This window comes from Micrasema longulum, unplaced genomic scaffold, assembly GCF_059751315.1.
Source record: "Micrasema longulum isolate JH-2025_06_02 unplaced genomic scaffold, ASM5975131v1 h1tg000725l, whole genome shotgun sequence".
Classification (NCBI taxonomy): Eukaryota; Metazoa; Arthropoda; class Insecta; order Trichoptera; family Brachycentridae; genus Micrasema; species Micrasema longulum.
This window is the reverse complement of record NW_028277921.1, coordinates 744,277-1,320,992: the sequence shown is the minus strand read 5'-3', so window position 1 is coordinate 1,320,992 and position 576,716 is coordinate 744,277. Positions and strand designations below refer to the sequence as shown.

The following is a 576,716-nucleotide window of genomic DNA, read 5'->3' as shown; positions in this document are numbered from 1 at the left end:
AGAAGATTAATTAGTATTTTCAGTATCTTAATACATTGGTTTATTCATTACAAGGCTTACATTTCTTCAAAATCAATGGACATGATCATAAACTGGATACGAAAATCTAAATGTTATTCATCAAATTCTGGATTTGCATCCGTCTGCCTCTGAGGTACAGATATTAGGACATTCATGTATAATATTGTATTTGTCCTAAAAATAGTACATTTAGTTAAAAAAAACTAAATAAAAATATGAAAAAAACCACAAAAAAAGGTTTTTTTGAGTGTTGAGGTTTCAGCTCTTTTCCTTTAAGAAAATCAGCTGATGTAAGAATAGAAGAAATACGGATTTTTAAACATCGGAAAAATTCTGAATACACAGTGTGTTAAGTGATCAACAAATTTTCCAAATGCTTAGTATTCAATTTTATCTTCAAAACAAGGTTCTCTATCTCTGGTGCCGTTGACTTTTTTTTATCGCTTTTCTTCATTAATGGATCACTCAATACAATTTTTAGATTTAAATTAAATAATATATTTTCCCTTTTTTTAAGATAACTGCTTAGAATCCTTATATTACAAATGCCATGCATAAATTTGTACAGCACAGATAGGAGAACATTGACAGACAAAACATAAGTTTATTGGTGTTTCCCCCCGCTAAAGAAGGTAACTGCAGACAGTTAACGAGGTGTTGGAGCAGAGATAAAGTGAGATAGTTAATTATGTGCAAGTAGATAAAAACATTAGGGAAGGCGCGTGGTTATCTTTAAATATACCACTGGCGCATGGCGCTGCCAAGACGAGACTTTGTACGTTAATAGGTCTATTTAGTGTCTTGTATCTTATAAACACAATGAGTTTTGGAATCATTTTGTTATTTTAACGAATAAAAAAATTGTTCCTTTTTTTCAAAGTTGAACATTTATAAGCAAAACTCGGTGAAAATATTTTTCAATATAAAATAAACAAAACACTGTATCATAAAATTAAGCATAGTCCAGAAGGAGCGTAGAATCATATTTGAATACATCGAACTATGTCCAAAAATTCCCTCACTATGCTCCACTTTCACCCCGCGCATTTGTGATTTCGCCGCGTAATGTTGCACGATGGGAGAACATATAATTATAATACAAATGTAAGGTAAAAAAAAGCAATCTGTTAATTTCTCTAAAATTTTATTGTGCACGCGTAAATACTGATTGAAACAACAGAGTAGATGAGTAAAGGGTCTTTTAATAAGAGTAATTGAATAAATGAACTTTGAACTTAACATACCTAACAAATTTTAATTTACATAAAACAAATATTTTTTTATCATGTTAAATAATATTTAATATTTTAAAGATAATGACAATCTGACAGATGGAAAAATAATTCAATTTTTAATTAATTTACTTGCTACTTACACATTCATTTGCTAATTACACATAAAATGTGATCCCATCCTGTTTCTCTAAGATCCTAGCAGTGTTTCTACCCTTTAAAAATACACAACATGGCATAGTTGAATTCGAATCAGGAGTTGCGTACTGAGCGACATCTTCAAAGAAACTAATGGGTCAAAACGTAAAACTACTCATTTGTAGGAAGTTTAGTCGCCTTCTGTTTGATGCTCGTATACGGTTTCTGGACTATTCTCAATTCTATGGACTATATTTTTACGCCACTGAAAATTTTTAAATCACTTAGAATAAGAGTATCAATGTTTTAAATATCAATGTATATGTTCCATATAAAATAGAACTTAATATTTTGTTCATATTGTATTTTATAACATTATGTTCCCAGCTGCTTTGAACCTTTAACTACATTTCTTTAGCTTATTTAAAAATAAAAAATTGAAAAATATTTTTATATATATTTGTTTTTTTTTAAAAAACCAACTTTTCTTCCAAACACTGTTCTATATTTTGTTGATTTATATTGTATTTTTAAAATTTAATGTTGTTTATAAACTCATAATTTATATAACTTTCATGTATGTTAAAGCCTTAAGGGCGTGAAAAATTAATAAAATAAAATAAAGAACACATGTTTCAAGTATTCAGAAAAACCCATCAATAAATGTAAATTCAAACAGTATTTTGAGTTTGTCTAAATTTTTGTAGACAATGACTGGATTCAACTCCCCGGGGAGCTGTTAATATTAACATATTACAGCACAGATGAACAACATTTTAGAGAAGGTAATAAAGAAGTCTAGGCATCTACAGGGCTTATGACCTATCATTGGCTGGTTAAGTGGCCACTTTACGAAATGTGTAATATTCACCATTTTGCCCACATTTGAACATCTATATATATTTATAAATTAACTGTTCTTCATCCCTGTTGTAATATGTTAATATTAACAGCTCCCCGGGGAGTTGAATCCAGTCCTAGTCTACAAAAATTTGGACAAACTCAAAGTATTGTTGATAATCCACCGGTCCATGAAGAAGTATAGAAATTGAAACAAAAAAAATCTTGAAATTTATTGTGTTCATGTTAATAATAAATTTGTGTGTGAGGTAAAAATAAAATACGTTTGTTTTAAAAAATATATATGTTGTTTCCTAAAATAAACCCCGAAACAATAAATAATGTAAAATATTTTTGTAAAACTCTTGGCTTAGCCACAATTATTGAAATTGTGTTTTAGAATTGAGCTGTTGTGAATATGGAGTTCAAGGCATTTACAAAGCTTATGATCTGTGATTGGCTGGTTTAAGGGATCACTTTACATGCAGTGTGACATTTACAATTCTGCCCATAGGTAATTGATTTGCATATTAACGTATGGCATTTTTCAATTCTCGGTATATGCATGGTTTGAGTATTATATTTTCGTGCGTGTTGGCCCACTGTAGGAAAAAAAATACGGCGAAAGGTAATTATAATTTTTATTTTAAAACGTACCTATGCGAGACTTAAGTTAAACTAATTAATTTGTACGTAATTTGTAGTTTTCTTACATGTATTAACTACTATTGATTCCACATAAGCAACATTTGCGAGTACCTAATGAATTAGCCATTGAATACCATAGTCAATATAATATATTATAATAGAAACGTTCGACTACAAATTAATCCAATTCTCTAAATTTCCACAAAGTGATTACTGTTCAAAGCATAATGTTGGACTACGTTGGACACATTAGATTGATAATTTAGAATATTCACACGAGGAAGCTTATATCATCATCATAATATCACTATGCGCACCAGGTGGTGCAAAGGGCACTAAATTGGAACACCGAATTCACCACCTCCTTTAGTAAATAAACTATTATATATAGGTGAAATGTAATTGCTTCAAAAATATTAAATGATTTTTCTCAAAAATAAAAGACACAAAATGTTAAACAAATTTTAAAAGAAAAAAACTGCACATTTAAATAGAGTAACGAGAGATTTTTTAGAAAAATATACGTCGACTAATAAATGTATTAGTTAATATAATTGGTACATATATTTAAATTTGTTGCAACAGAGAGGAAAAACATTTTTGAGAAGGGAATATGGGAGTCTAGGCATTTACAAGGCTTATGATTGGCTGGTTTAAATAGCCACTTTACAGACTGTGTAACATTCACCATTCTGCCTATGTTTGAACATCCAGATTTCCTCAACTCTTCCATCTTTTGTGAAGTAAAAGACCTGAAACATTTATCATGTTGGTTAGATTCATCCGGCTGAACCAATTCCCCTACTAGGCAACGCTTGAAAATTTTTTCCAATTAATTTTTTAAATTTTTTTAAATATGAACAACTCCTAAGGGGGAAAATCCAGCCAGTCTGCAAGCATTTGGACATACTCAAAACATTGTTGGTACACATATTATTTATATTCTTATGAATGTCAATAAATATCATTTTAAACCCGGTACCTCAAGCGTGGTAAGAGAATTCACCAACCACGAGGCCGACTTTTTCCCGCACAATTTCATTTTTCAATATGAAGGACTTGATAGCCATCGAGTCAAAATCACTCGTCCAGGGATTTTGAAATGAAATGTTTAATTTAAAATTGTGTTGACAAAATATTAACGACAGACGTATTAATTATGTTAAATACTTGAGAGATAAGAAAGTTTTATCTGCTATATCCGGAAATTATCTTAACTTTTTTGTGACTCGTGCCGAGAATATTAATTCAAAAGTTTTAAGAATAACCACCTGAGTTTTGAGATAATTCTGAACGTACTTAACTTAAATATTAGCGAAATAATTGTTGCGAAACTTTTCAGGCAAATTTAGGAAAATATTTTTTTATGATAAATAGGGTTTTCACTTACATCCCCATTAAACTTTGAAAATATTGCCGAAACACTTACGAAATGAAAACCCACTTAAAACTTTAAAGAGTTACTTCCAAAAAAACATTTTTTTTAGTATTTCCCGAACAAGATGTTTTTTTAACGCATTGTGATGAAAACAGGCAAACAATTTTCTTTTAAATGATTTAAATAACTTATCTTAGAAATTGCACTCATCTCAATCCGTCAATATTTTTTAAGTAAAATAAAATTATTAAAAGATTCACTCTACTTACCACTAAATATTATCATTTAACTGCCGCACACCGTTTATGTACATATATACGAGTACAAACTATAGTGGTGCATAACATTTCACGGTCACTGTTATCAATAGTTATAAATTGCAAGGAAGTATGTATTCATAACAGCTTCACTAGGTAGAAAAACACCTGTTTTAAAGCGACATACGTAATATAACGATAATAAAAAGAAATGACATAAAAATGCACGTGATAAAATTATCTAGTAATAACCTATTAGAAAAATTGTCGAGGACTCGCCAGTTCAAGAAAAAATCTTCTTAGCCGGATTCCCAGCCTCGGAATATTATGGTAACTTTTTTAAAAGAGGTGGACAAAGACAAGTTCTTGACCGCAGTAAAGTCCTTCAATCAAAAAGCAAAATTGAATTCAGATAATTAAATACAACTCACTTAAGCAGCTGGAGAAAAAAAACAATATACACTAGTGAACACTTAAGCCGAGCACAAAAAAAACATTTTCCCGTGCTAGAATAGTCGCTAAAGAAAAAATCATACATTCAGTATGGTAAACAGGGGGTAAAAATTTGATAAGTATAAAAAAAATACTTTTCCTGTTCATGTAATTAACTCCTAAGAAAAACAGCAGTACATAAATGAGACCATAAATTACTGGTAATTTAGCTAAAAATCATTTTTATTATTTTTTTGTATATTGATTTCCATTTCTTCCCATTATTTTATTAAACCTGTATTTCGTGTTTGTTGCCAACTCTATTGCTGAATTTTTTTCGTCTTATGTATTGGGAACTTGTGAGCTATATGCCTGTTTTCCCAATCATACGGGAAAAATAACCAAAAAAGAAAAAAAATCCATTAAACAACCTAAGCAGATAATAATGTAATTTAAAAATACAAAAATTGAAAACTAATTTAAAAAAAAAAAAGTAAATAAAAAGATTTTTAAAGACTGCATTAAGTCCTAAGGACCTCTTCCAGCCGACCTCTTCCGACTATTCTGAGCCACTCTTTTAATTAAGTTTGGATTTTATTTTTGGAAGAATTATTTATTTCACACAAAACTGTGTTCTTCATCCGCCTGGACAACACTTATCGTGGTTATAATAATTATTATTAAGAACGATTTATACAGAGCCCTTTTCCCGAATTCACTTTCAAGGCAAAGGGCATGTATCCCAGCATAAGTGATATAAATGTGAGCTTTTATAACAAATATTCTCCTATAGTTTAGAGACGATTCAAAATGTCACTCCAAGTGGAGAACCTGTTCATTTAAAACTATATAAATATTTTACACAATCGACGCGTGGTATAAATGCACATGTTAAGCGATTCTCTTTATCGCTGCACTTCTGTGACATTTAAACTCGATAACGGGCGCAATTACTATGGAATGGTAGGTCGTAGGTTACATAACGTTCGTAAATAGTTTTAGACCCCATTATATTTAGTACCTGGCGCCATGTTGGGTATTATTTTAAATAGGTTGATTAAACGTTCTAACGTTTCACCTGCATAATTAACTAGAGCAGCGCACAGTGATTCGATTCATAGAAGCTAGATGCTAAAAACTCCAAACAGTCTCGAAATCCACTCGTGCGATGTACTTTTTTCTACCCCGATGAAAAAATGGGAAAATTTAAATCAAAGAAAAAGTGTGTTTTAAAGATAAACACATTAGATTTTTATAGTTCCAATTAATTCCTTACACTATTATAATCTCCCACATACTTATCTTGCTTCGATAAATTCATCCATGTTAAAAAATCTCTTGCCTAGAAATCGTGTACTTAGTATCTGAAAAGTAAAAATAAAAATATGATGTTATGAGTAACAATAAAAAACTTAAATTGAATTAAGTTAAGCATTAATTGTGTTTGATGTACACAAAATAACACTAAAACGTGTTTTGGAGTTTATGAAAAAAAACTCTAGAGGTTTTTTTTTACATTTTTTTTACATAAAATTACCAAATGTATTTATTTTTATAGAAACACGTAGGTAGTATACTTTGAACTAATTGTGAAACAAACATAAAGTATAGTACATGCCTTCTCAAGAAACCTACATTTTCACCCAAAAAAGAAACATGTTGAAAACAATGACTGTGAAACCCTTCGCACCTACGTAATCATGTCGTTATATTTTCAAATGCACCCATTATTAAACGCTTGTATTAGTCATCTAAATTTAGCATTACTTGCATATCTCGCTAATTATCTGAGAATACCTCCATGACGTCATCGTCCAAGAATTCATAAGTGAATTTCTTGCGCCTTACTTGTGCGAAATGAAATACTGTGCGCCGCAGTGAAGTACGCGTTGACCCGAGCTAGTACAGTGGGCGCTAACGAACGCTTTTGCGCTGCTATGCGCCACCCAGGAGCGAAAATGCAAATTTAAATATTATTCCTGAACTTCGTCTCCATTTTGTGCACTCAAATCAGAGGTGTAAAATGAATGCGGGGAAAACTAAAGCGGAGGGAGAAATATTGCGATATTAAAATGAACAACGCACCTCCATTTTCAGTCACCGCAAGAGAGGTTTGAGGTTTTAAATGAAAATAGCATAATTTAATTCATAATTGGATGGTTGTGACGAAAAATAGTTTTTTTTTTTCACTTTCAAAAACAACATTACTATTTTATCAGTTATCCAAGTAGCCAAGAAAGGCTGAGAAAATTTTTGACGTCTGTCATCATGTCATCTGTCATGATTCTATTTAAAACGAAGAAAATAATATAAATTGCATGCATCAAGTCGCACCTTTTGTAAGAATAATAATACTCAAAATGGGTCTCCGCCTCGTAGCCAAATAATTTGAGCGTTTGCCTACCATCCAAGAGGTCTCGGGTTGCAGAATATTTTTTAGTCCCTGGACTAGAACTTATAGCATCATCATCATCAGCCGTCTCTTGTCCAATGTTGAACATAGGCCTCCCCCTTTAGTCTCCATATTTCCCTATCCTGAGCTTACCGCATCCAACCACTTCCTGCAATTCGTCATATGTCATCAGACCACCTTGTCTGAGGCCTGCCGACACTTCTTCTACCCGTTCTGGGTCGCCATTCCAGGACTTTTTTGGTTCGTCTTTCAACGAAATACCCAGCATTCACCTTTCCATGGCTCTCTGTGTCACTGATAATTGGTGTAATTTTTTTTTCGTGAACACAAAACTTTAACAGCCATATGTCAGTACAGGGAGAACACAAGCATAAAAAAGTTTCTTCTTTAAGTAATGTGAATACTTCGGAGATTTTAGGATATATGAGAGCTTACCAAGGCAGCCCATGCTAAACCTCGCCTTCTCTCTATTTCTACCTCTTTATAAGCTTCCCCGAGCTTTATTTCGTGTCCTAGTTAAATATAATTGTCAATCTTTTCAATTATTTGTCCATTTACTAGGATATTATATAATTGGTTTGCATCACTCATTACTTTAGTTTTTGAAGCATTCATTTTCAAGCCTTTTTCAGGGATGCTGTATTAACTTCGTTTATCATGTTTTCGAATTCTTTCTCATCTTTAGCAAATAGGACTATATCATCTGCGAATCTGAGATTGCTAATGAGTTTGCCGTTGATGTTAATACCCTTGTCGTTCCAGTCAAGAGTTAAAGTTACCTATAGCATAAGCAATAAAATTAAATATCCCAACTAGAAACCTCAGACAAAACTTACTCTTTTATACCGATAACCATAGAACTAACTATGGTTTTCATTCCCCTATGCCCAGAATTCTTAGGTCTGCCAACAAACATACCAGTCTTGATTTCTTTGATAACAAGCTGTCTTCTTTCAAACGATCATAGAATCAAATTAAATTATAAACACCTCTCTCCCGCTTCCACTCCCACAAAGTCTGCTATATACCATTGAGTCTTTCTACTTTTTTTATAATATTTTTTATGTATAAATATGTCCTTAAAAGTGCCCGTTGGGCGTATTATATAAATAAATAAAACTGATCATTTTATCTTCAGGTAAACAAAAATAAAGGTATGCTGCCGTAGGCAGGGGCGAATTGTCCATGTGAGCGATTATGCGCAGCTATATTATATATATGCAATTAGGTCATTTATATTTTAATACCTATAACAATATTTATAGGAAAAAAAATAACACTTGATTTTTTATTATAAGTTACTGCTACCGTTTGTATTATTGTTCAAAAATTCATATAAATATCGATAAAACCCGCTCACCGCGTTCCCAGTAAAGGAAGGAACTAACCTCTTAATCCAGCTTACTTTTATTGCATATCATTTGTTTCACCAACTTAATAAATTAATGAAAGGTGAATGATGTAAAATATGCCTAGTTACTTATTCCTACTTGAAATCGTAATGGTTAATGGTAAAAAAATATACTTATAGTAAAACGAAGTATTACGTAATGAGTGAGTCTCCCTCCAAAGGATGGAATGCATTAACAAGTTAGGAATAGTTGGGTAAGAACGTGGTTTGAATTACAAAGTAGAATAAAATCTCTATTATTACATCTATATTTATATCAATGTGGGTCAGACCATCCATTTAAATAAAATCGTGGGATTATATGTAACGCGAGACATTTTATCCTTTAATGTTACAATATTAATATAACATTACATTATACAACGATTGAACAAGTTCGTTGAGTTTTCCTGAATTACATTTTTTTACCCATTCTTACTTAATTGAGATAACTTAGATGGCATAAAACGGTTAACTTATTTTATCTCTCATTTTGAATCTTGAAGTGGGCATAAACATATTCTCATGGGTGTATAATCAATATATATAATATACTAGAAAAATAAAAATATATTCAGATCCATGATAAACATTGTCAAATATAATATTTACAACACAGTATTTACATGTATACTTATTCAAACATTATTTATCACCATTATCCTAATTCATGATATTTAAACTGTTTTTTATTATGCAAACATTTATATGAATATTGGGAGAAAAAATATACCCCAGGGATACAATATTAATATTGATAATTTAAATATAAATTCTGTGGACGAAATAAAATATTAAGGGGTTTACTTGTCTAGATATTTGAATTTCAAAACACATTCTCAATATGTAACAAAAAAAAAAAACGTTTATGGAAAGATTGCGAAATGTAATAGATGTAAAGAGTAGTGTTATTATTTATAAAAAAAATCATATATGCACACATAAATTACTGATCTTCTATTAGTTTTTTATGTGATGAAGGAGAAATTAAAAATATACAAATTAATGTAGTAAAGCAGCAAATTCAATATGATTTAGCAATTTTTATACATAAAATAATTAAGGGGATGAATAAAATAAAAACAATAATAAAATTTAACCAACAATGTCATACATATAAAACAAGGGATAAAAAAAGATAAGATTACCAATGAGGAGAAAAACAGAATCACAAAACTCACTGTAAAAGGAATTGAAGGTGTACATTGAGTTATTTGAAGGAATAAAGGAGATAAAAAAGATCGAAATATTTAAAATTAATTTGAAAAAATGTGTTAATGAGAAATTTTGAAAACAAAAAGTAATTTCATTTAAAGTTTATATTAGTTCTTAAGATGTTATGAACTAACTTAATAAAGCATAAATAAATAAACTTATTTTAACTTATAATTTGAAAACTACTATTTTATATGTGCACGTATATTAAGTTATGTCAATTCACTATTTATAGTATACCAAACCTATTATTTTAACATGTATACTATTTACATTAAATTAAAAATAAATTTATCCTTTTAAATTTTTTTACGTTTTCTGGCATTCCTTCAAACAAATTTATTCCCTTGTAAATAAAACAGTTCTCGAACATTGCTTCTGATTTTTGATGAAATAAAAAGTAAAATACATAAATAAATAAAGTGATGCTCGCCTTATTTATTATGAATAATTTTTAATTTTGGCTATTGATTTTATAAAAAAATACTAAAATTATTTGTCATCATTCTTTGTAAATTGTGTTTATCGTAATTCTAAAAAAATAAACAAGTTAACGTCAATTCTTATCGATGTTTTTTCTATATCTCAGTATTAATAAAAATGTTTGCTCTGTTGAGTGGAAATATGTCTCTTGAGATCAAAATCCTGAGAGATTTCTTCTTAAAACGCTTATGTAAGATAAATAGTAACGCTTTCCTGGTATGGTGAAAAATTTTCTATGTTGACAAAACAAAAAAAGGAAATGTATTTATCACTCGAATTTTGTTTTTCCAAAACACATGGGAAAACCCTTCAAGTATACGTATATTGCCTACTATAATAGTGAGTTGGGACTATTTACCCATTCGGAATATAAACCCCTAAATCATTGACATAAAAATATTCGTAAATATGAATTTAAATTCTGAGGACAAATTTGTTAAGTAATATTATAAGATTTGATATTTTTTACTAAATTAAGATTGAAAATTAAGATATGAAAACGATTATGCATAAAACATACAATGCTGTATTTGCAGACGTTTTTGAATACAAGTATTATTTAATATTTAAGAAAAAGAAAAGAAAAGGAAATCACAACTAGACTGTCACCGACATGCAAGATGCATCTTATAAATCAAAAGTTTTTAATAGAAAATTAGAGATAAAACCGATATTCGGTAACTATCCGGTATCCGGCAGGATAGTAAAATTAAGCCAGATAGGTCGAAAACCGGATAGTAGCTCAATTCGGTGGATAAACAATATTCATTTGACTGCGATGAAATCAACGCCACTAATCTGATTTATTGGTATCGACTGTGTTTGAGAAAAATGAAGTAACCCTCGTTATTTGAAAAACTGTCTGACTGAAAAGTGACTGACAAAGTTTTAAGTAGTGAAGAAATGAAGTGTTTTTTACTTGTTTTGTGAATGTTTGTTAATAGATTATTAAACTAAGCGATTTTTTTTATGTATCGTATCAGCGCAATGATATTTTGAAGTTTCGTATTTCTGAAATTACTCCGCGTGTGACGTCTCTAGTTCTCTTCCTCTTCTTCTTGATCAGTTCTGCCGATTAGTCTGTTGACGGTAAGTAAATCAGAAATTTTCTACAACTCTCTAATCATTGTTTGATTCAAATGAACTGGCGATGTCGTTTACAGTACCGTATTTTTCAGACCATAAGACGCCCTTTTTTTTTTAAAAAATTCAACCAAAAATTAGGGTGTGTTTTATGGTCCGATGGGTCTTATTGTCCACAAAGTTCAGTCATTTGTTTTTATTGAAAAATATTTTTTTTAAATGGGTAGAAATTAAAGGAAATTAAGGAATGATTCTGATTGAGATACATCAAAATCGAATGTTGTTTGGAAGCATTTCTGTACATTTTTTTTACATTTCGAAATTGGGTATCCTCCCAGTTTTTGTAGTATATGCATTTTCCCTGGTAGCAGCCCTGGTATAAATAAACAAACGCGGTAACTATTTATTTAAACAGTTTTGTAATGTACAGAGATTTTTGTTTTAGATCCCGACTAGCTAAGAAATTCATGTATTTATAAAATAAATAAAATAAATAAAACGAAGAAAACGAATGAAACGAATGAAACGAATGAAACGAATGAAACGAATGAAATGGATGAAATGAATGAAATGAATAAAATTAATAAAATGAATAAAAGGAATAAAATGAACAAAATCAATAAAATGAATAAATTGAATGAAATGACTAAAATGAATAAAATTAATAAAATGAATAAAATTAATAAATTGAATGATATGAATAAATAGATAAAATAGATGAAATAGATAAAATGAATAAAATAAATAAGAAAACAAATAATAATAATAATAATAATAATAAAAATTGAGGCATGAATATAAATTACAAATATTTCATTAATGATAAAAAAAAATTTACTCAACTCCCTCATCAACAGAAGTACACTGTAATTAGAAATATTTTTATTTAAATTTTTTATTGAAGGTTGATATTTTTTTAATATTACCGAATATCCAGTTTAAAAAAAATGGGTGGAAATTATAAGGAAATAATCTGATTGGGATCCATAAAAAACTAATGTTGTTAGTGAAAACCTTTAAAAACAATCTTTTTTGAACATTTAAAAATAGTATCTTCCCAATTTTTCAATATATTATGCATTCTCGTCGAATGCAACCCTGGTGATGGATTAAAAAAACATTTACGCTCCCAACTTTTTTCTACTTGATAAATTGAGAATTTTAATAGCTATAAACACGCTCGTGTCAAAGATCTACATTTAGTTGAAAACCGCACGTAAATCGGTTCAGTAGTTATTCAGTCCATTGAGAACACACAAACACACATTGCCTTTTATTATTTACCTTGATATGCTGGAGTACAAAAAAACGGACTTTTCTAAATAACTTTGAATTTTAAAATGACGACACAATTAATTGTATCTTTCAATCTTTTGAACTGTGGTACTTTATAAATGCTAACTGTACCTTTAGAGCAGCAAATCTTCAGTAGGTTTTACGTATTTTTGTTGACATTTATGCTATCTGCTATGAGTACTCTTTAGCTATAGGATCTATTGTTCATTTTCGTTCGGCAGAGAACAAAGGATCACATGTAAGAACGGATGCTAAATAGATGTCTTGCACGTAGGGGTGGGTATTAGGATCACGTCTACTGTGGTAAAGATCGTATAAGAGCTTTTGTCAAATGCAGAATTTACAGAAAGCAGGGCTTAATTATATGTTATTCACCCTTTGAATTAAAAACTAGACTTTTAGTATAAATATTTTTATTTCATGCAACAAGCAAATGAATAAATGAAGACATGAGGGGATGAAGGCGCTATGTCGCAATTTTGAAAAATGCGATTTTTTTACACAAATGAAGAATTAATGTACGGCCTCATCATCAAAACATAACAAAACACTGATTATGAGAGCGAAAGAAAGTGTCACTTTATCCTTATCTGTATTGGTGTTTAAAACTGTAACCCAAGAAATCTCTGCTTTTTGTTTTTGTGCCATAACACCTTTATCCACGCACGTCTTCAATTAATTTAATTTTAATTAAAACAAACAATAATTTATTTCATTATTTAATTGCAACAGAGATAAATAACATTTTAGAGAAGAATATCCGGAAGTATAGGAATTTACAAGGCTCTTGACATGTCATTGTGGCTAGTTTGAGTAGCCACTTTACACACTGTGTCACATTCACCATTTTGTCTACGTTTAAACATCAATATTTCTTCAATTCTTCCATCTGTTGATTTTAGTAAATGTTTTTGTAAATTTGGATACGTTTATTTATGTAAATTGTTTGTAAACATATTTTTTTTAACAAAAAAAAAAGAGGCATTGAGGGGATCCTGAGGGGTGGGGACGACGTGTTGGCCTCTGTCCATACGTCCTCCTCCCCCCTCCTTAATCTGCATAGAGTTTGTATTCTTTAGGAATATTTGTAATAACTTTCCTCTATGCGCAGCCGACAGAGAGTCCTCCAGGACTCTATAACAGCTGCGGGTGGATGGTGGGCTTTAGGGTCTCCCCTCAATGTTGATTTTAGTAAAGTTAAAGAGCTGAAACCTTTTTGTTGGGACGAGATTCATCAGACTTAATTATGTCTGAAAACTATTTCCCAATTTTTATGATTTTTAACCATAAGCCCTGTAAATGCCTGCACTTCCTTCTATTATCAATATTTCCTTCTAAAATTTTTCTCTATCTCTGTTGTCGTTTGATAATCTCAATAACTTCCTAGAGGGTGAAATCCAGTATTTTGTCTACAAACGTTTGAAAAAATTAAAAATATTGTGATATATACTAATGGATGATGATAACTGGCGAACTCATACTAATGATTTAAGCCGCAAAATAATTTTCAGCCTACACTCACTTAAGAGAATGCGAAAATTCTTACCCATTAATCAATATTAAATGCTCACTCGTACAAGCATTACTACTGCCCATTCTAGATTACGCTGATGTTTCCATGACCGTTGTAAGCCGTGAGAAACTCTATAAACTTAAACGACTTCAGAATACATAATAAGGTTTATTTTTGGTCTTCAGTAATTTGACCATATTTCTGATAATCGTAGGCAATTAAAATGTCTCGAAATCGGACAGCGGAGAGACTATCACTTCCTCTCACTTATGTTTACTATACTTCATAGTCCTAACGCTCTTATATACCTCCGTGAAAAATTTCAACGCTTATTAGTTCAAGGTTTACCTCTTCGTTCTAATTCTTAAAGCACCCTCGTAATATCCATCTACAATACCTATTTCTTCTCTAACTTATTAAGTGTCGATGTGGCTCGACTGTAGAATCATCTCCCATCCACTATCAAAGATGTTACTACAGAATCTCTGTTTAAGTCACGTCTGAAGAAACATCTCCTTTCTCTTCCATAATCTCTCTTCATTTCCTATTTATTCGTTTTTCCCATTGAATAACAGTATTGATTAAAGGCTATTTATATACGAATACAATTATTTCCATATTTGTATATCTTTGGCATCGATAAAATTTATTTTCTACTAAATATGTTAAGCAACTTGAATTATAAAAATAAATCTTTTATTTTATGGGTTGGTTGGCAGAAATTGCTGTTCAGCAATAAACCCGCCAATGCAGAATTAACGTTATTTACAAAAAGTTAAATAAATAAAATAAAAACATATGTTTATTATGATTCAAGGGCTGATAGTGGTTTGATGATAATTTTGTACACTGATAATAATATTTTTTACATATTGGGGGTTTTAAGCAATTATTTTTTCAGTTACTGAAAAATTATTCGTTAAGGTTGTAATTATATTTTTATATTGATATGATTAAGTATATTCACATATTTATTAAATACCCGACCGTAGCATAATATATCCATCCTTTGAAAACGATAAATAATTATTTTGACTTAAAAAATATTTCAAATACCAATTCATTAAATATTTATATGATTTGAAAGCTACTGGTTGGGATATTCCATTTCCATAATCTTTTTGTCTGTTAACTAGAACAAATCGATAAAAAACATAAGGCTCTGCCCGCCTAACCATTGGTTGAATGTGATCGTGCATTGAACTAACGGCTTAAGATCTTTGGGGAAATTTCAATCCCTAGTTTATTTAGCTGGAAACGTCTTCCATAAGGATTACTTTTGCTCATTCCTTATATTTTTACTCAATCGATAATATTCTTAAATTCAACTTCAGTCATTTTAGTTTGCTTCAATAACCATGTTTTCAGGGTTTTAAGAGAAGATATTGAGGAAATATTTTATTATAACTACATTTTGGATTTTAAATTAATTTCCCTATCGGCATTAAGCAGTGCACAGGAAACCGAATTAATACCCCTATTGCAGCGTGTCTTGATCATTTTTGTTATGAATAAGGTAAAGGGACCAATTTCATCGCTTCAGTTGTCCGTCTAGGAACTATAAAACGGTACAGTGTAAAACCACCTTTAACATATTTTTTCACCTACTAGAAATCGAAGGACCTCTAGCAAAGTTTTTTACCTGAGAGTTGGCATTGAAACGAAAGTAGAGGTGTGAAGTTCGCAAACGACCCGGTCATGCTGACATGGTCAAAAACATTGAACTAGATATATTTTTCTCCCATTTTGGTCAGTTAGTTCGCGAACGTTAAGAGCGCCGAATTAAATGGATCTTCGTGTCATTCGGATCTTTTATATGTATATTCGTGTCTTTTGGATCTCTAGCTCATTAAGTTAATCCATTGAACGAGAGTGTGTCCTTATCTCTGTGGTTAGTAGGTAGATTAGGTACTTACATATACGCTCTGTATCTATAGTAGGTACCTAAATGTCTATACTGGCTGCTTTGTTCTTTTGTTTATTGCCCGCGCGCCGTGTCGGTGTCGGCCGGTAAACTAAGTCACCAGAAATTTAATTGCAACTTATTATGAAATGTGCAAAATAAAAATGCTATTTTAAAATTAAAATTTTTGGTAAGGTGTAAACATTATGTATTCATATTTAATAAATGCCCTTAAATGTGAACAAGAGGTTAGTTTCTTCACTCGAGCTTATTAGATATAATATATTTTTCTAACAAATTACAACAGGGATAGAGAATACCTTAAAGAAGGTAATATGGAAGTCTAGGCATTTACAGGGCTTATGACATGTCAATGGCTGGTGTAAGTGACCACTTAACACACTGTGTAACATTTACCATTTTGCCTATGTTTGAACATCCAAATTTTTTCAATTCTTCAATTTGTTGATTTTAGTTAAGTTAAAGAGCTGGAACCTTTATTGTTGTGAAGAGATTAATTTGACTGTTTTATTTTACATACTAGGCAACGCCTGTGTAACCATTTTGTGCTAGAGCCTGATTATTGTTTTATGTATTATTTTTTTCATGTTCATTTGTTTATTTTATAATATATTGTATAACTGCACACGTTTTAAATATAAAAACCTAATTTTAAAAAAAATCCGCTAAAGGGATTTAAAATATTAATAATTTAAAAAAATTTAACTAAAAATTGATTGTAAAAGTAAATAAAATATAAATAAACCTTGCATGAATTATAATTTCTAGGTTAATTTGTTGCATAAAAATGTCTTAAAGTATTAACGTTCTTTTTGTAAATAAAATAATTTATCTGTTTTCTACAGGGTATATTATAATATCTATAGAACTATATTATAAAATTTATAAAGAAGATCATGCTGACAAACCAGACAAATGTTTGGAATTATTTATTTTATTCACCGCTCGTAAGCATTCGGCTCAAGCAAACAAAAGAACGAAACGAACTAGAGACACGAACGTGAAAAAAGATATGAAGACACTAATGATACAAAGATGCGGAGGTAATATGATGACCTAAATGAGCCCAATAAGCAAAAGATATATTTGTTCAATTGAACTATTTAAAGGATTTGGTCACTTTGGTGATGCAGATCAAGTGATATGTATCCACCCGGTTACAGGTTCTCACCTACGTCTAGACGAAAGCACTCGTCCATGGTTCTGGCTTTATTTTACACTTAGAACTTTATTGATCTAATTTTAATTTGATAAATTATATGGTGTAGAGGAAGTTAAAATTAAGAATTGTTATTCAGTACGTGGTTTTGTTTTAGGAATATTCAAAAACATTAATCAAACCAAGTGTTTTTGGTCAGTAGATGGGCTATCGAGAGGGTTAAAATAAAACAGGGGTTTCGTTGACTGATTCATTGTTTAGGGAGTAAGCAGTAAGCTCAACATCAAATCTACTGATTTAATTATGATATTAATTTATTAAGGAGAATGGAGGCAGTTGCAGACGGTTACTTAATACATATTGAATTTGGAATGTAATTACTTATTCATGCCTTAAAGGGTTAAATTCGCTTCCCCTAGGTATTGCAAGGATCCAATTCATTCCCTTTTACGTACATTCAATATCCATGCTCTTGGGCAGCGGTAGGCAACCAGCGGCCTGCAAGAATTTCGCCCTTCGTAAATATCGATAATGTACCAAGCGATTTTCAAATCAACGTGATCGATTTGCAAAGTGATAAAAGTCTTAAGGTAAAACTAACTTGGTAAAATTTCGATGAGAGTTTGCCTTCTAAAAACTAAAAGGAGTTAAAAAGATTTGCTCGGCAAATGATTACTGTGTTTGGTAGTAAATATTTGTACCTCAGAGGCAGACAGATGCAAATCCAGAAATTGATGAAATGACATTTCGATTTTCGTATCCAGTTTATGATCATGTCCATTGATTTTGAAGAAAAGTAAGTCTTATAATGAAAGAACCAATGTTTTAAAATACTGAAAATACAAATTGATGCTATGAATTATTAGAAATCACTTAGAGAAAGTAGATTCTTTAGGCTATTGTTGAACATTTGACGTTTGGTTTTTGCATCCGTCTGCCTCTAAGGTACAGATATATTGGTGAGCAAACTGTTTAATTCCGAATCACCGAAAAAACAAACAAACGAAGTACTTGGTTATTTGGTGCACATTTAGACGCAATAATATTCATTTCTTCTTCAAAAATTCAATCTTTTATTGAAAAAAAAATGCAAGTCAAAAGAAAGGACATATATCTCATTAATTTAATTAAAAACAATAGATCGTAACACCGTATTTAAAAAAAATATTCTTACTAATTTTATAAACTTTTGCATTGAATTAATTTTTCATTTTTAATTCATACTCTGTCGTTGAGGATAGTATTTTTAACATTTTTTGAAAAAGTTGTCTGAGTCTTTTGTTTATTTTGTCTCGTAGTTTATTGTATAATTTCAGTACCCGGTTTATTAGTGTCGATTATCCTTGTGCCGTTTTTAAATGTTTCAAGTGATTTTTTTCTAAAATTTTCGTATTGCGTTTGTGTTTATTTTTTTATTTTTTTTTAGTTCATTGTCTACAAAACTGGCTAATTTATGAACAAAAATCGGGTTTTGGTCCCATATTGTGGACTCACGGACCAAAGGTTCCAGGTTTAAATCCCACTCTACCACGACTCGATTTACATTTTTCCAGCACAAGTTATTTACGACTTTTAAGAAATGGTCTGAAAATTTAAATATTTGGGTAAATGATAAGAACTCAAGTACTTATCTTTTAATTAAAAAAATATAAATATATTAATGATTCTAATTGAAAAAGTTCAGTTGTAATATCCATGCAAACATGAAATATTAATTTGATTTGGTATTTTGACACTTGAATATTTCATAGTCCCTGGACCGGCACCCAAAGCATAAGATTAATTATTTTACCTTCCTGTAACAAAAATGATCAAGATAAGCTACGGTTGGTGTACCAATGTAATGCTATATGCACCATTACGAGCGAAAAAGGAATTGTGATGATAGTGGTGAAAAGCATTTTATCCATATACCTAACATCGCTAAATCGAGTCCACTTGGCCCGATGAAAAAACATAGTGTTGATTGACTTTCATCGTATGATAATTATTTTTTTAAAATAGTTTATTTGTTAATTGGCAGGTAAATGCACGAACCGCAATAAAAAAAGCGCACATTTAAAAATAAATATTTATATTTTCCTCTCACAATAAATAAAGGCGATGGAGGCGGATTATTTTTATAAATGACATCTTTTCTAAACCCTTATTTAATTCTTTATCACAAAAAAACCTGCATTCTAAACAACTAATAACATAGGAACTTTGTTTAAAAAAATTAAAAAGCTAAAGTCCATAAATAAAAATACTGATTAGATTGTAATGATTGCGATTTAATCTAAATTGGGAAAAATAAAATATACTTTTGTATTCTTGTTGAAGAACACGAAGGTGCTTAAAATTAAAAATTTTGCTGAATTTAAAAACCGTCTCATAGAAAAAAAAACATGATTTAATAAAAACATTGGCAATGTCCAATGGTTCTTCATGTTGAAAATATAATATTAAAATTGGACAACTTTAAAATTTTAGAAATTAAAAAGCTAAAAGAATTAATTACCTAATAAACAATATTTCCTTTAGTCCACGCATGGCTAGTTTTAAAGATCATATCCATCTTGCTCCACGCTTCCCAACAAGAACAACATGACAAAAATACCTGATTTATTAGCTCCATATGTTTCAATATTATATTTAATTAACACTGTTAATAATAAAATAGGATACTATTCATAAATTATTTCTACCAAGATAGTTCAAATATAAAATTTATTTAAAGTGTAGTTAATATAATGTTCAACTGTAATATTTGAACACAAATATTCTAGTTGTTTCGGATTCATTTTCTTTTATTTAAGTGTCAAGCCATTCCTTCCTTTGATTCCAGTGGTCCTTGTTTTGAATCCCAATGTACCTACTCCTCCCTGACGGCGAGTCAAGAAAGCAACGCGTGACAACACAACAATAAAACACACAACGAAAACCGTACCGCGAGCGTGACAGTAATTTCGAATCACCAACATACAAGAAAACGTGCAAAGTGACCAGTGCAAACGATAACGGTGTCTTTCTGGACCAGTGCCAAAGGGAGGAAATCGTAAGTCCTTACTCTTTTCATTAATTCCAGGATTGACACTCAAAACCATAACGTCAATTAGTTTACCTAAAATCAAACGTTTCCCGTTTTCTTCGAACACGCGTATCGCGAGAGGGCAGGCCTTGTTTACAGTCCCGAGGTCGAAGATATCGAGCATCCAACACTAGTTATTCTGTAACATGGTGAAAATGCGGCCCGTACCAGTCCCCACGTAAAGTATTTGGTCGTAAGGTTGCCGACATATGCTCGAGGGTAATTCTAAGATACATTTAAAATGGAGGTGGCAAAAAAACATAAGTGGTTTGTTTACTTTAAACCTATTGCAATACATTGAGGGGAGACCCTTAAGCCCACCATCCACCCGCAGCTGTTATAGAGTCCTGAGGGACTCTCTGTCAGCTGCGCATAGAGGAAAGTTATTATAAATATTCCTAAGGAATACAAACTCTATGCAGATTAAGGAGGGGGGAGGAGGACGTATGGACAGAGGCCAACACGTCGTCCCCACCCCTCAGGATTCCCTCAATGCCTCTGTTTTTTTTTATTCAAAAAAATATGTAAACAAACAATTTACATAAATAAACGTATCCAAATATACAAAAACATTTTCTTAAAACTATAGTAACATAACAAACACAACTTACACAAAGCATAAGTATAAATACGGATATTTACATTAAGAGAACGACTTTGGATAAAGAAGGACTCTATGGGTGGTCAGAGGCAGAGGACCTATTGCAATAAAGAAAGAAAACACCTCTGGGAAGGGTATGGAAATATATAAGTATTTACAGGGCTTGTTACCTGGTTTAAGAGGCCACTCTGCACGCTGTGTAACATTCACCATTGTGCTTATGTTTAAAAATCCACATTCGATCACATTTTCTGTATGTTGACTTTTGTAAAGTAAGAGAGCTGAGATTTTTATTGGTGTGGTTACGATTCACCTGGATGAATTAATTCACCTACCAGGCAACGCTTGAAAATAATCAAACAACAGAATCGGGTTGCGGTCCCGTGGCTAGTGTTGCGGACTCAGGGATCAGACGTCTGCGCTTCGACCCCACTCTACCCCTACTGAAGTCTCATTTTTTACATTGAGTTGTTTACAACATGTTGAAAATGGCCACAAAATTAAAATACTTTGATAAATCATTGATATTCAAAAACATCTTTAAAACTTAATTTGAATTTAATGCCAAGACTTCCATGTTCTATTTCAAAAATGTTTTCCCTCTCTGTTGCAGTAAATTCCAATCTTAATAACTCCCCAGGGATTGAAATCCAGCCTTGTCTACAAACATTCTCAACAAGAGGTTTGTTTAGTTTTTATGTCAGAATTTAGTTCAAGAGATGTGGCTAGTACGTCCAACCTCCGAGTTACCAACTTGGGCTGAAGGAAACTTACTTAACTTAAAGTTACTAACTGTTGAGATATTTAGAGAATTACCATAGTCACGTTTACTATTAGAGGGAACGTCAGATCCATATTTCAATAGATAAATCTACGGATTTCTATTTTAACGTGCGAGTGAATCTCCATTCATCTGAAGTTCGATAAAACAAGTTGAATATTTACTATGTGGTTACGCCACATTTACTTCGTTGGATTTATTTGCTGCATACTGGGCCCTGGTTAAGATGTTGCGTTTCTTACTGTGGGTAGGTGCCACATTTTTGTCTCCAGCCCAACATGTTCAATATTAATTATTTTTTTAAGGATTATATGTTTATTTATTTTATAAGAACAAACAACGATTGAATTACACCTTAATTATAAGTTTGAAAGACAAACCAGCGATTTTTCAAAATAATAATCAAACATTAAATTGTGGTACATTCTTAAATGTATGCGTGTTTAGGTGTGTGTAAGCGTGTGAATCATAAAGAACAAGTGAGAGTGTATCGCAGCTAGATATAATGCGTCGTAATTAATTTTTAATGGGCCTGTTAAATATATCAAAAGATGATAAAAAAATAATTGTAATTTGAATAAGAACGATAGAAATAAGAGTGTTGGGCATAATTAGAGCCACATACCGGTAGATGGAATAAATATTATAATACAAATAATTGGATTGGATTGTGGTCCCGTGGCTAGTGTTGCGGACTCATGGATCAAAGATCCGATGTTCGAACCACATGATTTTTATTTTCCATTGAGTTATTTACAACTTCTTGAAAATGGTCACCAAAAATGGAAATATTTGGGTAAATGTTTTGATGTCTATAATTTTCGATTACGCTTTTTAATTTTTTTTTAAATGTACATTATATTTATGCTGTGATAAACAAGTTTATTTTAAATGTTTGTATAAAAAATAAGGATGGATTGCCAAATAATATAAAATAGATCGTTATTTGAAATCGTTAGGGTTTTTTACCCAAAACAAGATGCGGTTAAAAATAAAAGTTTATTTCCACCGTAAAAATCCCTAGACGCCCGAGGGAAATATTATTTCAACTTAAAAATACATTTTTTGTATATTAGAGCCTGTTTCATTTTACTCGGTTATTTTTATCTTCATTTTTTTTCATTTAAGGACGAACTAATGCGGTGCCTTTGTTAGGCGAGACGACGCATAAAAATTCTGAGTGTATCAGAAAAACAGAAAGTTTTAATGAAATTGCATTTTTAATTTTAAAGCCGGTCCTCGAAAAGTAATTCGAGTAATTTTGTCCTAATAATTAAATTTGTTAATGAAATACTAGCCGTATTTTTCGACGTCCTTTTTTAGTGTCATCCCTTTTCCTTGATATAATTATTATTATTCAAGCCGTGTAATCCTTTGAAATTAAAACAGGTCAGACTTTTACGCTTTGGATAGGTATCATTAATTTATTTTGACACATTTTTAATTGGATAAACTCGTTCCTTTTCTGACCCTTTTCATTTATTAAACTATTTCCGTATTTTTATTTTTATTAACTCATTTTTATTTCGTCCTTTAAGGATACAGCCATATACAAGCATTTCCTTTTTATTAAAATAAAATATCAAAGCATCCAGCTCCAGAAAAACCTTTCTGACAGTGTGGTAAAAATTAATCAATCATAATAAATAAAAAGTTTAAAACATTAAATTGACAGTTAAAACAGTTTTCAAGATTAAAAAAATTAAAAAGTTTATTAAATTATTAAAAGCTAAAAGTTAGTCAATAAATAAGATAATAAATCAGAGAAATTGTTTTCCGATGTAGAAGGAAGTAAGCTGATTCTTGTTTTACTGGTAATGAGTTAGGATTTAGGGATTCCGGTATTATTTAGGGGTTCATGGTATATTTATTATTTACATTTGAATCTGGAAGTAGGGCACAGTTGGGCATATTATTATGTGTGCTCTTATAATAATAATAAAATTGTAATTATTTTTTATATAATATTAAAAAATACATTATTAACTACCTTGGAACGAGAAAGCTATCCCTAGTTAGGCAGATTAGATGACTTACCAGCAAAAATAAAAAATATGTATGTATACTTGTGCTCCTCAATTAATCTATTGTATAAATAATTCTATGTAAGTTGCTGTAATAAATGTAAAAAAAATAGTAAATGAAAATTTAAATTAGAAAAATAAAATTATTTTTATTAAAAACACGTGGGTATTCTTTCTGACATCAATAAAAATTCATGGTTACATGCGAAGCTGAGAAAAAAGGAATTTTGTTAAGAATTTAAAACAAAACGCTCTAATAAAAATAAGATATTGTAAACACGTTTGACCAAACGTGACAGAAAAAAGTAGAAAATTGACGTACTTGGTATAAAACAAACAAGTTTCTATTGCGCATGGATAAATTTCTATTGTCATGTCTGCTTTTTTAAACGGTAAAAGAAAAACTCGTGGATGGAAAATAAAGCTAAAAAAGAAAATAAAGAGCTAGTCAGTCAGGCATCTGATGACGCGTCGTCAAGTGTTCTTTATTTTATTACCTATTTGATTGACGTGCAGCTAATGGGTCTTATTGTTGTAACCACGAAAAGGTTAAATGAATAACTGAAAATATCACAAAATTATTTTTTATATCTTTTAAAAAGTACGATTGTAAAGCTGAAGGTATAATAAAATCTTTAAAAACAAATTGTAGATAAATTCATTTAGCCGAAATATGAATCTATACGATTAGATTATAAATTATTATCTTTTCTTGGGTATACATTAAAGCCGTATCAATCAAAAATATTTTGAGTTTGTTCCAAATTTTTAGTCAAGGACTGGAATTCGCACCCTACGGTAAAACAGTACCATACAGAGACCTAAACCAGCCAATGACAGGTCATACACCTTGTAAATAGCTTGACTTATTTTTTACCTTTTTAAAAATGTTCTGCATATCTGTTGTTTTTAGTAATGTTGTTACAAGAGGTACTAAATACGGTTTAAAAAGAAATGTTTTTTCGAATGGTTTACTAAAATTTTTTTTTTTTTTTTTTTAAAAAAGAAATATTTGCGTTCTTATGATTTACCCAAATATTTAATTTTGAGGGCCATTCTCAACGAGTTGTAAATAACTCACTATTAGAAAATGGAATCAAGTTGGGGTAGAGTGGGATTCGAACCACGGACCTTTGGTCTGTGAGTCCGAGACACTAGCCACGGGACCACAACCCGAGTTGAGGGCGTTTTTAATTAGTCGTCAATAAATGTACCATAAACTGAAAACTTTTTCTACCACGGGACCTCAACCTAACGAATATTAGAGCGGGGTTTAAACCTTGAACCTCTGATATGTAAGTCGGAAACATCATTCCTTTATTTATTTGTTTTATGCTTCACATACGTATACATTTTATATATCTGTGCCTTAGAGGATAAAACACGTGAGTCCACTTTTTGCGGTTTTGAAGTTAAAAATGTAGAAATTATTGCAATAAGCTGATTTTATACTTGAATAAACCACTGAAGTCCACTTTCGTCACATAAATCCTTTTTTTTGCATTAAAAGATGGAATGAAAACCTGACATCCACTTTGCTTAATGTAAAAAAACATCTTTTGTCCCAGATACGCTATTATGAAAAAAATCATTATTTTACTTTGAAAATTCTTTACGGATTAAAATTACCTAATTTGGTTCGAAAGTTGTAATGTTTAAAAAATTGCTTAATCATAAAACCTTGTTTCCCGAACATTTCATTTAATGTAACTCCCGTGGTTTAACCTATAAGGTACAAATATATTTATTTATTTATTAATGAAATCATACAGTCTTTATATAAAACAAGGTACAAAAGAACAATTAAAAAAAGTAAGACCAATTACAGATTTCACACTAATAAATGCAGGAGGAGAGGGGAAAAATAATTTAATTCTAAAAAAGTAAAAATAAAAATATTACATAAAAAGTTCATAAAAAGGAGAAGACATTGTAAAGCTACTCTACTTTCCTCCCTCTCTCTCTGCTTCCATGAACATTTCAATTTAATTGTAAAAAATCACAACCAACAATAAATTATTCGATGCAGGTAGTAGATGAAGGTAAGTATAAATTAAGAGTTGAAATCAAATGTTTAAAATTAAAAGCAAAAGTTAAAATTAAAATTAAAAGTTTAAATAAAAATTAAGTTAAAAGTTTAAATCAAAAGTTAAAATTAAGAATTAAAATTAAAAAGTTAAAATTGAAAGACAAAATTAAAAATCAAAATAAAAGTTAAAAGTCAAGCAGGAAAAAAATTAAAAATGTCTTTAACTGATCTGATAAAAATATGGTATTTACAATGTAGTATGTCGATGTCACTAAAACTGTCATTAAAAGTAATCTGTATTCTTCGTAGAGTGCTATTTTTTTAATAATTAGTTATTGAGTTAGGAATGTCGAAGAGTACAGATTGACGAGTTCTACGGACAGGGACTCGATATGAAATGCCTTTGACAATTTCTGGGCTATCAATTACGTTATTAACAATTTTGTATAGAAAGCTCATATCCAGCACGGTACGCCGAGTTGCGAGATTTTGAACCTTGTGAAAATAAGCTGACTCATACCCGTATGCAGAGACAAAACTTAAGGTGAGGAAAGTACATTCTAATTTCAAATGCAGATAATAACCCGAAGGTGAAGACAATAGAATGTGCTTTCCTCACCTTAAGGTTTGTCTCTGCATACCGGGTATCAGTCCTACTTGAGAATGAAACATTATTTCTGAAATCTAATTGTCTAAGAAAATAATTTTGAATATGTTTAATACGATTTTTGTACGTATTATATCGAGGATTCCAAATCGGCGAACCAAACTCGAGGACACTACGTACATATGAAAAAAAAAGTTTTCTCAATGCGTCAGTTCTTGTGAAAGGTTTGGTTGATCGTATGACAAACCCTAACATTTTGTAAGCTTTTTCTACAGTATTTTCTATATGTTTGTTAAATGTAAGTTTACTATCAAGTACAACACCAAGGTCACGGACTTCCGTAGAAGAATTTATAGTTAACTAGTTGATTTTATATGAATAATTAATTTTTTTAAAACGAATGCGGTAAAAAGAAATTTGCTGACACTTTTTAATGTTAATAGACAATCTGATTTTAATGCAATATGTGTTTAATCTATTAAGGTCTTCTTGAAGATTTATACTGTCTTGATCATTATTTATAGGTAAGTATACTTTAATATCATCGGCAAAAAGACTGAAATGTGCGAATTTGAAACATTGACTGATATCATAAATATAGACATTGAAAAGGAGTGGCCCGAGGTGTGAACCTTGGGGCACTCCTGATGGTATAAAAGAAAAGTTTATTTACCACATTGTCTTACGACAATTTATTTCTACTTACCCAAACCGTTCGGTTTGAGAAAATAAGAAGTATACGGATAAATTCTAGGTATGTAAATACAAAATCTTATAGTTTTGTGTAAAATTTGAAACGAAAGTAAACTAAAATTTACACTATACTATGAAGCGTGAAGACGAACTATCACCGGACCAAAAGCAAAAATCTGGTTGATGTGTATTGTGGATATTACGTATTGAATAACATAAAACATTTTTCTTTACTTTTTTATTGGTAGATAAATCTGTTATTTATATCCAGTCTATAATATATTTAAGTTCGCATGGAATTGAGTACAAAATAAATACGAATTTATGTAAACAACAAACGAACAACTTTCTGTGTTCAGGCGGATGCGGAATACAATTCTTTGCTTGGAAAGGAATCAGAATCTTGAACAAGTTCTTTCGACTGGATAGGTAAAAATCCTGAAAAAGGTAATCGATTGGAGTCCGCCTCGTAGTGAAAGGGTTGGCATGTTTGCCTATCATGTTTGAGGCCCTGAGTTCGATTATTGGGATGGTTGACATGAAATCGTGAATCGTTAATCGGGTTGTGATCCCGTGGCTAGTGGTGTGGACAAACCCTAGTAACATTTTCTAATAGTGGAATTTCAACTCATCGAAAATGGCCATCAAAATTGTAATATTTGGACATATTATAATTTATTAAAACAGTAGTTCCACATTGCAATATTTCATGTTCTTTGACTGGCATCTAAAGCGTAAGGCTAATCACCTTACCAGGATGTAACGGACGATCGATATTCACCGCATTTAGTGTGTCAATGCAGTGCCCTTTGCCCATATGATGCTTTTTTTGTATTTTTCTTAAATATTCATTTTTACAACAGACGTGTTTTCTATACGCCAGTGTGATTGGAATACCAATAATATAATTTATGATAGAAACCTTGACGGGTGCTTTCCACTCGATGGCTGCTCTTGGGTAAAAATCCTGAATAAGATAATCAAGTGGAGATAAGTTCGCCTCAGGGTGTAGTGGTTGCGAGTTCGCCTATCGTGCTTGAAATCCGGGGTTTGATTTCTGGGAAGGTTGATATGAAATATTGATTAATAAGGTGGTTCTACACTGAAATATTTCATGTTCCTAGATTGGCGCCTGAAGCGCAAGACTGATCACTTTACCTTTATGTAACAGATGATTGATATACGGTGCATTGAGTGTACCAATGAAACGCCTTATGCACTTTAGGATACGGTAAGGGGTAAGATAATATTTTTTATTTTATTTATTCTTTCCTTTCCACACTTTATGGTACATATGGCCTTCAATTGGTTCACCAACCGTAGAGTATCTTGATCATTTTTGTTACATAAATGTAAGATGATAAGTCTTACGCTCCAGGGACTGTAAAATACTCAAGTGTCAACACACCTTTTTAAATTAATATTTCATGTCAACTATGTCGGGAATCGAATCCAAAACTCGTATGTTATTTATAAAAAGAAAAGTCATTTCAATTAAAAATTCGGAAAGGTTTATTAAACTTTGTAAAATTATTTATGTAAAAGCCCTCTGAGCGCTACCAAATAAATAATCAATTAAGTTTCAGGAAACGCCAAAAGATATTATTAAATAAAATATTTGTTGGCGTTTTTCGTTTTTCAGGAGTGATTTTAGAACCTGACTACAAATTATTAAAAATATTTTCTGGTTTTTTCATTATCCACAATATTCGGTCCAAGCATATGTTGGTAATTTAATTAATTAATTAATTATATTTGACGAATGGGTAAATTCCGGGTGGTATAAATGTTACAATTTTAGCGTCAGAGAACCATAATCCTTGCCATAATACTTGCCCCTTCAGGGCGCAATAATTATCCGCAAACCTGTGAAAAACACGTAATTGAAAATGTGACAAAATTCGTCATTAAGCCCTAGTGTTCGTAAACCCTTGGAGCCTTTATTTATCAACGCGCTGTAATGTTAACAAAAAGGGTACTTCACCTCTGAAAACAGATTGTTGGGTGTTGTTAGTAATTAATGTAAATTGTTATCTTATTCTGGTTAACGTATTTAAAAAACTTTATTGGATATTTTAATCTAGTCACAATGCTCAAAAAATTTAAAACTTTATTCGTGCAATAATTCAGTGAATATCTGCTCCCAAACTTATTTTCAAAGAGAAGAATCCTGATCAAGTATGAAAAAATTGACGATAAATATATAGAGGAAACGCGATCTGACTTTTCTTCATACAATCGTATTCCTATATTTTCTCCTTGAATTATTACACTAGATCAGTGTTTTTTTAGACATTTAAGATATTTTCCAGTGGCGTCTCTCAATGGTTTTGTTTTTGTATTTAAATAGATAGTTTATTATGGGAACTAGGACCCTACAAGCCTTGAAAGCACCCAGTTTTATCTGCCGTCTTTGGATGTACGGTAAACAAATATGATAACTATTTTTGAAAAACGCAAAAGGTACCGACACTGAAATTTGTATTATGGTACTCTTTCTTTAAAAAAAAAACAAACAAATTTGTTCAGTTTTGGGATGCGGAAAATGGGTCAGCGATACTTTGATTTTGCCAATTAAGTTAGACATAATCAGTCGGATAAGCAGTTGTCTGTTTTTTACAGTATCGAGAAGGCATTTGCGAGAGAACGAGAGAAAAATAAATAAATAAATAAATTACAAATAAAAATAGTATTTTAAAAACAGGTATTTTTGTTCCTATTGAAGCTGATTAGAATATTTCTACATGTTTTTTACTTAGTATTTATTTCATTTTTTTTGTGCTAATAAATTACATGTTATTTTTTTTGCCAGTAAACGCCACGTATCGGACTGAAATTAAAGCTAAAAATGGAAAACAAGCTTTGATGAAATCAAGTTCTAATCCATCGATATAATGTGTTACCCCTAGATAACCCGACTGAAATAAGCAAATTATCATGTTGTTTTGATCAATTAAATAAAATTATAGCACCAAATGTTGAGTAGATTGCCGTCAATTATCCCTCATCAAGAGGACGTTAACTTTGAAAGCCATAACCCAAGTCAATTATAAACCTCTATCGAACATTGTCACAATGCCTCCATCATTTATCCTATATCCATAGATTCACATATAAAGCCACTGCATTTAGATTACGCTTATGCCATTTAGGCAACTTTTGTAAAAATCAGAGTATGTAAAATACATGTCATCATGCTATAATAATGAATTTCAAAATTATCAATTGTTTTTAATTAATTTTCATACATATAATAACGCATACTAGGCAATTGTTTGAATTCTTCTTATATACTCATATATGTATTTCTATTTTTTGCCCATTTCCTTAAAATCGTAAATAACTTATGGTGGAAAAATACTATCGAGTTGTCGTGGGATTTGCACCTCGAACCGTTGATCCGTGGGTCCTCATAACTCCTAAAGGACCACAATCTGGTTTTATGGGTTTATTATTATTAATTAAAAAAAAATATAAAAAATTAAGTGATTGTTTTATTTGTTAGTTATTTCTATACTACGAGTATTTTATGAAACGAAAATATTTTTTTTCTGTGTAATATGATAAAATTGGCTGTGCACTATTGTACTTTTTTTACTGAATTATTATTATGTTATTGTCATAAATATCACAACTGTGTTTAAAAAATCAAATATTTATTTCAAATAATTTATACAAAGATATGAAAAGTTTACAAAAAAACACAAAAAAAAAATATAATGGATGATTCAAATAAGACGCAAAGTGACACTCGGGAATGACTGAAAGCATATACGAAGATTGAAAAAAGTTTTCACTATTAATTCACGATGTGAGTAAACCAGATGAAAATTATTTACATTAATAAAATATAGCAGTTGTTATTTCAATTATTTAATTACAAATCAAATTGGCAGACAACAAGTGAAAAGTTTCATAATTGTTTTGAAAAATATTATTTGTAAAAGTAAGGTGTTGACTAAATTTTTAATTTGTATTGGTCGGAGGGAGTTTAAAAAAATATTGTTCGATGTAGGAGGGGGTAATCTGGTTTTTAGTTTTTCTGGTAATGAATAAGGATTAGGGATTTAGGTTTTATTTAGGTGTTTATAATATATTTATTATTTACTTTTAAATCTGCAAGTAGGGCACACATGGGCGTATTGTTATGTGTGCTCTAATAATAATAATAAAATTGTAATTATTTTTTATATTATATTATAAAAAAAAATATTTACTGCCTTAGAACGGGGAAGCTATCCCTAGTAATGCAGTTTAGACGACTCACCAAAAATAAAAAATATGTATGTATACTTTTACTACTCAATTGATCTGATTTAAATAATTCAATGTAAATTACTGAAATAAAGATGTAAAAATAAATAAATAAATAAAGTAAGATAATAAAGAAAGTGATTAAACGGTAAGATCCTAAAGATTAAGTCAAGTATTTGTCTAAATAAAAAAAAAGTCATACTGAAAACATTGTTTAAAAAACCAAATTGTCTAAGAAGTTTGAAAAATTAAACGGTATTTCTGACGTTTTATAAGAGATAAAATAAATAAAATAGTTTAATCACCTTGCCACAAAACGTTTTTTAAACTTCAAAGTTTATGAATAATTTCTTTTATCTCTCTTAAAATGTGTGTTAAGTTTAGTTAGTTTACATAAGAAGATGTGTATATTTAAAGTTAAAGTTTCTTTTTTCATTTTCTCATCCGCTTTTAAATGGAGCATATGAGCATCATCAGACGCCTTCGAGCCAAACGCCAGCCAGCACTCTCGCCTTCTCCCATGCCAATTCCGCGACCCTTAGTTCCGCCTAATAAATCCGAAAGATCGTCATTCACGGCCTCCCAGGAAGGCGGGAGCCCGCAAGTGTAAAGAAGAGGCAACGTGAGTTTAGGTTCTCCTAAGGCATGCGCAGCACGTGGCTAAGCCAGGTCCACCGTCGCATCCCCAAGACGCTCGCGATAGGAGGTTGCTACGTCCGTTCTCGGACTTCAATAATGGTTATAACATCGAATCACTTTTTAAATTCTCCTCGAGCACTTACTCTCAAAACTCAGAAGTTTGGTATTTTGAATTTTGGTTAGGTGTCAAGATTCGCCTCCATATAGGAGTGCTGGCATTATAAAAGAGTTGAATAATCGGAATATCAGTTAACTAGTTTACTTTTAGTAACTGTGTTTTTTAATATTTTAATTTAATATAAAATGTATTTTTACACTAGAATATTTCATAGTCCCAGGACTCGCACCTGAAGCGCTAGACTGGTCATTTTGAAAAATGATCAAGATACGTTGCGATTAGTGTACTAATGCAGTGCCCTATGCACCATTATATGCGGAAAGTGAATAATAATGATTTTGAATTGTTTAGCGGTTGATGTTTCTTTTTTGTGCTTTTTAACAACTACACTATCTAGGTACGACAAACCATAAACTAACGCAATATAAACCATTCTAGATAAACGATAGCTATACTTTCAAATTGATCTTTACCACGGACACCACACAGTGAGACCAAACAATTTCATTTTCTGGTATAACAGTGCCAGGTACTAACCAGGTATAAGGTAAGAGCTAATAAGGATAAATTGCGCTTTCAGTCGGTACCCAATGTTCCTGAGCTTTATAAATCGTAACCATTTGCATGAATTAAATATTGCAGGAGAACGTTACAAATATAAAGCTCCATAAATAAATAACAAGAGTTTATTATATAAAGCAATGCATCAATTAAAGAACATTTTTTACAAAAAGAGAACCTGTTTTTTGCATCACAATAGACCAAGACGACAAATTACAATAAGCGAACTCCTAAACACATTTTAGTAGTTATAATCTCATTAGAAATCAAATTCCAAATTCCTTTGGCAGAGTCAAGCAAATTGTATTTTTAGTATAAAATCCCCTTTTAAATAAATCCTGAATGAATTTCTATAAATTATAAAATTTTATTAAATTGTCCAGCTACCTTAACCTCTCTAGGGGGTGAAGAAGATTTAGCATAGCAAGCCGATGTTTTTTTATTCCTTTTAAATGAAACACAATTTCCTAATTTATGAATGATTGATTGAATAATACGATTTTCAACAATATATTTGAAGTATGAAGTTTAATCAGTATAGAAGCCGCCTCTTGTTGTGAAGCAAATGCTAGTCCTAACAAGGACATCTTTCGTGGCATTTTTCCCGACTTCTGGTGTTATTTCGGCAATTTATTTTCCGATGTTATCCTTAAACATCAGGATTAAAGCTAGTTTGCCGCTTTACGTATTTCACTTCAAGTATTCATATAGGAGAAAATCGAGGGCGATCACATCAGGGGATCGTGGATCGTGATCGATACTCGAAATCATCACCTTTTTACATTATTCGGCAGGGGAAATTTTCTGGCACAATTTGCATCGTAGTATGAGCTATGTGTGACGTGGCACCACCCTGTTTGAATCACATGTGCTGTAATCCCAATAGAGTATTAGGGCAAAATAAAATTTTCCAACATTTCACGACAGTAATCACCAGTTACTGTTAGGGCATCCTCAATGTGCACGGCGTCGAAGAGAAGTGCCAGAACGTTTACAAACAGTATCACTGCATCGTTTTTTTTGCTCTATATTAGCTACATTATCTCTCAGACTTTGCTTAATATAACAATGTATAGAAATTATTCATAACAAGTTAAATAATTGACTTTCTTGATACAACAGTAACGTTTTTTTTCTTTTTTTTAAAGGAATAACCCGCTAAGCCTCTATTTTGAAGCTTGTCAGCAGGTGGGAAAGGGGGGATATGAAAGGTGGGAACGAAAAATACACCACAACACCTAGACCAATTGAGAAACAATCGTATTAAGATTTTTTTTCTTGCAACTGGCAGGAATCAAACCCGCGAAGCCAGTTTCACAGTTGGCCGTCTAACCAACTGCGCCACGGCACTTGTCATCGAAAAATTAATGCGATTTTCTTCGGTTATTCACAAATGTACGATTATTTACATAAAAATATAATTTAAACACGATGTTGCGGTGTTAGATGCTCCATAATAAATAACTATCGACCAGTTTTCACAGCTGTCAACTATGAGCAGACAAACGGCAACCAAACAAAAATGGCGACCATATAACATCAGTATGTTTATATTATAATTTTCGTAATCAAAGCAGGCCTTGTTGTACAAAATCCTGATAAAGGATATTGAGTGAGAAAAAACCCATCTAGCAGTGTGGTTGGTACATTGGCTTACCATTTTCGAGGTTCCAGGATCGATTTCGGGTAGAGAAATATCGTTGGAAACATCCTGAAATAATTGTTTATAAGATGTTTTCACATTGCAATATTTCACTGTCCCTGGACTGGCACCGGGAGCAAAAACTGATCACATGTAGAAGATACACAAGATTTGGTGTATGCAGTGTCCTATGCACCATCAAGTTCTGATAAAGATATGATCACAATATTACGTATATTTCTTCATTTGCGTATAAGTATTAAAACTAAAATAAATAGATTTATGGTTGGAAAAAACTGCAATTTTACAATAAGTAACACCGTATAAATATGAATGTACCAAAAGTTAAATAAATAAATATCTTGATGACGTCCTACAAAAAAATTGTATTGATAAAAATCGGCGTCCTCCGTGGTGTATTGGTCACGACGCTTGACTCACAAACGGAAGGTTACGGGTTCGATTCCCCGTGAGAATACAAAGCTTGAATGTGATTTTTCTCAAGCCTGGAGTACCTTCTGGCATATTGTATAGTAAAAAAAATTAGAAATCAAAAATCTTAGTTTAAAAAATATGTGTATGAAGCGCAAACCCCGTGACTTTTCATTTTAATACTTTGTTTGTACTTCTATATTTTTCTTCTATTTTCTATTTACAATTATTTAAGGTATAATTTCGTTACCCATATTTATTTTTTATTATATATCATCATCATCATCATCATCAGCCGTCTCTTGTCCAATGTTGAACATTGGCCTCCCCTTTTAGTCTCCATATTTCCCTATCCCGAGCCAACCGCATCCAACCACTTCCTGCAACTCGTCTTATGTCATCAGACCACCTTGTCTGAGGCCTGCCGACACTTCTTCTACCCGTTCTGGACTTTTTTGGTCCATCTAGATTCTGGGTATTTCGTTGAGAGATAGAAAAACTAATACATGGATTAGAGCGAGAATAAAGATCACCGATGTGGTCCATAGGGCTGCCAACCAGAAATGGAGCTGGGCTGGTCATATAGCCAGAATCACAGACTCTTATTATACATAATTACATACAATTATGAACTCACGTTTAAAAACTTTGTCGTAGATTTTGCTTTAAAAAAAACAAAAAATATGCAAAAGCTTAAATAAAAATGCACCAGGTAAATTAAGGTAAAATTTGTCATTCTAAAATATGGACTAAGTTAATCACATTAAAGGTTGCTGGAGAAAGTTACTGAACATTCATAGCACTGCAACATAATTAAAGTTTGCAGCAAAAGTAGTTACATACCAACCAGCCATGTACCATATTCCTCCAGTGAATAAAAATACAACCATTCAGAAATAGTACGAAAATTCATAAAAGAACGTAAATTTAAAGTAGTGTTACCACCTGAAATATTAAAATTAATGAAAAACATATAGCGAGATTGCGAGACGCTATCTCCATCGGTGCATACCGAGACGGTATATTTAACTTCTATACTACCCGTATCTTCCTCGGATATTATATTTATTTATTTAATTTACAGAAACAAACAGTCGAAAATGATATAATAACATAAAAAAAGATACGGCTTAAGGACAGACCAGCGAAGTTTCTTAGTAAAAATCATACATACTAAATCGTGGTACAACAAAAGGCAGTGTTTATGTGTATTTGTATGAGAGTAAGTTGAAAGGTGTGTTTGTGTATATGTGGGAGTAAGTGTTTAGGTGAGTGTAAGTGTGAGCATCATTAAATAGCAAGTGGGATCGTATCGCAGCCAGAAAGAATCAGTCTTAATTTATTTTTAAATAAATTAAGGGGCGTGTTAAATACATCAATAGATGAAAAAAAGCATTATGGTTAGAGCAAGAATGATAGAGAAAAGAGTGTTGTGCATAGTTAGTGCTATAGACTGGCAGATGGAATAAATACTTATTTCTTGTCATGCAAAAGGGGACATTAAGATTAATTTTGGAGAGTAGGTTAAAAGAGTCTTCTTTATTATTAAATAGCATAATTCAAATAAGGTGCGTCTACTTTAAGGGTAAAAAAAATATTTTGTTTAGCAGATTAGCTGTAAGTGCAAAGCGTTTTTTTATTTTTATAATCTAAGTGTTTCAAAAATTTTCGTTGGACGTTTTCAATCCTTTCTATGTTTGTTATGTATTTTGGGCTTCTTAAACGGATGCAAACTCCAAGTTACTGCGTACAAAAGTGTTGTATAGTTTTCAATGTGCTTGGTTTTTTAAAGGGTTTGGAAATTCTGAAAATGAAGCCCAGCATTTGGTAAGCTTTTTTAACAAAAGAATTTAGGTGAGACCCAAACAACAATCTACTATCAAGAATAACTCCTAAGTCTCTCATCTCTCTACACCGTGATATGAAATTATCTTTGATCGTATAATTGTGCGTAAATTTGTTTTTACTTTAAGTAAATGTTATTGAATAACATTTTAAGGTATTAATGTACAATTTATTTTTGTTACAATAATCAATTAGACGATCAAGATCTTTTTGGATATTTACACAGTGCGATATATCGTTATATAATTTGGATCTACCGACATGTCGCCAACATACGCGCTTCCATTCCGACAACCAATAAAAAAATGCTGAACATGATTTTTAAATAATATTTGACGATTCCCCGACGCATGGTTAACTTTTCATATGTCAGTATCTACCGAGGTACTGCAAAACAGGCTACATCGATTTTTTTTACTAACCCAAGTTTTGAAACCGAAGGCTAGATGCTGTTAAATGTCAATTTGGCATCATCTACTCCAAAATTATGTCATGAAATACATCAATTTACAATTTTGGGTGACGGCTTGATTAAATTTTTGGTCTTTTGAAAAAAAAGTTTTTTGAAAAATTTAATTTTTTGTCTTGAAAACGAAAAGGAGAAATTTTCGCCGTGTTTGTGAGATGTGTAGAATATAAGTAAAATAAATAAAATTTTTTTATGCTGATTTGTGGTGCAGTCGAGATTCGTTATTATACTTTTTTTAAGTGATTTAAGTAAAAAAGCGAAGGATTATCTGTAGTCACGTGAGGTCTATCAGATTTTTTCACATTTAAAGACTATCAATTTAAAAAAAGTATATTTCTAAAGCTTTATAGATTACGACTTTTCCCGAATGAGTCCGCCTCGTAATTGAATGATTAACTCGTTAACCTACCATGGTTGTGAACCTGGGTTCGATTTCTCGTTGGGTAGACGTAATAGCGCCCTTGAGGTGATTTTTACAAAAAATGGCGCTACATACTACAGTATTTCACTGCTTCTGGACTGATACCTGAAGCGTAAGACTGAACTCATTACCTTTCTTTCGACAAAAATTAGCCAGATTCATTACGTTTAGAGTGCCAAACGAACCTAATTTTCAATTTTTTGAAATGGATTTAAATTAGTTGAAGATTAGTGTTAGAAAAGTTAATTTTTTATATTAGTTTTATCCGTAGTACTGAAGTGCAAATTAAAATTAAATAAATACACTTTTACACTGATATTCCTTTTCGATACATATAGATCTACTTCAAAATTATTCAAGGGTTTTTCACCAAATGTTTTATCTAAAAGTTTGATTAATTGGTTGTGGATAGGTGAAAAAAAAACTACCTATTTCTTGATTTACGTATTAAACAAATATTTTGAAATTACATATTACATTAGATACTGAAGAAAATAGAAGAAAATATTGCACATAGTGTAACGAATGCGTAAAAGCCATAAAATAAATATGACGTGTCATCCTAAGGAAATGTACAAGATATGATAGATGTTCTAACATTGTCACTTCTGTTTTGAAATATTAATGTCATTATGGGTAAGCCGTATGGAATTGTGAATGTTATTTCTTTGAAATAACACAATGGAGACAATGTTTTTTTATCTCAGAATCTATATTTTAGTTTTAAATGTCTTTATTGCAATAATCAGGAAACTCAGTCGTTTTTTTGGTATTTTATTCGTTAATGGACTATTAAATTAAGCCAATTTTTTTTTCAATTTAATGCATCGTATTATCAGCGCTGTTTTTTTGAAAAGTTTTGTTTTTATTAAATAACTAGGCGTGTGACATCAAAGGTTCTTTTTGCCTTATTCTCATTCTATGGAAAACAAACCGGAAATCTTCCATAGCTCTCATATCAAAGGTTGATTAATATGAACCAGTGATGTCATTCAAAGTAGTTTCTTTTTTACTATTTTTTTCGAACATTTTCAGGAAACTTTTCTTTACAATTTATTGTGTTCAATTTCCCGTAGGGTTGAAGTTCCTCATTATGACATGCACATGTTTTTTACGAGTCAGGGCGTAATGAATGATAAAAAAAGCTCTTTGTGAAACTGAGAATATTGCTAACATTATCATTATTTTTATTTATTTATCTGAACGTTAAAAACCTGTGAGGGTTTATTTTTTTATTACATATACATTTTATAAACACGTAACGGAAGGTATATTGCCTTAAGGTAATTTCTTCTACCTACCCAAACTATATGGGTTATATTTACATATAAGCTTAAGCTATGTTATGTCTCATAAGGTAAATATAGTCTTCGGTGGTTTTGTTATAATTTGTTTATTTTAATTATCCAACAAAAAATAAATACAAATTTATACAAAGTTACGAATTTTTCATTTTTATATAAGTTAATTAATTTAAAAATAAATTTGATGTTCCTTTTTTTATGTAGCCACTTTAGTTGCTCACAGGCACGTTCCTGAGAGTGACAGGCGTATTAATTTTTAAATACAAAAGTGTACTTTGACATTAATCAAAATGAAAATTAAGTCGAATATTTTAATTTTAAAAATTAATAAGAAAAAAAGAATTAAATTAAAATGACTTTCAATGCATATTATTATATCAAATTCTGACGTATGCGACCTATTTTTTAGCTTGCTGTTAGCTCCGTCTATCCGTTTATTGACTAAAGTTTCGAGAGTCTTAAATAAAAACATCTCTATAATATTTTTTGTATTATTTATTTTATTTTTATTAAAATGGGGAATTAAAAGGTTACAACACAGATGAAGAACTCTTAAGAGAAGGGAATATAAAAGACTAGGCATCCACAGGGCTTATGACCTGTCATTGGCTGGTTTCAGTGGCCACTTTGAACATTGTGTTATATTCACCATTCTGCCTATATTTAAACATCTATATTCCTTCGATTCTTCCATCTGTTGATGTTTGTGAAGTTAAATTCTTCTATATTCCCTTCTCTTAAGAGTTCTTCATCTCTGTTGTAATATGTTAACATTAAAATCTCTCTAGGGAGTTGAATTCAGTCCTTGTCTACAAAAATTTGGACAAATTCAAAACATATGTAAATGTAAATGTTCAAATCAATAAATATGAAATTGTTGTTCACATAAATATTTCATTATTTGTAAAATAAAAAAATCTAGATTAGCAGCCATTAGAGTGCAGTGCCCTATACACCACTGGGTGGGGATAAGAACAAGATTTTTATTTTTATTTTTTTTAAATTTTATTCAGAAAACATACAGTCATACAAAATAAGTATTAAAAACAACAATTTTTTACATAAAAAGACCAATTAAGTTTTCATAAATTAAAAAGATATAAACATTAAATGTGACAAAAAAATAAAAAATAAATAAGAATTTTAAAAGAATTGAAAATTAAGATAAAGGTAGGTAAAAAAAAAAGAAAAAAAAGAAAATGTACCATGCGTTAGAATGATCAATAACCTTATGTTAATGTCTTTTGTAGCAAAAGAGTGGGAAAGCATTTTCGAGAAGGGAATATGAAAGTCTAGGCATTTACAGAGCTAATGACCTGTCATTGGTTGGTTTGAGTGGCCACTTTACACACTGTGTAACATTTACCATTCTGACTATGTTTAAACATGCACATGTCCTCAACTCTTCTATTTGTTGCCTTTTGTTGAGTAGGTATGAGTGGTGGCAACTGTTGATTTGCAACCAGTAGTCTTCGGGTAAATCTGTTGGTTTTGGGTGCCGATGACCGGCCTTGAGGGCAGAGAGTAGATACTAATGTTTCCCATCACTATCGACATAAAGGGGTTTAAACCGGGTGATACATTTATTTATTTATTGTCTTGTCCCTACCGTGTAGACGATGAAAGGGGGGTTACGAGCGACAATGTAAATATTTGTTCGTGCTTTTACTTTCTGAATTTGGTTAGTAGAGGAAGAAAAAAAATTAATTCGTAATGAAAAAAAAATTGCTTGCTTGTATGAGTGAATCCGAAGAAAGACGTTTTGTCTCTAAAACGGATTCGTATGTGGTGGATGCTTTCAATGTTGATAGGTCATAAGCCCTGTAAATGCCTAGACTTTTCTAAAAACTTCCTTTATCTCTGTTGCATAAAATTTGGATCTAAATAACTCTCTAGGGAAGAAATTCAGTCTATCTAAAAACGTGTGTGCACACTCAAAACATTGTTGACTAGACTTTCTGGTATAAGAAGTATAAATATCGGAAAACTATTTTCAGGCGTTGCCTAGTAGGTGAATTGGTTCAACCGGACACATTTTCCCCATACGATAAAGGTTTCAGCTATTTTATATGTCGAAAGTCAACAGATGGAAGAGTTGAGGAAATGTGGATAACAATGGTAGAATGGTAACTATTTCAGTGTCTATTTGGTGACTTCAACCAGCCGATGACAGATCATAAACCTTCTAAATGCCTAGACTTACATATCACCTTCTCAAAAATGTTTTATTTCTCTATTGTAAGAAACTTAGATGTACTCTCAAGAAAACCGCTCCTGATTTTGCCAGATTTGATTTAAGTTTTGCCAAAAAGAAAATAAGAAGCATAACTTTTAAGCTCGGGAATAACCGGTATATAAGTGAAACTACTTGACAGGTAGCTAAAATATTTTTGCCAACAATCTTTCATGCCTTTGATTTCAGGAAAACGCAGCAAGTTGGCTACGAACTGACTCAAATCCTCATCGGCAACGGAGATTTTATGCGCTATCTTCACCGTTTTAAGCTCGTACAAATGAATAGCTGTCCATGCGATAACGAGACACTCCAAGATGTCACTCATTTGTTGATGCATTGTCCCATTTTCAGCTAAGAGCGAATGCAGCTAGAGGCGCGATTAAGAAGTCTGAATGAGAACCTAGAAAATACCGTAACAATTATAAGTCATAAGGACTTATTGCATGGGGTAATATCATACTTGGTAAAAATTGTAAAGGTAATTGTTGAAATAAATCAAAATAGGACACAAATGCTAAACACTCTCAAAGTGGAACGAAAGGACTATTGATGTCCTATCAATAATTTGGTTTCACCTGAGGTTTTCTGTGATTTTGTTTTCTTAAAGCAAATGCGAAGAAGTTCCGAAGAAGGCCACAGCCTATTTTCTCACCAGGTTCTCACACTATAGTCAGAGTAATTAGAAGGAACATACATTTTGCATTTAATAAAAGCCTTGTACATGTAAGCAAGGCAAAAAATATATTAAAGAAACTAATTTAATCTTAATAGCTCCTTAGGGATGAAATCCTGTCTATCTACAAACATTTGAACATACTGAAAACATTGTTGACTATGTTAATATATTAGTTACTGTTGGTGAAACGAGTAAATATAAAAATTTCGTTTATGTTAGTAGGTACATAAGAATGATTGTCATGAAAACTGATTGTTACGTATACATAAAGCAAGGATTTTTAAAGAATTGAATGGACTGTACATACAATGTATTTTTATATGTATCTACACACGTATATTGTGTCTAGTTGTAAGGCTAACCTCACTTATTTTGACCTGCGTATCTCATCTCACCCCAGTCAATAGTTGCGCGCGCACCTGCCACCCCCCTTCTCTCGTGTGGTATAACCTTATCCCCTCACCAACCCCTACCTCTGTCCGCCCTGTAACCTGTTGACACCGGAGAGCTGAACCTATACAGGTGAGCTGGGAGCTTTCAGAGAAGGTATTAAATGCGTTCAATAGATTAAACACATTTTACAGAAACCGTTTCATAAAAAAATAGTAAAATATAAACACAAGTTCATTTGGTGCAGTTGCAACAAAATTGGTTTCATTAACTTAAAAATTATCTGCATGTGTTTAATGAGGAGCTTTAGCTCGACGGAAAATTGAATACAAAAAATATTTTCTTACGCGCGGTAAAAATTACAGCATTAAATAATACAGCAAAGTTTTTTGAAAATACACGATTTTTTTTTAATAAGAACGAAATAGTCTCTAATAAATATACATCAAAACATATTGAGCTAATAAGTCAAGTATTTTTATCATGTTGTTCTTTTACCGATAGGAATTGTGAAGTGAGATGGGAAAACTAGACAGGAGTGGACTAAAGGAAATATAGTTTATTTAGCTATTTATTATTATTTTTTAGTGTTTTGATTTTATTATTATTTATTTAGGAAAAACAACAAAATCCAAAATATAAAAATTGTACATACTTGCAGTTAAAGTTTTTCAGAAATATAATGAGAGAACATGTTACACAGTAAGGAGAAAAATAATATATTATGTACGACATGGGAAAAAAAAGAGCTTGAGGGAAGGTTAAGGGATGAGGAAATATAGTGGAAAAGAGGGATTTTTATAATATAGTTGACCAACTCAAAGTTTCGATATCATAATAAAATGAACATATTTAAAGGAACGTAAACTTATTACGCACTGACAAATGTTTCATTTTACAGTGATTCAAAAAGTTTTTTTTTTAAGTCACAAAATTTTGTGTGAAAAATATCTAAATGGGGACAAAGTAAATTAAATTTGGAAAAGCTACGATAAATAAACGAGTTTTGAACAAAATGTTTTTTTGGCAATTAATTATAAAAAAAATTAACTTGTCGTTTTGACTTTACGGGACAATTGACTGAAATACGCTCCAAGAGATATGGACTATCGATAAAATTGTTTGATAATGAATCACTTTTAGCATTTCAAAGATTTCCCAGCTGTCAAACTTTATTATTATATTTTGACCATGAAGAACCAGAGTCCACTGTCTTTATTGAAACTAGAATTATTTTCTATCAGATGGTTTGCGAATTTAGAAAAACAATTGTTATTTAGGCACTTTAAATGTTGTTTTATTCTACGAGTAATATTAAAGTTTCTTTAGAGTGAAACCGGTCGGTAGAAAATAAAATAAAGGGTTAAAAACAAAGTGGTTTTCTATTTATTTATTATAATAAATAACCACAAAGTTAGTGCTTCAAATTTAAATATTTTGGAAATATTGCTCTTTTCCTTTTTTAAAAATTTTATAATGAACCTGTTTTGGACACGTGCTGCGCATGCCGCAGGAGAACCTAAATCCAAGTTGCCTCTTTTTTAAACCTGCGGGCTCACGCCATCCTGGAAGGCCGTCGATGACGATTTTTTTACTTTATTCGGCGAAACTAAAGGGCGCTAAATTAACGTGGAAAAAGGCGAGAATATTGGCTGGAGATAGGGCAACTGATGATGTCCACATGCTCCACTTAGGCGTGGATGTGGAATAGAAGAAAACGATCTAAATAAATACCGTTGAGGAGTGGACGAGGTGTAAAAAATATCTCGTCCTAGGAAGAGGAAAATTTAGTAGGTGGACTGTGTTGTTGGGGAAGGAAAGTTGCGCAACTCCACTAACCTGCTGATGATGAGGATGAAGGATGCGGACACAGCTCACTTGAGGAAAGATTAGTTGAGGACTTCACTCGGTTGATGTTAAATTGTGTACTGATAATATAAAGTTTATTCCGGCACTCACACGTATAATTATTGTTACATGGAATACATTAGGAAATAAGAAGGACGGGTAGGTAGATATAGATTAGGTTGAGAATTGCTCCGAACAAATACATTTGATAATATTAATACAGTATTATTATTATTATTTATTTTCTTCACTCAAATTATTTTGTTTACAATGAATAGTTGCATAAATCATCTAGGTATTTTTATTCAGAAGAAAATACAGACAAGACAGATTTTTTACAATTCACGCAGATTTTTTTCCAAATTAAAATCTATGATCAAGAAATTCAGCGGTTTAAACAAAATATTTGTTAAAAGACTATCCAAATAACCTGAACGAATTAAATACATATTTTTATGTATCGTATTATCAGCGCAATGATTTTTTTTAAGTTTTGTGATTTTGAAATTACTTCGCCCGTGTCGTCGCGAATTCTCTACGGTGAGTTGTCCCGATTGGTGGATTGGCTTCCCGGTAACCGGAAATGTTTCACAACACTCTGTCATCGGTTGAGTTCGGAGAACCAGTGACGTCATTAGAAGAAGTTTATTTTTTCATTCATTTTTAAGAAACCTCGCTTTAAAATAAATTCACAATACTCTGATTTTTACTGCGAGTAAGAAAACATATTTTATATCTAATTTCCTGTTGCCCTGAGCTTCCTCATTCCATTTGTAGACGGAAATGTTCCTTCCTAGACTTAAAAATAATGAAGTGCATTGCAACGAACTGAACTAATTAAGGCTACCGTTTTCCTGTGTCTGGAATATTAATCAGAACCTTTCAAAGCAAAACGGAGCAGATTTTTCTACAGTGGAAACCTTATACAAAAAGTCAACATAGAAAATACTCGTATCACAATAATTTATTTTGTGCAACAGAAATATCTTTTCATTTTATCATCATTCCTTTTCCGCACCGAATGGTGTATGGGGCACTGCATTGGTACACCAATCGCAGCGTATCTTGATCATTTTTTGTTACATGAAAGTAAGATAATCAGTCTTACACTTAAATAATTCAATTTTACGAAATATCTTAACTATTTTAAATTTGTTAGTAAAAATTATAAGGAAAATTTCATTGTAATTTATTATGGAAAAGTGATACTTAAATCAACAAGCGCGTCATTGTTCTTAGACTTTGCAATAATATTGATTGGGCTCATTCAAGTAATCAATAAAAATCAATGACCACTCTTCCCATTTAAAAGAGAAACAATTGCGATTTTTCCAGAGTACCGTAGCATTGTACATGAGATTGAATACTACTAACTACAGGAGTCCTAAACCCCCTTTTCTTTTAAATCCACAATTGGAATAATTAATTAGCGCTTTCATTACTATCGCGACATTAAGTTTAATGAAAAATGATTTGTTTTTAATATTGTTTATTCCCCTCGTGCCACTGCGGATATCCTAATAAATCTTCTGAACACATTCTGTGATTATGACCCTTTCTCTTTCCCTTTCTGTATGAAGACCTTATGAAGCTTCTCGTTACTATTCGTGGCCCTGATATAGGTCCTGTCAGGTATACAGTTCGGCTGGCAAACAAAACGAATTTCGAAGGTTTTGAAAGTTTTGTGATAATTTCGGCGAATTGATCGTGTAGAATCAATTTAATCCCATTAAGTGAAAAATTCACTTCCATATTTTCTTCAATCCAATGAAGAATATATCACCTACTTCTGCATGACCTTAGTTCAGCACAAAGATTCCAGGGCTACCAGTTGACAGAGAGATTTTTTAGATCGGCAACCAGCAATTTTTTCTTGTATGTGAGCACAAATCCGTTGTCTAATTTTGAGATATTTCAGTTGCCTACTATAATCAGACTTATTACTCAAATTATTTTGAATTTTTTATCTTTGCTGTTAGCACAAATACTCAAAATTTTATAATAAGGATTCCAGTCTCGAAGACGTCGCAAAAGCGATAAAACCGGTCACTCATTATTCCAAAATTCATGGATTTTAGGTCCGTCAATATTTCTGGGATTTTAACAAATGTATGAGCCATAAAAACACAATACAACACTATTGCGTTGGCAAGGAGGTCCATAACTTTTTGCCAGAATCGTAGAAAAGCGGGAGTGTTGTCAAGTTGCGGAAGGTGTTGACCTCGCTCTTTCATGACATTGGTCGTAAGGAGTCAGAAAGGTTGATGCATGCCGCGGATTGGAGATGCTTACTTGATGTTAAAAAAACAATTTTTTTTTTTTTTAATTTTTAAAAATATGTATGCAAATGGCAATCATGAGGTTTTTGAGTTGTGTTGTGACCAGTCTCCAGATCGGTGAGTGATTTACATATATTACTAATCCATTGCATTTCTCGTCTTTCATTTTTGTTTTCGGTATTTTGTCGTTTGCCATTTTGTAAAGCCATTTTAGTGCGCGTCCTTTAGTTCATTTTCTACTAAATTCAGTAAACTCACTAGCATCATCTCCTTTTCTCAACGGTAAATTCATTCATTTTAGATTCGTGTCGTGTGACGTTTTTTTTTTTTGACCGTGCGTTCGTTTAGTTCAATTGACATTTTTTTTTTCTTTTCTTTTTCATACTTTGCGTGGTGTCCACTTTTTCGAGAAGCGTCCATTTGCAATCCGTGTGACGTTTTATCAGTGGCGTCAGTTATTAAATTCGTTTTCCGTTTCGCGCGGCGTCCAGTTTATTCGAGAAGCGTCCATTTGCAATTTGTATAGTGTGACATTCTATCAGTGGCGTCAGTAATTAAATTCATTTTCGTTTCGATTAACTCGTGTTGCTTCCATTTTTGTTTTCGAAACGTTGTTTTATTAAATTTAACTTCCGAAATCAATTTTCTCAGCATAAAATCAGTAGCGTCACTTTCATTCATCGTATTTATATACATATTTTTTCGTAAACTCGTGTTTATTTTATTCGCTTCAGTAAATTTCTTTATCTTTTCATTCAGTTATATTTTAGAGTCTATTGTAAATTCAGTCAACAAATAATCAATAATTTAGCTTCTTGTTTCTCTAAGTAGGTAGGTACTGTCAGTAAATTTTCGCTTAATTTTTTTTTTTTTTTTTTTTTCTTTTTCTTTCTGGCAATTTAAATTTTGGGAGTTGGTACCATTTTTCTTTTTTTTTTCTATTTAAAATCGTTTTTGTGAGTTGGTACCTCCATTTTACTCCGCGTGCATACATCCGCTTAAAATCAATTCAGTTGTGTTGTGACCAGTCTCCAGATCGGTGAGTGATTTACATATATTACTAATCCATTGCATTTCTCGTCTTTCATTTTTGTTTTCGGTATTTTGTCGTTTGCCATTTTGTAAAGCCATTTTAGTGCGCGTCCTTTAGTTCATTTTCTACTAAATTCAGTAAACTCACTAGCATCATCTCCTTTTCTCAACGGTAAATTCATTCATTTTAGATTCGTGTCGTGTGACGTTTTTTTTTTTTGACCGTGCGTTCGTTTAGTTCAATTGACATTTTTTTTTTCTTTTCTTTTTCATACTTTGCGTGGTGTCCACTTTTTCGAGAAGCGTCCATTTGCAATCCGTGTGACGTTTTATCAGTGGCGTCAGTTATTAAATTCGTTTTCCGTTTCGCGCGGCGCCCATTTTATTCGAGAAGCGTCCATTTGCAATTTGTATAGTGTGACATTCTATCAGTGGCGTCAGTAATTAAATTCATTTTCGTTTCGATTAACTCGTGTTGCTTCCATTTTTGTTTTCGAAACGTTGTTTTATTAAATTTAACTTCCGAAATCAATTTTCTCAGCATAAAATCAGTAGCGTCACTTTCATTCATCGTATTTATATACATATTTTTTCGTAAACTCGTGTTTATTTTATTCGCTTCAGTAAATTTCTTTATCTTTTCATTCAGTTATATTTTAGAGTCTATTGTAAATTCAGTCAACAAATAATCAATAATTTAGCTTCTTGTTTCTCTAAGTAGGTAGGTACTGTCAGTAAATTTTCGCTTAATTTTTTTTTTTTTTTTTTTTCTTTTTCTTTCTGGCAATTTAAATTTTGGGAGTTGGTACCATTTTTCTTTTTTTTTTCTATTTAAAATCGTTTTTGTGAGTTGGTACCTCCATTTTACTCCGCGTGCATACATCCGCTTAAAATCAATTCAGTTGTGTTGTGACCAGTCTCCAGATCGGTGAGTGATTTACATATATTACTAATCCATTGCATTTCTCGTCTTTCATTTTTGTTTTCGGTATTTTGTCGTTTGCCATTTTGTAAAGCCATTTTAGTGCGCGTCCTTTAGTTCATTTTCTACTAAATTCAGTAAACTCACTAGCATCATCTCCTTTTCTCAACGGTAAATTCATTCATTTTAGATTCGTGTCGTGTGACGTTTTTTTTTTTTGACCGTGCGTTCGTTTAGTTCAATTGACATTTTTTTTTTCTTTTCTTTTTCATACTTTGCGTGGTGTCCACTTTTTCGAGAAGCGTCCATTTGCAATCCGTGTGACGTTTTATCAGTGGCGTCAGTTATTAAATTCGTTTTCCGTTTCGCGCGGCGTCCAGTTTATTCGAGAAGCGTCCATTTGCAATTTGTATAGTGTGACATTCTATCAGTGGCGTCAGTAATTAAATTCATTTTCGTTTCGATTAACTCGTGTTGCTTCCATTTTTGTTTTCGAAACGTTGTTTTATTAAATTTAACTTCCGAAATCAATTTTCTCAGCATAAAATCAGTAGCGTCACTTTCATTCATCGTATTTATATACATATTTTTTCGTAAACTCGTGTTTATTTTATTCGCTTCAGTAAATTTCTTTATCTTTTCATTCAGTTATATTTTAGAGTCTATTGTAAATTCAGTCAACAAATAATCAATAATTTAGCTTCTTGTTTCTCTAAGTAGGTAGGTACTGTCAGTAAATTTTCGCTTATTTTTTTTTTTTTTTTTTTCTTTTTCTTTCTGGCAATTTAAATTTTGGGAGTTGGTACCATTTTTCTTTTTTTTTTCTATTTAAAATCGTTTTTGTGAGTTGGTACCTCCATTTTACTCCGCGTGCATACATCCGCTTAAAATCAATTCAGTTGTGTTGTGACCAGTCTCCAGATCGGTGAGTGATTTACATATATTACTAATCCATTGCATTTCTCGTCTTTCATTTTTGTTTTCGGTATTTTGTCGTTTGCCATTTTGTAAAGCCATTTTAGTGCGCGTCCTTTAGTTCATTTTCTACTAAATTCAGTAAACTCACTAGCATCATCTCCTTTTCTCAACGGTAAATTCATTCATTTTAGATTCGTGTCGTGTGACGTTTTTTTTTTTTGACCGTGCGTTCGTTTAGTTCAATTGACATTTTTTTTTTTTTTTCTTTTCTTTTTCATACTTTGCGTGGTGTCCACTTTTTCGAGAAGCGTCCATTTGCAATCCGTGTGACGTTTTATCAGTGGCGTCAGTTATTAAATTCGTTTTCCGTTTCGCGCGGCGCCCATTTTATTCGAGAAGCGTCCATTTGCAATTTGTATAGTGTGACATTCTATCAGTGGCGTCAGTAATTAAATTCATTTTCGTTTCGATTAACTCGTGTTGCTTCCATTTTTGTTTTCGAAACGTTGTTTTATTAAATTTAACTTCCGAAATCAATTTTCTCAGCATAAAATCAGTAGCGTCACTTTCATTCATCGTATTTATATACATATTTTTTCGTAAACTCGTGTTTATTTTATTCGCTTCAGTAAATTTCTTTATCTTTTCATTCAGTTATATTTTAGAGTCTATTGTAAATTCAGTCAACAAATAATCAATAATTTAGCTTCTTGTTTCTCTAAGTAGGTAGGTACTGTCAGTAAATTTTCGCTTAATTTTTTTTTTTTTTTTTTTTCTTTTTCTTTCTGGCAATTTAAATTTTGGGAGTTGGTACCATTTTTCTTTTTTTTTTCTATTTAAAATCGTTTTTGTGAGTTGGTACCTCCATTTTACTCCGCGTGCATACATCCGCTTAAAATCAATTCAGTTGTGTTGTGACCAGTCTCCAGATCGGTGAGTGATTTACATATATTACTAATCCATTGCATTTCTCGTCTTTCATTTTTGTTTTCGGTATTTTGTCGTTTGCCATTTTGTAAAGCCATTTTAGTGCGCGTCCTTTAGTTCATTTTCTACTAAATTCAGTAAACTCACTAGCATCATCTCCTTTTCTCAACGGTAAATTCATTCATTTTAGATTCGTGTCGTGTGACGTTTTTTTTTTTTGACCGTGCGTTCGTTTAGTTCAATTGACATTTTTTTTTTCTTTTCTTTTTCATACTTTGCGTGGTGTCCACTTTTTCGAGAAGCGTCCATTTGCAATCCGTGTGACGTTTTATCAGTGGCGTCAGTTATTAAATTCGTTTTCCGTTTCGCGCGGCGCCCATTTTATTCGAGAAGCGTCCATTTGCAATTTGTATAGTGTGACATTCTATCAGTGGCGTCAGTAATTAAATTCATTTTCGTTTCGATTAACTCGTGTTGCTTCCATTTTTGTTTTCGAAACGTTGTTTTATTAAATTTAACTTCCGAAATCAATTTTCTCAGCATAAAATCAGTAGCGTCACTTTCATTCATCGTATTTATATACATATTTTTTCGTAAACTCGTGTTTATTTTATTCGCTTCAGTAAATTTCTTTATCTTTTCATTCAGTTATATTTTAGAGTCTATTGTAAATTCAGTCAACAAATAATCAATAATTTAGCTTCTTGTTTCTCTAAGTAGGTAGGTACTGTCAGTAAATTTTCGCTTATTTTTTTTTTTTTTTTTTTTTTCTTTTTCTTTCTGGCAATTTAAATTTTGGGAGTTGGTACCATTTTTCTTTTTTTTTTTCTATTTAAAATCGTTTTTGTGAGTTGGTACCTCCATTTTACTCCGCGTGCATACATCCGCTTAAAATCAATTCAGTTGTGTTGTGACCAGTCTCCAGATCGGTGAGTGATTTACATATATTACTAATCCATTGCATTTCTCGTCTTTCATTTTTGTTTTCGGTATTTTGTCGTTTGCCATTTTGTAAAGCCATTTTAGTGCGCGTCCTTTAGTTCATTTTCTACTAAATTCAGTAAACTCACTAGCATCATCTCCTTTTCTCAACGGTAAATTCATTCATTTTAGATTCGTGTCGTGTGACGTTTTTTTTTTTTGACCGTGCGTTCGTTTAGTTCAATTGACATTTTTTTTTTCTTTTCTTTTTCATACTTTGCGTGGTGTCCACTTTTTCGAGAAGCGTCCATTTGCAATCCGTGTGACGTTTTATCAGTGGCGTCAGTTATTAAATTCGTTTTCCGTTTCGCGCGGCGCCCATTTTATTCGAGAAGCGTCCATTTGCAATTTGTATAGTGTGACATTCTATCAGTGGCGTCAGTAATTAAATTCATTTTCGTTTCGATTAACTCGTGTTGCTTCCATTTTTGTTTTCGAAACGTTGTTTTATTAAATTTAACTTCCGAAATCAATTTTCTCAGCATAAAATCAGTAGCGTCACTTTCATTCATCGTATTTATATACATATTTTTTCGTAAACTCGTGTTTATTTTATTCGCTTCAGTAAATTTCTTTATCTTTTCATTCAGTTATATTTTAGAGTCTATTGTAAATTCAGTCAACAAATAATCAATAATTTAGCTTCTTGTTTCTCTAAGTAGGTAGGTACTGTCAGTAAATTTTCGCTTAATTTTATTTTTTTTTTTTTTTTCTTTTTCTTTCTGGCAATTTAAATTTTGGGAGTTGGTACCATTTTTCTTTTTTTTTTCTATTTAAAATCGTTTTTGTGAGTTGGTACCTCCATTTTACTCCGCGTGCATACATCCGCTTAAAATCAATTCAGTTGTGTTGTGACCAGTCTCCAGATCGGTGAGTGATTTACATATATTACTAATCCATTGCATTTCTCGTCTTTCATTTTTGTTTTCGGTATTTTGTCGTTTGCCATTTTGTAAAGCCATTTTAGTGCGCGTCCTTTAGTTCATTTTCTACTAAATTCAGTAAACTCACTAGCATCATCTCCTTTTCTCAACGGTAAATTCATTCATTTTAGATTCGTGTCGTGTGACGTTTTTTTTTTTTGACCGTGCGTTCGTTTAGTTCAATTGACATTTTTTTTTTCTTTTCTTTTTCATACTTTGCGTGGTGTCCACTTTTTCGAGAAGCGTCCATTTGCAATCCGTGTGACGTTTTATCAGTGGCGTCAGTTATTAAATTCGTTTTCCGTTTCGCGCGGCGCCTATTTTATTCGAGAAGCGTCCATTTGCAATTTGTATAGTGTGACATTCTATCAGTGGCGTCAGTAATTAAATTCATTTTCGTTTCGATTAACTCGTGTTGCTTCCATTTTTGTTTTCGAAACGTTGTTTTATTAAATTTAACTTCCGAAATCAATTTTCTCAGCATAAAATCAGTAGCGTCACTTTCATTCATCGTATTTATATACATATTTTTTCGTAAACTCGTGTTTATTTTATTCGCTTCAGTAAATTTCTTTATCTTTTCATTCAGTTATATTTTAGAGTCTATTGTAAATTCAGTCAACAAATAATCAATAATTTAGCTTCTTGTTTCTCTAAGTAGGTAGGTACTGTCAGTAAATTTTCGCTTAATTTTTTTTTTTTTTTTTTTTCTTTTTCTTTCTGGCAATTTAAATTTTGGGAGTTGGTACCATTTTTCTTTTTTTTTTCTATTTAAAATCGTTTTTGTGAGTTGGTACCTCCATTTTACTCCGCGTGCATACATCCGCTTAAAATCAATTCAGTTGTGTTGTGACCAGTCTCCAGATCGGTGAGTGATTTACATATATTACTAATCCATTGCATTTCTCGTCTTTCATTTTTGTTTTCGGTATTTTGTCGTTTGCCATTTTGTAAAGCCATTTTAGTGCGCGTCCTTTAGTTCATTTTCTACTAAATTCAGTAAACTCACTAGCATCATCTCCTTTTCTCAACGGTAAATTCATTCATTTTAGATTCGTGTCGTGTGACGTTTTTTTTTTTTGACCGTGCGTTCGTTTAGTTCAATTGACATTTTTTTTTTCTTTTCTTTTTCATACTTTGCGTGGTGTCCACTTTTTCGAGAAGCGTCCATTTGCAATCCGTGTGACGTTTTATCAGTGGCGTCAGTTATTAAATTCGTTTTCCGTTTCGCGCGGCGTCCAGTTTATTCGAGAAGCGTCCATTTGCAATTTGTATAGTGTGACATTCTATCAGTGGCGTCAGTAATTAAATTCATTTTCGTTTCGATTAACTCGTGTTGCTTCCATTTTTGTTTTCGAAACGTTGTTTTATTAAATTTAACTTCCGAAATCAATTTTCTCAGCATAAAATCAGTAGCGTCACTTTCATTCATCGTATTTATATACATATTTTTTCGTAAACTCGTGTTTATTTTATTCGCTTCAGTAAATTTCTTTATCTTTTCATTCAGTTATATTTTAGAGTCTATTGTAAATTCAGTCAACAAATAATCAATAATTTAGCTTCTTGTTTCTCTAAGTAGGTAGGTACTGTCAGTAAATTTTCGCTTATTTTTTTTTTTTTTTTTTTCTTTTTCTTTCTGGCAATTTAAATACAGATCTTTGCCGGGAGGCCCACTCTCTCCTCCCTCTCCGATTCCTTCAACATCGAAAAAAGCATTTTCGGATGATGAAGAATGCCCCGAAGAGCAAAGTCATGAAATTGTCATGATACTTTCGCCCACAGATACCATTAAATCAAAAGCAGAGCAAGCGATTCGCGCATTGTCAAATAGTGGAAACATTAAAAGCTCCATTAAAACAGAAATTCGTGACTGCCTCAAAGCTATAATTTTTGCAAATACTGCTATTGCCGCTGAAGCTTTGGCGACAAAAATTCGCTTTGAAGCAGAGTCTCTTAAAGCACAACTTTTGTATACTGAGCAGGCTCTTGTACAAGAAATAAAGCATAGTGAAGCCTTGACCTCGTTCAAAGCACAGATTACTATGCCCCAAAGCTCTTCATTATCGCCTGCTACCGCATCCTCAGCCATAAGCTATGCTCATATTGCAGCAACCAATGCTAAGCCAGAAAGCGGTCTTTCTATCGAGCCTATAGTTGTAAAACCCAAAACACGGCATACAGTAGTCATCCAAGGAAAACTGCCCACAGCCAGCGAGGCCCTGGAAAAAACCATTAAAAGTAGCATCAACGTGGTAACATTAGGCGTTGGAGTTCGGTCCCTAAAAAAGACGGCCAACAATAAAGTTATTATTCAATGCGACACTGAGGACCAATGTAAAAAACTTACAAGCGAAATCGCAAAAAATAATGAGCTCATTGTACAAAATGGCGCTAAAATTAGGCCTAAAGTTATTTTAAAAGGTGTGGACGCAGATCTCACAAAAGAACAAATCATTGAGGCCCTTTTTAATCAAAATGACTTTGACAGCTCTGCATACCAAACGGCAGAATGTAAAGCAGCAGTACTTTTCACTCTGCCATTTAAAAAAGATAACAGCCGTAAATGTGCTGTCCTTGCGGTTCAACCGCAAATTTGGACCCGTCTCGTAGAGATGGGCAGAGTCAATATCGGCTACGCTAAAGTTGGGGTAGCAGAGTATATTTCATTAATATCTTGTCAGAAATGCATGAGCTACGGACATTCCGTGGCTCACTGTAAAAATAAAGAAGTGTGTTGGAAGTGTGGTGGAGAACACCGCGCAGCCCAATGCACAGAAAAGGGCAGCACGACCAAGTGCAATAACTGCATCTTGGTCAACAAATTGTATAAAACAAATACTCCAACGAACCATAAAGCTCTGTCATTAGAGTGCCCGGCGCACCAGAGGCAAATAAATAGGTATAAGAACATGGTTGACTATGGCCAGTAAACCATTTAGTATCATTAAAGTTGCTCAGGCTAATCTAAAAAGATGCGAATCTGCCACCGTATCGTTTCTCAAAGAGGCGGTTGAACAACATTTTGACATCGCTTTAGTACAGGAACCGTATGTTGGAAGCACCGGTAAAATTAACAAATCTACGTATGGAGGAAAGATTTTCCAAAAAAGAGGCTTAAATTTCCCGGTCAAGGCAGCCATAATAATATTTAACCAGGAATTTTCTAAAAACTGCATTTTACTTGATAAATATAGTAATAACGCCAATATCTTCATTGAAGCAACGGTGGAGTCGCAACCACTAATAATCGGCTCTCTTTACTTTTCACCGAGTGAAGACATTGACTCCAGCCTGAGTAAATTCAACGCAGTAACGGAAGACAAAGGACAATGTAAAATCGTTATCGGTGCCGATGCAAATTCTAAAAGCATTTGGTGGGGGAGCGATAGAACCGACAAAAGAGGCGAGAAAGTCGTTGACTTCATATCGCAAAAACAACTACATATTGTTAATACAGGAAACCTGCCTACTTTTGAAACCATAAGAGGCAGCAAATTATTAAAAAGCGTCATAGACATCACGGTTTGCACCTCCAACATGATCGGCCTAGTCGACAAATGGATGGTTAATAGAGAAATAGCAGCACTGTCAGACCACAATGGAATAACATTCGATTTGTTATTAAAAACTCATTTATTCACTAAAGATAACGCTGATACAACATTTCTGTACAAAACATGCAAAGCAAACTGGGACAAATTCAGCACAACCCTAACAAAGATATTAAAGGAAAAGGGTCTATCCCAAACAGATATCGACTCTAATAACGAACAGAGTGTCCTAAACAGACAAGTCAGCCTTTACACTGACGCAATCTCTGAAACTTGTCGATCGTCAATACCCACTATGAAAACAGCGCCTCTCAAAAAATGTCCATGGTGGACAACGGAATTGACTAAAATGAAAAAAGATGTGACTATAGCTAAACGTAAACTTGTGAACTCAGCCGCTAGCCGGAGAGTAAATGTCACATTACCAGCCTATCTGGAGATTAGACAAAAATATAAAAATCTGATTGCGACAACCAAAACCCAGAGCTGGAAAAATTTCTGTTCGGCACAATCGAAAGAAACCACGTGGTCAACAGTGCAAAGAATTCTCAAATCAACGCAATATCGCCCCCCAGAAACTCTAAAGTTCCAAAATAAACAAACAACCTCAGCGGAGGAGTCGGCCACCGAGCTTCTTAGACATTTCTTTCCCGATGACTCATTGTCACAAGAATCAGCCGAGCAACTTTTGATTAGACAAAACAAAGAAGCAGCGCTTCTAAAAAATAATGATGTACTATTTACCGAACTAGAAATAAGAAAAACACTTTTAGAATTAGATTCCGGAAAAGCACCGGGTCGTGATCACTTCACTGCAGACATTTGCCAGATGGCGTTCAAGCTCCATCCAGAAATTCTTGTCAGCATATATAACGCTTGCCTTAGAGTTGGCTGTTTTCCACTACTGTGGAAAATAGCAAGAATAAAAGTTATACCCAAACCGGGCAAAGAAGACTACGGCAATGTCACTTCTTATAGACCCATTGGACTCTTACCAGTCTTGGGTAAAGTCCTAGAAAAACTTTTAATTAATAGAATATCATGGAAATTCAACAAATATAATAAATTGAGTCCTCGCCAATATGGTTTTACTCGACAAAAGAGTACAGAGGACGCCATGCTTGACGCAGTAACTTGCATCAAGACGGCAACAAGGGAAGGTTATCACGTGTGTGTGATATCCCTTGACATCAAGGGAGCGTTCGACAATGCCTGGTGGCCTCACATCCTCCGGCAACTAGCGCGACTTGACTGCCCCTTGAACATATTTAACATGTTCAAGGACTACCTTTCGGATAGGATGGTAGAAATAAAATACGCAGGAGCCAGCTCAAAGAAAGGCTCCAATAAGGGTTGCATACAGGGATCTGCTTGCGGCCCGGTGCTTTGGAATATCGTCCTAGACGAACTTTTACAAAAAGAATATCACTGCAATGTTCATTTACAAGCATTTGCAGATGATGTACTACTGGTCATAAAGCACAAAGACATTAACGTTATGGAGAGTATAACTAATGAAACGCTCTCCTCGGTCACTGAATGGGGAGACAAAGTCAAATTGATATTTTCAGAGGAAAAAACTAACGCCCTCTTCATAACTAAGCGCAATAAGGCGCAGGCACCTTGCCTTTTCATGAAGGGAAAAAGAATTAACTTCGTAACAGACTGCAAAATCCTTGGAGTGGTACTAGATGAGAATCTTAATTGGAGTAAACACGTAGATTCAGTAACGAAAAAAGCGACAAAAATCGCAAACAAATTAATATTCATGGCCAAGCCAACATGGGGTCTTAATCCTGAAATATTGCGGTCAATTTACATTGGAGTAGTGGAACCGATGATCACCTATGCTGCGGCGGTGTGGTCGGAAGCGGCAAAAAGGAAAAATATACAGGCGAAACTAAATAGAGTACAGAGATCTATGGGAATAAGAATATGCAAAGCATACCGCACGGCTTCCCTTACATCTGTACAAGCAATAGCTGGACTGATTCCACTGGACTTAAAAGTTAAAGAGCTGGGAGAAATCTATAATACGAAGAAGAATCTCACCATCACTAATAGACCAGATGATCAAAGATACCAGGGAAGGATAGCGTACACGGAACTGCCGCATCCAAGCGAGCAAATAGGTGAAATCACCAGTTACCCAGACTCGTACGCAAGAGTCAAATTCCCCGTCGAAGAAATCGATATATACACGGATGGAAGTAAAACTGAAGGAAAAGTGGGAGCAGCTTTCGCCGTGTTTAATAATGACGGAGAAGTACACAGAAAGAAGCTTCCCATGGCTGACTACTGCTCGGTATTCCAAGCCGAACTCTTCGCCATTATGAAAGCCTTAGACTGGGTCTCTAGCAAGACGAGCAACTGGAAGACTGTCAACTTGTTGTCAGATTCTAGAAGCTCTGTTCAAGCACTTGAAGACGGGGCTCCCGACAATCCGATGGTTTTCTACATCCAAAACTCATCTCGGATCTTAAAGTCCAAAGGCATCGATTGCAAATTTATGTGGATTCGAGGCCATAATGGCCTTGCGGGAAATGAAAGAGCTGATGAACTAGCTAAAAGCGCAGCTCTACACGTAAAAACCGCAAAGCTTTACACTGAATTTCCACTTAGTTACGCCAAAAGAGAATTAAGAAGTCTGACTTTAACAGAATGGGAAGAACGATACCAAAGCAGCACCACTGGTTCTGGAACCAAATACTTTTTAAAGACACTAGAAGAGTGCAAAAACTTCAGAAAATCAAACACGCCAACATTCGAGTCAACCCAAATTCTAACGGGCCATGGAGCCACACTCTCTTATCTTCACAGATTTAAATTGAAAGATAATCCGGCTTGTCCTTGCGACGCACAGACGGAGCAAAACGTAGATCATCTGTTGTTTCACTGCCCCATGTTTGCCATAGATCGATTCTCTTTCGAAAAAGAGTGCAACAGATTAAATGTTCCATTTGAAGATTTTACGCAGGTACTTCAAAACAGGTTACTCTCCGGGATGTTCGTGAACTTTGCTAAAGTAATTATAGATAGAATAAGACCCATGAACAAGTAAAGAGGCTGGCACTCTATACTTGTCATAACAATCTGTGATAATAACAATATTAAAATGTAAACTAATCAAAATTTCTCCACAGATACCTCCCTTTCCTGTTAAGGTTTCTCATGGTTCCCTTAACACTTGGACGAATGTCGGAAAGCGAAACTAGCCCATGAAAACAGAGGTTATAGGTACACAAAACACAAACACGCAAAATGACTCACATAAAAACGAACACAAATAACAAAATACATAACACAAACAAGTATAGTCGCATTCGGGGGCGCCGACACATGTATTTGTGTTAGTGCTTTTGATGTGATTGTAAACTAATTGACAGTACACAAACACTTACACGTAAAATCATACACAAAGCACTAACACTAAAAACAGCACAATATATCACCTTGATAAATAATAAGCAAGGGAAAAACAATGCAACACAACCAAGAAAAAAAAAAAAAAAAAATCATGAAGTTTTGCATCATATTTAAAAAATGTTTTATGAATTTACGTATGTGTATTGGAATGGGTGTATGAACATGAGTGTGTATGTATGTATGTAAATATGTGTGTATATGTATATATATGTGTATATATATATACATGTATATGTTTATGTATGTATGTATATATGCATGTGTGTATGTGTGTATGTAAATTGTATATGTATCAAAATGTGTATACGAGTAAGTTTATATTTTGTTAGTATCCTTATCCGCGCCCAGTGCTGCATAGATTACTACATTAGTATTTTGATTGCAAGGTATTTGAATAATTTTTGCTACGTTGAAGGTAAGGTTATATTTATCATAATAAGTCTCATATTTCAGATACCGGTCCGGGGACAATGAAATATTGCAGAGTATTGGAAAACACCCTTTGAACCAATATTTAACGTCAAATATCAGAAATCAAACCAAGGTATCTGAATTCGCTAATTACTACACTCTTCTTCTTCTTGTGCCCTATCAAATCAAATAAAAAAAACGCAAATATGTGTTATGAATTTAGAAATTTTACTTTTAGCAAATCAGTCATTGTGACCACAAATAATTTGAAGTTAAAATAGTTCCGTTCCGAATAGATACATCTTGAATAATTACGTTTGTCTAAATTTTTAAAATTATATACACCCATAAAATGTTTCGACGGTATTATTTTTTTTTAAAAACATTGATTGTCTTAAAGTTATATTTATTTAAATTTATTTAACCTTTTAAAAAATACTATTTGCACATTGGCTGGCCATATTGTTAAGACCAAATTCCACCAACCAAGATATAAAATTAAAGGTGTTTTTTTTTGTGTTAATAAAAAAATGCTGAAAAATAGGGACTTCTTAATCAAACTTATTTTATTTATGTCTCTTAAAATAAAAATCTAACTAACAACATGCGTTTATAAAAAATAATGATATCGATGCTAGTTTTATATACGAAAAAAGAAATAAAATAAGAGAATAAGAGGAGAAGAGAAATAAACCTTTTTTTCAGAACATCTTTGATAGTGGTTTGAAGATTATTCCACAATCAAGGCGCCTGTACAGTTTATGAATTTATAAAGACCAAAAAAATGTGACTTTGAGGTAAACTATGATCTGAAAAGTGTTGATTTTTTTACGAAGGTATAGTGAAACGTTAGGACTATGGAGTCCAATGAACAGAAATAAAGTGTGACAATCTATCCTCTGTTGAATTTTGAGCCGACGATAATCAGAAATGTGGTAATATTTTAGTATGTACCTATTTATGTTTAAATTACAAAAAAAATAGACACTTAAATAGGAGAAACTAGCTGAAGTTAGTATTTTCTGATTTATTCAATTATTTTTTTAAGGCAACATAAAAAAAACCTCGTTTGTCAGTATCGATCTTTTAGTCACTTAACCTTTAACTTAGAACGGCTTCTAAACAAATAAATAAGGGATTTTTGATGGTTGGAGTTGGGAAGGATTAGGGGTGCCAATTATACCCTGTCCAGGGGTTAGAGTGCGGATATCTCGGACAAATGATACCTTTCGGGGGCTGAATTATTGGGCATGGCAGGAAATGATTAGTGATGTCAGACTAAACCGAGGGTTCTTAATTGATACGAATAAATAATCCATTAATATTACATTTACGAGTATTTGATAACATTACTTTAGTCATTTTACCAACCTCGACATAGAATCGTGGACCCATTGTAGTGTTTTGGTATCTATATCAGATGTCGGATGTTCAATTTTTGCACTTTAACATATTTTAGAAATTCGATATACTATTTTTTTTAAATACATCCAAATGTTACTACATAAGATAAGTAATTGAATAAGCCTTAGTTTAATTTCACCTTACTATGAAAAAAAGATGCAGAACATTTAAGAGAATGTAATATAAGTCTAGGTATTTACAGAGTTTATGACCTGTCGTTTTCTCTTTTAAGTGACCACTTTAAACACAGTTAACCATTCACCATTGTGCCAATGTTTAAACATCCATATCCCTTCAATTCTTTCATCTGTTGATCTTTGTGAAGTCAAAGAACTAAAATCTTTATTAATGCGGATGAGATTAACTTGACTGAATTACTTTTCCTACTTACTAGGCGTTCAGTCTCAATTCAGTCAGATGAATCTCACCGGTACTAATTAAGGTTTCAGCTCTTTAACTTCGTAAAGATCAACAAATGAAAGAATTGAAGGAATATTTGTGTTCATATTTAGTTAGAATAGCTAATATTACACAACGCGTCAAGTGGCTACCTAAACCAGCAAATAACTGGTTATAAGCCCTGTAAATGCTTAGACTTCTATATTCTCTTTACTAAAATGTTCTTCATCTCTGGTGTAATAGATTAATATAAATAACTGTTTGAGGGCTTGAATCCAATTCTTTGAACAAACTCAAAACATTGCTTATTTTACCCTGATTTTTTAATAAAATTAATTCAATCTCATCTGTTAGGTCCTGAAAGAAAAATACTCTCTCTCTGCTTTGTACTGTAGTCGATAGTACTTTTTTTATAGTAACTGAAAATAAAAACAGTATTAATTTAAACTTCTTAAATAAATATATAAGGTCGGCCTATAGAGTAGGGGTTAGCGCATTAGCTTACCATGCAAGAGGTCTCGGGTTTGATTCCCGACGTGGTTGACATGAAATATTTATTTTTAAAAAGTATTTTGACTGTGGATTATTTATTTGATGTAGAGAAGAAGAAGGTAGGAAAGTAGAGTTGGAACTATACCAGTGCCTCGATTATGAACGCTATCTTCATCTGTACATATCGAGACGGTATCGATACTTAACTTCTGTACTATCTGTATCTACCCGGTATGTTCTACCTACTTGTCATATCGACATCATATAATCGAAACAAACCAATGACCGCAAAAAATTAGTCCGCGTTCCTTACGACATTAACATTTAAAATAATTCTAATTTATATTTTAAATAGGCTTATGTGATAAGAAGTGCCCACTTCAAAGCGATTATAAACTTCAATAAATCCCAATTCAAGCAAAAAACGCTCGCTTGAATATGAATTTTATGACTTTTGGAAATCACCTAGACAGTACGCTTAACGATCGTCTGTAATTATCTACTGAATGACTACAAAACTGGCTCCTTTGACGTCTCGATACCACTCAGAAAGATAGTAAAACAGATGAAAAAAAAAAAAATTTACAGTGGCAACTTTCTAACGCCTCGATACTTTTATACGTTAATAGTGCAAAACCTAACGACATTATTTTTCGTATCTAGGCGTTCGTTTTACCACACTGTCAGTTATGTCAGAATTTAATTCGACTTCAAAATTAACTAATTTCTATCTTATATGTTTAAAGGCCTTTAAAAAAAAGTGCCAACCACAAAACGATAAAAAAATGAAGTTAATCGTAAATAAAGGAAAAATTGCTCGGTCGAACAAAATTTTTGTCACTTTTAATGCAGAGATAATCGTATCGAGAGGTTCTAGACGCGTCGGTACAAACATATGTACTTACATAAAAACTTGATGGTGGGAGAATCGGCATTGTATCTTTGTAATCGGTCGAGAGAATTTTATCTTCAACTATGACGTCAAAGTGAATGTAATTTTAGTGCGTAGATATGTGTACTGTGACGTACGCTTCCCTTGTTTCATATCGATGTACCTACCCAAAACTTGAAGGTGGGGGGTCGGTAGTGTATCTTAGTAATCGCTAGAGAGAATTTATCTTCAACTACACCGTCAAGGTGAAGGTATAACGTCATTATCTTCTCATCATAATCGAGGTGCAGGTCTTCTCCCTTTTATGTACTTTTTATTTAATTTTTACAATATTTTTTTAGGGTGATTAATTTTTTTCTTGTCTCCTTCTGTATTTATAATAAATTAATGTAAAATCTTAAATTGTTCTTACTTTTTTAAATTGTTTTCTTTTACCCTGTTTTTGTTAAAAAACTTTATGATTTCCATAGTACACAAATAAATAATCTAGTAAAAACGGATTTATTTTATGTTAGAAGTTGAAGTTAAAGAAAGTTTGTTATAATCCCTAGAGTAAAATTAATATGATTAAACTGCACTCTAAATATGTTTAACTTCAAGTAAGTCTTATATTAAAACATTTTTCTTCATAATCTAAATCACCCAAGCGATTTATTGCTTATGAAAACGATTTACGAGCGTCTAGTATTTCATGGAGTGCAAACTTTTTACATTATATTTTCAGTTTCTTACTATCATTTTAAAATCATCTGAAGAGTTTCCGCACACTTTAAATGTTAATATTGTGTCTTAAGTATTAAATTTTACCATATTAATCATATAACTAAATTAATAAAATAATAAATAAGCTACATAATAATGGACTGAAACTTAATTAATGTTAGTAAATATTAGTATAAAACCACTTACCGACGTACCCGTCTCTTCGTCAGGACACTCACGACACCAATATGTCTAAGGGAAGAGACCATTGTAGGAGACTGCTGCGAGATATTGCATAGATTTATTTTTATTTTATTTATTTTTATTTATTTATTTATTTATTTAATTTTACAATACCTCCAAGGGGCATTTACAAAAAATATACAGTTAAGTACAAACATAGTGCGTAAAAATTTAAAAGATAAACAATACATTTAGAAACAATAAGAAGCATACTGCCATGCAAAATAAAAAGTGAAACTTTACATAGTAAAAAAGAAAAAAATAATTTTATATGGATATAATAAAAGTAATTGAATTAAAAAGCAAATTGTAAGTAACTTGTTAAGAATTCAAACAAAAAAATAAATACATTTTCATACACTTATAAGTATAAAAATAAATATACAGGTAACTACAAACAAAGAAAGTAATAATTTTATAAATACACAACACATTAAAAGAAATAAAAAAAGATTTTATTTACATGTAGAAACAATAAAAAGCAAACTGCAATGCAAAATAAAAAGCGAAACTTTGCATAAAAAAAAGATTAAAAATATGAATATAAGAACAATGTTAAAATTAAAAAACAAATTGTAAATAACTTGTTAAGAGTTCTAAATATATATATACACACATATATACACATATATACGTATAAAAAAAATGTTATTAACAAATTAATCGTAAAAACAAATAATGAAAATTAGTTAACAGTAAGTATATATGTGAAAATAATATAATATACGGTACACAAAAATATTTGATAAATTAATATCAGAAAGAGATAAGATAATACACATCAAAAACAGAGAAAGAATTGTATGAAAAAGAAAGTTTTATTAGATTTATATACTATTACGCGTGTGTTTATTGAAATATACAGGGTGTTCATTAAATCCTGTCACATCTGAAACCACGATGATCAGTATAAGCAAGAAGACATATTGGCACATTGAAATAATTTTTTAGAACGAATAAATTTAAAAAAAATATATATAAAAAAAAGCAAATGGTTGCTTACTTCTGCATGGGTGAAAAGAGGAGGGGAAGGGGGGAGTTTGATACACCACGGACCACGCAGCCACGCCCCCTTCGCTTCTCTCCTGCAGAAGTAAGCAACCATTTGTTTTTTTAAATATTTTATATTTAAAAAAAATACTTGTTCTAAATATTTTTTAAATATGCCTCTATGTCTTCTTGCCCATTCTGATCATCGTGGTTTTGGATGTGACAGGGTTTAAAGAACACTCTGTATGTATGTTTCTGTTATAATATTTTATCTTTATTTTTGCAATTATTTAATAATGTATGCACTTCCACTTTATATTATGTTGTATCCCAAGTCAACACAGGGCCCTTGGCCTCATAGAGTTTGGGATACATTTTAATTATATTTTTTTGTTATATGTATGTATTTGTATGAATAAAATTAATGAAATGAAATAAATACTAGAATACAATCTCACTTTCACTATCACCGTTCACAATATTTACGAAAAAGTACATAGGTTACTCGTACATGCAGAGTTAAAAGTGATGCAAACACCACCATGTCTGAACATGCACTAAAAATAAAATAATAATATTTAGTGATATGTTGCAGAACGTGTGGAAGTGGGGATTGGGAAGGCAGACAAAAAAAGTCGTTAAGTAGTTATTTACTAATATTTGCTAACATTTAACAATGTTTTACGTACGTCAAAATGTTCGCAGACTGGTTGGATTTCCTCCCTACGGATAAATTTGGATTAAATTTTTTTGCAACAGAGAGAAAACGTTTTTGAGAAGGTAATATAAACAGTCTAGTCATGTACAGGGCTAATGACCTGTCATTGGCTGGTTTATTTTTTTATTTCACGTTTTACATAAAACTTTTTTTTCAATATGAATACCTCACTGGGCACAACCCGTGTCAAGGCATTCATTTACATGATTTAGTATATTATTCTTATAATGTACTAAATTAAATATTAAATATTCAAATTTTAATCCACACAGATATATATACCTATTTAATAATAAGAGAAAAAAAAGAAGAAAAAGAAAACAACATTATATTATTAGTACAGCTCTCACATTTAACTACAATGAAGACATTAGGTCAAGTAACAAGCTACTGTTAGCTCCCGGTGGCCCAACATCCGCACAAATGCCAAATATACGATTATATGACATATATTCATAGAGACACCGTGTGGATACAAATACAAAACATGAAATGCAAAAATAATTATACATAAACATGTTTACTGCTTTGGTGGGGTGACCATCTCAAGACAGCATTTGACTCCTTTGACCAAATGATGTTGTCATTTTAGGTGCCATGTATAGCTGTTTTCTTTTATGACGCGTTTCAAAGCTCGTATTGTAAATTTTTTTTCCACCGTGTTTATGAGTGTGAACGAGAAGTGCCTAAGCATACAGTTGCCTGACGTTTAGAACACCTACTCGTTCAAACACCTCAGCTGTAGGTGTTCTGATAGGGACCCCGAGTAGAGCCTTGAGAACACACTTTTGTGCAATTTCTAATGCTTAAATAGCATTTTTCCGGGCCCCACCCCACGCAATAATACCATACTCAACAAGACTTTGACATAATGAAAAATACACTTTTTTCGAAGTTTTTTTGTCCAGAATGTTTCTTAGAGAGTTGAAAACAAACACAAGTTTTTTTTAATTTTTGTTGTTAAATTGTCAATTTAAGCAGCCCAGTCTAAATACGAATCTATGATTACTCCTAAATATTTTATATTATCAACTTTATTTATAAATTTACACTTGTTCTCATCACTACACTGCATTACACTTTAAGTTTAAGTGGCTACTTTACATACTGCGTAACATTTACCATTTTGCCTTTATTTAAACATCCACATTTCCTCAACTCTTCCATCTGTTGACTTTTGAGAAGTTAAAGAGCTCAAACCTTTATTATGTGGGTGGGTGAGATTCATCCGGCTGAAACAATTCACCTACTAGGCAACGCCCGAAAACAATTATCCAATTTTTATACTTCTTCTTTTACCAGTTAGTTAATTCAACAATGTTTTGAGTATGTCCAAATGTTTGCAGACTGGCTGGATTCCCTCTCTGGGGAGTAATTTAGATCTACATTAGTTGCAACAGAGGGAAAACATTTTTCGGAAGGGAATATGGAGGTTTAGGCATTTACATGGCTTATGGCTGTCATTGGCTGATTTAAGTGGCCACTTTACACACTGTCTTACATTCTTCTAGGCAAAATGTATTTCAAAATGCGTTACCCCTCTGTGGCAAAAAAATTTTTAGATAACTTAAAATGTTATAAATAATGTACTTAATACTTAACTTACATAATAAAATGTAGTTTTTTAATTAGTCAGATGGGATACCATCTCGTAGGAATGTAAAAGCTCGTAATTTAAAAAAAATGTATCTGTTTCATGAATTTGATGATGTTTTGGTATAGTCAAAAAACGTTTTTAAAATAAAAATATATACGTTTTTCAATAAACATGTCTTTTGAATGTAAAAAAACGTCATATATACAGTATAAACCCATAGAGATATACTTATTTATCAGACGTAACATAAGTTTGAACTTATTTTCCCTTAGGGATACTCATAAATGTAATTTTCGAAAATAAATATTGAAGTAAAAAATGTATTCAAAATAAACATACTAGGTATTGAAATATCTAGACTTTAAAGAATTTACATTTATTCCCGAGTGTGTGGTAAAAACGTTATTTTCGTTGTGGCAAAATAAATTGTTCAAAGGAACACATTTTTCCATATGAAAATAATTCAAAATGTTTGCACATTATTTTGCAAAAATATTAAAATATTATTGTAGTTTGCATAAGTTTAAAAAGTAATGATACCCTTAAAAGTAATTTTATGAAATTAGTAAAAGGTATATACATAATACAGACATAAAATGAGCCCATTGCGAGTGAAGTGAACCAACTGACAAAAGGGTAAAACTTTTGTATTTAAAGTTTTAACTCTATAAGCTTTTCGCTTTTTTTACAAAACTTTTACAGTAATTTTAATTAACATGGACGTTTTGCACATAAAAAGACAGGAAAAAAGGTTTTTTAGATAATATTAATAACAGAAATATAATATAAGTAGTTAGATTACTTCACCTTTAAAATGACAGTTAATTAACTACACCCTTTAATGGGCTCAAATGTAATGTTTATAATAAATATGATAGATGTCAATTTTGCGTTTGTAGCAATACAATACATTCCATTGTTTATTTACTCGTACCTGCATGACCAGCAAAGGTAATTTTACAATGGAATATACAAATTAAAATCAATAGTCTAGCACTATCTGACATCAGAGGAATAACCTCTGACCAAAGTTCACCAATAATTCATCATTGTAGAGATGTTCTTGGTAACTTAAGCTAAATAGCTTGTAAAATAAGTTTTTTTTTTCTTTTCTTATACTATCGTATTGATATTGCTTATTTTTTATAATTGTGTAGGTATACTTGAATATGTGTATATATATATCAACTGACCATAAATATTTTTTGTTAATTATTATGGCTTAACATTATATTACCGTATATATATAAACATATGTATATATATTGTATATGTGTATGTAAGGGTGTGTATATGTGTGTAAACTTGTGCATACTATCCTTCTATAAATCAGTATACTCCACGCACAGGCTATGCCTATGTTGGTTTATTTTAATGTATGATTTTATCCTCTTTTTAAATGATACTAGAACAAGATATACCCTCAATTAATAACATAATTAAAAAAGCATATACCGTACAAACTTTCAAAGAAAAAAACCAACTAATGTACAAAATTCTCGAAACTCCAGATTTCCAAATAATTTAATTTTACACAGATGCAATACAGCTGAATTTTTAAATCATTATTCACATCTTGGAAATAAAACATTTATTTTACTTTCCGGAAATCTTAAAATCAAAACCAAATATCAAAACATTTAAATGTAAATAAAAAAACCACATGAGTCCCACCCTAGCCTGAACTCCATACAGTGGAGAATTGTGTATATTTTAAAATACAATATCTAATTTCATAGAATCTATTTTAGATAGTAAAAATAAAATGTAAATAAAAAATAAAATATTTGTGTTTGGATACTAAATGCATATATGTATACGTATAAAAATAAATATAAAACGAACTCCCTCTCTAAACACGAGTTTTTTTCTCTATTAGAGAGGTAGAAACGTTATTTTTATAATTATGTATGGACCAAATATTTTTTAATTTTATATTTATTTTGAGAAGATCTTTTTTTAATAAATATAAAAAATAAAATAAAAACTTATGTAGCGCCATGTTTGTCATATAATATCTCAAGAAATTCTCTAAAAAATAATTTGGTTGAAACCTTAAACTGACATTTAAATTTATTTCAACAGAGAGGGAAAACATTTTTGAGAAGGGAATATGGAAGTCTCGGCATTTACAGGGCTTATGACCTATCATTGGCTGGTTTAAGTGGCCACTTTACATACTGTGTAACATTCACCATTCTGCCCATGTTTGAACAACCACATTTCCTCAACTCTTTCATCTGTAAAATTTGGTCCTAACATGGTGAGGGTGTATTTATTTATGGACTTTTTGTTTAATTTGTAGAACTTCATATTACAATTTAATTTAAAATTCAAACTCTGACGAGGCACAATCATGCCCTAACAAGATGAATAAATTTGCCGAATTTTTAGTTTATGTTTTAAAAAAAAAAAAAAAAACAATTTTAAGCAGACTCAAATCAGTGTTTGATTGAAGTATTAAATTTGGTACAGATTTATTCGAATGATTCCGAGAATATCTGGGTTTTGAGTTTCTTTCGAAACATCACTTCACTCTTACAGATTTGTCACTCTGCTGGAAAAACATCCCATGCCATAGGGCCTGCTGCCTTCACTAAATTTAGTGAACTGGTAGCAAACATGTAAAATAACTTTTCCTATCGCTGAAGATGTAGCTGATCTACGCGTAACATATCTGTCAGCTAGTACATTTGGAATGCATAGTTCTTTTAGATATTCCGGTTGGCATATGCAGTGACCCTTACATATGCCAACAGAGTTTGTATACCCTTTGTGGAAAGCGTAACCAGTGTAATTCCCAAAGCAGTAGAGTGATATGGCTCAACTTGGACGGAGATGGAGATTCCTAAAATGAGTCTCGCTGTGGAGTTTAATATAGACTGTAGGAGAGTCATTGTATTCATTGGTAGACGTGCGGAGAAACCATTACAATAATCGACTCAAGACAGTACAAAAATATTTATTTATTGACGGGTGACATCAACCAGCAAATTTTCGCATATGTCTTTAATATTTCTCAACTGATAGAAGCAAGAACTTCCTCATTCTGCTAATTTGAGCACCAAGAGAGAGGTCAGAATTAAGGAGGATTCCGAGTAGTTAAACAGTGGGTAAAGCGGTAGGTACTCCTTATATTGAGTATCTTGAATCAAATGTTGACGTTTGGCCAAAGCCATACACAGTTGTAACGTTTTATATGGGTCAAATTTCAGCCATCCATTTTTTTATTTTCTCAATGCATCCATGAATTATTAACAAGCACACTCTTCATGCCTGCTCCAAAATAAACGTAAACACATGGATCATTCGCATAGCAGTGAGATCATAATTCACATTATTTCATAATGTTTTCTATATATTTCGAGATAGAGATAGAAAAATAGTCCAAAAACTTAGAGTGAGTTTTAAGGCACTCTAGTAGACTCTGGAACACAACTGCATATTCTTTTTTATCAATATATGAACTGAATCACATATCTGCCTGATCACAGATACCATTGGTTTTCTCCGGGCGTTCAAGCAAAATAATTTGGTCTACAGTATCATACGCAGCACTCAAGTCCAAAATAGCCAATATCAGGTGACCAGAGTCTACCGCCGTTAAAATGTCAGACAGTACTCTTATCACTCCGGTCTCCGTGGAATAAAAACTTCGGATAGCCTTAGTAAGGCGCTTACGCTTCAGATACTCGTCAAATTGCAATGGAATATTGCAGTATGGATCCAACTTTGAAATCAACTTTTTAAGTCCACCTTTCTTCGAATCAAATCTAAAACGTCACGCATGGTAGGTGAACGCGCCAACCTCGCACAATGAGGCTAACCTATCTCTACTCGGTTTTCACCTTCAGGATTTTAACCTAAGAGAAGCCATCGAATCGAAAATACTGGTTCAGGGTTCTAGCCTGAACACGGAAAATACATATATACACAAATATATGTATGTATGTACATACTTCACCCACATATATGCACACGCGACGTTGAATATGCATTACATACGTATCTGAATATGCTTCAAATCAGGTCATGGCCCTGTGGTAGTTTTGTGGACTCACAGATCAAAGGTAGGTTCTAATTCCTCTCTATCATAACTCGAATCCCATTTTTTCAGGACAAGTTAGTAACAATATTTAGGAAATAGTTTAAAAAATTAAACATTCGGTACATGCACAGTAGGGTGTGCCAATATTTGTTTTTCCGAATTTCGAAATAAAAGGGGTTTTAAAAGTTGCCTTTTGGATTACTTAGAATGCAAAAAAGATTAAAAAAATATTTGATACTACTTAAGGCCCTCAACCACAGCTTAAAAATTTTTTTAAAAAAGTAAATTTTTGCGCTAAACCGGCTGTCATTTCGTATTTTAATTAGAAAATCAGTTCAATTAAATTTTATAAAATACATTAAACTTGACTTAAAGCGCATCTAAGAGCGTAAGTTTCACTTTGTTTTGTAATAAATGAGTAGCATTGTCTTAATGAGCCATTATTTTCGTCAATATTAGCTAGGTGCTCAACGGAATTAGTTCAGCGGAGTGTAAAATTTTTGCATTTCGATAATTTTAAAACGTGTTCGAATGTGTAATGTGATTATATTATATCTCAAATAACAAAAAATAGCTTTGTCAAAATAAATATTTAACACAATATTCAGACAGTTATAAACTTAAAACCTCGGTTGAGGGCCAAAAGTAGTGAGGACTATTTTTCAAAATAATTTTTAAGTTCAATGTGGTCCAAAATGCAATTTTTTAGACCCCTTCCCCTTCGATGTTTAAAAAAAAACTTCATACATCTTCAGCCCACTCTTATGCACAGTTTGATAAAAAAAACTTCCTGTATTTACTAATTTATGATTTATTAAGTTAGTTCATAACTAACATTTAATTTCCTAAATTTTCAATTCAAAGAAATATTATTTTAAAATTGATTTTATATATTTTAAGATTTCCCATTTTTTTTGTTTCTTCGATTGAATTCGTGCAGTTTTTAAACCTAGTACAGTAAGTTTTAAGTCTCTATTTGTCAACTCATTGGCAATCTAATATATTTTTTACTCTAGTTTTGTATGTTGGTAATTTAAAAAAAATTGATTTAACCTCATGCTCTCAAAAATGCTATAAGTATGTCCAAATAATTGTAGACAGGCTAGATTTCCTCCCTAGGGAGTTATTTAGATCTTAATTTAATGTAATAGAGGGGAAACATTTTTGAGAAGGATATACAGGAATAAATTCAAAATTGTTTTCAGGCGTTGTGTAATAGGAAAAATGGTTCAGCCCGATGAATCTCACCCACGTGATAAAGGTTTCAGCTCATTTACTTCACAAAAGTCAACAGATGGAAAAGTTGAGGAAATGTGGATGTTTAAACACGAAATATAGGCAGAATGGTGAATGTTATACAGTGTGTAAAGTGGTCACTCAAACCAGCCAATGGCAGGTCATAAGCCTTGTAAATGCCCAGACTTCTATATTCCCTTCTTAAAAAGGTGTACAAAAAAGTGTACAAAAAAGTACAAAGGTGAAAATAAATTTTACAGAAAAAAAACTCTTAATGCGCATGGTTCAAAATCAGGACGTATATACTCCCACGCATAGTAAATAGACTTCCAGACAAAATACAGAAAAGTGAAATGAATAAAAATAGAGTTGAATTTGTTTTAATTTTTTTTTCTCAAATACTAAGTTTGGTGTGTAAAAAAAGGAAAAAAAAGAAAACCGAACAGTTTAAAAGTGTTGTTTGTTTATTTTTTTTTTATAAACATCGGTATAAAAAAAGACTGTATTTTACTGTATTATACTTTATTTTGTTGATATATTCGAGATTTTTTCTCATATTGTTTTACTTAAATGTGAGCAATCCATGCAAAAAACTGTTTTTGTAGTTTGACGGGAATTAAATGAATGTTTAAAAAAATGTTAATGTAAAAAAAAAACTTGTTCGTAAATTAAAATATAATTTTGCATTTTTGTTGTTTACTGTGAGAAAACCAATTTTTGAAAACTTTATTTAAACATTTGAATATGTATTCGTTTTGATTATTATCCTCATCGCCTTATTCCGAAGAATTTTATTGCATTTAAATCATCAATGCGGTCTGGTTTTTAGTCAATAGGCGTGAACAAGCCGCGAGGTTTGAGCGGGCGTCCATCTTTTTGCGCTCTGGAATAATCTTGAAAATTTTCCGATCACATTAAAACGGGTCTTACTAGTTTTTTTTATGAAAAAAAAAGTGTTTTTATTATTTACTCAAATATTTACATTTTCATACCATTTCCTAAAAGCCATAAATAACTTGTGCTGTAAAGATGGAAATCGAATTGTGGTAGAGTGGGATTTGAGCCTCGGACCTTTGCTCTGGCCTGTGAGTCCACAGTAAGTACTACCATGGGACTATAACCCAGTTCTTGTAAAAACAAATAAAAACAACCAAAAGGTTTATTTGTCAAAAATCAACAACGTCTCCAAAATGACTGAAAATCGACAAATTAAAAAAATGTGTAGGTTTCAATTAAGAAAAGAATAGGATCTTTTAACTACTAACTTAAATACACAATTAAAAAAGTTTTTGTATTTTATTATCAAACCTTATATGAATATAATTTCATATTTGAATTCTGAAAAAATCAAATATTAAATATTTTTTTTATGACCAATCTTTTTTTGAATAAACAGTATTATTATTTACATAACATTTAACATTTGCAATTATGAATCTCACTAATCCGCTTTTTGCAGTATGTCGGTAATTACTTTATTATGAACAGCGAAATAATAAATAACTATGGATAAGAAAATATAAAGACGAATTTGATCATTCATTTGCTTGTTGAAAATTAACTTCAATGAAGATGTAGATTCTAGAAATGCCCGAGGCGCTAGAATTTTCTGTATTATTTCCAAAGTATACTTTCTACAAAACAAACACGTATGTATAACTAACGTATCGTATTATTTTATTAATTTGAACTATAAATTTACAAGGCCGTTGCCGGGACATAATGAAATTTCTGTATTACTTATTTTCCACTCATAACCTAATTGTTTACAAAAAATGTGTATATTACTAACGTTTTATGACCACATAAGCAAAGGCCAAATTTATTCTGACATATACGAGAAGCAGCATCTAGCTATTCGGTATGGAAACTTGGGGTAATTAGAGCGCGTGCGTAAGACCTTTGAGATTTGGTTAAAGTATTGCCAGTGAGAAAAATAAATAATGTTTTTATATTTTTTCAACATTTTTTTCTATCTTCCTGGGAGCACGTATCGAGATATCGATAAACCCGGCTTCGTATTACGTAAGTAGGTAGAATGATGGAAAGTTTATTGTACCATCTAAGGAAATATCACATGTCGTATAAAAATCATGTTTAAGACATCTCTTTTTGCTTTAATTACGATAAATTAAAAATTTACATGGTTTTGAAGAAGCTGCATTTTTTATTACTTTAGCTATTTAAAATACGAAAGAAAAATACTTTAATTTTAAAGAAGCATTGAACGCGGAGTAATAAATAGAGGTTATAGGCAAGTTGAGTTTACCATCTCGGTATGTATTGATAGTAATTGCGGCCCTGGATCCCATATATTTTTTTGTTATTTTTATTTTTTATTAATTAGTATGGTTACATAAAAGGATGAATATTTTTTTTCTATTACAATCTACTTTTATTTATTTGGTTAATGTTATATTCCAACTTTTTTGCATATATTTTTTTTTAAATATATTCTTTGAAAAAATTCTTGACAAAAAAGTATAAAATTACCAATGGTTGGTACATACTTAATTTATAATAACTTTTCTACCTCTCTAATAGAGTAGAAAAAACTCGTGTTTAGAGAGGGAGTTGGTTTTACATTTATTTTTATACATATATAAATATATATTTATATCATACACATATGATTTATAATTTTTTTGGTTTAGTAACTGTAATATTCCAAATAATATACTAGTTCTTGTGTTTGAAAAGTTAATTACATTGTTATACTTTTCAGTAATTTGAAGTAAAATTATTTCGAATATACATAAAAATATTCGAAATAAAAAGAAAAACAGAAAATAGTAGGACAGTAATACTGATTTAAATAAAATTCTCTTTTAACTCTGGTTAAAAAATATTATTTGAATTTTCTTTGAATTTATTTAGTGATAAGTATATAAGTTTGAATAGTTATTTGCTCATTGAGAAGATGGTTATAATTGTTTATACCTTTGAAAACAAAACTATTTTGACCATGAGTGGAATTTAGAAGTTTTGATTTTATCTTGGTATTAATTTGCTTTTGATTGATTTTTATTTATTGTTTCTACCTTATATAACAGTATATACTTGTAAAAAAATTATAATAAAAAAATGGTCTTTTAACGTTTAAGAATCTATGTTTCCTTATTAAATTCGAATATCTGTATATTTTTCCAAATTGAATAAAATCTGTTTTTTAATTAATTATGCATATTCTTGCAACGGAACATAAATTCTTATCATCACATTGTTAAAGTAATCTACTTTTCTCTTTTGTTAAAAATATACTTTTTCATTTTTAGCCGTGGAATCATTTGATCGGCTTTGTGATTGATGAATGTATTTGTTATTTTTATGATTTTTAGGTACAAAACAGCATGATTTGCTAGTAAAATAAAAAAGTAATAAGTTACTATGTGATATAATAATAATTTGAAATAAAGACCCATCAAAACAAAACCGTTTCTTTTGTTTTAGTATTTTAAAAATTACGTTGGTTTATTTATTTATTCAAACAAACAAAAAATATATGAAAACAGATATTAATAATATTTATGGTCTACCCACATCAATTGTAATTGTTTACGCAATTATATTTTTAAAATGTCAACAGATGGTAGAGATAAAAAAATATAACTTGTTCAACTATAGGTTAATAAAGGTTATGATTTTTAGGTACAAAGCAGTATGATTCGCTAGTAAAATAAAAAAGTAATAAGTCACTATGTTATTTTATAATAATTTTAAATAAAGATCCATCAAAACAAAACCGTTTCTTTTGTTTTAGTATTTTAAAAATTACGTTGGTTTATTTATTTATTCAAACAAACAAAAAATATATGAAAACAGATATTATTAATATTTATGGTCTACCCCCATCAATTGTAATTGTTTACGCAATTGTATTTTTAAAATGTCAACAGATAGTAGAGTTAAATAAATGTATTTTGTTTAACTATAGGTTAACTAATCATAGCCAATAACATACACATATGCCCTAATTGTGCTTAGAATTCCATATTCCTTTTCCGAAAATCTCCATTATATCTTAATAATTCCCCAGAGATTGGAATCTAGTCTTTGTTAATAAATATTTCAACATACTCGTAAGGCGTTGGCGTTGTCTAATACGTCAAATAATTCGTACTTATCTCACCCACATCAAAAAAGGTTTTTTCTTTTAGTTAGCAAAAATCAACAAGATATATGAGAATTTAGGAAATATTGATGTTCAAGTGGCGGGGCAGATTGGTAAACGTTATTAAATTGAATTAAATCAACATTCTTTCAAACGTGTTTTCAAGCGTGTTCTAAGGGCCAGTAGCATAAACGAAAGTTTGAATTAATATTTCATGTTGAATACAATTTAAAGCATAATAATTGTTGCGTTATCGTCAAAATGAAAAAAATAAAACAACCCGTGTTGCACATTGTGACAAAAACGCAACAATTATTTCATTCATAACTTTATTTCACTTAACTTTTTTTAATGCAACTGGCTCTAATGTGTGTCAAATAATTGATATGAAACGCACCAACATCACAAAATGTTTTATTTTTTTTTATTTCACAAAAGTCAACATAACATACAAAAATTGAATTAATATTCATGTTCAAACAAAGGCGGATTGGTAAGTTATCTTTATATATATAATTTTTCTATGCATGTGATGTCACTGAACTCCTCTTAACGGCTTAACCGATTTACGTGAGGTTTTCAGCGAAATGTAGATCTTTGCGTTGCGCGTGTTCGTAGATATTAAAAATTTCAATCGAATGTGTAAAAACAAAAGTAGGAAGCATAAATCTTATTTTCATAGACCTACCAGGGCTGCATTCAACGAGAATGCAAACACAAAAAAAATGGAACAATTTTTTTTTTATGTAAAAGTTTATTTTTGAATGTTTACAAACAACATTAGCTTTTTATGGATCCCAATCAGGTTCTTTCCTTACATTCCTTATAATTTCTTCCCATTTATATATTTTATTGGCTTTTTGGTAAACCTAAAATAATTTAACTGACATTCAATACATTTTTGAATATCGCATTATTGAATAAAGTGCACCCCTGTTGATGAGAAGATCCGAGTTTCAAATTTACAAAAAGAATTCTATATTTGAAAATGAATTATTTTTAGTTTTGGAATATAATTATAAAGTACCTAGGTACCTGCTTATAAAAAAAGTTTTTTCCCAAGGTAATATCAGGCAAGCCAACGTTCTGGCAAGACAACGTTTGTCCACTAGTATAAAATATAAAATTTTAGTTAGAAACTCCGAGGTATTTATTCTGTAAAAGAAATTGAAGGTAAATAAAACAATTTCCAGCACAATATTTGAGTCTCACCAACAAATATTTCTTTGTTTTGTGTAGGATAAACGTCACGCACCTCAGAATCCTTCGTTTTATCTTAAATCGGGGGATTTGTGGATATTCTATTTCGGATAAAGGCGGTAGGGAATCGTGGAAATGATAAAATACATCTAAAAAGGAAATTAAACAAAGTACTTGTACACGTTAAATCCTTACTTTTAAATAACACGAACAATTTATTTAATATTTGTTTAACTTAGTATCTACTGACTAGAATTTAAGTTAAATGATTCAATGATAAGAATCTCAACCGCATTAATAAAGGATTTATCAACAATATTTTGAGTTTTTATAATTTTTTGTAGACAGGAACTGGATTTAACGATAGATATGAAGAACATTTTAGATAAAGTAATATAGAAGTCTAGGCATCTACAGGGCTTATGACCTGTCATTGGCTGGTTTAAATGGCAACTTTACACACGGTGTAACATTCACCATTCTGCCCATATTTGAACATCTAAATTCCTTTATTTCTTTCATCTTTGGGTAGACGAGAATTGTTTTTAGTGGGGTTTTTACCCTACAATATTTTCCGAGTAAGACTGATCACCTTACCCTCCACGTTATAAAAATACTCCGGTTACACTGTAATTGAAATACAACATTTTAGTGAATTATAATAATGATGATATTTAATTGTCCCTAGAGTAGCTCATAAAACAAGAGTCGGCAACTTTTTGTTGTAAGATGGTCAAATATTTTAGGTGGGAATAATTGCGGGCAGCATTTGCACCATATTACAGCATTTTATATAGTTAAAAACAATAAAGTGAAAACATGTTATTGGATGGCAGGCTTTACTTTTTTTATGTACATATTTGTCAAAGTCTCCATTTATAATCAGTTAACCTGTATATCTGTTTGTATTCCAAAAAAATATAATTTCAAATTTCAAAAACAAAATGCTAATTACTTATTTTCACGATCAATTGTTATTAATAAATTCAACAAGATGAAATGAAATGTTCTAAAATGTGTAGTCTGTATTGTTGTATGACTTCGAGACTTGGACTCTGGAGGTGAACACTATAAATAGGCTGGAGGCTTTTGAGATGTGGTTGCATCGCAGAATGCTTAAGATATCTTGGACAGACCTGATAACGAACTCAAAAATCTTGAGTCGAGCTAGAATGAACAGAAAACTGTTAGCCACTATAAAAGTTAGTAAAAAATTGTATCTGGAGCATATTATGCGTGGAAAAAAGTAACATCTGCTTCATTTAATTTTGAAGGGCAAGATTGATGGCCACCGAGGTGCTGGAAGAAGACATATGTCCTGGCCGAAATATACGAGATTGGACTAGCTTCAGGGCTGTGGAGTAGATTTTCCGGGCAGCACAGGAAAGAGACTTTTCCAGAGTAATTGCAAACGTTGGGAATACCTGACAGGGCACCAAGAGAAGAAAAATTAGATTTTTGTCGCTTCATTTGACTTGCAAGTTTTTTTTAAATACAGAGTATTAGCCGGAAAGGTTTACAGCTTTATTCTTGTACAACATTATTATTTGACCTTTACTTATTATAGAATGAAAGAGTTTGATTTTGAATTCACCAAAAAAATTAATAGTTTAGAAAACCTTAAAATAAAAAAGTTGAAATTCAGAAAGAGTAATACTTCACTAGCCAAAGTCCTTAAGCTCTATCGCATAGAATAAAAGCGTTCCAAATTTTTGGTTTGGTTATTAGTTTAACAACAAACGTGTAATAAACGGTACCGGTTAGCACTTGGAGTTCTCAACTCAAGTATGTACGGCATGTTGTATTGCTAACACTTGTAGCTAACTTCGTGATCAATAATCGAAGAGTTGTTTTTTTTTTATGTGGGCGCCTCTATTAGGTAATTACTCTAAGGAAAAAACATCGATATTTAGCATGCATTTTTGAAGTAGAGACGAGTATTATTGCGTCAAAATTTAAGTGTTTGATTAATTTTAAGTATTACTTTGTAAATCTATTATGTTGATTTACAAATCACTATAATTATCGATACTCAATGCAAAGGGCGAGGATCTTGTGGGCCACGTGCCGCTGGTTGACGACTGCTGTGGCTGACCTAAAGTGTAAGACCACTATCTTATCGGTCATCAGTCTTACGTTTCAGGTGCCAATCAAGATACGTTTTTTTTTACATGTTAGGACCCCTGTATTTAGTAGCCTTACGTGTCATGTACAAGGCTAAGGTACGCGGAAACCACCATTGTTGCAAAGTCTAAGGACAATGGCGCGTGATTTTAACGACTATTTAAATATCTGTTAAAAATATTCCATCTTTCCTGCATTCTGCTTCAAGTTTATGGCGTTATAAACTGAAAAATGGGCTTTGAAATAACAGTTTAATAAATAATGTTTAATATTCAATAAAGAAATATCATTGCATGGACAATAGTCATTATACCTTCATTTAAACCAATATGGGTAACTTTTTATAGCTCCGCGTCCGGTAAAGTTTTAGGTCGTTTTGAAAGTACATTTAAAAAAAAAGAAACAACCCGCTAAGCTTCTTATTTGATGTTTGTCAGCAGGTAGGATAGAGAAGATATGGAAAGAGGTAATGAAAAATACACCACAACACCCAGACCAATTGACAAAAAAATCTTTCTTGAATTCCTTTCTTGCAACTGGCGGGAATCGAAACCGCGACGCCCGCTCCACAGTTGACTGTCTAATGTATTGATGGTGACGACGGAAGTTTGCTGCATCAGCCAGAGTTGGGAAAAACGTTTTAGTAATTTTACCTATAGAAGAAGCGCGGTGATTATCCTCCCAACGCTGCTGCGTATTTTGTTCTATACAGCGCTTGGCAAAACTAAAGGAGAATTCTGAGAAGAAAGGTGCCGTTCTTTTACAAGTTGCTTCTTTTGCTCGTTCATCTGCTCTCTTATTTCCTGCGATACCAGCATGTCTTCTTATCCAGCATATTTTAATAATAATCCGCCTGATTTTTAGATGCTTAATTTTACTCTGAATATCTACAATGAAGCGACTGAGTATCAGTTATTGCTTGTACGCCCAAAGGACAATCTGATAATATTTTTGCAATAATTGTAACTCTGGTGGTTGTTTTTATTAATCCATCGTGAATTCTCCAGTAATGCGGATGCACGTACTTGCGAACCAATATGCTAATAACATCGATGTCTTTAACGTCAGTTTTGTAAATTTCAAATATCAATGTATATGTTCCATATCAAATAGAACTTATATTCTGTTTATACTGAATTTTATAACATTATGTACCTAACTGCTTTAAACCTTTAACTGCGTTTCTTAAGCTTTTTTTTTTTTTTAATTATTATTTTTTTTTTTAAAACCAATTAAACTTCTAAACACAGTTTTATATTTAATTTCTTTATATTGTGTTTTTTAAAATTTATGTTGGTTATAAACTTATCTTTTTTTTATACCAAATTTATTTCTTAACTTTGTTCTATCTTTTTTTGATTTATATTCTATTTTTTAAATCTTAAGTTGTTTATGTACTCTTGTTTTATATTACTCCCCTTATGGGCGTGAAAAAATATATATATATATATTTTTTTTTAAATTAAAAAATAAAAACTATTCAATAGCTTCTTGTACTGCGAGTAGTTGTATCTTATGCACCATTAAAATAGGAGAATTTAATAAAACAAAAAAATGTTACGTATAATATCTAAAAAATCAAGCAAACAATTGATTAAAAAAAACCTTGGTTTAAAGCAAAAAAAAAACTTGAATTGACGAAACAAAAGTTAGCCACGTACAAATTGAAAAGTTTTTAAAAAATTGCAATCTCTTGAGTTGGCACGTAATATTTGTTAAATATGAAATTGGTTTACTAAAATAAATATTTTTCTTAAACAACACCGAACCTTTCATTTTAATGTTAATGTCACGTGTAATTAAATGACAAATAGTACCTACCTGAAGATTAAAGACTGTTCACTTAATTGAATTATATTCGCAATGTGTATTTTGTTCCAATTTGTATGTGATAAGGTGCTGATAAGCAGAATAGAATAATCCGTATAAAAACAAAAATGAATTATTTTACAAGAGAAAGTTGTATCGACCATTTTAACTCATTTAATATCCAAAAATGTTTTATTTTTATTTAAAAAAAGGTAAATAATGTTTTCTAAGCACTTTCAAGATAATTACATTTTTTTTTTACATTTTGCACCACAACAGGCCAGGAGACCTAATTACAGTGGTGAATTACATCACAGAGGACCCAGGCTTGAGAAAAACACAATTTTATTTTTTTGTGTTCTCACCGGGAATCGAACCCGGAACCTTCCGTGCGTGAGTCAAGCGTCTTGACCACTACACCACGGAGGCCGCCGAATTAAACGTGTTGTGGTTAGCAATTTACAACACAAAATTTATCAAATACAACTACGGTTATTTATTTATTTAATTTATTCAGTATGAGGTATTTTAAATAAAATGAATACCTTTTTTCTACTGCATCGTCGTATCGATCCAAAAGATGTTTAAATATTGATAAACTTTGAAACTTAGTTCCGTCATCAAACGTAAACATTTATTTAACTAATGATAATAGAAAGCTTCTATCTTTCTGAAACAGAACTCATTAATATTTCATGAAACATTTCCGACCACAAATTGTTCAGGGCATTACTAGCTGGAAACAAAAATTAAGACAAATTGAAAACTAGAATGGTTCCCGGTATGAATGTTTTCCCGCGCGCGCCAAATAATCACCGGAAGTCGGCAGGATCAGAATAAGGCCGGTCGATGGTTCATCAGAGTGGGTAGGAGAGGATGTTGGCAACGGCGGGGGGAGGCTGTGGCAGGGGAGGGAGGGAGGAGGGAGAAGAGGTAGGAAAATCAGCCCCCGTCGGTGTCCCAAGCAACAGTTAGAGTCCGGCTCTTGACGCGACGTGACGCCTGTCTCTCGCCCCCGAAAATATACATAAACGAACTGAACGTAATAATAAAACTGTTTGTTTTGCGAGTCACCTTATTTGCGAACTTAACGGTGGATTCGCCGCTGTTGTTTTGTTAGAGAATTTGACATTTGTGACAGTGTTTACTTATGCGACATGTAAAGGATTCAATAGCTTTGGATTAACATACAGGTAAGATATTTTACGTATTAATTATTTATGTTTATACGCAATGCGATAACAAATATCAACGTCAAATTATGTCAAAATTTGTCGCGTATCGAAAATTAAACACGTTTGTGACAATAAGCCCTCTTTGTGACATATACAACTTTATCTAAGTAAAAGTATACAAGTATGTACACCTGTGTGTAGGTATCTTAACCGACACTAATTATTTGTTTTCTTGAAAATAAAAAAAATAAGGAAAATCTGTTTTATAACAAAATGCAACAGTGACCAAAAAAAATAATTTTTAAAGCAAATACGATCTATCTATCGATTAACATTGTAATTCTGTTTAGAAATATAAATCCTTATTAATAAACAAGTAAAGTGTACGAGCTCAAACATATAAACAAATATTTTTTTGACGATTTTGAATTTAAATTGATTAAATCTTCTAATAAATATGAATAAAAAAGCTAACATCAATAAAAAAATTGTTACAATCATAAAATTTGTCACATGTGAAATTATATTTTGTTATTAAAAGTATTTTAAATTTCAACGGTTTGAAAACATCCTTTGCTATAATGTTGCGTTTACGTAATTCAAAAAACGGATTCAGTGTTAAAGTTTCCTTTGTTGGATTCCATTATTGAAATCCTATAATTTTATTTACTTTTATTTGTTGGTAATTTCCCAGGCTAAGAAACCTTTCGGCTTAGCAGTTTCTGTACAATTTTTTTTTGTATAAGCATTACTTTTTCTTATTCGATCCAAATACTAGATGGACTAATGAAATTAGTGTTATTAAGTTAAACTTGGATCTGAAGGACCACTTAGTAAAATTAGGTTTATATTCACGGACCAAAGTTTATTACTTCAGGATGTAAGTATATTATGAGGGATGGAAAATCAATCAAAGACAGATAAAATATTCTTAAATCTAAGCAATAAAAAGGAAGCATTAAGAAGTAAGCGGTGTTATTACTCCTGGCCTCAAGATAACACACTTGTTATATCTGCCTAGATCACGCTTTTACAATACCTACTGCATTTTTTAAAATTAGCTTAAGTTTAATAAATGGCTTTCGTAAGCCAGTCGATTGGCTTAAAAATAGGAAGAGCATAGCGCATTACATTAAAACGCATTACTTTATGAATATTTTTTTATTACTTGAAGGCTAAGTGATCATTAAAATTATTCGAATCTCAATATATGATGATGAATAAACATGTTAATCTTTATATATATAGAATTTTTCTGTACGTGTGATGTCCCTGAACTTTTTCTAAACGGCTTAACCAATTTACGTGTCGTTGTCAGCGAAATGTAGATCTTTGCGCTGACCGTGTTCGGAGATATATATATAAAATTTTGAATTGATTCTGTAAAAAAATTTAGAAGCATAAACCTTTTTTAATCGAACTACTAGGGTTGCATTCAACGAGAATGCATATACAAAAAATGGAAAGATGTTGTTTTTTCTTATATCTTTATAAATCGTGTGCGTATGTAAAGTGTTAAACAATAATAATAATAAAAATACCTAGGGAATTAAAAAAGATTGCACCGTAAAAAAACCTTTCGAATAAATATTTCATATCGACCTTGCGGAAATCGATCCCGTAACCTAACGTTTGTTAAGCAAACTCGTCAACTATGACAACACAGCGCGAACAATGTACATATTATCAAAGTATTAATGATATTTGGATTCGGTCTAAAGCGGTTATGCATGTTTGTTAATTTATTCTGAAATAAAAAGAATTGATCCACATAATAACATTGGGAAAACACACCGAAAAGTCTATTAAAATACTAAAATTTTTAATTAATAAAAAAAAACGCCAAGGTTTTTAACGATTGAGCTATACGTGCCCTTTTATCAAAGTATAATTGAAACAAATTGTAACAGTTTAATTTAAAATTGAATAGAACTTGTTCGTTAGGTAAAATAATTGTATTAACCTGTGAGCAATACTTTTATAACCATCATAGAATTCAATTAAGCTAGCCAACTTTAAAAAAAATCGTTTTATATTTTTTTCTTTATTTGTGCATGCTGTATTTACTTTAATTTCATTTAATTTAATGGATGAACAATATTAAAAATAACAATTTGTGATTATTTTACTAATGTCGTATGTATTGTTTATTGTTTGTGAACCTTAATAAATAAAATAATACCGGTCAGTAATAAAATAAATATTATTGTAAAAAGTGATTTAAAACAAAGTGTTTTTATTTTAACATTATGTATATATTGACGTTGGAAAGGAAAAACATACCAAGCGATATGCAGCAACTTTAAAGATAAGCCAATTAGAGTTTTTAATTTTTAAAGTTAATTTAAAATTAGTTTATTCAAATAAAACGTTCAAATACGAGATTTTTTATCAAAAAAGAAAAATCTTTAATTAGCTCTTCCGTGCAATTGCTTCATGTCGCTTTGTAACTTTTTCCTTCCGAGCGTCAATATTAAATCATTCATTATATTTACGGCCAAAGCCAATTACAACGGTTACATGAAGAAACATGCATAAATAAGAAACTGAAGAAAAAGAACATAAATCTATGTAGCAAATACAAACAAGGGCAATAAAATAGTGGTATACAATATATCTATAAACAGGATAAACATATAGTAAGATTTCGAAACAAACCATGCCAATCCATCTTCATCCCACACCGTTTAAGTAGCAACAAGATCTACGGAAAGCCAAAAGATATATCACAAATAATAAATAACCACAAAGTAAGTTCTTCAAACACAAAGTAAAATTTTAATTAAAATGCATAAAATGAATTCAAATTTATGCAGTTCAGTTTCGTTAACCAACGTCATGGTAAGTGGGATTTAATATATATATGGTAGGTGTCGATCAATTAAAAAAAAAAATATTTGCCATCTTATGATACTAAAATACATATTTTTATATTTGGGTTTTTTCCAACGTGTTGTAAATAACTCACTATTAGAAAATGGTATGAAGTAGAATGGGGTTCAAACCTTGGACCTCTGATCCATGAGTCCGTAACACAAGCCGCGGAGCCACAACCCTATTCAGCCTTTGATTAATTTGAAACTTTTTTTTTATGGCACTTTGTAAATAATTGGACTGGACACCAGTCGACCAGGGCAGGATAATATCAAAATGTATGTTATTGATTTGAATACAGTTAGTGTAAACACGTAAAATAATATGATGTTATTAATTTATTTATTAATTTACACGCCCTATGGGCTTTTACATTAATTAGAAATACATTCAAGTGCAGCAGCGAAATGTACATTTAGTAAAAATTAAAGATAACATAAGAAAAACTAAAATACACAATCATAAGTAAAGATAAGGAAATGTACCAACATACGAGCTATTATAGAAAGATATTTAATAAATTTACATATAAAAACATACACACATACAAACACATCCATATGCAAACATACACATATACATATATGCATATACACATACATATACATACGTATATACATTATAATAGAGATACGTGAGAAAAAAAATAGTAAACAAAGAACAATATTAAGAAATTTTATACAGATTAATTTATAACCTTTTTTAAACCTTAACTTATAATGTTTTAATATTTAACCAATAATGATAATATTTTTCAATCATATTTTTTTATTATAGGGACAAACTCATTATGAGGAGTGAAAATAGTCTCATCGTGTAATAAAAGTCTCTAAACTGGCAATATGAGTAGCGGGTAAAATGGTCGACAATTCGCCCAAATAAATATTCCTAAAAGACCTATATACAATAAACACTATCTAACGTGTCTTGACAGCTATCGGAATCAGCTCACTATCACCAGGGATGTGGATGGTGCGGTTATCAAAAATTTACTGGCGACACAGAACAGTACTCTCGTTTTATGAAGATATGGCGCAAATGTCACAAAATGCTTTTTATGATATGAAGGGCGATGAAGGGCAATAAAGATGCTATATTCGCGGCGCTAAGCGAGAATACTTTTTTACGCGGTGGTGAAACGGATATCGGATTTTGAAGTTTTTGATTTGTGGTGCAGTGGCATCAAAACGCAAAAAGTAAGCCCGCCCAATAGTGCGCCAGTTATAGCAATTCTATAACGCCAAAATTAGCCATTACTTACCTGCACACGAACACATTTTCCTTGCTGAAGAAGCATTTTAATAAATAATCGGCTCGACCAACTCAGTTATCAAGTCTTCAATAAAGTAACGTTTTTAACGTCTTCACTCACAACAAGCCATGATACCCGAATTCAACTGTGCGGCAACACTTAAGCTTGTGTAAAATCATATTTTATTGATGTGATTACTTTGAGAATTGCAAGTGAAACCCCTTTAAGTGAAAAAATTGTGTTTCTTAATATACCACGGGGTCAGCTGATTCCTAAATATTTATAGGGGCTTTTGAAGGTGACAAACAGTTTTATTCTTTCTGTATTCAAATAGTTTGAAAATTGATACGGAAATACCAAATACTTGTGCAAAGTACATACATTTTGTATGCTTTTAAAATTACACGAAATATTGAATGTTTATACAGATACTTATACTTATTCTGAATATAAAAGACATAACATTATTTCAGAGGAGCGTGTATCTGATTACATATTCCTGTCACCGGTTTTCCCGTTAAATTAAATTTTGTATTTTGTTTGCGGTGTAATTTTCACAATATTTCCTCTGGATATTCTAATAATAACATCATCTGCTTCAAACTGCGAGACATTGGAGTTATTTATTAAATTCTATGTAGCCTCATATTTCTCACCATGTTGATATTATGTTAGAAATTTTAAAAAGTAAATATTGTTCAAAATTACAGTACCTTAGCAGAATATTGCTGAAAAGTAATAAGAAAACTGAAATTTTTCATTTAAATATACAACATGTAAAAATTACGCAATCGACTTCCACAATCAGCGAAAATCTTGAGTTTTGAAACAAGAATGTTAGTTGAGCGGTGGTTTGGCTTTGTAAAGAATAAAGAAGAAAGTGAACAGACGAAATATTTTTCGGTGCCAACTGTTATCTAGAAGAGACGATACGGTTGGCTGGGCCATATACTGCAGATACCTCCTGAAAGCCTTAACTACGATTGCCAACTTTACAAGGCATTAGGATCTCGTCGTCGTGTCGGGACTATGGGATGCAAACCTGACTTTTGAGGATGCACAAGAGTTGGCAGCTGACAAAGAGGCCTAGAGGTTCTTTGTGGACTCCATATGCTTAAAATAGGCCATAGGCCATTTAAATTTCCATAGGCCTCCGTGGTGTAGTGGTCAAGACGCTTGACTCAAGCACGGAAGGTTCCGGGTTCGATTCCCGGTGAGAACACAAAAATCAAAATGTGATTTTTCTCAAGCCTGGTTGTTCTGTAATATAATTCACCACTGTAATTGGGCCTCCTGGCCTTTTGTGGTGCAAAAAAACGAAATGAAAAAAAAATGAAATAAAAGGAGCGGCCATGGAAAAAAGTACTAGTAATTATAGTAACAACACCCCAGCACGCCTCCGATCAGAAATAAGTTATTTTGATCCCTGGGATTAGTTTACTACACATAACTACGTCTCCCATTTATCTGAGTACTCAGCGGCTTTTTAACTAGTTATGTGATGTTAATTTCATATCTCCGCGAATTGTATTATCATACTTTTATGTTCTTCTTTTTGTGGTGTGGACATCACCAGACGCCTTCTAGATATCATATTACCTGCCAACACTCTTTTTTTTTCCCTCACCAATTCCACGTACATAAGTTCCTCCTAATACAGCTGAAAAATTATCATCGACCGTCTTCTAGGACAGCGGAAGTGAAGTAGAGGCAACTAGGTTCTAATTTGTCAGGCTTGTATTTAACCCTTCCGAGCCTGAGAGAGGTAACTAGGGTCCCCCAGGTAGAATTTTTTTAATGACTTTTGTTAATCCTCATGTTGATTTTATTTTTAGCACACCTAATACCACCCTACCTCATAACGTTAAAAATGTATCGAAATTAATATAATATTGTTTTGCCTAACTCCTTCAATAATAATTGACGTTTCTGATTAGCCCACATTAATATATCCCTCCTGATCCCAATAAATTTTAAAATATTTAATAGCAGAAAAATCCACTTTTTGAAATATAAACCTTGTATATTATAAGCAAGGTAAATAATAAAGCAACTCCCATATAAAAAAAAATAAAATAATAATTGACGTTAGTCTTTTCTTTTTTCTCATGCAACCAGCAAACATTACAATTCATCGCTATACAGTTCAACATTCTTTAAAATGTTGGTCAGTTTGCTTGCGTGAATATTGCTATTTGTGCCCAAATATCCTGCCATAACTATAAAAAACTGGATTTTGTACTGTACATTTTACACGCGTTCCATCTCCAAACTCCCCGCCGTACCATCACAGCAATAATCATAGGGCAAAAAACACGGTAACTGTTGAAATAAATAAAAATAGAACACACACTGCCGACGACTATCAAAGTCGAACGAAAGGTCTGTTGGTTACTGTCCGGCTTATCCTGAATGATTTTTCTGTGGTTTTCTCTTCTTAAAACTAACTCGGCAATGGTCTTGTTGAGAAGATTTTCAACAAGACCAATGCCGATTATCTTACCCAATTCACACACTATAGTTAAAGTAGTTAGAAGGAGTATCCCCTTTACAATAAATATAAGCCTAAGCAAAGCAAAAAGTAAGCAACTCATTTAAAAAAAAAAAAACCTCCACGCCAGTGGGTGACTCGACATAAGATCAGTGCCGTTCGATTTTTCATGGTGAACGCATCGCAATATCATAAAGCATCTTTTCGCAACAGTACTTTTTGAAAAATTGTATTAATATATTAGAAAACTAGAAATATGAAACATTTTTATAAACACTACTAAAACCTGACAATCAAAGTGAAATATTTTTTTATATTAAGTCGTATCTAAAGCATTAAGGCTAGGGTATTCTTAGTACCCCGTCAGGAACTCGCGATTTTGTTCGCCTTCACGCTTGGAAAGGTTGAAATAAGTACAAAACGTTTGTATGTACATTCCATGTATTATGCTTCATGACACATTACTACAAGCCTTTAATCTTTTACCTAGCTCATAGGGTGTGGTCACCATACAATAGTCAATAGAGGTGTCCATTACAAAGCTCGTGTGGTTTATTATGTCAAGACCAGGAATTCCAATGAGCATAAAACAATTAATCTAGATAAAATGTTGCAAATTGTAGGTATTAAATTTATCTACCATTTGACAGTTTTAAGATTAACTTCATTTACTAAATTAGATTACAATAGAAAAAGAAGAATATATGGATCTTTTTATATAACTACATTAACAAATAAAATAAAAGGAAAATATATTTAAGATATTTAACAATCAATTTCCAATAAATACAGTTTTTGTGTTTAAAATAAAATGCAAACTTTTTATTAACAACATTGATATTGACATATTATTTGTGTTTTTTTGTTTTAAAAAGAATTTTTAATAATTATAAAATTAGATATTTAATGGTTTATTACTTAGAGAATAAATGAAATTTGTTGATATTTCTTGATAAAACTCCATAGTTAACAATTTTGATAAAATTAAAAAAAATATATATCGACCAAACTTTTTGCTTTAGTTTTCGTTAGTCGCACGTTGGTCAAAATAATAAAAAAATTCTTAATAACTTTATCAAAATCATTAATAAATTATCGTTTCTGTCTGTCATGTTCAGTTAATTTACAAAATATTTATTTATTCCCTTGAGTGATTTGATATAACATTTGTACATGAACAAATATACACATTTATTTTTGATACATTATACTCAATTAAATTTATTTTTCATTCTTATAATAAACATATTTTTTTAATTAAAAAAAATCTTTCATTCTTCATACTTTCAGGCATCTTTACCCGGCGTTTCAGGGCTAGACCGCGAAACTTCCGAGAAACATTCCTTATGTTAAAATTTGAAAATAATTTTAACTTTTTATCGAAAAATTCTTCATGTTTATGTTTTTTTTTAAATAAATGATTTGAAAATGGAATCAATCTTTTATTTCACGGATTAGCATCCTTTCACAAACCCCTAACCCTCTCATACCCAGTCGCTTCCGTTGTCTGCGTCCGGTGCGTATCGCTTCGTTGGTCAAATACGTTTTTTATATAAAAAAATATTGTAAGGGAGGTGTAGGGGTTTGTGAAAGGGGCGCTTGTTAAAGAAATGAAAGACTTACTCCATTTTGAAATTCGAGTTTTTGAAAAAAAATCATTAGGTTTTTTTAAAGTTAAACATTTGGAATGAATGAAGTCTGCTAAAGTTTCACGGTCAGGCTCTAAAACACGTGTATAACTTTAAGCTTTTATTACACAATCTTCTAAAGGGCACTCTTAAATGAGTATGTTAACGTGTCTTGCTGCTACATAGCGAACCAATAGCGAAGTTGGAATTCTAGACCCTGTTAAAGTTACGTAAAATAAATGTGAAATAATTTGAAAGTTGAAACAATATTCTTGCAGCTACAAAGCGTATGAACGAATGGAGTTTTAACAATTGAAAAACGATAAGGAAACATATACATAGAGCAGATTAGTAAGTTAGTTGAGTGTACAGAATAGTAAGTTGACATTGAAGTAATCTTATTAACATATTAAAGAAACAACATGAGGAAAGATAAAACCGATTATGGACGCCTATGATATTGAATAAAAATGTAAAACTGTTGGTCTGAAACAAAATAAAATAAAACATTATTACTAAAATAAAGAGCGTGAGCAAGATCGTCTTCTCCTTAAGGGTACGTGTACTTAAATTCACGTTTTTATTTTGCTTTCTATAAGGGTACCTAAACTGAGTGACCAAGCCCCTCTGCATGGCCTTAGAGGGCCCTAGGCGTGAGTATAAATAAAATACGCCATTTTTGCTATTGGTCTCAAATTAGAAGCCCAGTCTCGAAGATGTCGCGAGAACGATGAAACTGGTCACTCGTTCCTTAAAAATTTTGGATTTAATTATTACTCGTCTTTTAACTTCCAGGAAGAAGTTTTACCAACAGGCTTAAATGTTTTTGTTGCAAAGATTAATTGACATCAGTATTTTTGTTTTCAACGTAATTTTTTTGAATCTTTTATGCTAATTTGACAAAAATTTAATTCCATTATTGAAATTGTTTTATTAGCCCAAAAAAAATAAAAAAGAACATAAATAATGTTTTTTGTTGTAGTTTATTATTTTTCAGTACTTGTTTTGTATGAAAAACAACCCCTAAATAACCGGTGTATGCAAATTTACGAGTTTTTCGTGGAATTATTTAGATAATATTTTATGAAACGAGGATAAATACGTTTTTAAGTTGTTATGATAATCTCATAAGCGAATTGTTTACAGATCAAAAGTAAATTTGTATATTTAGTCGATTAAGGGCCAATAACACCAAAAGTGAATTTAAATAATGTTTTGTTTAGATAAGCCTGTGCCTAGGCGGATGAAAAATAAAATTCTTATAAATTGAACCAGAATCCCGGACGAGTGTTTTTGACTCGATGGCCATTCTCAAGTAAAAAGGAAATCGAATAGAAAAACGTCCACGTTGTAGTGTAGTGGTTGGTGCATTTGCTTCCCGTACTGAACGTCACAGTTTCGGTTACCGGCATATTTTATTGACACCCAAAACGTCAGACTGATTATCTTACAATTTTGTATCAGATGATCAAGATACGCCATATTTATTCAACCAATTCGGTGCGCTGTACACTACAACGTGCGAATACGGTTTTGATGATAATCATGATTAAGGAAGGATGATCACTCTTACGCTTCAGGTACAGATCCTGGAGCTATACCCTCTGTCCTTACCCCTTTCTTTCTTCATAGTATGGTGTGGATATTTAGTCAATTCTTATTTTTAAAAAAAATATAAATGTACATTCGTGTTTTCTTTTATATTTAAAATATTATAATATACCTACAATATGTTCATATACAACTGATTTTCTCAAACTGAGTGATCAAGGGCCAATTAAACAATATGCCCGCTCTTATGCATATTTAAATAAACTGTAAATGTAAATAAAGTGTTTAAATAAGTAAATATGAAATATTTTAGTTTAATAACACATTTTTTAAAACATATTTTTTTATAGGCGCCTGACGCTGTTGGTTAGACGACTTACTGTGAAACTGGCGTCGGAAGTTCGATTCTCGGCAGTTGCGGAGTAATATTTTTTTTTTCTAAATTCGTCTGGGTGTTGCCGTGTATTTTTCATAACTTCCTTTCATATCCTCTCCTTTAGACTTGCTGACTAAACTTGAAAATATAGACTTAGCGGGTTATTTCTTTACATAAATATGTATATAATTATGCCAACCACGTCAGGAATCAAACCCAAACCCGTTGCGTAGAAGGCAAATGCGTTTATCATTAAACCACCAGGCGTACTATGTACTTACATTCCGTTATCTGTTCAATTGCTTTGACAATGCGAGTCCTAGGCCAACCCTTAGGTGTGACTATTTTATTCCTTTTACAACTGCGCGTCCATAATGCAAAGTAGCTTTTCACGTTACGTAAACTTTAAGATCTGTTTTAATATTTTCCTGGAAAGTCACTTGATTGCTGCATTACCACCTCAGTTATATAAATTTGTTTGTTTTATTTTAAACTTCAGTTTAAAAATTAACTTTTTTTTCAAATTTTGTACCTTTTTTAAATGAAACCACTTTAAATTTACGCAAAAATATGAGTACCGTAATAACATATTTTTAATAGCGGTGATTTTTTTATTTTAATTACAAGTATCCTTAAATACGTCTTTATTTTTTTCTGCTTATGTTGGTAGTCGGTAACATTTTTGAGAAGAAAATTTAAAAAATTAACTAGTTTACAGAGCTGACGAGTTTTTTTTTTCTGTTTTAAAATTCACCATTTTGTCTATGTTTGAACAGTCACTTACTAAAAACACTTTTGATTTAACAAACTGATAAAAAATATGCAAAGCATTTTCAAGTCATTCAGTCAAATGAATCCCACACAAATCAATAAAGGTTTTTAGCCCTTTCACTTTACAAAAATTAACAGGTGGAAAAGTTCATGAAAAGTGGGTACTCAAGGATAGGCAGAATGGTGAGTGTTACGCGGTGTGTAAAGTCTCCACTTAAACCAGCCAATGACAGATCAAAAATTCTGTAAATGCCTTGACTTCTACATTCTCTTCTCAAAAATATTTCCTTTCTCTGTTGCAATAAATTTGCAATAATCTTGGGAATGAAATTAACCTTTTTTTACAAACATGTGCACATTCTCAAAATATCCAGTTTTCAAATTTATTCACCTTGTCCTTTGTCCATAAGCAAAATCAGAATAAAACGATTAGCTCTTTAAGAAGGTGTTTAAATAATACTACAAATAAAAATAATCTAAAAAAAATATTCAAGAAAAAATAGTAGTTAAAACAATAACAAATATTTTCATAAAAAATTAATATAAATTATAATACTTGTATGCTTCTTCTAATAGTTTTACTGGTTAGCGCTTCACGGCATCTTTTTACTGGTTTATATTGTACCAAGTATTTAAGTTTATAACTTTCATGAAAATATATATGTATCAGCACCAATAAACCACATTAAGTGGCTTGGTATTGATATCTTTAAAGATACATGAAATAATTGTGTGAGAACTGTATCGGAATTTTACAAAATCAAATAGTCCCTTATGTTACTTAGGTAAAATTGTAATAACCTATTGGTATAATTTATTGTAATGAGTTTCATGATATTATTATAATTTAATATAGTTGTCTATTTCAGTGAAGTGTCGAAAATCGGCGTTCATTATTTATATTCTGTTTGCAAAACAGTGAAGAAGGTAAAAATAAATACATAAGCAAAAATAAAATATAAGCAAACATAGTCAGCACTGTCTATTCTTACTGTATGTAAATAGCTGTTATGAGGTAGACAGCGTTTTTTTAATCCATGAAATACAACGTATTTTTTACTAGAGAAGTCCAAAAAAATTAATACAAAATTGATCAATATATCATACAAAAATATTATAATCTAAAAAAAAATATGCAACTAAAAAATTGTATTTTGATGAGTTATCGACTTTTTTTGGTGGTGAACTGTGGTTTTAATACCAACTGCAGTGGTATTATGATTAGTAATAGAGGTGCAAAGCACAGCAGTTGCAGTGGGGTGGGGTGGGGTTACTTGTTTTAGCAAAAATGTGGGCAATACAATTTTCTGCCTCATGTTTTTCTCTTTTTGGTACATTAATTAATGCTATGAATCCAAAGTACATGAAAAGATTAATGTATTCAACTACAACAGATTTTTTGCTTAGGATGTTTATGTTGATATCTCCGGGTAAGACAATCTGTTTTGATTGTTTTCTTCTAGGATCTGCTCGAAAAATTGTAAAAACTGTGCAATGTTTACGTAGCTGTGGCTCCATAGTAAAATATGTAATCATAATTGATGTTCTAGATATTTTAAACATTTTTTTATCTTTGTGATTAGCGTGTTTAATATGTATGATTTGAGAGTCAACTGTTTTTCTCGCTATTATTTTTCCGTTCTTATAACAAACCACTTTATAGTTTTTATCTTTTGACGCTATTTTTGTTTTCCAGAAAAGTTAAATAAAATATATTTTTTGAAACTTATTTGTGCACGTTGTGTTTACATAATATAATTGATAAACATTATAAAAACACAACGAATTGTGATTATTATACCAATGTCGTATGTATGGTTTATTGTTTGTGAACCATAAAAAAATAAAAATAATAATGTTTCCTGTTGTTGATCAATAAATAATCAACTAATTTAAAAACGCGTAACTATAATGAAATTCGATAAAAAATTTACAACAAAATTATATAAATCGAATCGAAGTACTCTGTTATTTAAAAAATAATAACTAAAAACATTGGCATATTAATACACAAAAACATGCCCTGAGTCCTCAAAAATGCCCAACGCGCGTTTAATCGTTCTTCGACGGTCGCGGCGCGTCGCGACGTTTAGAATCAAAACCATAATGCCAGCTTCTCTTAATAATAATAATAATATTTGGCTGATTTATATAGCGCCATTTTTGTAAAAAATCACCTCAAGGCCGCTTTACAATTATATATCTAAACTTACATTCTAACTAAACTTAAGTGATACATTATAATTTCAGATTTAAAATTGAGGGTATGATAGTTTAAAGAAGTGGGATTTTAGTTGTGATCTGAACTGACTGGGACTGTCGATGATTCGTAAGTTTGAAGGCAATTGGTCCCAGGCAGAGGGGCCGGCGGCGGCAAAAGCACGATCTCCAAATCTAGCGTTTGGGGAGCGCCGGATTTCAACAAGTTTTCCTCTCCCTGAATCAAATGCTGACCTAAAGAGTAGATTTTCTTTGACATGTATTTTCCCTGATACAAAAGTCCGATAGGTATTTTGGAGCCATTTCATGAAGGGATTTGAATACTGTCCAGCACAGCTTGTATTTTATTCTCTCTGGGCTTTTTAACCAGTGCAAATCTCGAAGATGTTGTGAAATGTGAGAATATTTTTTTACTCCCGTAATAAGCCTTGTTGTTGCATTGAAGTAAGTGCGTGTAAAAACCTTTTCGATATTCGTTGTAAATAGGATTGTGTTGGAACTTTTCATTGGTAAATATTTGTTTGCGAGTGTTTACGAGTGACCAAAGCTTGTGGCGCATTGCAAAGCTCTTTTTATTTACAGAAGTACACTGATAAAAATACGTTTTAAAAATTAAAGTAATAATCAGTTAATACAATTTTTGCATTCCCCAAGACCCCGTGAAAAGAAGCAATGAGTCGAAATTATTAGGAATTTAAGGTATTATAGTTTAATCCCGTTATAATAATAATATTTTATGTCCCGCGGTAGTATTGTAGACTCCCATACGAATGGTCTGAAGATCAAATCCCACTCTACTACAATTCGATTTCCAGTTTTCCAGCACATTTTTTTTTTCGATTTTTAGGAAATAGTAAAAAAAAAAATATTTGAATGAACAATAAAAACTTAAGTAGCCATTTCTTTATTTCTATTTCAAAAATCTATTTTTTAATTTGTATTTTATTTTAAATCTTAAATTAGGGCACACACAAATATATTTTTATACTCTATCGAGCGTGACTATGTATTAATATGTCAATGACTAAGACAGATCATTTATCGAACATACTCAAATAAATTAATTTGATGTTTCACGTGGGAGTAGATTTATTATTTGAGGCTTTCACTGACTAAAAATAAAAAGAAACCGAGAGTTGATTGAATAAGTCAAAGCACTCTACAAAATTGGGGTTGAATTGACACGCTTTAAAATTGAATCAAAATTAGGAGCCTGAAAGAATTTTAAGAAAGGAAAGGATTAAAAGCCTTAAAAAAAATAACGGCGTTATTTTACTCTAGAATTTAATTTCAATATTGTAAAACACGTTTGTGTCTATGTTAATGAAAAACCAAAATCCACGACAAAAGAAATCGAGTGGAAATAAATCTGCCTTGAAGTGTAGTGGTTAGCACGTTCGTCTAACATACTTGAGGTTTTAATTTCTATTCTTGAGAGTTGACCTTAAATTTTAGTTCATTATGTGGATTTACACTGAGTTATAATTATTTTTATAGGCAACACTACTTTTTTTCGTTGCGAGTGGGCAGTAAAAAAAAAGGTGTGTCAATCAATCGTAGTATTTAATAAATATTGACTGACCGAAACGAGGTTATCAACCAAAACCAAATTTCAGATTATGTTAAAGTTTCGGCTGAAACCGAAACTTATTTAAACAAGTTTAAAGTCATTTTATTTATCCAACAATATTTTAGTATTATCCAAATGCTTGTTAACTGGCTGGATTTTCTCCCTAAGGAGTTATTCATCTCTAAATTTGTTGCAACAGAGAGGAAAAACATTTTTGAGAATGGTTAATGGAAGTCTAGGCGTTTACATAGCTTATGACCTATCATTGGCTGGTTTATGTGGCCACTTTACACACTGCGTAACATCATTCTGCCTATGTTTGGAAGTCCACATTTTCTCAACTCTTGTTGACTTTTGTGAAGTATAAGAGCTGAAATCTTTATCATGTGGGTGAGATTCATCGGGCTGAACCGATTCACCTACTAGGGAACGCCGGAAAACAATTCTGCAATTTTTATATTTCTTCTTTTACCAGGTCGTAAACATAGGCAGAATGGTGAATGTAGCACAGTGTGATACATTCACCATTCTGCCTACACCAGCCAATGATAGGTCATAAGCGCTATGAATGCCAAGACTTCCTTATTCACTTCTCAAAAATGTATTCCCTGCTCTCTCTATTGCAACAAATTAACATATCATTTATGTTCAAAGCATTAATTTGTGTTCTAACATTTAAGTTTATGTTAGTAAGTATTAGTATCGAACCACTTATCGTATTTTTATGTCTACCAGAATTGAGACGTACCTGTCTCTTCGCCTGAACACTCCCTACACCAACATGCAAATATTAAAATATACTCAATTTTACCATCGACTTTATATTTAAAGTATTTGCGAAAAAATACATAAATTGCGTGCAGAGTTGAAGGATTTGCAAACACCACCATGTTCGAACATGCTCTAAAGTTAGGTTAGTAATGTTAAGTGATATTTTGGAAAATGTTTTGGGGTGAGGTAGGAAGGTAGACATAAAAAGTCGGTAAGTGATTATATACTAATATTTAGTAGCATTAGTTAAATTTTTTGCTTACAAAGATCTTTTTTGCTTTGAACATAAATACTTCTTAATGGTGGGAAAGAGCAGCACAAAAAATGTGTGTCAATCAAACGTAATTTTATTTATTTTATTAACATAAACGGCAAATCTGCCTTTTACAAACATTTATAATATTAACACATTTGGCTTAATATATATTTTTTTAAAACATGAATTTCCTTGTACCGAAAATTTATTTAAAAAAATGTAACCAAAAATCATATTTAAAAAATTAACCTAAAAAATATACAGCATATTTAGTAGAAAGTTAAATAATAAAACATTCTACAGTAAAACGACAAGAAAATCATAAGTTCTTTTTCACACAGCTAGGCAAAGTAAACAAAAAACTGTATATATATATATATATATATTCTGAAATGCATGAATAAATAAATAAAATTACCATTCACCATCTTTATAAAAGTTCAAAAGGTTTGTTCTATAGGAACAATATCCTACACTAAATATATCAGATACGTGGGAATAACTATTGCCGAGTTCATGAAGTCTATTTAATACGGCATTACAAGTATATACTGTCCGTGAATTGTTGCTACAAAACGGTGGCACCTGTCTAGTCATTCTTCCAGGCACCCTGAAGTTGATGAGAGATAATAGTTCAGGGCAATCCCATATTGAATTTACAATTTTGTTTCTAGCGTTAAGTTTTTTACAAATTTAATGTTTTTAGTAAAAAATCGTAATTTAAAAATTCATGGCTGATTCTTAGTTTAAAATTTATAAACCGTAATTTTTTTTTTAGAATCTTTCAAGAGTATTTTGGTGACAGTAGTAGTAAGAAGTTCATATTGTAGATTTATACTCTAACTGGCTTCTCACTAATGAAGTATACATCAACTTCAAAGTGCCTATGTTTTTTAATTTCTTAGTCGCACATAACATGAAGCCTAACATTTTTAGAGATTTACTAGTAATATTATTTAAATGCCTAATAAAGGATATTTTTTGATCAAAAACGATACCCAGGTCGCGCACCTTAGAATTTGAGACTAATTGCATATTACCCATCAAATAATCAAATAAAATTGGGTTTTTTATTCTAAAAAATCTTATTATGTGTCATTTTCGGATATTTAATTGTAATAGGTATGAACTAATTATTGACTGAACGAAACGAAATTTTCAACCAAAACTAAATTTCGGATTCTGTTCTAGCGTCGACTGAAACCTAAACTTATTTTAACTAGTTAAAAGTCATATTGTTTACGTTAAAAGCATTAACTTTGTGGTCAAACATTTAATTCAATGTTAGTAAATATAAGTATTCAACAACTTACCGACTTTTTGTGTTTACCGGCTTCGAGACGTACCCGTCTCTTCGTCAGGACACTCCCTACACCAACATGCAAATACTGAAATACACTTTTACCTTTACCGTCACCTAGTTTTTATGAAAAAGTACATCAATTACATGCAGAGGCAAAGAGGATGCAAACACCAAATCATTTAAACAACAAAATTTTTAATTAAATCAAATTGAAATAATGGTCTTTAATTTATAATCACGGAATTCACGTCCTGAGTTTATATTCCAAACAAACTCAATTAATAATTTTCTCTCCGTTCTTGCTTTTTTGTAACGGCTCTAAAATGCCTGAACTGGAAAAACTCCGAACTTTTGAATAATTCAATTTGGAAACTCTATATGGCAAATCATTAACTATTTTAGTCTACTGAATGACGCAAACGTAATTACATTTCCGATTCATCATATTCCCAAAGCATACCAAGCTTAGGAATATTAAATTTCAAGTATCTTGAATTAAATTTATTTCTCCCCAAGTATCCATTATCAATTTTATCAATACCTCCGCAGCGTTGAGGTTCAGATAATTTTAAATCAAATATTCAGTTACCTGTCAAATGTTCCAAAATTACAAATAAGTTTATATTTAGTAGCAAAGAAATAAGGGATCGTATTTTTATATTCATCATCATCATCCCTTTTGCAGCTTAGTTTAATCATCTGTTACATGAAGGTAAGGTGATCAGTTTTATGCTTCAGTGCCGGTCCGGAAACAATGAATTATTGCAGTTCCAAAAACCTTCTAAATAAAAATTTCACTTTTACCTAGCCAGGAACCAAACCCAGGACCTGAAGAATGGTAGGCCAACGTCTCAAGCACTTCATAAGGAGGCGAACTTATGTCCACTCGATTCTTTGTTCAGGAATTTTACCTGAGAGGAGCCATTGAGTCAAAAACACTAGACTTGGTTCTGGTTCTATTTATAAGCTGTTTCATTTCTTAAATGTAACTCAGTGTGTAAAGTGGCCACTTGAACTAGCCAATGGTAGATCATTAGCCCTGAAAATGCCTAGACTTCCATATTCCCTTCTCAAAAAGGTTTTATTCTCTGTTGCAAAAAAATTATATCTAAATAACTCTTCAGGGAGGAAATCCAGCCTGTCGACAAACATTTTGACAAACTAAAATTATAAATTATTATTATTTTTGCATTAGAACAAAAGAGGCCACGTAGCGTTCAGCCCTTTTGTTAAATAATGTTTTCTACAATAATTCGGCTAAGCGTCAGTTAGCCGTTTAATTGATAGTCTGCATTTAATAAACAGCCTAGCCACTCAATTGTGTGGCTGATTCAACTATTTAGCGGCGACATAATTATCATTTGATTTTTAATGTTGATTTTTTTTTTCTCTTTTGTGATTTTTCCAATAAGTAAGTTATTGTAGTGTATGAGTCCATAAAACCATCCATTGTATAATTATTATACGAGTATATGTAAAAATCAACACAAGAAGGTAGAGCTTCTTACTTCTACTACGTTTTTCGCCATAAATTTGATAGAAAGCTAAGATAACAATATTTCCATAAAATAATGAGATAACTGCTCAGATTTAAAAACGTATCAGGGTACTTTTTTACTCAAAGAGTAAGTTATTGGATATGGATTGCGTCATAGATAGTAAAATATAATGTTATCTTCAAATAAGTGTTGAAGAACGAACCCGAATTATATTTTAAGATTTGTTCGGTTTGAGATTTTCGAAATTTCGGACTTGTTCATTTCTATAAACATGTTATTTATTTAATGCAAACAAAAATACTTATTATGACATCATAATATTCGGGTAATACCTGTGTACTAACGGATTGACAAATCAGATGTCCGAGGTTCGAATCCCGCCTTACCATGAATCGCTAGTTTTTATATTTTACTTTTATATCCATGAAGTATTTTAATTCATTACTAGCAGCTAAATTATTTTTGTATATGTATATAAGTGCTTGTGTGGATGCTGGAGTACCGGGAGCTGGCCGGTGAATAGGTGTTCAATAGCTCGCAACAGTAGCTTGTTTCTCGGCTCAATATCTGCCCAGTACTTATGTTTTTGTGCTTGTATTATTACAATTGTATGAGTTTGGGTAAATAAACGCTAGTATTTTTTTTTAACCAAAAAAAATAATATATCAATAATATAAATGAAATCAAATTGTTGCAACAGAGAGGTAAAACATTTTACAGCAGGGATCATGGATGTCTATGCATTTACAAAGCTTATGATATGTCATTGGCTGGTTTAATTGGCCACATTACACACTATTTTCTGCATTTGATTAAACATTCGAATTTTCTCAACTCTTCCATCTGTTGCTGAAACCTTTATCACGTGGGTGATATTTATCCGGCCAGTTGTTCTCTGTTTGCAATAAATTTAGATCTAAATAACTCTCTAGGAAGTAATCCAGCCTGTCTACAAACATTTGGATATACTCAAATCAATGTAAATTAATGCCTCGATTCGCGTTGTGCTCAGTGAGGTGTTTATATAGAAAAAAAGCATTTTTGTGAAATAATCAAATAAATACAATATATAAAAAAAATACATTTTCTAATGGTGAGTTATTTACAACTCTTTGTAAATAACTCACCATTACCATTAAAACAAAAGTACTTTTATCTGTGTCCGGGAGGATGAAAAATACAGTTTTGTGTGTGAACTAGAACCAGAGCCCATGACGAGTAAATTTAGCTTTATCACTACTCTCAGGTAAAAATTCTGAAAAATGATACCGAGTGGAAATAAATCTATCTTATTTTCTGTAACAAATGACAGAAATACGCAGAACATATTTTACCAAAGCAGTGTCCTATGCGCCATCGGGTGCGGTTATGATTTTCATGATTGATGATGATGATTTTTATCCTGATAACTACTTTGTACTTCTTAAAACATTAAAAAGAACAACTAATTTAGCAATAGAAAAGATTGTTCTATTTTTTTCAATTTTATTCTTTGACATTAGCGTTTTATGATAATTTAATTTATATAATATTGCCCAGAATTTCGTGAGTCAGTTGCGTAATCTCAATTAACACCGAACGTGTCCTTTGAAGTAAGTGGATTAAAAGTTTTTTTAACTGCTTGCTGTGGGATATTCTCGTGCTCGTACAAGCGTACTCGGGTACTGGACAGTAATGTTTTCTAAAAGATTCAGAAGGCGAGACCTTTGCGTTAGCCTTGATCATTTCCATATAATTCGCACGGATTAGGCTGTTGGCGTGGTGAATGGAAAAAATCTTTAAACTGGAAGCTAAAAAGAAGAAGAAACATAAAAATAACAAAATAAAAATTATATAAGGTGTTAACATAAGTTGCGTGTGATTTTTTTTAAATTTAAAATTGTGCACCAAAAATAAAATGAAATTGTAAAGGTTGTGTTTGCTTTTAAGTTACATGTTTTATTTCATTTTATTACAAGCTGGCAAAATGAAATGTTAAATAGACGAAAGTAAACATTTTCGACGGTTCCTCCTGCTTACATTCAATCGAGAAAATAAAGCTGGTCGCGATATTTACGCGGTACGCTAAAAATACTGTAAATTATTGACTAATTTATTGTAAAAAAAAACAAATACTTTGTTGTTTCTTCTTTTTTTTTATGTTTGGAAAAAAAAGACAGAATTTAGATTAACAACTAACACAGCAATAACCACACTGAAATTGCTGCAGCCTAATAAATTTGTTTCTGAGTTTCACTGTACAAATTACCTTCAATATGGACTCCTTACTTTAAACTGTCACCAAAATTCTCTTGAAAGAGTCCAAAAAAATCTTAAGGTATATAAATTTTAAACTTAGAATCAGTGATGAATTTTTGAATTACGATTTCTTACTAAAAACATAAAATTTGTTAAAACTAAACGATAGAAGAAAAATTATGGACCTTTTAAATTTATTCAAAATTGTAAATTCAATATGGAATTGCCCTGAACTGTTATCTATCATCAACTTCAGGGTGCCTAGAAGAACGACTAGATAGGTGTCACTGTTTTGTAGCAACAATTCACGGACAGTGTATACTTGTAATGCCGTATTGAACAGACTTCATGAACTCGGCAATAGTTATTCCCACGTATCGGGTACATTGAGTGTAGGGTATTGTTCCCATAGAACAAACTTTTTGAACTTATTCAAAGATGGTGAATGGTAATTAAATTTATTTATTTATACATGTCATAATATATTCAGTTTTTTGTTCAGTTTGCCCAGCTGTATGAAATAGTACTTACGATTTTCTTGTTATATTACTTTAGTATATTTTATTATTTGATTTGTTTTTTACATTAATTCTTAAATATAATAATTATAAATCTTGGGTAAAGGGAAATTTACGTTTAAAAAAAAATAAATTACTAAGCCAAATATGTTAATATTTTTAATTTATGTAAAATGCAGATTTGCCATTTACGTTCATAAAATGAAATAAATAAAATACTGATTCTTGTTAATTAGGTTAAAAATCAAGTCGGTTTTATATTTTTGTTTGATAAATTTAAAACATACCTTTTTATTAAATCGTGACATCTAATGAATCGGGTTGTAGTCTCGTGATAGTGTTGTTACCTTCGCATCAGAGGTCTGAGGTTTGTAACTCGTACTTGAAGAAATTTCTTCCCTTTTTACCGTATAAATGTACACTGTATTTCTGAATTTTGTTGTATCCCTTTAAAACATTTTTCATTTGGGAAGTTGAGGCATTTACAGGGCTTATGACCTGTAATTGGCTAATTTAAGTGACCACTTTACACACTGTGTATGTCTACCGGTTTCGAGACGTACCCCTCTCTGCGTCAGGTCACTAATACACCAACATGCAAATACTAAAATACACTTTCACTTTTACCATCACCGTTGTATTCAAAGAATTTACGAAAAAATATAAAAATTACATGCAGAGTAAATGGGGATGCAAACACCACCATGTCTGAACATGCACTAAATTAGGTTAATAATTTTTAGTGATATGTTGCAGAATGTGTAGGGGTTGGGATTGGGAAGGTAGACAAAAAAAGTCGGTAAGTAGTTACGTACTAATATTTAGTAACATTAAACAATGTATTAAGTTCATCGAGATGTTTGCAGACTGGCTGGATTTCCTCCCTAGGCCGAAATTTAGATCTTATTTTTTTGCATCAGAGACAAAAATCATTTTAGAGAAGGAAATCTGGAAGTCTAGGCATTTGCAGGGCTTATGACTTATCATAAGCTAATTTGAATGACCACTTTACACACTGTGTAGTATTTAACAAAATAAGATATAAATAACTCCTTAGGGAGGAAATCCTGCCTGTCTGCAAACATTTCGACATACTTAAAACAATATTTTTTTGTGCCACTCATAAATCCGAAGGCTATAAGATTATTAAATTCAAAGGCTAATAGATTATAAAAAGTTTTATTTTTTATTTTTAGAAATACTTTAGTCCTCAGTTATGCGTAATCAACTATAATATAAATTAAGTTTAGCATTCTTTAACTCGAGACATTTCCGAAGATTGAGAAAATGCAGTATTCACAATTTTTTAAGTAATTTGTTTGGCATTTTATCACCTATATATACCTCAATATTTATTACATTTAGTTTTTTATCAATATAACCTTTGTTCCATATATGTGACTAATAAACATAGCGAAACCATATGTTTTTAATTAGAAATGCCCACCTCTAAAATTGTTCGTCGAATCGACGAATAGTTAGGTTTAATGGAGTACATACGAACGTTAGATATCCAGGGTTAATTTAGAAATAACTTATTACAACTGAGATGAAGAACATTGAATAGAAGTCAAGGCATCTATAGGGCTTATGACCTGTCAATAACTGGTTTAATGGCCACTTTACACACTGTGTATCATTTACTATTCTGCCCATATTTGAACATCTATATTTCTTCAATTCTTTTATCTGTTGATGTTTGTGATGTTAAAGAGCTGAAACCTTTATTTATGCGGGTGAGATTCATCTAATTGAATTATTTCACCTACATACTAGGCAACGCCTGAAAATCTTATTTTTTCAATTTCTATACTTCTTTATGGACCAGGTGGATTTATCAACAATATTTTGAGTTTCTCCAAATTTTTGTAGGCAAGGACTGCTAGCCATTGAAAGGTCATAAGCCCCGTAGATGCCTAGACTTCTGTTTCACCTTATTTTAAATGTTCTTCGTCTCTGTTGTAATATGTTAATATAAACAGCTCCCCAGGCAGTTGAATCCAGTCTTTGTCTACAAAAATTTGGACAAACTCAAAATATTGTTTATAAATAACTAATTATACCCCAAAGAACATATTATTTACAGTACTGTTTGTTTTACGAGTGGCGCAGTCTTAAAGTTGAAAAAAGATTGTTTGCTGTATTTTTTACATGCTATAACACACATGCTTCGTATGATATAGGTCATTCCATACACTTAAGGAAAAAAGGTACGAAACCCACAACCCCTTTGTTTTGTGCTGTGGCATCTGGAAAAAGCAAAAACAATATACATTCATATTTAATACACCAAATCCAAAATATCATTGTGTTTTTGTTTTAAATCTCTTCTTGAATGGAAAGACACATGCTTAAGCCTAACTCAAATCATAGTAATATTATCGTTATGACAGACAGATGGACATCAAATAAATAATTCGTTGAGATTTTGTCATAATACATTCAAAGGAATTGAATTTTTTTCTTATTTTTTAAGGGAATAACCCGTTAAGCCTATATTTTAAAGGTTAGTCAGCAGTTGGGAAATAGAGTATATAGAAGGAGGTTATGAAAAATACACCACAGTACCCAGTCCAGTTGACAAAAATATCTTTCTTGAATTTATTCTTTGCAACTGGCAGAAATCGAACCCCCGACGCCAGTTTCACGGTTAGCCGTGTAACCAACTGCGCCACGGCATCTGTCAACGGCTTCCCGGCTATTCACGGATTTGAAAAAATAATCAAGAGGAAAATAAAGGTTTTTGTTTTAATATTGAAAAACATATTCTTGTGGTTAATTAAAAAAAATAATTTTGGTACATATTAATACAAACATTGACATATAATTATTATTCCGATCGAATATTAAAATTTATCCGTCGAAAGAGACCCCTATCGAGCGTTGATACCATGATAATACGGTTTAAATTCCTGTGCGTGAGTATAAGGGACAGACGCAATATATAAATTTTAGAGTATTCATATTATAGACCTTTTCTTATATTCGCCCAATAAAGTTTTTAAATTAACACTTTTAAATGCATAATTTCTCCATGCTTTAATATTTGAAGTTCTTGAATTCCATGTGTTTCAATTAATGAAATGCTTATTCTGCGAGCTTAATGTGGCCTTAATGAATAATAATAGTTAGGAAGGTAAAGTTGAAAATTTACCTTTGGTGTCACATCCGTCCAACGGAATAACTCGACAGAAGCACGCGGTAGGAACCAGGAAACAGGAAGTAGACAGCTCTGACGGCGTCGAGGATTAAAAAAGGGTGTTGCTAACAACACTTTAATAATGAAATGTTTCCAGGAAAATTCTCAGAGAGGATTTCGGAAAGCTTTTGATTAAAAACACAATTATATTTTATTTATATAATCGACAGTACATTTAACCCTTTACATTTTTTTTTAACAATTCTCGCTCAATAAAACAAGCAACAAAATGCATAAAAAATATTCACTAAACCTCGCACTCCTACACGTCCGCCTTTTTGTATAGCGGTACATTTAACTTGCTACTAGCCATGGTTCCGAGTTCGATTTCCGACCAAGCAGGCATTCATAAATAATTTGTTTTGTTTAAATATTTCGAAAAACGTGTATTTGCAGAACTTATATCCCAAACATAAACCTAATTTATTTTCGTTGATCGTAAGAATAATCTAAGTACGCTGAAATTATTGTAACAATGCAGCGCCTTTTTCCCATTTTAATAGTTGAATAAGTTATTTATACTAGAAAAGATGTTCGGGTCTCACCCGGAAACTAACGCCCACTTCGTCTGTACCTATTATTAGTACAGAAGGTGAATTGTGCATATTCTGTAAGAAAACAAGAAATTATCAGTTTATCAAAAATACTGATTACCTAGCAATGATGTCAAATTGCTGACAGTAAAATAAATAGGTGACCTTAATTACCCATTTCGAAGTAAATAAAACACTTTGGATGACTACTATAAAAGTAGTAGTTCCCTTAATACCATTAATGGTAGAGTTTATTTCAGACGTGGAGTTCAGTTCATCAGTTTGAATAGCTCTTAAACTGATTATGTATTATTTTATTCAACGTCTATTAAACACACATCGAAGCATAATGTTGTTTACTTTGGTCATCTACAACCGGTATCAGAGCTTCCTCCATCGTCAGTAAAAAAATACTACAGATATGACTATTTAAAAAATGTATGATTATTTCTCAATCTATAATTTATTCTACTTCTTCCAACTGTACATATTTATTTATTTATTCAATGCTCAAAATACACAATTTTATCATAGAGCACAATTATATTTTTTTATATTCCGACTTGTTAGAAAATTCCGTGTTAAGTCGGGACTCTTCTATATATAAATCAAAAACATTAATTAACATATTAAATAATTTATAAAACAATCAAAACCATAAACAAAATAATAATAGAAAAATATAAATAATAAAAATTTATCCATGTCAAAAAATGGAATGCAGAAAAGTAATATAATAATACATGGCAGTATGTTATTGATAATTTATAGTCATATTAAAATTCCATTCGGTATTAATTGATGATAAAAATAAATACAAAATAATACAATAAAGTTATAATTGTAACATATCTACATATATGGTAGAATATGTTATTTAATACACATAATAATAAAGTTAAAATATATATTTACAAATAATTATGCATCCCTTTTAAGTTTATTCAAAGATGATTTACATATTTACGTATATGGATAATAATGAAGACAGTATGATATGATAGACTAAATTAATTTTCGACAAAAAATGCTTTTTCAGTACCGTTCAAGTGTAAAGATTTTTTTTTTTTCATCATAATTATTAGATAAAGCAATTGCACACTGGTTGGTGCACAGTTTTTTTATTTAAACTTCTTAAGCCTTTTAAATAGCCCCACCTTCGTTGCATATAGCCATTTTTGCACATGGTTAGCCAAGGAATGTTTATGCAAAACAAACTTGAATTATGTATTCATTTTTGTGATGGCGCGCAGATGAGGACTTATCACGAGATAAGCATTTGAATTGTAAAGGCAATTGATGCAATTAACAAATGAAGGACATATAATGCCGAAGACTATCCAACTGGAACAGAACGTCTGCTGACGTCTGTAAATAGTCCAATTTTTTAATGAGTTTTCTGTGGTTTCCTTTTTATTGAGCAAAAGCGAAGAAGTTTCTTTACAAAACCACAGCCGGTTATCCCGCAAGATCCTCACACAAAAAAAAAATTGCAGTTAGAAGGAACATATATTTTGCCGCAAATATAGGCCTTGTACATAACACGTATGGGGAAAAATAGTAATTTACTTTAAAAAGGCGAGAAGGAAAAAGCCACATTCACAGTTTTTTTTTTATAATTAATAAAAAAAATTCACACAAACGTATTATTTTGGCTTGATTTCTACATTATTGAAATGAAAATACCAGATTCTTTAATAATCGAAAATAGGTAAACTTCAATTGGCTCTCCTTTAAAGATGCTACATGTCGTTTGGTATTTTTTTTCCTTTCAAGCGTCGATATGGGTTAATTTTAGGTTTATTTATTTTTTATTGTATATTAGGTAACCAAAACTAAGTTTCACTGCTATTTCTTGAACGGTTATCATTAAAAATTTCATATTGTATATTAGGTAACCAAAACTAAGTTTCACGGCTATTTCTTCAACAGTTATTATTGGATTTTGTTTCACCAGTGTTATAAAGACATTCTTATCGACCAATAGATATTTCAGAAAGGAGCTGATCTTTTTAGTTGTAGTTTCAAATGGAATAACTCACCTCTCTTTTGTTTTCAATTCTTGAGATTGGTGTGCGGAAACACTAAAATCGCCTTGTTTATTTATTTCGGTTCTCAGCTGCTCTTTTCAACTAGCTATTTCATTTATGATGCGTAGTTCATTCCTTGTTTAATTTGATTTAGGTAGAGGAATGTACCCATATTTCAGTTACCGTTTTGTTTTTATGAAGTCGAATTAAAAATATGAAATTAATCATCTCCGATTTGGTGTTACTAGCTACTTCTTTAAATATTGAATTGATTGAAAAAAATTGTATACCAATCGCAATGGAAAAAAATACACTTAAAAATAATATTTCCAAACTTTACTATTTTTGAGGTGAGAAAAATAGGGTATATATTTTAGATACAGTGGGTGCCTAATTTTCGATACAATGGACAAGGTAAAAAAAACAGCCAATGAGATAAACATTATTAAAAACATTTTTTCAGACATTCTGAGCACATAAATTTTTGATTTCTTGTTAAATCCTGTACATTTTTTGAGACCTTACTTTAAACATTTACTGCACTTAGCCCAATCTTTCTCACTTGTAAATTCATAATATAATTCTAAGCTCACCATATACTCAAGATTTTTTCAATCTCACAATGATTCATTATACAGAAAGGGCTTTAAATTTGAACAACTTGAAAAGCTTGATTGAAATCGGATATCCGAAATTTAGACCGGTTGTGTATCCGAAAATAGGAGACTACCAAAAATATTTTCCAGCTTGCATGTCAACGTTTCTTATAAAATTAGTAGTCGTCGGATTTTATGCATTTAAATAATTACGTAAACGCATGTAATGTGCTTTTTGTCGTGCTATTGCACATAATAGCAAATTTTATTTTATGGCACACGTCTTATTTTGAAAGGTATATAATATATTATTAGTTCTATAATAAAACGTAACATTGAGAAATTTCTTTATAACTGAAGAATTTCTGTAAACTCTTTATGGGTGAAATAAAACAGATATTTGAACCCATTTTAATAAAAATAAAAACCCGGAGCTATTAAAAACCGAGAGATAAGAACGACAGAAATAATTATTTTGCGTAATACTTCCCTGTCCCTTACTGACACCTAAAGTGAAAGACTGATCACCTACACTTTAAGCGACAGATAATCGAGATGCGCTGTAATTGAGATACCAATTTAGTGCCCTATGCACCCTCAAGTGAGAACAGGAGTAAGATGATGATAACTTACCATTTAATATAAACAATAAAAAAATGACCATTCCTCAATTTTAAGTTTAAGATTTGATTTGCGTATTTGGTGCCTATCTTGACATTTTACTATGCACATTTTCATGCATATTTTATCATTTTGATATGGTGTATAACCCAACATTCAGATATTACTATATTTTTGAAGTCGGCCTGGTGGTGTAATGGTCAGCACGTTTATCTTCCATGCAAGAGGTTTTAGGGTCGATTTCCAGTATTGTTGACATTCCGAGTATTGTTTATTTGCGTACCGAATTTATATTTTAGCGGATGTTTTAATAGTTTATACAAAAAAAATACCTTAATCAATGTGGCTAAAAGTCGCAATTGTAATCGAGCAAAAAATGACAATAGTAACATGATACGATTAACATCTTTGAGATATTATTGATGTGATGCTTTGAAATTTTGTTTCGGTTTCGCGGTGCAGTGGTCAGCGCGTTCGCTTACTATGCAATAGGTCTGGGGTTTGATTCCTGGCATTACTGACATGACATATTTATTTTAAAACGTGTTTTTACACAAGCATATTTTATATTCTCTGAACTGGTACCTGAAGTACGAATGCATGTACGAATGCAGTGCCCTATTCACCAATTAGGTGCAAAAAAGGAATTATGAAATGCAGTTATTTATATTTCTCTGTACACTCATATCCTTTATTTTATTATGTCTGTCTGTAAAATTCGAAAATCATTTCGAGTTTCTTGTCAGAACACTTCACTGATTTTTCATCCTTGGAACGTTTAAGTTAAAGTACTTTTAATTAAAATTTGGTACTAGCTTTAACGAAATTATCCGTTATTCAAATAACAAGCCAGGCAGAAAACTATATTATTCGCTTTGTACAAAAGTAATTAAATGGCGGTAAATTCAATTAAAACGTGTAGAGTTGTCGTATAAAAGTAGAATGATATTGTTTTAACTAATTAACTTGGAGCGCGAACAAAAACTTCATTATTTTTTATTTTCTGGATCCGTCGAGTATTGAAACTTGTAATGTAAGTATATTTATATAATTTGATAAAAAAACATTGAAATTTTCTCGACAAGGCTTTAATGGTCTGGGCATTCTAAAATAATTAAAAAAAAGTTTTTACACTACCAGAAAAGTGACTGTTTTATAATTATTGCTTTGTAAACTTACTACTAAAATTTATTGACTCAATTCACACATTCAAAAGAATCACTATTTTTATATATTTTTTATGCATTAAACGCCCAGAGGGGTTTAACAGAGGGGTTAACAAAATGAGAACAATTTTTTTAATTTTTTTTGTTTATTTTTCTATAAGTACATAAAAATATAATTACAAAAATACACTTAAGAAATATACATCTTAAAATTAAGCAATAACATACATTGGAAAAAATGCCCACAAAACTTTAGCGTCTGAGCGTAGGCTATTCCCTTTTTAATTACTAAAAAGTTTATAGCATATAAATATAAATATCGAAAAAAAGGTGACAGTTATACCTCTCTCACGTTAGTGACATTTAAATGGAATAATTAAATTGAGATGAACTTTTAAAGAATAAAAAAAAAACGAATTTATAATGTTCGTATTGTAGTTTAACATGAAACATTAAAAAGTGATTGCTTTATATTAATTGTGTATTGAATATAGAAATTGTAAGTTTACTCATGAAATTTCAAATACAAAAAATCGATGTTCAAATCGAGTTATGCTATTATTAATACAGTGCATTATAATATTGACATCAAGTTATAAAAAGAAAACGTATTAAAATTCCAAAAAATATGTTGAATTTTTTAAACGTCATGGTCATAGGGATTTTACGTACATTTTACAGTGATAAAATACAGACAAGCAAACAGTATTTTTTTTAAAGTAAGAAGATAATATATACATATAAACAAAAACGATTGAAATAGAAAATTTAAAATTATAAAATAATTATCAAGATGGTGCTAATATAAGAAAAACAAAACAGAAAGAAAAAAAAACAATTAATGATTTTTATAAAATGAACGCATTAATTATATTTTTTTATTTAACGGTTTATAAAATGAATTAATATTTTAATGGTTAAAAATAAAACTTTGAACAAAAGTTAGTTTTTTTTTTCTATTTGAACTTTGTTTAATGTACAACAATATACACCTTTTTTAAATCTGTCTTGATAAATAATTGAATTGAATTATCTTTTTAAAAATGTTTTCAAAAGTTTAATCGTTACTCACTTAATAAAATACGAATGCTGACAGAGGATTAATACCTTCGTTCATAAAAAAAGATCGTATTTTGTGTCGCTGTATGGAGTGTGAATAAGTAATAAGTCTTTAGAAAAGTCAGCCCTAAGTGTGAAGGTATTTATGAGGAAATTCTTAATGCTAGTCACGTAAACAGTTTCCTTGAACTTTTAAAGCTCTTGATGCATATTAAACATTGAAAATACACCTTTAAGCTTTGGAAAAACTGTCAATTTGTCATATTGATAAATAACGTTTTTTGCCGTTAAAAGGGAATCACAAATCTTTGAAAATTTTTCGTATATAACGCCTTATAAATCCATGAAATTTCTTCAATATTTTTGTAAATGTTGAAGAAATTTCAAAATAGATGAAGAGTTTCTTCATTAATGTAAGATTGAGTTTTAGACCTTTACAGAATTTTTAACTTAACATTGGCAGGTTTAAGTTTTCACTTAACGAAATATTTAGAATAAACTCTGAGGATGTTTGATATCTACAGATTTAAGTATGCAATATTGATAATATTAATGTTTTCAATTTTTTGCCCATGTTTAATTAAACAAACCTTCTCTGAAAAAATTTGTTAAAAGTAAAAAAGCACAAAAAACCTTTTCTGAGAGGAGACTCCGTCAAATAATTCGAACTAAATGGTAACGACGAAAAATATATTTTAATTAAAAAAACCTTTCCTACTTGTTGTTTTAATAATTATTTTTTGAGTAATTCAAAACTTAGCAGTAAATCACTGTTTTTACTCCTAAGAAGTGACAGTTGATAAAAAAGTTAATGCCGAATCAGAGGTCGCCTAATACAACTGCTTGTTTGAAAATATTTGAACTTACTGAAAACATTACTGTGTTATTTATCGTTTAGTTATCAAGCCAATTGAATAAATAGTTATTCTTTTGTTTTCATTGACGTTTTGTTTTTTACAACAAATGCAATTATAAGAATTGCTATGGAGTTCTATTATATCGGTACATAATGAATTGGATTTATTTGATTTGAAACCGTTGTTGTAGAGATAAACGGCAAAAGTACAGTGAAAACTATTTCAATAATAATAATATTAATTATGGATAACTTATAAAGCGTCATTTTCGTAATATAATACCTCAAGGGCGCTTTACGAAGTGATAATATAAATATATAAATTTAATTTTAGCTTTAACTTTTTAATTTAAGAAAAATAATGTACTTTTTTTTACTACTTTTCCACCACACGCTAAGAATTTATTCAAATGATTTAGAGAACAAGTGAGTTTTAAGTTTCTTCCGAAACATTACTTCACTCTCGCAGTTTTGGATTTCTGCTGAGAGAGCATTCCATGCCGTAGGGCCTGCGACCGCAAATGCTCGTTCGCCGAATTTAGTGCGCTGTTTGCGTAGAGGTATAATAACTTTTCCTTTCGACGTAGATGTAGCTGATCTAAGCGTAAGACGTCTGTCAGCTAGTTCATCTGGAACGCAGAGTTCCCTTAGATATTCTGGAGCAGAGTTGTGCAGTGACTTATACATAAGCCAACAGAGTTTGTATTCCACCCTCTATGGAAAACGTAGCCAGTGCAATTCCCGAAGTAGTGGAGTGATACGACTGAATTTAGAGATTCCAAAAATAAGTCTCGCTGCGGCATTTAATACAGCCTGTAGGCGAGTCATTTTATTCATCGGTAGACCTGCGTAGATACCATTACAATAATCGACTCTAGACACTACAAACGCATTTATTAATTGACGGGCGGCATCAACTGGCAAATTTTTGCGTATGTATTTAATCTGTCTCAGCTGGTAAAAGCATGAACTTATTGTTTTACTAATTTGAGCGTCAAGAGAAAGGTCAGAATTAAGGATGACTCCCAGTAGTTTAACGGTGAGTAAAGCGGTACTCCTCACATCGGGTAGTGCCGTATCCTGAATCTAATTCTGTCGTCTGGCTGAAGCCATCCATAGTTGTTCCGTTTTAGATGGATTAAGTGTTAGTCTGTTTTCAGCCATCCAGTTTCCTATTTTCTCAATGCATCCATTAATCAAATCAACAAGCACATTTCTCTCGCTCGGTTTACAATAAAAATAAATCTGCGTATCATCTGCATAGCAGTGAGACCACAATCCACATTCTTTGATAATATTCTCTATGTCTTTGGTGTACAGGGGATAGAGGAGTATAATAATATTGAATAAGAACCAAGGTTTTTAAATCAGCTTATTTAAAGTTTATTTACTTATTATTTATTTGATTCACAAACATTTTAAAACAAATGGTGTGACTTGTTCCGGGTTTTACTTAAAATAAAAGTGTTAAAAAATAAACCGGTCCCGTGGCTAGTATCGCGAACTCACTGATTAGAGGTTCGAGGTTCAAACTCCACTCTACATAACCTGGTTCATATTTTCTCGTAGTGAGTTATTTATCTACAACTCGTTGGAAGCTTGAGAATGGGTATCCTATGAGCTGAATGCCAGTAGCAAAATCAAACATTTTTTTAACCAAATATAATCGATAAATTTCATATTCGCTGTTTTCTGTAAAAAAATAAATACCATTAGCATACAATAAAAATGATACATTTTACAGCGGAAAAATAAATAACCGCCTACTGCTAATGGTTTCATAAAAAAAACCCATTATAAATTTAAAGATTTCTCACAAAGCCTAGCGTGATATGTAAAATAGTTCATATTAACTAGATCCATTTAATAATCGTAATCCGAGATACCTTAATTTTTTGATTGATCGTTTTTTGAATGAGTAATTAATATCCATCAATATTTCACAACTTTCGGCACCAACGAAAATAACACATAATTTCATTTTGGTTTTATCTTGATTTTTTTTCTTCGACAACCAGCTCAGTACTGTTATTGGCTTAGAAGCGCAATAACAGTACTGAGTTACGGCACTAAAAACATACTAAGTTACTTATTATTGTGATTTCACTTGGAACCAAACCTGAATTCATTGTACGTTACGTGAAGCAAGCGTTGTTGCTTTTACGCCATGGTTCAACTTGTATGTATGTAGTTGTATAAATGAACATAAAAATATTTCCGCTAAAACAAGTTTTCTTTATTTTATTTTATAAATCATCATGTTGAGTTTTATTAATAAAACATTATTCACAGATACGAGTATAAAACAATGTCGAGTTTACTAATAAAATTTATTTACATAGACATATTATGTTTACTTTGTACATCTAAAAAAAAGAGGTACAAGGACTTACATTGTTATTTTAATAAAACCTATTAAAGGAAAAATCAGAAGGTCAGTGCATCAAATATTAATTTTATTAAAAAAAATATTTCGGTTACATAATAGAATAATAGTGTGGTGTAATTTTTCTAATGTTTTTTTTTAATTAGAATTTTATTAATTGGTGTTTTTTTCAATATCCTTTATTTCTATAGGGAGACTCTTTATTTTTTTAAAAGGAATTGCCCACTAAGCCTTTAAAGGTTTATCATCAGGTAGGAAAGAGGGGATATGGAAGGAGTTAATGAAATATACACCACAACATCTAGACTAATTGAGAAAAAATCTTTCATGGATTTTTCTCCTGCAACTGGCAGGAATTGAGCCCGCGACGCCAGTTTCACAGTCGGCCGTCTAACCAACTGCGCTACGGCGCCTGTCAAAGTTTTTACTATCATTATTGCCTTTCCGCACCTAATGGTGCATAAGGCACTGCATTGGTACACCAATCGCAGCGTATCTTGATCATTTTTGTTACATGAGGGTAAGATGATCAGTCTCACGCTTCAGGTACTAGTCCAGGGACTATGAAATTTTTTTTAGTGTAAAAACACCCCTTTTAATTTAAATTTCATATCAACCATGCTAGGAAGGAAATAATTTTTTATACGTAAATATAAATATGTATGCAATTTTAACACAATTAATTAGTATTGCATTTAAGTAATTTAAAGTTTATATTAAAATTAATAATAAAATTAACAACGTTGATCTTTACAGCAAAGTATAAAAGCAAACAACAGTACCTAGATAGATAATTTAATAAATAATGAAAAATAGTGGAAATTGGAATTGATTCATCTTGTTAAATTTTACGAGCAGGCCAATTTATATGGGTGCAAAGGTTTTCACGGTCACTATCATAAAAAAATTCTTTTTTGGGTGATAACGTGTGTGTTAAATTTGTTCCGACGTTTCAGCTACCATTACAGGAGCCATCTTTAGAGTAAACTGTGTGTTTTGTAGATTTTATGTACTAGTAATTTGGTTAAAAAACATGGTTCCCAGCACTACATATTACAAACATTAATAGAAATGTGTCTAATGCAGACTGCGACACGGTAAAAATTACTAGTACATAAACACATACACTTTTTTCTCCAAACAACAAATTCAACACGCACGGTATCATCCAAAAATGAAACATATTGAGGCCAATTTATTCTTACTCAAACTAGTTTTAAATGATTTTATAGGTACCAGTATTTTTAAACCATGTAATTAGAATCCACTATACTAAAGATGTCGGTGACGCCTTATAACCAAAGATGGTCTCTGATGGAAAATACTACATTTAAGCACTGAAACATTTTACTTAGAATGACGATTGAAATGCAGTTCTATAAAATATTTTAAAAAAAAGAGAATATGTACTCATAAACAGTAGAGAAAATGGTAAGAGGCTTAACTGTAAATATTATAATGCGATTATAATTCGGAAGCGTTGTAAAACTTTCACATCACAACGCATAAGTACGCAAATACGAGGAGATTTTGTAATTAGATTACATTTATATTTAAATAAACAATATATTGAATGTGTTCAAATCTCAATGGACAAATGCTAAATTTTACCTTATATTTTATATATTATTTTGGCATTTTGAGTCCTCTATGGAAAATTATTTATAGTGCTTTCTGGATTTGAGTAAAGCGTTTGACCGCGTTAATTATATAATATTGTGAAATAAAATGGAGAAGAGAGGAATTCCATCTTGTATTATTAATACTCTGGCAACTTGGCACACACAACAGGAAACTATTGTAAAATGGAGGGATGCTACATCTTCACCTTTTTACTTTAAATGTGGAGTCCGATAAGGAGGCTGTCTGTCTCCAGCGCTTTTTAATGTAAATATGGATGATCTTACCGTGCTCTTGATTTCAATCAAAGTTGGATGTCATGTTAAAGGCATCTGCGCTAACAATATAAGTTATGCAGATGATTTGGTATTATTGACTCCTTCTATTAATAGTATTTAATTGTTGCTCAACATTTGCGAAAAATATGCGATTGACCACGATATGATATACAATGCCAAAAAGTCTGCCGTACTTATATTTAAACATAAAAGGACATTTTCTGAATTCGTGTCCTAATCACCACCTATATTCCTGGACAACAACGGTAACTGCAAATGTCAATTAGGGCGCACACTGACTGATGATTGTAAAGATGATTAGGGCATAGACAGACTGAGAAGAGCCATCAATGTCAGAGCCTCTATGCTAGTAAAACGCTTCTTTCAGAGCTGTGACGAAGTAAAAAAATCATCTTTACATCGTATTTGACGTCCATGTATACAGCGGGACTATGGAACAATTATACGCAAGCAGTATGGAATAAATTAAGGGTCACATATAATAATTCATACAGACAATTATTCGGACTGCCTAGGCACTGCAGTGTCTCCGAAATGTTTACAGCTGGACGGGTACACACCTTCGCTGCCCTACTTCGCCGAAGAGCCTGGAGCCTATGGGAACGCCTGAAAAGCTCTAATAACGCGCTTCTCCAAGCCATTGCAGGGTGGATCCATTCACCGTTGTTCGAGCTATGGCGGGATATGCTAAGACCACCATAAGTGTTTCACACATAAAATTGTGTTTTCATTTATGTTTATATAGTAGAATTGGCTCTGCACTATGTAGCCATTTAACTGGAATAAAAAAAAAATAAAAAAATTAAACACTTCCTTTTTTTAAATTTTACCTTGAAAGTTATTGATAAATATTAAAAGCGCAGTTATTTCCGACTAAATATAAATTAAATTGTCGGCCTCGTGGTGTTATGGTCAGTGCGTTTGCCTACCATGCAAGAGGTTTTGGGTTCAATTCCCGATATGGTTGATATGAAATATTTTTAAAAGGGTGTTTTTACACAAGAATATTTCATAGTCCCTGGACTGGTACCTGAAGCGTAAGACTAATCACCTTACCTTTATAAAACAAAAATAATCAAGATACGCTGCGATTGGTGTACCAATGCAGTGCCTTATGCACCATTAGGTGCGGAAAGATAAGGGCGATGGTGATGATGAAATGGAAATGTCCACAACAAACGTATTTGACATTATTGATCTTAACTCTGTCCCCACTTAGTGGTGCATAAGACACTGAGTTGGTATACTAAATGCAATGTGTATCGATCATCTTTTACATAAAGGTAAGATGATGAGTTTTACGCTTCAGGTGCCAAGTCAGAAACATGAAGTATTAATGTATCTTCTTCTTACGGTCCTTGTCAGGTCCCCCGACGTTGGCAATCGCTACATCGAAAGGATCTCGGTCCTGTGCTACTCTTGTATTCCGCAGCCAGGACAACTGCTTATTAGAATATACTCGCCATAGTGATTCCTGGGAAAAGACAACCAGAGTGGTTTCTCTTTGCCTTCTCTGGTGGATTTTTCTGTCGGGGTTACCTTCCCTTAGCTGGGTAGTTCTGGTTTGGAGGCGTTAGACACTCGCCTTTTATCTTCTCCTTTTCTATTGTGATCACACCTTAACGTATATAACCACATTTTCAATTAATGTTTCATATCGATCATCCTAAAAATCAAACTCGGGGCATGAAGCAAGGCTATGTTCAACGAAAATATTACCTGAAACAATAAAATAATTACTATCTTTTATTTACGTAGCTATATATATATATAAGTTTATTAAAGTATTTTTTTAAGTAAATTACTCAGAACTTCATGTTAATTATTAATTTTTACTGATACATTTTGAGAAAACTTTGTGATTATTAATTTGAATACAAATTATTTTATAACATTTTTAGTATTTCCGAATGTTAGTAGACAATGTTGGATGTCATTTCCAGGAGCCCTGTAAATAGGCTTATGACCTATTATTAGCTCTTAGACTTTCATGATTGCAGACAGGCTGGATTTCCTCGTTAGGAAGTTATTCCGATCCAAATTTGTTGCAACAGAGGGAAAACATTTTAGATCAGAGAATATGGAAGTCTTAACATTGAAGAAGAAAGATTAAAATTGGATTATTATTTTCAGGCGTTGCCTTGTAGGTGAATCAGTTGAGCCGGATGAATCTCACCCGCATGATAAAGGTTTCATCAGAAATGTGTATGTTTAAACATAGTAAATGGTAATTGTTACACAGTGAGAAAAGTGCCCACTTAAACCATCTAGTGACGGGTTGTAAGCCCTGTAAATACTTTGACTTCCATATTCCTTTCTCAAAAATGTTTTCCTTCTCTGTTGGAATAGAATAAAGTTTTTATTTCAATTTAATAAAAGACGCTGTTTGTAAATTTGAAAAATAACTCGGTTTTTGAAAATCGCATGAGCACATTCGATAAAATGATCCTCGAACATTAAAATGATTACGGGTGTGAGGAGAAAGAGCTTCAATCAATAAAATTGATTGTAACTAGAAGGCCAATAGAAAAAGCGAAAATAACAGAAGAAAAATGTCACAAATTTAAAAAAAACGATAAAAATATTAAAATACGCGTTTTAACTACGCAAAATGATGACTAGGGGATAAAAAAATATTCAAATCAATCTTTGAAATAACGTCTTTTAATCAACCCTCTTTTTTCTCGTGACGTCACGATAACGTATAAGGACGGGGTGATCTGACACAATCAGTCTCATAATCAGCCACCGATAAACCCGAAGGAAATAATTGTCCCCGGAACTGACAGGCTCTTGCTTCAAGAGAAATTGAATTCTTCATAACGTCATTCCTTAGCGCTTCGTAAATTTATTACTGGGGCTTAAACTCTAATGATGAATTGACGGATATATTTGGAATTGTTTCGTCAAGGGAAATCACCCCCAAAAAAATTTCCTCATTTTCCGCCAGAAACAATGGATGAAAATATCATTTTTTATACAATGTCTATTTCATGACAGCCAGCCATTTTCGTGCAAATGAATTTGCGAAAAAATTACGGGGTAAAAGTTGAATAATCCGGAAAAAACTTATTGATCTTCGTTATTTGTTTTTTTTGTAACGCTATCCCTTTTTTATTGTTTTAAATAAAATTATTTCCTTAAGAATTCGAAAAAAAATAAATAAAAAGAGTGCAGAACTTATATACAAAACAATAATTGCCCCTCATTGGGACTATTGCTTTACTATATTATATTTAGCTAACGAGGGAGACATAAACAAGTTTGAAATACTACAAAATAGAGCAATGCGAATTATACTGAAAAAAAGCAAATATAATAGTGTTGAAAAAATGAGAAAACAATTGAACTGGATAGGAATAAAGAAAAGACTATTGTATAATGTATTTGTATTTATATATAAAGTGTTTAATAATCTCATGCCAAAGTATTTTATAAGTGAAATTATATTAAATAGAAATGTACATAAATATAGGAAAAGAAATAGAAATAGGATAAGACTACCACTTAAGAAAAAAACAAAATCACAAAATAGCTTAATGTATAAAGGGTTAAAACTGTATGATGAGATGCCTGAAAGTATGAAGAATGAAAGAAAACTTACGGATTAAAAAAAAAAATGTTATGTTTATTGTAATAATGTAGTTATGTAAGAAATATTTAATAAGTATTTGTTATAATTGTAAATATATTAGTTAATATACAATGTAATATTAACTAACTTAAGTAAATAAACAAAAAATAAAAATAAAATAAAAATATTGTATTGAAATTTTGGAGCTTTTTAAAAAATAAACCTTAGAGTATATACATATGCTCTAAGAAATAAACAATATTTTAAGTATCAGGTGGGTATAAGGTTGGGTTTTTAATTAGGGAATCAATTAATATATAGTTAACTGGTAAATAATACTATACAATTTTCTTTAAAAAATGAAGGTAAACTAAATACTATCTACATATGATCAGAAATAAAAACAATTATTTTACATATCTAGTAATAAATTGCAAAACAACCAAATTCACTAGGAACCACCTACTATAGTAAATAATTGCACAAGTATTTTGTGGCGTTATATTTCATTCTACTAAAATGCAGTGAAATCAAAGTCAATATTTTCTTATAAAAAAATAAACCTTTTCAACAAAAAAGGATTTTTTGTTTTTTGAATTTAGTTATAAACTTTTTTCTTACAGTAAATAAACATTATTATTAATGTTATGTTTGAATTGAATTCTACATTTTATTTTGTATTCTGGATGCGCATCTTAAGTACCTATGTACAAATGTTGGTATACAAGTAACGAATTTCACCTTCCTGAGACTTTTATTTACCTATATTATTCCCCTTTCGCACCTAATGGTGCAAAGGGCTCTTGTGATTCTGTATTATTCTGGAGCAAAGAAAAAACAATGAATTTAAAAAAGTATTACAACATTGTTATTATACGAGATTCAATAATGAAGGTTTAGTGATTCCAAAGACATACAAATAATATGGAAAAAGAACACTTAAATATGTGCTCAATTCGTTGCCAAACGATCTTAGAAATTTATTTATTTAACTTTTTGTACATAATATTGTTTGAACATTGGCGGGCTTATAGCCAAATGTCAATTCCTTTTAACCAACCAATAAAATAAAAGTTTTATTTTTACAATTCAATAGAAAATAAGGATTAAAAAGCTTAAGATATAAAAACATAGAAATAAACGTATTTGTTTATAAATTACCTTAAATAAAAAAAATATTCCTCCATGGGAAAAAGGAAAAAAGAGGAAAAAGGAAAGGAAGAGAGATAAAGGACGAGAAAAGAGATGTTTCTTCAGACGTGATCTAAACAGAGATAATGTAGTAACATCTTTGATGGTAGATGATTCCACAGTCGAGCCGCATGGATACTATATGAGTTAGAGAAGAAAGAGGAATTGTGAATGGGTATTAAGAGAGTGCCTTCAGAACTAGAGCTGGCACTACCGAGAAAAACAGATGCAAAATAAGAGAATAACAATTTGATTTGAGTTAACATATGAATAAAATGAGTATAAATTTACCGAAATAATGTTAAATAAAAGGATTTATGCCTTATAAACATATATCTATATATTTATATTTAACGTTTTCTTTAATTTTTTTTTAAAGGTTATATTTTCTCAATTTTTAAAATTGTTTAATTTTTTATTTATTTTATTATTTTGTTTTGCATTTTATGTTTTATTTTTATGTTATTTTGTAAACTTGCCAAACACAAGAGATAGACTCTTTTTTGGCAAGTTCAACCTTAAGTGTTCCATTTTTCTACCGAATGTATTTAAAAAAAAAAAAAAAAAATTATTAAAATTTTTGGTACTCCCGTTTTGTATTTCACTTTTATTTAATCTTGTTATTAAAATATCAAATCTTAATTTTTTGTATTTTTTAAGTTTTTTTTTTAATTCTCGCTCCTTGTATTGTAGTTAAGTAAGCAGAAATTATTATTATGCAAATAGTATACTCATATGTTTTTTTTTATGTAAAGAATCTTCACAGGCAAGCCATATCAATTAGTTTGGTGAGTCTTGTAATAGAAAATTGTTTATTACATTATATGTCCCGACTCCACACGGATTTTCTAGAGTCAGAGCAAGATTATAGGCATCCTAATTGTGTAACCATAAACTGTATTTCTGTACCCAATTTGCTTACTATAAATGTTAATAAAAAATAATATTAAAAAATACATGCATCAGATGCTGTTATTGTAATAACATATGTATGTTTGTAAAAAAAAAACTCAGTGGATCTCGATCTTTCATTTGTGACATCAAGGTAACATGATTAGTATTACGCTTTTGATAGTACACGCCAGTCCAGGGACTATGAAATGTTAAAAACATTTTTTTGAAATAAATATATGTCAAATATGTCGGAAATCGAAACAGTGACCTCTTGCATAGTAGGGAAACGCGCTGGTTACAAAGCTGTCATGTTTTGTGAAATTCATTGAGTTCATGCGTCAATTAATCAATAAATTAATGTTTTAGATGAAAGAACGTCAGTCTGGATTATTTGACAATAGTCGGTATGAATATAGCAGGCGAAGTGTACGAGTATATATTAACTCATTAGTCTGCACACAACTCACACTGCCAATCTAGCTGTATTAATGACAACGGAGGTGTTGTGTGATATCACGACTAAATTATATGTAAATCACGACAAAGCATAAAGATTTATCTATTTATTTAGGCATCACTCGACGTAAGATGCATTACATTGAATCAAATTATGCATCTGATTTAAATACTTTCTTTTAAAATATCAAAAACTTATTAAAAAGAACAAGAGAATCTTTAGTGCACATAAAGATTTTCTTCACGTTTTATTAAACTCTGTACCTACCTTGCATAAAAAAATTAAAATGTTATGTAACCTGCAGACAAGTCTCGGCTTTGCGGGAACAAAGGCATATTTACGTACGAAAATGCGTAAATCTGTATGTCAATATAAAATATCCTTATCGCTAACAAAATTCAATAAAATTGTATGCATATTTTATTTTTCTTACCAAAAACTTAATTTAACTTGGTTTAATGAAGCAATAAGTTATATTTAAATATAAGTTATTAATTTTAACATACTTGGTACACTTCCACTTAATTATTTGACCAATTAGCGCTTTCATCTCTAATGGGTATCTTCTGACTGGTTGAATGCTTACTTTCTAATATTATACGGGCCCATGAGTTAAACCTGGGACCTCAAGCATGGCAGACAAACTGCGAGTTATTCCACGCAATTTCATTTTTCAGAATTTACTAATATACTCGTTTAGTGTTCTGGTTCTAATTCACTTACATGACTGTATCCTTTATCCGTCCAAAAAAAACACAAAACAATAGTGTTTCAGTCTTTTTCACACATTTTTGGCACAAGTTTTTAAACTAATCATAAATTAATGAGAGTAAATATAAGTATTCAACCGCTTGCCGACTTTTTATGTCTACGGATTTCGAGACAAACATGTCTCTTCGTCAAGACACTCACTATACCAACATACAGATACTAAAAAAAAATTACTACTTAAATACGCTTAGCCCCTTCCCTTCCTTACTCCTCCCTCACACATTAAAAAAAAAGGAATAACCCGCTAAGCCTCTATTTTAGAGTTTTGTCAGCAGGTGGGAAAGAGGGGATATGGAAGGAGGTAATGAAAAATTCACCACAAAACCCAGACCAATTGAGAAAAAAATCTTTCATGGATTTTTTCTAGCAACTGGCGGGAATCGCACCCGCGACGCCAGTTTCAGTCGGCCTTCTAACCAACTGCGCCACGACGCCTGTCTGCGATATAGCGCTAAATATTATTAACCCCTTTTAAGTGCATGTTTGGACATGGTGGTGTTTGCATCCTCTTCAACTCTGCACATAATGTATGTATTTTTTCGTCAATTATACGAGTATATATGCTACGGTGACGGTAAAGGTTATAGTGTATTTTAGTATTTGCATGTTGGTGTTCTGAGTGTTATGACTAAAAGACGGGTACGTCTCGAAACCGGTAGACATAAAAAGTCAGTATGTGGTTAAATACTGTAATGTAAGTAACATTTATTAAAAAAATTTACCACAAAGTAAATGCTTTAAACATAAATAATAATATGATAAAGATAATGAATACAAAGTATTTTACTTTCTTTTTTAATATGAATTAAAATTTATTGATTTTTTCAATCGACAACCCTGAGTTGCCTTTAGTACCCCTTATATGTACAATATTCATACGTACTTTGTCTTGTAATGTAACCGTACAAAAAAATTATTCATAATATAAAATTACAGTTTGTATAAAATACAATTTATTTATTTATTTTATTTTATTTGGGATTTTTACAGCTATTACATAAACAAAATAAGTAGAAAAATCTTAACAATGCTAAAACCAATTAAAAAAATCCACTGTAAATATAATGACACATAATATATAAGAAAAGAAGTTTAGTAATTGTATTTGTGTGACGTTTGTATTTATGTATATGTGAATGTGTGTATGCGTGAATGAATGAGAGAGTGGATACATGTGCGTGTGGGAATGAATGAGGGAGAGGGTGCGTGTGTGTGGGTGCGTAAGTATAAAAAAATCATTGTAAATTGTATTAAAAATGGTACAATAAAGAGCTAAGTAAAAAGTTAGAAACCTTTTTGTTAAAATTCAAATGACGAAATGATATAAGTTGTATTTTTTTTAAAAGTATGTTAAATTTCAATTAAAATTAATTTAAATTAGTTATCATATAAACCGAACAATTTTTGTAAAAAAAAATGTTAAGTAATGATAAATGTTGTTTTGAGAGAATTTTCCAAAAAAAATAATGTAAAAAATAAAAAACATATATTTATTTAAAAACTGTAATACCTGTCACAAAAACCTCGTTTTGAGCTATAAATTATGCACGAGACTCAACCTAACAACAAAGTATTACGACCTTTTTCAAAGCTTGTACCGTTGATGTTTGAAATTCAAGGAATATTTCCTATCTTAAGAGTCGATATTTTTTACAACGTGTATTTTTCATATAGGTTTCAACCCAGGAAGAAATAAGCAAAGAAATGTCCTGAATTTTCATAAATTTAAATTCTTAAAGGTTACATACAAAGCCTTGTTTTAGTTAGCAGCTAGAAGATGAAGCCGAATAAGCATTTATGTCAATATGTGTGTGACCTTGTGACGTTTTGGCTGAAAAATACTGAAAACTGAAAATTTAATGCTTTTTTAATAAATAATATGAAATTAAACTCCTTATGAAATTAAACAAAATTTGTTGCAACATAGGAGGAAAAAGTTTTTGAGAAGAGAATATAGAATTCTAGGCATAGACAGGGCTTACGACCTGTCATAGGCTGGTTTAAGTGGCCACTTTACACACTGTATAACATTCACCATTCTGCCTAAGAGCTGAAACCAATATCATGCGGGTGAGATTCTTCCTATATTTAGTTTAAACATAATTTAGTTCTCTATCAACATAGAAACTCTTAAAAAAGAAGCTACATCCTTCTTTCACTCTTTCTAAACCAAATATTAAACCTTAAGTCAGTTGGAAGTATACTAATATGAAGAATTAAGTAATTAGGAATTAGGATAACATTTAACAAATATGGACAGAAAAGAGCTTTTTTTTACTGGGTAGTTTTTAAAATGTCATTTTGCGCGACAAAACCACTGTGGTAAATTAAAATACTTAACACCCAGGATTGAAAAAATCGGAATTATTGTGATCTCACCGGGAAACAAATAAGGAGAGTCTTCTAACTGAGATTTAAATTCGAGCTCTGATTGGTCAAAAACTCTTGTTCAGACTCTTCAATATTTATACCTATCCATATCCGTCCTTCTTTTTTCTTAGCGCACTCTATGTAACAATAATTCAACGCGTGGGTGCCTGATAAAAAGTTCTAACTGCAGAACTAAACCAATATCTCACAGGTAAAGTGCTCCCAATACACAACGTTCAACAAGTGAGCTGTGTCAACGTCTACTTAGATCGCTATCTCCATACAAGCTGTGCCAGCGTCGCTATTCCGCCAGCTTCTTCACCTGGTTTTAGGTTCCACGTCACGCCTCAACATCAGCAGGTTAGTGGAGTTGCGCAACGTTTCTACCCCAACAATACCTCCTGACGAGGTGTTTCTTTACACCTCATCCACTCCTCAACAACTTTCATTGTAGGCTTTGCCACGAACTGCAATTCTGTGGGTAGAATTTGTATGCACGCTTACGCGGTGAATTGTGTCTTAGAAAAATAAACATTTTTGCGTCTTTACTAAGAACGGACCGCGAAAATTTATGGCGTAACTAAAATGGTGCAATAAAAACGATGATTTTTTTGTGAGTGACGTTATAAAACGCTACTCAGAGGTAAATTTATGTATTACACAATGCAAAGTGTACTTCGTAAAAAGCCGAAACGGGTGCAAATACAATTTTGATAAAATTCAAAGTAAGATAGTTGTTTTGGATGCAAACGAACTTGTGAAACGAAGGCATGCTATGCAATAATATCAAATATCACCAAAATAAGAAAACTTGGTATTAATTAATGAAATATTTTATTCTTATTTTTTTTTCTGGGTGATCTAGAATTAAGTTCTGTGCGTAAATAAAACCAAAATCCTGTGTGCAGAAGTGCTTTTGACTAGACGCCTACTCTTAGGAAAAAATCCTGACTAAGGTAATCGTGTGTAGATAAATCCGCCTCATAGTGAAGTGGTTGGTGTGTTCGCCTACCATCCTTGAGGTCCCGTGTTTTATTACAGAGATTTTTGACATTAATAATTTATAAACGCAGTATTTCATGTTCCCAGACTGGCACCTGAAGTGTATTTATTATTCTTATTCTAAGAGGTGGAGGTCAGTGCTATGCAAGCTTCTGACGTCACTGCAACCTGTGAAGATCTATTGTGACGGGTCCCCGTGAATAGTTCTCGTCCTCCAAGCCCAGGTCTGTAAAGTTTCGAGCTATTAGGTAGGGTGTTTAACATCCTCAGGTTCAACCAGTGGGCCTTCGAGGATGGGGCTTCTTATATGATGTTGAGCATCACATTAACATATAATGCGTATAGATGTTTCCCCATCTGCACAGCAGAACCTACATCTAGAAGTTTCAGAAAGGTTCATTCTAGCAAGGAGAACCTGAAGTGTAAGGATTATTGGTAAACACCGTAATTAGTGTACCGATACAGTGACCTTTACGCCATATGGTGCTTTATTTTCTTTTCTTCATTATTTATTTAGATCACACGCAAGTTTCCTGTTCACTCGTCTGATTGGAATTCGTATAATACAAATTAAGCCATGCTTATGCTAATGCTTCTAATACTTAGTAATCCCTAGTGGAATGTACCCTGAAACCACACCCTAGAATATTCTAATCATTCCGTGGCTGTGATAATTATAATATGTTAATCAACAACATGATTATGTTTGAATAATCAATTCAGGGTATAAATAAATTGTGTCAATATTTTAATTGTACCGAAAATAAATAAATTGGGTGTTAACATAAATATTATAAGTTGATTACGTTATTTTCCTTAAGTTTAAGTTTAAGAGTCAGCCTCGTGGTGTTATAATCAGTGCGTTTGCCTACTAAACAAGAGGTTTCCGGTTCGATTCCCGGCATGGTTGAAATGAAATATTTATTTAAAAATGGTGTTTTCAAACTAGAAAATTTCAAAATCCCTGGACTAGAACCTGAAGCCTAAGACTGATCATCTTATCTTCTTTAATCAACAAAAAGGATTATGATACGCTGCGATTGGTGTACCAATGCAATGCCCTGTGCACCATTAGGTGCAGAAAGGGAATGATAATGATGATGACGTTTTATTTTCTAATGAGAATAAGAAAACACAAAAAAAATACAAAAAATAAGTGAATAATGTATTTTATTTCATTATTTTACGACACATTAATTGTTTTTCACCGGTTTTTTTGGTAGCTTTATTCCCCTGACAGAACGCGATATCGAAAACGCTTATTTTTTCTACTTGATATTCTATTTTTAAGGCTTGTAATTAAATAAACTTATATGATTTGTTGGTAAATAAAATAGTAATCAAATAAATCGGGTTGTGCCCCCGTGACTGATGTTGCGGACTCACGGATCAGAGGTCCGAGGTTTGAACCTCACTCTACCCTATCTTGATTTCCATTTTCTGTTAGTAAGTTACTAACAACTCGTTTAATATGGCCACCAAAATTGAAATAGTTAAGTAAATTATAAGAACGCTTAAATTCCTCTTCCAAAAATATATACACATTTCATTAAAGCATTTACAATTTTTTGTAGAGCAGAAAATTTTCTATCAAATGAGGTATTTAACCTTTATTATTTTGAATTTATTACAACAGAGAGGGAAAACATAATTGAGAAGGGAATATGGAAGTCTAGGCATTTACAGGGCTTACGGCCTGTCATTGGCTGGTTTCAGTGGCCACTTTACACACTGTGTAACATTCACCATTCTGCCCATGTTTGAAAATCCACATTTCCTCAACTCTTCCATCTGTTGACTTTTGTGAATTTAAATATGAACAACTCCGTGAGGAGGAAATCCAGCAAGTCTGCAAGCATTTGGACATACTCAAACTTTGTTTATTATTTTGTTTTACTTTAGTGCTCATTTTTAAATAAGGTAAAAAACAGACACAACTTCAAAAAATATGGTGGCCAAAGTGCAGATTTCAACTATTTATTTAACTTATTTATGTGGAAAATGTTTAAAAAGGAATATGTTCATAATTCCACGCATTTTCAGGACTAATAACATGAGTATATTGCATGGAAATATGAAAAACGGCTATAACGCTAATGCGAAATTATTGGATGGGGTGGAGCCTTAGACAAACACATTTAATCACTAAAAATAGGTGAAAAACATGTCACTCCAATAAATTATTTCATAAAACTGAAATTACGCATAGTCAGTGGATAATCATGATATTGCGTACAGGCTTTAAAATTTAAACATACGCGATAAAACGTATTAATAACTATATATACGTTGGCGTCGACTGCACCACATTTCAATCACAGCAATTTTATAAACATACATTTCGTATTCCTTACGAAAAATTTTAGTATCTTCACCATTGCACAGCTGGACCGCCTTATTTCCTCGTCTCTAATTTGATAACCCAATTGCATTTATAGCACCAGACTAAAATTATTGCTTAGTAAGTGCAATTTCCAAAGCGAATAGCACACGCTTGTAATGCTTCTTTGATACAATGTGTATCTAATTGCTCGTAAATCTATCACATGCGCTTTGCAACAGATGTAGCGTTCAAGTAACGTACAACCTTTTTGCCCCGGAAGTTGGAGGTGCTTGTGCAACTCAGTAATACACGCAAAGGCTTAACTAAGACTGCCCTTGAAGGAAACAAATGTTGTGTATTGCATTTTCCTGTGAGTCTTTTGAAGTTAAGGGAAATTAAAGGATTTAATATATTTATTTAAGATGCACTAAAGTCGACATAGGAAAATAAATGCTTGTTGCAAGAGGTGAAATTAGTAGTTCATAATGGAGTCCTAGTACCAACCTTAATATGTGAAAGTAACACATGGAATCGGAAAAACTAGGATAATCGTATAATAATAGGCTAAATGCTGTCAAAATGCAAGTTCTCAGGTTTATATTTGGTAAAACTATTTAGGTACAAATGTTGAGATCTGTGTAGTTTGCAAGGCTGAGACAAACATTATTGATGAAATTAAGAAAGTGGTGCTGCGTTGTTTAAAATCTAAACATTTACAGGGTTTACGTCCTGCTGTTAGCTGGTTGAAGTGTTTATATATCCAACAGTGCTACATTCATCATTCTGCCAATGTTAGAAAAATTGTAGTTTTTCAACTGATCCATTTGTTGATTTTTGTGGAATAAAAGAACTATTTTATTTATTGACACTTTATATACATATACAATAAATATACATATAAGGGCGGGCATATTGCCTTAAGGCAATTTCTTCCTACCTACCCAAACCGTTCAGTTTGAGAAAATTATAAATACATGGACATATTGAATCTTACAATTTTATACAAAAATTAAAAGCAAAGATTAACAAAAATAAATATATGTATAAAAAAAAAAATAACACTTTACTATGAAGAGAGGAGAGGGGATGGGAAGGAAAGAAGAAGGATAAAGGAACAATTCAAATATTTAGATAGTGACATTTCAATCTCGACTTAAATGTAAATAAAGAAGGGGCGTCTCTAACATTAGTTGGTAGATTATTCCACAATCGAGCGGCTACTACTGTGAAAGAGGAGGCAAAAAAAATAGAGCGATGACAGGGTATTAAAAGGGTTCTCTCGTTACTAGAACGAAGAGATAGTCCGTGTTGTGAAAGAGGTTGGATGAGCTCTCTCAGATAAACAGGCGAAGTGGGATTATTTAAAATATTGTGAAGAAGTGATAGAATGTGAATGTTTCTTCTATGCCTGATACTGAGCCAGTGTAGTTGCGTGCGATACTCGGTTATGTGGTCAAATTTGCGAAGATTAAAGATATAACGAATACAAATATTCTGCAATCGTTCTAACTTATCAAGCAATTCAGAGTTAGCATCTGGATAACATACATCCGCGTAGTCAAGGAGTGGAAGAAGTAAGCTCTGGACTAATGTTTGCTTAACATTAATTGGCAAGAAATTCTGTAATCTTTTAAGTGAGTGCAAACTGCTATAAAGTTTACGACTAACTTCGTTAACCTGATCGTGCCACTCTAAATGCTTATGAATGATAATACCTAAGTTTTTGACTGAAGTCATGAATGGAATTTCTGTACCATCTATTTTGAAAAGAGGAAGTGTGGAAAAATTCACTTTTGAATACATTTGTTTACTACCAACAAGTACAATTAAGGTTTTTGTTGGATTTATGAGAAGTCCATGTTTTTTTGTCCATGAAGTGATATGGTCAAGTGCAAGTGACATTACTCTTAGCTGTAACTATATGCATTAACTATATACTGCATTAACTATAGCTGTGAAGTAAAAACATCTAATAAAAAAAACAATATTCTAGATATATTTAACACTCTATATAATAGGTACAGAAGAGAAGTAACACGCTTGATTATACGTTTTGCCCTTTTTTGCTCTTTATTTCTCGTCATCTATCCAAATACGATTTCACACTTCTACTTTCCTTAACTCATCTTTGATCACTGCTCATCACTTTACTTCCTACTGTTTCCTTGTTTTGTCCCTATTTATTTAATTTAAATTAATATAAATAACGTTCTTTAATTACTAAATATATTTTTTTTATAGTGCTTAAACCATCATTTTATTTAAATGAAATTGAATAAGTAAGTAATTACATGTAATTGGATGGCAGGCCCTGCTGTTCATTAGTTTTAATAAAATAACCAAGTATGAACATTTTACCCGTACATCTGTTTATATTTAAAAAAAAAAAATAGAGGCTTTGCGTAGGTAAGAATTTCTAAATAGTAGTTAACACCCACAAGAAAACTTTCAATATTTTTTTTTTTAAATCCATATTTTTAAAGTTATTTGGAAGTTCATATTTTATTTTTATTTAAAACAAAATAAATTTATGAAAAAGCGCTACAATGAGATTTAAAAAATATGATTTCAGAATTCACGAATCATCAAATATGAGCGGTTTTTTGACTAACAAGGCTTATCTGGGTTTAAACCGAAATTAAATCATTCAATTAAAATTAAATACAACTTTTATAGATAAATGCTATTTGCAGAGATAAATAAATTTAACCGCGATAACTATTTTTGTACGTAGATAAATTTAACGTCATTTATACCTGCTTTTGAGAAAGGTGTCTCCTACAAACATCCCTTGGTAAAGTAGTAGCAACTACATCAAAGCTTTGTTAAAAACACAATACTGCACCATAAAAAGCCTTTACACAAACTTTAGTATTTTTTACAAAACAAGTGGGCTTATAAATCCAACTGGTAAGTCTAGGTATAAAAAATAGAACACGGAAGTTCACATTTTTCTATTTCCAAGACAAATTATTTTTTGTAAGTATTATTTATGTGTTCCGTAAAGTACATTTTTATTTAAATTATCAAAATAAGCTAAAAAACGTATTTATGTAGAAAAATTATAAAATTATTTTTATGACATTTTTAATATAACTACATAGAAATACACATTTTTTTCATTTGCATAATTAAATTTTTTATTTATTTTTTAGTAAAAATCTATCACTACAAGTGATTTTCCATGTCTTTTACAATATTTTTTTTGCACGTTCCCAACCAAGTCACCAGAAGTCAAATGTTTAAATCTTCCAAGAGCTACTTTTGTTTTATGCCCCAATGCTCTAAATGTGTAGAATTGTCAATTCTTCACATAACTTGGAATTCTTTGGAATAGATCTTCTGGCTTTTCGAAAATCTCTTCATCACTAAAACAATGTGGGATGGATTGGCATGGTTAATCTCGAAGTTTTATATGTTGATCGTGTTTATGAACATATTGTATACCATTATTTTAATACCCTTGTTTGTCTTTGCTACATAATTTTATGTTCATTTTGTTCAGTTTCTTGTATGTATGTCTCTTCATGTAACTGTTGTAATTAGCGTAAGCCGTATATACTCGTATAATAAATAAATATAATAAATAAATAGAAAATGATTTCACAAAAAAAAAAAAATTAAATATAAATATTTTTTTATCCAATTTTTAGTTCAATAACGCAATTTCTTCAAATAAAAATAAACTATTTTGCAAATTAGTTGTTATTATACAGGTTGTTCTTTAAACCCTATCACATCCAAAACCACGATAATCAGTATGGGCAAGAAGACATATTGGCACATTAGAATTTTTTTTTAACGAATAAAAATTAAAAAAATTAAATATTTAAAAAATCAAATGGTTGCTTATTTCTGCAGGGGTGAAACGAGGAGGAGAAAGGAGGGAGTCTGACACTGCGCCGCGCTCCTCTCACTTATCTCTGGCAGAAGTAAGCAACCATTTGTTTTTTTTAAATATTTTATTTAAAAAAATTCTTTGTTCTAAATATGTTTTAAAATATGCTAATATGTCTTCTTGCCCATACTGATCATTGTGGTTTCGGGTGTGGCAGGGTTTAAAGAACACCCTGTATATTATGTTGTGCGACCCTGATGTTCCTCCCAAAAAAAAATAATAAACGATTTACTAGTTCTTAAGATGCCCATCTTCCTGTCATGCCTGTTCCTTTGACAATGTATGATTTGTTGTACCATTCGTATTTTCAATTAATATTTTCCCGGTTGCCTAGTGAGAACCACGTGAGATCACAAACTAATATCATCTACGTACCTGTAGAAATTATAACGGACTCAATATTGATGTAGACATTTTTAACTGCACGTTGCATTTGTAAAGAAAATTTCTTCATGGGGTCGATTATTTGGGATAGTTGCTGAATGTACATCTTGAGTGGTTTATGCTATGTATATGTGCCGCATGTAATGTATATGTTTGTGTATGTTTTATATGTGCGTTCATGTGTGTGCGTGGATGGCTCGGAGTGTACATTCGGTATTTTTATTTATTTTAATTTATTACCTCCATGGAAAACGCAAATGTCAACAATTATCCTTTTTTCACTTAATATTCTTATTTATTTTTTATTTTTTGTCACATTTAATGTTTATATCTTTTTAATTTATGAAAACTTAATTGGTCTTTTTATGTTAAAAATTGTTGTTTTTAGTACTTATTTTGTATGACTGTATGTTTTCTAAATAAAATAAAATAATAAAAAAAAAAAAAAAATCTCAGGATTAATAAAGCAGGTGTCATGTAATACGAATGCATTTGAATCAAGATAAGACATGACTTAAGCTTAGAAGTAGAAAAGTTTCTGAACTAAGTTTAAAGCTATAGAGAAAACTTTATGAATATGAGACGTGCGAGAAATAGTCAGGAGTCTGGTAAGTGAGGTAGAGTACAAAATATTGGTAGAACATGTAACGAAAAGTTCAAGAAACCATGAATTACTGTTTTACATAGAGTACTCTGTCGTTAATTGAAACTTTTTTTATGAAATACTTTTATTTATTAAATAGGTATAGAAACTCGTAATAATAATTATTTATTAGTAGTACTTATTTTTATGCATTTTCGTATATATGCAATATGTTTTTGCAAATAATTATTTATTAACGCTCAAAGGCTGTTTCATTTAAGGCGATAATAAACAATTTACAAATAATAAAAAAATGAAAAAAAATACTAGTTACTCAATTATTATTTAAATTACAAAAAAATATTGGTTTTTAAACATTGTTAAAACAAATAGGGTCAAAGCATCAGTCAATGACCTCCCCCTAGTAAATGACCATTGGTTAATAAAAAATATAATAAGAATTGCTACATAGTCCAGTAAAAAAACTTTTAACACTAGAAGCTATGACAAAAGCAGTAGGCGAACACATCTTTTGGTAAGAAACAAATCTATCAGTTTTGAACTGTGAGTTGTCAAAAGGTAAAAGTGCGTCTTCCCGTTATTGTTTTGAGGTTGATAGTGTTTTTATAAAGAAAGGTGTAGTAAGTGTTTTATTTGATGCTATTTCTTATGCAATTCTTTGAATATATCCAAATTCAAATGTGTTAGGGTGTCTTATAATGTTATGACGTAACTAAATCTGAGTATTATTTTTACTAGGGTAGTAGTGATCATTCACTGGTGATTATGCTATTTTATTATATATTATAGAGTAATATTAATTATAATTGTAAGCCATAAAAAACTCCACAAGTGCCAATGTATTTAAGAAAAATGTTTGCAATTGGTTGCTTCACATCGATAGGGATGAGGTTGTCAATTTTTTTAAAGTACGAGATTAGCAAAAATTTACAAATCTGCTTTCCTTCCATACTCTTTACTTTTATTTGCTTTTTATATATATTGATAATTTTTATGTTTTTCTTATTATGTATTTTTGTATAATTTAATTTAGTACGTACTATTATTTGGCATATGATTTATTGCTCCTATTTCTTATATTTCTTACCATAATTGAGTGAATTTCTAGAAAACATAACTAAATTATCATTTCAATTATGTTTTTATATATATATATATATTATTTTTCTGTTGATTTTAATGATACCACTATTTTGTATATTTGATTATGTGTGATTCTTAATTTGTATAATTTATATTTTAAAAATTATTTCAGATTATTTTTTTTGCGTTGTATTCTTTGGAATTTAATTATTTATTACATTTACCTTTTTTTCTAGATTGTGATTCTATGTCATTATAATTTGATCTAATTAATTTAACTATGTATTTTTATTGTTATTTATTGTGGCTTGACACGGGCATAGCCTAAGAAGCCTTAATAAGTTCATAAATATTTAATTTTGTAATTTAGAATGAATAAATAAATAAATATATAAATAATACTTGTATTTCAATTAAAAAGTAAAAGTACATAGAAAAATTATTGTGTTTTTTATTGTTTTTTTAATATTTTGTACTCTTAAATAATGAAATTTATACTTTTAATGTGGATTTCACTACAAGCTGAACCTTAAACGGTCATTCATTGGTATTTTGACCCTATAACTATTTTTTGGTCATCTGTGTGTTTGTAGTTTTCAATAGAATATCATTTTACATTGCTATATTTAGGGTAGGTGTGGATAGTTGTCCCACATTTCATCAAATGAATTTGAAACGTGTTTGTGATCAAATTTATTTTAAATAAATTAATACAAAACTTCGTGTTACATTAAAAAAACACACGTTAAAAGAAAAATACGTTTTAAGAATGTACTAAATTTGGCCATCTATCCTCCTGGCTCCCGGGTAAGGTTAGACGACCCACTCCAGTACGGGTAGACGACCTTAGACAAAACGGTTGTTTTAAATATAGACCGTTGTAAGTCATCATGTATTCAATCAATATATTTACAAGAAACTCCAAAGAATCTAACTAAAATTGTATTTATTTAAAAAATAAAACAAAACATATTTTTCATCATCAAATATTAAATATGTTGTTTATGACAAAATAAAAAATGACGAGTTTATCAGGTTGCATCTATTGTTTTGATTAATTCATCTTGTTCAGCTCAACATTCTTTAAAATAACACTGTTTATGTTCAGTTTTTTGTCGAACTGAAACACTAATTTATGAATGATTTTTGGATCTGGAAAAAAAACTAATATTTGTATATTATTAATTAAAAAACTTTTCGTTGTTGGTTAGAAATGGTGGTTTAACTAGGCTTTGAAAAAATAAATCGTCTTCTCAACATCATTGATTGAATTTCCCCTAAGTTTTGGATGCTTGATTTACTTCCAATTTACTGTTTTAAATTTTTTCCACTGCCTTAGCTAAAGCTTCTCCAGACCATGATCATTGTTCCGGCACTCCAGCTTTTATTTAATGTCAACGTGGCATTTTTAAACAATTAAAATGCATATTGATTTTAAATAGGGCTTCTATCCATATATAGGCATCTATCCGTACACGCATCTATCTTATTTGTTGGGATACTTGTATTTCAATATCGTTAGACCCACACAAATTGTCCTGCATTACTCTTATATTTTCCAGCCAGGACAGCTGGTTATCGATGTACTCGCCGTAGTGATTCTCGGGAAAAGATGACCAGAGTGGTTTCCCGTTGCCTTCTTTGGTGGATTTTTCGGTAGGGGTTACTTTCCCTTAACTTGTTAGGTCTAGTATAGAGGCGCCAGAAACTCGCCTTTCATCCTCTCGTCATGTGCTGTGATCACCTGCCATGAGTATAATTCTATTGCCCACGACGTGGGAGCTAACGAGTTGGACGAGTCAGTAGTGTGACGTTTGCGGCATTTTATAGAATCACAGCCTCCAGCAAAATGTGACTCATTGCGACCCTACTGACATTTCGAACCCCAATATAATTTTATCGAGTGAAAACAGCTGAAAAAAGTTTGATGATTTATTTTTATGCTAAAAATAAAGTTCACAAGATCTCAAAAACATCGAAGTTCATCAGGTATATCATATTTTCAATTGATTTAAGCCCCTTTATAATGTCAACAAACTACAACAGGGGTGGAAATTACCTTAAATAAGGGAATATGGAAGTTTAGGCATTTACAGGGCTTTTGATCTGGCATTGGCTGGTTTGAGTGGCCACTTTACACATTGTGTAACAATAACCATTTTGCCTATGTGTGAACATCCACATTCCTTAAATTCATCTATTTGTTGATTCTAGCGAAGTTAAAGAGCTGAAACTTTTATTGTTGTGAAGAGATTCATCTGACTGAATTATTTCACATACTAGGCAACGCTTGAAAACGCTTTTGTCTTCGAGCATTTGTACAAACTCAAATATTGTAATTTGCCCTTTCAATGTGTTTTGAGACTCTTTTTTAGATCACTGATATTTTTTAATTGATTTTATTTCACTACTTGGAATTGTGTTTGATTTGATATGGCCATTAAATATTTTTTGAAAGAAAATTGACTTTGATATTTTATCAATTTCTTTACATTCCATTCACATTTATTTTCAAATCAAACAAGCATAAAAAAACGTCTTCAAGCAAATTATGTTTATTCTATAAATAGTTGTATATGTTTATCAAAGAAAAAAACAAATTACGGACAAAGGCATTATACTTTTCTGGCCCCTAAGCTATACAACTTTTTAAGCAAGGACATATTGGCGAACAAAATGAAAAACAATATTTTCAAAGCTAGAGCACATAAATGGACTGCTAAAAAGACTAGACAGGACGCTAAGGAATATGTTTCATATATAAGAATGTAATTTTAGTTTCTTGAAAATCCTTTTTCGTTTTATTTATGTAGGTATGTTTTAATTTTTTTATTTCTTTTGATTTTCACACCAAAGATGTGAAATTTTGTACAATTATGTATAAATAAATAATACACTGACACTCCGGAACGTGCCTGTGGGCCAGTGAAGTGGCTATATCCATAAAAAAGTATATATTGAATGTACCTACCTATTGTATAAACGTTTTTGTAAACTATGTATTTGTATTTTATATTGGATGAAATAAAAAAAAAAAAAAAAAAATGTATTACGTAAGTTTATATAAATTACTATAAATACATTATTTGTACTACCCGTGTAAATATTTATCATATTCCTAATATTTTGTTATATTCATGATTTTGCATGATGTTTTTTACTAGATGTAATAATGTTAAGGGTTCGTTTGCCTTTAAAATAAAATTGTTATGCCTTTAATTTCCATTATTTAACATCATTACGTAACAACCAACCCTTCCGTAATGAAGATATTACATAACGTTTAAGTGTGACATAATAACATGTGTATAAACCCTTTTAATTTGAAATCATACCAAGAGTCTAATTAAATATAGCAATCATTGTCGGTGAAATAATGTGTATTATATTACATAGAAGTACGCGTGGAACAGACTCGTTTCTATAGCCATTAAGAGGAACAATTCAAATAAAATAATAATGCCTCAGATAACTTGGCATGTAAATTAACAATATTATCTTTTGGTTAATTAATATTTACAATCATGTTAATGATTTTTGATAGTGGTATTTGTGAATTATTAGAGAAGCCAAAAAACAATTTTAATTAGCATATTTTAGTATTAAATATATAAATATAGCGACATATTTGATTTGTATGAATTTTAATTTAAAAAGTAACAAAAAATTGCAAAAAATCACAAATAATTTAGGCTATTTAAAGAAACAATTTCTTGCATTTTGAAATGGTTCGAGTGACACTACAAACCTACATTTATAAATTATTAATTTATTGATTCACAAGTACACCACATTTTACGACTACATAATTTTTTTAACAGCAAATAGGGTGTCATCGCCGACCATTTTATTTAGCAATTTTGAAACCAATATTAGTTACTTCTTTTTTTAACCGAGAATCTAACATACGTATATACTATGACATGGCTTTAACATAATACAAAGAATTTGATATCTTTGAGAAATCTAAACGTTTATTACATTATAAAACTGTTTCATTCCGTAGTTGATTAAGTGTTAATTTACGAAAACAAAATAGTAAGAAGCGCAAATGTATATTTTTAAATAGTTTTAAAATATGAAAAGCTTTTTGCATTGTATTTTTTTAAAACAAAACAACAAGCATTTTTTTCTAAGTAAGTATCTAAACAAGAAAACTAAAATAAGCAAATATGTAACCGAAATCGGGATTAAGAAAGAGACTGTCAGCCATAATCGGCTAACTTCGGATGATGATGAATGACAAAGACGACGCTCTACGAAGCCGAAGTTAGGTGATTATGGCGCAGTCTCTTTCTTAAGCCCAATGTCTCTTATTTGCTGCCAGAAACTGTAAATAGGTAGGTTAGACGTAGACATGTAATTATAGGTATATTTTATAGGTCCAAAATTTTCCATTTTTTTACTGATAATATTTCATTAATCCCACACTTTCAAAATTTTCCCTCTTTTAAAAAATCGCACTATCCTGGATTCAAACTTAAAATATTATACCTTTTTTTCAATGATATATTTTTTTGCCCATTAAGGAATATTTTTATGTATTTTTAATATTTTTATTTCCTTTTTAATTCATAAAAAGTACTTCCTAATCTTTAACATATTTTTTTTTCTTTTCTCTTTCTTTATTATACAAAAATATTATACCTGTCTATTTATTATAGGAACGAAAAATTCATAAACATTTCTGGTTCTTAATATATATTGATTAATAAACGTAGTACTTTATATAATTAGTAGACATATAATTTATATTCTTATGTATTCCATTACTTTATATTTGTTTTTATTATATATTATTTATGTTTTGGTAACATGTATTCTTGGCACATATCTATGCTTTATATTTGTATAGTAACGATTATTAATTTCTTTCATTTGATTAGCTAGGCATTTATAACTAAGTAGTTTTAGTTTTTTTGTTATTGTTATATTAATATATAACTACTTGTACTTTATAAGATAAAACATCTTCATCTTAGAACAAGCTGAGCCATGTAAGATGGAGACTATCCTTAACAGAGAACGCTCCGTTTTCATTTTCTGTATACTATTTTTATATAGATTGCCTGTTATGAAATATGTATACTTATCTTATGTAATAAATTTATAAAATAAAATAAATAAATAAATACCTACGAACAGGCCATGCCTTTGTGGGATTTTTTTGTTTATTATTCTTACTGTTAATATGTATTGTATTTCATTGCTATGTAATTATTCCCTTTTTTTGATACTCTGTTTCACCTCTTATGTGTATTAAAAAAACAAAACAATATGGTAATTAATAAAAAAACTAAAAAATTGAGTTGATCTAAATAAAAGGTTTACACGCTTGCCACAAGTTGCTTGGCAAGTGCACGCAAGACAATCATCAGCATCCACAGTCAATCCTGAGCGTTCATTGGTTCAAGTCTACATCGAATCTATGGTTTCCTCAGATCTGTGCACAAAATACCGACACATTCCTAAACCGCGACGAACTCTCACAGGCGTCCGCAACGCTATTTTTAAGATTCCACAAGTATTGAAAATTTTAAGTACTACGTCAATGTGAACCTTTAAACATTAGTAACGATTTTGATTTATTATTGAACGGCCACTTACTGAAAACGTTACTGTTAAACGAAGTGACTCTTCGTATGACGGCAAAATCCTCAAGTGGAAGTCGTTTAATGCCAAGTGTCATGAAATTATCAACATTTTCATGTTTGCGTCATTACCCACAGCCTGTCCGACATTTTGTCAATAAGCACTGGCATTTAGATAAGTACTAGAGTTAACATATTGTGAAATATGAATGGTATTCGAGTGAATCATTTCCATCACCAGACTACAACACCCGACCAGTTTCCAAGAACAAATATTTGAGGAAATTTCTACAACAATCGCGGAACAGAGTTTTATGTAAATTGAGGCCCCTTAACCCTTACCTCGTTATATTGTGAACAAACGACAATACTTAAAATGATGTCATTTGATGGAGGAAATAAAAGTCGCACCTACTTTTTGTTAACCGCCAGGAATCATTCTACAGCTTTCTTGACAAGATTTTTCCATTATATTTTTTAACAGCGGGCTAATTATTTATGCCATATTTTCATCTTAAATTAAAAATCTTCTCATCCACGGTACTAGAAGTAAATTTTAATTGAAGGGTACGAATACTGAATTTAACCGTTTGTAGATTTTACAAAGATAAAAGAAAATCCATGAAAACATTTAAAATAAATTATTAATGTTTAACATGTATTCTTTACAACTTGTAATATCCTGAAAAATGCATAATTCTATGTATTTCAAAAGACCGTAGGTAATGTTTTTGTGTCTAAATATCGTTATATATATATTGTAACTGTTACTTTGGATTTGAATTAAAAACGTAATCCAGGAAGCGAAACATATGGGAGAAGTTGTAATACTTTTCTGTTAAACATATTTTATTGTATTATGTTGAATTATTTTCAGGTATGTAATTATTTAACTAAAATAATAATTATTTGATTCTCAAATTCCAAAAAAAAATCTATCTCATGAAACCTTTTCAAATTACAACTATGGTGTAGAGCATTTTAAAGAAAGAAAGATGGAAGTCTAGGCATCCACACGACTTATGATCAGTCATTGGCTGGTTAAAGTGGTCACTTACACACTTTGGAACATTCACCATTCTGCCTATGTTGATCCAAAAAGTAGAATTGCATAATAACTTCCGGGACGTGTAAATGTACGTAAATTTTATGTACACTTTTTTAGCGATGCGTTTTTTTATAGTTAATAGAAAATGTCACACAATATTTATTGCCAGGAGTTCAACACGACAAATCATCACCCGTCAAAAAATGATTAAAAAAACTGACTTTTGAATATCCAATGGTGGTCCACTTTGATTCGATTTTTGATAAACTCTTCAATGTGGTGATTTGTATGGTTTTGATGAGCACAATGCGCGATGAAAATCTTGAAGAACAATTGAGAAAGAAACAAGCAAAAATTATCACTTCAGCATTTTTCAACGCACACTACCGGATCTTCCTCGAGCGTGCTCATACCTACCAAGCGAAAACGATGCCCGCCATTTCTGGACGAAGGATTCAACTACACATTCAACTCAAGAATTCCATTAAATGTGCTGTCATGAATCGATTTAATTTATCCTTTCTTGAGAGGGACAATCGTCGCGTAAAATTGAACCGCTGCGCGCTGGCCACAAGAAGTATAAAAATTGGAAAATTGTTTTAAGGCATTCCCTAGTATGTTATATTATTTAGTCATATGAATTTCTTCACAACAATAAAAATATCTGCTCTTTTACTTCACTAAGATCAACAGATGGAAGAATTGAAGAAATACGGATGTTCATACATAGGCAGACTAGTGAATATTATAAAGTGTGTAAAGTGGCCACTTAAACCAGCCAATGGCAGGGCTTAAGCCCTGTAAATATCTACACTTCCACATTTTCTTTTCTTAAATGTTTTCCATCTTTGTTCTAATTTGTAAATCTTAATAACCCTTTAGAAGGTGAAATCCAGCATTTTGATTACAAGCATTTGGACTCACTCAAATATTATGATATGGTCAAATCGTTATCTTAATTGTTAAACAATCTTAAAATTGCAAAAAAATACGTTACATTCAAAGTTTGATAACACTCATAGTAATGAATCATTCAACAATGTAAGTTTATTTTAATTGCATCCGTTAATTTTGAATTGCGATTTTTCCGGAAACTTTTTATGATGAAAGCTCTACCCCAAGTCTATTTATATTATTAAAGACGACTTAGCACCTACTTGCTCACGCTGTTTACTCATTCGTACATAAGCTTTTAGTAATGGAAGATTCAGTTCATTACGTTTTACAATAAAACGATTTACGCGTAAATAGGGCGCCTAATGGATTATTACCGTAAGGGCTATTGAGCACGTACCACTTTTTTTGTACGACAGGTTCAGGAGCGCGGATGTTCTTTGTCGGATATTAAGTATCTTCATTTTCAGAATGCGTAATTAATAACAAATGAGTTTTTGCAATATTAACGATAAAACGAACCATATATTATGTAGTATTATATTTAAAAAAAAATATTCATTTAGTTTTGAAAACGTTGGAATCTTTGAAAAAAAGAATAAGAGGCTTGGAAAAGGACCAACCTTCAATGTAAAATGAATGCAGTGTTGTTCATTACTGCTACACAGGATGTCGAAAGCTATTGCGCAAATAGTATTTATTTTATTATTTATGATAGCGATTTTTTTCCTTCACTTACCACGAAAATAATAATTTTGTTATGTCAATTTTGGTAACGTTTAAAATCCTAAGTCTTCTGTTTTTGTATTTTGATGTTATGGTAGGTTACATAAGGATGAAAGATCAAAAGGGAGAAAGAAAGAAAGGAAAAAAAGAATAAAGGTCGAATGGATGAAAGGTTCAGGAATTGACCAAATATTATTATATACTAAACACTCTTTTAAATCAGTTCTTGTAAACAATAAAAAGCATTAGTTTTTTTATCACTTATGCGAACACGCTTCATTTTGGAAAAACGTTACCGTTTTTTTTCCCAGGAAGTGTGGGTAACCATTTTTTTCAACACTAATAACTCATAATATCCGCCTGTTGCCAGAAATATGTAAAGTTTTAGCAGTAAGTAAATACGTGTTTAATAAAAATAACCCAATTGAAAAGTTGAAAATAAGTTAATGAGGAATGCAATTATTTTTACCCCGGCGCTTCAAAAATTAATAACAAACATTTTTTTTGCAATTCTTATTATCATCGCGTCCAAACGCGTTTTTAATATAATTTTTAAAAGTCGACGACGGTTCTTATTTACATTTGAGTAATTAGTTTTGCAGAGGAATTTTTTATAATCACCAAAACTTATTTCATATTTTTTTTGTTGTTTTTTATTTATTATCATATTATAAAAATAAAAGTAGACATTTTTACAAAATTGCTTTGACTATCTAACTTTGGTTATATACCTCGTTCGAAACCAGTCAAAAAATTATAATATTAAGAAAAGTAATTAATACCTACAGTAGTAGAAATAATGAAAATGTAGTGGAAAAAATAGTAAAAAAACAAAGTAAATAGAGAAGTAAAGAAATAGTAAAAAAATATTTCAAAACCCAGTAAAATACAAAGAAACAAAATTCATAGTAAAAAAAAAAATAATAGTAAGAAACACAGTAAAAGACACAGTGAAACACATGTTAAAAAACCCAGTAAAAACGTTGTAATAACAAAATATATATTGAGAAACAAAGTAAAGGGCATTGAAAAAAAAAATAATTATATGTACTCGCATGTATGGCAAAAAACATATAAAAAACTGAGTAAAAAGTAATGACGATCTTCAAAAACTTAAATAAGAACATGTCATTGTGTTGGCCACCTAACAGCTAACCCCTCAGACTCTCTGCGACCAATTTCACTGAAGAAATTAGTCAGTAACTTTTTTAGCTTGTGGCTCTTACAACATTTCTATGGTTCTGGCATTATTTATTTATTTATTAACGAACATTGTCCAAGTTAACAATTTATAGGCTTTAAATATTACAATAAAAGAATAGTTTAAAACATAAGAAAAAAGAAAAAAAGCATTGACAAACATAAAGGACATCAAGACAAGATCTTAACTATTTATGTAGTGCTCGTTTAAATCGTTGTAAACTTAAACCAAAAAAGTCCAGATCTTGTCTTGAGTTAACAATACGACAAAGACGGGTCATTGGAGAATTAAGGCCATAGTTTATATTATATAGTATATTAAACTATATGGCTTTTGTCCTATGTAGAAGTATTGTCTCTGTGCTAACAAAGTTCTAGCTATTTGTTGAGAAGTCAGATCGCTATTGAAACTCTAAGTCTTATACCGATAAGAGTCGGATGGATGTGTTTCTCTGTTAGTGTGAGTGACCACCACTGCCCTTAGTTAACATTGCTTTCTGATATCAAGAACTGCAAACTCCCCAAATAAATTACTCTGATATCTGTAAATGTTATTTAATATTTGTTTATAACCACTTATCGACTTTTCTATGTCTAACGGTTCCGAGATGTATCAGCCTCTTTTTCAAGACACCAATTAAACTTACATGCAAAACCAACTAAACTATTTTTATAACAACGAGGTTACACAAATATTTATTTTGTGGAAGAAATAGTGAAGGTGTATAGTTGGTTTTGCATGTTGGTTTTATTGGTGTCCTGACGAAGAGACGGGTACGTATCGAAACCGGTAGATATAGAAAACTCGGTAGGTGGTTATAAACAAATATTTAATTAAAATTTTGACCACAAAGTTAATGCTTTAAATGTTAATAATAACTTTTTTTTTCAAATATAAGTTCCGTTTTACTTTTACGCTGTTAATTGTTGCACGTTTAAATATGGCGTAAGTACCCAAATTTTTTTATTAGTTGTGCTTGTCATTGATTTTTAATAAACTTTTTTTTAAGCCAATCAACAGGCTTATGAAGCCGTTAAAGATTGACATTAATGAGTAAACATATATACATAATAATACCTAATCTAAACAATCTTAAAATTTATTTAAATTTACAAATGGTAAAATTATGGCATAATCTAGGCGGACATGGAAAGTGTGTCATCGTGAGTCAGAAATGACAACACCGCTTGCTTCTTATATGCTTGCCTTTGCTGTAGAAACACAACTTATTAAATAAACCATGATTTTATTCTATTTAACTATTCTGAGCCTAAGCGTGGAAAAAAATACCCCAACTAAAATTTAACAAATAATTATAAAATAATCTCGTATCATGGTATTCATAAAACTATTTCGTAATATTTCGAGTTTTCTTAGAAGAGTGTTCATATATTTTTTCATAAAGTAGTGTTGCGAAAGGATGTCATTGCGCTATTCTCACCGTTACACGTTAAACAGCACTGATCTAAAGTCTCGCTACTCGTAATCGGGGAGGTATGGCGGGGAGTTGAGTAGGAAATGCATTTTAAATTCAACGCATGAAATCCGGATTGCCGTAGTTATTTCTAGAAATAAGCTACCAATTGGTAAGAAGCGCACCTGTGAACTAACTACAGTATATAACATTACTAAACTGTAGAGCTAGAGGTAAGATTATGAAAAAAAAATCAATGTTATCATAAACAAAAAGGTTATTGAAAGTAAAATGCTGCCTGGAGGACCCTAGATACCCCCCTTGGGTCCGGAAGAGTTCAAAGTACTTTTTAATATCATCATTTCCTTTCCAAATATAATAATGCATAAGGCACTGCATTCATATGAAGAGTTCATAGTACATAATCTATGACGCACATGTGCCAAAACATTATACCGGAAATAGAGTGACGACCGATGAAGCGGGGTTATCGTTTTCCATAGAATCTAATACAACAAAATATGTATCTCTAACAGTATTGCATAGAAAGACGGAAGAATCGTTCTAAAGTACATTAACACCAACCCTACTATCGAAATATGAACAAAAAAGAAACGCAGTCTATAAAGAGACCACAGGGCGCAGTCAATGCCCAGTTCAGTCAGTCCAGGTCAATCAGTCACACAGTTCTAACATGCAGTTCAAATGCAGTTACTTCAACTCCTAATAGCCGTTACACTTGCGCGACATTATCATTTCATTACTTATTCGCCATGTAATAAATACGCATTAAACAACAACCTCGTGTCTTCTCTCAATAACATACATACTCTCTTTTATTTATTGTTTTACATTTTTAAGAATAGTATATGGTTATTCCATTGAAATATTAAAACTAAGGAAATATTTACTAAATTATATTTATTGCATTGAATATTATGACACGGCTAAAACTTGTATATATTATTTCATTTATAAATTTGTTGATATGACAATTTTTTTAACATATAATAGTCATACATCACTATTATATTTACCTCATCGGTTGTTTTTGAACCATATTATGTTACCTGCTTTTGTATACAATATTATGTTTTTTTATTCACTACAACTGTCACAAGTATATTTCTATATTTTATTTAGGCTTAAAAAGCTTCTTAAACACTGTGAACATATTTATATTTTGATAGATTGTATTATATTGAAAGGGAATATCATGCCATGAGTCTTGAATTTATAGATTACGAGAGCGACGTCGAATATATAAGAGTTAGCAAACTAGAGGATTTCATTGAATTAATTAATTGTAATAAGCGTTTAAATAATAAAATTACTTGTGTCCAGTTAAATATTCGCTCAATATGTAAATATTGGGATATATTCTATGCATATTTCAAGAACTGCTTACAGTTTATTGATGTTCTAATGCTATGTGAAACTTCGATCAAGGAACATGAAACCTGTTTTTATAATATATCAGAGTATAATTCTTTCAATTTTTGCAGAACTAATAAGCAGGGTGGCGGAATAATGCTATATATTAGTAAGAGGTTAGATTTTAATAAAAAAACAATACAAACCACTTTTTTCGAAAATGTATTTGGGACTTTGACTTTACCTAATAAAAGCAATGTACATATCCTGGCAATATATAGACCCCCAAATCTAAACAAACAGGGGTTCTTAAATGAAATCTCACTATTCCTCAAAGATAGTATAAATATAAATGAAAACTTATTGTTCTTAGGAGATATTAATTTAAATCTTTTGAATGAATTTGATCCGATGACTATCTCATATGAAAACATAATGACTGATAACTTTTTAGTAAAATGTATTTCCGACGTCACAAGGGAAGCGATAGTTAGAAATGGAATTACTATCTCATGTATAGACCACATATACTTGAGATATATTCCAAAAAAGGAAGGTGGTATGCGGCGAGAGGCGTTCTCCGCAAACATACGTGCCTGTGTATGCGAATACATGATAGCTGATCATTATACGACAGCGATTAGTTTTCAATTTGCCGCAAATAATAACTATCTAAATGCTGCCAAAAGTAAACCAACGTACATACTGTCACAGAAGTGTGTAGAAAGACACATTACAAAATATGACTGGCATGCCCTCCTAGGGGAAAATGATGTCAACGCATTATACAATAAAATTAGTGAGAATTTTGCGAATATATATAAGGATAGTTTAGTTTTAGTTTCATATAAGAATAAAACCAGACCTCGCGCTGTTAAAGATTGGATGAATGGTGAAATATTGAATGATATAAAATTTAGAGACGTATTATTTAAGAAATGGAAAAGCTCTCCTGGCAATAAATATTACGAAAAGGAATATAAAAGGTTACGAAACAATCTAAATAAAAAAATTAACAAATTTAAGATCGCACATTACAATATGAAATTTCAAAATTTCAAAATTGTTTCAATGATGTTAAAAAGACATGGGACGAATGTAACAGAATATTGGGCAGAAAATCTAAAACAAACTGTGATGAAGTTATTAAAAGGTACTTTGTTAACAATGATGATAACGTTGAAAAGGTCTCGAATGATTTTGCCGAGTATTTCTCTGAAAATGTGTCTCAAATGTTACACATCTGTGACAAGAAAATTGATAAATCAATATCTGAAGAGCTCCCCCACAGTCTATACTTACCTCAAGCTAAACTATTTGAAATCGTTAATATCATAAGGCTAATGAAAAACTCGAAAGCACCAGGAGCTGATCTAATCAGAATGGTTGATATTAAAAAACATATTGATATTCTAGGACCGATTGTAACGCATTTAATAAATAAAATTATATCTCAGGGCGAAATTCCATTGAAATTAAAATGCAGTATAATTAGACCAATATACAAAGGAGGTGATCATTCATTATTAGGAAATTATAGACCTATTAGTATTCTACCTGCTCTTGAAAAGATCTTTGAAAAATATGTATTATTAAAATTAACAAAATATCTCGAACTTTTTGGAATAATTGATATTAACCAACACGGTTTTCAAAAAAAGAAGAGTACTGAAACTCTTCTCCAAAGTTTTGCTAATTATGTTAATAATGAACTAAATAATAGAAAACATGTATTAATATTATTTATTGATTTTTCTAAGGCTTTTGATACTATAGATCATTGTAAACTATTAAAATGTTTAAATATAATCGGAATAAGAGGACCATTACTTAACCTCTTCAAAAACTACCTAACTAATAGAACAATGTCCGTAAGTATCGATAGTGCACAAAGCAGTAATAGAAATATCAAAGCAGGTGTCCCCCAGGGTTCCATATTAGGACCCATATTGTATATAATATATGTATCATTCATTAAAAATATTTTTTCACATGTTAAACACTTTGTTTATGCAGACGATACTGCTCTAGTTGTTTCGCATAGGGATATTAATAAATGTACTGAAATGTTGCAGGATGACTTTAATATTTTACAAATTTGGTGTCATGATGCGGGTCTTTTAATAAATGCCAAAAAAAGTCAATTAATGCATGTTAGATCGCCACACGCCAAAACAAATATGTTACCTATTGTAAAAACTCATAATTTTGAATGCCTTCATAACTCTACCTTTGATAGAGCTTGCTTATGCGATAAATTAAAAATTGTGAATGAATATGTTTATTTAGGTTTAACTATTGATAACTTTTTTAAGTGGAATATTCATGTTATGAAAACATGCAAACGGTTAAGATCTGTAGTTAGTCAACTACACAAATTAAAGTTTTTAGTTCCTCTCTCCACACTAAGATTAGTATATTTGTCTCTGGGAGAATCTATAATAAGATATGGGATCACTGCTTGGGGACATTCTTGTTCAACAAACATTAAATATGTACAAAATGTTCAAAATGCACTTGTCAAATTGATTGCACCCAATTATGTATACAATCAGAGGAATAATACCCCATTTATGTATGATAAATTAAATGTTTTACCAGTTAAGGGTATTTTATGGAGCAAAATTATTATTCAACAGATGTTCAGCTCGATATATAAAAATAAATTAGAACACAGCTATCTAACAAGATTTACATCTGTTGATGGCCTAGTAGTACCAAAATTTAAAAATAAATATGGACAACGTACGTTGGATTATATTGTTCCAAAAGTATTTAATTTGTTGCCACTTGACATGAAAACATGTCATAGTAAAAATAAAATTAAGTTTCTATTACGTAAGTGGTTAGTAGATAAAACGTTCCTTTATTGATTTATTATTTATGTAGTATTTATGTAATACATTTTTTAAATTTTTTAATATTCTTTACTTATTATTATTTTTTTTACATATATACATTTTTTGAAAAAAAAAGAAAATTTTATCCCTCATTAATTACATTTTTGTTATTTTCTTGGGTTAACCTTTTCTTTTCTTTTATTACTTTCTTACTTTCTTATTTCATTTACAAATGTAAAATGTTAGATCTTAATTTTAATATGTACTTTTAATTTTCTTACTATTTTTTATATTTTTTTTCTGTAGATATGAATTGAAATTCTAGATTTACTTTAACTTGTTTAATTTATTTTCTTATCTTGTTTTGATTACATTTATGAGCACACACTATTTATATATGTGTCTATTATTTTTTTTTCTTTCTTATATTTAAAATACATTTAAGTAAATTACTATTCTTTAATTTTAATTGTATTATTTTACTCTATTTTCTTACTTAAAAAAAAAAATAAAAAAATCTTTAAACTATTTTTATGTTTATTATTTCATACGTATACAGTATTATGTCTGTACTCTTCTTATTTGATTATTAATTAAAACTAATGTCTGAGCACCCGATGACAAACTATTATTGAATAGTTTATCGGGACAAAATATATCTTAATACTTTGTTTTCTTCATAATGTATTATAATGTAATAATATGTATATTTTATTGAATAAAGACTCTAAAAAAAAAAAAAAAAAATCTCTAGCTGGGATAGGAGCTCCAACTCTTAACAACTAAAATCCTGCAGGTACACCAACCGCAGTGTTTTTTGATCATATTTTTGTAACATGAAGGTAAGTCGATCAGTCTTACGCTTCAGGTGCCAGTCCAGGGAGTGTGAAATATTCTAGTGTAAAATCACCTTTTAAAAACAATATTTCAAGTCAAACATGTCGAGACTCGAACCCGAGGCCTCTTGCATGGTAGGCCAACGCCTTGACCACGACACTGTGAGGCCGACTAATATAAAAACATTAAAATGATTACATTTATATTTAAAATATCGAATACAAGATCAATTAGTTCAGTTATCGAAATCATTTCACCGATATCAGAGAAATTGCATTTCCGGCTGTGAGAATATTTTTTATTGCATTTCCTGAAGTGCAATTTTAATTCCCGAGTTACTGAATGTAAGAACTAATTTTAATTTGGTTCTTTTCAATCTCTACTTTGTTAATTGATGTTTGAAGTTTTGGACATCAAATATCAATGCAAAAAACCGTTAATTTGAATTGAAATTCAGTATTATAATATTTCTTTGTCTGAACGTAAAAAATATAGTTAAGTGTGTAGTAAACGTGTAAGCGTGAATGTGGTATTTATGATTGTACATGATACGGCGTAAAGTGGTCACTTTAACTAACCAACGACAGGTCATAAGCCCTGTAAAAGCCTAGACTTACAAATATCCTTTTCAAAAATATTTTTCTCTCTGTTGCATCAAATTTTGATCTAAATAACTCCCTAGGTAGGAAGTCCAGCCTGTCTACAAATATTTGGACAAAATCAAAACCTAGAATGATTTTTGTCCTAATGGGCGGCTTTACGGCCGTGGCGCCTTATTATTCAGAGGTTTTTGTCCTTATTGGTAATCTTGTATTTTTGTGTCTAGTTTCAAATGTATGCCATTGTTAATTAGATTAAATTATATTTTTGATTTGATTTAATCTTTAATAATTTTAAAAAAGAAAATTGCAATTTATATTTTATCTGACGCTTTTCCGAGAGAAGGCTAATTTCATCTTGAATTTAATCTTGGCGGAAATCAAAACACGAATTAATTAAAACCGTGTCAACATATTCACTCCGACTAATCCACTCCAAGTTTGCAGGATAAAGAGCGGAGTGACTAAGTTTAAATATATTCGTGTCTCGAGAGAGAGACGTACTTCCATAAGAAGTTGCGCTAAGCGCGCTCCCATCTATGAGACTTGCTACCTTTTAAGGACTTACTAAGTCTTGGCCTGAACTTGTCACAGACTTTTCCTTTATATAAACATAAGTCGTTCTCCAATCAAAATAAGAACAACACGTTCGTTCTAAGTTGAGCGCTTTCGATCATGCTTAAAGACCTAGGAAAATTTTCAAAAAACTTAACTGTGGAGAGTAGTATCGTTATTAATATCTGTGCGTTAAAGGATAATACATATGAAACCACTGTATACCGATCTGAAGTTAAAAATAGAGAAATTATCGCAAGAAGCTATTTTATACGTGAATAAAACACTGAAGCCTACTTTCGTCGTGTAAATGCTTTTTTAAGTTGAAATGAAAATCTGAAGTCCACTTTGTTTTAATGCAAAAAAACATCAATACGCTATTTCAATACGTACTAAATAATTAGTATGTTACATTGAAAGTTCTGTATAGAATATACTTGAACCACCCGTTGATTTAAGTGAAGTTAAGAGCTGAGACCTTTATTGTTGTAAAAACATTCATCTGATCTCTTCAGAATTATAATAATTAGAAATCAAACATTGACTTGAGTCTACTGAACACTTAATTTTATTTTTACAAATATAAAAAGTACAAAATCAAAAATTCCTTGACAATTGTTTCGCCTTGTATAGGTATTATTATATATTTTTTTAAAAATAAAAACCTTTATTAGCATAAATAAATAATTAACAATACATTCGGTAAAAAAATGGGACACGTAAGGTTGAACTTACCAAAAAAGAGTCTGGCTCTTGTGTTTGGCAAGTTTACAAAATAACATAAAAAAGAAACAAAAAATGCAAAACAAAATAATAATAAAATAAGTAAAAAATTAAACAATTTTTTAAAAATTGAGAAAATATAACGCTAAAAAATATTAAATAAAAACACAAAATTTTTAAACACAGGCACATATTTAACATACATCTCCATTTTCAAAATACAGTTAATGTTAATTATGTCAAGAAACTTTTCTTTAATTTATCCTTAAATTTTCCGTAATTTATTTCTTGACGTAGATTATGAGGTAAATTATTAAAAAGCTTCCGTCCTATATAAGTATAATGATTTTTGGCCCTTCATGACTGAGGTCCTGGGTTCAATTCCTGGCAGGATTGTAGTGAAATATGTATTTGTTAGAAAGATAATTATACACAGCAATATTTTACTGTCCCTGGACGGGCACTTGAAGCGTAAGAATGATCGACTTACCTTAACGAAGCAATTGATTAAAACACGCTGCTCTTAGTGTTCCAATACAGTTTTTAATTCACCATTTGGTGCGGATAGACAAGTGATTATGATAAAAACACGTGGTTGTTTTTTTGTTTGTTTAGCAAACTTGACGTAAAGATTTGAACTAGGGTTGGAAAACGTATTCATTAGTAATAAAAAACATTCTTATTTTTAAAAGTAATTATATATTTACAAAGATATTAATCAAAAAATACCGGGCATGTCTTTTTGTAAAATCCCTCCAAGCTACTTTTTGTGGCTCGTTGGCGTAAACGTTTCATGAAAGACTGGGTCTACTTTACTTTATGTGGGACTTTTACTAGATAAAGTAATAGCTGAGGGACGATACACATAATGAAACAAATAGACTTGACCAATCAAGAATCAATATCTATGGCGTCATAGAGTTCACTGTCGCTTGCTCTGTATAAACCAAAGGTTTGATTAACTCTTCAATTAAGATCTTGATTTATGTACAAGGATTCTCTCAACTCTTACTATACTAATTTGCTTGTCCAAAAGGTGTCAAACATATTTTTTAAACGAAACTCTCGTTTTTGGAAAGGGACGTCCTTTCTTTTATTATAAATATTTGAGGTCATATTAAACATAAATACCACTTTTCTTCCTTAGACTGATAACTTAGTAAAATTTATACCGAAAGGTTAATCGTCTGAATCTATCACGGCCTCCTGTGGCGCTAAATAGAATGTTTATTGATGAATGTCTAATAATTGAATGAATGTATTTTGATGAATGTCTAATAATTAAATGAAAAAATAGTAGAATGAAATATAATTTTTTTTTAAAACTAAATGTTCTGGCTATATTTTCAATGTCGTTTATTTTTACTTCTAGTTTTTTTTATTTTTTTTATTCTGTTTAACCCTTATTGTGGCAGAACAAACAAAATTGTTTTTACTCATTGATGCTTGAAAAGGCTTTAGAATCCCAAAAAAAATCAATTTAACTGTACTTTTTTCATTGCCTCTTTCACTATAAATTATAAGGAGGGCTAAGATTCTGTTACTTTTCTTCGTATTGTATTCGAACTGTAGGAAATACTGTTTATTTTCTTGTATAATCAATTTCCAAAAATCCATTACCATAATGATATTTTATATAATTTTTATTTATTTATTAATTTACACGCCCTACATATTATATTTTTACATATTTTAGAAATTACATTAAGGTGCAGCAGTGAAACATGAGTGTGTAAATTTAGTTAAAATTAAAATTTAGTTAAAATTTTAACATCAATTTAAACTATAATATATTTTATCGTATTTGCAAAAGAGTTGCATTTTTTTTACCTTGCTTTTAATGTACAAGCTTTATATTTATTTTAAGGGGATAGTTGTTGATTTGTTTACTTAAAAAAATAATGTTCTCTTAAATTTTCTTCTATGAAAAAAATTATTAATTTATATTTTTATAATATGTAAGGATCAGATGGGATGTTTTGGCTGTGGCCATTTATTTGTGTGTTGTCATTTGTTAACAGACCTTCCAATTCTTTTTATCCAGGTAAAATTGATATATTTTATTGCTTTTATAATATATCGATAATGTATACTGTTACTTCTCTTGATAAGTCCATACAACGAATCACTATATGCACATTGTGTAACTTCTTAGACCTCTAATAATAATCATTATTTTGAAAAATTACGTAACCCTTTATCTTTGTGAAACAAATTTTATTTTAGACATTTGCTTGTTGAAAAGGCTCCAGAATTCCATACATTTTTTTTGGTTTTAATCGAAGTTTATTGTGCATTGTGATAATCATCATCATCATTATTTTCTTTCCGCACCTAATGGTGCATAAGACACTGCATTGGTACATCAATCGTGGGTATCTTGATCACATTTTTTTGTTACATGAAGATAAGATGGTCAGTCTTACGCTTAGGTGCCAGTCCAGGTACTATGAAATATTCTAGTGTAAAACACCCTTTTAAATAAATATTTCAAATCAACCATGGCGGAAATCGAACCCGAGGCCTCTTGTTTCGTAGGAAAACGCCCTGACCATTACAACAGAGGACGAAACTGTGATAATGCAGCTAAAATGAAAAATATGAGTAAGCAGTTTTAACTGACTGCAGTTTTACTAGTCTTACATGATAAACAATGAAATTACAAATTAATTTAATTCATTTTATAGATCAAATGATTGTTAATTTTTTAAAACATCTTTACGATTTTTGTAATTAGCAATCTGAAGGCAACTATAAAAATCTTAAAAATATATTTATATATTTAAAACTACAGAAAAGGGTTAATTACACTGATTTATATATTGATTGATGTAGATAGGCTATTGAAGTTTTGTATGTATAATATATTTCTATGGCTTGGATCTATAAGGGCCATTGTTGTAAATCAAAATATTACCAGAGACTAATTATTTAGCTATTTTGCGGCGTTATAATGAACTGTTCGACGTCTTTAAAAACACATATTAACCAAAAAAAATATCACACACGTATGTGTGTATATAATTTATAACTAAACAGGTACAAACATTTTGTAAACGGCATCGACCCTTTTCAAAAGAGTAGCAAGAAAAAAATGAAATATGACATATGCCCTTTTAAATCCAAGCCATACATTTATTACTTTTATGGAATTGTTATTGAATTTTGGTTATTCGAAGTTATTTAAAAATATATGATTTGAAATATAATTATTTGTGTAAACAGTATAACAAATTACACAAAGATACTTCTAGAAACATTGATATCATTGGAGACTAAAAAGTAAAAAGTTTCCAAAAGAAACGTTTTCCAATCATTGTTGCCTTAGATAATTGACGTTTTGATTCTTTTTATCATATTTCAAATCTAAATAATAGTATTTTGTGTAATTTTATGCTTCATTTTAAAAAATCTTTAATATTTTTTTAACATTCCGAGATTAACAATAAAATATTACTTGCTCTGAAAATATGTATGTGTCTATGTGGGTGTTGCTAGTAATTTGCTTTTTGAAAAAAAAATTCTTGATCAGCTGGTCTTCAATATTATTCAATTATTTTCTTCGATCAACTGAAGGGAAGTACATATTTTGAACATATAGTTTTTACCGTTTTAGGAGCTGTTGGCACACTATTTAGAGCTAAATAAGCTTTCGGGTTTTTGGAACTAAGTCAGGTTCTCTAGTTTCCGTTCCGCGAAGGCTTTTCGTTTCCGTTAAATTGCGAAGGAGCTTAACTCTCCCAATTCCGGGAACGTATTCAAAAGTAACATAACCGCTAAACTTTGTTTCCTCAGCCGGTCCTATTTTTCCCCGAGACTCGGGGGAAAGAAAAACTTTTTGCATTTATGGTACCTAATCCCCAAAATTCCCCTCAAACTTGTATGTATAGACATGGTTATATAATCTGCACCGATATAGGCAACTTTATAGAACTATGTTATATTGATAAGTAATGTACACATTTTTAATTATTCACTATACACACAAGCAGATGAATTATACATTTCTGTGTGAGAAATAAAACCAGAGCCCAGGACGAAGGTTTTCGATTCAATTCGCTGTTGTCACGTATAAATTATGAAATTAGAAAACTGAGTGGAGAAAAATTCTAATGTGCGTACTATGCTTGAGCGGCTTGAGGTAGCGAGCTCAATTTTTTTGAAGATCAATATGAAATATTTCTTTGTAAGGTGATTTTACGCTGCGATATTTCACTGTCCTTTGACTGGCACCTGGACCGTATGATTTATCACCTTATGTTGTGGCCAGTGGTTCAATTTACGTGATAGTTGTTCCTCGTAAAGAAAAGGTTAATTAAGTCGACTCGTACACATTACTTTTTATTTTTTTATTTATTTATTTATTTATTATTTACATACAATATTTCATTTTAGCTATTTTAAGACATTTTTGAAATTATTTTTTTTTTTACAGGACTCACCAAGCTAATGAATATGGCTTGTGGGTAAAGATCCTATACAATTAATAATATGATAGTCCTACATGGTTTTATAATAATAATTACTACTAACTTAGATATAGGGAGCGAAAAAATAAGTACATGTAATTGATGCTTTCAAAAAAAATATTTAGAAGATGTTAAAAAAAAATAAGTGAATGATCACGCAATTTTAAGATAAAAAATAAATAAATACAGAACCGGAGTACCAAAATTTTAAACATAAGTGTGTACATATTTAATAGGCACAAAGCATTTTATTAAAAACATTATTTATTAACATATCCATATCTTCATCTATATCTATATCTATATCTATATCTATATCTATATCTATATCTATATCTATATCTATATCTATATCTATATCTATATCTATATCTATATCTATATCTATATCTATATCTATATCTATATCTATATCTATATCTATATCTATATCTATATCTATATCTATATCTATATCTATATCTATATCTATATCTATATCTATATCTATATCTATATCTATATCTATATCTATATCTATATCTATATCTATATCTATATCTATATCTATATCTATGTCTATATCTATATCTATATCTATATCTATATCTATATCTATATCTATATCTATATCTATATCTATATCTATATCTATATCCATATGTAAGTCTATATCTTGCATTCGTTTATTAGTGTGTAGTTGAATGTCGCGCCGATGGATGGCGGGATCGTTTTTGGCTCGGTCGGCAATGTCGCCTGATTTGCGGCCGACGAACATCCGGTGTGTGTTGAAACAGCTTTGAAAACGCGGTTTTGAGAATTTTACACTGGCGCTTTCAACTTCTTCTTGTGTGCTCACGAAATGATAGAATTCACCCCAGTGATGTTTTCATTGAATCAAGGATCATAGTAGACGCCCTAGAACATTCTAAGGTCAGTTTTCTTTATCTTTTTTTGACGGGAGATGATTGTTGTTTGTATGGAACTGCTGGTACATGAACATTAAACGCATCGCATTAACAAAGTTTAATGAAATTATGAAGTTACTATTACACGTAATGCAACTTATTATACAACTAACATTCATGCAACAGTTGATATAAATTCTCCATTTTACGCGTGTGCGGATAGGTATATGACGATGAGGATGAACGATACAGCTAAAACGAGTTAAATCCAATTTAAAATTAACTGTACTAGTAAAAATAAAAACCTCAATTTCAATTTGAAATTCCGAAATTTTCTTACCTTAGAAGATTCAAGAATATATTTGTTTTACAAAATCCATTAATTCTGAATTCGACATCGGTAGTAAATGCAATACGACTCATATGGATATGTTTCATCAATATATATTTTCTTTCTAAAACGTTTTTTACCTTAGATTAGCCGTTGAGCTGAAAACAATCGGTCGGGTTCTGGTTCAATTTCACAACCAGACCTTTATTATTTATTCTGTTTGGAAACGAGAAACTCTATTCACCCGGTTTTTCACGTTCATTTACTATTGAAATATAAGCCACGTGATCCCAAGATATTTAAATTTTATATAAAACGATTGCTCGTAAAGCGGTTTAAAATTTCTCAAAGAACCGGGGTTTCAATCAAAATACTTACCTACGTTCCTCGTAAAATGGTGATACATACCTAATCTTGATGCACATTAGCCGTTTTAGTTCCAAAAGCCACCGATCTTTTAAATTAACAATTTTTCACCAAAGAGTTTGAGGTTCAGAAAAATATTTACAAATCTTTCAAATCACCTTTAATGCCCTAGAAACAGTCGGCCGCCGCCGCTCACCTTTGGTATTTTAGGTACTCGCCTTTTTTAAAAAACTTTACCACAAGCCAATGTGCATCTTTCTCAAAGTCTGTATCCGAACTAACAAACAAATGTATGTATTATAAAATAATTATTTAAAACACTACATCGTCATGTGTCCAAACTTGAAATAAAAATTTGTATGCAGACAGGCAGCTTCAGAGTTTAGAAATATTCACAAAGTTTGATCGAATAACATAAAAAAGTATAACCTTAAAATGATCTAAAAGCATGTATTTTTAAACATATCTTATACGTGAAAACAAACAGGGTTCTAAATAAAATAATGTCTGCAACAGGCGCACGGAGCATAACAAGGAAGGAAGTTAAGGGAAGCTCCTGCATTTGTTTCTCATGCGATTTTAAAAAGAAATTTAACCACTATAAGGGTGTACCTTAAATATTTACCTTACTATCCAAAAAGAATAAACAGATCAATCATTATTCATATTAATTTTGTTGAAATGTCAAAAAGGGATGTATTTAATATCTGACCTATAAATTAGTTGAGGAGTTGACAAAGCAACATCAGGGAGTGAGGTTGACAACAAATTAAAAATGTAATTCTTTTCATTTCAAAAAACAAAAAAAACGCTTTTAAATATTTTTAACTATCACCTAGCGACTTTTCTTTATCTACCGATTACTCGTCTCTTCGTCAGGGCACTAATAAAACTAGCACGTAAATCCCACTATTCATCTTTACCATACACAACATTGAATGCCATCGAACTTACATTGATTTATTTGAATGCTATTTTCTTGTACGTTAAACGAATTTACAGAGTAACAAAATTTTTGGCATGACAAATTTTGGAATTTTCAGAAGGATTAAAAAAAAAATCATCTTTCAACAACGGATGTTGCTTTTTGTTCCCATACATTTATTTTCTATGGCAAACCAACTGGCATTATAATGTTTTTCCAAAATTTAACATAGATATGTACAGAATCTAAAAAATGTCATACGTGAATGTGGAGGAATGACGAATGTTACACAGTGTGTAAAGTAATTACTCAACACAGCCAATGACAAATCATAAAACAAACCATTGTCGATCATAAGTTTTGTAAATGCCTAGACTTCCATATTTTCAATGATTTTGTAGATATTTGACATTTCATCTATTTATTTCATCTTTCGTACGCTGTACTCGGCGGGTTTATTGCTACAGAGCATTTAAGATTAGCTGAGTCAACGAGGACTTAACCCTTAAATGTTGAGTATCATTCCTTCTGTACAATTGAGCCAGTTACATTAGGGCTTTGGTTCTGGGTGCTTTGGGTCACACGCCCCCTGTGGCGGTCTTCGGGAGGCTGTAAAGGCCGACATCGTTTGTTTCCGTTTCATGTCAGGACTTGCTAATTTATAGTCCCCAAAAGGCGAATGAATATCGTCCTTTAATTTGAGTCAATGTTTGGTTACGACAAGTTTAACGAAACTGACCCCTTAGCATCACATGCATTCGTTTCGTAAATCCCTTCGTATTACATACAGCTTTCGCATTCTCACGCTATCAAAACCGTAAATGTATTATTAATTTATTTCGTTTTGAAAGAAAATTACAAAAACTTTTATTTACATGGCACTTATTATATTGAGCTTGCTTATATATACTTCAATTCATTTTACTTTTAACTTCTATTATTTACATTAAAACAATCAACTTATTTACATAATTTTTGATCATCCATATCTAGTATATTTTTTCACCAAGTATTTGAAATCCTAGAGTTTGTTTCGTTTAAATTGTTAGTTGGCTTCATGTTTTCATTTTTCATACATTTTATTTCCTTTGTATAGTATACAATTTTAAATTATTATTTTTATGTTCCTTTCCAACCTAAAATTTTTACCTTTTTTTGCTGCGTATTTACGAAAAAAATCTGAATTTTCTATTTTATTAAAGAAATATATTTTATGTTATTCTTTCAATAATTTTATAATTGATTCTCAGATCAATTGACATATTCATTCCGCTCTCATTGTTGGAAAAAAAAAACTACTACCCTGTGAGTCTTGTGCTAACTACTCTGGAACTTTATTCCCACGCGCTAACTACTAAACCACGAGACGGACTTGATCGTCATTTTTCTATTTCCGTAACAGATGGTGTATATGTTATTGCATTGTTACACTAACGAACATCTCTGCAATACTAAAAACAGGGTATTTGTAATCATCCAATCAACACGCCACCTACCGCTACACAGCGGAAACAAGAAGCGAGACTTCGATCAGCGTTGATACTAGACGTGACACTCAACACTTACGTCAATTCAACTCATTTAATTACAACAGCCAAATACATTCAGTAATATTTTGAGTTTGTCCAAATTTTTGTAGACAAGGACTGGATTCAACTCTCTGGGGAGCTGTTTATATTAACATATTACAACAGAGATGAGGAACATTTAAGAGAAGGTAATATAGACGTCCAGGCATCTACAGGGCTTATGATCTGTCAATGGCTGGTTTAAGTGGCCACTTTACACACTGTGTAACATTCACCATTCTGCCTATATTTGAACATATATATTGCTTCAATTATTTCATCTGTTGATGTTTGTGAAGTTAAAGAGCTGAAACCTTTATTTATGCGGGTGAGATTCATCTAATTGAATTATTTCACCTACATACTAGGCAACGCTTGAAAATATTATTTTTTCAATTTCTATACTTCTTCATGGACCATGTAATATTTATTAACAATATTTTGAGTTCCTTTTTTGAAATTTTGAGTTCAGCTCTTTAACTTCACAAACATCAACAGATGAAAGAATTGAAGCAATATATATGTTCAAATATAGGCAGAATGGTGAATGTTACACAGTGTGTAAAGTGGCCACTAAAACCAGCCATTGACAGGTCATAAGCCCTGTAGATGCCTGGACTTCTATATTACCTTCTCTTAAATGTTCTTCATCCCTGTTGTAATATGTTAAAATACATTCAGTACTTATAAACTTCTTATTATTATAGCTAAGCTAAATGTAATGTAATGTAAATAATAAATAATAAAAATATTATTAAGTAACTTCCAGAGATGGCGCCAATGCATGGATGGGGGGATACCTTAAGGAGTTGAGAACATAATGTATCAGCGAGTAAATGACGTCAGCGCTCTCTTTTACTTTTGCCGTCACTCAGATAATATTTAGGAATATATATATTAATTATACTTCTTTGTACAAACCGAATAACTAACTGATCTTTATTTACTCGACCAGCAAGTCATTACACCAAGTTATAAAAAAATAGTAATAAAATTAATGAAATATGTAAGTGAATTTTTCGTTTGAATACAAACAGCCTATACAACGAAACTCCTGGGCCGCGATTATGAACGGCTATCTTCATCGGTATAAACTGAGACGGTAAAACTAATATCGATATTTATGTACGAAAGTGTGTATATGTGTAAGAAAATTCAAAGTATCTTCGTCGGTAACCGGCAACTTAACATGTTTAGAAAAAAAAAAGTAAATATATTCTATTTTTCATACGGAAAACTTAATTTTATTTTGTAGATAAAATTGAAGATAAATTTTAACTGCCCATTAGAATACGCACCCTGGTAAGTTAAATGTAATGTAATCATCTTTACACGAAAAACTTTTTTAGAGTAACTCGATTATTTTTCTCAAATGAAGGTAAGACAATCAATCAGATCCTTCAGGTGCCCGCTTATGGATTTTATTCCTTTCTCAATGCTTATGTTTTGTCCAACAGGTGGCCCAATAGCGATGAATTTATGGAACGGAACACCCTGGTTTGAGAAAAATTACACTTCTTTTTTAGCTTTCACCGAGACTCTAACCGGAACCTACCGACCGGGAGTCGAGTATCTTAGCTACTACACCACGAAGATCGTGTGGATTATATTTTTACACTTGAAGTGTAAAAACACATATCAAAATTTATATTTCATTTAAAATATGTCGGAACAGTTAGATTAAGAGCCAGACTAAGCTTAATTAACTTTCAGATTTTTTTCTAACCTTCTTTATGTCATGACTATAACATAACTATTTTTTTTTAGTATAATGTTTGTTGTTTCTTTGTTTTAATATTTTATTTTTTGTTAAGTTGTTGAAAAAATCCTGTACTAAAATCACTTGTAAATAGAAGTGAACAAATTTAATTTCCCAGTTAAAGTTTTCCTCGAATCAGTATTTACCCTTCATCACAACTCGTTGCACGTATTTGCCCGGCCCCTGCACCGTGTCTGAATCTGACCGGAAGCAGAGTTGAACGTAGTTCCGGTGCACCGGAAACGCACCTTCTGTATCCGGCAGTGTATAGGTATATACAGTATTGTGCGAATTAATGGCATAACAGTATTTTTTGTAATTTTTTCCGTAAAACTACACTCATATGTCAATTTGACAGTTGTTTAGCGCCAAAAATTATGACTTATGGTTCAATTATCTTTTGGGAGCTCATATTGGTGTTTTTTGGTGTTTTATGTGTAGTCTTTTTTTTAAACATTTTTTCAATAAAGAAATCATTTTATAAATTGCTTGTATATTGAGCAGTGTTTTTGAAGTAATTAAAATCATGGATATACCCCCGAAGAAAAGGCAAAAGATTTTAACCTTAAGTGAACATTCATCAATGACTCAGAAGAAGATTGCAACAAATGAACGTTTTTTAATCAGGAAGTAGTCAGCAAGATTATTAAGCAGAAAATAGAAACAGGGTCAGTTGAAGCAATGAGAGTTAGCAAATGTCAAAGAAACCGGAAAACTAGTGTCAGAGATGAAATATCTTATATAGTAAATTAAACCGCAGAAATATAAGTTACGAACTTCAACGAGATTAAACAGCCACTGAGGTGATGAAACATGACTCAACAGTACGAAGAAGACTTATTGAATCTGGAAGAAAAGCAATTCGACCACATAGAAAACAACTCTTGACGGCACGCATGATGAAGCAAAGGCTCATTTGGGCTAGAAAATATATCAAATGGACTATAGAATACTGGAAGAAGGTGCTGATTTCAGATAAGATTTACTTTCTTGTGCAGGAATATCGCACAAAACTTGTTAGAAAAAGTGGGGATGAAAAACCTCCTGTGGATCATATTGACCAAACGGTAAAATATCCAGTGAAGATGTTTTGGGGCTGCTTTTCGTATATGGGGATCAGATCTTTGATACTTAAAGAAGAAATGACGAATAGTCTTAAGTATAAAGCTCTATTGAAACAGCACTTGAGTACAGAACTGAATAAATGTTGGTGGGGCTGTATTTCAACAGGACTCCTTTTAAACTGGCCTGTAAATTCACCTGACCTTAACCAAATATAAAATTTGTGGGCGATTTGTAAAACTAGGATACAAAAATTGGACTGCACCACCAAGATAAAGATGATAAAAGCTGTTATTCAGATGTGGTTTCAAGATAACAGAATTAAAGAAAATTGCAAAAGTTTAATTGAATCCATGCCAAAACGTATTCAAGCTGTTATAAAAGCAAAATAAAGACAAACATTTTATTAAATAAAAAATATTTTATGATTGTACGTCACCTGTAACTCAAAATATTTTTAAAAAACCTATTTTATTATTACAAGTAATTTTATTCCATTAATTTGCACAATACTGTACATTCTACATTCTAGAAACCCCAGCCTCAAACTCTATACGATTGAAGTCTACATGGTATACCATGTAGACTGTATACAGCATTCAACATTCCGAAATAACTACCCATTCATTCTCATAACTCGGGACTATCGAGTTCCTGCTCAAATTGCAGTGATAAACATGATTGTCTAAAAAATTATTTTATGTATTTAATTTTATAAGTAAAGAAGTAAAAAATAGAACGCCCAAATAAACGTAAATACTATAATAAGCGTAAATACTAATAATTTATTGTAAACAAAATATTGATGTTTCTTGTAGACATTGCTTGGAAAATAAATAATAAGTTGACTGTAAAGAAGGGAAGAAACATCTGCTTTCTCTTCCTTAATCTCTCCTCCTTTCCTTTTTCCTCTTTCCGCTTTTTTCCTTTTTCCCATTGAGTAATGGTTTTGATTTAAGGTAATTTATAAACAAATACGTTTGTTTCTATTTTTATATATTTTTCACTTTTTAATCTTTTTTTTTCTTCTATTGAATATGTTCTGTAACTTGAATTATAAAAATTAAACTTTTATTTTATTGGTTGGTTGGAAGAAATTGCCATTTGGCAATAAACCCGCCAATGTACAAATAACATTATGTACAAAAAGTTAAATAAATAAATAAAAAAAATAGTTATGCAAAAAGCAGCCAGCCATACATAGTAAGTGAAATCGAGAAAATAGCACTTTTGTGAAAAGACGTAATAATTAAATCTATGAAACAGTTGCAATGTTTTTAACTTTGACAACTAATAAGTAATGCATACATTGGCTTTAAATATAATACAAAACATAATTTAGTCGTGTATTTGACAGTTTAAATAATTTTAATTGTCTGACTGACCACTGAATGCGAGAGGTCTCGGGTTCGATTCCCGACATAGTTGATATGAAATATTTATTTAAAAGGGTGTTTTTTACTTTGTGATATTTTATAGCCCCTGGGCTCCGATTACAATAGAAAGTTAACATTTATCTTCAATTTTATCTACAAAGTAAAATTAAGTTTTCTGTATGAAAATCAGAATGTGCATACAATGTTTTCTTCTAAACATGTTCATTTATAGGTTACCAATGAAGGTACTTAAAATGTTCATGCAAATATACTCATTTTCGAAAACAAATATCGGTTTTTTTTATAGACAGTCGAAGATAACTCTGTTAACTTCCCATTGTTATCGTACCTGAACTGGTATCTGAACCGTGAGACTGATCATCTTACGTTCATGTAACAAAAAAATAAGATAACTTGCGATTGGTGTACTAATTCAGTGCCCTATGCATCATTGGGCATGAAAAGGGAATGATGATGATGATAATCACTCAATCTAATATGTACATTTAGGAGAAAACAGCCAACCCTAGTAAAAATCTGATGTATGTTGTGTCATTATGTATTGATAATTTTACTTTGTATTTATATTAGGGTTATTATTTGTAAATAACCACTCCATTCATTTACTATCATAACTTGGAAAGTAAGTTAATTACGTCTTAATGGAATTTTGGTGATTTTTTAAGTCTAGCTGATCACACAACCCGTAATATGCATTTAGCAGAAAACAGACATACCTAATATTGAATGATACGTCATTCAAGCATTGAATGTATGAGGTGAACATTTTTTTTGATTACAAGTGTTTTTAAATAAATGAATCATAATATTAAACTACTTATATATTTATCTACTTTCATTTATTTAAATAACTAGTTTTCTGGAGGCATTTATCTTCCCGTTTGTATATGTACTACAAAATTGCTGTCGAGTGCTGTGGGTGTTTTCTGCTAATTGAGAAATGCCGTTTTTTTAATGAACACCATTTTCGGAAGTTGATTTTTACACTTTTTTTTATGAAAGCGGCCTGTTCGTTTTTGGAAAAAACATCGAATTGACCTTACTGCACCCGATAACTTTTTTTATTTTTTAATTAATTGTGTACTGGCTGTTTTCAGCATAACTACGTTCAGTACAACATCGTCTTTTTTTCCAAATGTGGCTACACAGAAAAAAAAGAAACATCGGTAAAATGATAGAATCTACATGCTACTGTATTATCCCTTGAGGACCGTCGAAATAAACCCGAGTTCGTTGAATTAAAAAATGTCTTAAATTCATTATTCGAGGCTCCTGAGTTTCCAAAATTAATTCAATAAATAAATACAACAAAAATTTGAACGTTTTATTCTTTACGAATAAAATTTTCATTTAAGCGTATTTTACAAATAAAAATTGAATTTTTATTTGATTTACTGACAGGCTGTAACACATTAAATATTACACTTGCCAAACACAGAACCTGACTCTTTTTCGACAAGCGCAAACTGAATTGTTCTAATTTTTTATTGTAAAAATCAGACTCCTGTTTAGAAAGGCGAAGTCAGAAAATTTAACTTTATCCAAGGCAGTAAAAAAATATTATGAAATGGGAAAAAACATTAATAATGAAATAAAAATCAACAAAATTTAAAAAAAAAGGTTAAAAATATCTGTTAAACAACTTATACATTAATAAAATGTACATTGTTTTTATTAGTACACATACGAATATGTTTATGTGTGCCTTTTTTCAAGTTTTAAAAATAAAATATAAAGGTTTTATTAAATAAATAAAAAACAGAATATTAAACTTTTAAACACAGTGTGGGTAAATATGTTTTTACTTTATTTTTTAATGTTTAATTATAAGTAACAAATAAACAAAAATAAATCTTTTAATTCCATCTACAATCATAAAACAGAACCATCTTTAAAACAGGAAACCATATAAATAACGGCAAGCTTTACTTTCCTGTCTCAAGACTCGATAACACAACTCCTAATCTTGACTTCTTTTGAAACGAATTGTCTTCTTTCGTGCAATCACTGAATATCATTTCATACTTCCCTCCTTCAACAATGTTCAACCCTAACTAATTCCATATTCCCCTCTCCTTCCAAAACTCCTCTTTTAATAAGACACAAATTATGTATTTTTGTTAACATTTATTCTCCATGTATACAGGGTGACTAGAACTGAACCCGTCATAGCAAATTCGCACAAAGAGGAGGTTATTTGTTAATTATTGGATCTTACTCTTCCTAACTAACGTTTTATAGTTTGGGAGATATGTCAATTTTTATACTTTATTGAGATTTTTCCAAAATTTCTTCCTTCAAGCATTCAAAACATTTAGGTTTTTTTATTATTTTAGTATTGTTTTATTATTTGTTGGTAGTCATAAACATTTGTGATTAAATAGGTCGGAACTTCCCTCAAACTAGGGTTAAACTATAAGATATTACGCTTTAGTTGATCACTAAACCAAGTATCGGTTTAAGCGATGACATCATGAACGCCAGCTGCGACATTGTTGTAGAACTCTACACACTTTTGTGAGTTCCCTGACATTTCATGATCAGATCGAAACAGTTTGTAGTAATTCGTTGAAGATGTCAGGAATCGTCCTGCGTACTGCCAGGGTTTTTGTTAATATACGACCACTGAGAATTCTTCATAACTCGTTGGTACGAAGTAAACTTGAGAGTGGCTCGATGATTTGAGGGCCGTGTGAATTGAAGTACTCTCTTATAGTAGAGAGAATTCAGAAGAAAATTCTGCGGATATTATCAATGGCTTTATCCCACTGATTTTCTTCAGGGTATGCTTGGTTACCGCGGTTTGAAGACAAGAAGGAATGTAAATTTAAGTACGCATTTTTTTCGATTGTTGCGCGGTATTATTGACAATCCTGAAACTATGCCGAGCATTAGCTTATACGTTTTGGATAATTAACTTAGACAGCGTCAACGTAGACTATTTCACATTGCAATATACATGACCAACCTGCCAATGGTTATGTCTGGTAGACGGGCTATCCCTATGTTAAACAATATTACTTTGGACATTGTCATTTTTTATGTATCTGAGGGAGTTTATCGATTTTCTGACTTTTTTAACATATTATTCTCTGGATATTACAAATATGTACCTATGTGTTATTTTTATACATACCTAATTATAAATTTTTATTATAAGATATTCGGTTTTGTAATGTTCATATATTTAGATAAATTTAATTGAATTTGAAATCATTAAGATATATAAAATACGATAACACTGACAGAGTTTCATCATGTGTTTATTGAAGGAAGGAAAAACAAAAACCTTTTAAATTCACCTAACACACTCAGTCAATATATCAAACTAGATGATTGATTACCCGCTCTTTCCTTTTAAAATCAAAACATTTTTCGGTGAGTAAAATAATGGGGTATTTTGGTCTCCTCAAAAACAGTTGCAGTTCAATATTATACTTCTTCTTCTTCGTCTTCTTGTATATCTGATGATCTGTTCTACTCAAACTACTCACTCTTCAGTGTTGAGGCCCAACTATCCTTCCATGTATCCACATCTTCCAATTATCAATGTTTTTCAATTTTTAATAATCAGTTTTTATATTTTTTTTAAATTTAAATCTTAAAGTAGGGCACACATATCATACATATTGTTATGTGTGTTCTAATAATAACATTACAAATATATTTAATTTATAAATTGTTTATCACATATGTCTTGACCATTATTTTAAATTTTGATATGTTTTTTTCTTCATAAATATTTTTTTCTATTTCGTAATACTTTTTAATTGCTTTAAATAAAATTGAATTTTGTGACTTTGCCTTTTAGGTTTTAGGTGCTAGAATTTCATCCATCCATGCGCTTTAAAGCTGCATTACGTTTGGTAATGTCAGTTTTGATATTAGATAATAGAGGTCTCGGCGTTTTTACTTGGTAATATTTAAACGAAATTTAGATGGAAGAATGCAAGAAATATTCTTTCTTTTAGTCTTCTTCTAGTCTTTTTTTCTCTTTTTCTTCCTAGAAAATATGTCTTGGGACTGCAAAACTCAAATCTTGCCTGGGGCACTCATGACAACGACGCTGGTGATTGGCGTGTTTGCCTAACATGTTGAAGGTCCTGGATTCAATTACTGGGAGGGTCAATATGAAATATTTGTAAATATTGTGGTTCTAACTTAACTATCACTGGACTGGCTTCTAAAGCGTAAGACTAATCACAACCTTTCTGTAATAGTTTATTAAGATACGCTACATTTTATTTACCGATGCTGTGCCCTATGTACTACTGGGTGCGGGTAAGGGTGTTTTTTTTTTTTTTAAGGGAACAACCCGCTTAGCCTCTATTTAAGCTTGTCAGCAGGTAGGAAAGATAGCACATGAAAGAAGGTAATTAAATGTATACCACAACACCCAGACTAATGAGAAAAAAATATTTCTTGGATTTTTTTTTTCTTGCAACTGGTAGGAATCAAACCCGCGCCCGACGCCTGTTTCACAGTTGGCCGTCTAACCAACTGCGCCACGGCACCTGTCAATGATGCCTGTGTTAATGATGATGATGACCATACAAAATCTTGACAAAATCCTTATCCTCCGTCAAAATAGTTAACTCTTTTACTTTCGTTGTGGCATTTAGATTTTGAAAAGTTTTATGTAAAAACTTTTTGCATTATTCTTTTACGCCAAGATGCCTGAAAGCCTTTTACTTTTTATATTACATAAACAAAATAGAGGGAATTCAAATTACAACAAAAGTTTTGGGTTTGCAAACGGGGGTGGGGTGAAAAGTTCGATAAAAATCACATTGTAATTTTTCTCAATCAAAATTTATGTTAAAACGCTTTTTAACCGCTAGAATATCCAGCGGCGTTCATGTAAAAGGAATTTTAAATTGAAAAAGGTTAGAGAAGAGAGCTCGGAAAATTCCCCCTACATTTGTTGATTGCACGTATTAATTAATTTGGTAATAACTTAAATTTTCTCAACATGATTTTAAAATGAAAATATTTCTATCGTTAAAATAAACGACCACACAGTTGATGCTTAAAAAAACACTAATTTGTGGCAAAGACAAACGTTTGCCAGAGACCATCAACACACTTCTTGCAAATAGTCTTCTTCTTCCTGGCTGTATGTCTCATTAACTTGGGGTCAGCCCTCCTAGTCATCAATCTCCACGTCGCGTTGGTCTGTCGTGGATCGTCTCATCTGCTAAATTATGTTTCTTGACGTCTGTCTCAATCGTTTTTCTTCATGTCTGAACTGGCCTTAATTTACTTTTTAAACCCTTTTCCAATAAGTTTTGTTTCATATTTGTGTGGATTATGATTACAATTAAAAGTTTTAATTTTGTTTTTAAAAGCGCAAAGGAATGTTAATAATGGACAGTGACTTCATGTTCCGTTAATTGGTCTACCCAATTTATTTGCGCCATGCCTCGGGGAGATTTTCTCTGCAAAGTTGAATTATTTGATATGTGCATTTGAATTCATTCACCAGAGGTTTTTTTTCCTTTCTGGTGTTTTGAAGTTGAACACAAAGACTAGTTAATAAAACATTTTCTGAACCTACATGTTTTAGGCAAAAAAATGTGTTTAAAATTTAAACAAGGGAAAATACAAGTATTTGCATTAAGGGTGTAGTCTAATAAAAAGTAAGAAATTCACAAGATTTTGCCATTTTAAAATGCCGTGCTTTTAAAATCGTGCCATTAAAAAAAATGAACAAACAAAAGACAAAAACTGGTATTTTTATTATATATTTATTTTAAAATAAATAAAATATAATTAGTATTCTTGAAATGGAGATTAAACTTGGATACTTCAGTACTCATAAAAAAACCAGTTATTTAAGTGAAATTTTTTATAATTATTTTTATAAAAATATGTAAATTGAGACTTAGAGATATTAAAGGCAAAAAAATATTTTAGGTTTTTAAAAAGTAAGTAAAGTAAATTATTTAAATCACACAAATTTCGTTGTAGTTTTACTTTATTCTAGTTCAAATTATGCCGTCACCACCAGTTGTTTTTTTATTAAATTAGTTTATTTCAAATCCAGTTTTACGGAATAACACATTTTGTTCTAGAGAATATTTTGATCGAAATTTTAAAACGCAAATAGGCTTTTCGACGACATTATTCATATTATTATGGTACAACTCTTTGATACAAAATTTAAAAAGTACTTTTAGGCGTTTCCTTAAAACACCTTTAAATCGTTGCCATCTATAAAATAATCACTTACACCAGTTCATGACAAGTCATAAGCCCTGTAAATCCCCAGATTTTCATTTTCCTTCTCCAAAATGCACTTGATCTCTTTTGTAATATATTAGTTAGAAAAAAAAATATTAATTCCATTTCTTTTATCCACTTCCGCATCTAATTAACATTAAGAACATAAGTACAGCTGCGGGTGGTGAAATAAGGAACATCGGGCTTAAGAAAGAGACTGTCAGCCATAATCGGCTAGCTTCGACCTTGCAGAGCAGCGTCTAAGTCGCACGAGTAGAGTTGTAAAAATACCGTAGTCTACCAAATCGCTCAGTAGTACACCGGTAGTCTACCGTTTCCTACCGTAGTTTTGGTAGTTTATTTTTAGGTAAAAAATATGAAATGTTTTGATGAAATAAACTTTTTTACTATGATTTTATTATTCTTGTTTTATTTTGAGCCCCTTGCCGCCTCATAAGTGGTTTATAAATAAATAATTTCATGTTTTGTCACAGTGCGGCTTCTTTACGGAAAATTTACCTGAGAAGGGCGAATATGGACTGAAATAAAGCAGTGCGCTGAACAGGACTAAAATAATGAAATATTACTAATCTAGGGATTAAACGGCCGTTTGGAAAAATATAATGTTTTCTGTGAAAACTACAGAAAAATGCCGTATTCTAACGTATTATACGGTTTCTTACACGTATATAGTTTCTTACTATAAAATGCCAATGGTACGATTCAGACATTTTAATTAAATATTACTAATTAAATGATTATGCAGCCATTTTATTAAAAAAAATGTTTCTACAAAAACTGTCGAAAACTTCCATATTCTACCGTATTCTACCGAATTATATGGTAGAATTCGTTTCGTACAATAAACTACCGGCTTTATATATCTACGCACGATTACAAAGTCGAAGCTAACCGATTAAAGCCTACAGTCTCTTTTTATAGCTCTGTGGTTCTTATTGACAGCCGGCAACTGTAGTTTTTATTTATCATCATTATTACCATCACCAGTTCTTTGTCCGCATCCAGTCGTATTTGCGAAGCCAAGATGATTTGTCTTAAGATGCAATAGTCCAGGACCCCAATTTAGTATGACCGCTGTCTAAACCGATACATACCAAAACAGTTTATTTAACTTTAAGCATTTACAGGCTTATGACATGTTATTGGCTGGTTTGAGTGGCTACTTTACACACTGTGTAAAACTCACCATTCTGCCTATGTTTGAACATCTAAATCCTTTCAATTCTTCCATCTGTTTATCTTTGTTTGAAACCAATAGTCTTTGGGTAAGTTTGCTGCTTTTGGGTGCGCCACCGCGCTGGTGACCGGCCTTGAGGGTCACCTGGGGCCGTTCTGGTGCTCCAAAGAGTAGATACAAACGTTTCCTATTACTGTCGACATAAAGGGGTTTGAACTGGGTGATGGTTTTATTTAGTTATTTTATTTATACTAATCCTTGTCCCTACCTTTTTGACGACAGAGGGAGAGGGGTTAAAAGCGACTTGGGACGAAAGGGACATTAAAAGTTGTAAATGTAAATATTTGTTCGTGCCTTTCGTTACTGAAATATAATCATTTCGGAACGAAAAAAAAAAATTGCTTCCTTCTATGAGTGATTCCCAAGAAAAACGAAACGGATTTGGGTATGTCGTAAATGCTTTCAATGTTGATCTTTATAATGTTAGAAAGCTGAAATCTTTATGATGCGGGTGACATTCTGACCAATTTATTTTTCCTACATACTAGGCAACGCCTGAAAATATTTTTGACTTTATGCATAAATATTTTCTCCAGATTGTATCTGTTGACTTTAAGAAAGTATAAGAGCTTAAACATTTTTTATATGAATAAGATTCATCTCATTAAAATATTTTATCTTCTAGGCTACTAATAAAATATAAAGGAAAAATATTTCAGTCAAAATCTCACCCGCATAAAATAAAAGTTTCAGCTCTATAACTTGGCAAAGATCAACAGATGAAGGAATAGAAATAATATAATGGTTCAAATATAGGCAAGACAATGAATGTTAAACAGTGTGTAAAACTAGCCAATGATAGGTTATTAGCCTGTTAATTTCTTGACTTCTATATTCCTTTCTATAAAATGTTTTGATCTCTGTTTAATAATTTATTGATTATTTTCTTCCAAAATAAATTTTGTGAATAAATTCTGCAAATGTCTTCACTCCAGGGATTATGCGAGGATACATCCAATGAAGGATTTATTTCCTTCCATCCTTTTCAATCCATCACTTTACTGAACAAACATTGGATTCGTTCTTTTGTCGTATTCTTTAAGGTTTTCAAATAACTTTCCGATTCAGGAAAAAGAGATTGATGCAGAATAAGAGATTTAGATATCAAATAAAACGAAGAGTAATTTGAAATTATTACAACACGATTTCAACATTATTTCTCGTGCCTACACGTTTTTCATTTTTCATAACTATTTCGTGAATAAAGTATGAAGACACAGCAAGTTTAATGACACTTTATTGATCAAAGTAACTGACACAAATATATTACTATAGTAAAAACGCTTCAAATAACCAAAACAAAAATATACCCATCCCGAAACCAGTTACATGCTTTTCAAAAAAAAATAAATCATTAACATCATTTCCCTATCCACACCAAGGGGTGCATAGGGTACTGAACTGTAATTTCAATGGCAGCATAAGGTAATGTAGGTAATGATTACTCGCCTAAAAAAATAATATTTTGAATAGTTGTTGGTTGACTTTACTAATATTTGAGCATGCATTAAAATAATTAAACTATTACATCGAAAATCGAACCCTGGACCTAAAATAAGATAGGCAAACATTGCAACCACTTCACTACGAGGTGGGTTTATCTTCACTCGATTTCCCTTTTCAGGATTTTTACACGAGAGCAGCCAACGCGTGAAAAACATAAATCTATTTTAGAGACAAAACTGTATTGTTTAACTACCCGGACCCAAAATAATAGAATATAACATGTTTTTCTTTGTGTGGTTAAGAAATTTTATTTAATTTATCATTGACATTTAAAGATCCATTAATAGGAAATTATATAATTTTATATTTAATTATTCATATATTTATTTATTTTTGTTACAGATAAAAGAGAATCTTTTAAGATCTCAGTCGATCACGCTGTAATGTAAAATTCGGTAAGTCCACACTATGTACATTATTTATCAAATTAACATAATAATTTTAAGTAGTGTTAATTTAATATAATAAATAAAACAACTTTGTTTTTAACCACTAATTTTTATTTTCCACCTACCGGTTTCAAAGCAAACAAGCTTCTTTGTCAAAATTTACGAAACCTTGACGAAGAAGCTTGTTTGCTTTGAAACCGGTCGGTGGAAAATAAAAATTAGTGGTTAAAAACCAAATTGTTTTATTTATTTTATTATAATCTTTGATTACTTTTGAGTACATGAAAATAACATTTTTGTATGTATAAATTGTATGTATTTATTTGATATCTAATATATTTTCTTTACTAACTTTGTATACTATGTGGAAATCTGTTATTAGTTCTGAGTTAATACACTATATCTGTTTGTTTCCTAAAAATATGTATGCAGAACTGTTGATTTCCCAAATAAAATAAATAAATAATGAAAAACCACAAAGTTAGTGCTTCAAATATAAACTTTATATAAAGTTTATATTTATATCCCTACAGAGATGAGGTAGAATTTTTTATTTTTTTTCCAAATTCAGGATTATGGATATTCGAGCGTTTACAGGGCTTATGACCTGTCATTGGCTGGGTTAAGTGGCCACTTTAAGTACTACAACATTCCCCATTCCAAGTACACGTATCAAAAATAATGTTTTATATAAAGTGTTTATTTTTAGTTTAGTTTAATTTTAGTTTAATTTAATTTAAAACACTCGTTCGTTTTTTTGAATTGTTGCTCATTAAAACACAACCTCTCTTTTATTTTAACCACTTTAGATTTATGAATCATGACAGAAAATAGTTTGTTATTACTTATTTTCTGTCTACCTGAATTTCATAAGAATTTTCTTAAGTGGAAAAATAGTTTTTTCTCCCGTAGCGAAGATACTTGTACTTTTATAAAAGCATTCCACTAAGAAAAGCTTATTTTCTAGAGTAAAAACATTAAAATTTTTCCATGAAAAAATTCTACACCTGCTTGATTCCTGAGCAAAAATACCGACATATATATTATACATAACACAGATAAGTGCTTGTCTTCAATAAAGGACCCTTAGAAATAATCTTAGTTTCATCATCATTCCTTTTTTGCACCGAATGGTACATAGAGTACTGCATTGGTAACCAATCGCAGCGTATCTTGATGATTTTTGTTTCATGAAGGTAAAATGATCGTCTTATGCTTTAGGTACTATGAAATATTTAAGAGTGAAAGCACTCTTTTAAATAAATATTTAATATCAACCATGTCGGGAATCAAACCCGAGACCTATTTCGTGGTAGGCAAACGCGCTGACCATTACATCGCGAAGCCGACATATAAGTGAAGTTAACAATATATGTTAAGCGAATCAAAATACAAGACAGGTGTTAATGAATAAACCTCGGTCCAACGTTTTCCTTAAACATTCCAGTTTGTTAGTAAAAATGTAAGGTGAAATTTCATTACAATGTAATATGTATTAAATTTTAATAAATTGTACAAATAAAATTTTACTGGAATTGCCTTTAAAAAAAGTTGTTTTATCATATATGATACCGTGCTACGTAAAGATGTAGTGTATCTTATTTTTGTAGTTTTTTTATTGTCATTAAAAAATATTTCGTTTACAATTAAAAGCATTTTTCCGTTGATTCAAAATGTGCTTCATTTATTTTTTTCGTTTGAAAATTTCGACAAATAATAAAAAAAATTGCATTGTTTATATGTCAAATAAAATCTTATTTAACAAACAGTGAGATTTTTGTTATAAAATCAGTTACTAAATTAAAAATAATAAGAAGATAAATATACAACTCAATATGAGTTGTATAAAAAAAATAATGACTGTTTTGAGTTGCATTCACTTCCTTATTGACGTTACAATAAATTATAAACTTTTTAATTAAGGTAAACAAAAAAATACGGTTATTTTTATTTTCAAGTCAAACAACATAAACATTAAACTCCGCAAGCAACGTGCTAAGATATATGTATGAAGCATATTAATGTGCGGTTGTGAGACATGGTGTCTTACCAAAAGATGTAAAAAAAGACTAGAGGCCTTTGAAAAGTGGTGTTGCAAAAAATATTCAGAATTTTCTGGAGAGACCAGATCACAAATGAAAAGGTTCCCAGTAAAATCGAAGAAGCGAGGAATCTAATCAGAACTATCTCAGAGAGGCGAGCCCAATAAATCGGCCACATTATGCGCCATGAGGGTCTCTTTTATGACATAAAATGGAATGGCTGAGGGAACACATTATAGAAAGCACCCCTGATTCGACGGGAGTATTTAAAACAAGTGTGGTAGGATTTGAATTGTGCCTCATATGTTGAGCTGAAGAGGGCTGCAGAGCATAGAGAGCAGTAGAAGACGAGATGCGGGACTTTGCTCTAAACCAATCCTCAGGATTGAGACTACGGAGAAGTAGAACGCGTGTACTGTTTTCAAAAACAACGAAAATGTTAAATAATTCCGTTGAATATTTTCTTGTCAGTGGCAGTTTTTGTGACCAAATGTCTTTTCAAATAACGAATAAACTGTAGTTATTTATATCCTTTAATCCTTATCAAATGGGCGATTTTAGGTTACTTAATGTGGATGGCGTAAATACCTAAATCCTACTATCCTGGACTAAAGGCGTTGTTGTAAGTTTAAAATAGTTTCCAGGGCTTTATAAATAAAGGTTTACTTGCTCCTATAGTACCTTGGTTTATGTTATAACGACCCTTGAATATTAATGGGAATCACAAAGTGGTTCTCTATAACTCTGTACTATAATAAAACCTTTTGGAATAACTTTTCGGACGTCTATTACGGTCTTACGCGTCCAAGTTTTAGCGATATTATATAAGCTTTAATTTATTGCGATATTATTATAAATCTCAACAACGTAACAGTTTTAAAAAAAACCGCTGTCTGATTTTAGTGATAATTTACGTTTGTTACATCTTTTTAATATAATATTTTACGTTGTTGAAAATTTGTTCATCGTTATTTACTGATGTATTTATTCAAAGGCTAATATTTTTTTGTACTTATAAATTATCACGAACATGAAATTTTAAAATTTTTATTATTGATAGAGTCGTCAAATATATATTTATTTTTAATAAAAGGCTTGATTATGAACGCAGACGTATAAAACAGATTGAAATAATCACCGTATTGATTTGCAAAAGGCAGTATCAATATTTGCGAACCAATGTCTGTGAGTAAATTTCCGAATACCTGTACATTTGACTAAACAAGAAAAGCAGGCCCATGCGAGCTTTAGCTCCTTTCTTTTCGATGATCTGTTGTAAATGAATTGACCAGAAATCATGAACAACATGAATAAATAGGAAACGATATTTTTTAATGGTCGGTTTTAAACAATATTTTTGAGTTTTTACAATTTTTGTTTAGTCTATTCTTGATTTGAATTATTTTGTAAACCATGTGTTCAATCCTTAGGTAAGGCCTTTGAAAGGTACATATTTAGGGTCTCCCAGATATCATTTTTAAAATAACTTTTTTGTTGATATTTTTTTTGCACAATCCTAAACCATGATGTCAAGAATGTAACAAAATTATTCTTAAAATTCTCTGCCAAACTCTTTAGAAAATAATTTACATTTGAATTTGATTATCCTCTGCGCGAACATAACAATTCATGGTTAAACACTTAAAATGATCTTTGGTAAATTGGTCAGTCCGCATATCTCTTTTTTGCTATTTGGTCGCAAATTTCAAGCCATAACCACAAAAACATTGCATTCGAAGAAATTGGAGTTGAGAGGGGTCCCACTTTTGATCAGTGTTGTTCAACGTGTCGCTAAGAGAGGGCAGTGCTATACCATATGGCATCCTCTCGAAACAGCATTTTATTTAAAAATGTGTGAGTTTTACCAAAAACTCGAAAACACAACGATAAATATGTTTAAAAAAAAGAGTCAATATAGCATTCTGGCTGCTGGATTCCTGGTAACGTAACTATAAGAAGCTCCAGCAATGTGATATTTTGACCTACATTCATCCAAAAAACGTTTCCAATTTTCAAAGAAAATTTTATTTGCATGTTCGCTGATATATTACATAATATTAGAAGGTGCTTTGCTTACAAAGCAACACGCGCCAATCCTTCTTTTTTTACAGGCCGTTAACCTCGAGAACATTCCTTTTAGATTTTACGCTTCGCTGCTGGATAACCTTCTGATGTATTTTCCTTTATCAATTCTGCTTTATAAAGAGAATACCAGAAAGAGTAAATGCATTCTTTAATGCTAAAAAAATATGGTAAATACCAACTGAAAAAATAACATCCTCCGTAAAATTAATACTTGAAGAACTAACTTTTAAGTTATTCATTATAAATATTATTTTAATTACTATAAAAATCCGCTTATTATTTATTTAATTACCGACAGGTTTAACTTGAATTTTTGAAAGTTAAATTTGGAACAATGCTTTTTTTTTAAATAAAATATTTTGTTAATTTCTTTTTTGCATTTACAAAAGCTATACATTAGTTATAAATACACAAAAAAACTACAACGTCAACACAAAAAAAAAAAACCCACAAAGGCATGGCCTGTGTGTGGGTAAATATTTTATTTTTAGCTGAAATAAAGGCTACTAGAAGAATATAATAGATATCCATAAGTTGAAAAAATATTGGTGATATTAGAACATAACCTTTTTGTCACTAAAAATGAGAATATTATAGTAAAAATATATTCTATTTTTAAAAAGAAGATGGTATTTAAATCCGTTTTTTTATCCACAATTTCAACAAAAGTTTTAATCGAAATATATTAAAGTAATTCATATTTATCATACTAATATACATGTTGGCGCATAAAACCGTATTTTAGACAGTGTTGGCAATAGATTTCTCGTAGCTTCAAAAGTTCAGCTTCCTGAAATAATTCAAAACAATTTTTCTGAACTTGCAAACCATCTGATATAAAACATATTCATTATTTTAATGAAGACGCTGGGTAAAACGTTTTATAATTTTAAAAAAAAGACATTAAAACTTAACAACTTGGAAATTAAAAAAGCAATAATCAATAATAAATGATGAAATTTTCTATAGTCTACTACTTTCTAATTTTGGTGGGTACAAATGAAAATGATCGAATTTTAACCCCCTACCTAAACAAACTCCAAACCCCTTACCCAAACGAACTCCATACCTAAACAAACACAAAATACTGCTTGACGCAAAGACTTGATTTATTACGTCCTAGAAGAATGCCACAATTTTGTAGCAACAATTCACGGACAGTGTATACTTGCAATACCGTATTAAACAGACTTCATGAACTCGGCAGTAGTTATTCCCACGTATCTGATATATTTAGTGTAGTGTAGCAACAAACCTTTTGAACTTTTTCAAAGATGGTGAATGGTAATTATATTTTTTTATTTATGCATTTCAAATTGTACAATTTTTTGTTCACTTTGCCCAGCTGTATGAAACAGTACTTTGGATTTTTTGTCATATTACTTAAAAATATTTTGTTGTTTAATTTATTTTTTACATTTATTCTTGAATTGTTTGAACTTTCTACTGAATATGTTGTATAATTTTTATGTTATTTTTTTTTCATAAATCTTGGATATTTTTAAGTTGAATTTTTTTTGTAAATCTTGGGTAAAAGATATATATTTATTAAGCCAAATATGTTAGAATTATACATTTTTGTAAAAGTCAGATTTGCCGTTTATGTCAAAAAAAAAAAAAAAATATGTATAAGATTTGTGTAGACACTTAAAATCATAAGTTGGATTATATTAATTTATATATAATTATTCCATGATAAGGAAGCACTTAAAAGCTTCAAAACTGGTCGATAATTATAAATAATAAATGGTTAATAACAAACTGAATTTCAACATAATTTTATGAAAATATCCAGACCTTTTTCCGCTAATTTCATAATTTATTTATTTTTTCCCTAGTATGTGATCGTGTTCATGCTGGTTCCGATCATTTTTTCCAAAATTCTGTAGTAGTAGCTATTTTTATTTTTATCAAACAAAGAAAAATAGATAATAATTTATGAACAATATCATTGTATTGTAAAATATTCTTTGTTTATATGTTAATAATTTCATTTCATTTACCATCGACTTTATCTTTGTGTATCTGTTTTTTATACACGAGGGTAAAGTCGATGGTAAATGAAATGAAATTATTAACATATAAACAAAGAATATTTTACAATACAATGATATTTGTTCATAAAATTATAAATTCTAATAAAAAAACAGAATTTTGGAAAAAAATTGATCGGAACCAGCATGAACACGATCACAATACTAGGGAAAAGAACTAAATTAGACTTCCATTTAGGAAAAAGGCAAAGTCACAAAATTCAATTTTATTTAAAGCAATTAAAAAGTATTACGAAATGGAAAAAAATATTTATGAAGAAAAAAACATATCAAAATTTAAAATAATGGTCAAGACATAAGTGATAAACAATTTATAAATGAAATATATTTGCAATGTTATTATTAGAACACACATGACAATATGTATGATATGTGTGCCTAGATTTAAATTAAAAAAAATATTTAAAAAAACCAGTTGACTTTATTAAATATCTGGGAATAATTATTGACATGAATATACGGTGAAAAGTACAGGTCCAATCGCTGGTTTCCAGATCAAGAAAGTTTTGTAATGTATTCTGCTCATTTAAAAACACGATGGACATTGGCACTCTCAGAACTGTGTATTTTGCTCTTTTCCAGTCAGTTACCACCTATGGTATAGTCTATCATGAACTCCTTAATAAATGTACAAAAAATATAACAGTGATACATCAATGTCTCCCCTCTTTCCAATCTGAGACATTGTTTTAAATTATAAAGGTACGGGAAAATAAACAAATAAATAAAATAAAATCATTGACACATTTCTCGTCTGCGGTTACAAGAAGAAATCCCAGCAGAATGCTCGTACGAGGTTTTTCTGTAATTTAAATCATTTAGTACCAAAAAAACGTATGATTTTTGCTCAAAGAAATTTATCTTTTGTGGGTCCAAGACTGTTCAATGTCCTGGACGAACATATGAAGTGTTCCGTAACGCAAGCCATTTTCAGAATAAGTGTACGTGTTTGGATTTTGTCTTTGGGTAGAGAATATAGCAGGATACTGCTGCGAGACATCGCATAGATTTATAAACAATTTAGCGTGTAGTTCAGATGTTAAAAAAAAAATGGTTAATGTCATAACTTTTAGTTTTAGTATACTTTGCATTATATGCATGCATTCACTTTATATTACGTTGTATCCCAACTATTGGTCTCCTAGAGTTAGAGATACGTTATTTTTTTTTGTAAAACATAAGTATATTTGTATGAATAAATTATATAAATAACAAATCTAGAAAAATTTTGTTAAATAAAATGTAGAGTAATCAGTCTCACATTTCTGGTGCCACTCCGGAAACAATGAAATACTGTAGAAAAAATCACCTTTAAAACCAAGCGTGCCAACTGCTACAACATGAGGCAGCCTTATCTCCCTTCGATTTATATTTTCAGAATTTTTACTTGAGTACACTCGTTGAGTTAAAAACGCTTGTCTTGTATTCTGGTTATATTTTATACATAAAACTGTATTCTTTATCCATATAGACACATAAGTAAATTAATCAAATACGAATCTTTATTATTTTTTTTATTATTATTGAAAATTTGTAAATATAATGAAATGTTCGTAAAAAAATGTATTAAAGCACTCCCCGACTTTTCTATGTCTACCGGTTTTGAGACGTACCCTTCTCTTCGTCAGGACACTAATAACACCAACATGAAATTTTTACTATACACCTTTACCATAGTGGTAGTCGCACAAAATTATAAAACCAACGTGGTGATAGAAAATATGACGTTAGTAGCCAAAACCATTAGTGTCCTGATGAAGAGACGGGTACATTTTAAAACCGGTAGACACAAAAAAGTGCTTAAATACGATAATTTTAAAATCTTTTGTAAAATACTTGACCACGAAGTAAATACTTGAAATATTAATAATTCTCTTACTGTATTTGAAAGCAGATGTTTGCAATTTGAAAACCAAATGTATTAAATTTCCTTCCTGATCTCCGATTCAGTCACCCATTTAGCCATTAAAGCTTACGGCTTCATTACTAAGCAGCAGGGCCGGAAGGAAGAATATTGAATTTGAACGGAAATCCGGTCAAGTGGAAGGGAAATGTAGTGAAAGGATTAAGGATAAAAAGGGAAAAGGACATGTTCCATCAAAGGTTAACGGTTTTCTTTGATTTTCGAACATATTGCATCCGTTTTCAAATAAATTAACAACAATAACAACAACAACAACAAACCAATACGCCGTTTCCCGAAAGGGTAGACAGAGAGAATGGAACTCCATATTACTTTTGCGCACAGATCTCACTTCCTCTTCTTTCATTTATCTTCTCATGCACGTGCGCCAATAATTTCGCCTTTTGACATGTTCATCTTTAAGTATTTATTGGATTTGGTCATGCCATGTCTTTCTCGGTTTACCTTTATTTTCGCACTGATCAACATTGGCATTTTAAATCATTTTAGCTTTTATTTCGCTGTCCATTCACTCTACACTTCCAAACCAACGCAGATATGCTCTTTTGAATTTGATGATAATGCTTATCTCAATCATACAAAATGGTACGGATCTCAACATATGTGCATCTTTTGTACATAGTTTTGCCACACATTTGCCTGAGAGATCGAATTTAGATAGCATTTAGCCTACTTTCATCTGTTTTTCCAAATCAACACTTCTCTCCCTCCCATACATCAGGATTGTCACCAGGAATTTCTCTGTTCCCGGCACTAACCCTTCTTTCAATATCTTTCTCAATCACTCCATCCCGAGTAAACATACTTTCCAGATATGCAAATTACTCTACCTGTTTCAGTATAGATTTCGCATTTAGTCATACTTTCATTTCTTTCAAAAACCATCATATTCGATTTATATAGATATATTATTCAGCAAATCTCTTCCCTTGCATAAATCGTATACTTCTGTTACTAAGCATTGCAGGTTTGCATTGTACTTAGCAAGAAGTACCGCATCATCGGCATACAAAAGACAATTGACAGGTTCGTCATTCATTTTTGCTCCCATTCTTAAACCGTTCAGTTTCTTCATACAGTTATCGATATACTCGTAAACGGTGAACACCCATGGTGACATTACCAATCTTTGCTTGACTCCTGCAAAAATGTCATCCTTGATGCGTATATTTATATAAAAATGCAATAACCCGGTCAGATTGCCGCTTACTCATACTCCGATAACACTTTACATAATTTATCTTTGTCAACTTGATCATACGCTTTTTGCAGATCGACAAATGTGCAGAAAAGCTTTTGGTTTTCGGCAAGATCATGTTTCGTAAAGCAAATACATCGCTATACATCGCTTTTCAATCAAATAACCGCTTTGTACATCCCACACTCTATCTTTTGTAAATTTTCTTCTTATCTCAAAAAGTATTCTTCCATACATTTTGTTAACAGCGCTCAAAACGCTGATTGCTCTATAATTTACGCATTCCACCCCCTTTTCCCTTGAATAGAGGCATAACAACAGCCCTTCTCCAATATGGAGGAATGCATTGTTCCTCCTAACAAAGGTTAAAAAGCTTGTGCAGCCATGTAAACATTATTTCACCACTCGCCTCTATAAACTCTGTAGCAAAATTATCAAAACTTTGCGCTTTTTCATTCTTCATATATTTGGCAGCACTTTTTATTTCTTCTGAGCTTTCTTTATTGTATTAAATTTACTGGAGAAGGTGTTGCAGTACTTATATGTCCTGTATGTGTTTTACACATCTCTTCGAAGTATTCCTTTCATCTCATTTTTATTCCACTATAATTCGTCACGATTTTCCATCTTTTCCTTTTACAGCTGTCAGATATCCACATTCATTACTGTTTGGAGATTTTTTTACTACTTTCCAGAATATTTTTATATTTCCTTGAATATTATTAGTCATTTTGGTTCCCTTCGTTTCCTTAAGCGGTTTTTTTTGTTCTCACACATCTAGTTTCATTACCTTCTTACGTTTATTATTTACAATTTCCAATTCACTTTATCACTGCAACAATCATATTTCAATATATTCTAGCAATTCAGTACTGAATCGTCTACATGCGCTGGGTAATATAAATATTCGGATTTAGGTGACATATTTTTATTGAAATTTCCAGCTTATAAACAATGACTTGTAAAACATTTTAGTGCGGAATCAACAACAACAACAACAAACCATCACGCCGTTTCCCCTTAGAGGTAGGCAGAGAGAATAGAACGCCATAACACTCTATCTTGGCATACAGACCTCGCTTCCTCTACATTCATACATCTTCTTATGCACGCACGCCGATTATTCCTACTTTTGACATGTCCATCTTCAAGTATTTGATGGACTTGATCGTGCCATGTCTTTCTCGGTCTTCCTCGTATTCTGCATCCATCAACATTTGAATCGTAGATCCTTTTAGCCATTCTTGCGGAATCAATATTTTAATTATGTTATTTCTAAGTAAGCATTGAAAACGTTGTTACTGTATATATTCCACTGTAAATACTTATGTATGTATGTAATGTTAAAGGTACTTGTACCGTTAATTCTTGAAAAATAAAATAAAATAAATTCAACATATGTACATTCGACAAATAAGTTTAAAATATACTAATATTATAAATGCAAAAAATGTATTAGTCTGTTTGTTTGTGTTTCTATAAATGACCGATCAACGGGATTTTTCGCATAAGTTTTTTGATTAATTACATCTAAATTGACAAATATTTAGAAAATGGATAACATCTTAGGGAAGGGAATGTAAAAATATATTTTTAAATGTATTGAAAAAAAAAATTGTATGTTTACATAGGTTTACAGTGAATGTAAATAATAACAGTATAAAACCCACATTGGCGTTACCTATGCCTTGTTATAAGATTTAATCAGTTTTACGCGATACCACAATTTGATGAACAAAATTATACATATTATGTACATGCTGATATAGCAAATATATAAACAATCATAACTGATATACTGCGGTAAGAGTACCTATTTAAATATTGAATTATTCATGTATTCACGGAATGTTCAGTCCATTTAGTAACAATAAAAAACATTAAAGTATAATTTTTAAAAAACGAATAAAAAATGCATCTTAAATATTTTGAGTACATCCAAATGTTTGTAAACCGGCTTAATTTCCTCGCTAGAAAGTAATTAAGATAGAATTCTTCTGCAATAGAGAGGGAAAACATTTTTGAGAAGGGAATATAGAAGTCTATGCATTTACAGGGCTTATGGCTTATTATTTGATGGTTTCAGTGGCGTAAGTTAAGGTTTTATCTCTGTTACTTCACAAATGTCAACAAATGGAAGAGTTGAAGAAACGTGGATGTTTAAGCAAAGCCATAATAGTGGGCCACAAATAAAATATTAATAATTCCCCGTATCCAGCCTGTCTACAAACATTTGAATAAACTCAAAACATTCTTGACTAAACTAACTAGTATAAGAAGTATAAAAATTGATAACATGTTTTCAGTCGTTGCCTAGTATGTGAAACAGTTCAGCCAGATGAATCTCACCCGCATGAAAAAGGTCATAGTTATTTTACTTCATAAAAGTTAACATATGGAAGAGCTGAGGAAATGTGGATGTTATATGTTAATGTTATAAAATGTGAAAAGTTTGCACTCAAACCAGCCATGACAAGTCCTAACCCTTTTTAAATGCCTAAACTTTTATATTCCCTGTTAAAAAATATTTTGCCTTTCTTAAAAAAATTCAAATATATTTTAGCTCATACAAAAAAGCCTTGAGGCAATATCTAGTATATTTAAGGGATTTTTAATAGATGACTTACACCAAAAAAGTTTAAATACCCATTCAACGCTCCAATTTTTTTGCCTTCTCTTTCGCAGTAGTAGCGGCTCAATTGTGGGATAATCAACTCATCAATGTCAGAGACGCCCTTTCTTTATTCACATACAAATTACGATTGAAATGTCACTTCATGAATATTTGGGTTTTTCCTTTTTTTCCTTCCCTCTTCACCCTCTCCTCTTTTCATCATAGTAAAGTGTAGAATATTTTATTTTTTTAGTTTGTTTTTATTTCTAAAAGTTAAAGAATTTGTATTTCAATATTTTGTTTTATGATGAAAACTCAATATTTCTAAATAATGTGATTAAATATGAACAATGTGAACAATTATGGACAGACTAAATCATGATCTTAATAGTGTATCACTGTGGCTAAAAATTAATACATTAAAATTAAATGTTAACAAAACTAAATATATGAATATAGGAAACAAAAGAATAGAAATTACACCATCAATTGTAATAGAAAATGAAAAACTTAATGAAGTCACTGAAATTAAATATTTAGGTGTAATGTTGGATTCAAAACTTACATTTCACCAAAACGCTAAGATGGTAATAAATAAGATTGCAAAAAAATATCAATTTTGGGAAGGATCAGAAGATTTATTGATAAGGACTCCTGCAAAACTATTTACAAAGAAATTATTGAACCACACGTTAACTACTGTAGTAGCATTTTATTTTTATCAAACAAAGAAAACATAGATAAACTAACTGTATTACAAAATAAAGCCTTTAGAATCATTTTGAAAAAAAACAGATATACGAGGGTAAAGTCGATGGTAAATGAAATGAAATTATTAACATATAAACAAAGAATATTTTACAATACAATGATATTTGTTCATAAAATTATAAACTCTAATAAAAAAACAGAATTTTGGAAAAAAATTGATCGGAACCAGCATGAACACGATCACAATACTAGAGAAAAGAACAAAATTAGACTTCCATTTAGGAAAAAGGCAAAGTCACAAAATTCAATTTTATTTAAAGCAATTAAAAAGTATTACGAAATGGAAAAAAATATTTATGAAGAAAAAAACATATCAAAATTTAAAAAAATGGTCAAGACATATGTGATAAACAATTTATAAATTAAATATATTTGTAATGTTATTATTAGAACACACATAACAATATGTATGATATGTGTGCCCTACTTTAAGATTTAAATAAATAAATAAATATTTGTATATAACCACTTACCGACATGTGTATGTCTAACGGTTTCGAGACGTGCCCGTCTCTTCTTCTGGACTCCAATTAAACCAACGCAAACCCACTATACACCATCACCATAGTTGTTACACAAAAATAGAAAACTAACGAGCCATGCATTTTAATAAGTAACCCTTACATGCACTGATTAGGATATACAAATATTTTATGCTGTGGGCGAAATAGTTAAAAAAAAGAGGGAGAAGATGAAGGGAGGGGCGAAAGTAAAACAGGTATAGGGTGACCATTACATTGAAAGGTTGTTTGATTATTTTTTTTAATAAAGTCCATTATACGGTATTCAATTGTAATGGTCACCCTATAACAGTTACTGATTAAAATGCATGTCGTGTTGGTTTTATATTTTTGTGCAACAACTATGGAGAAGGTGTTTAGTGGGTTTTGCATGTTGGTTTTATTAGTGTCCTGACATAGAGACGGGAACGTCTTGGAACCGGTAGACACGAAAAAGTTAGTAAGTAATTATATGCAAATATTTAATAACATTAAGTCAAATATTTAAGCACAAAGTTAATGCTTTCTAAATGAATATTTATTTTAATAAAATAAAATGTCTTTATATACGACTGATTTTCTCAAATTGAATGACTAAGGTTGGTAGGAAGAAATTGTTTCAATGCAATATGTCCGCTTTTATGAATATGCATACAAGGAATATAAAAAATAAGAATAAAAAATAAATAAATATAAAAGCCCAGATTCTGTCTAGGGTTTACAATATGACATAACCTGGAGATTGGTGTATGAAAGCCATAGTTTATGTTGTGCTGATCGAGGAACAGCACTTCGTTATCAGTGAATCGAATCATTGAGTGCCACTTAACTTGTTTCAGTTAGGACCGTACATCAATCAACAATTAAATACACGTAACATATTTTTTTCAATTAGTTAATAAATATGAATAAAAAATCAATATTGAAAACGTTTTTTCAAAGTTATAAAAGACAAGTCATAGTAATAAATTGAAATTTTACGTTTTCTGCTTGGTGATAAATAAATCTTCTGATGAGATGTCACTCAAGCATACGCTATGTGGGAATGAAATGTCAATATGTTTTGAGAGCGAATATCAAGGCTTTATGTAAATAGAATCTAACGAATGTATGTAAATGCTTTTGAAGAAAATTAATGCTATTTTCTAAAAATTTGCTAGTGTACTAATTTAAATAGCATGGAGTATTAAACGCTAATTGCTAATAATGAACTTTTTTGCTTTTTTAAGACATTTTCTTCTCCCTGGCGAGCATTTTCTCCCTAGAAAACATTTGATAAGTTTTTCCGGTTTTCCAAGGCTTTTTGCCATTTATTTTCCCTTCTCCTTTTCTAACCCACAAAAAGTTATAAAGATAGCTGAACAATGAATGCCAGTTGCTAGGTCAACTATTTCGTAGTAATTCGATCTGAGAAATGGTGGTTGCTAGCTGCTTTCTGCTCACTTTACTAACTGGTATTGCAATACTTATTTTTATTCTTAGAGGTGGGTGTCAGTGCTATTTAAGCTCCTGACGTCACTGCGGCCTGTGAAGATCTATTGTGACGGGTCCCCGTGAATAGTTCTCGCTCTCAAAGCCCAGGTCTATAAAGAGCCGGGCTGCTGTGTGGATGGCGAGAGTTTACATTTTGCTAAATCTTCCCCTCCAAGCCCAGATCCTTAAAGTATCGGGCTATTAGTTAAGGGGCGAGTTCTTTAATATCTTTAGGTTTAACCAGTAGTCCCTCGAGGATGAGGCTCTTTTTATGATGTAAAGCATCACATTCACATGTAATGCTATAGGTATTTCCTCATTTGCACTGCAGAACCTACATCTAGATGTTTCGGAAAGGTTAATTTTAGCATTGCAATACTTAGTTATTATCTAATTGAAAACAGCTATTAATATTTAAAAAAAACAAATTATTTACGGAAACAATTTCGAGGTTAATTTTAAATAGTCGGAAATACTTTTGCTTGATAATAAGAACTAAGCTGTGGTAGAGTGGGGTCCGAACCTCGGGCCTGAAATCCGTAAATGCGTCGTGATAACCCGGTTGAGTAAACCGGTTACGTAATATAAGCGCGTTAACGCGCTCCCTTTTACGTGCTCGGGTGGCCGGCTATAAAAAAAAAGCTTAGACACGCACTTTTGTACGCGCTGTACGCCGCATCGACGTCATGTATTCCAAACAATTTTAAGTATCCTACACTGGAAGACAAATGTCCGCTTAAGTATTGCGTATTATTTTCTGTCAAACTGAGTTTGTTGTTATATATGACGAAATTATTTTTTATTTTGCAACGGTTTTATAGTTTATTACGTGGCAAAACTTTTACCTGTGAATAGAAGAAAGGACGTTTTATTTTATTGTTTCATTTACAAGCACATTTGTCTCGGTTTTAGGTTTTATAGTAAACTGCGCGAGTCCATGTTGGTTTATTTTGTAATATTTTTTTTCATTAATGGGATTTCGGAACGAAGTGTTAATGATTAACTGTCATTTCTAAAAATAGATTTTCCGAAAAAAATATAAATATTTGTTTGTAAGGCCAAGTATTGCTAAAATTTAATTTGGTGAAAAAAAATTGTTTTCTTTAATGGACTCAAATTGGAAGGAGAATTTTAATGCATCATGTATACAATGCATGAAGATATACGTATGAAATATACAAAAATGTAGAATATTAATGAACAAAAGTGACAAGTGACAATCCTGGCATTTAAAAAATATATATTATTGCGTTTTTCTGAGACAATGGTGTCTTAAATGACACATCGTGTATTCATTTGGTAACTTTTATAACTTTTTTTTTGACATATATGCGTTTAAAAAAATTTATAAAATTTTTGATCTTTTTTAAAAATTCCCTAAAATTTCACGGACTGCTGGAACTGTCGTAAAAATACACAGCGGAACAGGAAAGGTTAAAGTTATTAAATTGATTTATTTTCATTTTATTCAATTTAGAAACTAGAATTATATTTAAATAAAATAAATGGGTATTTATTTTGTGTAAAATCACGAAAACAAATTTAACGCAATCAGTGTTAAAACACGATTGTCCCTTTGTCAAATAAAATTACGCCTTGACAAAAAAGAACAGTCGTTTTCTGAAACCTGTCGGCCTATTAAATTTAATTTGTGATTTAACACTCAATAAATTTACGTTTATATTATTTAACTTGAATAATCAGAAAATGTGTGTTTCAAATGTTAATTTCATCAATAATATTTATTTAATGCTAATCATATTTCATTACGAATTCACCCTTTCTAATAGAAAATTTCATGACTGTACCTAGATATACTCCCGTATGAAAATGTCGTATTAGTCAGAGTCGTACAAAGATGTTTATTTTTCTACTTCGATGGAAATAATATTCTGTTTATCTGTAAAATTATTCAACGGTATCTACAACAGAAAGCTGGCGTTGTTTTAGCAATATACTCTAAAGAACAATTGTGCATTTGCTTATCTTACATAATAGCCGATTAAAATGAAAATGACCTTGTTTTACTGGAGAATAATATGCTAATAATAATTTGAATATTAATCTGGTTTTATTGATTTGACAATCCATGTATAATCTACTTTTTTCATCATATCAAGCTATGATCGCCAAAACATTGTAACCGAAAAAAATAATATTTTACAGAAGAACACTTCTTTCCCTAAATTAACAAGGTAAACACTAAGATCCAAACTCCGTTTCCACTGTTTATTTAATTGATATTATTAAAATGAAAAGCCGAAACAGAGTTTGATTCTCAAATTGTATTCCTTGTTAATTGAAAGAAAGAAGTGTTTTACTGCAAAAGATTATTTTTGTCGATTACGATGTTTTGGCGATCATGGCTCGATATTAACGACTGTTTGTTTAAAAAATATAAATCACTTGATAATTATTATTCACTAATAGACAAATTAAATTTAAAAAAATCATGCAAGTACGTTTATGTGGTTAATACGCAGGTCTTATCGATGCCAGGATAGACGCGTGTGGCGGTCCATTCTCTCTGCCTACCCCTACGGGGAAATGGCGTGATGGTAGTAGTTGTAGTTATCGACTAAAATTCAAAGAGCACGTATTAATTTTATTTTGTTTATTTACCACTCTGTTTTAAAAATACATTTTATGGCAAAAGCTCTTCTTTTTAACAATTTTTTTTTCTTACTTTTTTTGTTCAATACATTTATATTTAACAATTTATTTCGGTGTTAAACCAGGAAAAAACATTTTTTTTATTCATTTAGAAGGCAATCGTTTGAATAAGAGCTTAAACAACGATTGTTTTCATTATTTTTCATATCAAATAATTTGTTTTGCTTTGGATACAAAGATAACCATTATAATAGCATTTTTATAAGCTTATTTACACTGTTTTTTGGTGTGGCGGTTACTTTGCCTCATAACTAACAGGACATTATTTTGAATTATGCATATTTCAGATTCATAGCACCAACCATAAAGTGTAATAAATTTACATATCTAAGGTTATCGTAAGTTTAAAAAAAAGTATACAAGCAAAAAAAGAACTTTAATATCATAATTGAAAGATAAATCCAAAAATCATGCAAGTGGCACGACTTAAATCAACAGATGAAAGAATTGAAGAAATACGAAAAAATGGTGTTACACGGTGTGTGATCTCCATCACTATTGTAATACTTTATTTTTATGTTATAAAAAAAATATTAATCGCAATTCCATTCAACCATTCAAACCGTGTTATCTTTTGTCGATCAAATGATGTTGATTTGAAAATAATGTTAATTAAGAGTAAATAAATGTGTCTGTTTATTTGACTGACAACAAATCATAAGAAACTGAAGGTGAAAATAATGAAGTTTTCTGGCCCTAAAACCCCATTTAGACCTAATTCCAGATCTCTTTTGTCCGACAATAGAGTCCCGAGATAAGCCCGCTTCATTTAGCTGTGTTTTGTTATTAATCTCGGGGTGTAATGGGTCCAAACGGTTGACTGGGTGCTCTCGAGGGAACATTAATAAAACAATTGTTCCGAAAGACAAGTCCAATGTGATCTTGTCATTAATAACATCTAAATTGACACACATTTAGAAAGTAATGGATACCATCTTAGAGAAGGGAATGTGAAAATATTTTTTTACATGCATTGAAAAAATAATTCTTATAATTACTTTGGTTTAAAGTGCACGTAATAATATTAATACAAAATGAAAAAAAAAAACCTACATTGGTATAGCCTGTACGTGGGTATACTTGTGAAATTAGTTCACCTGAAGTAGACAAATGACCGACGATGCAATGCCATCATTTTCTATCGAACCCAATACAATTTATATTACAACTTTATCAATATTGCACATAAAGACGGGATCGTCGCCTTTCAGTACATTTACATCGTCCCTACCATGAAGAAATGAACTACAAAGGAATATGGTATATAAAGAGACCACAGGACGCAGCCAACATCAGTCAGCCCGTTCAGTTAGTTGGCCCAACAAGTTCAGTTCACTTCAGTCCAGCGCGACGAAGTCACACCGCTCCAGCATGAAGTTCAAGTGCAGTCTCTTCAACCCATCTTCGACGTAACAGTCGTCCGATATAATTCATTATTTATTCGCCATGTAATAAATACGCATCAAACAGCAACCTCGTGTCTTCTCTGTCAATCTCTAACAGTGGGTAGGAACTCCAACCAAACCTTTAACTTCGTATTCCTACGTACTGATTTAGTCAGTTTTACGTGACAACGCGATTTTTTTAACAAATTTACACCCACATACTGATACATACATGCACACACACATTTCTACCCTCAACGTACATTTGTATATAAACATATAATTGAATACACATATATTAAAAATTAACAATTTAAATATTTTATTACAGCAAACCAAATAGTAACATATTTTGCTAGCTGTTTAGCCAAAGAAATCAAATACGTGTCTTTTCATGACCCACTTTTTAGCATATGTTTGTATCAGGGTGATGGTAAAGTTTCTTATGTCTTCCACATACATTGCAAGTCTAAGAAGGAAGAAGAGTGCATGTTGCCTCTGTCTTAGTTTATTTTTACAGAGGGGTTCTTTGATTTTAAGGTTAAGCCTTGACTGGTTCGATTTTTATAAATTATAAACAAGCTTTCATATCTACCAAGTCAATTTAATATGAAATCATTCAGTTTTTAAAACTTTTGACACAATTTATTACTTATCTATCCGTATTGTTGTTTAATTTTAATTAAAGTTCTTTGTAAATTTCAATTTTTAATCCCTTTATTCATTTTCAGGACTATGACGTCTTAAAAATAGTGTTTTTTAGACAGATTTAGAAACATATAAAGTTTATATTTGAAGCACTAACTTTGTGGTTTTTCATCATAATAAAATAAATAAAACAACTTCGTTTTTAACCACTAATTTTTTATTTTCCTCCGACCGGTTTTAAAGCAAACCAGCTTTTTCGTCAAGGTTTACGTAGGTAATGCATTGATCCTTTTTCATTTTTATGTTCACTAAATTCTACACGTGGACCCAATAAATCAAGTCGTTTTTTCCTTACGCGGGTGGTAATTTGATATCATTATTTTCGAAGTAAGACAAGAGAGGACCAAAAGAAATATTGTTTATTTGGTTATTAATTATTGTTTTGAATTTGTAGATTTAGATACATTTAAAATGTAACTAACAGATGTATATGCAAGTTAAAAAAGACTTTTATTTTTGTTTTTAACCAATAAAAAAATCTTTACAATAGGCTAAGATGCCCAATTACAATGGTGATTTATGGCACAGAATACCTTAACTTAAGAAATATCACGTAATTTATTTTATCTCATTGGGAAACGTGAGTCAAACGTCTTAGTTATTACACTTCACCGGTTGTTACGGTAATTTACGATTTACGTACGTTTTTAATTTTTTATTTTATTTTATTTCAATTTATTCCCATTATATTCTCTTAACATTTATTGAAACACAAATCCCAACTCTATGGAACCAAATTCATGTGTTAAGTCAGGAAAATAATTGAGTTGATACAAATGAAATCAGTGTTACTCGTATGTGGGGACTTACAAATGAGTTAAAAGTGCAATAATTCACTTACAAAATATGTTTAATTTCTAAACAAGTGAAATTAATAAAATAATTGACATGAATTAAATATTCATCATTCATCATTTATCTTTGATTAAATTTATTTAATTTAAAAGATTATCAGTTGTATGCTTCTGGTACCAGTCCAGGGGCGATAAAATATTTTGGTATGTACACACCCATTCAAATAAATGTTTCACATCGACCATATCGGGAATCGAACCCGAAACCTTTCGCATGGTAAACAAACACGCTGACTATAACACCACGAGGCCGACATGACTAACAATAGTTAAAGATATTAATTTCAAAATCATAAAATTGTTCGTTTAAATCATCAGACTATAACGTAAAATTCTGCCTCAGTCGCCCGCAAATATTCAAACATAATTGAAATATTATTCAAATGTATTTGAAAGGGTAATCCTTTGTTTCGTATTATTCATCAATGTCTACTAGTTCTCAAATGAATCGTACGGCATCAACAAACTGTCTCCTGGCTCTTCTGTTAGGAACTAACTCCCATGTGCCCTCCCGTCAGGTTGGAGTTCTGTGGATTTGACGTAGACAAGAAGAATCGTCAGGAGTTGACGTACAGATACAGGATAGCAAGGAAAATGCCTTATCCCTTTCGCTCCTGAAATACTTTAAAAATTTTTTGTTTACTCTCCTTTTTTTGGACCATCTCTCCAATTCGGATACTGGAGCTATTATATAAAAAATATGGTATGTTCTAAGTGGCCAGTAACATGAACTATCATTGTGGCCAGGATCTAACAGAATATGGAAGGCAATTTGAATTTTTGTTTGTACCCACACAAACGTGTTGGTCAGGACCAAAAGGGTAATAAAATGCCTTCACGTACCTGTAATTATCATTCTATTAACTTTAAAGTAAAACATGTCATAGTTTGAAAAGGAAGACTCTTACTCGCATTCAAGTGCCTTATTTATTTATAGATGTATGTCTTTCACAATGTAATAATTTGAAATTAACATGTAACTAACATATTGCGACAGAGATCGAGAATGCTTATAAGTAGGAAATATGGAGTTAAAAGCATTAAGAGGACTTTGAAGTAGCCACTTTACACACTGTGTAACATTTATCATCAGCTGAGAAATGGGAGATTATTAGGGGTGCCCTCTAATATAGTCACGATTCTTGCAAAATCCTCGTCTTTGAGAGAATGTACAGAATGGTTGGTAAATCAAATTTAATGCATTATCCAGGGAGCCCAATGCCACTGGGTATGAACTAAACCAACATATAGTGCCGTCCTTTCCCATCAAAGGGAAGTTGTGCTGCCAACGCTTCATGTTGAAATAGTCAAACGTAGTACCTACCTACTAACGATCCTTTCACGGTGACTTAATTTGATTGATGTAGTCAATAATATTTAAATCAGCGGTGCTACATGCACGTTTATGGGATTTATCTTTTGGTGACATACATTTGGTGCATCAGAGTAAATAATAATAATCTAATCTGAAGTTATTGAATTTTTGCTACCACTCGTGTTTGCAATATGATCATGAGGATGAATAACAATATCCGACAAAGGCTCTTCATTCAATTTGCCAAAACAGATACGGGTATTGGTACCGGTGAGATTCATCTGTCCAGCAAATTAGGCAACGCCCGAAAATATAAGTCCTTTTTAAAATATAATTCTTCTTGGGCCAGTTTGTAAAATCAACTCTTTTTTAAGTATGTCTGTTCAAACTCAAGATACCGTTTTATTAATCCTTATAAATCCCATGAGGTTAAAAAATTATTGATTCGTGGGTAAGCAAATAAATTTATATATCCGGGTGGATGAAATAATAAGTCATGTGTGATATTTAGTTATTTTATTTAAACCCTTCGGATAATCCAGGTGTTGCGATCCTTATTGAATGACCATCATGATTCCTGTTTTTGCACTCAGTGCACTGCGTTTGTAAAACAAATGCAACGTATTTTGATTACCTGTTATATGAATGTACGGGAATCAGTTTTACGCTTCAGATATTAGTCAAGAAAAAATGAAATATTGGAGTTCAAACAAACTTTAAAATCATTATTTTACGTCCACTCTGCCTGGAATCTAACCCAGGACCTCAAGAATGGTAGGTAAATGCGTTAACTACTACACAATGAAGCAGACTCATCTTCACTTGATTTCCCTTTTCAGAACTTTTACCTGAGAGCAGCCATTGAGTCAGATTTCTGTTCTATTTCACACACAAAACTGTTTTCTTTATCCGCCTGGATACAAAAATTCTTATTGAAGGTAGCTGTAATACTTTTTTAGGCGTAAAAAGATAACAATAAACCAGTTGCATCACACAAAGTTATGTTTCGATTCAAATCATTGCTTCGTTTTCATGAAAATGGGTAGAATTGTGCAACCGGATTTATTTTTTGTATTACAATAGAACCCTTTTTTCCACTCTTTGGTGCAAGCAACTTTTGTAAGCTAGAACATAATTGGGTAGCTCAGTAAATCCAGTGCACTTATAGTATTTACTTTATTCAAGTTAAGGAGTTTTCTTGATCGCTAGTCTATTTTACGGCACAAACTTTGTCAGGGTAGTGTTTCCATAGTGAAAAATGTTTCTATAGGGCTTCCCTGTCGCGGGACAAACTTCGTTTTAATGGTCTTGCAAAAGTCTCGAAAAGAGTTACTGACTTTTGACACTATTCAGGATAGGATTCTAAGAAGTTACCCAGACAATGGTTACTTGTTCACTCCATTCTTATTTGCTTGAAGACTGTCTCATGCGGAAATTTTTAGTGGTATTGGTATTTGACTCTTACAATTGAACAGTAAACGAACGTGTCTTCGTTTACTGTTCAATCGTAACTCGGGTTTGCTAATTATAAGTATTCATTCTATTATTACTGGTACACAAAAAAACTGTGGTCAAAAGGTCTGATTAGGTCAACACGAAAAGAAATGCCCCCGGATCTGTCAAATCAGTGCTACTAGTCGAGAAACACTTCCAGTGTTACTTGTGATCACTAGGTTAGATTCAGATACTTCACAGTCCCATTAATTATGGTATGTAAACTATGTTTTTAGTTTGTCGAAATTTATCTAGACTAGAACTGGATTTAATTCCCTAGGGAGCTGTTAATATTATCATATTACAACAGAGATGAAAAACAGTTGATAAATCCCCCTGGGTCAAGAAGAAGTATAACAATTAGAAAACATTTTCAAGCGTTGCCTAGTATGCAAGTAAAATAATTGAATCAGATAAATACCATCTACATAAATAAAACTTCCAGCTCGGTAACTTCACAAACATCAACAGATGGAATAATTTAAGGAATAAAGATGTTTTTTTTAATTTTTTTAAATATATTTGGACCCCTGTATTTAGTAGCCTTACGTGTCATGTACAAGGCTAAGGTACTCGGAAAAAAAAAAGTTTTTGTTTGTCTTGGAAATGGGATGTTCGATCACTGATTTTGGTTTATTACCTTTATGAGTCCAATCACCATTGTTGCAAAGTTCAAAAACAATGGCGCATGATAACTACTTTTTACTACAGTGTGGATATCTGTTTATATGGCGTTTCAAACTGAAAAATGGGCACTGAAATAACAGATGTTCTATACTCTGTGAAGAAATATCATTGCATGGACAATAGTCATCATTCCTTAATTTAAACCTATATAAATAACTTCTCATAGCTCCGTGTCCAGTAAAAATTCGGGTCGTTTCGAAAGTACTTTGGTGATGATGACGGAAGTTTGCTGCATCAGCCAGCGTTGAGAAAAACATTTTAGTGATTTTACCTGCAGAAGAAGCGCGGTAATGATCCTCCCAACGCTGCTGCGTATTTTGTTTAATAATAAAGATGTTAGAATAAAGGCAGATGGTGACGTTACACAGTGTTAAGTGGGCGCTTAAACCAGTCAATGACAGATCATAAGCCCTATGGTTGCATTGACTTCTATATTCCCTTCTCTAAAATTTTCTGTACCTATGTTGCAACATGTTAATAAGAGTAATCATGGGATTTAATGTCCCAAAAAAAAAGTAGCAAAAGAATTGTGACCGACTACAGTTTCAGTTTCGGCCAAAAATTAGCCAAAACTTCTGTTCAACCGGAACCTACGATCGGTATGTGTCGTCAATTCATAAACAGTGTTTACCTACTTGTAATTCTGTGTTGAACTGACTTTATGAACTCGGCAAAAGTTATTACGACGTATCGGATAATATTTAGTGTAGGGTATTGTTTCTATAGAACACACCTTTTTTTTTGTTTGTTTACCGGTAACTGCAAAAGTCAAATATCTAGTGCACATACTGATTGATCTATCATACTGTAAAGATGATCAAGACATCGAGAGACAGAGAAGAGCCATCAATGTCGGGGCCTCTATGCTAGCAAGACGCTTCTTTCAGTGCCAAAACGAAGTGAAAAAAATCATCTTCACTTCGTATTTGACGTCCATGTATACAGCGAAACTATAGAACAATTATACCCAAGCAGCATGAAAAAGATTAAGGGTCACGTATGATAATTCATAAAGGGAATTTTTCGGACTGCCTAGGTACTGCAGTGCCTCCGAAATGTTTACAGCTAGACGGGTAAACACCTTCGCTGCTCTACTTCGCCAAAGAGCCTGGAGCCTATGGGAACACCTGAAAAGCTCTAATAACGCGCTTCTCCAAGCCACTGCAGGGCGAGTCCATTCACCGTTGTTCGAGCGATGGCGGGATTTGCTAATACCACCTGCAAATAAAAAATATTGTTTTATGTTTATATGTATGTTTATGTTCATATGGTAAAATTGGCTCTGCACTACGAGCTCTGCACTATAGCCATTTTACTGGAATAAAAAAAGGTAAATGGTAACTTAACCTTTAGTATATTCGTTTTTTGAAACATTTCTTTTTATTCAATTGCTGTATTAATACTTTAAATTATTGTATTATTTATTTGATTTTTCAATTGTTTTAAACTTCTGCTAAACGAAATATAATTTTTGGGTTTAATTTTTGTTTTAAATTTTGGGCAAAAAGTAACGTATGATTTTTAAAAAATATATTAAACCGAATATGCTTTTATTAAAAGTAGTATAAAAGGCAATTTAGCCTTATACGTTGGTAAAATAATAATTGCGTTCGGCTGCACTCGGGTGCATCTTATGGCTCATGACAAGGCCGTGTGACCCCTGATTAGTTGACTATAGTCAACAGTTCTAAGGTCTTTCATATTTATATTTTTGTGATTTCTTTATAGTACACTGAAGAACTTTTAAATGTTAGTTATAATTATAACATAACTATGAACCTAAAAGCGTTAAAAGTAAACAAATGTATGCCTTTTGTAACTTGTAAGGCTTAACAGTAAAATCTTTTAATTTTGGGCGTTTTATGGCGACTTGTAACTTTTTAAAATATGTTTTGGTTATTTTTGCCGAAATTAGAAAAGAAGTCGAGATTGTTTAGGTCGTTCACGAAAAAAGAATTAATATTTATAAAGTAATAAATCAAAAACAGCAATCTCTCATGTTTGAGAATAATTTTTTTTACCAAAGAAGCAATATAAAAATTTTAAACCGAAAAAGATAAATAAGCTTTTAGCCATAAACTCCTCAGAAATATAATATAATACACATTACGTAATTTTGTCAGAAGTGTTTGAAAGCACTTTATTTTTGCGTTTTATTGGTCTGATCATTTTGATGATATTATATTCCCTCTTGCGGACGTTATCAAATTTTATTAAATTATTGTAATATCATTTTACTAAATGAGATAATTTTTTGAAAAGTCATTATGAAACTGTAGTGAATAATTATGTGCTTCATTTATTTGATGTCATGTAATAAATAAACTACGTATAATTCCTTTTAATATAAAAATAATAAAACAATTACGTGTTAATATAAAATCATATTTAGCTTTTTCAAATTATATATTTTGTTTCGCATTATTTTCAGTATTAATTTATATTTAATTATTAACCTATCCACACCTTATGGTGCATAGGGCACTAACTTCGTTAATTAATTGCAGCGAATCATGTTTAAAAAAAAATAACGTGGGGTAAAATTATGAGTCGTGGGGTTCAAGTGCAAGTTCTGTGGCGGAGAAATATTGAAGTACAAAAATACTTTTTTTAAATAAACAATTTTTATTAAACATCGTTGGAAATCAAACTCAATTGTTTAAATATGATTATAAAAGTAATTTTTAATATTAATTATTCCAATATGTTTTTAATCCATAGTCATTAAATGTTCTCTAACAATGCGTGTTTTCGATTTTATACAGTTACTGTTAAAATATTTTGGTAGATTTTCTTTATCTCAATTACAGTACCCAATCCCAATGATTACCATGTTCCGATACATTTTCTATGTTATTTTTTTGAAATGTTGTTTTTAACTCAAAATCATTTAATTTTTAAATCTGATTCGATTGTCAAATACAATATTTATTTAATTGTCAAATACTTAACACTTTGTATCCCGGAACCGTGTAAACACATGATTATATAACCATGCGTTGTGTCCCGGTCCCGTGTTTTCACGTGGTTTACCAGCTGTCTAAAAAAGTGCATTTAATTGACATCTTGTGACTTTTGGTACTTTTTTGCTGCTGGTAAACCACGAAAAACGCACACAACGCATGGTCATTATAATCACGTGTTTACACGGCTCCGGGATACAAAGCACAAAAAAAGGAGTGAGACGCTGTAGGTATATGTGCGAAAATTGCAATGTGGCTCTCCATAAAGGCCAATGTTGGCATAACAATCATACAAAAATAACTTATTTAAGTATTTCAAATAAATCTGAGAAGTTTCAATTGATTTAATCTTGTATTTCCATAATTGTGACATTTTTAAGAAACCCTTCACAAAGCATGAAATTTCACGAAAATGGGCCGAGCACAGGGTAAATTCAATGTGTAATCGGTGGCTAACCCTTTACATCACTTTACTGGGACAAGTAAAGAACAGAAAATTCTTTAAAAGAGTATCTTCTTGCGGTGCCTTGTCAGATCCCTACAACGAAAGTAACGATGACTATCTCTACAACGAAAGTATCGTGGTCCTGCGCTACTCTTATACTCCGCAGCCAGGACAAAAGCTTATTAAAAGCACTCGGAAGATGGATTTCTCTGAAAATATGGCAAAAGTGGCTTCCCGTCGCCTTCTCTGGTGGATTTTTCTGCCGGGGTTACCTTTCCTTAGCTTCTTGGTTTTGGTTTTGAGGCGCCAGAGAGTTGCCTTTCATCGTCTCGTTATCTGCTGTGATCACACCGTTGTGAATGAGATCCCATTTTCCAGGGTTCGCGACGTGGACGCTAACGAGTTAGATTAGTCAGTAGTGTTGGCGGTGGAATGCAACTGGCGTGTATAGCATTTTATCGAATCATACCCTCCAGCAAGATGTGACTCGCAATGACCCAACTGATGGTTGTTCGAATAAAAAAAAAGAAAGTATAAATAAAATGATTGAAATCGTTTTACATTAGATTTTATATTGATCCATTTTAAAATATTCACAAAAGCAAAGGAGGTAAATATTATTAATATTAAATGTATTCATAATGTATTTGTCATCAGTGAATAAATAAAATAATGAAATCTAAATATATCAATGCCGCCGTTCAAAACGATAGATATAAAATAACTTATTCACAAAGACACGATACCTAACTCACATTTATTATTCAAAACGTTTTGTGTTTGAACATCAAAATCTCTCCAACACAACAATAAATTATGCAAACTAGAAGAACCTACATGTTTCGTTGTCAAAACAATGGCAATTAAAATGATGGTCAATTTAAATAATGCTTACTTAGGTAAACAGTAACAAGATTTTAATAAAGGTTATACAATTATTAATTAATGACTTTGTTAATATTTGTTGATAAAAGTTGTGATTTTTTCCGTAATCAAATATATTTGAATTTATTTAAACTTTTGGGATCAGGAGGGATATACTAATGTGGGCCAATCAAGAACTTCTCAGAATTTTCTCACGTGGAGAGAAAACCACTTAAAACTTTTCAGGAGAAGCTGGCCTGTTGGCAGTAGTCAACAGGCCTTCAGTTCCACTAGATAAGTGTTCGGCATTTTGTTCCCTACTTTGGTTTATTTTACCAATTACCTGCACTATCTTGATCATGTATGATACTACCTCTCGTGTGAGTTCTTTATTACCTATCTTCGATGGGATGCCGCATAGATCTTCACCCAGGCTTCTGCATCGCGCCTCCAGCTATTGTCTTTGAAATCTGAAAAAGGGGCAATTCATCAACAGGTGAGGAACATCTTGAAGATTTTCATCGTCCCATGGGCAGCTGCTGATCTTAGAGAGCTTAAAGTGATACAGGTAGCTTATGAACCCACCATGACCCGTAAGCATCTAGGAGAGCTTGTGGCCAGCATTCTGCATTTTTCTGAAATCATAGACATGAAAAATGGTAAGGAAAAACATTTTAGTTATACTTTCGGTAGTCTCACTCAAATAACGATCGTTTCAGAGTTGAAAGGTTCTTCTTATTTTCCTTTTGGCAAAGCTGAGCGGAAAATTAGCAAAATCGGGGGCTGTTTTCTGGAGCGTAGCCTCCCGAGTCTTTTCGTCAGCCTTTTCGTTGCCAAGGATTCTGCAGTGCCCCCGTATGCAGCCGATGTACACGTCCTGGTGTCTGCATCGTAGCTTCTGGATATCTGTTCTTATGTTCATTACAAAAGGGTTGACCGAATTCCGGTCAGTTATTGCATGGACTCCAGATTTGTTATCTGTCAGGATCGTTATTTTCTTCCATCTATTTGATGGTTTCTTCAAAACATATACCAGGGCTTCTCTGATCGCAAAGAGTTCCGCCTGAAACACAGGGCCGAAATCGGTGAGTTTCAACTTTCTCAAAGCTGCACCTACTTTGCCGTCCAAGAGATTGCCATATGTGTAGATTCTCAACTTTTCTCGCGCCGTCCTAGGCAGAACCTTATCATTGTAGCCGTGATCTATCGGTCAGTCGTGATCGATTTATCGGATAGCGCTCCACCGGACGAGCAAGTAAGAAATAGTCTCCGACTCCCTGGTAAAATCTGTCCTGCGGCAAGTCTTGCAAGGTGAGGCTCTTCTTCACCTCATATGCTTCTACAAGCTCCCTGATCCTAAGATCGAGTGGCATAAATCCACTCAAATCCCGTGCTGATAACAAGGAAATACACCAAATAAGATAATGTCGATCTGTAAGGAACTTTCAATAACAAAATAATTGTCATTTTAATAACAATAGAACTGTTAACAAATTCTTCATATTTGTTTTTAACAATAATTTGTTAATACCATTTTTTTTTATACGTATAAGTATGTGTAAATGTTTATATTTTTAGTTAAAATTCTTTAAAAGCTATTGAGAATTTGATTTTTAATTCAATTACTTTTCTTATATTCGTTTTTTTTCTTTTTCACCATGTAAAGTTTCACTTTTTATTTTGCATAGCAGTATGCTTTTTATTGTTTCTACATGTATACAAAAAAACGTTGTTTATATTTTAAATTATTACTTACTATGTTTGTACTTACCTATATATTTTTAGTAAATGCCCATTGGGCGTATTGTAAAATTAAATAAATAAATAAATATTAAAATAGCCTATCCGGGACGAGATTATCGATGTGTGGACTTCAGATTTATATTTCAGCAAAAAAATAATTTATTAGACGAAAGTAAACTTCTGCGTTTATTCACGTATAAAATAGCTTATTGCGATAATTTCTGCTTTGTCCACTAAGGTACACAAATAATTCTAAAAAAATAATAACGTTTTTTATTTTAGGTCAAAAATATTTTCATCCTTTGGTGTTTTAAGCATTTCCTTTTTATGATTCTAAAAAAATATTCAAATGACATTAATATAATGCGAAGAAAAATAAAATTCAACAAATTATACAAATAAAAAAATAGTATTTTTGTTTTAGAAATATTGTGAGAATTAAGATATTTTCAAGTTTCACCTCTCTAGTGATTTGACATTCAATGAAATAAGAAGGATTTTATTTCTATTTACTCAAAGTTGAACCCAGCAATGCTTTGTTATTGCTAAATCTGAGTATATAGTCGTATATAGATAAAATGAACAGTATCGAAAGTTTGAAATCAATTATTGTATTTACTTAAAATTAGACATGTAAATAAAAATTTTTCTATTTTTCGGATTATATGAATTGTGAGAATATGCGGAACAGGAATAGATAAAATTGACGTTTTCTTGTCCTATTTTCCACACTTTAAAACTAAACCGATTTTTTAGACAGAGCATTCGAAAAAAAATGTCTTTTTCGTTACCCTTTCAAAAATAGTTGTCATATTTGTATACCGAGAAATAAAACTGAGCGTTTTTTGGATTTTTGGATGGTTTAAGTTCCCATAAAAAACAATTTAAAAAAAAAATAATCAAGGGACACGACAATGGTAAGTATAGTGTAAGATGCATCTGAAGACCTCTAAAATTATGACACTTAAATCATGCCCAACGCATATTTAATTATTCTTTAACTGCCCGCCGAGTTTAAATTTGACCTTGACATTCAATTCGAAACAAAAATGCCTGATTGCGTACTGGAAGTGTGTAGAAACTGTTCGGATAAATGTAAAAAAGATTATGTTACTTTTCCTTTGTAAGTCAGAACCTAGGTACTTGTTTATGATTAAATTTCATAACTTAAAGTAATAAATGCTAAAATTTAGAATTATTTTTGTACGTGTTAAACTACCTTTTTTTCCACAAGGGAGTACTTAATGTAGGAATAAGATTTTCAAAAGTGTATTGAATGTCAGTTAATATTATTTTAGCATTGCCAAAAATATTTTTTTGCAGAATTTAAGGAAATAATCTGATCAGAATTCTTAAAAAAAATATGTTGTTAATACATTTTCGTCAAAGGTAGTCCAGTTAAGTGATTAGTAAAACATTTACGCTCCTTGTTTTTTTCTACAGAACTGATTTAACATTTTAAATTTTTTTTAAATACCCAGGACAAAGTTCAATATTATTATGCAAAAAACCACACGCAAATCGGTCCAGTAGTTATTTAGTCCATCGAAGATTTACATACCAACATTGATGTTTAAATAGATTTATTTAAAAGATAAATAGGTCAAATTTTAGTTTTGTGTTGCGTATTTAACGACGTATATGTAAAATTAAAAAAAAACCTATACTTTCATAAAAGTAATACATTTTTATAAAATAAAGTTTTATGTTGATATGATAACCTTCCAATTTTAAATTTATTAAACGTAGTATGCTATGCATAAAGCTTGTGAAAATATATTTTTCTTGAAAAATTTGTGAGACATTTTTAACAGTGAATAAAAACTGAAATTGATTTGAAAATTCCGTTTGGTTTTCCATTAAATAAATATTTAAATTACTATTTATCTAGAGTTTCAAACTTTAGCTATAACTCAGTGACGCTCGTTTTCATTGCAAAAATTGAATTATTTTTACATTAAACTTTCTATTCAATGTATTTTTAATGAATTTTTTGTAAAAGTTTTAATAGCACTGTTGATTGCGGAAACTTTATATCAATTTCTTTCATTCTATTTGGGAAAATGGAATTATAAGAAAGTTAAATAAATTATATTAGTAAATGACAATATCATATTGATTGATCAAGAACTTTTTTATTTATAGTTATTTGATTTAATATTTAATAAATCTTTTTATTATATACGCCCAGAAGAGGGCTTTTACGTTTCATTTCAAAAATAAATATGTTGATCTAATAAATAGTTTTTTTTAACGTGTCGAATTTTGTTATGCTTTTAATATATACATAAATAAAGATAAATATTCATATAATAGTATGTTGGTTAGTAAAAAAAATGTAAAAAACTATAACAGTTTTGGCAAAAAAAATATTCAGACCATATGTAGTGTAAGTGTAGGTAAATAAAATACAAAAAGTCCGCGATTTTTACAGAATTCAAATAATGTTACTTTCCATGAAAATAGGCTTGAAAATGAATGCTTCAAAAACGAAAGTAATGAGTGATGCAAACCAATCCTATAACATCTTAGTAAATGGAGAAATAATTGAAAAGATTGAGAGTTATATAAACCTGAAATAAAGCTCGGGAAAGATAATCAAGAGGTAAAAATAAAAAGAAGGCGAGGTTTAGCGTGGGCTGCCTTTAGTAAGCTCTCATATATCCTAAAATCTTCGAATTATTCACATTACTTAAAGAAGAAACTTTTTGATGCTTGTGTATTCCCCGTACTGACATATGGCTGTGAAACTTTTGTGTTCACGAAAAAAATTTACACAAATTATCAGTGACATAGAGAGCCATGGAAAGTAGAATGCTGGGTATCTCGTTGAGAGACAGAAAAACCAATACATGGATTGGAGCGAGAACAAAGATCACCAATGTAGTCCATAGGGCTGCCAACCAGAAATGGAACTAGGCTGGTCATATAGCCAGAATCACAGACTCTAGATGGACCAAAAAAGTCCTGGAAGGGCGACCCAGAACGGGTAGAAGAACTGTCGGCAGGCCTCAGACAAGGTGGTCTGATGACATAAGACGAGTTGCAGGAAGTGGTTGGATGCGGTTGGCTCAGGATAGGGAAATATGGAGACTAAAGGGGGAGGCCTATATTGGACAAGAGGCGACTGATGATAATGATGACGATGAAGTTGTTTTGATTTATACGAATTCGTTTTTTATTATATTTTTAATTTATTAATTTTGACCGATCTAGTAATAAAAAGATATCATCCAAAAATAGTGTACTTAACTTTAAATAAATAAGTATACCGATAACAAGATATTTTTTTAAAAGTATTAATTTATTGAACTCATAATAAAACGTTAAAAAAAATTCACATTACATTTAGGAAAATTTATATCTACTCCCATTTTAGAACATTTATTTAATATAATATAACTTACTTACAACGATTTTACACGTATTTGTACCTATAAAGAAACAATTCATTAAATTCATTTTTAAATATCTACATATATTATGTATCTTCCTCGCATATATGTATTTTAACACTTAAAAAAAAAAAGGATAAATAATTTATATTTTTGGCCAAAATAAAATGTGGTAACACGTGTAAAATAAAAAATTCACAGGTATTTTCTTAAAAAACTACAATTTGTACGCATGGCTTTTTCTCTCCTAAGGGAAATCTGTGATATCGGTACCCCGATATGACTATGAACCTAGTTTACGAAATTGTTTTGCAAAAAGCTTTATCATAACTTCTTTTTTTTTGTGAAAGTTTAGTTTTAAAATTTTCTTTTTAAAAAAATATCTTGACAGTATCTTAAAAATAAATTAAATTAAATTAAACATCTTATGTTTTTATGATAAACGATCACATTTTAACTTTAGAGAATTTTTCTGTTAATTTCAAATAATTAACCGAGTTATAAAATGGAAGAAAGTTGAAAAGCAAAAAGGGGCATTAAGTATTATTTGAAAAAAACAGTTAATAACTCATTGTGTTTAAGAAATCGTAAAGCGTAATAAGTTATATGTACTAAATCTGGATTTTAAGTAAAATAAAGACAGATCCTAATTTATATAAAATTTCGCTTTTATAACGCCGAACTTTATATCTTGTGTATTAAATGCCTTTCAGGCATGAATTTATCTATTTTTTTTCAATGAAGCTGGTACATAGGTTGTGTCCGTTTTTTTCAAATGAAAAGAACAAAAGAAAACAAAAAAAAATAACAACAAATTAGCCATCAATGTATTCTTAAATATTTTACAACAAATTAGTCAATAATTTGTTCCATCTTCACCTTACACTGAGCAAATATCACAAGGAGATTTGGCAGCTTATTTCCTCAATTGGACGTGAACAGGAGGTGGTATTGAAAATGCTCACTTTCATCAAATCGATATTCCATTTTGAAGGCCCCTTAATCAAATAATAAATAAATGTTACGTAAAAGCAAACACAACAGGTATAACCTTTAACATATGTGTTACTTTCGATGCTCATTTTTTTCGTACATTTTCATGAAACTGCTTTACAATTTAATGCTCCGATTTTACCGCGCGCAAGAAAACATTTATTGTATCCAATTTCCCGTAGGGCTGAAATTCCTCATTATAACGCTGATACAAATAAAATGTTTTTTTAATTTTATTATCATTTTTTAAAATAAAAAAGGCGGTACACTTAATTCATTTATTTATTTAAACGCCATGTAAGCATTTACATGTTTTACATACATTTATACAAATAAAGACACACATGTACTTTACACAGACGTAGCAAAAAATAAAAATGGTTTTTGGAAGAAAAAAAAAAAATTAAAAATATCATTATTACATATACGTATAAAAGTGGAAAGAACAGAAGTACATTTTTAAATATGAAAACAGCAATCCATTTTAAACAAAAAAGTAGCAAAAAAATTAATTAAGAAGAGTAAGAAAAAAAATCATCATTACATATCGGTAGAAAATATATGGGTTTATTTAAAAATACATACGTGTATTGTATACATATACTTTAAATAAAAATTATCCATTGCCTGCTTGATGTGAATATAAAATGAACTTCGTGTCCATTGCGGTTAGTTCGTGGGCCACCGATATATTTTTATTAAATTGATCACGCAGTTTAATATATTTCCGTGATATTTTATAGCTGTAATAGCCCTAATAAACACAATAAAATATTGCTAAACGTCAAATTAATTGCCATGTTTATAGTAAATAAAGGTTATCTTTTTGGATTAAAGTTATTTCTTGCAATTTAACTAGAACAAAAATAAAACATTTTTCCGCACATTAATTTTGACAATATTTTAAGTGTAAGGTGCGAAGGTGGTCACGGTCACTGTTATCAATATTATGTATCCTTTTTGGGTGATACCGTGTATGTTGGATTTGATCCGACGTTTCGGCTACCATTGAAAACTGTTTTCCCTGAAGATGGCTCCTTCAATGGTAGCCGAAACGTCGGATCAAATCCAACATACACGGTATCAACCAAAAAAGATACATAATATTGATATTTTAAGTGTGTTTAAAAATATTCACCATCGTCATTTTTAAATATGTTTGATACCCCTGATCTACTGAAATTGATTTCATTCTATGTACCACCTAGATTAAGCAGAACATCTACAATATTTTATTGTCAAAATTGTCGAACGGTAGGCTCAATATAACTCACCTATTGTTAGATTACAGAATACCGGGAATGAATATGCATCACATTTTGATATATTTAGTTTATCTCTGCCTAACTTAAAAAATAAAGTGACCAACATATTTTTATCAAAAAGAGCAAATCATCTTCAGAAGATTGGGTTGGAATAGTTATAATTTGATTGATTAATGTATTTTGTTATTGTATAATTTCTTTAAAATATGTATTTATTTCAGGTAATTAAAAATGTGTACAGTACGAGTATATTAATATTTCATACTCGATTTTTTTTTATTTTTAATATTTTTATTTCTAACACTCTTTATACCACATATATGTAAATGGCAGAAATGCCGTATATAAATAAGTAAATAAATGAATAAATAAAACTAGAAGTCCTTTCACCATGGTCATTTTTAAATATGTGGTGAAAATTAGAAGTCCTTTAAATAGCCTGAGCATTTCTTATTACATCAAATCAATATTTTTAAAAATTAAATCTAAAGAAATCGTTTTATTTTAGAATTTTTTTATTTTGAGATCGGTTAAGCCGTGTTCCCGTTTCTCTCGGGAAAAGAAAGGGCTTTAATCTCCTAGGAAGACGAGAAGGGTCGTACAGCCCCTTGAGTGGAGAGGAGAGTAATCACGTTTACTGGAAGAAGGAAAAATACGGGGATATGCAAACATGGCGTTGGAATTAAGTGGACAAAGGATATCACGTAGAGTAGAAGAAACGTGTTTTACTGTAAAAGAAAAAAGCTGAATGTTTATTTTTTTGTTTTTAAATTATTGAAAAAGATAATTCAAAAATTGATAGAGATCAATCACATATTGTTATACACTCCAAATGAAGCTGTTTTTGTTAATGTTAGTAAATATTAATGTATAACCACTTACTGACTTTTTATGTCATCCGGTTTCGAGACGTACCCGTCTCTTCGTCAGGACACTCACTACACCAACATGCAAATACTAAAATACACGTTCACCTTTACCGCCACCGTAGTACACAAAGTATTTTTGAAAAATATTTGAAAACAAAGTTAATTCTTTGAACATAAATAAAAACCTATAATAACTTAATTTTAAAATGCCTAATTTTTTTCAATTGCATTTTAAAATAGGTTTACATAAGTTACAAATACGAATTAAACTACAACATAAACACAAAAAAAATCCACTTAGGCATGGCGTGTCTATATTTTATTTTAAATTTCAACAAAGGCAGAATATGACAGATATTAACAAAAAAACAATAAGTGCTAACATAGGAACACAAATGGTTTGTCAATAAAAATCAAACAAATAAAACGAGTTTTTATTTATTAAAAAAAGAAGCTATTTAAATTGCACTACAAACAGTTGAATCATATTTTTTTTTTCATTATCGGTAAAATCTTGTTTTTTATTTAGTCGAGGTCGTATGACCTGTTTGTTAAGGTGAATCGTCCTGGGTTTATGACGTCCAGCTCTCTTTTCATCTTTCAAGCGGGTTTTCTGGCAATCTCCTGCTGCTAAGGTTTTCGGTCTTAGCAATTTTTGCAAGTCGCGTGTCTTCCTTTCGATCCACGTGGTTCCTTTAGAAGCACCTTCTGCTTCTTCCTCATCTTTTTAGGCCATTAACACCACAGGCATGTGGTGACACTCATTTCTAAACTTTTTCTTGTGATGAAGCTAAGGGTTATTATTTCCACCACTCTGAGAAAGATTTTTGACCTGCATGTCTCGGCTTTGATTAAGGAAAATATGTTTTTTTATTTTACTTTTTTAAATGAAAATATTTTTTCATTTATAACCTTTGTCAATGCAGATGTAAGCGAATTAATAACATTGGTGTTTAATACAATATAGGATATTATTGACATGCGTTGTGGCTCAGTTGGTTAAACGGCCTACTGTGATACAGGCGTCTCGAATTCGATTCTCACCAGTTGCAAGAAAAATAAATCACCAAAAGTTTTTTTTCTCAACTGGTCTGGGTGTTGTGGTGTATAATTCATAATTTCTTTACATAACCTTTCTTTCCTACCTGCTGACAAGTCTCTAAAAAAGAAGCTCAGTGGGTTATTCCTTTAGAAAAAAAGATTTCAGATAAATCACATTTTATTATTGTGATCTCACCACGCTGAACATAGAACCTCGTGCGTGAGGTAAAATTCTTAGTCATAACACCACGGGGGCGCTGGCGGGGATGTGCAATAATGTAGCTACTCTAGCAAGTCTGGCTAATCGAATACCCAGCAAGATGCCTTGTTATTTACAATGTCCCTTTTAGTATATGAGAATTATGTCATATCGTCAACATAATCATACTTTTATTAGACTTCACGCTCTAGGCAATAAGTACCAAGACGTTGGTGACTCATTGCATGTTAAGTTTAGTTTATATAGGACGGCCCTTCACCTGTATTTCATGGGTAGGAGAAGCTAGTACCTAATAGTTCTAGATAAGATTTTTTTATCAGTATGTATATATATGTACATTTATATTAGTTACCTTAGACTACTAAGTTTGAAATAATAATACATGTAATTTTAAAAATAAAATTTTCGTTTAGTGTTATTTGAAATTGTTTTAATTTTTTAATTTTTTTTATTAATACGTGTTGCTTTTTTACTTTTTTTTCTCTTTTTTTTACAGGTTCAAAATATTTCTATCACCAAATATTTCATTTTTCAAGTATTTTTATATAACTAGTAATATTATTTTTAAACGGTGTATTTTTTTTTTGACCCCCTAATTTGTAAATAACTGTTTAGTAATAATTTGTTTTAAAAACTAAATTTGACTTATTTCACTTACATGCATATATTTTATTATGTGCAACTTATATGTAAAAGGCACTTAGTGCCGTTTATTTCAATAAAATAAAATAAGTAATTTTTTTTTTTAAAGAAATATAAGCGTTTTTATAATTTACCCAAATATTTCAACTTTGCTGGTCATTTTCAACGAATTGTAAATAACTCACTATCAGAAAATAGAAATCTAGTTGGGGTCGAGTGGCATTCGAACCTCGGACCTCTGATCCGTAAGTCCGCAACACTAGCCACGGGACCACAACCCGACTTTAACTGATGGTGCATTGAAAGCCCCCACTTACCGGGATCCGTTTTGAAGATCTTGTGGTCTCTCTTTAGATCCGCATACTTCAAAAACAATTTTGTTAAGATTTACTGAATGGTAAATGATTTATTTAAAAAAAATCCTTTGTTTACAAAAGATTCATATTTTTCGTTTTTTTTCTTCTTCTTCGTTTTTTTAATTACATTTAAAAAAATAAAAAGTATTTGTTTACTTTTCCCCACAAATATTTAAATAGAATTTTCACTACAAAAATGCTTTTTTATTTGATTTTTTGTTTAATTATTTATTTATTTGGAAAAACAACAGTATGAAGAATACAATTTATGCTATAATATAGTGTATGAGTCCAATGAAAGTTTTTCACAACTATGTAATAATTTTTGAAGACATACTAATGAACAGATGAATAATTTAAAATATCTACGACTAAATGATAATATTTAAGGAATTACACAAGAGATCGTTCCATTAAATAATAATGATTTAGTTCCCAAAGCGTTAGGAAGGATGAAAAGGATAAGAAAAGATGAGGGAAAAATAGGAAAAGGGAGAGATTCTGTTGAGGAGATTACCCTTAAAGTGCCTATAAAGAATAGTGACAGGAGAATAACGTGAAAGTTATGCATTTTAATTAAAGTAGTTATAATAAAAAAAAAGTTATGAGAATGTTTTGAATCGAATGTATCAAGGAAGGAAAAATTTTGTTATATTCTGTGCAGCTACGGTTAATGAAGGAATTTTGAGCAAAGTTATTGGATTGTCTGGTAGATCAGTTAAGATTGATGTTTTTTAAGAGATACGTACTTTCAATTGTACTATTCAATATCTTGAATAAGAAGCACAAGTCAGAAACAGCTCTTCGTTTGGAGAGAGAAACTTAAAAAAATACATCTTAAAATTAAGCTTAGCGTAATTTTAATTAACTGCTTTTAATGCACTTATCGCCGTCAGAGCAACCTAAGTATATACAGTCAATTTGTTTTTCATCCTCAATCTAATTTTCCCAATTCTGACGGCGAAAGGGTATGTTGGTTTATTAGCTTGTTAGTAAACAGGAAGAAACAAGTCCGACCGGGAGAACAATAACCGTTACCACCCCTCCACCAGCCACAATTCAAACTTATAAAGCCCAAAACAAAGTCATTGTTCATAAATTCGCTCTATTTTTAGCACCACCCTATTCAAGGCGAAAACCAAGCATCAACCTTTTCAAAATTTGGCATCATCCTAGTTAAGAGATATCAACCAATTTATCAACTAAACTATCAACCAACCTATCAACCAATTTTATTACCCCACGCAATATAAAACCCAATCCAACATACCGGGACAGGGTCTTCAATAACACACCGCGACGGCGAAGGAGCAGACCAGCCTGACCCCCGACCAATACACGCCTCCCAGCCCTACTCGTTAGTGTATTAGCAGATAAACCCTCTTTACTTTTGAGGAAATATGCAATAATTGACTTAAATTGGTTCAGCATTGCCGCCATGAAGATTAAAATCCCGTTAGAACCAAAAAAACCATGCGCATTTAGATTCTCCGAGAACTGCAAAGTGCAAAGAGCACTCACTGCACGGATACACCAAATGTAGTGTATCCAGATAATATTTTACATGGAATTAAGGGGATCATATTTGCATCTCGGGTGCCTTTATCAAAATAAAGGTAACATAATAACTATTATCATCATCATCCCCTTATCTACACCTAATGGAGCATAGAGTACTGCATTAGTACACCAAATAAGGAGCATATTTATCACCTGTTACCTTTAATGTAAGATGTTAAGCTTTACGCATCATGAAATATTGCAGCACTTCTTCCGAATACCCTAAAACCATATTACAGACTGTGGGACTTCCTATTGATTTTACTAATACAAAAAATTACATTTTTGGTCAACGATTAACTATTTTAAAATTTAAAATTTTTAAATTTCAAATATCGCGATTTTAATTTAATTTAACTCTATTATTTTTTTGTAAAATAATATGCAGGAGCCTTTATTTCTTCCTCATGACATTGCAAATACGAATAATAGCAAAAACTTTGTTTACATGGATCAAATTCAGCTACATAAGTCTCTGTTCAGTATTGTCCATCAGGGTAGGCTGATATTTTTTTTCAGAATTTTGAAATATAAAGGATCTAGAAAGTTGCCTTTTGGATTACTCGGAATGCAAAAAATATTTGATACTACTTTTGGCCCTCAACCAGAGCATGACATTTTCGAAAAGTCAATTTTTTGCACTAAACCGGCTGTCATTTCGTATTTAAGTAAGAAATTTAGTCCAATTTAAATTTGTAATGTGCATTAAACCTTATTGGATAAATATCTAAGGGCGTGAGTTGCACTTTGTTTTGTAATGAATGGGAAACATTGTTTTAATGAGCCATCGTTTTCTTCAATATAAGCCAGGCGTTCAACGGAATTAGTTTTGCGGAGTGTAAACTTTTTGAATTTCGGTAGTTTTAAAATGTGTTCGAATTTGTAATGTGATTAAATTATACCTTTACTAACAAACTAAAAAATGTATCAATATCGATAATTTACAAAAAACCTCGGTTGAGGGCCAAAAGTAATATGGAATATTTTTTTTAACAATTTTTACGTTCAATGTGATCCAAAATGCAACTTTTTAGACCCCTTTCACTTTAAGGTCTAAAAAAATAAAAAACTTCATAAATCATCAGCCCACTCTATTGTCCATATTGTAGTGTAGAACCACCTTCCTAATCAATATTTAATATGGATCTTCCAAGAAATCTATCCCGTACCCTCAAGCATGGATGGTGAACGCGCCAACGTTTTACATTACGAAGTGGACTTATCTTCACTCGATTTCCTTATTCAGAATTTTTTATCAAGGAGTAGATATTAAGTCAAGCACTCGTCCAGAATTCTAGTTCTATTTCACAAACAGAACTGTATGTTTTATCCGCCCAGACAATAAACACTGATATAATACTGCAGTGTTAAACAACAAATTAAAAAAATGGCAAACGCATGACATTTAACATGTAAGGTGAACGTGTCACTGCGTGGCTAGTTTACTCGTATATTTCCTCGATTTTCTTATTCAAAAATTTTATCCGAGGGTAGCAATCGAGTCAAAAACATTCATACAAGATTTCGGTTCGATTAAACTATAATATTATTGTCTTCATTTACTCAAAGACGGTCCACTACGTCACAGTAATATAAAACAATCTTTATTTTCTTATTACAGTTCAATTTTATCGTTTGAGTTGGTTCCGGAAAAGTACACCCTCTTGAGCTAGGATAACAAAACCTTCCTTATCCGAAGGGTTTAAATGAAATAAGTAAATCTCACATACATAACCTGCCCTTGAAAGGAATAAGGTTCAAAAGTAGTGCACCTGTCGTTACCTATTTGATATAAATAGATTTTTCCCCGTGTTTGGAAAGGTCGAAGAAAATTTGTTAGGCATTAATAATAATAATAAAAATAATTATCACGATTTATAAACAAAAACTATAACTTATTTATTTACTACATGTTTAAGGTAATAGATTTTTCTGAATTATGTTGAGTTTGCCTAATAAGTTACAACCTGTTTTAAGGCAGACATTTTTATGCAAAATAAACGATAACTTGACCATATACTAGTTAATTTACTATACAGCTGAACAATAATTAATTATAACTAACAGGCAACTGTCGGCTTTTGCCAACTGTTACATGCAAGGAAATTCGGCCTTTCAGGCCTCGTTTTATCAGCCCTGCAGGCCTTACTTGATTAATTCGAATCTTGGGCACTGTAATATTTCACCCCTTTGAGCTTCACATTTCTTTTTTGCTGTATAAGCAATCTTAGTATAATAATGAACTGGGGTGTGGTCCCGTGGCTAGTGTCACGGAGCCAGGGATCAGAGGTCCGAGCTTCGCATCCCGCTCTACCACAAGTTGGTTCTCATTTTCAAATAAATAAATAGTTTGAGTAAATCATAAAAACATTAATATTTTTTCATTAAACCACAACAGGCCAGGAGGCCGAATTACAGTGGCGATGCAATTTGCCATGTTTACAGTTTTCCCAAATGTTTTTTGATGCGGACTGATTTTACCTCCTAGGGAGATTAAGATCGTTATATTACAGCAGAAATCGACAACATTTTATAAAAAAATAATTTGAAATGTTGACGTTTGAAAAATAATTAAAAATATGTGAAATATGCCCTGCAAATGCCTTAAGTTCCCCATCTCTGTTGTTATATATTCTTTTGATAAAATGCTATATTAATTGAATACTTTAGATTGATAATCGTAAATGAGAGGTTTTTTATTTACGCGTAGTGTTTTTTCAATTCAGATAAATTCTCGGGAAACTTTAACAAAAAGCATTTTCAGTACACTGCACACCAAAAAAGAAAGAGCATTTAAAGTAAAAAGCTCGAAAAAATTGGTTCCTTCACAAAAGCTTCCGTATTGGCATTGTTAACCCCGTGCTCCGCCATTACTCTAGTAATTAGTAAAAAGCGGTTCCGGGGAGTGGGGCGGTAGAAAAAGATAAGTTACCGCCATTATGATTCCGTTATTATTTCTCCAAGCTTGAGATGGTTAAGACTATTATGTTTCTACAAGACTTACGTCTGAAATACTCAAAGTACCTCTAATCACGGAGAGAAAGTAACATAAACACACGTTCTCTGTTTAACTGTTGACCTTTTTGGCGTTTTCCAATTATAAATATGTTTTTTAAGTGAAATGCCAACCTTATTATTTTGTAAAAACAAATTTTTAGTATCATCAACTAATACTAGTGTATCTTATGCTATGCAAATAATTCGAATTGTAGCACGTGCTCAAATTAATATAGTTGATTAAACCAACTCGTCTAATGAGAAATGTGAAAAATTAAATGTGTGTCGAGGCGTTTTCACACCAATAATGATTTAAGCTGACTTAACACTTCTGAGTTCATTATCAGGTCTGTCCAAGATATGTTAAGCATTCTGCAATGTAACTGCATATCAAAAGCATCCCGTCAGTTAAAAGGGTTTACCTTCAGAGTCCAAGTCCAGATTATCATTGCAGAAGAGGGATTTCATTTTGTTAAAAGCAGCTCTTGCTGCCTCAATTCTGCATTTATTTTATATATCCAGGTAAAAGATCTCTATTAAGATGCTGTCAAGGTACTTTAACTTGTCCATCTATTCAATAACCATACCCTTTAATTGGAAAGAAAATGAGGAGTGTTTTTTGTTTAACATCTTTTTTCATTCTAAAGTTCAACTGGTAACATATTGAACATGCTTGGTTAAATATAATAACTGGTTTGCGGGATGCGGTATCCTTTATTTATTTTGCTACAGAACCCTAAATACAACGACTGCAATCACCTACCTTTTTCTGGATTCTGGCACCTTTATTGTTTGGAACCTCTATCACGTGGCAGTCAGGATCAGATCCGATCTTGGATTTAATAGTTATTGATTGCAAAATATCTTCTTTGTGATCGCGGTGAGAGTATAAAAATGAACATGAACACACGCCCACTTTAACTTCACAAACATCGATAGATGAAAGAATTGAAGGAATATAGATGTTTAAATATAGGCAGAATGGTGAATGTTACACAGTGTGTAAAGTGGCCACTTAAACCAGCCATTGACAGGTCATAAGCCCTGTAGATGCCTGGACTTCTATATTACCTTCTCTTAAATGTTCTTCATCTCTGTTGTAATATGTTTATATAAACAGCTCCCCAGGGAGTTGAATCCAGTCCTTGTCTACAAAAATTTGGACAAACTCAAAATATTGTTAATTACATAACGGTAAACATTTGACGGCGCATATTCATATTCTCATCTCGAAAAGGTTCTTCGTCCCTATTAAAATATTTAATTACAACAACAACAACAACAACAACAAACCATCATGCCACTTCCCGTATGGGTAAGATGAGAGGATAGAACGCCACATCACTATATCTTTTTATACAGATCACACTTCCTCTACATTCATCCATCTTCTCACTCACGCGCGCCGATTATTCCGACTTTTGACATGTCCATCTTCAATTATTTGTTAGATTTGGTCATGCTTTGTCTTTCTCGATTTCCCTATATTTCTGCATCCATCAACATTCTCATTGTAAATATTCTTAGCCGCTGTCCCTTCACTCTACATGTCCAAAGAGCTCCTTTCTTGATTTTGTCGATAGTGCCTATATCAGTCTGACATAATGTACGGATCACGACATTTGTGGATCTATCGTACATAGTTTTCCCACACATTCACCTAAGATATCTTATTTTGACAGCACTCAGCCTACTCTCATCCCTGTTTTTCTAAGTTCATACTTTGCTCTTATACATCAGAGTCGGGTACGGAACTCCATCGTGAATTTTTCTTCTTGCGACAAACATTTGTTTGCCAAATATTTAATCGTACTAATAATAAATCACAAAATGGATATTTAAAACGCGGTAGGCAATTAAAGCGCTTGTTAAAATTATTATTTTAATCATATTCCCTGGAAAAGGTATTCATTAGGGCAGATATTTGTCTCATTTTCGTAACGATTCCTTTATAATTGGGTAGAAAATTAAAACAGTATTTAGTTTACAAGGGTCGCTACGGAGAAAATCACGTTTAACAAAGCTAATAAATTAGACCCACTTAACTTATTTATTTTGATTCTCTTAATTACATTACATAATCAGTAGGTCAGTGATTTTCAAAACAATCTTCTCTCATTAATTTTGGCATCAAAAGGTTATCGCTCAAGAGGAAGAAGTAGCTTAATCTTATCGTCTCCTAGGGCTTTAAAAGGTGGTTTAGGAATTGGGCAAAATTACTTTTTGTATCACTCGCGATGTAAACAGGACGAAAAGCGAAGGTTTTCCCATAGATAAAATCAGGAAATAGGATTAGAAGATCCGCCTTAAAGTAACGTTTAAGTGCCTACTTCCCTGTGCGATATATAAAGGCTTCGCTTCTTGGGGTCTTTTTATACTGCCAGATGAACTTTACGTTCTTCTGGTTATTTAGTTTGAGAAATTGAGCTGACGCTGCTTTCAAAAATGAAACAATTTTAATTAAATTAAAAAATAAGTACCACGAATCCTTGTTGGCTTAGATTTTGAGTACGGTTATTATAATTATTTAAAAAAATATAGTTTGCGTGGTGCGTGATCCGAGTATAAATATTAAATTTAACAATATTGTGTTTTTTTTATGCGAAACGCAGTCATGTAAAACAAAAAAAACAATGGCAAAAAATAACGATTATGGATTTCTCTTTTAAACAATTAGACATAAAAAATGTAATATGTTTAATACAATAACTTTGCATTAACTCAATGTATATTGAATAATCTGATCTGGTGGTACTTTTAATACAAATATTTTACGTATTATTTATTTTTCAAACTTTTTAACAAATGTTAGTAAATATTAGTATATTTACCACTTACCGACTTTTTTTTAGTCTTCTAATTAAAAATTAATCAATTGCCTAAACCCACCTCAACTCAACTCTCCACCGATTCTTCAATTAAATACTTTTAACTAAGCTTAGTGCATGCTTTGAAAAGGTGGTGTTCGCATCTCTATAAATCTGCATGTGATTTACGTATTTTTGGAAATACTTTATTTACACTATGGTGAAGGCGAAGGTGGAGGTGTATTATAGTATTTGCACGTTGGTGTTGGTATAGTGAGTGTCCTGACGATGAGATGGGTACGTCTTGAAATAAGTCGGTAAGCGTTTTTATACTAATATCAAACTTAAAGCAGATATTTTAGAAGATCGCTGTCTACTGTTGGACATATTAGTTATCATTAAATGTCCCCGGTTACCGCACCCGTCACACGTCGAGCTTTCTATTTCATGTGCCAGCAGTTCGTACGAACTATGCCCAGAACTCTCCACTTATACGTTTTGCTAGTGAATATAATTTGAACTTTCCCCTTATTGATCCATTTGATTGTAAAAAAATAACATTCAAAATGCGCGTCTTAAAACATACTTTTTTGTCTTATACTTAGTTTCAATAATAAAGTCTTATTTTATCTTATTTTATTTTATTTTATTATATTTTATCTCTAATTCTTAATATTTTATACATATTTATATTTTCGACACTTGATACTTGTGCAATACTTACATACATGTCCATCCTCATTCCAATATAACACCCACTCACCCACCCTCTCACTCACTTAGACTCACACAAACACACTAGTATGTATTGTACGTGTATTTAATGTATTTCTGTGGATATCTGTCATTGGTTTTATTCTTTGTATATTTTATTAGTTATATTTTTGTAACATGTATTACTGTTGATATCCCCAATAAATAAAAAAAGAAAAAAAAAGCTAATACATAATACGTATAAAATTATTTATAAATGAGATTTTACATTTTTTACATTTACATTTTTTTACATTTTTTTTTGCACCACAACAGGCCAGTAGGCCTAATTACAGTGGTGAATTACATCACAGATCATCCGGCTTGAGAAAAATTACATTTTAACTGTTGTGTTCTCACCGGGAATCGAACCCGGAACCTTCCGTGCGTGAATCAAGCGTCTTGACCACTACACCACGGAGGCCGCCGAGATACATGTATATACAGAATTATTACTAGAGCTCACTCAAGAATTTATGTTTATCATTTTATACGTACATATTTTATATCGACGGCCTCCCTGGTGTTGTGGTTTAGACACTTGACTCACACATGGAAGGTTCCGAATTTGATTACCGGTGAGAACACAAAAATAAAAATGTGTTTTTTTTTTTCATGCCTGGGTGTTCTGTAATGTAATTCACCACTGTAATTGGGCCTCCTGGCCTGTTGTGGTGCAAAAAAATGTACGTTATAAATTAGGTATCGGTCCCATTTTTATCATTGTATATACGAATAGGAACAATCCACTTATTAATATTCTTAACTATTTTTATCTGATATTTTTCACACATGCATTTTTTACACTTTACTTTAAAAAAATTTACATATGTTTTTTTATAAATAACTTAATACGTTAAAAGTCCTTTGAATAGAAGATCATTTTGAGGCATGCTATAATTAAAATTTAATAATTTCCACGATTAAGCTTTTTTTCTTAAAAAATATGATTGATCGTACCAATATTTTGGCGGGTAAATCAAGCGGAACAAACACAAATAAATTCAGGATTTATAAGGGAGATTTACAATAAGCACAGTCGTTTAATCATGTTTATTATGCTTCAGGGAATGTATAAAAATTACAAAAGCGTTTGTTTGATTACGAATCAACAAATATAAATTCATTTTTATATTGAATAAAATGATTTGCAATTAGGACTGTGCGATTAAATTTTTCATTTTTAAAAAAAAAATGATTTGCAATTAAGACTGTAAGATTAAATTATCCATTTTTTTATTATTTGATTTTCGCGTTGGCCGAATCCACACGCTCCGGTCGCGGTCTTATAAACCCATGCAATTTTAAATTGAGGATGAATTTATATTAATAACATATCTTTTTACATTAAATTATTGGCTAGTCTCATGTGATAATCCTGCAAAAAGAAATCAGAAGAAGATAAGTCAACCTGATGGTGTAGTGGTTAATGCATTTCTGTGCGAATTAATGAATAAAAATAGTTTTAACATATTTATGATATAATCAATTCACCTTATGCAATTTATCGTACAGTTTAGATTTTAGGATCGTCTTGGTAGTCAATGGATACTCAATTAATTTTTATTTTCATTCATAATTTTTGTTTTGTTGTCCTATATAATATTTATGAGTAAATTAGACGCCTCGTGGTCTATTAGTCAGCGCATTTGCCTAGCGCGCAAGAGGTCATTGGTTTGATTTCTGACTACGTTGATTGATATTAAACATTAACTGAACCAAGTAACTTTGTTAAATAGATTAATTTAAGCTGGGTGATGTCAGAAAATTGTTTGATCTGATTAATTTACAAAAAAATCTTGTTGCAAATGATAAATCTTTACGCTACAACCAGAAACACGAAAATTCATCCATCAACAATTATATTGTAATGACTGCCGGAGGGTGTTTGGATTTAATATCTATACATCGAATGCAAAACCTCGGTAATGAGCAGACCATATCGATATCTGGAAAACGTCACTTCGTAAGCATGGAAATATAATAATCGCAATATTTCTGCCTAATGCATATTACCTTGTTTTATATGTACACTAGGCTGGGATATCAATGTATGGAGAATTTTTTTTCTTCTAATTTTTATGGTGAAAAAAGGATGCTAAATGAAGTCCTTTAACGGTACAAAAAGTTTTATAAATATGAAATAACATTTTTTGTCTCTGGATTGACTTTAAAATTTGTTTTTTTCTGAAAAAAGACCCATTATCTTTCTTCTTACACAGGCATGTAACTTGATTGAAATTTCCAATTTATAATTTAAAATAGTAGTTTAAAATATTACTCAGTTACATAGGTAAACTGAAACTTGACAATTAATAAAAAAAAACGTTTTTCTTCAAACTGTGGAATATAACGGAAGTCGCTATTTAGCTAAAAAAATACATGCTAACATATTTAAATACAACACAAAATATTTTTAAAAAAGATATGAAATTACTTAAGTAAGAAAAATTAAAAAAGGTAGAATATAAAAGTTATACAAAGTAAAAAGTAATAGTTATAAAGGTAAACAAGAAAAAAAAAGTACGTAAATAAAGAAAAATGCAAAGGTATGATTTAATGAAATTAATTCTGTATAGTTAATAACGTGTTAAGGTAAGCAAGAAAGAAAAATCTGAGTCAAATTAATATTCAAGCAGAAAGCATATTATCGAGAAAAAGAAGAAATAAAAAAATGCATTTATGAAATGCGTATTTGCCATTACTTTAATGCAATTGGATATTATGGCAAATAAAAACAAGTTGGGGTGGTAAAAATGAACACGTAATAACAAGTATGCTCATGATATGTTTATATATTCAATGTATGTATATGTTCACCAAATTTTACCCGCAGCTTCATTTGCGTGATATATGATAAGTTAAATTAATTAATTCATTAATTTTGTCGTTTAGCAATAAGAATTCTTTCCATGAGATAATATATTTTTTCCAGGTAAAAAGAACACTAAATCGATTGACAGTTATCCAACTATCGCTATGTAAAAACGAAAATCCGTTGGTCCATGGCGACGTAGCATAAATGTATTTTTTCACTTAGAATTTACTTTTCCGTTAATAATTTTTCAGTGGGAGTGATATTTTTCCGGGGTGAAAAGTAGCTTGTGACACTTGTCAGATCTCTATAAAAAAATACGTCAATCAGTTGATCGAATCTATTTTTAAAATAATTAATTAATTTATTTATTTTTACATAAACTGCATAAATTGCCGTTAACATATATTAAACACAAATATGGGAAAAAATACTTTTATAAAAAAATTATAAAATTGCATAACTATAATAATAGTAACAAGTAGGTAAATACACATAAGCAACCAAAAATATAAACAAAATAAATATGAAAAACAAAAAAAGAAAAGTTTGAGAACAATATTGCGAGAGAAAAAAAGAAATCAGACTCGTTTTATAACTATCAATTCCAGAACCAAATATATCAGCCATGTCCTCATACTGATTGCCATATCTGTGGAGTCTAGAGATAGGCGAGTGCATGCGATAGTTGGTCCCAGAACTTGCAGAACAAAAAGGAGACTTATGGCAGGTATGTCAACTAGGTACACGGAAACACACTAACTCCAGCAAATCAGTACAGTCAATTAATGAATTGATCACTTTATAAAGTAATATTAGGTCAGTTAGGATTCTTCTATCAGAAAGTCTTAAAATATTTGCTGATTTATTATAATTAAATAAAGCAGCTGGAATATGAAGTTTGAAATTAACATGTTTTAGAAATTTATTCTGGACGCGCTCGAGTGAATCAGAATGTACACGATAATGAGGCGACCAGACTGGAGAAATACATTCTAAACGACTTCTAACCAGGGAGCAATAAAGTGACTTGATTAGTGCGATATTTTTTAATTTGTGATTTAATATATAATTGTACCTTATTTGACTTAAATTTTATAAAATGTTTTCCGTAAAACAATATTTTATTTCTGTACACGCTTAGGATTTATTTGAATAATTTTGAAAACATGTGGGTTTTAAGTGTTTTCCGAAATATGGCTTTAATCTCACAGTTTTGCCAGGAAAAGCTTTCTATGTCGTAGGACTTACGACGGCAAATGCTAGCTAACCAAATGGTATGCGCATGTTGCGAATGTACATGATAAATATATATTATTTTTCTTAAATTTTTATACGCCTCCTCTCGTACATATATTCTTTAGTATCTATATAAATATTGTTTTTAAATGTCTGTATTTTTTTCAATAAAGAGAAAACGGGTAAAATTATTTTCACGTCCTTAGATTATATAACTGTCAAACCCATAGTTTTATAAAGGCGAGGTTTCTTCTGGATGTAAGTGTATATGATAAATATAATATATGTAAATAGCCGCTTTAGCGAAAGGTTTCAATATTTTCGTCTTGAAAAATACGGAAAGACACGCCTTTTGTACACACAAAAGACATTTTATTATCACATTGATGCGCACGAACCAATTTTGAGTAGGTTATATTATTTTTTTATTAATTTATTTTTTCATCGGGAGTTGTATGTAGATTTTGGAATACAAGAAAAATACTAATGAATACATTTAATTTACAACAGTGTATTAAAAAAAAAAACATATTAATTTGTAATATTGTGTAAAATTCGTAAACAGAAAATATTTATCTCCTCCATTACCCTGTGTTAAAAAATGATAAAACTTATTTTTTTTACATAATTATGAAGGTCTGTTATTGGTTTTTCTTTAAGTCTATTTCATTTTCTCCACATTACTGTTGATATTATTAATAAAAATAAAAAAATAAAATGTGAGGAAAATAAAAAAGAAATAAATGACTAATATAAAAAAAATTTGCAGACAAATTTGTTTTTTGTTTTACGTTGATCATCGTAAGATGAATCCATGAAACCTAGGTAAATGCCAAGTCTCCATTATTCTCTTCTCTAAACTTTATTTATCTCTGTTTCTTTCTTTTATTCTTCCTTTTTTTCCACATTCTAAATGGAGCAAGTGGACATCACCAGACGCCTCCAGGAGACCCTATTGCCAACCACCACTTTCACTTCCTCCCACGTCAATCCCGCGTTTCATCGAAAAAAGCTGTATATTACTATCGATGGCCTTACCCACAGGTGTGAGGAAGAAGCGAATTGGGTAAAGTCTCTCTTCCGGTGTCAGCAGCAGGTGTCTAAGTCAAATTCACTGCTGCCCTAAGACCCTCAAATCCAACACTCTCAAAACGCTCGGTATAGGAAGCTGCTGCGTACGTTTTCGGTCTTTAATATTGTAATGAAATTGAATGAACTAACCTAAAGTTTCATATCAAGCACTGACTCCCAAAACTCAGTAATTTTGTGTTTTGAAATTATTTTTTTTAATGAAATATTTGCGTTTTTATTATCTAGCCAAGTTTTTCGATTTACGGGGCCATTTCCAACGAGTTGTAAATAACTCAGTATTAGAAAATGGAAATTAAGTTGTGGTAGAGTGGGGTTCGAACCTCAGACCTCTGATCCGAGAGTCCGTATTGGTAAGATGCCGGGATTTGCATCCATTGAGGAGTACTGGCATCTGGCAATATAATTGGCATCTCGTTTTGACCGAATACATATGTATTGACTAGAATTCCAATTAGCACGTATCATGTTACAATTTGCTTCAGAAATTCCTAGACGGGTAGCGAGTTCTTTGTGCTCGCCACCATCCTCAGTTATGCGGACTCCGAAGTATTTAAATCTGTTAAATATATCAATTTGGTAGCTGTAATAATTTGAAGGTCGAGTAAATTACAAATGGATTATTACTCGGTGCATACAGATAAGTACTTAAATTTAATTTCCTAGATGCTAGCTGATTGACAGCAAAAGTAAGAGAGGCCCGCCTGGCGCCATGCCGTTGCTGATATTCTACGGTTTCCCCCCTCTGAAAGGTATCCTCACCATCTTTTGTGCATCGGCGCCATCTCTGGAAGTTCCTTACTAATAACTTCTACTACAGTAGTTTTTAAAAGGATATCAAGGGTTATAAAAGATTTTGCACTTATTTCAGTGATTTGATTATATTTTATCAATCCGTAAGTAAAGATTTTACTTCGTGTTTTTCCTCAAAGAAAATAAGTACTTTTTAATTATGTTATTTTTGTGCCTAGATGCAAGTTCTACCAGATTACAGAGAACTTCTTCACGCAGTATTCTTGTTCCACTAAAACTAAAATTTTTATGTGGATACCGCGAAGAAGACTCATATCCTCAGATGCAGTGTGGTACATGTCGTAGTCAAGCTGAATAATGTCATTTATCAATATAGCTTTACGAAAAACTGATTCCGTGTGTACCAACATTGATTACTTACATCAAATGCATTATCACATAAGAGAAATACGAATTATTTTTCACCATGACATATTTGTACCGTCAAGGAGCAAATGGTTAAAATAATTATTGTTCACGATTTTCTTTTAAATAAAGTTTGTTTTTCTTAAACGACTTATTCGTTTCAGAGTCACCCTGTTAGATATTTATTTTCAGCTTCAGATGTCGAGCTTAAAATGTGACAAATTTCTATGTCACATAAATATGGCTAAATAATATTTCACAAACAAGAAGCGGGTATCGCCAAATAAATTTAAATACATAATAATATTGTAGCGTAGGCTTGCGAAAATGAATGTTAGAATACGCGAATGATTTATTTAATCTACCCTCGGAGACTAAAAATACCATTTGCGGGAGTAGATAGTTTTTTAGGAATGCTATATTTTCAGATACAAAATTTTAAAATGCGTCAGAAGCGTAACGTTTTTATTTCACTGTCAAACCAGCACGTTATTCGTAAATGTTTATGATTTAATTTTTAACGTTTAGCTTTACAACATGATATATCGACATAGAACTTTTCCTGAATATATCCATTCTCTCTCAACGTCGATTGAATGCAGATTTAATTTGCATGTTTAAGATACTTAATAGTTTATTTGATGTTCCGACTATTCTCCAACAAATATCTATTAATTTTTCTTCACGTAGACTCAAAAAATGAAACTCAGTTCCTTGGTCATCATAAGACTAATAATGTTTTCCATGCGCCTCTACCCAGAATAATTAAATTTGTAAATGAAAATCAAGATCTAAATTATTTCGATTGTAAATTTAGTTTTTTTACAAAAAGGCTGAATAAATATTCCCAATAAATTGACCGTATATTTGTAGAATAAACCTGGATTCCATAATGCCTATCTAATGTATTAACTTGTCTTTGCTTTTCTTTGTTGTGTTCCTTCTATTATTTGTTACTCTATTGTTATTGTTTTTTGTTACATTATTTTTCTAAATTGGACATTGCTCGTAAATTTGTTAAATAAATATATTATCTGTAATTTTGTAATGAAAATATTTTTCAAGTTCACTTTTAAACTCATTTTAGAACTCCAGTAATGATGTCATAACTTATATTTACATATAAGTTATTAATTTAAAAATACTTGGTACACTTTCCCCTCTTTGATTTGACCAATTGGCGCTTTCACCCTCTAATGAGCATATTCAGACGGAAAGGATAAAGGAACAATTCAAATATTTAGATAGTGAGTGGTCATAAGACCTGTAGATGCCTATACTTCTATATTGCCTTCTATAAAACGTTCTTCATCTCTGTTGTATTATGTTAATACCTACAACATGTTTAAATACTACTAATTTTCTCAAACCGAACTACATATTTGGGTACGTAGGAAGAAATTGCTTTAAGGCAATATGCCCGCCCCAAGTATACAAAGTCTTATTAATATTTAAAGCATTATCTTTGTGGTCAAATATTTTACTAAATGTTATTCAATATTTGTGTATACGTAAATAAGTAAGGTTAGTGATTATATATAAATATTTTATAACATTTTGTATATAAAGCCAATAAAAAAATTATATATCTATATGCCGATTATGTCTGTTATGATTCAATTGTGTTTCCTATATCAATTTAATTAAATAATCTTTTCCAAGTAACATTTTAAACGTAAACCTGCATTTCCCTTTATTGTACGGAAATAGCAGGTAAATGGTCTTTGTTAACCCTACTCTATTGTGAAGTTTTTATCTTGGTCGGAATATAATATTATTCCCTTGGAAGTAGTGTTATCGCTTTTCTGTGTTGACAATAGTCAGTTGAGTACGATAAAATTGAATCAAAAGTATTATTAAACACTTGAAAAAAAAAAAAAAAAATACAGTCGAAAGTAGGTACTGTTTGGGATTTGACTTGTTATGAGATTATCCCTATTTGAAACTAGTGAATTAAAGTTATTTAGAATTACGAGTGTATTGTTCAAAATTAATATTAAATAATGCGCAATGAAGATTACTTACCTGTGATTTATTTTTCCCCGATAAAAATGCTTTATAGTTAAGAGCTTTAAGGTTTAACGGCACATATTTTATAGAGGCTGTTGGCGTGGAAAAGCGAGTGATCTGTATTGTATTATTTATTTTATAATGTTTTGACAGCGCTCTCTGTTAACCGGTCTCGCTTTCATCAAATATCAAAAATAAAGTTTATTAAATAAAAGTTATATAAATAAATGAAAATGTTAGGCAAACAATATGCATTCTTTTAAACATTCAGAAAGCTTGATAAGGTGCGAAGTAGATGCATTTATTTGATAATTAATTGTTGCAGTAAAGAATATTTTATTTTTTTTGTTTCTAAACTTACGTAATCATTTATTATTTAAAACAATTATTATTATACGAGTTCGATGTCACCTGCTGGCACAGCGTGGGCGTGGGTTTAAAATGTGCAACTTGGTTAAACTTAGACATACCCCGTCGGGGTGATCTATAGGTGTAGTAGTAATAAAATTAATCATATGAATTATAAACTCATGTAGGTACATGATTCAAATTGGTTATTAACAAATCGTAGGGAAAAATCATTTGTCGGTAATAAAATAGCTATATAATATTTATTTTTTAATTTTAAATACTTTTTTCATATATATTTGAAAATTGATATTATGATTAAAAACAAGATTTAAAACCACACGAATAACTTTATTCGATTAACTTTCTGTACACTTATCTTGGTAAATTACTGTTTGTTTGATATTAAAAGTTTTTGAAGTGAAATGATAATTTGATATCTGTATCTAGCATTTCTTTCTGAAATTCCATTAAAATTTTCTCCAACAGAAAACAAATATTAATTGTGTTGAAAGCGGAAGCAGATACATATTTTTTTTAAATTTCATGAACAATATTCTAAATTAAGAAACCGGTTAACTATTCCGACATTTCTATTTAAGTTGGATTATTGAGATTATTTACAGACGACAGGTTAAGACAAATAATGATTCTTGTTTATTGCATATTTTAATTAGTTTATAAATTGAAGTTGCCAGTAACTGGGCGGATGGAAAATACAGTTCTGTGTGAAATAGAAGCAGAATCCTTGACGAATGTCTTCTGATCGATAGCTATTATATTTTCTAATGTACATTTACTTACTTATTTGATTATTTGTGTTTTATTTTTAAGTACATTAGCATGTGTGTTAATTATATAAATGCCCCTTAGTCGTTAATGAAAAAAAAATGAAGTGCAAAAGGGCATCTCATTAAGTAGGTAGCGAATTATTACTATGAACACAAAAAAATGACCAAAAATATTACCCAAAAATTTGGAAAGCTCATATCTCCACACTCTCACTTTCCTTTCTTCATCCTTTACTATTCGGTCTCACATTTATTATTTTCCCTTTCCACTACCATCCTTTTCTGCCAGTATTTCTTTAAATTACTTTTTTTAATTGATTTATATTTATTTATTAATTTACACGCCCTACGGGCTTTTACATATATTATAAATTACATTCAAGTGAAAAAAATTAAAGATAACATAAGAAAAACTAAAAGATACAATATTAAGTAAAAATAAAGAAATGTACCAACGTAGGTATATGGGTAGATAGAAAAATATTTAGTAAATTTACATGTGGAAACATACACACATACATAAACATGTATATGTATACATACACACATATATACATACATGCATGTACATATATATACATACACATACATGCACATACATATACATACATATAAGTTTATACATTATTATAGAGATACATGAGAAAAAAAAATAGTAAATAAAGAACAATATTAAGAAATTTCATACAAATTAATTTTTAACCTTTTGAATACTTAACCTTTATTTATATAAAGACAGACAAAATATATCAACTTCACCATATTCGTTACCTAGCCGGTGTAGTCTAGGTATTAGTGAATTGTAACAATAATTGTGACTGCCAGGAGATTAAAAAAATAACGTTAGCTGCCGAGTATTTCGAACAGGTATTTTTAAGCTGATAACACTAGCAAATTCCGGGACGTTCAATACGCCATTTACTATTTTATATAAATTTAATAAATCATTTATAATTCTTCTTTTACAAAGAGTTGACATATTAAGCGTACGTGTATTGTTTGAATAAATGCATTATATAGTTAAATTTAAGCGAATTAGATGTTAATTGGATAGCATATCTTATTACGTATTCTAATTTCGTTCGCTCTATGTATGAGTATTTTAACCTGTACATCTATTTCAATTCCTAATATTTAAAAAAAATCACGTTTATTTATTAAAATGAGTTTTTAGTATTTATCATATTTCCCTTTTGAAAAAGTAAGCAACATTACAGATACCAACATTGCAACGTCTCTAAATATTTAATATAGGTAGGTTTACTTTTGGCAAATATCAAAGATAAATAATCTTATCATTTTACAATACATTTATCCAATTCGAAATACCATAATAATTTATGTATCAAAATAAAAAAAATACTAGCCGATAGATATCTATATACATTTAATTGACTCCAATTTAAAATCAACGCTTCCCATTTGCCTCAGCAAAGTAAAGCAAGGAGTTGAGGAATACGACTCATTTTGTAAGAGTTTCCTCGGAACTACGCATATAAAAGAAAGGAAAAACGTTTCATGCATATTTCAGGGGCGTTAAAATGATATAATTTTCCTCCCCCGCTGTTGGCGACCATTAACTAAATTATTTTCCAGTTTTCCCTCGCCCGTGCAGAAGGGTTGTATAATTGCTTAATAATTCTTTAACGTTGACCGCCTCTACTTTATCTGCAACTGTTAAAATCTACGCCACAAAAAAACAATAAACCAAACGCATTTTTTACTGAATACAACCATATTTTTTCTTTAAAATATGACGTATTTTACCCAACAATTTTTTTATTACTGTTGCTCGCATGTTTTATTTTACTTTTGTTTTATTGAAATAAACGGCACTTAGTGCCTTTTACATATTAGTTACAAAAACAATTTAATATACATATATGTAAGCATAAGTAAAACAAAGCATTTAAAACAATATTATTAATTAACAAATTAAGAAAGTCTGAAAAAGATAAACATTATAAAAGTATAAAATATTACCAGTTATTGAATTATCGATAAAAAAAAAGATAATTTGGTAAAAGAAATACTTTGAACCAGTTAAAAAAAAACTAAGAAAACAATTTTAAATAACCTTAAAAATTAAAAAATATATGTTTTATTATTTAAAACTAATACTTAGGTAAATAGTATATATTACGTATTTGTTAACTGATTTGTCTATCAATTTCTTGTTGGTGACTTACATATTTGATAATTTCATAAATGATGTAACGAGTTTTTTTCGGGTGACACAGCCTTGTGTTATAGTTTTTTGAGTATTTCCGCAATGAACGAAAACTATACTGTTTCTTTCAAAAAATGTGTTTTCATGAAATTTCCACATTCTATTACATATTTCCTTTTTTGTTATTTCCTATGTCAAAATGAACCTTTCGCTTGTTCAGATAATCAAAAAAAATAAACTGAATAATGGAGAGAAAAAAAAAAATATCCTCGTAAAACTCAGCCAAAATCAAGTGAGGGTTATCACTAGAGCCCTCACAGGGCACTGCAGATTGAACAAACACCTTGCTAGAATGAACCATTTTGAAACTTTTAGATGTAGGTTCGGCAGTGCAGATAAAGAAACACCCCTGCAACCTCTCTGTTAATGTAATGCTTTACATCATTAAAGGAGCCTTATCCTCGTAACGTACGTTGAAAATAATACAAAAACTACATTTTAAATATAATTCATAATAATAATGAAGTCAATTGCTTTATGGTTCTGATCAGAACTTCGATCGATTTAATAGTATCCGCTTCTAATTTAAACTTGAATGCAGGAATGTCTTCTTATTTCAATACCTTCATTCACAATAAACTTTAAAAAACCATTCAGGGTTGTTAAAATAAGACCAACCTTTACTTTCTATTCATTTTTGTAAGGGGTTTAACAAGTACCATCGATTTGCCTGTTTATTGCTGACAAAAAATTTCGTGTATTTTTAACTCTTAAAAGACTGTGGTAAATAATCCCTTTACGCGCGGTGATGTAACATCGTGTTACCACTAGTAAAAGACGGAATATTCTAATGTTGAGAAAATTGAAAAAAATGAAAAACATGGAAACATACTGTATAATAATTCGTTTTCCATAACTTATGCGAATAAACATATAATTTAGTCCCTTTATAGCAAATAAATTAAAAATCACAAAAACGCCGCTCATGTTACGCGCGTGCGCCCCCTATCATTGTCATTAACCAACTGAAGGCTAAATCTGTTTTAGACGACACCCGCCGCAGAACAGCGTCTCTGTCTTTCCTGTTATGAAAGATGACTTATATCTTCGTGTTCTCTCTTGTATAAGGTATATGTATAGATGTGTTGCTGAATTAGCGGACATTCATTCTTCGCGTAGCAAGGATAAATATTTTTTGAATAAACATTTAGCATAGTTATACAAATTTTACTTTCCAAGTCGGGTGTGAAAATGTCCATTTGAAGATTACAAAAAATACGAATTCATCACTCAAAAAAATAAGAGAGATATATCAAGTCTAGTGTCCTATGTTGACTTGTGTGACATCACAGCCACACAAGAGTTAATATCGACCGTACAGAAGGTACTTTTTGTTTACCCTTTTAGAGTCCCAGATTATGTAATTGAAAAACACAGTTTTAAACAAAGGTGAGGTTTTTGAATTATATTTGAAACATTTATGATAATAATTGCCAATTAAATAAATTATCGATAATTTTCCTAGCTTCATAACCGAGAGAGTTTGATGTACTCTTTTTTAGTGAAGAAGGTTCAGAAAAAAAATCTTAGAATTCTCTATACAAGTTAGTCCGGATATTATCCATAACTCTATTCTAATGAATTATTCTTGAAAAAAGAAATAAATACTTTTGATTGTTGCGCGATATTGTTGACGATCCTGAAATTATGCGGAAAATTAGTAATTTTATTCCACCTTAGACAGTGCCAGCGCGGCTATTCCAAATTACAATTCACAGAACCAACATTCAAATGGTTATGGCTGTTTAAAAATCTAGAAAGTTTTTCGATGCAAAGTTTTCTTGTCCTTTTAACGTAAATTGTGATTTAAAAATATATAGTGTAATTCACTGTGTTTACATGAAGATTTTTTATAATTATTATTCATAAAACATTTAATACATATAGTACATCTTATACTCCGAGGAGTTAATAAAAAAAACTCATTTAGGACCGAACATAATATATAAAGAAAACATTTTTGTGACAACACTAAATATCATACATAGTTAACACATCCGAAATAGTAAGAAAACATTACAAAAGAAACAGGTAAAACACTGTACTTTACACCATCTATATAAATTACATTAATGACTATCATTTTCAAAAAGATTTAAGTTAAATTTTTTAATTTGAATTACACTTTTGGATTTTCTATTCAGCTTTTCGTGTTTTAGCTCATCGGGCAGTTTATAAAATTTGGAATGGCCAATATTTTCCAAAGACCTTCTGCCGAGCTTCGTTGAGCGAAACTTAGACACATGAAGATTCCCTGAGTAACGCGTATTGTAATCGTGAATATCATGACCAATTGTGTATTTTAAATTTGTGTGAGCAGAAAAGTTTATAATATTAAAAATAATATTGGTTAAGTCATGCAATGGCATCACCTTGAAAATAAATATTTTTGTCTGTCGGTAGATATCCTTGACATGGGAATCCCATTTGAGTCCAAGAATGTTTCTCAGAGCTCTGTTCTGAAGAACTTGTATTTCCGAGATCTGATTTTTGCTGGCGAAACTCCATATACATAATAAACAAGATAGGTGGGAATGTATCATAGCGTAGGGGACGACAAACAAATAGAATGAGGAAACAAGCCACGAAGTCTATGCAATACTCCAGTTGCGAATACTATTTTTGATTTTACATGTTCAAATTGGTAGCTAATTCGAATTAAGATGAAGTATTTGGCATATAACTGAACTAATTTAGTAAACAAATTGATTCGGATAAGTAAACATTTTATTTCATAAATAATTTATGTTACTAATTGACTGAGTCATGAAATATATATAATAAACTGCAAACAGTAAATTGGAGTATTTTAAGCACTGTCATAAAACAGATATACACAGATGCAGGCAAAGCGGCTATGATAAAATTCCATTCAAGAGCGTATTCGCATGCAAATAGTTCTTTCAAAGAGAATTTATCCTTGCATTTGTACAGCTTTTTTATATGTACAACAATACATGGGATTTTTCTTGTTAAGCAGGAGACTTTAACTGGCAGAGATATGTGAACCATAGAACTTATTTAATTTTTGTTCCCCCAGGATTATTTTTATTATTGGTTTACTCAATAATTTGCTTGGGAAAAAATATAAAGGTTTGTAGTTGGAGAAAAACCATTTGAATAATAAATGTACTTAGTTGATAATCAAACAAAGAGATACCTAAAGGCTACATTGAGATAATTATGTGTTTGCTATCTTTATTAGAGAAGTGACACTCAACAAAATCTAATTTTTTCAATGATCAAATTAAGTGAGAATTAATTATTGTAACACAAAAACGCGTTTTTGTAGGTATTCTCATAGCTAGTGACACTGACCGAAACAAGATTTTCAGCTGAAATCGAAACCGAATCGCGCCTCTACGATCGGAAGATCGTTCTAATTGGTCTGGTTCGTGAATATGAGTTATCTTTATTTACTTTGCCACCGAACCCTAATATAATTAATACAATTACTTACCTTGTACTGGGTTCTGGCACCTAACTGTTCTGAACCTCTCTCGCAAAAGGGCAGGATCAACTCCTGTAGTCAGGAAGGAGGGGGCACTTGACGTTGTTTCTTGATTATTATATGCGATTACACGACACAGTGGGTCAAATTAATTATTGATTACAAAAATAACTTACTCGCTATCGCGGTGAGAATATCAAAGGCACATGCACACACAATGACAGTTCAGTTCAGTTTTTATCATAGAACCAGAGACAATATTGACACCCACGGTAGGAATTGCAACATTGAACCAAGGCTTAGTAGTTAGCAAATAAATCTAACGCCGTAATCCAGTAAATATGCTTTATACAAATACTTATAGTATATGTGGGGTTACCAAAATTGAAAGACACTTTAAGATGCCCAAAATTAAAGGTCTTTATTATTCAACCCCACAAGTTTATTAAAATAAGTATTGAATGAAATATATAAAGAAATAAGAGGCGTTAATTTAATAAGTCAATTTGTTTATTTTTAGCGCTTTTTGGTTTGTTGTAATGTTATACATATAACTTACAAGAAAAGTAATTTACGTAAATCATTCGCTGTGTCGTTAATATATAAGAGTTTTTTGGTAATCGATTAGATTTTTATCGATGAAGTATATATTTTATCGGGATTAAAGGTAACTTGGTCTTTCAACTATTGCTATGAAAGAAATACGTAATCCGTTAGTCTATGGTGACATGGCATCGTTATCCTGTTCAAAAATCCTACTACAAAACGAAAACGAAAAACAAACCAAACGATCTATAGATAAATCAAATCAATTAGAATTTATTTCAAACTTTGAGAGAAAATAATATTCCCTCGGTTCACTCCATACAAATTTACGTGAAAATAGCGGACGGCAAAATCAATTAAAATTTTAATGTTTTAGTAAATGACAGAACAAAAAAACATATTTCTCTTATTATTTTTTAAATATTTTTCGTGTTATTAGAATTTATATTTAGGAAAAAAAAAACATTATTTTAATGTTTTTCGTTGGGCTTACAGCTAAAGTGTTTTTTAGCGTTTTCTACTATATAATGGTATGATTATCAGTGTTCGCGTAATACATATATTATAGAAAGAACGGTTTATTTATAGAAAACATTATTTTTTTTTCCTTTTGTAAATGTTTTTTAAGTACTTAACTATATGCCAGCGATTACGCCCATAATATACCTTGTTTGTCTGTTTCGCGCCCTTTAGATAAAAAACAAAATAAGGGTATAAAATTCAATTATCACTTTATTCTTCATTAATTCGTAACATCTAGTAAAATGAATGAATTCGAGAATGAAATTTAATTTATTCAGTTATGAAATTCAGGAAAAACACTTTGATTTCATTACACGCTTAAAACGAAACACCGAAATAGAATTAAACTCTTAGTGGGGTGAAATGTATTCTTACAAAAAATACGTATCTTTTAAGTCCATTTCCTTTCCTCGAAGCTGCGAAATTTCTGCCTCGAAGGACGAACAAATCTCACTTTAGCACTGGGTAAATTTTAATACTATGGGATCTAATAACAATATTTACAGTCTTTCGGGTGAGTTTGGGTTGACTCAATTTATTTCTCACTATGGTCCAAGTATTGGATTATTTCAGACCCATTCGGGAGCATCATTCAACTGATTTTGTAAATACGGTTTGAGTGAATGGAATCCTTTGTGCTGGATCCTGGGAGAATGTGAAAAAGATAGAACGACGAGAACAAATGATGACTAGTCCATTTTTAAATCGAATTATTTTAAGCTCGCAATCTGATTGGCATTTTAACTTTTAGGTAATCCACAAAAGCCATTGGATTTACGCAACAAAATGGAATATTTGGTAAATTTGACTGGGATTATTTTTTACTGATCTAAATAAAATATGGAAATAAGGTTTGAACACTGTAATAAAGTTTGACAAAAAAGTGTTCATAGATATTCATTATCAATAAAAAAACAATAATCAAAAAGAAAACGAGTTGGTATCCTATTGCCGTCCCTAGCAATTAAAGATTAAAAAAGTGAAATAAATAGATTATCTTTATATATATAATTTTTCTGTACTTGTGATGTCACAGAACTTCTCCTAAACGGCTTAACCGATTTACGTGCAGTTTTCAGCGAAATGTAGATCTTTGCGCCGCGCGTGTTTGTACATATTAAATTTTTCAATCAAATCTGTAAAAAAAGTTAGAAGTATAAATCTTATAATAGATGAGATCTAATAATATATCTAATATTAGTAGAAAATAAGTTTGTTTTTGAATGTTTACAAACAACATACGCTTTTTATGGATTCCAATCAGATTATTTCCTTGCATTCCTTATAATTTCATCCCATTTATTTCTTTTTACTGAATTTTTGGTAATGCTTAAACAATATTTACTGGCATTTAATACATTTTAGAACATTGCATTCATGTATAAAGTGCACCCCTGTTGGTGAGAAGAGCTGAGTTCAACATTTGCAAAAAGAATATATTTGAAATTATTTTGTCACAATTTCGTTTCGTCAGTTCGTTTGTTCGTCATATGCCCATCTCACTTTAACGCAATCAAAACCATATTTTACTTTCGTTCCTTCTCACAGGATACGAATGAATTTACGAATCGAATTACTTACAACTTTTTTGTGACCATTTTTCAACCCGTTACATTAAAAAAACAAATCAAAATTATTTTTTTTTGCTAATCCACCTTTATCAACGGTAAATTACGAAACGATGGAAAGCTAAGAATAAAAAACACAGTATCTTCATACTTTTGAAAAATAAACGGTTATCTCACTTGTAAAATGTCCAATCAGGGATGTTTAACATGAAAAAATAACTACAGAGTGAAACAGAATTCCCGGAGAAATAAACAGGGATAAAATCTAGGAACTACCCCGCATTTTATGGGGCAATAAAAACGTATTGGCCGTAATTGTAACCCATAAAAGGTATTCATTGAATCGATAAAATATATTGTTGGTTAGCCATAGGAAGTGTTAGGATTATGTGCTGCTAATTGTATGCATTATTCAAAAGTTGTAAGTTTTTATTTTGTTGGAATAATGGATGTATAAAATTCAAACATTCAAACCAAATACCTGTTTCAAGCAATTAATCAGTTGATTGTTTTTTTTCACGACTGCAATTCATTGGAAAGATGCCTAAGTATAATATATCACTTTTTATAAGTTTTAAAGGAGAGCAATTTGAAATTTCGATTGTCTCTAGAAAATCGGAATTTTAGTTTACAAGTTTAATTTTTGAGTCAGTTGATGCATTGAACATTTATTTCAACAGATTGATTTTTCATTTCGACGTGTTGATAAAAAAGCTGAAAAATTCGTTTATTTTTTACTTTTCTAGTATATCATACTAAACCATCTAAATTGATGGCAAAACAAGATATTTATTAATTTATTCGGCCTAAGTTAATTACAACAGTTATACCAAGTGGGTCAATAAGTATCACACTATTGGAAAGCGCTGCAATTTTTACAAATGGCGTCGTATGTCAGTTTAACAATGTATCGCCATACGCCTCAAGAAAGCGCGATATTTGTGATAATGCTTGCGCGCACTTTTTTGTCAGTTGTGTCAACGCAACGTGATTTTTGGCTTAAATATACCAATCGTGCAGCGTTCATAGCGCAAACAATTCGACGTCTGGTGACCTAATTTGAAAAGAGCGGCACAACACGGGACATAAGTCCGTGAAGGCTTCAAACCAGCACTTTGGCTGAAAACATCGAAGCTGTGAGTGAAAATGTGGAAGAGGAGTACGAAACGCCCACAAAAAAATATGTTCAACAATTGCACATTTTGCGGCTGTTGCTGCGCCGCATTTTGACATTGCACTTAACGATGTTCCCATACAAAATTCAGGTGGTCCAACAGTTGTTACCAAATGACAGTGTCGCCGTTTAGATACAGCCGTAAGATTTTGGAACTTAACGACGCAATGGATGATTTTCGATTAAAATTGATTATGAGCGACGAGGCTCATTTTCATCTCCATCACGTCAATAAATAAAATTCTCGGTTCTGGGGGACGAAAATCCACGCATTATTCATTAAAAACCATTACACCCTTTCAAAGTCACCGTGTGGTATGCAGTTACGTCAGAAAAGTGATTGGAGCCAATTTTTTTAAAGTAACTGACTATAAAGGTATTATGGTGTTGGAGGACATGTGGTTCCAACAAAACGGGGCTACTTGTCATACTGCACGTGAGACGATGCGTATTTTGAGGGTTGCCTTCCCAGAGCGAGTAATCTCGCGTTTCGGTGATTTGTCTTGACAAGCCAGATCTTCCGATTTGACTGTCCTGGACTTTTTTCTCAAGAAATATTTGTCCTTGCTATACGCAAACAAACCCCGCAAAAAACAACATTCTAGCCGAAATTGATAATGTGACAGCACAAATGCTGCGCACAGTTATGCAGAATGTAATTAAAAGAGCCTGAATTTGCATCAATACTGGCGGCGCGCCGGTGGCCATTTGTCTGACATAATTTTCCACTATTGATTAAAACAAAATGTATAACTGCGAATAAACAAAATCAGTTAAAAAACAAATGAGATTTTGCTTTTAACAAAGGTTATAGGAAAGAAAGTCAGATGATGCTCTTGGCCCCAACCTGTATAAAAAAACTTATGTTTTAAAAACTTAACAAAAATAACATTAAATTATACAGCAAAAACAAACAAGGGAAATAAAATAGTGATAAATAATACATTCAAAAACACATATATGAGTTCGAGCTAACCTATGCCAATTCATCTTCATCCCATGGCGAAGAGATCTACAAAAAGCGGGAATTTCTATCTATTTTGCTCTATTTCAATAAGGGAATAATTACCCCTTTGCAATCCAAGCAACCATGCCACTTTTCTTGAAAAACCGTGTTGGGCAGACTTGATATGATTAAAATACTTCATGTAGAATGAATACTTAATGGGAGAAGCATATTTTAGATGGGATTGAACTAGTGAGCAGTAAAAAGTTTTGATAGTATTCATGTTTTTGAACTAAATTTATAAAATCTATATAAATTTAGTTCAAAAACATGAAATATGATTTATAATGATAAATGAGATCACATCTAATGAGATCACATTTATCACAAGATGATTGAAAGATTTGTTTACAATTTTATCAATGTATTCACGATAGGAGAGTTTACTGTCTAAAGTAATGCTTTAAGTTTAATAACATCCTTTATTGAAAAACCCATTGAAAGGGAAATATTTTTAGTTTGTAGTTGAATTGTTTTGGTTTTTTTGTCAAGAGAATGATATTATTATACCTTTTGGAGTTTGAAAAAATATGTTTGACATACTATATTTAGCGACATTTCAACAAATATGAGATATCATCGTGAGAAATAAATTAATGGTTGAAAAATATGGTATTTTTTACAAACCATATTTTACCATCTAAAAAAATACAGCGAAACAAGATGTGTTTGATATATCTTAAATGTTTAACCATCACTCTTTTTCTAAAGTTGGTTTGTCACGTCTGTTATCATGTCATGTTTGTTGTAAGGAGAAATATCTGAATTTGCCATCTTTGGAAATAGAAAAAAAGACATATTATAAAGTGACACTGCTAAATTATTGAAAGAAGACATCAAGATGAATCTGGTGATACATATATATCACTCAATTTGGTTAAAAGGTGGCGTATACTTGGCCATTTTTCTACTGAATTTATTTATCTATTTTTCGGTATCAAGAAACAGATGATTAAATATAAATACGAACCAGTCTTTCCAGGAAAAATATTAAAAATATTTTTTTGATTCTATAATAACATACCTTACCTTTCACCTTTATGTTTACTGTTTATGTGGCAAAAATGATTGACTTAGGTTGCATTTGAAGCGTTAATAGAGTGTGTCATAGTTATGTAATATCAACTAAATGTTATGTCTTATTTCCAAGAAATCCAATTAGGACTTTTGAATTTCGAATAAATAATCAAATAACCGGAGTACATTTCTTACAATTAAATTTATAAAATTACATTATTATTATTACATTACAATTAAACGTAAAAAATACAATTAAACGTAAAAAGTTTTTTTGAATCGCAATATGTAAGTTTTGTTAAAATAACAGAGAAATTTTAAAAATGGAAAATCTCTCTTTAAAGATTTCAGCTGTTTTACATTAATATCGATATTAAACTTTCAAGGAAATATTCGGATTAAAACGGTTGACTGTATTTTGGGATCATATTGTTAATTGTTTTGCAAGAAAATGCAATTAAAGTTGTTGTAAAGCATGCTTCTCAACTTCTGATCTTGAAACTTCTGTTTTAGAGCCCACAACACTTCCACGGGCCCTTGTAGTCAAACTGAATTTTAATTTAGTCTGCTTAAAGCACAGAATTATTTTAAAATAACATTTTGAGTTATTTCAGTAAAACAATTAAATTTATATATATAGTATGGTCCCCTCAGTATAATGTAAATATTAATCAAATTGAAAACATTCAAAATAAATTTATAAGGAGCCTGGAATATCGTTTTGGCAATATTGAAAATGATTACGGCGCATTTTTAATCAATTCTAATATAGAATCACTTCAAAAAAGGCGCCTTACATGTGATTTAATTTTTCTTTTCAAAATTCCCAATGATATAGTTGATTTGCCGTATCTTTTACAAAATATTGATTTCCGTTGTCCTCTTCGCGATACCAGATTAAATTCCCTTTTTTATGTACCAACTTGTAAAAACAATAATACCTCGAATTAATTCATTAGACGTACCTGTAGAAATTATAATGGACTCAGTATTGATGTAGACATTTTTAACTGCACGTTGCATTTGTACTCAAAAATTTTTCATGGGGTCGATTATTTGGGATAGTTGCTGAATGTGCATCTTGAGTGGTTTATGATGTATATGTGCCGCATGTAATGTATATGTTTGTGTATGTTTTATATGTGCGTTCATGTGTGCGCGTGGATGGCTTGGAGTGTACATTCGGTATTTTTATTTATTTTAATTTATTACCTCCGTGGAAAACGCAAATGTTAACAATTATTCTTTTTTCATTTGAAATTCTTATATATATATATTTAAATATTTTATATCTTTTGCATAATTTATGAAAACTTAATTGTTTTTTTAATGTTAAAAAATTGTTGTTTTTAATACTTATTATGTATGACTGTATGTTTTCTGAATAATAAAAATAAAAAAAATTAAAGAATATATTACGAATGCACCAAAAGTATGTAACAACGCAAACCGTTTTTCAATCCGCTATGATACTATTTATTATAAACGTGAAGATGATGGCTGTAATTGTAGAAAAAGCAATCTAAAATCCTATTTTACCCTTTAAGAGACCAATTTTGAACTGATCGTGCCTCAAGAAATAGTAAACATAAAAATATAAACGTACATTCATTCAAGGGATGCGGAAATTTCTTCACGTACCCTGATTCATGTCAATTTACACGGACAAATGTGTTTTGTAACATTTTTAACGGCGTATTAAATTGATTTGTTTTAAATGTTTCAAAAGCACACTGTTCATTTCAATTTATTCAAATCGTACAGTTTTTTAGTGATTTTAAAATATCATAGTCATCTTTTCAATTTAAAAGACTTTTTAGGCATTGATCTAACAAATTTTTGATGGCTGATCTTTATGAGAAATAAAGATTTATAAATTCAAAACCATTGGATTAAAATGTCACTATCTGAATATTTCAGTTTTTCCTTTCTCCTTATTCTTTCGTTTCCAATATTAACTTTTTTTCTCTTCTTATTATAATGTTGATATTTAATTCATTTCTGCTTCTAAAATAATATATTTTACCTATCTTTATTTTTATTTAATTATTATTTACTTTTACCGTTGTTCTGTTTTGTAATAAAAATATTCTAATATACCTATCGGCCTCGTCGTGTAGTGGTTAGCGCGTTTGCCTACCATGCAAGAATTTTGGGTTTGATTTCTGATATGGTTGATATGAAATATTAATTTTAAAATGTGTTTTTACACTTTAATAATTCATAGTTCCTAGACTGGCACCTGAAGCCTAAAACTGATCATCTAACCTTCATGTAATAGAAATGATCAAGATACGCTGCGATTAGGGTACCAATACAGTGCTCTATGCACTATTAGGTGTAGAGAGGAAAGATGATGATGAATACACCTTAAATATGTCCACGGACCTTCTCCTTATTTTCCTAATAATCGAACGGTTTGAGTAGGTAAGAAGTGATAAACTAAGATGAAATAAAAGAAGCTAATATTTAATGCAAATTATTTCATATTAATTGTGTTCAAAATAATGAAAATACCCATTTATTTCAATAAAATTTATTCCACAAAAAATATCTTCCACGACATGCATTTATAAAAGAAATTCAGTCCGCCAATTTTTAGCCACTTTTTCTAACGAATCCGACGTTACTTTCAAAATTGTATTTATTTGTCATCAGAACGTTGCTTCGAGAGTTGTAGATTTGTTTTCGTAGACCATGGAAAACGAAGCCCCCTTGAAAATAATCCAATGACGTCAAATCAATAAATCATGGAGATTTCAAAAACAAAGTTGTTGCATTTAGCGTTACTAGTAGGTAGTGTTGTTATTGTTTATTTTGCATGAAAATGTCTGCCTTAAAACAGGTTGTAGTCGATTAAGAAATTGTTATTTTTGTCAATGAACCATATTTATTATTATTTTATTTACTGAAAGTACCACGTCAGGTAAAGTGTTTTAAAATTTACATTACGCCCTTTATGCATTGTTTGTTTGGTTGCACAGTTGGTTTTCTTTCTAACGATTAACGATTATCTCTCCGCACTCTATGTATATCCCTTGCAGCAGTAAAGTAACTTTTTTATTATCAGCTGGATGCAAAGCGTATGTATTTTCTGAATTGACCAACGTTACTAGTCACATAGTATGAAGAGTATCTCAACCATTAACACGGAATTATGGTTGAGCTAGAAATTATTATCGGCATGTTGAAGCAGGATACATTGTATCTGTTAACACGACCAATATTCCATACAAGAGCCGAGTTGTGGGTTAGTGGCCGCATAGTACAATAGGTAGTTACTGTTGGTCTAGAATAAATGTCAAAATTATGTTATGTCTCCATAAAACTTCTTGCTCTTTTGAGTTCACTTATTAATCCATTCAAGTCACGTTCTTGAATTAGAAAATAATGATGCTTATCAGTTTTCTTCAAGACATCTTCAATATTTAAATTTAATTGGATACAGTCGATACATCCATCTGGTGCAGGAGACGTTAATACTTCTTTTAGCTTTGTTAAGGTAAGAGTTTGTTTTTTGTCTCATCGTATAAGTAACGGTTTTCAATAAATATACCTAAGGGTATTTGTATCGTATAAAGAACGTTTTCAATTGAAAAAACGATAATATTATGAATTATAGTTTATTATTGATTGATGGTTTTTTTTAAGATCCTCGTGACTTTTTATTCTGTTTTCAATATGTTTTTTTTAATTTTTTTTATTTATTATATATTAACATTTTACTGATTTTTTTACAAGTCGTCTTTTACTTTAATTTTTACGATATTTTTTTCTTATTACTAGGTATTTTGCTGTTTTTTTTAATTATATTTTTTGCTATACACATATTTTTACTATGACTATAAATATTTTCTTACTATGTATTTTGTTTCTACTATTTGTTTTACTGGGTTTTTAAATGTATGTTTTACTATGTCTTTAACCATGTTTCTACTACGCATTTTACTGAGTTTTTAAATTTCAAAAAAAATGATACTATATTTTCCACTATGTCCGCTACCTTTGTTATTATTTCTGTACATTGATTACTTATTATTTTTTTACTGTCTTAGAACGGGGTAAATAACCCTAGTTAGATATTCAAGGTAGCTTTGTATAAATTATAATTCAATGTAGATATGATAATAATAAATACGTTATATTGTATATAAAGATAATAAAATATTAAAAACGATAGGTTTCATCAAACTGGGAATAAATTGTGTCGTATAGTAAAAGATTTTAAATCAACATGTGATTAACTTTATCGCAAAATGAACTGATATAATAGGGTAGATAGGAGAGTGAATCGAAAAGTAAACATAAAATTATGAAATTATTCAATAGACGTGGATAAATTATATCGTACAGAGAATTGTCCTTTGCTTTTCAATATCCAAAAGCTTTTCAGGTACTGTTGTGCAACGGAAATATTTTGGAATGGTAAGGTTTCTTTTTTTATTCTCTCCTGAAATGCAGGATTCGCGAGTTTCAGGCGAGAGTCGGAAAAACAAAGAACTTACTGATTCTTGCAATCTAATCATTGATCATTTTGCCAGTTAATCTGAAGTGGTTGGATTATTACAATCTTTCTTAAAGGCTCCGTTGCACAGAATTTGTAATATATGATGTGGTATATAAATGTACATGGAAAAAAAATAAGGAACTCCTATGGCGCTTTCTGAAATAAACTTATTATCACTAGGGTTGTAGTCTGATAAAAATATAGTCCACTGATAAAACTAGATCAACTCATCTGTATGTTCCGACAAAACACAGATTTTATTTTAAGAAAGTCGGGACACAAGTATGAAAGAAAGGATTCGTGATAAAATAAACCCAATTAATTAAAAATATTTTTATTTTTTTTAAAACATAATTTTTTATAAAAAATTATAATTAATAAATAATTTTATTCCTAGAAATTTAATTTAAAATTTATTTAATTTAATTATTTATTCATTATCTTATCCCAATAAATATATTTTTTGTTGTATTTAAATAAAAATAAAAAAAGGTCGATTATACAAAATATCTAGGTTGATTGATTGAACATTGATTACTTAAGATGAAACATACACGTAGATATGACAGCAACCAAACTAAGAAAAATAATACATTTATTTAATTACATTAGAAACATTCTAAACAAAACTATATAAAATAATGTATACTTTGCTCTAGCACAGTCAATTATCAATTACGGAATAAAAGGATGGGGAGGAACAAGTAAAGCCACATTAGAGACATTAATGAAAGCTCAAAAAGCCTTACTGAGAGTAGCCAACAAAAAGCCTTACCAATACTCTACAGACAGACTTTTTACAGAATTTTCAGTACTAGACATATAAAACAAATATACATAAAGACAATTTTGAGACACTTTTATCAAAAACCTGACAAACATAGTGACGGACTAAAAATTTACGACACTAGGCAAAGACAAAAAACAATACTTTTCTACCAAAGAAAAAAACGACTTACGGTTAAAGACATCACAATTTTCTGGCCCCTAAGCTGAACATTTTTTTAAGTATGGATATAAAGGTAAACAAAACTTAAAACAATGTTTTCAAAACACTAATCCATAAATGGATTACTAAAAGGACTTGACAGGAAGTTTGGGAATATGTTTCGTATATGAAAATATAATTTCAATTTCATGAAAATTCTTTCTCATTTTATTCATGAAGGTATCTTCTAAAATGTATTTTTAATTTTAACACTTTTAATATTTTGTGACTTGACAATCGATGTGAAAGTATGCACTATTTTGAATTAAATAAATAATGCACCAACACTCCGGAACGGGCCTGTGGAGTGGCTACATCCATGAATAAAAAGAAAATGTTATTGAATGTATCTATTGTATAAACATATTTTTTGTCAACCATGTATACATATTATGTATTGGATTAAATTAATAAATCAAATTAATTAATTAAATGTTTAATACACACTGTCATGAATGTTTTTTTTATGTGTTTCGCTACTGAGTTTCATAAAGTGCCTATTTATGTTTCAACCCTTATTTTTTACTCTAATGAAAGTGACAGCCTGACCATTTTTTGTGAAAGCAAGCTTTAAATTGAGAAACCACAACATTTCGTAATGTTATACAGGATTTGAACGAAGTTAAGTTTTTTATGATTATCTCATAAATCATCTGTAATACAGCCACCTTATTCCTTTATTCGTCGTTTTAAGCCAACCACTAAACATTGAACAACGTGTTTGAAATTTATTTGATAATATTTCAAGATTGAAATTTTCCTGAAACATATAAAAGCAAAACCCCATTAACACGCACTGAAAAACGGCACGAACACAACACACGTGTTTCAACCAGAAATATAAATTACGTTGAAATCAGTGGGACGCGCGCGTTACCACTTTTGATAATCGAATAATTAGAATATTTGCTGCGACTTATTATTCGATTTTACCAATAATAGTAATTGTTTTAAAGTTTTCGTTAAAATACAATTAGCATCACCTAATGAAATTGATCGATCGTATTTAAAGCTCTAATATTGTGATTTTCTTAGTTAAATTATTTGACGGAATCGTTATTGTTGTTTTTACCCTTATCCGCACCCAACGGTTCACAGGGCACTATATTAAAACACAAAATGTAGCGTACCTTGATCATCTGTTACATAAAAGTAAGGTGGTAAGTCGTGCACTTTAGGTACAAGTCCAGGGACAGTAAAATGTTGCATTACATTGATGGAATCCTCAAGCTCACGATCCACCCGCAGCCCTTTTAAAATCCCAGAGAACTCTTTGTCAGCTGCTCATAGAATTCCTAAAGAATACAAACTCTATGCAAATTAGGGAGGGGGAAGAATGATATATGGACAAAGCCTTTTTTTTATTGAAAAATAAAGTATCAAAAAAATTTACAAACAATTTCCACAAATAAACGTGTACAAAAATGTCTACTTAAAACTACAGTAACCACAGAACACAGTATATCACTTGGAACAAGTAAATAAGCTATATAACTTATTGCCTTACATCTGGAAAAACGAAAATAGAACATGTTTTGGGAAAACAATTGTCGAATGGTTGATAGACATGGGAAGCAAAGAGTCAGAAAATTTGTTGACAGCTATAACTTAATTTGTACCTATATGTCATATACATACTTTTATATTATGAACATATTTTTTATATTATATACATACTTATTTTATTATATACATACTTAGATTTTACATTCATACTCATTATATCCGTGTACACTTTTGCAAATACGACTCACATTTTTTTGCCGCAACATATTGGTTCCTTAGAACAGGCATTCCCTTTATAGGAACTGATAGATTCTTTTAAGTATTCCGCCATACCGCATTACTTCGCTTGCTTGATTTATCCTTAGTGTTTAAGTAGAATATTCGTTTGTAATTTAGCTTATGTGATTTTTCTAATATATAAATAAATAAATAAATTTATTTGTAAAAAAATTGAACATGAATCTACAAAAAAATATAAAAAACAAATCAGATCTGCACTGTTAGAAAAAATACAAAAATATTAGAATATAAACAAAAATAACACATATTTAATATATACAACATTAAATTACAACGAACATAATTAAATGCACCATGATTTACAAGAAGAGAACTTTCTAGCATACGGCATGTTCCGGGATCGATTCTCGGTGAGAACTCAAAAATTAATTTGTCATTTTTCTTATGTCTGGGTGTTCTGTCCTATATTAAATCCCTGCAATTGTGTCTTCTGGCCTGTTTTGGTGCGAAAAAAAAACCATTACGACTGAGATGAAGAACATTTTAGAAAAGAGAGCCTGGATGTCTAGGCATTTACAGAGCTTATGACCAGCAACAGAGGGAAAAAAATTTGAGAAGGGAACAATGTTTTCCTTCTCTGTTGAAACGAATTTTGATAATTCAATAGATGGAAGAGTTGAGAAAATGTGGATGTTAAAGCATAGGCAGAATAGTGAATGTTACACAGTGTGTAAATTAGCCTCCATGAATAGCCAAAATGAAGTGTAAATAAAATATAATGTGTTTATTTATTTTTTTAACACTTCATATACATATATAGGTAAAAATGTATAAAAAATATATATGGGCGGGCATATTGCCTGTAGATAACTTCTTCCTACCGACCCAAACCATTTAGATTAAGAAAAATACTTGGCAATAAAAAGTTCTTGAAAATTTTTTAATTAATTAAAACAAAAATTAATTAATATAGGTATATGAATAAAAATAAAAAATGAATGTAAATCAAACTCCCTATCTAAACACGAGTTTTCACTTTATTAGAGAGGTAGAAACGTTATTATTAGTTATGTTTGAACAAAACATTCGTAATTTTTTTTTAATTAAAAAAAATTACAGCTCATAAGCCCTGTAAATGCCCAGACTTCCAAATACTCTTCTCAAAAACGTTTTCCGTCTCCGTTGCAACAAATTCAAATTTAGATCCTGAAAATCGGTTATGCACATCACTAGTCAAAATTTTCGTAATTTATCTTCCCCAAAATGTGGAATACATGCACATCACGATTTATACGAGGGGAACAGACCCAATCATCATGAACTGAATTTTAAATTAATCCCCTTTACCTCGTGTTAAGTCATGTTAATTGTTGATTCATGATTTTCATCGTGTTCATTGAACTGATGAATCGTTGTAGAATCAACGCTTGAGGGTTTGAGTCCAGGTGGAATTAATTATTCCGAAAAAATATTTCAAAATTCGACACCAGTAACAATTATTTTGATTTTTAAAATTTTTATGCATTTCTGTTACAAACTTTTTTTTTGGAATGCAACAGACCAGGATACCTTATTACAGTAGTGAGTTCAGTATACAATGCAACAAGTCAGGGGTAACCATAATCTTAGTTTAATCTGTAAATTATGGACATTGGTACTCTTATCAGGCCTATTGTGTATTTCGCCATTTTCTAATTAGTGGCTACCTGGGGTATAGTGGGCTGGGGAGGTTACGCGGCGTCTTTCGTGAATCTCCTAACAAATTTACAAAAACAATACTTAGTATGATGATTCGATGTCCCCCAACTATTCCATCTTAGACATATCCATTCAAATACCCTCATATGTACATATCGACCCCTCCCACAAATTGTCGATTTCAGTTATTTTATGTATTTTGTCTTTATTTTATTGTATGTTTATTTTTAAAGAAAATAGAAAATATTTTCTAAAAAGTTGACTCATATTGACGTTTCTAATATTTTTTAGGAAGTATACTATTTTATGAACCCTTGCGATATTTTTTAAGGGAAGAAAAATATGACCGCAACTAACATAAATATCAGTAACGATTGTGTCCTCTGGACTAGACGGATTCCACGGTGTGCATTTAGAAAAAAATATTTTTTTTTATAAATGAACCCAGTTATGCGAAAAATAAAATAATTAAGCTAACTAGAGCACAACAATGTGATTTAGCATAACAAATTTAATCTACACAATGTACAATAGACAGTTCAACAGCAGATTCTTCGTATAATAACCAAAGCCCACATTTGCATGACAGACAGCAAAATGCTTGATAAAGCAAATCAGTTGATTGTATTATATTGGCTTAATTTAGGTACTTATATTTTAAATATCGCACTTTTAGGACGAAAACGACGCAACTCGAAAAATCAACTTTTTGGGAAACTGCAAAAGAAGAATATAAATTGTGACACTTTCGTATTCTTTCATCGATTGTTTCGAATTTTTTGAAGTATGCACCAAATTTTGAGTCAATAATTATACCGAAGGCTGAATGCTATGAATTTGTGAAAAAAATAAAAAATATATACAATAGGTTTAAGCAAGACATTTAATTAATGATTCTCTATAAGATTTTTAAAGAAAATTATTAAGTAAGATCAGATCAACAAACACAATTTTTTATTTATTCACGAAATGGCATGTACTTAAATAGGTCACTAATATCCGTATGCAGAGACAAACCTTAAGGTGAAGAAAGTTCATCCTATTGTCTTCACCTTCGGGTTATTCTCTATTATTATCTATTCTCTATTATATGATATAAGAATGTACTTTCCTCACCTTAAGTTTTGTCTGTGCATACGGGTATAAGATTATCAGTAAGTCGGAACAAAACAATCACAAATCTAAATTAATCGTTTTAATATTTTTAAAATACAGTTGTCATTTGTATCGGAATAAAATCGACTCAACCGGCTTTCGGTCACTATATGTGTGTCTGCGTTGCGTTTTTCACACAGCAATGTAAACACAACACTAATAGCGTTGATTCCGTGCCGGAACCTAAATTTTTTTAGTAACTAAGTGACCGATGTAATTTTTTTTAGTTTTGTTTCATAGTTCACCTGAATGTTGAATTTTTTTCAATTCAGAAAGATGGATAATGTAAATTGAAGTCGTTTTATGATCTTAACTCATTTTAAGGTTTTTTAGAGTTAAATCGTTTTCATTCTAAAGGTGCGATATGTGAATACAAAATAAACAGAATAACAACATCATATAATTATTGTTTGTAACGCTTATTTTTTAATAATCCCTATGTGAATTATTGTATGTCAATAATACGATATTAAACATAGCGTCTTTTCTAAAGTATACTAGCGTACATGCGTTTTTACAAAAACCACAAAACATAGCTTATTTGAAAAATATATAAAACTGAATATGAATACTTTTTTTGAAAATAGGTCTATATTAAAATTGACATTTGAAAATAATATACTTATATCCTTATTCTGTTAAGTCGCGTTTTGTGGATTACGATATTATACGTAGGATGTGTCGATATATACATTTCACATTACTTACCGGTTAGAGCCAATGATTGGCCGTCAGAGATTAAAATAATTTATTTATTGTTCATTTATTTAATCACAACATAGAATTAATAAGTTGTGAGTACAATTAAGCACGTTGTGTAAAATAAAAGATAATAAAATATTTTTTTCTGTAATTTATTTGAATTTTTCTGTATGCCCTTAAATAATAATCATTTAAGTTAAGACATTATTTTCTACGTATCTATCCACATAATATGTGTTCAGATAAAACCATTAAAAAATAATTAAGTATTCATTTGTTAATTTTATTTTTATGATTATTCATTTGGACATATCGGTAAGCGAAATGAAAAAAAAAGTTTTCAAAACTCTAGTCCATAAATGGATTGCTAAAAAGACTAAACGGGAAGCCAAGGAATATGTTTCAAATATAAGAATATAATTTCAATTTCTTGAAAGTCCTTTCTCTTTTTATTAATGTAGGTTTATTAATGTGAAAGTATGAACTATTATATATAAAATAAATAATACACTGACACTCCGAAACGTGCCTACGGGCCAGTGGAGTGGCTACATTCATAAATAAAATCATTTGAATGTACCTATTGGATAAACATTTTCTTTTTTAAACTATGTATTTGTATTATATATTGGATTAAATAAATAAATGAAAAAAAAAATATGCTAAGTCAATAGTAAGCGATAATTATTTTCTATTTTAGTAGACTAATAATAAAGTTTTTTATTATTTCAAATAAAATACAATAGCGTCCTGTTTTTAGCGATGTTAAGCCTTAAATATTTTATGCAAATGTTTTAAAACTTTAAGGCTTTTGATAGGAATGATATTTGAAACAAAAAATGCTAACGTAGTCTAAAAAGTTGGCATTTAAAACATAAATTGTGGTAAATAGTCTGTATTACTAATTAAATAAAATAAAAATCCGGCGTTTTGTGTGTTTTAGTGCTCTGAAATCGTACAAACTCTTGTTTTTTCATAGAATTAAAAACACATTGTTTATTCTTTCATCGGGTACGTAAAATGGTTCAATGCTTGATGTCAGTTTTATTTTGGTCGAGTACTCATTTAGTGCAGCGACAGATGAAAACCTGTGATTAACAAATTTATTAACCGATCTGCTTGCTGTCACCTAAAAAAAACACGATTTGTGTCAATCTTGTTAAGAAAACATTTTCATCTAACGTTATTTTTTTGGTTTTTTATGGAAAAATAATATTTTTTTTTATAACACAACCCTTTAAAAAATATGATACCTAAAATGAGCGTTGTTATGCAGAAAGCAGACAGTCTACAATTTTGAAAAAAATTATGTGTTGGTGTTATTGAATTCAGAAAGGCCAATTCTATGTTCTGCATAAAACAGTTAGGCCGCTTTCTTCCAAAAAACTGTTAAACCCTCCAGAAAATTTAAATATGTAAAAATGTCATAAAAATGAGTGTCACCTCATACATTCAGAGTTTGTATGAGTTTTACTCAAAATTAGATCTGGCTGTCATTAAAATCATTAAATCGGGTCATATACATGATTCAATTATTTTTCGTATAGTAAAAAAAAACAAATGAATGCATTATTTATCATTTCCAAAGTAAAAAATAAAACTGTTGTTAGATTTGATTATTCACACATTTCACAGAAGTGCTATTATCTCAGTTTCAGTTTTCCATGGCTGGCTGCTTTCTGCATAACTACGTTCAAATCGCGTCTAAAAATAAACAATAAATTAAATGAGATGATCAGTTATTAAAAACATAAACATTTTTTCACGTATTTCGTTTATTCATATTTAAAGCGTGTGATTTTAAGCAATATAATATTTACCAACTGGTTCGAGAAGAAGTATAAAAATTAAAAATATATTCATGCGTTGCTCGTAAGTAGGTAAAATAATTCGATCAGAATGACACCCGCATCATAAAGATTTTAGTTTTTAAACTTCACAAAGATCAACATATTAAAGAAATGAAAATGAAAATGGCAGAAGGGACCATCTGTAAATTTTTCGGTTTCTAGTTTTCAACAGTTTTAATAAATATTTCAGTAAATATGTTTTTTTTTGTTTTTAAAAACATGGTCATTAAAAACGGTAATTGATTATTGAAAAGTTACACTAAAATATTTTGGTTTGTGGTTGTCTTGAAATTAAGTCTTATTTTAGCTCTCCTGAATATTTTTAAAATCACAGATGGTCCTTTTGCCATCTGACTACCGAAATGTTAACATAGGCAGTATGGTGAATATTACACAGCGTATAAATTGGCCACTCAAACCAGCCAATGACAGATCATAAGTTTACCTTTTATGTATGGTTCTTTATCTATGTTGTAATAAATCAATATTAAATTATTTATAAAAATATAAATTGGCGTTCTTATGATCTACTAAATATTTTAATTTTGAGAGGCATTCTCAACCAGTTGTAAATTACCATTAGTAAATGAGAATTAAGTTGGGATACACTGGGGTTCAAATCTTGATTGATCACTGATCCACCTTTACCATTTTTCTCTGTTTTATTATCACTAACATTAGTCTTAATACTTATAATAAGAGACAAGTACCTATTTCTATGAAGATGAATGAGTGTAGAGGAATCAATGTTTGTAGGCAAAGAGCGTGTGGTGTTTATCCTCCCTGCCAAAACTGTTTGTTGTATTTTATGCCACACTATTGTGTTGTTTAATGGTGGTTATAATTACTTTATCACGCAAGTGGCTTAAAAATGTTGTGGTAGTGATGTTAAATAGATGAAATTAATTGATTTCACCTTTTTATAATTTACTAACCTTCAGCTTAATATGAAACTTTGAAAACACTTCTGATTAATCTTATCAGGAAACTTTGAATTATACCGCACCTCTTAAATTTCCCTCTCAAAAATACACAACCTTTACTTAAAAACATACACGTATTTATCTCAGCCTTTCTCGTGGTGTTAATAAGCTTTTGGTGAAGCGGTATTAATATAACTGTAACTGTTTGCTCGCCCAGCGCACCCTTGCAACGAAGTATTATCATCCTCTAGCACAAATTATGTCCGTATTTGTTCACTTCATGAATATTTTAAGCAAGGCTTCACCCGGCTACGGATAATTGCAGAAAGAAAATTAGGAACTGGTTTGTTTATCATCGTGAAATAGGTTGTAAGTTAGGCAACTTTTATTTACCAAACTACATTTACATTATTGTACTAACATCATTTTTATAAATTGTAAAATGAAATGTTTGATTACGTTTGTTTTGATACCTTTATTTATTTTATTACAAATGAAGTATTCTATAAATAAATAAAATTGCAGGCTCTTATGAAGGCATATAAACATGCTCGTTCGTATATTGCTAAATGCTGTATACCGAGACAGAACAGTTGTTCTTCAACTGATAGATATTGCTCTGAAAATGAAGATCACACTACATAACAATACAGATATTTTCTGCGTTGACACCCTTTTACTTCAAAATACTTTACGAAAAATATGTGGCTGTCACAATAATTTTGAAACGTAAAATTGGTATTTTTTATTTATTCAAACAAACATATTGTTTTATTAGACTCAGCAATCTAATTTGTATGGCTTGTTGTTGGAGATACTTTTTCAAAAAAATGCATAATTACACAATTTTCTAATACTTAATACTAATAACTAAACTATAGGGAGCAAAAACTTAAAAATAAAATAAATCTTCTTCGCAGTCACAATCCTGGAATTGGTTGTAGCAAAGTTCTGTATCTCGTCCTTTCTCTATAATCTGCAGCCCTCTTCAGCTTGACATATGAGGCGCAGTTTAAATCTTCGCACACTTGCTCCAAATATTCCCGTCGGGGCGCCCTCTATATTTGTCCCCTCTTAGCCATTCCTTCTATGATGTCGTGCAGGAGACCCTCATGGCGCATAATGTGGCCGTTCCATCGGGCTCGCCTCTCTGGTTTTGATTAGGTGCCTCCCTTCTTTGATTCTGCTGAGAATCTCGTCATTACTGATGTGGTCCCTCCATGAAATTCCTAATATTTTTCTGTAGCATCACATCTCGAAGGCCTCTAGTCTTTTTTTTCTTTTCGGCAAGGCACTATATCGTACATCAATATGCTCCATACATATGTTTTGGCAAGTTGCTTGCGGAGTTTTAGGTTTATATTGTTGTTGTAGGGTTATATATAGGAACCCCAAAATCAATCAAAGAAGTATCTATGAAAATAAATACAAGAAATTGGTAAATAAAATATCTTTAAATTGAAATTCGTACTAAAATATCTTTGTGGAATTGAAATTTATTTAACTCTAAAAATACTGTATAAATAATTCCTTTACGAGCAGTGATGTAACATCGTGTTGCCACAAGCAAAAGAATGACACAACGACTTTTTACTCTGCACTGGTTAGGTTAGGTTAGGTTAGGTTGGTTTGATTTAGTAGAATTGTAAATTGTATAATTAAGTGTGCAAAATTCATTTACGGCTTAGTAAATATTTATACTACTACTAAACACTGGTGTTTTTTAAAACTGAATATAAATCATTTTAATTTTATTATGTACTTTTAGAAGCAAAACCAATAATCAATAAAACAACTCACACTAAATTTTTTTTTTTTTAACAACATAATTTTATCAATCTTGCTTTACATATGCGTATAATGATTTACACTCGTATGTAGTTCGTTCCAGCGCAAGATGCATATTAAAGAGCACAAAGTGGTTCAGCACAGACTAAGGGTGTCTATGTCAGTATACAGTTTGGCAATACACTGCCCATTCTAGGAACCCTGCTTTACAATTTATGGAATGTGTTCAATGTGTGAATATTATAAAGGTAAAGTAGGTAATTGGGATAAGACTTAGTGTAGTTTTGTTTTCGGCCTCGTGGTGTCATGGTCAGCGCATTTGCCCACCATGCAAGAGGTCTCGGGTTCGATTCCCGACATGGTTGAAATTAAATATTATTTAAAATGGTGTTTTTACACTAGAATAGTTCATACTTCCTAGACTGGTACCTGAAGCGTACGACTGATCACCTTACCTTCAAGTTACAAAAATTATGAAGATACCCTGCGACTGGTGTACCAATGCAGTTTCCTATGCACCATTAGGTGCGGTAAAGGAATGATGATGATGATAGTTTTGTCCATTTAATAAATTATTTATTATTTTTTTTATTTTTCAAACAATTGCAGTTTGCATTAGGTTACACATTATCGGGGGTTTTTTAATGATAGACCAGACATCAGGAAAACAAAATTTATAATGTTTTTTATGAAAGTTAACAAATACTAATCAAATAAATAAATTAACTTGTATGCATTCGAATCATACGTAGACATATTAACAACCATCTTCAAAACATACTCAATGAAAAAGATGATTAACTACCCATATGTACGGAAAAATGAGCCTAAAGTGTGTAATCATAAACCGTGCTCTAGAAAATTCTGCAATTTATATCACGAAACTTACAGTCTTCTTTACTTCAATAAGCGTAGATCATCTCCATTTTTTTCTTTATCTGCAAAAACTGGTTTATAAGGTACTGCATTGGTACTAAAATTATATGAGCAATCAATTATTGTTAAATACTTTTTCTTGAGAGTAGCCACCGAATAAAAAAGGCTAATTAAAGGTATTTCTTTTTCACATACAAAACTTACCTGAACTCTTTATTTCACATAAACACGGGGAATAAGCTGCGGTTGAATATACAGTTCCCTATGCGCCGCGCAAAATTATGATGACCCCCTAAGCTTTAAAAAATCAAAATTATATATCTTTCATGGGTGGACATAAAAGTATAACTGCATTTTTGTTCATTTTGTGATTTCTATGCGAAAATGTTCTTTGTACGAGAACATGATTTATCGATGGTATTAACAGCACACTTCTTTGACTACTCAAAACATAAATAAACAACGTTGTTCTTATTAAATTTTGGTTTTAATAAAATAAGTATGCATATTTGTGTCATATTTTCAGTGGCACAATCAGTACAAGATGGTCTCAGTAATATAAATAGAATCATTTATATCATTCATTGAGTGGTACAAATAGTATAAATTAGTTGTATGGTATAAGTAGAATAATTTCTGTCCCATCTTTAATGGTTCAAGTAGTATATCTGGAATAGTTCTGTTATTTGTACAAATTACTTGAATCTTGTTACACAAATGAAATAATTTGTAAATAATAACCAATCTTGCAAAGTATGAGTTCTGTAGCTAAACAATTGTGTTCATAATAACGGATTTTTGCTGTCCTGAAAAGTTGCACTTTTGGTATTATACTCTTATGTCCACCCATCAAAGATATACGAGTATAGCATAATTTAACGACTGGAGTCCATAATCGCAAATATGCGATGACCTCGGTATGCAGTTTAGACTTCTGCACTTAATGATATACGTGACGTCAGATGACCTTCAAAAACAGTGGAGTCTTTTAACATATTTCGGTATCCGCAATCATAATCTACTTATGGTTTAAAGTTAAAGAATTAAAAATCATTTTAGTACAGAGTCGAAAAGTATCTTAAATCGGGAAATAAAATAAATGCAAAGTAAAAAGATGAGCTATTTAAAATACTTTTCTCATTAAGTTTTTAAAAATTTCAGGATAATATAAGGCGAACAAAACATCGATAGTAAAGGAATGTCGATAAACGAGAGTTATCGATGCCATTTTTAACGCACTACTCTGTTTAAATTCCATTACTTTCAGGGCAGACACTTTTATGACCACGAATAAATGTTAGAGGAAGGAATAAGGACACGTGTTTTAGCAACTTTTAACGCAACAAATGATTTATATTAATGTTCTCCCTTGTGTTATATTAAGGGCACCCAAGAACACTCGTAATTCAATTTTAGACTTTAATAACGGTAATACATTACAAGGTATTTTTTCAATAAATCTTAGCGAACAGGTATATTGTATTATTAATATTTAAAGCCTTAACATTGTGGTCAAACATTTAAATATTTATTAATGAATTTTATGTTTTATTAATAAATATCGTTTAAAAAAATGATACAGGTTTTTTTTCTATTACAATCTACTTTTAAGTATTTAGTTAATGTTATAACTGTAACATTTCATAAAAGATACTAGCTCTTGTGCTTGGAGAGTGACACATTTCATAGTTATTAAGTAATTTGAAGTTATTTAATTTTGAATACAGCTGAAAAAAAAAAACGAAATAAAAAGAAAAATATAAAATAATAATACAGTAATAAATATTAAAATAGGTTAGGTTCAAAAAATTTACTTAAAATTTATTAGATTTTACTTTATTATTGTGGAGATTATTATATTTTTTTATTCCTTAAAAACCACACGATTTTGACCATGATTTGCGTGGAATTAAGAAATTTCGCTATAATGTTTGGGATCCGAGTGATTTATTCTTCTCATTTTTTTTTTCTTTTTGTAAATTAATTTGTATAATAGAATAGGGTTATTTTGTAAATAGATGTATGAACATTGATTCTTAAAATACTATTAATCCAATAAATATGTTTGTATTTTATATTTTCTTATACCTTTAACTAGTTTACTAATATGGTTTTTACATTTTAAGTTTTGGTCTGTGTTCACCAAATACCCACTCACCCACTTTTTCATATCTTCTAGTTTAGAGACGTGCCTGTATCTTCGTGAAAACACTCTTAACTGCACTAAAATATAAAACCAACGTGCTTATAGGATACATGCTTTTGTAAACTAACACCAACCCACACTTATTTAATAAATAATGTTTTGAAATGTTTTTAATTCAAGTATTTATTAATCGGTTTTAAAAATAAAATCGTGAGAAATAAAACCCCGATTAATAAATGTTATACTGTCGCCTTGAAATTATTGTGGTACGTAGGTTCTAACACCAAATCAGTATGAGAAATTTCTATCTGGTACAGACCACAAACAAAAACGATATTCTCGTATTTGGTGGGAAAATGAATTTCCACGTGGGTGCGAGGCGAGAAATAGCCGTGGGCGAAGCCTTAGGGCTTCTACAATATTATTTAGCGGAGAGAAATGTATTTTAATTTGAATGAAATAAGTTAATATCCTTGATATGCGGTATGCAGTGTCAATCGGTCACAACCCCAACGAATGAGATGGATTAGGAATGGAGGCCACCAACCTGGTTCGTTCTTGATGGAATTGCTGTGGTCCAACTGGTCACTTGCGAGCGGCACCAACACTAGGACAGGCCTTCGATCTGGAGCTGAACACTGGTGGTTAGTGGGAACAAAGTCTATGATGCGGCAAACGTTTAACAAAATAAACGCGCGATTCACGACATGAGGTCTTATTATGGCGGGTGGTCAAAGGTACTGAGGATGGGAGTGAACAGATGTTGTGGGTACAAATAATGTTGAAGTTGTGACAATATTTAAACAATACATTTCCACATAATTCGCAACCAATTTTCATATGTTTGAAGAATTATGTGAAATAAAACATTAAAAAAAGGTTTTATATTAAAATGCCATTGTACGAGTATATTGGAAAAGTAATGAATTTTCCAGGTTCATGAATATTAATTAATTATATTTTCTCATTTTTTTCAGAAATTTGTCGCTGTGTTTCCACAAGGCTAAACATATTTTGACTGAAGATGTAATTGAGGTAATGAAAGTAAAACGACTGGCACTTCAAATAATAATATAATCAAAAAGAAAAATACTTTGGTTTGCATAGAAATAATCCCAATTTCGAAAACTGACTTATTCTCTAAAAATAGTGACATTATTGTGTAGTTTGTGATATAAAAATTCAAGGTGTCTTTTTTGTATTCCGAATGCATAGATAAATTCAGAACACTCGTTTGAAATGTCGGTTATCTCGGCGGGCGTAAGAGTTCGGTTCAGTGCTAGTTCGCCGGTTTGAATTTTAAATGGTCGGATTTCGGTGAAGTGGGCCGCTATTGGCTGATCGCGCTACAATGGCGCTGCTGTACAGGGTCGCTAGGCTGCACGACCGCGCCAACACACACGTCTTCACGTTCGTTGTCACGCGTTCCGTTACGAGAGACTTGGAACGCGACGTTACGAGCAAAGAACTCACGTGCGGATTCCAGAAATGGGCGATCACGTTCTCAAGAACGGACAAAGTGCTGGGTAAGTGAAAATTAAATACTTTTAATATGAATAGGTACTTACTGTTATATGTTTTCTTTACCCCTTTAAATGATTGTTTCTTTATTTTTATTTTCATTTAAAGAAAGAATAAATTAATATTTTTATTCTTATGATTGACCCAAATATATGTTTTGAGTTTGTCCAAGTGTTTCCAGACTGATTGGATTTCCTCCCTAAAGAATTATTCCGATCCCAATTTGCACTGAATAACTCCCTAGGGAAGAAAACCACCCAGTCTGCAAACATTTGGACGTACTTAAAACATTGTTGTATCAACTAACTGGTAAAAGAAAAAGTATAAAAATTGGGGAATTGTTTAAACTTCTTGTTTTACCAGGGCTGGTATTCCGAACGCGTTCACAGCGCGCTATAATGCGTATTTAGTACGTAAAAACGCGCTATACCGCGCTATAATTTCGTTTGGAATACCACCCCAGGTAGTTAATTCAACAATGTTTTAAATACGTCCAAATGCTTGCTACACTACGCAGTAAAAAAAGATGTATAAAACTCGGGAAATTGTTTTCAAGCGTTGCCTAGTAGGTGAATTAGTTAAATTTCACCCACATGACAAGGTTTCGGCACTTTTACTTCACAAAAGTCAAAAGATAGAAGAGCTGAGGAAATGTCGATGCCGAACCCTGTAAATGCCATAGCTTCCATATTCCCATCTCAAAAATGTTTTCCCTCTCTTGCAGCAAGTTTAGAATTTTAAATAATTCACTATTCTGGTGATTGATAAATTAAAAATTGTGGTGTTTTGGCCTTGGACCTGTAAAATAAAGGATAATCATGATCAGTAAAATGTTTACCTTTTTGAGATATTAAGTTTATACCGTTTTTTTCCTTGATTTCGAATAACCTTAAATTATATTTTACTACATAAAGAATGACTTAATTTGATATATAATAAATAAAGTTTCAAATAATTCATCACACAGAAAATAATGAGTTCTGTCCATCGACATATTAATAAATATAGACATGCCCTAAGCCCTCAAAAACTATGGCACTTAACTCATGCCCAAACGCTCCGTCATGCCTAACGCGTATTTGATCGTTTTTCGACCGCCAGCCAGGCGCGACGTTGAGTCAAAACAAAAATGCATATTTGTGTCACGAAAGCGTGTAAAAACTTATCGGAAAAACAATTTAAAAGAATTGTGTAACTTAAATTTAAAAATAATTGTTTATGAGTGATCAGTAAAGCTTAGAACAATTAATTTTTAAATATAAATATTCCTTGTATTGATTGATTTGGTGTTTATTTTGTAGAACTCCATATTTAAACTTATAATTAGAAATCAAACACTGATTTGAGTCTACTGAACACTTTATTTTATTTTTACAAATATAAACATATAAAAATAAAAACTTCGTGACATTGTTTCGCCTTATTAGGGCATTTTCAAACGAATGTGAAGATTATTTGGATTGAATGTCCTCATATAGTTATATAATTCAAGGTACTTAAGTATAAAATAAAAATAATCTTATGAACTAAAGCATGTACATTAATCATAATTGAGGGAAAAACCGATGGTTGAGGGTGAGGCTAAGTGTTTAATAGGAAATGGGGAATTTAGGTATTTATATTTGAATTTCAGGGAAAATATAACAAAGTAAGTATTTATTGACAAATAAGTATTCATTCAAGACATTGTAACAAATAATTTTATTTATAAGCCATGCATCTGAGTATTAAAAAGTATGTAAATGTTTTAAAAATAGCTGAATACAGAATACCCATGTCACGTTATGTGGAATCTTAATTTTAACTAGCTTTTAACATGTCATAACCCTTGTTTATACCTAGACTCTCATACAGTATCAAATAATTTCTCCCTATTTCTTGATATAAATGTAATTAAAGATTATATTACGTGAAGATCGAATCCAGTTGGTAAATAAAAAAAATAAAATTAAAATACAGTGTAGTCCAATATCTTGAATCACATTTTTTTTCGCATTTTCATTTCCTTTTAGCTCTTTAAATTATCGCTGAAAATAATACAAAAATCTTAAATAAGCAATATTTTAGAATCGCAGAATAAATACGCATACGAGCCTTATTAATAAAAATTCTATGGATGTCACATAAAAAGGGTCGTTATAAAATATTCAACATTTTTACATGGGATGGAACTCATAATCTGAAGCTGCTTTGCGATGTCGAAAACGACATGTAAGAATGATAACTTGACTGTGCCTTTTGCTCTTGCATTTTTTATCACCGCTTATAGAAACAACGTACTCATATAAAGAGAATTTACCAAAACCGTAATTATTTTTGGATTTTTCATTTATTTAAATAAAACTGGTGGTTAAAATTGTTAATAACTGCGACTTGTCATGTTTTTAAAAAAATATTTATTAAAAAAAAAAACAAATTGCAAATGTTTTATAACAACATAATTAGAAATAACGTTTCTACCCCTCTAACAAAGTAAAAACTCACATTTAGAGAGGGAGTTCGTTTTACATTCATTTTTATTTTTATGTCTTTACATTATATTTCTTTTACACTTTTTATTTATTATCCAAAACAATTTCCTTAAAATTTGATTTTATATTTTAAAAGACACACATTTTTTTAATGTATAGATTTCAGAATAGGGGTTTATAATAAGGGTTTTAAAATTATATTTGAATGTTTTAATATTTGCCATTGACTTTAAGATTTCTGTAAGATTAAATTTTTTTTATTTCCCAACATATTAGTAATGATTGAAAGCTGCAGTTGTAATGTATCTATGTAAATGTAATGGACTATTTATTTATTAATTTGATCATATTTAAATTTTTATTTGAATTTTTTCCCAGCTTTCAGGGGCTCATACTTTGTTCCAAGCTTAGCAAGCATGTTATTATGCAAAATCATTTACATGTTCATTTATTTATTTATTTAAAAGACGAAAATAAAAATAAAATAAAAACTTACCAAAATACATACACTTACATGTGCACCTATGTATATAAAGGATACACTTTTACTCAATATAGGTGGAATTTCTTGCTTATTATTTGATATTTATCGTTTTATTATTTATTTTTAATATTAAAGTAAACACATGGACCTTCTCTTAAAATAAATATGTAATCCATCAGTAAATTTTGTTGTCTGTCGTATGAAAGGCATGAACCGGGAACCATTTTAAGTTTAATTTTAGCTGTTTATGTTATCTAGGTGTCCGTGTATGTATTTCATTTCTTTCTTTAATTTTTCGTGCAAATAATTAAAACGCGTTTTATTTTATGCATGCAACACATAGTTTACCCTGAAGATAGCTCCTGCAACGGTAGCTCAAACGTCGGAACAACTCAAAATGGAAAAAAAAGACGATATATGTTGATATCAAAAACTATTCTTTTTGTAGCATTTATAAATAGTCCGTAGGATAATATTTTTTTAATTAAAGAATTAATAATCAAAAAAATACTTTTTATTTTCAAAACTTATATAAATGTACATATTTTGAGTTGGTTTAAATGTTTGTAGACAAATATCTGGATTTCACCTCCTAGGGATTCATTAATATTAACAAATTACAGCTGGGATGGAGAACATTTTAGAAAAGGGAATATGAATGTTTAGGTATTTAAATAGCTTATAACCTGCCATTGGCTAGCTTAAATGGCCACTTTACACACTGTGTTACACACACCATTTTGAATGTGTTTGAAAATCCATTTTTATTATATTTATCCATCTGTTGATTTAAGCGAAGTATTCCCATATTCCCTTTTATTAAATGATCTCCATTCTTGTTGTAGTTTGTTTATTTTAAAGTGTTTGTGTTTAATACGTTTAACAACAGAACTTTTATTATGCCAAAAAAAAAATGTATTTGTAAATGTAGTGTAGTGACGGCGACGATTTTAACTGCGTAACATCATTTATTTTTTTGAGTTTATAAAAAAATAAAACAATCGAAATTCCACTCAATTCCTTTAATTTTAGAAAATCTGCATGTTCAATGTTTTACAGTATAATATAATGTTTTAATGAACTGTATTCGGTGGTATCCATTTCCGATCAGTTTCTAATACTGTAATAATTACAGGTGTGTACCTGGTCTGGCGGAACGCTTCGGAGGGGATGAGGGTGTATGTGGATTTTACATTTACCCTCCTCAATAGAGAACACTTCAGTGTCAATGAGGGCTTCTCCGGCAAGCAGGTGAGTGGAATTATCACTAATCATAACTACCTATAGGTACCCTAGTGTTACTGCTAACGAGACACTTCTGGTAATTGAGATTCAAACAACATTATGTCTAAAGTTAATTATATGAATGCATTTCATAATATACCATCATCATAAACATATCTAGTGATTTTATTGGTTTTGACTTGTTTTTCGTAACTTATGGAATTAAAAAATTAAAAATAAAATCTAACCAAGCAACTTTTTGTGGCTTGTTGGTGAAGATTTTTATAACGACTTAATTAATGAATCCATTGAATATCAAATTACTTTTGCGTGCCATAAATGTTTACAAAAATATTGTTAATTGAATCGGCATTCACTTTGTAACACTTTATTTTAAATTATTATGAAAATAAAACTGAAATATTAGTGTTACACAATTTTTATTATTTTACAACAACACTTCTTCAGTTTACCTTTACTCGTCCTTTCTCTCATTGATAATGTTTTCACATCTGTACTTTAGATAACTATCCAGTTAATTTCTAACACCTTAGATAAGTGGAAAAAAACCCCCTGCTCTAAGTTTCACTGATTAATTTGTTTATTTTTTGTTTAATTCTATGACATTGTGAACAATATTCTGTGTTTACTTTATTAATTTTATATCACCCGTCGATGGGAGGAGTGCTCTCCTGAAACTGTAGTAGTGGTCTTGTAAAATAAGTGAAACACTAATAACAAAGTTTTATTTTCATAATAGTTTATAAAAATAAATATTATTTTGCATCAAACTGCATACGCTTCTATAGCAAAGTTCTTTTTGATATCACGCTTTGTCAACAAAAAAACTAAACGATTTTGTCATGCACAAGCTGTTCAAAAATAGCCATAATAGTATCGTCAAATAATTGCAAAAGAAAACGGTTTGGCAATAGATTTGTATTGATTTGTGTTTATTAGTTTGTTTATTTGAATTTAGTTATTGTTGGCATGATCAAGTGCAACAAATTCTTGAAAGTGGTCATGTGAAAAGTCGGAATAATCGACGTGCGTGCATGAGAAGATGTATGAATGTGAAGGAAGCAAAGGAAGTGTGCCAGGACAAAGTGGTGTGGCGTTCTATCCTCTCTGCCTACCCCTCTGGGGAAATGGCGTGATGGTTAGTTAGTTAGTTAGTTAGTTAGTTATTGTTGAATTGCATTACAAAGTTATAATTTAGTTTTAAAACTAGAAAAACTTCTTTGTTACCTGGGCCGCGATTATAAACGCTATCTTCATCGGTACACATCGAGACGTAATTAACTAACATCGATATTTATGTAAAAAAAAATGTATATTTGTAGGAAAATTCAAAGAATCTTCATCGTTAACCTGTAATTAAACATGTTTTTATAAAAATGTAAACGTATTCTGTTTTTCATTCAGAAAACTTAATTTTATTTTGTTGATGAAATTATATATTTTTTTTAACTTCCCATTAGAGTACGGACCCAGGCAACAAAAGTCTACGATGTATGCAAAGGGGGCGATTTGCTAATAATTTTCGATAAATCGAATGTAAATATTTTTTAGATCAGATTTAGGAAATTCCTGGATATAGCAAAAGCTCATTCAGAGCTGTCAAGCTTATTCGTTTTTTTTTCAATGAAAGGGTGATTCTCTTTCTCTCATCTCTCATCCACTATCAAATATTCGTATGGAGATAAAATACTGGGGAGTGTAGAAACAAAACTGTTAAACTTAATACCTAGTGAAAATCGAGAAGAAAGAAACTTCAATTCATTTTAAAAAATCATAAAAAAAACTTATTTAAAAGAACAAGTGAATCTTAAGTGTGTAAATATTTTTTTAATTAATAATAAAACTCTGTACCTACCTTTTATAAAAAAATCGAAATGTAATTTAACCCGCCGACAAGCTTCAGCTTTACGGGAACAACAATTTAATTATTTATTCTATTTTATTGTCAAAATAAAAAATTAAAGAAATTATATTTAAAAAATAAAGATGTTACCACAGTATCTCTATTTAAATCCCGTCTGAAGTAACATCTCTTTACTCTTCCTTAATCACTCCTCTTTCTACTTTCTTCTTTATTCTTTTTTCCCATTGAGTAAAAGTGTTCATTTGAGTTAATTTATATACAAATACAATTATTTGTAGTTTTGTATATCTTTAGTTTTTTTTTTATTTTCTATTTAATGTGATTTGCAACTTAAATTATAAAAATAAAACGTTTATTTTATAGGTTGGTTGGAAGAAATTGCCATTTTGCAATAAGCCTGCCAATGAACAATAAATATTGGGTACATTTTTTTTAATGAAATTTAAAAAAAAGTTAGATCACTACGAGTGGAGTTCTAATGAAACAGGTAGAGGAATTTGTGTATTTGGGAAATACGTTTACTGTGGATGGAATGACAGAGAATGATACCAAAAGGAGAGTAAGTAACAGGAACAGAATCAATGGTGGACTTAAATTTACCCCAACAAATAAATGGTTGTCACAGGAGGCAATTAGCAGTTCGCAATGGGGTCATGGAGTCGATCCTTATACATGGGAGCGAAGTATGGAATTGGAAAAACAAAGATGAAAGTAGGCTGAATGCTGTCGACATGCGATTTCTTAGGCAAATGTGTGGAAAAAACTATGTACGATAGGTGCACAAATGTTGAGATCTGTACATTATGTAATGCTGAGAAAGGCATTATCGACAAAATCAAGAAAGGAGTATTGCGTTGGTTTGGACATGTAGAGCGAATGGATAGCGGAAAAACATTATGTAATGCTGAGAAAGGCATTATCGACAAAATCAAGAAAGGAGTATTGCGTTGGTTTGGACATGTAGAGCGAATGGATAGCGAAAAAACGGCTAAAAAGATTTACGATGCAAATATTGATGAATGCAGAAATCGAGAAAGACCGTGAAAAACATTGCACGACCAAATCCAACCAATATAATAAGATGGACATGTCAAAAGTCGGAATAATTGGCACGCGTGCATGGGAAAATATATAAATGTGGAAGAAGCGAGATTTTCTTGCAAAGAAAGAGTGATATGGCATTCTATTCCCTCTACCTACCCTTATGGGGAAATTGCGTGCTAGTTTATTCAGTTATAATTTATTGACGTTTGCAGGAGATCCTATGTAAAAAGTATTTTAATTAACATATTATCTGCCATATATAATAAACATATGAGAACTTGCATAGATTTTGGGGTAAATATATATATTGTTCCTCATGTCAATGAAATTACTCATAAAGCCATGAGATGTTAAGGCTTTATATTACGAACACGAAAATATTTCATTTCACTAAATCCATTAAAAACGCTGTATGTTGCATCAATTTGAAGTAATTTAGAATATGATTCCATAATCTGGTCTTCATTTTATATGCCTCACCTATTTAAATTAGAAAAAATTCAACGTAAATTCTTAAGATTTATAAATTTTACACTATCAAATCCTCTTGAGAACATTGATTACAATTGTTAGTTGTGTAAACTTAAAAAACATTATCTAGTAGACGAACAATAGCGAAATTTCAGGTTTTGTTTTTACATTTTTAAAGTGGTAAAGTTCCATGAAATACTGTTCAGTAAAATCAATCATTTTTAAAATATGAATATTTTTAAATTTTGAATTCCAGCAAAAACGGTCATTCCATTGGCCAAGCCTCTAATTCTGTTCTGCCCCTAGTTTCTGGATATTTAAATTTGTTGAGGACATATTCACGAATCTTGACATCACAACAATCAAAGCCAAACACGTCGCGTTTTTCTAGCAACGTATTTTTAGCAGCTTTTTTCATTTGTGTATGAAAATATTTCTCCACAATATCCGTATCGATTTTGAAAATTCAATTAATTACTCCAAATTCATTTCGTATATTCTTATCGGTATTCGTAGTATGCGACATTTCCCTTATAGTGATTTGATGATTTTGAATTTCATTTTAAATGGCTGTTTGGACGTCCTCAATTTAACGAACCTCATAACATTTGTGCCTTTTATGTACCTTTAACTCAAACCCGCCAGACTAAGAAAACGCTATTTAACGTCATTATTTTATTCACTCGCCTATTCAGAGAATTCATAAACTTGGCAACGAATTTAGCTCTATTGATATATTTTACGGTTCAATACCCAAATTAAAAAAATGTCTTTTGTAAATGACACGATAATTTTATTGAGTCATTTAGCCATTTTGTGTTCGAGTCCCTATTGTTCTTATGCTTTTGTTGATTTCAATTTCTTTTCGTTAAATTTGTATTCTTGTATTCATTTATTTTATACTCGCCATCACTTTGTAGTTTAAAGTTTATAATTACCATATCTGTGTAATTTTTTAGATTTACAAGCCCGCTAGGGCGTTTAAAATAAATAAAATAAAATAAATTAAAAATACACATATCTTTATAAATATGTACACAAAAGTATTTGTAGAGATGTTGGGCTACAAGGAGCTTACCGAAGTAGAAGTGCCTAATAGCCCGCGTAAGTGGAATGTTTCTCGGTTCAATATCTGCACAGTACTTAAACATATATTTGTCTATAAATTTTTCCTGACATGAATGAGAACTGTTTTTTGTACTAGAATATTCAGCAGTCCTTAGGTTGGATCTGATCGCAATCTAATTATTTGAAAAAATTAAAAATATTTAAAAGTCAATGACCTTTGTCCTCTTAAAAATTCTTAAACATAAAAAAATCCATTTTCTTTTATGTTAGTCTTCCTATATTTTGTGAGAAGGGAGAATTTAAACATTTTTACTGTAATTTCAGTTTTAAATGAAAAAAAGTAATAAAACGCACAGTTTGATCTAGCGAAAGTTAAAACGTGACTTGAAGCTTCCTTATTAGATTAAATTGTAAAAGTTTAGATTTAAAACAGGTTAAACAGAGTGAAAGTACCGTGGATCGGGAAATCCAAGGGTCAAACCCGGTTAATCCATACATATTTTCGTATTTTTCTAACACAATTATTCAGGATAAATGGAAAATGACTTAAAAATGACGACATGTAGGTATTTGAGTTATTTATAAAAAATCAATTATTATTCTTAAAAAAAATGTATTAAAAATTTGAAAGTTTTATTTATTTAACACATTATAAATATTTTTTTTATGAACATATAGGGCGAGCATATTGCCTTAAGGCAATTTATTAATTCAATGAATCAAATTTAATCATAACGTTAATAAAGATACTGGTGTTAAATAATAAAGGATAAAAAGTACATTATATCAATATATTTGAAATAAGGAGGTTTTCAAAAATAATATTCCTTTAATAAATAATTAAACAACCTTTCAGTATAGCCCATTATACGATGTTCAATTGTAATGATCACCCTTTATCTTTTAATCTCAAGCCCCTCCCTTGATCCCCTTCCTCTTTTTAAACTATTTCTCCCACAATATCAAACATTTTCATTTTTGTACAAAAACTATGTTTATTGTTAGTTTATTTGGTGACTGACGAAGAGACGGGTACGTTTTGAAACCGGTAGACATAGAAATGTCAGTAAGTGGTAAATATTTAACAACATTCGGTATATTAACAATAATTATCGCATAAAGATCATACCACTTTGAAATGGCAAGATATTTATATTTAGAGATTAAACTTTTAAAATTAGAAATCCAAAATCAAAACACATAAATGTATCTGTATATGTTTATATGAGTTATTCAATGGTTCCACAAAATTGATTGAACAGAATTTGTAAAGAAACTCTTACGGTAAGCTTCAGTGAATCTGTTCTCTCTGGAACTCCGGAAATGAGATTGTCAAAATGACTTTTCGTAAAAATGAACGTACAACGTTTCTACTACTGACAGTAGCATACAAGAAAATTGATTTCAAGTAGAACTTTTATTAGACAAAGTTCATCGTATTTTTCTTTATTCCCTGTTGCTAAATACTTTATTAGTCCATTCGTGTTGGTTTTGATCAGGTCTTGACTTAAAAAGAAAAACGGTTTTTTTTATATATTAAATGCTAGCATTAGTTTTGTCCGTTTTTTAAAAAATAAAGAGAACAAAAAGACACAAAAAAAAAATACAATGAATTAGTCAATAATGCCTTCTCCTTTATTATTAAGCAAAAAATCAGTAAATAATTCATAACTTCTTCTCCGTACACTGCGCAAATATCTCGAGCCGCTTTGGCAGCTTTATTTCTTCTTTTAAACGCAAACAGGAAAAGGTATCATAAATACTCACTTTCTTCTATTTGACATTCTATTTTGAAGGCTTGCAATAAAGGAAATAGTAAATATAAGGTAAAAACTAAATAATAGTAATTACTATTTACAATTTTTCAGTTTTTTTAGTCAAATTTATTTATATTTTATATAAGTATTACTACAATTTATTTAATGAATGTAGTTAAAACTGATTTATTTAAGATTGTATGTTTTTTTTAAGGTGGTACGTTGTATTTATGTATGTAATCAAAGAAAGAAAAAAATGTTTTATGTATACATGAGTTGTGGAGAGTATAGATATGTTGTTTTTTATGTTTTTTTTATGTTTATTTATTTTTGTTATATAAAATACTTTTACCTGCAATTAAGTCAGTGTAAGTTTTTCTCCAAGTAAGAGAACTTGTTTTTATATTAGAGAGGAAAAGCATTAAAAAAATATTTAAAAAACTAATTATACAATCTTATTGTTATAAACTTACTTGCATGCGATGTATAATATTTAGTAAATAAAAAAAGCGAAAGCAATGTGTTGTAGAATAGACTATTTTCTTTCAAATGAAGTATAATCTTGACAATTTTATTTTATTTTTGGGAGTCATTTTTATATTTAGAATAAAACGGACGAAATTTATGTTAACACCCAATAGTTCGGCGGTTCCTGCCCCTCCGCCCAGACTGGAAAAGCGAAAGAGACAGACTACTCTATTTGATTTCTTTTTTAGGGATTTTTACCTGAAAGCACCTACCGCCTGGAAAACTTTCGTAGTGGGTCCTGGTTGTATTCTTCATCCACCCGGACTCCATCATAATTCCATTTTTATTAGCCTTATTTTTTTTTTTTAATATTTTTTTTTCTTTTATTCAGGAAACATACAGTAGGTACGGTTACATAGTTTTATATTTTACACAGTTATACTTAACTCTAATGAACCAGTAAAGATTCCATATTATATTATAATTATATGTAAGGTTATCAAAGAAAGCACAAAAAGAGAAGGAAAAAAAACAGAAATGAAAGTTGTTTAAAAATTAAAATTAAAGTAAAAAAAAGTTATTAAAAAGTTTGTAGTTGGTATTTACAAATGGAAATAATATGAAAAATTAAGAGAAAAAAATTTATTAAATTAATTAAAATGTAAGAATTAAAATAAAAAATGAAAAACACGTTCAGATTTTAAAAAAAACGTTTTCAAAAAGGAAAAACATAAATAGACACATACATATTTTATGGGATTCAAAGAAACGATGAGAAGAATCTTTAAATGAAATATAAGACAGTAAATTTAAGTCAATTTAAAAAACATCTTCAACATTAATGACACATTAAGAGTAAGAGCAGCAATAAATTAATTTTATATATAATACAAGTAATTAAAAGTAGTTAAAAAGTATAAAAACATGTCAATGCAGCAGAAAAAAAAGCAAGTTATCTTTAAAATTTGAAAAAGCAATATAAGGAGAAGGTTTTAAACCAATGGTAGTTAATAAAATTTCAATAAAGCAATTTTAGCAGTAATACGAATTTCAGTAGAGAATATTGATTAAAAATAACAATATTGATGTTTGTTATGTGAAGTGATGTAAGAGAAGAAAGAGTTTTATTCAAAAGTTTTCAAAACATTTTTTTTTTAATTTTCTTTATTTTATTTATTTATTTATATACGGCATTTCTGCCATTTACATATATGTGGTATAAAGAGTGCTTAAAAAAAAAATATTAAAAAAAAATTGAGTATAAAATATTAATTGACTCGTACTGTACACATTATTAATTACTTGAAATATATATATATTTTAAAGAAATTATACAATTACAAAATACATTAATCAATCAAAGTATAACTATTCCAACCCAATCTTCTGAAGATGATTTGCTCTTTTTGATAAAAATATGTTGGTCACTTTATTTTTTAAGTTAGGCAGAATTAAACTAAATATATCAAAATGTGATGCATATTCATTCCCGGTATTCTGTAATCTAACAATAGGTGAGTTATATTGAGCTACCGTTCGAGAATTTTGACAATAAAATATTGTAGATGTTCTGCTTAATCTAGGTGGTACATAGAATGAAATTAATTTCAGTAGATTAGGGGTATCAAACATTGGTTTTATTATTTTATATAAAGTCGTAAGATCGGTCGATGTTCTTCGTTCTTGCAATTTAGTTAATTTAAGAGAGTCTAAAATTTCGTTATAATTTAATTGATTAGTAGAAAACCCACCTTAAAATTAATATATCTAAGAAATTTATTCTGAATTCTCTCAATAGAATCTGAGAAAGTGATTTGACAAGGTGACCATAATGGAGAATTATAATCTAGTTGGCTTCTAACTAGAGATGTGTAAAGATATTTTAATGTGTTTATATCATTAAAATCTTTTCCGGTTCTAAGTACAAATCCTAGTAATTTTACAGCTTTGTTAGATATTTTAATAATGTGCCCTCTAAATAATAATTTTGAATCGAACAAAACACCCAGATCGCTCACGGTAGAAACATTTATCTTATGTTGAAAACAAAATTAGAATTGAAGATTAAACTTTTAAACCCTACTTAACATCATTTCATTCCAATTTTAACCACAGTTTAGCACAACTAGTAAAATAACATATTTTTGTATCAATATTCCTACAGAGATGAGGTAGAATTTTTTTCAAATTCAGGATTATCGATATTCGAGCGTTTACAGGGCTTATGACCTGTCATTGGCTGGGTTGAGTGGCCACTTTACGTACAACATTCCCCATTCCGCTTATTAGCGAATATCGACAATGGTATCATTTTGATTCTTGTATATATCTTATTAAATGAGAAAGCTTTCACTAGCGTGTTGGAGCACCATCTATGTATTGATATTGAAGTTAAGTATTTTTAATTAGCATATTACTTTATTTTATGTATTTAAGACTCTTCCGAGTTAAATTAAGTACTAGTAATCGCCTGCAGATGATTCTGCAATTTATTTATACTTATATTTTGACCAGATCTTATTACACAACATTATTTTTTGGTATGTGTATTTTTGTACATACACAAATCTGGATTTCTCCCGAGGGGAAGTAGGAATATTGATAAAAAAATATATACCTACTTCCCCTCGGGAGAAATCCAGATTTGTGTATGTACAAAAATACACATACCAAAAAATAATGTTGTAACATATTTTTGTTTGGTTCAAAGACCAAATCTTCAAAATAAAGATCTTAATAATATTACCAGAATAAGAGTTTGCAATCCATTTGCTTGTGAAATAAACGTATTTTTGCGTATAAGGAAAACTAAATGGTACGTTTAAAAATAATAAAAGAGATTGGATAGTAAGCAGTAAGTAAAACACGGAGCACAGGAGGATTAGTGGAATGAAAACAAACAAAAAAAAGAAAGGCGAAGAGTCAATAAGTGTAGAAGAAGAAGCAGAATAGAAAAGGAAAGGATCAATAAAAAAAACCACTCATAAAATGACTCCTACTTGTCATAATATTCAAATCCTTCTATTTCGTCATTCACTCACGAATATTCAATTCCTTGTTTTTTTTCATTCACTCGTGAATGTGGATTGCTATCACAATCTCCACATCTCTAGCTAATACTTTTCCAGTTGTCATCTAGGAAGATGGCTGCAGTCACTGAAAAGCCTGTTGCAGCCCTGGAGCATTATCCTTGACTCATTTATATATCTTTAGCATCGAATGCAACTTTTGTAAATTGGCAATCGACCGCATACTTACTAAATTGATCAAATGAATATTTATTTATTTATGACAAAATACAAGTGTTTAAACTTTACATATCACATATTTTATTAGTACGAAAATATTCCCAATCAGCAAAAGTGCTGGTATGAGGGGATATTATATATAATATCACAATAGTTTAAATAAAAATTCAATAAAATAACATGACATATCACTCGTCACACGGGCGGTAAGAACAGTTTTATTTAGGTGTTTTTTAAGTACGTACATGTTTTGTATATTTTTTAGATCATTAGAAAGTGAATTGTAAAAATTTATTGCTGTATACAAAAAACTGTTTCTTTTTCTGTTGGTCCTAGGTTGTTCGCAAGTTAAATTATTTGATGCTCTTGTATTTATTTTATGTATGTTGTAGTAAAAATTTAATTTAATATTTGTCTTTATTTTATTATTTTTCATCTTAAATATTTTTTTTTTCTGTGTAGATCAATTCCTCTAGATTTAGCATTTTTGTTATTCTATATAATTCTGTAGTTCTAGTATATTTATTAAAATTAAATATTACTTAAAGTGCTTTATTCATTGTTCTTTGAATTGATGCTTGCATATGTTTACTACATTGCGACCATATTATTAATCCATATACAAAGTGTGGAAGTATAAAAGCATTGTATATCATTAATTTTGTACTTTTGTCAAATACATCTGTTCTTCTCATTATTCCAATAATTGGACCTAGTTTTTTTATAATTGCTTTCATATGTTTTGTCCATGCTAATTTTTCATCCACATCCAAACCCAAGTACTTTACATCTTCTGTTTGTTTAATTTGCTCATATTTAATTATAAGGTTAAGTTTTATGGGGTGTTTATTTTTTTGTTTAATTATCATATTTTTATTTTATTTGATTAATGCAACACCGTATGCACCACTGGATGTGAAAGAAGAATGACGATGATTAAAAAATATGTATACTGCCACTTTCAAGTTTTTTGTGTTCCACCTAAGCACGGGTCGTTTGGTCTCAAAGGAGTTACTTTTTTATGTAATTTACATATTTATGTATTATTGTAATGAATAAATATAAACCTTAAAAATATTTTTTGAAGTTACTTCTTGATTTGCCATACAAAGTACATTCCCAATCACCGAATAGTTAAACGCTGGAATTTCGAAGGAACATACGAAGGCAGTTTGAGAAAACCGCCGATTAACCTTGGCGAAAACGACCGTACTAACCTTCCATGTGTCACCTTTGATCTACCATATCCAAGGAGGCTATTCTAGAAGGTAATTTAGTTGAAGGTGGTAATAAAATTTTGTGTTATCTAATATCGCAGGTTTAACGAAGCTCACAAACATATGTTAAAGCCACGAAATATTTAGATTGGGTACTAAAAATTATTTTGTCTATAATTAAATCGGTATTTACGCATTTGTTTTTAAATCACATAATTTTTTATTTCAAAAATCTATCTTTTTTCTTTCATTATTAGATAAAATGCTTCAATAACAGTTAAGTGAGAATCTGGCACCCCTTTATTTTAATTTGTTTATTAACTCGTTTTTAGCATTTTGCGGACGACAATAAAATTCTTGAAATTATTCAAAATACAAATGATTGTTTGCTGCTTCAGTCAGATATTGATTCTTTTAATATGTGGTGCAAAGCCAGCTACCTAGAATTAAATATTAAAAAATGTAAAATAATGTCCTTTTATAGAATGAAAAAACCTATCTCCTTTGATTACAAAATAGAAAATATTAATTTAGATGTAGTCAAGTCTATTAAGGACCTCGGAGTTATCGTGGACTGTAAACCTACCTTTAATGAACATATTGATATTATGATTAACAAGTCACTTAAACTCTTGGGTTTTGTTAGCAGGACATCTAATGACTTTACTCATATGTTCACGGTTAAAACATTATATTGCTCACTTGTTCGTCCTTTTTTCGAATATGCATTCGTGATCTGGTCTCCCTTCTATGTAGGCTGGATAAATCATATCAGATCGGTGCAACATCGTTTGCTAAGAAAAGTAGCATGGATGATTGGCCTCGAGAGGGGAGACTACTCTTACGGAGAAATGGAGTCAATGTTAAAAATCTCAAGACTACAAAAACGTAGAAATAACATTGACTCCATATTTATGTTTAATTTGCTGAATGGCTTAATTGATGTGCCATCGTTACTGGAACAAGTGGCATTCAATGTTCAAATCCGCCGGTTGCGAAATAATAAAGTGCTGCTCCTCGATCAACACAGCACAAACTCTGGCTTGCATGCACCAATGTCCCGATTGTGTCGTATTGTTAACTCGAGACAAGATCTGGACTTTTTTGGTGTAAGTCTTTATAGTTTTAAAAATTCACTAAGATAGACCAGATTGTATTGAGGTAGTATATTTTTTTTTTGTCCTAGCTTTAATTTTATTTAGTTGTAATTTATTTTATTAGTGCCTGTCCACCATCTGTCTACCATCGTTAGAATGGACTGCATAAGTCCGTCAAATAAATAATAAATAAAAAAAATGTATTATCACAATTTTACTTGAATGTAAAGATTTCTCATAAACTGTAAGAGCTGTCATTTAAACGATTTGATTTATTTTTAAATATCTTTATTTTCATTAGAGATAGACCCTCCTTTAAAAGTTTTTTGTCTATAATTTTTCAAATAAAAACGGACGGTCAGTTAAGCCCGGGACACATTGTATAGATGTTTGTCTTAGCATTTTTAAGAAAATTGATCAATCATTGCCTGGTTTTAGTGATCATTGTGTTCAATATTAACATAGCGATATCTGCCGCTGCACATTGAAGTAGCAAGGTCTGAAATCCGGACCCGATAAGTTACGTAGGAACATTTATCATTAATAAAAATATGTATTATTTTTACCAGTGACCAGGTTTCGTCGTGACCCACATCGTTGGACTGGTGGGAGACTAAACAAAGTTTTATGTTATACACAAATGCAATCAGGGGTTGTCAATCATGATTGAAATAATTTAATTATTATATCATTTCAGTTTCAGTTTAGTTTGTCAAAAAATAATAAATGTTATTTCTCTGCAATGTAAAAACGTGAATACAATTTAAAAAGTTCTAATAATATTTATTTGTCATCTAACAAAATTTAACAATGTATAAAAAAACCTGTTCTGAAGTTACTAATATATTTTAACTACTATTACTACCATCACGCCATTTCCCCGTAGGGGTAGGCAGAGAGAACGGACAGCCACACACGTCTATCCTGGCATACATTCCTAGCTTCTTCTACATTTATACATCTTGTCATACATGCCCTTCGGCTCTGTCTGCTTTTGACATGACCAGACTTAAGATTTTGGTTTATCTGATCATGCCACGTCTTCCTTGGTCGTCCTTGTCTCACGTTGCGGTTTATTTTTGCCATATATATTTGTTTCACCGTTATTTTGTCGTCCTTTGTTCTACATGACCAAACCATCTCAGATACCGTTTCTCAATCTTATCAATTATACTTGACTCAGATATACACTTTCGCCTGATTTTATCATTCGTAACCCTGTCATACATTGATTCATCAGACATTCGTCTAAGAGATCGCATTTCAACCGCGTTTACTCGGCTTTCATCCTTCCTCCACCTACCTTCTTCTATCTTCCTCTACCATACATAAGTGTTGGAACTAAAGTTTTATAATGTATCCTTTATACCGATATTAACAATAAAAATTTATAAACAAAAGGACAAAAAAATATTTTTAAATAATTAGGAAATTATTTCATATCCCCCGAAAACTCGTAAATTATTAACCTTTTATTAAGGGTGAAATTGTAAAATATTTCACACAAACTAATTTATTATTAATATTGTGTAAGCGTAATTAGGAGAATCGAGGTCGTTAGTATGCGCAACTTGTTTCAATGCGAGATTTCGGAAAAGCTTATCATGTAAAATTCCTTAGAAAATTATGGTACATTTGTTATGGGTTATATTTCGAAGCCTTTTAAAGGAAGATCAATGTAACTAAGGTTAAAGGACTAAGCTGAAAATGACGTGTAATCTAAAGTTAGAATCACGAAAGATTCTTTTAGATTTTCAAATGTGAATATGATTTAAGTTTTATATCTTGCCAACGCCACTGTTCATTGAATAATAATTTGCTTATTTAATAAAAACAGACTTTGTAATAAAAAAATATTGAATTCGGCGAACATGAAAAAGTTTATAAGTGGTTATATTTATATAATTCTGTGGCTTGAATCTATAAGGACCAATGTCGTTAATCGTTATATATCAGGAGAGAAATTATTAATAACAAATATTAATAAAATACTATTGATTAATTTGGTGTTTATTTTGTAGAACTCCATATTTTAATTTATAGTATAAGAAATCAAACACTTATTTTAGTCTACTGAAATCTTTATTTTATTTTTACAAATATAAAAAGAAAATTTCATCACAATCGTTTCGCCTTGTTAGGGCATTTTCAAATGAATGTGAAGATAAGACGGATTCAATGTCCTTATATAGTTTTATAATTCAAGGTTCTTAAGTAAAAATAAAAATTATCATATGAACTAAAGCATGTACAATAATCATAATTGAGGGGAAAACCAATAATAAAGGGCAAAGCTAAGTGTTTAATAGGTAATCGGGAATTTGGGTATTTCGTAAAAAAATATTAAAAAGTAAGTATTAATTGACATACATGTATGTATTGTGAGATAATCAATAAGGCTTTATAGTTTTGTAACTGTAGATGATTGTTGTAGAAAATATATCAATCATATTATAATAGGTTGCTCTTCTTTTTTATTTTAATACATGATTGAAATATGATGAAGAAATATATATAAACACTACTACCTGCCTCTGGTTATGTCAATTAGAAGAGCACTCAGGCAGTTGAAAAATATTACTTTGGAGATTATTTTATTTTTATTTTATTTTGTTTTATTTTATTTGGAAAATCAACAGTTCTACATACATATTTTTAGTAAACAAACAGATATAGTGTATAAACTCAGAACTAATAACAGATTTACACATAGTATACAAAGTTTGTAAAGAAAATATTTTACATATCAAATAAATACATACAATTTATACATATAAAAATGTTGTTTTCATGTACTCAATAATCAAATTTTTTTTAAATATTTATTTTAGAAACATTAAGTTACTGTAAATTGGGCGGGATTAGGACAAGAATGCTTGAAGAGAGGATAAGGAGGGGAAGGGAAATGTACATATTTATTATTATAATGTCTACTAAGTTACATAATGCATTTTTAGTGTAAATTTTAAATCTGACAGAGTGATGTTTGTGTAATCTGTATTTTTAAAATTTGTATTGTACACTGAAAAAGTCCTACGAAAAAAAGCATTTTTAACATACGGTGTTTTACTTATTGGTACATGAAACAGGTGGTACCGTATACAAATCCTAGCTGGCACATGTATTGTTATTAAACCAAGCAGCTCTGTACAGTCAACCATTCCTGTCATAATATTGTAAAGCAGTCGTTGGTACACACACACTCTGCGGTATTGTAGAGAAATGATTCCATGGAAGGTGGAGGCAGTGAGAGTAGATACATAAGAAATACCGGTTTTGTATTTAAGGTACTTTATAAATTTGTTTTTAATATTTTCTATTCTACTTATATATACGGCATACTGGGGATTCCATGTCTTAGATGCGTTTTCCAAATGGCTTCTGACAAATGTATAATATAATGAAATCAGGGCCTTTGGATTATCAAAGTGTGTAAACACTTTTTTAATTTCATTCGAATTATGAAACCTAACATGCTCAATGCTTTGGAGGTAATTTTATTGATATGCGATTTTAAAAGTAGTTTTGAGTCTAAAACAATCCCAAGATCTTTAATTTCGTGCTTTCTCATAAGTACATTATTGCATAGTTTGTAATCAAAATTAAGAACTTAACATATTTAAATTAGTTTAAGAGACAAATACTCATTCTTTTGAAAAGTATTATACCTTAATAATGTCGAATCACTGCTTAACGGTACCTGGTTTGATATATTGTCCCAATATAACGTTTTAAATATTTTGTTATTTATAATGTTATTTTGGTCAAGTAAATTAAATTGAATTTGTAAATAGATAATTACACAAGTTTTTTGAATGAAATCGACCCTCGACAAACTAGTAGCAAGAAAATTATGAAATCTCACATTGGCTCTCCTAGGTTCAAGCCACGGAATTATTTACTAACATTTAATGAAGCGTTTTTTAAAGCATTTGCGTTCTCGTGATTTTTAATATTTTTGAGTTTTAAAAATACTTTGTTTTGTGAATCACTCTATTTGTTATTGACCTTAAACACAATTACCCCCTCGCCTACCCTAAGCCACATCCATTAATTTGTTCACTGATTTTTTAAATATATTATTTAAACATTTATGGAAAAAAAACAGTTTTTATAATTTTTTGAATATAAGAGTAAATTAAAACTAAAAGATCTGAAACCTTTATCACGTGGGTGAGATTCATCCGGCTGAACCAAATCACCTACCAGGCAACGCCTGAAAACAATTTTCCAATTTTTATACTTTTTCTTTTACCAGGTAGTACTACTTCACAAAAGTCAACAGATGGAAGAGTTGAGGAAATGTGGATGTTCAAACATGGGCAGAATGGTAAATGTTAATTGTGTGTGTTAATGGTGTGTGTAGAGTGGCCACTCAAACCAGCCAATGACAGGTTATAAGCCCTGTAAATGCCTAGACTTCCATATTCCCTTCTCAAAAATGTTTTTCTTCTCTGTTGAAATAAATTTAAATGTAAATAATTTCCTAGGGAGGAAATCCAGCCAGTCTGCAAGCATTTGGACATACTCAAACATTGTTAAAATAGATTTCTATCACACATTTTAAAAATAATAATAAAAAATATATAAATAAAAAATAAAGAGAACGGTATTGTAATAATGACGTGTTCTCTAAAAAAAATCATTCTTGAATTTGCCATGGGTATTGGCAAATTGAATGTAGTTTGGAGTCATGTGGTCTTAGGTACAAGATATTCTAAAGAACTCGTAATTAAAAGGCAATCTATGACGTTGTTTACAAGAAAAATGTATGTTTATTTGTTAAATAACCCAGAAGAGGGCAACGTGCTGTTGCCGTCGATTGTGAAAACAAATAAAATGGTTCACAAAACACAGATTTTTTAACAATCAAAAATATTAAATACCATACCTACAAACATCCAAAACATTCTTTTGATTTACTTAAATATTTCAATTTTAGAGTAGGATAGAGTCGAGATCGAGCTTCGAACCTCAAATCCGTCAGTCCGTATTACTACCCACGGTACCACAACCCGATTTACTGAAGTTAATTCGTGTTTGACCTCAAAGTTTATTCATCGTCATCATTCCTCTTTCCACCCCAAATGGTGTATAGAGTACTGCATTTGTATACCGGCGTATTTCGAAAATCCGTTACATAGTCATACGTTTTAGGTGGCAGTGCATAAACAATGAATTATTGCGTTTTATATAACCCAAAAAATAATATTTAACGTTTATCCTAGCAGGAATTGAACCTCAAAAAATGCTGGCCAACGGGCCAACCACTTCACAACAAAGCGGACTTGTCTCAATTCTATTTTTTTGTTCAGGATTTTTACCCGAGAGAACCTGTTAATATTATGTTACACATGATATTAAAACAGAGTTAAACAACGTTGTAGAGAAAGGAATATAAAAGTCTAGACATCTACAGGGCTTATGACCTGTTATTGGCTGGTGTATGTGGCCATTTTGCACACTGTGTAACATTCACTATCCTGCCTATATTCGAACATCTGTATTTCTTTTATTCATCCATTTATTGATGTTTGTAAAGTTAACGAGGTAAGATTCGGTAAAATTCATCTGATTAAATTATGCTCAAATAAAGGTAAATTGGTGAACATAACAACAACAACAATATACGTACATTATACTACACTATACCTAAAATGCTCCCATTGAAAAAAATAACAAATAATAAAAATCATTTTCAAATGAGAGATGCATGTTCAAGATCTGCTTGTAGAACATGATTTTCTTTGTTGAGTTTTTTTGTGTTTTATTTCGATTTTTTAAATTGGTTCACTTTTTTAAAAAGACTGTAAACTCTGTTAAATATTTTTGATGTATTTGTATATATATTTTTGTAGTAATAAGATAGTCAAGTGCTATGTGTGGTCAATACTGCTCTACGGGGTTGAAACATGGACTCTCAAGGTGAACTCCATGAACCGATTAGAGGCTTTTGAAATGTGGCTTCACCGGAGAATGCTGAAAATCCCGTGGACAGATTTAGTGACCAACGTGGAGGTGTTGAGACGAGCCAGTGCCGAAAAAGAACTACTGTCCTCAATAAAACAGAGAAAACTCGCATATCTGGGCCATATCATGCGCGGAAGCAAATATACGCTTCTACAGCTTATTATGATGGGAAAGATCGAGGGAAAGCGTGGGGTTGGAAGGCGACAGATGTCCTGGCTGAGAAACATCCGCGACTGGACGGGAGTGCGTGGGGTTGAGGCGCTGTTCCAGTTGGCGCAGGACCGGAATGCCTACTCTAGAGTGATCGCCAACGTCGGGGAGACCTGATATGGCACAGAAAGAAGAAGTAATAAGAATTTTGACTCGTAATAGAACAAAGAAATAATTGTTTATTCTGTACATATATTAAAAGCAATTTTCGTCAATGTTTTATTTTATTTTTTTAATTTTATTGATAAACCTTTACGGGTTACATACATTTAACAAAATATGTTTACTTTTAAAATACGTATTCTACTGTTAAAAATAATATTTTTAACATCTTTTGTAAATGTTGTCTGAGTCTGTTTAGTTCAGTTTTGTCTGGTAGTTTATTGTGCAATTTTTGTACCTGATTTATTAGACTCGACTGTCCTTGTCTCGTTTTAGAAGGTTGTATGTGATATTTTTCTGACATTCTCGTATTGTGTCCCATGTTTACTACAATTTTTTTCAAGTTTTTAGTGCTTCATCTACAATTACATCAGTGGCTATTTTATGAATAAATTTTGAGGTTTCCGATTTAAAGACTTTAGCTACATTAAATTGTTTTGTTTGTTTAAAGAGTTCTTTTGTTGCCGTTAGATAAAGGAGGTCATATACTAAGTTAATATTTTATTTTGCTGTCTTTGTGGTCTGTTTATGTCATTTTGAATTTGTGTTTCCCTTAGTAGTTGCATACAACATTATTGTAGTTTTTACATAGGCTTCATAGATTAGATTTTTTTTTCCGTTTTTGGCACAAAGTTTTTGATTTTAAATAAAAGACTCGATAATGTCGCCACTTAATAAAATTATTGATATGAAATGTCCATGTCAATTGTCTCTCTATTGTTAGTCCTTAGTATTTAACATGTTCAATTTCACTTCATCATTTTTATGTAAGCATCTACTTTATGATATTTTTTTCTAGATTCAAAATGGATAATATTGCAATTTTTTTCATTAAGTGTAAGTAAGTTTGTGTTTGTCCATTTAGTCAACATAATTAAGTCTTTGTTCATGTCATTGTTTGTATTAAAAAAACAATAACATAAACAACGTATTAACGTTGTTACCTAAAATATGTTTTTGTGGTAGAAACTTTGATAAAATGTTAAATAAATTAAATTAACAATTGTTCTGTAGAGGCGGATGGCCGTACAGTTTTGTGCTTGAAATAGAACCAGTATCTTAGACAAGCGGAAAAAGAAAACCAAATGGGAATCGTCAGTTTCGTAGTGTAGTGGTTGGCGCATTCAACTACCATTTTTTACCATTTTTGTTGCACCATTACAAGCCTTAAAGCCCAATAACAGTGGTGAATTACAGCACAGTAAACCCAGGTTTAAGAAAAATCACATCGATTTTTTGCGTTCTCACCGGAAATCCACCTTGGACGCCACGACGTAAGGCTGATCACCTTACCATGTAATAAAATATTATCTATATACGCTGTGGTTGAAATGTCAATGCAGCGCCCTATGTGTCAGATTTCAATTAGGAAACGATGATGACGAACAACGAAAGCTCCCCTATAAATTAAATTTTACGAAAATGGGCGTATAAATTAAGAAAATATTGTAATTAAGCGAAACAAAAGGAGGTTTTTCCACAATTGAAAACAAAAGAAAACTTTCTACAGTTTCTCTTTTATTTTTGAAGGTAAATAACCTTAAACAAGAAAGGGACAATTTAAGTTTGACGGAATGAATAATTATTTTAATTGTTTAATTAGACAAAGATATTTAAAATATAAATAAAAGTAGGTAAAGGTATGCCATGTTTTAACTTGAACAAATACAATGAAACAATTTTCATGTTGCTTCACGTTTTTATGTATACAAGCCGTAAAGCATTTTTTTTTCATATTTCAAATCCCAAGAGATACATCAAATACTTTTTTTTATGTTTCCAGTTTCTATCTATTTATTTTTGCAAACAAGTGTCAGTGCCAAACAAGCTTCTTACGTCACTGCAATCGCGATCTATTGTGGCGAGATATACCTATCTAATATTCTATATAAATGTTCTTAAAATTGATAACTTTTTAAAAAACTGTTTTTCAAGACCTGTAAAAGGATAATAAATCAGCTATGATAAAGTATTTTTTCGGTGAAAATAGTGACTATTGCATTTGGGTTTTATTTGTAAGGAACAGACGAGTTCAAACAGTTTTAATTACATAAGTTCCAGGTCGTTTTTCGTAAGTATTTGTTTTCATGTGTGAAGGTTAATATGTACGAGTATGGCCACATTATTATGCCTAAACGTGGCAACTGGTAATTTATTTTTCTATAACATGCTATTTAAGTCAGACTTAAACGCATTGAATTTCTTATTTTAGAATATTTATTTTGCTGAAGCCTATTTGTTCGAGAAACTATGTGTGTATTTGAATGTGAGAAAAATAAAAAATCTAAACAATTTCGAATTATTCCCCTAAGGAAAGTGGATTTTTTCTGGGTTGGACATGGGTCGTGTGATACATTCAAATTCAATTTAAGAGAAATAGGTCAAGTTATAGCGTGTATAGTGTACGTACATTCGTGTTATATATTCATGTATTGACGTATACATTTGGGTACATATTTAATCAGAAATTCACAACTGTAGGTATATTTCACTCAGCACATACGAATAGTATAATTGAAATGTGATTCATTATATTAAACGCATTTATCATTGTTGGTTTTCACTAGCTAAACCGTTCGCGAAAATAATTTGGCATTCATTCTGTTGCATTGACAGAGGTTTGCGAAAACTGAGAAAATGGAAATCACCACGTAAGATCTCTAGAACGTTTAACAAAGAGATGCATGCTGGGAAAAAATATTTATTTCCGTATTCTAATAATGTTTAATTCTTAAGTACAATTTTTTTTCAGATGTTTTTGACAAACAAAAGAGGTTAATTTTATTTAAGTTTTATCTTTTTTCCATTTTATTTTCAGTTGAAAAAAAATAGCAGAACATGTCGGGAGTAAACATTTTTTAGACCTGTTTAAAACGCAAAATCTAAAGTGATATTCGAAATAAATTTTCATTATTTAAAAATTAATTTTCTAAGACAAAACATTAAACAATAATGCCTGGTAGTTGTGGAGGAACTCCTTGCTATCGATATGAAGATAAAGGCTCGCCCATAAAAAAGCTTCCATTGTCGGCTTATCTACTTTGTATTAAAATTTATTTTACATGAAACAAGCAAATATGAGACTTCTATCGCTTCACCTATTTCATTCTCAAACACCTAAAATTGTTAGTCAACCACGTGCTCCTTGACGATATAAATTTGCCCTGGGCTAGTATTCCAAACGCTCTCGTGGCCGTATTATCTCGTGTATTTTGTATGTAAATACACGAGAAAAACTGTTTCCTTGTGAGACGAGAGTGGTTCAAAATAGAACCCCTGGTGCAAAATAACTTGTATATCTCTTATATGAGAAAAACGTTATGTAAATTATCGCTGTCTGGGCGTTTTTGAGTAGTTTTGGCCATTTCTATGTAATTAGTTTTAAAAATGTCTCCTGTGGATAAGTTTTGCGTAGAGTTGTCATCCGTTTAGTTGCATAAAATTGCTACTCCTTCAGAGACTTCAATATTATAATTATGAAAGAATTTTTTTTTTCATTATTTTTGTTGTTCTATTATAATCTTGGTTTTTCATTTATTTCTGTAAATATATCGTTTTGAAAAAAAAAACATTTTTTTTGTATTGCAATACCCTAATGGTACAAATTCGTACCGTTATTTTTTTTGGTGTGTAGAATTTAAAAAAAAAACAAGAAATATACGTACTTTATCAAGCGATAAATAAAATAAATGAAAAAAAAAGTTCAAAAACTCTACTAAATTTATGTTCAAGGATTGAAGGGTCAAATAACAAAATCAGTAAGAAACTTTTAATGGCTTTTATGCACAATCAGCTGATAGTGATTTACACCTACCACTTTACCTAAATACCATCATACAATTATTGATATTAACAATTTCTTTGACAGCAATAAAATTTTGCAGTTTTATGTAAGTTCTATAAATGATTATGGAACAATCGTCGGTATGTGTGTATCGTCATGATCGTAGAACAACGACGCATGTGATTTTCTTTAACTTTACATGAGAGAGGTTTAATTTTTTTGATTTTAATTTTAAATTGAATTTATTTTTAAATTCCATCAAAAGGTATTTAAAAATATTATTTCACGAATTGATTGTGGTTACATATATAACCTATCATTATATTATGATATTTAGGATGTATTTAACACTAATATGAGAAACCGTAAATAAACGAAACTTCAAAACGTATTATTCAAAACAATAAAACCTCAATTGAAATTATATTTAATGAAGCAGATATTTAAAAAAATGACAATTTGAAAAATGACAATCTCAATCACTGATTGAATTTTCTTTATCATTTTATTTCTGACAACCGAATTATTATATACCTAAGTTAAAACAATTCACTTGTTCACAATTTTTAGTTATCAAGATGTATATAATCGAAAGTTCTCAATTGTAAGTAAATTTTCAAATTTTCTTCCATTTTTTACTGTGATCTCTCTGAGACGATCTTCCCTTAGCGCACTTTTTACTCTTGGCTAAGTCTTCTTTACAGTTGAGTAACATCTCAATGTCCCACTCGATCTTTTTTACTTTCTTCTGTCAGCAGTCGAATTTGTCAAACACTTCTCCGGTATTGAGTAGGTGGGGAGAACTTTTTATTATGATGGATACTCAAGATTAACCGGGCATATTCTTTTAGTTCAATCACGAAAAGAGAATTACAGCTGAAAATTTTCAGCATAAAAATATTGTTTGAGTAAAAAAATAATAATTTTAATCGAAGTCACCACAATTTGAAATACAAAACTGTTTTGTGTTTTTCGATTACTTAGATTATATTTTTGAACCAGTTTTCTTGACAAAAAGTACGAAAATATGCATATATTTTTAATACCAGATTGAAGTACAGTCATTTTTATGTTTTTTTTTTGTATTTATTTAAGTTTTGTCACATTGCTATCAAGTGTCAAGAATGCTTAAGTTAGTAATTTATATTTCAAAGTAACCTTTTAAAATATTTTAATTTATTTGCGTTATTACGATTTACCCAAAAAATTCTATTTTCTTCTTCTTCTTATCGTTCTTCTCCCCGATGGAGGTTGGAAATCATCGTTGCGATTCTGATTTGGGGGCAACTGCCCTGAACAAGGACTGACTGCTGCAATGGAACCAGTCGCGCAAGTTCTTACACCAAGAGATGCGCCTTCTACCTGTACTGCGTCTTCCTTCAATACTTTCCTGTAGAATGAGTAGTAAAATTTTATATTTTTCGCCACTCATCACATGCCCAAAGTACTTAAATTTTCTTTTCTTTATGGTCTTCAGTACCTCTTTATCTTTTTCCATCTGTCGGAGAACATCATCGTTTCGGACTCTATCCACCCAGAAGATTTTAAATATCATCTTGTAGCATTTGTATTTATGTTTATGCCTGTGTATTAATGTTTTAGAAGCATTTTTAAAGGGTTTTGAATAATTAAATATTAGAAAACTGGAATCAAGTTGCGACAAAGGGGGTCCGGAATTCCAGACCTTAATTCGTAAGTCCGCGACACTCTACGAGAGCTCAACCCAAATTTAATTTTCAACTGACAATTGATTTCTTTGAAAACGACGAGAGCAAAACAATTATCAAAATCTATTATAAAATACGAATATAAAAATATATATTATGATTAAATGTAAACAATCATTTATTATATTCCTATCTGCAAACTATGGTGCGTGAGGCAGCGCATTATTACTCTAACTGCAGCGTATCTTGATCATCTGTTACATGAGGGTAAGGTCTAGTGGCGGCGCAAAGGGGGGGGGCGGTCCACCCCAGCACCAAGGGGTGACACATTCTACAGTGCTGCTAAGAAAAAATACTCGCACAACCACGAGCACGCGCGCCAAGCGGGGTGAGCGCGTAGGGCGAGCGAATTCCTCATTCACTTACCAATATAAGACACAAATTTGTATATTTTTGAAGCGCGATCGTAAATTATTGTTGTATGTTTACTACACGCAGGAAATTGTAAATATAGCTCATAACGTAAATATGTTCTTTGTATGCTACGTTTTTGAAACAATAAAATATATCAATATCTACTTAAACTTTTACATAAGTCGCCAGCATTTCTTGCCAAAAGGCAGTCCGATGAACTACCCTGCAGGTTCTGAGATTCATTGTAAAATGAGACGGGACTATTCTGAGCTCGTTCCGAATCTAGCGTTGTGTCTCAGATTCTTCATAAGTATTTGCGTTTCGGTGGCTGTGAAAGAAGCTTTTCAAAATTATAGTTAATTAAATCGTATTTAAGATCAACTATGAGCCAAGCGCGACTATCCAATCTCTCTAATTTGTCAATTGTAAGGGAAAGAAAAGTAAACTTTGACCATGTTATTGAATATTTTATTTTAAAACATTCGAGTACGCACGTTTAGTAAGTATGTATTGTTTTATTTTGGAGGGTGCTCATTTGGAAACCGCCCTGGGTGCCAATCCAGGCTACGCCGCCACTGGTAAGGTCATTAGTTATTCGCTTCAAGACAGTGAATATTGGAGTATAAAACCACCTTTAAAATCAATATTTAATATTTACCATGCCAGTGTCTTGATAAAAATGATTATTACGTTCAATTTAATGGTTTGCGATTTCGGAAAAAATCATTATCATTGAGGCACCTTAATTGTTCGTTTGCTTAAATAATTCAGTTTCTTCTAGTTTTTTCGACACGATTTGGCAACGTCTTAGATTAAAAATGCATGCACTCGTTTCATTGCATGCGCACACAGATAATATGCACGATTTATAAAATAACTTTTTAATTCAATCGACGGGCTTACACGAACTCCTATAGTAAACAAAAAAGTACGTTATAATCTTTTACAGATTTTTTTCTCTTTCTTATCCACCACCATTCCCTTTCTGCACCTAATGGTGCACAGGGCACTACATTGGTACACTTGGTGTGATAATCAGTCTTACGCTTCAGGTACCAGTCCTGGGACTATGAAATATTCTAGTGTAAAAACACCCTTTAAATAAATATTTCATATCATCCATGTTGAAAATCATACCCGAGACCTCGTGCATAGTAGGCAAACGCGCTGACCATTACACCACGAGGCCGACTCCTTCTTATATTACATAAAAATGTTAAACCGGTCTTCTTATTATGGGAGCAAAAGTTCATAAACATTTCATGTATAGCCACGAACAGGTTATGCCTTTGTGGGATATTTTGTTTACTATTTTTACTGTTAATATGTATTTCATTAATACGTATTCCATTTCTATGTATTTATCCTTTATTTTTTGAATACTCTGTTTAACCTCATAAGTATATTGTGAAAAAATATATATACATGTCTATAAAAAAAAAAATAAAAAAAAAAACATTAACGATTTGTTATTTTGAAACTTAACTGGTCTCTCGTTCAACCTTATCTTATAATATAAAATTAATTATCATTAACTGTATGTATCCTTAAAATAAAATAGTATTGTTACTTATATTTTTATTTAACTAAACTTTTATTTTAAGAGTCTTCTAAAATAAAAAATATAACCAAAGCATTTTTTACGGTCAAAGTCTGTAAATCACGATTTGCTTGGATTCCCACGCCTCTTAAACCCAATAATCGTCAAAATTTCCGCGTTCCTGTTTCCGGTCACGAAAACCAGTGCTTAAATTATATTCGAAAACTGTAACCTCGTTTATAAGGGTATATTTATACATTTTAATTCAATATCGGGTATTTTAAAACATATATTACTAGCTTCGCTCACATGGTATACGGAGAATAAAATTAAATAATTAACCTTTCGCTCCTTGACGGTACAAGTTTGTCCTTGTGCGAAAAATCATATACATCATAATTTTCTTTCGTATATCGACACCGGCAATAGAGAAGATTCATAGACTTGTCTTTTCAAGCATACTGGGACTTCTTTATTTAAAAAAGATACTCTAGCTTGCCGAAAGCCGCCCAACTTACATTTATTCTTCTTTGGAACTCAGTTATAGAAAGATAATGTAATAATGATAAGAAACAAATTTAAATTGGTAAGATAATTAATTTTAAGTTTGGTACTAGATCTTTACAATACATAGGTTTCAAGGAATTTAATAAATTGCCACAAAAATTTAAAGTACCTATTTCAAAATATAGAAACAGGACGTGCGAATTGAAGAATTATTTTTTCCAGAAGTACTTTGAATAAATAATGTTAGTTTATAGAGAATGCGCATCTTGAACATATACCTTTTAATATTTCACCGTTTTTGCTTGTATATGTAATTTTTAATACTATTTAAATGTTTATTTGTGTTTTTTTCTTTTTATATACTTTTTTTGGCTTGTATACATAATTTCAATTTTTTCAACGTTTTTGATAAAAAAAATTAACCTGTATTGGGTGTGCGCATATTTTGTTAATTAAAAAAAATGATTTTATTTTGTACTAGTTCAGTATGTATATATACATCCATGTAATTTTTAAACTTTTTCAATTTTCTTTCCCAGATTGCATAATGTAAACATTATTTTGAATTTATTTCCATGCCTAGTATTCTGTTTATTCTGTTATTTTCAAGTATTTTTCATACCCTTTTTAATTTGTAGTATATCATAATTTTAATTTTTCTGCTTTTGTTAAATAATATTATAGTTTAAAATTTAAAAACGTCTCTAAAAAAATTATTATCTGTATGTCCCTAAATGAGTTTTTTTTTTAAAAACTCCTTGGGAATATTGTATATAATTATGTATAATATGTTTTCAATATAATAAAAAAATAAAATTTAAAAAAAATCAAAACAAAACGCACATTTCTTTGCGTACATCATAATAAGTCCTGTCTTATGCAAAGTTTCTGAAATTTGGTTAATATTTTTTGAGTATTGCTATTGTGATTTTAATTTTTGTGTACTGATTTTTATGTATTTCAATATGTTACTTTAATGGCTTATACCGTGTGTGTTAGATTTATCCTGAGGTTTCGTAGAAAAGGACTAATGCAATGGTAGCCGAATCGTCGGAACAAATCGAACACCCACGGTATCATCCAAAAAAAAACTTATTGATATTAGCAACCGTAAAAACCTTCGCACCTTTTTGATTTTAATGTGCATATATATTATTTTATTTTGAATTAGCCATCGGTGTTCATAAATAAAGAAATACTTATGTATCATATTTGACTAAGGTATTTATTCATTCATATTTTATTCTTACAAGTTATAAACAATAATAAAAATAATGTGACCTCACTGGGGTTACCCGTGCCGAGGACACTTAAAAATATGATTTTTTGAAATGTTTTTACATTTGAGAATAAACCAAGAAGACTTACTTAATTAACAGAGATAATTAACAAATATTCAGATTGTTTTAAAAACTAGGTGAATATGTACATCTATATTATTTATATTACAAAACGCACAATGAAAATAACAAAAACCTAACTTAAGCTATACACTTTTGGAGCAGTTGATTCAATATAGGTTTGGGCGAATGAGACAATCCATTTTACTTCTACCTAGCTCCAAAGCCCATTTTTTTATAGGCTTTTTACCTATAAGTAAGAACAAACATTTATTTCGTAGGCAATCTGGTCAACCAAATATCAACAATTATTTTATAGATAAAAAGTTTTCCCATTTGGTCTAGTAAAAATAAATTTTTCTCACATTCCTCTGCTTTCTCAAATTTCACGCACTTATCTAAAGAGCAAATCCCCACCCTGCTATGAAAAATCCCTCAGGAAATAGAGGTTTTTGTAGTTTGCAAGAAAAATATCGACGACTTTTTGCTTGTGATATAAGATTTTTATGCGAAAACTTTTATCCTCATGTTTATTTCCGTTAAAGTACTACTAAAAACTTAAAATACGTGAAAACATATTTTTACAGGAAAAAATAAGCCCCATTTTTTTTTTTTAAAAATGCATATTACAATTAAAGTAATATTTTTATAGAACTTATATTTCTTGTGAAACTTTTCTGTAAGCTGATTTCTGGAAGTACACACAATCCAAATATACTGAAAGAGATCAGCTTGTACTCGTATGTTCCCAATATATTATACTAGAGAGGGAGATCTCATGCACTGTTTTACGCACACAGGATCCGTTCACATGCAAGTCAGAATTCACCAATAGAGTAATTCGTTTGTTGAAAACAGCTTCTGCGGATAAATTGGATGTATTTTTCTGTACATATCGGCAGTTTAGCAGATATTTTTTTATTTTCATTAACTTCTAACTTTTATTTATAGTTTGCATTTCGCGATGGGTTAAATAGCTCGTATTAAAAATGCAAACTACTGCAGTTGTCAAGTAAATAAATAAATATTATAAAGGTTTTATCTTAAAATTTAATCTACACTAACACTTTTATTAAACGTTAATACATTTAATTCAACTAATGTGTTAATTAACATTTTTTTAAACTATCTTTAATTAATATGTTTCATACAGGTCTAGATCTAAATTTGTTTATTCATTTTTATTTAGGGAATATGGAAGTCTAGGCATTTGCAAGATTTGTAACCTGTTATTAACTGGTTTTAGTGGTAACATTCACCATTCTGCCTATGTTTAAACATCTACATTTACTCATCTCTTCTGTTAGTTCACTTTTGTAAAGTAAAAAAGCTAAAACCCTTATCATGTGTGTGAGATTCATCCGGCTGAACCATTTCACCTACTAGGCAACGCCTGAAAATAATTTTCCAATTTTTATACCTCTTCTGATACCAGTTAGCTTAAACAATGTCTGTAAACAGGCTGTATTTCCTCCCTAGGGAGTTATTAAGATTGGTGCAGAAGAAAGAGTTTTTTTTAAAGAGAATATGTAAGTCCAGGCATTAACAGGGCTTATGACCTATCATTGTCTGGTTTAAGTGGTAACTTGACGCCCGGTGTAACATATAATTATGCTTATTTTTAAACATCTAGAAAACAAAATTGTTTTCAGTCGTTATCTAGTAGGTGAAATGGTTTAGCCGTATGAATCTCACTCACACGACAAAGGTTTCAGCTATTTGACTTTATTAAAGTAAACAGATGAAAGAGTTTAAGAAATGTAGACTGAAAACCTTAACCAGCCAATAACACGTCATAAGCCCTCTAAAGGCCTAGACATCCATTTTCCCTTCTTTATAACGTTTATTTTCTCTGTTGCAACAAATTTAGTTTTCAATTACTCCTTAAGAAGGAAATCCAGCCTGTCGGCCAACATTTGAACATACTTAAAACATTGTTGATATTCACATCTGTTTAGTTTTTAATCACATCCGTTATTTCTTCATACATTTCTTATTTCATAACTTCATATATTCATCTTTTTTTAAATAAATATATTAATTGTTTGGTTTGTTTGGAAAAACCGTCATTTGACAACAAGTCCGCCGATTTATAAATACACTATGGTCAATCAAATTTTATTACTCGTGTTTCAATTAAGATTTTGCCGAATTCTTTTTTTAGCAAACAATGTGGTCATACTTCTTAAAAATATTATTCAGAAAATTACAAATATGTTCTTTTTATGTTTAGCTCTAACTGCAAATTCGTTTTCATAAATGACCACTTTTTGATATTGAATATTTTGGAAACTGCGATATTGTGATCACTTATGAAATTCCACTTTACAGGTGAAGTTTACGTTTGAATCTCCCGCCCAAGGGAACCGCAACTACATTCCTGTTAGTGACTTGTATGGGAGGAACTTCACAGACCCGAATGGGGAGTTTCAACTGGAGCTGACGATGGGGAACCTGAGAACTGTTTATGCAGCAGAATTCAGAGTTCCTCCCGCAGTATTTGGAGTGCACCCAGTTGCAGGTGAGAATAATTAGCTGAAAATGTAGAATTACGAGTTGAGTAACTCAGTACTGTGATGGAAAAAGGTAATATTTGTCACAGACACTATTTTACAGGAGAGGAAAAAAGAAGTTTTAAAATCGGTCGGCCAGGGTATTAAAGATAATTATTAGTATCTTCAATCTCTTTAATATCATATTATTAGAGCTTTATCCTTTTGCCATATCAAAGAATAAACTATTTGGGACATTTTTTGGAACAAACTTGAAAAATGACAAAAACCATTTGCCATTTCAGAAACCGAATTATTTTCCTTTTTTTATTTTACATATAATTTTATACTATCTATGATTTTAGAAAAAAAAGTTACACAAAAATACAATTTTAGAAAAAAAGTTACACAAAAATACAATTTTATACAAATGAAATACATTAAAAAAAATTTAACTTAAGTTAAGCTAAATGTTTCCATTGCAGAAAGTTTTAAGCGTTTCTTAAAAAACAAAAGTTAAAATATGCGGCAGGGTAAAATTGTTGATTTTGACATTAAATAATGTTTTTTATGCAATTATAAACTTTTTTACTATTGTAATTATTTTTTGATCAATAGTTCTGATTGATTACTTTCTTTCTTGGATAATAAAAAAAACATATTTCTGTGAAAAACGAAAAACTCACTGAAAAGGTAGCGCTACCAAAACTATTTTATCAAACAATTTCTAGATGTATTTGTCAAGTTAAGTAAACTGAAAACCTACAAATTTTAAATGAAAATTTTGAAAGGCAAGTTAATTAATTGATTAATGAAATGTTCAACAATTCTCAACCGTAATTTTTTTGCTGAATTTTAAAGTCAAATAACAATTAAAATATTATTAATTAATTTTTCTTACACTTCTTTCTTCTGACTTTTAACTTATTTATTTAAAACGTCTTTGTACATTACAAAAATATTATTCAGGGCATTCATAACACGAAAATAAAATACAGTTTAATTTTGATAAAATTATAAAATAAAAATACCCAGTAATTAGGGTAAAAGAAAGGAATTGTCTTTCAACTTTTTTTCAGAAACACGAAAGATGTCGATATCCGAAGAGACACGGTTGAGTAAAGATATTATTTTTCCTACTGGCATCTCCATTGGCAGGCTGGTTTTGCAATCAGGAAGAAAAAATGTCTCAAGCTGCCTATGTCTAAGGTAGCTATTAGGAACATAAAGCAAAAAACTCTCCATTACACCTAAGTTGATCGCAATACGACGGATCAATTGGAAAAAATACATAAGCAAATATGCATTTCTTATTTTTCCAAACTACTGTATTAGTATTCCCAGTATGAAATCTGACGGGTACAACCACGGATAGTAGTCGTACTTCCTTAAGTAAAGATACCTCCGAAATTTCTTTAAACCATCTCCAGCATAACAGAGTACTGCTTCAACTCGTGGGACGCCCAGATCCGAGACAATATAATATTGCCCCTAAAAAATATTTTTGTAATATAAGTTAATATTTTATATTGGACGATTACGTTTATTATCAGATCCATTTAATTTGGATAATTAACAGTGAGGAATGTTTTCTTACATTAAGTAAAAATTAGAGTTTTTAATTGTGCGCCGAAGTTTTTCGAAAATGTATGAAAAAATAATGAAAATACGTTTTAATAAAAATAAACTACTTTGAAACGTCACAAGTTCTAGAGAAACACTGTTTATAATAGCCAATCAATTATGAGTTTTGATATGTTTCCATTTCTATACGTTTACTTTTGAATGTCAGGACAATTCACCGACGTCAACCAGTGACGTCAGGGGTTGAGCAATCTCAAAATAACAATATACGACACGCAATTTTTTTTTGGCATAGTTTGACAGTCCATTAACAAATAAAAAAACTTGAATTAAAAATTAACTTCCTCATTTCATAAATCAACAAAAAAAATCGATATTAGGATAACATTGAAAATATTGTCTAAAAGATTGCTTTAAATCTAAAAAACCTGTATAATTACTCTAAAACGTATAAAAGTTCGCAAAATAAAGTTAGACCATATAGAAGAAATAGGCATTTTTCAATAAATACAATTTCAATTAATAAATATTTGTATTTATTTATTAATTAATTTATGCGCTCAATGGGCATTTTTAAGGGCATGTTTATGCACAGAAAATTATTATAAAAGAAAGTAGAAAGACACAATGGTATATAATAAACTTGGTGAGAGTGGAAGCGGGAGAGAGGTGTTTTTAATTGAATTTAATTCAGTGATCGTATGAAAGAAGACAACTTGTTATCTAAGAAATCAAGACCGGTATGTTTGTTAGCAAACCTTAGAGTTCTGGGCATAGGGGAACATAATTAGTTCTATGGTTAGCGGTATTATTTAAGACTTGAAATAAAACCCTTTTCATTTATAAACAAACATCATATTCTGTGAAAGATGTGACTGTAAAGGTTTCAAATTTATTATTTTTATATTTTTTAGTTATTTATTTATAAAAACGCCCAAAAGTCATTTTTAAGGACATATTTATTCATGGAAAAGTATTATAAAGTAAAGTAGAAAAACAACATGAAATATAGTAGACTTGGTGGGCGAAGAAGTGGGAGAGAAATTAATATGTTAATTTTAATTTATTTTTAAATATTTTGATACATTTTAAACTTGAAAACAATTATTTTTTTTACCCTCGTGTGGCTGTGGTATAACTCGAGTCTTCATATGATACAATACTTGATATATCTCTCTTATTTATTTCAATGATAAAGTCGTATTTTTGTAATCTTCAAAGGGACAAATGAATTTGCAAAGTAAAAGTTGTATAAATAAGCTGAATTTTAAATCCGTATACTGAATAAGAAAAAGCACGAGAATAGAACTTATAACAAGGAAGACAGAGATGCTGTTCTGTGGCCGGTGTCGGTTATTGGCAGTAAGCGAGAAGCTACGCTAGTTATATGACCAGTGTACTAATGATTATTATTTTTCTATAATAGTCCTAAATTGTATTTTAATTTTTATAAATTCGGAAGAAGGAAGGATTTAACAGTATGTCTTTATTTTTTTTACAAATGTCTGAACTACAGCATATTCTGTATTTTGGTTAAGGTAACACGATGTTACATCACCGTGAGTAAAAACATTTTGTATCACAGTCTATTAAGAGTTAAACAACTCAAGTACCACCAAGGTACTTTTTTGTGGCTTGTTGGGGAATAATTATGCGTTGACGTGTTAATATTAGGGACACGGTATTTCATTTCTAAATAAATCATTTCAGCTTAAATTGCATTACACTCAACAATTTAAAAATTTATATATCATATCACGGTACAGGAATTCGTGCAAAAGTACATACAAATATTTGTAGCTGAAAGCGATGCAACTCAATTCATTACCTGATTACATTTTCCTCATGCTTTAATATGTACAACAAAATGTTACTTTATTTAAACCTACAATTCACAACGTTGACGATCTGCTGCATACCGATAATCGATGTATGAATGTGATTTCAAACATGTTTATCACTGGGCGACTAATTAATTATATTGTACACATGCTAGTCATAATAATTTATTTTAAAAAGTCGCTACCAGGATAAAATTTGAAACAAAAAGTCAGTTGCACGTTTTCTGTCAAAAGTGTAATTTAGCTAAAGTTCAAAGGGTGATTTCTTTTTTTTTTAAATATCCGAAGTTATAATTGTTTCCGCAACTTTCATTATTATATTAAAAAATGTTCATAAAAATCATTATTACTTGTTTTTCTTACATTCTTGTATTTTTTAACCGTTTTATGCCCAATATAGCATATTGTCTACATAAACTAAAATATAAAATTAAGAGTGATTTTTTTTTAAAATTTTTTTTTCATTATAAAAAAAACATGCAAAAAAATACGTTTATAATAAGAATAATAAAAATTGGGCATTGAAGGATTAAGTTAATATGCGTAAACATTATCTCCCCATTAAAAAAAAAGCAGTTATTTTTGAGACCACTCATGGACTCTAGGGAGTAAAACTATTCGTAGTGTTGCTGATGGAATGCTACTTTGACTTTACACAGCATTTTATACCAATAAACATATTTTCTAGTAAAATATGCACCATCAAGACCTTAACAAAATTTAAGCTCCCATAATAATATCATTTTCTTATGAAACTGGCCCCTTTCTCAGTTCATTGATCAGATCTTCTTATGTCTGTGCCATATCAGGTCCCCTTGACGTTAGCAATCATTCTAGAGTAGAAATTCTGGTCTTGTGCCAACTGGAACTGCGCCTTCCGTCCAGTCGCGGATGTTTCTCAGCCAGGACATCTCTCACCTTCTAACTCCACGCTGGCCCTTGATCTTTCTCATCATGATTAGCTGCAGAGAAAACTCTTACGTGGCCCAGATGTGAGAGTTTTCTCTGTTTTATTGAGGACATTAGTTGTTTTTCGGCACTGGCTCGTCTCAGCACCTCCACGTTGGTCACCAAATCTGTCCACGGAATTCTCAGCATTTTCTAGTGAAGCCACATTTCAAAAGCCTCTAATTGGTTCATGGAGTTTAACTGGAGAGTCCATGTTTCAACCTCGTAGAGCAGTATTGACAACACTCAGCACTTGATCATCCTTTGTCTTAGTTTAAAATAGAGACCAGCATTGCAGAGGAATGATTTCATGCCATTAAATGCTGATTGTGCTATTTCTATTCTGCATCTTATTTCCCTATCAGAAGTATTTGACTGCCAAGATATTGAAAGTTGGTCACTTTCTCGATTGTTTGACTATTCAGTCGCGATGTAGCATTATTTAGAATGTTTCGGCTAAATACCATCACTTTTGTTTTAGCCACATTGACGTCAATTAGATACAAAATTATTACTTTTAAAGTGAAACCTGTATTGTTATTCCAATGTCAAAATTATTAACAAATAAAAAAACAATGATTGGCAGCCATTCTATAAAACGAAAATAGTTGTTTAAAATGAGAATTTTACCTTGGGTATCAGATTTAGACTTGATACTACAAAACTACCACCGAATTACATTTTTGTGTGTTAAAAAATCAGGCAATCTTTGCTTTCACGAGTTAGTCCAAAAAACTACACGGAGCTTTCTAAATAAACCATCAAAAGTTTTATATCCCGTGCCTTATCGTCATATTATATCTGAGTCAAGTGACGTAAATATAACAGGAAATACACTTTAAACATGAAAGTGCTCTTTTCTACATCAAAACCCTTTTTATGTTAAAACTTTAAATATTATTTTCGTCCTTACTTAATAAATCATAATGATATCAAAACAATTCAAACTTCTAATCAAAGCTTTTTAGTAAAAAGTGAAAATTTCTTAGGGTAAAACCTATGAATTTTGAAACAATAAGTTTAATTAATTTTTCACGAAAATCTTTCACATACGAGTGCGACATTAACCTTTTGATGGGTATTAAAAAAAAAATCTTATTTAGTTAAGAAATTCTTCTTTGTTTTTAACCACTTTGTTTTTTACCAACCAATTTCAAAGCTCCAAAAACTGCTTTATCAAGGTATATTTAACTATTGTGATTCAATCTGTATTGAAACAAATAAAATAAACTTTAATATTAGAGTAAAAGAACACTAAGGTGCCTAAATAATAATCATTCTTCTAAATTCTATAACTATTTGATAGAAAAAAATCTTAAATTCAATAAAGAATTATTAAAAGCTCTTCATATTGAAAACAAAATATTTATAAAGTTTATATTTGAAGCACTTACTTTGTGCTGGATTAAAAGTACTTCATGATGAAAATAAAATATTAAAATTAGACAACTTAGAAATCTTAGAAAATAAAAAAGCGATTCATAATAAGAAAACAATAATTAATAACCAAATAAACAATATTTCGTTTAGTCCTCTCCTGGCTTACTTCGAAAATAAAGATATCAAATTACCACCAGTGTAAGAAAAAACCACTTGATGTATTGGGTCCACGTGTAGTATTTAGTGAACAAGATAGAAATAAAATAAAAAGGAATCAATTCATTAGTTACGTAAACCTTGACAAAGAACCTTTTTTGCTTTGAAACCGGTCGGTGAAAAATAAAAATTAGTGGTTAAAAACAAAGTTGTTTTATTTATTTAATTTAAATTAGACAACTTAGAAACATTATAAATTAAAAAAAGGATTTTAATTAATAACCACAAAGTGAGTGCTTCAAATTTTTTTTTTATAGAATATCTACGTTTCCAATACAAATTATTCAAAACTGGTTACGTGTTATGATACGTAATGGAGCTTTATTATGTATATACCTTTTATGAGAATCGTTATTATTGAAATAACTTTTTTGATATTTTGATGAAATAAAAAAACATGTACTGACATAAAATATAAAATCATCACCACGGTGCGGAGGGGAAAATAACTTTATTAAATAGTCTAAATTTAAAATAAACCTACGCCCACGTGTCTAAATTTTGAACGGAACAGTCCCTACAAAAGTTTTGTTTTAAATACTTTTGCGATGTGTCTACAAAAAAATTTGTTGAAAACATTTATGTATTCCAAAAACTAAAACCTCAAGTTCTTGCAATATTCTAAAGCGCTTTTTGGATTTTGCCGAAAATCTTTAAAACTTTTGAGATGTTATAAACTTTGTTTTACATCTCCTAAAACTCTGACATGTTCAGTTTCTAAACGCAAGTTAAAGAGAAATATGTATAAATATAGACAACGAAGCCATTTTACCCTCAGAGCAATAATTCGCAAGAGACGCCCGTTTGCTCAATTGCATACAACAAAAGAGTTCTAAAAATATTTGGTTTGGTTTTTAGTTTAACAACAAACCTGTAACGGGTGGTTTTAGTTTGGGTTTGCAATTCTAGACCTGAGTATATATTGTATGTTTATGTTGTATTGCTGTAAATTGTAGCTAACCTCGTGGTTAATAATCATAGAATGGTTTTTGTATTCATTGGCGACTCTTTTAGCCAGTGGCATATTATTACTCTTTTTTTTTCCGAAATGTTACCTTTTAATATGAAATAAAACCTTAAGAATAACGACGACTTTATAAAAAAAATTATTTGATAACAATTTTTTATGTTTCTTGCTCTTAACGGAAAGTTAAAAAAATACTTAATCATTTCCGGAAACGCCAATTAGATTAAAAAAATGTTATAAATTCATAATATTTCACCTGTTTATTATTACTATTTATATCAAACACAATAATTTAATTTAACATCACAATATTATGCAAACAGTAAGTTTATTTAAATGTTTAATAAACCTTTGCTTGTGTGTGCGTTAAAGGACGTTATGAAATAAAATATTCAAGTGTGCTTTAGCATGTTTATTTGGTTCGCCGACAGGCACCTACAAATGAACATAAACTTTATAAACATTTAAACTCACTGTACCTTTGTAGAATTTTATTTCACTATTGATATTATTAAATTTTGAACGAAAACTTACTGCTCGTTTTAAATTTTTGAGAAGCAAGATGAAACTTGTGTAACATGCGTTGTAAATCATTTTCTGATTCTGCCACTATGGTTGCATCGTCTGCGTAACATATTATATCAACTACCTCATCTCCCTTAGTCCTAGATTTACTACTTGCTTAATTTGTGATATTTTTGGTTATGAAGATGTTACGTATGCTTTCTTTTGTTGTTCTTAATACGTTTGTTTTAAAAAAATCAACATTATTTAAGTCCCGAATTAAATTGTTGTAACTCATGGGAATGTAAAGTATTTGTATTTTACTTTGTAAAATACTTTACATTATAGGATTTATAAATGAAATAAAAAACTTTTGAAAATCAATTTTTTTGTCAGATTTGCTTGTCAATTACGTCTATATATATACATAGGTAATTGACATATATATGAGTCGTATATCAATTTAAATATTAATATGTTTAAAGCTTGTGGAAATTTTAATCCTCGTGATAACATTTTTAAAGTTAGAGATGAGACAACGAAAATTAAGGTAATGTTACCTATATCTTATAAATGAAATAAAAAATAGGTATTATTGAATAATTGAATGAGGGGTAATATTTAATAAAATAAAACAGCTTGTAAGGCAAGTGTAAAACCAATACCGTTCAAAAATACGAGCATTCAATAAATAATAATGTAACATATCCAAAATGGATGTTTTAAGGTATTACTCGAAGTATGCGAAAATTAACGACATGATTTTTAAAAAAGGTGTCGGATTTTAAAAATTTAAATTGAAAAGTTTTAGTTTCTATTTACTGAAATAAAAAAAAACCAAAATGGCACTAAACACATTATGCCATTGTTTTTTCCGAAAATATTTACAAATATATAGCACAAGTGAATAATACGTAAGATGTGTAGTTTTTGAGAATAAATATTAATTTTCTAATAGCATTATTGTGAGTGTAAGTACTTAGTTGTTCTTCTGTAAAAAATAGTTTTTTGAGTTGTGTCACTGTTTTTATAGAGGTGCAAAGAACTTTAAATATAAATTATACCATTCTCTTTCATCCACAAAATTTAAATCAGCACCATGTTATTTTAATTTACTGATTCAATTAGACTTTAAATAATCAATTATTTGTTAGCAAACCTTCAATTTATTTTATCAATGGGTTGGTTTAAATTAACGAATTTTCGTGAAATAATTACTATATTATCAAAAGCATTAAATGGCGGATTCCATAACAAGCTTTATACATTTTGCAATCTAAGCAACTTAATTGAATACCTGTCGAGTTTCGAAGCAATTAAAAGTTACTTACAATTCTAGCCATTATTTATAGTAGTTATTGAGACGTTGTATTGTTTGGTTAACTTCTGCCCTTCAACTATTAAGGGTGGGAGGCTACACGTGGAGTCTGTTTCTACCAAATTTCAGATTAAACAGCTTCCCGAAGTTTGTCGATTCGCAATACATGATAAGATCAACATTTTCCCCTAAATATACTTTGTAAAGACTTTGGCGAGTAACGGAAAGTGCCGATCTTCAGTGGCTAATAATTATATACATTTAGTTTAGACCAATCGGAAATACTTATTTTACTACCCATTATTGGATTTTCTTTTGTTTTTGAGTAGACGCGTTTCGATTAGGTGATTTAAAATATTTTTAAAATGAGATAAACTGTTTTAATTAAAAAAAATGTTTTTAAAAATCAGTTTGAAACAAATACAAATGTTTTCTTTGTTGTGAGAATGTTAGTGAGGGTGTGTATTAATGTGTTATTAAGGACATATATTTATGTACGTTGGTACAGTTTTAAATCCCACTCTTCCATAACTCGATTCCTTTTTTATAGTACTTACTTACGTCTTTAAGAAAATGTTCTGAAAATAAAAATATTTGGGTTAAAAAAAAACTTAATTAAAGCGCCAACCACTGCAATACAAGACGGACTTACTTCCCCTCGATTTCCTTTTTTAGCGTTTTTACCTGAGAGTAGAGTTGAAAATTTTTATGTAGTGTTCTGGTTTTATGATTTTTATTTCAATCTTTAAAAAGTACATAAATAAATATGTGTTTTTATTTCATGTATTTTTTTATGTGTTTATTTTTCAAGAATAGAATACAAAACAAATATTTTACATTTTTGTTTTATTAACAAAGTTTTAGGTCTTTCGTTTTTTTTTTAATATTGTATACAATTATTGTTTTGCCCTTGTTTGTCTTTGCTAAATAGTTTTACGTTCTTTTTGTTCAGTTTCTTGCATTTATGTTTCTTTATGTAACTGTTGTAATTGACTTAGGCCGTATTTATAATAAATAAACAAAGAACATACACATTACAAAAAATACATCTAAATAACAAATAAAAAGACCGAAATTTAGAAAAAAATGCCCACACAGACTTCAACATCTGAGCGCAGGTCATTCCATTTTCTGTATGTTATTACTTTGTAGTGATAGTGTATAAATATAATATGACACAACAAGCCCATGAAGAAACTTATTTATACAGAAAAATATACGTTTTTTTAGTTCATGAGCAAAAGGAAAAATTACCCATAAATGTTTTACAGAAAACAAAAAACAGAAAAAAAACGATAAATAAAAAAATTAAGAATAAGCAAAATAAACAAACTCATACTAATGATTCAATAAATATAAAGCGAAAAAGTAAAAACAATATTAGAGTATGCTGCTTTAACATATACATGACTCAAAAAAGCATTATAGAAACAGGTATAGAAACAAAAAAGGAACCTATCTGTGTTTTCCATGCAAATCCAAGACCTTACGTGTATTTTTGTGCAGTATTGAACACATAACTGTATTTTTTATCCGCCTGAACACAGTTATAATATATTATAAATCTAATCTTCTTTTTTCAATATAAAAGACCACCACAACACTATTTATTGCTACTATCTTTTCTGTTATATGTAAGTTTTACTGTGTTACTTTTTATCTTGAGCATAGATAGAGAACTTTTATCTCGTTTTCTTACGAGTGTACTTTTGGAGAGTGGATAAGGCACCTTCTTAAGTGTAAGTACAACACACACATGGGGTAGATACTTATGTTAAGGCACTCATTACTAAGTACGAAATCACGTAGGGTATTCTGTACATACGGAGGGCTAGATCGGTAGTTAAGATTAATACGAAAGATTGAATCTTGAATTATAGCTCTACCTTTGAGTATGACATTGTAGCAGCTTGTATCGGAATATTTTGACTTAGCTCTTGAAACGGCGTTTTCTCATAACAATCAAACGAGCCCATTGCGGGTGGTATGAACCAATTAACAAAATGATCAAACTTTCGTATTCAAAGTTAAAACTTTACGAGATTTTCACATATTTTTTTACTAAACTGTTTTCACGTTTTTAATTAAAATGGATGTTTTGTGCGTAAATAACAATAAATAAATGTCTTTGGAGAAGTAATGATTTTATTATATCCGAATGTTTGTAAATGGGCAGGATATTACTTCTAAGGGAGTTGTAATGGTCTTTATTTATTGCAACAGAGAGGGAAAACATATAAGCAATAGGGTGAACCGATATTTTTTTTCCGAATTTCAAAATAAAAGGGTTTTTTATAGTTGCCTTTGGGATTACTCGGCATGCAAAAAATATTTTTTAAAAATCGATACCACTTTTGACCCTCAACTTGAGCTCGAAGTTTTCAAAAAAGACGATTTTTTGCGCTAAACCGGAAACCATTTTGAATTTCATGAAAAAAATTAGTGCAATTTAATTTAATATTGTGTATAAAATCTTACTTAATAAGCATCTAAGAGCGTGAGTTGCATTTTGTTTTGTAATAAATGGGTAGCATTGTTTTAATGATACATTGTTTTCTTCAATATTCGCCAGGCGCTCAACGGAATTAGTTCCGCGGAGTGTAAACTTTTTGCATTTCGGTAGTTTTAAAATGCCTTCGAATTTGTAATGTAATTAAGTTATATCTTAAGAAACAAAAAAATAATTTTATTAATATAGATAATTAACAAAACGTTCAGACAGTGATAAACTTCAAACCTCGGATGAGGGCCAAAAGTAGTATGGAATATTTTTTTTAATAACTTTTTAGACCCCTTTCACTTTTGTGAATAAAAAAAATAAAAAACTTAACAACTTAATTGAAAATAATGAGTATGGCCGGTTATTGGCTGGTTTTAGATGCCACTTCACACATTGTGTAACATTTACCATTTTGCGTTTCAGCTCTATTGTTTTGCAAAAGTCAACATATATTTTTTCATTTTCCAGTTTTATGATTTACAGAGGATCTCTGTTGCAAGTCCCAACAAGCTTGGAAATTCCTGTGTTTAGACAGGACCTTCTTTGTGAGATGTGGTTTTTCATTTAATGCACCCTTAATAATTAAAAAAAAAAAAAACAATTACATTGAAAAATGAGCAATAAATTAAAAAACGTTCAAATAATAATGGCAATTGGAGCATAAATATAAATTACAAAATATACAACAAAATAAAAAAGTAAACATAAATGTTAAAAATAACAGTAATTGTGAAAATTAAGAAAATGTATTTTCGAAAAAAAATAGTTATTCGAAAAATAAAACGGAAACAATTTTAAGTCATATAAATAATTTACATAATGTAAAATGGTAAACTTTTTATACACATGATCACCATCTTATAAAGACTCTTTTGTGTCAGGGTTACATATAAAAACCCTGATAATATGGAAGAGTTGAGAAAATGCGCACATTTAAACATATATAGAGTGGTGAATGTAAGACAACGTGTAAAATGGCCACTCAAACCAGCCAATGACATGTCATAAGAACCTAGACTTTCACATTCCCTTCTATACAAACAAAGTAACACATAAATTGTAAAATAACAAATAAAAAAAATAATAATAAGCTATGTTTGTTCCTAGATTTCTTTATTCCTTATTCAAAAATGCTTTTCCTTTCTGTTGCAATAAATTTCATAACCTTATTTTACCTAAAATAATTTCCGCTTTTCAGAAAACACTATGTCTTTTTGAAATGAGACCGGAGAGAAAGTTTCAAAACCATCTAATTCGCAAAATTTAGACGCTAAGCTCTGAAATACTAACAAATTTCATCTGGCATAGCTGAAAGCTTCACTGAAAAAGTCTGGATCTTTCCTTTCATTTTATGTATCAGCGATAAAGGCAACAACACGTTTAAGTTTTATCAACTCTAACTGTCACTATTTTTACCAGACAATACGATTTTTTAGACATCTTGTCAGTTGTATGCGTCACGAGAATTCAGCGGACATACAAGTTTGTTAAGGCAACGTTTTAAAATATTTTTTTACAGAAATCGTCGCTAGCATTACTTATCTTAAACATTTCAAAAAATGTTTTTAAGACAATGAACTTCTTTATAAAAATTTATTTCAACATAAATAGAGTACCGTTTAGGGAAAAAAATATGGATTTGTAGACATTTACAAAGCTTCTTGTCATTGGCTGGTTTAAGTGATCACTTTAAACACTGTTATATTAATTACTTTAACACATTATTCCTTAAAAATATACAGATGTTTATAAAACAATGCACGGTAGACACGGTGTAATTTATTTATTTATTATGGAAATCATACAGTCTTTATATAAAACAAGGTACAAAAGAACAATTAAAAAAGTAAGACCAATTACAGATTTCACACTAATTTATTATGAATGCATGAGGAGAGGGGAAAAATAAATGATTTATAAAAAAGTAAAAATATGAATATTAAATAAAAAGTACATAAAAGGGAGAAGACATTGTAAAGCTCCAACTCTATTTTCCTCCGTCTCTCTTTGCTTCCATGAACATTTAAATTCTTGGTAAAAATTCAAAACCAACAATAATTTATTAGATGCATGTAGAATGTACATATGAATAAGTATAAATTAAGAGATGAAATCAAACATTAAAATTAAAATGTTAAATTAAAATTAAAGTTAAAAGTTTAAATTCAAAGTTTAAATTAAAAGTTAGATTAAAAATTAAAATTAAAAAGTTAAAATAAAAAGATAAAATTAAAAATACTTGTATGTACTTAAGTCTGTGTCCAGGTGGATGAAGATTACAGTTCTACAGGTGTTTTTGACTAGATGACTGCTCTCAGGTAAAAATCCTGAAAAAGAAAATCAAGTGGAATCACTTATATCAGCCAATGACAGATCATTAGCCCTATGGGTCCTATATTCCATTCTCCAAAATGTTATTCATCTCTTTTGTAATATGTAAATTATATAAAAGAATAATAAGATTAGGAAGCGATTAATACAATGCGCTTAAAATTTTATTTGAATCATTTTTCGAAATGAAATGGTTTGTCATTTTCCTCGTATAATTTATGACAAGCATGATACTTTAGTGTACATTATGGGACATTAAATTAGCGGGAGGTATAACGTTTGATATAATGGCGTAATACCTGAAAGAACGTTTAATTTATGTAAGTAAAGGTGGGTGTTTTATCGATAAACCTATTCAAGAATATGTATAAATTGGTATTATAATAAAAAAGTAGAACTTCGTTAATCCAAATTCCAGTCATTCTGATCGTTTTCAGCAAATAATTAATAAAGGAGATGTTATGATAATTAGCTATTAACTCGCAAATAAGTTACTTCGTCAAAGCAATTAACTTTGCTGGTCATGTTTAAGTATGTTTTTAATGTGATTCTAATTCGATGTACCGTTTTCAGAGCAATCAAAAAGTGGTCTCAAAATAAATTTTGCGTTTTTATTTAAAAAATTGCCTTCATTTAATAATAAATCTAATTATCTGGATTTCTGCATATCCACATAACGTCTGGCTCTCATAACCGGATAATTTGAGTTTTACTGTAGTTTTTACCTGCGGCGGGTTTTCAATTGCATGGTATTAGGGAGAAATTAGTTTTTCCCTTTAACAAAAAGAGTTTTTACATATTTATTCGGGATAAAAAGGAGCCTGCATCGATTGCCGGTTCTTGAAGTAGCGCTTTGGAAAAAATATAACGATTTGTTAGTCTATGGCGATGTATTGTCATTATTCGGTTTTAATTTAAATTCATTTTTCCACTTTTTTCCGTTTTTTCTATATAAAAAGTAACTTATGACACTTGTCAGCTCTTTGGCTATTCTTATGTAAAAAATCACGTCAATTAGTCGCCCCGTTGCAACTGTGAAAGAAACACTAATTTACAGATATATGGATTAGGAATATAACTGACTTTCAAAACATTAAATTTCGTTTTTGTTGTTGAAAGTTCATGATATTCCATTGTTATTTGTTTTAAAATAAAAGACGAGTAATATTTGAATTCACAAATTTGGATTATCCAGTGACATTTTATCGCTTTTGTGACTTCTATGAAACATATACTCGTATATATTATAAAAATAAATGTAAATCAACCTAGAAAGTTTAACCGACGACGCACACTATGTTGCTTCTTACAAACTAGATGCTATAAATTCAATTCAGAAGTTTTGAACGATGACATCATGGAAGTATTCCAAGATTATCAGTTTGACAAACTCATGCTTAATTGGTCTGACTAAATCATGTGTTTTCTAATAATTGCATCCTAAAGTACAATAATCAAAACTCTGCCTGTTCAAGGATTAATGTGGCTTTGCGTCATTTTTGAACAATTTAATAGTAATACATTCAAGTTTCTTCTCAATCATAACCATAACACACGCTTCACGTCTAATGATGGCTTGGTAGTACCAAAAGTATGTAATTAGTAAGGTAATAGAACTCTCAAATATTTAGTAATTAAAGAACTTAAATTTAACTCTCATTGTAACAAGAGCAAAATAAGAGAGTGGATACTCGATTAAAAGTTTATATATGAATAGTAGCTTATGTGTAAATATTTTAATTTTTCATATATTTTCTTGTATTTCAAAAATAAATTTATATTTTATAACCTGTATATACATGTATATTCTGATCTTTCCGGCTGTTTATTTATATCTGTTATACATTGTTTTTATAAAAATAACTAATATTAAATAAGTTAGTATAAATATAATCTCCACCGACAAGCTACAAAAAGTAGCTTGGTGGGATTTTAGCTTTAGTAAAAAATATAACATTTGAAATTTTTTTTAAATGTATAATCATATTATTTAAATAAAAATAAAAATAAAGGTCAGTTAAAAGTGCTACATAATGGACTTAAACACTACAACGACTTACCTTACTACTTGAAAACTTTTACTGGAGACAAATTTAAAATCAATCTGAAAAAGCACATTATGACTGAACTAACTAGACTAGACGAGACATAAAATGACTAGACAATATTGAATTTCTCACGTTACCCTAACGGGTTTTTTAAAATTGTAAATATTATTTTTTTTAAATATAAAAAAAAATAAAAATATTTATATGTGATTACTTAGTTGCATTAATTCGCTCATTGTCACGATACGGCAAAGGTTTTGTTTTGCATTTTAAGTGTTTATTTTTGTTTAGAAAGATTTATACTTTACTTATTTTACATATTTTATTTTGAAGGATGGTAGGTGCTCTTGAAAAAACCAAATTTGATCGTTTTGTAGTTTTTTTTTTGTTTTTTAACTTCGCGATAATTTTCTTCGAAAAAATTTGTGTAATGTACATTAACTATTTAATTAATCAATTATCGTTTTTTTCTCTCAAATCTTCATATCGGGATTTTTTTTTACGTAAACGATTTTAAGGCAAGGATTTTTTTTTGTTAGAGTTTGTTTATTGTTAACAGTGTATAACAATTTTATAAATAAATTTTAACTAAAAAAATCAAACACGTTACGCTTTAAAGGCATACTTTTACGTAGATTTGAAAATTGAGTGTATTTTTTTCAGTGAGCTATCAAATAATTTATTTTTTTAAATTATAATTATTCATAACACAATTTTTCATCACGACAACGCATACGTTGGTTTCAAGATATTTTAGCGTCTTACTTGTATGTAACAAAACACTGTTTGTTGCATCGCACGGAAAAAAATATAAAACAGTTACCAAAGTAATTTTGAATTTATTTGAAAATAATTGTTTTAGTGAAAAGTGAAAAGACCATATTCTGATAAAAGTAAAAATACTTTTTAGAAATCAACGTTTCAGATAAAATCAGTATTTTGGGAAAAATTTACATTTTAGATTGAAATGGGTATAATTCATATGATGAAGATAAGCATTTCTTCCCTTTTCTATATTAAATAAAACGTAGGTACTGGATGAAATAATTTCAGCTTTCTAGATATAAATCAAATGTATTATCATTTGTACATTTCAGTTTTAGATGCTCGTCCAGGAAAACGAAATGATATATACATACATAAAAAAATCTACGTTGTTAAAAAATATTTCAATGTCAGCGCCAGAAATCCAACACGGGAGTAGTGATATGTTTAATTAAGGTAAAAATTTAAATTAGTTATCAACAGGCATTTTATAACAAACGGTTTAAGAGCGAATTCAAATAACATAATGTATCCTTTGAATATACGAACTAAAGCATATCTCAAACTTGTACATCATTAAAGGAATTTTCAATTTTGGACGATGTTTACAATTTACGATCTACGTCTGGGAATGTTAAGTGCCATAATATAATAAGTTAGACCATATTAACTACGTGTAAATAAGCTTTTCTCCTTTGTTTCAGTTATATCAACCCTAAATAAACAAGCTCACAACTTATGTACAAACATTAAATTTATTAATATTTATTTATTTATTCATGTTGAACATGATGCAGCACGAGCTGAACCCGGCAATGCTTTGTTATTGGTAGATTTAGGCACATACACCCATCCTCTAAAATAAGAACACTTAGCTCATGTCCGAACGCTCAGTCCTGCCTCAAGCGAATTTAATCGTTTTTTAACAACCAGCTGGATTTCGACGTGGTCTTAACATTTAATTTGAAATCAAAATGGTTTATTGTGTCGTGAAAGCGTTTAAAAACCATTTGGTTAAACGTAAAAAAGATGATGCAACTTTTATTTGGTAATTAGGTACCTAGGTAATTCCAGAACTTAAAATAATTAATTTTGCAAATATCAAATTCTGTTTTTCTACCAACAGTGGTGCACTTTGTGCAGGAATGCGATTTTCAAAAATGTATTATTTGTTATTTAATATTATTGTATCATTACTAAAAATCCATTAAAGAGAAACAAATAGGTAGAAATTATAAGGAATTTAAGGAAATAATCTAATAAGGATCCATCAAAGTGGATGTTTTTTGTATACATTCAGAAACAGACTTTTTTGTACGCAAAAAAAAACAACATCCTTCTATTTTTTGGTATATGTATTCACTTCAAATGCAGCCCTGGTAGATGATGAATAAAACATTTACACTCCCAACTTTTTTCTAATGAATGGATTGAAAATTTCAAACGTTAATATGCGCATGGGAAAGCTCATCATTTTGCTAAAAATCGCACGTAAACCGCTCCAGTAGTTATTCAGTCTATCGAAGACAAACATACGAACATTACCTTTTATATATACAGATTCAATGTTTTTTTTTAAGTATCGAGTCTAATAATTGTAAAAAAATCAAATATTTATAATTTTCTTATTATCAAGTGGTAAAATTACTGAATTCACACATTCTTAATAAATTAATACTAAAATCGGTAGTTCGTAAATGCTTTAAAATCTTAACAAAAACCACCCTTATTCTCTTCGAATCAAGTAATATTTCGACCTTTTGAAATATTTTAAAGATTTATTGAAAACATAATGTGATTAATTATTTTTTTTGAATTTGTGAAATTTAAAATTTATTTTCAAAAATAAAAAATAAAAAACTTGTATCTCTTTCCATCATTCTCAATAAAATTTTACTAACATAAATAAACAGATAAGTAAATAAATAGTAAGTTGAGAAACATGGTAAATGCTTCAAATTCTTCAATTAAGTTTCTTATTATTAATATGGTGGGTGGACATCAATGCGGTCTGGTTTTTGTCAAAATGTTGCGAACATGCAACGAGGCGTGAGAGGGCGTCCGCCATTTTATCTTCGTAATAATCTTTAAAATTCACCGTGCTCACCAAAACGCGTTTTTCTAGTTTGTCTGTCAAAAATCAACTAAATGAATAGAATAATTTTGAACCAATCTAGGAAGAATATATACTCTTTTTTTCTCTTTTATTACGGCCTTTCACCAAAACATGATAATATAGGCGAAAACAAGATACATACATTTACAAATGTGAGCAAATAAACAACAAAATCAGAAAGTACAATTAATATAAAAATATACACAAATTAAAAAATAATGCAAATATACATTAATAACATAAAATTAATTTTATTTGTAATATTAAACACATGGCGGCATCCGTGGTGTAGTGGTTAAGACGGTTGACTTACACACGGAAGGTTCCGGGTTCGATTCCCGATGAGGACAAAAAAAAAATATATGGTTTTTCTCAAGCCTGGGTGGTTCTGTGATGTGATTCGCCACTGTAATTGGGCCTCCTAGCCTGTTGTAGTGCAAAAAAAACTAACAATCATGTTACAATATTTGAGTTTATCCAAATGTTTGTAGACAAAAGACTGGAGTTCACCCCCTCGGAAGTCATTAAGATCAACAGGGGTAGAGGGATGTAGAATCTAAGAAATCTGGATGTTCAAACATAGGCAAAATGGTGAATGTTGCACAGTGTGTAAAGTGCTTACTCAAACCAGCCAATGACAGGTCATAAGCCCTGTAAATGCCTAGACTTCCATATTCCCTTCTTTACGGTGTTCTCCATCCCTGTTGTAATTTGTTGATTTTGACAATTCTGTAAATTAAAATTTTATAAGGACTTTTTGATTATACATCAAATGTAAACAAATACATACAACCTATTCATTTTGTATTTAACTTTAAATACACCTGTCTTTTTGTCATGTAAAACTTCAGTATGGTTAATTTGTCTCGTGTTACTGGACTAATTTATCCTTTGTGTAACAAATAACATTCTCATTGTTCAAAAATATTTTGATACCATAGTGATCAACATTGTATTTTGCTTATTACAAATTTGTGTATTTAATAATGTTTGTATCTTTCACGAAAATCCAAATAAATTAATAATATAGGTTTTAATTTGATACAACTATTCTTTGATTCTTATGTCATATTGAGGATTTAGTTAATTCTATAATTCCAGTATAAAAAAAAAGAAAATTTTACTGCGCAACCATTACGGTTTCTGCCTTAAAGTATTGTTAAACTCACTTTTTATGAGAAAAAATTGACGATTTGTTTTATTGGATTGAGCTTTTATGGAGTTTTTATACATTAAAAAATATTTAAAAATGTTAACAATATCTTCAAGTACGCACATGGTACATCACTTTTATTTTTCAATCCTAAAAAAAGTTTAAGCGGGTAGACTTCTTGTTGCCACGCGATTAAATGGTTGAATTCCTCCATAGTTACTGGTTCCCCCCTCCCCCTCAAAATTGGAAAGGTTTAAAGAAATATTTCCTAGGAAATTAATGAAGCACTTAAAGTTTTTGCGAGCACCCCCTTAAGTACGTGATACAAACGCTTTTATTATTCAAAAAAATATTCGTTCAAAACAGGTTTTTTCTTTTTCTTGTGATGAACTTAAATTACAAAAAAGAATTATGACGTCCATTAAATACATTATTTGGTCGTTATTAATTGTAATAAAATTAATATTAAACAACTTTGTTTTAAACCACTTTTTTTTTTCTTCCGACCGACTTCAAATCTATACAAGCTTCTTTTTCAAAATAAGTGGTGAAAAACCTAGTTGTTAAATTTTTATTTTAAATATTTAAGTAATAATTTTAAAACAAAACGTAAAAAAACATGTTTTCTTATGATTTTTTGTTTTCGTTTCAATTTTTAATAAAAATCAAATATCAAAACCATACGTGTACATCATATAAAATATTTTTGTTTTAAATAAAATATTTTTTATAAGTCTACAAATGCTCTCTCAAGTATTGTTTTAACAGTTTTTTTTATAAAAAAAATTTAATTTTTCTCTTACTATCCCCAAAACATCCGCGTGTCACGGTGCTGTGTAGTCATTAAACATGCAAACAATGTGAGCTTTTGAATCGGAAAAATATAATATTCATAAGCAATTGCTGAAATTGTTTACAGATAAAGTAAAAAGAGATAATATTATGAATTTAATTGCGAAAACATATCATAAGCTCACGCTCGCAGCGCGAGCGAAAAAACCGCCCTTAATGAGAGTTGGAGAGCTACTAATGCTTAAATATTGATAATAAAAGTTATATTGTTGCTAAAAACGTGAAAAAATCAATTAGAGCTAGTAATGACCGTCTGGAAGAAGTACTAGAAAATATGCTGTTGGTGCGTGTGTTGTACCTCTATTATCGAGAGTGAGACGTAAAGAGTGTGCGAGACTATAATACATAAAGATAACTCTTTTACTACGTATGCAATTTGCGACACGTTGGTAAACTTTGTATTGTAATAGTGATTTATCTCCGATTTTTGATAAAATGCTTTTTCTGCTCATAATACGCATTAATTATTTAATAGACAAATATTTAAACCGATACGTTAATGTATAAAGGAGGAATACCGAATATTTAAAACCATAATTTATTATATTTATGGATATATTAAAGTTATTGGATGCAATGTGTACTAGCTACACATTACAAAGAAGGGCGAGTTAAAAATATCCACTCGCGATATTTGACTGATTTTGTTAGTATGGGTATATTTAATTAACTGCAACTTATGTTCTAGATATAGGCAGAAAAACTAATAAATTAGGTACGCTCCAACATTAATCTAACATAAAATTACGAATTTAACTCTTGTGTGGCTATGACGTCACACTAGTCGACTTAGCGTACAAGACTTGATATATTTCTCTTATTTTTTTAAATGACGAGATCGTATTTTTTGTAATCTTCAAATGAACATTTTCACACCGGTTTTGGAGAGTAAAATTTGTATAAATATGCTGGATATTTTTACAAAAAATATTTATCCTTGCCGTAGCAAGGATACCCATACAAGGATATCGCGTACGAAGAATGAATGTCCGCTAATTCAGTAAGACATCTGTACAAGAGAGAGCACTAAGATAAAACTCTTATGAGTTAAGTTTATTATTTGTCAACAGTTTATGTCAAAAAAACTTGACTTAGGAGTATGCTCAAGAGCTGACACCTGACAGAGGAAGAAAGGAAGGAAGACGGAGATGCTGTTTTGTGGCCGGTGTTATGTAAAACCACGTAATACGAGCGGCGAATTTATGAATTTTAATTTATTTTACTATAACGGAGCTAAATTATATGTTTATTTGCATAAATTATGGAAAAGGAATTATTAAACAGTATTTCTCGATGTTTTTTTTTCAAATGTCTGAACTTTAGAATATATTCCATCTTTTACTAGTGGTAACACGATGTTACATCGCGCGTAAAGGGATTATTTACCACAGTCTTTTAAGAGTTAACCACGTAAGCGATCCTCAACCTGTGGCTCCAGAAAAATATCTCTATTGTTTATGTGGATCTCCTGTCATGTGCCAAGTAAGGAGAAAGATATAACGACTCTACGGGGATCGAGGTGCCACCTTTATAGCTGTAATTTGATGGAAGCGTGTTCTTGGCAGAACACTCTTTACATGTCTAGGTACAGTGCTGTCAAACTTACAGACTTTTCCCTCCCCTGAGGGTAAAATTCAGAATTTTCTCGTTCACTATCTCGTGTAGTTTACATGACGTCGTTTGCTGCGCTTGACTGCATTGTATGTACGAGTAGGTAATTTTACAATCTTGAGGATATATTACATGGGAAAGTATTCTTAGATCTGTAATGCAAGAATAATAATAAAGTAATGTAAGGATTAAAAAAATTAAATTAAACCAAATATTAAATATTTGTATATAGCCACTTACCGACTTTTTTGTGTCTACCGGTTTCGAGATGTACCCGTCTCTTCGTCAGGAGACCAATTGAACCAACGTGCATAACAACTCACGCACAGTGTATAATTGTAATGCCGTATTAAGCCGACTTCATGAACTCGGCAATAGTTTTTCCCACATATCGGATATATTTAATGTGGGGTATTGTTCTTATAGAACAAACCTTATAAACTTTTTCAAAGATGAGCAGTAATCATATTTAATGTAGTTACTTCACATATGATTTTCTGTTTTTTTTTTATATTTATTTTTATTATAAACCTTATTATGTTTAAAATTTGATTTACTTTTTATATTAATTTTTAAAGTTCTCGTATACTTTTTATTTCAAACTTTTGTTTTATTTAGACTTTTTTTTTTTTTAATATTATGTTATATAATTTTTAGGCTTGATTATTGTTCCTTAGTTTTGAGTGCAAATATGTAGTTTAAAAAAATATCAAACCTTATATGTTTATATTATAAATTTGTAAAAGGCAATTATGCCGTGTATGTTAATAAAAAAAATAAAAAAAAATAAAAAAAATTAGATTTGCGAAATGCAATATTAACTAAAATAAGTCATTTGGTGAGATGAAAACCATTTCGCAGCAAAAAACATAATCATAGCAAAAAAAAAATAATAAATGATTTTTAAACAAAGGAGGAATTTTCATCAAAATAGTGGTGGGTTTCCATCGAGAAATTTTATCACTATCCAACCCATGATAATTAAGATGACAATAATATACATTTTTTTACATTTTTTTTTGCACCACAACAGGCCAGGAGGCCTAATTATAGTGGTGAATTACATCACAGAGCACCCAGGCTTGAGAAAAATCACATTTTTAATTTTTGTGTTCTCACCGGGAATCGAACCCGGAACCTTCCGTGCGTGAGTCAAGCGTCTTGACCACTACACCACGGAGGCCGACGTTATGTGGGCACTTTCCCGTAAATAAAATATAGGATATGGTGGTAAATTGATATTTTATGGGTTATTCGAAAGGATTAGTCCTAAGATTGGGGACAAAGCACCGAAAAGCTTATAACGTCACATTAGAAAATTCTAATATTGGACCAATAATTAATTGTAAAATATATTCATTTAAACTTACGCCTTAAAGCATGCTTTGCCAAAATTGCAGAGTCACATCTTGTATATTTAACCGCGTCATTGGCAAATCTTTTACAAGACTTGTCTCACTAAGTGAGAAAACCGGTCCGTTGTGTTGCCTAATCTGATTCCCTTTTGCAGGTTCGGAAACATTGCAAGCGTGCGAGACGACTCAGTGGCTAATTTACGCACAGTACTTACTCGGGGAATTAAATTCTTTACACTATACAACACTCGATGGTGATGATTACGTATAATTTGTTTACCTGTTACAATTTCTCGCACCATGTTTCCTGCTTATAAAACCTACAGAACTTGTAAATATACTGCCTTTAATTTTAATTTAAGGAGTTTAGGAGGCTCTCTAATTATTTAACATTATTAAATATACTGCTTACTAACTTTCTCATTAACTACATTGCTTCTAATTCTACGTAAACTTTATGCCGGTAGAACATTTTCAAGATTGCAAAAACGAGATTTTTGACGCCAACATTATATTTCCTTGTTATATTAACATTCATCACCTAAGTAAGGAAAAGCATTAATTAAATTAAAATTTTGGCGTACAGTTTTGTAATTTTATCTTCAAAATGAATTTCAAAAGTTTAATAAACACACCGTTCATTTTATTTACGTATAATAATCAAATTTAAACATTGAATATAACAGAATTCAACAAATGAATAAAAACAAATTTGCATTAGATATTTCAGTGAAAGCATCAAATTAGCGGCGCTTTTATGGTAGCATTTTTGATGAAAACAAAATGATCGCTAACAAAATAATTGCGTTTATTTTTTTAAATCAATCGTCAAAAATGGCATAACCGCGTTTGTGTTTTGCTTTTGGAGTAAAATCATTTTTCATATAAAAATGTTGGCTTAATTTTTTATTGAAATTCACTGAAGCTTAAATCATTCAAATAGAGCGAAACTCATTTGGCTTATATTCGTGAAAATAATATAAATATGTTTGAATTCAAAATCAACACCAAAGTTCATTTTAAATCAATGTTACACTACAACACCATTTAACGCAATTAAAGTACATTCTCACATAAACTTATTACATAATGATGTTCGTTGCAATAATGTTCATTTGAGATTCACTCGCCGTAAAACTTACAGAGACGCGAATTTGAAACATTAAAAAAATATAAAATATTTATTACATACATATTTTTTTCTTATCAAAAATAAGCCAAGCAATTAATTTAAAATATTACATATTTCTTTGACAATTGATTGTACGAAGGGGCATTGTAACACAATGTGACACAAATATTACATTCCAATTTTCTACCGCAAATTTTATTTTATTTTTAAAAATTGGTATAACTAAAAATACGTATTTCATTAATTGCAAAAAGCTATCAAAACACCTGGTATTTTTTTTATTTTAACGGAGTTCACTTTTGAGGGGTTAATATTCAAAGGGGTAACTTTGTATTTGAATGTAAAATAAATCAATTTGGCAGCCTCCGTGGCAAAAAAACTCTTGCCTCACACACGGAAGGTTCCGGGTTCGATCCTCGGTGAGAAAACAAAAATTAAATCTCATTTTTCTTGAGCCAGGGCTTGTTGTGCTGTAATTCAAAACTGTAATAAGGCTTACTGTCTTGTAGTGGTGCAAAATAGTAATTAATAATAGAATATAAAAAAAAAAACAGAAATAATTTAACTTTGAATTTCCCTCTTACGCTTTTGAAATTGGTTATGAGATTTTTTAAAAATTTATTTTAAAAAATGGTGTGTTAAATGATCAAATAAGGTTTTAGGCAACTTTACCACAATTCGAACTTTGTTTTTTTACGAGTATCTGATTAATGAACTCGAAGACAGTTTTTTTGGGTCCAAAATTTCAAAGAAGCATTTTTTTTTTTAACACTTGTTTTTTTTTCTAGCTCATCACCGTCAAACATCCCCAGCGGGAAGTGCTCATGGCGGGAAACATAATGGACTGAAATTAGAAACCACTTACTTTACATTCGGAGGCTTCGATTGGAACCTAACCCTGTTTCCCCACGGAAAAGATATGAGTAAGTATTATTGTATACTTTAAAAAAATATATTTTATTTATTAATTAGGTTGATGAGTACGTCAACATTTTGTTCCCTGAATGTAGATTTGGTAGAGTTTTTGAACTTTTCTCTTTGAAATATATAATCTATTGCTTTAAAAGGATTCGATTATTTTCTTGGTTTGCAAGTTGGCAGGTGGCGAGTGATCTCACCCTCAGGTTTGAGATTTGATAAATGGTCCACCAAGAATGCAACTTATTTTGTGATATCAAGTATCACATTCATTAACATGTGTAAAGGTGTTTCATTTTTCTACACTGCAAGACCTGCATGCAGGATTCATTCTAGCAAGGTGTGTATTAAATCTGCAGTGCCTTGTAAGGGCTCTAGTGATAACCCTCACTTGGTTTCAGTTTGGCTCTATTAGATCGAAAGCAAATCTTTCCGAGTACCTTAATTTAGATCAAGGATTATTAGACAAAATAATTGATTTAGTCGTTTTTTGTTAATTTTTTTATTTTTATTTATTTATTGGGGATATCAACAGTAATACATGTAACAAAAATATAACAAATAAAATATACAGGGAATAAAAACAATGACAGATATCCACAGAAATACATTAAATACACGCACAATACATACTAGTGTGTTTGTGTGAGTGTAAGTGAGTGAGAGGGTAGGTGAGTGGGTGTTATATTGGAATGGACATGTGTGTAAATATTGCACAGGTGTCAAGTGTCGAAAATATAAATAAAATTTTAAGAAATAGAGATAAAATAACATAAAATAAAATGAGATAAAATTAGACTTGATTATTGAAACTAAGAATAAGACAAAAACGTATGTTTTAAGACGCGCATTTTAAATGTCATTTTTTACAAGCAAATGGATCAATAAAGGGAAAGTTCAAATTATATTCACGAGCAAAACGTATAAGCGGAGAGTTCTGGGCATAGTTCGTACAAATTGCTGGCACATGAAATAGAGAGTTCGACGTGTGACGGGTGCGGTAGCCGGGGACATTTAATGATAACTCCGACATAAGAGCTGGACTATGCATGTGTTTTAATCATAAAATTCTCTTAGTATTTTTAATCACAAATACTATTTTAAAATTGTACGATAATTATCTTATAACTCACTTTTTAATATCACATTATGATATTCAATAAAAAAATATCATACCATAATCAATCATTGTACTGAAGGTTAATAATTTTATTTTTCCGGTGATTATCCATGAAAATAAGCTTGAAACTTACTACTCCTATTTTGGAAAATACGTTTTACCAGAAGAGTTTTTTACTAAAAAAATTTGTTTTCAGAAATCTATTTTCGGCCAATGTTTTCATGTCTTTCAGCTGAACAACCTATTGTTGAAATCACTGATATGAGCCAGGTATTCATGATGTGTTCTGACAATGACATTGACAGACATTATCTTACAAAAAAAACAAAGGGTGGATTTACTTATAACTACCACTCCTTCATAGAAATAACGAAAATAGCTTGTTTATCTTGTTATGCAAAACATTTTTCAACATTTAACAAATGGTTACACAAAATATATTTCACGGAACATAGCGTCTAAAGCTTGACACAGACAGATCATTATGTCACGAGTCGTGAGTGATCGGGAAACGATTTAATTTTGTATTAGGTGCGAATAATGTTTTAAAAAAAATGTTTTTTAAATTTATTTATAGAATATGGAGATAATGGTTATGAAAAATATTTAAACGAAAAAATTCTTAGAATTCAATATTACGAAATAAACATTGTATTTTACGATTAATTTAATACAATCAGCGGTTATTTAAAGTATTTTCAAACATTTTATAGTGGTTCAAAAGAAATTAGATGATTTATTTCATAGAAACATGCAGTTAGCAATGATAAATCACACGTTAAATATAAGATTGAAAGACAGACTAGTAAAGTCATAAAATAATAATCAAATATTTTCAATTATAACACATTCCTTAATGTAAGGGTCCATATGTGTAGTATATGTAAGAGGGTTCAATGTTGTGTAAGCGTGTGTGTAAGTGAGCATAATTTAAAATCAAATTTAAGATCAACGATTATGTATCGCAGCCAGATAGCACAAGTCGTAATTAATGTTTAAATGGATTAAGGAGTATGCTGAACATAAATTTATTGATGAAAAAAAAAGATAATTTGAACAAGAACGATATAGCAGGGGTAGTCAACCGGTCGAACGCGATCGACTTGTCGATCGTTGTAGTTAAGACTGTTCATTGCGACAGGCGACATGTTCCTATCGAAGGCAAAAAATAAAATATTAAGGTTTCAAAAAGACGATGAACTTAAAGATTTTTTAACTATCTAGTTCATGTTGCAGATGATTGAAATAAGCTACGTTTGGTGTTCTAATGCAGTGCCCTATGCACCGGAAAAGGGAATGATAATGATGGGCTATTTGCATGTGTAACAAAGTTAATTAAAGGTATGGTTCTGCCTCTTTTGGGTTTCCCTGCGATTGCCTTTAATACTTTCATCTCTGACGTTCTGAGCAGTTATTTGGTTTTTCTATTTAGTTTTTCTACTTGGCTTATCGTATTTTTTATTTTCTCTCTATCTATCCTCGCCTCTGTTGTATACATCATAATTTGTTCTGACACACGTTTTGTATATCCGAATTATGTTTCCAATATTCATGTGTTTATTCTACTATACGACATTTTTTAGGCATCCAGATGTTTACTTACTGAGATGGATTTGTTCTCATCATCACTATGGCAGCATCATCTGCATGGCATGTAATGTTAATGACCTTATCTCCCTTAGTGAATTCACTACCTTTTTTTATTCTCAAAAGCCTTTTTTATATATATTTATTCTACTCGTGTAAGAAAAAATTTTAGGCGTATATATTGTTGTTGTATATAAATGTATGGCAGCGGAGGAATTCGTCAACGGTGGCATCCTGAGCCCTAGTTAGCAAGAAGGGTTGTGTGTCTTGGCGTCATGTGGCAACCGGCCGTAAAACAGAAACTAAACAACAAATCTCCTAGTCCAATGCGTAGATTGAGGACTAGGAGGACTCAGCATAAGAAAATTAAATACAACCAGTACCCTTGATTAGTATTTTAGACTTCGTAAGGTCCAAGGTTTGAATCCTAGCATAGTTTATATAATTCGTTGATTTTACACTGCAATGCGTAATAGTTTCTAGACTGGATCGTCAACCGTTTGACTTATATTACTTACCGTTACTGCTGCGTAACAGAAAATATCTAGGTAACTTGCAATTAGAGTACTAATGCAGTGTCCTATGCGCCACTTCTGGGTACGGGTAGGGAAACTATGATTGGTTGATCACGCGGACACTGGAGAGTCACAAGTAGACATTGGGTTTGATCTAGTTGGGCAACCCAGCGAAAGAGAAAATAGTGTTTTGCATATTTAGTGCTGACCGGCAGATGGGATATATAGTAGAAATGTTTGTTACGTGTAACGCTAAAAGGGATATCTAAATACATTTTGAATGATAATAAACAATGTAATTTAAAATGTTGATAACATAGAATTAAGAATAGTCCAGAAGGAGCGTAGAATCATATTTGAATACATCGGACTGTGTCCAATAATTCACCTACTATGCCCGAATTTCACCACGCGCATTCGTGATGTCCTCGCGTAATGTTGCACGATGGGAAAAAATATAATTTTAACACAAATGTAAGGTAAAAAAAAAAGCAATCTGTTAACTTCTCTAAAGTTTTATTGTGCACGCGGAAATATTAAACTTAAAATGTAAAACAAATTTTATTTTACATAAAACGGATATGTTTATATCATGTTAAATAATATTTGATGTTTTAAAGATAATGTCGGTCAAATGTCTACGATAGAGTTGATTTATCTGAGGTCCAATTTTTATTATTTCTCTTTTTAGATGAGCAAAGTAGGGTTAAAAATTTACTACCCTGGCAACACTAACGAAATTTCTTTTTTGTCTCTTCGACAATCTGACAGATAGAAAAATAATTCAATTTTTAAGTAATGCATTTACTACTTAAACATTCGTTTGCTAATTACACATGAAATGTGATACCATCCCGTTTCTTTGGGATCCCAGCAGTTTTCTAACTAAGCGATAGCAATGGATTGTGAAGTATAAAAACCAATAGATTAACTAGTAAACACTTTAATCGGAAACGAAGTAAGAACTAGGAACCTATTTACGATGTATTATGTGGCCTCCGTGGTGTAGTGGTAAGGACGCTTGACTCACACACGAAAGGTTTCGGGTTCGATTCCCGTTGAGAACACAAAAAATAAGTGTGGTTATTCTCAAGCCTGGGTGTTCTATGCTGTAATTCATTACTGTAATTGGGCCTTCTGGCCTGCTGTAGTGCAAATAATATTTATGATTAATAATAATAATAATTATACCGACTGTTACAATATTTTATTGAGAGAAAAACCACGAAATGTGAATATTTATAACAACCTCAACGCCTCTCTTGAATTTCGGCATTTTGGAAGCAAATTATTCGTGCACACCGTTTTAATATTTACTGATTTATTTTCATTCGTTGATGCTTGGACATATTGTCTTTACATGTGTTATTGCTCTGTTTCTGCAAATTTTAAAAAATGTTTGAGATAAATTCGAATGAAAATGGCTTTGATCCTGAGGGAATACCTCGGTATGGTTCACGTATAATGCTTTTTTGTTTCATGAACATTTTTTTTAGCAATGTAATCCAAATTAAAAATTATTTTTGCGTATGCTGAGTGTTTTTTATGCCTAACTTAAATAGCGTTTTTTATTTCAATAGTGTTGAATTAAATTAATTTACTTTTTCATTAAGTGTTGAATTAAATTAGTTTACAAATTTAAGAACTTATTATGGCTTTTTAGGCTTTACCGTTTTAAGCTTTAATAATGAACGAGATAACAAAATATAGTAAATTTAATTAAACTACATCCAGAAGAAAAATGTATAAATCATAAAAAATATGAATATTACAATACAGAATAACAATCCAAAGAAAAAAACAAAAAAAAAACACATGAAAATAACAAAATATTAAGTTTAAAACAATCAAATTTACAAAATAATAGAATCATTGAAATAATTAGAAAATAATTAATAAAATATAATTAAGATATGGTTTAAAAAGTAAAAAAAAATACCTTAAAAATAATTTAACCGAAAAACGATTATTAAGCAAATAAAATTATGAAAGAAATGCAATTTGATAATTTTCCATAGTTAATAATTTTATTGATAAATAACATACTTTAAATTTATTCCTGTGGTAATCTCATACAGTGGTCTCTTCCCTTCGATAAAATCCAGTTTTGGATATCTTAAACATGGAAATTATCTTAGAGAACTTAATATGTTCAACACTCTTGGAGCTATATATCATTGCCCTGCTAAGCGCATAAGTCGTATGCGGTGAATTGCAAATTCTATAGAAGATTACTCTTTTATGCTTTCCCGAATAGGTTTTTGTTACTTTACGTTAAAAATTACAAAAAAATAAGTATCATATTTGATAAGCAGAAATGACCCTTGAATTAGTAAATATGTAAGGCTATAGAATATCCATTAAAAGTATCAAAACAATCAATCCGACTTTTTATAACTTACGACTTTAAGTCTAAGCAGGACAGTATACGAAAAATCTCCGAGCAAATGTCGTACAAGTAATTAGGATACTCGAAAACTTTGCACTTGTAATATTTACTTATTAATTTTATTTAAATGTTAATAAAAACAGATAGCAGGCAATACTCGCACGTTCTTAAATTCATTTAAAACAAAACGAAAACAAAACAATGCATAAAACAAATCTAAATACTTTTTTAAAAATTTAATTTTAAATAGGTAACCTGCATTTCACTTTATTAAATTTAACGAGTTTACTAATATTTTATTTTGGTAACGTTAACTTTTTGTAAATTTTTATTGTATCTTCTTACTACCCTTAATTTTGATTTGTCTATTTCGTATGCACTTTTATAAAAGTTTTTGCTTTTAATAAATTAATTTATTTATCAACGGACATTGTCTATTTATACAATTCATAGGGTATTAATATAACAATCTGATTTTATGTGATTTTTTTTTTTAAATTGGTTTTGTTTCTATATCAGTTAATTCCGTAAGCATTGGGGTCAAATGGTCAGCGCGTTTGATTCTTAAGCGAGGGGTCTCGGATTCGATCGCCTTATTACCTTTATGTATTAAAAATAATCAATATATGGTGCAGTTAGTGTATCCAAGCAGTGCCATATGCATTTTTAGGTGCAAAAAGGGAGCATTTTTGTTTTATTTTGTATTTATGATTTAAGTCATCCTTTTGAACATCAATATTAACATCTATTTTTTATTTTTTTGAGTTGTCCATTTTTTTGGAATGCAAATTTATGGATATAAATTATTTTTCCCGTATATATATGGGATATCATATTCTTACGGCAAATATCGCAATATTTTTTATTTTTTGTGAAATTTAAATTGACCTACCTGGTTTAGGTTAAGGAAAAACTTGCTATTCATGACAAGAAAAATAGTCTCTAAAGGATATTAAAACATTTATTCTTGTACAGTTTTCAATGTCTGTTTCATTTAATGCAGGTTCCATTCTTGCCATCAATCTTCCACACCCTTATTGGTATTCCACCCCTTTCCCTTGGCGGTGTCTGGAAGTATTTCTGTCCATTATTCCCGGTAATAAAACCCTTAAAATCTTTAGCGAAAGTTTACCTTGTAGAGAAGAAAATGTTAAAACTGGTACACAAAACTTTAAAATAGACATAACATTATTTAAATAACTAACTTTTATGCAACAAGGTATCGTTTTATTATGTAATCTACAATATTTTGTATTAACAATATTTTGAGTTTGTCCAAATTTTTGTAGACAAGGACTGGATTCAACTCCCTGGGGAGCTGTTAACATTAACATATTACAACAGAGATGAAGAACATTTAAGAAAAGGTAATATAGAAGTCAAGGCATCTACAGGGCTTATGATCTGTCATTGGCTGGTTTAAGGGGCCACTTTACACACTGTGTAACATTCACTATTCTGCCCATATTTTAATATCTTTATTTCTTCGATTCTTTCATCTGTTGATATTTGTGAAGTTAAAGAGCTGGAACCTTTATTTATGTGGGTGAGATTCATCTAATTGAATTATTTCACCTACATACTAGGCAACGCCTGAAAATTGTATTTGTTAAATTTCTATACTTCTAAATGAACTAGGTGGATCTATCAACAATATTTAGAGTTTGTCCAAATTTTTGTAGACAAGGACTGGATTCAACTCCCTGGGGAGCTAATACCTACATAGAGGTAATAACTTTTCCTTTCCCGTAAATGACGCCGATCTAAGCATAAAACATGTTTATTGGTAGACCTGCATAGATACCATTACAATAATTGACTCTTGACATAGACACTACGAACGCAATTATCAATCGGCGTACGGCATCAACCGGATTTTTTTGCGTACCTATGCGTTTAATTTGTCTCAACTAGCAGAAGTATAAGCTTACCGTCCCACTCATTTAAGCATCAAGAAAAATGACATAATTAATGAAAACTCACAGAAAAAAAGTAGCCTAGAAATAATAGTGGATAGATTTCCTTTTATCAAAATCATTTCGAAAAAACTCAAAGTAACATGAAAACAAAATACATAGAAAATGAATTCATACAAAATTTTTCGGGTCAGAGTGTTTCGTCAGATAAGTTATAAAATAGTAAAAATTAGATTTAAACGTCACTTGATTAGATTTTGTTTCGAAAGTCCAAAGATCAATTTTCTTAAAGTAAACGCGTTCTGACTTTTCTTCAAACAAACGTATTCTCGTATTTTCTCTCTGTATTGGCACATGAAATATTAATTGTTGCCGTGTCTCTATTGTTTTGCTTTTTTGATAAATTGTTTCTTATGGGAGCTAGAAACGTTAAAAAATTCATAAACGCGCGCAGTTTTATCTGCCGTATTAGGACGTACGTAAAACGAATATGTTATATAGTTTTGAATAACTGAAAAAGTACTGACGCAGAAAATTGTATTATTTAAAAAATATATATATGCTGTGAGCAACTCTATAAACTTGAACGACTTCAGAATGTATGCATAAGGTACATTTTTGGTCTTAGGAAATATGACCACATTTCTGATTATCGTAGGCAACTGAAATGGCTCAAAATTAGACAGCGGAGAGACTATCACTCCCTCTCACTTCTGTTCAATGTACTTCATAGTCCTAACGCTCCTATATACCTATGTGAAAAATTTCAACGCTTATCAGTTCATGGATTACCTCTTCGTTCTCATTCTCAAGGCACTCTCTTAATACACAATTCCTCTTTTTTCTCTAACTCATATAGTATCCATGCGGCTCGACTGTGGAATCATCTCCCATCCACCATCAAAGATGTTACTACATTATCTCTGTTCAAATCACGTCTGAAGAAACATCTCCTTTCTCTTCCTTAATCTCTCCTCCTTTCCCTTTTCCTCTTTCCTCTTTTTTCCTTTTTCCCATTGAGTAATAGTTTTGATTTAAGGTAATTTATAAACAAATACGTTCATTTCTATTTTTATATATTTTTAACTTTTCAACCTTTTTTTTTCTATTGAAATGTTTTTATAAAACTTTTATTTTATTGGTTGGTTGGAAGAAATTGCCATTTGGCAATAAGCCCGCCAATGTACAAATAACATTATGTACAAAAAGTTAAATAAATAAAAAATATGCCATATTCTTTTTTATAAATTATAATTTTTTTATATTTTCTGTATTTGACTAAATAAAAATCGATTATGTGTGTAGTAAGTTAAGTCCATTAAGTTAGTTAGATTTTGTGCCAATCATTTTCTTTCCCCACCTAATGGCGCATAGGACACTGCATTGGTAAACCAATCGTGGCGTATCTTGATCATTTTTGTTTCTTGAGGTTAAAATGATCAGCTTTACGTTTCAGGTGCCGGTCCAGGAACCATGAAATATTTTAGTGTAAAAACATATTTATTCAATAAATATTTCATATCAACCATGTCAGGAACCGAACCCGAGATCTCTTGCATGGTAAGCAAACGCGCTAATCCATACACCACAAGGCGACCAACACTTTTTTTTAATCGTCAAAAACTAATAAAATACTTTAATAAGCCAGCATGTTCGACATTAAATTGAAAGTCAATAACATAGATCGTTATATGTTTCACTTGAACAAACGTAATTATACTTTGATGAATCTGTGGGTTTTAATTTTTTGTTGCTGTATCTCAAAATTAAAATTTTGGACTTAACTGGGCACACGCCCCGACCCGGGAACCATTCACAATCACATAATATAATTTATTATATTCCTATTTCTATTACGCATTGTTAAATTACTGCGCCTTTTTATTCCATGTTTGTACCGTGTTATTTAAAAACCGTGGAAATGTGGTCCTGGTGTATTTGATGTACTTTTTATAATATAACGCTTAATCATACTTATTTTTGCATCATCTCCTGCAAATTTTTCCACCCTCTAAAAATAGCACCTGAACCTCACACTCCCTATCTTGAGTACGACTAGTTCCGCCCATAGCGCCTATCTTCGTAAAGCACCCTCGTACCGGAATAAGACTTAAATGCACCTCCACAACTTGCAGGAAACCGGTAATATCTTAGAAATGATTATGACGTCAGAATCGCGAGAAAATTCACTTAAAACGAAAGATAAAAACGTATCACAGTTAAACTATCGTCATCACGTTTCCCTTTGCGCTCCCGGTGGTGCATAAAATGCATGAACAGAAAACGCATATCCTTATAATATGTTGAGTGGTTACGTTGCAGTTGCAAGACCAGTCAAAGTACTTACTCCACATACCCGAAAAACTCTTTTGAAGGCCGTTTTTATCGGTTTTGCCCGTACAAAAAAACATATTTATGTGTGTCAATAAACGAGTTACACTTTTTAATTCCATTAATCGTGATTTTTTCTTTTGTTTCTTCTTTAATTTGTTTCTTCTTCTTTCCTCTCCACTTTTCACTGAGTTTGGCATTTTTTTACCATCAACGCTCAAGGGGCATTTAAAAAAAACATTCATTCTAACGTAATTTATTTTATTTTATTTTTTATTTTATTTTAGCACCACAACAGGGCAGGAGGCCCAATTACAGCGGTGAATTACATCACAGAACACCCAGGCTTGAGAAAAATCACATTTAATTTTTGTGTTCTCACCGGGAATCGAACCCGGAACCTTCCGTCTGTGAGTCAAGAGTCTTGACCACTACACCACGGAGGCCGCCTTAAAAATACTTAAAAATAAGACACAAATAATCAAATAAGTAACTGTACGGAAAAAAGATGCGAAATCATAAAAGATGTGATAAAAAAGTTAAATACAAGTTAAAAAAATAAGGTATATGAACGCAGAAAACTCTGGTGACAACTGTCATCAAGCGTAGGCGATACAGCTGGCTTGGGCCATGTGCTGAAGATGCCTCCTGAGAGACTTAACCACGCTTGCCTACTTTACAAGGCATCAGGTTCTCGGCGTCCTAGACATCCACTGCTGACTGTTTATCGGCAGTTTGTGTCAGAACTACGGGACGCGAACCTAATTTAGGAGAATGCACAGGAACTAGCAGCCGACAGAGATGCTTGGAGGATCTTTGTTAACACCATATGCTCCAACTAGGTAGCGGACATGGAATAATGAATAATGAAGTACATGAACAAAAAATGCAAAGATGTAAAATAATGTAATGAAATTTGTAAAGCAAACAAAGTAAATTAACAAATTACAACAGGGATGGAGAATACCTTAAATAGGGGAATATGGAAGTCTAGGCATTTACAGGGCTTATGACCTGTCATTGGCTGGTTTAAGTGGCCACTTTACACACTGTGTAACATTCACCATTTTGCCTATGTTAGATCATCCATATTTATTCAATTCTTCCATTTGTTGATTTTAGTGAAGTTAAAGAGCTGAAACATTTGATGTTGTGAAGAGATTCATCTGACTGAATTATTTCACATACTAGGCAACGCCTGAAAACAATTATTCAATTTTTAAACTTCTTCTTGGACCAGTTGGTTTCATTACAATATTTAAGGTATTCTCCATCCCTGTTGTAATTTGTCAATCTTAATGACTCCCGAGGGGGTGAAATCCAGTCTTTTGTCTACGAACATTTGGACAAACTCAAATATTGTAAAGTAAATTCAGTTAAAATATGTGAAATGCGTGTTTGCCAATAATTAAATGCGAATAAGTTTAATTGAGTACAACAGCAAATAAATACAAGTATAAGGGTATACAAATAAACAAATAAGTACCCAACATAAAACTGGTAAACAGAATTATAAAATATGTAGAATTAACGTATAAATAATTAAGTAAAAAGTAAATAAAATATTTTAACAAGTAAATAAAAAAAGTGAATGTTGCACAGCCTGCACAGTGGACACTTAAACCAGTCAATGACAGATCTTTAGCCATGTAAATGCCTAAACTTTCGTTTTCTGTTTCTCTCAAATGTTTTCCATTTCTTTTATAACATGTTTATCTTAACAACTACACAGAGAAAAAAATCACACTGTCATTACAGATTATTTATAAAAAGTGATGGGTCTAGCAATATTATAATATATTCGGTAAATAATTTACGTTTGTATGTTCAGTAGTCTGTCAGTGTTCCGTTAAAATATATGTAAAAAAAAACATGATTAGGGAATCGAAAAGCGTTGAAAGCAGTATGATTCGTTATTTCAAAGTAAAATACATAGAGATTTTACCTCACCGCATTTCAAAATATACTAAAACCTTTCTTCTTTAGTTGGTTTACGAGTATATGCAGACCCCTTGAACCATCCGTATTCCGGAGAAATACGCGAATCTCTCGCCGGAATTGCCGCGAAGTTTGCATTTCATATTGTAAAATAGAACTACTGCGCAAATCATTTTTGCTATTAGCTTATTGTTTATATTTTTTAAATGTTACAATTACAGAAATATTATACAAAATATAATATACGAGTATATGTAAGAAAGGGGAGAAATGTTATGAAATTATCTGAAAGTGGAAAAGGGAAATAATAAGTACCTCACAAGGTACTCAATATGGCATAGATGATATAATATTATATAGTAGATATAAACAACACGATATTTTAATATCCATACAAATATTATAAATGCCAAAGTGTGTTTGTTTGTGTTTCCTGCACGTCTCAACGGAGCAACTGATTGACATATTTTTTTGCATAGAAATAGCTGGAGAGGTGAAAAGTAATATGTGATATTTATTTTTCAGCCCAAAAAAAGTATTACATTTACATATAACAACAGAGATGAAGAACATTTTAGAGAAGGTAATACAGAAGTCTAGACATCTTCAGAGCTTATGACCTGTCAATGGCTGGTTTAAGTGGCCAATTTACACACTGTGTAACATTCACCATTCTGCCCATATGTGAACATCTTTATTCCTTCAATTCTTTCATATGTTGATGTTTGTGAAGATAAAAGGCTGAAACGTTTATTTATGCAGGTGAGATTCATCTAATTAGGTTATTTCATCTACAAACTAGGCAACGCCTAAATATGATATTTATTCAAATTTTATACTTCTTCATGGACCAGGTGGATTTATCAACAATATTTTCAGTTTGTCCAAATTTTTGTAGACAAGGACTGGATTCAAATCCCCTTGCCACTTAAACCAGCCATTGACAGGTCATAAGCCCTGTAGATGCCTAGACTTCTGTATTACCTTCTCTAAAACGTTCTTTATCTCTGTCATTATATGTATTAAATTTCGCCAATCATCAACATTATTTGAAAATGAGTAGTCGGAAAGGTTGGATGTCAAAAAGAACGATTTGAAATAATTTATTTTAATTCCTTTAATTGAGTTGCTTTATCTATGGTAAGTTTGGTTTGGTTTTTGTTGAAGTTTTGTAGTAAGATTTTGGATTTGTGGACAAAATAACGATGCAACGTAACCATAGCCTAACGCCACTTAAACCAGCCAATGACAGGTCATAAGCCCTGTAAATGCCTAGACTTCTATATTCCCTTCTCAAAAACTTTTTCCCTCTCTGTTGAAATAAATTTTAATAGCAGCTAAGCCAATGTTCGTGCAGGACAACGTCTGTTGGGGTCCGCGAACGGAACGCGTACGAAATGTCAAAAAATGCATTATCAGTATTTTTGGTCATATACGTATTTAGCGTCACATATTTTGTCCATATTTTGGCTTTAAGATAATATAAACACACCCAAGGGTACACCCAATTTACCTGTATTTTTATACCCATAAATCTTTCAAATCTGTAAACCAAATCTCGCGAGAGTAATATATTATGTCAATAAAAACCTTTTAGAAAGTCTTAAGTAGGCACATTCACATAAGGACTCTGTTAACTGTCGTGACATTTCTACATATAAGATTGATCACCTTTAACTTACCTATCTAAATTACCACTTAAACACAGGAAGCATTTGCATTGAACTCACATAAAAAAGATTGAGAATAAAAAATTTCCTCAGGTTATACTTTTATTTCACAGCCAGGACAACTGTTTATTGGATGCACTCGCCATGGCGATTCCTGAGAAAAGATGACCAGAGTGGTTTAGCGTAGCTTTCTCTGGTGGATTAAAATATTAACACATTATTTATTCCATTCTAACGGATTGAATCCTACAATATTTTTTTTTCATAAACTTAAAATATTGTTTGAGTATTTGTTTTATTATATAAGACGAGTGATATTTTAATCCACAAATTTGAAATATCAAGTGACCGGTTTCATCGCTTTCGCGACATCTTCGAGACTGGTATCTTTATTAAGGAGTTCAATATATTCATACAAAGCAGAGGTAATGATAGATAATTCAAAATCATATGAAAGTAAATTAAATAAAGTTATTTTTATCTTTAGGATCATTATCAAATTTATTTCGGGTTAACTAATGAGTTGATATAATGATATTTCAATGTGTTTAAGCATTTTATTTTTTGTGTCCCATCCTTCGTGAGTGCGATTTTTGTCAATTATGATTTCTGTAAAAAGTCATTTGTAAAAATATATAACAATTAGTAAGGTAATAGAGAATGCACGTGTGTTATCTGTTCATTAAGAAATTATATGTCGGGTTTATTTTTTGTTCTTTTATTTTCAAGAATTTCTAGTTTGTCAAGTTTATGGCCTTTAGGTGCAATATGAATTATTATTACATTATTTTTTAATTCAAAGGAATGTTTATTTTCTATTGAATGATTGGTAAAATTTTAATTATCTTTATTACTAGACCATGATTGTATGTGCTCTTTTATGCGTGTTTTAATCCAGACTTAAAAATGTCGCAAAAGCGATGAAGCCGGTCACTGAATATTCTAAATTTGTAGATTTAAGTATCACTCGACTTTTATTTATATAATAAATTACAATGAACTTCTATTAAGAATTTTTACTGACAAACTTAAATGTTTTAAGTATTTGTTGTTTAAAAAAGTGTGGTCTTCAGTTTTTATTTTTTAATTCAATCCATCATTTAAATAAAACCCTTCTTTCTTGTATATTGTATCTTTTTCCTTAACATATAATTATTCTGACTCACTTCCATCTCCTAAATTTCTGAAAATTAATATTGATGTTTTTCAAATATTTGAACATCATTATTTTTGTGTAACATAATAACATCACGACAATTTTCAAAACAGATTTTCGATGTTTTCTCCCTTAGAGAAAAATACACTTTCTAAACATTCAAACGTACCTATGAAGATATTATTATTTTGACAATGCGTTGAAATGAGAGGAAATTGGTTTTCAATTTTGTAAAAAGATTTTTTATTATTTTTTAATGATAAATAAAACAAAAAATTTATATTTTTATTTATACTTTTACAATGTTTGTAATTTTTTTTATACATAATAATGTTCCCCATTGGGGTGTCCTGTGCCGAAGGAAATTTTACAATAAGTGAAACATGCCTTAAATAAGTTATTAAAAAAAGTTAACATTATAAGAAAATAAAAACGTAATTTATCTTACTAACCCAATTATTTTGCTTGATCCACTCACCGATCCGTGCGCAACCCACGTCTACTATCCATTTCTTAATAGCAATTTTATATTGTGAGTACTAACAAATTGTCCTTATGGACAATGGAAGTAGATTGTACTCTTTTACCTTAGGCCAATTCTCTTAGACCGGAGGTTGTATTTATTTTTAGTTGTTTTTGCAGCATCAGGTTGGAGTATCTAGTAACTCATGTATTTGTAAAATGAGTTATGGAAGGTAGAGAATAATGTTTGTGTGCGTACATTAACAGAGCTTTTACATAAAGTTATTTTACAGATGTTACATTAAGATTTACGAATATCCCGAAGGAGCTTGTTCTTATTAGGACTCTTAAGATAATTTTTAGGAAAGCTTTTTGTGCAATTATTATTTGTTTGATCAATGTATTATTTGCGCATCCCCATCCAATTATTCCATATTCCAAAACTGATTGACTTATTGCGTAATATATTTTTACAAGTTTTTACAAGGCTTATTATATTTCTTATTGTTTTAAAGAAGTAAATTTGCTTTTTCAGTTTATTTTTAACATGATTTTATACAGTCGACATGTTGTTTTTGTTTGAGTTGATTTTCACAGAAACACAGGAAAATAGGGCATTTATAATTATATCAATAATGTATATGTAACGTACTTATATGCAAATACAAATCAATCAACAATTGTAGTAGAATTTTACCATAAAGTTAATGCTTTAAATATTAATAATAAATTAAATAATAGTTTGTCATCGGGTACTCAGGATATTAGTTTTGATTAAATTTCAAATAAAAAAAGTACAGACCACGTAATTTTGTACACACGTAAAACAATAAACATTTTATGCATTTATTGTTTTTGGTGCTTTATAAATAAAAAGTTCTAAAAAAAAAAGTATACAAAATCAGATCAAATGGTTTAAAACATTTTTTAATGTATAAAAAGAATGAGAATTATGTGCAATAATGTTGCCCTTGCAGAATATGATGTATTGTATTCAATAAAAGGGTTAAAAAAAGGAAACCTTCGGAGAGTCTTAACAACGCTTGCCTATTTTACAAGGCATCAGGTTCTCGACGTCCTGGACGTCCACTGCTGACTGTACGTTGGCAGTTTATGTCAGAACTTCGGGACGAGAACATGACTTGGGAGAACGGAAAGGAATTGGCAGCCGATAGAAATGCATAGAGGCTCTTTGTGGATACCATATGCTCCAACTAGGGAGCGGACATGGAATGATGATGAAGATGATGTATTTAATATAAAATGCTGACTTGCCTTATCGGTTGTTGCTCTATATTGCAAGTAAAATCGTTTGACACATGTGTGCATCATCGAATTTGGACCTCAAAAAAGCTAAAGTGAAAAAAATAACTTCAAATTTTTATCCCAGAGCTGTGTTAAAATGATTTATTACCTTTTGAAATACATTAATTTATTGAATGTTCTATCTGGAAAATCATCCGAAATTTCAACAAAATGTGGGATTTCTTAAAAATCTTTTGAGTTAATTCAAACGGAAAAAAAGCTTAACCTTTCATTTTTCATACTTTTAGTTTCAACTCCACCCACAACTGTCTATCAACCCACAATAAAGCTGAAAATTTATGTCCCGAATCAATTATCAAAATAAGGGTTGTGAATTTATATTGATAATCCTTGTAAATGGCAACAGGTCCTACCAAAGTGCAAAGTAGCATCTACGAAATGGGATTTGTCATACTTTTACGATCTTTGTGATGTATGATGGTGTACTATGTCACACGGGTTGATAAATTACGATATTCGGATATCGGTATGAATAATGAATTATAAAAGCACTCTTAAAATACAAATCCTGTGATTAATGTTACCCTTAATTTTTTTGTGGCCACTACACAATTCGAATTTCGTATTTGAACAGAAAAATATGCTTTATTCAAAAGTAATATAATTGAACACGCTTACAACCGGATACTGTATATTTCGTTTGTATAATCTTGATCAAGGACAAAATATATTCATTGAAATATTTGCGTAGCACTCCTTTCAAATTTTCTTTGTAATTAAGATATAGGCAGTATTTAAAGAATGACAGCCGCCGTGGCGCAGTTGGTTAGACGGCTATCTGTGAAACTGGCGTCGCGGGTTCGATTCCCGCCAGTTGAAAGAAAAAAATTCAAGAAAGATTTATTTCTCAATTGGTCTAGGTGTTGTGGTGTATTTTTCATTACCTCCTTCCATATTCCCTCTATCCCACCTGCTGACAAGCCTTAAAATAGAGGCTTAGCGGGTTATTCCTTAAAAAAAATAATCATGTTCCCTTTACGAAAAATCATTTGTTTCACAGTTTTTGCAATATATAGAGGTTTTTTGTTTCAGGTCCTGACTTGCTAAGAATTTCCTATGTTCAGGCAGAATTTATTTAAAAAAAATGCTTTTTCATTGGATTATGGATGCTAAGACGAAAATTTATGTCAAAACTAAAAATAATAATTTTAACTGAAATATTTAAAAAGCGGACGTTTATAACGCGAATAAGTTTAAATAAAATATGTATGAAAAAAAAGTTTTTTTCCAAATTCGATCTCTCTCAAAAGTTTTGTAAAATTTCTGAACGTATTTTGCCTGAAGCACCAAAGAGGGGGTAAGCATATGAAAAACAAATTTTAATTAATCAAAAAATTAAGTTTTGTGTTTAAAAAATATGCTTTCTAAGTATTTCGTGCCAAAGAAGCATCGAAAACCAACGAGGATTTTTTTTTTGGGCAACTATGGTGATGGTGTATAGGGGAGTTTGCATGTTAGTGTAATTAAATATCTGACGAAAAAATAAGTATGTTTCGAAACTGGTAGACAAAGAAAAGTTAGTTAGTAGATATATTTACTTAAATTTATTGCAATGTTTGACCAGAATTTATTGCAATGCTTAATATTCATAATATAAAGTTATCGTCTTAGAATTAAGAATGATCTAGAAGGAGCGTAGAATCACATTTGAATAAATCGGACTGTGTCCGAAAATTCCCCCACTATGCCTCACTTTTGCCACGCGCATTCGCGATGTCACCGCGTAATGTTGCACGATGGGAAAAAATATAATCATAACACAAATGTAAGGTAAAAAAAAATGCAATCTGTAAATTTCTCTAAAATTTTATTTTGCACGCGAAAATATTTATTGACACAACATAATAGATAAGTAAAGGGTCATTTAATAAGAGTAATTATATTAATGAACTTTAAACTTAAAATATAAAACGAAATTTATTTTAAATAAAACGGATATTTTAATATCATGTTAAATAATATTTGATGTTTTAAAAATAATGTTGGTCAAATGCTCACCATAGAGTTGTTTAATCCGAGGTCCAATTTTCATTAGTTCTCTTAATTAATGAGCAAAGTAGGGTAAAAAAAAATACTACCCTGGCAACACTAACAAAATCTTCATTCTGTTTCTTCGACAATCTGACAGATGGAACAATAATTCAATTTTTAAGTAATGTATTTGCTACAAACACATTCATTTGCTAATTACACATGAAATGTGATTGTATCCTGTTTCTTTAAGATCCTAGCAGTATTTCTACACTTTAAAAGGACACAACACGGCTTAGTTGAATTCAAATCAGGAGTTGCGTACTGAGTGACGTGTACAAAGAAACTAATGAGTCAAAACTTAAAACTACTCATTTATGAGTAGTTTAATCGCCTTCTGTTTGATGCTCGTATGCGGCTTATGGACTATTCTTAATTCAATTGATATCGTTTTTAAAGCTAAAAGATTTATTCCTTGGTTATCCTTAGTATAAATGTGTGGCATTTTGAAATTAAAACGCAGTAAAAGATACTTTAATTAACAGTTTTCATAAATATGCTACTCAAACATAATAATATTTCCGTGACGTTTAAACCATGCATGTCAACCAAGAATAAAAAAATTGAAATTGAATTAAATAATATTTCTTCTGTTTTGCATACTTTTGAATTTGAAATAATTTCGTATGTTTTTTGCATAAATTTATAGTGAATAACCACCACACTTTGATAAAATATTCCGTTTTTAAAATTAAAATAATGATACGTGTCGCCGAACTTCATACCTGGTAATTTGCATAAAAATGAGATACATATTGTACTCGCATTTCAGTCGGAATTGTTTGGGAAGGATTGCAATTACTGAAGTTATAATTGGCTTAAAGGTATTTCGGTTCTAGTTCTATGGTTACGTATTAACAATATGTAACAAACTGTATTTGAAATAAGTAATTTTGAATGATTAAACACTTAAGGATAACGATCGAGGCTTAGATGGGGAGCTCACATCTATATCCTAACCAAATAACTGAAAGTGCCGTGAAAAATATATCTTATGTATCAACTCACGCTGCCTCCACCTACCATGGAATCACTTCTCTACAATACCGCAGAGTGTGTACGAACCGACTACTGCTTCACAAAATTATGACAAAAAATTTTGACTGAGCCAAATTACTTAGTTAAAGACGATATATGTTCAAGCCAGGATTTCTAGACGGTACCACTGAAGTATAATATCGTACCTATATGAAAAAAGGTTTTTTTTTGTAAAAAAAAAAGTTTAAATTTAAAGACATAGACAACACAAATTTCACTCTGTCAGATTTTAAATTGAAAATTAAAATGCATTATGTAACTTGATAGGCACTATGATAATAAATATGTACGAGTACATCTCTTTTCCTATCTTTATTCTCTATTCATGCATCCCTGTCCTAGTTTCACCCCATTAACAATTACTGTTGATTTTGTAAAAAATACATATCTCCCTTCTTTAAAAAAAAAACAAAAAAAAATATTTTTACGTGTACAAACTAGGTAGGTACCTACGTATTTTTTTTTTTACTCAGCACAATTTCTGAAGATTTGGTTCTGAGTTTATACAATATATCTGACGTTTAGTATAAATATGTATGAAGAAATGTTGGTTTCCCAAATAAAATAAAATAAGCATTTTCAACGTACGTAATTACGTAATATGTACTTGGCCTTACGCCTGAGTCATATTAAATGCGGTGTTGCAGGATGGGGTAGAGCATTAGTTTCATTACTCTATAAACATGGAATTCTTTGGGCTGCCAACAATTACCCCAGACTTGATTTCTTTGATAACAAGGCATTTTTCATGCGATCACTGAATCTAATTCAACTAAAACCATATTTTTTTCTCTTCTATTCCCACCTAGTATAATTGTTCCCTCTCTTCCGTATTGTCGTAATAAATAAATTATTTGGCTTTATTTTTGTACCTTTTATATAAATCATACTCCGTTTATTCGAGCTTTAGCTATCCGGATTGCCATATATCCGGATCGTCATCAGGAAATAAAAAAAAATAGGCCGATAGTTTCTTCGTTACCAAATAAAAACCTCGTTCTAATTTTTTTTACAAAATTATATTTTAGAATATAAATATGTTTTGTCTATGGAGTCCATACATCCATTCTTTCCAAATATTTTTGAAAAAATCGTAGGTACCTCAAATTCCCTGTAAAAATACGGTGTTTTTCTGAAAACAGCAATTGTTCACATCAAATTATTTAATGTTAGCATTTGTCCACCTAAATTTGTTTATAAGAACAGTTTATATCCTGTAATAAGCATTTTTATTTGACAGTTCAAAGGTTGTTCCCGGATAGACTGATATATGTCCTTTTAGCAGTGTTTACTAAGTACTTTGACAAATCGATATATGAAGAGTATGCTTCTATACAAGTTTATGAAAAATCAATATCTTTATTTCAACCATTCATACTGATTTCTTTATAGCTTGGACTTAAAACCACAAGAGTCCAAATATTGTCTAAAAAAAGCAATTGTAACATTTACATTTAATTTCATATTTAAATACACGCAGTATTTATAACATTTTTAAGTTCAAAACAGTGCAATAAAAGAAAAAATAAATTATTTAATTTAATTTAATTAAAAGACAAAAAAACTTTAGTCAAACCCCGGTATTCAGTTGAAATATGCTCCTGTTTTTTTTAGTTTGTAACATTTGAGGTTTTTATGACAAGGTATTCAATTAACTTTACGAAACATGTTTAAGTTCTTAATGTGATTTCAATTCGCCTCATTATTTCAAAAACGTAGAAAATTTATTATAACCAAATACATTTATACTCTATGAAGCATAATGTAATTCAATAACTCGAAAAAAACCGTTTATTAGATAAATATTTATTATACATATTGTCTTGTTTTACCATAAAACGCTAGAATTTTAATTTTGTACCTGTCATGTAAAAGCTTTTTGGGAGTATATAATTAATAAACAAAAGCTTTAATAGGTGATCTTATAGTTTTTTTGCACTTTACTTTGGCGTTTTTTCTTTCATGACGTTGCCCTAAATAAACGGTTAATAATAGAATCATAAACATACCTGAATAACGTCTGGCACTCATTAATGTGGAGAGTTGGAGTTTTAATGTACTGTTTATTTTTTTACTGGATGTATAAATAAATAAATAAACATTTTTTTCCAGGTCTTGGAAGTGAAGGACGAGTTTCAATCTACCTGAACCGCCTGACGGGCTTTGATCACCGGTGTAGGGTGCGGTATGCCGTGGCTCTCGGCGAGGGGGTGAGAAGGGTGGACTCCGGTCCCCTGGAGGACGTATCTGACGCAGAGGGAAGGGCAAGGGGGTGGCACCCCAGGGCAAGACTTGCGGATATCGCCAATAAGGTAAAACCTCATTAATTTGTGCAACAATTTTTTGTATTTACGAATGTTTACCTCGCGCTTGAAGGAGACTTGATGCGGTCCTCAATTAAGCATCAAATGTTTGAAGTCGGTCGGTTCCGTGATCAGTTTAAGATTTAAGGAGGCAATGTGATTGGCCCTACTTCCAAAAACGATGTTTGCGGGTAGCTGCCTTGTAACTCCCGAAGTCGACTTAACTAATCCACTTAGGAACAGAATAATAATATGAAAAGGAGCCAAAATAATAATACAAAATGGAGCCACCAGTGTACACCGATAGCTACAAGAAAAATTGACAAGCAGGTGCTGGGGAAATGGGGCCACGAAAAACTTTTTCATTAGCCTAAGGCTCTAGCCAACTGTCTTTTGAACGGAACTCTATGCCATATATGCCTGCCCACATACCTGGACACTCAAACACCGACGATAACGCTGCAGCTGATGAATTGGCGAAGGTGGGAGCTAAGACAGCCCCAATAGGTCCAGAGCCCTACTGTGGGTCGCTTTTATGTGCTCCTTGTAATGAGCTTAAGTCATGGAGCAGGAAACAGATTGCAGAGCAAAAAATACCTGGTCAGCACCATGCAAAAGAACTGATAAAAGAGTACTCGCAAAGGTTTGCTTTTGACCCAATAAAGCTCAGCCAAATTAAATAAGGGTTATCACTAGAGCCCCCACAAGACACTGCAGATTTAACAAACACCTTGCTAGAACGAATTTTTTGAATGTGATGCTTTACATCATAAAAAGAGCCTCGTCCTCAGGGGACCACTGGCTTAACCTTAGTATGTTAAAGAACTCACTATCTAATAGCCCGATACTTTACAGTTCTGGGCTTGGAGGGGGAGATTCATCGAAATGAGAACTTTCGCCTTCCATACAGTACTTAGACTTTTTATTGACCTTGGCTTGGAGGGCGAGAACTATTCACGGGGACCCATCACAATAGATGTCCACATGCCGCCGTGACGTCAAGAGCTTGCATAACACTGACCTTCATCTCTAAGAATAAGATTAGACACAGAATATCTTTTTTTGTCTGATTTCTTAACATAAACCAGTTATGCTCTTCTAATAGGTATTAAATTAATAAAAAACTCTTTTCTTGTTATTACGGTAATGTGAATGAAAACATGAGGAAAGTATAAGAAGAGAAATAAGAGTTTAAATGAATAAGTACACTATTTTGTACAAGTACGAATCTTTGTAGAGTCGGAATTAAAACCTCTCAATATCTCAACATAAACGAATGAAATTACTTTGATAGATATATCAACCGAGATAAATATATATATATATTTATTTTTAAAATTTAATTGGCAAACATACTTTATTGAAGCGTATTCTAGCGGCTGACTTTATAATTTGGAAGATAAGTCGCTTTCAAAAATAAGTCATAGGTACTTAACAAATGTGAACAGATGTTGCTTATAAGAAAGTACCTAATAATGCGAAGGCCCTCCTGCTTTGACTAGATATAAACAACATCTAAAAATTGTTATGATATTTAAATCACAAACATAAGGCAAAATAGCAAATGATGCACAGTGTATAAATTGATCACTTCATAATAGTATCACTGTATATGAAGTACAGCTGACACTACTTTGTCTTCAAAATATAATATTTTAATGATATCCTAATATCAAAGCATTCGCGCTTCGGCGCTTCATTTACATTAGGAAAATGTCACATACCACGAATATCGATAAAACATGTAAAATGTATTTAGAAAAATTAATTGTGTTTTTGAAATCAATATGGATATTGTGGAGGAATGCTTTCAAACTTATTTTAAAAAATTAAATTGTTAATATGTCTATACAAAAACGCGACATGCTTGGCCTTGACAGCTGTGACGTCAGGATTTGTGACAATAGTTTAAGAAAATTTAAACTGGATCGTCTCTCTATGAGGAGAGTTTAGCGTGTATAAGAGTTAATGGGGGATTTACATCTTGGTTTGCTATCTCAAAAGGCGTGAACAGGGATGTGTTATGTCACCATATTTGTTAAATCTATACGTTGACAACTGTATGAAAGCGATAGAATGTATGGGTATTGGAGCGAAAACGGATAATTTTTCAGTAAGCTGCTTGCTGTATGCTGATGATGCAGTTCTGTTAGCAAAGCAGCAAAATGATTTGCAACAAATAGTCTCTAGAATGTATGATGTATGCCTGGAGAGCAAATTAGCGATGAATAAAAGTAAGTCAAAAGTGATGGAATTTGAAAGGGATAGTGAGGTTACTGACTGTATAATAAATGTAAACAACGAATGTCTCGAACAAGTAGAAGAATTTGTATATCTAGGAAGCATGTTTTAAAGAGATGGAAGAGTAGAAAAAGATGTTGAAAGGAGAGTGAATGCGGGCAACTAAATGAACGGAGCACTAAGCACAGTAATTGCTAATAAAAATATGTCAATCGAAGCTAAACTGGCAGTACACAACGGAGTTTTAGTCCCAACACTTATGTATGGAAGTGAAACATGAAACTGCTAGAGTAAGGATGAAAGCCGAGTGAAAGCGGTTGAAATGCGATGCTCTTAGACGAATGTGTGGGAAATCAATGTATAACAGGGTTACAAATGATGAAATCAGGCGAGAGTGTAAATCTGAGTCTAGTATAATTGATAAGATTAAGAAAGGGTTTCTGAGATGGTTTGGTTACGTAGAACAAATGGACAAAGAAAGAATGGTAATACATGGCGAAATATATATGGCGAAAATAAACGGTAACGTGAGGCGAGGACGACCAAGGAAGACGTGGCATGATCAGATAAACCAAAATCTTAAGTCTGGTCATGTCAAAAGCAGACATAACCGAAAGGCATGTCTGACAAGATGTATGAATGTAAAAGAAGCTAGGAATGTACGCCAGGATAGACGTGTGTGGTGGTCTATTCTCTCTGCCTACCCCTACGGGGAAATAGCGTGATGGTAGTAGTAGTAGTAGTAGTAGTAAACTGTCATAAACAGTGTTCAAAATTTAGCCGATCATTTATGGCGTTGCCAATGCAATGAACCGTTTTCGAGGAAATTATAAATATTTGTTATTCTACTAAAAAAAAGTATTTTATAAACCCTCATCCATTATTTTTTTTATTTAATTTTATAATACACCCAAGGAATATTTACAAAAAATAAACAGGTACGAGTAAAAAGCATACTGCCATGCAAAATAAAAAGTGGAACTTTAAAAAAAATAAAAAATATGGATATAAGAATAGTAATTGAATAAAAAAGCAAATTTTAAATAACTTGTAAAGAATTCAAACAAAAAAATACTTACATTTACATATACGTAAAAAAAAATATATTAATAAAATATTATTAAAAACAAATAATGAAAATTGGTTTAGAGTAAGTATATATAACATAATAACATAATATCTGGTACACAAAATATTTGAAACATTAATTTCAGAAAAAGATAATGATGAACATCAAAAACAGAAAAAATTGTTAAAAAATGTGAAATTTCCCTATTCACGTAACCCTATCTTGATGTACATATTTTTTAATATAACGCGAAGTACAATACACGAATAACATATTTTAAGAAAAAGCTCGTAAATCTTTTATGAAGAAGTTCTTATCAACAGGGTTACGGCGTATGACGCGGTCATTACGCCACTTCAAACCTGGTATTAGTAAAGCGTAAAGCCATTGTAGAGCGACATACATGGATATTCATGTATAATCTTGCATCGTAAAACTTAATGAACATTAGCTAACGGCACTTGAAAACTCTACATAATGTTTCCTTTCTCGCTATCACCGGCGACACTTCAGTTTTCCGATTATTACCGAGCGTAAGGGCGTTTTAAAGTAATTGGGATCAATGCATCGCGTGGATTTGTGTCATTAAAATGCTTAATAAATTACTCCATTTTTAACATATAAAAATACTTGAGCGAATGATCAATCGAGACCATTGCGGATGATTTTAATTTTACTATCCAAAATTAGACTTGAACTTTTTTTTCTCTACTGGTAAGATTCGGTATACTTTGACAAAAACATAGGCAGACGGCGCACAGTATTTTAAAAATTTTAACAACAACAACAACAACAACAACAAACAAAAAACATCACGCCGTTTCCCCGTAGGGGTAGGCAGAGAGGATAGAACGCCATAACACTCTATCTTGGCATACAGACCTCGCTTCCTCTACATTCATACATCTTCTTATGCACGCACGCCGATTATTCCTACTTTTGACATGTCCATCTTCAAGTGATGGACTTTATCGTGCCATGTCTTTCTCGGTCTTCCTCGTTTTCTGCATCCATCAACATTTGCATCGTAGATCCTTTTAGCCGTTCTTTCGCTGTCCATTCGCTCTACATGTCCAAACTAACGCAGCACCCCTTTCTTAATTCTGTCAATAATGCATGTCTCAGCCTTACACACTTCACGGATCTCGACATTTGTGCACCTATCATACATCGTTTTACCACACATTCGCCTGAGGGATCGCATTTCGACAGCATTCAACCTACTTTCACCATTATTTTTCCAATTCCATACTTCGCTCCCATACATTAAAATAAACAAATTTTAAAATTTGTTTATTCTTCCATTACATATTATATATTATTTACATAGAAATATAGTTACAAAAATACACTTTAGAAAAATACATCTTTAAATTAAGCTATAACATTAATTGGAAAAAATGCCCACAAAGACTTCAGCTTCAGAGTATGGTCCATTCCCTTTTTAATTATTTAAAAGTTTATAGCATATAAATATGGTATGTCGGCCTCGTGGTGTAATGGTCAGCGCATTTGACTACCATGCAAGAGGTCTTGGGTTCGATTCCCGACATGGTTGAAATGAAGAATTATTTAAAAGGGTGTTTTTACACTAGAATATTTCATAGTCCCTAGACTGGTACCTCAAGCGAAAGACTGATCACCTTATATGATTTATTGTTTCAGCATTTACTTTGTGGAAAAACATTTTGAATTTATTTAAAATAAAACACTTTGTAAATTTACCACACAAGAGGGCGTAAATATAAACTGACTGTTTATATTTACTCCTGAAGATGGGTAATACTGATTACCCGAAACTAGTCGTGTTTTAATGTATTAAACTCTTGTTTGGTAAATTTACAAAGTGTTTTATTTTAAATAAATACTGATCACCTTACCTTCATGTAACAAAACAAGTATCAAGATACGCTGCGATTGGTGCGCCAATGCAGCGCCCTATGCACCATTAGGTGCGAAAAGGGAATGATTTTTTTTTTTTTTTTAAAAACCTTTATTTTAGCATAAATAAACAATACATTCAGTAGAAAAATGAAACACTTAAGGTTGAACTTGCCAAAAAAGAGTCTAGCTCTTGTGTTTGGCAAGTTTACAAAATAACATAAAAATAAAACATAAAATGCAAAACAAAATAATAAAATAAAGAAAAAATTAAACAATTTTAAAAATTGAGAAAATATAACACTAAAAAAAAAAAAAAATTAAAAAAAAAAAATTAAATAAAAACACAAAATTTGTAAACACGGGCACATATTAAACATACATCTCTTTTTTTAAAATACAGTTAATGTTAATGTCAAGATGTCAAGAGTTATGTCAAGAAGCTTTTCTTTAATTTATCCTTAAATTTTTCGTAATTTATTTCTTGACGTAGATTTTGTGGTAAATTATTGAAAAGCTTCCGTCCTATGTAAGTATAATGATGTTTGGCCGTGGTAGTTTTGATGATAATAATGAATATGGTATGACCTGACCATGAAAAGAAAGGAAAAGAAAAACGAAAGAAAAACCAAACCTTATATTCTGATATTACAAAAACATGATTTATTTGCAGTATGCATTTATTTTTCATTCCATACAAGCTACGCGCTAGAAATTGACTTTTCAATTCTTAAACGAAGATATCATAGAGATATCCAAAGATAATTAACATGACAATGTCATACTAAATCAGGCCAGGAGGCCCAATTACAGTAATGAATTACAATACAGTACACCCTTGTTTGAGAAAAAATACATTCAATTTTTGTGATCTCACCGGGAATCGAACCCAGAACTTTCCGTGCGTGAGTCAAGTGTCTTTACCATTACACAACGGAGGCCGCTGTTTTGGATGACTTATACAAGCGTTGACTAATGGATGCATTGGAAAGTATAAATATTTTTTGTGATTACACTTTGCTTTTGTTCTCTCATTGACGCTTTACGATCATTGAGGTAATATTACTAGAGTAAACATGAGCATTTAAAATATGTTCCCTCAACCTGAGGCCAATTGTCATATGTTTGATAGGGAAGACTTCAGCCTGTTGCGTGCATTCCCCGGCATCTTTTCTCCTCGCAATTAATTATATATACGCTAAAATACGGCACAATCGATCTGGAAAAGATAAAAAAAGCGATAATTTAACCTTTCACCGGTAAACAATGTTTTTATCCTCATTAATACATGTTTAAAATAGCTATTTAAATGTTAAAAAACGTTTTATCGATATGTTACTAGTCGTAAGCTTTCTCCTGTCTCTGTCCTGTTCAGTTAGTTGGGCGTATAGTGAAACGATAAACAAAGGTGACGAGTATGCGGAAGGGAACGATATACTGAATATAACTTACAGTAGATCGATGTCAAAAGTCCGTGCTTTTTACTGTACTACTTTTTTTGCTTGTCAAAATCGACGTGATAATATGACGTGACAACACTTGCTCCCTCCGCTGGTCATTCCATTTTCTTTGGGGACAACTTTTTAGCTCGGATTCGTATGGAGTGTTATGTCTTTATATTATATCTCAATGGCTACGATCAAGGCTTGAAGTGTTTGTTTTCGATTCCGAAAAAAAAAAGGTTTCTGTGGAAATTATGTAGCGTGTTTAATTATGCCACGTATTCCTATTACTAAAAAAAATGGTAAATTTATGGTCGATAACGTAACCATCGCTCGTCGTTAATTTGATAATCTTTTTAATATTTGATATCAGGGAATTTTAGAGGTAGGCAACTCATATCAATTATATCGTTGCGTGCCAAAGTACTACAAAGAAGGATTCGTTTCACACAACAGCAGAAATGAAACAGTACCGAGACCATAAATTATAAATACAGGCAATATGTTTCTGCATTGAGCCCGTGTTTTCTTTAAGACGGAAGTTATTGCAATGAAATTGTGGTTACAAAATGTACGGAATTTCAACTCATATGCTTGCAGTTTGCATTACATGCTTTATAAAATATGTTTTGCTTGAAATCTGCAGTATATAAAAAAGACGTTGTTTCAAATTTCAGAATATAAACAAATACTTAAAATGCTTACAGATTTTTCCGTGATGCATTATAGTTTATTATATATATATGTTTCATAAACAGTTACTTAAACCTTTCATTCCGGGAGTTCATTCAAATATAAACAAATTTTTGCGTTTTTTACTCTCGTACCTACCGAAATTCCAAAGCGGTAAATTTATTTTTTGATTACTAGAATTCTTAATTAAAAAAAATATCTCGTAAAAGTCCGTCTCTATTTTTTTATAAACGCCGGTAATCTGCATTACACAAAAAAAAACGTTTTTATTTATTTATTTATTTATTTACTTAAGTTAGTTAATATTACATTGTATATTAACTAATATATTTACAATTATAACAAATACTTATTAAATATTTCTTACATAACTACATCTTACTTTCTTTTTACCTTTGATAGCTGGTTTCTATCTGCTTTGTTTGTTTTGGAACGAACTCCTGTCATCATAATATATGACATATGAGACACAAATTTCTTATATCAATAGAATAAAATAAATTTTATTGAATAAACATACATTGTAAGATAGTTTTATATAAATAAAAAGTTAATATTTATTTTTTTCTAATTCATTTTAAGTGTGCTTTATTCAAATGTTTTACAATATTTTTGTATTTCATGTGATTTTTACTCTAACACCGAGTCTTTGTTTTCTTCTCCCTCTTCCTTATCCCCTTTGCCCCCTCCTCTTAAAGAGAAGACAAAAAGAAAAGAGAACCTTATTTTTACAAAAATCTTTAACACGCCTTCGTATTTACAAATAATAGTTTTATTTTTTGCTATTGTTTTCAAGTGAAGATTATAGAGAAAAAAATAAGGAACACCATGCGATTAAGGGTTAAAACGTATTTTTAAAAATTAACATTTACCTTCTACAAAACGTTGTTAAAGGAATGTATTTATCTGACATTAGGCCTTAAAAAACCCAAGCCTCATAAAAGGGCAATATCACTTTTTTTTTTATAAAGTAATAAGGGTCTATGAAGTACTACCTAGCAAAAAAAAAAATTGCTGCTTAATTATAGCATAAAAAATATTCTCAAACTTGTAATTTTGAATTCCAGCAAAAACGATAACTTCATTGGCCACGCCCCTAATACGGCCCGATTCATTTTTATTTTCAAAATTGTTCCCGACCGTTTGCATTTTTTAGAATATCGTCACGAATCTTGACGTCACAACTATCAAAGCCATACATGTCGCGTTCTTCTAGTGACATATTTTGTTGTAGTTATTTTTTTAAAGTTATATATGAAAACATTTCTCCACAATATCAATATTAATTTTGAAAATACAATTAATAATACTAAATCATGTTTTTATATTTTTATTCGTATTCATTGTAAGTGATATTTCTCTATAAACAATGTTAAAAACAATTAAAAATAACGTTTCAGTGTGTGTTGAAAATGAAAATCTTTTGATAATGACGAGAAACAAAATTTAAAACGAAAGATATCAAGTTTATAACCTTAATTTACTACCATTAAAAATAACTACACAATGCAATACACCATATTGGTATTTACTTTGAAACACAAAATGTACATTTTGCTCTAAGATTTCATTAAAATATTCCCTTTATGATCTTCCTTAGTTTTACCACATTCATGAAAGTAATGAATCTACATAATATTCCGTGTTTCTATATAACCTGTATTTCTGCTTACAATGTAAGAAATTTCTTTGTTCGCTCTACGTCACTCTTTCATGTATTTTTAATGCATTCATCTCAATTTCCCGCTACGGCCGCAAAGGCGGGAAACGTTTTGTTCCTGGAAAATTCTCGTTAAATACGAGACTTCAATATGATTGCTTTTCATTTTCGGTCTCATAGAAAATAATTGCTTTCATTTTCACGAAATTCCTCACAAGTGATGGCCGAAAATTCTCGGAAATTCGACCCGATTATTTAGTGAAACGCTTGAATCTAGAATATAAATGACTAACACTATTTTGGTGTTTTGAATGTTTGACGTTCTGTAAATATTCATTCGACAATATATATAAATTTTTAATATTTTTTTGTAGCGGAGTTGCTTATTGTTTGCCTTGCTCATTGTGTACAAGGCTTATATTAATTGCAAAGGGTATGTTCTTCCCAGTTACTCTTACAATAGTATGAATATCTGGTGGGATAATCGGCTGTGGCCTTGTTAAGGAACTTCTCTGCATTTGCTTTAAGAGGAAACCACAGAAAACTCATTAAGGACAATAAAATAATGGTTACAATGTTTACGTCTTACATTTATAATTCAAAGATTATTTATACTCAATCATACACATGTATGTTTTTACAAAGGATAACAGAACTCAAAGCCTCATGGTAGGTGGCTATTATTTTCTTGTTCATTAATACTAGGTGCGCAACTAAGTTTCCGGGTTTCGTACATAGATGTCAATAGCGGCACGTAAAGTGAACATACGTGTCAGAAGTAATGTTTGTTTCACTGGTTAAACAATTGTCAACAATAATCAGTTAGTAGTCAATAATACCAACACATATCGCGATGCAAAAATATTTATTTTAACAACGAAGATGTTGAATTCTGTCTCAAATAAACGGCGTTTGCGGGAAGTTTTGCTTTTCTGCTATATTTTTTAAAAAGTGCAGTCAAATCACATTGTTTTAAGAAAGCATACGGCAGTCATGCACTATCAAAATCTAACTGTGAAGGTTGGTTTAAACGCTTCGGAAGCGGCTATTTCGACACTGATGACAATGTGCGCTCCGGAAGATCAAAACCAATTGAAGACGCTGATCTGCAAGTGTTATTGAATGAAGATGATAACCAAACAAAAAATCAACTGGCAGAAGCAGTAAAAATAAGTTGACTAGGTATTTTTAAACGATTTTATTACATGGGAAAAGTTCAAAAGGAAGGAAAATGGGTGACGGATGAGTTGACTGAGAGACATTTGAAAAATCAAAGAGCCTTCTCTAAAATTTTGTTTTTGCGGCATACAAAAAAGAGTTTCCTGCATATAATCATTACCGAAAATGATTGGTGGATATATTTCAGAAATCTTAAACGAGTAAAATTGTTGGTTTTACCTGTGAACCATTATCATCGACGGCACGGCCAAATCGCTTCGGTAAGAAGAAAATGCTCTGCGTTCGGTGGGACCTGAAAAGAATCGTGTACTATGAGCTGCCTAAAACATGTGAAATTGTTAATAGGCATCGCTATAAAAAAAACTAATCAATTTAAATCATGCGTTGCTTGAAAAACGGATAGAATGGTACACGAGACACGAACAAGTGATATCGTAGCACGACAACGCTCCGTGCCATCGCATTTTTAGCGTCCAGGACACTGAAATGGGATCTGCTACTACACCCACCGTATTTGCCAGATCTGGCCCCTTCTGATTATAACTTGTTCTGGTCGATGGCCAATGGCTTAGCTGGGTTACACTTGGCCAATTTCAAAGAAGTGCAAAATTGATTGTGTTTGGACTACAGCTCAACCTTATCTATACTTACCTACCCATCTTTCCCATTTCCTAGCGCCCTCCGTGTAACAATAAGTCTACATGTGGGTACCGGAAAAAATATCCTATCACTACACAAATAATATTCTACGAGAGTGAAGTGCGTTTTTATTTATCAAAATCTTTCGTCGAGCGAGCGGTGCCAACGTCTATTTAGACCGCCAATTTCATACAAACTGTGCCAGCGTCTCACGACCGCCAGCTTCTGCATCTAGATTCCAGCACTCATCACGCCTTATCATCAGCAGGTTATTGGAGTTGCGCAACCTTCCGTTCCAACAAAACAGTCCACTTACTAAATTTTCCTACTCCTAGGACGAGGTATTCTTCACACCTCGTCCACTCTTCAGCAGGTTGTATGAATGGTTTTGGTCCAAAAAGACATCATTTTATCGTCACGGTATTCATGTATTGCCAGAAAGATGGCACAACTAGTAAAGAGCGACAAATTTATAAAAATAAAAAAATATCTTAAATCTTGCAATTTTTTATTGATAAAAATCCTGGAGTACCTAGTAAATACATATTTTGTTGCCATTCTAATGTAAATAAGTTATCGGTTGGTTTCGCAATTTTTATTTTGTTATCATAGTCATTTATATATTCGTATTCAGTGGTGCATATGGCCTAGCACCGTTATTACAATTGCAGCCTGGATATTTTTATTACGTGAATAGTAAGGTGATCAGTTTTACACTTCAGTAGTCAGTTCAGGGACAGTTAAATATTCCAGCGTGGTTTTTCCTTACAGTTTAGAAGTGGTTATGTTAGTTTGCTGTGCTTAGAATTGCTATGTTCGTTTGAACATTCATAAGGTCTCAAAGTGTTGTAAATATAAATAAATACCAGATGCGTTCTAAAATTCATTTTTTGAAATAAAAATAAAATCACAACGAAAACATACATTAATTTCAACATATTAAAAATGTTTTAAGTATGTTCAAATATAAACGTTTGTACAACTAGCCTCGGAAAAATTACATAACTTTTTTTGGTGGAACTGGCCTTTAGTCATTTAATTTTTACTTAAATTTATTTTTGATACCCTTATATGTTTCCTCCGAGCTTGGGGCTGTAGGGAGATATATACGTATTTCTAGAACGGCTGCCCTAAAAGTGGCATAAACAACAATTTAAAAAAAAAAAAAAATTGTAAAAATTAATTTCCAAAATACAAAGTCGTATGTAACATTGTTTTTTTATGATTTAACCTTACGCCCATTCACGCTTAAGGATTATATTTTTTTTTTTTGGGAGATTTTTACGTATTTCTAGAGCGGCTGTCCTAAAAGTGGCATAAACGACAATTTGAAAAATTTAAATGTAGTAAAAATTAATTACAAAACACAAAGTCGTAAGTAACATTATTTTTTTACGATTTAACCTGACGCCCATTCACGCTAAAAGATTCTGTTTTTTTTTGGGAAATTTTTACGTATTTCTAGAGCGGCTGCCTTAAAAATGGCAAAAACGACAATTTAAAAAAACTTAAAAGTTGTAAAAATTAATTACAAAACACAAAGTCGTAAGTAACATTATTTTTTACGATTTAACCTGACGCCCATTCACGCTAAAAGATTCTGTTTTTTTTTTGGGAGATTTTTACGTATTTCTAGAGCGGCTGCCCTAAAAGTGGCATAAACGACAAATTGAAAAAATTTAAATGTAGTTAAAATTAATTACAAAACACTAAGTCGTAAGTGACGTTATTTTTTTACGATTTAACCTGACGCCCATTCACGCTAAAAGATTCTGTTTTTTTTTTGGGAAATTTTTACGTATTTCTAGAGCGGCTGCCTTAAAAATGGCAAAAACGACAATTTAAAAAAAATTAAAAGTTGTAAAAATTAATTACAAAACACAAAAACGTAAGTAACATTATTTTTTACGATTTAACCTGACGCCCATTCACGCTAAAAGATTCTGTTTTTTTTTTGGGAGATTTTTACGTATTTCTATAGCGGCTGCCCTAAAAGTGGCATAAACGACAAATTAAAAAAATTTAAATGTAGTTAAAATTAATTACAAAACACTAAGTCGTAAGTAACGTTATTTTTTTACGATTTAACCTGACGCCCATTCACGCTAAAAGATTCTGTTTTTTTTTGGGAAATTTTTACGTATTTCTAGAACGGCTGCCCTAAAAGTGGCATAAACAACAATTTAAAAAAAAATTATATTGTAAAAATTAATTTCCAAAATACAAAGTCGTATGTAACATTGTTTTTTTATGATTTAACCTTACGCCCATTCACGCTTAAGGATTATATTTTTTTTTTTGGGAGATTTTTACGTATTTCTAGAGCGGCTGTCCTAAAAGTGGCATAAACGACAATTTAAAAAAAATTAAATGTAGTTAAAATTAATTACAAAACACTAAGTCGTAAGTAACGTTATTTTTTTACGATTTAACCTGACGCCCATTCACGCTAAAAGATTCTGTTTTTTTTTGGGAAATTTTTACGTATTTCTAGAACGGCTGCCCTAAAAGTGGCATAAACAACAATTTAAAAAAAAATTATATTGTAAAAATTAATTTCCAAAATACAAAGTCGTATGTAACATTGTTTTTTTATGATTTAACCTTACGCCCATTCACGCTTAAGGATTATATTTTTTTTTTTGGGAGATTTTTACGTTTTTCTAGAGCGGCTGTCCTAAAAGTGGCATAAACGACAATTTAAAAAAAAATAAATGTTGTAAAAATTAATAACAAAACACAAATTCGTAAGTAACATTATTTTTTTACGATTTAACCTGACGCCCATTCACGCTAAAAGATTCTGTTGGGAGATTTTTACATATTTCTAGAGCGGCTGCCCTAAAAGTGGCATAAACGACAATTTAAAAAAAAAAAAAATGTCTTCTTTAAAAAAAATAATTTCTAAAATACAAAGTCGTAGATAACATTGTTTTTTTACGATTTAACCCTACGCTTTTTCACGCTAAAAGATTCTGTTTTTTTTTTTTACATTTTTGTTGAACGTGTGTATCAAAAAGTATTATATTTATATGTTTTTATACAATATAATACATACAAAGATTTATCCAAAAAATATAATTTAATAAACATGATTTCAATCTTACAAGCTCAATGTCGAAATGTTGAATCTTCTTTAACAAATAATTATGCATACTTATTTACAAATAATGGGTTGTGTAATTTAATGATTAGGTTTTTAATCTATGTTTCAATGGTTTTCTTTTGAAATTTTATGTTTGCATAATATTTTTCTCAAAACATTAAGTTAGTTATGATTTTTTATGAAAATCTGTTGCTCATATTTTCAGTGAAAGAAATCAGTCTCATCTTTACGCTAATGTTTCCTTTTGTAATGAAAATTCGCGTTATTCGTGAAATAGTGTGAGGGGTAAAATATGCCTCTCGGGATAAAAAAGGTCCTTTTCAGGAATGAAGTTAGAATGTAACATTTCAGGTACAATGGAAGGACGGATAACGTCTAATGCTTCATCATTATACCTTTTGTGAGGTGGCGTTGTAACGGTGTCGACGAACGAAAGCTACAAAACGTAGAAGACGGAAAACTGACAACGTAGATAGTATGAGACGCTGAAAACCAGGGGAACTTAAGCGACGCTTAAACGTTCTTTGGCAAAATGGCTTCCAATAATTTATGACTTTTTTATATATATTTTTTTGACTTTTGGCGGACTTATTTCTAAAAGCAATATCTTCTAGCCAACTAAAAAACAGACTGGCCAAAAAAAGATTTTAACATATATCAAACGAAAAAATAAAAATAATTAAAAAATGACGACGGTTTTTTTATTGGGGAAATAAATCTAGCACATATTAACTTTAAAATCGTACATAATGTAATACATATTTATGTTATAAAGAATGAGGAATGTGGAATCAGAAATAAGTTTGGAGAGAGAGAGAAATAGGGACTAAGTAAAGAAACGGGATTAAAATATATATTAAAAAAAAAAAAAACAAAGAGTTAAGGATTCTCAAGACAAATAGTAATGTTTTAGATGATTCTTGAAAGTAGCTGGAGAAGGTGCATTTTTTATATGAAGAGGTAGCTCATTTTAAAGTCCAGCAGCTTGAACGGAAAAGGAATGGCTGAAAAATAACGTGCTTTGTAAAGGTATTGAAGATGCCTTACAAAGATCAACTTTAAAAAGTTCAACTTTAAAAAGTTAAAAATAATTCGGAAGATTATTTTAATTACTGGTTTTCAATGTTATTTTTAATTAATATTTTCTACGTAGTTGTGTAAATCGATAATTATTTCATAGGCAGAAATATAAAGGTTTGAGATCAAAAATATTTTCAGTATGTCTAAATGTCGCAGGCTTCCACATTTCCTTCTCACAAATGTTCTCACTCTCCGTTGCAATAAATTTTAATAATTGTATTTGTTAACAGTAAGTACCCGTCACTTCAAACAGGATAACAGCGTTAGTAGTGTGTTCAATTACCATTTGCTGAATTGTTTGTTTTGTGAAATGATTCCCTTTGTTCAAACCTTAATATAATATTGAATATACGTATTACATTGACAGAGCGAATGTTTGTTCAATTATTACATGCATGCTTTCAACATTTGACACTCAAAGTAGCCACACGAATTGTTGTGTAGGCGTCACACCTTACGCATGATTCAATTTAATATTATATCGAAATATTTCATATACATTATACCCAATGCCGAAATAATTATTTACATTTTAATTTAATTATGCCGAATTACATTTTACATGGATTTTTCAAGTACGTAAAACAATTTGTAGAAAGATAAATGTAAATACAAAATAGTTTTTTTTAAGAATGTTGAAATTTATTAATAATTATCATAGTTTGGCTTTGTAATGCGGTAAAAAATTATTAAATAGTTATTTTAAAACAGTTATTTTCTAGAAACAGCTAAAAAAAAAACTTCTAAGAAAAACTAGTCGAGATAAATTGAAAAAAAAAATACAGTTTGAAGCAATATGAGCAAAATCGTGCCCAAAACCCCGGCCCCCTCCCCCAGGATAACAGTTTGATTTTGACTGGGATTCCTCAAGCGAAAGAAAATTTTAGGAACAGTTTTACATTTCCTGAATAGTTTCACATTTCCTGAACAGTTTACTAATATTTTTTTTTAGAACAAATGGTTAAGCAACTGTTTGTACAAGATTTATTCCCACGTTGCTTTAAACTGTAATCAACAAACTGATTTACAAAACCGTTTATTCTGTAAAACGGTAACTGTTACCGCTACTCCTTTAAATTACCCGATACGCCTATCTCTACTATATATCCATTATGTATATAATAATAAGATTTTTTAAATAAAATTTGTTTCTGTGTTTTTTGTTTTGTGAATAGTCAATAAGAGGTTATATTATAGAAATAAAATGAAAACAACGTAGTTAATAATTTTTCCTTTCGAGTAAATTTCTAAAATCACCTTAAATAATACTCAAAATATCAGCAGAAGTTCTTTATTTATTTGAGATCAACATTGTGCGCATTAAAATAAAAGCGGAAGAAAACATGTTATTTACTATTCGAATAATTGAACTTAATTTGTGGTTCCGAAAATTGTTTAGATATGAAAATTTAAACATGATTCTTAATTAAAAAACGTTTCGCGTGAAACATACCAATTTTCTTTCTTTTTCGTTTACATGAAAAAACCTTCAAAAGTAAGTATGTATGAATACTACCTTTTATACATAGTTCGAAAGGTGCTTCTGGCTATCACACAAAACTTTTACCATCAAAATTTCAATCAAAAGTTACGTTAAGCTTTTTACGGGTATTTGATAGTTTTAGGGGCTGTTACATCAATCAATTTTGTAATAATCTGGGTACTTAAATGACAAATAATTCGTTTTATTGTCTTATATTGTAATATGTACATTGTTCAAAATGGTAAAATAAAAAAAATATCCACGGTAATTATCTAATCAGTTTGAAAATGTTATTGACTGTTTATTTATTTATTTTGAAACATAAAACCCTTTTAAAAAAATAGGTTTCCTTACTGGGATAACCCATACCAAAGACACTTTTTTTATAATTATTACATTTGCACAAAAAATGAAACAATAAATATTTTATTTTATTTTTTATGTATGTTTTATATTATAAAACATATTTTTAGAGAATACTGTATACGTACAAAAGTTGTTCTATTAAAATAGACAAGTTAAAATGTGTTTGGTTGAATAATATAATTAAATTCTATAACGATATAAAATATAGAAAGGCCACCGAGGACGATCTTTCGCCTTTGTTCAGCAGAAATAAGGGACGCGGGATTTGGAAGAGGCAATAGAGCGGGATGGCGATAGGGTCTCCTATAGGCGTCTGATGATGTCCACATCCTCCACTAAAGCTGTGGCTATCATCTCGCGGCCGTCAAGTGGCGGTGGATGACGTCATAAAAACAATGTCTGTACAAACCAATGGTGCTGGATTCCTACAGAACGTTTCCGCTATTTGCAGGATGGCCGTCATAGCGGTGCAAACAGTCTTTGAACGGGTTTTCTCGTGTGCGGTGAGCATTTTTACCAGTCAAAGCTGTGAATTTTACACAATGTGAATTTTAAATAATGATAAAGTTTTATATAATGTGAAGAGCCAAGAATATAAAAAATAAGACAACAACACTTGAAATATCAGGTACGTGCTATAATGCTAACGGTAAAAAATCATATGAATAGTAAAAATGATTGTTTACGAAAAGAAAAAAGTTCATTAAAACACTGTTTTTCTATATTTTTTTTAAATGATGGGATGATATTATTTCCTCGTAATTGATTTCTACTGAATAATATTTGTTTATTTACGTCTTAACTTAGTCCATTCAACAGTGGCAAAAACATTTCCTTATAATACATACAGGTACAATTGAAATAAAATACAACTACGATTAACCTTATTATGGATACAGGAAATTTAAAGACATAGATATATTTACAAATAATATTAAATTTACCAAAACTGCCATAGCTAATAAATTGTCTTTGTCGGCATCCTCCTCTCCGTTCCTCTATTCCTGAATAAATATAAGTTTTTTGTGAGAAGATCTTTTAAAATAATTATGTACTGCGGGCCAACTATTTGTGACACCTGATTTTTATCATTCGAATAATTTCTATAAAACTTACATGTTATTCTTATTTATATATTATGAATGTGCATATAATATGTATTTGTATGTCCGTTTTAAATTAACGTACGCGTACTGTCATACCTACCATGTCTTATTGTTAACATTACATTGTATTTACTGCATTTTGTAGTTAACTACCGTATTGTATGGGACTCGTTGCACATTATTCATTCAGTGTGTATCAATTTATTTTTTTTAAGGTTTTTTTTCCAGAATTTAGAAGGTTAAGAACTTAACCGTTCTTTAAAAAATAGAATAAAACATTTCTTGACTTAAATATTTACAAAAAGGTTTCGAAAGTAGATAGAAATTATATTTTTTTTCATTTTTTTTTTGTGATCAAACGTCTAACCAATCTCTTTCTTGTACACTTTTCAATGTAATTACAAGTTTTAAATTATTTATATTTTTATACTAACGTACCCACACACACGCTCTCCCTCATCCATACACACACGCACATTCACCCTCTCCATCATTCATTCACACACACACATTTACATACACACATAAATACAAACGTCACACTCACACAATTATGTAAATTTTTTCTCTTATATATTACGTATTATTAGATTTGCAGTGGGTTTTTTGAATTAGCTCTAGTATTATTAATATATTTCTACTTATTGTTTTATGTAAAAGCTGTAAAAATCCCAAATAAAATAAAATAAAATAAACACTAGAAAATTAAAGCTGAGAAAAAAAACTATAATCATTACTACATGAAGACAAGATCTGGTCTATTTTAGTGGTTGTTTAAATCTAGAAAGATGTTAATAATATGAAAAATCATGGGCGCTTATACCATTGCAATTTTTTGACAGATAAATTGTAACGGCCGCCAGATAACACCGTTTTCTACAAGTTTACAAACACACCTGGATCACAGCATATAACGGCCGCTAGATAATTGCTCCGTTTTACTAGAAAATCATAGCTTTAGGAAAAGGTGTGGAATACGAAGAAACATTTTAGCTTTTTTTTCATAATGGCTAGTGAAAACACGCTAAAGACTTTGATTATTTATACTCAAAGTTAATAGTATTTGTATTATTTAACTTTCTTAAAACGCTGTCTTATTAAAAAGATAGCTAAAATTTTATTTTAACACACACAATGTAACTTATCTTATTGTGGTGTTTTCTTTATTACCTAGTGATTTTTAGAATCACGTTATTAATGTCACCACATTTTCCTTGAATTTACATAGCGAGATTAACATACTTTTGTACCTTTTTGAGGGGGTTTAAAGCCATTTGTATATTACTTGCAGCCATCATTAATTAGAGGTCCAACGAGGATTATAATTCGTACACACGTGCTTTGAAGCACAAACTAATTAATAATACTGAGCTTGACTGGTTATGTACACTAGAGTATACAAGATCATAAATATACCTTTCAAAGGATACAGATCGCTTTGAGCTAACCAACATGAAGGACAAAGTATCCTAAAGAAATCTACATTTATACAAACAGGACAGGATACATAAAGCACGAACTGACCCTTTTATAAAAATGGGCACTTGATTTTGTTACGTCTCTTATAGTTTTAATTGCAAAGAATCAATGCAAACACTGAATTCACGATTTTCTTAATACTAATCTATTCACGTATTTTCTCCCTGGATTATGACAAATAAGGAAGGTTTTTTTTTCACACTATGAATATTTACCATTAACGTTTCTCTATTGTTTTTTTTTTTTGATAAATTGTTTCCTATAGGAGCAATGACAATCCAAAAACCCAAAAAAGTGCCCAGTTTAGTATGTCGTCTTCGGATATACTATAAATGATAAATAATTTTGAAAATTGGAAAAAGTACCATACCGACACAGATCTTTTTGATACTGTTTTTTTTAACAAATTGGTTAAGTTTTGAGGTGCGGAAAACGACAGACAAACGTCGATTTTAGTAAGACATAATTAGTCCGACGTACAGTTATCTTTTTCACACAGTTTAGGGAGGGAAGTATATTGTTATTATATGTGTTTCAAAGAAAAATAGAATATTTTCTGTTATTTTAACTTTCTTTTGTTGTTAAATACTGCAAAATATAGTAAAACCAAAATAAAAACTGATATCAACAACAACGGCCATTGAAACGAATTCAAACGAGACAATAAATAATTGGGTACAGTATTATTCTAAGGAATACATTTATATTTGTGTAACGCAAAAAATAGGTTATTTTAAGTTTCATTTAAATTTTATGAATTTCACAACATGCGATAGGTAGAAATAATGTAATTTTAAAAAATCACCTTTAGATTATAATGCAGTATTTATGTACGTTTGAAAATAAATAAATTGAAATGATTTCTTTTATTTTAACATTCAAAGTTTAACGCCGTGTTGTGTATAAACTTGATATTAAAACGTTCAAAAAATAAGTTAAAAATACATAAAATCTAGTTTTTAGAGCATGATTAAAAAAAGGTGAGGATTATTGAAAGCACTCCGTCTGAACTCGTAAAAGCTCTGTCGCCTCCGAAGTGGCTAGATATAAAGAACAAAGCTTATTATGTCGGTTTTATCACCGTACTTCAGACATTTAGCCCAATGACAAGTGCTTGTTTAAATTCAATATTTACTTTTGAAAATGTTTTTTTACATCACAGTTGTATATCTTTTCCGAGAGAAAAGCATTTTCATTGTACTTCACTAGCTAGTAATAAAAAAAACCCATCTGTTCATTTTATTAAACACCTGAAGCGTAAGACTGATTATTACCTTCGTGTTACAAAAAATGATCAAGATACGCTATGATTGGTGTACTATTGGTGATGCAGTGCCCTATGCACCACTAGGTGCGGAGAGGAAATGATGATGATGATATGTTTATGTATTTTAAATTATTGTGTACGAACTACCACAATCATTACAGTATTAAACGTCCAAATCATTACAGTATGGAACTGTTAGCATTTGTAGTGGAACATCTACAAGTATTTTAAGTCTGTAAAGACTACCGATTGACGCCCAATCAGGAATTCCAGCCTAACCCGGAATAAAAATTTTAAAATGTTTTCGTGTACACGTGAACATTTAAAATTTTGGAGTAGGATGAAATTTAACAGAAACGCACGCAAAAATAAATGATACAAATAGTATTCATTTTTAAATCGTAAATAATGACGTCACTCGTTATATGTACGTGTAGTATTTCCGGTTTCCGCTTTAAAGCCCCCGCACTTTGTAAGGATCGTTTTGACCATAAAAAAAAGAGTATAATTTGTATAATTTGACAATTCAACCAGAGATTATGTCAACTTTCTAGGTTTTTCTAAAAAACGTTCGTAAAAACAACCATAACATCGAAATGAGCAAATTACGATCAACTAAATGAAGTAATCAAAGCAATATTCCATAGATTCTTTTCAGGTCATTGAAAGTAAGTAACCGTTTCATGACGTCACTACTGAAAAGTGACACACTGATTACAGTCATTTGGCGCGGTATTTGATAAATGTAACTTGTAAAAAATGATACCTTTGTAAATAACACACACAAAAAAAATGAAAATATTTTTGCTTAGTTAAATAGTACGCTTATAGAAAAAAATAATTAGAAAACAGTGGAATTCCTCATTACGTGGCACGTTGTCAGGTCGATACTTCGGGGTCCTCTGCGATATCTTCAGCCACAGCCACTATATTCTGAGCAGAATGGCTGCTCCGGGGCCGGCCAGACCTTGCAGCACCTTAAGTTGTCCCATAATCTTCAAGGCGAGCGGTTAAACGCCATAGTGTTCCCAGTTGGTGTCGGACGACCAAGAAATTAGCGCCTGAATTCTCGCTGCGCCAATACCGACGAATTATACCGCAAAAAATCGAAACAATTTTTCCGCATTCTTGAAAAAAATGGCACTTCATGTCTTGGTGTGTATTTTGTACCTGTTTACTTCACAAATGTCAAAGCTGAACTGACATTTGCCGCCATTTTCAAATATTATGGCATCTTTCGATAGTGTGATGACTTGCGCCACTTTGTGTAGGACTATTTTTGCCATACAAACTTCAAACTCTACAAAATATTTTTTTATAATTGGCCACGTCCTTGATAATCCATTTTCAATAAAATCTATTATCAAAGAAATCAATTAAATATCAGATATCGGAAACACAATAATTAACTAGGAAAATTTTTATCTCGTTTCAGTATTTAAATAAATCTCTGTCTTTGTGAACAAAGCCAATTGAACAAGACGTTATTCAAATTAAATGAGAATCGGAACAATAGTGGAACAACATTCATTCCCTAATGACAAAGAAAATTGAGAGTCCTTCATTAGCTTTACAGTGGATGCTTTAATTTCAGGGTGGTAAATTGATTCGGGAGTAAATTCTGAAAGTTTCTACTGGCTCTGAAAAGGTCACCTGCCGTTAAATTCTTTCCTGAAACATTTTCAGATGTTTCAGATTCCTGAAATACAAAACTCGAGGTTGAATTCAGTAAATTAGTTACTCGTTTCGAAATCTAAAAGCTGTATCTATTATGCTATATAAGAAATTATTGTTGACTTTATTTTAAAAAAGTATATTTATATTAGAAACGTAAGTGTTTAAAATAAAAAAAATAAAAAAACCGCTTTATCGTGAGACATAACACGACTTGACCAAACAACATGTTTATACAACTCTCGTTGGTTTTGAAAAAATATATAAATTAATTTAAAAATACAAAAAATACTCCGTCTTTGCAATTTCGCGCCTTTACATGTATACATGTTATGATGCACGCGCGTTGAATGTTCCGACTTTTGACATGTTCATATTCATGTATTTGTTGGATTTGGTCTTGCCACGTCTTTCTTGGTCTTACTTGCATTTTTTTTTTTTTTATAAATTAATCTTTAATAACGTATAATTTTTTTTTTATGTATCGTATTATAATCGTCACGATTTTTTTACGTTTCGTATTTTTCAACAATATTTTGTGTTAGTCTAAATTTTTATAGACAAGGACTGGACTCAACTCACCAGGAAGCTGTTAATATTAACATATTACAACAGAGATAAAGAGCATTTTAGAGAGGGTTATATAGAAGTCTAGGTATCTACAGGGCTTACGACTTGTCATTGGCTGGTTTAAGTGACCTCTTTGCACATTGTGTAACATTCACCATTTTTCCCATATTTAAACATCTATATCCATATCATTCATTCATCTGTTGATGTTTGTGAAGCTTTATTTGTGCGGGTGAGAATAGTGTAATGCATTTTTTTACCTACAAACTAGGCAACGCATGAAAATGTTACTTTTTCAATTTCTATATTTCTTCATGGACCACAACAACATCAACACTCTGCTACTTTTGTATTCCTTGAGTGACATCACTATTTCTCTTCGGCGAGTTGTCCTAATTGGTAGGTTGGCTTCCCAGAAACCGGAAACCTATTGTATTTTCGTTGGTTGATTTTTAAGAACTTGTGTCTTTAATTTACTTATATTTTCATGGATTTAAGAGAAATTTTGCCATGCAAATAAATGTCATAATTTTTAAGGAGTGTAAAAAAACATTTGTAATATTCAACTTCCTTTAGCAATGCACTTTCTCATTATTTCAAGCTCGTTGAATTTTTTTTTAAGAATATATTAGTCGTTCTTAAATAATGTACCTATTGGTTTTTATTACTAAATATTAAAATTCAAATAAAAATCTCAGTACATTTGGGAAAATAAAATGTTTCAGCTTGTACTAATTTTAACGTGAAACACTTGATTATCGATAAAATGTACCAATTTTGTATAATATTACGGTGGCAAAACCATTTATTACTCACTTCCTAAGGGAATTATGCCAATGAAAAACTTTTTAACTATCTAAACTCAAAAACCCCGTAAATTACTCTGCATGAACGAGTTCTGTAGAGCAATAATTTTATTTAATACCTTGTCCGAAATTGGTTTTTATTATACGGTCTTTAATTTGAGTTAAAAATAGTTTTATATCTTACAATAGAGTTGCTTGTTTTATATAAGAGAATGTTACATTTTTATTTGTGTGGCCATAAAAATGTTAAGAGGTAACCGCACCGAAAAATTCATATAGCCATTAACTCAATTCATTTTTTTAGTACAAAAAGTTACCGATGTACAAACAATTTACATGTCTTGATTTTTACCGTGTTCGGGTCGAGTCTATGGTTTATAACGTCATGCCGACCTTCTGATAAAATGTTAAAAATAAAAATTGTGTGTGAATTTTTTAATTTTTGTATATTCAAACATATCAAATATAAACTAGACAAATTACACATTTTTGGCAAAAAAACTCTTCAACGGTATTTACACTTTTACTTGTGTATGAAAAACAGAAAAAAAGTAAAGATACATGAAATCGTATTTTAACCAAAAACTTCTGAATTAACGGAATATAAAGCTTAATTTTTTTTTTTTCAAAGTTCAACAAGGATACCTAAAATATATACGATTTTTATGTAAGCAGTGGTATTATTCTTCATATACATCCTGTATTATTTGTGTTTACATAATCATTATCATTTTTTATATGATTTAATAATATGCATGCTTCTAGTTTTAATTATATTGTATCCCAACTCAACACATGGCTCTTGGCCTCATAGAGTTAAGGATACGTTATTATTGTTTTTTGGTTACATCTAATGTCTTTATATAAATGAAATAAAAAACAAATAAATAAAACATTTACAAATAATCATTGCCATACTAAAAAAAAAAAAACAAATCAATTTACTTAAGCGAGAACAATGCAAGACGTTAACATATAACAACTGAGATAAAGAACATTTTAGAGAAAATAATACAGAAGTCTAGGCATCTACTGGGCTTATGACCTGTCAATGGCTGGTTTAAGTGGCCACTTTACACACTGTGTAACATTCACCATTCTGCCCATATTTGAACAACTATATTCCGTCAATTCTTTTATCTGTTGATGTTTGTGAATTCGAAGTGCTGAAATCTTCATTTATGCGGGTGAGATTCATCTAATTGAAGTATTTTACCTACATACTAGGCTAAGCCTGAAAATTTTATTTGTTAATATTAGATATTAATTGGAATAAACAAAATATTTGTTATGTGCAAATCAGCCCCCTGGAAAGAAGCGCCAAAGCCCCTATTATCTTCAGAATCTCATGAAATGTCTGACAAAATAAATATAAGTTTTAAGCGAATATTCGCATGTTGAAGCTTCACGTGGGCGTCTGTTTTCTTTTGTGGTTTACTCATAATTAACTATTACAAAGTTGGATCCTCAAATGTTACGACTTAAATGTAAGTTTTACAAACTCCAACTTAATTAATTCAAACCGTACCATTTGCACGCGTAATGTGATGCAGAACTTTACATCTGGAAAGATCGTGTCAGCAAATATAGCCAAAGTTTTGGAAATACGCAAGTCATGACTTTATTTTTAAACTGTTTAAAAAAAACATTGAAACAGTTATTTCCTATCCTTCACGAGCCGGAAGTGAAACAAATTTACAAGTTTCTGAGAATACTTCATCTAAATCAGTAGTGTTAATATAACTGTACTATAATATTTCGAGTTTTCTGCGAAGTTCATACATTTTATAAAAAAATCCTGTTGCGAGAGGATGCTAAATGACATCATGCCGTCTCGAGACACGTTGAACTTCACCGATATAAAATTTTGATCGCGTTAGTGAGGCGTTACAGCAGGTAGTTAGGAGAAGGGATGCATTTTTGTACATATTTTTCTTATTTTAATAAATAGTATATTTATTATGTTTATAGTTCAAACTTTAAGCCGTCGTCGCTTTATTACAGTATTATTTAGTAAATACATATAATTGGATGGCGGGCCCGACTATGTATACATTTAATAAAGTTTTTTTTTTTTAAATATTAATTTTACCTGTACACCTGTTTGTATTCGAAATAAATAAAATCAAACAAAATTTAAAATATAAAGCACGATTTCTGGATTTTTGTGGTAATACCTGGAAATATGCGCCAAAAAAACAAAAATCACACTTGGCAAACGCGCCAACCACTTTACAATGAGGCGGTCAAAAAAACTTGATCAGGGTTCGGTTCTATATCACACACAAAACAATATTCTTCATGCGCCCGGACACGGAATCAAAATTTTTGTCCGCCGTAAATTTCACATCAGATTGTAAGTATTTGAATGCTAATAAAAACATTAAACCTGCAAATTAAACATTGTAAACCCTAATGTTAGTATGTAGGTAAAATAAACAAAATAAAAAAGCCAGAAAATGAATATATTTATTCATTTTTATGTTACCAAAGCTGGTTCGTAAAAACGCGGAAAATTTTACGATACTAACAAGTTGATAACAAATATAGACAAACATATATCAAGTTTACGGGTCCCTCGAGTATGCTGAGGAGGCTTTGCGAGATACATTAAATTACGTGTTTTATAAGGAATGTTTATAGTGAGTACCAAGAATCATAAAGTAAAATATCATACTGTCAATATGAGTGTCCTTGTAAGCGACATTATTCCATGTAAATAGTACTTACATAAAATAGTTTTTTTTACTTACGTAAAATGACTGAATGCAATGTTTTGAAAAATAAACTTTTATAACGTTTATTTAACTATAAATTTAAAAAAAAAAAAAACACTTTAAGTTAAAGGAATTAAATTAAGAAGCAGAAAAATAAACATTACTAAAGAACCAGAAGCTACACATAAAAATTCACATCAAAATATAATAATTTAAAACTAAATTCAAACAATAAAATCAAATTTATGCGTACGTCGAAATTTTCAAAATATTTTCACGACCATGTAGTTTTTATAATCAAATTATGCATAAATTTATATTGTTGCTTTAAAATTAAGTTTAAAACCACTAAATAAAATTAATATTCTGAGCAAATGTTTAGTCCAGATAATTACCTGTATGGACTAATTGTTTTAAGGTTTATAATTAGATTCAGCAATATTAGCAACATACGCTTACCTCTTATTTTCTGTTATTGTTTAAATATAATAAAATAAAAAATATAAAAATCATCATGGATTTGGTCATGCCATTCCTTTCGCGGTCTTTCTCTGTTTCAGCATCCATCAACATTCGCAACGTAAATCTTTTTAGCCGTTCTTTCGCTGTCCATTCGCTCTTCATGTCCAAACAAACGCAGAGCTTCTTTCTTGATTTTGTCAATAATGCTTATCTCAGCCTTTCAAAATGTACGGATCTCTACATTTGCGCATCCATCGTGCATAGTTTTACAACACATTCACATGTAAGATTGCATTTTGACTGCATTCAATTTCATCCCTGTTTTTCCAAGTTCATACTTTGCTCTTATATATTAGGGTCGGAACCCGGACTCAAATTAGTGAACTACTAATTTTGCCACTTGCTACTAACATTTATTTGCCTAGGTTGATTTAAGTGCACCGTTCACTCTTTTCCTGGCAGTCAGCCTCCTTTCAATATATTTCTCAGTCATTATATTCCTAGTAGACACACTTTATAAATACACGATCTCCTCAACCTGTTGTAGTGATTATACATTTTGTCATTCTTTCTTTTCTTTCAAAAACCATCACATTGGATTTTCCGACATTCATTTGCAAATCGCTTTCCTTACATACATCGTAAACTTTTGTTTTTTACCCCTTTATCTAGAATGAGTAGATTAGTCAATTTGTCTTTTTCTTATTATTAGTGTTGGGGGTTAGTACTATGCAAGCTTTGGACGTCACTGCGACCTGTGGAGATCTATTGTGACTGGTCCCTGTGAATAGTTCCCGCCCTCCGAGCCCAGGTCTATAAAGAGCCTGGCTACTGTGTGGAAGGCGAGAGTTTGCATTTCACTAAATCTTTCCCTCCAAGCCCAGATTCGTAATGTACCAAGCTATAAGGTTTTCGGTTTATGGAGGCGTATAAAAAAAAAATTAAAAAAATAAAAAAATACATAAGGTAGGGGGCGAGCTCTTTCACATCCTCAAGTTTAACCAGTGGTCCACCGAGGTTGAGGCTCCTTTTATGATATAAAATATCGCATTCACATAGAATGTGTATAGGTATTTCCTCATCTGCACTGCAGAACTTACATCTAGAAGTTTTGGAAATGTTCATTTTAGCAAAGTGTTTGTTCAATCTGCAGTGCCCTGGGCGGGGTCTAGTGATGACCCTCACTTGATTTCGGCTGTGCCTTATTAGATCAAAATCAAAACTTTACGAGTACCTTTTTTGTAATTCGTCTAGCAACTTGTAATTTTTTTGAATATATCGTTTGACTCTTTATTACATTGTGGGATGAAGATGGGTTGACATGGGTTAGCTTGAAGTCCGAATATGTTGATCGCGTTTTTAAATATATTGTATACCCTTATTTGATTGGCCTTGTTTTTCGTTGATACATAGTTTTATGTTCTTTTTAATCAGCTTCCTGAATATATGTTATTTTCTTATAACTGTTGTAACTGGCTAAGGCCGTATATATAGCATAATTAATAAATAAACAATGAGAAACCGAATAGATTTTCATATTTCCTTTTCCAAAATGGTCTGCTTTTCCATTTTAACATCTACGCATTTAGATCTTTATTAGCAGATTGGATTCGATTTCTGTTATTTATTGTCAAATCTTGATGTAATTCCATTATTATTATACTCGTACAATAACCTTTGTTTGAATGTTAGTTATAAATTCAAAATACTTTTGTACACTTCCACTTATTTATTTGACCAATTAGTGCTTTTACCCTCTTACGGGCATTTTCAGACTGGCAAATATTGTACAAAGTTAGGATAATTTATACTTTATAACATGTTATCTGCAGTCTTGATTTTCTATTTATTTACCTCAACCTAAGATGTGTTATTTGTAAAATCGATATCAGCACTAAATGATATTTACCAGTCTGAAGATGCCAGTTAGAATGTTAAATCGTTAACTGGTCAAATAAATAAATGGAAGTGTACCAAGTATTTTAAATGCTTTACTTATATTCAAATAAGTCATTTAATTTTGAATTATTAAACGAGAATAACTACAAAATTGAATTTTAAATACTGAGCGAACGACTTTAACAAAAATCTAATGGAATTTTCATTACGCTCAAAGTATTCGAGTTTATGTGAAAATGGTTTTGTAAAAATCAATCCGCCTTCCATTATAAGATTTGATTTCTGCCTTATCACTTGTGAACTGTGATGTATAGTACTTATGAAAAGCTCGAAGTTGGAAAAGTTTAGTTCATTTTGTATTCATAAATTCCTAGTCAAGTGACACAGTAGACGGGGAAAAATGCTCCATCAAATACACAAATAAAACACCCTAGTATAAAGTATCAAAGTTTAAAATAATAAAATGCCAATACTGAAGTTTTCAAGCCTCGCAAATCTATCGATATTTAAGGATTTGTAATTTTATTGTGAGTTAATTGAAACTCGTTAGAAATCGCCACCTAAATTGAACTATTTGTGTAAATTGTAAGATGGCTCATTTACATATTTAAAAAAAAAATTGTCTAGGCGAAGGAAAAATACTCTGTGTGTAAAATAGAATCAGAACCTTAAACAAGTGTTTTTTTCTCGATATTTGCTCTCTGGTAAAAATTCTGAATTAGAAAATTGAGTGAAAATTAGTCCACCACGTTGTGTAGTAGTTGAGGTCCCGGATTAGATTACTAGGTGGATGGACATGAAATACTGACTGTAAGGATTGTTTTTTTTTATTTCAAGTTTAATTTTAATAAAGTTTATTTAAAAATTCTTACGGATTACATAGATTTAACAAAAGAATATTTATTTTAAAGATTCATATTCTACCGTTGATGATAATATTTTCTACATCTTTTGTAAAGGTTGCCTTAGTCTTTTATAAGGTTTTGACTGGTAGTTTTTTGTAAAATTTCAGTCCGTAGTTTTATTAGTTTCGACTGCCCTTGTCTTGTTTAAGTCAGTTGAATATGATATTGTTTTGATATTTTCGTATTGTATCCATATTTACTAAATTTTTTTTGAAGTTTTAGTACTTCGTCTACAATTTCATCAGTGGCTAATTTATAAATTAATTTTCAGGATTCTAGTTTAAAGAATTCAGTTATATTCAATTGTTTAAAGAGTTTTCAAGTTGCTGTTAGATAAAAGAAGTCATAAACTAACCTTTTTTTGCTATTTTAAATTGCAATAATTCATTATTCCGGGACTGGCACTAAGCAGATGATCGAAATTGGTTGCATTTGGTTTATCAATGCGGAAATGAGAAAAATGATGATGATAATAAATTTTATTATGATCACTTCAGAAGCGTTTTATAAAGTATCAACAAGAGACGTGCTGTTAATTAATAAATTAACATTGTTTTTTACTTGCAACTCATCTAAGGCTGTAAATATTCCGATCCTACCCACGTCCTTCCTAATTTGAATTGTTGTTGTCCTACTGTCCAATGAACAAGTCACATTGTAAAGTGTTACTCTGACGAGTCTTTTTCATATACCTGCATCTGCATACTTCTGACAAAGTAAAACTAGTATTCTATGAATTGCCTAAAACGTACATCTCATCAATATCCACACGATAGTGCAACCGTGAATTGTGAGATGCTTCATAAAAGAAACGTAAATTGAAGAATTTGAAAGTGAGTTAACATTTGTATACAGCCCACAACATTCCTTCTGTCATCAATGTACAAAGCTTGAAAGATAATAAGCTGAACAAACAAGTAGTGTTAATGAAAATAGTATGAAAAACTACACATTTTTTTCGAAACAATAATTTTAGTAATAAACGCAAAATTATACAAATTTTCTTATATTGCAATTCACAATTTGTCACCCAACTAGACAATAGTCTGTGCTTAAACTAACAAATTGTGAACTTTCTGGATCGCAATGGAAAAAGTAATATTAAAGGTATATAAAAGAAAATTTACACTAAGCATTAAAAAAATATTACAACCTTATTTTATGTCGAATTTACGGCATAGCCTGGAGTTTATCTTTATTTTGTAGTCCTGCGCAGTAATCCACTTGGTTATACTAACGTTAAACGTATTTAAGCTGTTTGTGGTTTTCAGGGAACACTCCAACTGACTTTACACTCTTGGTGCAATAACACTATATCGCCTTCGGGCAAAGCTTGTTCTTGCAGCAGGGGTTACATAATTTTCAGCTAATGCACATCGCATGTATCTTTTATTTGTTCACTAGTTTTAGTTATTTGAAACAGCCAAAGAGCTGATTTATGTACGATTATGGATAAAAAGAATAGATCTGAACTGACCGGGATTCTCAATGATCGGCAAATTAATTTCAATAAATTGTTCAATATTCATCATTTATTTTTTAAATCAAAAAGCATTTAACTCGCGGGTCGTACGAAAATGGGAATCAGGCACTTCTTCTTCTTCCGGTGCCTTGTCGGATCCTCCAGACATGGGGGCCACAGTAGCGAAAGGATTTCTGGTCTGCGCTACTATTACATTCCTCAGCCAGGTTATTGATGTGCTCGCCAAAGTGCTTTCTGAGAAAAGATGACCAAGGGCCTTATGCTGGAAAGATGTGACATCTTGTCACCCACTCGTCAATAGTCGATTGAGCATCTCGATTGCTTTGTCATAATGCTATTCTTGAAAACCCTTTGACAATTTAATTACATAGACGAATGAGAAAGTGGCAACACTAACAAATCCGTATTTATCTATGGTTCTCGTGGTCTCCTGCCACACGTAAACCTTTATCGTTTTTTTATCAGACTTCTTCCATGAATTATTTTGTGTATGGAGTATTATGAAAAAAATAAACTAAAATGTTTTACCGAGACATTGCAACATTTTTTTTGCATTTGATATAACACATATTTTTATGTTATTAGAAATATTTCAAATTCATTTGTGGATTTTGTATACTATATATGTCAAATACGTTTTTTGACATTGACAAACGATAAAATAATGTTAAATCATGTTTTTAGCGAAACTACATTTAATAATGGATTGAAAATAAGTAAAGTTATATTTGTTGCACATTTGTTGATACGCCATCATCATAACATTGATCAGTATTGTAAATTTTAGGTTTAAATACAACAAAAATACCTACTTGTCATTCAAACACAAATGCCGAGCCTTTTACAAGAAGGAAGTTTGACGACTGAAATTACGATATTGCATTCGATTGTCAATGTCGAGTGCTTTGTGGCACTCGAGATAAAGTCGATTGGTTTTTAATCGACGCATTCGTATGGGTGGTTCAAGAATGCGGTCACTCGTCGAATTAAGGAAGTCGTATACGATTCTAAAGACGAATGAGTCCAGCACAAGGCCCCAGAGTGGTTTTCCGTCGCCTGCTCTGGTGAATTTTTCATTCGGGGTTACCTTCCCTTAGGTTGGTTCTGGTTTGGAGGCTTCAAAAACTTCACCCCCTCATTATCCGAGTGTGATGCTTTTGCCCAGGGTTCACGATGTGGACTTTTCGTTTTTTCTTTGTTTACATTCATTTGATTTTTTAAATTATTTTTGATTATTTTTTCTGCAGTTTCTTAAATATATCGTATGAACTGTACAAGGTGCGGAATATTACAAGTTGCGATTGAGAGTTAGGTATCTCGCACAAATACCATATTGAACAATTGTGCGAGTTGGTACAACTTGTTAGCCTCCAAGTTACAAGCTACAGATAATAATGCCGTTAGCTCCGACTGAATGCACAAGACAAACTTCTAGGAACAAATGGCAAAGCGCCAACTATAACTACCCTTTGCTCTCCGAACTATTTGTAGGTAAAATAGCAACAAGTGGAAGTATGCTATACGCGGGCAAAACTGCCTTCTGAACTTACATAACCTCGTTAGTAACTTTATTCCATACGAAGGACTCTACGATCGAGACTTCTAGAGTAAATCAAAACCACGTGACCCTTTATTTATTAATTTACTATTTTTGTATTTATTCTTAAAAATTAAAGATAATGTAATGCGCCTTGGTGTATCCTTTGGCATAATTACACTAAAAACTTTTTTTTTTCAGAAAAAAAAACGTAATTCTGATAGAAATTTGTCGGCTTCGTGTTTTAATGGTCAGCGCGTTTGCCTTTCATACAAGAGGTCTCGGGTTCAATTTCCGACATGGTTGATGTGAAATATTTATTTTAAGAAGTTTTTTACACAAGAATATTTCATAGTCCCAGGACTGGTACCTGAAGCGTAAGACTGATCATCTACCTTGATGAAACAAAAATGATCGAGACACGCTTCAATTAGTGTATTGATGCAGTGCCCTATGCGCCATTAGGTGTGAAAATGGAATAGTGATAATAATAGTATATTGTTTCCTTAATGCTAACATTGTTTCACAGATAGAATTGTATTATTTATCTGCCCTGATGCGGACAATTTGTTTAACGCCATTTCTTACCGAATTATTTAACATACTCAAAAATATCTGAAAATACTTTTTAGAGCAGTTTTACTTTTACATTTGAAAATAAACCAGTCTCTTTTTGCTCAAAAAAACTCTATGAATCATGTTTATTGCCGGTGACGACATACTGACTAGAAACCATGTATGTGGCACAGAAAAGTAGCAAGTAACAAAAATGAACGTAACGATCCATGGAAAAATAGATGTTCGGTGTACGTCTAAGTTACAAAATAAGAAATGAAGAAGTAAGGCACTGAACTGGAGTCCTAAATATTATGGATCGTGCGGAAAAAATAAAATGGCAGTGGGCAGGACACTTGGCGAGGCAAGATGACGACAGGTAGACACACAGAATAATAAACTGGAGACCATGGCCAAATAAGAAGTGTTGGAACGCCATAAAAAAGATGAGTTGATGACATTGCCTCGATATCCGGTAAAACATAGATAATAAAAGCGGTTAAGCTGACTTAACGGTTCATTTTCATAAACGCAATTTATTTTATATAAACGTACACAATACAATTTGCTTTGATTATTTGATCGATTTTTCCTATTATTCTCTATTTTCCCAAAGAATTTTCCCCAAAAATATAATTCATTAAGATAACATGAAAATATTCAGAAAAATGTTTCGAGATTTATTTGAAAGCAGACAACCTTTTACAATCCAATCATCATAAAATTCTTCGAGGAGAATTTTCCCAATATTCGATCTATTACAAATGCATATTTCGGCTTTGAGTTGAACATTGAAAGTCATAAAATATTAAACGAAGTTCATTGACTTTGTAAGGGAATGCACTCCAACTCAATTACGTTTACTGGAAAAACATTTCCATCGAAAATTATATAAGGATGATTGAAGTACAGAAATATACCCCTTACAAATATTTTCATTTTATTACGTCCAATTTGACTTTTAAGACTTCAAAGATGACCGTAAATTTTTTAGTGTTTGAGATATAACGTTAAATTTATAAGCTAAGGAAACTTATCAATCTCTATCTTTTTTGAGTGATGCCGTGTAAGTTGGATTCGTTTCGACGTTTCAACCACAATTTCAGGAGTCATCTTCAGAGTTAACTGAGTGCTTTGTAACATCCTAAACAAAACAACTTTTATTATTGTATACTATGCTCTAGCACAATCGACTATCAGTAACGGAATAATAGGATGGGGAGGAACAAGTAAAATCACATTAAAGCCATTAATGAAAGCACAAAAAGCCTTACCAAGAGTAGCCAACAAAAAGCTTTACCAATACTCTACAGACAGACTTTTTACAGCATTTCCAGTACAGACATAGGACAAATAAACATAAATACAATTTTAAGACATTTCCATGCAATTCCTGACAAACGTAATTACGGACAACGAATTTACGACGCTAGGCAAATACAAAAGACAATACTTCTGCTCCCAAAGAAAAAAACAAATTACGGACAAAGGCATTATACTTTTCTGGCCCCTAAGCTATACAACTTTTTAAGCAAGGACATATTGGTGAACAAAATGAAAAACATTTTTTTTAAAGCTAGAGTCCATAAATGGATTGCTAAAAAGACTAGACAGGACGCTGAGGAATATGTTTCATATATAAGAATATAATTTTAGTTTCTTGAAAATCCTTTTTCGTTTTATTGATGTAGGTATATTTAAATTATTTTTTTTTGTTTTTTTTTTTTAATTTTACACAATTGGTGTAAAAGTATGTATAAAATAAATAATACACTGACACTCCGGAACGTGCCTGTGGGCCAGTAGAGTGGCTACATCATAAATAAAAATAAAATTATACTGTACCTATTGTATAAACATTTTTGTCAACTATCTATTTGTATTTTATATTGGATTAAATAAATAAATGTATAAGTAATTTATACCGCCCAGACACACGTTATTTATTAATTAAATGTATTTTCAACTTTTCAAATTTGATAGTGAAACCGTTTTGAAAGTTTTGGTTCAAATGAGGTGGTAGGTGTCAAAGTTTTATTAAGTTGGCGGTCCGCCAACAAGCACCTGTTGTATTTGCGGAGTGAAATTATTATTTTTCAATGAACTATCAAAATATCAATGATCTCAACCTTGTTTTCATGATTCCATTTATCGACTTTCTCGCAATCTTTAAGATTATACGCGGTCAAAGTTTTCTTTAAACATAGGTGTTTCCGTATTTTCTTCCTGGGTTATGGCACCAGAGCAGTATTTTTCAACCATTTTGAATACGTGAACCCGTTACGAGAAGAAAAATATCTGGCGACCCCTTTCAAAATTGGCAAACCATCTGACAGAAAATAAATCATCCTTATTTTAATTGACGAGTATGGTGAAGTTAGTATATTTCGTTTATCTTTATATTATAAAGTTATTTATTGGTTTTGTTTTCTAAAGGCCATACACTTATCTATAAAAAATTCCTTTTATTGTTCTTAATTTTCTTAATTTTCGTTATTTTTTTATTTGTGTATCTTCATAATAATATGTTTATTTATGAGTTCGTATGTATATATATATATATATATATATATGCTTGTATGTATATTCGTATATGTGGGTGTGTATGGGTGCATTAGGGTGTGTATGTTTATAAATGTAAATGTTTCTTTATACCCATATACCTATCTGGGTACATTTCCTTATTTTAACTTATTATTTTTTCTTAACATATTACAAAAGAGATGAAGAACATTTTAGAAAAGGTAATATATAAGTCTAGGCATCTACAGGGCTTACGACCTGTCAATGGCTGGTTAAGGTGGCCATTTTACACACTGTATAACATTCACCATTATGCCTATATTTGAACATCAAATTTTTGTAGACAAGGACTGGATTCAACTCCCTGGGGAGCTGTTTATATTAACATATTACAACAGAGATGAAGAACATTTAAGAAAAATTAGGACAAACTCAAAATATTGTTGATAAATTACCTGGTCCATGAAGAAGTATAGAAATTGAAAATACAATATTTTCAGGTGTTGCCTAGTATGTAGGTGAAATAATTCAATTAGATGAATCTCACCCACATAATTAAAGGTTTCAGCTCTTAAACTTCACAAATATCAACAGATGAAAGAATTGAAAGAATATAGATGTTCAAATATAGGCATAATGGTGAATGTTACACAGTGTGTAAAGTGGCCACTTAAACCAGCCATTGACAGGTCATAAGCCCTGTAGATGCCTAGACTTATAAATTACCTTCTCTTAAATATTCTTCATCTCTGTTGTAATATGTTAATATAAACAGCTCCCCAGGGAGTTGAATCCAGTCCTTGTCTACAAAAATGTGGACAAACTCAAAATATTATTTATTATTTTTTCTTCTAGTTTTTCTTATGTTATTCTTATCTTTGACCTTATTTGTATACTAATGTTACACTGCTGCACTTACATGTATTACAAATAAATGTAAAAGCCCGTAGGGTTTATAAATAAATAAGACACTGGATTGAAAGTTCTTTACGTTGAAAATAAAATATTGTTATAAAATTAGAAAACTTGGAAATCTTAGAAATTAAAAAAACGAGATGTCATAATAAATCAATATAATAACTTAAAAATCAGTATTTTCTTAAGTCCACTCCAGTCTAGTTTCAAAGATCGTTTCCATCTCACTTCATATTTTCCACATTTTCAAGAACAACATGACAAAAATACTTGACTTATTGGCTCCATATGCATTAATGTAATGTTGAATAAAATAGTAAAAATAATACTATTTGAAAACATAATATATATATATATATATACGTTTGTTCATTTGTTAATTATACCTTGATAAAGAAGCTGTGTAGCTTTGAAACCGGTCGGTAGAAAATAAAAAAAATGTTTAAAAATAAAATCGTTTTATATTTTTTTTATTATTCTTCTTTTTGGGGTGACTTGTCAGGTCCCCCAACGTGAATCGGCAAACACTATAGCGAAAGCATCTCGTTGGTTCTGGGTTACTCCCAGCCAAGACAACTGCTTATTGGATGTACACGCTTTAGTTTTTCCTTGGATTTTATTTTCAAATAAATATTTCAAAAAACAATAGTGATGATAATGGTTCTAATAATAGTAATAATAATGGATAACCTAAATAGCGCCATTTTCGTAATATAATACCTCAAGGGTGCTTTACAAAGTGATTATATAAAGATATAAATTTAATTTTTACTTTTTAATTTTAGAAAAAAAATGTACTTTGTCACCACATGCTAAGAATTTATTCAACTGATTTAGAGAACAAGTGAGTTTTATGTTTCTTCCGAAACATCACTTCACTCTCACAGTTTCGGACCTCTGCTGGAAGATCATTCCATGCCGTAGGGCCTGCGACCGCAAATGCGCGTTCGCCAAATTTAGTGCGTTGTTTGCGTAGAGGTATAATTACTTTTCCCGCTTTGTTTTTGTACATGAGTTTTAATGTATCAAAATAGAAATTCTGCCTAAGTTTTGATGAGTTGGTGAAAATGATTATTTTACAAATAATATGAAATGGAAACATTCAGAAACATAAACAAAGAAAAGTCGTTATGATGACAACGCGAGAAAAGTTTTTCAATTGAAAGCACTTCGCAAATAAAACTCAAACCTTAGAAACGCGCTCAGAATAAACGAGTAAAATTTTTCACAAAAGAGAATCACCAATTTTCACTAACATTTTACAAATTTATTATAATATAGTACTGTCCAGCGAAAACTAATTCTAAGTGATCTAAAATTATCGCGCATTCGTAGGACATAAATATACATTAAATTGAAATAATTATGCATGTGTATTCAAATGAATAAAAACGGGAAAGAAAAAAAGAAAGGCAAAAGACGCTTGGTCTTCTATGCTTTTTTGGTTTATTGCGTATCAAGAAATCTATAAAGGCATTATACATGGGTTGAGGCGATTTCAGGAGGGCGATTAGAAACGCTGTATACTCAAATTTACTATATCTACCTCGATATTCCGGACTCTACCGACATGTCGATACGTGTTTTTATAAAGGTTTAGTTATCGATTGGATTAAACAGGGCTGTAGCTACTTAGAATTTTTAAATCTTAACCGCTAAATGGTTTGATTTACTAATGCAGTGCCATGTACACCGTTGCGTGCGGAAAGAAAAATTATGATAATAATATATGAATGTTGGATTAAATTAAACATGCTCATCACTACACCGTAAGGTGGATTAAATAAGCCAATTAGTCTTTATAATAAAATAAATGTAAAACAACATAACATAATAACATAATATCGTAACACTCAGCATTTTAAAAATATTGAAACAATCGTAATTTTATTTTGTTCTATTGTAAGATAACAGCTAGAGTATGCATCTACAGTTTGGAGTCCTGTTTATTACTGCAACTCATTTGATCTTGAACGAGTACAGATAAAGTTTTTAAGATATATTCAATTTTAGTTAGGTCTACCTGTGTCAGAAAAAAATTATAAATCCCTGATGACTGCTTTAAATTTACCATAACTGTTAAGCAGGAGAACAATAAATGACCTCTTGTTTATTTATAAATTATTAAATAATAAAATAGATTGCCCCGAACTGTTAACTTTAATAAACTTTCGTATTCCACATGGACCAAAAAGGCTTAATTTTTTGTTTTACAGTCATCATCATGGTACTAATTATTCATTGGGTTCACCGATTATTGACATGCAGCAACTTGCAAATCAGTACATTGATGATTTAAATTTATTTTATACCACGCCGCTGAAGATCAAGTCCTGTGTTTTGAAAAAGAATTAACATTTAAAAATTCAAATAATGATTAGTTCTTTACTTTTGTTTTAACTCTTTACTCTTGTGTGTATAATTATTTTCAAAATTTATTATTGTTTAATATTAAAATTTATATTAAACCATGAAGTAAACTTTTTAACTTTCCTTTTAAAGCACTTTCTTTTTTTTCTCTCTTCCTTTTTTTAAAAAAAACTGCTCTTTTCTCTTATTTACCTTTACTTTATAAGTGTAAATATTTATATTTATTACAGATGTTATGCTTCTTTTTTAGATTTAAATTCTGTTTACCATTGTATACTTTTCTCGGTGTTTTTGTTCTTTTTTTAATATTGTATTATTTTTTGTTGTATTTTTTTTTCACTGGTTTTATTGTAATTATGTAAAAGGTTCATATAACCGTTAATAAATAAATAAACATCGTTCCTAATAACTTTTTTTTTCTTTCTACCGACCGGTTTTGAAGCTAAACAAGCTTCATTTTAAAGGTATATCTAACTTCAATTTATTTTATTAGTTTTTATTTATTATATTTAATTTATTAGTTAATGGATGAAGAAGCTTGTATAGCTTTAAAACCGATCGGTAGAAAAAATAAAAAATAAAAGTTTTTTTTTAAAAAAGGTGTTATGAATTAATTTTATTATAATGAATAGCTTCAAAGTGATTGCTTCTAAACACATTTTTTTTTATTACGATTACAGTTTTATTAATTTTAAACAATTGCATTTGCATTACTTAAGCCACAAAACCTTGAATTTGTTTGTTTTTCAATTTTTATATCCGTTTAATTTTTTAATGAAATATATTCTTTATTTTTTTCCTGATTGCTATATGCTAGATTGTAATGGTTATATAACTCCTGCACTACCCGCCAAATTATACCGAGCTGGGACAAAATTTTTTTTTAACATAATTAATTAATATTAAATTTTATCCAACTTAAATAAGATTATTGTTTGTCTTATTTAGGAATTCAACCCGTTATCACAGACTTATTTGCCGCCTTAAATTTCTCAACCGTGATAGAACTTTCAATAATTTGTTCCCATTTCTAATTTCAAACTTTTGACATTTGACAAAATTAATGTTGCTCCCCACGACATCAGAAAACATGGCCGTTATCAAATTTGTGAAGTTTGACATGTCAACTAATTCTCGTGTTCCATTCCTACCAAACGGGTGTGAGGGGTTAAACCCGCCCCTATAATTATTATCATAACGTTAAGTTGGATTAAAATAATAAGGAACGTAGAAGTTAAAAGCTGAACAATTAACCAAGTACTCGCCTACATTTGCAACCCGTCAACAATATCAAGGGAGTAAAATTCAGAAAGAACTAAAATATATTTACACCACTGAATGTTATGTTGAATTTATAAAAGTCACAATTTAAAAAAAACTGTATTTTTTTTTTTGTAAACAGAGACTGAATTCCACCCTTTTGGCAGTTTTACGATCAACAATGTGTAAATATTTGTAGACAGGCTGGATTTCTTCTCTAGTTTTTCTGGATTTCTTTCCTAAATAACTCCTTGGTGAGTTATTTAAATTTAAATTTCTTGCAACAGAGAGGGAAATATTTTTGTGAAATCAATATGAAGCTCTAGGCATTTACTGGACTTATGCCCGGTTTTTGGCTGGTTTAAGTGGCCACTCTAAGCACTGTGTAACATTTACCATTCTGCCTTTGTTAAAACATCCACATTTCTTCAACTGTTCCATCTGTTGACTTTTGTGAAGTCAAAGAGCTGAAATTTTTATTCGGCCGAACGAATCTAATCTACATGATAAAAGTTTAAGAAGAACTGTAAAATTGAAAAAAAAATCTCAGGCATTGCGTTGCCTAGTAGGTAAAATGATTCGGCCGGACGGCAACTATTAGGCAACGCAACGGCTGAAAACAATTATTTAGTTCTTATTTCACCAGTTCATCATAAATGTTTTCGGTGCATCTGAAAGTTGAGGAAATGTAGATGCTAAAACATAGGCAGAATGCTGAATGCTACACAATTTTGGCGACTTAAACTAGCCAATGCCGTACATGGCGGCCTCCATGGTGTAGCGGTCGAGACGCTTGACTCACAGACAGAAGGTTCCGGGTTCGATTCCCGGTGAGAACACAAACATTAAAATGTGATTTTTCTCAAGCCTGGGTATTCTGTGATGTAATTCACCACTTTAATTGGGCTTTCTGGCCTGTTGTGGTGCAAACAAAAAAATAATAATCCCATCTCGCCCATCTTAACAAGTTCACCTACAATATTCATCCATAAATTAAACCTTTTCACTTTATTTTTAAGCGTCAACTTATATAAAATAAACACTCGCTTTTTGTGTTACGAATATCTTGAAAAATGTATTTAGCGCTAAATTTCTAGGCAAAAGTTACAAAATAAACTGAAAAGTAACTAGAAGAAACAGCGCAAGGCGTTGGGGTTGAAAAACATCGTAGACGAACAAAAACAACACGAGAAGAAAAAAAACTCTGAGAAAACAAATGAGAATGACATAAAGTTCATGTCACAAGTGTTTTCAGAAAAACGAAGCTCCGGACGCCTTGGGCGAACATAATTATTATCAGGGGCGAAGGGTAACTCGGTATTTTTCAAACAAATCCACGAATAAAAATTGTATCAGAGAATATAAAACGATAGATAATGTACGGAGCATCGAAATTATCTCCATTTTTATTGTCATTAAAAAAGTCAGCTTCACAAAACAATCATAAGACTTAATACAAAAAAGTATAAATTCGTCGCAAAAATAAGATTTTATCCTCCCAGTCTGATTCGTCGATAGAATTTTGAAATATTAATATTCTGTTATCTTCCATGCAAGGAATGGAACATGTACTAGTAATATGTATTTTTTACGTGATATAAACGGAGGGGAAGAAACTCTATGAGAAGAGAATAAAAAAGTATATCCATTTCATCAACTGTTTACATAATGAGGTTCTTCCAATGAATACCTGAGGATGCATTTCGAAAGTGGAATAACGTGAAAGAACCACATCAAAGCCAATAGAGATGATTTTAATTTACAATAAAGTCAAATGCTGTGACTCGTGGGAAAACGCTCCAACCTTTTACTAGAAAATAAATTACTAGTTTACAAAGTAACACCCCAGTAGTAAAAGTCCACAGGTGTGGACATACGAAATACAAAAATGAGGCACAGTGAGTCAACGCTTTCCAAATAAGGTATTGCGAGCCGTAGTGAATGCCTCCAGGGCCCCGATTACAATGGGAAGTTAACAGAGTTATTTTCGACTGTCTATAACGAAAAACCGATATTTGTGTACGAAAATGAGTTTATTTGCATGAATATTTCAAATATCTTCGTCGGTAATGTATAATTGAACATGTAAGGAAGAAAAAATGGTATGAATATTCTGCTTTTCATACAGAAAACTTAATTTTACTCTGTAGATAAAACTGAAGATAAATGTCAACTTCCCATCGTAATCGGAGCCTTAGGCTGCGATTATAAATGCTATCTTCATCGTTTCAAATTGAGACGGTTTTACTTAATATCTATTTATGTACGAAAATGTGCACGTTTGTATGAAAATTCAAAGTATCTTCATCAGAACCAGTAATTAAACACGCATAGAAAAAAATTCCAAACATATATTAATCATACATTAAACTTTATTTTTCTTTGTAGATAAAATTGAAGATCAATTTTTACTTCCCGTTAGAACACGGGCCCTGGTTTACCAGGAATGCTGAAGGGCTCAAGTATTTATAAGTGTCTAGTAAAAGACGAGATAAGATAATTTCGTGTGGTGTACAAGTAAAGGGCTTCGTAACCACATCAATAGACTGGGCAGCAGCAGCATAAGTGGAGGTCATAGGCGTCTCAATCGCTTTAACGTTCTGGACTCGTCTAATATGTAGTTAACCTATCAGTTCAATAAAATATGTGTCATGGGTCATTAGATGACTTCTCTCTTACTTACAGTCTATGACCGATTGTAGATTGAAGAGATGCAAAAAAAATACAACTGTATAATTTGTCGTTTTGTTTGATTAGAGTTCATAATCTTTTTATTTTTCCACATTATGTATGGATATAAAAAGTCAGATACACAATTTAATTATATTTTTTCTATTACATGGTATATTATTTAAGGGGATATCTTCATAAGTGTGATGTATCAACGTTCTTGATTTTTTTTACCTAAATGAATTATTATTTAGTAATTGAGTGGGTTAAAAGCAAAACCGCCACTGTCCATGTTCAATGTTTTTGGGAAGGTCAACCAAAACCAGTAGCGAAAAGACTATTTCATTTAGCTTATTTATGCATTATTTAACAATTAAGATGGAAATAAAATGTTTTTGTTCATTTATTAGTTAATTTAGATCAATAATTTAATTAATGAACAAAAAATAATTAGAATTTTCCAACATTATTGTTTTTGTGATTATCTTTATAAATCCACAATAAAACACTCAAAACCGTTTCACTTGTCAAAAAAATTCATCCTTCTAAAAAATACTGCTATAACCGCCATTTAGTTGATATTTTTTAATGTTCTCATAGGAATCATATGATACCATTATGCATATATAAGACTTTAAAAAAATACAGGACTTCAGAAAAAAAAAATATCTCGTATCATGCCACTATGCATGAAGAAATTAAGTTCGTGCGTGGTATAACACGTAACAAAAAGACTATTCATTTTAAGTTCAGTGAGCACATTGAACTTTAAAAAATAATATTTTTTTAAATCAGTGATCATGGACAGTGACGGATTCGCTTTTGAACCCCCTTAATTGTCATATATAGATATAATTTCAAAATACGTACATTTTGTTCATTTTTTCAATGAAAGCACTCCCTCCACATACCAGAAAACATTTTACAGGAGGGTATTTCTATCGGTTTCACATGTAATCAAAACATTATTTATTTACTCTCGAAAAATCGTATAACAAATTTTTTAAATGTCAGTTTTATGAACCGTGATTTTTATTAAATGCAACTCGACTGATTTTGTTGATTCTTTCACAGTGGTTTTCAAAAACTGCTCAATTAATTTCTAAATTAGGTAACGAAAAATCTATTTTCTCTATGGTATTTTATATTAATTTGATAATATGAATTCAGATAATTATTTTTTTTAATTACTTTACTTCGACGACCTTCATACAAGTCACCAAAATATGAATTCCATAATCATGCAATAAATGCCACTTATTTCACAGTTAGTAACTACTTCAAATTAATCTAGTTACAGTAAAAGGGTTTTTAGAACCGTATTTGACAGTTGTTTTATAACATATATCAATTATATAGGCAATTTTTTTTATGAGAAGGATCAGTACAAAAATATTAGTGCAATTCAAACCAAAAGACGTTGGGTTACTTTGAAAAAATTTCTTCATTCGTTCTTTTATGAATATTATGTAACAAATGTCATTGTACGAAAAGTCGCCGTGCCATGTTTTTTTAAAATTAAATATGTTACGAAGTTACTTTATGTTTCATACTCAAAGTAATTTTAATGATCCATTTACAAGATTCTGTTTATTTCAAACGGAAAGTTACCGAGAAACCCAATACATATTCTTCTTAAAATACTCAAAAATAATCAATCTACAAAGTTCACCCTGATTTTAATAATATCGCTAAGGGTTGCAAGACGTAGAGTTAATAACCTGAATACATAAAGGCTTGACCTTTAAATTCTACCCGTCTACGCGGCGCGATTTTATCGTCAGATTATTGTCGTCGGGGTGTTTAGGTGCAAACTTCAGCACACCGAACCTTCTTAAACCTTTTAGCGTGTATTCATCTGTGAAAAAGTCTACCGTGGACTTTTAGAAATATTATTTTTATATCCTACTAATATTATTGTATATAAATGAAATAGAAAATATAAAATGCATAATAAATTACAACAGGGATAAAGAATACCTTAAATAAGGGAATATGGAAGTCTAGTCATTTACAGGGCTTATGACCTGCCATTGGCTGGTTTAAGTGGCCACTTTACACATTGAGTAAGAATCACCATTTTGCCTATTTTCGAACATCCATGTTTCTTAAATTCTTCCATTTGTTGATTTAAGTGAAGTTAAAGAGCTGAAACCGTAATTGTTGTGAAGAGATTCATCTGACTGAATTATTTAACATACTAGGCAACGCCTGAAAACCATTTTCCAATTTTTAAGCTTCTTTTTGGACCAGTTGGTTTCATTACAATATTTGAGTTTGTCCAAATGTTTGTAAACAAAAGACTGGATTTCACCTCCTCGGGAGTCATTAAGATTAACAAATTACAACAGGGATGAGGAATACCTTAAATAAGGGAATATGGAAGTCTAAGCAATTTATTATTAACAGGGCTTATGACCTGTCATTGGCTGGTTTAAGTGGCCACTTTCCCATAGACCATAATATTTCACATGAAATTATTTATTTTAATTGAAAGAAATGTATAAAACTCACGGTAATTAGAAACTAATAAATAGAGCACTGCAAACAAAAACCTTGCGAATAATGAACCTTTCCGAAACTTCTAGATGTAGGTTCTATAGTGCAGATGAGGAAACAGCTATACACATTATATGTGATTCTTTACAATTCAGTGGTCTCCAAACTCAATAAGGATGTGAGCTACTTTCAGAAATTGAACTTTTCTGGTGAGCTACCTTTACAAATTCCCTCCTTATAGTTTTTTTATCATCGGCCCTTATCGTACCATACGTAATATATTTATATTAGTTAAAAATAAATAAGAACATCAGATAAACATAAAATACGTATTTCAAATAACTATTTATAATTAAACAATAATTGAAAATAGGTGTGATTAAAAATTAATTTAAAAATAAAAAAAAGGGTAAAAATAATTAGTGGAAAAAATGGCATTCACTTCCTCCACATTTTTTTCTATTCTCGGTGAGTACCTTGTCACTCTCATCCGAATGCAATTATCAAGATGTAAATCTGTGAGTCTGTTTCTATATTTACTCCCAGCAGCCTTGATAGTGGAAAACGTTGACAGCAACCTTTTAAGCATTTCGTTAAAATTTGATACATTTTTTATTTTTTTTGGAGTTCAGTAATAAAATTTACTTGGCAAATTTAATATCCTATGCGAGCCACCGAAAAAGCTTCGGCAAGCTAACGATAGCTCACAAGCTACCGTGTGGCGATCACTGCTTTACATCATAAAAGGAGCCCCATCCTCAGGGGACCACTGGTTAAACCTGAGAATGTAAAAGAGCTCGCCCTTTATCTAATATCCCGATACTTTACGGATCTGGGCTTGGAGGGTGAGATTTAGCAAAATGTAAGCTCTCGCCTTCCACACAGTAGCCAGGCTCTTTATAAATCGGGGCTTGGAGAGCGAGAACTATTCACGGGGTAACGTCACAATAGATCTTGACAGGTCGCAGTGACGTCAGGAGCTTGCATAGCACTGACTTTCATCACTAAAAATAAGAATAAGAACAATAAAATAAATAAAAACTAAATAGTGCAGGTAAGCCTTTAAATTAATTTTTAAACCAACCATTGACAGTTCGTACGCCATAACGCCATTAGTTTTTTATATATCGTTTCCAAATTAGTTTATCTTGGTTGAAATATTTTTAACACGTCACACATATTTACACATATTTTATACTCACTTAAAACGGTTACTTCAAAACATGTTAAAATATTTTTTCCCTTTAGTTGTTAAAAGGTCAGAGGAATTTTCAAAGTGCATTTTTGATTTATCTTTTCAGCTCATTACATGCACTGAATAAGTAAAGGCAATAATTCATCGGGTTCTTGGGGAGGTGAAAAGTATTTTATTTGCATATTCTAAGCTTGAACAGCAATATAATGGAAATTCACGACATTAAAATAATCTTTAAATAAAATGTCAACCACGTTGCTTTTAAGCTAGATGACATGCAAGCGAATAATTCAGAACGAAATATTTATATTTCTCTGAAGTGTCCTGGAATTTCAACGAATCGCTGTGGCGAGCTTAAATCATTAATTGTGCCATTAAAGTGTGGTACTTTGTATGAAAAGTCATTAAAATTTGTAATACAAATATTCTTAGAATAAAGCAGTAATTTAAAATTGCTGATGTAAAAATAGAGAAAAAAATACAAAACGTGCACGATAGTTAAAACGTAGATTTGAATAAATATAACAAAATAAAATTTAGTACTAAGCATTTCTGTTTTGTCTTATTTTTTCTTTCTGTCTTATTTTAATAATCTCCGCTTTTCCAAAAATCTTTTATATCTCTAAAATATTTTGAAATTCAACAAAATAAATGGTTTTTGTCAATTAGTCTTTTCAAAGGCGGTGGATACCTCTTTGAGAAGGAAATATGAAGGTCTTTAAATTTGGAAACTTATTTATATATATAAATGCAAACGACCCTTCTTCATTTTCGAAATACAGGAATTCGTTTCTTTGACTAAATATTTTTTATGTTTAAATTTTCAAGTATCTAATATTTTGTATTTTTTTATTATTATTATTTTGAAATTTATTATATTTGTTTAGATTTTAATTATAATTGGTATGTTTTCAAATTCAAATTTACGCTTCTTCTCATATTATTTTTATTGATTTGAACTATTTAAGCATCATATAAATATATTTTTTTAATATTTTCAAAAAAATATTTATTATATTTTATACAAACCTAAGCCAATTACAATAGTTATATCAAGAAACATAATATTTGTGCAAGAAACCGAACAAAAATAACATAAAACTATTTATCGAAGACAAACAAGGGCAATAAAATAATGATATATTTAAGATATTTAAAAACACGATCAACATCGGTATAAGACTTCGAGCTAACCCATGCCAATCCATCTTTCTCCCGCACTGTGTAAATGGCGAAAAGATCTACGAAAAGTCGGAAAATAGATCCCAAAGAATTGCTAGTTTTGTATTTAATTGCCTAAACAAAAAAGGTCCTGCATGAAGACAGGAAATTTTTAGCTAGTCGAGTCCTGGGACGAAAAACCCGGATTACATTGTAAAACAGACAAATAAATAAATATATTTCGTAATTAATAAAAAATACCAAAAAATAAATAAATTCAAGGGTAATAAAAAAAAGGGAAAATAAAGTAAAGAAAATCAATACGTACACTTAATAAATGTTATCCCTAAAAGCTCAGAATTGAGCGAGTTATGATGCAGAAGAGTCTTATTATGTAGAACTGTTAAACAGATTTCAATTTTAATTCCACGAAAATAACAAACAATCAACTAACAAACCTCTTTGCACACCTAAATTCGTTTAAATAAAATTTCGTGGGTGAAAAAAATACGCCATCCATTTTTTTTATGGAACAATTTAACCGTTTACTCGTTTATTTTCATAATTTAATTTCAAAACGTAACGATTCCGAAGGCGTATTAAATTGAAACGTACATTCTACTTAAAATTGTATATTCCATACTCGTGAATAGTTAACCGTTTTCTTATTATCTATGAAAAGTCTGTTTCAAAAATTTACCACGTTAGTAATGATATAAAATTTTCTCTTTTCGAATTTTTTTCTTTTCAAATATGTTTTTGCATTACTAAATATTTACAATATTTTGAGTTTGTCCAAATGTTGGTAAACAAAAGACTAGATTTTACCCCCTAGGGATTTATTATGAGGAACAAATTGTATCAGAGATGGAGAACATTTTCGAGGTGGAAATATGGAAGTCAAGGCATTTACAGGGGTTTTTTTTTATTTTACTTTTTATACATAATGTTATTTGTACATCGGCGGGCTTATTGCCAAATGGCAATTTCTTCCAACCAACCAATAAAATGAAAGTTTTATTTTTATAATTCAAGTTATGGAACATATTCAATAGAAAATAAAGATTCAAAAGCAAAAGATATATAAAAATAGAAATAAACGTATTTGTTTACAAATTACCTTAAATCAAAACTATTACTCAACGAGAAAAAGGAAAAAAGAGGAAAAAGGAAAAGAGGCGAGATTAAGGAAGAGAAAGAAGATGTTTCTTCAGACGTGATTTAAACAGAGATAATGTAGTAACATATTCGATGGTGGATGGGAGATGATTCGACAGCCGTATGGACACTATATGAGTAAGAGAAGAAAGAGGAATTGTGGATGGGTAATAAGAGAGTGCCTTGAGTATGAGAACGAAGAGGTAAACCATGAACTGATATGCCTTGAAATTTTTCACGCAGGTATATAGAAGCGTTAGGACTATGAAGTACATTGAACAGAAGTGAGAGGGAGTAATAGTCTCATCGCTGTCTAATTTTGAGCCATTTTAGTTGTCTACGATAATCAGAAATGTGGTCATATTTCGTGAGACCAAAAATGTACATTATGCATGTATTTTGAAGTCGTTCAAGTTTATCGAGTTGCTCACAACTTAAATCAGTCATGGGTTATGATATATAGTATATTTTTCAAAAGGTGACATAGCTGTAGGGACAGCCGTATTTATACTATGAGATCGTACCGTAGACAGCATTTACAGGATAATGTTTCATTGTAGTCGTGGACTAATGTTCACATGGTAGATAATTATCATTCCGTAGTCAATGGCGTATTACTGAATTAAGTCGTTTAAGTTCGTGGGTAATTGCCTTTCTTTTCTTTATTTCCTAACGGACTTTCGTCGTAATTAGACGTAATGCAATACGGAAAAAATCCGCCGCATGTAATTAGAAAATGCTTTAATTACACGAAAACTGTAAAAAACAGCATACACGTATTGTTTTATTTGCAAATAAAATCCAGTATACTGAATACGTAAATGTATAGTGTTGGCCTCGTGGTGTAATAAGTCAGCGCGTTTGCCTACCATTCAAGTGGTCTTAAGTTTGATTTCCGAGATAGTTGATATGAAATATTTATTTGAAAGTGTGTTTTTACAATAGAATATTTCATAGTCCTTGGACTGGTATCTGAAGCGTAAGACTGATCATCTTGCCTTCATGTAACAAATAATGTTTTAAATACGCTTTGATTGATGTACTAATGCAGTGTCCTATGCGCCATGAGGTGCGGAAAGAGAACGATGATAATGGTGATGAAATAAATAGTTATATATTATAGTAACGATTTACAGAAAAATACTCGTAAACACGTCTTTCATGAACGTGACATGACGAGCCATGCATTTTTTTTTAAATCTGAGATTCAGCTAGAGAGTAAATAACGTATGTATTTAGTATACGTAAGTAACCGTAATCATCTCATTAGCGTGAAATAGGCTGGAACATCACATGGTATAATAACCTAGAAAGTTGATCCCCAATACCTAATTACTTAAATATGGACACATTTGCACACATCTTCGTCCATGGAATACGGAGCATTCTTCTCCCGCGCCATATTTTGAAGCCATCTATCTTTTTCCTTGCTGACTTTTCCGATGTCAGTGTTTCTACTCCGTATAGGAATTTGACTAAAATCATAGTTTCAACAAAATTATTGTTTTTAGTAATGCTTCGATTCTTCCATGTCATGAAAACTCTACCCATTGCACCTTTAGCAATAGAGATTTGTCTTTTTATTTCTTTGCACAACCAGCAGTATCTCTTGGCTATTATTTTAATAATTAGACTTTCCCAAAACTATTATCAAGAAGGCCATCAAAATTTGAGCTAATTAAAAAGGTTTTTGATTTTTTTTATCGTTTTTGTTTGTTTCAGGGAATGGTCCGCGTACAACTGGAGATGCAGATGGCCAACACGGTGTGTGAAGTCGGAGTGGCGAGCGGCGCGGGGGCGCCTGGACCTCTAGCTGCTGCTCCCACCGCAGCACAGTGCTATGATAGGGACAAACAGGTACCTATTTATACTATTAATCTTGTATGGTGCACAACTTGAAAGAATTTCTGTTTAAATGTCGTTGAGCTGGTCATATTGCTCGCAGCCCAGATGACAGATGGACGAAACGCCTTCTGGGCTGGCGCTCTCGGACAACTACCAAACACCCCCGAAGAGAAATGATATTGTGAAACATGCGGTAACCAAGTGGATGCAAATAATCCAAGACCATTGGGCGTGGAGAGGGATAGAGGAAGCCTATTTTAAGGAGGGGACGGCTACATGCTGAAGAAGGGGAGGATTAGCTTATATAAGAGGAAATAAAACAGCTGATTATAGACAGTTAAAAACAGTTATTACCAGTTATTACCAGTATAGAACTACCTATATAAAGGCAATCACACGGTTATAATTATTTTTCCCTTACCCGCACCTAACAAGTTGTTTGACTAATTCAAACTTTCTGTAGACCTAGACTAAATTTTTCCCCCTAGAGAGTAAATATTAGGAGGAAAGGCATTCTCACTTTTCTCCGTGCAAACGAATTCATATTTTCTCCCTGGATTATTTTTTTTATTAGAAAAAAAAACATGTTACACAAAAAGATATAATATAAGAAAAGAAAAGAAGAGGAATGTGAGAATGTTGGTGATGAGAAAATAAAGCGAAGGAGTGGAGGAGAGGGATTTTTATAACATGGTCGACCAATTCAAAATTTACTTACAATAATAACATAAACATATTAAAAGGTGCATAAAAATTCATTATTCTTCTTGTGCTTCAGCCTTGTTCTCTCCACTGCACTGGAATTTAACTAGGGTTAAGTTAAAGTTTAAGTTAAGTTAAAGTTAAGTTAAATTCCTGACGATGAGGTAGTAACCTCGAAACCGGTCGAAGTGTAAATAAAAAAAATTAAGTGGTTTATACAAATTTATAAACAAATAAGTGTAAAATGTCATACCATAAAGTGAAAAATGTTTGTGATAACAATAATAAATCTTTACTATCTTTTGAACCAATCCCAACAAACACATCCAGGTTCATTTTCTACGTATTATGGCGGTTTTATAACAAATTTAGCACTCAAATCGGTTGACACGATAGCATTATAATATGAAGCTATGATATATTACTCTTTCATGCTGAAATTATGGCATAAAATTGCTTATTAGTTTATTTAAGTAAGCATTTCATTTAAATTTCTGTGTTGGTAGTTGGTACAAATTTTACCTTTATATGTTTGTACCTAGTACTAAACGACTGCTTCCTTAATCGGAAACTTCACCGCACGCCCCTGCTACCGAGTCAAACACACTTGTCCAGGATACTGGTTATATTTCACGCACTAAACTGTAATATTCTTTCGCCTGGACAAATAAATAATACCACAAGCCTTCTCATAAAAATTCACAGTTTACCACCCCGACTAGATACTTGACCTAGCATTTATCTCGAAAAGTCTTCATTAAAGTATTGTACTTAAGTTCCTGTGAAAAATTACAATTTGAGCGTTTCTTGAGTTGAGCACTTACTCATTATTTTTCTCAGGGTCTCTAGTAAGGATCTCAAGATGGGACATTTTTTTTATAAAGAATCGAAAATCTTCTAGCAAAAAAATATGAAATTGAGATAATAACTTTTGCTTTTTTTATTACTTCTTTTTAAACGTATCTGTATCTTAGAGGATAAAACACGGGAGTCCACTTTTTGTCATACTATTGAAGTTCAAAATAGAAATTATCGCAATATACTATTAAAATACGTGTTTGTTTACATACGTAAATAAAACACCAAAGTCCACTTTTGTCGTAAAAACGCATTTTCAAATTGAAATAAAAATCTGAAGTCCACATTATTTAATTGCAAAAAAAACATCGGTAGTCCTAGGTACGCTATTTTATTTTGTACTTTTATTATCCAAAAAAACATTATTTGCATTGAAAGTTCTTTTATCTTGGAATTACATAATTTGGTTCAAAGGTTATGATGTTTGAAAATCGCACATCACGAAATGTGAACATTTCATTCAATGTGACTCTTGTGGTTTATTCTTTAAGGTTCAGATATTTTTACTGTTTTTAATATAAAATTTAACATAAACGTTTAATAAAAAACAAGCTGTATCAATTTATCTATTCAATATTTTTGGTTTGTTCAATTTTTCGTTGACATGGACTAGATTTTCCCCTCGAGTAAGGTATTTAGATTAACATTTTACAACAGAGAGGAAGAACATTTTAGAGAAGGTAATATGGAAGTTTAGGCATTTAAAGAACTTATGATATACCATTGGCTGGTACAAGTGACCGCTTTGCGCACTGTAAGACATTAAATCTTCTGCTTTTATTAGCACGATCATATTTCTTTAATTCTTCTATCTATTGAATTTCGTAAGGTTCAAGAGGTGAAACTTTGATCAATTCGGGTGAGATTCATTGTACTGTATTATTTTACATACAAACTTACTAGGCGATGCCCAAAAATATTTTTTAATTTTTCGGCTCCTCAAATTAGTTGGTTAAATTAACTATAACCTACATTATTTATTTTAAATGAAACATTAAAAAATCTCGCCGCTACTCATAGCTTATTAAGAGAATTTGGGTATTTTTTTAGAATAAATTTAATAGAACATTCACCACCATTCCCTTTCCTCAGCTCATGGTGGATAGGGCACTGCGTTAGTTCACCAACTGCAGCATATCTTGATTATTTTTGTTACATATAGGTAAAATCAGTCCTACGCTAGACGTGCAATTCCAGGGACTATAAAATATCATCATATCTTTATAAACACCTGATAGTGCATAGGGCACTTCTTTTAGGGCCTTTTCCCATAGATCTTCCCCCCCTCATAATCTGCATATAATTTGTATTCCGTGGGAATATTTTTGCTAAATTTCCTCTTTGCACAGCTGATAGAGAGCCCCTCAGGACTGTATAACAGCTGCGGGTGGATAGTGGGTTTTTAGAATCCTCTCGAGGGCTATTAACTCTTAAAAGACTGTGCTGAATAATCCCTTTGCAGCCGGTGTGGTAACACAATGTGACCACAAGCATAAGTCGAGATATTTTGAAATGTAAGCTAAAATACCAAATTATTTACAATGGTATGTGTTAAAAATGATATTTATTCAAAGATGTTACATAAAAAATATAAAATTAAAGCATATTTATGCAAAATAAAGTTAGAAATTGTGTTCATTCCTTTTAAAATCCCGCCAGCAAGTGCTACCGCTCGCGTCTGGTTGTCGACTGAATTCCGAATTACATTTACGACTGAATTTAGCGGAAATAGATCAACCGGGAGACTAGAAAGTATGCTTTGCTAATACAACTCTTATTTAATGCAAAAAAGAATATCAAATTTTTATTGCAAATAAATACTAGATTTTATTAGAATAAATAAAAACGCTGTTAAAACATATTCTTAGAATAATATTGAAATAATACCTAAAAAAATAGCAAAAAAAAACTTGTAAGAAATATAATAATAGTACGTAATACGTAATATAATTAAATCATAATTACACATACACAAAAATGACAACGTAAACACGTGTTTTAAAACTAGTTACGAACAAATTTTTTGAACACTTTAAATTAAATAACTTTGGTTAGAACCAAAGTTATTTAGATTTAACGTTAAATAGATTTAACGGTTAAAAAAAGCTTTGAACATACTTTACAACAGTTTGTTATAACTTCAAAAAATATACGTAGAGTTGAAAAATCTTTTTAATGTCATTACAAATCGCTTCTTCAATAAACGCTTATATAAATTATAAAAGCCTGTCCAAGAATTGAGTCAAAACTCTGAAGCATTATAATTACTTAATTAATTTTTTGGGCACCTCAAAACACACAATTGTTTTCCTTTAACGTCGATAAATATTGCAGATTTAGTTTCGACGAGTTTCAGAAAAAACACGTGCACTATGTTTATTTGGGCATTTTTACACCATCCTGTTTTTCTTGTTACATCTTCTGAACTTTCGTGTGTTGGCAATTCAACATCATGGAAATTGATGGTTTGGTGCAAGAAGAGAAAGAACATGAATAGTGCGTTTCTAAAAACATTTCGGTAGCGTTCGTTTGCTTTCGGTGGAATTTCACACACTATGTTTACGTGTATTTACGTTAGAAACTACAAATTGTAAAGCTAACGACCGCGGAAAGAATATTCTTAAACTTCTATCGTTGATTCTCTAATCAGTGTTTTTTTTATCCATAATACAGTTACTTTATTTATATTTAAGTCAAGATTAAAATGTCACTATCTAAATATTTAAATTGTTCCTTTATCCTTCTTCTTTCCTTCCCACCCCCTCTCCGCTCTTCATGGTAAAGTATATATTTTTTAACTAAATGTTTATTTTGTTAATCTTTCTTTTTAATTTTTGTATAAAATTGTAAGATTCAATATGTCCATGTATTTATAATTTTCTCAAACTGAACGGTTTAAGTAGGTAGAAAGAAATTGCCTTAAGGTAATATGCCCGCCCTTACATGTATATATATATATATATATATATATATTTATACATATATATATACATATATATATATAAAGTGTCAAATAAATAAAAATAAAGGAGTTTAAACAAGCAATATCCATCAGCTCCATCAAAACTCTAAGCAGGCACCTTCAAGTTTTTCTCATACAAGAATATTATCTTGTTAATTTGTCTCCAATATCCACAACTACTTTTGTAGGGTTGTAGTGAAGTATAATTTCTGGATTTTTCGCTCCCCTCTAAAACGGTTTCTCTTTATTCATTATCATTATCTGATTCTAAAATTTGGTCCCCCCTCAAACTCCTTTGGAAGGCTCATTTTCACTTTCTGTATTTTCACACTCAATATTGTCTTCCACGTCTAATACATCTTCTCTATTTTCCATCTCCATGTTACTTTCATCACTTGCATATTAAATGTTCTCAATTTCTTTGTTATTAAAATTTCGAGACATCGCTCATCCGGGGCAAAAACGACACAACTAACTTTTTTTTTAAAACCGTGATAAGTATGTCACAAGTCTTATAAATACGTGTTTTATCCGGTGCAAAAACGGCAGAATGATAGTTTGACTACAAACTACCAGGGAGCATTTGTGCCAATGAAAAATTTGAACAATTTTGTAAGTACTAGTGACAACAACGCCTGATTTGTAAGTTGCGCGCGGGGACCTGCCGAAAGCGCTTGTGTCTGTGCCTGTGTAGACATAAAGGTGATTGTGACAAACTATTTGTATTTTTTTTTTGTGTAACAACGACCCTACTGTGATTTTTCAGGACCACAAAACTGATGGAGGACCATCAGCACCACAAAATATTAACGGAGATTGGATGAGTAATGTCTGTAATTATGACGAAGATTTCTCGCTAACTGATAGTGGTGATGAATTTAAGCCTGCAGAAAAGGAAAAAAGAAGCCTTATATCAACATCAAGCTCATCATCGTCATCATCAAACTGAAGCTCATCATCGAGTAGCTCGAGTACTGATGTATCAATCATACGCGATGAGCCAAATAATGATTAAAGGAACCCTAACTAAAATAATCAACCAATAATGTCAAATAGTATTGAGATTTTTTTTTTTAAATAATGAGATAATAGTCTTTCGATAAGTAAATTTAAATAATAAATATATATTATCAGTTGATCTTATTTTCACCCACAGGTAATAACTTGCCATAATTGTCTAAAAATATATTATCCCAGTACAACAACGACGTAAATATAAGTATTAATATTTTTATTGGTATATTTTAAGATCATTTGAAGTAATTTTTGAAAACTTTTTGCAATCCGTTAACAAATTAACAGTCCAAACTAACGTAATATTCAAAAAAATTGTGAAAATATATTTTAAAAAGTAATTTATGACTATAACAATCTTTAATAAAATAAAATCATATTCACTGCAGTTATGTCGTTATTGCACCGGATGAGCGACATGATAAATTATGTAATGTTGTAATAACTTATATTTACATATAAGGTTTTAATCAAAAATCCTTGGGCACACTTCCACTTATTTGTTTGACCAATTAGCGCTTTCATCCTCTAATGGACATCTTCAGACTGGCGAATATTATACAATGTAAGGATGATTTACAGAAATCAAAATATTATCTTAAGTGTGGAAATGAGTGAAAGTGTACCAATTATTTTTGATTAATAACTTATATGTAAATGTATGTAAATATTACATCATTACAATGAAATTCCATCAAGAATTGTCAAAAAGTAATTTAAATCAGATAAATTGTGAATAAATTGTAGAAACATTTCGGGAACACGGTGTGTTAAATACAGCGTCAGCTCAATATACTACAAAAAACTTCACGCGACTAATGTGTTCTCTGTCCCACAAGTGGTATAATTCTGTATCGTACTCTTTCGGTATTGTTTTCTCGGTCACTCAAGCTCCGCCCCTAACTAATAGTGTCCTTGTCGGTCTTCTGATATGCTATATTCTCGTGCTCTTTCTTATAAAATTTAATAAACCACTTATAATACTGGCATCTCTTTCGTTTGTTTTAATTTATTTTACAAAATGAAGAAAATGTTTTTTAATAGAAAAAGCCCGTGCATTTTTTATAAAAATGTTTCCTTATTTTGGTGTAAAAAAGTCCATATAAAGATTACAAAAAATATGAGTTGGTTATTTAAAAAAATAAGAGAGTTATTAAATGTTTTTTACCCGAGGTAGACATCCGTTACCGCATAGCCACACATGAGTTAACAAACTGCTAAAACGAGCGGATGTTAAATCGCTGAGAAACATGGAATTAGTACATGACCTCGAAATCTCACCAGGAAGTGAAATGAACACTGGACAATATATAAGTAGTAACACCTTTCAGTCAACAATCAGATAACAGAGTTGATCTGCTATAAAATGACAATTAATCAGTTTTTACGTCGTAGCTACAATATCAGCTACAGTTAGTTACAACATGCATCCAGTTTAGTAACGAAAAAGTAAACACGCATTTAAGATTACCATTGTTTTTTTATGTCACCTCCAACTAGGTAAAAACTCACATACCTGCATCGAATCATTCACATATACAAAGTGTTTTATTAATGCCAGATTTAAAATGTTATTCCTTAAAATAAATACTGAAACAATTAATAATTTATTAGTTTCATGATGATTTTTTTTTTCAAACTCAAACAAACCAAAAATTTCATTAATTAAATAAATTATTTTTAAAAAAAAACGTATTAAAAAAAATAGACTTTCTGATTTTATGATAAGTTTGTACAAAATTATATCATAAAGTTTGTGACTGAAATCATAAACAGGGGTTTCCTAGTATTTTTATACCGTCATAAATTCAAGTGTCGTAAACTTCTCACTTTTAGGCTGGAAATTTCAAGATATTTCAATCTGTCTCTATCTTTACAACCTTTATTTCTGATTGGAAATACAGTCGTTTGTAAGTTATTCTTTTTCAATTTTCTTAAATTATCGATCATTACGCTTTTATTGGCGAGAGTCAACTGCGCAAATATGTTACGCGCCGATATTTATTTTATGTCGGTACACGTTTACGACTTTTTTATTTCGAGTAAAAGCTCGCCATGGAAAAAAATACTTTTCAGATAAAAGAGACTTGAGTTCTGTGTGAGTAACGATTATCTGCATTAAATATACACAGTATTATAAATTTTCCTTTAACTTCACAGGATTCATATAGGGAAAGCTGGTCCAAAATGATCCCCTTAAGCAAAACAGATTTGTCTTCAACGAAATAGTTAATTATTTATTTATTTACGGACTTATGAAGGCTATTCTTACGATGATAAATATAATTTCTTATACAAATAAAATAAAATACAACTTAATAAAATTAAAGCTAGGACAAAAAAAAAATTACTACCTCAAGACAAGATCCGGTCTATCTTAGTGATTTTTTTAATCTATAAGGTCTAACTCCAAAAAAGTCCAGATCTTGTCTCAAGTTAACAATACGACACGATCGGGACATTGGTGCATGCAAGCCATAGTTTGGGCTGTGTTGATCGAGGAACAGCACATTATTATTTCGCCACCGGCGGATTGGAACATTGAATGCCACTTGTTCCAGTGACGATGGTACATCAATTGAGCCATTCAGTAAATTAAACATATATATGGAGTCAATGTTATTTCTACGTTTTTGTATACTTAAGATTTTTAACATTGACTTCATTTCTCCGTAAGTGTAGTCTCTCCTCTCGAGGCCAATCATTCATGCTACTTTTCTTAACAAATGATGTTGCACCGATTCGATATGATTTATCCGGCCTACATAGATGGCCTACATAGATCACGGATGCATATTCTAAAAGAAGACGAACCAGTGAACAATATAGTGTTTTAACTGTGAACATATTTTTTTTTTTTTTTTTTTTTTTTTTTTTCTTTCTGTTGACGCCCATGGGGCTTTTACATTATACATACTATATAATAAGAAAAAGTTACACATTAAACATAATTAACATTTTTTCAAATATAAAAATTAAAAAATATATATATTATTAAAATTTAAAAATAAAGTTACATAGTTAACATAATACACTATTAAGACATAATACATACATTATATTATGTTTATAATATAAGGCATAACAGGATTCAAATAAAACATAATTATATTTATTTTTTTATTTTTTTTTACACCGGTAAACTAAACTTTAAAGTGAAGTTATTTAAAATGTTGAAAACTGAAAAGGGTTTTATAAACTAAAAATATAAAACATAACACGGGACAACTTTTAAGCATACATAAATACGATCGAGGATTTATTAACTAGACTCAGTCGCGTCGGTCGCCTGTAGTACTTTGGTCTTGAATATGCTCAATGAGTAACGAAATATATCAACATCGCCATATTCATTACCAAGGCGATGAAGTCTAGCTATAGGTGAATTTACATAGTGGTTGTGCCCGCTGGACACCTCGACAAACACCGACTTATTTCGTGTGCGACGGGAAGGTATTTTAGTAAAGTCACTAGATGTCCTGCTAACAAAACCCAAGAGTTTTAGTGACTTGTTAATCATAGTATCAATATGTTCATTAAAGGTAAGTTTCCAGTCCATTATAACTCCAAGATCCTTTATAGACTTGACTACATCTAAATTAATATTTTATATTTTGTGATCAAAGGAGATAAGTTTTTTCATTCTATAAAAAAAACATTATTTTACATTTTTTAATATTTAATTCTAGGTAGCTGGCTTTGCACCACATATTAAAAGAATCAATATCTGAATGAAGCAGCAAACAGTCATTTGTATTTTGAATTATTTTAAAAATTCTATTGTCGTCCGCAAAGAGCCAAAAACGAGTAAACGGGTACTAGAACCCTTGAAAACACCCAGTTTTATCTGTTGTCTTCGAGCATACATTACACAAATAAAACAACTTTTTTATGAAAACGCAAAAGTTACCAACACAGAATATTTCCAAAGTCTTTCTAAAAAAAGCAATGACTAAATGTTATTTAATATTTGTATAAAACCACTTACCGACTTTTCCATGTCTACCGGTTTCAAGACATACCTGTCTCTTTGTCAGGACACCAATTGAACCAACATGCAAAACCCACTATACACCTTCACTATAGTTGTTGCTCAAAACTATAAATCCAACACGACATGAATTTTAATGAGCAACCTTAACATGCACTCATTAGATTATAAAAATATGTTATGTCGTGGGAGAAATAGATAAAAAAAGAGGAAGGGAATTAAGGGGGGGGGCATAGCCACCCTTACATGCCCTTGCTTATTAAAACGCATGCTGTGTTGGTTTAATTATTCTGTGTTGTAAATATGGTGAAGGTGTAGGGTAGGTTATGCCTGTTGGTTTAATGGTTGTTTTGATGAAGGGACGGGTACGTCTTGAAACCGGAAGACATAGAAAAGTCGGTAAGTGGTTATATACGAATATTTAATAACATTTATTTAAACGTTTGACCACAAAGTTAATGCATGAGATATAAATAATAAAAAGGAATTAAATTCGTTCAGTTATAAAGTGCGGCAAACGAGACAACGAAACATCGATTTGTTGATTTAAGTTGGGCATGATCGGTTCGAAGTGCAAGTGTCTTTTTTGCACAGTATTGGGGAGGCATTTTTGAGAGAGTGACACAAAAACAATGTTCAAATACTTATTCCAGAAAATTGCCTGCACCGCATATCCTCTCAACATTTATCAAATTTTGCAACACTGGCTGTTTTAAAAATCGGTTACTTTGTTTTAGAACTTCTAAAACCAAAAATCCAAGTTAAACCAAGAAAACTATTTATGATGTAAATTTTCAAACTATTTCGATTAAGTCTTTCATTTGTTTTAAATAATGATATACATTTTTTCTTGTGATCTTGCGTGGCGTTGACGCATAAAAACATTAATTATTTATGTCTTATAATTAATTATTTTTGTCGAACATATTAAACCGATTTAAGGTCACAAAAGGATAAAAATATCCATTTGGGCATGTACAAAAAGCTGTACAAAGTACCCTACCTAAAGTTACCAAAGAAATTCCCAGAGGGGCAGAATTTATTTGAGTCAGCAATTCTTATTTTTTGTCTCATTCTACAGGGCTCCATCTCTTGATTGGGGTAGGTAATTTACTGTGTAAACAATTCTATTCTCCCTATTACATATATCTTATGTCTCAATCTTCGGAGAGGATTTTTTGTCTAAGTCTCAATCTTTAATCTTAAGCACGCATTGTCGTGTGAAGTACTTGGTTATTTATAGAGTTGAGCATTCAAGTGGGCCAAAAAATTTTTTTTGGATTCCGCTATTATAAAAGCAAGGTGCCAAATAGAGTCAAAACTACATGACCAAAAATATTTAAATTGAAAGCCGTCTTCTTATTTCATAACCGTTTTTTTAGTTAGTGTTAATGTATTTGTAAGTAAATACATTATCTTTATTTTCATAGTTTTGTGGATTTTATTTAGTTTTTTACCATCAACATTACCAAAATACGCCTTTGTTTTTACAAAATAGGAGTTGTGATAAGGGAAAGGGAACACCAAACTCTGCTATCGCGCTAAAAATCACTATCCGTGTATTTAACAGAGTGCTCACGTTTGGGCATACCATCGATATGCATCAAAACCTTTAATATGCAAAAAAAAAATATTTTGCTTGATGTTTTTCACGATACTGCCAACTTATGGAGAAGTAAAAAGTTCTAAAAAAAGACAAAGCATGACAAATAAATATTAATAATTTTAAAAAAATATTTTTTTTTTGTTTCTTTACAATATACATAAGAGGTAAAACAGAGTATTCAAAAAATAAAGCATAATTACATAGCAATGAAATACATATTAATAGTAAAAACATCAAACAAAAAAATCCCACAAAGGCATGGCCTGTTCGAGGGTATACAAGAAAATGTTCATGAATTTTTGCTCCTATAATAAATAATGGACAGTTATAATACTTTTGTGTAACAATCATAAGAAAGAGAAAACAAAATATTCTGTAAAATATTAAATGGTATTTTTTTATGGTAATTAAAAAAGGAAATAAAAAAAACAAATATATTTCTTATTATTAAAGGGTAACAAAATATATTATGGAAAAAAAGAGTTCATATCTTAAGTTTGAATCCCGGATAGTGCGTGTGTTTTAAAAGAAGGAAAATTTTAAAGGTTTTGAATCTTATAAATAAATATTATCAGTAAAAAAAGAATTAAATAAAATATTTTTAGGCCAATAAAATATGCATGTCTCTGTGCAAGCCTCGTTTAACAATGTGGTATTTCTAACACACGATTCCTTCTTTGACTTGATCTATTTGAAATACTTAGGTCTAAAAGTTAAGCTTCTTGGAACAATTGGTAAGAAGGACATTGTACCAAACAAAATGAATAACATAAAAAATACCATATTTTCCTACTGTGTAATATATTTCGCAAAGAAGTTGAAATATATCATTCATGTAAGAAAAAACCAGTAAAATTACACTCAAGACAACGAAGAAAAATCTAGAAGAATTCCGTAGCGGAAACAAAGTGTTTACTGGCATTTTGTCGTATAAAAATGGATAAATTAACAAATGCTCCTTTTCTTAAGACCGCAAACTGCCAGTGTAAGAGTAGATATCGTAATTGATCCGCAAACATAAAAAAATACTATGGAAACACACGTGTAACCATAACTGCAAAATCGAAAGTAACCAAAAAATAACCCTACTGTAATTTAAAAAATACTCGTAGGAAAGGTCTACGATGTAGGCTAGAGAAGCAATTTGCTAATGAATGTCGATAAATCGAATGAGATGGTTTTGAAAAAAAATTCAAGTATGCCTAAGTTATACTAAAACAGGTAGAGGAATTTGTGTACATGGGAAATATGTTAACTAGGGATGGAATGACTGAGAAAGATATTTAAAAGAGGGTGAGTTGCTGGAACAGAGTGAACGGTGCACTTAAATCAACCTTGGCAAATAAATGTTTTTCGCAAGAGGCAAAATTAGCAGTTCACAATGAAGTCCTTGTCCTGACCTTAATGTATGAGCGAAGTATGGACTTAGAAATATCAGGGATGAAAGTAGACTGAATTCTGTAGAAATGCGATCTCTCGGGCGAATATGTGGTAAAACTATGCACGATAGATGCCCAAATGTTGAGATCCGTACATTATGCACGGCTGAGATAAGCACTATCGACAAAATCAATAAAGGAACTCTACGCTGGTTTGGACATGTAGAACGAATGGACAGTGAAATAACGGCTAAAAATATTTACGATGCAGATGTTGATGGATGCAGAAATAGAGGAAGACCATGAAAGACGTGGCATGACCAAATCTAACAAAAACTTGACGATGGACATGTTAAAAGTAGGAATAATCGGCGCGCGTGCATGAGAAGGTGTATGAATGTAGAGGAAGCGAGATCTGTATGCAAAGATAGAGTGATGTGGCTTTCTATCCTCTCTGCCTACTTAACGGGGAAACGGTGTGATGGTTTGTTTGTTTGTTTGTTTTGTTTCTCATTACATTATATTTTAATAACCTATTTTAGAGGCTTGTCAGTAGGTAGAAAATAAATTTTGTAAAAAGAAGCAATGAATAAATACACCACACCACCTAGACTTATTGAGGAAAGTCTAACATTAGACAACATGCCGTTTAATTTACTTGCAAATTATTTCAACGCTACCTGAAATAGTTATTTGCACTAATCGTACACTGAAAAAGTTGGTCCACCAAAAATGCAGCATAGGCGACACGAGAACTTGGCCATTATTTACTTTTGGTATGGACAAAATATTTGACTGCGCTTGAGACAAAACACTTTCAGTTTTCAGGCTATCTTTTATATTGGCTTTGAAAACCCTCCTCTTAACGTTATGGTACTGAAACATTTCCACAAACATGGAAAGTTAGGAAATCAACTAATTCTGGCAAAAACATTCTAATGGTTTTTATTAAAAAATATCGATCAAATTATTTAATCGAATCATTAATTAACCATGAAGTTTTATCAAGTTATATCTACAAAAAAACATAAATATTGTTGAAAACATTATACAATTTACGCTATGTTAGATACATACATTATGTACACCAATTAGTTTACTTATAAAGGTACTGAGTGGATCGGGGTGGAGGTGGGGGTAGATCGGAATCACACTTATGCTCTATGCGTATTCAGAGACAAAACTCCAAGTGAGCAAAGTATATTATACCATCTACTGCCCTTACCTTTTCATTTACTGCATATGATTTTCGTCTGTGAACCGGACAAAAAACGCCAAAAATTTTGGAGTTTACAGTCTAAGTCTAACTTTAAGTGATCTAGGGTTAAATAGTCGATAACTTGAATTTTACTAGCATTAATTTCATACATTTGAAATACATTTAGTTGCGCCGGATGTTCTATGTATATGTGCGTTGTGTGTTGCACATTTACTTGTGGATTGTGGCGTTAAATTTATTGCTATCTACTTAACCCCCGGTGTAATGTTGTAATTATCCTACTGTGGGTGCAATATTTTTCTCTCCGGCCCAATAACAACTCAACTGTCAGTGAATTCATTGTGTCCTTTTATCGCATATTAATAATAAAAAAAACCGACAAGTGCCGATCCCATCCACAGGATCAGAGAGAGCCTGCCGCGAAAAAAGTCCCAACAATAAGGTGCTTAGAATCCCAGTACAAGGTTTAAGTAATTGCATTCATTTCTATTAGGATTCGGTGGCAATGAATTGAAGATAACGCAAATCCGTGAACCATCAATATTCGACCGTTTATCATCCTCTGGCGAGCGGCACGATCAATATTTCTCAAGGTAAAAATCACAAATTAAGCTTTACGAAATGTATATTTTACATTGCTGCCTTATTTTATCCATAAATAAACACACTCAGTATGGAAAGAAAACTTGAGATCGTCTTGGTGGAAAATCCAATAATGCGGCTGGACAAAACTTCGTTGGATTTCTCTAGTGAGGTGATTCATTATAATTAAGCCGTTATCTCAACATTTGCAGAAATTCTTGAGAGCTATTTATTATTTACGAAAAAACAAGGGTTGTTCAAAAAGTTCGAAGTAAGAAAAAAATATTGGAGATTACTAATTAAGATAATATCGGTTTCTACTATTTCAAAGACAATAAACAATGAAAAGCTGGCTTATTTCAATTTGGGTATTTTAAATTTATTTTTTTATTTTAATATTAATTTGAATACGAAAAATAACAATATTTACAGCCGTATTTCTCATTAATTAGAATGGTGGAATGCACTGCGAGCTCGCAATTAAAATATCGTACATTGGTATAATATAGTTTGTTATTAGTTTAAATTTGCTTCGTATGATTGTGTTACTTACATACTTAAATACATCTCAGAGTGTTCATGTTTTTTGCACGAACTTGTTAAATCCTCTTTGAAGAGATAAATGAGGGTTCGTAAAAATTTAAGCAAATTTCTTGAGTTCGGACAAACAAAAAAAGAGATTTATTGGTAGAATATTTTTAATTTGTCAAAATGTTTGTAGATAAGAACTGGATTTCTCTCTTTGGGAGTTATAAAGATTAACAAATTACAGCGGGGATGGGGAACATTTTAGAAAAGGAAATATAAAAGTCTCGGCAATTACAGGAGTTATGATCTGTGTTGAGCTGGTTTTAGTAAACACTTTACCCACAGTGTAACATTCACCATTATGCCTTGGTTTAAACATCCACATTTCTTCAATTCTTCCACTTATTGATTTTTATGCTAAATATTTGAAACCTTTATTGATGCGGGTGAGATTCAAATGAATGAATTATTTCACGTGCGTACCAGACAATGCATGAAAATATTATTAAATTTTTATCCTGGAACTATGGGTATAATCAACAATATTTTGAGCTCGCCCAAATGTTTGCAGAAAAAAACTGGATTCCATCCCTTAGGGTCAGATATGAGGATTCACATATTGCAACAGAGATGTAGATCATTAAGAGGGGGGAATTTGGAAGTTATAAGCCCAGCCTGTCACTGGCTAGACTTCTAAGTATTTAAAATTGTAAATGCCGGGAATAGCATGCACCAACCACTACTCTACAAGGTGCATTATTCTTCGATTCCTTTTTTTCATCAAAAAACACACTCGTCAGGGATTCTGTTTTTCTTTCTCTTACAAAACTGTACTCGTCATCCACCTGGACACCAACAATACAATCAAAATTATAACATGATTAATATCCAAAAATATGAGTAAGGCAATATATATATTTTTTAAATTCGTTTCTAAAACAATATTTTACAGGATAACAATAATTATTTTTCGAACAAGGAATACACTTAAAAAATCAGTTTGTCTTATTCATGAATAAAATTCAAATCAATAAATATAATATTCAAACTAAAATGTGGTTCTCAAAGAATATTCCTTTATAATAATTAATAGAAAGGAAAATATGTTTTCCAGTAAAACATTGCTCCTATTAGTAACGATGTTTTAGCGATCACGGTTCGATGTAGTTTTTTGGGACAGCTTTATTTATTTTATTACGACTCTTTGTAGACAACTATAGTTTGTATACATATAAAGGCTTAGGTCGGGTAGTAAGCCTTTAGGCAATTTCTTTATATACATAAACCATGTGATTTAAAACAGTTTTACAGGAGGTCGTGATTTTCAAATCCAGAAGCAGTCAATCCGTATTTAGAACATTTATGAAGATTTCACTATCTTCTATGGTCTGTCTTGGAAAACTAGTTAAGTCAACTTCATAAAAAAAATAAACAAATGTGCCTTGTTTTCAAATGGGTTGATAATCATAATCAATAATAATATAAAATCATAAAAATATTATAAATAATAATAAAGATAGTCTTAAAAAAAATACTACTGTACCATTGCTATAAAAAAAAATACTCAATGTAAAAATGAGATGTGTAAAAATTTCAAAAGATCGCTGCCTAAAAGTGAAATGATACGTTAAATAATAAAGGTACAAATAAAACGGTTTTAAAACTCTACTGTCAATCTTTTTTGCAGCAAGAATATTCAGAAATCGAGAAAGTATGTATTTCAGATTTATGTTTACATAAAATTTATATTGTTGATTTCGCACGTGACAAAAACCACGATTTCTATTTTTAAACTTAGTTAATATCCAACATTATGGAAAAAAAAAAGAAAGTACGATTGGAATTAGATACAAAATAAGTCACTAAAAAAATGCGTTATATTTTAAGATTAGAAAACAATTTATATAAATTGTATCTCAAACTTTTTGAGCATACCTTGTAAAAAAAAGGTGCGCCTATTTCGTTTAATTTCTTCCATATTACCAATAATTTCTTCCCGACCAAGTTATGGGTGCAATAAGGCTTTGTTTCACCCCTCCCGCTGAATTTTCGTGATTAATGGCTGATCTCAAACAAGAGAGGAAAAATATCGGAAAATATTTCACTAAAAAAAATACCTACTCAGAAAAAAGGTCAAAATTGATTATCTGAAGACGGAACGAAATTAATCATTTTAAAGGCAGGAAGTTAAATTTCTTTGTGAATGTTTAATTCAGTTAATAAAAAGTTTTGATCTCCTCATTTTTCAGATAATAAGATAGAAAAAAATAACAATATCCAAAATTGTCAACTTCATTCAACTTAGTACTTTTTTAGGAATCACTTAATCTTCGGTTTTTAAATACAATCAAAGCTAAAAACAGTTTCAAGTATTTTTTTAAAATATATCTAAAGAATCTGTAAGATTTTTAAAAACCTTATGTTTACATAAATCGATGTGCAATCATAAAAAGATAATCTCCAAATTTAAGGATATTTGCAGGGGTTTAAACATATGTAGAAAAGTAACTGTCATGCAATGGGAGAGCACAGCACGGGTTTAAACTGTTCAACTCGGTTATAAGCTTGGACTTTACCCGGCTGCATAATCTATAAGTGTGAAAACACTACAATTAATAATATGAATCATAAACGTATAAACCAATAACAAATATGTAAAGTAATTATGTAAATCAGTAAATCACATATAATTGCCTACATTTACACAATTCGTCTTTAAATAATTATTTATTCTGCGTTGAGACATATGCCCGACCAACTCTCATTAATATAATCATTTTTAACTGATAAAACATTCTGATTGATTAACAAATGATTGAAATAATTACTTTTATCATCTCAGAATAACTACATTATCATATTTGATTATAATCATTTCATTGGAATAATTTGACGAAATAAAAGTATTCACATTTGATGCCACGAAAATATTAATTTGCCTGATTAAACTATTTAATCAATCTGCGTTGATTGGTCTATTTAAATTCATAACAATGAAATTTATTTTCACAATAAATATTTTAGTTTATTGAATTAATAATATTTTTTCAGTGCAGTTATTTTAAAAGTTCTCATACACACAAACTCTCATATCCCGAGAACTTATAGTTGGCCAATTATTTTTCTGTTAATTGTAAATTCGTACTCAAAATTCGAAAAATCTCATGATTGAGTGAAACATAAAGCAGAAACATTCTGATCTCATATCCAAGAGACATCAATTTTACTTACTGTGCCCCGCAACGGATGTATACAATAACACTGTCCGTCTTATTTTTTTTCTTGGCTCCTGTCACGAAAACCACGAACCGTCATAGGTTCATACATTATTTTTATAACTCTTTAATAAGAATGATTTGTTTACTTACATATAATATATCTGGACATTCTAATTACGGAGTCATTTTCTTTGAATCGTAAAAAAAATAAGTAACAAGTTGTGCTCTACTAGTTCAACCCTCGGACTTTTTAATTCATAGTCCGTGTCACCCCCGAGACCACAACCTGTGTCTTCTTTGTATCGATATTGTACTTTTTCTACTTCTGTCGTGTTTCGCATCGAATGATTTCCGGGCATTATTTTTTTATTTGTCAGCCTCGTAGTATAATGGTCAGCGCGTTGGCCTACCATGCAAGAGGTTCAATTCAATTCATTTATTTAAATATAACATATACATTACAAACATACATTTAATACGTACATATTATAAAAAATAAAAAAATAAATGAAAGAGATTCATGTCAAAGTAGTAGGAGAATCCTGCTCCGGAAAACCCCTTCGGATACATGGAACAAATCAATATCCAGAGCGATGTCGTTTAGCATAGTGGTAGCTCTTCCAACAGGCATAACCATCGGCAGGTTGGTCCTGTATATCGAAATATGAAACAATCTATGCTGACGCTGTCTTAGGTAATTATCAGGAACATACAAACCAATGCTCATCATAATCTCAAGATTATCGACAATACCGCGCAACAATCGATAAAAATGTGTAGTCAAAAACACATTCCTTCTAGTCTCTAAACTGTTGTAGCAAAGCATACCCTGGAGAAACTCGGTCGGATAGAGCCAAGGATAATACCCGCACTCTCTCATGTAGAGATATCTCAGAAACTTCTTTTGGATTTTCTCTATCAAAAGAGAGTACTTCAGTTCATGTGGCCCCCAAATCATCGAGCCACTCTCGAGTCTACTTCGCACCAAGGAGTTGTAAAGAGTTCTCAGGCCTTGGGTTCGACTCCCGACATGGTCGATATGAAATATTTATTTGAAATGGGTTACGATAGAATATTTCATTGTCCCTGGACTGGTACGTGAGGCGTAAGACTGATTATCTTACCTTCACGTGACAAAAAAATATCAAGATGCGCTGCAAATGATGAACCAATGCAGTGCCCTATGCATCATTATGTGTGAAAAGAGAATAATTATTATTATGGATAACTTACATAAAGACATTTTCGTAATATAACCTCAGGGGTGCTTTACAAAGTGATTATGTAAAGAAATAAATCTTAATTTTTTTAAATTTGTAATTTATGAAAACAATGTACTTTGTCATCACATGCTAAGGATTTATTCAAGTGATTTAGAGAACAAGTGGGTTTTAAGTTTTTTCCAAACATCACTTCACTCTTACAGTTTCGCACCTATGCTGGAAGAGCATTCCATGCCGTAGAGCCTGCGAACGCAAATGCGCGTTCACCAAATTTAGAGCGCTGTTTGCGTATAAGACGTCTGTCAGCTAGTTCATCTGAAATGCAGAGTTTCATTAGATATTCTGGAGCAGAGTTGTGCAGTGACCCATACATAAGCCAACAGAGTTTTGATGACAAATGATGATGATGATTTTATATCATCTTACCAATTTTTAAGAATTTATTATTTATTACAATATTTGTGTTTGTCCAAATGTTCGTAGACAAAAGACTGGATTTTACCACCTCGGGAGTCATTAAGATAAACAAATTACAACAGGGATGGAGAATACCTTAAATAAGGGAATTTGGAAGTCTAGGCATTTACAGGGCTTATGAACTGTCATTGGTTAGTTTAAGTGGCCACTTTACACACTGTGTAACATTCACCATTTTGCCTATGTTTGAACATCCATATTTCTTCAAATCTTCCATTTAAGTTAAGATAAAGAGCTGAAACCTTTATTGTTGTGAAGACATTCATCTGACTGAATTATTTCACATACCAGGCAACGCCTGAAAACAACTTTTCAATTTTTTGACTTCTTCTTGGCAGCCAATGACAGGTCATAAGCCCTGCAAATGCCTAGACTTCCATATTCCCTTATTTTCGGTATTCTCCATCTCTGTTGTAATTCGTTATTATTTATTGTTAAAATTAGCAGGGAAACATCACATAATACGAATACCGATAAAAATATGAGAAAGGGATTTATATAAATGAATTGTATTTTCGAAATCAATATGGATATGTTGAAAAAATGTTTGTATTCATATTTTTTAACAAAATTGATAAAACGTATGCCTTCACGAAAACGCGCCGTGATTGATCGTGATATTCTTGACCACAAGATTTATGATCGTCTACAATGTTTGCCATTTTTTCTTACTCTTTGTATGGGCCGTTGTTGTCGCGTGGTTTTTACGAAGGATTTTGACTTTTTGAACGACATATTCGTTTTGCATCTGGATACTATACAATATTTATAACCTTTTCTTCCAGACATAATAAAAAATATTTGCAAAATCATTAATATATGTAAATAAAGTCGTAAAGTACGTACCGGAACGATAAAACGTAAAAAAAAATAATGCGAATTATGACGAGTAAGGGGCGTGCCCAATGCATCTAAGCGTTTTCTAGGGAGTTTAAAAATATTTTTTATGCTGCACAAAAGCATATATATTTTTTTGTAACTCCAAAGTATTTCATAGACTTGTATTAATTTATAAAAAGAGAAGTGTCAATTCTTTATGATTATAAATTACTAAAGGTCAATGAAATACTGTCCACAAAAAAAAAAGTTTTTATTCATCATCATCATTCATGTCCGCTCCTTTGATAGAACAACATATGGTATCCACAAAAAGCTTATATGCGTTTTTATCGACTGTCAGCTGCTGTGTGTCCTTCCAAGTCAGGTTTGCGTCCTGTAGTTCTGACCTTGCCCACGAATAGTCAGCAGCGGACGTCAAGTCAAGGCTTCAGGCAAGCGTAGTTAAGGTTCTAAGGAGGCGTTCACAGTATATAACCCAGCCATCCGTATCCCTTCCGCTTGATGATAGTTGTCACCGGAGTTTACTGCGTTCGTTCCCTTATTACTTCATTCCTTACAAAGTCAAACCACCGCACTCCCAAGATTCTTCTGAGACACCTTTTCTCAAAACTTCTTTAGTTCGTTTGGTATTTTACAGTTTTGGGCCCTAAGGAGGTGTCACGATTCGCACCCGTATAGGAGAATGGGTAATGCAGGCGTTATATAGGCGGCATTTGGTTTTCACTAAGTAAATATAAGATATCCAGACAGCCTTCATACTGTTGAATGTAGCACACTTTACTTCTAGCCGCACTCCCAGTTCTTTTTGCCATTTGTACTTATTAGTAGTAATTTTTATTTTTTTTATTTATCCTTTTTTTTAAATAAAATGAAATAATTGCGTTCTAATGATTGACCTAAATATTTAGGTCAATCATTTGAGGGCCATTTTCGACGAGTTGTAAATAACTTACTATTAGAAAATGGGAATGAAGTTGAGGTAGAGTAGGATTTGAACCACGAAGTCCGAGACACTAGTCATAGGACCACAACCCGATTCGCGATATTAAACTCCCGCGAATACGGTTCATTGCATCAACCACGCCCTTAATATGTCACGATTGGGTGAAATTTTTACCTTTGTTTCAGACCGTTTAAATTTAAATAGAAATTCGTCACGATTCTTGTTATCGCAATTTTCAAGGCCAAACATGTCGCGTTTTCGTTGAAACGGATTATTAAACCATTTTATTTTCAAAATGATGAAAAAAAGTAATTTGTCTATATCCATTTTACATATTTTTATCGGTATTCATGGTATGTGATATTTCCCTATTGCAAAATTATGGGATGTATCCCTACCATATTTTTACCTTGGTAATAAAACAACTTGACACAAAATTATTTACGCCATTGTGGGTTACTGGGTACTCTAAAAGCCAATTAGATTTATCAAAGTAAATTGTAACATAAATTCTAGTTCCTTGTCACTCGAAGCCAAATTACTTGAACACAAACAAATAAGAGAGAAAATCGTTCTTTTCAAGTTTAAAGGCAAAGAGGCCCTTCAGAATTGAAAGCAGATAAATAAAAACAATTGGTCCCTTTCTTCAACTGTTCTCAAAAGGAAAACTTTCTGCCGTTTTGTGCAATTTGCCGCTCGAATCGTCGTAAATAGAGGATACACAAGATGGCGCCTAAATAGGCTTACCAGACGTACCATTTTTAACGGGACGGTCATGGTATTTTTTGCCGTTACTAGTTCTGGCAAGATCTTTATTTTAGTACGATTATTAAGGGTAATTTTTCTTAGAGCAAGATTGCCTTTAGCAGTTACTTAAAAGCTTAAATAATACGCTTCTCGAAGCCACTTCATACACTATGTGGCTACAAATATAAAGACCGACATGAGAACACAATTTTTCTATTTGTTTTTTCTATGTATTTTGTTCATAATTTTGTTCCACATAATTCTATTGTTTTTATAAATATATTTTTATGAATTATATGATGTACGAAACTTGTTTTTATACCCACTGAGGTATAATTTAAAAGACTGTTTAACTGTTTCGTGCTGATTCACATTTGCTTAGCGTACACAAGGAAAAACACTTTTCCCCACAATATGCAAGATAAGCTCCGGAACCTATGTTGAATGGAATACAAGTCGGATGCTAAGTTCCGCATCAAGTGTACATATACACACAAATGATGATTTTTAATGCCCTTAGGGCTTTTACAAATGCAAACAAACAAACAAACCATCAGGCCGTTTCCCCATTAAAGTAGACAGAAAGGAAAGACCACTATGTCGTTCTATCTTTGAATACAAATCTCGCTTCCTCTACATTCATAAATCTTCTAATTCCCGCGCGCCGATTATTCCGACATTCGACATGTCCATCTTCAAGTATTTGTTGAATTTTGTAGTGCCATGTCTTTCTCGATCTTCCTCTATTTCTGCATCCATCAACATTTGCATTGTAAACATTTTTAGCCGTTTTTTGCTATCTATTTGCTCTACATGTCCAAAGTAGCGCAGAGCTCCTTTTTTGATTTTGTCGATTGTGCTTGTCTCAGCCTTACATAATGTACGGATCTCAACATTTGTGCATCTATCGTACATAGTTTTACCACACATTCGCCTGAGAGATCGCATTTCGACAGCATTCAGCCTACTTTCATCCCTGTTTTTCCAAGTCCATACTTCGCTTCTAAACATCAGGGTCGAGACCAGGACTCCGTTGTGAACTGCTAATTTTTCCTCTTGTGACAAACATTTATTTGCTAAGGCTGAATTTCTGTAATATAGTTAATAGTACTAATGTCCCGCTTTTTCTTATTTAATTATGTTTCATCTAATCCTTAAGCTATTCTGAACTTGTCTGTTTAATCTCACGGTATCATATATAGGACGTTTGACACAGAAGGTAGTCATGACTTTTTATGGCACACGACAGTTTGAAGTTACATCAGAATAAGCCAGCTCTCCCATTGTGAACGATTGCAAATCTTTCAAGAGATTTGTCCTCGCTACAGAAAAGAACTTTACCACTGAGATGAAAAGAAATATGGAAAAAATGGAAGCTTTAAAGCTGGAGTTCATAATGCTTAATCAAATCATATTCATAAAATATTTGTTGGCATAGAAAAAATACTTTTTAAATTTAAGATAACACGGATTACTTTTTAGAATAATCAAGCATATAAATTGTATTTTTGTGTTGTTTTTTTACCATAATTTTATCGTCATTATTTTCCTAACAGCACGCATTGGGGCATTGGGTGCATTGGATTTCAATGATATAGTTCAGTGCCACGGGAAATTGGATATAATAAATGTTTTCATACTCGCAATGTTGAAAATGTGTGAAAAAAGTTTAAAAAAAACAAACTACTATGAATGACGTCACTTGAACGTAGTTATGCAGAAAGCAGCCATTCCACAATTTAAACAAATGAGATGTTGATGTTATCAGGTGCCGTAAGGTCAATTATATGTTCTGTGTACAACAACCAGACCACTGTCATACAAAAAACTGTATTAATCACCATCTGCAAATGGTGTCGATCTCCAAAACGGCACTTTTCAATTTGCAAAAAACCTCCACAGCACAAGAAAAATCTCGTGGTTCTTTAAAAATCATTAAGACTGTCAATTTTCTTCTATTCTATTCTAGTTCTACCCACATACTGTCAAGTAACATAATGTGAAAAAAATCTTATCCAGTATATTTTAGTAAATAAGTGGTTAAAGGTGCATAAAACAAACAAATAAATAAGGAAATGATAAACAAACAATCTGTATTTTTTGTGTTAATGTTATTTCGGTGAAAAGTGGTAAATAATATTGATAATTTGTGAAATGTCTTTTTGACAGATAATTTTTCAAGTTTCAAGTTTATGAATGTGTAAAACATAAAAAATACTCATCAAATAATACAAAAATTAACTAATATTAAATTTATATTTTTAAATTATAATAATAATATATTTTAAGTGCTATCCTTGCATAAATTATTGAAACTTTTAAACCGGTACTTTTGTTTTTATTCATTGTGTATTTATTCATTTATGATTAAAACTAATACTGCGTTTGCAATGGCACCTAAGAGGGATCTTAAACAGAAAATCGCCTCACCTAACCTAGAATGCCTGATGTCTCCACAACCGGCTTCTATTAATTTGGACATTACCAACGCATTATCTGCATTACAGACAGATATAAGAAATATGAGTGATAATTATACAGAGCTTAAAAGTATACTACATAAAGACAGAGAGAGATGGAGTGAAGTCAGCCAGTATCTCCGCTCTGTTGACGACCTAAAATCCCTAATCACTGGAAAATTATCTGAAATTGAAAAAAGGCTATTGCTGGTTGAAAAAAATAATTCAGTTATTTTGGAGCATAAATTTCTAGCAAAATTATCTGATGAGTTAGAAGACCGATGCAGACGAAGAAACAACATCATAATATACAATATTCCAGAGTGTTCAGCCCCAACATATATACTACGTCAAACTGCGGATACAGATCTCACCTTAAAAACATTGAATACTATTAAGAAAATTGAAAAAGATGACGTTATCAAGATCTACCGACTTGGCCCGCTTCGTCCTGATACCACAAATGTTCGCCCAATCAAAGTTGTATTATCGAACCCGACATTGGCTACTGAATTATTTAAAAATAGGAATAAATTAAATTCCTTCAAAATAAATTTCGACCAAACACCTGTACAGCGTAAGGAATTGTTGGACCTTAGGAATGAATTAGAAACTAGAAAAGCCAATGGCGATCAAAACCTTACCATAAAGTATATTAACTCTTCCCCAAAGATTGTCAATACTCTTCCAAAAAACTATACAAAAAAACTACAATAAATCTATATTATCAAAATATTAGAGGCATAAAAACTAAATTGGATTTGCTAGCGACCACGATTCCTACATTAAATTATGATATAGTAATTCTTACAGAAACATGGCTTGATAAAAACATAAAGTCATCAGAACTTAGTTTCCATAATTATAATATTTATCGCCTTGATCGTAATATTAACACAAGTAAGAAGTCTAGAGGAGGAGGTTTATTAATTTGTGTAAATAAAAATATGAAATCCTCTATTATTCCCTGTAAAAATGTAAGTGTTGAACAATTATTTGTTAAAGTTGAAATTCAGGGTGTCAAGTTGATTATTGGAAGTGTATATATCCCCCCTAATTCTGATTCTTGTCATTATAATGACCATTGTGAAGATGTTGAAAGCATTTTTAGAAGATTTCCTAAGTACCAAATGTTATTAGTGGGTGACTATAATCTTCCGAGTTTTAACTGGCTAAACTTAGTGGATACAAATGTTACTGGTGTGTTGACTATGAACTCGAGTATAGTTAGAGACATGGCCGTTTTCCTGGGTCTATCACAGTGTAACTATGTATCCAACTCAAATAATCGTTTTCTGGATTTGATTTTTTCTAACATACCCTCAATTATAGTTGACCAAAGTGTAGATGCTCTTTTACCTATTGATGCCCATCATCCACCATTAGATATTACGATTTCCAATTTATTAATTTCTAAACTAAAACAAGTGACTACGTACAGAAATTTTTCAAGAGTCGACTTTTCACTAATTTGTAATTATTTGGAATTAGCTGATTGGAGTTTTCTTCAAGACTATGATCTAAATGACAATCTCTTAGCTTTTTATAATATTTTAAACTCTTCTATAGAGCAATTTGTACCAATTTCAGTTCAAAGGGAAAACAAATATCCAAGTTGGTTTTCTAAGGATTTGATTGATTTAATAATCTCCAAAAAAATTATGCATAAGCAATATAAAAAAACCAGATCAATAACTGATTATATTGAATTCAATAAGATTAGGAAGTATTGTAAAAAAACATCATTAATATGTCACAATGCATATATAAAAAAGATCGAAGATAATATTCTGACTGATCCTAAGTATTTCTGGAGATATGCTAAAATCCTAGACAATAGCGATACTGGTATTCCTAAATCTATGAGATATGGAAATAATAGGTCTAGTAATATGCAAGATACCGTTAATATGTTCGCTGACTTTTTCTCCAATGTTTATGATGATGCCGTAACTTTAAATAACACAATGGAAAATAAATTAACTGAGCTTATTGACCTGCCTAACTTTACTATTTCTGATAAAAAAATTATCAAGTTTGTAAAATCGTTGGATAAACGTAAGTCTGCTGGCCCTGATGGAATTCCTCCAGTCTACATTATAAATTGTATTCATATATTAGCACATCCTATTAAAATTTTATTCAATAAGTCTTTAACTACTGGCGTATTTCCTGATATATGGAAATATAGCCACATTACACCCATATTTAAAAAGGGTAGCAAAGATGAAATATCCAACTACAGACCTATTTGTATTCAGTCTACCCTCCCTAAGTTGTTTGAAAAACTTGTACTTGATAACTTAATTATACCTTTAAAACAAATAATTGCTCCTGAGCAACATGGGTTTATTACTGGTCGTTCAACAGTCACCAATCTCATTTTGTACAAGAATTTTATTGCTAGTGCACTTCATAAGAAGCACCCGGTCGACGCTATATACACCGACTTCAGTAAAGCCTTTGACAAAGTTTGCCACTCTAACTTGTTGCAGAAACTTGGTCGACTGGGAATACGTGATGAACTCTTAAAATGGTTCATTAGTTACTTATATAATAGAAAAATAGCAGTTAAAATAAATTCTCATATCTCCTATAGTTTTTTAGCAACAAGCGGCGTACCCCAAGGATCACACTTGGGACCTATTTTATTTTTAATTTATATAAATGATATTGTTGAAATTTTTAGCGATGTAAAATATTTGCTTTTTGCTGACGACCTTAAACTTTATAGAATTGTAAATAATACTGATGATTGCAATACCATGCAGATGAATCTCAACAGAATTCACGAGTGGTGCAATAAAAATAATCTTTTTCTCAATATAGATAAATGCCAGGTTATTTCCTTTTCAAAAAGTAAGAAACCTTTAATTTTTAACTATTTGTTGAACCACGCAACAATTGAAAGAGTTGATTTCATTAGGGATCTTGGCATAATTTTTCATGATAAACTTACATTTATCAAACATATTGACAAGATTTCAAATGAGGCGCTAAGTATGTTGGGATTTATTTGTAGGGTTACTAATAAATTTGAAAGTATCGCACCAATCAAGTCACTTTATTGCTCCCTGGTTAGAAGTCGTTTAGAATATATTTCTCCAGTCTGGTCGCCCCATTATCGTGTACATTCTGATTCACTCGAGCGCGTCCAGAAGAAATTTCTAAAATATATTAATTTTAAACTTCATATTCCTGCTGCTTTATTTAATTATAATCAATTGTTGTCTTCAGCAAATCTTTTAAGACTTTCTGATAGAAGAATCCTAACTGACCTAATATTACTTTTTAAGGTGATCAATTCATTAATTGACTGTCCAGATTTGCTGGAGTTGGTGTGTTTCCGTGTACCTGGTCGACATACCCGCCACAGATCTCCTTTTTGTTCTGCAAGTTCTAGAACCAACTATCACATGCACTCGCCTATCCCTAGGCTCCATAGATATGGCAATCAGTATGAGGACAAGGCTGATATATTTGGTTCTGGACTTGATAGTTATAAAACGAGTCTGATTTCTTTTTTTCTCTCGCAATATTATTCTTAAACTTTTCTTTTTATTTAAAAATGTTTTTTACTTTTTTGTTTTTTCATATTTACGTATTTATTTCGTTATTATTTTTGGTTGCTTTTATGTATTTACCTGCTTGTTACTATTGTTATAGTTATGCAATTTTTATAATTTTTTGTTATGTTTCTATATATGTATTTTTTAATTTTTTTTTTCATATTTATGTTCAATATATGTTAAAGGCAATTTCTGCCGTTTATGTAAAATAAATAAATAAATTAAATAATAAGATTCTTCTTTATAATATTAAAAAAAACCTAATGTATTCATTGTTTATCATTTGTTAAAGTCAAAATCATTCCAACTGTTGTGTAGATTTGACTATTTAGTCTTCACACAAAGGTACAATTATCTCAGTTTTACTTTTCTATGGCTGGCTGCTCTCTGCATAACTACGTTCACTTGTTCTTCCGAATCAACCAATGATAGCGCGTCGTGATATATATCCTGACCAATCGAAGAACTTACCTTAGAGAACTTGATACGTCACACGCGGAGTAATTTCAAATGACAAAATTTTTAATACGATTAAAATATGTTTTTTTGCTTTTTTTATGGTTTATTAACAAATTTATTATTTTAAACCTTTGAATTTCCTCAGTGTTGGGTTTATAGCTCGTTTTTCTTATATTAAATGCAAGGTGATCAGTCTGTGGTCTATTAAATATTGCAGTATAGCACCGTCTTAAAAATCAATATTTTACGTCCTTCGTGTCAGGAATCAAACTCAGGACCTCAAGCACTAGCGAACGTGCCAGCCACTGTACTACGGGGTGGATTATCTTCACTCGGTTTCCTTCTTTGGGACTCATGGAGTCGAAAACAGTCATCCAGGGTTCTGGTTCTATTTTACACTCAGAACTGTATTATTTTTCCACTGTCACATGGAATATATTCTAAATCAGCAGATTTTAAGAGGAAACGCGGCCTAACGTTTCTTCATACAAACGTATTCCCATATTTTCTCCCTAGCAGATAGATATTTGCCATTGGCGTGTCCTTAGACTTTTGTTTTTTATTAATTATTTATTATGGGAACTAAGACCTTCGGAAATCTCTTAAAGGCGCCCACTTTTATCTGCTGTCATCAGACGTACGGTATACAAAAAATATGATTACCATTTTTGAAAAATGCAAAAGGTACCAACACAGAAATTTTGATACTCATTCTGATACTCTTTTCAAAAAGAAAACAACAAAATCGATTTATTTTTGAGGTCCGGAAAACTGGTCAGCGAAACGTCAATTTTATCGATTATACCTAGGCATAATCAATTTGACGTGCAGTTATCTTTTCCGCACAGTGTTGGAAAGGCATCTCTGAGAGAATGACAGAAAAATAATGTTCAAATACCTATTCATAAAAATTCTCTGTCACCGGATATCCTCTTGAATTAATGTATAGTACATATACATGAGAACTTTAAAAAAAATATATTTAGTCTTTCAGTACAAGAAAAAAATTTTAAATGTCCTAATATTAACATATATCTAATTATCATTCAACTATATATAAATTAATAACATTTCTGAACCATATGCACACTTAAAAGGTATTACGAAAAAGATTGCAGAGAGTAAAACATTTTCAATTTAAATTTTGGGAACAACCAGAAGATTTTTTGATATGGGTTTATGTAAAATCACCTGCAATACAATCACTAAACCACACACCAACCACCGCAGCAGCACATCGTCCTATCAAACCATGACAAATTTGAAACAAATTTACCATATTACTAATCAAAAAATCGGGTTGTGGTCCTGTGGCTAGTGTCTCGGACTCACGGACCAAAGGTCCGTGGTTCGAATCCCACTCTACCCCAACTCGATTCCATTTTCTAATAGTGAGTTATTTACAACTCGTTGAAAATGGCCCCTAAAATTAAATATTTGGGTAAATCATAAGAACGCAAATATTTCTTTTTTTTTTAATTTTAAAAATTAAAAGCTCCAAGATACACAAGGGTTAAGTCGACGCTAAATTACTTTATTTAAGTACAATAAACTGTATTTTTTATTTCTAATAATATTTATTTTATTCCAGGCTTGGACAATCAAAAGCGACTGCCACTCAGAAACTGTGAGACTACATATGGTGTACAAAGATATCCACAATGTTCCAAGAAACCATTTACGGTAAGTCGATATTATTTTTGTTTTTAAATTTCCTCGTTAAGTCTAAGTAAAGTAAGTGGACATCACCGGACCCCTTCAAGAGACCGTGTCGCTTACCATCTTGCCAGTTTATAATATTTGTATTGTTCTGATTACGTTTATTTAATTCAGAGATACAGCTTATAATTACGCAATCAAAACCGGCCGTTGATGATACTTCCGTTAAGTATTAGTAAAGTAAGTGGACATCACCGGACCCCTTCAAGAGACCGTTTCGCTTACCATCTTGCCTCTCTTTATAATATTTGTATTGTTTTGATTACGTTTATTAAATTCAGAGATACAGCTTATAATTACACAATCAAAACCGGCCGTCGATGATACTTCTTTAATAAGCTTCAATTAAATTAACTTAACAATAGAATCACCATGTAAAGCGCCCTTGAGGTATTTTATTACGAAAATGGCGCTATATAAGTTATCCATAATTAATTGATTAATCTTAGGCATAAAATTAGATTCTATGCTTCAATGGGGTTCACATACAGCTGGTTTATCGAACATACTTAGTTCTGCAGCTACGCTGTTAAAAAGATTCGACATCTTACTGATGTAGAAACTGGTAAGTTGGTCTATTTCAGCTACTTCCACAGCGATATGTCTTACAATATACGAATATACTAATGTGGGGAAATGCTGCAGATATTGATTCTGTTTTTGTGCTGCAGAAGAGAGCTGTTCGGGCAATTTACGATATGAATTTCAGATAGTCACTTAGTAATAAGTTGAAAGAAATTACTGTATTGACAATCACATGTCAATATATTTATGAAAACTTTATATATGTACATGAAAATATTGATGATTTTAAAAGTAACAGAGATTTCCACAGGCTCAACACAAGAAGTATAAAAAATACTTGTTGTGCCCACTACTAGACTGCAAAAGTCAATTTGCTTTCATAGATAACCCCAAGATCCCTATTTGTCGAAACACGCAAGATTTTGCGGCCATTCGTTTTGTATCTGTGATATACAGTACGCAATGCTCTTGTCAAAGATAAAATTACGCATTTCGAATAGAATATTTGTTTTGATAATACTTGATTTGATGCAATGCCGATAATAAAATGGGGCTGGTTTTCGACATTGGTTAACTTAATTCCAAATAAGCGCAGTATCCTCCCTGACACTATTATTCCCACGGAATAATGTATTCATAAAATTTAATTCCGCCAATCAACGATTGCGTTTTATAGTTAAGCTTTGGGCTGTACTGGCTTTATGGAGAATCAACTAAATCGTGGTGAGCGTTTATTGGTACATTTATTGCGTTATAATACTAAAACAATCCATATTGTCTTAATACAAGTGACTTAATAGACATTAAATAAATAATAAAAGTTTAAATATACTGATTGTAACATCAGTTTAAATGTTGAACGACAAAGTTAATGCTTTAAATAAAAGTATACTATTTAAACCACTAACCTAAAATAAATAAACCTCGTTTTTATATTAACTACGTCTAAAATATGGCAAATTTTGCTTTTCTCTCAAGTAAAATATTATATAAATCAAATCACGATCCACATGCAAGCATTCATCAAAGAAAGACATGTACCTTACTATGTACATATTTCCATACTAATATGTAATATTTATTTATGTGCAATTCTTTACCATATAAACGACATTAACTAATAATAAATAATCAATTGAAATTGAACATATTTAATATTTAGGACTAACAATAGACAGATAATTGACATGGACAGTTCACATCAATAATTAAATTAGCAAAATAGCAACATTATCGAGTCTTAATACAAGAATATCAGAACAATATCAGAAGACAAGGACAATCGCGACTAATAAATCAGGGACTAAAATTATACAATAAACTATCAGACAAAACTAAATAAAAGGTCAAACTTTTCAAAAAGTGAAAAAAATATATATATCAACAACAAAGTATAAATAAAAAATGATATTTTATTTTTGTAAAATGAATTTCTAATAAAAAATATTATCTAAAAAAAAAACTGGCAGACGTCATTATTTTTGACTAATTAATTTAAAAATCAAAACGAGTATAACTTATTATCGAGTTATTCAATAAATATTATTATATTTACGAAAAGAATGAAAAATGTTTAGTTTTTTACAGTTGCAGTTTTTTTCCAAATTAAGAGAAAAAGTAATCACAACCAAAAAAATGCAACAAGTCTATAATGTATTTTCCTTCATTATTTTACAACAAAAATGATCAATAATTCAAAGCATCTTCACCGTACACCGCGCAAATATCGCAAGCAGCTGTGTTTCTTTGGGTGAACGCAAACAGAAGGAGGCGTCGAAAATGCTCACTTTCGTTGACTGGACATTGTCGATTTTGAAGGCAATCATACAAAATAATAGATGTAATGTAAAGCAAATATTAAAGAGAACATTTACTATTTGGTGCTCATTTTACATTTGAGAATAACTGACACAACTTAAAGACGTGCTCGAATTATTAGACTAAAGAGAAAAAGTATGATCCTTTTAACTACCCCTACTTCTGGCTCATATTGTTTTAAATCTATTTTATATTTTGATGTCATGAAATGTAGTTTTTATCCTATTTATATGTATTAAATGCATTTTATGTAGTGCCAATATCTAAATATGATTATTTTTTTTAGACCGACGCCCAGAATGTTATCTGCAAGAAATTTCTTGTTTATAAGTAGCAATGAACGCTTATTATGAGCAATTTATGTCACAAAAGGCAAATTTTTGTATTTTATTGTTTAATATTATAGGTAAAGTTCAGAGATTAAAAAAAAAACATGGAAGGATACTGTTAAATAATTCCTTTTTCATAGCTGATAAAAATAAACAAATAATTTAGCCCGTTTATAGCCAAATAAATTAAACATCGTAAATAAGCCGGTCATCTTACGGGCGTGCGTGCATTCTCCATCACTATCAATAACCGACTGAATCTCTTTTCTCACAAACAATGGCCACAGAACAGTGTATCTGTCTTTTTTTCTATGAGTTATATCTTCGTGCTCTCTCTTATACATATTTATTGCTGTATTCGCGTGGCAAAGACAAATATTTTCTTTTTTTAAATCCAGCATAATTATATAAATGTTACTTTCCAAATACGGTGTGAAAATGTGCATTTGAAGATTTAAAAAAATATATATAAATAAAAATACACCGAGTCTTGTAACAAATGTAGACAAGTGTGGCGTCACAGCCACACAAGAGTAAGAAACAAATATTTGTTGCTTAGATCTAAAAGGGCTAATGTTGTTAATCGCTACATTATCTACAAGAGAGTAGTTTTTCAGCTATTTTGTGACTGTTTTACTTGTTTATTAACTAACGTTAATAAAAAACATTTCCACGTATGTATTACTAGAGTAGTATTTGGAATTCAATTATAATAGAAACCTAAGTACGACGGCGTTACTGCGCAATACAATAATGGCCACGCTGCCTGTCAGTTCTTCTACCACGTGACTAATTGTTTTCACTGGGAGTGCAACAGCTAGTACCACGTGATCTGTAGTAACGGCGTTTACCGGAAGATGCTCGTAATAGGGTGTGTATATATGCGTATGTGTCTAACGACTTCAAAAACATTCATTGAAACTGCTACATAACACATATGTGAGAGGTCAGTTAGAATATGTTTCAATTATATGGAATCCTCAATACAAAATATATGCAAACAACCTAGGAAGGATTTAGAAAAAAAATATGAATTCAATAAAATACAAATTTTATTATACACCAAATGCAATTTAAACTCTGGAGCATAGAAAAGTGATTGCACATCAATTTTTCCTATTTAAACTAGTAAACAACGTCAAAGACTGCCTTTAGCTTAAAAGTTCTTTAGAATATCTTATACCAGACAGGACAAGACTCCAAATTACATTCAATTTCCTGATACCTAAGACTAATTCAAGGTAATATGTTTTTTTCTTTAGAGCATGTCGTTATTAAAATACTTTTTTCTACGGTCACGCAGACATTTTTCATCTCTCTTATACGAAATCAAGAAGATTTCTTAAAGATAGTTTGACTGTTTAGTTATAATATGTCAGTAAAAATATATAATCATTATTTTGTTTTGTACCTTCTACAATATTTTTATAAAATGTTTTATTTTATTTATTCTTTAAATTAGTTTTTTTTATATTTTATTTATTATTATGTATGTATAATATATGTATACACAAACACGTATTTTTATTTTATTGTCAGTCTACAAGTTACTAACATTTCTCAAATTTTAAATTACTTTTATTAAATACTTTTAATGTACCTAATCAACAGCTTACATCACTGTAAAAAAATTAAATTGACTGTTTTTACAATTTTAGTTTATATTTATTCTTATTTTTTGTGTGCAATATAATATGTAAAGGCTGTTGTTTTTCGCCCAAATAAATATAACATAGTTAATGATATGTTTGTTTTTTGACGTCAACCCTCTATAAAATGTTGGCAAGAAAACAATGAAATCCGACATCGGCCCTTTTATATCTAAGCCAAAGGTGTGCAGAAAATGTATAGTATTAAAAAAGTTGATAATTAATTCTAAAAAGACTTCTGTCAAATAATATTCATTATAAATATGTAGGTGTAAAATAAGTATGAATTTTATATGTTTCTTTATTCTTTCATATTTTCTAGCAAAAATTTGATATCTATCTAACTATTGAAAGTTAAAACATTGATATACATATAGTGTCATATTATTTAACATTTTTCCAAAACTGATCAATATCCAATCGCGAATCGTCAACTAAAAACATATTTCTACAATCACGAATAGATTAGTACGTTGAAAAAAATATCCACAGTATAGTAATCGCATATAATGTAACATAATATATTGGTCAATAATGGAGCTAAAAACAGTTTTATAACGGAACAACGATACCCATTTACCTTTGCATAATCACTCACATTAATTGAATGTGTTTTTAAACGGCTACTAAAGGCGGAAAAACTGTGACAAAACACAATATTGTGCGTGATAAAACCACTTTCGACATCAAAATTATTGTAATTTGTATTGTAGAAAAGCTTCAAGAAAATTATTTTACAAACAATTTTTATTTTTTAAAAAACCTTTTACTGCATGGTTTTACTATTGAACTATACCACTAATGGGTTAAAATTAATGACACCTTAATATCAGACTATCATACGTCATTTTAGTCGTATTAATTGTACCTGTCACTAAATTTCAATTTGCGATAAATTTGGTCCAGTCCTTATTTTAGATTCCCTTTACAAAAGTGAAACTATCACTCATGAACTATTTGATTATAAAATGAATCCAGTGCCATATGAACCATTAGGTGAGAATGGTGATGATTATTATTAATAAGAAGAAAAATAAGTAAGTGTGTCTAAGAAACTTTAACGAAATGGTTGGGGAGCTTGCACAAAAACCGCCCTTGAACCGGTAGCAATTGCACAGAAATCTTTAATCCGAGTAATTAAAAAAAACCTTTTCTGTATCCAAGTACCTTTGTTTTAAAAAAAAATCAGAGTATTGAATATTATTCAACAGTATATATTGAGAACGGTAGTGGTTACAGAGACATTTACCCAAGCATCAACCACAACCATAATACAAGATACTCCAATAGGGATCTGATACTAAATGAAGGGGTCAACACTGTTCTGGCATTGAGACAACACTATTGCGTTGGCAAGAAGGTCCATTTCTTTTTGCCAGAATCGTCTAAAAGCGGGTGTGTTGTCAAGTTGCGGAAGGTGTTGACCTCGTTCTTTCATGATATTGGTCGTAGGGAGTCAGAAAGGCTGATGCATGCCGTGGATTGAGGATGCTTACTGAATGTTAAAAATAAAATTAAAAAATAAGATTTTTTTTTTTTAAATATGTACAAATAGCAATCATGAAGTTTCGCATTGTATATTAAATAAATTGTCTATTTATTTACTTATATTTTTCGCTTACAAACTATAACTAATGATAAAAATAATGTGACATCACTGGGGTTTCCCGTGCCGAGGACACTTAACAATATACATTTAAAAAAAAAATACATTTGAGAATAAACAAAGAAGATTTACTTAAAAAACAGAGATAATTTACAAATATTCAGACAGTTTTTAAAAACAAGGTACATCTATATTATTTATATTACAAAACACACAATAAAAATAACAAAAACCTAACATAAGCTATACACTTGTGGAGCAGTTGATTCAATATTGATATGGGTCAATGAGACAATCCATTTTCCTCTACCTAGATCCACTATCCATTTTTTATAGTCTTTTTAAACATTTGCTCGTTACTAATTGTTTTATAAATGTATGTATGTGTATGCACATGGGTATATGTACATGTGTGTGTATTTATGTATGTATATGTGTGTGTAAATGTATATATGTATATATATATATATATATATGTGTGTTTATATATGTATATGCATGTTAATATGTGTATGCATGTATATATGTATATGTGTGTATTTATATGTATCAAAATGTGTATCCGAGTAAGTTTATATTTTATTAGTCTGTACTTTCTATTAACTCTTACTGTAACAATTATCATGTATTAAAATGTAATTGCCTAGCTCGGAAGAGAGTATGTACCCTTGTTAGCTGGGCAAAGTAAACATTAAATTGTAATTAAGATAAAATGGATAAATAAATACATACAGTGGCAGATTTCAGAGTTTGAACAAACGTAGCTTCAGAACGCAACGCGTGAGAGGGGCGCGGAGGACGTCGTTAAAAGCTAAAGCGCTGTGATTTTTTTTTGTAGCCTGGCCATAGAACAGTGGAGTGGAGAACACCGCGCTTTTACCGTCTAGGCGTACATTTCGAGTGAGTTTTCGCTGTCTGAAGCACGCCGTCGATTTAATAATCGTTACGGTATTCGTCGATTACGTGATGGACCATCGATCAACCTTATTCAGTCGTGGGTAGCAAAGTTCAGAGCTACAGGATTAACATTAAATAAACCCAGACCAGGACATAAACCAACGTTAGCCACGGACGAAAATGTTGAACGTGTTTTATTTATTTATTTTAACAATTTACATATGCATATGAGGACGGGCATATTGCCTTACGGATTTTTTTTCCTACATACCCAAACCGTTCAGTTTGAGAAAATTACAAGTACATGGACATATTAAATCTTAGAATTTTATACAAAAACTGTAAAACAAAGATTAACAAAATAAAAATACATTAAAAAATTAACACTAAACTACGAAGAAAGGAGAGGAGATGCGAAGGAAAGAAGAAGGATAAAAGAACGGCTCAAATATTTAGATAGTGACATTTAAATCTTGACTTAAATGTAAATAAAAAAGGGGCATCTCTAACATTAGTGGGTTAATAATTCCACAGTCGAGCAGCTACTACTATGAAAGAGAAGGCAAGAAAATAAGAGCGATCAAAGGGTATAAAAGGGTTCTTTCGTCACTAGAACGAAGAGATAGTCCGTGTTGTGATAGAGGTTGAAAGAGCTCTCTCAGGTAAACAGGCGAAGTGGGATTATTTAAAATATTGTGAAGAAGTGATAAAATGTAAATGTTTCTTCTATGCCTGATACTGAGCGAGTGTAGTTGCGTGCGATATTCGGTTATGTGGTCGAATTTGCAAAGTTCAAAGATATTTTTTTTATTTATTTGAATCGGGTTGTGGTCCAGTGGCTAGTGTCTCGGACTCACGGACCAATGGTCCGTGGTTCGAATCCCACTCTACTCCAACTTTATTTCCATTTTCTAATAGTGAGTTATTAACAACTCGTTGAAAACGGCCCTAAAAATTAAATATTTGGGTATATCATAAGAACGAAGGTTTTCTTTTTTCTAAAAAAAATAAAAATATATCGTATACAAACATTCTGCAATCGTTCCAACTTATCAAGTAATTCTGAGTTAGCATCTGGATAACATACATCCGCATAGTCAAAAGGTGGAAGAAGTAAGCTCTGGACTAATATTTGCTTAACATCAATTGGCAAGAAATTCTGTAATCTTTTAAGTGAGTGCAAACTGTTTAAAGTTTACGACTCACTTCGTTAACCTGATCGTGCCACCCACAATATTATGGTTTCTAACACTGAAAATCCCCGTTTATAACTTCGTCCACGTTCATCAATATAAGATAATACGAAATCAACTTTGCGGATAATAATGCGAAAAACACTTCCATCCGTATAAATTTCAAGTTGTTCAAGATTTACATGATTCTGACTTTGCATTAAGAAGAACTTTTGCGGAGGTGATGCTGTTGAGATTTCATACTGTTACTCGGGTGGGCAACATATTCTTCAGTAACGAAACTCACTTTTACATTGGAGGATATGTGAATAACCAAAACTTCCGCTACTGGGATATTTGCAACCCGAGACAATTGCATCAAGCGCCTCTACATAAACTTTTAATCACAGTCGAGTGTACAATGTCTGCATCTGCCATCATAGGGCCTTATTTCTTTGAAAATCAACGTGGCCAAACTGCAACTATAAATTCGAAGAGATAAGCCGAGATGATCAATGATTTTTTTATGCTGGAACTTCAGAATAGTCCATACTTCAACTCACTTTCGGCTCCTGACCGAAAACATTGGCAGTGCGTTTTTGCACATGTTGTCAACTTGTATATTATTAAGTTCAATAATATTATAATGATATGATAGGTCTGACGTGATAAACGAGCAGAAGTATGACAGCCCGCGCATCGGAACTAGAAACGCTAAATGCGCCCAACATAATATGCACGTTATAGTTAACTAAATTTTTACTAATATCATGTCATTACGCATGTTCAAAGTGACATTTCAAACGAACTTCAAATCTGCGCATGCGTTGGCAATGCCCGGAATATGTATATTATCTTCTCCCTCTAACGCACTACTCATCGGTATGAAGCATTGTCTGTCTCGCTCAAATGACGATTTTAGGAGATATAATATAGTTCTTACAAATTCAGGGTAAAAGATTGTGCAAAACAGAATATGCACTGGGACGATTGCGCAAGCGTCGACAAAATGAGAAAATCGTCCGCTAGAGTCGACTTCGCTAGATCTTTTGGCGCTAGTATTGAATAATATGATGTTTACGTGTATAATATTGCAACGAATCCCTGTTTCTTTTTTCCTACTTATAACATATTTTTACTATCAATAAAATTACTAATTTATTTACATAAATTTTTACTTGGCAGTGCACTGCACTTATGCACATACTAAGGAACCGCCTCTGCTCAACTATAACACATGGTTCCAGCAGGACGGGGCCACAGCTCATACTTCTAATGTGTCTATGAATGCATTGCGGCAGTTATTTCCAGAAAAAAATATTTCCCGAAACGGTATAATACCGTGGCCACCTAGGGCACCAGATTTAAGCCCATGAGACTTTTATTATGGGAATAATTAAAATCTGTTGTTTACAAAACAAATCCGAGCAAAGTTACACAACCTTAAGAAAATATTCAAGCCGAAATCAGCAGGATTCCCCAGTCACTCGGTAAACGCGTTTTTGAAAACATGCGTGCTAGATTCGAAGAGTGTGTTAGACTCAATAGCCACCATTTGGAGAACGTGGTTTTATAAAATAAAATCCGCAATTGTTGTCTGTAAACTATACCTAATAAACATTATTTGTATTAAAGGTGTAGTTTTTTTACATACAATTTTTCAAACTTTGAAATCTGCCACTGCCCAGTATTTTACGGCACTTTTCTTTTGTGTCATGCATATTTTTCATCTCGCCGACGCCAATCTTAACACGACGCTGACGCAGTCATGATGTCGACGCCGACGCCGCGCTTTAAAGGTAATTTTATTTCACAAAATAATGAGCTTTAAACAATATGTGCTCATGTTATCTTTCGACATCCTTTCACAGGATTTTAAGATGACAAAAATAAACGTGTAATTATGTATTGTAAATAGAATAGTTAATTCGGCCTGTGCCGGGTGGATTAAGAAGACAGTTTTGTGAGTCTAAAATAATCAGAATCCTTGACGAGTATTTTTGACTCGATAGCTGTTCTTAAGTAAACATCCTAAAAAAAAAATTGAGATGAGGAAACTACACCTTACAGTGTAATGATTGGCGCATTTGTCTACCAAACTTGAGGTGCTAGGTTCGATTCTTGAAAAAAAATGAAATATTTATTTTTAAAGGTGGTTTTACATGGAAGAATTTCACTGTCCTTTGGCTGGAATTCAAAGCGTAAGTAACAAATAAATACGATGCGCTTTATAAAAAAAAGCAGTGCTCAATGAATCATCGAGTGCGGAAAAGGGTTTGGTGGTAGCGTTCTGGACTCATATATCAAAGGTCTGTAATCCAAATCCTATACCACAACTTGATTCCAATTTTTCCAGCACTTTTTTTTCCAGTTATTTACAACTTTAAGGAAATGATTGTGAAAATTTAAATATTTAGATAATAAGAAAAACTCAGTTAATTATTTTTAAATTAAAAAAAAAAACCTCTCCCAATGACATCACCGTATGTTTGGTTTTGCATAGGACACTGCATTTAAACACCGAATGTAACGTATCTCGAATCACCTATTACAAAAAGTAGAAGTTATCAAACTTTTGCTTCATGTATTGTTCTTGGCTCCGTTAAGTATTTCGGTGAAAGTACTCCCTCAACATACCCGAAAAACCCATTAAAACTGAAGGTCTTTCTATTGGTTTTGCTCATAAAAATCGCCAATGTTTTTTTGTCAATAAACAATGTACTCGTTTAAAATTTTCAATTTTATAAATTGTGATTTTGGAATTGAAATGTACTTTACTACTTTCACTGCCATTTCCACTTTGTAGGATATTGTCGCATGCAAAATTTATCGAGCATTCTGCTCTCTCTCTTTATCTTGACGAGAGTTTGGCAAATATCGGTCACCATATTATGGGGTACCCATGAGAATCTTCCATTTCTCAACCCAAGATAAAACGAACTGAGTTATTAATCTGAAATTCCTTATGTTTTCAACTAAGTTTGGATCACTTTTCTTTCCACATTCACGAAGGAACAACGCCATAACACATGTTTGGCTGTTGATCATTTAGCTGTTTATAGATTCAGAGCAGAATGCAGACTCATTTAGCTGTTTATAGATTCGCTTCCGTGATTGAGGTCCCTGGTTCGTTTCTTGGCAGGGCGACGTGTGAAATATTAGTTTTAAACCTGAAACATAAGATTATCTTACTTACTTTAATGATTTAGATAATCTTCAACCAGAGCGCCAACGCAGTGTTCTTTATATCACTGGGTGTGGATAGGAAAATAATTATAAGTAGTAATATTTCAAGCAAAACATAAGTAAGTGATTTATGCGAAATAAGTTTTAATCATTATTTAAATGTTTTAACCTGTGCGTCTATGATCTAGAAGATTTGCAAAATTTTAAATTAACAAATTGTTTTTGCATAACATTTTCCTTTAAAACCCTTACTAGGTTTCGATATTTGTCAACCGAGAAATCGAACGACCACGAGAACTCTTTCACTGCAGACAAATGCACTGAACGTTTGACCATGAAGCGAACTATTATAACAAATTTTAACAAAAACATCCCTTATAAATATGAATTTATACGGTATCTAGTCGGATCTCTACCCATAGCTTGCTTTAAGAACTTCCATCCCCTTCAACCTTGCTCGATCAATCAACTGGTCTATATTAGAAGATAGATAGCTGCGAGTATTTTCATATAGGTATATTATTCTTTAAGTATATTATACCAGTAAGGAAACGTTTAGAAATTTCGCGACCAATAATTATTGTTATTTGCTATTGTCTTCAGTTTTATTGTACTCTGAAATACTTCGTAACAATTCATTTAAATGGTGAAAAAATATATTCTTTTTTAGATAGAGAAATTGTAAAATTTGAGGAATTCATTTACATATCGAAAGCTCTTAAAAAGTAATAGTATTCTGGATAGAGCAGATTTTTTTGTATTTTCCAAAATTTTGTGTTTTTATTTGAGTTATTGATTTTGTGAACAAATACCATTGATATTAATTGAGTTAATGATAAATTGACATATATTCAAAAATATATACTTATAAATAAGTGGAAGCGTATCAAGCATTTTTAGTTTGTAACTTACAATTAATTATAAGTTTTCATATTATTATTACAATGGAATTCAAGAATTCACAAGAATTTTAAATATTTAACTTAAATGGAATATCATTATATTAAAGGGTTTTCTTTGTTTACAATGTGTTAGCACTTTGAATTAATTTAACATCGACTTTACCCCTGTGTATCTGTTGTTTTTCTCGGGATGGTTCTTAAAGCTTAGTTTGTAATATCGTTAATTTGTTTCAAATTTGTCGTGGTTCGATAGGATAATGTGCTGCTGCGGTGGTTGGTGTGTGGTTTGGTGATTGTGTTATAGGTGATTTTGCATGAACCCTTTTCAAAAAAGCATCTGGTTCTTCCCAATTTTTTTTTTGTTCTCTGCAATCTTTTTCGCTACCACCTTAGTGTTGTGATGAAATGTATGTTTCGAGTATACATATATTAAATAGATTTAAAATGTTGATAATCAATATATATTTGAATGATAATTAGACATAAGTTCATTTAGGGACGTACATATATTATAACATTATTTGTACTATTTTCAGACCAAATAAAAAATATAAAAACCAGTATTATGATGCTAAAACAAACAAATACAACCTAATTATTGTATTTCGTCTTTTTTGTATTATTCGTTCATGTATTTTTTAACGTATTTATCACAACTAAAATAGATTGCATTTCAAAGAAGGGAACATAGATGTCTAGGCATTAACAATGTGTGGGGCCAGAGAGTGAAGTACAAGAATGTGTTATTGTCTATGCGCGCATTGCCCAATGGACCATCAATGAAGTGCATCACGTCACCCGCATTTTTTTGCCTTCACCAGCATTCAGATCTTTTACATAGTATTCTTCATTTTATTTATGAAACCACTACATTTTCGTGTGTTTAATAAATCTAAATTATAAATAACTTTATATCTTTTATTTACCTATTCCTTGAGGTTAAATTAATTCAATCGATTTTTTTAATAAACCGCAAACTACACCTCTACAAACTTCTACACACTGGTGACCGATGACAATTCACGTCTATCTTAAACTTTTATTACTTTTCAAATCAGAAACTAGAATTAAATTATATTAAAAGCCTTATCTAATAAATTAGTTTACAGCAATTTATGAAAGTTTTATTACGTCGAAATTAGAGCGCGTCAAACCATCTACAGGGGCTTTTGAACTGCCTTGACTGGTTGAGTGGTCACTTTACACACTTGTGTTACATTCACTATTCTACCTATGTTTAAACACACATATTTCTTTGATTCTTCCCACTGTTTTTACTAATTAACGAAGCTGAAACCTTTATTGATGCTCGTCAGGTTCATATGACTGAATTATTTAGACTTGTACATTCTACATGTTAGACAAAGTCTGAGAGTATTTTTCAATTTTTATACTTCTTTACATTGGTTTAATCAACATAATTTTCATTTTGTTCTAATCTTGTAGAAAAAAACGGGATTTAACTTTCTTTAATTCTTAAAGTTAAGGAAAATCTCCTTTTGGCTCGTTATCAAACAAAACTTTCACATCAGATCGTTTAATTTAATGTAGCGTTCGTTATTAATTCATGTTTATCGTGTATACGTACCCACTCCTTATATTCTCTTATCAGTGAAAAAAAAACTAGAATAAAATATCTAGATTGCTTTTAGTTTTCAGATAAAATATGTGTTAACGATCCAGCAGGACGCGGGCGCTTCTTTTTAATGCAAAACAGTTCTCACCACAACACGTTCGGTGCAATTAGTAAAATAAGCTCCACTTCGTTAGTGAATACAAATTGCCTTAATTAAGAAAACAACAGGTTAAACTAACCGATAAAATCCACCGCAAAGAGTGCTAACATGTTTATGAAATGATAAACAATAATATTGCCTTATTAAAGCTTGAATATTCCTCAGGTTTTTTAAATGAATACATAATACAAATTAAAGCGAGTCATTGTCATTACCATTTTTTGTTCGCACTCAAAAACATTTAGGAGGTTTTGAATTGATAAAACTAATTGAATTTCATTAAACTACTGTAGGAATAGAAATAACTAACATACCTTTGTTAAAAATATATTTAATAAAATTGAAAACTTGGATTCAATTCGTACGGCACAAAAATTCCTTGCTTTTGAATCACTCCTAATGCTTTTAAACGTTAAGCAACTGTTATGTGATCAACTCCTTATAATTCTGCGCGTTCATTTTGCGTCTGGCATAAGTCTTCTTCGAGTCATACTTCTAATTCTTTTTCTTCAATCTTTTTCGTTGCCTAGAGCGCTCTTTATGTTCTACATCAAAATCAGTATATTTTTCAAAGCGTCAAAACCAATGTCTGCATGTTGTTTTCAATAGAGCATAGTCGCCGTAAGTCCCAACGAAAATCTTATGTGCTTCAGCTGCCGGCATTTTTTAAAAAAAAGTAAAACATTTACATTTCTCGCAAATACTTTTTTTTGTGTGACGAAATTTGACATGTTTAACGTTTTTTTTTTTTTTTAAATATATATATACGCCCAATGGGCATTTTAATGGACACATTTATACATAGAAAATTATGATAAAAAAAGTTGAAAGACTCAATGGTTTATAGTAGACTTTGTGGGAGTGGAAGCGGTAGAGAGATGTTTATAATTGAATTTGATTCAGTGATCGTTTGAGAGAAGACAACTTGTTATTAAAGAAATCAAGACTGGTATGTTTGTTAGCAGACCTAAGAATTCTGGGCATAGGGGAATGAAAACCATGGTTAGTTCTATGTTTATCGGTATGAAAGAGTTGTTTTGTATGAGGTTTCTAGTTAGGATATTTAATTTTACTGAGCTCAGTGGTTCAGGCGTACCAAAGAGTGAGTTGAGAATTTTAAAAAGGACTATAAAGTTGGATTTATTTCGACTGTCTTGAAGAGAAGATATATTCAAGGTAGTTTCTAACTCATTGTACGTATATAGGTCTTTTGATAAGCCCAACTTCCAGCCTATCTTTCTCAAAAATCGATGTTGAACTGATTTAATATTCTTGATGTGAACATCATAATATGGAGACTAGATAACAGAGGAATACTCTGGGTGCGGGCGAACTAGGGAACAGAAGAGAGTTTTAAGGGTATTGATATTTTTGAAGTCAGCTGTGCTTCTGTCAATATATCCAAGAAGTTTTAAGGATTTATTGGTAACATGTTAAATATGAATTGTAATGAATTGTATGAAATTGAAAGTTAAGTGTCAAGTATAATACCTAAATCTCGTATACTAGACACAGATGATAATATTTCATCGTTCAGTGAGTAGTCGTATTTGATTGGATTTTCCAGACGAAAAAATCTCATAACCTTGCACTTACTTAAGTTGAGATGTAGATTATTGGATGAAAATATGTCGTTTACACTTCGGCGGAATAACATATTATACTGTTATTGTAAGCCTGATGGGAGAGCTTCACGATGAAGTTGGCAATAGTATTGACTGATGTTAAAATACTAAGATTACATCATCCGTTGAGAAATAGCGAGAACTTATTTAAGTCCCTATTATTAAAAATAGTAAGAAATGAAAAAAATATTATGACTTTTTACAGGAAAGAAATTAAATAAAATCTGTTATATATCCTAATGGATGTCTCAGCATTTGTAGCCACTGCTTGATCAGAGGTTAGTCGATCCACCCTGCATTGGCTTTAAGAAGCATATTGTTGGAGATTTTGTGAACTTGTCAGAGCCTCCGGACTCTTTGGCAAAGTAGGGCAGCGAAGGAGTTTACCTGTCCTGCCGTAAACGTTTTGGAGGTACTGAAGTACCTAGACAGTTCAAACAATAGAGAAATATAACGTCGTACAAATACTGATAAAAATATGTGAAATGGATTTAATAAAATTAGTTGTATTTTCAAAATCAATATGGATATTGTGGGATAATGTTTTCATTCATATTTTTTTCAATAAAATTAGTTGAAAATATGTCTCAACGAAAACGCGACACGTTTGGCCGTGACGATTGTGACGTCAAGAACGGTCATCTGTAACTTATTCTACACGGCTTGAGTATAATCATTAAAATTTTCATGTGTATCAATGCATAACAAAATAAATCAAATATTGCAAAGTTTCGTTGTATTTCCGTTTACAGCAAAGAAAAACCAATTTATTTAAAGTGCGTTTTGATATTTATATCCTTGCGTAGGATAAACTTTTAAACATACCTGTGGGCATACAAAATAAAATGGCCATGAATTATTTAAAGGAAAAATAAAATATGTATTTACTGTCCTATCCCTTTACTCATAAATTCCAGTAAGCCGCGAACATAAAAGACCCAGCCGTAGCCGCCTTTTTCGCAGTAAGGAGCGGATCTTATGCTTTTTAGCGAACCGCATATATTTCGAAAATTGAGTTATTTGAGGACCAGCAAGCACTCCGTATATTTTATAATACCTACATTCGCGCCACCTTGTTGCCGTGAATTTTTACTTTATCATTCGCAGCGTGAAGCATCCATTTTTTGTTATATAAGGATGTGTTTACTTCTTACCAAAGAGTTACTGTATTAATAAAATATCAAATAATAATAATAATTATTATTATTATTATTATCATAGTTTATTAACAAAAATATCAATAACTTAATCTACAACATAAACATTTAGGTAATAGATTTCTCTGGATCATGTCTAGTCTGCCTAACTAGGTACAACCTGTTTTAAGGCAGACATTTTTATGCAAAAATAAACAAAAACATTACTACCTACTGGTTAATAAAATATACTGTTATACAAAATAATTTATTAGGAATTTATTTTGAGTAAATTTTCCGATTTTTTTTGGCCTAAACCCCGTAACCATTTTTTTACAAATTTGTTAAATTGAATTCGGGTCATGGTTTTGCAATCTTTGGGTAACATATTGAATATTTTGGGGCCCAGAAACCTGAAATTTCTTTCCCCGAATTCAGAGATTGTGATAGACCCTATGACCCATCCTCTAGTTTGCCTTCTGGTAGTGTGGGAGTGTTCCTTTTGGGATTTGATAGAATAATTTACTTGCACAAACATTATTATTCTAAAAATATATAATAGTCTTATATGTAAGATCTCGAATTCCTCAATTAACTTGACGCTGGGGTACCTGAAGGGCTTTTTAAAAATTATTTTAATGGTTGATTTTTAAGCAGATTCGAGAGGTTTTAATATCAATTTATTACTAATAAAAATATAGTTTTTCCTGTATCTGGGAGGATCTACATATTTTTATATACCTACATATATGTATATTATTTCCGCGTATCGGATATATTTAATAAAAGAGGCAAAATTACCAGTTCACAATTGAGCCCTGGTCCCGACCCTGATGTAAAGGAGCGAAGTATGGACTTGACAAAGTGTAAAAACAGAGATGTCAGTAGGCTAAATGCTGTCGAAATGCGATCTCTCAGGCGAATGTGCGGTAAAACTCAGTATAAATTACACATTAGGAACATAGAGAGAATTCAAAAAAAGTATTTGAGATTCGTAAATTTTAAATTAAATATTCCCTTAGATAACATAAATTACACGTATTTATTAGACACTTTAAATTTAATTTTATTAGAAGATCGTAGAAAAATAAATGACCTCCTTTTTTTATTTAAAATTTTTAATTCGGACCTCAATTGTTGTGAACTCCTGAATCTCATTAACTTCAAAATACCTAATCGAGTCACTAGAAGTACGGAGTTGTTTGCAACTACGAGTACACACGTGGGTACTAACTATGCACGACACTCTCCGATTCCGCGTTTACATTCCTTAGCCAACAAATTTACTTGTGAAATAGACATTTTTAATACGACAATTATCAATTTTAAAACGTTCTTAAATGCACTGTTTGAAACAAATTATTAATGTCGTAATAAAACTTTCTTTTTCATACAATTCTTTCTCTTTTTTTGATGTGTATTATTATTATCTTATCTCTTTGCATGGCAGTATGCTTCTTATTGTTTCTAAATGTATACAAAAAAGCATTGTTTATCTTTTAAATTTTTCCGCACTATGTTTGTACTTACCTGTATATTTTTTGTAAATGCCCCTTGGGCGTATTGTAAAATTAAATAAATAAATAAAAATAAATAAAACTATGTACGATAGATACACAAATGTTGAGATCCGTACATTATGTAAGGCTGAGATAAGCACTATTGGCAAAATCAAGAAAGGAGCTCTGCGTTGGTTTGGACGTGAAGATCGAATGGACAGCGAAAGAACGGCTAAAACTATTTACAATGCGAATGTTGATGGATGCAAAAAAAAAGGAAGACCGAAAAAGACATGGCATGACCAAATCCTACAAATAGTTTAAGATGGATATGTTAAAAGTCAGAATAATCGGCGCGCGTGCATGAGAAGATGTATGAATGTAGAGGAAGCGAGATCTGTAAGCAATGATAAAATGAGGTAGAGTTCTATCATCTCTGCCTACCCTTACAAGGAAACGGCAGGACGGCTTGTTTTGTTTGTTTGTTTTTATGTATTTAATGTAGGATAGTGATCCTATGGAACAAACCTTTTGAACTTTTTCAAAGATGGTGGATGGTAGTTAAACCTTTAGTGTAATTAATATATGAAACCTTTACATTCTGATTTTCCTGTTATATTTATCCTTTAAACTATTTTATTGTGTAATTTGATTTTTACATTTAGTTTTATATCGTTATAAGCTTCTAATGAACGTGTTTTGTAATTTTTCACTTTTTTTTTATCAAAACCATACAAAAATTAATATTTAAATTATCAAGTCCTACTGAACTGAATAAAATGCAATTAGTTAGCAGGTGCTTATAGTTAAGTTATAATATATACAAAATATTATCTCTTAAATTCTATTAACACAAAAACTCTTATTACTATGAAAAAAAAATATATGAAAATATTAATAGTCCAAATAAAAAAGAAAAACACAAAAAAAAACTTTTGTTTCATAATTTTTTGTTAAAAAAAATGCATATTTTGAAAAAATAATCAAACCAAATACCTATGTTCATATTATAAGTTTCGTAAAAGGCAAATTTGCTGTTTGTGTTATTAAAATAAAATATATGATCATCATCGTCATTTCCATTTCCGCACCTAATAATGCATAGGGCACTGCATTGGTACACCAATCGCAGCGTATCTTGATCATTTTTGTTACATGAAAGTAAGATGATCAGTCTTACGTTCAGGTACCAGTCCATGGACTATGAAATATTCTAATGTAAAAACACTCTTTCAAATAAATATTTCATGTCAACTATGTCGGGAATCGAACCCGAGACCTCTTCATGGTAGGCAAACGCGCTGAATATTACACTACGAGGTCGACAAAATATATGATAGCTCACTGAAACGAACGTATTAACTTCTAAAGAAATTTAAATCTACGTATAAGTATGTGTTAAAGGCGTATTAATTCTTTTAGCTGAATTTGATTCATAATATTATCATTATACAAACATCGATAAAATCTTTCACGTAAAAAAAAATTTTTGCCTTTAAGTCTTATATTATAGCATAAACGTTGCTTGAAAAAAAATGTGTTTTGAGATTTTGCGAGAAAAAAGCGATAATAGATAAAATTAAATGTTAGTTGCTGTACATTACACAAAAATGAAAAAAATGAACGTTTTCTAGAAAATTTTTGGAAAAGTAAAAAAATAAAAAAGTTAACTATAAAATCACCAAATTTGTTCATTTTATACTAGAGCACCTACCATGTTTTAAAATAAAATATGAAAAAAAACTATAGTACGTACCGTTCAAAATAATCTCCATTTTCTTTTAACAACAAGACCGTAGCGCCACAATTAGCGAATGAATCTAACCTATATAAATGTATGTACTTTAAAATGCAATCATTAGTAAACGCATGAATTATTCAGACCAATTAAGCATGCATTTGTCAAGTTGATTATCCTGTAACACTTCCATGACGTCATCGTTCTAAAATTCTGCAGTGGATTTATAGCGTTTAGCTTGTATGAAGTAAAACAATTCCTGTCCTGACAATTCCAGTAATCTACTACATTTTTGTGATAATAGATTTATCTAGACTTTGTTAAGTTTGTAAATAAGTTTAATTATGAATACTATTATTTTTCGATAAGTTATAAGTAACTTTTCCGGCTTCTCATAACCTAAAACAACAAGCCATATGTTTGCAGATTTATTCATTTGAATCCGGTACACGGTTTTACAATGTTTGGGCAATACATTGAATATGTTGGGTAACAAAACCAAAATTTTCTTTGCCTGAATTCAGAACTTGGGGTTGATCCTTTGACCCATTCTCTAGTTTGACTCCTGGGCCTCGATTATAATGGGAAGATAAAATTTATCTTCAATTTTATCTACAAAGTAAAATTAAGTTTTTTTTATGAAAAAAAAAATATATTTTTACAATTTTTCGTTTCTAAGCGTGTTCAATTACCGGTTACTGATGAATGTATTTTAAATTTTTATACAAATATACACTATTTTGTACTTAAATATAGATTTTAGCTTATAGCGTCTCATACCCGTATGCAGAGACAAACCTCAAGGTGAGGAAAGTACATTCTATTGTCTTCACCTTCGGGTTATTCTCAGCATTTGAAATTAGAATGTACTTTCCTTACGTTAAGTTTTGTCTCTGCATACGGGTATCAGTGTATACCGAAGAAGATAGCCGTTCATAATCGCAGCTCTGTTAGTGTGGGTGTGTCTCTTTATGATTTAGCAGAAAAATTTACTTTTACATACAACATAAAAATATACAATTGCCTATTATCTAAAATCCTGAATTCTTTAAATAACTTATCGATGGGCTACCTGAAAGGCTTTAATAAAAATATTTTGATGATTAATTCATTTTAGCATTTAATTTTTTACTAAATTCTACGTGATATTAATTTCATGTTAGTTGAAAACAAACATTACATAGAATTACGTCAATATAGTGTAATTATAATTTATTTTAAACTTGTCATTAGACACGATATTGTTTTATTAATTAATATAGTTTCATAAAATGGTACGTGTTTCTTTTCTTCTCGACATGCAAAAACGATATCACGCATTTTCTCCATATAAACAATTATCAAAACATTAAATTGACTATAAACAAACTGCTGAGGCGAGCGGATGTAAAATCGCTGAGAAACAAAGAATTAGAGCACGACTTTAAAATCTCATTAGAAAATATACAAGTGAAAACACTCTCAGTTCAATCAGTCAGAAGTAAAGACAAGTCGAACATACGCACAGTCACATAACACAGTGAATCAGCTAAAACATGAACTTCAATTACTCAGTTCAGACATTGCAGTTACGATATTATGTAGTTCGGACAGTCACAGTGAGATCCAGCATAGTCCAGTTCAGTACTCAGTGACTTCAACTTAAAACATCCACCCAGTTACTCTCTCTGTTAATGTATTAATTGATCATGTAATAAATACAATTCAACCCTCAACATCGTTCTCTTTTGTAACCTCCAACTGAGTAAAAGTTCCCGTGCTATCATCAAGCATCAAAGCCCACAAGACTGCCAAAGTGCACTTATTTTTCATAGAAGTTTAAATAACTAAAATAAAACAATGAATTATATTACTCTAAGGTTTACCATCGAATACATTTCTTTGCTGCAGTCAGATAGATGGAATTATAGGTTTTTGGTGATCACTCGAGTCCCAATTTCTTTACCTGTAATCCTTTTTTCAACTTTTATCACACGCTTACGAAAGAAAACTCCTCGTTTTAAATCCCCACTCTAATTCCTGCCTTAGTCCTGATTCAGCCCCACAGACAGCCTAAGTATTCTGCTTGTCAAACATAAAGGATACGACTAGGGGCGGTTTATAATGGGGATTATGTCGCAGTTAGACCTTATCTCGTTTTATTTCTAACCTCAAATAAAAGGGATGATACGAGTATAATGATATTACATACCTTTGCGAATATTTTTCTTAGTAGTTTACTCAGTATACAATGTTACAAATAAATACAATTTTTATAATATTTGCATCAACGTTTCCCATTACGTGAGGAAAAAACTATGTTTATGTACATAATGTACAAATTTATTTATCTATATGTTTTATATATATATATATATATATATATATTTGTTTATACATATTTATATATGTATATATATTAACATATAACAACAGAGATAAAGAACATTTAAGATGAGGTAATATAGAAGTCTAGGCATCTACAGGGCTTATGACTTGCCAATGGCTGGTTTAAGTGGCCTAAATAATTTGATTAATAATCGAATATAATGATATTAATCTTACGCTTAAAGGCACCATTAAAGCAAAGATTTGATATGGGGATCCCAACCCGGGACCTTAAAATTGGTAAGCTAACACTCTAACCACTAAACTTTTATCCTAAAAAATCGGGTTGTGGTCCCGTGGCTAGTGTCTCGGACTCACGGACCAAAGGTCCGAGGTTCGAATTCCACTCTACCCCAACTTGATTCCATTTTATAATAGTGAGTTATTTACAACTCGTTGAAAATGGCCCTCAAAATTAAATATTTGGGTAAATCATAAGAAAGCAAATATTTCTTTTTAAAAAAAAAAAATTTAAAAAAATCCTCACTCGAGTTCCTATTTTGGGATTTTAGCCTGAGAATTGCGATCTAGTTTTAAGGGTTCTGATTCTATTTCACACACAAAACTGTATTCTTCATACGCATGAACACAGATAAAATAGCCAATCTTACAGCGTGTAAAATTATGACGCAAACCCCGTGAATGCCTTTATTTATGTATTATCTTCCCAAAATAAAATCCAATCTGTGACGCCAGTTTCACAGCTGATCGTCTTCACAACTGCGCCATGGTGCTGGTCTTTGAATAGTTTTACTGCGTAGTAATTTGGTGCAAATTTCCTAAATAAAATTTGATTTGCCGACCGGTTTCAGAACACGCCTGTTCCTTTATCAGGTTAATAATGCTTTTGCAACGAAAATCAATTCTCGCGTTCGTTTCCCTTATCCGACTGGTTCTAAGTAAGGCACGTATTATGTAAATCCTCGAATTTAGACGTCAGGGCTGGATTGGGTATTTGCATACGCAAACTGGCACGAGGAACTTTCTAGTGCATATGGCTCATTGGAATTTCACCTCACTTAATAGTACCCCACTTCTCTACTACGGTTTTCTAAGAGTTTTGTCTAGTCCGAACAAAGGAATAATAAGGCACTTTTAAGTTTGTGACAAATGCAATGAGGATCTTCACCCTTACGGAAAATAATACAAAAATGTTTTCTTACGCGTGGTAAGTTTTTTGTTTTTAAATGTACGAAAATAATATTAAAATATATTTTAATAAAAACCAACTACTTTGAACGACGTCGCTAGTTCATATAAATCAACCAATGATAAGAGAGTCGTGAAAGATTTCCGGTTTACTTATCATCAAAGGCAGAACTAACCGAGAAGAAGCGGAAGAGAACTTGTGATGTCACACGCGGATCGATTTCAGAAAAAACATAACCTTAAAAAGTCATGGCGCTGATAATACGCCACACTAAGATTTTTAACAAAAAAAATTACTTAGTTTAATAGTATATTAACAAATTAAAAAACCACTGAATTTTGTTTTGTTTTGTATTTAAATCTTGAAAATAATAATTCTGCAATTACTTCGGATTCCACATACGGTGCGAATTACATCAATTCAAACAGCGGGTTATTAAGTCAATAGGTACTTTTGCAATTATGTGTCTATTTTTGGCGGCAATATCAAGCTGGAAAAGTCTCCGTAATTTGAAACCCGAACGTATCTGCTTGCATTCAGTTATTGGTTACTGGCGCATCCTGGCTTAACGTAGCGCCGCGGTCTACATTGTGATTGGTTCTCCATTTATATTGAGAATCAAGCCAACCAATCCGAGACCATTCGGATTCACTTTATTTCAGGATTGCGGGTTTTTAGAATCCGGATCGAGATTCGAAAATAGTTCGAGCGTAAACATTGTCATGAGAATTAAAACATCTGTTGTTCTTTTCTTTAAACATTTTTATCGTCATTTCCTTAGCCACAACTAAGGACGCATAGGGCACTGCATTGATACTGTAATCTCATTGTATAAGCAATAATTTACTTTAATTTTAATTAATAAGGAGGTATGGTAGTTACCCGTGGCTCACTCCCGATATGGCTCTATCTATGCCCCATGGGCATGCTTGGGACCAACAGTTAGCATCTTATAAGGGACTGATCCATTTTTACTGATATGAGGATTTATTGAAAACTCCGCCATTTTTGAGAGTATCAATTGAACGTAGTTATACAGAAAGCAACCAGTCCACAATTATAAAAAATGGTATTGGTGTTATTGAGTGCAGTAATGTATATTCTATGTTTGGCTAAAAACCGCCAGGCCGCTTTCTTAGAAAAAAAATGTTATAATCGCCTTGTGAAAATAGTGTTGATCACAAAAATGGCATTTCTCAATATGCAGAAAACATCCACAGCACTAGAAAAATCTTACGGTATGGATGCTGATAGGAAGATTTATACCTCCAGAAATCTTGTTCTCTCAAATAAATTAAAGTGGTAGGTACTTAAATATGTTAATTTTATAAATTGATTAAAAGCTGTAATAAAAAAATACTTTTTAATACAGAATTTTCATACATTCCAAATTTGAATGAGATATTCAATTTAAGATCTCGCTTTTTTCTACAAAACGCATATTTTAGGTTTTTAATTTCTAAGATTTCAAAATTGTCTAATATTAATAGTATATTTTTATCATGAAGAACTTTTAATGTAATATCTTTATTGATATTATGATTTTATTTTATATTATTTGTTTATTTTTCTTGAAAAATTTTTCCCTTGATTTAAAATAATAATAAAAAAGTATAGTTTTCCCTTTTGAGTAAAATTCAAAACATAAATTATTTCAATATGGATTTACAAAGTAATCGACGATATTATTTTTTATCATGTCCGAAAATCCAATTTTATTAATAATCATTCTATAACGACTTTGAGATTTTCATATTTTTTCAGTTCATTTACACTATATCATAATTAATGTATCTAATTATACTAGTCCCTTAAATAATATTTTCTAAATAATAAAGCAAATTAATAATTTCTTACGTATCAATGATATTGATAAAATAATTCAATTTATCTACAGCGGTCTAATCTCCTATCAAAATAAATATCGGTTTTTAGACAGATCTATTCACTCGATAAGTTTTCTTCGTTTGATAAATTGACTTTATTGAATTGGTAGAGCTAGCAGCTCGATTCGTCCTATTAGTACCGACGTGAATTGAAATTCCACGAAGGGATCATAACATTTATTAATTACACCCTTCCATCAGCGATAATTAGTCCTTCGAAGGATAAAATGTGTTTGGATTAATCAAAATTTCTGAATGGGAAATATGATATGAAAACAAAACGTTTTGAACCAGTGATGTAGCACTAAAACTCCCTTTGATCGCAAACAGAGAAATGTTTGAGCAATTGTTAAATAATTCTGATAACCGACGGTATTATTACGGAATTGAATGAACGAATTGCATTGAATCGTCTTATACCCACCTACATAATTTATCAAATGAATGAAACGATCAAGCATTGTTTCACAGCACTGAATATTAATTTGTAGATAGTAAAAGTCCCCTGGAAGATACCGCTCTACGATATTAATATTAATAATGACAATAATTTTACACAACTGCTTTTGCTGTTAAGCTTTTGTCTTTGTATCTCTTTATACTTAGATCCTATTCCAGTATTTTAATATGTGCCCAATAAATTAGTTAACAAGGCTTAATGTATTCTAAAACAATTTCAACATTCTACTTTGTTTTAAATCACTAAATTCATTTAAAATATCCTAATCTTTTTATCCATATATCCATACATTTTTATCATTTTGTTACAAGTGTAGGATTCGGTAATTGGGGGTTTGAGCCTCTACCTCAGTTAGAGATTGGCAGGAGACACGAAGTTGCTGTTTAATGCGTATTTATAACATGGCAAAAAGATATAGTACTTGGTTGTGTAGCCCAAGAGTAGTGGCGATGATGGGTTCAAGAGACTGCACTTGAACTCATGCTGGAACTGAGTGACTGCGTTGAATTAGACTTGTTGAGCTGACTGAACTGAACTGGGCGTTGCCACGCCTCGAGGTCTCTTTTTAGGCCACGTTCCTCTGTTCGTCATATCTCCATAGTAAGGCCGATGTTAATGTAATGCAGGACGATTCTTCCGTATTTCGCAGAATGTAATGATTGTATTCAATAGAAAATACTGACTTGCTTCTTGAAGTCATGACTCTATATTTCAGGTGAAATTATTGAGCACGTGTAGGTGTGTCATCGATCATGAACTATGAACCCCAAACAAGGATTAATGTTGATTTATTTATTTACAAATATTTCGGCATTGATTTTATTTGAGATTGATGAATTTGTGGGAATTTCAAGAGCGTATAATAATCATTAATTCTTTTGAAATTTATTTCAACAGAGAGGGAAAATTTTTGAGAAGGGGATATAAAAGTCTAGGCATTTACAGGGCTTATGACCTGTCGTTGGCTGGTTTAAGTGGCCACTTTACTCACTGTGTAACATTCACCATTCTGCCCATGTTTGAACATCCACATTTCCTTAAATCTTCCATCTTAGAGGAAATGTGGATGTTCAAACATGGGCAGAATAGTGAATGTTACAGTGTGTAACGTGGCCACTTAAACCAGCCAATGACAGGTCATAAGCCCTGTAAATGCCTAGACTTCCATATCCCCTTCTCAAAAAATTTCCCTCTCTGTTGAAATAAATTTAAATATGAACAACTCCCTAGGGAAGAAATCCAGCCAGTCTGCAAGCATTTGGACATATTTAAACATTGTTGTATCATTAATTCTATTCATTTCAGTAAGATTTCGTTTTATCAATTTTTGACATTTCTAGTATTTACATTTCTTTTATTTCCTGCGGTAACTATGCTATTATATACTTTTAAACCTTTGTACATTGAGTTTCCAAACTCCGTTTATCTCTACATTCGTAATGTTTTTAAAATATCTAAATATTTAAAGACATGCGGTAACGGGTCACAAACCCTGTAAATGCCTATACTATCACATTCCTTTCTTCAAAATGTGTTCCTTCTTTGTTACAATGATTTTGTATTTATATTCATAGTTTCACGTGCATAATTTGATTATTTTTTATTTCATTTTATCACTTATATATTTAATAATTAAAATTATGAATAAATAACCTTATGTTTGTATTATAACACAAACAATCATATAATTAGTATACGAAATAATAATTTGATATTTGTTTAAAATTCATATTAAAAACAAGAGAAACATTAGAAAGATTTGATGAGTATTAAAAGATAATATTATACGAGTACTGTAAAGGGAATTTTAGTTAAATATTATTTTAAAATTATAACTCTTATGCTTAAAAAAATGTAAAATAGTTATACACCAATATATTTTATATAAGAATTATTAAATCCTAGTAAAATGAACTTTATGAACACAATGAAATATTACTGAGGTGATATTTCAGGAAAATGGTGCCTTGTAAAATGTTACCATCTTCATTTCATAATATGAAATTGGTTGATGGAAGAATACTCCATTGTGTTTTAATTAGGAATGCTAAACAACTGGTGTGAATGAAGATTGATGGCGTCAGGGGTCGTCTTTTGTCTCGATCGCCTATTTATAACAATTTCTTGCAAATACAATCCCTTACAGTGTGGTGAGATATTAGATTACTGATGTATGTGTCGAAGCTTGTTTTCGGAAGCTTTCCCTAAAGACAATATCAAATTATTTCAGTTTTTCCATTGGGAAATTTTAGTGACAGTATTTATTCGGAATAAAAATATTTTTTGTTTTATGGAAAAAGTGTTCCTCATTCCAAAGTATCTTGGAGAAATATTCAGGATGTACAAAATTTACTGATTGGAAATATTTAATGTGTAAAAAAACTGCATAAAAAAGCAATAAAACTAAATACTTACTAACTTACTAATATACAAAATGCTTAAATTAACCTTCTTGAAATGAACAAAAAAAAAATATTATATACATTAGGGTGGTTCGATTTATAATTTTTTGGAAATCAAAAACGGCCCTATGCGGAAAAAATGTTCTATAGCCTAAAGATTACGGGAAAAATAAACAAAAAAAAAATTTTTTCTTGGGTATTTTACCATTTTCATTTTCATATTTTTTTTTTGGGTAAGCAAATTTTTTTAGTATTTATTGCAAAGATAAAGCATAAACAAATTGGATGAATTTTTTTAATGTGCCTTCTCTTACTACCTTCAAGAAACGTCTCAAACATTACAAAATATCCCTAGAACCTTCGTTAATTTCATTGTTTTCTTTTTGTTGTAAAAAAAATAATTTATTACTTTTCTTTCCTGGTTCTTTTTCCCTTTAAAATTTATCAGATGCCACATTCTTTAAAATGTACATTATGGATTTTTTATTTTTATTTGTGCAAGCCTTAACTCCCCATTAGCAAACAGTTGTTATCTTCAATTAATTTAATTTTTTCATGTGTGTATTTTATATACGAATTTCGGACCAACTTTTTTAAAACTTGTTTTTTCGGCTGGAAGATGCTTATAGCAATAAGTCCACCAAAATACGTTTTATTTCTACTTTAATAATTTTGGCGCTGCAACAGGCCATAAAGCTTAATTGCAGTGGTGAATTACATGACAACGCCCAAGCTCAAGAAAAATCTTTTTTTTTTGTGTTCTCACTGTCAAACATCTTAACCAATACACCACAGAAGCCACCTTTCAAATAATAAATAAACAATGTTTTTAACAATCTGACAGTGACTTATCCGATTTTAACTTTTTATTAAGAAATTGTTGTGCTTAGGTGGGCGTAGCTTCAGCAGCTTGGTATTTATTTACGTTTTCTCCTGTCATCACATTTTCTCGATTACCTGAATCATCTCTAAGATTTGCATGTCATTGCCTGTCGATCAATCTAGCATTAAATTAATTTCTCGTACATTTTCAATGTTGACAGCATTTGGAAACCGCTTCCTATAATGACACTTTTAGTAATTCTCTCGTGGTTTATTGTCCGAGATGGGTTAAGAAATTTATTTAATTTTATCAAGCATATAACGGGTGCATATTTGTCGCGATATAACTTTTGCTTAGTAAGACTAATGATGACAGTTTTTTATACGTTATCAGTGCTATGTAACAATACGCAAAATTAAACGCCTTATTTATTTATACTTTTACATTGTTTGTATTCTTTTTTATACCGAATAATGTTTCAATATTTTGAATATATAACACATGTGTATGTATTATAAACTGCACGCGAGTTAGGTTAAAAAAAAAAACACAAAAAAACTCGCCCTATCTTACCCCCTCACAGGGGTGCCCCGTGCGAGGGAAACATTTTACAAAATGAGAAACATGCCTAAGATTAGCTATTTAACAAAGTAAACATAATAATAACAATGAAAAAAACGTAATTTATCCAATTAACCTAATTAACATAATAAACAATAAAAAACTTAAATAATCATAAAAAACGTTACCAATTTATAGACCAATAGAACAAATTTCATACACAGTACACACATTTTACCTATTTGGCTTGGTCCACTCATCGGTCCGTGCGCAACCCACCTCCACTATCATTTTCTTAATAGCAATTTTATATTGTGAGAACTTACTAATTGTCCTTATGGAGAATGAAAGTAGATTGTTCACTTTAACCGAGTAGTAGGCTAATCCTCTTTGACCGAAGGTCAAGGATTTACTCGAATAACACTTGCAAATTATCTTTAAAAATTCGTGTTAATGTCATTGAGATATAATATAAAGAGATGACACTCCATACAATTACGAGCTAAAAAGTCGTCCCCAAAAAAAAGGAATGACCAGCGAAGGGAGCCGGTATTATCATGTCATATCACGTCGACTTTGGTAAGAAAAAAAAAGTACAGTAAAAAGCACGGACTGTTTACATCGGTCTACTGTAAGTTCTATTCAGTATATCGCTCTTTTTCGCATACGCGTCACCTTTGTTTATCGTTACACTATACGCCTGACTAACTAAACAGGACAGAGACAGAAGATAGCTTACAATTCGGAAATATCACATTTTTCGTTTTACATTTGAAAAATAATAAAGGTCTATGAAATACAGTCCAGTAAAAAATATTTTTCAATTTGTTCTTTTGAATTCCCGCAAAAATAGTCATTCCATTGGCCATGCCCTTAATACGTCACGATTCATGTTTATTTGTTCCTGGCCATTGAAATTTGTTTAAAACATTATCACGAATCTTGACGTCACAACAACCAAGGCCAAACATTTCGCGTTTTTCTAGCAACGAATTTTTATTAAATTTCTTTTTAAAATTTATATTTGCAAAATATGTCTCCACAATATCCATATTGATTTTTAAAATACAATTAATTATTCTAAATCTATTTCATACATTTTTATCGGTATTCGTTGAATGCGATATTTCCCTTTTACGTTGTACGTATATTAATACTGATAACATATAATTAAACATTTTTAACATTAAAAGTGCTATTTTAAACAAGTATTGATTAATATAAAAATGTTACTTACCAAAAAAAAATTATACCATTGCTTTTTCAGATCGATTATTGCAGTATCTTAGCGTTCATATGGGCGTTTTAGTAATTGCGAGGAGAAAAGTACCGGGGAAATGTTCGCAACAGACTAAAGTGCGTTCTATCAAACATTTGCCAATTGGCCTTAGGTTGAGGGACCATATTTCGACCTCTGGTGTTTACTCTAGTTACATACCTCAATGGTTCATTTCAACAAATTTATAGTAGGGCTAATCAAGAAATTATGAATTTACTGCGTGGCAAGTTGGGCGACAACATTATTTCCATTAAAAAAACAATTTTCATTAAGCTACGTTAAGTTTGTTGTCTGTGGAAACAAACCAAAAACACTTGGAGCATTGGGAGCCAATCTAACATGCACCATTTTGAAAATAACGCCGAATTTATTGGAGAAGCTGGTCAAAAATTGGACAGACAGAATGCGCTTCGGAACTGCTGGTCGCGGAGAACATTGATCAAATAGCGTTTTCTTTTTAAATGTTCTTATTATGAAAAACAATGGTTGGTTCTTCATAAGCTCCTGGCGTCACTGCAACCTGTGTAGAATTATTGTGAAGGGTTCTCGTTAACTAGTTCTCGCCCTCCAATCCCAGATTCTCAAAATATAAGCCTATTAGGTAGGGGCTGAGCGCTCTAACATCCTCAGGTTTAACCAATTGCCCCCGAGGATGCGGCATCTTTTGTAATATAAAGCATGACATTCACATAAAATGTAAACAGGTGTTTTATTATCGGCACTGCAGAACCTTCATTCAAAAATTTAAGAAAATTTAATTCTATCATGGTGTTTATTCAGTCTGTAAGGGTTTACTTGCCTGTACAGTCCTTTAGTGGGGCTCTAGTGATAACCCTCACTCGATTTCGAAAAAAAAATATTAGGTCAAAAGCAAACCTCTGAGAGTACGTCTTTAAAAAGAAGGATTTCAATTTTTTTATGTTGAATCTGGATAAAAGAAACACCCGGTACATTGTTTTTGACGCACAATTTCTATACGAGAAAGTTAAAAGCCTTACAATGTTTGTCATTTTCAATACCTTGCAGACCTGAATAAGCGGTTTTTCATAAACATTTTGTTTACCTCGCTTGTTTATTTAGTCATGCAAATGTTTTCAGCCGAGACGAATATTATTAGGTAGGGAAAAAAGTTATTTGTCAACAAACGTATGTTTTCGAATTTTATTATTTATTCATTTCCGCATTCACACTATATGAAAAGAAAATAACAATGTTGCGAAATAATAAATGATAAGGAAAAAAAAGAATTAATGTTTATAGAAAAAAAACAGTAATAGAGAACTACTGAACAATTATGACCTTATATGCCATGCCGGTTAAGACGTATGTAGCCAATGCGTAAACGCGTGTGAGTGGATCCAAAGTTCATTGCTTATTGTAGCTTATTGGGCGTTGTCATTTAAAAGCTTAGGGCTTTTTGGCAAAATATAGCAGCGAAGCAGTTTACCCACCGAGTCTTGAACATATCAGAGGCACTGCAGTACCTAGACAGTCCAAACAATACGCTTTGTTTTAGGTGCCCCTTTAGTTGTTCCACATCGCTTAGTGAAAATATTTTCTTTTTTTTCAGATATGTCAGCTGGACTGCTTACATCTTGAGACACCATAAAAGCGGTCCCCCAGAACCCTTACCTCTGCCAGGAGTTCCATTTTCTCATTACTATGCCCAAGAAAGCTCTGACGAAGGTATCATAATGGAGACTGATGTCACTGTTAAAGAGGTAAGCAGATATGTTAAGTATTTGTATAGAGACATTAAAGAATTAGTTACTTGAACATAAAAAAAAGCATAAAGTTATGTTTGTTTTCGAGACAATTTATTATTTATTTGTTTAAATTATCAAACTACGAAAAAATACAAAGAAGGTAGAGGATACACTTTTTTTACAAATCATATTTTTGTAGGATGTATGTAGCTACTCCACTGGCCTATAAAAATGTTTCAAAGAGTAAAAAAAATAATCTCTCTCACGGTAATGAACCAAAAGAAATTTCAGAATACTTATATTTCAGAATACTTCTAATAATTCTATTCTGCCTAACGTATCTTCATACGAAAAGGCTTTTAATACATATTAATTTACCTGCTCTGACGTATGAGATGTATTTCTCCGTATTATTAACTTTGTATTTATAAAGTAATGACTATTAATTTTTATTTATTTATATTAAGCATTGTTATTCATTTTACTTACTGATGTCTCCATTTTTATTAACCTTTGTTATGTTCAGGTGACAAAAAATTGTAGGACTATAAATCTAAACAAAAACACGTGTATTATGTTTTTAATATTCCAAAACGTATAAAAATGTATTAATAAGCCTTTTTTAGTGTTCACATTTTAAAAACTGTGTTAAATTTATCAAATAAAATGGTAAAATCTCATTTATACAAAGTTTTAGCTAATTTAAAGAAAATAACCCGCTAAGCTTTGATATAGACCGAAAGTACCGCTGTGCCAAATCCATCAATTCTATAATTTCTTGTTTAAAAATAATTATTGTGAACGCGTCTATCTTTAAAAAAATACCGTTAGATTTTTTTTGGAAGCAACAAGGACCCGAATTGCGCCTTTCGCAAGGGTCGTTGAAGGTAATAAAAGTCTGTCCGCTCGGGCAATCGGAAGCCTATTGTTCTTGCCGAGAAGGTACCACCAAGAACCAGCCACATGTCGATACTTGTGAAGCTCAGGACACTTTTAAAAACGCGAATAATAATAGTTTAAAATAATATTTATATTTTGAAATCCAAATCACTTTATTTACAGGAATAACATATTTATATTTTACATGAAAATTATAACAGCAACCATCACGCCGTTCCCCCGTAAAAGTAGGTAGAGAGGATGGAACGCCACGTCACTATCTCAGCATATAGACTTCGCTTCTTCTACCTTCATACCTATTCTCGTGCACGCTCGCCGATTATTCCGATTCTTATCATAAGTTAATTATAAGACTAGGTTAATTTAATATTTAAGTTTAGTAGAATAAGTTTTAAGAACACCATTTGGCGGGAAAGACGGAATTCGGCGGGAAAAGAAGACCGCCCCGACCGAAGCGTGCGCCCGCCAATGAGAGCGACGAGACCAACCGGGAAGGGGGGACGTCTAAAAGATGATAAAAACCGTGACGCCCGCTTCCCGGACTCTCTTTTCTACTCGAACTCTCTTCCACTTAGACTCTCTTCCACTTAAACTCTTCCTACGGAATCTCTTTCGACGGAGACTCTCTTCCTTGTTAGACTCTCTTCCACTTAAACTCTCTTCTACGGACTCTCTTCTACTGCGTCAGTTGACCTCAAGGGTCACGGGCGGGTGCCTTGCCATCCCCGTGGCCCAGTCAGCAGCCCAGTCAGCAACCCAGTCAGCAGCCCAGTCAGCAGCCACTAGAAAAGCCACCACGCTGGCTAACCAGCCCTGACGTCGCAGCCCCGACGCTGCCGCCTACGACGTAACCCACGCGCTCACGTCGCCGCACCACGGTGACGCAGCCCACGCACCCACGCGCCCACGCCGCTGCGCTCATGACGAGCCGCCCACGTCGTGCGTCCCTCCACGCACCCGACGTCACTTCTCATGCCCCGCCATGGGACAGGAAGCCACGCCACCGCTCATGACGAGCCATCCTCGCGGCACCCTCACCGCAGCTGGACGCCGCCGTCCCAGCTACCCCTGTCGCCGCAGCCAGATGCCGCCTCCCCCTACGATGCACCACGCCGCCGCCCCCATCGCGTCCTGTGCCCACGCCGCACGCCAAGGACCCACGCCGCCTTCGCGTCACCACGCCGCGCGCCGCATCAGGGCGTAAGGTTAATTTTAAGTTTATTGTTTAAGTAGGTTAAGGCTAATTCTAAGTTAGGTTAGACTTTGTTCATAATTTAATTTAAATACATTTAATTTCCATCGTTTATCTTATTTCCTTTCTTACCCCTCCACATTGACATAATTAAACTGAATGCAACTTTAATCTAATTGTTATTCTGTACGAATAACTGGCGCCCGACTAAACCAAACGTCCACCACTCTCTTACCTAATAATTTTTTTCTCAACTCTCATTTTTATTTAATTATATATTTTTTTATTTTAATTATTTTTTTCGAGGTTGTCAGCTTTTATTCAATAGGCTTGTCAGTAGGTGGGAAAGAAAAGATATGAAAGTAAGTTATGAGAAGTACACCATATTATGCAGGAATACATTAAGGGGAGACCCTTAAGCCCACCATCCACCCGCAGCTGATATACAGTCCTGGGGGACTCTCTGTCAGCTGCGCATAGAGGAAAGTTATTATAAATATTCCTAAGGAATACAAACTCTTTGCAGATTAAGGAGGGGGGAGGAGGACGTATGGACAGTGGCCAACACGTCGTTTCCACCCCTCAGGATCCCCTCAATGCCTCTGTTTTTTTTTTTTTTTAAATATGTTAACAAACAATTTACATAAATAAACGTATCCAAATATATTTAAAACATTTTCTTAAAACTGTAGTAACATAACAAACATAACTTACACAAAACATAAGTAAAAACACGGATATTTACATTAAGAGAACGACTTTGGATAAAGAAGGACTCCCTGGGTGGTCAGAGGCAGAGGATCCGAATACCACCCCCGTAAAGGGAGGACAAAACAGAAGAACGTGTGCGTTCCGCTCGGAAGGAAGCACAGTCCCAACTGAATGAGCATCCCACAGGAACAGTTGCCTGTCCCACCATATTTTACCCACATTGGCGTCCGCGCATCTGAGGAGCTCCCAACGCGATACCCGAGTCCGGACAAACTGACGGAAGAGTGTGAAATTCGTACTGTTGGCCATCAGATCCACATTCCACGCTGGTCGCATGACATTATGCAGGAATACATTGAGGAGAGACCCTGAAGCCCACCATCCACTCGCAGCTGTTATAGAGTCCTGAGGGACTCTCTGTCAGCTGCGCATAGAGGAAAGATATTATAAATATTCCTAAGGAATACAAACTCTATGCAGATTAAGGAGGGGGGAGGAGGACGTATGGACAGAGGCCAACACGTCGTTCCCACCCCTCAGGATCCCCTCAATGCCTCTGTTTTTTTTATTCAAAACAATATGTTATCAAACAATTTACATAAATAAACGTATCCAAATTTACAAAAACATTTTCTTAAAACTATAGTTACAAAACAAACATAACTTACACAAAACATAAGTAAAAACACGGATATTTACATTAAGAGAACGACTTTGGATAAAGAAGGACTCCCTAGGTGGTCAGAGGCAGAGGATCCGAATACCACCCCCGTAAGGGGAGGACAGGAATACAGAAAAAATGTATCTTGGACTTTTTTGAAACTGGCGGGAATCAAAACCGTGACGCCAGTTTCACAGTCAGCCATCTAACTTACTGCGCCACTTTCCTAATAAATAAACCAATGTCTTGTAAATGTCTAGATTTCCATATTCCTTAAAAATTCTATTATCTCGCTTGAGAAATCTATCACTGACTTTTCCTTAGTATTTATTGTGATATTGGTAGGTATCTGTAGAAAAACTTGATTATTCATAGAAATCAAATAAATTTAAGTAAAGTATAAGCTCGATAATTGAACCTAATATGAAGGATTTTTTCACTTATAGCCCATCTTACTTAAGGTATTTGGTGGTGAAAATTTGAACAATTTATTGAGGTTGATGCCATCTTCAAAAATGTTGAATTTGGCAAATTATTTTTTAGCAAACTTGTTATTAGATAAAAATGTCTACGCACTATTTTGTTTGTTTTTTGTTCTCATTCTTCAATCATCTTATTTTTATATCGTGTATCGGAAAATCTTTTTAAAGGATTTCCCTGATTAGCCTTTCAATATTGGAAAAGTTTTCACACAGGGAAAAGTGGAATTAATCTCATTTATAAATCCCCCAAACAACGTTAAAGAACACCAACTATAGAGCTAAAACCTTTAGGAAAGTGGTGTTCGTTTAAGTACTGCAACTTTCCGAAAGCAGAACTTTTTTCAAAACTTTTAAGATGTTTTTTTCAAAAACAGATCCTTTCACCTGTCGCTTTTAAATCCGTCTTAAATTAATGGGCGTGAAGTTTTTACTATTTTGTAAAAACATTTCGAAAGCTTTTAAATTATGATAAGGATATAATATCGCATATAAACAGAGATGGATAGCATTTGCTTGGCTTATGACCTGTCATTGGTTAGTTTAAGTAATCACTTTACATGCTGCAATATTCGTAATTTTTGATCATCTATACTTTTTTAGACATAAATTTATCATTTATGATTTTAAAAATTACGTTTTTATTCTTTTTTTCATTCACCAAAACTTATTTCCAATTTTTAAGCATATTTGCTTAAAATTATTTAAAAATAGATTATTTTTTTTATATTTAAGTAGATTGTAAATCAAATACTTGGGTTTTTCAAAAACTTAAAGTTTCGATGTACGTTTAATTTCTAACTTTTTAACTAACAGTTTTATTTACTCAAGAAATATCAAATATTGTATAGTTAGCTGATATTCGTATGTAAAGACTGCGATTGGTAATTTTAACGTATTAAAAAATACAATGTTGTATTTTTTTATAAGTTAAATACGATTTTTTTAATTAAAATAAGTTGTGGGGACCAACGAGTGACGACAGTAGATTATTGTATAGACATTTAGGCACGCGGTACCCAATGGACATATAAGAGCGGCAACACATCACTTGTCTTTCTCTGTCTCCACTGGTATTTCTATTAACAACTTGTTAGTTTCTCTATTTTTTTAACCCAGCGAATTATTTGTGTGTGAAATAAATTCCAAATGTAAGCACCTTGATTCTTTTGAGGGTAAAATAACAATCAAAGCAGTTTACCCATAAGTTTATGTAATTTAATGTTATTTTTTTAACTTTTCAAATTCAAGAAACTAGCATATAATTTTAGGTTTGACCCCAAAATTTAAAATGCAAGTTTTTTTTTTTTTTTTACAAAATACATTTTTGAGATACAAAATCGGTAAATATACAGAACATCTTATATATAACGTTTCTACCTCTCTAATAAAGTAGATACTTGTGTTTAGAGAGGGAGTTCGTTTCACATTTTTTTATTATTTTTTATAACCAAAGTAAATTAAAATTAAAACCAAAAATAAAAATAAACAAGGTAAATTAAAAATAAAAAATAAACATTCTTTGGTATGGAGTCTAGGAAGGGGTGAGTCTTAAATGTTTTTTAATTTTAGTTTTAAAAGTTTGATATTTTTTTATAGATTTTAAGTTTTCCGGAAGTTTATTAAAGTTTTTTTTTACCTATGTACGTATAATGGTTTAACGCTGCTGTTGTTTTACATCTGTGCAAAATTAAATCATTAGAAAATCTAGAGTTACTTGAATTTTGCACTGCAATTGTTTTTTCTTTAAAAGTTTGTAAGATAGAGGCTTTATTAAAAATTTCTTCAATTGTTGGTATATTAAGTTCTTCGAATACTCGTTTTGATGGGTAAGTTCTGGGCTTTTTAAGAATTATTTTTGCAATCTTTTTTTGAATAATAGAGAGTGATTTTAAGTTTGTGTTTTGTTTGTTTATGCAAGAGGTTAAAGTCGCTTATTGGACAAATAAAAAAGTGAAACAGTAAATTTTATATAAGTTATTATAATCCATATTCTGACATAAGACAAATATGCATAAAGACAATTTTAAGACATTTCCATCAAAATCCTGACAGAAATAATGACAGACAACAAATTTATGACACTAGGCAAATACAAAAGACAATACAACTGCTCCCATAGAAAAAAACAAATTACGGACAAGGGCACTATACTTTTCTGGCCCCTAAGATATACAACTTTTTAAGCAAGAACATATTGGTGAACAAAATGAAAAAGAATATTTTCAAAGCTAGAGTCCATAAATGGATTGCTAAAAAGACACAGGAAGCTGAGCAATATGTTTTATATACAAGAATATAATTTTAGTTTCTTGAAAATCCTTTTTCGTTTTGTCGATGTAGGTATGTTTATTTTTTTTTTATTCTTACTCAATTTATGTGAAAGTATGTACAATTATGTATAAAATAAATAATACACTGACACTCCGGAACGTGCTTGTGGGCCAGTGGAGTGGCTAAATCCATAAATGAAAGTAAAAATATATTGAATGTACCGTACCTATTGTATAAACATTTGTTTTAACTATGTATTTTTATTTTATATTAGATTAAATAAATAAATATAACAACACCAATGAAGTTAAAAAAATTACGGATTTAAATTAACTTAATGATTCAAGCTTTTCATAATATTTACCTGTAACGTTAAGCATCATTAATTTATTATATAACCTACCAATTAATACTTGGCGTAGTGCCGACCTGATTATTCAATTCAAATCTGAACCAATTTGAATTTGGTCTATATATTCCAATTTGTACACGTTTAGAGATCACGTCTCTCCCAGGAAGCATGTTTTTCAAATAAATTCAGATATTAAACTCCTGGGAACATTTGCTAAGCAAATAAGGACAAGCATCGACCATATTGCGGTTCCGAACCACGTATTACATATTGCAAACACTATTTGTCACGTTGAACAAATATTGCGAGAGCTTCCGCTGTGTGAAAAAAAAACAGTTAGAGAAATCTAGAATCAACTAGTTTCCTTTAATGGGTAAGAAATTTGTCAATCCTTCTTAAATAAGCCAGAAAAATGTTGACTGTAACTAGCAATCTGTCTACTTTATTTAGATCCGGTATTTGTGTATGAAGTAAGGTTTTCATTAGCAATAAAAATATTGTTTAAAGCTTTGAAAAAAAAACTCTTAGATAATAAATCTGGCATATACCAATATTAATTGTAATGATTTCGATTCAATCTAGATAGGGAAAACTAAAATAAACTTTAATATTAGACTGCATAATTCCGTCAAATAAATAAATAAAAGAACACTAAAGGTGCCTAAATAATGATATCCTTTCTGAATTTGAATAGTTGCATTGAAAATATTTTTTTCATGTTAAAAACAACATATTAAAATTATAAAACTTGGAAATCTTTCAAATAAATAAACCGATTCATATAGAGAAATTAATAATTAAAAATAAAAAAAAACAGTATTTTATCTAGTCTACTTCTGTCCAATTTTAATGATCGTATCCATCTCACTTCACAGTTTCTATCTCAAGAGAACAACCTGACAAAAGGACTTGACTTTTAAGCTCCAAATGATTCGATGTTATATTTAGTTATCACTTTTAAAATAAAATAGAATAGAATTCATTAGTAAATTATACCTTGATAAAAATAAAATAAAAATAAATAAAATAAAATAAAATAAAGAAACTTGTAGAAAAAAATTAAGTAAGTGGTTAGAAACAAAGTTGTTTTCTTTTTATTTTTTTTAATGAATAACCACAAAGTCAGTGCTTCAAATATAAATTGTATATTTTATTTGCATAAATGTTTTCAGTGTTATAAAAACCAAAAATTTTATTAAAAATAATTTTTCTTCAGGCCAGTAATCTTAGGGAAAATGAAGAGTCACAAAACTCGATTAGTAAAGGAAGCTGACGGTATTTACAAACATCCCGACAATATAATTAGAGATAATGGAACGCGATTAAAATCACTCTGGTGCCCAGTAATAAAGAAATTCCAAGAAAGCGTAGACTGTGAGACGACTCAATTTTCAGATTAACAAGCTGCATAATAAGATCAACTGCGACTCGGTACAAATCCTAAGTAAACGTTACATACATAAATAATATCAACCCAGATGATGGATGCTATAATGCGACCTGAAACGTCGGAAAAGAGATAAAACAGGTTAAGAAAAACATTATTTTTATCATAAATAAAACAAATGTAAACATGGACACAATACGAGAATATCAGAACAATATCATATACAACATTCTAAAACGAGACAAGTACAGTCGAGACTAATAAACCAGGGACTGAAATTATACAAGAACTACCAGAAAAAACTCAATAAATGACAGACAACCTTCACAAAAGATGTTAAAAATATGTTTATTAACAATTGAATATTAATTTTAAAAAGAAAAAAAGCCATTTAATTCGTAATTCGTTTAAATAAATAAATTTCAATTTAAAAAAAAAGCATTCAAAAGAAAACCAACCAGGATTCAAAGAATAAATCTAAAATGAAAAAAAATTTTTTTTTCAAATATTCAAAACTTGGTAGAATTAACTAAACTTCGAAGAATGGCACTTAAGCGTCCTGCTCCAATGCTGACACAACCTCGATTCTTAACAGTGTTCCACCAATAGGCTGATTATTATTTTTGTGCTTCTCCAGCTGTTCTCTGAGGGCTGCTATCCGGTGTCGCAAAGGTCTATCCCAGTCAGGATGTTTAGCAACAGCAAACATCCCACTCGCGCTGCAGTGTGGGGGGAGGTTGTGTAGGACTATATAACCATTGTTATAGTACACTTTCGTGTCTCTAACACTACGTTGGTTGTATTTACACCACAGTCTACTGGTTTATTGCTGGGTACATATCACTTGATATGTCAAATAAATGACCCATAAAAACTTATTGCCCATTATTTTACAGTATAATTAGCTTTTACCCGCGCCTTCACTCGCACGGTACTAGAGAGAAATTAGTTAGGTAATCAATTATTTTCGTCCTTTAGCAATAACAATTTGCCCGATGGAATGATATGTATTTATTTATTATTTTATTTATTTATTTATTTAATTATTTATTTATTTATACATCAACGGTTCAAAGAACCTTTTACAAAAAAATAATAATTTACAGAAATAATCACAGCAGTGCACAATAATCATGTAGTAGTAGTATGAAATTATAGAATAATTAAAACTAAATAATTTAGTAAACGTATAATACAAAAAGTTAAAAAGAAACATAATATTTCTTAATAAAAGAAAGCAATAACTATAAGAAAATCTTATGTACTAAATATAAATATAACGCAGTAAAGTTGAGAATAACTACTTAATAATAATAAAAAAATTAATACAACATAAGTACATAAAATATTATAAAAAAAATTGAGCAATAAAACAAAAATAAAAATAGCTAAATAACTAAATAATAATACCTCTATTAAGTGGAATCATCATCATCAGTTGGTTGGAAGAAGCTGCCATTTAGCAATAAATCCACCAATGTACAATTTAAAATTATGTCTAACATGTTAAATAAAGAAATAATAAATCACGTATTCCAGGAAACAAAGTAAAATTTAATAATATATTTAAAAATAAATCCATTATTTTTCTAAAAAATAACGAGTGAGAATTCGTTTTAATTCATGAACAGAATTTGTATTGAAGATATCGAATATTTGTTCTAATTCATTTCCGTACCTCGGAATACAAAGTAACATGTATCGATTGCTGGAGCCTTATGCTGGAAAGATGTGACATTTTGTCACTCACTCGACAATAGTCGATTGGGCATCTCGATTGCTTTGTCATAATGCTATTCTTAAAAACCCTCCGACAATTTAATTACAAAGACGAATTAGAAAGTTGCAACACTAACAAATCCGTGTTTATCTATGGCACTCTTGGTCTCTTGCCATACGTAAACCTTTATTGTTTGCTGTCAGACTTCTTCGTTAAATCTTTTGTGTATGGAATATTATGAAAAAAATATAAGAAAATGTTTGACTGAGACACTGCAACATTGATAATTATTATATGCCTTTGACATAACACACATCTACAGATTATTAGAAATATTTCATATTCATTTAATGGATTCTAAAAACAAATTGTACAATAAATATCTCAAATACGTATTTTGACATTGACGAGCGATAAAATAATTTGGAAATGGTGTTTCTAGTGAAACTTCATTTGATAATGGATTAAGAAAAAGTACAATAATACGCCATCATCATAACATTGATCAGTATTGTAAATTTTTAGTTGAAATACAACAAAAATACCTAATCGTCATTCAAACATGAATGCCGATCATTTCACAAAAAGGAAGTTTGACAGTTGAAGTTACGATGTCGCATTCGATTATCAATGTCGAGTGCTTTGGGGCACTCGAGATAAAGTCGATTGGTTTTCAATCGACTGCATTCGTATGGGTAGTTCAAGAATGCTGTCACTCGTCGAATTACGGAAGTCGCATACGATTCTAAAGACGAATGAGTCAAGCATAAGGCCCCAGGTCCTCCAACTATCGTTATGAAAAAAATTAGAAGGTCTATGGCAACGTAGCATAATTATTCTGTTCATTAATCCAAAGTTCAACAACAAAACCAAAACGAAAAACAAAAAACAAATTTTACTAACCATAGCAAGTCAATTATTAAAGAAATTTAAACAATTAATTTCAAATTAATAATTTTTTTATTTCACCTTACCGCCTTTTCAAAAAAATTTTCTCGGGGTTGCTATATTTAATTATTGTTTTAGTGTCCTTTTTTAATTTTTGAGTTGAAAATTAAGTACTTTGTTTTATTTCTCAGGTGTTTGGCTTTATCTATTATAAAAAAAATCAAGTCTGCCGGCGGCTCTGTTGCCACGTGAAACAGAAAAAAAACGAACAAATACACTTCCTTATTAAAAATGTTAGCTCAGATTAACAGCTCTCAATTTTTTTTTCTATTTAATGAGCAAAAATATAACGTAAAAACAATAACACTTGAAAAATATTTTTTTGTGTCCTCTGATATGGGAGAGCCAAGAATCTTTCGTCTTTATTTCGTTAGGAGATTTAGGTCTTCCTCGGGGAATTAAAGGCAATAAAAAACGGTCAGTCAGTCTCCCCAAGGAGATTGATTGACAAGCTTGTGTTCGACTTTCAGGAAGTCTGCTTATATTTTGATAAGGGTTCAAAAACGTCATAGTTTTTGCGTAGGGTAATATAAAATATAGACGTATTTATAGAGACCAATACTTTTTCCCACAGCAGATATAATAATTCGATCTTTTCATGTTTTTCTCGTTTAGTTTACACTGCTAAATTTAAAGATAGATGCTAAACTTCAGAGTAATAATTCTCTAGAGAAGTCGTTAAGTCATGAAGCGTTCCATATGTTATTGGTTTTTTATTTAACAACAAATTTGTAGTGGACAGTTTCGGTTTGCGCTTGCAATTCTCTACCAAAGTACCCACGGCCCGTTGTATTGATGTAATCAATAGCTAACTTCGTTGTCAACAATTATAGAATAGCTTTTCTCCATATGTGCGATTCTTTTAGGTTATTACTCTTAAGGGCTGTACAAATACTGCTGGAATTTCACTTATAATTCAATATGCAGCGTAACAGGTACTATATTACTATATAAATAAGATGAAGTTTAAACTCTCCCTTCGCTTCCCTTATCTTCCCTTCATGCATCTCCGTCCTAATCTCGCCCAATTTACTACAAGTGTATTTTTGTTATTATTTTTATGTACTTTTTATATTTATAAGTAAGTATTATATTTATTTACTAACATTTTCCAATTTTTGAATCCTGTTATTGATTCTGAGCCCATGAAATATTTCTTAAATACGTATTCTATAAATGGAGTAAAACTCTGTTTGTATGAATTATATTCATCTGGATTGCCAAATACCCATATCGTTATCAAGAAAAAAATAAAAAATAGGAAGTTTTCAATTTAAAATCAATTTCGCAATTAACTTAGGTAGACATGTTTATGTAACTTTTTGATAAGATTCCAATTCGCTGTATTGCAATTAAATCTGGCATTCATTCATCTAGATAGTTGAAGTTTTACTGTAATATGTAAAAATATTGTTTTCTTTTTGTAAATAATCTTTTTTTTGTTTCTTTAACGTGATATTTTTTTCGTTTTCGTTATTATTATATCTAGTTATTTATTCATAATTTTATAACAGTATTTATGCTTTCATTTTTGAAGTATCGTTTTAATATTATCCAATGAAAAAATTCACGTTACAAAAAAACACTTAAACCCACAAAATTTCTAGCTTATCGGGATCTGAAACAAAAAACTTTTGTACTTTCTAAAATAGTGAAATTAATAAATCATTTTTAAAGCTCTCTTTTTATTTTTCCGGTGAACATGAATTTGAAAAAAAAAATAGATTTTGTAATTATTTATCAGTACGATATTAATTAGTCCCATAATACAAGGTTCTCTATATTGTACGTTTGTAGAGAATGTTTTTTTGCCATTTTCCATTGTAAGAATGAAACGTTTTCTCGTAAAGGTTAATTAAACAGCAGATAATCATTGATTTTGGATTTTCAAGAAGTCCCTTATTCACTACATAGTTTCTTTTACATACTCACACACATACCCACCCTCTCACATACACTAGCATACGATCCTTTCACTGATACGAAAAAGTGGTAAAAATCCTGTGAAATAAAACCGTGTGACGGTATGACCGCCTCGTTGTGTGTTTAGTGCGTTTGCTTGAGATCCCGGGTTTGATTCCGGACATAAGGATGCAAAATATTGGTCTCAAATATGATTTTACTGTGCAATATTTCATTGTCCTGTACTGGCACCTGAAGCGTGAGAATGATCACTTTGCCTGCTACATTTATGTATCACTGGGTACGGATAGGAAAGTTATGATGATGACATATCTGATCTCTTATGACCTATTATGCTGTTCACAGCTTCAAAGCTGCCATTATTGGTCACAATGAGGAAGTTCAGTGCAACGGGAAATTGGATTTTAAAAAATCTTTTCTTACGCGCAGTAAAAAATACAACATTTGACTACTTTTAACGATGTCTCTAGTTCTCTGAAATCAACCAATCACATAATGTTGTGATACATCTCCGGTTAAGCCAACCCACCAATCAGAATAACTCGCCGTCGACAACTTGAGACGTCACAGGTGGAGTGATTTCAAAATTACAAACTTTGAAAAATCATAGCCTTTATAATGCGATTTTTTTATTTTGCTTAATTTGATAGTCTATTTAAATAAACGATTGAACTTCCTCATTTATTTGACTTAAGTTCTTCAATCCACCCTTTTTTATTGCATTTAATGAATTCCAGATTATTGGGTATGTTATGCATACATGTAAACTATATTTGTTCGGGGAAGTAAATTTACATCCTTCCGGAGCACATAAATTATCATTTTCACGATCTCTGCTATCAAACTTCCCCTGTAACGCGAACTAACCCCAACATGGTGGAAAGTAAAATTTTACGATCGTTCAGCTTGTGTTACACATTAACATACAGAATTATCGCAAAATTAATAATTATCAAATTTATTTTGACAGAGACAGAACTTTTTTAAGAAAAAAGAAGACTATGCATTTGCAGGACTTATGGCCTATCGTTAGCTGATTTAAATGGTCGCGTTACATTTACCGTATTCCATATTATCTCTTTAAAAAAGGCATCCACTTCTACTCAAACATCTATTAATATATACATACGCATGAAATCCTTAGAGGTTAGAATTCAAAACATGTCTTTAAAGATTCGGATACACCAACTCAAAATATCGTTAAAAAGTCAAATACGAAAACAAACAAACACATTTTCACATTAAAAATCTTAGTCTGGTTATTGAAAAATGTATTATCAGATTTAATTTTAAATAGAGCGTATGTACTTACTATGGTAATCATTAATTTGTTGTAAGTTTTATATTTTTTTATGCGCTTACGCAACTTTGGAATATTTTCATCACTTTGTACAATCTAGAGCATTGCCGGATGCAATGAGACACGATATCACAACCCTTACCAGAGGTGGCAAACTACCTCCTTGTCACGTCCTTGTACCACCCTACAGGGGTGGCCTCTGAAGCAGAACCTATGTTGCTACGTACATTTGATTTAGTTGAAGACTTCACCTGGAAATGTAATCATTTCCTCTCTCAACTCGCCACGTTTCACAAATAATATTCGAAGAAATTATTAATATAAAAAACATTCGACTAAAGTGTTAAACTATTCTAGCTAACCCAAGGAGAGAGAAAATTCGTTTTCCCTACATTTAAATTAGTTTAATATTATATTTTTATGTTACGGAACGTGGAAAATGATGCAAATATTTTTTTTGCTAAAGGTAAAACTATATTTTTATTAACTCTTTCTTCCCTTCCCGGTGATGTGCAGCCATTAACTATCTATATAGATAATACAATATAAATATCATAATACAAATTCTGGATTAAGTTTTTCGGTATTCGACCGTTATATATTTACGTATAGGTTATTTTTTTTGTTTTTTAATAATTAATACTTATTGGGAACAGAAAAAGCATTTTATCAAAAATCGGAAATAAATCACCAATAAAATGGAAACTTGACCAATGTGTCGTATGTAACGTTGTATGAAGTAAAATATTACCGAGTATATAATTGTCTCACACACTCTGAAACCTTTATTATGTGGGTGAGATTTTTCCAGCTGAACCAACTCTTTTACTTCACAAAAGTCAAAAGATGGAAGAGCTGAGGAAATGTGGATGTATAAACGCAGGCAGAATGGTTAATATTACACAGTGTGTAAAGTTGCTACTACAAATCCTGTAAATGCCTAGACTTCCAAATTCCCTTCTCAAAAATGTTTTTCCTCTAAGTTGTAACAAAAAGAGATATAAACTATTTATTATTATGAAAATAGAACTTTGTTAGTAGTAGTGTTAGACGACTTTTATAATTTTACAAGAACACTACTGCAGTTTCGGGAGAGCACTCCTCCCATCGACGGGTGATATAAAACTAATATAGTAAACACAGAATATTGTTCACGAATTTAACCAAAAAATTAACGAATTAATCAGTGAAACCTAAAGCAGTGGGTTTTTTCCACTTATCTAAGATGTTAGCATATATATAGATAGTTATCTAAAGTACAGATATAAAAACGTGATCAATGAGGGAAAGTAATGAAGTATGAAATGTACGAAATGCGTTGCACTAATAACAAAGTTTTAATTTCATAATAATAATTTATAATGAAAAATTTACGAAGTGAATGCCGAATCAATTAACAATGATATGAATATATATTCATCTTGCAGTGCACAGGCTACCAAAGAGCTAAAGTATATAAAAAAATGTGAATATGAATTTTAAAAATATTACCTGAGGTGGTATGGCACAATTTTTTTTTTGTTTTTTTTAGTTCTGATATATTTTTCAATACGTAAATGTTTATTATTACGTTTGGTATTATTTCAATGTATTTTATAATTTATTTATTATATTATTTCATTTTATGTATGTTATAACTATTCATTTAGGTAGCTATGTGTCTCACAAAATGATATTTTTGTAACTCTTGGAAGTACAAAGAAATTAAAATAAAAAATGTAAAAAATAAAAAAAAATAATAATAATAATTGAAAAGCTTTTTTCCCATGTTGAAAACAGAGTTAATTAAAGCAATCCAGAGGCAACCGAAAATGACACAGACAATGTTCATTTGTAAGGGAGCGCTTTATAACAGAATGATAAATGTTGCAGTTAACAATTTAACCGATCTTGCCTGAGACGTCTAAATATTCGTCTTTCTCGAGCAACCCTCGGAACATTAACCTTAGAAACAGGGACTCTAAAAAGGTTTTTGCGGAAACCGGTTTTTTTTTCTTATTATTTGCTCACCTCGTGGTAAAATAATAAATCGGGTTGTGGTCCTGTGGCTAGTGTCTCGGACTCACGGACCAAAGGTCCGTGGTTCGAATCCCACTCAACCCCAACTCGATTCCATTTTCTAATAATGAGTTATTTACAACTCGTTGAAAATGGCCCTCAAAATTAAATATTTGGCTAAATCATAAGAACGCAAATATTTCTTTTCTATAAAAAAAAAAAATTCCTTCTGTCTTGTATTTGTGATGTTATTATACATAATAATAAAAATAATTCTGAATTAACAAACATAATAACTTTTTGATCTACTCATTATTTATATTAAAATAAAAACATAAGTTTGAAAATTATTTATTTGACCAATTATCAAACTGGTGACAGACAAGAGAATTATGTATTAAGAATTTAATTCTACCGAGAATTACCAGTAAATAACATAAATGTAATATATTTAAATTACATGTTTTTGTAATAAATTTCTTTAGATCATGTGGTCTTGCTAGGTGCATGCTTTTTAAAGGCATACATTTTTTTATGAAGTGGAAAATAAAAAATATATATTTGTAAAATCATAACAAAACACCGCATAGGGAATTTATTTTATAATCTTAATTATCCATATTATTATTTATCAATGTGTTTTAGTATCTCTCCTGACTTTTGTCTACCCAAATCCAGTAACAATTTTTCTGGCAATTTTTTTCAATTGATTTCAGGTCATGGTTTTACAATGTTTGCGAAATACATGAAATATTTTGAGTTTCACAAACCTGATTTTTTTTTCTCTAATTTAGAGTTGTTGTAAACCATATTACTAACCCTTTATTTTGAATCCTGGAAGAGTGGGAGTATTCCTTCAAGGATTTCTCAGAATAATTTACCTCAATATAATTCTATAATTATGTCATTTTTTAAATCCAAAATGTCGAATTTCTTATATAACTCGACCCCGCCGCCGAAGTACATGACAGGGTTTTTAAAAAATATTTTAATGATCGATATTTAAGCAGACTCGAGAGGTTTCAGTAATAGTATGTAACTGCCTCCCCATCCTACTATCTCATAAGTTATAATTATTAAATTACACAACACATAAAATAATTGTTCAGTTAATTTTAAGATATTACGTTACGATTTGACTTAAATATAGGAGTTGGTTAAAAAAGTAAATTACTGTTTTTATCCTCCCGATCTAAACACAAGCATATTGCTTCATTAGAGAGATAGAAACGTTAAATATAAAACTTTAATATGTGTTTATATATATATATATATATATATATATATATATATATATATAAACTAGCGGACCCGACAAACGTTGTCCTGCCCGAACGTTGGCTTACCTATTATTAGCTTAGAAAAAGTCTTTTTATTTATTATTAAGTACCTAGGTACTTGTTTGTGATTTAATTCCAAAATTTAAAATTGTTTATATTCAAATATTGAATTTTAATTAGGTACCAAGGTACTTGTTTACTGTCGAATTCAAAATATAAAGTAAATATTTTTTCAAATATGGCATTCTTATTGCAAACGTCAAACTCCGGTCTTTTCACCAACAGAGGGGTGTACTTATGTAGGAAAACGATTTATAGCAACGTGTCGAATTAATTATTATTTTAGTATTACCAAAAATTCAGTAAAAATAAATAAATGGGTAGAAACTATAAGAAATTTAGGGAAAGGTTTTGATGAAAAACAAACTTTTTTAATACACAAAAAAAAACAACTTTCCATTTTTTTGTAAATGCATTCTCCTCAAATGCAACCATGGTATATCAATGGATAAAACATTTGTGATCCTTACTTAATTTTTACATATTCGATTGAAGATTGAAGATATTAATATCTACGAACACTCACAGCGCAAAGATCTATATTTCTCTGAAAACCGCACGTAAATTGGTTAAGCCGTTTAGGAGAAGTTCACTGACATCACACGTACAGAGGAATCATATATATTAAAACAAAAAAATACATGTTTTTTTTCTTTTAATGAAATAAAAAAAACATAATTGAAAACATCTGTCATCTCACTAGAGTATCCAAACTTTTAATTTTCTATATAAATGAGAAAACACATTGAATACTTTATGTACAGACAGAAAAGTGAACAAAATATAAAAAAAATAAAATAACTTACAACCACTTTTTTAAAACACTATACATATCTTGCATTGTTGTCTGTATACCAGTATATTATTTAAATTACTAAACATACAAAGGTTTATTGAATAAAAAATATCCGACAACCGGTTTGAAGATAGTTGGATTGATTGAAGCCCTGCTTTCAGCCTCCCCTAAGAACACATCTCGCTGAGGAAGTACTCATATTCTCAAATCATCGTAGATAAAATACTCGTTTGACATAATGACGTCACTAGGGCCATGTGGGCTAAATTATTGTATGTGTTAACTCCATGCGTGTTTCATTTCGTTCAACACGGAAAATTAGGTACTATCCTGTATTAGAAAAACAAAAGCAAAATTGCGCTCCCAAACAAAATTAAATTTATCTTACACTTCAATAAACTAAATTAGATTTCCTCGCAAACACTTTATACAGGAATTCGATATTATAATGAAGTGCTCAGTGGAAGAAATACAAAAGACATTTTGCTATAATCGAAAGGTGTAAACAGTAAATAAATGGTAATTTATATCACCGTGGAATAAATTTCACTAAAAAGACATAAAGTGATTTAAAAAAAGCAATTTAACTATCTTAAAAGCTTGCCTGCCAATTTTTTGCATTAATCTCTGAAAAACATTTAGGAAGGAATCTGGTAATTTAAAAAAAAAATTGTTGCAACAGAGATGGAAAACATTTTTGAGAAGAGAAAACGGAAGTATTGGCAATTACTAGGCTTATGACCCGTCATTAACTGGTTTGAGTGACCACTTTACACACTGTGTAACATTCACAATTCTGCCCATGTTTTTACACCCATTACTTCTCAACTCTTTCATTTTTTTAAAGTAAAAAAGCTATAACTTTGATTGATGCGAATGAGATTCATCTGGCTGAATCATTTCAATTAATAGGAAACGCCTGAATTTAGATCTTAATAAATCCTTTGGGGGAAATCCAGCCGATCCACAAACATTTGGAGATACTCAAAACATTGGTGATAAATATTTTTTATACGTTGTGTTTAAAACTGTTTTAACATTTTGTCGTTTCTCTATGTATCTACATTAAATGTTTTTTGTGTATCCTCACATATAAAAGAAAAGTAAATTGTTAAGTGTCCTCGGAATCAGTGAGGTCACATTATTTTTATTATTAATTATTGTTTGTTGAGTGACAAAAAATATTTAAATAAAGTAAATAAACTGCAGTGTTATAGTATTTATGTAACGCAGTATTATTATTTTTTTCTTTATAACGTTTAATTGAAGCGTTTATATTCTATTAAATATCTGTTTTTGTAAGGTAAAAGGCACTGCGAGCCGTGTATATACTCGTTTTTAAGCAAATAAACATTATAAAAAAATACCAACAACATTTTCAAAACAAGAAAGAAAAAAATAAGATTACAATCTCCAGAATGTGTAGATTAGTCATTACAATACTTTGAATTCTTCGGGATAGATCTTATGGCATTTTGAAAATCTCTACGCCATTAACACAGTGTGGAATGACGATGGATTGGCATGGGTTAGCTCAAAGTCTTATATATGTAGCTAGTGTTTATGAATACTGTTTTTTTTTGCTACACAAGTAAATGTTCTTTTTGTTCGATTCTTGTACACATTGCACCCTTAGGACGAAAACGATTAAACTCAAAAAAGCTTATAATTACAATATTAGAGTTTGTTGAAATGTTCGTAGACAAAAGACTGGATTTCACCCCCTCGGAAGTCATTAAGATAAACAAATTACAACAGGGATGGAGAATAGCTTATATAAGGGAATATGGAAGTATAGGCATTTACAGGGCTTATGACCTGTCATTGGCTGGTTTGAGTGACCACTTTACACACTGTGTAACATTAACCATTTGTCCTATGTTTGAACATCCATATTTCTTCAATTCTTCCATATGTTGATTTAAGTGAAGATAAAGAGCTGAAACCTTTATTGTAGTGAAGAGATTCATCTGATTGAATTATTTCACATACTAGGCAACGCCTGAAAACAATTTTTAAACTCCTTGTTGGACCAGTTAGTTTCATTACAATATTTAGGTCATAAGCCCTGTAAATGCCTAGACTTCCATATTCCCTTATTTAAGGTATTCTTCACCCTTGTTGTAATTTGTTAAGCTTAAAATGAGTTAAGATCGTAAATCGACTTCGATGAACATTATCCATCTTTTTGCATTTAAAAAAACGCAACATTTGGGTGGGAATAGGACATAACCGTTACATCGGTCTCTTTATAACTCAGAGAATTTAGATTCCGTGTCAGTACGGAAGTGACGCAATTAGTGTTGTGTTTACATTACTGTGTGAAAGACGCAACGCAGACAAACATATATGACCGAAATCCGGTTGAGTCGATTTTATTCCGATACAAATCGAATGTTTACTTTATTTTTAAAAATTAAAACGACCAATTTAGCTTTGTGATGATTTCGTTCTGACTTAGCAATAATTTTAGTGACTTTTTTACGTTTATGTCATTTCGTGAAAAAAAAACATATGTTTGGTGACCCGATCTGAACTTATAAAAATTATGTTATTATCTTATTTATCAAAGTGCTTTTTTTTTTTTTTTTCAATCTAGTAATGACTCATTAAATAAATGTCAAGTTTAAACTTAAAATAATTTATTTTTTTAAACTTTTTTTTCGTAGATGCATAGCTGAAAGCCTTTGGTATAATTTTTAACTCAAAATTTGGTACTTACTTCGAAAAATACGAAACAATCGACGAAAGAATCTTCCGTGCTTAAGTCAAGTGTTTTAACCACTACATTACGGAGGCCGCCCATTTCCAACATACATAAATATAAAAAATCATTGCCTCGTGGTCGTCAGCGCGTTTGCCTACCATGCAAGAGATCTCGGGTTCGATTTCCGACATGGTTGATATGAAATATTTATATAAAAGGGTATTTTTATTTTCAAATATTTCACAGTCCCTGGACTGGTATTTGAAGCGTAAAACTTATCATCTTACCTTCCTGTAACAAAAAATGATCAAGATACGCTGCGATTGGTATACCAATGCAGTGCTCTATGCACCATTAGGTGCGGAAATCTTATTCTCATCCTTTTGTCAGCTCTAGTTTTATAATATATTTGTTAATTTTACAAAAATCGTCTTATATTACTCTTATTTGGTCACCTTACAATAATGTTAGTATTAATAGACTAGAAATGGTCCAACAAAAATACTTTAAACATATCGATTATCGGTTAAACCTTAACTTCTCTAACTGTACTGAAAGTATGTGGTACCATGGAATAAACTCTCTTTAAATCGAAGAATAATGTTAGACCAGTGATTTTTATACAAATTGATAAATAATCAAATTGATTCCCCTAATCTTTTTGAAAGACTTCCATTCCGTGTGCCATCTAGACCGACAAGACAAAATCTTCTTTTTTACACAAATAACGCGTCAACAAACTATTTAAAACAATCTACAATACCTAGAATATGCGACAATATATCAATAGATTAACCGAGGCATTTTTATTACAATGTATGTAAATTTTATGTCAAATATCATAGAAATATTGAAAGAAGCAGATATTTATAAAATTACTTTTATTTATGACGCATATTTTTTCATTTCTTATCTTTTACATTTGTTTTATTTAACATAATTTAAGTAATTGTATTAAGTGTAAACAGTTTTTTGGTGTTTAATGAGTGTCCTACACTAATATACAAAGAAATCATCAATATTTGTGTGTACATTACTGATTTTTTACCCGTTAAAATAAATACATATTTATGAAATTTGACTGTATTCTTATTATGAGTAAGTAAGGTGATAAAATTTCTCGTTTTAAGAACAAGAGTGGACTTTTTTAGTATTGTTTTTCAACGTGGATACGATTATTCGATACAAAGAACATGTAAATGTTTATCGTGTTCAAAGTTTTAAGAGTCCTGTATCAATCACCCTTATGTAAATAGGGCTAAGAAGAAAACCCCGATGAAACCTGGATATCTTTTATCTGACCTTATTTTCTACGCACGCTCTATTTACCAACACGAGTGCAACGTAATAAATGACACCTCTTTCATTTGATTGCTTTACATGGAAAGGCAAAAAGGTTTGGTTATTACATTTCTTTACATTTCGGACGTCACGCATTTACCTTTTACGACTGCCATCTGACAAATGTAAGATGCTCTTGACATTTAAATAAGTTTATTTTCGGGAATACCTCAGTATAGTCATGTTATCAGTTGCTGGCTGTCAGCGCTGACGACAGATGTTTTTTTTATGTTGCATTTTTTTGTACGACTGCTGCCTTCTAAGTTTTAACAAAGAAATGATATATTTTTTTTACAAATGGTTTTAATCATTTTAAAAATATTATCCTTAACACTTTTGCGTGAGTTTAAACCAATTTTCAAAACAGTTTTTCCACTCTGATGGTTGTATCTATGAAGAAACTACTTCAGAGCGGGACTACAGAGACCATTTGTTTTTCCTGAATGCAAGACAAATCAACCGTTGATTATACCTGGCGAAGAAGTATATTTTTTTCATGCCCGGATTACCAGTTTTAGACACTTCCTCTCTAATTATATATCATAATTAATATCAGTGATATATTTATAAATATATTATACGAGCTGAACCCGGCAATGCTTTGCTATTGCAAGAGTTCATTCTCGTAAATGGATTAAATGAACAAAATCGAATGCTGTCAAAATACGATCTCTCATGTAAATGTGTCATAAAAATATATACGATAGATGCATAAATGTTAAGATCCGTACATTATGTAAGGCTGAAATTAGCATTAACAACAAAATCAAGAAAGGAGCTCTGCGTTGGTTTGAAGATGTAGATCGAATGGACAGCGAAAAAACGGCTAAAACTATTTACAACGCTAATATTGATGGATGCAGAAATAGATGAAGACCGAGTAAGACGTGGAATGACCAAATCCAACAAATACTTGAAGATGGATATGGCAAAAGTCTAATTAATTGGCGGGCGTGCATGAGAAGATCTATAAATGTAGAGGAAGCGAGATCTGAATGCAAAGATAGAGTGATGTGGCGTTCTATCCTCTCTCCCTACCTTTACGGGTAAACGGCGTTATAGTTTGTTGTTGTTGTTGTTATTGAAAAAAAAAACATTCTTCTAATGCCATAATTCAGAGAGAAAATACGTTAATACGTTTTTTATGAAGAAAAGTCGGACCGCATTTCCTCTTAAGGTTAAACATAATAAAGTATATGTACTTATAAAACTTTACTAAAAAATATGTGGTAAAAACCGTTTGGATAAACGTAAAAAAGATGTTGTAACTTTTCATTGGTAATAGGTACTTGTTTATGATTGAATCCCAAATCTAAAAATAATAGGTATTCAAATATTAAATTTAAGTAGGTAACTAAGTACTTGTTTATGATTGAATTCCAAAACATCAAATAATCAATTATTTTCAAATAAAGAAGTCTTTTAGCAAATGTCAAACTTTGCTCAGGGATGCACTCTAGTCAGAAAAACGTTTTTCAAAAATGTATAAAATGTCAGTTTATATTTTTTTATTATGACCAAAAATCCAGTAAAATTAAATAAATTAGTAGAAATTATAAAGAATTTAATAAAATAATCTTACTGGGATCCATAATAAAACGAATTTGGTTTGTAAACATTCAAAAACAAACTTTTTTTTATACGCAAAAAAATAACATCCATCCATTTTTTTGTATACGCATTCTCGGCGAATGCAACTCTGGTGATGGATAAAAAAAACATTTTGGCTCCTAACTTTTTTGTACTTAATAAATTTGAGATTTTATGAGCTATAAACCTTCTCGTGGCAAAGATGTACATTTATCTAAAAACCGCACGTAAATCGGTCCGGTAGTTATTCAGCCCATCGAGGACAACCATTCGAACATTGCCTTTTATATCTTGTAAGGAATGTAGGTATATTATTGGTTACAACAATATATCTACAGTCGTCTGCATACCCACACAGCTTGGCAAGTCATTCTAGATTTGTCTCTCCTAGCAAACAGTCGCTCTCTTACCACAATATAATAAGCATTCAGAATAAACCACAGTCAACTACAATAAGTCTTATTATTGAACTTCACATACCACCATAGGAGGATTCTGTAAGGAATGTAGGTATATTGTTGATGACAACAATATATCTACAGTCGTCTGCATACCCACACAGCTTGGCAAGTCATTCTAGATTTGTCCCTCCTAGCAAACAGTCGCTCTCTTACCACAATATAATAAGCATTCAGAATAAACCACAGTCAACTACAATAAGTCTTATTATTGAACTTCACATACCACCATAGGAGGATACTGTAAGGAATGTAGGTATATTGTTGGAGACAACAATATATCTACAGTCGTCTGCATACCCACACAGCTTGGCAAGTCATTCTAGATTTGTCTCTCCTAGCAAACAGTCGCTCTCTTACCACAGTATTATAAGCATTTAGAATAAACCACAGTCAACTACAAAAGTCTTATTATTGATCTTTATATACCACCATAGGGTATAACGTATATATATATATATAGAAGATAGATATATAGATTTCTTCACATTGTTACTGATGTATTTCAGTTAAATATATCAGTTCTCTTCGTTTGCTATTGTTTTTATGTAATAATTTTTGTACCGTATTAATTTAATGTGAACTTTTTAAACACGTTTTTGTAAATACTTATCACATAATAAATACGGCGTAATTAACAATTGTGCTATATTATATAATACATTTAATGAAATAAATAAGATCTTCAAACATGGTTTTGGAAGGCTTCAACAGCTTCTTAGGGTGATGAAAGGCACTGAAAGGGCATTTTCCGTTTAACATTTGGGAACGTAAAGAAGCAGATAAGTGAACTCAGGTAAAATCAGTAAACTGAAAAGTAATTTGTCTCAAAAATATTGTATTGGAAAATCTGAGCGTAGCTGTATATCACCGGAAAATTTTGATTTTAATAAATTGTGTCCTCCAGTTAGGTCCTGTTTTTGATTTCTCTTATTCTCAAAAAAAAAAATACGTAAAAAAACTAATTTCTTTTTGTATTTCAAATTCATAGGATAGAAACGAAATCCTTTTTAAAGTACGAATGTTTTATGATAAAAATAACCTTAAATGCTACACTGTGTTACTTAAACCTTCTAACGACATTTTGTTACTTCCTTAGACTCCCATTCTTTATTTTTAACTGTATAAGCATCTATTAAAAATATATTATTAACAAGAAGCAGGATTTTTTCACACAAAATATGAACAAGTATGAACTGTGTCTTCAATACAAATTCTTTCCAGTTTTGTGTACATTTTTATTATTCAAGGCAGGTTCAAAAAAACTGCCTCTTATTTTTCCCTTGTTCCGAAATACCTTAAGCCCGGTGAAGGGTTACAGTGGGATAAATTTAAAAGAAATGGTAATTATTTTTCGTCTTAACGTTCTAAATGAACAAAGAAGGGTTGCGTACAAAACGCTCACGTTTTGTTTTCTATACCATTTTTTTAGGTAAAGCATCAAAAAGAGTTTCTAATATATTTTTTAAATTTATTTTGTTTTACTGAAACTTTTTTGTTTTTAGTGATTATTTTATTATAAATTGGTCCCTACTTGAGAGTTTTGTAATTTATCGAGTTGGGACACAGAATAAAAATATATTTCAGTTTGCTTTTCATTTGAGATCTTTGACATATTTTCGGTATAATAAACTTCTTAAAATATTAGTCACAGTGCTGTGGACTATCCGAAAAACAAATTGAAGATATTGATGTTTAAACATTAAACATAGGCGTAATGGTGAGTGTTACATTGTTTGTGATGTGGCTACTAAAACCAGACAATGATAACTCATAAGTCCTGTGAATGTCTAGTGCCATATTATCTTGCCAAAAACAATTTCATAACTTTTTTCTGAACGAAACACATTTCATTTCAATTTCCATTATCCTCATAATTTGTGAATTAAAATGTTTTGCGGTAAAACTTTCTGTTTGCGCAGTATTTTTGTTTTCAAATAAAATTTAAGTACGGGAAAGACACATAGAATGCCAAATATTTTTTTTCCACTTACTGTTTGAGTTTTGAATGAAAAAATGTTCTAAGTAACTCTTTCCCACTCCTCCTAATATGGCTGCTTTCCTTTTAACATATGTGGTGTGGGGTTTTCTTTTTAAATATAAAAATGACTACCAAATGTAAAACAAAATGGTAAAAGTTATACGTTGGCGTTGTGGTGTAATGATTAGCGCGTTTTCCTACCATGCAAGAGATCTTGGGTTCAATTCCCAACATGGTAAACATGAAATATATATTTAAAAGGTGTTTTCACACTTGAATATTTCATAATCCCAAGACGGGTATCTGAAGCGTAAGACTTGCCTTCATGTAAGAAAAGCGATCAAGATTCGCTGCGATTGATGTACCAATGCAGTGCCCTATGCACCCTAAGGTGTGGAAAGGGAATAATGAAAATGAAAGGTTATTCGTCTTTTGAAAGAAAATTTTCGGCTATATGTTGTATTTGCTTTTACGTTAGAAATATTATTTTATTTGATTACAAGCCTTCTAAGTGGAATGTCAAGTAGAAAAAGGGGAGCACTTCCGATGCCTCTTTTTGTTCGCGTTCAATTGAGGAAATAAAGCTGCCAAAGTTGATCGAGAAATTTGCGCAGTGTACGGTAAAGATCCTACGAATTGTTGGTTAATTTGTTATAAAATAATGAAGGAAAAGGTTAAAAGTTTTAACGGCTTCAAGTATGTAATATACCACCGCACACCCTGTTTATCTCAAGAAGCAAGCGGGAGAGGGGTGGAGAGTTTTGAGTAATAATTAAGTACTTCATCTAGAATACATGTGCAAAAAATTAGCTGGTTATGAAACATTTTGTGTTTATGGCTATTTTTGGTCTAATATTCCTGGGCTTGTTGTTGAACGTTATAAAAAATCGAGGTTATATTTATAGTAGTTTTCGAGATATTAATTAATTATGTGCAATTTGCAAAGCCTAGCCGCGCCGGTTACATAACTGTCGGGTCAAGTTTCACTCGTCTTTTATTTCTATATTTAATCAAAATGAACGGTTCGGAGAGGTAAAAAGGGATTTACTGAAGGTAGTATAACCGCGTTTTATAAATATAAATTGGTTTTGTTTATAAATAAAATAATTAAAAATAAAATGTTTTCTTTTTATTTTACTTACAAATATATTCATGTATGTTTTCTTAGTAAACTACACAGTAAAAAATGTAATTATTTATGTGTATTGCCCACCCATGCTCATAACGTGTTAACTCAATTACCTCGGTAATAATAGGAAATTTACAATCCATTAGCTTCCAATAAACAAGCACTTAGTCAAATTTACTTTTAGTACTGAAATCAAATCGACGCGGTTTGACACTTGCCCCGTACAAAATTCATACATATTATAAGATACGGCGCGTTATATTATAATGTTATATGAGGATGTAAGCCTGAATTCAAAGCAGCCAATTTCAGGGTTGGGAAGTTTTCAGAATTTCACGACATACTTTCAGGTTTCATTTTTGAAAGTCAGGAAGTATTTTTTTTTACGAACGCAATGCTATTTAATATACGTTTTGTTGCGTACGGTGGAACCTTTTTAATCGTTATCAATATTTTCCTGGGTGTCTATCGAGTATAAAAACTAACTACTATAATTTTCCCTAAAGAAATAATTGACATTAAATTAATCTGTTTGCAGCTCCTAAAATAGTAGGTTTTTTTTTAATCTTTAAATTTTAACTTTATTGTACTTTAAAAAATGCACGCAACGATCCATGGAAAGACAGATGCTCGGTGTATGTCTAAGAGACAAAATAAGAAATGAAGAAATAAGGCGCCGAACCGGAGTCGTGGATATCATGGATCGTGCTGCGAAATTGAAATGGCAGTGGGCAGGACACTTGGCGAGGCAAAATGATGGCAGGTGGACACCCAGAATAATAAAGTGGAGACCGTGGGCAAACAAAATAAGTGTTGGAAGGCCACAGAAAATATGTGTTGACGACATTGCCTCTATTGCCGGTAAAACGTGGATGATGAAAGCGGGTGATAGGAAGGAATGGAGACGTTTGGAAGAGGCCTTTATCCAGCAGTGGAGAGAATAAGGCTGCAGAAGAAAGAAGAAAGAAAAGTACTTATATACTTATATATATTGTCTTGAAAATAAAACAAGGAAGCATTTTTTTTTCAAATACGTTTAATTAGTTCACTAATACGGTCTTTTCATTTTAAGTTTTTAGTCTATGTATACACGAATAAGCTTAATTTTATATTTTGTATCTATTACTTAATATGTTAGATTGTAGTTAAATTTGTTGCGATTTCTTTGGTGTATAATTATTTTTATTACTGTATCTTAATTAGTTTTGTTTATGTTAATAGAATAATTTTTTACTTTTCCGTATTTAAAGATTAAGTATTCTTCTTAAACCACAATTTATATTTATGTATTAACATCACAAAATAGAGTATCTCACCTCATACGTATAGAAATAATAAAAATAAAAACTCCGTTAAATTAGGTATTCTGGTATATAAAAATAACACGTAGGTAAATATAATATGTTAAAAAAGTAAGAGAAACGTGAAAAAGGTCAATTTCCAAAATAATATTGTTCGACATGGAGATAGTCCTTCCAACAGGCATAGCCATTGGCAAGTTGGTCCTGAATATTGGAATGTGGAATAGTTTATATTGACGCTGTCTAAGGTAATTATTCGGAACATAAAAGCTAATGCTCCGCATAATTTCAGGGTTTTCAATGATACCGCGTAACAATCGTACAATTATAGCATATTAGTTTTAAACAATTATAGTTGTTTTGTCAACTGTTATTCAATCGTTTTGCTTACTTTAATTATCTTTTTTTTTCATATGCATTTTCATATCATTTTTCAGTCTTCTGATTTTTATTACTTTTTACTACAAAACTTTCTAAACCAATTTTCGTTTAGTTAATTACAGTGCAGAACATCTAAGATTTAAAAAAAACGAGCATGAGACAAGCGTCTTAGCGTTTTCCAATTTTCAGGATTGTTACTTAAGAGACATGGATGGTTTTAAAATTAAAAAAAAAATTTCATTGCTATTCAAATTTTTTAGTGAAAAAATATGGAAAAAAAATTCTCCGCCATGACAGTGCTAACACTGCCGTGACCAGGAGTCGAACCTGGGTTACTACGGCCACAACGTAGGGTCCTAACCACTAGACGATCACGGCTATCGGAGCTGTTGGTCATACCGTCAAGAAACTGCTACAAGACTAGTTCGAATGAAATTGGTGAATATTATTCAAGTTGATCTACTTTCACAATATTACCTTAGTCAGGGCTTCTCAAACGTTTTAATACAGGAACAAAACATGGATACGCACTGTAAACTCATCATAATCGTTCAAAAGTTCATGTTTGAGTTCTTATGATTTAACCAAATAATAATAATCATCGTTTACTTACTAACATTAAGGTTCTTTTTCTGGTACATTTTATATGGTAATAGATTTAACTGGACCTTGTGAAGTTAACATGATACAACCTGTTTTGAGGCAGCCATTTTTATGTGCAGAGCAAAATAAACAAAAGTATGAGTACCTTCTGGTGAACATATTAAAAAATCATACATTTTTAAGTATCGTTTTCATTTTCTAAGATGTATATTTAAACTAATTTTGTGACAAGGGTTGAGACCTTTGACAATTAACAATTTTATTCTAAATTTGTTCATTTGAATTCGGGTCATCGTTTTACAAGATTCTGGCAATACATTGAATATTTTAGGACTCAAAAATCTTAAATTCTTTTTCCCGAATTTTGAGTTTGTGGTAGACTCAATGACCTCTTGTTAAACTCCTTGAAGAGAGGGAATGTTCCTTTTGAGATTTAGCGGACTTTTTAAAACATTATGTTTTTTTTTGTATACAACTGCTTTATATCCAAATTTCTGGATTTCTTAAAAAAACTTTAAATATTTATAGGGTTTTTTAAAAAATATTTTTACTATCGATTTTTGACCAGACTCGTGATATTTTAATATAGATTTATAAGAATCCTCAGACAAAACTTACTTTTTTATACCGATAACCATAAAATTAACAATGGTTTTCATTTCCCTATGCCCAGAATTCTTAGGTCTGCCAACAAACATACTAGTCTTAATTTATTTGACAACAAGTTGTCGTCTTTCATAAAATCACTTAATCAAATTAAATTATAAATACCCTTCTCCCGCTTCCACTCCCATCAAGTCTACTATAAACCATTGTGTCTTTCTACTTTCTTTTATAATAATTGTCTATGTGTACATAAATATGTCCTTAAAAATGTCCATTAGGCGTAAATATAAATAAATAAAATAAGTGCCTCATCATCCTATTGTGCCATAAGTTTTGATTGAGTTATATAAAATATGTCAACAATTATTGTTAATTATTATGTTGTAATTTTATACTTATTCTGTCATGATTTTTTTCAATAAATAAATAATATTATATTTAAATTAATGATATAGTTGTTTGAGTTTGATTAAGGAGTAGATGTTACGTGGCGGCTTGAAGATATGGGAAAGTTTTCTATTTTTTTGTGTTATATAATCAATGCCGTAACTTGCGTACCAATCCTGTCTTTGCTGTAGGAAATTATAAAACTAACATCGGATTCTTTTCCCCTCTACCAAGGATCCTTAGAACAGTGAACGAAATCTCACTAAACGGTACTGTCGATGTGTTCCTATAGCAAGGGCAGGCATTTAAGAAGCAAGCGGTGTTGTCTCTCCTGACTCGCGATGTCACACTTGCCATTTCCGCCTAGATTATGCTTTATACATACCTTTTGTTAATTTTACACTTTGTTAATTTAAATAGATTTAAAGAATGTTTAAATTAAGTTTTACTCATTAATTTCAATCTATTAGGGCTTACTTAAGCCTGTTGATAAGCTTAAAAGCACGTTGCAGGTTGCATTTGTACAGAAAATTTCTTCATGGGGTCGATTATTTGGGATAGTTGCTGAATGTGCATCTTGAGTGGTTTATGCTATGTATATGTGCCGCATGTAATGTATATGTTTGTGTATGTTTTATATGTGCGTTCATGTATGTGCGTGGATGGCTCGGAGTGTACATTCGGTATTTTTATTTATTTTAATTTATTACCTCCATGGAAAACGCAAATGTTAACAATTATTATTTTCTCACTTAATTTTTTTTTTTTTTCAGATTTAATGTTTATATCTTTTGCATACTTTATGAAAACTAAATTAGTATTTTTATGTTAAAAATTTGTTGTTCAACCCGTCTCCTTTTATTTATTTATTTAAGATTTTATATTGAGCATATTATATATTTAACCAGGTCAAGGTCTATTTATTGCCTTATGCGCAAACTCTGTCAAGTCTTTCATATTGCCTTCCCAAAGAATTTATGTATCGTTCTTGAGATCCATGATATAATCTACTTACTTAACTATTGTTCAATGATTTTTTGACACCAAAGATTTATTTTTTAGAACTATGACGTCACCCGTTTTGCGACCCATAGTTGGAGAATGTACAATAACTTGAAATCAAGTCCGTTAGGTGCAGCTAAATTATGCAAGCGTAACAAGCAATACTATTCTATAATCAAATTGAAGTAGGTATCTCGAGTGTCAAACAAACCAAAGTTTCTGTTTAGCTACTGTAGTTCTGTAATATATTTTTTTTTTCTTCACACATATTTGTACATTGGCGAGTTTATTGCCAAGCAATCTTAAAAATAGAGAGCGTTATTTGTAAAATTTTAGTTTAAAAGAGTACTAGAGAAAACAATAACTACAAACACTGAAATAGCAATAATGTATAAAAATTCATTAGTATCAATACTAGTCTCTACTAGATAATATAATAATATTAAAGGAAAAGAGGAGAGACTAAAGAAAAGAAATGAAATGTTTCTTAAGGCGTGATTAAAAAAGAGCTATTTTAGAAACATCTTTGATATAGTTGACTGTACAGAGCTGCTTGGTTTAATAACAATACATGTGCCAGCCAGGATATGTAGACGGTACCACCTGTTTCTGATATTTATTTATTCTTAAGAAAAAATATTAACATTATTATTTTACAAGTCATTTTTTTGTTTTGAATTATGTATTTTGAATATAAGTGATTTAATTTGTTAGGATTCCGTATATTTTAGGAACCTACCAGTGAGTCACTATTTATTTAGGTGATTATAAACGAAAATATTTTACTAATTATTCATAGATGGCGCTTTTATAATTTTTCATTGAAAAATGCCATTTTTACCTTGATTTTCAATGGAAATTTTACAAAACTTGGTTGGCGGAAACTTTACACTTCATTGATTGTAACAAAAACCATAACAATATAATTTAGGTACTTATCACAAAATGGTGTAGAAAACGAAAAAATATTTATTTTTTATTTTACAAACAAAAAACTTTTTTTCTAATTTTTGTTTTGTACATGAAAAGGACCTGAATTACATTGTTACGATATATTTTTACTATTCTTATTACTGGTATTTTTAATTACTGTGAAGTTTCCGCAAACCAAGTTTTGTAAAACTTCCAAATGACATTTTTCAATGAAAAATTATAAAAGCGCCATTTTCAAAATTGAAATACTATTTTTCCTGCTTGGATTAGAACAAAGACTTATAATATAGCCAGAAGATGTACAAATAAAATTATTATGTACAAAAATATTGTTAAAAAATTATGTTAACAGTTTGAACAAATGACGAATAGTAAAAAGACACGTTTTTCCTCATACTCGCCATGTCTAAGACTTAGAAAATATTGCGTTGCCCTCTACAATTTGAGAAAAAAAGATAGCATATCACGATACTCATGCAATCATTCATGTAAGCAAGATTTATAGGTATGAATTTCCTTAGTTCATTTTTATTTCTGTTTAATTCGTAACCGTAGATACGACACTTACAAGTAGTTATCAAAATTGTAAACAGTTTACTTAATTAATTTACTACTTATTTCATAAATTGTTCATTTAAAAAAATAAATGTTTCCAATATTATATATATTATATTGCATCACATGTCCTTATATTTGAATCTAATTATTAACATATTACAACAGAGATGCAAAACATTCCAGGAAGGTAATATAGAAGTCTAGGCATCTACAGGGCTTATGGCTTGTCAATGGCTGGTTTAAGTGGTCCCAGGGAGTTGAATCCAGTCCTTGTCTACAAAAATTTGGACAAGCTCAAAATATTGTTGATGAATCTAATTAATTTTACTATGTATTTAAAAAAATACATATATTATGGCTTGTCACGGGCACAGTTCACAGTTAATAAGTTCACTTATGTTCAAACGAGTGTAATTTTGAATTAAAAAATATATAAATAAACAAAATATATTCTCGGCATAAAGAGGAAATCAGCTTCAATAGATTAGGTTAGAAAAGATTATTTTAATGTAATTTTTATTTATAGATTTTTTTATTTTCTTTTATTTAGGAAACATACAGTACAGTTACATAGTTTTATATTTTACGCAGTTAGACTTAACTCTAATGGACCAGTAAAATTTCCATATTACAAAGTAATTATATGTAAGGTTATTAATTAAAGTACACAAAAGGGAAGGAAAAAAAACATGAATAGAAGTTGTTTAAAAATTAAAATTAAAGTAAAATATTAAGAAAATTTTTAAAAGTAATTTTAAGTTAAGAATTAAAATAAAGAATAAAAAACATACTCAGATGTAAAAATAAAATAATAATAAAATTTTAAGAAAGGAAAAACATAAAATACACATACATATTTTAAAGGATTCAAAGAAACGATGAGAAGAATCTTTAAAGAATCTTGAAATAAGACAGTAAATTTAAGTCAATTTAAAAACATCTTCAAAAGTCGTGACACATTATAGTAAGAGCAGCAATATATTGATTTTATATACTTGTACAAATACAATATAAGTAATTAAAAATAGTTCAAAAGTATAAAAACATGTCAATGCAGCAGATAAAAAAGAAAGAATAACAGGTATAGCAAGTAATATTTCAAATTTAGAATAGCAATATAAAGAGAGGATTTTAAACCAAAGGTAGTTTATAAAATTTCATTAAAGCGATTTTTGCAGTAATACAAATTTCAGTAGAAAAATTTGATTAAAATTAACAATATTAATGTTTTAATGTATGCAATGTAAGTTTTTGTCTATATAATGTGTGTATGCATTTATAAGTATCTCATATTATTTTATTATTTTTAAGCACTCTTTCAATAACAAGATATGTTAATGGTAGAAATGCAGTGTATAGAAAAATAAATAAATATATGATGGATATACGTATGTTTGTAATCGTCAGTTGAAGCACAAAATGATTGCTACTAATCTGCGAATGACATTGTTGGCAGACGACGAAGGCAACGGTTTTGACCATATATAAGTAGATAAACATCAAATTTCAGTATGTCCACCCAACTTTTTTTTATATTTGTTTTACGAATAATAGTAAAAAAAAAATTATCATCCACTACTATTTAAATTTTAAAATGTCCTAATTATTACAATGAAAACACTGTCAGAAAACTCTGTATCAATTCAGAAGCTAGTCGGTCCACATGTAAATTGTGGTGGATTGTTGTGGACATACTGGCGTTTGATATTTATCAACTCATATGAGCATTCGGGACGTCCAAAATTTATTCATGAAATATGAAATTAGCTAAACCGATTTGCTGGAAATGGCTTCAGACGTTTAAATTAAGTTTGACAAAAAAAGAAGTGATGAATATTTTGAAATAAAATAATTCGCTTGTCTGTCTCCGAAGCAAAAAATCTACAACGACCTTCAAAGGAATATCAAGTAAACCAAAATTTTAAATTTTTTAAAGAGGGCGCAAAGCGCAAATGATTAAAAAAAATCGGAGAGTGAAGAAGTATATTATAATTCAACTGAAAAAACGTTTACATTTAGTTGTATAGAGCAGCGATGACGAAGAAAATACAAAAATCAACATTTAACTATAATGAAAAGGTTATTTATTTTTTACGTGATAAATTTCAAATCACCAAAAAAAACTGTTTTTTTTTTTTTTAACTAACCCCCCTTATGTATTGGCCCTGAGCCTCATACAACACGGTTTCTCATAACACGGCATTTAATAGGATCTTATCTACCGTGTTATAGAAAGGTTACCTGTAATATATTTATATCCTATCGGCGTTGCAGATATATCATATTATCATGTTCGGATCTCGGGAGCAATAAATATTCATAAGCTGATTTCGCGAGCATACACAGCGCTGACACCTATCGAGAATGTAGGAAACTTCGCAAGGCAAATATCTGCTCGAAACCTCAGACGATTTCGTGTCATATCTATTCTGTAAATGGATTTTTTTTAGTTTTTCGTTCGCTATTTTAAAAAATTTGCGTCGCTTTCATTTTCCACATCTGATCAGGCGAATATGGTTAATACATAATATAAATTCCACCTTAATTAGTTACCTACTTATTGTATTTGTGAATTTTGTAAACTGTTATTTTTTTTTATATTTTTATCACAACCGATCAAAAGGGCGAAAGGGCGAAACACAGTGGTGAATTAAAGCATAGTTTTTAGTAAAAAGTAATCAATTATAAACTACCTACTGTTGTATTCAAAAAAAGCATCAGAATTTGTAACACAATACAGATACCTAATTAAACATGCATCAATTTGTATCATGCATGAAACCGGATAGTAGGTACTTCTAGACATAATGTCCCGTTTCATATAGAAATTGCTGAAACAAATTATGCTATTAATTCACCTTTTCTAAGATTCCAAAGCCTAGGAAACTAAATCAGTTATATTAACATCACTAGACAAATCAATTTTAAACTTGCTATTTAAGAAATAGTTTAGGAATATAGCTGCTGTTTAATTTGTAGAAAGAGAAAAATAAATGTATAAATAAATACTTGTTGAATACGTACGATTTGATTTTTATATCTTAATTTTTAAAATATTGTAGGCTCACTCTATTTTTTTTTTTACTGTCTTGAACCCCTGGGCTCTAAGCACAGGCCAGTTTGTATTATTCCTAGGGCATTAAATATCCAGACATTGCAGCAATACCAAAAAATTAGGAATTTATGATTTTAGCCATTCCGAATTTACTGCGTTGTCTTTATATGTATTTACCTGAGTACGCCAAGTATAATGTATCGCACAATATTATAATATAGAACAAAATATTAATATCATTTTAAAAACTGTGTAATATGTAAAACTATATTGTTTTTGTGTTATTTTATACTTTTGTAATAGAACACTGTTATGTTTAATGTTTACGTGTTTATGTTTACTAAATACATTTGTGCCGTGTACACTAATAAAATTAAATGAAAATTTGAATTTATTTCAACAGAGAGGGAAAACATTTTTGAGAAGGGAATATGGAACTCTAGGCATTTACAGGGCTTATGACCTGTCATTGGCTGGTTTAAGTGGCCAATTTACACACTGTGTAACATTCACCATTCCGCCCATGTTTGAACAACCACATTTCCCCAACTCTTCCATCTGTTGACTTTTGTGAAGTAAAGGAGCTGAAACCTTTATTATGTTGGTGAGATTTATCCGGCTGAACCAAATCACCTACTAGGCAACGCCTGAAAACAATTTTCCAATTTTTATACTTTTTCTTTTACCAGGCAGATTGGTTAATGTTACACAGTGTGTAAAGTGGCCACTTAAACCAGCCAATGACAGGTCATAAGCCCTGTAAATGCCTAGACTTCCATATTCCCTTCTCAAAAACGTTTTCCCTCTCTGTTGAAATAAATTTAAATATGAACAACTCCCTAGGGAGAAAATCCAGCCAGTCTGCAAGCATTTGGACATACTCAAACATTGTTAAATAAAAATGTTCGAACAAATATTCACATTTTCGTGCAGAAATTTCTATTTTACTTTATAGACGATTTATTGTAATTAAATCAGTTTACTTCTCATTTTAATCAATTTAAACGGATCGTTTTTAACGAATTGATAAATAAAAATTCGTAATAATTAATTAGCAACCCACTTTTAAAAAATCGAATAAAGTTGTGGTAGAGCGGGGTGTGAAACTTGGACCGTTGATCTGAGTCCGCGACATTAGCCACGGGACCACAACCAGATTCAGAATATTTTCCTACAAAATACCTTTTTTTTTTACATTTACATTTACATTTTTTTTGCACCACAACAGGCCAGGAGGCCTAATTACAGTGGTGAATTACATCACAGAGCACCCAGGCTTGAGAAAAATCACATTTCAATTTTTGTGTTCTCACCGGGAATCGAACCCGGAACCTTCCGTGCGTGAGTCAAGCGTCTTGACCACTACACCACGGAGGCCGCCTTTAGCATCCTTTAGCATCTGAGGTTTACAAATATTTTTATAATGGAAAAAAAAAGAATTTTCCTAGTTCAATAGTATTTGTCGACTCCCATCTAGGGTTACCATATGACGCGTTTACCGCATTTGATTTATTTACTAAATATACGGCCTGAGTCAAATACAACACCTGTATGATGAAACAGTATGCAAGACAGTGGACAAAAAGAACATAAAACTAAATAGCAAAGGCAAACAAGAGTAAGAAATTAAAGTATGCAATATATTTAAGAACACAATCAACATATAAGACTTAAAGCTAATCTATGCCAATCCTTCATCATCCCATACTGTGTTAATGGCGAAGAAATCTACAAAAAGCGAGGAGATTCAACCCGAAGAATTCCAAGTTGCGCGATGAATTGACTAATCTACACTTTCTCGACATTGGGGCATAAAAACAAAAGTTGGTCTTAAAAGATTCGACAGACATTTTAGGTTAAGACAGAATGGCGTGCGGCATTACTTTATATATTTTTTTGCGCATTCCTAAGGTAAATATATTTTTTTCTTTTTAATATTAGAAAAATAAGATCTATCAAATAAAATCTCGTCATCCGAAAAATATGTCTAAATTAGTGAAAAAATCTCATTATTTCGTTCATACATACTGTATTAATTTCTAAATTAAAATTTCACTTGAAATAAATAACCATTTTTCTAAAAAATCAGACATTTTAGGCACCCTGAACAGGCAAACCATTATTTTTCAACCCATCGTCTAGCCCACGAGATATTTAGCCTTGTGCATATTAACAAGGCAAAAAATAATAAACTTTCGTAAAAATAAGAAGAAAATAAACTGCCCACAGGACTTAATAGGCATAAATCAACTATTACTTAAATTAAAAAACTATATAGATAATAATTTCGATCAATTCAACACGTAAATTAAAAAATAAATTTTTAATAAAACGCTAGAATATCAAGTTCCTAGGGGATTTCTATTTTTATCTGTTTTTCTCTCCGTTATGAACAGCCGATCTAGTTTAATATCTATCTCTGATCGTTTTCTCTAAACCCGCCATGCGAACGTAATAAACAAGTATTTCTCCTTCCAGATCCGAGAGCCTGGTTGCCCCTACCTCACGGACAAGGCGCAACTTCGAGTACAGATAGAGTGGGACGAGAGTTATCTTCTATTCCAGGCGACGTATCACAAATACGATGACGTGTGTCGCATACACAATTTCCAAATGAGGTGAGATATACAGTTCATATACAATACACACAAAGAAACTAATGATATATTCCCTACATCTCATCCGTACAATATCTATGCTATGTACCGATTCACAGAACCAATTTATAGACATAATCGAATGATTCCGGTTCGGATAATTATTAATAAAGCTTTCATTATTAGTTCTGCATCATGTCATCATTTGAGCCACTTATTTAAAATGTGTAATCACTGACATTAATGCCCTAAAAAGGTAGTGACATAAAAACATGAAAACGTACCAATAGTTACTAAATTTGTTTGTTTACACCGCATTCAACAATCATGCATTTGAGACTGAAAATTAGAGGATACTCATTTTTGGCATATAAATAAGTTTGTATTTTAATATTATCAGTCGAAATTAGTTTTTGGTGGATCCCAATCAGATTCATTCCTTAAATTCTTTATATACCATTTATTTATTTGGGCTGGATTTTGGGTTACGCAAAAATAATATCAACTCACCCTTGTTTTATTTTAAAAACGTATTCCTAGTACTGCATCCCTGTAACTAAGAAAATCCTCGCAATTGCGCCAGTTAAATATGAATTATTTAAAGCTTTGTTAATCACTCGTGGACAAATATTTACTAATTGAATGTTTCACAATCATTTTTACAGTGTTTATCCGAAAGGTTTTTAGACGCTTTCAAATACTGAAAGGGATCAGATTGTATGTTCCCACTAATTATAATAAAGCGAGATCTCGTGCACTGTTTTACACACCCAGAAGCCGTATAAAGCTAGGGTTTCCTAGGACAGCGGTGCCCGTATCTTAACGGCCGGAGTGAACGGTGATGCGGTGGACAGCCGTCGTAGTGGTGACTAGAGAGTGGTTTTATTTTTTAACGGTGTTATCAACACCATTTTTATAGGAAACCACTCTCTAGTCACCGTTACGACGGCTGTCAACCGCGTTAATGTTCACTACGGCCGTTAAAATATGGGCACCGCTGTCCTAGGAAACCCGAGCTTTATTGTAAGTCATAGTTCATCCATTTATGGGGCGATTGCTAAATTCTGCTTCCGCGGATAATATGGATCTACTTTTCTGTTCATATCGTTAGTTTAGCAGCTATCTGCTTTCTATTCACTAATTTCTAAAATATATTTACAGTCTGCATTACATGATGAATTAAACAGGCCGTAATTCTCAAATAAATAAAAAACAATAATAAAAAGCAGCCATTTTGTGTACGATTCTAAATGTCACTCCTGGTAATATACCAACTTCTAATCACCAGATAAAAATTAAGATTCATGTTTTGTGATCAATGAGAAACTTCAGTTGTTTGTTTTGGTTTTTTTTATTTGTTAATAGACCATCAAAAAAAATTTTACTTAAATTTTATGAATTATATTATCATGGTTATAATTTTTTTAAGTTTTGAAATACGAAATTACTCCGCCCGTGGCGTTTATACTGTCGTCATAATTAAACAAGCAGTTATCTGCAAAAATAATATTTTGAGATATGGCACTTGTTAATATAATTAAATTGTATGCAAATAGAAATAAATTATCTAAAGTAAAAACACAGGCAATTATGCCTTTTTGTAAAGTTTTTAAAGTAAAAAGGATCTATAAAAGACTGTCCATTAAAAAAAGATTTTTAGCCACTTATAATAGCATACTTTTTTTTAAAATTTGTTATTTTTAATTCCCGCAAAAAAAGGGCCATTGCATTGGCCACGCCCCTAATACGTCACGTTTCATGTTGATTTTCAACTTTGTTGCAAACCATTTCAATTTTAAAATAACATCGTCACGAATCTTGACGTCACAACTATCAATGCCAAACATGTCGCGTTTTGTTGTGACATATTTTCTTTTTTAAAGTTATGTATGAAAACATTTCCCCACAATATCCATATTTATTTTGAAAATACAATTGGTTATCTAAATCCATTTCATTTACTGTTATTTTTATCAGTATTCGTAGTACATGATATTTCCCTTTTGTTTTTAAAGCATAAAACATGTATGTGTCATATCAACACTGAATTTTTGTTTATGAATCTCAGATATTGTGTGATTTCTTTAAAACTTAAATACTCGTTTTTTCTACTAAAATATTTTTTTCACTGCTCATTGCTGTATATCAAATGGTTCGAATTTTCTTGTAAAATATTACCTCATATTAAACGCATTTTGTGATTTTTGACAAAAAAACTGTTTTTTTGCTGATGAGGGTAGTATAGTTATCGTCGGTGAGTTGTCTTGACTAGGGAGTTGGCTTCCCTGAAACCAGAAATTTATCTCAAAACTCTATCATTGGTTGATTCGGAAGAACTTGTGGCGTAGTGTAAACTTTTATTTTTAAAATTTATTTTTTCATTCATGTTCGAGAAACTTCATCGTACAATTAAATGCTTCAATTTTTACCACGTGTTCAAAAACATTTTTATATCCAATTTCTTGTAGTACTGAATATTCTCATTGAATATATGTAATCAAGTTAATTATTACCACTCATCAGAATATTTGAACAAATATTTTTATTATCTGTTTTGTTTCACAATACATAAAATTAACATTTGAGTCATTTGACCAAAATGAAAATTCTTATAATTAAAACTCTCACCTTTTAATATCTACCAAACCAATCTAATACGAGTATAAAGATTTCTGGTCTTTAAAAAAACTTGTCTCTTTCCAACAATAGATATCCCTAGTTTTCTCCATATTTTCATTCATTCAGGCCAATACGCATGCAAATGTAATATTAAACCAAGTATAAATAGAGATTAAAAAATGTAATACATAGATACGGAAGAATAGGCATAATGATGAATGTCAGTGTGACAATGACAGATCATAGATTGTAAAATTCCAAGACTTTCATATTCTTAACAGCTTTATCTCTAACTTTTTTGCAACAGAGAGGGAAAACAAACTTTATCTCTATTGAAAAAATACCCAATATTAAAACATTGAGTTTATTTGTTATTACGAATTCGTCACATAGTTTAATGTTCATTAGATTTAGGAAAAAAGCCTAACAAAACTATATGTAGGTTGTAAATATTAACTTTTTATTTTGTTGTATCTCAACTCAACACAGGGCTCCTGGCCTCATATAGTTAGGGGTACATATTTATTTTTTTAATGTGTATCTTTATATGAATAAATAAATAAGAAAAAATAAATTAAATAAATAGTTTTATCTTGTAAAAATGTGTCTTTACAACCTTTAAAAATGAAATTATGCACAAGTGCCTGTATGGCTTTGCAACTAATGTAAGAAAAATCAGAACTGTAAAAGTAATAAATTGTCAGTGGAAATGTCGTAAGAGCCACAAGCTAAAGAAGTTGCTGACTACTTTCCTCAGTAAAATTGGTCGCAGACAGTCCGAGGGGTTGATGGTGGCTGTTAGATGGCCAAAACATGTTCTCATTTGAATTGTTATGATATGTTTTAAGTTCTTTATTGATTATTTTCTTACTACATATTATACACTTTTTTATTTATCGCTATGTTTTTTTAAAATGATTTTTCTTTTTACTTTGTCTTTTACTATGTTTTTTCTTTTTACTATGTATCTTACTGGGTTTTTAAATACGTTTTTACAATGTTTTTTTACGTGTTTTTTCACCATGTTTTTTTAAACTGTGTATTTTACTTTGTATTTTACTATGCCTCATACCTTTATTTATTTTTCTATGCATTGATTAATGTTTCATATGTATATATTTTTGACTGGCTTAGAACGGGGTTAATAACCTTAGTTAGATAGTCAAAACAACGTTGTATAATATAAATATGTATAATTTTATGTATATAATATGATAATAAATAAATGAAATAAAATTTAAAACATATTATGTCACATATACAAATACATCTGAGATCTTACTATTTCTTTTTAGTTGATAAAATCTAAGCTGAAACACTGAAAGAGCTCTTATTTTATTTTCACTAATGAACAGCTTGATTAAAATGTATTCTTGAACATGATTTTTAATATTTATTTTTTTACGAAAAACCACGCCTGATGTATTTTTGCAACACGATCCATAAACACCGTTAACATTTTTTTTTAAACATATTTTTCCCAATTTTCTTATCTTGCTTAAAAATTTAAGATAACCTTTTTGTGTTTTGTACGACCGAGTATCACGTATAGATAAATGTATTCAGGTAAAAACTTATCCAGATAACTCCGGCTGATGTAGGCAATACATGTATGAAAAATACATTTTCATAATACGAGTATGATGAAAGTCCAACCCTTTCAGTTTTTCATACAGGTTTTTCCCATTTTCAGGCGGGAGATAGCCACCCTTCAGGCGGAGAATTACAGTCTAGAGAGACAACTATTCAGCTACCAGCGCAGCATAGCGTGCGCGCACTCTAGAGGGACTTACTCGGACGATCTTCCGACACCCGACGGTAAGGGTAATGATCGTTTTTACTGTTAACAAACATGCACATTTCCTGGGGATTCTTTATCTCGAACGAAATTTCACCCTGTCAGTAGGTACGGTTGACTCTCGATCCTCGGGTAGAAACATATTTTTGTTTAATTATTATTACAATTTATTTTGTCTAAAATCACTCAAAAAAATATTATTTGCCTACCAGCTTTTGAACACCGTTCCTTTGTCATGGCGTAAAAATAAACCAAGACTTAATATTGTTAATCTTACACCAAATTACAAGTGGGTATCTAAAATACATCTTTTAAGATTCGTCGTCATCATCAGTGGCGCTACAGCCCGTTGTGGACCCTGACATCCTCCAGAATAGTCTTCATTTCTCCCTGCACCCTGTCGCTCTTCTCCAGTTCATCCAGCCAATTGCTATTATGTCACTTTTCACATCATCCAGCTATCTTAATTATGGTCTGCCTCTGCTTCGTCTGCCTTCCAAAGTTGTATAAATAATCTTATTGAGGATACGATTATCATTCATTCCGTGCACATGGCCGAGCCACTGTAATATTATTTTTACGAACTATTGTACAATGTTGGGTTCGCAATTGAAATATATCAAAACATAGACGGAGAACATTTTTCAATTGGAAATATGTAGTAAATCTAGGTATTTTCACGGCTTGTACATCATACTGTATTGATTTAAGTATATACGGTTCTATTGAGGCCAAATTGTGAATTTTTCATTTCTTATGGTATCACGCACGACCACACTACTGTGTAGGTCTCTATCAGGTGGTGTGACCTCTCACCCAAGCGTGACGTCAGATGACCTTGGATTACAGTCGAGAGTAATGGATCTTGGTCTAGTATCCGCAAATATTATCTACTTATTTAAATCTCAAAAAAATGTTCATGTTCACTCTTTGGGCTGAAATTCAGTCTTTTACTACTTGGAAATAATATAAACTTTGTTGACATTATGTTAGTTTTTGGTAAAGTTTAGTATGTTAACCATTTATCTCGGTATATCGAGAGTCAACGTATTAAAATGTGCACTCTGCGTATTTCTTCAGTAAAAATACTTTCGAAATACTAATCTTCCACTTATTTTTTCATTGTTTCCTACAATCCATTCAAATCTTTAATAGGCATTTTTATGTGCGCGAAACAGAAATGTGCATACATATAAAACCTGTATATTTGCGTGTTTCACCGACAGGCACTAATAGATCTATTATAGTTATTAAACATTTGAATGGACTGTATAGTGTTGTGTTTTTTAAGTACCCATTCTTCATTTACATATACGAGGTATATACTAACAAACCCCTCTAAATGCATTATTGCCTATACTGAGAACAATCTTCTTTTTTTTACCACAACAAGCCTTGGAGCTCAATTACAATGTTGGATTAGAAAAAAAGAAAAAATGAAAATCAGAATTTATTTTTGTGCTCTCACCGAGAATCGAAACCAGAATCTTCCGTGTGTCAGTCAAGTGTCTTAACCGCCTTGAATGATTGATTCAACCAAAGTCTTTTCTGGTCTTCTTCACTCCTATTTTAGACGAGATTTATTTTAAACACTCTCCTTAAAAATTATTGGTTTGTGACGTTTGAGGTTTTGAAAACAAGGTCGTTAATTGTTTTAATGGATAAGATTTTGAAAAAAATATCCGATAAATGAAATTAATGATTTTCTTAACAAAACTTTTTTCTTAACGTTGTTTTAGTGGCTTTTTATTCGTGCTAACTTTTCAAACTAAACCGCGGAAGATTCAGAAGCTTTGTCAGTTGATATAATGAATGCCTACAGAAGAGCACAAGACCGTTCCAGATGGAAGAAGATGAGCCATGTATGGATTCGGGCGTGATCACAATCCTCAGACATGAGGATGGTTGATCAAGCAGACGAATTGAAGAGAGAGTCAGTTGAACAACCTCAAAAAATTACATTTTTAACTGATTTTCTCTAATGTTGTCACTTAAAGGGTTTAATCAATATACATACCTGCGATGTTCGAGGTTTGAATAAAAAAATACACAGAATATTTTAATTTCGAGTTTAAATACGTACTAATTATAAAAGCCAATATTTTTCCTAGATCGGTAAACGAACATGTTTATAATTATTAATCTGTTAATTTTTGGCCATTTTGAAACGGTAGTTTTTTTTATATTTTTGACAAACTAGTAAGACGCGTTTTGATATGTTTGACAAAAAAAAAACATCTAATGGCTTGCTTTGCCACCGTATTAACTGTACTTACCCCCATGTGGCTTTTTCTTATTTTCGAAGACGAAGAGGTAAAGACTGAATCGCTGTCGAAACTTAGGGCCATACCAAAAAGCGTATTCCAGAAATGTTTCGAGAATTGCAAAAAAAACTCGCGGTGATTAATTTGATGATGACAATATTAATATTAAGGAAAAAATAAACATTTTTAAAATGTACAAAAATTCTGTGAATTTTTTTATCAAACTGTTTATGTAGTACATTTTTTCAACCACATAACCATTAAATCTATGTCTTGCAAATATTGTAGATTTATTTAATTTTAATAATGTACGTCCTACATTTATTGTTTTTATGAGTATTTTAATCAAAACTACTTGTTTGTTTGAGCCATATTATATAACAATGATTATAAACGAATTCAATGTTACAAATATGTATATTATTGTAAGTGATTGTCCGTGTCGGGGTAGTGAAAAAATAATTGTAATCCGTTGTCAACTATAAATATGAATGTAGAACTGCTGGTTTCCTAAATAAGAAAAAATCTACAAAATAATTTAAAAGAACAAAATAAATATAATCAATAAAATAAACAAAATACATTAAATGAATAAAATTAATAAAATAAGGAAAACAAATAAATTTAATGAAACATGTAAAATAAATTAAATGACTGAATTAAATAAAATAAATAAAGTAAATAAAAAAAAAATAAAAAAAGAAATAAAAAATAAACAAAATAAAAATAAACGAAACCAATTAAATATATTAAATAAATTTAATGAACAAAATAGATCAAATAAACAAATACCTAAAGTTCTGTGGGTGATATAGATTTAAAACCATGGACGAATGCTTTAGAAGTCTAGACTCTAGACTGAGAGCTGTCATCAAGTGATGACAGCTCTCAGGTAAAAATGCTAAAACTTGAAATTGAGTGGAGAAAAGTCCGCCTTGTAAAGTAGTGGTTGATGTTTTATGTTCGATTCCTAGTAAGGTCGACATAAATATTTGTTTAAAATATGGTTTTACTCATTGCTTCTGGACAGGCTACGCAAGACTGATCACCTAACCTTTTAGTAGATGTGGCTACTTTTTTTTATACTGTCATTCTTTATACTAAACCAGCACGCATGGGAATGTAATATACAAACCATGCACATATACAGAATAAATGCCATACGTGAATATGAAAGTCCTATAAGCAGAATGGTGAATCTTACACGGTGTGTAAAGTGATTACTTAACACACCTAATGACAGATCACAAGCAAAGTAATTGCCTGGACTTCCGTATTCTCAGCAGCTTCATCTTTGTTTTAAAAAATCGAATATTGGAAGAAAACGAATGGATACAAAATTACAACGTTTGAGCTGAGGGGTTCTTAGTCCATAATCGATGACACACACGTGCTAAAACGTTTCACCTGAAATAGTGTGATGACCGAAGAAAGCAATGTCATCATTTTCTATAGAATCCAATATTACATTTAATGCAACTCTATCAGTATTGTACATGAAATCAGGATCATCGTTCTGCAGTACATTCACATCATCCCTACCAAGAAGAAATGAACTACAAAGGAATGTCGCCTATAATGAGACTACAGGGCGTGGCAACACCAGTCAGTCAGCCCAACAAGTTCAGTCCGACTAGTCAGTCCAGTTCACTCAGCTCCAGCATGTAGTTCAAGTGCAGTTACTTCAACTCCATATCGCCGTAACACTCGCCCGACATAATTCATTTTTTATTCGCCATGTAATAAATACGCATCACACGGCAACCTCGTGTCTTTTCTGTCAATCTCTAACTGGGGTAGGAACTAAAACCCTCAACTAAATCCTACAGAAGAAATCATGATACCACAATATTAAAAAAAAAAACAGTTTATCAGTGTGTGAAGTAAACTAAATGCTCCATTTATGAAAATAAATTAACAAAATTACTTCATTTGAATTAATCGTAATACCGCAAACATGTTTTAGAAAAAACGTTTTTATCTACATGTTAAAATATGCAAGTGTTATATGTATGAAAATATATTAACATAGCTATGCTAAATCTAACCCCTTCCACAAAACTCCGAATAAGTTTACCCCGAATACCGATACAAGGCTTTGCACCGGTAAAAGCTTGTGTGGGTACTTGATTATTTCGCTTTTGGTGGCAAACACAGAATACAAAGGGTTAATTAACTCCAGTGCAATCAGGCTTCCAATAAAAAACATAGGGTGCCGGTGTGAATTTAAATAGGTACATTTTGCGTCAGAAATAATTCAACCATTAACGTGTTTAATTATATAGGTGTATAGTCAATTCGTCATTATTTATGCCCGTTCCTAAATGTTAACTAGAAAATAATTCGAAAGGCCGTGTATGGAAAACCATTTTTCAATTTATGTCGGAAAAAAATAATCTGAAAATGGCGGGATATTTCAAATATAATTTCTGAAACTGTTTAAAAAATTGTTTATATAAATTCTTCATTATTCATAAGATAAAAGCACGATGGTGTGTCTTATTTTCCAATTCGTATTATTATAATAGGGAATCTAAAGAATCCACTTTAATTGATCCTGAGTGTGTTTATTTAAAACTTAAAACTTTTTGAGCTTTGAATTTTAAAAAAATAAAAAATTTTCAAGTTTTTAAAATATATCGCACATTGTTATGAGGAAGTTCGGTGCTACAGGAAATAAGAAATAAAAAGTGTTTTTGAAAAATTAGAGCATTTTATTGATCTGCAAAATTTCTCGTAAACGTGTAAAAAAATAAATCAAAATGAACTACTTCAAAGACGTTACAAGTTTTTGTCAATCAACCAATCAATGTAAGCGTTGACATGTGTTGAGATATATTTCCGGTTTCTGGTAAGCCGTTTTTTCAACGTTTACTATAATTTGTTAGATACGGGGCTCCACTTTTAAATGTCAGATCAACACTCCGGTGCTAGTGACGTAACGGCCGGACTGATATCAATAAAATAAAAATAATAAAAACTTTAAAAAATCATACTTTACATTTTTTTTTTAATACTTAACTTTCACATTTTTATTCTGTTTTTGCGGATAATCGTTAAAATTAAAGTGTAAACACGTCTTTAAATAAACATTGTTATATATTTGCTTGCCCTTAAATGACTGTGTAAAATTATGTATAACATGTTTTCTAAATATACATTTAAAAAATAAATACAAAAACGAATTATACTCGATTTCAAAAGAATAGATACTAATCGCATAAATAAGCGGACTTGTTTATATTATTATTGTTCTTTTATTGTTTATATTATTATCATTATAATATATATCATAAGGACTCATACGATAAAAAAAAAGTTTACAACTGAAAAAACTTAACTAAAATGCTCAATTCGGGTAAGAATATATTATAACAGATATAAAAAAAAAAATATTTTGACGCTTTCAAGGCTTCTGACATTTCAAAAAAATAAAATATTTATCTCCAATTATTTACCCAAATGTTACTATGTTTGTGGACCATTTTCAACTTGTTGTGAAAAATTCACTTTAAAAAAATGGAAATGGGGTAGATTAGGATTCGAACCATAGACCTCTCATTTATGAGTTTGCCTCACTAGCCACAGGACTATAACTTGATCATGTTATTGGCTAATTCAAGAGATCACGTTATACACTGCAAAACATTCACTGTTTTTTTTAATGTTTTTTAACAGCTGAACTTGTAAAAAGCTGAAGTGTGGGACTCAGCCTGAAACCAATGCCTACTGGCATTGAAATAAAGTTAGCTGTTTATCGTCGTAAGGACAGATTAAAAATTGAAGCATACATTTACTGCAGGTCGACAATAAATTGTTAAAAACATCAAAATTACTGATCAACTAGCACGGATGTCAAATCACAGAAAAAAATTACCTTAATTCCCGACTAGAAAGGAAAAGAACATTATGGACAGCTACAATATAATCAATACTACCATTAGGTACCATCAGCTTTAATCTGAGCTCAGTCAGTAACTCTCTCCCTCTGTTACCGATTCTGTATATTTTTATAATATATGTAATAAATACACATCGAAGCATAAAGTCAATTGATTGTCTCCAACTAGAGTAGGAGCTCCCTGATTCAACAAGAAGGAGAAAAAATCTATGGAATAGTGTTTTTTGCTTTTAGTTTCTTACAAATTTTCTTTGTATGTGCTGAGAAACACCTTTAAAATTAAAAAATGTAATAAAAAATACCCACAAAGCTAAAAGCAAAATTATACCTACCAGATTATTGTTAGACCAGCGATTATGGTTTGGTTACGAATACTGGAATCTGTACAACTCCTGCTCTAGGCAACTTGTCATAGCAGAAATGCGAATGCTTAAGTGGTCGGCAGGAGTATCATCAAAAGATAAAATTAAGACTTCGTGGTACCCTGGGTGTCATTGACATAATAATAAAGATAGTAAGCTGGAAAAGAAACGGCCTGTATGAAAGTGACACTTAAAACCGAAAATTATACAACAAGATGAGCCGACCCCAACAGCCTACCCAGACATGAGTTGGGACAGTACTAGAAAGAAGAAGACTATAAAATACCTGAAAATATGCGTTTTTATACTTCTTATTTACAATAATTTTATTTTATAAATATATTTGAAAAATTGTATTTATTTTGAGTCAGGTATTTCGAGACGTATAGGCGTGTCAAAAAATGATCACAAAACTTTGCTTGTCGAGGGAAAAAAATTCGAAAAGCCTTTTATCGTATGCTTTATTTATTGGAAAACGAAATTGAAGTATATTCGTGCCCCCGTAGAGTTAGCTAAACTATTCTCCATGAGTACAGCGTACAATATACATCAAAAATCCCAAAGCGATATTGCCCCAAGGATCAAACGACGTGAAGGCAAAGAAAAATATAGAAAATCGCTTATCGGCAATCTCTATCATCATTGTATACCATCTTACTTTCTATGAGGGGGTTGAATTTCCTCGACCTTATTAGGGATTGTTTGATTAAGGGGGTTGGAACCAGGAAGTAAGATTGTTGTCATGTCTGCTAGTAATGGGCGTAACGCAAAATCTGTTGTGAGTATCGAATACTCCGAATAATAACCATTTAAATTTACCGCAACAAAGAGGGACTATATTTTAGCGAAGGAAATATGGAAATCTAGGCATTTACAAGCCTTATGACCCACCATCGGCTGGTTTAAATGGCCGCTTTACACACTGAGTTACATCCGCATTTCCTCAACTCTTCCATCTGTTGACTTCAATTCTGTGAAGTAAAAGAACTGAAACTTTTATATGTATTTAAATGTCAACCAAAAGTTAAAGGAATATAGTTGTTTAAACATAGGCAGAATAGTGAATGTTACACGGTTTGTAAAATGACCACTTAAACCAGCCAATGACAGGTCATAAACCCTGTAAATGTCTAGACTTCCGTATTCACTTCTGGCGGCCTCTGTGGTGTAGTGGTTAAGACGCTTGACTAACACATGGAAGGTTCCGGGTTCGACTCCCGGTGAGAATACAAAAAATAAATGTGATTTTTCTTAAGAATGGGTGTTCTGTGATGTAATTCACCACTGTAATTGAACGTAGTTATGCAGAAAGCAGCCAGCCATAGAAAAGTGAAACTGAGATAATAGCACTTTAGTGAAAAGAGTGAATAATAAAATCTACATAACAGTTGGAATGTTTTTAACATTAACAAATGATAAACAATAAATTCATTCGTTTTTATAAATATAATATAAATTACGAACAAGAATTTTTGTGATCGACACCATTTTCAAAAGGTGATTAATACAGTTTTTTGTATGAAAGCAATGTGGCTGTTTTTAGCAGAACATAAAATTGACCTTACTGCACCCGATAACATCAATATATATATTTTTTTCTAAATTATGCACTGGCAGTTTTCTGCATAACTACGTTTAATAGAGCCTTCTGGCCTTTTGCGGTGCAAAAAAAAATGTTTTCCTTCTCTGTTGCAATAAATTTAAATCTTGATAACTCCCTAGGTAGTGAAATCCAGCATTGTCTACAAACATACTGCTTCTTAACGATTTTATTATTCGATTGTATTATTAATCGTTACCGTTTAAATAACATGTTCTGCAATGGTTCGAAATAATTTTTAAAAAGACGTGAGAACAATGTTTATTCGAATTTGTAATACATTATTCAAATTTTTAGGAACAGAAAAAAACATGAAAACTGTATTGAAAATCCTAATAGTTTCGAAAATGGTTTAAAATTTAAAATGCTCACTTTCGTCTACTGGACATTCCATTTTGAAAGCCTTTATCAAATATGTAACGTAAGAGCAATACAATATCTTTTTGTGCAGAATTTTTTTGTTCGAAAGATGTGCAACCTTTATGTATATTTTTTTTTGTTTCCATTTTTAAATTTGAAAAAACGGACACAACTTTGTTGATACTCAATATAATAATAAATGTTATAATAACCCAGTTTATAATTTATGTTTGTATGTCCAGTTGTGTATCTTTGTTTCTTCAAAATTAATTATTTTTTTAATTAATAAGCAAGTACCTGGATCAATTTTATCACAAGGCAATTTTTTTTTTTTTATGCTTTTGGTACCAGTCCAGGGAGAATGCAATATTGCAAAGTAGAACCACCCTTAAAACGAATATTCTGCATCCTTCCCTGCCAGTATTCGAACCTAGGACCTCAAGCATGGCAGACGAACGGGCCATCAAGTACACTCCAGGGCGGACTTATCTTCAGGATTTTTTACCTGAGAGACAATCGAGTCGAAATCGCTACTCTTCCAGGGTTTTGGTTATATTTCAAATACCAAATTGTATTCTGTATTCTGCATCCGCCTGGGTACAGTGTCAAGTCAAATAAACGTGTCAATAAATATATTTCCATGACTGTTTACGAAATATTCGATTATTTCAATGAATCGGTTATGCGCATTACTACTCAACCAATATATATGTATATATATCCAATTTAGCAACGGACAGATATCCTCGGTCCATAGAGGACAATATTACGAATAGAAATATTCTACGCGCGCGATACATTATTTTCTATTTGATATTAAACGTATAATTTATCGAAGATTGGTGTCTATCCATATAGTCTTTCTTCACCTTCTAGAATCAGAAATAAACTCATTTCCTTTTCGGAATTTTTTTACAACTTTAGCATCATCATAATTATACCTATCCACATCTAGTGATGCATAGAGCATCGTATCAGTCCGCCCAATTCAGCGTATCTCGATCACCAGTAACATTAAGGTAAGGTGATCAATCTTACATTTCAGGTGTCTCTTAAACTAATAATGAATCGGCAAAGTTTTTAAAACATGTGTTTAACAGTGTTTTATTATCTGACAGTATATGTTTATTAAATCAAATATGTTTCATTTTAGTGAAATTTATTACAAACATGATTGAAATATCGTTTAAAAGGACAACTGCAATTCACAGCAAAACAAAAAAAACCAGCCAAACTAATAAGTAACTATTTTTTCTGTGAAATGCAAACTACCAACAAATACAGAAAAAAACAGACGTACTTAGGTATACCAGTAATTAAAAAAATGAACTTGTAAATAAATCTTATCTTTCGCGTATATTTGAATATACACCCAAAGGGTTGAAGGTTTACATTCAGTAAGGTACTATCCTAAATATTTGGTCAATATGTCCATATAAACCTGCGCCCTCTCCACAGGACATCCTGACGAGGAGCATTGCTGCGGCGAGGAGCGGTGCTCCCTGGGCGAGAGGAGCCTCTCCACGGAGACGGACTACGCCTGAGCCGCGGCCCCCCGGCCCGCAGCCCTGGGGGCGCCCCGGCCCCTGGCCCTGGTGGCTCCCCGGCCTACGGCCCTGGCGGTGCCCCGGCCCGCCCAGCCCGCGCAGCTGCCCCCGGAGCCGGCTCTCGAGTCCAGCCCCCAATCCGAGCATGCGCTCCCCAGAGCGTCCATCTGGGAGTTCATAGCCGTGCTGGTCTGCGCCCTCGGGGGTCTCCTGTCAAGGGAACGGAAACCGCCCTGACAAAACATCAACTGCGACGGAATCACATCTTTCTTATATGTTTTGCAATGCAACATTGCGAAGCTTCATTTTGTCCTGAATGTTACGGTACTCGGTTTTCTTGAAACGTATTTTTCCACTTGTCGAATGGAAGTGTCTACAGACTTTTAAAAAATAATTACGAAACCGTACTAACAAGACTTAAATTGCGGCGGGATCACATATTATTTTCAAATTAATATTATACATTATATGATATAAGTATTTATCATTACTAGGCACAAACTTATTTTTAACTTTTTGACGTCTCCTCAAACCTTCAAAAAACTCGGCTTTCTTGATGTGTTTAAAATTTGTGTTTAAATTTATTACTTTATTGTAAATCGTAACCTTTTTATTGCAACACAAATTTCACTGCTTAAATAGAATCAATGCGACTTACTTCGAAAACTTATCAATGTAGTTTTCCATTTCGTGTTATTTAAAAAATGCCCCAAATCAGATAAATAATCGTTTGCCGTCCTGTGAGCAATCGCTACTTTGCTAAGCTCATTTTTTATCAAAGAAACATAAAGCGATTCTCGCTTTTGTTTTTAGCTTAAGATTACTGACATTGCTTATGTTATATCGAATGCATGTTTTTTGCGCTTACGGCACAGAATCTTTTCGAAAATTCCCGAAGCCTTTTCATCGTTCAGTTTTTAACAAAGCACATTTTTACCCTAATTTGTAAAACTCGTAAATTCATAAATGGTCAAAAACTGTATTTTCACGTTTTCTATTTAGAATTCAACATGTTGCATTATTTACCCGTACAGTGTTGCATTATTTTACATATCAGAAAAAGTTCTCTACAATTCGCCACTAAAGTGAAAACTGTTTTTGCCCTCCCCTGAAAAAAAGTCAGTTTGGGATTTACAAGTTTCACAAGTTCAAATTTTAGACAATATTTTAATTTTATACTTACAATAAACACATCATTATTTTATCATTTTATATTAAAATTTAACCTTGTAATTACTTTTCATACATTTAATTCATTCCTTAAATAGTCGTGATAAAAATTACAGAATTAAGAATAGATTGGAGATTAAACATAGGCGTAATAGTGCTCATTTTTTCTTTCAACTTAAGCTTCGAGTATGTTAATATTTCATCAAATTCTAAGACTATTAAACGCTAATGTATTCATAAACCTACCTGTGAATATATAATCATACGCAGCATTTTTTGTTTTCATATTCAATTATGAATGTAATTTTCTGTTCATCATAATTTTGGAGATTACAAATCGGTCATTGATGCTTGAAAAACTTATTAATTAAGTAGTAAATCAGATCAGTATGATTAATTATAACGATAATTCCATTTACCATAACTTGCCGAAAAATTCATATCATTGTACATAAATAACGCATAATTTATTACTTTTCTATTTCTTTAAATATACTCTTTTCATTGTTCTGCATAGATCCTGCAAATATTCTATGCGCACTAAATAAACATAAATTGTTGTAAAGGTCCACGGCTCTATTTATCATGCATTATTAAAAATAAAACTTTGTAAAAATATTACAGTCTGTATTTTTAGAATATAAGTTATTTTGAATAAGTGATTTTCTAGTATTACTAAATGACTGTTTATCTTGTAAATTTTGAAAATAATGCTAAAAAACTAAATATTATCCAGAATTTTAGTGTATTTCTATTTTCTTACTGGGACCAACTAACCTAACCTTTGTTCTGCTCTTTCTTTCAGTCTTGTGATTTAAAACTAGAACCCTACTTCTATAAAACTGATAGATGTGTCATAAAAAATAAATTATATATACTGTAACTACATACAATTACTGTAACATGATGTACTATAAAATACTACGCTACGCTTTTAACATTGTAAGCAAGCAAATATTTCATTCCCTAAATTAAATAATTCCCTTTTAAAGTATTATGCTTCACTTCATTAAATGTGAACGCTGATTAGATTTTAAGCATGTATATAGATTAAAATAGCCTTTATATCTAAACTATGTATGTTTTTGGTACTTTGTAGATAAACGCGTGATCTCATAGATCTCATATTTAAATCATTTTTAAACTGGCATTCTCACATGAATAAAATATTATATGCACAGCACAAGAAATATACATTAATTATTGTTTACATCCATTGAATTAAGAACTATTCTAATTTTTTGTTAACATCATATAAAACTATATAAAACACAAAAATTAATCAAATTTTCTCATTTTAAAACACTATTTTGTCTATGATATTTTTTTTCAATTAAATGTATAACAAAGAACCGTTATTTTGAAATTGATTTTATACTTAGTAATAATTTATAAGCACATTGTACCTAGTTAGTATAGATAAGCTTTGCCTATATCATAAGCTTTTGACATGTAGACGTAGATTCAATAAAAAATAATTGATTTTATTACTTTAAAAAAATACTCATTTGATTTGTAGTCGATGCAATGAACATTAGTTTCAAAATAGAGATTTCGTTTTTATTTTAAGGTAAGAGGTTTGATAGCATTGAATTTTAAAGTATTCATTTGGGAATGATTGAAATGCGGAGTCACCCACTTTGACTGTGATATGGGTTTAAATTGTTAAAGTAGTATTAGGAAAGCGTGGGATGTTGTCAAAATTTCATGCTTTGGCTATGCATTCATGCAAGATTATATTAGAATTGATTACCTCTATTTACATACTTTATAGGGATGAGTTTTGAAAAACATATTACTGTAGTTCACGTGATTCATTCGTTGCCTATTTTTTTTTTAATAAATCCTCCTAATCATTGCATCTTTTATATTTACATTAACACGGTTTTTCAAGGCCAGAACTTGAACATTCCTCATGGTAATTTTTTCCAAAAAGTCATTTTAAAAAAAAATCTCAAAATGCAGTAAATCTTTGTTTTTTAGACCAGCATCCCTTCCACAAGCCCCTACCCCTCCTTAACAAAAAAAAATTGCGATAAAAACGTATTTGACCAACAAAGCGAAACGCACCAGACGCGGACAAGGGAAACTGCTGGGTAGGAGAGTGGTAGGGGTTTACGGAAGGACTGCTTGTCCGAGAAATTAAAGATTTACTACATTCTGACATTACATTTTTTTTTAAATGACTTCTCAGAATTTTTTACCAGGATTTTTTTCAAAGCTTTCCATGAGGAATGTTTCTCTGAAGTTTAGCGGTCTGGTCCTGAAAAACCGTGTACATGTATAGGTGTTTTTATATGTATATATATATATATATATATATATATCTACATATTTTGTCCTTGTAAGGCATAACAAAAATACAAATAGCGTAAATTTATTTTATTAGAATTGCGAAAAACAATTAATCTTTTTTAAATCACTTCATCTAGAAATCGAATATATATTCCTTGTTATATGATAACAAACCACAAACAAATTATAAACAAATTAATTGAAATTCTTAAGCACCTAGTATGTAAAACAGCGTATTATTCAATGTATTTTTCTAAAAAATATTCAATATTGCAGATTTACATGATATTTTGATTTGTGTATATTTTTTCTTCTGGACCAGCGATTTGTTTTTGATCAGTGTCAGCTAGCAGCTCCATGACTGCTTGATCGAAACGGATACATCAAATAAAATACTTAAATTATGAAAGATATTTGACTTGAACAAAAACAACCCTGTAAACGTATATAAAACGCTGCATCACGAAATCAGTTCATAAATGATTCTTTTGGATTTAAGCTGTTTCGTAACAAATGGCAGCTTGATGCTTAGGTAGTGCGTTTTACTAAATAAAATATTAAAGTTATAAAAGTATCTACTCGAGTATTTGGTCCAAGTTCAAAAGTCTGCCTAAAATTTATACAGATTGAAAGCGTTTATATTATTCACCTAAATATACGATCGAAGTAAGTACCTTTGTTTAAGTAAAGTGCGTACTAGTAAGTGACATAATACATGTTAAGAAAATTAAGAACGAAATGAATACTAAAAAACAGAATTTTTAAAAAAGCAGATGTCTTGAAATAATCGGCTATTTTATCGAATGATATATACATACAAAAACCACTATAACTTTTTTAATTTCTTAGTATATTTTTCATTCTTAAGCCAAAAAATTAAGAAACGAAAAATGCATGAATAAACAAATGAATTGATCCATGTTAAAGGGGCACAAGTCCATAGACTCAAAGTTTGAGAAAATTGATAAAAACTGTCTCTTAATTTTTTTTTAAGGAACTTGTCATATTTTTAAATAATAATTTGGTATAAATACGAAATTCTGAAATAAAAGTTTATTAAAAAATATATTTTGTTGGTAAGTTTTTTATTATATTTTTTTATGAAATCTAGGCTCATTCCCCTTTAGCATCTAAATATTTTACTAATAAAAAAAAAAAAAATTTTTTTTCATGTTTTATTATTTTTTCAGTAAAAACGACCGCTGTCGTATTGCCAGGACACTCATAAAGTATTGCCACTAAATAAAATGTTTTATTCTAATTCCATGGTAAAAAGCAACTTTTTAATGGACTGGTGTTCTTTTAACATGGAACCAAAATCGCTGTAACAATGTTCTACAATTTATTCGTTAGATTAGAGCCTTTTTGTTAGATATTGAATAAGGACTAATATATATGTATACAGGGTGTTCTTTAAACCCTGTCATATCCGAAACCACGATGATCAGTATGGGCAAGAAGACATATTAGCATATTTAAAACAATATTTAGAATTAAGAAAAAATTTTAAAATATAATAAATAAAAAAACAAATGGCTGCTTACTTCTGCAGGGGATAAGTGCGGGGAGCGCGGCGCAGTATCAAATTCCCTCCTCCCTATCCTCGCTTCTTCCCTGTAAAGAAGTAAGCAACCATTAGCTTTTTTGATATTTTATTTTTTTAAATTTTATTAATTCTAAAAACATATTTTTATGTGCCAATATGTTTTCTTGCTCATACTGACCATCGTGGTTTCGGATGTGACAGGGTTTAATGAACACCCTGTATATAAAATAATCCTATATAAAAATGTCGAAATCACTAAAAGTGTGACTAGTGCCCTTTTAATATGGATCGATTTAAATAATCTCAGTACTTGTTTTTTGAAACAATGCCACCTCCTCATTATACTAAATAAAGATCAAGAACACTTAGGTCTGTCTTAAATTATTGATGGAAGTTTACTGTAATTTATTTTTGAGATAAGAGTGATACAAATACTTCATACCTTTCGGTTATTCCAAATTTGTTCACTTAAGTTACAATGGTGTTTTATTTCTATGATTTAAAAAATATATATTTGGTTTTCTTACGTCCAACAGACATTTTAATTTTTGCAAAGTATTAAACTTGAAACTGAAAAATTTTGGTACTAGATATTAAATTTAATATACCGTATCAAACGCTGTTTAATTGATTTATTTTTTCATTTATAACTATTTAATTGTTTGTTCATCCACTTATATGAATGTCGGATGTGGCGTGTTTAATAAATGAAAATATATATTTTGATATAGGTATAAGACGAATTTCGTAAGTAGTATCTTTTTAAATGAAGTAGATACATAATTTTTTTCATTTAATTTATAATTTCTAGCATTTCAATAGACATAATTAATATCTTCTAGTGTTTAAATAAACCTGGTAGGTATTTTTCAAAGTAATACGCCTGTAAAATGTTTTTAATACATTAGCTTTGTACAGAGAAAGTAAAGATATTTTAATAATAAAATTTACTAGAAATTTCTGGCTTGTGAATTATAATATAATTTTATCCAGGGAACAGAAAAAGGGGCAGCTGCAGCTTAAATAGTTATAATATGATTTTTCATTATATTTTATTATCGTTGCCAGCAGATGAATTGTTAATTAAAATTTATATGAAGATTCTAAACCTTTTTAACCTGTTTTTGGTCGGATAATATTATTGTGAAATCAAATAACATTTAATTACTTATATAAACAATTTATCAATTAAGGGTCATAAAAACTTATGTGCACTTATACTTTTAGAATATTAATGACAATTTTTTTTACGAATTGATTAAAACACATTCTTTTGTTTGAGTTTTAATGTGTTTAAAATTGAACTTTGCCCACCATTTTATAATGGATATTTTTTTTTTTTTTTTAATTTCAGGCACAATGAACTTTAATTTGATACTTATTTTTGCTAATTCAACAAACAAGTTTGATAAGCATGTATTTAATTTTTTAATCGCTAAATACATAAACACGCAAACCGATTAAAAGCTTATATTTGTAGAAGTAGTTATTTTCGGATAAATAGAAGAAATAGATCATTTAGAAAAGTTTATTACTGTTATTTAAGATTTTGTTGGAAAACGTATTCTCTCATATTTTAGGATTTAATCAAATTATCACATTGTATATAAAAATATTTATAAGATTTTGCCATTTTGCAGCTAAGTTTTTCAACCCTTTAAAAAAAACAAATTTCCAAAACGTGCAAGTACATTTTAGTATTAAACCGTATTATGTGTTTGTACGTTTAAAACAATCCGTACATGAACAGTTTAAATGGAATAAATAAGCCCTAAAAGTGTATAAAAAACTTTTTGAGGACTTGACGCCATTGTAAAAATAGACTTCTGAATTTTAAAACATTGACATGAAAATTAACAAATAAAAAAACTGATTGTATATTATGTTATAAAGTTCATATTTGAAGCACTAACTTTGTGGTTATTCATTATAAATAAAACAAATTTGGTTTTAACCACAATTTTTTTTCTACCGACACCGATTCAATTTACATTGGAAGAACTAAAAGAAACGTTAATATTAGAGTAAAAGAACACTTAAGATACTTAAATAATAATAATTTTTCTGAATTCGCAAATCATCTGATGGAAAATAATCATTACTTTAATAAAGACACTGGATTAAAAGTACTTCATGTTGAAAATAAAATATAAAAATTAGACAATTTAGAAATCTTAGAAATTAAAAAAGCGATTCATAATAAGAAAACAATAATTAATAACCAAATAAACAATATTTCTTTAAGTTCTCTCCTGTCTAACTTCGAAAATACTGATATCAAATTACCACCCATGTAAGGAAAAAATGACTTGATCTATTGAGTCCACGTGTAGTATTTAGTGAACATGATAAAAATAAAAAAGGAATCAATTCATTAGTTACGTAAACCTTTATGAAGAAGCTTGTTTGCTTTAAAACCGGTCAATGGAAAAAAAAAATAGTGGTTAAAAACAAAGTTGTTTTATTTATTTTAGTATATTATATTACTCGTTTATGCTAGAGGATGTTTTTGTAAACGCCGGCAGCTGTAATTAGTAATTAATTATTGTTTTTTTGAGTTGGTGAAATTGGATCAATATCTCCAAGTGAGATTAGATAAAAATGTGGAGTATTTATTTGCTAAAAATGCTTACATTTGTTGTGATATTCTATTTAAAATTATATAAAATTGATGTTGTACCATTTAATTAATTTACGAAATATTTATTCACTCTAGACATAGTGCACTAAAATTACATATCTGTATAATAAACATAATTGTGAATAATCCATTCGTAGAATCTCTTTACATTTCGCATCCTTAAACCTCATTAGAGTACCTACCTAAGATTTTATAGTTGGACACAATATATCACACATACTAGTCATATCATAATTGAAGTAGCTGTAATGTTATATACATTAGAAATATACCTATTATAACACGCATCTATTTTGTATTAAAATGTGGCTTTTTGATTCAACGCTGATGCTTTTAACACAGTCAAAATACTACCCGAGATAGTTAATTTTAAAACATGCATACCTACTAAATTTATATCACCTGTGAAGTCAATTACACAATCTCAAAATGCCAATGTACATTTACTTAGATTACAGTTACTATTGCTAAAATTGTAGGAAGGAGAAGCAGATATTTGCTCTATTTTTTATGAGATTTTTGAACCATCTTCTGTTTTGAGAATGTCATACACATCTATGTGTGCCTTCGATATCTGTGTTCCGACTGACAAAATTATTCTATCGCTTATAAATATTATACTCTCCCGAATTTTATAGAAAACTTTTGCCGCAGTGGAAAAATATGCTACTTTTTATTTTATTTTTGATAAATGTGTCATTTGACACACAAATTTTAAACTATATTATATTTACAATCAATTACATTGATACACGGTTTAATATACGATTTGTCTTACTGTATGCTTTTTCTATGAAATTCGGTGTATCTTAACTATAAATTGAAATAAAGTGTGTAAAATAAATTGTGAGTTTCACTTGTCTACCCTACATCTTCCTGTATATTTGATTTTCAAAAAAATATTAACTACTTGAAGTAAAAAATGACAAACGAGATTATAAATGATCACAAAGATTGCGAGGTTGCTAAAAATGTGTCGATAGTAAAATTTTACCCGAACACACGTCTGCAAGGTCAATTTTGCCTATTAAAAACTCTTTCTATAGTCATCAATCCTAGGTCAACCCCAAAAAAACATTACTTTTATTAAAATGGTTTCGCTATTTACGGTTATTCATTCCATTATGGCCAATCAATAATTAGAGAACTGCTTGGATGGTATGCACGACACCTCGCCGTGTATATAATGAAACGGTATATAGGGGTGGCTCTGCAGCTGCTATTCCCGCTATCTCGGATGAGATAGACTTCTCAGGCTGGGGCGACGATGATATCCTCCAAAAAGGGCAGGCGGCGGAGTCGAGGCGGAGAGGGCGTAGTTTAATAAAAACACGATTAGTCTTGATATAAATCAATCAATGTATAAACATACTTAATTTATAAAAAAATCAGACGGGTTTTATTTATTCATTTGTGCCCTGTTGCGGTCGGACATGGTACGAGACAGCATGTTTAAGCCACAGGAGAAAGCAAAAAGGGGTCGGGCTGTCCCAGACTAACTTGTAGCGCGCTCTCTCATTGGCGGACCTTTTTTACATTTCGTTTCTTTAATATGTTTTTGAAATGGAATAATTCTGTTTACATTACTTTACATATGAATCGAGTATGTAGGCTAATGCTAATGCCCCGAGTCTCAATTGACGCATACATAGCAAGGGGGAAAATCCTACTAGACTTAGTAAAAAGGAACTTAGTAGGAAGGCAGTCGAAACAAGAGAATTGGAAAAGTGAGTTGGATAAGGGAGTCAAAGTAGAGTGAAGTGAAAGTGAATGGTGTCAAACGCCTTCTCGACACGGACAATCTAGCCAGCCGCGCTGCATAACAAACCTTGTGGAATCTGCTGATCCACGGGGGTCATCTGAGGCCACCCTCTAGCCGTGAAGGTCCCTCCACATCTAGGACATCCATTTTCCTCCAAGGAATGCCAGTTCCTGCACCGCTAGTGCGTGTGCCCACAAACACGGCCGCCCAGTCTTCTAGCTGGCTGTCGTCACTAAAGATTTGTCACCAACCATCATCCGTCAACTCTCCTCATAGTGAAACCACCGGTAATATTGTGTTAGAAATATATAAGTGAAGAGTGACAATCGCGAACTGCGTTAGTGAAAAGACCATACCTATGTAAGTAAATTCATTTTTTCCATGTGAGGGTACTACTTGCAAACCCGGCAAAATCCAAAATTTAAAAAAGTTAGATATCAATTAAAAACTTAATCATAATACGATTTTTTACAATAATTTTAATCATTTGTAGTTAAAAAAGGACTTAATTTGTAAGACTTGACTTTTAATTATCGGCATTGTTGCAAACATGGCAACCTCTACATGAGTACGACAAAGTTGGTAATGTACGAAAATAAATTTATTATTTCTCTACTGTTTCTTGACATAAGCATGCTTATGTCATCACTGCTTACGTATAAAAGCTTGACTGATAATAGTAAAAAATTTCAGTTTAAAAAAAGTTAAAGTAGGTAAAGTATTGTATCAGTTTTTGGGTTTGCAAGAAGTACCTCATGTTTTTGTAATTAGTCCGAAGTCATTTTTCATGTCTAGATCAATTATCATAGGTACTTAAAACATTTAAGCTCTAAAATTATCTTCTAATTTACACGTTTTCACGGTAGATTTCCGTTTTTTTAGTTTTTTATTTTGGCATTAAATTCATTTAGTTTTTATTAGAATAGTATTATAATTACGGGGAATTAAAAAAGGGAAAATACATGGCGCGATCTTTCATTTAATCTCAAGTTTCCGGTAGGCGAATGTTCCCGCTTCCTCTTAGTTAACAAAGAGACGGACAGCTTCCGTCTATTCATGCGCGCGAACGCGGAAGTTGATTTTACAACCTCCGAGATATTCTAATCTCATCTTAATTTTTTTCTTAACCTCGCCGTCATCACAATAACAAATTACCCCATTTAATCACCATTGATTTATTTCCCCCGTGATTGAATCGCTGGCAAACGCCCATTAAAGTAGGTACTCTTTTAATTACTCCAAGCTGCGTCATAAAATGCAAATGTTTACATATTATGACTAGATAAATAGAACAGCTGTCGGAAAAGTGTAAAATTTATCTATGGTTACTTTGACGTTTCGACTTTGACTTGACAGTTTGTTCATGGTTTGCTCAATTAAATTATCATGAAATAATCTTAGTGATATCTTCGTGTTTGTCTCGTGTTATTTAGTTCCCACTTTTTTACGATTTAATTCACAAGTTATTCCTTCTGTAAGTCTTGACGCTTCAATCAATTAAACTATCAACATATTTGTGTTTCCAAATCACGTTTATAATTATCATTTTAAACAAAAGTTATTACTTAAACTTGTACGGTTTTATCTGTTTCCTTTGAAATTCGTTTGCACGATGAACATTAAGATATTAATTTCGGAATAAATTTAGCAACTTCATAAATCTGAGGTAAGTAATTAATATTAACATCGGTCGGCTTTAATAATTATCAGATTTTAGTTTAATTTCATGACGTAACGAAATCAAGTTTCTTCTGTACATTGATCCTGATATACTCGATATAACATTACTTACATTTTTATTGCTAAATCCGTAACTTACGAAATGAACCATTGGTTCTTGGACATTTCATTTTTTTTTATATTACCTATATTAGTTACACTAAGCAATAGCACTTGAATTCTTTCTGGATAAGCAAGTATATGTTATATACGTAACCTGGTTTTGAAACTAAAACATCCAAGTTTATTTGGCTCTGCCAATAATTTAAACCAGATTCAATCACATTATTTTTTCACAAAAATCAGTTAAATCAAACAGTAATTAAAATTTATTTCAACAGAGAGGAAAAACATTTTTGAGAAGGGAATATGGAAGTCTAAGCATTAACAGGGCTTATGACCTGTCATTTAGCTGTTTAAGTGGCCACTTTACACACTGTGTAACATTCACCATTCTGTCCATGTTTGAACATCCACATTTCCTCAACTCTTCCATCTGTTGACTTTTGTGAAGTAAAAAATGATTTCCCTCTCTGTTGAAATAAATTTAAATATGAATAACTCTCTAGACTCTCTAGGGAGGAAATCCAGCCAGTCTGCAAGCAAATTCAGGCATACTCAAACATTGTTGAAACAGTAATTATTTCATAAATTGATAGATTTGCATAATATCAAATGCATTCACTCTTCTAGTGTGCAAGTTTTATTAAGTTAGTCATAGGTTTTTGATAATACTGTAGAGCGTAATTATGTTTGTACTTTGTAATGTTATCAGCACACAGCTTTATTCAGGTATTTACTCGATTTTAGTTATGCATCATTATGGTTAATATATTGATAATCTTTTTGTGATAATAATAAGTGGTGCTTTAATTGTTTAGGTGATTTATTTGTATAGTTAGTACTTTTTTATTTTAATAGACCAAACAAAAAAAGGCATGCATAGATAATGGACACAATGAATTAATTTACATTTTTTAACAATTCACTCCTAATTACATTTGGTTTTTTTGTGGATGTAGTTACTTTACCGGCTCATGGGCACAATCTGAAGTATCATAAGTACATGTATTATTTTGTTTATACCACTCACACATATTACATTAAGATAGTCTTTTCGTTTTGATAAATATTTTTTTTTTTTTAATAATGCGCGGTGTTTTGTAAGATTCTGAAATTTTAGTTTCCAACATCGTTAATGAATATTCATGTAAAAATTGCGGTGTGCTGTATTTTTTGCTTAGAAAAATCATTTGCTCCTGTATTAAAATGTGGTTAATAACTGCTTATTGAATTGTTTTTAATAACGCATTTATTATTTTCTCATTACAGATGGTGTTGAGTAAATACTGCTGACTACTATTAAATATAATTTTGGTAAAGTAACAACATGAAGAACGCTCTGATAAAATGTCAAACATGTTTCCGGGACAGAAAGATTGTAGTTGATATATTAATCATATTATTTGGAATTGGAACATGGGTTGGAATAAATGGAATGTTTGTCCAGCTACCATTGTTGGTAGAAACTGCTCCTGAGGGATGGGATCTGCCATCTTACATGTCAGTTGCGGTCCAATTAGCGAATCTTGGACCACTTACATACGCTCTTTTCCGGAGGTTTTGGCCAAATAAACTTAATGATGTTTATTGCATTTATGCTGTGCTGGTAATCGGTGCTTTATCGGCCGTCTTGCTCTCATTTTTTTATGATTACATTACATATATTAATGGAAACGCTCATAGCACCGTGTTTCTGTGCCTAGTTTTCTTAACAGCAATTGTCGGATGCACCAGTTCTGTATTGTTTTTTCCATTTATGAGACACTTTAAGGAAATTTACCTGATCACATATTTAATTGGAGAAGGTTTGAGTGGATTTCTGCCTAGTATTGTGGCTCTTATTCAAGGCGTTGGGGGTAATCCAGAATGTATTACAATTGAAAAACCAGATGGGAATATTACTACAGAAAAAATTTACAAGGAACCATTATTTAGTACGAGTTACTATTTTGGTTTTATAGCTTTTGCAATGATTTTAAGCCTTATCGCTTTTATTTTATTAAACAAACTCAATGTTTGTCTGCGAGAAAGAGTTGCATCGGATGATAACGAATTAAACAAAGTAACAGAAAAAATAAATATTTCTAATGCGTCTGCTGAGAAATCAGATGATATAAAATATTTTGAAACGATAAGCATCGCTTATGTAGAAACGCCAAAACAGAACAATATTCCACTCAGGTCAATATCACTACTTATTCTGATGTCTACAATATGTGCTTTTAGTAACGGAGTATTTCCCAGCATCCAATCATACTCTTGTTTACCTTATGGAAACACTGCGTACCATTTAGCAGCAACCCTCAGTAGTATGGCTAATCCAATAGCTTGCTTCTTGGCTGCATTTCTTCCACACACAACGAACCGTTCAATATCTATCCTGTCATCCATTTGTGCCATCTTCATTGCATATGTTGTTTCTACTAGTGTTATGAGTCCAACGCCACCTTTACATGATGCTGTATCTGGAGTTGTAATTGTGGTAAGTTAATTTGCAGATTTTTTTTCATACAAGATTTTAACATCCTAAGGTTTAAAAAAAATCGCTTTGTTTCTGTATTTTATATCAAAATTTCGAGAAAAAAACTGGAAAAGTGCTTTTTATTTTTCAAATTAAATCCTCTTGAGTGTCATTCTTATTTTCAGTATTTTTTAAATGATTTTTCATAAGATTTCCAATAATATATAGGTTTAATGATCAGCATCCTACTCAATTATTATTAATATTGAAAAGCTGAAATGATACTTTGAGAAAACTGATTTTAAATTAAGATTGCTTATCTTTATTAACCACAAGAGTATACAAACATGATATTATCTTTGTATGCAAATTACTACGAAGGTTTAGGAAGTGTAATAACAATGTTGGAAAGGCATACTAAGTTATGGGATCATATTATAATAGTTTTCATTGAATATGTTAATACGAATGAAGAAGTTCAGTGCTACGGGAAATTGGATATAAAAATGTTTTCTTACATATGGTAAAAATTAGAGCATTTAACTGTATGGGGAAGTATCTAAAAAATGTATGAAAAAATCAATAAAAATGATTTCAATAAAAATTAACTGAGTCACAAGTTCGTCCAAACCAACCAATTATAGAGTGTTGTAATAAATTTCCAGTTTCCGGGAAGCCAACTCACTAATCAGCAGAACTCTCTGACTAAAACTTAACTTTAAACTGGCAGAGTAATTTCAAAATGTTTAAAAATCATAGCTCTGATAAAATGATGCATAAAAATATACATATTTTTTTTTGGCTTAGTTTGATGGTGGTCTATTACAAATTTTTAAAAAATTAAAACCACTCAACTTTATATTTATGTTTATACTGTGCGTTATCTTTTGAAACACTTAGGATGAATAACTAGAGAAAATATGTAAACAATATTACAGAAATAAAATCAATCAAAATCATAAATAACATAAAACAGGGGTTTCTGTTTTGTAAAGTATTCTTTTCAGTTTCCTGAATTCCTAATAGTAGAGAAATTAATAAGCACTTTTTATGTTGAATTTCTGTGAAGTGTACATTTTGTATAATGTATTTTTTGTGTATAAAATAACAAAAAACTATATTCCTCATTTTTAGATGTATATCCTTCATGCTTCATGTATGTATTGCCGCCTACATTATAATAATAAAAAATTCACACAGAAATATTTACATTTAATCTTGAGAAATTCAAAAATTAATCTAAATCACAATATAACAGAAATACAAAAAACTATTTTTGAGATACACACTGTGATAATGTAAGCAGTAATATAATAAATATGATTAATGTGAAAAATATTGTGTTCTATACCCAGACGAATAATTCTCTAGTGAAGCCCTTAAGCTCTATTGCATAGAACAAAAGCGTACCAAATTTTTGGTTCGGTTTTAGTTTCGTTTTAACACAACAAATGTGTAATGGACGGTTTCGGTTTCCGATTCCAATTCTCAACCCATGTACCTTCATTCCGTTGTATTGCTGTAATCTGTAGCTGACTTTGTGGTCAGTAATCATAGAATGGTTTTTTTCCGTATGGGCGAATTAGGTTATTACTCTAAGGTTCTATATAATATTGTAAACTTAACATTAATACATTATTAAAACTATTGTTTTTTTAGGTGTTGGTGTGGATAGTTGTCGTAGGCTTAGTGAGTTACATCAAGCTATGCATTTCTACTATATTCCGGTCTGTTGGTGGCTCTTGGATGTTCTACTGTGGTGGAGCTTCTCAAGCGGGGTCAGCTATTGGCTCCCTAGTCTCTTTCTTTCTAGTTAATTACACCAATATTTTTGTCGCAAGTGATGTGTGTCAATCTTTTACTCAGAAAACATAATTTTAATTAACTTGTAAGTTGAAATCATACACAAATTTTGAGTCATCTCTCTTATTCTTACTTTTATTAGTAAGGGTCTTTCCCCGTAAGTCGATTATCACATTCCTTAAGTCCTTAGAGAATTGGGCTACTCAGTGGAAAGTGAATACTCTCACATCTGTTGCAAAATATTATCTTCTAAGCTTGGCTTAATAACCTAATGGTAGAGGCAATCTTTTTCACATACCTTGACCAGTGGTTCATTCACATAGAATGTGTATGAATGTTTCATCATCAGAAGTTTCAGAAAGGCCCATCTTGTCAATTCAATCTACAATGTCCAGCGAAGGTCTTAGTAACAAACTTCACTTGGTTTTGAAGTTTGATTAAATCAAAAGTAAACTAATATATTAGTAGAACAAAAACATCCATGTATTCTCGATTAGTAAATGATTTTCAGTGCTAAAAATTGACCACCCATTTGATAAAAAAATAAACAATTGTTCACCTTATGAGAGGATTTTTAAAATAATAAGAAAAAACGGGCTGTCACCAAAAACCATAGTAATATGAGCGAAATTTGTGTTTGATTTACACTTGTAAGTTCATAATTTAATATATAGGTCTACAAAATTAACTTCATTTTGTCGTCAGTTTGAAGAATCTTCACAATAACAATACATACTATGTACAAAAAACTCTTGTGATGTTCTAAAAGCAATTAAGAGACCAAAAAACTTCTCAGTATATTGGTATTTTTTTTTAGGTAAAACATTTATCTGGATTATTAATACTATGTTAAGTACGCTATAAGTATAAGGAACGAGTTTGCATATTAAAAACATACCTGTGATTTCATGTACCTAAATATCAGAGTTAGCAGATACAAACATGTATCAGAGCAGCAGAAGATTAAATTAATTATATAGTATGCTTTAAATATGCAAACTCGTTCCTTACACTTAAAGTATACTTAACATTGTATTAATAATCAAGATAAATGTTTTACCTAAAAAAAAACAATATACTGAGAAGTTTTTTGGTCTCCCATAAAATACATATTTATTTGTAGACACAAGAGTCAGATAGAGCAGCGTTTGATATATCTGTAAGATAATATGCCTATTTAAATACAAAATTAAAGCAATTTACGACAATTTATTCATGATTATTTAGTATAATATATAATAAAGATATTTAAGAAAGTAAAATATTTGTAAAAATAACCGTAAATTTAACATACTTAAATATGTAACCTGCATATTGTAGGCTATTGTAGTTAAACTGTTTGTCTTTTTACTACTGGTTTTGTTGTATCAAAAACATTGATCATCTATAAAGGCATTTTTGCTTTTAACCCCTCAATTAATACATAATTATATTTGATCTCAAACATATCATATTTTGACAAAACACGAGTTTCAATTTTCAATGGCTTTAGTGCAAAATTTCATTTAATTAAAAATCTTCCAAAAAATTACATGTCAAATTCTGAAGTCAACAAGCTGCGTACAGCTATAACGTATAAAGTACTCTTAACTGCATTGTTGACGATTTTTTTTTTTTTTAAATATACATTTGCTTTCTTAAGATTTTCCCAAACATTTCAATTTTGGGAGACATTTCCAACAATTTGTAAATAACTCTTTATTGTAAAATGGGAATCAAATTGTGGTGGAGCGGGGTGCGAACCTCGGACCTTTGATCCATGAGTCCATAACACTAACCACAGGACTAGAGATATTTTATTGAGTTATTATATGATTTTTATCTTTTAATATAAAAAACAAAAATGTATGCCAACACATAATTTAAAGACGTATACAATTCAGATACAAAGGTTAATTAATTTTTTAAAAACCTCCTAAACTCTCAATGCACGTAATAGATTTGCAGATAGAGCACTTTACATATGGCATGTTGAAATAATGCCACAAAAATACAAGTTTTAAGAAAAGTAAATTATTAACTTTATGTTCTTATTTTTTGTATTTGCCCCAGGGCCCCGATTATAGTGGGAAGTTAACAGAGTCATCTTTAATTTTCTGTAAAGTAAAGAAAAAGATTATACTTGTAAAACTGTATTGTGATTGTATTTAACATATATTTAGATGAATTTTAATAGTATGTTTTTCAATTATCTAATTTTCATTTTGAATAAAATATGTTGAATACAATAATTATTACCCTGCAAACAAGGAATCTGTTAAAGATGTTTGTTTGTTTTCAAAACTCACTAATATTCAAATAATAACAGAACACACGATAGTTTGTTAATTTTATGGTTTAGTAGCAAGTAGCATTCCTTTTATTCCATAAGATATCGTGAGCATACAAGGTAAACTGGCCAAGTCCGGATTCTTGTTTGTTGGCAATGGTAAGTCAAGATAGATTTACATAGACACAAACTCATAGTTTTGCTATTTTGTACACTTTTAAGTTTTAAGTTTCTTTTGCTTAACAAAGACGGAGGATTAGCAATGTATTGTGTTAGATGGAAGTGTGATTTTGTCAATACTTCCCGAGCAGACTAACTTGATCAATATATAATTATCAATTTTGTAAAAAAAAACCTTGAGATACCTCGTTTTTACATTCCTCAATTTTACGTTTTCCTGCTTTTTACACCGAAATATTTAAACATGATTTTTTTTTAAATTCAATTTAAAAAAAAACACATTGTACTATTGCTTGAAAAAATACAAAATATTTTTATTTAAATCATTGGTTAATATGAATAACCCCCAATCATGACAGTTCTTACAATTTTTCTGCATTATATTTAGTATAGTCTTGTACAATAATTATATTTCAAAGAAATTTCATGTTTTCCATACATTTTTCTTTTCCTCAGTTTTACACTTTTTTTGTTGCTCCCTTGAAAAACGTAAAACAGGGGTTTTGCTGTATAAGCAGACATAGTTTTTTTCGGTAAAAAATAACATCCAGCACTAAAACTTAGTTAAAAAAGTCTCAAAATTGCAAAAAAATGGACTTGGTGAGTTTTTATTGTATTCACAATATCTTTTAATAAGTGTTGTAAAAAAAAACAATATAGTTATGATTTTATGTATTCATATCCTGTTTTTAATAGTTTTTATTATTTATCAATACAAATAATTGTTTTGTTGGTCCAACAGTAGGTATAGATGGCATATATTACTGCTTGAACTAAAGAAATAGTAATATGGACGTATGTATACACCGTAACACTAACCATGCTGTCTATGCTTGAAAATCTATATTTCTTCAAATCTTCATTTTGTTAATTTTTGATCAATTTAATGTTTAGATATATTTTTAATCTTTAACTACTTTCATCCCTCTCTAACTATAGAAATATAACTTTTAAAATTCATGCTTTTTCAAAAAGGTCATCTAGTTTGTTTGGGGATAATATTGTTTAACCAGATTGATAGATCATTAATTAATATTGTTTTTATTTAATAATGTGATAAAAGAAACATTTCCAGGAAATGGCAGTGTGATTTGACATTTAAGATCTCATTAAAGGATTAGTGAGTTTGTCTATGGTACCTGGTTTTGAGATTCGAATGAATAGTCCGGAATATAGTGTATTTCTGTCCACGCAAAATCATCCTCATCCATTCTCCTAGATTTAATGTACCTTTGATCATTGTAATCTTCGTTCGGTCTGCATTACTAAACATGTTTCTTGGCCCGTATATTCTAGGCATGTTATAATTTCTAGCAAATCAATGTTTTGTGTCAAGAAAATACAATGAATGTATTTGTTTACAATAGAACCAGACAAGTTTAGTAATAATAAAATTAAAATAAAACAACTTTGTTTTTAACCACAAATTTTTATTTTTTCTACCGACCGGTTTCAAATCTATACAAGCTTCTTTGTCGAGGTATACATAACTAATGAATCTTATTCTATTACATTTTAAGCTATACAAGCATACATAACTAATGAATAATCCTATTTCATTTTAACAGTGATTACTAAATATAATCAAATAAATATACAACGAAACATATAGAGCTAATAAGATAAGTCATTTTGTCATGTTGCTCTTGTAAAGATGGGAATTGTAAAGTGAGGTGGATACGATCTTTAAAACTAGACAGGAGTGTACTTAAGGAAATATTGTTTATTTGGTTATTTATTGATTGTTTCTTATTATGAATCGCTTTTTTAATTTCTAAGATTCCAAGTCGTATAATTTTAATATTTTATTTTCAACATTAAGAACTTTTAATCAAGTGTCTTTATTTATAATTATTTTATATCAGGTGGTTGGCGAATGCAGAAAAATGATTATTATTTAGGCACCTTAAGTGTTTTTTACTCTAATATTAGTTTTTTTCAGTTTTTCCAGATTGCATCGCAATCATTACCATTTGGTTGATACATACCAGATTTATTATATTTAGGGACTTTGTCTTTGCGATTTTTTAACAATGTGTCTTTATTATTAGTTGTGTAGAATACAGGTCAAAAATTGACATTTGTAAAAATAATCCGCCTCCATTTTTTAGGTGAGTTAGCTTTTTTTATTGTGGGTGAAGAATATAAATATTTATTTACAAGTTGGCGTTTTGGTTTTTGATTTAATATTTTATCAATTAAGTTCAATTTTATCAATTCTATTTTTATTAGATAATATTTAATCCCTGTTAAAATAAAATAGGATAAGATTCATTAGTTAAGTATAACCTTGATGAAGAAGCTTGTGTAGCTTTGAAACCATTTGGTAAAAAAAAATAAGCGGATAAAAACAAAGTTGCTATTTATTTTATTATAATGAATAACCACAAAGGTAGTGTTTCAAATATACATTTTCTAAGTTTAGTAATGTTTGCGGGATGAACCTAATGATTTTTTTTATTTGAAGAAACAAATAAATAAACATCAACATAGGGAGACAGGGTATTTTCACTTTTTTTTTTTTATGCTTTATGCTTAAGTTGTTGATCAAAAACAAAAGGTTTTTTACACTAAAATCAGCTCTAAATATTTCATATATATTTTTAACAGTATTCCTGATTTATGAAAAGATCCTATTATTGTCATGCCAATCAGATCGAATCACAAACAAAATCAAGGTTTGTGTAAAAATCAGACGTGTGTAGATTTGTAAATCATCCAGCATACGTAATTGTTTGGTAATGTAATTTGGCAATTGTACTATTAGTATTATAACACTCAATTTTATTTTTATTTAATCTTTTTTGGAACTTAGAATAACTAGATAAGTCTGTGTCCTACACAAAAATTAATTACAAATCCATACCAATACCCTACAAAGAAATCTGTGCAAATGTTTCGCTTAACTGTATGAAATATGTTTTGATTGATTTTTTCTATTGACAGATTTTAGTATTATGTAGATATGTGAGACTGTTTATTAGTTTGTAATATTATTGTAATTATGGATTTTGTACATTTGTAAGGTCATTTTACATTAATGATTTATTTTATTAAAAGTAGTAGAAAATATTCTGGTAAATAAAGTATAGCTGTTTTCCGTATGTTTTAATTATTATAATATGTATTTATATAAAACAAAAAAAGGTTTTAATTATATATGAATTAAAATTTTAACATTAATGTTCAATTGTAAATCTTAATAGGTGTACAATATTAGTCGTTCATAAAAATCAGTGGAAGAACAATTATTTACATGATTTTAAAATATTTTAAGTAACATATTGGATTATTAACAAATTACAACAGAGATGGAGAAGTCAAGGTATTTACTGGGCTTATGACCTGCCTTTGGCTAGTTTAAGTGACAACTTTAAACACTGTAACATTCACAATTTTACCTAAGTTTGAACATCCATATTTCTTCAATTCTTCCATCTGTTGATTTTAATAAAGTTAAAGAGCTAAAACCTTTATCGTTGTGAAGAGATTCATCTGATCGAATTATTTCACATACTAGGCAACGCCTTGTTAAATATTGCTATTAGATCAAGTTCAAATCCAATTTTTTATTATAAAACTAATGAATTAGGAGTCTACGCGTGAGCTCAACTTGCTCATTTATTCTTAGCCAAAATATGGATACTAATAACTAACCTAAAATGCTTTATTATAATTATTTACTCCAAGAATAATGTATGTATATTATTCAGTAAGAAAATAAAAAAAGAAGTTATAAATCTAATTAAATATATACAGAAATTTGTGGCATCACCCTCATTTTAGAAAGGAGTGCTGTGTTGGTTTGGACATGTAGAGCAAATAGATGGCGAAAAAACAGCTAAAAGGAATTACAATAAGAATGTTGATGGATACATAATACGAGGAAGACCGAGAAAGACACGGCACGACCAAATCCAACAGCTATTGAAGACATGTCAAAAGTCAAAATAATCGGCAAGGTTTGTATGCAAAGACGAAGTGATACGGAATTCTATCATCTCTTCCTACCTCTATGAGAAAACAGCATTTGAAAAATTGGAAATTGAAATCTTAAACTGCTCCAATGGTACATAGCATGAATAAATCACATTTAATTAATTTTATCTTACAGCGAAATAGTTTGTAAAAAACCAATTCTGATATACCACAAAACACCTAACTTCAGATTGCCATACTAAATAATGGATAATTCTGGAATACACATTAACCTCTTGGCGCGTACCGACCCATGTGTGGGGCGGGAAAAACCCTGCTCAAAAAGCGTATGGCTCTACGGTTGGGACCAAGTACTTATAAAACCCAGATACTGTCTAAAATTAGATTACTTTTGACAAGAAAAATATATTATTTTTAAAATATTTATTTTACCGACAGTTATTTTAAACACTTATTTTTAAAACAGTCATTTTAAAATGTCAATAATATCTTACTACTGTAGAGGTTAATGCACCAAAATAGTATATATATTTCCTTACAATTATGTACATGCTATTGCTATATTACTGCATATTTAATTAAGCTCCGGTTTTTTCTCAGTATTTACAAAAAATCTTAGTTTGATGCCAATCGTTTAATTTTAAACAGTCGACCGATTTCTATAATTTTGTTTAAGGATTGTCAGTGCAATATTTGATGTGAGAATCCCTTTGGATTTTAGGGTTTTTATATCATTTTGTAAGGATGGTTTAATTTTGCCAAACTTTGCAACAACCTTTTTCCTCTCGGCATCAGAAATGTGTGGTAAGATTACCGCAGCCATCTCAAGAGCACCAACTTTTATACAATTAGCCCATATAGAAGTCAAGTCTAATTGTGAAATTACTGAACAAGTTGGTAATAATTTAAGTGTACTGTAGCATTCCTCTTTCTGGTTTCCAGTTAAAGGAATATCCAGTTGTTTGAAAGGATTCAATAGGACATTACTCCATGCATCAATAAAAGCTTCACTATAGAAAGATTTTGTAGAATACAGAAAATCTTTAACTTCTGAAAGCATTCCAAACTTGAGCATGCTTTTTAAAATGCTGTCCAAAAGATTAGCCTCAAGTTGTATATTATACACAAACATTATTTTGATTACAAACAATATTGTAGAATGGTTATGTTCACGGGCATTCCAGATCTGAAGTAAAGCTTCTGTTTTGTTTTCTAGAAATATGGCTGTTAAAAATTCTAATCCTATTATGCGTAAACAATTTGTAAAATATAGTTCCCAAAGCTTGGACCACAATGCAATAACTGTATAATGAGTAACTTTTTCTATAACATCAGCATCTGCCAGGCTAACGAGACATTGTAGAGCTCTTATTCTGTTATTGTAATTCTCCAAAGAATCATTCTCATCGAGACCGATGCGAGACAAATACAATGCAGCCATCATTGGATTGGTTCCTTTAAGAATATAGCAGGCCTTTATTAATGTTTCTTTACTAAGAGTACCGTCTTCTATGAATTTTGATTTACTATGGACACCAACTTTGTGGGAATGTTGAGATTGTGTTTGATTTAGAATTCTCTCTAAAATATTCATCCTTATGGTGGAAGAGTTTAAACCGTTAGCATCAGCGATTTCATCAACAGCGGCGTTTATATTCGGGCATTCTGTAATTGTGAGGATTGAATCATGATTATACAGGGCTTCGATAAGTCTGTTAGGATTATCACAAAGTGATAAAAGTTTTTCATCGGATAAACCCACTTTATGAAGGATATGGGCGGTTTGTGTAAGTAAATGCTTCAATTGCATTTTCTTTAAAACATTATTGGGTTGAATTTTTGAGGAATGCTCTGCAAACTGATAGCACATGTTTGCTGCAGCTACTTGATCAGCTCCTGTTGCACTTCCTTGGTAGACGTAGTAAAAACAGGCACCAGCCCATTCTAAATTTGTTATTTGCTGAATGCATTTGTGAGCTTGTTTAAGAAGATTAGCGTTTTGCAAGTTTAATGACCATTTAAATGTTTGTGATTCGTTTAGAACCTTCTTCTGGGTCATACTTTCTCGAACAGCACTGCTGCATATCATATCACATCTTACCTGCAGATCTACACCCAGAGGCAAAAGACTGGCAATTGGTAACCAACGTTTGTATGTTGAAAGCGTTAGCTCAGATTTTAGATTACTCCAGCAATCTCCAGATATGAGTGATTGAAATGGAAGCCGATAATATCCGACTGCGGGGAACGAGTTTTTCACACTGTAAACATCCAACTCTGACTGCTTAGGTTTACTGACTCTAGTATAGGTTTGCAAGAATTTCAATAACATAAACTCTTTTAAAATCACTTCATCACTACCCGTGTGTTTCAAAAGATCAATAATTAGAAGGAATACTTCGTAAGAATATTGACTTACAGTGATGGTTGTTAAATTCTGAAAGTTGATTATTTCTCCATTATTAAACAGTGTGGTTAGATTTCCTACCAAAGTGCTTTTACATTTTATTCTGTCAACAATGGTAATACATTTTTGAATAAATTCTGGTTGCAGTGGTTTGACAGTATAATGCAAGGTTCCATAATTATCAGTATACTTTTCTATCTCTGTATTCCAAGACTTGAGTAGAGAGAAAAGGTAAAACATTAAAGCCTGATCGAGGCTTACTCCGGTAACAATACCAAATTCTTCTAATGTGAGGAAATTAAATGTGTCTATATTTACCAATGCCTCCAATACCGAATTGATGTTGCAGAGCGTATTTTCTTGGGTATATTCCTTGAATGATATTCCATATTTCTCTAGTTTAGAAGCAATGTTATTTTGAGAGTAGACCGCAAAGGCTTGCTTGTATGGAATATTGACATGTTGAAACATTTCCTTACAATGTAAAATGTACTGAGCTACATTCATTTTCCTATGAGAATCTGCAAACTCAGTTAGCATCTCACTCAACCAGTCTTCTACAGAGGAGTGACAGAACATTAACATTGATATGTTAAGGTAATCCGGCTGCTCAAATGCCAACATTTTACTGATGAGAACTCTTACCATATTATCACTTAGCTCAGTCAACCAAGTTGGAGAAGTTATATTATTCTCAAAGTTGGTTATTGTTTTATAAGACAATATTCTTGAAAAATGTATATCATTTTGTTGAGACTGAAGTTTTGACAATACATTCTTAAAGCAAACCAATCCATCATTGCAAAACTCCGATTTACAGAGACAATGTGGTGAAACGTTAGAGTTGATAGAAAGGGTTTTAAACATTAATTGACTCCAAAGAGGAATTATTGAACTAATCGCATGAGGATTGTAAAATGAAGAAATTTTCCAAGAGCTTAATATTTCCTTGGTAGTGTTATGAGAATAATAAATAGCCATAATCCAGCTGCAAATATTAATTACATACGATGACAAATGCATGTAATTACACTCGAGCAGTATTTTTAATATGCGATTTAAAATATTTGATATAACAGTGTGATTATTACAATCAATGTGTGGTAGAAGCTCGATTATTATATTAACAGATTCGATGTCATTATCTAGAACACAAGATTTACCACTAAATATGAGACTGGCTAAAGAGTTTTGGTTTTCTGAATTAAATTCACGTAATAGGGTAAGAATACAATCAGCTTTAGAAAGCTTTAAGCATGATCCTATACGAATAGAGAGAATAACCATTTGTTTAATACTATTTTCTTTCACTGCCAATTTTTGAGAGAATTCTTTGCACCAATTTCTGTACAAATAACGACGAGTTTCTTCAATGCTGTATTCGCTAAGAGAAATTTTAAAATTCAATTTGTTTTTCAAAATGTAAATACTGTACAAATGATCTAGAATTACATTGTCTTTAATGTTAATGGATTTTAAAAAGTCTATATGGTTACATTCGATTTCATTATTAAGTGAATTTGAGAAAAGCAAATCCTCCAATTTTAATAACAGCGAATGAACACATTTTTCTTTAAAACTATCTTTCATATTGTTATAGAGACTTAAAGCTTGATTTATTTGGGAGGTTTTTAAATATTTCTCAATACACATCATGTAAGAATCATCTTCCAGGTGGTAATAGACATTAGTGATCTTTTCTATATCTGTTAGCATTTGAGAATCACATTTCCTTATTATAAGCCTGATGAGAAATTCATAGTCCTCTGGCGGTAGTTCGTGGCATTTATATTTCATTAATATACTTTTAATTTCGGCATTGACAATTTCTTGGGAAACACTTTTGGCCAGTTCATGTTCTAGGGATGCGGCACTATGAGCAATATCGCTAACCTTAGAAGACCAGGGAATCGGAGCAGATTTCAAGAAAAGTAATATGCATGTAAATTTATCCGTTTCATTGTTGATATTTTGTAACAGAATTTCCATTTTATTTTCATCTACAATGGGCGACATATTTATAACCTCTTCTATGTGTTCTTTTATAAGGGAATCACGATTTATACTGTGTCTTATTTCATAACCTTCAAGATAATTAGCTAATAACGAAACCAGGTCTTCTGAAAAAGATTTGCGTAAAATTAGCTTAGCGAGTTCCTCTCTACTCAGGGTCATATAATCTTTTAAAGAGACAATAATATTGTAGGAACTTTTAAGTATTTGAATATTTTTAAGGCAGTGAATTAAGAAATAAAATTTTTCAGCTTCGACAGACATGAAATTTATCATAGATTTTGCTTCAAAAATTAACGGAGCCAGTTTTTCAGCCAGTTGTATTCCTATTTCTGGCCAGTGTTTGGAATTTTCCAGAGATACCGTTCTCTCTCTAGCCCAAATTATTATTATTTCCGCACTATAAGGTCGTACACCAATTACATTGGGGATGTAATATTCTAGCCATCTCAATAGAGTATTTAGTTTTACATCATTCGACAATGAGTACAAAAGCTCGGACACATTTTGCTGAGTGAGATTATGAATAATATACGGATAACATTTAATCCAAACGATGCAAGCTAGATCTAGTTGATCGTTAGAAATTAATTTCATAAGAAGAGCGTAGGGTGTAAAATTAGTTAATTCAGACCAATCTAATACGAAATCACTATCATCAAACTCCATAAGCTTATAAATGTCAGTTTTCCACATTAATTCATTGAACTTCTCATTTGAACCACTATTTTCCATATCCTTTATATACTGCTTACCAAATTCGAGTAAGACACTTAATTTTACATCTGACTCGGCACCCTCCAAACAACAATTTAAAATAAAATCATTACTGCCACAGGTAGACAATATTTCCTTTAACTCTTGGAGGCGTTCGGATGAAAATTCTTTTTTCAGATTGGCGAGAAGGCATTTAGCTTTCAATTCTAGAACAGCAGCTGGTGAGAGACAATTTAGTTTTGCGAAAGCTTCGGCACCTTCGTAATTTCTTGCAGCAATTAATATTTCCAATTGTGATAGTGGTGAATTCTCTTGAATATGATAAATGTATATTTTGTTGTCTTTGATGTCTAGATAAATTGCTGAATCTTCCACACCACCGATAATGCAACAGTTTTTAGAAACAGGAATATTATACTCAATGTTGAATTCGTAAAAGTTTGCGATGCAAAGTTCTTGCTCATTATCGTGGGATTCTTTCATGAATAAAAATTTATCCGTGTTGCTAAAAGGTACCAAACAAGTAGCGCCTAATGTTTCATTTAGCAATATACTCTGGTTTGTAATAGGACAAACAGCCAAAACATTTTTATTAGTTGTTGGTTTTACACAAACCGATGACAGATTTATGGGCTTTATATTTTTATCGGCAATTTCAATTCTTAAAATAGTTTCGTTATTTACCTCACTGAACTTAATTCTCTCGACTGTAAATTTAATATGATCATCTTCATCAAATTTAAGAGTCAAGTAATGATAAATTAAGCTGTTACTAGCGAGAACAAAGGAAGTGGTTGTTTCTTCGTATATTGAGAGCAATGAAAACTTATCTTCGGTGATACGATCAACAGTTTGAGAAACATGTTTGGAGAGAAGATCAATTTTATAGACAATACCATTTTCCAGTATCAGAATTACGCTGTCAACAGTTTTCTGTATGATCAATCCAGATATATTTGAGTCAAACGCCTTATAAAGATGCACTATATCGCATTTTGTATTAGAAAATACCAATAAGATATGTTCAAAGTAAATACACACAAATGGATATCTGATGGAAGAGTAAAACTTCGGAACAGATTTGAAGCTATTTGTCTGAAGAATGTTGGAGATTTTCACTGCAAAATTGCTGGTGCCTTCATTATGATGTACGACGCTCGAGAATTCTTCTGGAGAAGATGCCTTATCAATAATTGTCCAAGACTCCATTTTTACCCTGAAATTTTTAAACAAGATTTTAAAGTACTGAATTTAAAGAAAGCATTCTTATTTTTTATAGGTTGCATTTATTTTTCATGGATGAATAATATTAGTTAAGAAAGTTTAAACTTTCTTGAGCTTAAGCTCAACCTTTATAACCCATCCATACCTTTTATCATAACAATATATCTAAAAAAACTTATAATCTTTATAATTTTTGGAAGCACGTAAGCAACTACTTCGAGTCTGACAGCACACCTATTTTTCATGAAAATATGTTTATATACTTACACGGAGACTCCAATAGTGTGAACAAAACACAGATATCACGTGTGTAAACTGTCCATAACATTAGCTATTGATTACAAATATAAAATTGAGTAGCAAATCAAAAACTAAAATGTACGAACAAGACGAAATTTGACGGACGACGAGAGCGACGGGTAAACATTTTAAATTTCAAATTCTGAATTTATTGCCACTGTTATAAAAATATTTTTCACCTCCAATGATTTTTAGATAGGCTTTAAATGAAAATTAAATTGAAAAATTTTTAAAGTATGCTTTTTTATATAAATTTGACCGTCTTTTTGATATTGCTTCAAAATTCATTCTCAAAGTAGGTTCCGCTAGTTGCGTTGTAAAATATTTTTTTTATAATGGCAGCACTTAAAAATAAAATTTTGACATTTGCTTTTTGCTATCACAGATTCCTGCAAATAAATAATACATAACCGTAAAAAGGAGAAAGTTTCAACTTTCAATTATTTCTTATTTGTTGATGGATAAAGGATAACGCCAAAATGTTATTTAGAAACAGAGTGCTAAGCAAATTGCTGGTAAGCAATGCAAAATTAATATTTATCAATTAATCAAATAGTTTTTTTCAAAATTCCTTTGTAATAAAAAATATATGCTTTAGAATTTCAGTAAGACTAGCAAGAAGTACCTTCATTCTTCTTCCATCAACCAGCTAAATTTGGTGCCGATAGTTGTTGAACAAACGGGACGAGGTGAAAGAGCATATGATATTTTTTCCCGTTTGCTAAAAGAAAGGATCATATGTTTAATGGGGCCTATACACGATGATCTGAGCTCACTCGTTGTGGCGCAACTCTTATTTTTGCAATCGGGTAAGAAATATGTATTTCAAAATTTGGCATTTAAAACTTCACAGCCATAGGTCATTCCTGGTTCATTATCAAACCATGAAATGTCTCTAATAATTGGAATTTTACTAATTAATTTAATCACAAAGTATTAGATAAATAGATTTAATGAGTCGCCTATTTCCTAAATTCATCTTTCCCAGTTTTTATCAAAAATTAACTGATTAGAGGAGGCACATAAATCTCCAACAAAAATTTACTAAACTAGTATTTTACAGTCAGGCTGAAAAACATTATCCAATTCCAAAATGCATCTTGTCCGTTTTCCAAATAATATCTTGTCCATTTTAACTTTGCATGTTTTGTTTACTTTTGTACTTATTCTTTTTATAATAAATATTAAAATAAACATTTTTGTATTTCCTCCCCTTAAAACTGCTTAAAAATATATTTCCATAATTTGTCTTGTTCATTTAAAAGTTTTACAAAAGTCATCATGTCCTTATGGATATGATGACTTTTGTTGGATGTTTTATAACAATTACAAAAATCACCTTGTCCGCTATATATCTTTAAGCAATTAAAAAACTACCTATCATGCTTTAAAAATATTGCTTTAGAAATATTAATGATTTTATATTTAATTTAATTCAGTTAGATCAAAAAAATATACATATACGTTGTCGGGTTTCTGTCACAAGTTAGTGACTAACATTTCACTAATTGTTACATATTGCAGTTTTAAAGCTAAAAGGTCATCTCAAATTGACAATTAAATAAAACTACAAGCAGAAAATTATAAAACATTATTTTTTATATTTATATAATACGAAATATTTTTAGTTACTTTTTAAACAAAGATAATTTGATGCCAGTTATGAATCAATTTAATTTTTTGATAATATGTAGTTACCTCCTTGTGCCAGAAACCTGAAAAAATATAATACAGAGGTATATTCACATTTTTTTGTGAATATCTCAAAACAAAGCTAGATTGACAAGATGGATTTTAGAAATGGGTTCCTGAAATTCAAAGACAGCTTATAGAGACACAACCAGTAATGACCCATGCCTGTGAAAGTAATGAATCAATTGAATGATATACTTCACGATCGCTTAAATGTCAGAGGACCGTTATCAGCAAATTCATATCTTAGGTGATCATGATGGTCACTTAATTTATTCATCATTTGATTTATTCACGCATAACGGGAACTTCCACAACAGACGATATACAGAATAAGTAATAACATATTTACTAACACGAAGGACACACAAAAAAATTTAAAAAATTAGAATTTAATAAAAACTATGTATTCAAATAATATTTAAGGAAAATGGCATGAATCGAGACGGAAAGAACAAAAATTTGGTTATATACTAAGTTCTTCGATGATAGCATGAAGGAAGACAATTTATTACCAAAATATTAAATACTGGTCATTGTTAGCTTATTAACCTTAATGACCTCTGCATTCTAGACGAGCTGGCAGATAGGCAGCTCACTCTCCGCTCAACCTCCTGTTCTGCTGTGGGGAAGGTGATTCAACCTCATTTACGCAACCAATGTTCCAAATTTGGCGATAGGGCTTTTGCAATAGCCAGACCAGAACTACAAAATTGTGCAACAGAATCGCTTGTCAGGAAAAAAATAAAAACTTATTTATTTGTGGAATTGTTTCCTGATTAAGATGTTTAGATCTAAAGCCATATAGTACAACATTTTTTGTTCTACGTGTTTTGTAAAATTAGTCTGTTAGAAAATAGTTTTTAAGAATTATTATCTTATTAGATAGACTTTTTTTTATGAAGTACAATATGCAGCGCCCTTGAAGTGATCACTCACGAAAATGGTGGTATAAAAATAGTCAAAAACTATTATTATTATTACCTGGGCCCGTATTACAATAAGAAGTTCACAAAGTTATTTTCAATTCCTTATAAAGTGAAATCAAACTGTCTGTTTTAAATATTTGCATATAAAATAAATTGAAACATGTGAAAATTACCGGTTACTGACGATGCTTCAAATTTTCATATAAATATTCACATTTTCGTACATAAACTTCCATTTTACTTCATAGACAATCCAAGATAACTCTGTTAACTTCCCATTATCACCGGCCCTGAGGATTCTGGGTAAAGAAGAGTAGAACTAATTAGAACACATAAAACTAATTACAAACCGTAATTAGTTCTATATGTTTTTTTGGGTGAGCAACCGGATTCTGTCTCAGGTTTCTGAATGGTATTCAAGTATATATTTTTTTTGCACCACAACAGACCAGGAGGCTCAAAAATTTCAGTGGTGAATTACATCACAGAACACCCAGGCTTGAGAAAAATCACATTTTAATTTTTGTGTTCTCACCGGGAATCGAACCCGGAACCTTTCATGTGTGAGTCAAGCATCTTGACTGCTACACCACGGAGGGCGCCAAATGTTTAAATGTTTGGGAGCACCGATGAATGAATTTAGAAATTTTCAAAATGTGTTGTTTAAATTTCATTAAACAACTTTTGTTTATTTGTCTTTTCAGAATCTAGTAAAAAGCCTATTCACATGTACATCAATTCACCAGGCGGTAGTGTTACTGCTGGTCTTGGGATATATGATACAATGCAATACATTCTGCCACCAATAGCAACATGGTTTGTTTAGTTTGAATATGCTTAGTCATTTGGTACTTTTAGTTCCTTCTTCTCCCAATGGGAAAGGTCGGTGTTTTTTTAAAATAAATATATTTTTTTATTTTATTTCATTTATTTATTCATTTTTTTGATAGACTAAATATCGTGATATATCATGATCGAATATATTTGTTGATAGACTATCAAACTAAGCCAAAAATTAAAAAAAAAATTGTGTATCATATTATTAGAGCTACATAGGCTTTTTTGTATTTTCAGGTGTGTAGGTCAAGCATGTAGTATGGCATCTCTTCTGTTGGCAGCTGGAGCTCCAGGGATGCGCCACTCCTTGCCCAATGCCAGAATTATGATACACCAACCTTCTGGTGGAGTCCAGGTAAAAAAATCCCACTGTTGCAAAACACAATAATATTATTAATAAATAATGATATCATTTCATAATTCCCCTTCCTCGCCAAATGGTGCGTAGGGAACTGCATCGGTACACCAAAAACAGCATATCTTGAATTTTTTGTTACATGAAGGTAAGATTATTAGTCTTACGCTTCAGGTGCTAGTCCCTGGACTGTGAAATATCATTCTAATTTGAAAACACCTTTATAAATTCATATTTTCTTGGGTAAAAATCCCGATAAAGGAAATTGTATAGAGATAAATCCGCCGTGCAGTGTAAATGTAGGCAAACATCTTCGCTGCGCAACATAAGAGACTGGACCGGAATGAGCTGTGTGGAAGAATCGTTACGGGCAGCACAAGACAGAGAGGTCTTAAAAGTGATTGCCAACGTCAGGAACACCTGATAGGGCACAAGAAGAAGTGTAATCGTTGGCACATTCACCTACCGTACTTAATGTCCGGGGTTCGATTCCTGGTACAAAATATTGGTTTTACGCTGTGATATTTTTGGCCTGCACTTGAAGCATAGTAAAAACTTTTTTTTTTAAAAGAAATCTTTGCGTTCTTATGATTTTTCAAGTATTTTTTTTATTTATTCATCAACAATTCAAAGAACCTTTAACAAAGAAATGTTTTCACAGCAGTGATCAATAATTATGTAGTATATAATATAATAGAAGAATTAAAACTAAACAATTTAGTGAACATAAAATGTATAAATACAAAAAAAGTCAAACATCTTCTTCTTCTTCTTATGGTTTCTCTCCCCGATGGAGGTTGGAAATCATCGTTGCGATTCTTACTTTATTGGCAGCTGCCCTGAACAAGGACTGAGTGCTGCAATGGAACCAGTCGCTCAAGTTCTTAAGCCAAGAGATGCGCCTTCTACCTGCACTGCGTCTTTCTTCAATCCTTCCCTGTAGAATGACTTGTAAAAAAAGAAACATAACATCTCTAAATAAAAGATAACAATTAACTTGAGAAAGTCTTATGTTTTAAACATACATTAATATAACCAAATTAAGTTGACAATAATTTAAGATTAAAATAAGGTGGTTTGTATTCAACTAGGTAATAATAAAAATGAAAATGAATGCAACATTAGTACTTTATAAATAATAAGTTTTTTAGAGCAATAAGAAAACTTAAATTATCTGAATGACACCATTATTATACATTTTATTAGTTGGTTGGAAGAAGTTGCCATTAGGCAATAAATTCACCAATGTACAAAGTATATTACGTCCAACACGTTGACTCTCCCTTGCCGGTGATGTGTAACTAGTACACATTGCATCTAATAACTTTAATATCTCCATAAATATAATAAATTATGGGCTGAGATTATTGGCATTGCTCCGTTTTACATTTACACATCGGTAAAAAAGTTTTTTTTAATAAGGAAACAAAAGAAGCGTTTTATCAAAAATCGGAGATATCACCAATACAACAGAAATTTTACCCATGTGTTGCCTGTTGCGTTCGTAGTAAAAGAGCAATCCTAATGTATAATTGTCTTACACACGCTTTATGTCCCACTCTTGATAATACAGGTATATTCGGGAGCAAGAGAAACAACTTTTTCACAGCAAAGTTTCTTGTACTTCTCCCAGGCGCACGTTAGCTGCGTTAGTAGTGCCCGACTTTCGTTAGAGGCGGTTTTTTTGCACGCACTGAGAGCATGAGTTAATGTTTTTTTCATGTCTTTAGCAATTAGATTAAAAATATTATCACTTTTGACTTCAACTATAATTAATTAAACCAATTGTTAATGAATATTACACTTCTACGATTTAAAATCTTTTATTTTTTGCAAGTGTAGTGACTACACAGAACCATAACGCGCGGATGTTTTCAGGACAGTTAGGGAAAATAAAAAAATTCTCAAATACTTCCCTTTTGGGGGCATTTTCAACGAGTTGTAAATAACTCACTATTAGAAAATTGGAATCAAGTTAAGGTAGAGTGGGGTTCAAACCTTGGAATTGTGATCCGGGACTGCAACCTGATTCACATCATTAGCTTCACGTAACATATGATCAAGATACGCTGCGTTTGGTTTTCCAATGCGGTAACATATGCACCACTGAGTGCAGGTAGTGAAATTATGATTATGATTATATCTTCATTTTGCTGTCCTTAACACATTTTAGCTGTGTACCCTTCATATGACAACCTTATTCCGTTTTTTCCAGGGTCAAGCGACTGATATTCAAATTCAAGCAGAAGAAATCTTGAAGCTCAAGAACCAAATCAATCATTTGTATGTTAAGCACACTGGACTTGCTTTGGAAAGAATAGAATTATCTATGGAGCGCGATAAGTTCATGGGTCCTAAGGAAGCACTTGAATTTGGCCTCATAGATAAAATATTAGAACATCCTCCAGAAATTGGAGATAAAAGCGAACCTGCTGCTTGTACATAGTTAGTTTTACTTAGGTTTTTTAAAATGAAGTTTGATTAATTATTCTTTGTTTTAATATAATTAAATCTTTATAAAAAAAAAATGATGACTTTATTCACTTATTTATCAAATCAAAATTACATTTCATTGGACCATATTCAACTTATGCTGAAATTTTAGAAAATTAAGACACCGATTTAAAAAAATAAATTATACGGTCACAGGTAATTGGTTTATTTACAATTTATTGACAAAACAAGTCCCAAATCCACGGCACTAAAATCCCGTTTTGAGTTGGGTCTATACTACAATATCGTACGAGACGAGTTTTTTAAGTAAGTACCGTTTTAAAATTCCGCCAGGGCAACGCTACGGTTGGTGTCCCGTGCATGCGCACTGTATACCTACATCTGTTGACAAGCCACAGACACCATTGCGACATCAGTCGATCGCGTTTACATTTGCTTTTGCGTATTTGAAATGCCTCCGTCGATAGAGAATCCTGCCGACTGTGAAATACGCGCAGTTATACGTTTTCTTAGTGCTAAAGGAATGAAAGCAGTTGACCTTCACTGTCAAATTTGTGAAGCGTATGAGACAAAACATTATGAGTGATGGAATGATACGCAAATGGGTCAGAGCTTTCAAAGATGGTTCATGACGAGGAACGGAGGGGGCGACCTTTAGTGATCACTGACGATTTGGGGCAGAAAGTCGACATAAAAGTGAATCGGGCAGCAAACTTCTATCACGACAGAATACAAAAGCTTGTATTTTAATATGACAAGTGTCTTAATATTGGTGGTAATTATGTGGAAACATAAATAAAACTGTAGTCTTTCATGTAAAAATAAAAATGTTACAAAAAGTTTTACTTGTTTTTTTTTTTGTATCTTATACTTACTTAAAAAACATGCCTCGTAGTGTAACAAGATCATCACTTAAGAATAACTCATTACTACAGAAAGAACAAATAAAGACAAACATTTGATTTACATAAAACAAACAACTCAAATAATAGAAGAAAAAAAGTTACATCATTAGAAATAAATCAATAAATGATAATAAATATTTGTGACACTTACCGACTTTTTTATTTTTACCAGTTTTGAGAGGTAACCGTCTATTTGTCAGGCACTAATTACTCTAACATATAAATCCCACTTTATACCTTGGCCATAGTGGTTGCACAAACATATTAAACCAACATGCTGATGCAAATATGCACAAGGCATGCAACTATTATGTTTTTTTGCATCACAATAGGCCAGGGCTTGCATTCCAAACGCTCTCCCGGCCATATTATCTTGTGTATTTACAAACAAAATACACAAGAAAAACTGTTTTCACGTCCCGTGAGAGTGGTTCAGAATAACACCCCAGGAGGCCCAATTACAGTGGTGAATCACAGCATACTTATATACTCGTTTGTCCGCTTTTTGATTGATATATTTTTTGTTATATATCTATGTATATTGTTGGATGCTTGACTCACACTCAGAAGGTTCTGGGTTCGATTTCCGGTGAGAACACAAAAAATAAATGTGATTTTTCTCAAGCTTGAGTGTTTTGTGATGTAATTCCCCACTGTAATTGGGCCTCCTGGCCCGTTGTGGTGCAAAAAAAAGTACTAATGTACTGATATTCTTTAAAGTACTAAGTATTAATAATTTATATTGCGCCATTTTTGTGAAAACCACCTCAAGGGTTTTGTACAATAAATAAATATCCCAGCACGTCTTGCAGGTGCAGAGCGCATGGACGGTTGGGATTCTAGTTCCTCGTTTCCAATTAAGATAAGTTTAAATTATAACAGATAGGACCTTGATTACAGCATGCCTTGGAACCACAGAGCGTATGGACGTTATGAAATCTAGCTCCCATTTTCACATTTTGAAATTGACAAAGAAATTTAGTGTATAATTGAAATTAAAAAAAAATACTAATAAAAAAGGAGTAAGATTACAACACGTCTTGCAGCTACTCAGCGCATGGACGGTTGGAATTCTAGACCCCAATTTTTTTTGTATTGTATAGTTGATAACATTTACATATGGAAGCTAGATTACCAATCGTCGTGCAGCCACAAAGTGCATAGATGAGTGGAATTCTAGCAAGTAAAAACGATATCAATAAATTTACAAAAAATTAAAGTAAACATAGAGCATAGTAAATTTGTCAAGTGTTCATGCCAAGAAGTAGCACTGTTTCAACATTATTAGATGGCAGGTATTTAAAATATTATGTTTTTATCAATAATCGTAAGTTCACTTAGCGCTATTGTAATTTATTTACTATGGGGGGGTAGTGTTTCAGATAGCTAAGTTTTGGCACTTTCGCCTTAAAATTTGATGCATTTTGAAACGGTTTTAATGGATTCATATTAAAATTTAATGATTTTATGATCACAGTCGCATTATTGTTTGAAAATATCCTTTATTCACTATTTGTCACATATTTTGGTCAGAATAAAGTGTAAAACAATGCTATCAAATAAATAGTCTTCGTTTTTCCATTGCTTGTCTACCATATGACTTATAAATACTAACTCAATGTTTTCTAACAGTTTTTTTTTCATTTTCATTCATTTATTAATGTATTAGTTCATACATACAATGTTACAAAATGGCACAAAAAACACTCTGCCAAATTCTGCTAGTACTAGGAGTAGGCTCAGTTTATTACTTATTTTCAAATTTTACACTACAGTTGGAGAGGAACTACACTTAACGCCCAGCCCGTACAGTGGCTGGGCGCGAATGTTGTTTGCTTAAATGCTGTTATTTATATATTTGTTGGATTTTGCTGGTTGAAGGTTGGAGTTCCTACCCCAGTTAGAGATTGACAGAAGACAGGAGGGTTGGGGTTCAATGGTGTATTTACTTAGTGACTGAGCATTACCACACACTGTGATCTCTTTATAGGCCATGTTCCTTTGTTATTCATATCTCTATGATGTGAATGTACTGCAGGACGTTGCTTTTATGTAGACGGACGTTTTTTGTTCGATTCTGTTAGTCTTGCAGAATATAATGTATTGTATCCAATAGAAAAATGATGACTTGCTTCATCGGTCGTCGCTCTATATTTCAGGTGATCATTGCATGTTTGTGTGTCATCGATCAGTGAACTATGACCCCCCGTATTAGTGGCTACTCAGGTAAAAATTCTGCCAAAAGAAATCAAGTGGAAAATAACACTCTTCAACCACTTAAATCCGCTCCACATCGGAAGGTCTGTTAACAGACGACAACTGTCCGCATTCTCCTAGCAAGTTTTTTGGTTTCCTCGTCATCAAAGCAAATACAGTTAAGTTCCTAATACAGGCTACAGCCAAGATATCTAACCGAATCCTTACATATTGTCGTAGCACCTTGAATTAGCGCATAGAATTAAACAAGTTATAAAGGTCATAAAGGTTTCAGCTCTTTTACTTCACAAAAGTCAACAGATGGAAGAGTTGAGGAAATGTGGATGTTCAAACATGGGCAGAATGGTGAATGTTACACAGTGTGTAAAGTGGCCACTTAAACCATCCGATGACAGGTCATAAGCCCTGTAAATGCCTAGACTTCCATATTCCCTTCTCAAAAATGTTTTCCCTCTCTGTCGAAATAAATTTAAAGTTATAAATAATTCATAAAAGAATAATAAATAACCAAATAAACAATATTTCTACAATGTTTCGAGTTTTTCCAAATTTTTGTAAACAAGGACCGGATTCAACCACCCAGGGAGCTGTTAATATTAACATATTATAACATAGATGAAGAACTTTTGAGAGAAGGGAATATAAAATCCACAGGGCTTATGACCTGTCATTGGCTGGTTTAAGTGGCCACTTTACGCACTGTAACATTCACCATTCTGTTTATATTCGAACTTATCTATTCCTTCAATTCTTACATTTGTTGACTTTAGTGAAGTTAAAGAGCTGGAACCTTTATAGTTGCGGGTAAGATTCATATGATTGAATTATTTCACCTACATACTAGGCAAGGCCTGAAAATATTATCAGTCATTGCCTAGTATGTAGGTGGAATAATTACTTCAAATGAATCTTACCCGCAACAATAAAGATTCCAGCTCTTTAACTTCACAATCGTCAACAGATTTGATAATCGAAGGAATATACATGTTCAAAAATAGGCAGAATGGTGAATGTTACAGTGTGTAGAGTGGCCACTTAAACCAGCCAACGACAGGTCATAAGCCCTGTGGATGCCTAGACTTCTATATTCCCTACTCTAAAAAGTTTTTCATCTCTGTTGTAATATGTTAAATAATTTTTCCTTTGGTCCATTCTTGTCTAGTTTTATAGATTGAATTCCCCTCACTCCTCAACTCTTATTATAATTATTATTATGGATAACTTATATAGCGCCATTTTCAAAATAAAATACCTCAAGGGCGGTTTTCATAGTGATTCTATTGTTTGATTAATTTAATTGAAGCTTTTAAATTTGTAATTTGATTAAAACAATTTATTTTGTTGTCACATTCTACGGATTTATTCAAATGATTTAGAGAACAAGTGGGTTTTAAGTTTTTTCCGAAACATCACTTCACTTTCACAGCTTTGCGCCTCTGCTGGGAGAGCATTCCATGCCATAGGGCCTGCGACCGCAAATGCGCGTTCACTAAATTTAGTGCGCTGTTTGCGTAGAGGTATAATAACTTTTCCTCTCGCCATAGACGTAGCTGATCTAAGCGTGAGACGCCTGTCAGCTAGTTAATCTGGAATGCATAGTTCCCTTAGATATTCCGGAGCAGAGTTGTGCAGTGACTTATACATAAGCCAACAGAGTTTGTATTCGACCCTCTTTGGAAAACGTAGCCAGTGTAGTTCCCAAAGTAGTGGAGTGATATGACTGAACTTAGAGATTCCGAAAATAAGTCTCGCTGTGGCATTCAATACAGATTGTAGGCGAGTCATTTTGTTCATTGGTAGACCTGCATAGATACCATTACAATAATCGACTCTAGACACTACAAACGCATTTATTAATTGACGGGCGGCATCAACCGGCAAATTTTTGCGTATGCATTTAATTTGTCTCAGCTGGTAGAAGCATGAACTTATCGTTCTACTAATTTGAGCGTCAAGAGATAGGTCAGAATTGAGTCAAACTCCCAGTAGTTTAACGGTGGGTAAAGCGGTACTCCCTACATTGGGTAGAGCCGTATCCTGGATCAAATTCTGTCGTCTGGCTGAAGCCAACCACAGTTGTTCAGTTTTCGATGGGTTTAATGTTAGTCTGTTTTCAGCCATCCAGTTTCCTATTTTCTTGATGCATCCATCAATTAAATTGACAAGCACACTTCTCTCGCCTGGTTTGCAAGAAAAATAAATCTGCGTATCATTTGCATAGCAGTGAGACCACAATCCACATTCTTTGATAATGTTCTCCATATCTTTAGTGTAAAGGAGATAGAGAAGTGGTCCGAGTACTGACCCTTGAGGCACTCCTGTAGACACCCGAAAGTTGGTTGAGCTTTTACCCTGGAAAACAACTGCATATTCTCTTTTATTAAGATATGAACTGAACCACATATGTGTCTGATCACGGATACCATAAGTTTTCTCCAGACGTTCAAGCAAAATATTATGGTCTACAGTATCGAATGCAGCACTCATGTCCAGAAGAGCCATCAACACCAGATTACCAGAGTCCACCACCGTTATAATGTCAGACAGTACTCTTATCACTCTCGTCTCCGTGGAATGAAAACGTCGGTATGCCGATTGCCTTACCGAAAATAAAAAATTCCGCTCGATATAGTTAACGAGTCTATGAGAAACTATTTTTTCTAGTATTTTTGATACTATGGGAAGATTTGAAATAGGGCGAAAACTGGAAAGATCTTCCACATCTAGTTGTGAATTTTTCAAAAGTGGAGTTACATTTGCTTTCTTTATGGCTCTCGGAACAATGCTGCGCTCCATGGATGTATTAAATAAATCTGTTAAAAATGGAGCTAATACGTTAATGCATTCTTTCAAAAGCCATGTTGGCATCGGATCTAATATACATTGTTTGTTGGGTAATGCCGCAACAATTTTTTTAACCTCATTTATAGATGTTGGTTCAAATTTACTGAATTTTCGAAAGGCATTAGCTCAAATTTCAGGTTTTTTCGCTGAACTACACGCCAGTCTGATTTTTTCGACTTTATTTGTAAAAAAGTCTTATCTTTACAAAAACATCATGACAACAAGACTTGACTTATTAGTCCCATATGTTTATATTTAATATTTAGTAGGCACTCTTAAAATAAGATAGGAAAAGTTTCATTAGTAAATTATACCTTCATAAGAAAACTTGTGTAGCTTTAAAACGCGAAACCGATCGGTAGAAAGAAAAAAGAAGTGGTTTAAAACAGTCGTTTTATTTTTAAATAACTATCCCTTTGAATTATATAGTGTGTTGTGTGTCCGGAAAGTAATGTCAGTGAGTCAATTACTAAGAGTTTATTGAACTTTTCACTATAACACATCAACATTTTTCAAAGTAGGCTCCTCCTGCGTTAACGCATCACCTCCAGAAATTTTTCAGACATCGAATACGCCACACTTTTTAGGGCCGCACTACAAGCTGTTTGGATCCCCTCGATAGTCTTGAAATGCTTTTCTTTCATGAGTCCTTTCAGGCGTGGAAACAAAAAGAAGTCGGGGGAGCCAGATCCGGACTATAGGAGGCTGGGGAATCTATGGAACCCCTGCTTTGGTCAGGTAGTTGGTGACGACGAAGGGCTGTGGGCCGGCGCGCGGCGCGTTGTCGTGATGCAACTTCCAGTTGCCTGCGATATCCGGCCGGACGCGTTGAATCCTGTGTTTCAGTCTTTTTAACACTTCGATGTAAAACTCCGAACATCCGTGAAAGTTATCCATCGAGATTATTATATTTTTTAATATTGTCACACTTCAACCTGATGCTTGGCGACACCTAATATTAACTGTCAAAATATTTACGTTCGCGACTTGTGACGCAAATCATAATATATAATCAATCACATATTTGAATTTCACCGGTGTAAATATGGAAACATTCTAAAACTGTAGGTAAAAAAATTTAGTTTTATTTGTTTTTCACAATTTATCATTCTATTTATTTGCTTTGAATCAATTTGAGAAAGCAATTAAACGAAACAATTGTTAAAGAATGAAAGTATGTACATAATATTATGAATATAGTTATGATAAACAACCAACACCACGGTTTTTTTAATTTTACTGGGCAGTTTATTATATTATATCACATTCATATATCTGAAGTCATTTAGTGGAAGAGCCATTTTATATGTTAAATTTGAATTTCAGTAAGAGATCGCGTACTAAACCAGAGCAAGCGGAAGCGCTGTTAGCCTTCATGGGTGGCCACTCAGAATTTGCATCTGCCCGTTTTACATATCCACTTGGATTACACCAAAATAATGAGGTGTGGGCTGCGATTATGAACGGCTATCTTCATCGGTATATACTGAGACGATATAAACTAATATCGATATTTATTTACGAAAGTGTGTATATTTGTATGAAAATTCAAAGTATCTTCGTCGGTAAGCGGTAATTGAACATGTTTAGAAAGCAATCTAAACATTTTCTATTTGTCATTCAGATAACTTAATTTGACTTTGTAAATAAAATAGAAGATAAATCTAAACTCCCCATCAGAATACGTACCGTGGAAGCGGCTGGCCGACGAATTGGCTGAGTTGGGTCCACACAAAACATTAGAATAGTGGAAGACTACGAATAGTTATTACAAATATTATTGTTTCGATGACTTGTTGAATATTTCGACATTAAAAATCAAATATTTATATTCGTTTTAGACATGGAGAGATATCAAAAGAAAAGCACGTCACAAAAATGCAGAGAACAGAAAGAATTTTGAGCGCCACTGGAAATAGCTTTACGGTGCCTTTTCTTAGCGACGTCTAAAAAAAAATTCTCTGGATTATAGGGGCTGCCAGTTCCCAGGGCACCGGGGTAACAGAAAGTCCAATCTCGGGGCCCATGGAAGCCAGCCATCATCAGTATGTGTACTTAGTATTCTTCCTAATTTATCACAGCTAAAAAAAAAATTGTTTACACAACTTGCACAATATTTATGCGTTGTGAAAATTAGGAACTTATCGATATGGCCGGTAGTTCACGGGCGTCAAAGTCAATCGTCCGGAGTCCACTAAGTCTTTGGGATACAAATATCCCGGAGGCCTGATACGTCCTGGGGGCCAACACCGCACGGGCGTCAGAGGAGTTCTGCACTTCATTGGTGTGATATTATATTCACGTACAAAATACGCGAGATAAAAGTGTTTTCTACGGCCCGAGAGTGGTTCAGAATAGCACCGCAGGTGGCACAAACTCGTGATGGACCAGTCATTTGATGTGAAAAAACGCAATGAGCATCGTCTTGATTTTGGATCTGCTCATCCTGACCTTCTTGGGGCGAAGGGACACCGACCTTTCGCCGATCCGACAGAGCATCTTCTTTAAAGGCTGTCTCGATCATTTGAGCAGTTTCCGCCGCAGTCTTGCCAAGTTTGACGCAAAACATGATCGCCATCCTTTGTTCTACCGAGCGCTGCATTTTGACTTGTACAAGACCACAAAACAACTTCCGCGGAAACGCCTGTCCTCACTTTCCGGATAGCCGGAGAAACTCGAGCGACCCAGCGTTCGTTAGCTGACTTCCCCAACTACCATTTCCAACCGGCCCACATGCGCTCCGACGTACAGTCGTGTCAAATAAATATCACTGGCATTACTTTCCGGACACCTCATGTATGTACATTGTACATTATAGGCAAAGTACGACTCACATAAAAAACAGCATATTCCAGATTAAATAAAATACCCCCCGTAAGCCCTGTAAATGCCTAGACCAGGGCTATTCAAACCAGATACAATCCCGGACCAATCCAAATAATATTGGAGGGCCGCAGGAACAAACACTTCAACGCTTTGAAGAAATAAAAAAAAATACAGGAATGTCATTTTTATAATATAATTAATTTTACTAATTCTTCGTCAATTTATTTTTTACAATTCTGTCAATATCAACATTAATATTAGTTGTTGCCAGACGCAGTGCTCGTGTAAATGACTCATCTGACAGTGAAGACCGATATTTAGATTTTGTAAAATTCATAGTTGAACACTCTCTTTCACAAAGATCGGTACTGTCCATCATCGACTCTATTTTTATGCCAAGATTCATCAGTTTGAAGAAACAAATACGCAGTTCGGGAATTCCCCTAATAATAGTTACAAAAAACTTGTTGCCATGTTAATAAATATTTTACTTATTTGTTTGAGATGCCATAAAAATAAAGTAATGGTCTACGAAATGAATTTTTTAAAACCATTTTTTTCGTATTTGCGGTAGATCAAAAACACGCCGCGGGCAGCACAAATATAAGCCGCGGGACGCATGCGGCCCGCGGGCAGTGCTTTGGACAATCCAGGGGTGCAATTATGATTTTTTTATATCCTCTAGAGAGTGGTTAATTTGTGCATATTTATTTTTTCCATGCGACTAATTTTTGCTTTATATGTCCACGCTGATGTTTAAACGTAAAAAATATGAACATTAGTTTATTTCCGTTTTTGAAGCAGTTTTATACGCCATTTGACGTGTAATCATCAGTGTGGCCATTATATGAAGGAAAGTCTCTTCGCATTAAGAAAAATCCTCAAATTTATCACTCTAGGGGTTACAGAAGATCCAAAATACCACCCCTGGCCTAGACTTTCATATTTGTTAAAATATCTATCAATCAGAACAAAAATGTCTTACATTTTTTTTGTTAAATAAATTTGGACCTCTGAAGCTTACAGTTACAAGGTGTTATTATTTCTCTAAACACGATTCCTGGAAAAACTGGACTCTGTCCACTCAATTGTCCAAATTATTTCATTATTATTTGTATAACCTGCCTTGTCATTTCACCGCATACTGCGCCTGCGCGGCGGTCCTGTGTGTGTCCACCACTTACAGGGGACCCTCTAACTCCACTTTTGGACACGTGGACCTTGTCCGAAAGTGGAGTTATGTCACCGAATGCCACTCGGTCAATTGGACCGCTCGAATATAAAAAAAGTAAATAAACGACGAGAGGATGTTTTAGTAAGAAACCGTCGACAGCAGTTTAGAATGCTGTAAAGGCCACCATATAAAGAAAACATGCTTTATTTATGTTTTTCTTGGCTATTTTTTCATATTTTTTTATATGAAAATTATTAACCCTTACGGATTAATTAGATAGATTAATTTTACAAAAATAATATATATTTGTACTCTGTTATTGATAAGGATATTTTTTAACGCGTTTTGAAAAGTTTGTTTGAGTCTTTTATTTAGTTTTGTCTGGTAGTTTATTGTATAATTTCAATCCCCGATTTATAAGTCTCGATTGGCCTTGTCTGGCGTAAGTATAGCCTGTGAGCTCGCCAATACATGACAGATGACATTAACATAACCATAGAAAAACATAGCAGTTGAGCTCTCAGAAGTAAAGCAACGTGAATGCAGCAATGCTTGAACTACATGTCAATAATATTCTAATAATAAATAATATTATTTGGCCATACGGAACTTTAAAGCACACCTTGGTTTAATTACTAATAGTATTTTATCGGTTAGGTAGGTGTATTTAAAAAAAATGTTGCGTACCTGAAAAAAGCACAAATAATTATGTTTTTGTAAATGATGTCAGTAGCGACACTCAGAGAGTGGCTTTGTGACGTTTTGACATTTTTTATAAGAAATTCATGGCGTAGCCGAAATATTGTTATAAAAACGAGGATGTTTTTGTTAATTGACGTTAGCAGGCGCTACCCAGGGGCGACTTTGTGACGTGAGAAATTATTAAAAAAAAGAGATTCATGGCGTAGCCAAAATATTGTAATTAAAACGAGGATGTTTTTGTTGATTGACGTTAGCAGGCGCTACCCAGGGGCGACTTTGTGACGTGAGAAATTATTTAAAAAAAGAGATTTATGGCGTAGCCGAAATATTGTAATTAAAACGAGGATATTTTTCTTGATTGACGTTAGCAGGCGCTACCCAGGGGCGACTTCATTACGTGATGAAATTATTAATTTAAATATTTTTTTTCATTTTACATAGCGTAGCCGAGATAAGAAATTGCGTGGTGTATCGAAATTTAACCGTGTAGGTAGCCACCTAGTTACAATATTATTTTTGTATTTGTATAACTCCTGTTTTATAATGTTTATGTATTTATCGCTATAAGAATTAAACTAAAGATAGTTTTTACTTTTAATCGCCATCCGTTTTTTAAATTATGTTTGTAACACTCAGTAATATTTATTTTTCAAGTATTCAATGTTATTTTTGCATTTTAATTAATATTGTTAATATAAAGCGTATTTTTATTTATTCGAATTTACTAGACTGTTTTATTACAAAAAATAAAAATGCATATTTCTCTATGTATTTTTCTGTTATAAACAATTTATTAAAATAATACACATCAAATTTCCATTGTCTGTTGATTTTATTTGCAATCTTCTTATTTTCGATGGTTAAAACTCTAGGAAATTCAAAGACAATAAAATTTTTACTGTCATATATTGGCGAGCTCACACGCTATACATAGCCCCCTTGTCTTGTTTTGGAATGTTGTATGTGGTGTTTTGATATTCTTGTATTTATGTCTATGTTTATTACAATTTTTTTCAAGTTTTAGTTCTTTGTCTTCAATAATATCAGTAGCTAACTTATGAATAAATTTGAAAGATTCTTGTCGAAAAAGTTCATTCACATTTAATTGTATAGTTTTTTTTAAAGAGTTATTCAGTTGGCGTTACATAAAGGAGGTCGTATACTAGCTTCAATATTTTGTTTTGCTATCGTTGTAGTCTGTTTATGTCATTTTGGTTTCCTGTTCCCCATAGTTGTTGCATGTAACAAGATTTTTTTCCGTTTTCGGAACAAAATTTTGGATTTTTGAAAAAAGACTCGATAATGTTGCTAATTAAATTATTGATGTGAGCTGTCCATAACAATTGTCTGTCTATTGTTAGTCCTAAATATTTCACATTTATGTTCGTTTTCAATATTTTTTTCTTTTAACTTATTTCAATTTCGACGGTTATGTTCCCATGGGCAGTGTCGCGGACTCGGATAGAAAAAATATGAAAATAAATTCAAGAAAAAAGTTTACTCAAAACTTACTACTGTACTTGAAGATCCCCTAAATTCTGATATTGCTTCTGTTTCCAGTAAAAATAATGATCCTCCATGCATTAATTGCAATGATTTTTACAGCAAACAAAAAACCAGGAGAAGATCAGGTTCTTTGTCAATTATGTGCAAGGTGTGCTGACATACCATCTAAAACAAACACATCTGCGAATTATGCAAAGAAGGATAGTATGTTTGTCATCGACGGATGTACGAGTATGTCATCTTAAGAACATCAGAAATGTTTTGTTTTTTCTATAATTACTGTATTTCATTAAAAATTGTTTTTTTAAATGTGCATTGCTATTATTACTATTATTGCTATTATTACAATAATTACATACACACAATAATGTTTTGTACATAGCTAAAAAATATGAAATTAGAATTTCTCTTGACGACTGGGATCTAAATCTAAAGTATTTTATTAATTTTCTTTTTTTATTTTTTTTTTTATTCTATACATATCTACTTTTACACATATAGTAAATGATATCACAATAACTCTTCAAAAAAGAGTCTAACTCTTGTGCTTCGAGAGTGACTTACACTGTTGTAATTGTTTATTGTTTATTATAAGAATGTATATAATTTTAAATACGAGTACATGAGAACAAAATAATAACATAAGATGAATAAAGAAAAAACATAAAACAATAATACATTCATACTAATTAAAATTTAATGTAGTTTTTACACGTGTTCAAAAAATTTCTTTAGATTTACTTTGTACATATTTTAAAAATTAAATCTAAATTTACATGTTTTTTTTTAAAGAACATTTTACATTAAGGAATATAGAAGTCTTAGCATCCACAAGGCTTATGACCTGTCATTTGCTGGTTTAAGTGGCTGTGGATGCCTAGACTTCTATATTCCCTTCTGTAAAATTTATTTATTTATTTAATTTTACAATACGCCCACGGGGCATTTACAAAAATAATGTTGTACAAGTACAAACATAGTAAGTAATAATTTTCAAAATAAACAACACTTTTTTTTGTATATATGTAGAAACTGAAAAAGCACGCTGCAATGCAAAATCAAAAGTGAAAAAAAAAATGGATTTCGGAAAAGTATTAGAACTAAAAAGCAAATTGTAAATAACTTGTTGACAGTATAAGCAAAAAAAAATCGATTAACAAATTAATAATAAAAATAAATAACAAAAGTTAATTTACAGTAAGTATATAAGATTTTATTATATAACATATGGTACACATTAAAAATATATGAAAAAAATAATTTCAAAAAGAGATGAGATAATAATAATAACAGAGAAAGAATTGCATCAAAAAACACGTTCTTCGTGTCAGTTGTAATACGTTAATTTTAACAGCTCCCTAGGGGGTTGAATACAGTTCTTGTCTACAAAAATTTAGACAAACTCAAAACATTGTTGATGAATCCACCTGGTCCAAGAAGAAGTATAACATTGAAAAATATGTTCAGGCGTTGCCGAGTATGTAGGTGAAATAATTCAATGAAATTAATCACACCCGCAACAATAAAGGTTTCAGCTCTTAACTTCACAAACGTCAACAGATAGAAGAGTCGATGGAATGTAGATGTTTAAATATAGACAGAATGGTGTTATACAGTTTGTAAAGTAGCCGCTTAAACCAGCCAATGACAGGTCATAAGCCCTGTGGATGCTTAGACTTCTATATTCCCTTATGTAAAATGTTCTTCATGTCTGTTGTAATATGTTAATATTAACAGCTCTCTAGGGGGTTGAATCCAGTCCTTGTCTACAAAAATTTGGACAAACTCAAAACATTGTTGAAAATAATTGACATAAATACGAGTTTTCTCCTTTAAAATAAAAGTATGTGATTTTAAACAGAAATACCCTGACATACCACGCATCCTCACACACAAAAACTCGCACACATGAACAATGTGCACATCTTTATTAATATTTAACTGAACTGGATTTTTATAATTGTATTTATGTAAAAAACTTAATTGACTTCATTCAATGTTTTGATAATAATGTCGTATATATTTTTTTCTGTATTGCTGTTGTTTTTCCCAATAAACAAAATAAAAATAAACTTTTTTTAAATTATGTACATATTTTTCAACGCAGTTTGTTTTTTTTTTTTATGCAGAAAGAAACTGTCCGGTAAATTTAATAAACTGCTTACAAGAATAGCTTTAACCTACATACGTAAGTAAGTACTTATATTATTAGTTTTTTTTCTTCTATTTTTTGCACTACAACAGCCCAGGAGGTCCAATTACAGTGGTGAACACAGAACACAGAACACACGGGCTCGAAAAAATGACATTTTTAATTTTTGTGTTCTCACCGGGAATCGAACCCGGAACCTATACGATTACGTCTACACCACGGAGGCGGCCTGTATACATTTATTCTTCTACTCTTGTACCTATTTAATCTGTAAATAATTTGGCTTCTGTAGTTTTTACTTTTTTCGGCGTCGAAGATTTTTTTATGGTTTAATATTTAATTAAACGGACTAAACAGACATGAAATTAATATATTATATCGCTTTGAGGTACTAATATTTCATTATTAATGTTCAAAAATATATAATTACATGTATTTATTTATAATGTGAATCATCTAATTAATGGAAAAAGCAATTTACTAGACAATTTAAAATAACTTTTTTGAACTCTTAAAATTTTATGAATAATAAAAGCCACTTTACTTACTTACTTACTCGGCCTTCTTCTTGAGTCCAGTGTTGAACAAAGGCCTCCCGTTTGGACCTCCACCATTCCCTGTCATCTGCCACCCTCTGCCACTTTGGACTTGCAATTCTTCTGATGTCATCTGGTCTGGGGCCTTCCTTCGCTTCTGCGTCCTGTTCTCAGCCTCCTGTCCACCACTTCTTTTGTCTATCCGCCGTCCGACATCCGATACACATTCCACCCACCCAATTCCACTTTAGCTACGCAATTCTTTTTCCCACTCTTAATTTAATATCTTATAAAACGATGTGATAAAACGAGCCTTCTGAACATGGTAAATATGGGTATTAGGTACCAAGTACTGAAAGTATTCAAATACTTACACAAATAACCTCACCTCGCACACTACATACCCCTAACACTTCTTAGTAAAAACAAGGCGGTAAAGCACAAAAACATAGGTATGACCGGTTTACGAAAGTCGAGGATCATTCATAGTCCACTTTGTGGCGGGTAAAGTCAATATTATGACAAGAAACAAGTCATACGTGTCGTGTTGATAGAATCTACTATTCGAAAGCACCGGTCACTGAAAGCTAATGAAATTGTGTGTATCAGAGATAGATAGAAAGCGTACCTTATGTGTATACCTACATAAAACACCATAATGTAGAATAATATATTCCCACTTCAGCGGAATGAAAACCAGTATACTATTTAATTAGATTTACAGTAAAACTGGGACACGGTAGTTATGATTTAGTTTGAACTGTCTTCAATTCAAAGAGTAATTAATTTAATTGCGTGTTACTTTATTTTTTATATTTTGCACATGTATTTCTAGTGACACAACTCAATGTTCTCGAGTTATCTCTATGTAGGTAGTATCTACATTGTGATCATTTTTGGACGGCAAGGTCGGTGGAGCGTTTCTATCCTTTGGAAAGCTGCCATCTAGAAAGCTCAAACTCAACGACTTCTGTCCACTGTTTCAGACGGAGCTCATTGCAATAAAAGAAGCACTGATCTGTATCATGAAAAAGCCACCTAATCGACAGAACGGACGGACGGGCGGTTTTTACTCAACCGTATCTCAATTCAATTTTCAATTCAATTTATTGCAATTAAATTGTTTTTAATAATACATACATTACAAACAAAAATTTAATGCGTACATATTATAAAAAGACAAAAAATATAAAGAGACTCTTGTCAAAATAGTAGGAGAATCCTGCTCTGGAAAAGCCCTTCAGATACATGAAATAATCTCGCAGGACAGTGGTCGGCAAACTCATTAGTCAAAAGAGCCGAATATCAGCGGTACAAGAGTTAAGATTTCTTTTGCGAGCCAAATTTATTTTCGTATAAAAGGTTTCCTCAAAGCCAACGGGCCTCGGTCAATTGTTGCCAATTCAAAGAATTTTCAGTTGAAATAGAGAGAGAATACGCAAATCTTCTACCAGATGTTGTTTCTACACAAATCTTCTACCAGACCTTCTATTCTCTCAGATTTGCGTATTCTCTCTCTATTTCAACTAAAAATTCTTTGAATGGGCAACAATTGACCGACTGTGTTGACAATCTTGATTACCAATTCCAAAATATTTCATTTCTTTTGGAGATGTCTTCGCACAAAGCGCTTCTTGGTGAATAATGCAACGATAAATAAGTATCTCGTGATGATAGAAACAGAATCTTTTGTTTTTCCAGTTATACTTTTTGTCCCATCTGTTGAAATTAAAACAATTTTATCGAGTGTGAGATTATGTTTCTCCGTCCATTTAATAACAGCGTCAGCAATATCCTCGCCACGTGTTTGACTTTTTAGTGGCAATAATCCTAATAGTTCTTCATTGGGAACCGTTGACAAAATAAGCGAAGAGTGAAACTTGGTGAAAAGAGTGGAAGTGTGAGCCGCACTCAAGTGGCTAAAGAGCTACATGCGACTCGCGAGCCGCGGTTTACCGACCACTGTCCTAGGATATCGACATCGTTCATGTTCCTGAAAAGGAGGATAGATTCCTTTTATTCTATTACTGGGTATTTTATTTCACCATTTTTTTACATTCAACTTGCATTGTTAATTTTTTTTCGTGTCATGTATGCCGTGAAATATATATTTTGTAACATACATATATAAATAAATTGACATTGTAAAATATAATTATAAAGGTATACTTATTTCGTTCATTTAAAGTGTAATGTTATTCTGATCCAAACGGCAGATGTCTTGCGATATTTTCGTATCGAAATTCTCAACGAAACACATGCCTTATTCATTTAAGAACAGCTGTAATATTTACATTTGTATTTAAACTGAGACGTTATCTTAATTGAAACGAATTAACTGATCTTTGACTTCGCCTACTGTAAAATTGATTTTATGAAGTATTTTATAATTGAAGAATTGGATTTATAAAATATCCGTTATTCAGCTTCGTTGCCGAAATACGTCGATTATTGGCGAAATACATATAAAGTAAATACTATGTATGTTTTCCAAACTGAATCCGACTAAACTACTCACAAACGAGTAGTTTTACGTTTTGGCCATTAGGTACCTACTCTGTAGACGTCGTTTAGTACGCAACTGCCGATTTCAATTCAATTAGGTATGCTGTGTTGTGTCGTTTGCAAGTGTCAAAATACTGCTTGGATTAAAATTCCATGTGTAAGAAGCGAATTCACAAGTAATATTATTTAGGAATTCGATTATTTTACTATCTGTTAAATTGTTAAATAAAATTAGGTGGAACTTTTGATAGTATTGCCAAGGCTGTAGAATTTTTTACCCGGCTTTCTTTTAATAAGCCTTAGTGTAATATTAAACGGTATTCATTTTCTTAGTTACTAAAATATTATGTAACATTTTTTTTTGCGTTTGCCTGATAAAAGTACCTGTTTCTTTTATAGTCCAGACAGTAAAATATTTTTGGCTGTAAAATGTAACATAACATATCACTAAATTATTTTATATTTATGTATATTGTTCTCGGTAACATTACAGGGCTACTTCACGCATGCGCTCAGGCGAGATGTCAGGTAGAGGGGGGACTTTTGGACTCAGTACGATGAATATAAATTTGGTTGTTCGCACCTTCTGGTATATTGTAATTCTAAGGGAAAAGCGCAAACATAAAAAACAATTCAATATAAAGCGAGATGCCTAATGTGTAATGTTAACTAATTCTTTAAACTAAAAAAAAGTCGTTTACGTTCTTATGATTTTTATTTATTCTTTTAGAATATTAGTATTTTTACAAAAAATAAAAAGAAAATTCCCTCGCTGGGTTAGGGTGTCCCGTGCCGAGGGAAACATTTTTCATTATTTTGAAACATACCCTAAATAGTTTTTAAACAATATTTTACCATTAACAATTATTTATTCTATAGGTAACGCAACAAATAAAAACACTTTTTGCCAATTTGGCATAATCTACTCATCAATCTGTGCCCGCCCCATCTTCATTGTCCACTTCATGATAGCAATTTTATTGAGCGAGTACTTATTAATTGTCCTTATGAACAATGGAAGTAGGTTGCATACTTTAATCGAGAAGCAGATCAATCATCTTTGATCGAAAGTCATGTGAATTTTTAATAGTTTTTACAGCATCAGAGTGAAGTGTCTAGTATCTCCAGTATATGTGCTTTGTGTCGTGGGAGGTAGAGTATAATTTTTCGTGGTAAGTTTACCCAACTATTTCAATTGTGTAGGCCATTTTCACCGAGTTGTAAATAACTCACCGTTCGAGCCTAATCTATGAATTCTAAAATTATAAATGCGAAAGTGTGTTTGTTTGTTTGTTTGTGCTTCCTTCACGTCTTCAACGGAGGGACCGATTGACATTTTTTTTGCATAGGTATCCGCCGGAGAGGTGAAAAGTAAAACAGGATACTCATTTTTAGAAGAAAAACAGGATACTCATTTTTAGAAGAAAAACAGGATACTTATTTTAAATTAATTTGATTTATTCCTTTAAAAAATACAGTGATAAAAATGTAAGAAAAAAATAACCACAATGAGCAACATTATTTGAAAATGAGTAGGCCAGAAGGTGGGATGTCAAAAAAAAAACAATTTCAAAAATTTACTTAATTTATCTGTTATATTGTATACTAAGTAGGTAGTACAAATTTTCATTGCATGTTTGTCCTAATCAGTGAATGTGCTTATTAAAATGCATGTCGTGTTGGTTTTATATTTTTGTGTAACGACGAGACAACAACGAGTCAAGGTGTATTAGGTTTTGCATGTTGGTTTAATTGGTGTCCTGAAAAAGAAACGGGTACGTCTCGAAAGCAGTACACATAGAAAAGTCGGTAAGTGGTTATATTCAAATATTTAATATCATTTAGTAAAATGTTTGACCACAAAGATAATGGTTTAAATATTAATTATAACTATTATTTTATTTGAAAAACATAACATATAATACTATATTTTATTTTATTACTTAAAATTAAAACTATTATTTATACAAAAAACCTTTTGAAAAGTATCATATGTTGAGATGTCGATGTTACTTCATACCGTCTCGATGAAGAAAGCGTTCATAATCGCTACCCTAGTGTTGTAATCATGTACCAATTTGTGTTTGTTCTCGGAGTGCGACGCATGCTGACAAATTAATTTATACCAAAGTAAAGCCCTAACTGATAATATTATTTACAGATTTATACATTAATGATATTGAAATATTGTGTCTCTGGCGGAATTTATCTTGTTTTCTTATGTTTTAGTAGCAATTCGATCAATAAATTTTCGAAGGTTTGAATTAAATTAATATTAGCCCTATGCACTATGCACCATTAGGTGCGGAAAGGGAACGATGATGATGATGATGTGTATGTTTTATATATGCACAGAGATGTGAGATGAGATGTGCGTATGCATTTGTGTACATGGTTGCGTTTATATTATATCTGTGCATGGATGATTCAGAGGGCGCTTTCGGTATTTTTATTTATTGTTTATAATCAAATAATAAAACGTAAACGTCAACAATTAATATTTTCTCTCTTTTCTCAATTATTTTTATTACATTCAATCTTTACAGGTTTTACTTAATTTATGTAAACTTAATTGGTCTTTTTAATTTTGAAAATATTTGTTTTTAATACGAATTATATATGACTACATGTTTTTTTTGACTTTGTATTAGAAAATTAAAATCAAGTTGTAGTGCAAAATCCGAACCTCGGACTTTGATCCATGAGTCCGTGACACTAGCCGCGGGACCACAACGGATTCATATATTATCATCATCATCGTTCCCATTCCGCACCTAATGGTGCATAGGGCACTGCATTTTTACACCAATCGCAGCGTATCTTGATCATTTTGGTTATATGAAGGAAAGATGATCAGTCTTACGCTGCAGGTACCAGTCCAGGGACTATAAAATATTCTAGTGTGAAAACACCCTTTTAAATAAATATTTCACATCAACCATGTCGGGAATCAAACCCGAGATCTCTTGCATGGCAGGCTAACGCGCTGACCATTACACCACGAGGCCGGCATTTATATATAAGTAAATGCTATCATTATGCAACTGTTAGAAAACAAGTTACTCAAAACAAGCTCATTTCTTTAAGCGTGATTAATGCATGTTCCCACAAATTTAATTTATATTTGGTTTACAAATAAAACATTTAATTAAAGTTCCAAACACAGTGGACCATTATTCATAACAACATTTTATGAAACAGAATGCATATACAAGATGCGGTAACTGGGTTACGAAATACCGTTGTCAAGAAGAAGTGGTCTCATAATTTATATTGAAATTTATATATAACGAAAACATGAGGCATGGCTATCGGGTGCGCAAACTGCTAGAAAAAGTAGCCGTCATAAAATATTAAACTGAGAACATAAGGCAGTTAATGTCACAGAAAATTATTAAATTGTAGGTACCTTATCTTGCTCCGAGACTATTCATGTAAGCGCCTGCATGGTTATAACGGAATGTATACAAAATCTATCTACCTTGAAATATATGTGCCAATTTCGATAAAAGATATTTTGGGTGATCGAATATAAACCATGTTGGAACAGGCTTACCAGTAACGCTTTGCCATTGAGATATTTTTATATCAAGCTTTGAATATTATTTCATTATATTTCAGACCTAAATAAAAGAGAATTATTTTTATTTTCGTTTATATTATTTTACACATCACAAATTATTTACGATCATTATCGATGAATACTGACTCCTTAAACTGACAACAAAGTTACAGAATTCATAAAACACGTGTTGTAATCTTACGATATGTTACATCAATCGAATAACTCACTCCAAAATAAACAAACTAGTCGGAAGCCAGCTGTCAAACTAAAAAAACTAACTTTTCTGTTTAATGCCGAATACAAACTATAAAACTAGCATAAGCAGAAATAAAGAGATAAGCATAGTACTTAGGATACATAAGCATCAGCAGCTCAATCACAGATGAACTACTCGCAATACGAGAAGCTCTCGAATTGTTATTTAAAAAACCACCAGAGAGGTGGGTTATTGCAACAATATTATCAGATTGTCGTTCGGGCGTTCAAGCTATAACTGACACTCGATCGGTAAATCTATTGATTGTAGTTTGTGATTAAGTAAAATTAAGCATTAAAAAATCAGAGGGATGATTATTCAAATATGCTGGATAAGAGGACATGCGGGTACCGTAGGAAGAGAGCGGATGAACGAGCAAGAGCCGCAACTTGTAAAAGAACGGCACCTTTCTTCTCAGAATTTCCCCTTAGTTTAGCTAAACGCTGAATAAAACAAAATACGCAACAGCGTTGGGAGAATCATTATCGCGCTTCTTCTACAGGTAAAATCACTAAAATGTTTTTCCTAACGCTGGCTGATGCAGAAAACTTCCGTCGTCATCACCAAAGTACTTTCGAAACGACCCAAATTTTTACCGGACACGGAGCTATGAGAAGTTACCTATATAGGTTAAAAATAAGGAATGATGACTTTTGTCCATGCGATGATATTTCTTCACAGAGTATCAAACATCTGTTATTTCAGTGCCCATTTTTCAGTTTATAACGCCGTAATCTTGAAGCAGAATGCAAGAAAGATGGAATATCCTTAACAGGTATCCGCAATATAATTAAAAGTAGTTATCACGCGCCATTGCTCTTGAACTTTGCAACAATGTTGATAGGACTCATAAAGGTAATAAACCAAAATCAGTTATCAAACATCCCATTTCCAAGACAAACAAAAACGATTTTTTCCGAGTACCTTAGACTTGTACATGACACGTAAGGCTACTAAATACAGGGGTCCAAATATATATTTAAAAAATCACAGATGTTTATCGACTTGGATAAAAAGTTCTTAAACAAGTTAATCGGCCACGATGGAACATAATTATTTTTTGCAGTCACGTGTCCTGGACATAATTGATTGTGCATAAGCAATTACAACTTTATAAGATAATTTTATTTTAGGGTATTTTAATTCAACGGTGGCAAATAATATGCCAACGGTTAGATTATACGCATCGTTTGCAACGCGTATAATCTAACGTAAGTACGTATTTTGAATGATTACATATTATATTAAGTGTTGCCACGCAACATTTTTATAAAAAAATATTTGCTAAGATTGGAGACAATGGCGAACCCATTGGGATTCCAACCCGCTGATTGTAGAACTTTCCATTGAATTGAAAATAGTTCTGTGTCGTGCAGACGTCATAAATTCTAGTCATTTCTGGTACAAAATTATCACTTAATTTCGAATCACATAAAAGCTCTACAAAATCATTTTTTCGCATCTTCTACAGAGACATTCGTAAACAAAATTATAATACTCATATCAAAGGAAACTATTTTGGCATTATGTGGGATATATAAATCCGCGTTCTATACAAAGCAAAAAATTTGGGAAAATACTTGATAACTCCAAATCGAAAATATAGCTTTTAGAAAAAAGCGGTGTGTATGAAATTACGTGTGGAGATTGCAACAGTAAATATATCGGCCAAACTGCGAGAAATTAGAAAATTCTAGCAATAGTTTTTCTGAATTTGCAAACAATATTATCTATACAAACCATTATTTTCATTTACATAAATTTAACTTTTACATTCTGTCACAAATAAAGGTATTATAATGAAAACCCCACCCCCTTCACCACACATTGCCTTGCCCCTTCTAACCGACCTATCAGTACACAAGTACTAATCTGTGTAAATATTTTAGTTTAGTTTATATCTACACCTGATGATGGGTAGTTCAGAATACCTGAAACTAGTTGTGTTATTATAATTAAACTCTGATGTGGTAAAAATTACAGTGTTTTATTTTAAATAAATTCAAAACGTTTTTCCACAAAGTAAATGCTGAAACAATGTAATTGTGGCCAGTACGGCAAAAAAGACAAACCAGTATAAAAAACTAACTATTAAATACAGATTAATTTCGCTAAATATATACTTTAACCAAAAAACAACGTTACTTCTAAACATGTCTAAAAAAGAAAAGTTATTCGGCCACAACAAACTTTTAAATGTGCTCAAAAGCTACACCTAATATAATGAAATATATTAGACGACGAATTCAGACATATTACTAGAACTGATGCATTTAAGAAGTCAACGAAATTAAATAATAAACTTAATTCTCTAATTGTAAATCAGAGCCGCCAAAATTCTAATACAAAAGTAACGTCTACATGTCCTACACTTTATGGTCGGTTATTTTTTTTTTTAAAAAGGTCTTAGAATGAAATTTTCTTTGTCGGTATTTTTTTCGTTTTTCAAAATTATTTACAAATTTTGTATACCGTACGTCCGACGATGGCAAATAAATCTGGGCGCTATTTTGGGTTTTTGGATAGTCCTAGCTCTTTTAAGAAACAATTGAAAAAAACGATGGAGACACGCCAATGGTAAATAACTAAATTGTGTTAAAATTTCACATTCCTCTGGTGCCATAATCCAGGTAAAAAATACGGGACTACATTGTATGAAGAAAAGCCACACAGCGTTTCCTCTTAACCACATTTTTTCCTTTTAAAAGAGCACTCACGTATATCTACAATTTCTCTGAGTGAGATACACAACAATATTTAATATTCTTTGAAATCAATAAAGTATAATATCTTTAAAAACACTGCAATAATTAATATGCTACAGTGTTGTTCTCATATTTTAACAGTCAAATAAGCCCCAAAGTATACTTGGCATTATAATGTCAAAATATGTACATTAACTTACGGGAATTAATAAATTAAAAAATGTTTGTTTTTGTTTGCCAGCAAAACGGCCTATTAAGACATACCTCTGTGTACTTCTGAGGGTGCGATACCCTATGTAAAAAATATGGGAATCATTTTGAAAATAATGTGGGTACTGAGAACGCTTTTTATTCATTTTAATATTCCCGCGATGTAGGGATGCTAAAAATTACATGTGGATGTAATCGATTAATTTACAACCGGCTGTGAATAAAGTCGAATAATTATAATTTGTACTAAATATAAGAGATAAGTTAATATATCCAAACTCTGTTGTAGGTTTTGTTGAATTTTTAAGTGTTTAGCAGAACCCATTTCAACAATTGGTCCAAATAATAGAAAACGAATGAAAAAATATTGATTCATGCGTTTTTGTACATACAACAGTCCATATGGTCTGTAGCTGCAAGACGTGTTGGGATATTTTATGTCCTCAATAAATAAAAGTTTTCTAAAAAATAGGTTCACCAGGCAATTTCTTCCAACCAACCAATAAAATAAAAGTTTTATTTGTATAATTCAAGTTAATGAACATATTTAATATAAAATAAAGAATAAAAAGCTAAAGATATATAAAAATAGAAATCAGCGTATTTGTTTATAAAATTACCTTAAATCAAAACTATTACTTAATGGGGAAAAGGAAAAAAGAGGAAAAAGGAAAGGAGGAGAGATTAAGGGTGAGAAAGGAGGTGTTTCTTCAGACGTGATTTAAACAGAGATGATGTAGTTACATCTTTAATGATGGATGGGAGATGATTCCACAATCGAGCCGCATGGACACTATATAGTGTACTCATATGAGTTAGAGAAGAAAGAGGAATTGTGGATGGGTATTAAGAGAGTGCCTTGAGTATTAGAACGAAGAGATAAACCATGAACTGATAAGCGTTGAATTTTTTCACGCAGGTATATAGGAGCGTTAGGACTATGAAGTACATTGAACAAAAGTGAGAGGGAGTGATAGTCTCTCCGCTGTCTAATTTTTACAAAACTATTTCATTGAATTTGGGTCATGGTTTTGCAATTTTCGGGTAACATATTTAATATTTTGGGGCCTAGAAACCATAAATTTCTTTGCCCGAATTCAGAGTTTGTGGTAGACCCTATCACCAATCCTTTAGTTTGACTTGTGGTAGTGGTCCTTGGTTGGTTTAGAATTCACTGTATAAATAATCGAATCATTCGATCATCACAACTGATGATTATTTTCATCACTATTTTTGACAGTTGTCATGAAAAGAGACAGGAAGGTTGTGGTTACTAGTGAGGTTAGAATTTTGGTCAATCACGTTCTTTCCTAGAAGAATTATTCAACGAGTTAAACGTTGAACCTCTTATAATGTAATTGGCAATTCTTCGAAAACAACTGGATCCGTTAACCTGAATGCACCTGCGCATATTATTGGATTATTTTAAGTGTACAAGTCATAATAATCATAATTCCCTTTCCGCACCTTATGGTGCATAGGGCACTGCATTGGTACACCAATCGCATCTTATCTTGATCATTTGTGTTACATGAAGGCAAGATGATCAGTCTTACGCTTCAGATACCAGTCCAGGTACTATGAAATATGCTAGTGTAAAAACACCCTTTTAAGTGAATATTTCATATATACCGTGTCGGGAATCGAACCCGAGACCTCTTGTATTGTAGGCAAACGCGCAGACCATTACACCCCGAGGTCGAACTGAAACTCTTGTCTATGCTCGGTCAAAACGAAATTCAAATTATTATTATTCAATATTTCTAATAATAGTAATAATATTTGGCTGATTTATATAGCGCCATTTATGTGAAAAATCACATCAAGGGCGCTTTACGATTGTATACTTAAACTTACATTCTACTTAAGATAAAGTGACATTTATATTTTTTTAAATTTAAAATTGAGGGTATGATAATCTAAAGAAGTGAGATTTTATTTGGGTTCTGAACTGACTTGGATTGTTGATGATTTGTAAGTTTGAAGGCAATTGGTTCCAGGCAGAGAGGCCGGCAACGGCAAAAGCACGATCTTCGAATCTAGTGTTTGGGGAGCGCCGGTTTCGACAAGTTTTCCTCTGCCTGAATCGAATGCTGATCTAAGAGTAGATTTTCTTTGACATGTATTTTTCCCAATACAAAGGTCCGATAGGTATCTTGGAGCCATTTTATGAGGGAATTTGAATACTGTCCAGCAAAGCTTGTATTTTATCCTTTCTGGGCTTTTTAACCAGTGCAAATCTCGAAGATGTGAGAATATTTTTTTGCTCCCGTACTATATCGGTGCGAATCTTGACACCTTACCAAAGCTCAAACCTCAGAGTTTTGAGAGTAAGTACTTAAGAAGAATGTTTGGCATAAGGTGGTTCGATTTTATAACTAATATCGAAATCCGAGAACAGACGCAGCAGCCTACTATAAAGAGCGTCTTGAGGATGAGGCTGTGGACCTGACTTAGACACGTGCTGCGCATGCCTCAAGAGAATCTAACCCAAGTTGCCTCTCCTTTTCACCTGCGGGCTCCCGCCGTCCTGGAAGTCCGTCGACGACGATCTTTTGACTTCATTCGGTGGAACTAAGGGAAGCGGGATTGACTTGGGAAGAGGCGAGAGTGCTGACTGGCGATTGGGTCTCCTGGAGGCGTCTAGTGATATCCACATGCTCCATTGAGGAGCAGATGTGGAAAAGAAGAAAACAAATTAAAATATGTCGTCATTGCGCCAATGTTCCCACAATCAGCTGGCAAGTGCTTTTTATTTTTTAAAAGCACTTTTATTACCTATTCCGATTACACAACACAACAAATTATTCCTATCTAGTCCATAAATGGATAATTAAGAGACTAGAAACGAAGCTGAGGAATATGTCTCATACATCTATCTGAGTATAATTTATATTTATTGAAAGTCTTTTCTCTTTTCATTTCATGTATGTATTTTTACAATTTATCGTCTGAAATCAAAAGAAAATATAAAAAAATATTTAACTATAACTATAATTTATATGAAAGTACTCTTATGTATAAAATAAATAATACACTGACACTCCAGAACGAACATCTCCAAATTAAAAAAAGAGGAAGGTAAATGTATTACATACACATGTTGGTGGGAAAACGAATTCCCCCGCGGATGCGGGCGAGAAATAGCGGGGGGCAAAGACCTAGGGCTTCTACAATATAGTGGACTGTATTTTAAATTTAGATAATAAGTGAATATCCTCGATATGCGGTATGCAATGTCAATCAGTCACAACCCGACAAATGAAATGGATCAGGAATGGAAGCCACTAACCTGGTTCGTTCTTGATGGAATTGCGGTAAGCCGACAGGTCAATTGCGAGCCGCTCCAACACCAGGACAGGCACCCGATCTGGAGCTGAACACTGGTGGTTGGTGGAAACAAATTATATGATGCGGCACACGTTTAACGAAATAATATATACGACACGAGGTCTTGCTGTGGCAGGTTATCACAGGATACTGAAGGTGGGAAGTGAACAGTTGTTGTGGGTAAAAGGATGTTGAAGTGTGACAATAATCGACAAATGCACACCCACATAATTCGTAAACACATGTATTAACTTTCTAAATTCAAAACTAGTATTCGAAGAACTTAATATACCAACAATTGAAGAAATTTTTAATAAAGCCTCTATCTTACAAACTTTTAAAGAAAAAACAATTGAAGTGCAAAATTCAAGTAACTCTAGATTTTCTAATAATTTAATTTTGCACAGATGTAAAACAACAGCAGCGTTAAACCATTATACGTACATAGGTATAAAAAACTTTAATAAACTTCCGAAAAACTTAAAATCTATAAAAAATTATCAAACTTTTAAAACTAAAATTAAAAAACATTTAAGACTCACCCCTTCCTAGACTCCATACCAAAGAATGTTTATTTTTTTATTTTTAATTTACCTTGTTTATTTTCAATTTTAATTTTAATTTACTTTGTTTTAATTTACTTTGTTTATAAAAAAAAAAAAAAAAGTGAAACGAACTCCCTCTCTAAACACAAGTATCTACTTTATTAGAGAGGTAGAAACGTTATATATAAGATGTTCTGTATATTTACCTATTTTGTATTTCAAAAATGTATTTTGTAAAAAAAAAATATTCAAAAAAAAAAATATATATATTTATACTTATTTAGTTGAATAATTAAGTTATATATTTTTTCCAATGTTGCTAGTTTACAAGTTTTTAAAACTTATATTAAAATAAATAGAAGATAGCTGTAAAAAGTTATAAAATAAATAAAAAAATTAAATGTGCATAAAATAAGAGCTATTAAGATAAAATGAAACTTTGTTAAAATATTTAAAATCACAAATCTAAAGAAAGTTTATAAACTGGTTTCCTTAATTATTGTAGAACTTAAAAATAAGTGAAACTAAATCCACTGTAAAAAATTACCGGTTTCATTGCTTTCGCGACATCTTCGAGACTGTTATAAATTTAGTATTAAATTCAATGTATTAATGTACTCGTACTCATTTAAATAACATTATGAAAACTCTTGTAAGACTTCGTAAAATGGTCCTTTAGACAAAAATAGTTAAATAAGAATACTTTTACATAATTTTGAATTGTTTGTCAATAAAAAAATAAGAGAATTAAAAAATATATATTATTTACCTTAAATGTATCATAAAAATAAAAATTTCAAACATCAAATGAAAGCTATTTTTTAAACATCTTTTATAAAAAATCTATTGCCATTACGCGATTGGATTGTGTTTGAAAGTTAAAAGACTTGCATAGTAATAGCATTCATTACCTC

At 31.1% G+C, this 576,716-nt stretch overlaps 4 protein-coding genes and 1 non-coding gene across 6 annotated transcripts; 3 read left to right on the top strand and 2 right to left on the bottom strand.

The window, feature by feature from the left end:
- Nucleotides 1-263,765: 263,765 nt before the first annotated feature.
- On the top strand, nt 263,766-513,128 carry LOC148279400 (uncharacterized). Its single transcript, XM_088230023.1, has 14 exons — nt 263,766-264,309; nt 268,395-268,510; nt 298,664-298,821; nt 324,292-324,368; nt 345,976-346,127; nt 374,985-374,998; nt 378,375-378,416; nt 381,468-381,496; nt 397,009-397,052; nt 427,408-427,499; nt 459,852-460,014; nt 498,488-498,618; nt 502,910-503,034; nt 512,960-513,128. Exons 1-14 carry the CDS (start codon nt 264,135-264,137, stop codon nt 513,043-513,045), a joined length of 1,404 nt encoding a protein of 467 aa, XP_088086149.1. The 5' UTR covers nt 263,766-264,134; the 3' UTR covers nt 513,046-513,128.
- TRNAH-GUG (transfer RNA histidin (anticodon GUG)) lies at nt 489,163-489,234 on the bottom strand. Its single transcript has one exon. It is a non-coding gene; the product is annotated as a tRNA-His (tRNA).
- A 10,661-nt stretch (nt 513,129-523,789) lies between the features above and the next one.
- Rift (Riboflavin transporter) lies at nt 523,790-529,056 on the top strand. Of its 2 annotated transcripts, none has more exons than XM_088230017.1 (3): nt 523,790-524,128; nt 525,514-526,726; nt 528,365-529,056. In XM_088230017.1, exons 2-3 carry the CDS (start codon nt 525,572-525,574, stop codon nt 528,578-528,580), a joined length of 1,371 nt encoding a protein of 456 aa, XP_088086143.1. In that variant the 5' UTR covers nt 523,790-524,128; nt 525,514-525,571; the 3' UTR covers nt 528,581-529,056. The 2 variants fall into 2 exon arrangements, with proteins under 2 accessions (XP_088086143.1, XP_088086144.1); XM_088230018.1 differs by having other exon boundaries at nt 523,797-523,936.
- A 1,178-nt stretch (nt 529,057-530,234) lies between these two features.
- Nucleotides 530,235-541,678, bottom strand: rod (kinetochore component rough deal). Its single transcript, XM_088230016.1, has 2 exons — nt 541,525-541,678; nt 530,235-541,249 (listed from the first exon to the last, which is right to left on the bottom strand). The coding sequence occupies exon 2, from the start codon at nt 541,240-541,242 to the stop codon at nt 535,537-535,539; it is 5,706 nt and encodes a 1,901-aa protein (XP_088086142.1). The 5' UTR covers nt 541,243-541,249; nt 541,525-541,678; the 3' UTR covers nt 530,235-535,536.
- Nucleotides 541,679-541,897: 219 nt separating this feature from the next.
- Nucleotides 541,898-548,663, top strand: ClpP (Caseinolytic protease proteolytic subunit). Its single transcript, XM_088230020.1, has 5 exons — nt 541,898-542,072; nt 542,156-542,366; nt 544,883-544,994; nt 545,253-545,370; nt 547,586-548,663. Exons 1-5 carry the CDS (start codon nt 542,037-542,039, stop codon nt 547,814-547,816), a joined length of 708 nt encoding a protein of 235 aa, XP_088086146.1. The 5' UTR covers nt 541,898-542,036; the 3' UTR covers nt 547,817-548,663.
- Nucleotides 548,664-576,716: the final 28,053 nt, after the last annotated feature.

Bases quoted from the DNA above. Each gene is read 5' to 3' on its own strand.
- Rift (XM_088230017.1), top strand. From the start codon at position 525,572: ATGAAGAACGCTCTGATAAAATGTCAAACATGTTTCCGGGACAGAAAG. The intron at 526,727-528,364 runs GTAAGTTAATTT...TTGTTTTTTTAG, and splicing joins TATCTGGAGTTGTAATTGTG to GTGTTGGTGTGGATAGTTGT.
- LOC148279400 (XM_088230023.1), top strand. From the start codon at position 264,135: ATGGCGCTGCTGTACAGGGTCGCTAGGCTGCACGACCGCGCCAACACA. The intron at 381,497-397,008 runs GCCAACAAGCAC...CTGGACCTCTAG, and splicing joins TTTTATTAAGTTGGCGGTCC to CTGCTGCTCCCACCGCAGCA. The intron at 397,053-427,407 runs GTACCTATTTAT...ATTTTATTCCAG, and splicing joins GCTATGATAGGGACAAACAG to GCTTGGACAATCAAAAGCGA.
- rod (XM_088230016.1), bottom strand. From the start codon at position 541,242: ATGGAGTCTTGGACAATTATTGATAAGGCATCTTCTCCAGAAGAATTC.
- ClpP (XM_088230020.1), top strand. From the start codon at position 542,037: ATGTTATTTAGAAACAGAGTGCTAAGCAAATTGCTG. The intron at 542,073-542,155 runs GTAAGCAATGCA...TATATGCTTTAG, and splicing joins GAGTGCTAAGCAAATTGCTG to AATTTCAGTAAGACTAGCAA. The intron at 544,995-545,252 runs GTTTGTTTAGTT...TTGTATTTTCAG, and splicing joins CTGCCACCAATAGCAACATG to GTGTGTAGGTCAAGCATGTA.